This window comes from Parasteatoda tepidariorum, chromosome 1, assembly GCF_982258835.1.
Source record: "Parasteatoda tepidariorum strain Cologne lab strain chromosome 1, Ptep-v5.0, whole genome shotgun sequence".
Classification (NCBI taxonomy): domain Eukaryota; kingdom Metazoa; phylum Arthropoda; class Arachnida; order Araneae; family Theridiidae; genus Parasteatoda; species Parasteatoda tepidariorum.
The window spans coordinates 91,413,324-91,907,650 of record NC_141755.1 but is presented as its reverse complement, the minus strand read 5'-3'; the positions used below and the strand labels follow the sequence as shown (position 1 = coordinate 91,907,650).

The 494,327-nt window shown below is 28.7% G+C and overlaps 2 protein-coding genes and 2 long non-coding RNA genes across 11 annotated transcripts; 1 reads left to right on the top strand and 3 right to left on the bottom strand.

The window, feature by feature from the left end:
• Positions 1 to 42,031: 42,031 nt before the first annotated feature.
• On the bottom strand, positions 42,032 to 64,254 carry LOC139425487 (uncharacterized). Its single transcript, XR_011636686.2, has 2 exons — positions 64,160 to 64,254; positions 42,032 to 43,137 (listed from the first exon to the last, which is right to left on the bottom strand). It is a non-coding gene; the product is annotated as an uncharacterized LOC139425487 (long non-coding RNA).
• A 13,935-nt stretch (positions 64,255 to 78,189) lies between these two features.
• Positions 78,190 to 319,603, top strand: LOC107453438 (dachshund homolog 1-like). 7 transcript variants are annotated; one of them, XM_016070275.4, is made up of 11 exons: positions 78,232 to 79,251; positions 209,730 to 209,854; positions 228,858 to 229,203; positions 253,695 to 253,786; positions 256,579 to 256,803; positions 257,496 to 257,714; positions 270,221 to 270,304; positions 279,630 to 279,671; positions 290,858 to 290,998; positions 300,668 to 300,727; positions 317,527 to 319,603. In XM_016070275.4, exons 1-11 carry the CDS (start codon positions 78,473 to 78,475, stop codon positions 317,544 to 317,546), a joined length of 2,133 nt encoding a protein of 710 aa, XP_015925761.2. In that variant the 5' UTR covers positions 78,232 to 78,472; the 3' UTR covers positions 317,547 to 319,603.
• A 104,518-nt stretch (positions 319,604 to 424,121) lies between these two features.
• Positions 424,122 to 425,036, bottom strand: LOC147816614 (lymphotoxin beta receptor inhibitor-like). The gene has a single exon (XM_087168902.1). The coding sequence runs from the start codon at positions 424,851 to 424,853 to the stop codon at positions 424,383 to 424,385; it is 471 nt and encodes a 156-aa protein (XP_087025028.1). The 5' UTR covers positions 424,854 to 425,036; the 3' UTR covers positions 424,122 to 424,382.
• A 50,768-nt stretch (positions 425,037 to 475,804) lies between these two features.
• On the bottom strand, positions 475,805 to 487,442 carry LOC107453370 (uncharacterized). Of its 2 annotated transcripts, none has more exons than XR_001585316.4 (3): positions 487,086 to 487,277; positions 482,184 to 482,292; positions 475,805 to 476,180 (listed from the first exon to the last, which is right to left on the bottom strand). It is a non-coding gene; the product is annotated as an uncharacterized LOC107453370 (long non-coding RNA). The 2 variants fall into 2 exon arrangements; XR_001585315.4 differs by lacking the exon at positions 487,086 to 487,277 and adding an exon at positions 487,316 to 487,442 and having other exon boundaries at positions 475,806 to 476,180.
• Positions 487,443 to 494,327: the final 6,885 nt, after the last annotated feature.

Genomic DNA, 494,327 nt, shown 5'->3' with positions numbered 1-494,327 from the left:
TATTTAAAAAACTGAGAGAAAAAGACATCCAATTTCTTTGTTTAAAAAAATGATATTAAAATAGATTTATTTATATATTAATCGGTAATTTGGACAATAGAGCAATATTGTATTTAAAAAAAATTTTAACAAACAGGTTTACGGAAATAATTTAATTTTTTTTCAAATTGATATTGAGAGGCCTTTATAGCCATTTAAATAAGTGTGTGAATGTAATTGTGACCATTCGTAACTTTTTTGTATTACCCATATTTAATTTTAAGAGATGACAGAAAACTGCTCACAAGAATCTCAAGTGAGTGGTCTAACTTGAGCGAGACTACTCGCAAATAGTACTTCTGTAACTTTAGAATGACAAGACAGGTCTTGAAATGTTCTCATGTGACGTTCAAGGGATCAAAGTGACTTAAGTCCCAGTAAAGTATAGCCATTAAATAATTATGCCATTTAAATAAGTGTGTGAATGTAATTGTGACCATTCGTATCTTTTTTGTATTACCCATATTTAATTTTAAGAGATGACAGAAAACTGCTCACAAGAATCTCAAGTGAGTGGTCTAACTTGAGCGAGACTACTCGCAAATAGTACTTCTGTAACTTTAGAATGACAAGACAGGTCTTGAAATGTTCTCATGTGACGTTCAAGGGATCAAAGTGACTTAAGTCCCAGTAAAGTATAGCCATTAAATAATTATGCCATTTAAATAAGTGTGTGAATGTAATTGTGACCATTCGTATCTTTTTTGTATTACCCATATTTAATTTTAAGAGATGACAGAAAACTGCTCACAAGAATCTCAAGTGAGTGGTCTAACTTGAGCGAGACTACTCGCAAATAGTACTTCTGTAACTTTAGAATGACAAGACAGGTCTTGAAATGTTCTCATGTGACGTTCAAGGCATCAAAGTGACTTAAGTCCCAGTAAAGTATAGATGGGACTACTAACTGAAAAAAGTCACAATAAATAGTCAGAAAAATTTTCATGTGATATCACAAAATAAAGTAGCATCAAACTCACATTATGACCTCATGGGGCAGTTTAAAACTGTCACGACAGTGACTGTGACCATTTTTTACTTTTTAATGGCGTCACTGTGATAGTTGTGCTATTTGGGGTGTTTTATCAACTCTTTCGGAATGTAACAGTTTATCTATCTTTTTCTTTGACAGCTATGTGTTCGGAAAATATTCCATGAAAAGTTCCTGTTTGCTTGTGAATAAAAAAAAAATTATTCACGACAAGTGGTCAGCATTTCATAACAAATAATTATTGATGATATATAGTAATAATATTTCAATTAATCTATGGAATAGCTAATGGTTTTGTAAATCTAATTTTAAAACAAATGTTATAAGTTTCTTAACATTATTTTAAACTTATCAAATACTTTGAGAAATGCTTCAGTATAGGACGCACGTCCTGTGACATGGTTTCCTTTTATGAATTTCTGATGTGAGGAAAGTATATTTAAATTTTTTATACGATTTGTTAGTTTTTATGCACATTATGAAGTCAATAAAAAATAATCTAATAAAATAAGATAAGTTCACTAATATAAATTGATAACATAACAGTGAAAAATAGCTATTTCTAGCTGCAAATTAGAGACATTTTGATTATTTTAAATAACAGTTTATTGTGGCATTGTAACTTTTTCTTTAATTCATAACTTAATTGACTTTTAAATCCTTACAAGAAAGGAGAAAAAAAAATTGTTTTTAGTGGTTCTTACAGAAGTACTTGGGTCAGTATAAAAATACTGATTCAGCTACTTCAATCTTACCTTCATAGATTATGTAATCACATATTCACTGACAATTGAAACACAAACTTAGAACTCAAATGCATTATGTAGATTATGGAGCTAATAGTGAATTTAATCGAATAAAAGCTGACGGAATTCTAATTGTTATTCTAAATTACAGTCATCTGAAGAGCGAATGACTTTAACTTTTTTTTTACAAGTAACAATTTGTCTTATCATCGTTACTTTGCTACTTTATAAGTGAGTTTTAAATCTTTTAATAAAGGAGAAAAATTAGTTTAAATATTGTTTAATTTTTACTGTAATACGCAAGTTAGTAGAAAATGCAAATGTACTGTTTCTTTTCTTTGTAAATTAATTCTCTTTTAATTATTAACAAAATAGGAGAAAAATTAATATTTCGTTAATCTTACTGAAATATATGGGAAAGTGAAAAATACAGTCTACTTCAATTTTACCTTTATAGATAATTTTCTCATATTTATTGTTACACAAAAATTCATTAAAAGCATTATAGTAAAAATAATGAAGTAAAGGTTAATAACATAATATTTGTTATGCTAAATAACAGCCATCTCTTGCTACAAATTGTAACTTTTTTACTTTTAGAGTAACAGCTTATTGTGGCATCGTAAATTTACTTTACAAATTAAATAGCTTTTAAATCTAATCAAAAAAGTTTAAAAAAATTTTTTTTACTGAAATACTTCTGTATTTACAAAAATTATCCGTAAGTTAAAAAAGCATAAGTGTTTCTTTCAATTTTACCTTCATAGATAATATTCATGCATTGATCGGTGTTTTCACATTCAGATTTTAAATTCGTAGGGATATTTAAAAAACGTGCGTTAATTCCGGAACTGTTCTAAAAATAAAATTATTAGAATGTAATGATTGCACTTACCAGTAAAAAGTACAACTGACATAACTTTTTTTCTTTGAAATTCATAACGTTTAAAACATTTTTAACCTTTTACATATTCCTTCAACTGAAATTATGAATTTATGTAACAATTTTTTAAAAGAAAAATTACGCAAAGTAATACTTTACAGATTTTATATTTTGTTTCCATGCAAATTAAGTAGCTTTTTAACTTAATCATAGCATTGTTACTTTTTCTTCACTTTGCAACGTAAGTGATTTTTAAAAACTTCACAAAAAAAAAATTTGAAACAAATTAAGTGTTAATTTATTTTCAGTGAAACACGTTAGGCAGGAGAAAAAAAACAGAAATGCATCTACTTCACTGGCACCTTCATGCGAGCATCCTCAAGATTCTTATTTAGAACGCTTTAATTACTTTCGAACAAAATTAAGGCAACAAAAATTACCAGCAGAGGCTCCTCGAGTGAGAAAGTTTTCTTGACAGCGCGTTTGATTACCAATTAACAAATTAAAAGAATTAAGATTCGGACACAAAAAGTTAATAGAAAATCAATGGGTGCAATTATTTAATAAGCTGTAAAACCGTAAAAACTTGGATAGAAGATTCAGTCCGCATATTTCGTGAGGCGCCTGTCCATGACACCCTGCCCCTTTCGAAAACCCCTTCTTGCATCTTCTTCTATTAAATCTGACATTTTACTAATTAGCCCACTCTCTTCCTCTTCTCTAAGAAGTCAGTTTTTTCCTTTGTTTTCGTATCGTTTTAATTAAAGAAAACAAAAGATAGAAAATTCGAGTGTTTATTTGCCCAAGGCGGTTTCTTACTGCAGCAATCCACGCGGCGGTCGGCTTTCAACTCTATTTCTCCTGCAGATATCTCAGGCGGTAAAAGCATCGCTCATCACGCAGTTAAATTGAAACGAAGTCTTGAAAAGAACAACTAACATTCTTTTTTTCCGCGTGTTGTTGTTTCTAATGTTGAAATATTACTTCGTTAGTCTTGGTGTTCAATAAGCTTTTTTTTTTCTTCCTGCCATCTTTTGGCGAAATTTTTCAAAGCTTTTCTTTTCATTTTATGTATTACAGCTTTCATAAGTGCTGCTTTTAACGCTTAAGCTTTTATATTTCTTTTGACCAAATATCTTTTTTGTTCCTGCATTTAATTAAATAGCGCCTTTTATACAATTAATGACTTTACGAAAATATCTTGCCAGATACTTAAAGAAGAACTTAAAAGCAGACGATAAAAAATTCTAAAAACAAACGAAAAAAAGAACTTCTTGCAGTACTTAATCCTGGTTTGAAAAGAAAGTGTTTATTCTAGCAAAAATGAACAGTTTTGGTATCTTTTATATGCATGTAACTTTTTTTTAATACTAAGCGTTCACAGAAATTTTATTCGATACTGCATCGTAATTTTTTCTTCTCTTTTTATCAATAAATCTTGGCTTAATTGTTTGAGGACTTGCTTAACTTTATAAAATAGTAAATATGCTTTTTAAGGATAGAGTGTAGAGATTAACACCATTATTTTAATTCCCCTTCTGTATGTGACAATGGCGTTTCAAGATTTAAGGAGTTTAGTTGTTTTGCTCCTGCTTAGTTTCATTTCCCGATGCTTTGTATCAATTATAATCCGTTGTGTAAATATAAATTCTTCCAAGATTCTTGGGTTTTTTATTATATGAACTTCACAATGAAATGATGTTTTAAAGGAATTATAAGAAGTTTTCTATATTAATTTTGTTTCTGTTTTTTTTTCTTACTATCATTTTGTACTTATTTTCTGATCCCTTTTGTTGTTTCATTTTTAACTTTAATAAAATATATTTAAGAAATTTCTAAGAAAATTGTAGGAGCAATTTTAGTTCTGCATTACTAAGAAAAATTTAACATTGGAATTAATATTGCGCAAGAAAAGGTGTATTATTAAATAAAATTTTAATAAATTTTGGAAATCTACCGATAAAAATTTCGTTACATTCAAACTGGAGCTTAATGATTTATTTTTCAGACAATAAGTTAACCAAACATCACTCTGTTGGACATTCAAGTTTATTTCTCTCCTTATTAAAAAATCTTTTTTTTTCATGCTCATTTACATTTAAGCATTACATTTTGTTACGTTACATTTACATTTGTTACACACGTTACATTTTGTTTTGCTGAGCAGAAACTATAAGAATTAAGAATTTGATTTTCGGAAAATGTGTAGAAAAAATGTAGAGGTAGTATGATGGAATTAAAAACTTTAACGTATGATTGTTAGTTTGAGAATCATTAGCTGTTTAAATTGTTAGAAAGATAACCATACGCTCTACAAGTCGCAATGTTAATTCGAGAATTATCAACTGCTTAAATTGCTAGAAAGATAACCATACGCTTTACAAGTCTCAGTGTTAGTTCGAGAATTATTAGCTGTTTAAATTGTTAGAAAGATAACCATACGCTCTACAAGTCGCAGTGTTTCTTTTATTTATTTATTTAAACGACTTAAAACTCCTCATGCACCACAAAGTATAGCATGAGGCTTACAGTTGTAAGTAGAAAACAAAAGGAGAAAAATTTACAAATTTACATTAAAAACAAAATTCCGCAAGGCCACAAGACTTTCAATACTTTTGACCAGTTCTGATAAGACAGGTGGCCAACAAATAGAAAGACGTCTCAAATCAGTCTTTAAATTCATTCGGGCACTCGCATACAGACTACAGTGAAGAAGAATATGTTCAGCATCTTCATCAGCATCACCGCAAGCACAAATTCCACTGGTCTGCAGATGGAAACGAAATAAATATCTCTTAAAATGTCCATGGTTTCTTAAAATTTGGGTCAATTTAAAATCAGTTGCAAAGAATTTACATTGCAAACGGTGAAAAATGGTTAGAAAGAACCTTTTCGTCCAAAGGGACCGTTGCGAAGCAAGATATTCAGCATTCCAGTCCGCAATGATTTTATCTCTAGCGATGCGCTTCCAGTGAGAAGCTGGAACAGACACCCTTAAGTCTATTTCACCACAAGTAGCTTCCCTAGCCAATTGGTCTGCTCTTTCATTGCCCAAAATACCGCTATGGCCACGAACGTAAGAAAAATGAATAGTTACGTTTTCAAGAGAGTTCAAAATCGAGTGAATTTCCACCACAAGCTTCTCAGTAGAAGTCGTGTCACGCAAAAGAAAAAGTGAAGAAAGAGGATCTGTACAAATGAGATATTTAAAAATTTGGTTTTCACTAAAAGAATTTTGTATCCACTTAACAGCCAGGTTTATACACAAAAGTTCAGCCTGGAAAACAGTACATTCATTATGTAGTCGGTGCTTGGCAGTAACCTTCTCTGTTCCATTTTCATAAATTACAAAAGCAAGACCAACCCTTCCATCAAGCTTACTACCATCCGTAAAGCAGATAGTTTTATATTCCTGAAAAACATTATTTACATAAGGAATAATTATAACAGGTTTCCTGCATGCTGGATGGGGCAAACATGAAATAGGAAGATTCCCGTCCAGGGTTTGACAATTGTTGTCTTTTATCTTCTCCTTTAATTCCAGATTATTTAAGATAATTAAATCAATAGGCGGAAGACCAGCGATAACAAAGACTGCATCATAACTAACAGTTCTATATCCCCAAATAATACGTAGAAGAATTCTTCTTTGAGTTCTTCTAAGGAAGTCGCAGTGTTAATTCGAGAATTATCAACTGTTTAAACTGTTAGAAAGATAACCATACGCTTTACAAGTCTCAGTGTTAGTTCGAGAATTATTAGCTGTTTAACTTGTTAGAAAGATAACCGTACGCTTTACAAATCGCAGTGTTAGTTCGAGAATTATTAGCTGTTTAAATTGTTAGAAGGATAACCATACACTTTACAATTCCAGTGTTAGTTCGAGAATTATTAGCTGTTTAAATTGTGAGAAAGATAACCATACGCTCTACAAGTCGCAGTGTTAGTTCGAGAATTATTAGCTGTTTAAATTGTGAAAAAGATAACCATACCCTCTACAAGTCGCAGGAATGCAATTACAGAGTTGAAATTCGGTCCTCTGCTGAAAGGGCCCTTTTTGTTTATGAACTTCTTTCTGAATTTCGCTTTCTTTGAAAGTTTTGTAATTTTAAGTGAATTTTTACGTATTCACTAATTTTTTCTAGCTAAATACTTAAAACTAAACTAAAAACGTAAAGTTATGAATCAGTGTAGAAAAATGTAAAAGGAATTCGAAGAAATAAAAAGAAAGATTCTATCCTTTGCTCGAGAATTATCAATTGCTAAATATGGTCGCTAAATAAAATTGCTAAATTGGTAAAATTTTGGTCGATCTGTCTTGATTTCAAATTCAGCTAGAAAGTTGAAATTTGAAGTGCTGAAGCCCTTTTTAAATTACAAACTTAAAGCGATATTTTTTAAATTCTAATTTGTTTGAAAGTTATTGTAGTGAAGTGCTCTTTTCATTAATATTTTCACTTTTTTTACATGAATCAACGATTTCTTATCCATTGTTGTGAAAGAAATCTCTCTTTTACGCAAGATCTCTCGCGCTTTACGTGATGTTAAAAGTAATAAAAAAAAGGAATAAATAAAATACATTATTCTAGTGGAATACAACTTTGAAAAAAAGTGAATTTTTACTTATAATGTTAAATTTTTACTCATATGCATATAAAAAGTACAAATTAAAAAAATAGTATGCATAATTATCAGTCCCATTATTTTTGAGGTTTATTAGCTTCACTTACTACATTAAGAAAAAAATTACCATTATTTTTAAAGAAATTATGAAGGAAAATTTTAATTTTTTGAAAATCGTTTCTCCCCTCCACACACACGCTTCCTCTTTTTATCAAAATTGTTTAACGAAATAATAATAACTCTTGTCCCTCTAAATTTCTCTTCTAATATTTATAGATAGTTTTATCTATCGAAATATATCTGAAAAATTATCATAATAATACTTGTCATGATCGAAGTTAAACTTCGAAATAAATTGCATCAATTTCATGCAATTGTATCAATTTGATATGCACATTTATGCATATGAAATATAATATTTAAAGTTATATAATACTATTCAAAAGAGAAAAAGCGTTTATGTACTTTTCATAATACCATTATAATATTAATTGTAATCAACAGATTTGCAGTTTGTAAAAATGATGTCAAAATGATGTACACAAATGATGAGGTCATTTAATGCTATTTAAAGGAGAAAAAGCGTTATCAATATATCTGTAAGAATGTCAATTTAATATTGACTGAAATGACTTAAGTTAATGCAAAGAAAATGTCAGAGTGATATGCACATTAGAAGTCGTAAAATACTATTTCAAGCGGGAAAAAGTTTATCAAAATCTAGCGAATTATTATCAAGGTCGAATGACTGTTCAGTGTGTCTGAAATCCCTTTCCCATATATGTTGAGAAACGCATTTAAGCTTCATACTCAAATAAACTTGGTTTTCTCAATTTTCCCAGTCTTTCCTTCAAAAAGGAAAATTTTCAATTTTTCCTTTTTTTTTCAATCGATTTTGATAATTAGTCATTAAAACATTTATAATAGTTTACCCGAAATTTCATAATGTTACACTATTTGACAAATGCAGTTTTCTTTTTTAAGTGTTTGTTGAAATTCGGAGAGTTGAATGGATTAATCCACATTAGTTTTATGATTGTGGTTCACCACATAAAATTTTTAATACGTTTTTTTCCTTCATAATTTGACCAAAGATACAAACCGTACAACCATAACCACATTGGACTTAAATTTCTTTTATTCAAAATTTTCCTTGAATTCTAATTAATTTTGATTTTTCTTGAATGTTCTAATTAATTTCGTACAAAATATTTATGATAACCCAAGTGCTGTCTTCACATTATTTATTTTACTCAAAAACATATTGATTTTGTTAAAAAAAAAATCTACATTAGTTTTATGATTGTGGTTCACCACACAAAATTTTTAATACGTTTTTTCTTCATAATTTAAGCAAAGATTCAAACCGTGCAACCATAACCACATTGGAGTTAAATTTCCTTTACTCAAAATTTTCTTTAAATTCTAATTCATTTTGATTTTTCTTGAATGTTATAATTAATTTCGTACAAAATATTTATGATAGCCCAAGTGCTGTCTTCATATTATTTATTTTAATCAAAAACATATTTATTTTGCTTAAAAAAAAGTAAGGAAACGCAGTTTGAGTAAGCTACTGTATGTGATACTATTACGTTTTGTAACATTAGTTTTAAATTCCTGTTTATAAACCAAATACCATAGCTATCTATTTTTTTAAGGAAATGATACTAGGATCTATAAAAAAAATCAAACCTGAGTTCCAAGTCATGGAGATTCAAATTCGAAAAAAGCTTATATAAACAAGAGAGCTGTTTATAAAGAAAATAAGATTATACCATTCTTATTTTCTGAAAGAAGTAATTTAGTTACTAAGTAATTAACTAAATTACTCTAATAAATTGCTCTAACTAAATCACTTAAGTAATTTAGTTAGAGCATTTTTAAAAAAACATTTAAAAAATTTAATTAATTTTGTCCAGTGGCGTGGAAATTAAATTTCAAAGAAAGAAACAAAAGTTCTGGATAAAAGTGTAAAATTTGTTGTGGAATAAAAAAGTGCATCATTAGAGCTATCGTGGAAAAAAATGACTTTAGAACAGTAGTTTTAAATTTGAGGATTAGTGAATAATATACATAAAAGTCCAAGTTTGAAGTATACATACATATACAGTATAGTGGGAAGAAAAATTAAACGGTTTTCCATTAAATTATCAAAAACGAAAATTGTTTCGAACAAAAATAATTATCAGCAATAGTTTTTGCAACTTGCGTAAAACTAATTTAGTTTTAAAATAAAGAAAATGCACATTGAAGATATGCATAACTAAGAATTTTAAGATTAAAATTTTGTTGCCACGATTAAAGCAAATAGTTTTTTTTTAAAGTTTTAAAGTCAATTACGGTATTTCTTTTTCACATAACTAACACCTTGTACGAAACTAAATTAAATATTAAAATGCTTATCTGTAATTAAGTTGAATGTGTGCAGTCTTTCGTTAGTTCCAAGATGTAGTAATAATTATGAAATTGGAAAATCCAACTCTTTCTTTGACTTCACAATTAATATAAGATGAGAATTTCTGACTAATTGCTCAAATAGTCAATTTATCACAACAAAAGCTTTTTTTTCTTCTTAAATATTACTTTTGAATATTTATTTTAAAATCATCATACGTTTGAAAGGCTCCAAATAAAGAAAAAAAGGAAAATTTTAAGACAAATATTTTAAAGCTCTTTAAGCTCATAAAACTCATATCTTGCTTTTCCACGATTAACGCAGACGATTTTTTTTCCCGCCAAAACAAAAGAATCAGCATCTTCAACTGGATAATAAAGTATCATCTTGTAAAGAACAGATATTCCATTGGAAACAGCTTGCAATCTTTAGAGAAGGGTGGGGGTCGTAAATCCGATATTCTGCTTTTTTATTGTTCGATTTCAGTTCAGATCATTCAAGAAAAAAAAGAGGGGCACGGTAAAACAAACTTCGAACACTGGTTTTCTATTTTATCGCCTGTTTGCCCATTCAGTGAAAGAGCTTGATCGAAAAGGGAATGGCTATCAGACTTTTGCATCTGTTTCTATGAATAAGCTTTTGACAAAGAACTTACTACCTCTTATTCAGAGCTCTGCCTCCATTCCTTTGCAATTATGAAGGATGCGGAAACGTTCGATTAACGCACTTCTGTTCCACCCCCGATTTTCAAAAAATAACCCCTCTTTTCCACTAATGACGGATTCTTTCCGCGTCCAATTGTGTTGCCGGTACATAACCGTGTCTGTTTCACGTCGTCTTCTTATTGAGGTATTGTGTTCGAATTGCTAAGAAGGATTGACTTAAAATTTCTATTGTTGTAAAATAGGGGTCATACAATAATTTCAAATGCTGCAGATCACATTTTCTAAATAAGAACATTATACTTGCGATTATGAAATAACTTTACTGACGTATGCCTCTCTGGAGAGCATTCTGTTTGTATAAACGGGATAAAATGTTGCACATTGATATTATTGACTATGCTCTCAAGAATGATGTTAAAAACTCCCGTGGTTGCAGTTTCTGTGACAAAGTGTCGAATTTTTCAAATGGCAACACCAACTTTTTATGATTTAAAAAGCATAATCCTTACAGTAAAAAACCTAGAATAGGAGTTAAAACGATCTTTTTAGAACAAGAAATTTCAACACTAGGCTTCGCCATTTTTCGTGATCACTTACGCGAAGAGAGTGTGATAAAGACCTTTAAAAAGAGAGAGAGAGAAAATACAAAGAAAGCTTTTTATGTTTCAAAAGAACATTTCTGTCCGTTTTCTCATGTTCGACGTATCCATAGTTTCTTCTCTGTTAAAAACCTATTTATGAAGTTGGAACTATATTTTTAGCACAAGAAATTTCAACACTAGGTTTCGCCATTTTTCGTGATCACTAACGCGAAGAGAGTGTGATAAAGACCTTTAAAAAGAGAGAGAGAAAAAATACAAAGAAAGCTTTTTATGTTTCAAAAGAACATTTCTGTCCGTTTTCTCATGTTCGACGTATCCATAGTTTCTTCTCTGTTAAAAGCCTATTTATGACGTTGGAACGATATTTTTACCTCAAGAAATAGCGACGCTAGGCTTTTGCTAATCATGACCATTTTTCGTAACCCCTAACGAGAAGAGAATGTGAAAAAGAGAGAAAAAATGATAAGGATAGCATTTTATGCTTCATAATTTATTTATTTCATGTCCGTCCTCTCAAGTCCGATGTATCCATAATTGCTTCTCTGTTTTTAAAGATCTCCAATACACTCTTCTTGTGAGTGATGCGAAAATAAGGCGCTTAACGAAAAAGGGAGTTGCTTGGCTAAATTCTAGTGTCCACAATTTTCGTTCTAAAAATATCGTTGCAACTCCATTTTAGGTTTTTTTAAAGTAAGGATCACGTTTCAATCATAAAATGTGAATGTTGCCATTTGAAAACTTCGAAATTTTGTCTCACCGTAATTGTGAGAGCCACGCGATCATTTTTGACCTCATTCCTGGGCGCATGGATCATTATACCCATATACGATATTTTATTCCGTTCACTGAAATCGGATGCTCTCTAAAGGGTCCTATGTTTGCAAAGATGTCTTATAATCAGCCTGTTCATTGTTCTCGCGCAGAGGTTCCAAGTATGGTATAAATTTAATTAAATTATAGAAATGCATTGGTTCTGGCTTAGACTTCTGGAATGATTATACTCATGAGACATTTAGTTTCATGTTAAGATTCTAGGAATTATGTACGCTCAGATGTAGATTTTAGGAATGGTATAGTTAATGTTGCATAGTTACTGCTGTAAATTTCAGGAACGATATAGATAATAATAAAGATTCCCAGATTCGTAAGATAGACATGATGCAGTCTTGTTTAATGTGTATCATACTTAAACTGATTTTCTTTAGTAGTTATAGCCTAAATAATAATTATGTCATTTTCTTTCAGTTTCTGTTTACTGTTTAATCTTGAAAAATATCAGAAATGCAGAACAAAATTTTTTTTCTTTACTTGGACGAAGTGCAAAAATGTTTACTTTATGTCCTAATTGTAATGAATACCCAGGCATTTAACAACCATAAAACACTTCTTAAATCTTTTACAAAAACTCTTCCACTAATAACATTAAATGGTCACAATGAACCCTAAACTCCTTATTGGTATTGAAGCTTTTGTCCATGCACCAAACATTCGGAAGCCTTACCCAAATATATTAAATACCTTACCTTTCTTAATAATTTAAAAGAAAAGGGTTTCGTTCTTTTTTGACCAGTCTTGACTATCTTCATCTTGATCATCTATTCAAGACGAAGAGTGCAAACCAAGTAAATTTGTCCACAATACAAAATATTACCTTATGGAATTATTTTTATTAGCAGAACAATATGTTTGTAAAAAAATTATAAATAATAATGCCCTCGATTATTTTGTTTTAAAAATTAGGAGCAACATTGAGTTTTTTATGTTATCGTTGTACAAAAAATGATGCTTGGATTGCGACCAACCTTAAAAATTCTTGAGCACGGCTTTGCGCGACCCAAGCATAGAAGGAGCGTTGAATAGCAGTTTCTGTTTATTAACATGTTCAGATTTAATTATAAATAAATAAATTTAATAAACAAATTAATGTATTTATATCAGAAACATTTATTTATTTTGGAAAGGTACCCTGAAGTTCTAACGCTCATTCGGAATAGAAGCAAATTGTAAAATCGAATCGAATCATTTCACCCAAAATGACATCATTTTCTCCTCCGTTTCCTTCCCATTGTCCTTCAAATTAAGCAACAGGAAAACTGGAATAACTACAAGTTGCGACACGTAGATGACTAAATATGCATAAATTGATATCGGTTGAGCTATTAACTTGGTGGTTCGAAATATTTTCTCCAAGGAATGTTCGAATCAATTGTGTATTCTCGAAAATCATACAATTAAAAATATTTGAATGGAGAAAAAGGTTTTTTGTTAATGGTTTTTATGTATCTAAAATGACGTTTTGTCCTTAAGTTTCTAATGTATCCGAAAATCAAGATATTAAAATGCTGGATTAACCACTAGCTGCGACTCGTAGGTGACTGACTATGCATAAATTGATATTGGCTGAGTGAGTAATCAAGTGGTTGGAAGCGTTTTCACTAAGAGGCTGTTCGATTCAATTAATTACATTTTCACGAGATTTTATGTTTAAAAATTAGAGAAAAAAGAGAAAACGTTTTGTGCTTACAATTTTAATATATTGTATTCTATATCCCATTTCGGTACTTCTAATATTACTTTATCAGTTAAAGTCTGATGCAATAAAGCGCAAGCTTTATAAAGCAAAAGCTTTATAAAGCAAATATGGAATAATAAGTTACATTTAGGAAGAAGGTTAATTACTATTAAAAATATTACAGAACGTTTTTTCTTTCAAAAAAAAAACATTTGAAACTAATTCCTTTCGCCTAAATGTCAGTAGTATTTTAACATGGTATTCTGGTATTAAATTGAATATCTTAGACCATTAATGCTAATCAGAGTCTTATTATATTACAAATCTCTTTTAGGTAGTTAAAATGTTTATAGTTGTAACTCTGCTCTAACTCAGCTATAGTTGTAACTCTGCTAACCATGCTCTTAGATATTATAACAAAATTATGAAATTTTCCCACATTTTAAAAAATTTTATCTCTTGTTACAAAACCATATTTATTGTTAATTTTACTAAAATTATTACCAAAGGGATTTGGAAAAAAAATAACGACCTTTTTGGTGTTTCCGCACAGCCAGAAACTTTATAAATTTGAATATATTCTCGTAGCCTAGACCATACTTTTTTCTCTGTGAGCGATTTAAACCGAAACAAAATTCAATTTAATAACTTTATTTTATTATCTTTATGTTCTAATTGTGGTAACAATTTCAGTCGAAAAATTCCCGATGATCCACACATTATATCATAGAATTGATTCTTAGTTTAATTATATATTTATATTTTAGTTTTCACAGTTCCATAAAAACTATTATTTACTCTAAAAGTTAAAATACAAAATGCAATGAAACGTAATTTTTTTAAGTGTCAAAATATTAATTTAATAAAGTTTTTAATTTTAACCTCCTTTTTGCAAAGTTATAGCTGATATTTATTCCTTCTGTATTTATTATGCATAAAGTAATTTAATTTTAAATTATAACGTTATTTACAATAGAAGCTCAAATCACTTAAAAATATCCAATGAAATTACGCAGGAAAAAAAAACAATAGACCAAAACAAAAACTTTTTATGATTTTTCAAAAAATAAAATCCATAAAATTCTATATCATCGTTCAAATACTTTTTCTCCTTTTAACCGCATCTCTATCAGCATAAACTCGGCCCGGGGGACAAAAAATAATGGAACATTATTTGAAGAACGTGTGCTTGTGTTCCTTGGATGGACTGGATATGCAACAGTATCGAATTCTTTCATATTTTTCCTTTTTTTTCTCCTTCCTCAAAACCTCAACTAAATGGATACAATCAAAGGAGTCTTTACGGCCCACATATGAGGGTACGTGCCCCTAGTCAACGATACTTTGGGGACCCTCAATGCACCCCGTAGATAGAAGAGTTTCATAAATATGAGTTAACTATAGCTCATAAACACGGAAAATAATCAGAATTGTTTTAAGAGAAGAAAGTCGGGTTATAGCTTTACGTGTCTTTTATTGTTCAGCGGAATATTTAGAGTTTTTTTTGTAACAGAAAAAACTGGTTCAGTTTTTTAAAATTTACTTTCAACAAAGCTAGCGAATGATCTCGAATTATATATTGGTCTTTTGGTGTTAAAAATTAATAATAGGAAATTCGTAAAATGCTTTTTTTTAATATGACGTCATAAAGATTTTAAAGCATATCGTCACGTATTAGGAAGGAACTTACTGCTGTTATTGCCTAAATTATTGCAATTACTGTAAAAAAAAAAAATAGCAAATATTCGACTCACGTACATTTAAGAAAAAAGCGAGTTCTTTGTTTTTTTTTCAAGAAAATTTTTTTTTATTAGAAAAAACTTTTAATTTACATCTTTAAAAGGAAAATGATTTTCTAAGTTATTTTTGTAACGAAAGACAGTCTCGCTTGCAAAAGTTAATTTTTAACCAAAGTTGGCAAATAGTCTCAAATTTTTATTCTTTCCGTGTTAAAAATTTATAATGGGGAATTTTGCAAAGTACTTTTTTTTATGTGGCGTCATATACATTTTAAAACATATCGCCTCGTATTAGGAGAAAACTAATTTTTATCGTTGATTAAATCATCGCAATTACTGACCAAAAATTACTGCTATTCGACTAGTTTTATTTCTTAGAAAAAGACACTAATTTTTTCTAATTTATTTTAAAAAAAGAAAAATTTTTTTCAGGCAAAAATTTTACGTAAAATATTTATAACGTACGTTTAATAGTTTTTCAAATTATTTTTAACTAAAATCACTAGTCTCATTTTCAAACAAAGCTGGTGAATAATTATGAATGTGTATATTAAACTTTTGTTGTTAAAAATGAATAATACGGAATACGTGAAATACTTTTTTAAACCAATTTCATTTAGATCTGAAAGCATATCGTCTCTTGTTAGGAGAAAATTAATTATTATTATTTACTAAATCATTAAAAATTTAAACTGATAACAGTTTTGCTTAAAAAAAATTAAGTCTTGTACTTTGTTAATGAAAGTGAAAAATAAAGTAAAAGTAATTCTTCTTCAAAATGGTGCAAAAGAAATTACCTCAATTTCCTTTTTTTTTAAGTATAAGTCCTTTAAGTTTATGATCCAATGCAAACTTTAATAAGTCTACCATTGTGTCAAAAATTGGTCAAACATTTCTGAGTTTTGCTTGATAGAGTTCTAGTAACCATACATATAACTAACTAAAAAAAGGGCAGAAATAATATATTTGTTGCATAAATAGTTTTAACTGCAAAAAATAGTAAGTAAATCGACAAACACTACCATTTTATCAAAAGGAACACATACCAAATTTGTAAAAATTTTAAGTAAAATGATAATCCAGTTAATCATTCGAGTATTCTAGAATATTATAATCTGGAATAGTATTCCAGCTTATCATTCGAATTGGATTTATTTCCACGAATCATTTTTGTTATATTTATAAAAAAATCGGTTCGATATTGATCGATAATATCGGTAACTTGAACCAAGAAATTATATTTAAGCACAGTTCCAGCTTATCGTATAGTAATTATTCGAGTTAATGATTCACTACGAATCATTTTTGTTTCATTTACTGAAAACTCGGTTCAATATTGAACCATAATATTGTTACTTTGATCCGACAAATTGAGCACCGTTCCTGGTTATCATTTAAGTTACTCAAGTTGGGTTTATTTGAGCGAATTCTTTATGTTATATTAAATAAAAAAATCGGTTTAACATTGAACCTTAATATCCATACATTGAACCACAATATATCAGGAAAATTTAATACTATCTTAATAATATTTTAAAGTAAAATCAACTTTTCAAGTTAAACCAAGCGATCGAGTAATGGAGTTGAATTTATTTCTCTTTTCGAGTTGAATTTACTTCTTCGAATCATTTTCGCGCACCATTTCAACTCGCACTCACAATTTCGGAATAAAAAGAAAATTTCTATAAAAAAATTTTTTAAATAAGTCTCTAATTTCAAACTCGGGTAAATTCTTTTCGTCGATAATAAACCGATAAACCGAGTAGCGATTACTATAGGTGAAGCGAACTGAAATGGTGCAGATCTTCAGAGTATAAAAGTGACGACACGGATGCGATAATTGCTTTTTTTCCACGTATTTTCTTCAACTGCTAGCTGTATCGAACGAGAGCAAGCTGGGTGTGTGAAATGTTTGTTTAATCTAATAAATGTTTTCTTTAGTTGTTTGTTAGTCTCAAGTCTTATTTCCGGAACACAGGATAGTTCCAGAGCGTTCACCAGATGAAACTACAGTGATCAACTCCGTAGCCTTGTATTTTGAACCCAATCCAGAAAACAAGAGAACTCTTGAATCAAACATTGGGACGAACTAGCCTTTGTGGAGGACTTTTGGATGAAACGAACCCACTTTTGCTTCTCGTGTAGAGGAAAACCACGAAAACCTTCCACGCTTAGCCCAATGACAAGGGGGTTCTACCTTATGATCCGTGTACCACTGAGGAAGCAGCAATTATTGATGATTTCAAATGATAGCAAAACATAAATTTTCTGATATCTAAATGGGTTTTTAACTTAATTGGTATGCATTCTTTTAAATGATGCGTTGAATTCAGCACTCTACAATAGGAACTTCATAGAATCCAATAAATCTGGAAATAGGGCGAATTATTCAAGTTCGAGATAGATTAATTTGCTCGATAAAAGTGTTCAACTAGGAATTATATATAAAGATTCCAGATTTTTGGGCTGATATGTTTAGTTAGAAGAAAATTGATCAGCATGATAGTTACAGTAAAAGCTTGACGGTCGGTCGCAATTTTTAAATAGGAAAAAAGAAATCTTAAAAAAGTGCTTAATATCTCACCGATTTCGAACTCGGGAAAATTTTTCATAATAGTGGGGGACAATAAGAACTCCCTCAAAAGCAATCGAAATTCAAGTTTTCTTTAGATTTTTTTTTCTTCTTTTCAATCTGAATGAATGCACAGAAATTCTGTTCCATCAATCGAAGGTGATCCACTGAAATACGAGGTGAATACATTATCTTCCATATTACATCTTCAGCTATCAAGAGGGGGTTTCATACGATATCAAATCACAACAACCCATCTTCCCTATCATCTGGATGGGTTTCACAGATGAGTGGCATTGCGTTCCTTAAAGTGATGCATGGAGCTCTGCAACCACACTACAATGGGTAATTGTAACTTCCATCATTTACGACAGCTTTAACCTCCATTTATCCCGAAAGGAGCGAAAATTCCCTCATTTCTGATGCTGGACATGTAGATTTTTCCCTTTTCCCCCAAACCATTCTATCTTGTCTTCCATTTATAAAAAGGGTGGGGAGATAACAGCTAGTTTTGGAGAGTCATGGAACGGAGGACATTTTTGTCCACGATGAAAGTTCTTGAAATTTTGGTCAAATCGGTTTGTGGAAGAAATGCCATCTGCTGCTTTCGGTCATTGAACTAAATATAGTTATTGCTATAATTTTTATGAAAAAACAACAATGCTGTTTTGATGATTCAAAGTATTTTTTCCATCAATTTCTTTTTTTATATTATTATAATTTTGCAAACATTTTTTAATAGTTTACCTCTATGCACTTATAATATTTTTCTGTGAAGAAATTTTGATTAAAATGGAAGTAAACAATGAAATATTAGACATAAAATAATCATAATAGCTAGAAGAATTTATAATATCACGTATAAAATGCAGAAAGAAACTTTTAACACTTAAAACTAACAAATTACTTACAGCAAAGAAATTTAATAAAATAAAATATTAAATATATCATAAGAACTTAATCGATAAAACCTTGAATTAAAAATATTTTATGGAATAATGAAACTTAAAGATTAATAAAATAAAAACAAATCAAATTAAATATATTCTGTATATTTACTTAATGTAAAAATAATATTTTATAAAGAAATCTTTAAATCATTTTAATTAAAAAAGACATGTATACAAAAATTAAAAGACACGTATAAAAACTAAATAAAGGTTTTGAATAAAGAGGAGATTATTTCCAAATTCGGCTCGTATGTATGAATGAAACTAAAGTTCAATTAATGTAGAAAAATGTTGTTTCTAAAATAAGACATTGTTAAATAAAAACATTCTCGAATAAAAACATAAACTTCGAGGAAGTCTGAATTATCAAATTTATAACAAAAACATATGGAATTTTTTTATTGTTGTTGGGGATTTTGATGATTGAAGATGGTCAAAAATGGAGATAGGTACAATTTGGCTTTTGAAATACTTATACTCAGCGGTTTTCACGATTTTCGGGGCCCGTCATTTTATATAAAGTGGATTTTCGTTCAACTTAAAAGGCATGATATTTGTCAAACTTCGATTCCTGGAATGGTATGCAAATTCATTTTTGACTTCACTGACCTTTTCCATTTCATACAACGTGAAAGATTTCTTCAAGTGTCATTATTCCGTGAAAAAATTCCGAATATTTTGATAGCGATGACTTTTTTCTCAAGCGGAAGTTTAATAGGTTGCGATATAACTAAAGTGGAAAACTTAAAACCGAAATTTAAATTCTTTCGTTTGAAATTTCGAGTTTGAGCTATGGTAACTTAACTCTATTTTCTCCCTCATTCCAAGAGTTCGAAATCACAATCTTATTTTAGATATTTTACTGTTCCACTTAGAGAGTGTACTGAGATAAGATTGATTTAAACTTAGACATCATTTATTTACTAAATCAGCTCTTAAAGTCTTACAGAATTGTTATTAAAGTTTTTACTTAATTTATATTTTTGTCTATGGTAACAAAGAAGAAGTTCTCGCTTCTAAATCATTCAAGGAGACTTCATGGTTCGTTCCAATTTTAAATATTTTCTTTTCCTATTCAGTTCCAGGTATTTACTTAAATAGCTTTGGTTTAATGGTACAGCACCGAATTAATTTTTTTTCTATCCATCTCATTCTAAGAGACTTCACCGGACATTGCATTATTTATTTTTTCTGTTTAATCATGGAAGCTTAGAAGTTTCCGCTTTCTAAATCATTCACAGAGTTCCATCATCGTTCGTAACAAATCAGAGTTCCATCATTATTCTAAATAATGGTTCCATCAAATTTTAGATATTTTTTGTTCCTATTCAATTCCAAGCATGTGCTTACATAGCTTTGGCTTTATAGTACAGCAGCGAACTATATTTTATCTATCCATTTCCTTCTGAGACTCTTCAACAGACATTATGTTCTTTATATTTTCCGTTCAACCTTTTAATCTTAGAAAAAGTTACCACCTTCCAACTCATTCAAAGAGTTCCATCATCGTTCCATCAAATCAGAGTTCCATCATTATTCTAAATCATGGTTCCATCAAATCAGAGTTCCATCATAGTTCTAAATCATGATTCCGTTAAATCAGAGTTCCCTCATGGTTCTAAATCATGGTTCCATCAAGTCAGAGTTTCATCAAATTTTAGATATTTTTTGTTCCGATTCAGTTCCAAGCATGTACTTACATAGCTTTGTTTTAATAGCACAGCACCGAACTATATTTTATCTATCCATTTCCTTCAGAAACTCTTCAATGGACATTATATTCTTTATATTTTCCGTTCAACACTTTTAATCTTGGAAAAAGTTACCGACTTCCAAATCATTCAAAGAAACTTCTTGGTTCCATCAAATTTTATATCTTTTCTGTTTCTATTCAATTCTAAGCATGTAGAGCACTGAATTAATTTTGATCTATTCAACTCATTCTACGAAAATTAGATCTATTCATCTCATTCTAATTGTCAATACAATTTTTATATTTTTAGCTTTGATTTAGTTCATGGCTGGTTCCAATACGGCATTAATTAAACTGGCACAGAACTAATTAACTGACACATCATTTATTTTTAAAAATGTAATTGATTTATTGACAGAGTATTCATTTGTTGAAACAGGTATCAATCTCATTCCAAGAGACTTAATTGATAATGCAGTTTTTGTGTTCTGCGTTTTTATTTGATTTCTGACAATAATTAAACTGGTATATTACTGATATACTTACACATCATTTATTTGTTAACTGACATTCACTGACAAAGTACTAATTTTTTTGCAAACCATTTTTTGCTAGCACAGCATTGATTTACTAATATAGCTTTGATTTACTTAAACAGCAGTGATACGCTTATACAAAATTGTTAAACTCTCACTCTTATTATCCAACTCAATAATGTGCCCATTTTCTGATTTTTCCAATTCAATAAATAAACTCTTAGATTTACTGCCTTTTTCTCTTGTCCCATTCATTCGTTCACACATTTCATCATTCATTCACTAACTCATTCGCTCGCTATATTGGAAGTATTTGTAAAAGAAAATATCATATTTTAAACTGAATAAAAACTAGGTGGTCTTCACATTCATGGTTTTCAATAGTAGAGAGCTATTCATTGCTGAATAACATTTAAAAAAGTCCACATCTTCTATACAATCCAATATCATAAGTTTTTATATTTATAAAAAAAAAAGTAATAACTGACCTCACTAGATCAAAACTTAATTTAGAGTTCAGTCAAGAAAGAAGCTTTATTAAACAAATCATATTTATATTTAATTAATATATATTTCAATTTTCGTCAATAATGAGGCTATTAGAATGTATATTAGTCTCAGAAATCAATTGTTAAGATAGTTAAAATATTAAAAAACACCGAATCATTATCGTGGTTACTCCCAGTGAAACTGGAATTTAACGAGTGAGTTGTTACGGTCTCTACGTTCTCGGCACAAACAGGTTCAACTGCATATCTCATAATTAGAAAAAGACTATAATTTTTTTATACAATCATTGTTAGAAAAAATACTAAGCAAGCCGCAGGAAGGCAACTACAGTGTAAAAATTTTAAATCCTGAAAGGGCTATATTTGTTTATGAAATTATCACAGAGTTTTTTTCTAGACTCTAATTTGTTCGAAAGTTATTGCGATTTTAAGTTCTGTTTTGCGAATCTTTTCTCAATAATTATTTATACTTTACGTTTCATTTTGCTTTGCGGGCCAAAATCTCTAAGACTTAAAAACTTGAAATTACGAAAGTCTGTAGTAAAATGCACTTGATGGAATAAAAAAATAATTCGATTATTAATTTTAAGAATTATTAATTTTGAGAATTGGTAAGCTATGTTGGTTAATCTACTACCTCAGACTATTTTTTCTCGATTCAACTTCACTGAGTAATAACTCTCGGGGAGGGGGTCCAATTTTGCATGTTATTGATCTGCCAAAATTTAGTCATCCTCAAATTGCAATTCAAATATAATTTTCTTTTTAAAAATGCCTTAATCGTTATTCTCCCGGGAATTTCAATGCCAACTGAGAAACTATAGCGGGGGTTGATGAGCGACGCGAACACGGCGCATATCTTATTAGTTTTTTATTTTAATTTCAAAAAACTAAATTATTTAAGCAATCCTCTATTGGTTAAAAGAAGTTAGCTTGTTGATTCGTTTATTTAAATTAATTGTCGATTCGTTTCATTTTGACGTAATCACTATAGTAATCAGCAAACTGTATAACATAAAAGTATATTTTTAAGGCAAAAGACTATTTGCTGGAAGAAAGTAAATTCCTGCGAAAATCACGCTAACCATTTAAAAAAAACGTTTTTAAACTATAACAGATCGATTCTTTTGTAATGGGCCAGCGTTAAACTGCAGAAACCAATTAATTTCAAAGTATCCGTAAATCTTTCTTTTTTTAATTTACCCTTTTTTTAAAAAAAAAAAAAAAAAAGATAAGTTTTCAGCAATCTTCAATCGGTTAAGAGTAGTGAAATCGTTGATTGCGACTAACTAAATTAAACCCTGTTTATTTACATTATTTTGATGCAATCAAATAATATCCAGCATTTGCCACATGTAAAATGATATTTTTAAGGCGAAAGACTTCTTGCTGGAAAAAGTAATTTCCTGCCAAAAATCATGCCAACGATTCAAAAAGGCGTTTTTAAACTATCTAACCGTTTGTTTACGTCTTTTGTAATGGGCCGTCCCTAAGCTGCAGAAACCAATCTATTTCAAAGTATCCGTAAATCTTTCTTTTTTTAATTTACCCTTTTTTTTTAAAAAAAAAAAAAAGATAAGTTTTCAGCAATCTTCAATCTGTTAAGAGTAGTGAAATCGTTGATTGCGACTAACTAAATTAAACCCTGTTTATTCACATTATTTTGATGCAATCAAATAATATCCAGCATTTGCCACATGTAAAATGATATTTTTAAGGCGAAGGACTTCTTGCTGGAAAAAGTAATTTCCTGCCAAAAATCATGCCAACGATTCAAAAAGGCGTTTTTAAACTATCTAACCGTTTGTTTACGTCTTTCGTAATGGGCCGTCCCTAAGCTGCAGAAACCAATCTATTTCAAAGTATCCGTAAATCTTTCTTTTTTTAATTTACCCTTTTTAAAAAAAAAAAAAAAAAGATAAGTTTTCAGCAATCTTCAATCTGTTAAGAGTAGTGAAATCGTTGATTGCGACTAACTAAATTAAACCCTGTTTATTCACATTATTTTGATGCAATCAAATAATATCCAGCATTTGCCACATGTAAAATGATATTTTTAAGGCGAAAGACTTCTTGCTGGAAAAAGTAATTTCCTGCCAAAAATCATGCCAACGATTCAAAAAGGCGTTTTTAAACTATCTAACCGTTTGTTTACGTCTTTTGTAATGGGCCGTCCCTAAGCTGCAGAAACCAATCTATTTCAAAGTATCCGTAAATCTTTCTTTTTTTAATTTACCCTTTTTTTAAAAAAAAAAAAAAAAGATAAGTTTTCAGCAATCTTCAATCTGTTAAGAGTAGTGAAATCGTTGATTGCGACTAACTAAATTAAACCCTGTTTATTCACATTATTTTGATGCAATCAAATAATATCCAGCATTTGCCACATGTAAAATGATATTTTTAAGGCGAAAGACTTCTTGCTGGAAAAAGTAATTTCCTGCCAAAAATCATGCCAACGATTCAAAAAGGCGTTTTTAAACTATCTAACCGTTTGTTTACGTCTTTTGTAATGGGCCGTCTCTAAGCTGCAGAAACCAATCAATTTCAAAGTATCCGTAAATCTTTCTTTTTTTTATTTATCCTTTTTTTTAAAAAAAGAAAGATAAGTTTTTAGCAATCTTCAACCGGTTAAGAGAAGCAAAATCGTTAATAGCGACCATCTAAATTAAATACTGTTTATTCACATTATTTTGATGTAATCAAATAATAACCAGCAGACTGTATCATGTGAAATTATATTTTTAAGGCGGAAGACTTTTTGAAGGAAAAAGTAATTTCCTGCCAAAAATCATGCCAACGATTCAAAAAGGCGTTTTTAAACTATCTAACCGTTTGTTTACGTCTTTCGTAATGGGCCGTCCCAAAGCTGCAGAAACCAATCTATTTCAAAGTATCCGTAAATCTTTCTTTCTTTATTTAACTTTTTTTTTCTTCATTTTAACGACAGCTTATTGTTCTATGTTGCATTGACCAATAGCTCCCAATAAAGGAAGTCAATTTTTTGCTGCTTAGAACAGTACAATGTGTTCTGGAGAAAGTTCTGAGAGAGGAGTGACAAAATTTCGATTTATATAAATGTCCCTTTTCGGAAAAGTTTTTTTTGGTATCCTTAATCCTGCATTTACTTTTAGCGTCATGTTTTTGTTGAAAAGCTATTGGTTCGCAGTTTTTCATTCTGGGTTTACGATCAGTTGTTTTAAAAAGCGAATCGAAAGAAAAATTTTCTGAGCTTTAACTTCACTATCTCTCGTGTCTTCGAAAAAGCATTTTGTTTATAAATGAAATGATAGCACAATGATCACATTTTTTAAAGAATAAGGGAAACAAAAAAACGAAAAAATTGCTTAAGCTGAAACAATATTTCCTCTTCACTATTATGATTGTCTTATAAATAATTTTTGTTTTAAAATAAATTATTTAAAATGGCATTATGACAATTTTTTTACAAAAATAATAGGTAAGAAAAGAAAAAAATTCAAAATATTATCTCATCTTAAACAATGTTCTGTTTTGGGTATGATCCATGCCTTATAAATAAATTTTGTTTCAAAACAAATTGTTTAAAATGGCATTTTGACAATTTGTTTAAAATAATAATAGGAAGCAAAAGAAAAAATATTAGAAAAATATCTCTTAAACATTGTTCTGTTTTCAGTATGATTCAGGTCTTATAAATAATTTTTGTTTTAAGATAAATTATTTAAATTGGTCTTATAACAATTTGTTTACAAGAATAATAGGAGACAAAGGAAAAAAATTGAAAATATTATCTCATCTCAAACAATGTTCTGTTTTGAGTATGATCCATGTCTTATAAATAAATTTTGTTTCAAAACAAATTGTTTAAAATGGCATTTTGACAATTTGTTTAAAATAATAATAGGAAGCAAAAGAAAAAATATTAGAAAAATATCTCTTAAACATTGTTCTGTTTTCAGTATGATTCAGGTCTTATAAATAATTTTTGTTTTAAGATAAATTATTTAAATTGGTCTTATAACAATTTGTTTACAAGAATAATAGGAAACAAAGGAAAAAAATTGAAAATATTATCTCATCTCAAACAATGTTCTGTTTTGAGTATGATCCATGTCTTATAAATAAATTTTGTTTCAAAATAAATTGTTTAAAGTGGCATTTTGACAATTTGTTTTAAAGAATAATAGGAAACAAAGGAAAAAAATTGAGAAAAATATCTCTTAAACAGTGTTCGGTTTTCAGTATGATTCAGGTCTTATAAATAATTTTTGTTTTAAGATAAATTATTTAAATTGGTCTTATAACAATTTGTTTACAAGAATAATAGGAAACAAAGGAAAAAAATTGAAAATATTATCTCATCTCAAACAATGTTCTGTTTTGAGTATGATCCATGTCTTATAAATAAATTTTGTTTCAAAATAAATTGTTTAAAGTGGCATTTTGACAATTTGTTTTAAAGAATAATAGGAAACAAAGGAAAAAAATTGAGAAAAATATCTCTTAAACAGTATTTGGTTTTCAGTATGATTCAGGTCTTATAAATAATTTTTGTTTTAAAATAAATTATTTAAAATGGCCTTATGGCAATTTGTTTAAAAGAATAATAGGAAACAGAGGAAGAAAATGAAGAACAATACCTCATCTTAAACAATGTTCTGTTTTCAGTATAATCCATATCTTATAAGCACTTTTTTTTAAAAAATAAAATGACCATATATGGCATTATGATTCGTTATTTTAAAGATAAAAAAAAAACAAGAAACTCGAAGAAAAAAATTAGCATAATCCACATTTAAGAAGTAAATAATTTTTGTTTTAAAATGAAATAATTTTGAATGGTATTTTTATCAGTGCTTCTAAATAATATTAAGAAAAAAATTATGCAATTTCGAAGCCAAAAACAATATTCTTTTTTCAGTATAATTCATATCATAAAAAATTTTCAAAAATAAAATTATTTTGAAGGGCATTATGACTGCTGTTTTTAAGAATAAAAAGAAACTAGTAATTTGAGAACAATTACGGAGTTGAAACAATGGTTTTTTTTAATATCATTCGCGTTTTTTAAACTATTTTTGTTTCAAGTGATGTCCTAATTATTTTTTTGAGGAATATAAATGAACATAAAAAGTATCATGTGTAAGACGTAAATATTTTTATCAGCATGGCATTTTTATCAGTGCTTTTAAATAATATTAAGAAAAAAATTAAAACAATTTTGAAGCTAAACACAATATTCTTGTGTCAGTATAATTCATATCATATAATTTTTTTTAAGAATAAAATTATTTTGAAGGGCATTATGACTGCTGTTTTAAAGAATAAAAAGAAACTAGTAATTTGAGAACAATTACGGAGTTGAAACAATAGTTTTTTAATACCATTCGCGTTTTTTAAATTATTTTTGTTTCAAGTGATGTCCTAATTATTTATTTTGAAGAATATAAATGAACATAAAAAATATCATGTGTATGTTGCAAATATTTTTTTGTCTTAAAACAATATTTTAAATAACATAACATTATGATTAGTTTTTAAAGCCCAAAAATAAATACAAAAGCTTTAAGAATGTTTAGGATATTTGTAACTTTATAACGTCTGCAATTTCTTATTCAAAATTTTTGTAACAAAAAAGGAAATTTATTTTTTCGTATTTTGATTCATGTTTTTATTCGAGTTTTAGAGAAAGCTTTTGTAAAAAAAAATAACTAATTTACAAGCTTATGTAATGTTAAGCAAGTATTTCAGACAAGATTAAAAATATTGCTTCACGATAGACCACATTAAATTGAGATTGTTTATTTATTGGTGATCAAGAATTGTTCCATACAGCTAATATGTGACGAGTTATCCTTGTGGTTTTGTAAACAACCCAGAAAACAGGGAACTACTGAGTTAAACTTACCTTTTTTTTATTATTTTAAGTCACCTTACTCCTATTTTGTTACATTGAAAAAAATATCTACAAAACCACCCTCGGTGAATTCTTTTAAGGGTAAATGTTAAACTTTTACCAGATAACTATTAAGGATGCTTCATGTCACCACGTTTAGGGGAATACGGGTAAATGAACATGCTTTCATCTGAATTGCTTTCAGAAAATGCTTATAATGAAAAACGATCGAAATGTATTAGAAGAAAAAAAAATAATGATTTTCCATTTTACAATTTAACCAATACTTTTCTTACCGTCAAAAGTTGATGACTTCGTGTGATTAAGAATCAATGTGAAAAACTGATTAGAGCCTTGGTGGATTAAGGGATAGAGCGTTCGCCTTCCAATGAGGTGAACCAGGTTCGAATCCTAAGCGATAGCTGGGCGATACGAATTTCGTACTAGGCTCGCATCGACCACGGCGCTAAATGTAAAATATCCTCAATAATAGACGGATCATATGTTAGAGTTCCTTACCGCCTGGCTAACCGTGGAGGTTTTCGTGGATTTCCTCTCCATGTAAAGCAAATGTGGGTTACTTCTATCAAAAAGCCCTTCAGGACGCCAAATTTCTCCCAATAGTAGATCCAGGAGTTCCCTGGTCTTTTGGATTGTGTCCAAAATTACAAGGTTACGAGGTTGAACGTCAGAAGTCTAGTTCCCAAAAATTGGGTCGATTGTTTACCGAAGGTTATTAAAGAACTGATTAAACTGTCTTTGTTCAACAATAAATTGCAAAATTTAAATGATCTTTAAATAATTTCAGCTAAAATATTAAAATTGTTGCTTTAAACGCGCTGAAATGATTGCAAATTTTTTGGCTATTCTTGAAAAATTATTGCTTATTAAAAATCTGTCTGAACCACTAACAATCTGATAATTTTGATACAGGTGAAAAAAAGGAAACAAATCTTTTGACATAAAAACCTTAAAAAACAATTTATTATCAAGCAACAAAACGTTATGCTTAACATTAAGGTACATAATACGCAAAAAAAAAGTCATATATTTAAAAACATGAAAAGCAATGTTTATTTTCTTTGTTAAAATGATCTCTTTCATACAAAAACACTCGATTTCCTCATCGCATGTTTTCGTCTGACTGATAAAAAAATTCACTTAAATATTATCTATTCCAATTTTATTTTCATCAGACCGAATGACGCAAGACGCGAGCCCTGACAGATGGATCTTCGAATTATGATTAAACACGGGTGTCGCCCACGAAGAAAAAATCCTCCCGCAAAGACAAACGGAATAAAATGAAAACATGTCATTCCATTTCGAGCGAAATGCTGTATAACGAAAGCCGGAAGGAAAGAAAATAGATAAAAATAAAGAATAAACTTTTGGAAAATGGAATAGGGGAGGGTCCAAAATCGAAAGCGAAGTGTAAAAAGCAAAACCAACAACAGAAGCCTATGCAAAAAGGCCCAAACGCCTGTTGACTCAACGATATCAGAGAAGTGGGCAGCTAGGAATAAAATAGACAAATATTGACTAGCCTCTTAGTTCATGACAGATCTACGGCTAAGTTAAATAGCATTGCGTTTGGCTTTTCAGCGTTTTCTTAAAACACCAGAAATTTGGCTTTCTTTTTTGTTTTTCCATTATCTCCTTTTTTATATGAAAGTTGGCCGTGGCACTTGTATTTTTTTAATAGTTATTGTTATGATTAAATGTTATTCTTTTGGTTTCGTATTTCCTATGAAGATGGAAGAAATACTATTGAGCGGAAGGACAGATGGCGTTAAGAGATAATCTGAGATAATTTTTTTTTTATTCTTTTCCACTCTAGAAGGCTCTTAATTCTCTTTTTCTCTCCCACCCTTCTTTTATTTTTTTATACACCCTTAAGGTATTTGCGGAAGATATCTAGTATGATTTTCAGAGTGGTTTTTCGCTTTTGCTAATCTATTGTTTTTCTCTTTTTTCACTTTTGTCTCTGATATATCCGCACCTTGTTTTGACTCAACAGATTAAAATAATTTTTTTGTAATCATTATTCACTCATTATTATAAAAAAAAATTTCAATGCTAAATCATTATTAAATTTAAATTATCATAAGGACTAAATGACCTAGGCCCAGGGCCCCTAAGGTCCCTATATTGTTACAAATAATTCTTTCCACGTGTTCGCTATTATCTCTGATATATCTACACATTGTTTTGACTCAACAAATTAAAATAATTTTTTTTCGTAATCGTTATTCAATCATTAATACACCTTTTTTATTGCTAAATCATTATTAAATTTAAATTATCATAAGGCCTGAGAGGCCCAGGCCTAGGGCTTCCACATTCCTTAGGATCATTTGTTAAGAAAATTAATTGTAACGCCTTATTGTTACAAAAAATTTCTTTTTGAGTTTGTCCTTAGAAATCGTTCATTAACAAATCTATTAAGATGGGGATAATACTATTAAGTAGACGGACAGAAAATGATCTGAATTTTTCTTAATTGTAATTATTATTATTATTTTCCAAACTAGAAGACTTTTAATACTCTTCTCTCCTACCCTTTTATATTTGCGGAAGTTATAACATCCGATTTTCGAAGCGTTTTGCTTGTTTGTGTTTACTTCTATCTCTGATACATGTTTAAAAAATAACTTAATAAGATTATTAAAAAAAATTTACGCAAAAGATTATTTGAAACAAATTTACTCAAAAGATTATTTGAAAAAAATTTCACTGAAGATTCATAATTAATAAAAGATGAAAATCTATTTATTTTGAATAATTGTTTGCAACGTTAAATCATTTCTACGAGAAAATATTGTTGCTATCGCATAGACATAGAGAAACAGTGAAACTACTGGGCGGAAAATTATTGGAGCATTTTTACCCCATAATTTCTTACTAATTTTTCCTGCCTTAATAATGAGCTTCTCGCCTAAATGTCAGGTAGAGATTTCGGGACCAAAGTTCAATTTTCCTAGTTTATGGTGTTTAATCCGGTTTTCTTTTCTCCGATCAGATCTCAGTGGTTTAGAATTTACTCTAATGTAATTTTCTTGATGGTTTTGAAGTCTGTTAGGTTCTCATGCGGTTAGGGAGCATGGTACGAAAACGGAGTTGTTACCGTCTCAAACAAAATTTCTATTGTTTTAAGGACAACGTCTCTTTCAACTGTGAATGTCTGACTATTACAAGCAGCTCACTAATGGAACGTCAACTATCAAATCAAATTAAACAGATAAGAAGCTAGGTTGCTCAATGTTACCCTGCAAGTAATTTATGACACGCACGGATAATTCTACATTTGCTATGGTTTTCTCCACTTTGGATTTGGGATAATGTAACTAACAATTTTCCCACTATGCTAAACTTATTGTAACACTGTAAACCATACATCGTGCACATTTTCTAAAACCACCATACGGTACCAAGTTTAATCACATTATCGCATAAGTTAATCCTTAAACTAGAATATAAGATGCTCTTGTTCAATTTCAACGGAAAAATGGATGTTAATCCACCTCTAGAAAAAAAAAATTAAACCACGGTTCATGATTCTAACTACCGATATTACGGTTCAATGTTTTGTCTTTTTCATTCAGAGTGAATACACTATCAAATGAATCAAACCAAAAATATTCTAATTTTAATTTTCTTCAAAATAAAATAAATAGAATGCATTTAATAGCAATTAAAACGTGATATGATTTCGCTTTTTTAAAGGTATTAAAATTGATGTGATAATTTTTTTCCATTTTTCTTTTACAATTTTAAAATACCACAAAAACTGTAGGAGATTTACATTAAATTTGAAATAGAATCCATATAAATATTTCTCGTGAAATATGTTTAATGAAAAAAAAAGAAATATATCTTTAATTTATGTGTAAAAATTTTCAAATAAAATACGAAATACTTGATTTTACCTTAAAAAATTTTAAATGATAGCAGCAATAAAATCTAAAGATAATTTTATTAGTAAGAAATCAAAAATTCTTAACATTAAACGTCAAATTCCTATTCTTCAAACTTTTTTAGTATATTTAGTATAAACTTTTTTATTATAGTTTTTTGAAGCAGCTTGAAATTTTCCAAATAATGCATTTTTTTTTAAAAAAAATCACCAATACTATATGTTTAGCCTACTGTGTAAATAGAACATATTTCTAGTGAAAAAATTTTAATGAATAAAAAAGAAATATGTTTCTAGTGAAATAATTTTAATGAATAAAAAAGAAATATGTCTTTGATTTACATGTAAAAATTTTAAAATAGAATAACAAATGCTTCATTTTACCTTAAGAATATTTTATAAGCAAAAGATTAAATACTATCAGCAATAAAATCTAGAAATAAATTAAGATATTTTTATTTTTATTCGAAGGAAATCAGAAATTCTTAACATTAAATGTCAAATTCCTTTTCTTCAAACTTTTTTAGTATAATTAGTATAAACTTTTTTACTATAGTTTTTTGAAGCAGCTTAAAATTTTCCAAATAATGCATTCTTTTTTTAAAAAATCACCAATACTATATGCTTTGCTTACTATGTAAATAGAACATATTTCTAGTGAAATAATTTTAATGAATAAGAAAGAAATATGTTTTTGATTTGCATGTAAAAATTTTAAAATAGAATAAAAAATATTTGATTTTACCTTAAGATTATTTTGCAAGCAAAATATTAAATACTATCAGCAATAAAGTCTAGAAATAAATTGAGATATTTTTATTTTTATTCGAAAGAAATCAAAAAATTTTTACGTTAAGTGTCCAATTCTTATCCTTCAAGCTTGTTTAGTATACTTGTTATTATGAAGCAGTTTAAATTTTCCAAATAATGCATATTTTCTTTTTTTTTTTAAAAAAAATCACAAATACTATACATTAAGCTTACTATGTAAATAGAACATGTTAAAGTAACAGAAAAAAATCGTCAACAAATCCAAACTCCACCATAAGCAAAAAAAAAAAAAAAAACGTTTTATACCCTTATACAATATACCGTTGAAATACCATCGAGCACTCAAGAGATATAAGTTCATTTTGGAAGCGTTCCTATCAAAAATAAGAATACCAATGTATGGGAATGGAAGCTGAGAATAGATAGCAGAAGTAGAATAAAGCTATCTCTTGGCAAAGCTCTTTTCTATCTAGCTTTCCTTTTCGGTTTTGAAGGCATCGTTCACAAATTTACGACGCTTTTCTTTATTTAAGTGTTTTTCGGATAAAAAGAATATACTGGATCTGGAATATTCGCTACTTCATTTTTGCTCTGTTTTTCTTTCTCCTTTAAATGCACAACTTTATTTTGATATTTTTTTTCCTCGGTAAAATGGAACTTAATGTTTCAACTAAGTCCTTGTGAATGAAAGAGTTTTTAACGAATACCTGAATGTTACAGGTAAAAATTTAACCATTCAATTCCGAAAAGCTTCCTTACCTGAACTGCGAGAAACTTGCTTTCCTCTTTGTAATTTTCTTTTTAACTACAAAGTGAGATCTTAGTAAACTCCTTAGAATAGATTATGTAAATAATTGAGAAAAATTTTTAAAAAAAAAATTAGTTGTTGTAGGAATAATCCTAAGAAAGTATGCTAAGATCTAGATAAATAAACACATATGCATTCTTACTCCTAAGAGTAAAATATGCGTACTATTGAAAAAGATAACCGATTGGTTGTTGTACATTTTTAACCTTTAAAAAAGTGTATTAACATCTAAATGCACATAGATACATATATTCTTTCTTCTAAGAAAAAATTATTTTTACTATTGAGATGGCTAACCGATTAGTTGTAAGTTTTAACCCTAAAATATGTATACTAACATCTAAAAGTATTTAGATATATTCTTACTCCTAAGAGTAGAGTGTGTGTAGTATAAAGAAAGATAACCGATTAGTTGTTGTACCTTTTAACCTCTAAAAAAGTAAATTAACATCTAAACTTATTTAGATAAATGTATTCTCACTCCTAAGAGAATAAAGTATGAGTACTATTGAGAAAGATAACAGATTGGCTATCGTACATTGCAATCCTGAAAAAGTATGCTGACATCTAAAAGTATTTATACCATTGAGATGGCTAACCGATTAGTTTTAATCCTAAAAAAGGTATACTAGCATCTAAAAGTATTTGGATATATTCTTACTCCCAAGAGTAGAGTGTGTGTACTATTGAGAAAGATAACCGATTAGTTGTTGTACCTTTTAACCTCTAAAAAAGTAAATTAACATCTAAACTTATTTAGATAAATGTATTCTCACTCCTAAGAGAATAAAGTATGAGTACTATTGAGAAAGATCACAGATTGGCTATCGTACATTGCAATCCTGAAAAAGTATGCTGACATCTAAAAGTATTTATACCATTGAGATGGCTAACCGATTAGTTTTAATCCTAAAAAAGGTATACTAGCATCTAAAAGTATTTGGATATATTCTTACTCCCAAGAGTAGAGTGTGTGTACTATTGAGAAAGATAACCGATTAGTTGTTGTACCTTTTAACCTCTAAAAAAGTAAATTAACATCTAAACTTATTTAGATAAATGTATTCTCACTCCTAAGAGAATAAAGTATGAGTACTATTGAGAAAGATAACAGATTGGCTATCGTACATTGCAATCCTGAAAAAGTATGCTGACATCTAAAAGTATTTATACCATTGAGATGGCTAACCGATTAGTTTTAATCCTAAAAAAGGTATACTAGCATCTAAAAGTATTTGGATATATTCTTACTCCCAAGAGTAGAGTGTGTGTACTATTGAGAAAGATAACCGATTAGTTGTTGTACCTTTTAACCTCTAAAAAAGTAAATTAACATCTAAACTTATTTAGATAAATGTATTCTCACTCCTAAGAGAATAAAGTATGAGTACTATTGAGAAAGATAACAGATTGGCTATCGTACATTGCAATCCTGAAAAAGTATGCTGACATCTAAAAGTATTTATACCATTGAGATGGCTAACCGATTAGTTTTAATCCTAAAAAAGGTATACTAGCATCTAAAAGTATTTGGATATATTCTTACTCCCAAGAGTAGAGTGTGTGTACTATTGAGAAAGATAACCGATTAGTTGTTGTACCTTTTAACCTCCAAAAAAGTAAATTAACATCTAAACTTAATTAGATAAATATATTCTCACTCCTAAGAGAGTAAAGTATGTGTACTATTGAGAAAGATAACAGATTGGCTGTCGTACGTTTTAACCCTGAAAAAAGTATGCTGACGTCTAAAAGTATTTAGATAGATATCTTGTTACTCCTAAGAGTAGAGTGTGTGTACTATTGAGAAAGATAACCGATTGAATGTAGTAAGCTTTAATTAACCCTGAAAAAAGTATACTAACATCTAAATGTATTTAGATACATTTATCCTCACTCCTGAGAGTACAGATGTGTGTACTATTGAGAAAGATAATCGATTGGTTATTGTACTTTTTAACCTCTAAAAAAGTAAGCAAACATCTAAAAGTATTTAGATAGATATATTATCACTCCTAAGAGTAGATTGTGTGTGCTATTAAGAAAGCTAACCGATTTGTTGTTGCAAGTTTTAACCCTAAATAAATATTATCAGTGGGGGTTTTTTACCAAAAATTAAACTAGAATTTTTTTTTCTGTGTATTTGGTCGTTTTTAAAAAATTCATTATACAAATTAAAAACGTATGCTTAAATTTTACAAAAGAAAAAAAAAGATTTTTTTTACTCCAATTTATTTTTTGTGTTTATTAAGAACATATGTGCCCAACGCCTGAAATATTGAGTTGCAAATCCTTTCGCCACACAGTTACTATACGACCCCTGGAACCTGACTTCGTGTGTCCAGATGCAACACTGAGGATATTTTATGGGAGCTGTTCTGTTGTCTATATCGAAATGGAAGCAAACGAAAAAGAAAAAAAAAAGTATATATTGCCCTGTCCTTCGAATTGAAGTCACTTTGGTGTTGGTGTATTACTTATATTAGCCACTCTTTCGTATATTTTCCGAAGTCCGTGTTTCGTTATCGCTTTCCAACCAGATAAAACATCTCAACTCAACTTCTCGAATTGCCAGGAGTGTTTGTGAGAGAGGTGACGGAAGTAAAAAGGAATGGGTTTTAGCTTTTAGAGTAAAAAGGATAGAAATAAATATGTCAGCTAGTGGACAAGTTTGAAGAACTGATATTGAAGTACCAGAGGAGTACTTTTGCAAACGACTTGATTCTGGAACGAGGGAGGAGTCCTGAAAAGTATTCCTTGGTGAGGATATTTTAAGATAAGGAAATGGAAACTTAAATAAGAAAAAAGAAAACGGTTGAAACACTACTTATCAATGTAATAAAATTTAATCTAATTATTTAGAAAAAAATCATTTTGCAATAATATTAAATCTGACATTTATTTCTCAAATTTATCATAAATTATGTAAAAAAAACATTAAACAAACATTAACAGATTATAAAGTATATATAGAAGCATATAATGCAATAAATATGTTGCAAGCTGAATAAAAAATTTGGCTCTTTACAAATATCACCAGAATTTTATAATACACCAGGCTAATTACAATACTCTTCAATATTTTCTTATCTACTTGATGTTTGATTTTTTAGTCTTATTAAATAGTTCCACATGCCTTTAGGCTGTTTAGAAAATATGCAAAGAATTATACAGTTTTATCCGAGATCTGCTTGGACTCAATGCAATAAATATTAAATGAGACTATTTGCAATCAGCTTTCACTACTCTGGGATTATTGTAAACTGCCTGAAGTAAATCTGCCTTTTTGAGCAGTATATAATGTATTTTCTAATTGGCTAAAATGTATCTTGGCAAACTGCAATAAGCCTTAAAAGTGTTATGCTGATTAGAAAATGCTGGTGACATTTCCAATTAATCTGGCCCATTACAAATTGACATCAGTCGTTGGCAAAGAGCCGGTGATTTCTGAGCTTACAGAATATTGATTAATTAACAATAGTTTATAAATGTAACATCGATGTTACAAATTATTTTAAGCGTATTGATATTCCAGTAAAAATCCCTAAATATTATCAATCCACGTAATATTTTGTCTTATGAGGTTTTGGCCGCATGTGCCTTAGAAATATTGTCTACTTGTTATTAAATATTGTTAAATAGAGGTTTTTCTCCGCTATCATTGACCAGGAAATATTTAAAGATGTATTTCCTCTAAGATGTTTTGCTGTAAATTCATGCTTTTTCAAATGATAACATAATGCTGCAACTAAAACCTTATCTCTTGTTGATAAGGTATCGTAAATAAAAGAATTACAATTCACTCTCTTGATATAAATTAATGCTCATCTGCTCATATGTAAATTAATTCCTCGTCTGCTGTGAATTAAATATCGCAAAAATATGAAATACTATTCACTCTCCTGATGTAAATTAATGCTTTTCTAACGGATTAAATAATGATATAACTAAATTCTCATCTTCTGATGATAAAATATCACAAATATAAGAAGAATTTATTCTCCTAATGTAAATTAATGCTTTTCTAGTGGATTAAATAAAGATTGATAAAAATTTCATCTCTTATTAATAAAATATCACAAAAATAAGAATTGCAATTCACTCTCCCGATGTAAATTGAAGCTTCTGTAATCAATTAAATAATCATGTAACTCAGTTCTCATCTCCTGTTGATAAAATATAGCAAAAAAAAATTTACAACTCACTCTCCTGATGCAAATTAATGCTTTTTCTAATGGAATAAATAATGATGTAACTAAATTCTCATTACCTGTTGATAAAATATCACGAAAATAAGAATTACAATTCACTCTCCTGATGCAAATTAATGTTTTTCTAATGGATTAAATAATAATGAAACTAAATTTTCCTCTGCCGCTGATAAAACATCATGAACATAATAATTGCTATTCGTTGTATTCGTAATTGTAATTGTGGGATTTGGTCTGTATGAGATTGTGTGGTCTGCAAGTGAAATTATGGCTTTACGTAAGGATTTTCACTTAAGACGTTTAGTCTAAGAGATCTTAAGAATACTAAGCCTAATATACGAGTCATATTTCTTATAAAATTTAGTCTATTAGAGCATGACATGACAAATTAAATGAATGTTTTCGTAATTATTAATAATTAGATTTGTCAAATACAATTTCATCACTTTTAGTAGAAAAGCCTTGTCTCAAAAATAATAAATTTCGCAAGCTAATTTCTCAATCATTCGTTCATCATCGCCTTTTTTTTTAACATGTTTACGATAAAGTTTATGTTATCTAACGCTTAAGCTTTGCAGAAACAGAACAAAGCAGCGACCGAACCATTGAGCCAAAAATAATGCATCATTATCTCCACGTGCGTTATTTATAAAAAGCAACATAATTTTTTGAAGTTTGGCTCTTTTTCCATCTGGTGTGTTAAAAGAACATATTTGACTGATAAGAAAAGCCCGGAAAACAAAGATAATCCCTCCAAATAACACAAAACACGCACAGAACAATAACTCATTCGCCAACTTGGCGAATGGAGAAGCGCTATCATATATGAGTCATTTTATAATTTTAGACTCGAACACAAAAAACTTTAAAGGATAATGTTTGCTTTTGAATAAAGAATGTATAACATCAATAATTTCATTTAAACTGTTTATATTTTTTATCAATTTTCACCTCTTTTATTAAGTTGTATAAGGAAGGCATTAAAAACTCTGCTATTAATGATTTGTGCAAATAAAGTTTTTTATACAAAATACCCGTTTTTTTATTACATATAATGTAACACTCAATGTAATGTAGAGCTTTAAATTATTGCAATAAAAGATACTTTCTTAGAAGTACGAAGCTTTGAAGAAACATAAATAATCTCAGAATGTAATTAATTAAATTCAATTTTTCAGGAACTATTCGACCAATTCCATAATTCTCGACCAATTTTATAATTTGTCATATAAAATTACATTCTTTTAAGTGATATAAAAAAAGTTGAAAGAATGACATAAAAATAAGATGTAGTAATGATATAAAAAGTAAAAATTGTGTACCTTATTACTCAATTTTTACTACTATTAAATAAAATAATAAAAAATAATAAATAATTGTTTAAAAAAAATTTCTGCAGGAAATTAACTTTCGATAAATGAATTTTAGAATTAGGAGCAATTTTTAAAAAAAAAATTTTTTTTTTAAATTTCAAGAGGCATGTAGAAATACGTAAAAAGTTAAATTAACATTAAGGGATCCAAACTTACGACCATTCTCCTGACTATTGAGACCATATTTCCCAGATTGCGGCAACTCCAATATTTTGACATTCAGAAATTCGAATCCATTGAAAAAAGGTGTTCATTCAGAGTAAGTACATTTTTATTTCTTATTGGGAAACTTAAAATATCGCCTGTACTAATAAATTAGCGCATTTGAGATCACTCCCTCGTAACACTAAGATTCAGTCCTAGTTCGTGAAAAATCTGATCATTAGATCAAAAGATACTCAGTGTATTCCTTTTTTTGCCCACTGTACATAATAATTAGCTATCTATAAACACATATTTTATATTTGTAAGCATAAATTATCTAAAAATTCCCTAGCTGCATGTTTTGGAGAACATAACCTTTACTTTTAGCTCAACTTAGACTATGTCTTCTCTTTAAATACCTCTAGCAAACACAAAATACACTTCTCTTTTAAATATTACTTAAAAATTCACAGGATTTTTCATAATCACCACATTTTAGCTATTATTTTTTAGTCATTATTAGAAATGAAGTATATACACATTCGCATTAATATTCAAGTGAAGAGAAACAAAAACGTTATTAAAATATGTCTAATATTAAAAGCCGGGATTAAAAACATCAGAAGCAGTTTGATTCCGCAAAAAAACTTAGGAATGCTCCTAATTATCACCTTTCACCTCCTATCCAGAAATCAAACAGGTTTTGATGCTTTAAATCTCGTCTTCTTTGTCAATAATTCGACCGTCTATAATGATGATTTTTTTTCTCCTACCTTAAATATTATTTTGCTGTCTATAATGTGTACTTTTTTTACTTACTTCTTGACTAAAATACTAATAATATATATAGTACTGTTTATTATATTACGGTACAACTTACATACAATATACAAATGTTCCTTTTATTTTCCCCATTTTTAAAATCCGTTTCTACCGCCAAAGTGGGGGAAAATAACAATGCAAACAATGTTCTGTAGTTCTCGATATTCAATTTATTTTTCGTTTTTAATAATAATAATACAGTAATCGGAGTGCGAAAAACAGCTACCAAAATAATCTTAATAAAAGTAAATTAAGAAAGCATCTTTTTTTCTTAATTTTTGAGGCAAATATCTCATTATATGTCCCACAGCTTTATATATCATGTTACTAACAGTTCTTTTGAAGATATCTCTGTACCTTTGGAACAGTACGGTACATTGGGAAAAATGACATAATTTACTTTTAGTTTACTTCATTTACATTCATTTATAAAAAATTGTTAATTGTTAAGTTTGAACAAATTATTAATTAATAATAATATTATGAAACAAGCTGAGAAATATGGGTAGCGATTGTCGTCAATTAAATTTAACCCTTTGCGGCCTTATATCTGTCCCCAGCCACCGATCCGTTCCAGTTTTAACTAAGCTCTCAGTCACAACAGAATAAATAGAACGGTATTGATCTTTAAGTACTGAACTTAACTGCTATATTGAACTGTTTACTTAAGTTTATGGAAATTTGGGGATTACATGAAATTCAAAATCTAAAAAAAAAAAACTTGGACAAAATCGTATAAAATGGTTGAATTCCCGCCTTTAAATCTTGTGTTTTAGCATCAAAGAATTACATTATTTGCTTTTAGTTACATAATTTGCATTTATTTAAAAGAAATTTTTAATCATAAAGTTTTGACAAATTATTATGCAAGTTGAGAAAGAGGCATGGCGATTGTCATCAAGAAAGTTTAACCCTTTAAGGCCTTATATCTGTCCTCGGCCTCCAATCCGTTCCTGTCGTAACTATGTTCTGTCACGCCAGAATAAAACCATATTAATCTTTAAGTACTGAACTTAAGAAATGTTATATTGAACTGTTTACTTAAGTTTATGAAAATTTAGAAGATGAAATAAAATTTAAAATAGTATTTAAATTTATACAAAATCGTACAAAACGATTGAATTCCCTTTAAATGTTGCGTTTTGTCAACAAAAAATTACATGATTTACTTTTAGTTACACCATTTACATTTATTTATAAAAGTTTTTTTATTCTATAGTTTAGAGAAATTAACAAATTACATAACTAATTATTATATATTATTATTATACAATCACATTTAAAACCACATTTATTCTAAATCATTATGATAACTGCAAACGCTTTTCGCGTGCTTTTTTCATTTTTAGGTTTTTTAACATACCACCTAAGAATCGTGTCTGGACGAGTTTAAAATTACGCCAGACTTAATGGGTTCCTACGAACAAACATTCCGTGTTCACGCCTAATTAAAAAAGAAAGAAGAAGAACAGAAAAGCAGAAACAGAAAGGGGTTTGGAGGAAGAAAAAAAAAACATAACACGAACATCTTCAGAATAGAAAAGGGGGGAGAAGAGAAACGAAACCATGTCATTGCGAACCAGAAATAAAACCACCCCACTAGAATGCCCTCCTGTTCTTATCTTGCGTTTTGCAGGCAAGCGTACTATCCGGGTATAATTCTTAGTATTATGTGTCCACCATTTAAGAACCATCGGTAGATCATTGGAATTTGAGCCATAACCATTGTCACCGTGTTTTGTTCTTATCACCTTTGAAACATTTCACCGTCAAATGGGGCATCCGTGTTTGCACAGCTTTTGCTGTTCTAGAATGTTTCTAAGACATCGGGATTTTCGAACTCTTTCTTTTTTTTTTTCCATCCTCAACAACATGGAATCGGAATTGGATTAAAAGTGTGCTGTGGGTTAATCTTTCTTTATTTCATTTGATGTTTTGGTAACAGATTTAAACCGGAAATTTTAGGGACTGGAAATAAGTCATTAGGGAGTTGATTTGATCCTGTTTTGATTAACTTTGATCAAGTGAAATTTTTGTAGTTTGCTGGTTTTGTGTTTTTATAAAGTGTTGGTAATTTTATCATCTGTAAAATTCAGTCTTTGTTCTCTTCTCCTTCTTTCTTCCTTGTCTTTTTTATTTAAATCGAAGTTGAAATTTAAAATTTTTACTTTTGATTTGTGTAATTTTAATCACAACTGACATAGGTTGAAAAAATAACATAAATTCCCCTCCAATTTGCTCATTATTTTTTAAACATAAGAATAAAGAACATAAGAATAAAGTAATACCGCACTTTGATAACTAAAAGCTTTTTTTTTTTTTTTTTTTTTTTTTTTTTTTTTTTTTTTTTTTTTTTACTGTGAATAATGCAGGGTGTTCCAAAATTCTCTTTACAACTTCAAAAATTCATAACTTCGAAAATAAACAAGATATTTATATTCTGTCTTTTGCATGTATTACTGCAACTAATAAAGTTTTGTTTAGTACACTTCAACATGCGCACCATTGGTGGCCCGAAGCACTTCCAGTCTGTAAGATAATTTGTAAGGTAAGTTGTAAAGATAATTTTGGAGCACCCTGTATTTTTGTAAACAAGCGAGAATTAAAAAAAAAGAAAACCGAAGAAACATTTCATTTTAAATAAATAAATAAATAAGCTCATTCTAAGTAAATTCAACCGAGAAGGATTCGTGCAAACTACAAGAAAATAATTTGGAAGACAAGGTTGAAGATAATTAGTGTATGAAGCTTATACGAACAGTAAAGATGCATCACGTGGACAAAAGATTCCAAAAGAACGAAGTTTTTAGTTCATTTCATGAAATAAGACAGATAAAAATAAGGATAATCACATGGCCTCCTTATAAATATTTTGTAACTTCCAACCTCTTAGATGATTTGCCTTTCAACTTTTGTTTTCTACAGACACTGCCTTGAGCTCTATTTGCAAATTTATTTCTTATTTTTACTTTATTACTACCAACCCAAGAAGTAGACTTTAATGATATCGTATTCTTGTAATTGCGAACTTAACTCACAAGACGAAAAGGCAGCCGATCCATACTGGATATTCAGATTGATTAAAGTATTGCCAAATGCAATTCTTTTCCAGAAACTCTAACTCACATACGCTTTAGATGAGAGGAAACTCCCCTAAGGTTCTGGCGACAAATTAACTACTATGATTCGTTAATTGCTATTAGTGGCATATGCCAGTAAAGTGATTGGGACAGTACAGGCCGAAAATACATAATTCAGCCAACCATTTCTGATATTCGAACCTCTGGCACCCGTATCAGATGCTCTGCCCTTGTCGAGTGCTCTAGTTGTGATCTACACTAACCCAGTAGAAATTTATTAATGGAAGAAAGTAAACTGTCATAAATTTGTTCTTAAAATGTCTAGAACAAAATACTTTATCAGGCAAAAAGAAAAAGAAATATTGGGTTGGATCATCGCATATTGTTTGTGAGCCAAGAAATTGTTGTTGTTGTCGTTTGACAAGTGCAGAAAAGTTAAAGTACAAGTCAAATGGGACCGAAGGCATGGAGCACAGCCCTGGCCACATCTCCGACTTTTTCGGTATAAAGGGTGTCATAGCAGCAGTTGAGGTCGATGTTGAAGAGAGTCGAGGCAGCAGAGATACAGTTGAAGAGATGCCTCGGATCCAGCTGAGCACCTGGGCAGTGCCTGCAATCTGCGTAGGTTCTAGAGCCGTCGAGCACGATCTCCATACCTCTCATGTGCCCCATCCGCAATCTGCCAAGAGATTAAAAGTGATATAAGCATACCTTGCCTCTTATTATCTAACATTTTTTCCCCACATAAAATTTTTACCTTCTGAAGCTCTTTGGAAGAGAAAGCTATTTAAATTTGCTAATTTAAAAGTCATCTTTTACAGCAAATACAAAGTATTTGATGTTTAAGAAATACTCCCTTGAGAATCGTTCAATTTTTTTACAAAGAATTCAGAATGTAACAAATGACATTAACAATGTAACTTCGTGCATTTGGAAAAATTCAAACCTCTCATAAACATTCAAAAAGATAACGAACGTTTCACCAAATGCTACATACCAACATAGTTACTTTTAAACATAATAGTCCTGAAGATCTAAACATTTCTCCAATAAGTAAATAAACTTGAAGAACCCATACTAGCCATGTGACAGGAGGGTGGGTTAGATTGGTCTTCGAGACTCTTCATTGGTCTGGAATAATTGGTCCCCAGACTGTACCAGATCTGAACGTTGTTTTCAAGCTTCTTCACTTGAGAGAAACCTGATAAAAAACAAGTTTTGCAGACCTATAAGGATCTCCGAAACCTATTTAAATCACGTTTTATCAATGGAGGCGAAGTTTTTTATAAACTGAAGCTCAATTATTAATAATGAAATTCAGATACTTATAAAAGAAATAAAGATATAAAATAAGAACCATGTTTATTCGCAAATATTGCCTATAAGTTGTTTTCAATTCTTGACTTCTTTTTTATTGGAGGTCAAAAAAATATTTTCTCGTTGTTTATTATGAACATTATCTTGTTGATACCACACCAAATTTGAATCTGTTATTTTGTAAAATTTATTTAAAAAAATAAGTAAAGACATGAAAAACTAAGGGCTAATTCAGATTTAGCCCAAACTCACAGATATATAAGTTTCAAACCGTGATTTCCTGCTGGAAATAAGAGAGTTTAGGAGTTCCTGTGGTATTTCCGATTCCTATTCGTTTGGTGGATATTATGGTAGATTTTCCTGTTCTTTTAGCAACACAGTTTTCAAACCCTAGGTAATTGTCAAAGAAAAATTGCAAATCGCCTTCATCCTCTCTAGAACATTCCAAGCATGCCCTTTAAAGTTCAAATCTAAAACTCTAGTGGCTAATCCCTTTGAAGAAATCCTTAACTTTCGATAGAATTGTCGTCCATTTAAATAGAATCACAACCAATTATACATCTAAAAAAGGAAATATATGACTCCAAATTTGAAAATGTGACTGGTTCTATACCTCTCATTAGACACTGTGCTTAGCACCTCATTAGACATTAGAAGAATGGCATCAGTAGACTGCCAAAGACGTGGAGTATGCTGTCATCCAACCTGATGTCTGTCCATGCCATCAAACATTCTCTGCCATAATAGCTTCAGTCATTGGAGGACTGAGTCATTAGAATTTTTGCTCTATATGAAAATATGAACAAAAGATTCACTTCCTGTCCTGCATTATCCGGCCATTCTGGAAGCTTAGATGCAATGATTTGAAAAAGCATTATGTTGAACCACGATATAAACGGTACTCATCATGGTTTTAAAATTTCTTTTTCTCGAAACAAGTGCTGATTATTTTTTTTTTTTGAAAGAGCCTTCTACGAGTATACAAAAATGGCAGATGTTTACACTGGGGATAAAATAAACATAAATAAAATCGCAGCAGTCTTGTTGCTTTGCTTCTTTTTCAAGGGTTTTAAAGGCATGCAATAAAGTTTTGCTTACGGCATTTTATTAAATTGAACTTCATGCTTCTCAACGTTACCAAACAGGAATATAAAATCAGTTTTTTTTGTAGTCAGGAAGCCCGATTAATGGAGCAGACAAAGAACCAAAAAGAAGAAAAAAAATTCCATTCACTTTATAACAGATTTGTTTGATTAGATCAATCAAAGTTATAGTGAGCGGTCATTCGTATTCAAGACGCTAAATTAGTTAATTATAAGCAAATATTAATTAAAAATAAATCAATTTTATTTACACCGATGACTTCTTTATAACATTTCTCAGAATTTTCGGGCATCAGTAGGCTCTCGAGTTTAAGGAAATTCAATAATCAGTCCACTGATGAAACTAAGTATAATATATCTCAAATACACTGTTATTTTCTAGTCCATCCTGACAATGGAAATGAAAGTCTATAGTTATATATATGTTCCATTACGACATTAAGCTTTATATATTGAATATAATAGAACACTACATATCAAAGACTTCCCTAAAATACATCAAACCATTCCCTTATCGGACTCTGAAACCCATTAGACCACGCCGTCCAATGTCCATCTCACAAACACTAGGCATATGGAACTGACCGATCATCTGGGCAGGCAATAAACCATTTCGTGCCATCGGGGGAGATTTAAGGGCGGCATTGTTTTACTGCGACGATAAAACCCCGTCAACGTGGCGAGAAATAGATCATAATTTAGCCTAATACCATGCCAACTATACGGAAGCGAAAAGAAGGAAAAAATTGATTGCCCAGGCTTTTTCCACCAAACCCTTTCTACAAGCGTTCCACCCTTAATTCCTTCGAAATTGGAGACTTATCTTGTACAGAAGGACAGACAGAAGGTCGTAGGGGTCGTTTTCTAATACTCGACCGAGGGATTTGGTATTGTCAACCTTTTTGCCTTTATGTTTGCTGCACTGATATTATAATGGTTTTTATTTCTTGTCTGTATTAGTTTCGAAAGTTATCTGAAATTTTGCTCATGGTTGTTGATCTTTTATATTTATAGGATATTTAATGAAATAATTGTGTTTTGTCCGAGGCATGAGAATTTTTTTCAAGTGCAGGAATAGGTATTTAATAGTTTAAAGAATTATTTGTATAACGCGGTATTTATTTAGAAATTTAATATATTCTATATTTAAAATTCATGATATATAGTTATTGTAGGCGCATAGCGAATTTGAGTACCGCAAGTAACATTAACCTTTTGGCTCACGTATCAGTACTTTATTTTATCTAAGTTTTTGGATTCATGCGAACCATTATTGTTAATACGCATTATATCAGCTCGGAATACAAACTGTTTATTGCATTATTGTTAATGAAATAAATAAACTCTTATTTAATTAGTATTATAAACCTTTACTTGTTTTAAAAAATATGAAGATGGTAATAAACGTCGACATGTTTCGAGCGCTCATAACTGGGCGCTCTTTTTTAAGACTCGCCAAACGTGAAGAAGGAAATCAAAAGTGATTTGAAGCATTGACAACATTACATTTTCTGTTTCAAATCACTTTTGTTTTTTTCTCATACACGTCTGGTGAGTCTTGAGAACGGTCGCCTAAATTTGAGAGCACGAAACACGTAGACTTTTTTCCATCTCTGTATTTTTTGAAGCAAACGAAGTTTTGTATAATCAAGTATATCTTTCTGCTTCAGTTTCTTGGGACTATTCATTTATTCAAAGCTACCATTTGCTTACAAATCCTCTTTGAAACTAATATTATTATCACAAATAGTTTTTCATTGAGTATGATGGAACCTAACACTAACAATCACAACTCTAAGGTAGAATAAGATTGATAGAACGTGCCAAAGGAAACAACTTTCTCCTCAAAATGCAGTTGGTAAGCAAAGAGAGAGCAGCGAGTGGGCATCGGCTTTATTTTTGTTTTGCTTTTTAACGGTCGTTGAACAGCAGACCCAATTTTATGGGTTTACGACTACTAATGTCAACTCAGTAGTCTTGTAATTTTGAACCCAATACAGAAGACAAGGGAACTCCTGGATCGAATATTGGGAGAAATTTACCTTCGTGGAGGACTTTTTGATGCACCTAATCCACATTTGCGTTACGTGGAGAGGAAGACCACGAGAACCTCCCACTGTTAGCCTGACGTCAAAGGGACTCTAACCCATGATCCGTCTACCACTGAGGATATTTCACGTCAGCGCTGTGGTCGATGCAAGCCGGATGCGTATTCATATCGACTAGCCATTGCTGGGATTCGAATCCGGTTCACCTCATTGGAAGGCGAACGCTCTATACCCTGAGCCATCGCAGCTCTGGGTACCTGCTTTGTGAAACTGGAGAATACATAAAAAATAAATAGTGCGTGGAGTCCCTCCGCGCGGAAGAAGTTAAACTTCGCAACCTGCGACGTTAATTGTAGAAGAATCAGCAGTCGTAGAAGGATCACTAGTTCGAATCTTTTTCCTGCTACGCTCGCTTCCGTGCTCTGTAATCACGGTAATACTGTGCATTTTTCCCTCGTGCACCTCTTGAACCAGTGGAAGTGCTTGTGGTTGCCACATCGTCTCGCCCTGGAAAATATATTTGTATTAATAATGTATGTGAATGCGTCATAATGTAATTTCAGAAGAGAAAACCTAACAATGAATTGATATTCACAAGAGATGTACCTTGACATAACCTTAAATCCATTGCATTGTCCGTGGGATTGTTTTCACAAATTTTTTACAATTCGCGATCGCAACGCTCGAGTACGCCCTCTATCGGGAGCCTGTAAATATCAGACATTAATTTATCACGTTTTCATTTAGTTCCATCCAAATCATCGGCCATGGCGGACGCTATTTTCTTAGCAGCAAATAAAAATCAACATTTCCCTAAAGAAGAGTTGAAGAACTTGAAAAAACTAACCAGAACATGCCAAACATTGAAGCAGAACACGCCAAGCATTTGAAGAACAATTTCTCAATAATTTTAACCTTTCTATTACCAACAACATAACTTACAATTTCATGATCATTTGCTGTTACAGATGTGTATATTACGGTAAAATAATTTTTTCTGTCTTCAATTCATTACAAATTAAAATGAAGTCAACATTGCTTTCGTCATTCCAATAAAGAAATGTGAATTCAGAACGTCAAGAACTGCAATAGTTATAGAATTCTTCTTTGTTATAGAACAGTATATATTTCTGTATCTATATAATTCGGAAAACAACAATAAAGAATCAACCAAATTACTTGAAATAGTGTCATTTGTGCTGATGATTAATAAATTTTTTTATCGTTTTCTTGGTAAGTATTTCTTAGTTTTGAAAGAATAGATAATTTCAACTAGAATTCAGCTGTTCTGTTTTTAAGCTACATATTCAAATTCATATCGAGATCTTACAATTATAAAATTTTGATGTGTGGTATGTTATCTAAAAGTAATAAAGGGATAATCTATGCACATATTATTTGAAAATAAAACTTTCAAACGAAGAACATTTCATTTGGAACTCTACGGATTTATAAAGAAGGTAAGTGTTATGATTTTTATAATAAAAAAATTAGCTTGTAAATTTTTTTTTTCTTATTTGATGATAGTTCTCTACAGTATAGTTTCTTATGTCTGATTAAGAAGTATAAGAAAAGAAAGTATATGAAAGTTTTTATTTCAATGTAAAGAATTCTTAAAATCGTTTTTTATCCTAAGAATTCTTTATTTTCCGTTTTATAGTTTATATTTTTTTGATAAAAATTGTTGTCAAAATACTTTTTTTGAAAACATAAATGGTGTAACATTATGTGTTTATGTATACTTCTTGCATATTCTAATGTTTCAAGTAATATGATTCAGAAAAGTATGAATAAAAATTCGGTACTTGTATTAACGCCACAACAGCTACAGATTTGGCTGTTTTTAAGTGCCGCCAATCTACACCTAAAATTTTTGTGACAAATCATAAAACGAAACACTTTATTTAAAATCAGAGTAGTTTATCGGATTTCGGTGGACAATGGGCAAAATATTTCGCTCCAGAAAAAATAAAATTGCATCTTGTTCTATTTTTGGCAAATCCCAAAGACGCATTTTCGTAGCACTAAAAATGGTAACAAAAATTGAAGAACAAATCATTTTGGAATACTTCTGATTTTTAAAGCAGGTAAGTGTTAATTTTTATAAAATAAAAAATTTTACTTTTAAGTAGTTTTTTTCTTGATGATAGTTTTCTATGGAATGGTTTTCTACTTCCGATTATGAATCAAAAAAGAAAAAACATGAAAGTCGTTTATTTAAATATAATGAATTTTTAGAATTGTTTTTTTTTGTTTGTTTGTTTTGTATCGTAAGCATTCTTTACTTTACGTTTTTTAGTTTCTAAATAATGATTTTTATTAAAACTTAAAATTTTTTGATAAAATTACTTGTCAAAAAACTTTATTTACAAAATTAAATTACATAAAATTATGAAGCTTATGTATACTTTTTGCTTATTTTAATGTTTGAAGTAATATGATTTTTAAAACTATGGAATGTAAAGTTTAAATAAGCCTTTCAGGTTATATCATTAAATTTAGTAAAACTATTTCCCAGGCATTAGGTTTTAACTCTAATAAGAAGATACATATTTTTTTCTGTTTATTTACAAATATTTTTCAGATGTGTTTTGGATGTTCCTTCTTTAAAAAAAAAAAGAGATACCATCTCGTTTTCGGTTGTACAAGAAAGGATATCAAAAATTTTTCTTTTTTAAATTTAATAAGCCACATTAAAGAAGGAACGTTACAATGCTACACGCTACATTAAAGACGTCTCCAGAGTAACTGAATGACGGTTCATATAGAAATCGCAGGTATGCGTCTCATACAACAACGCCCCCTATAGTTCGTTGCGATCGCGAATTGTTATCCACTAAATTTGAAAATGAAAAGTACTACCCTATTAAATTATATGTGTATCAAAACAAACTAAAAAAATATTTATAGAAAAACAATACTTTTATTATTTTTATGCTATTTAGAACCAAAACAATATGGAAATGAATGAGGGAAAACTGGATCCTACCACGTGATTTCCCGCCCAATAAAAATGCAGCGTTAAACGTTTAACGCAACCTTGTTGGAAGTCGCGTAAGAAGTATAACTTCAAAACATAATAGAAAACTAAAAATTTTATTATTGAAACTGTTCTAATGCTCGACCATGATCTGTAATTCTGGTTTTGCATTAGTGATGGAGTGAGGACAAATGTTTGAAGATTCCTGCCATGTAATTAGCGTCTGCAGCTGCGACGGGATTCGGGTGCTTCTACACTTTTTTGGTGATTCGATGGGAGTCTCGTCAATGATTTAATTCTAAAAATCTGAAGAAAAAAAATTTCTAGGGGCAACAATTCAGAAGATTTGGAGGACCAAGCGAGGACCTCACTGCATCCAATCCATCCGTTTGTGTCCAAGATAGTTTAACAAAGCAGATAACCTCTCTTGTGGTCGCTCTTTGCATTTTCAACCACATTGTATAGTCATGACTGAACTTACAATGTGGTTGAAAACCGTTCTAATCGTAATCGTAACCGTTTCTAAACATGCCTGCTCATTATTTAAATTTAATCTTATGAAACATCACAACTTAAGTGATCCAGGAGGCTTTAACTGCAAAACAGATAAGTAGTTTAGATATCATGGTAAAAATGAATAATAAAAATGCCGACGAAGGAATAAGATAAAACATGTAGTATTTAACTTAAATCTGTTTTATTTCTATCACTGTTGAATTTTTACTGACTGGTGACTTTCAACTATGCTTTTTAGTAGATAAATATTTTTCATTTTCTATTTCTGTTGAATTTTAAATTGCTGAATTTTACAAAAGCTTGTTTTAAAAGCGTAATTATAAACAAAATGAAAATGTAGTTACAGACACTGATTTGAAGGCTATCCAAGTTCGTTATTGCGCTTACCTGATATAACAAATTAAATAATAGTATATGAAAAAAAGCGAGTACAAAAATCATTTTTTAATTAATAATTTATCTCAAATGTAATTTTCATTCGACAAATCTTTCGCACCTATATATTTATGAGTTAGACGAGGTGGAATGAGCAATTGGTGGAAAGCCAAAGTTTGAAGCTTTCAAGCTCTCACGCTACATAACACTCGACAAATATCCTTTAAAAAGCCGATTTATTTCTTTAAAGCATAAAAAAGAAAATTTTTTTTTTTTCTTTCTCGGGTTTTTTTGAAATCCTACCCAACTTAAGAATCTGAGAATTGCAATGATTTAGAAAAGCAGATGAAGAAAAAAAAATTGAAGGGGAAAGGGGTAAAATAAGACGAAAATGGAGGGGTGCCGAAATATTTTCAAGGGCGGAGAGCAGAGAAAAAAGGGATGAAGAGGTTATTATTCGCGGTTTATTGCACATCCTCGAATCGTTTTGGCTCAGTCGTAATTCAAGGGAAAGAAAAGGGTTGGAATAGGGCTATTTGCATGCATATATCTGCTTTCTACGTTCATATATCTGCTTTTTGCTCTTGCGAGATATGCGTGTAATAGAAGAAAGGATGACTTCTTGTGAGCTGATCACGGAGATCGCATTTTGATACGTCATTATTGTTGATGTTCTGCGTCGTTTGTTGGATTTTGCACACTTTTTCTTTTTTATATATCTCAGATTGTATAAAGGGGTTGAGGTAAGGGAAGGAAGAAAAAAACATTGCGCCTGAAATAATGCCTTTTAAAAATGAGGCCTCTTTATATGCGCAGATTTAAGCGTATTTTTGATATTTGTGGCAATGATTTTTTGGAGGGTAATTTTCTGAGCTTTTGCTTTTGATGCATTTTATTTTTTATCAATGGCGTGAAGAAACCCATATGGATTGAATTTGTTGTTATATCAGTGTTCAACTTCAGAGCCTTGTGATTTTCACCCCAACCCGGAAGACGAATGAAATTCGAGATCCAGCATTTTATATTCATTTTAAAACCGTCGTTGAAACTCAGACCCTATATGGGTTTACGACTACCAGAGCTCAACTCCGTAGCCTTGCAATTTTAAAACCGATCCAGAAAACAAGGGAGCTGGTCAAGTATGAGCACCGTAGCCTTGTAATTTCGTACCCAAACCAAAAGATAAGGGAACTCTGGATCGAGCATTTGGACAAACTAACTTTCGTGGAGAACTTTTTGATGGAACTAACCCGCATTTGCGTTACATGGAAAGGAAATCCACAAAAACCTCCCATGATTAGCCTGACGGCAAGGAACTCTAACCCATGATCCGTCCATTATTGAGGATATTTTACGTCAGCACTGTGGTCAGTGCGAGCCGGGTGTGGAATTCCTATCAGCCAGTCATCGCTAGAATTCGAACAGTGTTCACCTCATTTGAAGGCGAACACTCTATTTACCCTTAACTACTTTTTGATTGACTCATAGACTTATTAAATTTCTTTTTCTTTTTCTCATACTTTTCTTTTCATATGACCGCTCTTAATTTTGATCCAATTTACTTAAAAAGTTCATAGAATAAATATTAATTTTAGATTAATTCAATATTGTATCTGATCGTTTTGTGCATTTATTCGGTAGTTTATTCTCAATACTTCAGAATAAAAACCCCTCCCGCAACGAAAAAAAGACATATATCACTGATATACAAGTTGATAAATGTTTAATTTCAACGTTAATTGTATAAAATCTGTTAAATTACATACAAAATTCAATTTTCTCCTAGAAGAATTCTTACATATACCCATTAACCATGCCCATTTAGCTCGCACAACCTTAAAACAGAGTACAAAAATAGATTGATATAAAATTAAATATAATTAGTAAACGGTCCATAAACTTATCTAGATTCTCGTGACCTTTATTTTTTATTCCTAACAGTTCGGCTGACCCCAGTGGTATAACCTCCCTCGATAAGTTTAAACAGTGATGATATTTTATATCGTTTGCTACAGAATGAAGCACGCTTCGGAAAGGAAACACTGTATTAAACCATGTTTCAAAAAATTTCGAACATTTTAACAACTGACTAAGCAATGATGTCCAAACCCACTTATTCTACCTTCTAAATCTGAAATTGCTCTTCCATGGTATTTGGAGTAATTTTTCTCGGGTGCTTCCACAACGATCGGTATCATTCATTAACCTATTGTCAGTTTTCCGCACGGCCTATTCTCAAACATATTTCTCCGAGTCCCACGCTTAATTTCACTTTAACCGTTCGATAGGCCCTGGTAGATAACACCACCCCCCAACCTTAACACAGCCTCCACCCACAAAAATAAAAGTTGACTCGCGTTTCACAAGGATTAAGGAAGAGGACCCATATATCATAGGGACAAGATTAATTTGGGAACCGAATTATAAATCGATTAATAACGGAGTCGGTGAATTTTTACAAAAATTTTCCTTTGCTGAGAATAATTAATCATAGCGCGACATCTGTTGCGTACTTATCTGTTGTAGGAGAAACAAGGACGGATTTTGTCTAACCGTCCGCGTGCCACTTGTCTTCTTGGATTGTTGGTTCGCAAAGTATAGAATAAGAATGACACAAGATTTGACGGAATAGACTTTTTAAACTTTTTAAAAATTCTAAAACTGATTTGTCAATCTCGTAAAAAAAGTTCTTTTTTTCCATCCAAAGTTCAACAGGTGAATTGAAAAAAGAAAAAAGAAGCATTCAAGTGTGTGGAAATAGTAAAAGAATAAAAAAAAAAATTATTTGTAGAATTATTTGTTCCTACAATCTATGGATCTAGTCGTTCCTGCAATTTATGAAAAATTTAATTGCCTCTAATTGTAAACAAATTCCCTTAAAACCAAAAAAAATATTCAAAAGCTGTAAACAGTAAAAAAAAAATGAACTACTTAGAATAATTTTTGATCTAATGATCGGATGTCTTCACGTTCTAGGACTCAATTCCAATGGTTCGAGGGGGTGACCTCAAATATGCAAATTAATATGTGCAGACAATATTTTAAGTTATGAAATCAGATACAAAAACATACTTTCTCTAAAAAAACATTTTTTTCTTTGACGGATTTGGTTTCTTGATCCCTAAAAGGTAGGGAGTAGCGCAATCTGGGAAATATGATCCCAATAGTTTTGCCATGAGAGCACTCCAAATTTTGGACCCCTTAATGTTAATTTTAATTTTTGCGTATTTCGCCATATCTCGAGAACTTTTTAAACAAACTGAAAAAATTTTGTTTTAAGCTATTAAATGCGTTAATCTATAGATTATCATACAGAAAAAGTAATAATTTTCAATGCATATTCATTATTTATTAATATTTTATTTAATAATAATCGAAAATTTTTGAATTGTAAGCTAAACAAATTTTGTATATTGTTTAAATAGCTCCCGATAAATTGAATTTTAAATTAAAATGTCGTATGTTTAAAATTTGATTTCTCAAGAACTATTAGATCCATTCGTTGAAATTTTGTATTTTGACTTACAAAATTACATTTTTTAAAATGATGCAAAAATTTGTATACATTACGGATCAAAGATTTTTCGAGCGTTATTTAAAAGAAAAGGGAAATCGTAAGCAAAAAAAAAAAATAAAAAATTAATTATCTTGCGAATTTTATAATTGTATGCAGGAACTTTTTAAATCGCTTAAAAACATCTTGAGATATGACAAAATACGTTAAAAAACCGAAAATAATTGCGGCTACTACCGATATTTTGAGGGTAAAAAATCTAAATCTGACAACAAAAAAAATTTGGCTTATTCAAATGTTTTTGAGTCCGATTTCGTATCCTCTGCACAAAATGAATTGAAAAACTATAAAAAATCACGTTTCATTCTTAATAATATAAACTATTTAGTCAATTAACCGAAAACTTTATGCTTAAACATCATAAAACTAAATAAGTTACTTTAAACATAACAACTCGAATTGTGAAACCTATTTTTAAAAGTGATTATTGCCAAAACAACACTGAATCTTAAATACAACTTAACAGTCAATCTTCATTTCAATGGGAGCACAATAATTAACACCAGGCACCATTTTAATTTAAAAATAAATTACAAAATATCATAACAGCTACGAAAATTATTTCAGAATTGATTATTAGTATCAATTCAGCTTTAAATTCTCCAGAAATGCCTTGGGGCACTTTGAAAAATATTTCAAAACTGAATATTGGTATCAATTCAGCTTTAGATTCTCAAATATTCACAGCCATGGAATTGCCATAAGGTGCTTGCATGCAAATAAAGATTAATATATTCTTTACTGCTCCAGCGATAGTCTGTGTTGGGTCTTTATTTTGATCCATTGCTATCCTGCTTCTTATATTGGTTGGCAATAGAATATATCGTAAAAGTTTATTTTACAAGCTACAAACACTGATGCTATGCATTCGAGATGACCAACTTGGTTCTAATTCGATGCAGAAAGAACATTTCTTCCTTCCCTTTGCATCGAATGTATCCCCTTCATCAACCATGCGCGTGCACGTATTTCAACCCCCATATAATGCACGTTCGCTTTTTGCACGTAAAACTTCGAGTAAAAGATCCTGGATGCTTTTATTGGCGGACTATTAAGCATTTCGTACAGCAAACTGGGAGTGATTACATCCCTGTATAGAACGTTCGAAGAGAAGGGGGGGGGGTGATGGGACACTGGAACAGGATCGAATCATCCTTTCGAGTTGACTCTGCAAATTTTATGAACTGCGCCTCGGTTACAGGTTTGCTTCAACGGTAAAACGTGACGGTTGCGAATTTGACGTAATTATCGGAAAACCTTTCGAACAACACGTAGTTCGAATGGGGGGACGGGAATTTCGCAAATGAGTTTAAACGCAAAGAAATGGCTCAAGAGAAGTCTCCTGCCGAATTAAAACGAAAGTATTGCGAGTTGTTTCTGCCCCTCCCCCCCACCCCATATTAGAAAATTAAAGCTAATACTAATATAAAGACAGAACGCGCTGGTATGTTCTCCGATTTATTCGAATATTCTGGAAGGCTTTTCCTTTTTCCTGAAGACGAGTTGCGCTTGTCAAGTGACATAGAAGTAATTGAATCAAATCTTGTGTTTTGGTGATGGGAGCAATTTCAAGATTCTATCCATCTTAAAGAATCGTCTGAGACTGAGTGAAAATTCTACCATTTTCAATCTTTTTGGTTCCTCCTTCCCCCCTTCTATAAATATAATAACAAGGCAGAGCATGTAATGACAGGTCGGGTTTAAGAAAATTTCATTTTTGAAAAGGGATTTAAATTTGAGATCGCATTCCACCTCGAGGCTTTTGTTCAATTCACCTTTAAGTTAATAACTGCGTTTCTCATCTCTTGAGATAAGAGTAGATTTTTGCACTTGTCATCAAGGAAGTGTATTTGTTCGGAAGGGAAGTGAAAATGCTTTAGAAAATTTCCTAACACCCCACGCAAGCGGTTGATTATTTTGTGGACAAATAAAATAGATTTCTAATTTTAAATAAATAAACCCAGAAGACTGAAGCGGAAAAATGCTACCTGATTAAAAACTTCAATCGTTTCAGAAATAAACAAATGTGAAATAACAGTCGACATGTTTCAAGCGTTTCAAAAATGGTCAGTCATTTTCGAGACTTTCTTTTTTTTTAAAATCATTTTTGTTTCTGTACATTCACGTTTAGCAACTCTTGAAAATGGGGTCCTATTGTTTGAAGTGCTTGAAACATGTTGATTGTTATTTCATATTTGTTTAAGCGTTTCAAAAATTGGTAGCCATTTTTGAGACATTTTTTTTTTATAATCATTTTTGTTTCTTTACATTCGCGTTTGGCAACTCTTGAAAATGGGTGCCTATTTTTTGAAGCACTTGAAACATGTCGACTGTTATTTTATATTTGCTTATTTTTGAAGCGAATGATGTTTTCAATCAAGTAATAGGTTTCAAATTGGCTAAGAATAAGTTCTTAAAAATATTAACTTGCTTTAATGCTGCAAAATTTAGATTCCTACTAATTTATTTTATTGTTATCATAAAATGAAGCATGCTAATTTAATTTAAATAATGTGTAAATGGAATAAAATAGTGCTCTATAAAACCCCTACTCCGCTACTAATATTATAATTGCGGAAATAAGTCTGTATATACAAAACCGTAGTAATGTATTGTCGGTCAGTTTATTACGTTTTCACGTAAAAACTAAGCAACAAATCTCCGTGATCTTGTGCACAGATAAAATTTGAGGTCTAGCTAGCAAAAGAGTTGACACAGGTTAGGCTACAATTTACTCCGGAAAAATACTGTTTTGTTACAAAGTAAATCCTTACACGCAGAGAAAATAAAAACGTACGCGGGCGAAGCTGCAGGCAACTGCTAGTTCATTATAATTCGGTTTCATATATCAGAAATAATCCTAATAACTTAAATTTTAGTACAATGTTTACTTCATAGCTTCTTTTATAAATTATGTAGAATGTGGATAGATATATTTCTTTATATTATAAGGTAGTATAATGCAAGGAAATGGGTACTATCTGTGTACGTTGATTATTCCATTCATGAAATGCCAAAATTAAAGTCGCCACCTGCTTATATGAGATCCACTATCATTGACCCCCATTTTCATTCATGAACCCCCAATTTTTTTTCACTTGACATGGACCACTTGTCTTTGACCTCTGGGGGTCGATATAGACCACATTGGGAATCACTGGTCTATACCATATATGTTTCCTCTATTTTGTTACTGTCATCCAATAGATGCATCCCCTATCTAGAGAAATTAAATTGCTCAATTTTTGTTTGTTGCTGTACCTTGTATGGATTAAAAAATTCATGAATAAAATTCCAATTCGGGAAAAAATCTAAACCATTTGATTAAAATTTTATTGAGGTTAGTTTGGATGATGGTCAAGGAGTTTGCTTCTTACCAAGAAGGTCCCTGGTTCGAATCGTACTTCGGAACTTGAGTATGGGAAATTTATAAAAAAATCACGTAAAAAATGGAATAATTTAAAAAAATCAAAATTTTTGAAGTTTTAGAAATGTGCAAACCAGAGGGTATACAGCTTCCATCATACAAAACATTATGCCGTACCCCGACAAACGGAAAATATTTGGTGTGAGCAGATATTTTCCGTAGGTTGAAGGAAATTTTTGTCAACGTGATTTTTTCTTCTCTGCATACAGATTATCTCTGCTGACAAAACTTTTCCGTAATAATCCAGATTTTTTTTTCCAGTGTACCAACTGAGGAATAATGTTCTTTTTCAAAACAACTTTTAACACGAGACTATGTAAAAGGCTTTCTTCTTGCCATTTAAGTCTGCTTGGGTAAAAAAGATGCATAAAACGATGGTTTCATATCCTCGTCTCGAAATTCGATTTTAAATGCGTTTTCGCGGATGAGCAACATTTGCATAAAAATCTGGGAATCCTAAAGCGTATTCTGGATGGGCAAAGCCTTTTCCGAAAAGATGGAAAGTAGCAACCTTCAGAACGAAAAGACGCGTAAAAGAAATATCTCTCGGAATCGACGATCCTTTAACTCAAAGGACTTGAAGGACGGGATTACGTCAAGGATCAAACGATATATTTGCATGGAGACAACGTTTTCCAGAAAAAGAGAGTTGAGAATTGGGAATCATGCAAAACAGATAACTGTCTTTATATCCCTCAGATGGACTCTTTGAGGTTGAAAAACTACAGTTTTCTGAAAGAGGTTTCCCCATGGTTTGAATCCTAATGTTGAATCATTTTTGGTGCTGGACTGCAAATGCGTCAAAGTACGTCAGCGAATTTTGTTGTTATCGTTTTTGGGAAAATGGCGTTATTCAAATTTTGATGACTGTTTTGTTTCCAAGAAGATTTTATTCATAATTCTAAGCACTTTTAATTAAAGATAAGATCAAATATTAAGTAAAATTATTCAAATTTTTTTTCCTCTTCGATAAATTTGAAGATTTTTTTTTAATTAGTTAAATGTTTATTTGAAATGAGTTTAGGTTATTAATTACTTAGAGGGACAAAAATTTTGCCATTATCGTTAATATTTTATCAAAAATTTTCATAAATCGTACATTGAAATTTTATATCACAATTGAAATTTCATTATCTTTTTTGGAAAAATGGCGTCATTCAAATTTTGATGACTGTTTTGTTTCTAAAAAGAGTTTACGCATAATTCTTAGCAATTTTAATCAAAGATAAGATCAATTATTAAATAAAATTATTCGTATTTTTTTCTCTTTGATAAATTGTAAGCATTTTTTTTAATTAGTTAAATGTTTATTTGAGATAAGTTAAGGTTATTAATTAATTAAAGTGACAAAAATGTTGCCATTATCGTTAATATTTTATCAAATATTTTCCTAAATCGTACATTGAAATTTCATATCATAATTTAATAACGAATTCATAAATTTTGTTTTTTTTTTTTAAACTAAATTATTAAATTTAAATCGTTAAATATACTATTGAATTCATCGCAACTAAAAATTATTTTCCCTTAATATTTGAACCAGAATCATAGTTATGAACTTTATTATTACAATAAAAAGACTGTCAATATGTTTTTGGTAAAATTTTATTATTTTTGAAACTGATATTTTAAAATATTTTACAAAAACTTTAACATCATATTTCTCATTAATTATCAATACAAAGATATGATAAAATGCGCTGAGAAAAAAAACTAGTCGTAGAAAAATAAGTAAACGTAAAACAGGGATGGATATTTTTAAAAAAATATTCACCTTTTTTTTAATTGAAAATTGTAAGTAAGTTGTAAGTAAGTACTTGTAAATTGTAAGTACTTGTAAATTGTAAGTAAATTGTAAGCATTTTTTTAATTAGTGAAGGTTTATTTGAAATAAGTTTATGTTATTAATTAATTAGAGTGACAAAAATTTTGCCATTATCGTTAATATTTTCATAAATCGTACATTAAAATTTCGTACCATAATTTAATAACAAATTAATAAATTTTGTTTTTTTTTCTAACTAAGTTATAAAATTTACATAATTAAATATAGTATTGAATTAGTATCAGTCAATAATTATGTCTATTTAATATTTGAACCATATTTATGAACTTTTAAAATTATAAAAAGACTGTCAATATATTTTTGGTGAAACCTTATTATTTTTAAAACTGAGATTTAAAAATATTTCACAAAACTTTAACGTCATATCTCTTATTAATTATCAATGCGAAGATATGGTAAAATGTGCTGAGAGAAAAAAAAACAAGATGTAAAAAAATAAATAAACGTAAAATAGGGACTAGGTAAACGTATTGTAGAGTACTTTGCAAATGCAATACATAGTACTAAGTACTGTAAACTTAATATGTGATGTGTAAACGTGCTATAGACTACTGTATCAATATTAACTTAAATATTCATTAAGAATTTTAAATCAAAATAAATATTCCGAATAATAATGTCTACTCAGTACGTTAGCCTTTTAGCACCTTTGAATAACATAACTCATTCGTGTAGCGGATTTTAAACTACATTAAAACATTCAGCACGGTATTGTTGTAAATTTAAACTCAATTCAAAAGAGAAGCTAACTTCGGATTCAAATATGGGAACAAATTTGCCATTTTTTAATCGAACAAATAAACGGTCCTGCCACATATAAGGAAGTACATGTTCCTTTAGAATTAATAATTATTAATGCAATTTTTAAAATAATTTCTTGAATTGGGGTTAGGGGCTGTTAAACAAAAAATAACAATTTATTTCTACTTTTGAAAAACACAGCTTTAATGTATTCATTTTATTTAAAATAAATGAATTAAAGTTTTGAATGGAGGAAAAAAGAAAATACTCCAGGCGCCATCAAGTAACAGTCTTGTTATATACTGAAAGACTTTCTCCGAAATAAGTATATAATTGCAATAAATTACAGTAGATAGAAAAGTAAATAAATATTAATAAGAAATTAATTAAAAATTTATAAATAATGTTTTAATTGCAATTTTTTAATAAGTTCTTAATTCAACAAACCATTTAACTTCTTTTATATAAAAATAGGTATAAAAAATTAAAATTAATGAAAAATTAATTAAAAACTTATAAATAATGTTTCTTTAACAATTTTTTAATTAAGTTTTTTTTTTTAACAAATCATTTAACTTCTACATAAAAAAATATATAAAAAGTTCGTAAATATGCTTAGTAGTATGACGAATCGCTGTTAAAATGTTTACAACTAGAGAAACGAAAGTATTTTGAGTAATTTTTTTTCAAAACCATAAAACTTTATGGAAATAATAGGTTGGTTAATTTTCTTCTTCGGAAAAGTAAAAAACATCTAACACCATGTTTTTCAGAATTTTCAAATTTTGAACCATTTCAAGAAAAAATTTCGAAATAAATTTTAAAATTAAATTTTCCTTTTCACAATAAGTATTTTTTCCATTTTAAGACTTTTTTTCTGTGTAATTGTGAAAAATTGTGAAATGAAAATTTGTACGTATTCGTTTAATTTCTGCTTAACTTGCCATTCCTTAAAAACGTAAAGTTCAATTTTTTTCCAAAAAAAAGCTTTTAAATTGTAGAAAATTAAATTAAAAACATTTTTAAAAAATTAAATACACATTGCTTTCAAATTGGATTTATTGGTTTAAATAAATAAAAATTTGAGTTGAAAGTTTTTTTTTTTTCTGATTAAATTTATATTTAAGTAACGGGACATCATTGTTCTTACATTTTAAAACTAAGGCTGCATAAAAATCACAAAATCGCGCTCAAAAAAGTTAGTTGATTGTGAACGACTAAATTGTAAAATAATTACAATAATACAATTTCTTGACAACTCTTTGAAAAACGTTATAACCAATAGATGGCGCCATACTTATTTAGAATACAATCTAAGCCACCTTCTCTTCAACATAGCATAGGAAGAACTACGAGTAGAATTATTTTAATGCTAATTATAAATAAATATTATTTCTCTTTTAAGAAAAATCGTTTCACTAATTAGTTTTGTTTATAAGGAATTAATGTAAAAGAAACTGATACAATTAATAAGCAGTAAATAAATAAAAAACAATTTACAACAGGAATTGATTTGGTTTGCAGTGGAGGAGGGAGGAGGATTATAGGGATTCATTAAAATTTTAATTATTAAAGGATTATTACGTAAAAGATTAAAGAGAAAATTGTATTAAAATTTGGTTTTAAATAATGTTTAAAAAAATTGCATCCACACTTATGTAATTCAAAGCATTGTTTACAATTTCTTTAGTTTTTATATTTAATTAATTGTTTTACCTGCTTATTATCTCCAATCTGTAGTAAAAATTTCACTTTTCTAATTTAAATACTAATTCAAAGTATCTTCAGAAATTTCTTCGTCATTAAGATAACTATTAAGATAACAATATAATAATAATAATGAAATTAATAACAATAATTTATGTGCCTGATCCAGGAGTTCCCTTGTCTTTAAGGTTGTGTTCAAAATCACATGGCTACGGAGTTGAACATTATCGTAAACTCAGGATCGGGTCGACTTTTCAACAGCGATTATAAAATAAGATTTCAAATACTTTATTAAAGTTGATTACATGAATAGAAAATATGTTAAAGTGTTCAATCAAAAAAGAATAACTTCTGACTAATTGATCGGATTTTTATGTAATTAATATTCAAGACTGTAATGAATATTCAAGATTTGGCGGTCACAACTAAATTAATTACAAAGTCGAATGAAAAAACTTTATTTCTCCGAATGACCTTTTTTATTCGTTGGAATTAAAATTTTCCATTGGGGAGCAAGGGGTTCTAAATTCGTTAATCGGGAGAACAGTGAAATTTTTTTAAATCTTTTATTGGTATCTATTACTATTTAATTTGATCGCATTTCCATTGCTATTAAAAGGACTCAAAAATGTTTGCATTTATTGAAGAAATTTGTCTGCCCAAAGGTAATTTATACAAAAATTGACATCAGAAAATATAAAATTGAACACGGATCCTAAGACTCCGAGATAGACCAGTATTTTTTCCTTTTCATCCTTTTTTATTTCACATCAGACTTTGTTTGTTGCACCATTTTATCATTACGCAATATCGTTTAATTTTAGCGCAATTCAGCTGATTCCAGATTCTGACTAATTAAACTCTGCAATCAGTTGAACTCATGTGAAAATGTAATGTTAATAATAAGTTATTACTTTAGGCCGATCAAACATTACGAACGCACGTGTAGGAGAGGTTGTTATTTGCTTATTTTTTTGCTGACAATGGAAAGGAGGGTATGAACACTGATTAAGTAAGATCCCCTTATATTCATTTTAATCCCTTTAAGAAAATTCCCTTATTTTTCAAATGGGGAAAAGGAAAACTATTGGAAAATTGTTAAGAAAAAGTTGGGGGAAGAAAATGAGAAAAATGATTTCTTCAGTGAGTTTCAAAATTTTATAAGATGAATTAAAAACGTTAATTTCGTTTCATGCAAAATTCACAAAAACATGCTTGCCGACATTTGAATGACCCTTTTTCTTTATTTTATTTAATATTGATTGGAAGATGTAAATTGGAAATTGAATTGGAAGATGTAAATCGTCAAATAAAAAATCTCATTTACAGTTGGGCTATTTCAAAGAAATAAAAAGTACCTGTTTTTACATTTTTAAGTTTATTTTCAATAATAATTATAAATAAGTCTATTTTTAAACGTCTTAGTACGCAAAAATTCAATAACTTTTTTGGCATTGTGTAACAGTTTTTTTTTTTAATTTTGTCATTTAAATTAACAATTTATTACGTTTTCATTATCTTTTTAAAATTATTTTATTATTACCTTCATAAGCTTTAGATTGTCCTCTTGCCTATTTAAATGCTACTTGCTTTTTTATCTCTCTTTGTTAACATACAATCTATCTCTCTTTGCATTTAATCCTGCAAACAATTTAATCTTGCTCTTTGCATGAAATTAATCTTTGCTATTTACTAATATTCTGGCAAGGCGTAAAGAAAAAAATGATTCGTCAAAAGCAAAAGGAAATGATAGAACTAAACTGGAACTTAAACGTCAAAAACTGGGGGTACAAAATACTATATCGCCTAATATTGCGTCAAATACAGGTGGTAAAATGTTAAAATAGAGCTCATACAGTTTAGAAACAATTATTATTATTGATGGTCTTAATTTTCGGTACAAAGAAAATTAATCGTCCCCTTTTCTCATTTAAATGATAATATAAATATCTATTTAAAATTCCCAATCGGCAAAATATCTTTATTTATTTTATTTTTTTTTAATTCCTTTTTTACTTAAATCATTTAACTTAAAAAAATAACAAAATAAAAAAATACTACCCATACCGCTCTAACGAACGCTCCCACATTGTAATGAAACTTGTTTACAAGACGAACACACGAGCGCGATCTTAACATCCACCATGGAGCTCAGAACATTACAGAATCACAAAAGATAGTCTCAAACCCAGAGTCCTCCGCAAGTCTCTTCACCTGATGTTGCCAGATTCATAAATTTATTTAACAAATACGATTATGTTAAACGTTATCCTTAAATTAGAAGTATAATCATTTACGATACTTATTTTTTTAACTAGTATTATTTTATTTTGTCTTTTGGTAATCTAAGGAGCAAAAAAAAAGAAAAAAGCTAATTCTATAAGAAAAAAACTATAAAAATAAAACTTTAAGCAGAAAGAATTCTTTTTTTAGTTCAATTCAGTTAAATTTTTTGATGTGACATGAAACAAAAAAAAGTATGAAATCAACAAAAATATATCCATTTTTTTGTAATTTTTTAAGCCTAACATTTTTTTTGATACCTGCAGAAAGGAAGAGAGAAAAAAACTTTTCGCCGAGCAGCTCAAATTCTTGTTTTTTCTCCATTTCTCCATCCCACGTGACCAGAATATAAACCAAGATAGAAAGAAAGAATTCTTAAGACAGAACGAAAAGAAAGTAAAGTCAAAAGGAAGGAGTTAAAGGAGAGGGGGGCGAAGGAGACGGGAAGAGATATCAAAAAAGAACTTTAGGTCTGAAGAAAGTATTGGTCGGCGGGCCGAGGCGCAGACGAACGAATGAAGAGGCCGAACCGAGCACTCTGATTGGCCAGGGGGCGGAGGTTACCTGGGACAGAGAGAAAAGTTGAGTTGGGATGGATCTGTGAGTATGATTTCGATTCCGAATATTCCCCCCGTCCCAGTGTCTCTTCTAAGAATCTATCCTCACCCCGTCCGAATGTTTCGCTCGGTTCTTTGCTTCCATTGGAAAAGGGGGCGTATATGTATAAAAGGAAATCTATTAGTAGATTGTTCCGTAGTTGCCCCCTTGAGTGGGACTGCGAAAAGTATTTCAGTAGAAATATGTGATTCGTAGTTTCTAATATTTAATTTTACTTCCTCTTCAGGTGAGGAAATATTTGGTCTCTTTTAATTTTTCAATAGCGTTACAATAAAATAAATAAATAAAATAAAAAAAATTCAGTTGAAGAAGTTGTTCTAATTCAAAATTATAAAACGTCGAAAATTAGTTGATATATCGCCAAAGACAAGTAATTATTGTTACTTTCTAAATAGATCAAACATAATACAAAACAAACATATACAAAAAAAAACACTATATCCATTATCAAAAAGCAAAAACGAACATAAGTCGTTAGCTCTATTTGCATACAGCCGCTTTTTCTACTCGGTCTCGCAATTTTTAAGCTTATTGCAACAATCCCATATGTTTTTATTTTATTTTATAACCGTCGTTGAACAGCCGACTCAATTCTGGGTTTCCGACTACCAATGGTCAACTCCGCATCCTTGTAATTTTAATCCCAATTTAGAAGACAGGGGAGCTCCTGGATCAGTACCCCCAAAGATATTGATTCGTTATGGGAGCGTGGAGGACATTGTGACCCAACAGATTTAATGTGCATCAGTCACCATTTACTACGAACACACAATCTCTTCGACGTGGGTCCAATGCCCTACCAACCCTGTTTTTAGAACAATTAGTAAACATAAAATTCATTGCCTTTTCTTTGCCTAATTTAATAAAGGCAATTAGCAAGAAGCCTAGATCATTAAATGCTTATTATAAATAGCCTTCGCAAAGGTTTATTCCAATAAACCTAATCAAATTCATTTTGACCGAGTGATTTTTCACACTTTTCTCAATTAGCCTAAAGGCATATTTGCTGATTATAAAAAACTTAAAAAGCATAAACAATTTAGAAAATACTAAAGATTTTTCTGATTAGATAGGTGTACTGCAATATGTCGGCAACAAGGGGCTGGATTTTTCAGTTAGCTTATGACATATAAAGGACTTGAAACTATATAGTGATAAGTTACATTTTATTTTATTTTTTAAAGGTGATATTTTAACATCAAATTGCTTAGTATGCTTCTCTATATTAAAAAGTCGTAAGGACCGCTGACGCTGTTTTGGGTGATCAACTTAGCGTTATATTTTGTTCTGCTGCACAAAAAGCACGACTTAGAAAAATAAATTTATAAACGTGTGTAGAAAAATGTTTACGGAATACAATGAAATAAAAAAAATTAAATTCGTTAATTAATTCGAGAATTATTGATTGTTAAACTTGTAGGTTAATTAATGTAAATTGTTAAACTTGTCGATTATTAATGTAGATTGTAGATTGCTAAACTTGTACTGATTGTTAAACACCAGGCTTACAAGTCCTAGAAATGCAACTACAGAGTTGAAATTTGACATGCTGCAAGGACCATGTTTCCTTATATTCTGAGTACGAACTTTTGTTTAAAATTTCAATTAGTTTAATTAGTCTATAACTAATTAATTTAATTTATCTATAACTAATTAGTTTAATTGAATTATATCTAATTAGTTAGATTATTCTTTAAATCTTTTTAAAAAAGATGAAATAATGTTAATGAAACTATGATTTTGATCCAATTGAAAATATTGTTCATAAATATTAAAATTTTTCGGATTTATTTTGCTAAAACAATTACCACAAAATGTTTTAGATTAGAGTTTTGAATAATTTCTAATTTTTTTAAAGTTAAAATAGCATAATGTCCTTTTTTTATTTTATAAATATACTAACAATAAGAACAATTTTAAAACGTACTAAAGACGAATTAAAGTAAAATAGCTCAATTTTTTGCAAGATATCGTTTTAAAATTAGGAAACAAATCAATAAACACAATGCAAAAACATTTGACGTTCAAAATGATGTTTAATGATGGGGGGGGGGGGGTCAAGCTTTATTTCGTGCTTTGAATTTGAAAATAATAATAATAATAATTTAACATTTATAATAACACAATTGAAACATTAAAGGATTCTTTTATCATTAAAATATAATGAATTTTCCCTCAATCAAAAACAGAAAGAAATTTTGAAGAAAAGAAAATAATTGAAGACTAAACAAATTTTATTAGCATAGCACATAATCAAAAAAGGAAAAAAAGTTCTCCAAAAATGATATTCTTATCTATTCCCTAAACGATAGTTTACGGTAAACCTGTTGCCTCCTTTATGTCCAACTTAGCATGGAAGAGTATCCATTAAAAATAATTTTTTTTCAGTTCATTTTTACAGAAGTTGAAATACCCTTGAAAATTTTTCTCCAATATTACTTTACATTAAAAAAAACTGTTATAAGAAGATAAAGGTTATTTCACCGCAAAAGAGAAGGTGCTATATTGTACGGTTGAGTACCGGTGCATAAAAATTAGCTAGTTTACAATGGCAACAACATAAAGTGTGAAGCGCGAACAGATGCTCAACACGCTTTTCCACCCTTTCAAGAAGAGAGGACACTCGAAAGATTTTACCCAATTTCCGTCTTATAGTAGTTCAAGCAACCGTCACTGAGAGCGCTGCTATCACAAAAGGAAGCTACTTACTATATAAATGCTTATAAAAATTTTGATTTTCGAGTGTTCTCGAATTTTTCTTGAATAATCAGAGCGGAAATATTTTTTTTCTTATAGGCGAGGAGGGACTTTAAGAAATGATTCATATGTTTTGACGCTGGATATGGAATTGGATGTGAGAAAAATGGAATTTTAAATTTTTGCAGGAAATAATTTAAATAAAAGGATATCGATAAATAAATGTGTTTGAAGTAAATGACACCGGCAACGGAAAAGGCAATAATCTTTAAAAGAAGGCAATAATCTGTAAGAGGTTAATGATTCCGAAGTAAGAAAATACAATAAGAAATATTTCAGGAGTTAATGGCACTGTGCGGATTTCTTATAAGAGATAACCCTTTTTCACAGTGTTGGAAAAATATCTTGAATACATGATTCTAGTTCATTCGTGTATAAGAGCAATAATCTGATAAAATCAATAGGATTTCCTAAAGTTTTGGAATTATTAAGATTAAAATATTTTTTTCGGTTTGAACTTATACAATTAAAAAAAATTTGTTGATAAAATTAATTTCTGTTTTAAAGGACGAAAAGGTGATTCATTTTCAAAAAAATACATCCGGCTTCATATATAAAGTTAACTGTCAACTTCATCTAATAAGAAAGAACAAGACAACAAATAGCATTAAGGGGCCGGGATACCCTGGTTGGTAGGGTACTGGGCCTATGTCCAAGAGGGCGTGGGTTCGATCCCCGTCGGCTGAAGATTCCCCGTGAGGTAAATGGTGACTGATGCACGTTAAATCTGTCGAGTCACAAAGACCTCCATGTTCCCATAACAAATCATACCTCTGGGGTTAGTGATTCAGGAGTTTCCTTGTCTTCTGGATTGGTTCAAAAGTACAAGGCTATGGAGTTGAACATTAGTAGTCGTAAACCTAAATTTGGGTCTGCTATTCAACGACAGTTATAAAATAAAATGAATATCATTATTGCATATCTTTAAAATGCATAAACTATACAACGATGACACAGTGGATAAGATACCAAACTGTCATGGTAAGAGACCATCGAATGGACCTATCCTTGCCAGTAGCTTGAAACCCACCCAATTTCAAATGGATGAGCAGCGACTTAATTGGGACGTAAAGGTGGTCTATACTCAATGTTGACCACGCGTATTATACTCAGAGACTCCAACTACTATGGATATTTCGTAGTCTCGAATATTTTTAGCTGTTTTTAGTTCTTGAAAATTATATTTTTAAAGTTTATTTTTCGCTTTAAAATGTATTGTTTATAGTTTTAAATCTATGATTTTTTTTAACATAACGAAACTTATGATAGTTAAAGTTCATTTGATTTTGGCTGAATACCCTTAAAAATTAAATTTCTTGAATCGCACAATAGCATATAAGTGCACAGTTTGATTTTGCTAATTCGGTTTATTATCTATCAAAGGTGCCATTGAGATAATTAGCATACTTTTTAATGTTATCATATGTTGTGCAAAACATTTTAATAACAAATTCACCACTATACTTTGTGAACTCGTACGAGACAAAAGTTAAATCTACTTTCACTTAAGCAAATATGAGTTTATTATACTTACACATAGTCTTGATTTTCGACTGCATGATTTTAAATCTTGAAATAGTTGAAACAGTTATTGAAAAAGACGAACCAGGTAGTCACCAAGGGCAGAGAGTCACAAACAAAAACCAACTGATAAATACATTAAACATTAAGAGAAGAAGAGTTATTTTCTAACCAGAATATCTTTATGATTATAAATCTCTAATTTTTATAAAAAAAAAAAAAAAAAAAAAAAAAACGCCAGTAAAAGTCTTGTTCATTAAAAAAATCAACTTAACTTTGAACTGTGATGATTATAGGGTGAGGCAAGAGAAACAAGACAAACAATTTTTAATATAACTTTATTAAAAACGAAAAAATTAACAGGATATAACAAATAATAATAGGAGTATATTCTTTCTAATAAGTAAATTTAATAGGTATCAAAGTGGATGCATTTTGCAGCGATGGATGACTGGAAACGCTTTTTGAAATTTTCAGTAAACCACAAGTTCGTTAATCTGTCCCATTTTCGCTGAAGTGATTGCTTTAGAGAGATTTAATACTGTCATTTTCCTTGCTTAAACGATTCTAAAAAATCTAATCCTTTAATAACCGTTGTTGAACAGCCGACCCATTTTTTTGGCTGTGCGACTACTAATGTTCTACTCCGTAGCCTTGTAATTTCGAACCCAATCCAGAAGACAAAGGAACTCCTGTATCAAGTATTGGCAGAAACTTGCCTTCATGGAGGACTTTTTGATGGAACTAACCATCATTTGCGCTACATGGATAGGAAGACCAGGAGAACCTCCCACCGTTAATCTGGCGGCAAAGGGACTCTAACCCATGATCCATCTACCACTGGATTATTTTACGTCAGCACTGTGATCGATGCGAATTCGTATCAACCAGCCATCACTGGGATTCGAACTGGCTCACCTTATTGGAAGGCGAATGCTCTATCCCCAAATCCACTACAGCTCCAGATCTTTTGCTTGATAATGAAGAAAAAAAAACCTCCGAAAAAAAAAAAGAATACATAAGATAAGAGATATAATATAAATTATTATATAACAGGCTAAGCTCTCTGCTTGCTAACGGTCGCGAACCCTCGGATTTGCCTTCGCAGTCCACTTTGGATTGCTTCACAATCAAATGTTGCATTACTCGCTTGTCGGATGAGTTGCTTCCGTCCAGCTTTGTATACTTTTCCTGCTAATTGTTTCTTAAATCTTTTCTCTGTAGAAAATTCTTTATATTAAGACAAAATTTAATTTGAAATATGGAATAATAAAAAAGCATTTAACTGTTTTGTATTAAACTTCAAGTACAACAAAATTTAACCTTAAATACGGAACAATGAAACACTGTTTAACTGACTTGCTTTATGCTTGAAATTAGAGGGGTTAAAAACTTCTCAAGAGTTGAAAGGAATTTTATTGATTTGATAACAAAGTATGTATAAGCTTTTAATGTAATATAAATTTAAGTGATCGACTGAAAAAAAGTGCATACACAAATTGAAAAGAAATTGTTTAACTTCTGTTCCATGATGCAATGGCTTATTCTGTTTTTATTTATTTATTTTTTATTCTGCCGTACCGTGTAAAGAAAAAAAAATCGTTCAAATTTAGTTTCATCTTATTACAGTCACAAATGAATGTAAATGTTTAAGTTGAACGGTATTGTGATGCAAAAATCAAAAAAGTTTCATTTGAGATAAGTACATCTTTCGTCGGTTTACCTGGCCATATAGAATTTATGACTAACAATGTTCAACTCGATAACTTTAATTTTGAACTCAAACCCCAAAACGCGGGTTCGAATCTCAGTAGTGGCTGAACGATACGACAACAAATATATATATATATATATATATATATATATATATATATATATATATATATATATATATATATATATATATATATATATATATATATATATATATATATATATATATATATTCACGTTCTCGTGTCTCGTTTCAATTTTATTTCAAAAACTTGTACACTAATGATTTTAAAAATTTAAATTTCTACGAACTAAGAAAAATATACGTTTTCCTTTTTTCCTTGTGCTAGTTCTTATTAAGTTTCATTTTTTCTTTTTTAATATCTGTAATGTGACAATATTAATTACAAGTTGCAAATATTTAAAAAAAAATTGAATTTTGATCGAAAACACTGTTCACGGGTTGGTTAAAAAATTTTTGAAGATAATTTGGTTTACATTTTACACTTTATTTTCAAGCAAATTTCAAAATATACAAGAATAAAAACAAAAATTCAAGAAAATAGCTATAAAAATATAATGTTGGCATTAGGAAAAAAAAATAACGAAAGAAATTGTACTAAAATTAAGCTAAATGCTGATTTTTTTTTTCTTAAAAATGCTTAAGAAATTATTTGGTTATTTTACATTTAATTCTCAAATTTTTTTCCAAAAGTTACAAAAAAAACGAAACAGTTAAGTAATTTTTTTTAGCAGAAGTAATTTTTAAAGTTAACATGAAAAAGTAATTTTTAAAGTTAGCTTGAAAAAGTAATAATCACTTAAAAAAAGAATACGGAAATAGTTTTACGCGAAACTAACAAAGTAATATATGTCATAATAAAGTAAGGTATTTAGCACTAATTTTACAGTGTCCTATAAAATGAACTCACACTCCTTAAAAAATCGGCTTTTTTTTAGTTATTTCTTCTTTATTGAAAAAAGTCTTAAATTCGTAAATTTATATCATAAAATACAAATTTCCTTCCATCTTAAAAAATATTTTTTTCTCCTTTTTTGGTACTTTTCCTCGTTACTGCATAATTAAATTTTATCCCCACTAAAAAATTTAAAATTATGCCGAAAGATGGCGTTAGGGTAACATGATTTCATAATTACTCTTCAAGTTCTCATCGAGCAAGTGTGGGGCTGCGGAGTCAATCGTAATAGGAAGAAGTTCTTCACTATTTCCTCTTTCCAGAGAACATCATGTTGTTCGTATATTTTAACTTTTAATTCCTTTTACAGTTTCTCAACTTTCTTAAAGTAATATGTTGCAGATTTTAAAGCTATTTTTACTCTTAATGAATAAGATGTGATACTGAAAACAGTTGAACAAATTTATTTTAAAATAAATTGTTGAAAATCATATTTTACACTTTCTTAACAAACATTACCTTTATTCTTAAGCATTTACGTCTGTTTTTAACTGAAATAATATATTTTACGTATTTACACGTAAATTACGTTTTTTTTCCTTCTTTTTTTTCTTTTTTTTTTTTTAAATTAATGAAAAATTACTAAAATAAGACAAAATATGATTGATTCAATGAATTTAGATAAGAATCTTTTTTATTTAATGATAGTATTTCGTGAATTAAACCATTAATTAAGAAAGGATTGTTTTAGTTTAATGTAATTTTGATATAGAAATAAGTTAATAAAGTCAAATTATACATGACATAGTGGTTAAGGCACAGAGCTGTGATTGCTTAGGATCAGGGTTCAATCTCCGGTGTTAGCTTAAATTATCCTCAGATTATGTAGCATTAATTCATCTTCAAATTGGTAGGCACCAGCTTGTCTCGAAAGTTAAGGCGGCCGGTACACAATATTGTCACAATCATACCAATGCTCATGAAATTGTGGAGCCTTACATCCAAGACCTTTGGCTGTTACGGTTGCGATTTACTTTTTATGTTATTTGAATCGAAGTCCTTTCTTTAAAATCCTATTACCAAATTTTGTTTTATGATAAGAAGACCCAAATTAAATTTAATGAAAAATATTGAACAATAAAAATAAAATAAATTAAAATACTAGCAACACTTTAAATATAATTCTTTGGAAAAATTATAAATGAGGCGCAAAAGTTAATACTTACATGTTTAAACATGAAAAAAAAAATTTTTGATGAAAAGACTAAAATTGAGTAAAAAATGTGTTCAATTTGTTGAATATAAATGTATCTTATCTTCACTATTTATAAAAAGAATTATGAAAATGCATTATCATTGAATCCAAATTTAAAGTCTGTTTGAAGCATTTAGCCCACATGGTCTTATACTATAAAAACCAGTTTATTTCTTTTAAAAAAGAACAAACAATAAAAGAAATTTTAAAAAGTTTCTCCTTTATCCGTGATTAAGAAGAGGATAATCTTATAAGATATTAATTTAATTTTAACTTCTGTTGTAAAACAATTAAATTAGGAAACCTGTAAATTTTATTGACTAAAAATTTAATTGAATTTACAATTATTCTAATACATTCCGTGAATGAGACGAAAAAAATATTGTTAATATACAAAGGCATTCTAGTGGAAGTCTTAGCACTAAATAAATTAAATTTTAAAAAGTGTTATTTAGACTAGTGGTGATCCAGCTAAAATAAAGGGGCAAAAAGTGCTAGTGGAGCTTGCAATTCAGCAGTTAGAGTCTTAGTACTTTCGTAACCTTAGTACTTTCTTATATGATAACACAATTATAAAATTGAATTGTATTCCACAAAAACTAATTTATATTAAATCTTTTTTAATTATTTATTTTTAAATAGTTATTTCTCGATAATTATACAATCGATTTTTTGTGTGTATTTCATCATTAGAAAATAACTTACGTTAACACGATTACAAAATTAAGTGTAACACAGCTGTAATTTGATGTTCTTTGTTTCTAGATATTCGATGTATTTTTTTTATTAAGAAAAGAGAGAAAGAGTATGAGAGAAATCTGCTACAGTTTCGCTTTGCATTTTCAAGTTCATTACAAAAATGGTTTTATTTGGGTTTTCTGTATCCGCATTTCAGTTTTGGGTACTTCGAACCACAAAATCTTGTAATCAAGAATTGTATGGTAAATGATCCTTTATGTACAAATTTGACTGAATTAACAAAAATTGTAATGTTTCAAAAATATGCTTGAACCAATAGAAAAAAAATTGCTTCTTCAGTTCACTGTCAGAAGAGAAGGTTTCGTGGCAAACCTATTAAAGTATTTAATGGAGTTATTTTTAAGTAAAGAATGGTAATTTGGTTTAACTCAGCACTAATAATATCTTCTATTAAATCATATAATGAATTCTCTTTGAACCATATATTACAAATTTTTTTAACCATATTAAAGTTTTCAATTGAGCGATTTTTATTTTAAGCATGGTAATATGGTTCAACTTAGCACCAATAATATCTTCTCCTTGAACCATGTAATTTATTATGAAATTGTTTCAACCTTACTAAAGTGTTTTATTGAGCCTTTTTTATTTTAAGTATGGTAATTTGGTTTAACTTAGCACCAATAATATCTTCTCCTTAAGTCATGAAATTGCTTCAACTTTGTTTAAAAATTTCTAATTGGTTGCAGATTTATTAATTAATTTATATTGATGGTAGTTTTGAATTTTCCGATGTGTAGATAATAATTTTAAGCCCCCTGCGCTGAAGATTTAAAGAAAGAAAGATTAACTGTATGCCATCAGATTTTTAAAGAGCAGTTTAATAGGTGCTTAAAGTAAAAAAAAACTCAAACAGCAGACAATTTTGTCGGTCAAAGGGTCACGGAGATTTAAGATCCACTTTTTAAAGTCAAAAGCAGATTGTGATGATGTGGTCAGTATTGTGCACTGACTGCATTTTCTTTTTAGTGAGAGGGTACCCTCGATCTGAATTTGGTAGAGCTTCAAGTCAGCGCCAGGGATAGAACTCCGATCTTCTCCCTAACATCTTAGTTCTTTAACCAAACCATGGATACCACCGGTTCAATGGATATGTACAGCAGGTATTATTACTGGAATTTAATAAATATTAAAATTTTATTTTATTTCTGCAACTTATTCTGTATCTACAGAGAGCAAGAGGGAAACGGGACATTTTGAAGTAACACAATTTTCACAAATAAACGCGATTTTTGCAGCAAGTACAATGTGTACAGTACGACATTCATGTTTCCTAACAAAGTGTCGCAAACTGTCTACTTTTTAAAGATGACATCTGAAAGATCAACACTTCAATAGCATCACTTCAATAACAAGCTATTGAAGTGTAAATCTTTATGATGTAAATTTTTCCTGCGTCATATCTTCATGCTATTTGTAATATTTTGCTATGAAAACATAAATGTCATATGGTATGCATGCACTTTCGTAATTAAAATGTGTTTTTCCTGTGTTTGTTTGTGCAATTTTAAAATTTCCCATTTCCCTAGACCACCCAGTTGTATTTTATGAATTTTCAGGAGACTAAGTATTTTGTTGACGAATTGCTAAGCTTAAATTTCTCGTGGTTCAATATAGTATCCTTTTCGAAATCGTGTGCTAATTCAAGATATCGTTTACTCGTAACATCATTTAACACCCGCAACAGTACTTAAAATAAAACGTTGTTAGATCGTGATGCACGTTTCACGTTGCATTATAATCATAATATTGTATTTCTTTCTCACTTGTAAAAGTTACCTGATGGCTGCAAAAGTAAAAGAGTTAAAATAAAAAGAAATCCGTAAGTAAGAAAAAAATAAAATTTAGAATATCTGGTTGGTTTTGTGGCCTAATTATAGGAAAATTTACATTAAATGATAAATGTAGTAATCTGAAAATTCTTATGAGCTTTCATAACCATTTTAGTTGTTATCATTTGACGATATTTTGGTACTATCATTTGACGTTTAGGTGCAATCATTTGGTGCTGATTATCGTTTAGGTGTTATCATTTGACGTTTAGGTGTTATCATTTGGTGTTGATTATCATTTAGGTGTCATCATTTGACGTTTAGGTGTTATCGTTTGATGTTTATTATCATTTAGGTGTTATCATTTGATGTTTATTATCATTTAGGTGTTATCATTTGACGTTTAGGTGTTATCATTTGGTGTTGATTATCATTTAGGTGTTATCATTTGACGACAAACTCATTTGACGATATTTTGATCTATTGAAAATCAATATATTTTTCAGCTTATAAAAAAACACTTATTAGAAGAAAATTAAGTAAATGCAAGTTACGAAAGAAAAAAATAACAATCAAACAACGTTGAGCGATAAGTTGACTGACTGACTCTATTTTCTCTAAACTAAGCTTGAAATATAAATTTCAAGCAATGCAGTTCGATGACCAGATTTTATTATTATTACTAATTTGTTTCGAAATAATGAACAGAGAAACTTATTTACATTGCTTATATTTTACTAAACGCTGTTTTATAGTATATATAATTCCCTGTTTAATAGTTCGGGATATTTTCTTAAAAAATAAATAAATAAATAAATAAAAGCATCTACAAATCAATTATTATCTTCTGATATAGTATTTTTATTTAGGACTTAACATCCATAATCTCAACGACGAAGATAAAAGAGATTTGGTTAATCGACAGAAATGTATGGAGAAAAAAGTATGGTCAAAATTTCCTTAATATGGAAAAATTAAATGCGTTCCTGGCTATGGGAATATCAAAAAGCTTAGAAATTTTTACCGAAGCGCTTTGGTTATACTTTTGGCAAAGTTTACATTTAAATATGGTTTTACAATTTGTAATAAAATTTGGTAAACGTCGTTTTATCATGATACATTAGAGCATGTCCTAAAAACCATTTATTCGGCTAAATTTTCTTTTTAATTTTCTATTTCGAATTAAATGTGCTTAAAAGAATTGTACACAAAAAAAAAAGGAATTGTAAAATGTAAAAGAATAGTAAAATGTACATAATAAGGATTATAATTTTAAAAACCAGAATTTCTGGTAAATCGTTACGATATGAATGAAAAAATTACCAAGTAAATGGTTTAAATACTAAATACCATGAGGTGGCGATTTTACTAATAAACATAGAGTAGATTAAAAGTCAAACTGCGATTTGAATTCGATTTAATCCTAAAAAAATTAAATTTGAATCCACAAAATAATAGGTTTTAAAAATTTATTGCTAGAGCATTTCTTTTTTTGTTTAAGCAATAAAATATTTAATATAAATTATAAAATTGATATAAATGTATATTTAACAGTACAAATTAACTCATGAAAATAACACTTTAAAACGGAGTTCATATTTTTACTGACCAAAATAAACAGTAAAATAAAACTAGTTCATGCCTCTAGTAATAAATAGCCATAAAAGTGCAAATGAAATGGAATGGCAGACGAATCGGTCGGCAGAAAGAAATCTAAGAATCGAATTTACTGATAATCAGTAAAGATTCTTCAGGCTAGAAGCAGAGAATTAAACTAAGAAGCACCCACGGAATTGATAATCAAATAGTGAATTGCATCCAACAAAATAAAGAAAAACACGAATACACACACAATAAAAAAGGAGCTATTTTTAAAAAAAAAAATTTATTCAAGAATATTTTTGAGTAATAAAATACTTAATAAATAGAATGAAATGAATATAAAAGCATTTATTTTAATGCAAATTAACAAAAGCAATTAATAGAATCATTTCGAAACATACGGAATAACATTAACAGTTAAACAAAATTAGATAATGCCAATAGTAAGATGAAACTATAAAAGGGCGAACGAAATGAAAAGGAAACGGACAGAGCGGTAGACGAAAGGAAACCCGAAACCGAAAAACCGGCTTTTTCCGATCATCAGCTAAGATCATCTCTCCCCATCAGGAGGAAAAATTAGACTCAGAAACAAACAGTTAATCAGCAGTCAAACAGTAAGAGGTCCACTCCAAAAGTCTCAAATAAAAATTTAAAAACAAAGAAATGAAAACAAACACAAAGGAACTGCAAAAACAATAAATAAACAAACGGAAAAAGTGGGCAGTCCGATTGAAGCCATGCCCATCTCTTGGCGAGAAACTCTGCAGAGGAAAAGAGAATAAGTTCCGGCTGAATGTAACACGAAACCATGGCTCAAAAATTAAAAAAAAACTGAAAACAAATAAATGAAAAAGCAGGGATTAACTGAGGGGAGGGGGTAAAGAAATAATGGCAGGGGGGCAGAAAGAGAGAAGCGATTCGGCATATACGCTTTGTATTGGCGCGTGACGTCTGTGGTGCGGTGCAATCGCATTGGGCGGGAGCAAACTGCGAAGCCGGAGCAGAAAGTAGGGGCAGTGGCTTAGAACATAATCGCTCGCTCTTCGTTCGAACCAGTCGGATCTGCGACTTACTCTGCGTTCTTGCCGCCGCACATATCTCCCCCCTCGTGGTGGCAAAGCGGCCCTTTTCGAATTCGGAAAGAGGTAGCGGACAAGAGTGTATTGTTTTTCTTGGCTCCATGGAGGGTAGCAGTGGCGAAGGAAGCACCTCACCTTCGGCGGACATGCCCTCCCCTTCCTCCCTTCAAAACTCCCCCAACCCTGATTCTAGCGTGATGGTCAGCGATTGCATCACATCGGTCTCCAACGGGGGCGGACTCATGTGCGGGCCGCCGATGGTCAGCTTGAGTCCCAAGACCATCAACAATCCCGTGGTCAGCATGCACGGTATGGGGGTTTCAAGCCCCAGTTATCAACAAAGGACTTCTTCAGCATCTCCACCTCAGATGGTGTCCAAGCCCTACACACCACCCATGTCGACCGCAGGTGCTATGAATGCTCTTGTGGTAAAGCAACCTCAATTGGAACACATGCCGGCCCACATGGGAATGTTGGCCATGAGGAACGGTGGAGTGCACCACCATGGCTACCTAGGCGCTCCGCCCCGGCTTGAGCGTCCCATGCACCCCATTTCACCCCCCGGTATCACGACGGACGCTACCGCAAATGATTGTAGACTTATAGACTACCGGGGCGCTAAAGTGGCTGCCTTTTTAGTCAATGGGGACTACCTTCTCTGTTTACCTCAAGCATTCGAACTGTTCCTAAAGCATTTAGTGGGGGGTCTGCACACCGTCTACACCAAGCTGAAGCGACTGGACATTACCCCTATCGTCTGCAATGTGGAACAGGTGCGCATTTTGAGGGGTCTGGGTGCCATTCAACCAGGTGTCAACAGATGCAAATTACTCTCTTGTAAAGACTTTGACACACTTTATAAAGACTGCACGACAGCGAGGTAAATCTCTAATATACTTATTTCTATTTCTTTACTTCTTTTTTAGTCTTTTGCGAATAACCTACCATAATTTTTAGAACAGAAACTCTCTAGTCCTGCTTATTAGTTATGTTATTTAATTATAATTTTAAACTTAAGTACCAGCATTAATACTATCAAGAACTTAGAGTTCCGATTGAGTTTATTTTTTGTTTTCTTTGTTGAATTAGCCCAAATATAGAACATTCCTCCCACTACAAAAGTTTTTGCATTAGATCTTACAAATAAAATTGATGTTAGATCTTTATTTGTGCAAATGAAGTTTGATATAATTACATTTATATACTTACATTTATATATCTATTATACTTATAGTTAGTTCTGTTCTATTTTTTATTTATTTATTTATTTATTTTTAGCATTTTTCGTTTCGTTTAGGTTCAGTTCAATCAATTCCGTTTCGTCTACTTCAATGTTTAGTGAAAAAACTTTTTAAAGTTGCGTCGAACGTAACTTATTTGGCAATAATTTTGGTATTTTTAAACTATTTAGCTACTATCACCTATGCTACTCACAACTTAGATTTCTATTAAATTTTTTTTTCTTTCTGTTGTTTAAAATCAGTTATTAAATGCGTTACCTGCCCCGTGAAATTTTTTTTTTGTAGATCTTGTAAATAAAGTTGAATTTATATAACAGTTGAAAAAAATAATATTTGCTAACGAGAGTTTCGATAAACATGGCGTTTTAAATATTTGGCGGTGGAAAAAATAACTTTGCTTATATTCAAATAAAATAAAAATAAAAGGTAATTAAATTGAGATGTTGGTACAATTATGCCTTAATTTCTCCACTGCGACAAATTTACTACATTTGTAGATATTCTCAAAAAAGTTTTGAGTTTCATTGAATAGGCTAACAAAACTTAACAGTATTTTATTTAAAGTTGTGTTAATTGCAATTGTTGAAAACAGTTTGTTTACAATTAAAAAATATTGATTACGCATTAAAGTAGATCTGAAGTACCACTCCAAAATTATAGTTACATCTTTCGTTTTTAGTTTTATAAATACATTTTAATAATATGAAAATTTTATAATTTTATCAATTTATGATAAACTTTCCCTCGTTTTTCCGTTATTAAAAGCGCTTGAGTCAGTTTTATTGTATGTGTTTGAAAAACCGATATAATATTATTTTACCTAAAAATATATGCAAGTTATTTGCATTGATTACTTTTTATTATAAATATGTAAATAAAATTAACTTGTGATTATTTTCGAAATCCATAGTTACAGAAAAATAGGTAAATTATCTCTTTCTGTTTCGTTTTTTTTATAATATTTATATTAATTCTTCATTTAAGTTATATTCATGACTCCAATTACACTTTTAATCCATTTTTGGATCTTAGAATACTTAATCTGTTTCTTTATGATTTGATTTAGATACTTCACTATCATTATAATGTTAACATTAGATATTACATTAGTAAATTAAACAATGTTAGATTGCATCAGTCTTTGGATTGTTTTTTAGAAAGTCAGATAAAATCGTGTAATCTTCAAAAGCATCAGATGAAACGTGCTTTGTTTACACATTTAAAATCATTATTTACTAACAATGGTTATAGTTACAGCTAAAACAGAAATTATTTTAAATATTCGAAACTATGAAATATTTTTGTTGCAATTTTAATATATTCAAGCTTTCACAAAGCATGCCATTATAAAATATATTTAATCGTTTTAAACAAGTGATTAACAAGAAATATTATGTTTTCTTTTTTTCTTAAATTTAGTAAAGCTTAATATATTTGAAATATTAATCTGCAAACTACACGTTTTATACATAGTATCAGAAATGAATTTATTTTATGAAGATTTGATTTATAGATGATAAATAATAGGTTACAAAAATCTTTTTTAGTTTTTATAAGGTATTTTACATTACAAATGTGTTGCACAATAAATACGGAAAGGGCGTTGCTTGAAATCATTCCCACAACAATCGAAAGTATTGTTGGTAAACAAAAGTATTTGCACTATATAATTTGATAATCATAAATCAGGTATTGCTTTGAAGGGATTCGATTTAAAATATGTTTAGTAAATAATATGGGAGCGACTGATAGTTTTAGAAATAAAAACATTACTGCAATCTAATTCAAGCGTTTGTTAGCTATTGTGTTGATTTAGTAAAATAAATAAATAAATAAAAATTTAATGTGCTTTCAATATTACAAAGAAACAGCTTTCATTTCCATCCTATGTTGCATGCTAATCCTGAAATCGTTAAAATTTCGCATGTATTATTGAAGCATTGGAAAATTAAGCTTAATGTTTAGTTAATTTTTTTTATACTTAGTAATTAAATATGTTCGACTTCAGTATTTAAATTTTACTATCCCAATTTTTTTAAATTAAAGTGTTAAATGTAAACATATGTTTACTTTTTGGTATTAGCTGTGTAGTGTGTTAAATCTTTTCATATAAATTTCAATGCGTTATATGCGGCATGAGATACATGAGCTGTATACAGAAAATCTTAAAACTACAAATGTTGCTCCATCGTAATAAATTATATATCAGTAATATATTATACATAACAACAATATAATACTCTTATTAGGTATATTAAAAAAAATGTGATTAACAACATTATTTCTATTTAATGCTAAAAATTTACAGCATGGGAATTTTTCAAAGGTCTTAAAAATTTAGCAAGACGTGTATAGATTATATATAAAATAATATAGTATTATACCATTATATTTTATTTTAATTCATACGTATCGAATTAAGTTAGTTCTGCATCTTGGTATATTAATAAACTTTTCTTTCGACTATAAAGATTTAGCAACCTGTATCTACCAACAATAGATGCATTAAAGATATAAAATGCTACTTTTGCGAAACTTTTTCCTTCACAAATTCTAAATTAAACCATAATAGAAAGTATTATCGAAATTTTTTTATGAAATTTTAATACTGAAGAAAAATTTTAACGCTTGGTTTTGTTTTTAAAAAAAAGGTAGATAATACTACTTTTTCATTTTAGTTACTTTTTGATGAAATAATAATGTTTTCTGTGTAATTTTTTTACCTTCACATTTTTAGGAAAAGAACATGTGTAATATTTAGAGTATACAGCTATTTTTAATTTGAATAAGAAGATATCTAAAATAATGCGACTGTTTTTTTATAATGTATTATTAGCTGAAAAAAAAAAAACTTTTAAATGTTTATTTTCCTTGCCTCCGCGATTTTTATCGCTGTAACGATGTTAACAATTTCATGAATTATAAAATCCATGAATTTTGAAAGCTTTAAATATAAATCAACGCATTAAATAATCATACATACAAGTTTTTTAAAACGTTCTTAGAATTTCTAGGAATTATTTAATTAAGAAAAAATACATATTTGTTGTAAGTATGTTAAGAGTTTAAGGGTAGCTAATTCATAATATATAGTTAATAGAGTTCTAAAACTTGTTTAAAATATTTGTAAAACCGCAAATCCGCCATCTTTTGATGAGAAATCAACATTCGAAATCGGAATTATATGCAGTGTGCGGTATCGGGAAAATGTATCTGGCGTCCCGGAAAATTGTCGCTTTTCGTTAAGGCAAATGAAATCAGGCATCCCGTCACTTGGAGCTTCCCTTTTGGAAAAACGATTTCGTAACGGATAATGCAGGCATTTATTTTCCGTTTGAAAACTTTTACAAATTTTTAATGTATTCCCATTTTACGATTACTAGTCTTTCTCAATAATTGAATTTACCGGTATTATATACTATATAGCTTTTCCTTCAAAATTTTTTTTAATAAAAAAAGTTTGATTTGTGAAAATATTGAAACAAAACAAATTTATAATTAGTTATTGAATATCGTATTTCTATTACATCTTTACAAAAATTATTAGTATTGATTTTGTTCATAATTGTTCCAGCCATTGCAAACATAAATGCTTAATGAATTTATTCATGAAGTGTTTAAATGTTTTATTTAAAAAAAGAGTCTTACATAAGGAACTGAATTTGAAAATAGGAAATGCGTTTAAACAAAAAATAAAAAAGCATATTTCGAAAAAAAAATTTTTTTAACTGTTTAATTCGGTCTGGAAATGAGTCTGATTTTTTTGGAGAGCTAGATTATTAAAAAAAAAAAATTTCTCACAAACGTAACTATAAAAATTTGAAATGTTTTTTTAAATTGAATTATTGAGAAATTATTACATAATTTGAAGAAAAAGAATTGCTACAGTCAATTTTAAGAAATTAAATTAACTTGTTTACTAAAGATTTTTAACGTTCGTCGGTTTGAAATTACATAACATTGCTGCAGTAAGGAACTGAGTTAACATTGTCGCTCATAAAGATGAGTTAATATAACTTTAGTGACAGAATTCAATTAATATAACTTAAATTAATGTAATTTTTTAATAGAGATAATTTTCAATGGGACAGTGACTAAGTAAATGATTGATAAAAAAAGATTGATAAAAAAAGAATACACTTATAAGAAGTTCATTACAGTATAAGAAATTTTTCAAATTTTATACAAGTAAGAAATAAGAATTCAGTTAAACAAATTTTATCAATTAAAATTTTTAAATATGCTTGGTGTACATATTTTTGTTAAAAAATTTAGCTTCCGATTGAAAATTGTGCAGTTAGTTTTATTAAGTAAGTTATAAGTACGACTCCTTTTTAATTTTGATTTGCATTTGATTAACTTATTTATTATATTATTTTTTTTTATTTTTATTTACTTATGATGTACCTAAATATAATCAATTACTTATTAAATACTCTCTTTAGATAATCCTTTTTGAAAAATTTTAAAATACTTGAATGGAATAAATTTTAAATTATTTAAAAAGATAAACATCAATTACCCAAGATAAACATCAATTACCCAAGATAAACATCAACTTTTAATTTGATATTTATATTCTATAATTGTACATTATGATATATGCCTTAATCTACAATTAATTATTGGTTTTTGATACATTGTTAACGTTAATTCTTCATTTAAGTTCAGTTCTTTCATTTATCAGGTTTGATAAAAAAAAAAAAAATAATAATAATAATAGACATACAATCGATCTGGCTATAAATTCATTTTTTAGGTCTTTATAAATTAAGTTTTATGCGTCTTAAGTCTTTGATGTGATATCTATATTCTATAGTTAGTTAAAATTAATTTTATATCCTAATCCATAATCTGTAATTAACTAATAATTTGTAATACAATGTTAAATTTAACAACACCTTTAAGTTTAATATTTCTTTTTCATCGGGTTTAATAAAATACGGATTAAATATCAAAACAATAGTCTGGCATCTTGTTTAGAAAAACAATTATAGAAAATAATCTGCATTTATTTAAAAACAAAATTTCGAATAATTTGAAATATTTTGTAATTTTATTTAGAACGATTATCAAGCATAATTCCATATTCAAATTTTATGAAATATGGATTAAATAGCAAAATAAAAGTCCGGCATCATTATTAGAAAAACAATTATAGAAAATAATCAGCAATAATTTAAAAACAAAATTTCGAATAATTTGAAATAATCTGTAATTATTTAGAAAATATTATCAAACATAATTCCATTTTCAAATTTCATAAAATATGGATAAAATAGCGAACTAGTCTGGCATATTTTCTAGAAAAACAATTATAGAAAATAATCTGCAATTATTTGAAAATAAAGTTTGGAATAATTTGAAATAATCTGTAATTATTTAGAAAGATTATCAAACATAATTCCATATTCAAATTTAGATCCTTTCTCTTTCGTTGGGGTTCATAAACAAACAAGTAAATCGAAAAAGGAAAAATCCACAGGAAAAAAAAAAAGTACTTTTTTTTTTGTTCCTTTCTACGCATTATCGTCTTGGATTAGATTTACTTCTTATTGAACTTAAGTGAGGAAACGTAATTAAATGAAAGATGAAATCAAATCAGGGGGACTTCATTGGGTCGGAGATATGGGGTTAGAAAAACATTAAATATGGTGCAGTTTGTTTCATCTATCGAAGGGAATGCAATTTAATTACCCCAATAAATTTACTAAGCCCCGCTCTTTGCAACGACATTTACTGTTGCTCGTCATAAACAATATTTATGGAAGATTCCAAAAAAAATATACCATTTTTGTTTCCTCAGAAAAAAAGGAGAGTTTTTTTGTAGAGACGTTTTTTGTTGTTTCATTTTTGCTAATTGCCTTTTTGCATTGTACAATATGCAACGGTACTGTTCTGTTCTAATATGATTTTGAATTTTTAAAAAAATTAGATTACATTTTTAGTGTATGATGTATTATGTACTTCAAATTTAGTTTTTTTATTTTCATTTATGCTGATTTTTTTTTATTTGAATTTTTGTTGGTGCTGCACATTGCATTATCGCTAACCTTCATGAACTGTAAATAGATTGAGATATGAGACAAATACTAATACTTATTATTTAATCCAAGTATGATAAATAATAAAATATGATAGAATTTAAATGTGATGCTAGATATAAGACAAATATTAATACTTATTATTTTATCTAAGTATGATAAATAATAAAATATGATAGAATTTAAATGTGATGCTAGATATAAGACAAATATTAATACTTATTATTTTATCTAAGTATGATAAATAATAAAATATGATAGAATTTAAATGTGATGCTAGATATAAGACAAATATTAATACTTATTAGTTTATCTAAGTATGATAAATAATAAAATATGATAGAATTTAAATGTGATGTTAGATATAAGACAAATATTAATACTTATTAGTTTATCCAAGTATGAAAAATTATAAAATATGATAGAATTTAAATGTGATACTAGATATTAGACAAATATTAATACTTATTATTTTATCTAAGTATGATAAATAATAAAATATGATAGAATTTAAATGTCATGCTAGATATAAGACAAATATTAATACTAATTATTTTATCTAAGCATGATAAATAATAAAATATAATAGAATTTAAATGTGATACTTGATATAAGACAAATATTAATACTTATTAGTTTATCCAAGTATGGTAAATAATAAAATATGATAGAGTTTAAATGTGATACTACAAAACTAATGTATCATGTATAGTTTTTATCATATTTTATGAATCTAATAGATTCATAAAATATGATAAAAACTTATTACACGGTTATTACACGGAATGCTTATTACACGGTTTAGATTGCATGAAATACATGCACTTTAAAAAATCTCCGATTGAATTACGATGTAAAGTGATCATCCATTTTCACTGTAAAATATTATATCGTAACTTTTACAGTAATATTTATTTCATTAAAATGATTCAGTGATTTTACTGTAATTATTACGCTAAAATTTACGGTATAACATATTTTTTGTTCCATAATATGTTCCGCTAAAAATGGATTTCACAGTAAACACTCCCACCATGAGTGCCGGTACTTTTTACCGTATTTTGATTTTGAATTTTTTAAAATAAGGTAAAATCCAAATGTGATACCAGAGACCTAATATATCCTATCTAGATTTTATTACGCTTTTTAATTCTATCATACACTTTAGTAAATATAGTCCGATAATCATCATGTTAGTATGTGATAATCACATACTAACATCATGATTATTCAGTGATTTTACTATAATAAATATAGCATGCTATATTAAATAGCATTCAATGCAAAAGAAAGTTGACATATTTGTTTAAAATACACTTTCAAAAATATACTTTGGTATGTTTGTGTATTTATCATGGAAGAAAAATTAAGTGTCTTAAATACATTTGTATTTTTTAACTAAAATAGTATGTAAAAATGTTTGTAAGGCAAAAGAGCTGAATATTATTATGTTAAGAAAAGTATTTATTGAAAATACAAGTTTAATAACTTATTCTTTCGGAAAATACATAGGTATATTTTTACAGAAAATTTCCAAGTTTTTTAAGATAGCATGTAATTATGAACATGCATTAAAATAGCATTAATATGTAATAATGGTTTTTTTTTTTCATTTAAAAATACTATTTTATACCAAATAGATCTTCCTACCCCCAATAATTTGTTTTATAAAAAGAATCAGGCTTTTATGCCAAAAATATGTCTTTTTATGGAAAAGATGACATTTTTTACAAATCTGGAGATCTAAATATCATTATTTTTGCATTTATTTTTTACAAAAAATAAAATTTACTTACTAAAATATTTTTTATAAAAATATTGAGTCTTAGATATTAGTTTTTTAGACAGAAAAAAGTAATATCTAACAAGGATAAATATTTGTTTTCCATACTAAAAACATTTTTTAACGGAAAATAAGAGACCTATTTAAACGATGTACTTAAACAAGAGAAGGAAGGTATCCCCAAATTTCGACGGTACCCCCACAGATTCCAGGTATGAAAATAATAGATAAAAGTGTTTCTCTAAGGATTCGAAAAAAAAAAAATTACAAAAAATGACAGCAATAAAAAATATCAAATAAAAAAATGAAGTAAAAATTTTTTTTGAAAAGTCAATCATTTTAACCTTCATACGGTGAGAACTGACCCGCGACTTTTTAAAAACCCACAAATCAACAGTTCATACCCAACAAAGCGACACATTTTAAAATTCAAAAAAAAAATATTAAAATAAACTTTCCAGAAAAAAAACTATATTTCTTCCGAATAAAAATAAGGAAAGAATAAAAAATACGTTTTTAGTTCAACCACCTTGAAGAAATGTATTTCAGAAAAGTCTTTTAGCTTTTTCTACAACTCTTGACAGTCGGTTAGTTTAACCTCTGCATTGTGTTTCGGGGCAGTTTCTTTAGAAAAATGAGAGAAAAGGGGTGGAATGGGGTAAAAAGGGGAGGACAAGACCCTCATACTCCCCGTTTTACTCCTCTATGAAAGTACACCTAATCCAGTTTTTCAAAAATATCCCCTCCTTTGCATTTGGAGAAATGGGGAAAGGATTTTGTAGAGAAAGGGGTGAGCTAGCGCCTAAATGTGGGCTTTGATCTGTTAAATCGTTTAAAGAAGTGAGAAAGGGTGCAGGAATATTGTTCTTCATGTTGAGTATAAAAAGGCGAACCATTTTAAGAAGAATTATTTTTTTTTTTCTGACTAAGGTATCATATGAAGTATTGTTGAATGTTACAGTGTTGGAAATTTTAGAGCGTGTTAAATCAATCTGATATCGTTTGAATTTGTTGCAACTTTAATGCAATGCCAAGTTGAGGCATACTACCCTGCAAATTAATCCTTCCTAAATTTGATTGTATTTTTAAAAATGTCCTGATATCGTTTGGATTTGCAGCAACTTTAATACAGTGCAAAGTTTAAGCATACTATCCTGGAAATCAATCCTTCTTAAATTTGATTACATTTTGAAAAAATCCTGATATTGTTTGAATTTGCTGCAACTTTAATACAGTGCCAAGTTGAAATAAACTATCCTGGAAATTAATCCTTCTTAAATTTGATTCTAATTTGCAGAGCAGTTGTAATATCGGTCAAATTTACTGCACCTTGAATGTACCAAGTTGAAGCATAGTATCCTGCGATTTCTTCTTTAATTTGATTACATTTTAGAGCTTGATAATTCATAAAATCGTGCAAATTTGCTGCCATTTTTAATACGGTGCCAAGTTGAAGCATAATTTTCATTATTTCGGTAAAGCATAGTATTTTATTTTATGGCAACATTAACTTGTCTTTATTTATTAATAGTATTTCACTTCGATTTTTCCAAAGTGGTAAAAAAAATCGAATTAATTACTTATTGTTGTTCATTTTTTATTGTTTGGTAATGTTTCAACCATTTCACCAACATGCAGCCAATGTACTGAATGGCAACTGAAATTATTTTTATAAGAAAGGTAGCTGAAATTATTTTTGTTGTTTTATTTATCCTTTTTAATCCCAATTTTTTTTTCTTTTTCTTTTTATTTCACCTGATGTCTCTTATGCATACATTTACATTGATATTTCTCCCAATTTACATCCACTTATAATTTGTAATTTATCCAAAATAATTTTACATCTATTCATATTATTTTATTTCACAGAATTTATTTTTATTTAACCGAATTTATTTTTTCTCTGTTCATAATTTTTATTTAAATTAGTAAACATAATGTCTTCTTTACTTTTTCCTTTTAATATCCTTACCTTTCATCTTATGTATACATTTCACATGATTTCTTCGGTATACTTAAACCTTTTTAATTTGCTTAATTTATCTCATGTTTACCTAACTTATGTCATTTAACTTATTATATGGTTACACATACCTTCTTAAGTATACAAACAAAGCGCAAAACAATTCTTTTCTGTTTCAAAAAATTTTTGTTTGAGCTTGCAAAAACGTAACTAAACATATTCATAATCTTAAAGATGTTTCTATGATACAATCATTTAATAAACCACATTATTTATACATAAAATCTTTTTGAAATATTTTAGCATCATTTTGGACATTTGAAAATAATTTGCAATTTGTTATGTTTTATTATCATCAAGTCAGAGAGTTTTATTATGTTATGATATTTCTGTAATTTTTTCTCCCATATAAGAAGAATAATTTTCTCCCTGTTGTAAATTAGTTTAAGAGTATTTTTTTTAATATTTTCCTAATTTATTTTTTTAATACTTTCCTAATTAATTTTTAATAAATTCCTTATTTCCTAATTCCCTATCCTCCTAATTAACTTAATTTATTTTTAAACTGCCAATTTTCAGACGATATCAGTAACAGAAAACGATAAACTACTGCAATTAAAAGTAAAACGATATTTTCAAACGAGAATTAAAATAATATTCCGGTAGCAGTAAGCAATCGTACGAGTTTCTAAAAAAAAAAATATAATAATAAATAGCCTGTTTCATCGGGAATAATAACCAAATGACGTAACGAAATCAAAGAGACAGAAAGAACAATCGAACGCCAGTAATCTATTTCTACGGTTGAACGAATTGACTGAGTCACCGGACTCATACCCTTATCCTTGGAAGAGAACGATGGGTGTCCTCCCCCCTTTCCAATCCCAGATATGTTGGAAGGGGTAAATGTGGGAGAATTCCCGGACAAACGGTGAATCGGGGCAGAGAAATGTTATTGACGGGGTTATGATTATTCACTTAGATATAGCATTTGCCCGATTGTTGGAGGGATCGTTTGTTTAATGTCCGATCAATAATTATCTCCTGATAAAAAATTTTAATTTAAGATTATAATTTTATTGTTTTCTTATTTTTAGAATAAAACATATTAAATAAATCTATATGTTTTTGATAGAGCAAGTTCTAATTGCTTTTTTTTTTTTTTGGTATAAATATTTATATGTGTATGTTTGCATTTTTTGTTATTTTTTATCTTAATTAAAAATAAGTGAATGGCACGAAAATATTTTGTGTAATATTAAATATCGAAAATATATTAAAAAGATTTTAAATTTTTTTTAATGTAATTAACAATATATTTATTCATTCTCGGAATTTGTTTCAATCTTTATTTATTCAGTCTTAAGAAGTGTAAATATTTCAACTTGAACTTATTGAAGGAAGGATATTTCAAGATTAGTAATTTTAATGATATAAAGTTTAAAAAAATTTTTTTAATAGCAGATATGTGTTTTATTTAATTTATGACATAATTATATTAGGCTCATTTAGTCTATGTTAGTTTGGGAATATAGGATACGCACTTTTTCGAATTTTATTTAATATTTGGCAACCATCATTAAAATAACTGTAAAATAACTGAAATTTTTAAATATTTACTTAAAAGCTTTAATATAGCGAGTGAATAATGGAATAATTGAATGAAAAAATTTAAATAGGGAAGAAAATAAGCGAGAATTAATGAGAAAAGCAATGAATATTAGTCAGGGAACAAATAAATGAATTTGAGCTTTTTTTTTAAAAAAAAATGTTAATTTTTAATTTGTGGAGCAACAGTTCAAAGCCAAATTTTTTCTCTCTCTTATATTAGTTTGAATTTATTACAAGTAAAATTTAACGCAACATGATACTGACTACTTTAAATCGTATATCAGATATTGAACATTTTGGTTGAACTAATTAGCATTAAAGAAAAATAGTTCTTTTTTCAAAAAATTTAAACATAAATTAGAAAGAAGAAAAAACTACACAGACTCTTATATTACTCCTTCCTATATGTGCCCTATTCGATACAAAAAATGTTGCATGCGATACGTAATTGAATTAAATTAGCATATATAAAACATAGACGATAAGCAAAAAGCATAAACAATAAGTAAAGACGATAAGCAAGGGATGCTTTTTCTCTAGCGAAACCTGATAACAACAGGCTTATTAAAAACCTGAAATTGACATCAACTGATGAACTCATTTTAAATGAAGTTGATGAGAGACTTGTCTGAAGTTCACCGACTGATTATTCACCCTATTCATTTGTCGGCAACTTTTCAAAACAAAGATGAACTTTATATCCTGGTACTAGAAATCACAATTCAGTTTTCTTGACTTCCGACAGGGTGCAGAAAGAGAAAATACTTTTGTTTTTTCTATAGTTGTGATTGCTAATTGCCCATCTATTTGCTGAAGCGTTTAGGTGTGACGAGGAAATGTCAACATTTCGTCAGAAATCTCGCTTATTTAATAACTCTTCTGTAATTTCACAAAACAAACTGAAAAAAAGTAAATTATCGAGTTGAGAGTTTCGTTACCATTTTCATTAGCTTTCAATGTCGCAAGTCATTGGTGCGTTAAAATGGTGAATGGTTACTCATTATAGGAGTTATTATTCATTATTCAACGCTGAAGTTCAAATCTATTTTAAATTTTGAAAGAAAATTCATTAAAAATGATCCAGTAAACGCTTTGAATTATACTTAGCTTGATTAGTTATGTGCAATAGCAATGTTCTATTTAAAAAGAAAGAAGAAAAAAACTTTAATTAAGCAACATTTTACAGCCTGCAGTGTTACCTGTACCGTTCTGTAACTCATCAAAACCATCTACGTGAATTTTCATTATCAAGTACTAAGCCGGTAAAAACAATCGTCCTTACTCTTATTGAACTAGTGTGTTGTTGTTGGCGAATGCCAAGCTTTGTTTATTATGCCATTAGATCTCCAATGCGTTTGAGGCAGATCATTAAAACTTCTGAGTACTTTGCACTTGTCTAGGTGATCAGGATTAAAAACTTGTCCAGAGTCAAATAAACAACACTAGAGAGAATTTATAATTTAAAACAAAACAAGTAGGCAGGCAAACAATCATCCTCGGTCAAAAGTCTGAAACTTGCAATTGCTCCAGATCTTGGATGGTCTAGAACCAGATCATCAAATTGTTGGTTGAATCAATTTACAAATGTTCCACCGCATTTGTATACTGATGATCTCCGAACTTTCTCAAAATGCCAGATGCTTTTCTAGTTTAAATAGTCCTTCAAGGTAGTCTGTGTTCACTTTCTTGTTCATTTAATGTCAGGAGTATAATATGTATATCCGTCGTTGAACAGCCGACCCAATTTCGAGTTTGTGACTACCAATGTTGAACTACGTGGCCTCGTAGTTTTGAAACCAATCCAGAAGAAAAGGGAACTTCTGGATCAAATATTGGGAGAAGTTTGCCTTCGTGGAGGACTTTTTGATAGAAATAACCCGCATTTTTACGTTAAATGGAGAGAAAAATCATAATAACGTCTCACGGTTAGCCCGACGGCAAAAGGACTCTAACCTACGATCTGCCTACCACTGAGGGTAATCTTCGTCAGCACTGTGGTCGGTGAAAGCCGGGTGCGGAATTCGTTTCGATCCGCCACAGCTGGGGTTCAAACCTGGATCCCTAATTGGGAGGCGAGCATTCTATCCCCTCTCTAGGAGTACAATAGTCCAATATTTTGAGTCTAGTAGCTTTTGCTGTATAAGTTGAAATTGAAGAAAATAAGCTAAATTAAGGTTTATGAAAAAGAACTGTTATAAACTGTAAGAATGGCAATCAGAAGAAAATCATTTTCGTTCTTAAATTTGTTTATTTTATTTAAAATTTGGAAGTTTGATGAGAAATATTGATGCGATAATTTGCAAATGCATATCCTTTTAGAAATTTATTCAATGAATTGTTACTGAAAAAAAAAAAACATTTTTTAAAATTTGCTATTTATTTTTTATCGTAATTTTACCCAAATAATTTTATAAAAATATCCTTAATATTAAATCAAAAATTAATAGCTGATCACAACTCATGAAATTCTTTTTACCTTTCTACGGAGTCCTTAGGTCCCGCAAAATGATCTTGGGTCTGGGAACTGCTGGACGAAACTATTAAGTTTCTTTGTCTTCAGTTAATTTGACACTGTACTGCATTAACTTTTAAAACGTAAGTTCTTTATTGTTAAATGAAGAATAATCAGACGGAGCCAGAAAATTTTTTGTCAGTGATGTTGAAAAAAGATTAAATTGTTTTCACTCTTTCGTTCTAATAAGTTTGTTACACTTGTAAATGAATTATATGCAAGGGAAAAGGAAAACCGAAAAAAAATTATTTCATTTCGTTTCGGAAATTATACTTGTTACATCTGTCTAAGCAGCTGTTTGATTGCTTTAGTTAACACGGTTGAGTTTATCTTCCGGGCGTAGCTATCAGAATGATGCTTTTCTGTCACTTTCTGACAGCCGAAATTAGGCACTTAACCGTAACCGTATTTGCAAACGTCTAACGACGATTCTCGCTTGAATTTTATTTTTTTTGCCAGTAAGTCCAAACATTTATTTCATTGCCTGATTCGTAAGTTTGGATAGGCTATGAATTGGCACACTACTTTTAACCATGAAAACTATTAACCCAAGTAACATATCTTTAAGGTATTATCTAAAATTTAAAAAGATATTAAATTAAGATCCGGTAAACGAGGTTAAAATAATAGAGAAGGATAATTGTATTTTAATTATTTGATTCAAAAAGCTTTTTTTCCAAAATTTATATTTTAGAAATTGGGAATCCATTTATGATATACTTAAACTTGTGTCCTAAATGTTAAATATCAGTAAAAAAAAGTAAACTATATTTTATAGACTAGATAAACAATTACATTAACAAATTTAATTGGCATAAAAAGGATTAAGCATATAATTACAAGGTATGCTAAATATTTTCATTCAAACTTTAAATTAGGGTAGACAGAACTGATCTCATGCTTTTAAAGGAAAAATTCTTCATCAAAAATTTATACAATGTTTGAAATTTTAGATCTCTAATGAACCATAACATCAATCCAATTATATAATGCAGAGTTTAACCACATTATTACATTGCACAATACTTAACAACTTAAACATGGTTCAATTTAACACCTTATTAAGTTAACTGGCGATTTTGTACATTATTATGTTTCGACAATGTGGATCAAAACTGGGCTTATTTTTCTAAAAGTGTAATTAGCCATTTAAGGATATTCAGTTATACAGAAAGGCAACACGAATTCACACATATACACACAGGCCCTGTTCGTTGCAGACTAAATTTTTTTTAATATGAAAGCAACTCCATTTATCTTCGTGGGAATCAAAAAAAGCGCAACAAACATTCGAATCTCCCACTCAACTCTTCGAATCTTTACTACAAACACTTTACCATTTATTACATATAACACTGCTAATATTTGTACTCGACTTTTTCATTCATTGATTCATACTGAAAGCAAAAATCCATTTGTACTGTGGGCGGATATTTTTTCTGAATCCAACCACTTTCTAAGCCCCTCATTCGTTCCAACAAACACCCCCAACAATACTCGCAATCCACCAAAATCCTCCCCACTTGAAGTTCTAAAAAACTGGCACAGTGTTTTGGCTAAAGCAACTGGGTATCTAGCTTTGACGAAGTGTGCCAATTTTTTCTTCTTTTTTTTTCTTCCTAAATCTAGGGGTATTGAATGCTTCTTGGGTCAGGTACTTTTTGACCCCTAGCCACTGACCCCCTCGTGTGTTTGTCAATGAAAGTCCAAATGCTTCCGTCAGTTCCTGAAAGCGTGGGAGAGGAAGAAATGCTGGGTTCGAATCCAGGAAGTTTGTTCCGCAGTTTATTTGTAAACGGTTGTTTTGTTGAGGTTGCCGGATTTTTTTTCGTTTCTTTAAGTATTTTGTTCCTTTCAGGGGTGGTCGGGAGTTTGATTCATTTGCTGTTGATGTCTCGAAAACGTCACTATCTTTCTCAAATTCTCCGAAAATTTTCAGGATCTGAAATAAAATAAATTGGAATCCATTCTGAAAAAAATAATCATCTTTTTTAGAAATGTAATAATCGAACAACACCAGCGTTCAAAAATCTTTGGTCAGTTTAATGTTATTTTAATTGATTATTATAAAAAAAATGTAAGAAAAATTGCTTTTCTTCCAAAACAATCTTATGTCTTCAATACAGCGCAGTTTTGCATGCATTTTTTAAAAGATAATAACATCCAAATAATAACAAACATAACATACATCCAAACAAAATTTAAAAACTACTATACACTATTCCTATAGTTATCAATTTGATTTTTCAATTTCTAGCGCTAGTAATGAAAATGAATCTTTTATGCTACATACCTTATTTATACGTTGTTATCTACCTTTCTAATATTTAGTTTAAAACTTTGCGTATTGGCAAAAATATTTTAATGGCAAACAAAGTTTAAAACAATGCTTGCCATCTTTTCAATTGCTAAACAAAACTAAGTTAGCATTAGCATCAACCATGATGATAGAACATTGCTCCTGAGTAATTCGTAAATCGCTAAAGTTGAATCATCACTATGTAAACAAGTTTTCTCATAATTTTATCCTTATTTTGTTGAACAATGTTTGCCATCTTTTCCACTGCTAAACAAAACTAGGTTTGCATTAGCATTTGTCACGGTGATTGACCATTGCTCCAGAACTAATATGCATATCGCAAAAGTTGAATCATCGCAATGCAAACAAATTTTATATTAGTCTTATCATTATTTTACTAATTAAAAATATGAAAAGCATTTAGCACTTACTATTATAATTCATATTTCTCTATTCCCTTATAGTTCTATAATGATTGACTTAGTTTAATTTTTGTGTTAAACATATTATACTATTTCAAACAGGTGAAGTTAAAAAGAAAAAAAAAACATCGTTTTTCTGTGCACTTTAAAACAACAAATAAACAATTTTTTATTAACAATAATGATTCTTCATTTCAAAACAAGGCTTAAAACTTTGTTTGCCATCAGCCAAATACAACTAAAGTTTGCATTTAGCACTTGCCATTGTGATTGACATTTCTCCTGACTGATCTGTACATCGCAAACGCAGAATCTGCATAATGCGTGGAACATCCATTGTGATATTGACGTCACATCAAAAAACACTGCAGATGCTCATAGATCTGTGACATGATGTGAAAAAGCATGGGTGAGGGGGAGGGAGACATCTCCACCCCTCACCCCCAATCTTCGATGATATCTGACTGAGGGGTGGTTGTGGAAAGGCAGTCAAAGTTTGCGAAATGTTCTTTTCGCAGCTGTCATCAACATCTCTGGTACAGAACCTTTTTCGGTGATTCTTTTTTTTCCTCCCTTCCAGTTTAATGCAGCTTGTGTTTCTATATTTGTTTTTTATATACAAGACATCAGATATTCTTGGGTTCTCAACTTAAAGCTGATAGGTAAACATGACGTTTACGCTGGGCCCTGCCCTTTGTTTTTCTTACGTTAGATTGTCGGGGTCATTGCTATTAAGAGCTTGTCTTTCTTTCTTTGTATGTCAATATTTGCCGATATCATTCAGAAATATTTTTCGTTTAATTTTTTCACCACCTTGAGTTTGATGTTCTCTCAGAACAGCACCTTTTGGTAGTTGTTGTAATCTTTAAGATAGTCTAGACAATGTTTTTTTTTTTCTTTCTGGCATTTTTGTATTTTGCGTAATCTTTAAGACATTGATTATGAAGAAATTTAAACTATGATGTTAATCACAATAAGACATTAACCCAACAATACTCAGGTCGCAAATTTTATTAAATATTTGGAATGGTATTGATAAATTTTGCGAATTGTTGTTCTAAATAATAAATATTTAATAATCAAGTCGCAATTTTTGAAAAATGTCTGATATAATGCTAATAAATTTAATGAATTCTAGTAAATATCCTTTTGAAAAATGTTTTGTACGTTAACATTAAATTTTCTTAACATAAAAAATAAATTTATTGAAGAATTTATAATATGGTAAACTGTTTAATTTTGAAAGATCATAATTATATGATAACTATAATTAATTAATTTTAATCCAAAGGAAAAATTATATATGATCTCAAAGAAATTAATAAAAGGGGAAAAAACTGAAAGAAATAAAAATAACTTTTATTTATAATTATGATTATTTATATTAAATAACATATTATCAATTATATTAAATTACAAATTTTATTTTATCTTTTTATTTATAATTTACTCTTTTACACTCTTCTTTATTTATTTTTGTTGCGAATGATAATTTTACTTGAATTAATGTTTCTTCTGTTTTGAGAAATAATTTTTATTAAAACACATTAACAAGTTTGGGTTGGGACTTTGTCGCTGTTTCTCGAAACTAATTAGTTTTTTTGTAGTCAGTAAAAAATTTTTTTAACATAAATATCAGAAATTTTTTTAAACGTATATATATAAAACAATACATATACATAGTAAAACTAAGACGTGCTTTTCAATGAAGTTTCAAGTACCGGTTTTATTAATTAATGTTGATAATGCTGGGAATGTGTACGAGTTCAAATATTTGGAAATAATGTTCTGGAGTAAGCTATATATTTCTCTCATCCCCCAGAATTATTTATTTTAAATAAGAATAAAAGTAATAATTTAAAAAATATGGCATCACAATTATCAAAATGTATTTTTTTTTTATCTTTATTCAATTGTACATGTATATTTTTGATGATTAATCTTTATGTTAGATACCTGTTTTACTTGACTAGTTTACGTTTCTTTTTTTTTCTCGTTATTCAAATAAAAATAAATGTTAAGTATAATAATGTTAAGTAAAATAAATGTTAATAAAAATAATAGCCAAAACAACAAAGATGAACAGGTTCATAAATGACATGCCACATTTTTGTTCAAATTTGCTTAATTATATTTTCTAATTTGCACGAAGTGTGCATGCGTAGAAAATAACTATCATGTGCAAGAAAATAGCTATCATTACGAAATCAATATTGACATTATTCTTAAGATGTAGCAATAGATTCGAAATTTAAAATTCATAAACCGAAAGACCAATTTCCCTTACGAATCACGACTTCCCTTCAATTTCTGCTGCCAGGCACGTCCACTCTAAAACTTCGGAAGCCCTACGACACTGGCTCTTAGACATGACCCCGAAATGGTCAGCGAACCGCAGACTATATAGGAAATCTTCCAAATGCGTCTTCAACTGATTGAATTTATATTCATAAATGTCCACCAAAATTAGCACTGATTGCAGAGAAAATGGTTTTCGTGTTTGATTAGTGGTTTTATTCAGCAGTGATTTAGCAAATTATATCACGTTTTGGCCAAAACTTTGGCGTGGAATTATCTTCCAGCAAGTACACTTAAACATTCAGATTACTTGCCAAACTCCATCGTTTTTTGAGCCAATGTGACAGGGATTGTACTTTGTTCCAAATTGGATTGGAGATAGGGAGAATGGGTATATGATAAGAAATGTTATACGCTTCTTGTTGCAGATTGTAATCTGTAATATTATTCCTATCAGATTTATATCATACTATCACTCAAGTTAAGGGATGGGTTATTCGATTTATTTTTTGCTTGATGGTCAGAAAATGCTGTTGCCAATTTTCTTTTCTTTATATATAATCTCATATTCGTTCATGGAAGAGTTTTGTAGATGCTATTAAAACTTATGTTCTTCAACTTAAGAGATTGTTACCAAGCTACTTTTGGGGGAATGTTAATATTTAATTTTAAGAAATTTATCTATCCGTTGAAGTTTTTCCACTAATATTTAGTGAAAGTAGATTAAATTCTAAATATCTCCTTTTTTTGACGTTATTTGACGTTTAAAATAATAAATCCTGTAACGGACAGAGTGAATGTAAATAAATCCTTTGAACATTCTCGATTTTTTTAAATTGTTGCTTTTTATTTGAATTGTTTTTTTTTGTAATGAAAGTCTAATTTACACAACTTTTTGCATAACATTTAATTTAGCAAAGTCTTGTCCAGATTTTTAATTATACTTAATATTTTTTTTAACTGATTTAGTCAGAAAGAATAAGGCAGAAAAATCGCACTTGAATAAAAAAAACTTTCGTATACAGAATTTCTATTCAATCATTAATAGTAAAACATTTAAACAAAGCACATTGTAAAGCATGTAAGACTATCTTTTAAAAAAAATTGTATGGTACTCTTTCAAATTATATCCCTTTTTTGCACACAAGATTCTGTACGTAATTAATAATTATTGCTGGTACGTTGATTGCATGATTTATGATAAATTTTGTTGCTCTTTTTTCATGAGAATTCGTCTCAGTATTTTCAGGAAAGAACAAATCTTAAATTAAGAAATGCCAAAACTTTGGTTTAGACTTCTCTTTTTTAAAATTTTCACAAAAGTGTTATCTTTTAGGAACATTCTAATATTGCTACAAAACATTGACTAATATCTGTAAAGACAAGATTGTTTGCTATATTTTTTTTGTAAATTATTAACTTTATTAAAAGTACTTTATAAAAAGTAAAGTTTAGTTGATGGCATTAAACTATATCAAATTCCAAAATCTAATTGATTTAATGAAACAAAAGCAATAGGAAAAATCTAAACTTATTTATATGAAATTTTAAAAATAAATTGTGATAAAATTACCATACTGTGCTGTTATATTATTTCTAAAAATAAATAAATAAATGAATAAAAACATAATTCTGATAATGGAAGCCAAAATATACAGCATTTAATCCATTCATTTTGTAATTTTTCTGATCGCATGGTAGCGGTTTACCAAAAATTTTGATTTTCAAAATTATAGTTCTTATCACCACACATTAAGTTAAAAATGCAAAACTGAAAAGTGAGTTTAACCAAATAAATAAATTCTTTTTTTGTGTCATACTCAGAAATAAAATACGAAAACTAGCTAATTTTACATTTTCCAAACTGTATCAGACATCATAAAACTATATTTTATTTAATTTTACCAAAATCATTACCAAAGCGTTTTGGTAAAAACTACCAATCTTTTTGGTGCTCCCACAAACCCGGAAATACGATAAATCTTACTATATTCTTATAGTTTTGACCGTACTTTTTTTTCTCGGTGTATGGAAGATTAAATAAATCCCTTAAAGCGAAGAGTTAATTCTAAACTCTAGGACAAAAATACACGCTTTTATTGCTAAAATTTCAACCACGATAGACCATATCCCGCAAAACAAAGCCGAAAACAGACTTGTCAATACGAGCATCTCTAGTAGTAAGTCAAGAACATATCAGGGGGTGGTCATTCATTTACAAACCCCTGTCTTGGACAGTAATCCCTAGGGATCAATATTCTTCCGGCTCCCCCACTATAAACACTCCCACAATATTAAGAGGTCATTCTGTTCTTTGTCACTATCAAATATATCTTCTTATTGAAGGAAGACTAATGCTCTTCTAGTTCGTAGCTTTGCGAAGAATGATTCATTCAGATTTTTTTTTATCTTGTTTTATTGCTCTAGTGGTTGAATTTCATATAAAATAAAGCATTGATTTAATTTTGACCATAGGTAAACTTGCTTCAAATGGTTCGTTACGGTTTCGTTCTCTTTTGTTACATTTATCTAAATTTAGGATTTCGTAATAAGATCATGCATAGTTTTTGTTAGTGGTCATAACTTTTCTATGGTCAAATGATTCATTCATTCATACTTTTTTTCTACTTTTTGCGTTTGTTGCTCAGAATTTAGGATTTCGTAATAAGATCATGCATAGTTTTTGTTAATGATCATAACTTTTCTATGGTGAAATTCATTCATACTTTTTTTCTACTTTTTACGTATGTTGCTCTAAATTTAGGATTTCGTAATAAGATCATGCATAGTTTTCGTTAATGATCATAACTTTACTATGGTCAAATGGTTCATTCATACTTTTTTCAACTTTTTCCGTTTGCTGCTGTAAATTTTGGATTTCGTAATAAGATCATGTATAGTTTTTGTTAGTGATCATAACTTTACTATGGTCAAATAATTCATTCATTTTCATTCATTCATTCATTCACACTTTTTTCAACTTTTTGCGTTTGTTGCTCTAAATTTAGGATTTCGAAATAAGATCATGAATAGTTTTTGTTCTTAATCATAACTTTACTATGGTCAAATGGTTCATTCATTCATACTTTTTTCAACTTTTTCCGTTTGTTGCTCTAAATTTAGGATTTCGTGTTAAGATCATGAATAGTTTTTGTTCTTGATCATAACTTTACTATGGTCAAATGGTTCATTCATACTTTTTTCAACTTTTTGCATTTGTTGCTTTAAATTTAGGATTTCGTAATAAGATCATGCATAGTTTTTGTTAGTGATCATAACTTTACTATGGTCAAATGATACATTCATTCATACTTTTTACGTTTGTTGCTCTAAATTTAGGATTTCGTAATAAGATCATGCATAGTTTTTGTTAGTGATCATAACTTTACTATGATCAAATGATTCATTCATTCATACTTTTTTCACCTTTTTGCGTTTGCTGCTCTAAATTTAGGATTTCATAATAAGATCATGCATAGTTTTTGTTAGTGATCATAACTTTACTAAAATGATTCATTAATTTAAACTTTTTTTTACTTTTTGTGTTTGCTGCTGTAAATTTAGGATTTTGTAATAAGATCATGCATAGTTTTTGTTATTATTTTCTTTTTTACTTTTATCGATAAAAATGAGATATATTTTTTCACTGCCAGATTTTTTTTGATGGAAAGTCTAGTTAAATTACTTACAGAGTTTTTCTATGAAAAAATTAATTTTAAAAAGGTTTTACTTTCAAATTTTTTTAACTATTGGTATTAGGACCTAACTTTTTTTTAAATTTCAATCGCAATAGATTAAATATTCATACACAAAAAAGCAAATCAATTGTTGCAGTTAAATACCTTTATTCTATGTAATTAATACTCTTCATAGCGAAATAATATTGCACCTAGCATAAAATATTAATTTACCTAAAAACAGTGATTTAAAATGGTTGCTTAAAATCACGTAATTTGTGGATAACATAACATAGAATACTTACTTAATTAAAAGCAATTTTGAAATTTATTCATGGAAAGATCATACTATCATGCTTGCTATTTTAAAAATAATGTTTTGTAGCAAGGAATGTTAATGAAATGATACAGCATATTCAAATTCAGTCACAAAAAAAGTAATTTTATACAGATAAGGCCAAATATATTTTAAAATTATTTGCACTTTTATATCTCGTTACATGGTACTCTACTTCGTTCGAAAGTCTATAAAGTAGATAAAAAGACAAGTGAACCTTCAACTTTCCTTTATGTATTTAATTTCGATTAATGTCGCCAATATTTCAACACAAACGCGCCGATAGGTGGATGTTCCCGTCAAACTACCTCTTATAAATCGCCAATATGGCGACCTCACGCTCGGAATTCGTAATATTGCAATTAAGTGCCACACTTTCTCGCACTACATTTCACGTCAAGAGATAATCTTTTGAAAACCATCCGTTGGATAATACTTCTTTCAAAAAAGAAAGAAAAAAAAGAATTAAGGAAAATATATCTTTTTTCTTCTTTGAGCAGCTTTATGGGAAGGTTTTTTCAACTTTTTATTTTATTTTCAATATTTTTTGCCTTTAAGTTTTACTCTTACAGAGACACTATCCGCTTAATCGTCTCTGTTCTTGTCAAAAGAAGATTACCACGCCATATTTACGCCAAGTTGGCGAGGCCTTTTGCATTGAAATAGCCCACTTGAAGGGTTCAAAACGGGGCTACTAGAACCACTTACTTAGACTGCCCGCTGTGCAACAGGTCTAGGTTGATTTCACTGCCAACCCCATTTAACTCTTTTTAAAGTCAGACTTTATAATAAATAGATTTTTTTCTACCCCATACAGTGAATTATCTTTCAGTTATACATTTCAGTTTTAAGTCCATCTTTTTCAATAGTTTATTTAATTTCAGTATGTAACAAACAGACCTAAAAATTTAAAACTGAAATTATTTTTAAAACTATCTTTCAGTTATGTGTCTTAATTTTAAGTCCCTGTTTTTAAATACTTAAGTTAATGTTAGTTTGAAATAAACTTACCAAAAAAAAAAAAATGAAACCTACAATTATTTTTTAAAACGCTCGGTATCGTTTCAAATTAAACGGCTTTTAACAAATAAAGGGGAAAAATTTTAATACTAATCTTACAAAATTTATTGGACTAAAATTGTAATTAAAAACAAGTTTTTGATTAAGTTTTGATAATTTACAATACTTTTATTTTAAGAATAAACTTTTAAAAAAAATTTCGATGACGCCTTTAATTCATAATTTTAAAACTACAACTTTTTGAAAAACATGGTTTTTGTGTTGTTATTTCTTCTCGAAATCAATTTGGATTTTACTCAATTTCACAAAACTTTACCTTTTTTAATATGTTGTGTATAACCTGGTTCAGATTTACTGTTTACAATTGCAAAAAGGCACGTACTGTATTACCCATTAATAATTTGTTTCTGAAAAATCATAAATTTAACTAAAAATTCTTTGCTGAAAACTTAAACAACAATAAACTTTCATTTGTTTGTTACTAACTCAACAAATATCGTTTCGGGGAAAAAAAAACCTAAAAGATTATATTTGTTCGAAACAACCCCGGAGAAGAAATGAAAAAAAAAAATGAAAAAAAAGGAAAGAAATGAATTTATCCACCTACTTTCACAGTTTGCTATTGACAGCCACGAGTTACTAATTACCAAATCCATTTAGAATAGTCACGGATCAGGACACGTGCCCCCTTTTATGTGCCCCCTTCTCTTTTTTTACCTTGATTTATAAGAACATCCTGACAAGGTAGTTAGTCCTGCACGCAATTTATACAAGAGGGAAATATGTACATATTCGACAAGCATTAAAAGCTTTTTATTTCTTTTTGTAATGCGCTTCGAATGTATTTTTTTCTTCGTATTATTATTTTAGAGATTCTTCTGTGTGTTGTTTTTTCCACGTACACACAGTATCGCTTAATTTTGGGGAGTGTTTCAGACACCCCTCTGAGAACTGTCGTATAAAGTCGTATTTACGATTTGAAGGCAAAATTGGTAGTTTTGGTTGTCAGAAAGAGATTACGCATGCTTTTATTTGCTTATTCTTAAATCTCTAAACAGCATATTTAGAAACAAGTATCTGGTGGTAATTGGAGTATTGATATCTTTAGTTTATGGAACTTACAATTTCGTTTACTTCTGCTTAAAAGCATGATTTGTTGATTTCAAATGAGTAATCAGTTGAAAGATTCATAGATTTGAAGCCTTATCAATCGACTAATGGTCTCAGATAGCTGTTAATATTAATCGATACATAATTGTTGAATAATAGTTAAATATATTGAAGGTTAAAAGATTTATTTAAAGGGCATGTTATGACGGTGTGTGATAATTAAAAACGGTGAGTAGTGTTTATAGTGTAACTACAATTAGGATAGTGTAACTATAATTAGTACGTTTGGGTAATTGTAATTTAGGGATAATTGTGTAAAATACCTTTTTAAAGTAACTCAAACTTTCTTAAAGTAATTTGCATCTACTTCAGAATCTTTTCCATTAGCTAAATCTAAATTTAGATTTAAGCTAAGGAATGATACTATGAAACTCCTTAGTAATTTGCTAGAACTTTAGAGTAATTTGTAAGAACTTCAGAGCAGTTTACAAGAACTTTAGAGCAATTTAAAAAAATACTTTAGATTATTTTACAAGAACGTTAGTTTTAGTGTAGCTTAAAATGGACTCTTTAAGCCATTTCTAAATTACCCTAAAAGACAATTTACTTAGAAAATTGGTGACCAACTCTTGAAACTTAACTTAATAGGAAATTTAGGTTACTAATTAATGGAACTAATCATTTCTTTGTTTTATAAAATAGTGTGCTCAAATTTCATATAGTAAATTTGATTATTAAGAAATAGTTAATAAACTTTAGAAACGAAACTTCCCAAAATATTAATAAAAATCGTTCTTTCACGTTTTCCTAATTTCATATCCAATTCACTTCCGAAACCAGTCGGATATACATCAAATATCCATTTAGACTAGATGTTAATAGAAGGCAGATGATAATAAAAGAACAAACAAACAATAAAAACGAATTCCCAGGAAGTGTATTTAATTATGACGTTGGCAACAGGACACAATGCTGTCTCTTCACAGATACAATGGACTGCAAATGCTTTGTGAACAATTGAGCAACAGGAGTTCTTGCCGTACGTGATGCCCAACAGTTGTTCTATACAGCATTTTAAACGAGTTCTTTATTCATTTGGATGTGTTTTGCTGTTTGTTTCGAGTGATTAATTTTAATTAATGGTTGTTCCGTATACACTTTTCGTAATTGCTGTATCGTAGTTCAAAACCTCTATCAGTAGTCAATACGATAAATCGTATAGGCAGATGATCAATGGCGTAAGTCAAGAACCTTGTTGGCTTTTATTCTCTTATCGTTTAAAGAGATAAAGTAAGTGTCCAGTTGCAAGACATAGAAGAATAGGTGTTGAGGACGTCTAATTGCTTCTAGTTTTAAGTAATTAGATTTAAAAAGTAAGGTGGACTGCAGTGCCTCTAGTGGTTATATTTTAAGCCAATTTATCGGTGAAAAAAAATTTAATTTCAGTTTTTTCTCTAACGGAGTCTTATATTAAGTGTTATTATTTTAAAACATTGCTTTTAGTTTAAAATGATTAAAGGTGGAAAATAAGATAGACCACACTGATTTTAGTGGTAATATTTCGAACTAACCTAGCGGTGAAGAAAAAAATGAATTGATTAGAGCTTTTTCTGTAACAGAACCTTACATCAAATGTTATTATATTTTTTTATATTGTTTCGAATTTTAAGTAATTAGATTTAAAAAAGAAAAGGAAAACTGAATACAGTGCCATTGGTCGTAATATTTCAAACCAAATTGTCAGTGAAAAATGAAATAAAATTGGTCAGAACTTTTTCAATAATAGTTTCAAGTTCCCTTACATTGAATGTTATTATTTTACAAAAAAAAACTAATATACTTGAAATCTCAACTATTCACACAATTATTAAGTTATGCTATACTAATTTTGACCTTTAAAATAGCCCAAAATACACAAATTTTTATTTTAGAATGCAATGCGATGATTGCTTAACTTATTTTAATGATTTATTAGGAACTATTCCAACTATTTTGACATAAAATTAATTCAATTATTTATGATTTCTCTTTGTTTTTTTTTAAAAATTAGCTTTTTTACCATTAATGTTCACCTAATAAGTTAATTTAATGCATTTATGAGTTCATACAAATTTAAAGTAATATCTTCTGTTATATTTTATTTGTAAAAATCGTCTTCACTACAAGTACAGTTATTTGCAACTTAAAAGTAATCTTTATTTTTTCAAAGCAGTACATAGCATATTCAATTTTATTTTTACATTTAATAATGATGTATAATTTTTTTATTAATTCTATAATTACCGATTTATTTCATTATTGAAATAACAATTGAGTTAAACTTAAAAAACTTCTGAGTTAAAAATATATTTTTCTTATAAATCCATAATTTACTTTTAAAATGAATAGAATCTAAACTATTTTGAAACACTTACTGTTTTAACTACTGTACTTTACCTTTCTTTCTTTACTAACACTATCAATTATACGATATTTTGCTATTACTCCTACTACAAAAATAACAAATTAGTTTGTACTTTTTTCCCGATCCTTTATAAATAATTTAAGTATACATTGATTTTTACTGTCATTAAAATTAATTAACTGAATATAATTTTAATTTTTTAATTTAGTATATATCTACATCATTTATTACTATATACTATAAATTCATTTAATTTATTTTCAATACCATTTCCAAATTTAAAATTTTATAATTAGATTATTGCACAAAATATAATTTTTTGAAAAATAAAGCTAAAGTATTTGAACAAAAAGAAGAAGAAAAATCGGTATTTAGGACTAGATTCATTTTTCTCATCAAAAAATTAAGAATGGCCTAAAAAGGCATTCGTTCTTGTGTATGATTTTTAATAAAGTTCCAGTTCTATCACCTGTCATTCGAATCATAATAGGCCCTTCCGCTGACTGCATCTCACAATCCGAGCACGTATTAAGGCGGTATTTATTTCAACATTTGTTTTATTTCGGCTTTTAGATGTTCGAACGTGTTTTGTCTACTTTTGTTTGTAGCCAAGCGTCCGTATGATCTGTAACCATCTTTTGCTACTCAATTAAATTTCAAACCTACAAAAGCAAAGTTTCTTTCATATTCGAATGAGGATATTTGATCACTTGAATAGTTAATGGTGCTGATTTGAACAAAAGAACTTAATAAAGATTCATCGGACCGCCAAATGGAGAGAATTGGCGAGGGAAAAGAAATAACTCGTTGTGTTTCTGTTGTTTGGAAATTAGAAAAAGACAATGATGAACACTGCGTATATCTAAATTGGAAGTTTTAAATGTAAGATAATTGTGCGTGGTTAAAGAGCGAATCAATTTTCTTTGTAATTTTAAAAGCTGTTCATCCAATAATGATTTCTTCATTTAATACCTTTTGTATGTTTGTTAAGGATAAAAAAAGAAATAGTATGAATAAATCATTTTATACACGTAATGAGTGTTAGAGGTTGCAAACTATTAATTATAACTCGATGTATTATTATTATAATCCAATTATTAAAACAAGTAGCAATTTTCTGCTAACTGTTGATGGAGTTGTATTTTTCACGTATGTGTTTTCTAATTGTCATTATTTGTCGATTTTTTTTTGTTCGACACAATTTTGTTGTTTCTGAAGTTAAAATACTCTGAATCATATGAAGTTTTTAAGAAGCAGAATAGGTAACTTGTACAAAATTTTAAAATTTACTCTTATGTATAATTGTCATTAAGTTGTCACACAGATTAAACCGAAAGTAAAATGTGTCTGGTAATGTGTTTTAATTTAATTTAAAATAAGATTCATTCTGTTTTGCCTTTAAAGAAGATTTATTTTTCCTGTTATTAAATAAGATTCCTTATATCTTTCCTTTAAATAAAATAATTCATCTTTAAATAATATTCACAATGTCTTGTCTTTTAAATAAGATTTATTTTTGTCGTTTTTAAATAATATTCATTTTATTTTGTCTTTGATTAAGACTCAATACTTGTGTTTAAATAAGATAATGCTTAAATAAAACAGTTTTAAGAAAAAAAAAGAAAATATTTTTCAAACTGTTAATAAGTTGAATTTTTAAAATCGTTGAAACTATTTTTTAACACGTTTTTCAATGCTAATAGTCTTTACCGTATTTGTTGGATCTGTATTCGATAAATCGTTTTTAAGTACTTAGAGACCCAGGTATATTTTTATAAACGCAAATGGATATATATTTTTCTACTGTAATTAAAAGTCAGAACGTAATAATTTAGAAAAAAAAAAACAATTTAATGTTGAAGCTGGTAATTAATTTTAAGCGTGATGGTAAAACGTGCTAATATATATTATGTGAAGGTCAAATCTTTGAAAAGGCTTAATATTCTAGTAAGCTATTTTATCTAAATACTAATTAGTGAAATATTTTCCTTAAAGGAAAACAACTAACGTACAAAAGTAAAAGAAAAAAAATACCCATTGTAAACTCCATGTCAATAACCTATAAGCTTTATGGAGTATAGAACTTACCGAAAATTCATTTCGAGAATCAATTGATTATCTTGGAGCACTTTTTGTAAAAGCTTTAATGATGGAAAAAACATTCCTTGTGGTTTGAGCGTGCCACTTGTTCATGTACTACTTTGCTCAGTGAGTAATGGTAAAAAGGTTGACTAGATGAACTAAGGGTAGAATACCAGGGAGCAGAGTTGAGGGGTTTCTAAAACAGATGAAAGAAAAAGGGGTTATTAGAATCCGGGAGGGTGCTGGGTGAAATGTTTATATTTCTCCAAATTGCCACCTTTCACGCGTAAAAGAATGGATTGGTGTTTTTTGTACCTCCTCCGAATTATGTCTGATTGTAGTCTTTTTGGTATAATTCCTGCTTTTAGTGCAAAATTCATTTAGTTTTGATGGCTTAAGAACCGTTTGAAAAATGTGAGTTTCTTATAGTGAAGTTTCGTTTGAAAAATGTTTCTTCTACTTGAAAAAAAAGGATAAGTAAAAAATAAAAACTAGATCTTAGTATTATTATATTACTATTATTTTTTGATTTTAAGTATCATTAAGTAGCAACACAAAAAAAATTTTAAGGAGGGAGGATTGAAATTCACATTACGGTCAAAATTGCGGGCTCTCAGAATGCTGATAATTTTTAAAGTAAAATCAATTTTTACCGACATATGCTAAGGTACAAAAAAACTATAATTATAGTATAATTTTTACTGTAATAATTACGTTAAAATCAGTCTAACTAAATAAATATGTTTGTACAAATAACGACATAATATTTTACACTGAAAATGGATTTTACTGAGGCTGCACATTAAGTGCAGGTTGTAAATACCGTGATTTGATCTAGAATTTTTTTTCCCAGTGTATTTTAAACCTATAGTCATAATTAAAACAATGCATGATTTCATATGAAATCCAATGAAACAAAATCGAGAAATATTTTTTTGAATGAATCATTCTTCCGCTTTTACCTAAAATGTCAGTACTTTATACTGTAATTTGATCCGGAATTTTTTCAGTCTGGTTCTAAGGCTTTTTACTGAACAATTTTTAAGTAACAAAGTTAATAGCAAAATGTTTCGTTAGAAACTGTATTAGCATTAGACTTTTGATAAAAATTAGACCATAAGATTGGCTGCTTAGTTGTTCATAAGTATTGAAACTATTTGAAACTTTTAAGTATGTGACAGATGCTGTGATAGCTTTCACCTATTCATGAAAACACAAGTAGCGTGCTCCCCGAGGAAGCAATGCGTCCTTGTGGTAAAGTCCATTACACGCAGTCTAATTTTGTTTCCAGAAACCCCAAGGTACCGGGATTTTCAAGTAATCCCTGGCGTCATTAAGTGCCTGATACAAGGACCTATTCTGTCTGGGGACTAATCTTTTGGTTTCCATCAACTTGGTAGGACACAATCTTCTGCAGTCGGTTCAACTATATTTGGATGTACGATTGTTGGTAAGTTTTTACTCGGCTGAAGTTTGAGGGGCCGTAGACAAATGAAATTTCATTTACATTGAGTGTAATAGGTATGATTCGAGATAGTTTTAGAAACATTTTACTCAAGACGTTCTTTCTCACATATTTAATATTTTTTTTTTACTGGTAAGTTTGTTTGCAATCAGTCATCTTTCAGTGTATTCGCAATTTATCAGTAGATAATTCAACAGTATCAATAAATAAAAATATAGGAGCTATCAGTAGATTTGGTTCTACAGTATATCAGTAGGTTACTATTAGCAGATCAGTAGATTACTATTTCAATAGGTTATCTGCCATTCAGAAAGAGCAAAATTTTTCTGTATGTGAAAAAATAGAAAGTTTGCTGGATGGATTATTTTAGAGATTAGTTGTACTGAGAAGCATTTGAAGATTATTCCAGAAATACACGTTAGATTTATTTAATTTATAACCAAACTAAGAATAATTTTAGTTATTCTTTTTAAAAATTATTCTTTTCAACAATTAGTAAATAAGTTTTCGTGTGGAAATCGCACTTAGTGGTAATATTTACTTGAAAATAGGATAGAAATTTGAACAAATTTAATCGGATTCGCTAAGTTTTTCTTAGAAAGTGTTACAAAAAGATTGTTGAGAATTTAGTGCAATTCTGGAATGTTTAAAAAATTCTGGGTATTTATGGAATTGCGTTTTCTTTATTTTCATTTTTAAGAGTGTTTTTAGTTCCTTGGTTTTAATTTTTTTCGTTGAAAGTTTGGAATACATTAAGAAAAAAAATTGGAGATCATACGCACATGCAGTATTAATTTTTTGTAACAGATATTGTTGAATAAACTTTCACTTAATAGGAATTTTTTAGAGTTATAAAATACATATACTTTTTATAACTTTCTTTAAATTTTTACTACTTATTATTACCCTAAGTTTTCAAATTTACTTTTATATTAAACCAAAATGTGAGTAGTTAAAAAAAAAGAAGAAAAAAAAGAAACGCGTTTCATATTCAGATCACTGAAAAAAAATTAGAATAGATCTACAAACTGAATCATTTCTTTAAACCAGTTCCACTCCATCTGATGGTGCTCAAACAGCGTAAAACAGGCTTATGACTACTGACCCACGTAATCAGCTACCGATTTACGAACGCAATTTCAAATACTGGATTCTATTGTGTAAAAAGTAGAGAGGAAACCACAGTTTTTTTCTTACAATCGTTTTTTTCGTAAAAAACCTTCTCGTTTTAAATGTGTCTGAAAAGCACTCTCTTTAACAGGGCAAACGTACTTGAGATTAGTTACATTGGTTTACACGGCATGTTGCACATGTAGATAGTATCGGCCCGACTTCTATAGACTTAAAAGTCAGGGAAGCATATGTTCTCTTACTATTTCTACAATGCAGTTTTTTTTCTTCTACATCGCTCTTTCAAATAGTTTCTTCATTTTATTAGTTTTATTTTGTTGAAATGTTTTGTACTTTTGCATTATTTGAATGTTGCAATCCTTATAGGGGAAGGATTTGTGGGTTGTAACATATTGTTAATGTATGGGTGTTGTGCTGCATTGTAAAAGGTTCTTTTATATATATTTTTAAGCCTAAACCTTGAGATAGCAGAACTGCTATTTTTTTTATATATATATACTACTGTCAATATATTGTATTGATAAAGAAATATAGTTACTTTTTTTAATATTATATGTAATTTAACAAGTTGAAGGTAATAATAATTATCTTATTTAAAAGCAAAATTTATATGATTTTGATTAAATTTCTTTTTCTTGAAAGTATACATAATTTAATAGTACAACATTTATAATTTGTACATAATTAATCTGCAGTCATCAATCAATATTGAGATTAAATTTGGCTAGAAGTTAGTTTTGTTTGTACTTCCTGGAACAATAACTTTAAAATATTTGTATACATACCATCAAAATTAACTTTGAACTATAAACAAAGTGCATGCATAACTTTCCCAGTCAGTAATTAAAGCAACAAGCTATTGTAGATTGTTGCCACTGTAATTCTTAAATTGCTCCTCATTAATATGAAATAATAAATTACATTATGTCATGCATTGAAAAAGCAAATGCTAAATAAATTAACAGATTCTAGTTATGATATTTGGCTAGATATTAGTTTTGTTTGAACTTGCAGAAGCAATATATATTTATAAAAAGTTTGATTATATGCCCTATTAAAATTAATTTTGAACTATAAGCAAATTTTATGCATAATTTTGCAACTAATAATTGAAGCAAGATGCCAATATAGATTATTGCCATTTTAATTTTTAAATTGATTCTCATAAATCTGCAATAATAAATTATATGATATCATTCATTGAACAAGTAAACATTAAATAAAGGAACAGATTCTAATAATGATATTGTCATTAAATTTGGTTAGAAGTTAGTTTGGTTTGTACTTGAACAGGAAAATTATGTATGAAATGTTTGTTTACATAGTAACCAAATTTGAATTTGAACCATAAATAAAGTGTCTACATAATTTTGCAAGCAATAAAAGCAACAAGCACTGGTTTGGGAAATAATTATTGATACTCCAAATTCAAGAGACTCTATCATGATGATCCCTGGACTAGCAGCCATTGATGAAAATGACTTTCCCAAAGAGAATACTACTTCTCCATTGTCAATAAGACTTATTCATTCCGTGTGACATTCTAAAAGCTCTCCTCTCGACGCTATTGACCGTCTCAGATGATGAATCGTAGTGGTCAGTGTCGCTTTTCTCCATCAAGTATAGCAGCAAATCAAGGGGGATCAAGCAAATAGTTGTCAAACCAATTCTCTTCCTCTGCGTCGAATCCTTTTGGAAAACGATTGCGCTCACATTCTCTTACGTTAATGACCCCGTGCAGGTGGCAGCAAATCGGGACTTTGCAAATTAGGGCTTTTAATACAGCACGTGGGAGCTAACTTACCGCTCTCTTCGTCCCTGGAAAGCAATTCCCTCTTGGAATGTCACTTTCCCGCCGAACATTGCTGTTGATTTTCCATCCTTTCTCGATCATCAGAATCGTCTGCTATTGCATTAAAATGCCTAGAAATCCGTTGTTTCATTGGGCGAAGTGGAAACCTGCCATTTGTCATTTGTTCGACGTTTTGGAAAAATCTATTACAGCAGACGATTTGAAGAGCTCGAGATGGAAGTAGCAGAAGAGTAAGAAATATCTTATGAATAGCAATATAAAATGGATTTTCTGTTCGAATCTCTGTCCGAATTCTGTCGGAATCTTTTCAAATCACTTAAGCTTGTAGCTTTAATCAATAATATTCAGATATATGGTTAAAAACATGTCTTTCCTAGGGATGAAAACTATTAAAAATTAACCCAAATAATGAGTTTTCAAATATGACCAAATATTTCTTCTTTTTTATTCTATTTCTATTTCTATTTCTTTCTTTAAGGATAAATTAATTCGAAAACAAACATATAAAAATCCTGTTTCTGATACAATTAAATCAATTTATTGAAAGTTTTATAAAGTTGTTTTTGTTACTGAATTTTATTTTCAGCAAACTCCCCGTATCATTTTTTTTTAATCAAGACTTTTTGAAAGTTACAAAACTATATTTTTATTATTAATTAATATGTTTGATGTATATGCTTACTCATCTAAAAGTTTTAAAAATATATGTTTGTAACATATATTGTCGATGATTGTTGTTTGCAGATAGCGTACAGATGTATAAATAGATCCTTTTCCGAAAACATGTTTATTATTATTATTATTCGTCAAATGTCAGATTATGTCATAATAAGCATGTATTTGGTACATGAACATGGTTTCTCTGAGAATTTAAAAAAATATAGACGTGTAATGATTATTATCTATATCTAATGTATATTTTTGTCTTCATCGCCTTGAAAATAAAATTTATTCAATGCGTTTCTCTCACGTAAAATAGTCATTTATTTAAACTCCGTATCATATCTATACGGATATGATGAAATCAAACAACAAATCATATTTATTTTCCTTTATTTCATTTGACACATTAATTTGTCTCTAACTTTGTATCGTATACAATACTATCGACAAAACCTCAGAAGGAAAAAAAAAAAGGACATCCATGTCCGAAGAATAATGAAATATGAAATGAAATAAGAATAAAATGCTAGACATAAACAACATGATTAGGTACCTTTCATATTTTTTTTTTTCCTCGATGTACAATTATTTTTGATTTGGACATTCAATTCATTTATGAATGAATGAGGGGGGAGGGGTGAAGGAAATAAAGACTCTCAACTTACCTTGAGAACGGTAATGGCAGCGAATCATTCTTTTCTATTTCCTTTCTGGACATAAAATTCGAATCACGTCCGTACCTTCGGTCATAACTCGGCGGTTTGCTGACAAGTCTACTGAACATTATGAACTGCGTCGAGGTATGGTGCCTACTTTGAGGCCTGCATGGACTTTCGATATGCTAGACCCCGACCCCTTAAGATTGGATGTTTCGGCTTTTTCAAGACTATAGTCGGTGAAAATACGACGGGAAAGTGATCTGATATTTAAATTTAGTTTTCTCATTTATAAGTTTTCATACACAAACATGTAATACAATTTTTTTTAAACTTACACAAAGAGTATAATTTCTTTTGAATTTATATTTTGGTAAATTTTCTCCACCCCTTGAAATAGGGTGTTTCTGTCATTTTAAGATTACAGTAGGAGAAAGAGTGACTTACAAATTACCTGATAGTACTTACATTTAGTTGTATCAGGTTTAAGTTTTGATACCCAAGCATGTATCACAATTTCTCTGAAATTGCTAAGAAGATAATAATTTCCTTTGAATTAATACATTTTCTGAAAACTTTCTCCGCTCTTTAAAATTCTATCATTTCAGGACTTCAACCAGCGAGGGTTTAACATAAGAGTTACCCAAAAGTGCCCACTTTATTGTATTATTGACAACAAGAAACTTTGAACCATACTAGGTGCATACTAGTGTTTGAGTTTTAATGCGCAAATGAGTAAACATGTTTTTTAAACATGTTTACTCATATTACAACAGTTTTTTTAAACATGTAAACGACAAAAAAATAAAATAAATAATTAAAATTTATAAATAAAAAGAGCCTAATAAAACACCCAGAATATGAACAGTACTAAAACTTTTTACAGTGCATGTAGTGAAAATTTGTATTTATTTTTTTCACTGTTACAGTTTTTTTTCCTTTTGTTTTGTTTATATACTAACAATACATATTTTTATGCGCATTATTTAATTTTATTAGAATTAATTAGTTTAATTACAATTTTATATCAAATTAATTTAATGACATTATTGCAAAAACCTTTCGTTTTAAAAACAAGCATATGTTTAGTAATATATTTGCACTAATTCTTTCAAATAACTGTTATTTTCTCAATTTTATCTAATATTTTGCACTGTAGTTGCAGTTCTCTACTTAAAAAAGTAATTCAAGAAAAAGGAAAAGGAACTATACATCATTTTTTTTATAGTGTGTAAGCAAGGCAATCTGTGATGTAATCTACAATGTAATCTATTGTGGTGTAATCTATTTTATAAAAGTTTGTTTAAGTATCTTAAATGCTTGCCCTGTAAAAAAATCATTTTGACGCGCACAGATTTTATCTGAAGTTTAGCATCTAAAGTTTTTCTTAAATTAAAACAAATTTTAATTTAAGAAAGGAAGACTGTTTTAATTTTCTTTTTTGTTTCCAAATTAAAGGGCATATGAAAACAACCTTTTTCTTTCCCTCTTTACAAAAATTACAAAATAATAGCTGTAGTTAGATAGCTTTACCTTTTTTAAATGTGCATCTGTATTATCCGACATGACCCGAAATTAAGTATCTCACAAAAAAACATTAAAATTAAGTCCATCATAATAGAACGTTTTATTTTTTTTTTTGTAGGATATTAACATATAAATATTGAATTAAAAATAAATAAATATTCATTATACGTTTCCGACTATTTTATCTCCTAAATCAGAATATTTCACCTTTAATTAAGGGCAACGCATCAAGTCGTTCAAAGAGAAAGAAAAAAAAATGTCCCAACAAATTACAACTGCTGTAATATTTTCTCAATTCCAATAAAAAAGAGTATTTCTAACCATAGCAAATGATTTGTTTTTAAGAAGTATACTTTATCAAAGGTCCTAATCATTAATGGATAAAATCCCTTCAACGTGAATTGCTTGACTTGTCGATGCCAATTACATTTTTTTTTCTAGTAGGAGCAGCGATCAAGTGACGAGAACGCAGACATAAGATCTTCTGAACTTGGCTGACCCTCGCTTTCATGCCATTTGACATCTGACCTACAAATAAGGATTCCGACTTTTTCCCATGTATCCCTGTAGCAATAAGACATACCTTGCGGCGATCGTTTTATATCTTTAGTCGCCAATTATTGGGTGACGCATGGCATACTTAGGTTGTAGGTAAAGCATAAAAGCAAAACGAATTGCATTTTTCCATGTCATGTGCAACAAATCACTAAGCACTTGGTGTGAGCTATACGACGCGATTTTATCCCTAAAATGAGGGATTTCACTTCCTCCCCCCCCCCCTAGATTTAGTTTGTTTTAACGAAATTCTAAAATGTAATTCCGATTTGTCACCGTAAAAATTGATTAACAGTTTAAAAAACTGTTTGAAATTTGTTGGTCTTTGTGATATAGCAATTCAACTAAATCATCACACTGAAAAAAAATGTAAGGTTAAAATTACCAGAATATGGTAAAATTTACTGTGTTTTTGGCTCGATGCAACACCATAAAGGATGGTAACTTTTACCGACGTGGTTTGGTAGTGATTTTGGTAAAATTAACAATAAAATATTGTTTTATAATATGAGTTAAAGTTAAGTAAATGCAATAAAATTAGGCTATTGTATCATGATACCTTAGAGCATGGCATAAAAATCAGTAGTTACAATTAAATTTACTTTTTAGTTTTATATTTGTTACGAAATGTGTATTAATACGAACTATAATTTAGAAAACTCGAATTTTTGGTAATCCGTTTTCATATGAATGGAAAAATTACAAAATGAATGGTTTAAATACCGTATATTTTGATGTAATTAACCAGAATTATAGTCTTCTTTACCAGAAAGGTCATTACCGTACAGTACAGTAATTTTACCAGATTTCTTTTTCTCCGTACAATAAATAGAAATAAAATTCGGATATTTTAGGGAAAAAATTGAGATTTTGTAACGACTGTTCTTAAAAGCACAGTCGTCTTAAAAAGAAAAAAAAATTAAATAAGCATTTCAAATGTACTGATTAATACTGATAATCAGGTAAGCATGATAGTCTCTTAATAAAATACACATCCAAATAAAGAAAACAAAAATAAAAGATACTATACAGATAAATATACAGAACTATATATACTATAGAGATAAGTATACAGAACTATATATACTATACAGAAAAGATACTATACTACAGAAGATATAGAACAAAATATACTTTTTTAAACTTTCATTTAGTTAGCATTGATCACATGTACAATTTATGTATTAGCAAAACAGCTGTCGCCGATATTTTCATATCGCTACGAATAAAAAATAATCCGTCATTTGTTTTTGGCTTGTTTTCTAATAAAATAAAAATAAATAAAACATTCCTTACAGAAGAAAAGAAAATCTTCCATCACTTTACAATCTTAAAAATTATCAATTCAAATCGTTCTTGTAGATAGTAAACTTTTCAATCACATTTCCTTCCAACATTTTAAAGTTATCAATTGTGTGCAGATTGTCATATAGCGTGACGGGAAACTTGGAAATGTTCAAAGCGCCCTCTATACTGCATTATGCATACAGACCCTTAAGTTTCAACGTGTACACAGCGTACATACGTTTTTCGTATCTTCATCTGCCTTATTATTTTTGTGACGTGATAACACACTATTTTTAAAAAATAAAAAAAAATTACAAGCGTGTGGGGGTACACGTTTTGAATTACGATGAAATCGAATTTATGGACTAGCCTTTGTTCCTCTCTATTCAGTATCTTGCTTCTGCATCACTAAAATATGAAGACATTAATTCAAGTGGCGAAAAAAAAAATAGGCCAACTGACCGATGAGGTTGCGTGCCGGGTTTAAAATAAATGCACGCAATGCCTTAAAATACTCTCAGAATTATTCAATTCTTTTCGAAATTTGTTAAAATTTTCGAAACTTTTGATGCTCTTGCGGAAAGCCATCATATTTCAAAATCTTGTAGCTATTTCTGATGTGTTTATTATTCTATTTAGAACAATAAAACTTTTTTTTGTTTTGCGCTTTTTTTTCGTTACTGTTATGATTTACTGTATAGTTTGTTAATGTAAAACTGTATTATTAAGTACGGAGAAAAAATATTAGTCATTAAAATTAATAAATGATGTTTAACGATATTCTGTATTGTCATATTTTTATGTAAAGAGTATTAATTACTAACTATTATGGATAGAAATAGATTTTGAACAAAAAAAAGTCTTTAGAATTTTTTAAAACAGACTAAATTATTAATAAAAATGACTTCTTAAGATCTTTCAGTGTTGAATTGTTATATTAACTTAAAATATAATGTCTTAAAATCTGAATATAAAACTGAATTAAAACGATAGTTTCATATACGCGATTTATTTGTTTTTTGCGCAACAAAATTACTGTACATTTTATGACATTTAGGTTTTGTCACTGTCCCATAAGAATTACATTTATCTATTTAGTTTTGTCTAAATAACATTTATGTTTTTTTAAGAAATTTCTTCCACATTTATTTTCATTTTAGTAATATTTTCTTGTAATTTGTCTTTTTTATATATTTCGTCGCCAACGAAATATTTAATATTTGTAATTCATAACAAAATTTTGAAGCTTTCAACTTGCAGATATTAGTTATCCAAATGCTCATAAAATGTTTGTAACTACAAGTAATTTATGCAAAAAAAGTAAAGCTAAATATTAAGAAATCGATTTCAACATCTCAAGCAAGTTTAATTTTTTCCTGCTATAAGTTATTTTTTATAGCAAAACAACGGATAAAAATTAACCTGTTTTAAAATAGCAGATAAATATGATAAAAATAGTTTTAATTACAAAAGTTAGTAATTTGCCAAAAGTAATTTCATTATTACATTAGTCATTTAAAACATAAATTATATCTCAAACTAACAATGCCATTCTATGAATTAGAAGTCAAAAATAACTTTATTGTTACAGGAATAATTTAAATTTAACATATTGCTAAAACGGTTAAAGTGCCTTATGGTTCAATCTATACAAATATGACTAAACTATTGCCTATATTACTCTCAATTACTCTAATAAAATAATGAATGATGAAATTAGTAACTAGTCGAAAGTAACTCCTCTATTGCAGGAACAATTTGAAGTTTAAAATATTACTCTTCAAATTAAAGTATCAGCAAATGAATTATAGAATTAGCAAATAGTCAAAAGCAACTCTTCTTTTTTCAATAATTATTTGAAATTTACAGATGATTTGATTACTTAAAGTTCCCTCTGAAAAATTTAATGATTGTGCAATAGTAACTTAATTATCAATAGTATCAACAAAAAAAGTATTAAATTAGCAGTTAATCAAAATTATTTTATTATTACATGAATAACTGAAATTTAAACTACAGCTCCTCTAAACTAACTTTTATCTTATTACTGCTGTTAAAAAAAGTTGAACAACCTGCTAAAAATTCTTTTCCGGCAAATGGCCAAGGTTAACAAAATATTTCAAAGACGCTCTTTTGATTGTTCGATTCTATTTCGGGATGTGCAAATTGATTCGGCTGTTTCTTTTTTCTTTTTGAATCTACTTCTTAAAAAGACTATCTGCAGAGGTATCGGACCCATATTCACAAATCCTTAAACAAACATCGAATTTGCCAGGTGAAAAATGTTGACACTCCGTTACTTATTCTTTTTCTTCTATTTTTTCCCACTTTGAGAAGTATTTTTTTTCTTCTTCTTCTTCTTGTTACACTTCTTTCACTTCATGCTTATTTCTTTTATTCTTTCTTTTTTCTTCTCGTTTCAGTAAAGTTTCTTCTTTTGAGAGTTAGTCTTTATTCTCACCTGCGTTTTTTCAGTTGATGTGCGAAAAAGAAGAAGAAGAAAAAAAATTGACCAACTGTCATCGCCGATTATAGCCTCCTTTTCAAACTAGTGTTTTAATCTGTTATTCGAACTGCTTAAGAAACTTATTGAGTAACCGTTACATGAGATTGACAGTTGTATGAGGTTTTGTGGGTTAAACCTGCACGTAAAATGTGACAGAAATGTGACATTAAATATAGGTATTATAATATTTAAATTTATCTGCATATTTATGGTAAAGTACATTTTATTTCATATTATTATCCGTGTTTCTGGCTCTATGTAATAAAATAAATAATGAATAATGAAATAAATAATGAAATATTGTTTTATAATATGCGATGAAATCATTATCATTATATCATAGAGCATGGTAAAAAAGCTATTTATTCGGTTAAATTTACTTTTCAGTTTTGTATTTTTACTAAATGTGTGTTTATAAGAACTATAATTTTGAAAATTAAGCCTGAATTTTAACCAGTAAGCTGTTGTCATATGAACGGAAAAATTACCAAATAAATGGTTTAAATACCAATATCGTATATTTTTTCGTGATTTCAATAGTTAGGAATATTTTTATTTATTTATTTATTTATTTTTAGTACAAATTCCCTTACCATACAGTACGACAATTGTACCAGAATTTTTTTCTCCGTGTATGTACTATGTACCTGCAGTACCAGGTACAAGAAAAAAACCATCTGTCCTGATTTGTTGTAATATTTTAAGGAAAAAAAAAGTATTTCGTACAAAGTATAAATTTGATAAAAATTGCTCATTGCATATTTTTAAACTTTCTACTTTTATATTTGCTTAATTATGAGAAAAAAAAACATCCAAAAACCTAAGCGCAGAAATATACATATTTTTTTAAAAAACAAACAAACAATGCTTTGTATTTCTATCCGCTTTAAAACAATAAAGAAAATCCCTATTATACTCTTTTATCAAAAGAATTTAAAATAATTTTGCAAATTGGTTCCTAAGCATCAAAATTACTAAACAAACAATTTCCAAGAGGAATTATGTTTCTTAAGATGAACGAAAATAACTAGAACTTTGATTTATTCCCAATGCGTCGATGGGGAAACTTTTTAAAGCAGCACTTAAGGAACGTAATTCTTTTATTTAAACTGAGAAATTTGTTTTCTGCAACTTCAGAAACATCACTACTCTCATGGGATTACTCTATATGACTTAGTTTAAAACAAAAATAATTCAATAAACGCTTCGAGTTTAATTCGTTTATTTCAATTTTAAAGTAGTTTTCCCCTTCGAGTTCTTAGACCTTTTAAAATATTTTAATAATCGAGATTTAGAAGAAGCACTTGATAAAAGTTACCTGAAACCGATCTGACTTTGTAATTTTCCAACAAAACAAATTGTTTTTGTTTTTTTTTTACTGGTTTAAAACAACGAGTACTCAATTGTATTAAATCACTTAACTGTAAAGTAATTTTTATAACCTTATTTTTATCAGCAAAATTCTTAAACGCTAAAATAAATCAATTATTTTATTTTATGCCACCGATTAAAGGAGTTAGAATTTTATTTTCATCCAGGCGCATATTCACAAGTAAATATTTAAATTAAGTGCGCAGAAGAAATATATTTTACAATAAAAACATATTAACTGTATAAAAATAAAAATTTAGCCATTTGCAAAGAAAAAGCAATTTTTTATTTTGTAAGCAAATTTGAGGCAAGATAAGTATGTCTCTACAGATATTTCTACATTATTGTAGACTAAAATACTTATTAGTTAAACCTAGTATTTGAATAGTTACACACATTAAACTAATATATTAATGCAGTATATACTAAATGTATATCACAATTGTGAAAATTTTCATTTTTTTATGACTTTTCTTTGTATTTTTTAAAACCATTGGTCAAAAATAACAATATAAATAATGAATTATAAATTGAGATAAAAATCTCAAAGAAGTATTTGATATAAATTATTACATTTTCTTCAATATGTTTACGGCTTATAAAGTTTATAAGTTTATCTTTCCTTAACAATCATAGACTTCAAAACTCAGTTTATAATTCAAATCAAACTTAGTATGTTTATAATTATATTTTTCAAACTCGTTGAAAAATTTGAAAGCAATGTTTTAAAGTGTTTTGTAATTTGACCTTATTCATAAAATTTCGCAATGAACGAAAATAGAAGAATACAGCATTGTTTTAGAAATTCAAAATTAAAATGCTTTTCTATATCTATTTAAAGTAAATTAATATCTACAATTTTAACTAAAATATGATTATTGTTTCAGATTATATGAGCTTTACATTTGAAATTTTCATAGCTCAACGTAATCTGAAATGCTGTATATTGGTGCAGCATTTTATATTATTTAAAAAAAATATTGAGATTATATTCAAGTCATTACTCACTTTTTTATTTTATTTCTATTTTATATTCGTAAAATATAAATGTATATCATTTTAGTTTAAGGGTCGCAGAAAAACATGGAAATGCTTTTAGTTTTAAGTAATTTTTACCTTAAAAAATATACAAAGTTCCTTTTATTACAAAACACTAATTAAATTTAAAAAATTCTAAACATTGCCATTCATTTAACATACTTATCATAACAAACGATGCAGGCATTCGAAAGTATAAAGTAGCAAATATCCTTAAAAATGCAAAAACAAAGAAAGGTTATTTTTTCTTAAAAAAAATGATAAGAAAAAACACATACGAATAAAGTAATGTGAGAGAAAAAAAAACTGAATCTTATCTATAAAAAGTGACAACTTTTCTTTAAATCACATCCTACAATTCAAAGTAATAGACAATTCGTAAATGTTTTATATGCAATTTAGCGAGCTTTCCTGACTGTTATCAAACAATGATTTGCATTTTAAAACTGCTTGAATAGAAACAGGAGCCAATGTTTGGTCATAGAGAGGAAGCCAAGCGTATAGTTGTGAGCAAAATCGTTATCGCCAACACGTGATGAATAATATGTGCATCTTTAATTTCAAGAAAATTTATTGTTTTTCTCAACTACTGTTGTCACCTTGGTTCAATGTTTATGACTGAGAGATTAGAAGCTTCAACTCACGGTTTAATAAATCAGGAAAATTTTGAATAAAGCTATGAAATTTTGTTGAAAACATAAAAAAAAAAATATTTATTTTACTTAATTATTGTATAAAAGGATACTTTTGATTCATCAAGCATTTCAGCTGAGATTAAAGCGGAGTGCTTTGAAATTGAGTATTGATAACACACCCAAAACAATTAAGATTGGTGGTTTTTTCAGAAGAAGAACAAAGTTATGATGTTTGAAAATACCTGTTACAAAATAACATAATTTTGCTTTATTTAATTAAATTTAATTGGTTCTGTTATAATATTAAAATGAGCTCAGAGCAACATCGAAGTAGTTTAAGCTCAGTTTAAAATAGTTTAGATGAACGAAAATTTCTCATTGGCTGAAATATAACAGAGCAGCAGATTCTCTACCAACATTCATCTGTCACAAGTTGAAATAAACTTTTTTCTTCCATTCTAGCTTTGTTTAGTATCTCAAATGCAACATTTTGTTTGTGTTGAAACCCCTTCACCCTTCACTTTTAAAGTGTTACAAAAAGCATGCAAAAGCCTGCGCAAATAAACCTTGTTTCAGTGATGGTCATGAAATCTAAATTAAACCTTGAGAAGGTGTATTAATTGATCCTCTGTTTGAAAAAGCTTTCTAATCTTGATTTGCGAATGATGATGATTTATTAACGATTTCGGAAGGTTTTTCTATTATTGTTTTGTGAAAGCAGATTCAATCTTGATGTAAAAAGGTTGTTTGTTCAAGCTTAAGCAGAACCTCATAGCACCTAAACTAGTATAATTGAATTTAACGTTGCTTCAAGCTTGCATGATTAATTTGCTAATCATTTATAAACCTTTTTGGGCTTTGTAAGAAAGGTTGTTGCTGACATTGAAATCACCCTTTCAACACTAAGTGGGAAATCTTCGCAACAAAACATGCTGTTACGCTATTGGACAAACAAGTTCAATAGCGTAACAGATCATAAATATATGTTACAAAGCTAATGAGACTTTTGACTGTTATATAGTAAACCTCCGCTGTATAACATATTACTTTCGGTACAAATCTAAAACATAACAAGTAAAAATTATCTGCTAAATGAAATAATAGCTTTTTATTTATTATTTTTTTTTTTACAAAATAAAACACGTGGATTTTTATTTAAGGTTTCACCGAATTAAGTGTAAGAAATGTATAATAATAAAATATTCATTGAATGTTCCAGTTTGAATTAAACACCGAAATTTATTCTTTTTATATTATGACTAAGTATTTAGGAAGAAAAAAAAATAAAGAAATATCAAAAAAAAGAAGAAAAAAATTCACTATAGGTTATTCATATTTCCTTTCTGATTATATAAAATTAAGCGTAGAGTGTTAAAAATACGTTCAAAAAAATATTAAAATACAGTAACAGCTTAATTTTTCACTTATGTTCGCCAATATTGTTAGAACATTGTTTGGAGTTCTGATGGGTGTCGCCAACAAAAAGCTTATACCGTGGAACAAGCTTTGGTCATTGTTATGCAAATTTCACCTGAAGCTTTGTCAGAGTCACCTTGTCAGTAACGAACGTAAAATGTTAGTAACCGCCAATTGTCACGCCAAGTATATTTTTCACTTCGCCTAAACACGGTCATTTGATGTTTACAGTTTGCTCTGTAGAATAAGTTAGATAAGTAATTGAGGGAATCATAAATATGCGCCATTTGTAATCGTTATTCTCTTTCTTTGTTTTGAAGGGAAAGAACAAGAGAAATGTCAATATTTGATGCCGCTAAATATATTTTAATTACTTCTTTTGATGACTGCAGTATGCTATTGGCAAAATAAATTATTTTTTTAATTTTATTCATAGATTCTATTGATCTTGCTTCAATACTTGAAGAGCTTGGAGAAATATAGTGATAAGCTATATTTTTGACAAAATTAAAATTTTTATGCTGATGATTTCTTTACTATTGTTTCTAGATAAGTACTTAATTTTTTTTGTAATTTTTGATTGCTATAAATGCCTTTATAGCTACATAGAAAACTTGCTGCTTTCACCAGAAAAGTTCTTAAAAAACTTCCTACTGAATAATTTTAAAATGTGGCTTACCATTACATTACCTTCTTGCGTTTAATTTTAACAAACTGTATTATATAGAGTTTATATAGTTTCAAGTTTTTTTCTAATATTTTAGTCCTTTAAGATATTTGTGTCTGTTACACTATCTCAATAATATTTTTAACTACAATAATTAGTGTATCTTTTGTAGTGCAAGTTTTTAGCGCTAAAGATGTAAGATGGAAAAGTAGAAAGTATTAATGCTTCAAAAAATTATAAATGACAAAAGCAGTCATAAGTAAGCTAAAACAAGTTTAAAAGCTACCTACAATATTTTGCTTATTTTTTAGAAAACGTATTTCAATTTGTTTTTTTTTTCATGAAAAAGTCTTAAATTAAAATCTTAATCTAAAATGTAAATTTCTTTCATATATCCTAGATTAGTATGCAGGTAGAACCTTCAATATATTCTTTTTCATTCTATGTTTCAAATTCAAATTAAAAAATTTTTTTTTTAAAAATCGAATCACTTTTAAGAAATTTAGCTTGAAAAAATATATAAAATGCAATAATTGTTTATTTTATTAATTTATTTATTAAATAAAATTACGTAATGGTGTTGTTTGGTACAGTAAATGCACAGCATGCGAAATAAGCATACATTATTTGTTAATTGCTTGTTATGTAGTATAGTATCTCAAAACTACACAGAAAAAAAAACCCGGATAATGTACCGGCAGCACAGTAAAATTACGGGCACTCTGGGTGCCGATACTTTCCACAGTTAAAGTTTTACGACATAAAAATCTGATATACCGTAATATTTATAGTAATATTAACTGCAACATCACTGAATTACTGCAAGTAAATAAATATTGCTATAAACATGACGCTTTGAAATTTTACGGTAAAAATAGATTATACGGATGATGCACCTCAATTGTCGGACTCGAACTTTTTACGTAATTTGATCCGGCATTTCTTTACAGAGGAGCTATTTCCCAAACAATAAATTAGAACATAGTTGTGGGTAATAAATACGTGACATTTCCAATTTTTCAATTTAAGTCTAAAAGATTATGTTTCTATTTAATATTAACAAAATCCAGGTGTGCGTTTCAACGGACATCAATTGATCATTCACTGAAGCCCATGCTTACAATTATTCAAATATTCGAATCACTGTGGGAAACGCGTGAATTCTAATTTCAAATTTGAATCTTTCAACCCCTGCAGTTCACAAAAGGAGAGAATCGAAGCAAAAGTTTTCGAAATTCAACCGGAATCTCCGTTTCTAGAAGGGGAGTTGTTGTTGAGGAACAGAACCACGTGGAATATAGTGCTTAAGCACTAATTTGTCAGCATAATTAAAGCGTTAGGTTCTCAAAGCACGCTTGCGGATAAGAGATCTTCTGATGGATAGTTCTCGAATCTTTCCTTGGTGCAGAATTATGGTAATGGTTTTAACACCCAACTCCGGAATTATCCCACTGGAACCCCACCTTTGTTACTATCTAACTCGTTCAACAATCGCCAAAACTCTCTTGAATTCGAAATTGAAAGTATGTTGCGCTTTGCCTCACTTTCCATCCTCGTTTGTGCAGTTTGAATTCGTTTCAAAGTTCGAGTGAATGTTAACGACTCTTAATTATCTTTCACTCGACTCAAAACGAGCAGACGATTTATCCTATCCGTCAGCAGACGATCATAAAACGTTCTTCTTCATATGGTAAATGCAGATTTAGCAGACGGAATGAGCTTACAAACATGCATATTTAAGCACAATTTTTCATAATGAAAATAAACTAGGAAATTGATCATTAAAAACTGGAACAAAATTAAAAACATGCTATTTCGGTTTTAAACAGAAATAGGTAACTATATATCAAATAACATGAGTTGTTCGAAGACAGGAATTTCCAAATTTTAGGGCTTATTGCGTTATATGTTAAAATAATTCTTCTTAATCAATTTTATAAACTCTTGCTGCTTAAAATACCAAATTACTATTTAATTTTTTTTTTTTTTTTTTTTTTTTTTCATTTCGAGCATTTGAATGAGTAAAATATTTTTAGCATTACAAAGAGAGAAAAAAAATCCTCTACTGGCAACAACTAAAACCCTTTTTTATTCTAAAATGCGGAAACGGAATGGAAGTTTTTCAAAAAAGAAAAAAAAATACTCAATAGTTTGAGAATCTTTTAGCGTGAGATACCAGAAAAAACGTGCCAGTTTCGACTATTAAATAGACTGTTGATAATCGAACGTTTTCTTGCTTTGATCTTCCAAAAAGTTCGGATATTGTTGATAGTAAACAATCATTTCTGCAGAAAATCTTCCAAGGGAGGGCCAATCCATCATTTTCTGACTCCACCTCTTCGAAAATGTCGACGTTGACGAGGCAAGTAAAGTACAAATAAGGATGCTCTATGTGCATGACCTCTAGTTCTGACCAATTTTTTATTGCACTTTTTTTGCAAAAATGATCATTTTTTTAATACGTCATCGATCGATACAGTTGTGGGTCAGTATTTTTACCAAAAGAAGTAAAAATTCACTACAATATTCCCTTTGTAGTGAAAGATGGAATATTTATATAAAAAACGTTCCAAGCGGAACTGTTTGTGATCTTTGATAATGCGTGTGTTTTCAGTGTTCGTCATCGAGCCCAAACGTCACGCCTAGCTCAAGGTGGGACGCACGACAATCTGGAGATTGATGATGACGAATTAGAGTCTCGTCGTCAACCCCCGATCTATTGTTTTGCACTTTTCCGCACCCCTCTGAAAAGTACTTTTTTCTATAAAGGCAGCTACTGGTAGTCATTTTCTGTGTTGTAACCATTGAAATGTTGAAAGATTGATCTGAATCTTCCAATATAACGCCGATTCATTCAACAAAAATAAGATGAAAGAAAAGAGGAAATAGAATAATAATGCAGTACATTTTTAAATTTCATCCATTCTCGATTATTTACAGAATTCGGGTTTCAGGAAATGATGACCCCGTTCACAAACGTGTGTTATGAGAAATCTCTTCATCCCCGAGAATTTTTTTTTTTTTTGCATACTCCATTCGGTGAGGTAAACTGTTTGCTTGTAAAGTACAGTGACCTTTTGTAATATTCAGTGAAAAAAAAACACAGTTTAAAGACTGACCCATCATAAAATTATACAAAGTTGATTTCTAATGTTTTTCCAATTGCTATGTGCTTTGTTGGTAAACAAATTGTATTGCCTATAACCATCCATTCAATTATAAACGTTATCTGTAGATTAGTGAGGGTGCAAAATCAAGGATTTTGCACATTAAGGATTTCTGTATCGTTAAAGTTCAAAGTTTCTATCATTCGATCAATCAATTTGTTGAATGCACTGTAAAAATTACGGTAAAAAGACAGGCATCATCCATAAAATCTATTTTACCGTAAAATATTGCACAGTAATTTTTACAGAAATATTTATTTAATTAGAATGATTCAATGATTTTACAATAATTTTAATTGATAATTATTATTTTAAAAATTACGGTGCATCAGATTTTTTGTTTCGTAACATGCTAAAATAAAAATGGATTTGACGGTAAACGGTTGTCCGTATTTTTTACCGTAATCTAATCCGGAATTTTCTACAGTGCGTTTGATTGTATTTATCAACTTGACTATTTAGATATTGAAAAATAAATATATGTTAATTATCTTAATTGCTATAATATTTTACAATGCTTCAGTGTTTTCTGGGGAGAAATTTCTTTTACCATATCAAAAACATTACCCTTTATTTACGTATTACCTTTTTATTTATTATTATGCAGGTAGAACCCTCAATATATTCTTTTTCATTCTATGTTTCAAATTCAAATTAAAAAATTTTTATTAAAAAAATCGAGTAACTTTTAAGAAATTTAGCTTGAAAAAATATATAAAATGCAATAATTGTTTATTTTATTAATTTATTTATTAAATAAAATTACGTAATAAATAAAAGTTCAAAGTTTTCAACATAATATAGTGCAGTCTTTTATAGATAAAGCTTTTCTCAGTTAGATCAAGGCATATTTTTACGTACAAATACTTCTTCAAATAACGCTTTGTCAAAAAATAAATTCCATACTTTACATTAAAATTTTTACATTCTACTTTCTCTGCTATATAAACAATTACCTATGAAGTTAAATTCGGAAGAAAATTAAGGCAAAATAAAAGAATATAATTTAGTGCGTACAACCAAATGTTCATATATACATTGAAAGGAAACATTAATCAAAGAATCTAACATAAGTGTAAAAAAGCAACATTTTCTCTCTTATAATATGCGCAATTCCTTGCGCAAATTAATCTTATCCTACGCACAACCAATCGCTTACTCTAGTAGAACAGTTAACAGAATTTTATAAACTTGTTAATTCATAAAGGGGAAACGACGGGGGAAAAAAAGAGATTTTTCTCAGGTGACTTAAGGCAGAGGGTGTCTTAATTGATAAACTCGAACAGCCTAAAAGGAAGAAACATTTTTACTTCTGTCGAAGATGTAGGAATTTTTACGTTGGTGTTTTGAGTGACGGTGGGTTTGCTGTTATAAATGAAGATACGGCCGTGTTTTGTGGGAAAAATCTTTTAAAAAGTGGAAAAGATTTTCGCGGAAACCTGTAATTATGCATAAATGTGGAGTGTTAAAGAAAGCTGCTATTTTTCGAGTACTATAATAGCTCCTTAAAGAAGTATGCATGGCAATAAGTTTAATCATTTTGTTTAAAGCAGCAGGTTTAGATTCATTGTTGGGGGCTGTATACAAACTTAAATGCTTCATTTAAAGTTGTCTTTTTGAATTCTTTTCGCGTTAAAAATTACCCCTTTTGTCAATAAATATGCTGTTTTTATGACTGGTGTGAATTTTTAAGAGTTGTTCCATATTATTTTGTAAAGTTTGGTCTAAATCTAGCCAGTGCCCTCTGTGCTGATTATAAAAAATGGCATGGAATTGCAATAAAAATAAAATCTATAGTTCATTTTAATGTAAAAAGTACTTGCGACAAAATTTATTTTCAATATTCAAAAACTAAAATATTTTAACCAAAAAAATATGTAAAAACTTTACTAATTTTAACCGTTGATTTTAATCATTTATTTATTTTTGAAAAAGTCTTCTAAATGGTGACTTTAAATACAAAACTGTTTTTCTTATATTAAATATTAGTCTTTATATTAAATGAATAATTGTAAGAGATAATGTATGGTTTATTAAGCGATGATATCCCTTGCAAATTACTGCAAAATATGATATTCTATACTATCAACTATGATATTATGAAATTGCTATTGAATAGCAATAGCATAGTAAAACTAATAAAATTAAACACATATTTAAATTATACTGTGAATTATTGCAGTTTTATCTAAAATTATATTCTATCTTAATTCAGAACGTAAAATTTGTCTGTAGATAAACAGTTTATGCATACGTTATTTAATATTTTCCTTGCTTCACATTTTATGAAAGATTAGTAGATTTAAGAAACTAGTATTTTTTTATTATTGAAATACAATAATAATATATTACAGGTAAAGCAATATTCTCCATAAACAGCATTTCTTTTTAAAAAACGAGTTTTTGAATAAAATGTTAAATTTTAGATTTATTCATATTTTCCTAAAATTACAGTTTATATTTGAATTGTAATTTAAATTTTAGAAACTAATTTAAGTATAAAACATGTGGGATACACTAACAAAGCATTCGTATTGAAATGGTTCGTAATTAGTATATAATTTTGCTGTTATATGTAAAATACAGATGTTTCGAAAATTTATCTATTCAAGATAAATTCACTATTTTTTAATTGAAATAATTATTTGCTCGAACTCCATTGCGATATTTTCCTTCGAATTTATAACTTCAAATTATAAACATAAAAGAAACTCAGAGTCAAATTCAAACGATATCAACTTTTCTAAAGTGATCGCTTTTGCTAGACAAGTCGTCTCATTTCCACCAAGTATCCCATGTCAAAGAACAAACGGAGATAAAAGCAAATAGAATAAAATAACCTCCCAAAATATCGAATTTCAGGAATTTTTCGTAAACTTGATTGTTTCCATGCGGAACTCTTTTCTTACGCAGTCCCCATCTAATTAATACAACGTATTCATCCGCTGGTGAGGACGAAGGTGGAGGGTGGAAGAATATCAAGAAGAAGAGAAATCTAAGGGGTGTTCAATTTTCAATTAGCGTTTTACCGGCTAAAAACGCCGGTAACCTAGACATTCCTAGCAGGTGGGAGTAACTTTTCTTCCCAGAATTCCACCCGCACCCCCCAAAATAACAATCTCGGCATCAATTAAGGTACGTAAAAGGCAAAGTACTTCGTTTTAGCCTTTTCTTTGCCGAGCTGTTTCTGTTGCATCATTCATTTAGCGAATTGAACGAAGCAGTCTCGTATTTATCTTTTACAAATGAAGCTGTAATGTGGAATCGAAAATCTTGAGAAGTTGGCTTGACTGTTTGGCGTAGTATTGGTTTTGCTCTGAAAGAGGCGATAAATAATTATCCCTAATGGATGTTCCTTGGCGAGAAGTGGTATTAAATACATGGAAAGAGAATGAGTTTTTGTTCTTTTGGCTGGCTTTATATATACTAATCATTCGAATTGAGATTTATAGTTACTTCTTCAAACTTGCAAGAATTATGTGAGGTTGCGCAAAATTTATTTATTGATAGAATGGTTATGAATTTCTAAGAAGTTATTCGTAATTCGTTTGTTTCTTTATGTATTCAGGAATTCGTGTATATTTACAATACGCTTCTGGTTGCCTATTTCTGCTCGATTTTCTGGTCACAATATTATTAAAAATAGTTAACCATCTTCATGCTATCAAAAATAATAAAAAAAATATTAGAATATGTTTTATTAATTGCCTTGTTTAAATGAAATTCAGTTCAGATGTTTGTAAGTCAATCAAAAAAATATTTAAGTTTTGAACTTAGGAAAACAGTATAAAATAGTTTTTATTACATTTAATGATTGATTTATTGCTATAATTTAATTTATATGGTATTAAAAAAATTTAACTTTTTACCGATTTCATTCCTCACAGAATAATAAGTCAAAAACATTTACGCTATTACTACTTTAACTTACAGTAAGACAAGTTGAACTATGCCTTTAACTATGAAAATTAATATAGGAAACCCCAACATAGTTGCATTGCCCACTATGCGTATCTCATAAAGTATCGTCTTGATAAATGTATCTATATAAAACCATATTAAATGTATCGAAACATCTTCAATATAACTGTGGGGTTGAAAAAAAATATTTACTTCTGTATAATTACTGAAAAAATTAAAGTTTTTTTTAGATGGTAGCTAATTATTTTTTAAAAAAAATCTAAAATGAAGTTTATTACTAGTTAATATAAATATTTTTTTTTCAAGTAAAAAGTACTAGTTATTCAAATGAAATAATTAGTTGTAAAAATAAAATTAATATTAGTTTTTAAATACGTGTGACTGTTTGCTAAGATTCGATTTCTATAACAAGACTCATAACTAAAACTATTATTCATTATAATCGAAAGTAATCATGTATTTTATAGATATGCTGTACGGTTATATGAATTACGTGTTTTTATATAACAATTCAACTTAATTAAGTTGTTTATGAAGTAGTTGATTGTCCCTGAAACCGGTCTCGTTCTCTTGATGCAAATTAATATGTAAAATTTTAATACGACTTAAAAAAAATACAAATCAACATAGTTCCTGAACAACACGTATTAAAATCATCCCATATTTATAAATATAATGGACATTTTAAAAACATTTCATTCAATCGCAGGGTCTTTTTTCTTAAAAACAATTTCGAACCATTTATCTTAATTAAATGAGGGCAAAATAAATTTACTGAAAAAACTGCTTTAACAGAGAAAACTCACCTAGAAAGGTGCCTAGTGTTACTCAATATACATATATTAATCTTGTTTTAGAAGATAAAATCACGTCTGCTGCAGCATTTTTGTTAAAACTGAAGTGCTTCAAGGGAGTAATTAAATCACAAAATTGTTCCGATGCCTCCACATATATTCCGTTCTTTAATGAGAAATGCGTAAAAACTACAACCCTGAACTTAAGGAATTTTTCAGGGGCAGAAATAAAACGGTAATTCATTTACCCCTCGAATACCCTTCGTTCTAACAGGTAGGTATTCACCATTAATTAAAACTGCAAGTATATTTTAATGTTTTTAAGCGAATTGCATCTGCTTTCCCGGTTTAATCCATTTAATTTTCAAACGATAAATAATGAAATGTTCGACTCATAATAATCTACCGTTTTTAATGAGACCATTTGCTGTCTTATTCTTACAAAACTACGCTCTTTTAAATTTTTTTTTCTTCATCTTTTCATCTTCTTATCAGGTAGTTTTTTTTTTTATCCCAACGACTAATCGCGCTCATCACTTTTAAAAATTCATTATCTGTTTTTTAGTAGTTCTCATGTTTTAAGTGCAAACAATTTATTTCAAGATTATATCACGTGAATTGCACGGACCTTTTTTATTCATTAAAAATTTATTATTACTTTACAAGATTAATTTGCAAATTATGAACAGAATTTGTAGCTAGATCAAAAAATTTTTCTTATTGATTTTTAATTTCATCGATGTTAAATGAAAGCATAATCGAATTTTTCTTTAATATTTTACCTTAACTAAGTTATTTTTCTTTTATTTTCAAGCGCCATATACTTAATTTTGTTATCCTAAATAATCGAGGATACATGTTTTAATGACATTCATAAAATGCGTGACGAAAAAAAAAAACTTTTAGCAAATGAATTAAAATATAAACACAGGAAAAAGTTTTAGACATTTTATTAAAATCAAGCATAAAGTATTTTACAAAAAAACTATATCTGAAAAGATATGGAAAATATTCTATTCTGAAAAACATAAATATTTAAAAAAATATTGCCAATTTATAAAAAAAAAATATATATTTTTTGTCATACCATGTAAATATAATTTAACTATATAGCATAATCAACATAGATTCTACGAAAAATCTTAAATATTAAAAAATAAATATCGTTTGAGAGAATACATTTTCAAATAATATTTACTTACTGCTGAGAAATTATTGTCTTTCCATTCGATCATGCTTTGTGATTAGTTCTTTAGCAAAAAATATCGCTTGGCAAACTATTTCGAAAACAAGTTAGACAATTCAGAAAACGATTTTTTTTCCAAGTTACTATTGCACGAGAAATTACAAAATATTTTAAAGTTCAGAAAAAAATATAGAAAAATTTTGTGTTTTACGTATTCTGTTAACTTCTTGCCGAAGAATTAGCTCGCTTTGTATTATTTTCTTTTACGTTCAACTATTCAACAAGAATATCGGTTTGAGAATATTTTGATATTTTGAAGAAAGTTAATTCATGCTTGTGAATATATAAGCTGTATTTACTTAAATTTTAGGAAAAGAAAATATTTCAGCAGGTAATTTAATTTTTTTAAATGACTGCTTTACATACTACTACTAACATTACTACTAATATTATACAAAAAAAGAAAGAAAAAAATTTATTCTTAAGTGATGAACATCGTTTGCTAGAATCCTTTCTTAACGTTAAAATTTCTATAAAACGATATTTAATTTTTAAATAACAATCGTACTTTAAAGCACCAAAATAATTAATGTTCTGAGCAAATGAAAATTAAAAAGTTTATTTTTACATCGATTATTTATTTTTTATTAAAGATTTATTCAAAGTCGACTTATGCAATTAACTTTAATTTAATTTTAAAGGATTATTCAGAATACATTTTAAGTATTTTACGAAGCGATATATGTTGATATTTTTTTATCGCATCATAATTTGAAAGGTGCGAGGAATACGATGTTAATGGAAAGACACAGTGTTTAAAAATATTTCGTAACGATAGTAAACTAAGACTCAAATATCTATAGTTTACTATAGTTAGTGGAATGAACATTTATTTAGAAAACAATCTAAGTTTATTGCAAAATTATATATTTACTCCTTAAAATCAAACACCGTCTATCCATTTTCTCAACCATTTACTAAAACTAAGAAGAAAAAAAATGGCAATAAATGAATTAAAAAAAATTTCTTTTAAGAGGGGTTGAACCTCTTTATTACAGCTTCTCTTACCTGATGGCTTAATTCGCTGCAACAGAATCAATATTCAAATAAGACTGTACTGCATAAAAAAAACGGTAGAAAAATCTGTTGTGGGTAGGGACTAAAAAAAAAAAATTTTTTTTCTAAGGGAAAAAAAATCCCCACAGTGTCGGAGACATTTTTTAACACTATGTCTTTCCATTAACATCGTATTTCCCCACACCTTAGAGCAACTCGAATTATGATACTATAAAAAAAAAATATATCGACTTGCAAAACCAAAAAGTTTTTTTTTCTCTCTCTTAGTTCATAAAGACAAAAAAAAAAAAATCCTGTGGGTGTGGGGAATATTGTCACAATTGCCTTCACTACCCCCAAGTGGTGATTAGCGTTTCAGAACTCCAGCGTTTAATTTTTTTTTTTTCTCAACTGTGACCGTGGAGTAGGGCGGAAGAAGAAAAAAAAATCTCCTAGGGTGTTCGAAATTTTGTAAATGGCTTTTAAGCTGTGTATAACAAGTCTAGAATTACCTGTGTAGATTAATTGGGTGGTTTAAATACATTTTTAGTGCACTTTAAGCATAATTTTTGAAGCGGATGAGCAAACTGTTTTAAAGACTTTCATATTTCTTATCTGGTTTTTTATTATCAGATGTATTTTTTAAATGGTTTTTAATTTTAAGTTCTCTAAAAACTGTTATTTTATGCCTGTCTTTAATATTGAGTTATGTAATGAATATTTATTTTATAGCTTCATTTAGATTATCCAAAACATTAATATGATAATTCGTTATTTTGTACGTATATACGTCTTGTAGAACACGCAAATGGATTATTGGTGACTTGCAAATGTGGGCATTTACAAACATCGATCACGCAAAATAAACTAATGAAATTTGTAGCTAAATTTTTTTGGTGCTTATGCTGATATGCTTCATGATTTGAAATAATTAATAAATATTGCTCAGATTATATTATTAACAAATATACAATTTGTACAAAATAAGAAGGTTTTTTTTATTTTTTATTCCGCTTTTCTTATCGCATGTCTATGTTGAATGGTTTTTTATATAGTTCTCTAAATACCATAATTTCACTATTACCTTTGATATTGAATCATGTAATGAAGTTTTATTTTATAGCTCCTTTTAGATTATCCAAAACATTAAAATTTTGATACTTTAAATCAATATTTTTGTACGCATATTTGTACTCTTTATATATATATTGTAGATTTAACTAATTAAATAATTAATATATTTTGTACTCTTGGTAAAATCCAAAAATGCATTAATCTTGATTTTAAAATGTAGCCCTTTATAAAATTAGATTTGTAAATATGTGGGATATAAGCAGCTAAAATGTTAATTTTGCTAACATGTTTCATAGTTTTAACATGATAGTACAAATAATCCTTAGCGTTATATATTTAAAAAATATTTTAATTACTCAACCATGCAGTTTTTTTTAAATATTAGTACTTTAGAGATTTGATACTTGACAGGCTTGGCTTACTCGAAATAGAATGGAAAGAATAGTTGCCAACGTAAACAAACGCTACGTTTCAACAACCAATCAGGATCGAGACACTCACACTGCGTCACTTGCAGGTATGCCATTGACTAGATTTGAACTTGCTTACTCTAGATTTGACTAAACTCACTTTATTTTAAATTAATTATGGAGGTGAAATAGAATTTGTGATGAAAAGTTTTTCCCGCTGTTTAGCGTCATCTTGAAACTTGAAGCATTAAAAACAAAAGACCGATGCAAGAAAATTTTGCGTAATAAATTCATAAAAGTTTGTATCCAGTTTAATGTTATTTGATTAAAATATCAGCAAATAAATTGGCAATTTTTTTTTCCTGCTCTAAAGAGCCAAGACGATAGAAAACGTCTTTACTACCTTAAGTTTCCTGCACTAAAATGAATTCATTTTCGTCAGAACTTCATGCACCCCGATCCTCTGAATAAGAAATTCTTTTAAACGGAAGTTAAGAATTCTCTTATAAAGATGGCAACAGCTATCTATTTATAAACGCGATTTTCTTTGTTTCAATATATACTCCCCCCTCTACACTGAGAAAATGTTTTAGAAAACAACTTATACTGAATATTTTAACCCAAGAATTTACTTTTTTTTTTAGAAGGGGAAAAAAAACTGTATCTCAGTTCTTCTCAAAAGCTTATATTCGAAAGAAAAAAAAAGAAAACAAAGAGAAAAAACAACATCTGCTTTGAATTAAGCACACATTTCAGCATGTGTTTAAGGTAGGCATAGAAAATGTTAATGCTTTAATAAATTTGAAAGTCAACACCTTGCCTAACATCCCTATGATTTTTTTTTTTTTTTACTTTCCCCCATGCAGGGAAAAAAAGGGAAAAAAACAGTCTTCACTTAATGCATTTTTAGCTTGCTTTTCTATTATCGTGGACTACTTTTTCTTGTGAATAGTAAACAGGGACTGGAAAAAGTTTTGTATAAAGTAGCATATTAAGCCAAGACAAAAGTAAGAACTGTTTTTTTAGAGTTAGCAAAGCCGGTACCTAAAGGTTCTAGAACTTTATCTGTTATTTTTTTTTCTTCCCTTCTCTACAAATATATTCATGCTCGCTGATGATAAACCACTTCTACTTCTACTTACAACTGCACTTTTTTTTTCTCGCAAAGTATACTTAAAGTAAGCCTCTAGTTTTTTAAAAAAGATCTTGAATTATACATGCCTTAGTTTGCTTTTATTTCGTTTAAAAGATAGAGTTTGAATCACTGAAGAAAATACATTTCAAACGTAAAACAGAGTTTAGTATTTTTTTTTTCTTTTTTCCTGGGAAAAATAACTTTTTTATTCTTTAGTTGGAAGCATTGAAGTGAAACGTAAACAAAATATAAAGATTACTTAGTGATATAAAATTTCATTTTGTAAATAATTTTCGTTACAATATAAAAATACAATTTTTTTAATAAAAAAAATGAGGATTAAATTATCTGGATCTTTTTAATTGTGAATCAGAGTTAGAAAAAATATGTAGAGTACAATATTTTTGTACGTGTAGTTTATTTCCTTGGTACATATTTTTCAATATATTCTAAAAAAACATCTTAGACGTTACATATATTTTTTAATAACTGCTTTTATATTTGCATTATTTTAACATCTGTGAAGCCTTATATTTATATGTACAATTATTCATTATTTTGTTAAAAAAACAAATCCATTTTTATTTTATTGTTTTACTAATAACCAAATTTAAAGTTTAAATTAAGCGTGTGATTGATTAAACAATATATACATATTTAAACATATAAATTTGATTAGATAAATTTGAATACATAGATTAGAATATTTATTCTAATAAATAAAAGGGTTTTTTTAATTACATTCGTTTTTGAATATAATATTTATGTTTCATTTAAATAATATTTTTTTGCTTACTTAAATACTCATATAAAAATTTTTTTTTAAATATTTTCATAACATAAAATATGTGTTACAAACATGCACGTCTCAATAAATATTTTTAAATGGATTATAATCCACTAAATATATTAAATACATTAAATTATATTAGTTTGAATATATATACTTAAATATTCTGTATATATTTTAATATAATGATCCAAATTTAACCTGATTACATTAATATATTTTTCTTTTAAAATACACATTTATTTTCACCTTAATTATATACTGATTTATATGAACATTACAAAACTACTCACATTATAACGATAAATTCAATAGTATGCAATATATTTTAGTAAATGAGTATAAAAAAAATTTATATTGTTTAAATACAATATAAGCTTTCAACATACTTCTTAAAATATTACAAATAAATTTAAATATATTTCATTTACGTATGGTTTGAAATATGCATTGCAAATGACGTATAAAAATAATATTTTGCCGTCATATTATTATACGTCTTAAATCTGAAAAGAGAAAAAAAGATATTTAAGTGCTTATCAACTACTTAATAAAAACCTCCGGAAACATTTTAACCCTTTTATTCTTCAGTAACAAAACATCAAACGAAGAGAAAACATAGAGTCACAAAGTATATGTTCTTTTGTTTGGCAAAAGAGATAAATGTTAGGGGGAGGAGAAAAAAACATTTAAGTTGGCGTGACATTGGAATTGGGAGAGATGTATTTCTCTCACTTTTGCGAAGTGTAACCTCCCTCATTCCTAAGTGTCTAAAGAGAAACGGGAACAAAAAGACGGCCACTTACGTGATCTCTGCACTCAGATTTTTCCTTAATTCTCCTTTTGTCATTTGAATTCAGACACTTGGAGCTACAGTGGTGTGTGTCAGTAATACAGCTTTTTTTCAATTTGTATATAGTTCTCTATTAATATGTCCAGCGCCGGATTTATCATAAGACCTAAGAGAACCAGGGTCCACTCATTTCAGAGGACACTCTAAATTTTACAAATATTTTTTGTGTGTTTGCTTTTAGAGAATTGTCTCTTAGAATAATGACTTAACAAAGATTGAAATAGATATAAGCTCAATTTTACTATTATACCGAAATTTACTTATGTTATGGACAAATTAAAAGCGCTTTATTATTAAATTTTGTTTAAAATAACGAAAAGGGGTTCCTGGCTGTTCTGCGCCAAGGGGTTGCATTTCTAGATCAGGCCCTGAATGTATCCTTGGTTTATTTTGTGAAACGCTAAAAATTCGAATAAAACAATTAAACATGGATATTAGATAATGTAATATCTGCACTGTTAGAAATTTATGAGTAAAAATGGTTAAATAGCAATTTATTTACCATATTCAATAAAGCGGCAAGAAACCATAAAAAAAGATTATATTTCATACTGATCAGTGTAAAAAAAGCGTCTAATCACTATTTTTTTTGTTTTTTTCGTAATACGGTTAAACAGCAAAATTCTATCTGCGCCAACTAGGCCACCTTGTGAAGCCATTTTGTTCTGTAAACTGGGTGCATACTGTAACAGAGAAGGCTAATCAGTCAATCTCAAGACCAGCAGAACAGGGGTTCGAATTCCAGCAATACAATATTTCATCCAGTACCATTCCTTCAATACTTGAAGAGTGTCTTGGACTCCAAGCGGTGATCCTGAACTATTAGAATAAGAAACTATTTTATCATGTATAAATGGCGCGTCACCCACAGAGCTATAATGTCCGTCCAAGTTTCATTTCTATGATTTAAAAACTATACTAGTTGTAAATGGTTACAAAACCGTGAAATTTTCTATTTACAATTTTTTTAACCGTACCAGGTGTAAACGGTATCAAAACCGTAAAGGTAAAAAAAATGTTTTTAACCTTGAAATTTATGGTTTATCGACGGTTTTTTTGTTAATTTTATTGTGCGATATGTATAGAAGTATAAAAAAAACCTTCTTATGATATTTTTTACTGATTTTTTGCCCAACCGCTCTAAAAAATAATGCAGTTCAATACACTGGAATTCATTTCTAGATAATTCCCTACAATTTTAGAAAATTTTTTCGAAGTTTGGAATTAAACGCACCAACTGATGAAAACACGAAATCAAATAAAATAGTAAAAGACATTTTCCACAACGTGTATAAATATAAAAAAAAAATCTTTTAGACAAAATTCTTTCTATAAATATTCAAACAATATACACCTTTAGTTCAAAATTATACTGACTTAAGCCACTTTGATTCCCAATGAAATGAAACATTGCGTGACAAGCAGAAACTGTCGGCCATTTTATTATTATACATAAACATGTAAAGAGTTCTAATGAACTTTTTCACCCGTAGTTGTTAAGTGAACAGAGTCATTAACATTATTTTTCACTCTTTGTAGTTCGTACTTGTTAGCTAGATTATTAATAATGATAAGAAAAATTCTAATGCAAAGTAGTTTCGATTTCCCAATAGCGGAAGCCCAAAATTAAAATGTGATTTTAGTAAACTCCTCTACAATTTTTTTTCCGTTTAAATTGTCATTAAATTATCTGTAATGCACCCGGCGACAATAAATAAAATCCCCAGTTAAACAGTAAATCAGAAATAAATCAATACATTTTTTAAATCACTTCTAAAAATAGATATGTTTTCTTTTAACAAAATACTTAAATTAATTTCGAAAAAGTATTAGACTTTTTTACTATAAATTTTCTCAATTTTTTTTATCTAATCTTTAAATTTTTCAAAATTATCTGTGCTTCCCAACTCGCCAAAACGCTTTTACTCGCCAAAACACAGAAGAAGTAACTAATGGCGAATAAACAACAGAAGTGAAGAAAAAAAAGGCGGGAAGAGAATAAAATTCATGGTGCTATTACCGCTTTTAAAAAACAATCCTCCCACCCCGACCCATAATGTATCGCAACCTTTAAAATACTTGAGACTGTAATCACTGTAAGATAATAACAGTCAAATTCGGAAATAACGGTCCAAACAAATATATCTTCTGCTTGAAAGAAGAACCACAGAACACTTTGAAATATCTCTCACAACGGTGGAAACGTGTATGAACATTTATAAAAACGTTCCATTCGAACTGCTAGGCGGGGATAAAGAAGCAATTTGATCACACAACTCCATTGGAAAAGACAGACAAACAGGAAGGAAAACCCCATGAAAAAGATAGCGAAGTCTCGGGTTACAGCAAAAGTACTGATATCGAATGGTAAACTTTGCCATATTTATAGTGTAAACTTTGATTTGAGATTAATTTATTCGAAAGCATGTTACATAAGAGGTTGTCTTTGCCATATGTCTGTAGCGATTTGTAAAAAAGGTGGAGATTTTTTATATTTTTTTAATGTCTGTTTGCGGTTAAGATCAATTTAGCCATGATAAGCATCGGAATTGAATCGGAGTTAAAATATTATATACAGAGAAATGGTGGTGAGTGATCTATGGCTAATACTGTTAAAGAACTTGTTTATCAGTTGTTATGATTTGATAAATTTTGTGATAATATTTTTTTTCTGAAGTCTGGAGGGTTTTAATGCATTAATGTTGTTTTAAGTAAAATGCATTAACGGACGGCGGAACTTGTTTTCCTAATTAGTTTACATAAATCAAAACTTTGTGTTATTCAAAAGTAGATAATTAATTTATATTCTATGCATTTTAAATGCATATTAAGCTCGAAGAAATAGGAAATAAAATCTAGCTTTTCTAACTTGAAATTAAAAAGATTTGATAGCAATCGTTGTTCTGTTTTTGATATATTTAAATTTGTATTTGTTTTATTATTTTACGAACATTGATTTTATTACTTTTAATTAGAGTAACTGATATATTAATAAGTCTAGTTTCAAGGCACCAAAGTAAAATACTCTAAAACAATTTTTTTAGTTTTTAAAATAATATTAAAATTAATCGTTGCTCTGTTTTTGATATATTTAAAATTATATTTGTTTTATTATTTTACGAAAATCGATTTTATCACTTTGAATTAGAGTAACTGATATATTAATAAGTCTAGTTTCAAGGCACCAGAATAAAATACTCTAAAACGATTTTTTTTAGTTTTTAAAATAATATTAAAATTAATTCATTTGATTAATTGATAATTGCGTTTTTGTTTTTAATTTAAAAATATATGTATTCATTAAATGAAATTAGGGAGTTCGTTTTTTATACTCAGTCTAAAATATGCAGCACAAATTAACGAATTTAAATCATGGGTAGATTATTTCATGATTATTATTTCTTAAAAATTTTGAATTACACACTGTCAAAAAATATGGTCAAAACTAGCAGAATATGGTAAAATTTAATGTTTCTGACTTATGGGAAAACCAAAAATCTTGATAATTTTTACTGATGCGTTTTGGTAATGATTTCGATAAAAAATAAAATATGATTTATTTAAATATGTTATAAAAATTTAGTTATCATGATATCTTAGAGCATGGCATAAAAACCTTTTATTCGGCTAAATTTACTTTTCAGTTTTGTATTTTTTACTAAATGAAAGGTAATAAGAACTATAATTTTCAAAACCAGAATTTCCAGTAAACCGTTAGAATATGAACGGAAAAAGTTCCAAATGAATGGTTTAAATACAGTACATGGTTTAAATACAGTTTCTTAATCAGAATTATGTTCTGACTATTATTTTTTTATTATTTTATCCTTACCATACCGTACGGTAATTTTATCAGAATTGTTTTCTCCTTGAAAATTTTTTTAAATATAACAGTAAAAGTTAATGAAATTCTAGGTTTGCTAATACTTAAAATTGAATTGAATAAATCAAATAAAATCATACATTAATTATGCAATTACATATATGAAGAAAAATAGCGCCTAAAAAAACCGATCACATTAATTACAATTTTGATTTGTTATTTCAATTAAGATTTATAACACAAAACAGAATATAAATGATGCATATAATTGGAATAATTCGAAAAACTTTGCGGTTGTTTCTAGCTAAACGATTTTCACAATTATAATTCCTTTAGTATATTTCAGACTCTTGACTTTGTGAACAAAAAATGAATATTTAAGAACAAAAAATACATTTCTTTTCATCCGTCTTCGTTGGGAGAAATTTTTTAAAACATTAGGAACGCTTGAATGTACTTAATAATACCGCAAGAGTCGTGTAAATATTATTACTTTCCGGGCTGATTTAATACTCGCGTGGACTGAACCTAATGTATTGTTATTAACATCTTTTCATTTTTTCTCCCTCCAGCAATGATAAAAAAAAAGTTTATAAAAAAGAAATAAAAACGTTAAATTCCCTAGAAAATAATTGAATTACCCATCGGTGAAAAAAGAAATGAAACTTGGATTTCATAAATTTTTTTAAAAAAAATATATATATACTGTATATCCTTCGAGGAAGTTTAAAAAAAAATGTGAAAGAAGTTGATTTTCCTGATATACGTTTTTACTTTTCTGGTATTTTTTTTTCCTTTCTTATTTTTCTTACAACCTTAAAGTCTTTTCCAGTGGTGGTTGGAGGAATTTTACATTAACAACCATAACTGCCATTAATTTTGAGTCTTCTTCCCACAAATTCAATTTCTAGACGTTTTAAAAAAACGTCCACCCCAGCTTCAATTCCTAATTGCGGGTGGGTAAGCAGAATGGAACCAAGGACGCGTTTTGTTTTTCGGCGAGGAAAACAAAGAAACTAAGATTTATAGTTACATTTTTATGTAAACAAGATTTCCTTAAAAATTTAGCTATGAAAATTTAAAAGACAAAATCTGAAAAGAATTTCAAATACTTTAATCTTTTTTTCTTTGTTTTTTTCGCTAAAAAACAAAAGGTGTTATGTAAACAAAATTTCGAAGCCGTGGTGGCTCAGGGAATAGAGCGTTTGCCTTCCAATGAGGTTAATCGGGTTCGATCCCAGCGATGGCTGATTGATACGAATTCCGCATCCGGCCACACAGTTCTGACGTAAAATATCCTCAGTGGCAGACTGATCATGGGTCCCCTTGTCGTCGGGCTAACCGCGGGAGGTTTTCGTGATTTCCTTATTCCTGTAACGCAAATGCGGATAAGTTCTATCAAAAAAGTCCTCCGGAAATTTCTCCCAATACTCGATCCAGGAGTTCCCTTGTCTTCTGGATTGTTCTCAAAACTAATAGTCGTAACATTAGTAGTCGTAAATCTAAAAATTAGGTTGACTGTTCAACGACAGTTATAGCACAAGATTTCTGCAATTATTATAACATATAGAAATATATGAGTATATTGACTTATTTTCTTCCATAATAATAACTAACGAACATTTTATTAGTTTTTAAAGATATAAGTATCGTATAAGTGTATGAAGATAAGCTTGATTCCTGTGTTAATGAAAACAAATCTAATTTTTTTTATGTTGCTAAAGATATGATTTATTATGAATTTTAGTGATTTATTATATATTTCCATTTTAATATGAATTTTAAGTAAAAAGAAAAGGAGGGGATACACAAAATTTTAATTTAAAATTTTATTACCCGTTTCAATATTAAAAATTTTTCATAAATGTTATATTTAATGTTGATTCGCAGAACTAAATTTTTATGTAATAATAAGTGCTTTCAGAATTATTGAATTGATTAATTTTATCGAGCAAAGCTTTAAGTAATCAATATGTCTACGGTCGTATAAATTTTGCAAAATTTGCTTAAAATCTTTCTTTGCTATTTTTTAATGATTTAAAAAAAATACTAAAACTTTAATTCCATAAACTGCATTTACAAAAGATTAACTGAGTCATTCTCTGAAAAGTAATAAAATTAATTTAAATAAAAATGTTTTGCAAAAATATTTAATTTTTTTCATTATAAATTAAAGTAAGTTTAACGGATAATATTTATAGTTTGTAAACATTTCTAAATTAATGTGGAAAAAATTTAATGTATCAACAAATTCAAAATGTTTATTATAATGATTTTGAAAAATATGCTCAAACTTTAGATATTAAAAAGCTTCAGAAACAGTTTTTACAAACGTATAAGTTAATTATCCAAAAAGTATAGTTTTAATTGAGAAATAAAATTATTTTAATAATTTTTACATGTTATTAAAATAATTTTATTTCTTAAGTTTTAATACGAAGAATAGTTTCAATACATATATATAATATGTAAAACTTTCATATTTCTATAAATTAAAAAGAACATGAAATTATTTTTGAAGTTAACTATCTCTTCATAATTAAAATTTAGTAATACCAACATACCAAAATATTAATTTTGCAAAAATTATGTAAATAATATTGCATTTTTTAAACTATTTTTAAAATACTACTTTTAGTGACTCAAAATATTTTAAGCAGAAGGGAAATTTCAGTATAATTTTGAAGAAAAACCTTGAACTCCCACTAAAAAAAAATTTCGAAAAATTTACTGTTAGACATTCTTTAGAGGAGAAAAAAAAATCAAAAAACGAGCCATATCATTTTCTAAAAGAGTAATAATATTTTTTATCCGCAATAACGGCAATTTCAATTCTAAATCGAAATTTTCTTTCCCTCAAATATTCCCAGCACGGTTTCCCATTAGTTTCATTTCTCATTCTTGGCACAGATTTCAACAACAGAACCGCCCTTTTTTCTACCGAAAACAGTAATATAAAAATAACAATAATGTAGCACCCGAAAATTCATCTCCATTCTCCGCCAAATTCGCCAAGATGTACCTGGCTTCATAACAAAGAATTCATATTTAAGCGAGAATGCTAGCACTGAATAAAAATACGCTTTAATGCATTTTATGACTTGTGTCTCTGCATGTCTCTCTCCTCTTCATCTCCGAAATGGAAATCCACCCCCACTCCGGTGTGGGATACAAAAGTTTTTCGTTTGGGATGCTGCAAGCTATTCAAATGAGCTATACGTTCTTTTCTTCGAATCTCACTCCTTTGGCACCCTTTTTATTAACCCTCTCCTTCTTTTCTGTGAAAACGAAGTTTAAGTAGTTATTGTCTGCCTGTTTTTCCCCTTCCTGCTCTCAGCTCAGTAGCGCAAGTAATAAGCAAAAGTTCTTGAAAAGAGCAATTGCACTTGTACGCCTGCATACAAATTGAGGCACGCTATGCGAGAAAGTACCACGTGAAAGAGGGCTGGTATGCTCTTGTAATCTTAAAAGGGAATTAAAATGAAAAATAGAAGAGCTACTTTTCCGGTGGATGAAAGATTCATGTTTTTGAATTACAAAATGTAAGTTAATATGAAAGGAAACATTGTAATAAATATAAATACACGTGTAGTACAATCTGTTTTTTTTTTAAATGATTATAAAACGATTAAACATACATTAACATCCAATTTTGACGCTTACAACTCATAGCAAATAAATTTCAAATTTTATATGTTACCATTTAAAATGTTCATTTTCTTTCTTTGTTTATACTAAATTTCTTGCAATAAAAATTTTATTTATTATTTTATTTTCCGAACATAATTTGGCCTACAATTTGTAAATAAACAATTTATGTTTTCTAACTTTTAAAAAAAATGTCTTTTTTAAGTGCTACACGTTTTCTTTTAGAGGTATCGTGAAGATATACAATTTTTCAAAATGCAATAAATTTTTTCATTTGATTTAAGAGATTTCAAAAGTAACATTTACACTAAAAATAAAACGAAATTTCCTTCCCCAAACAGAATGCTGTTTACATTTGTATTCTATATCTTTTTGAAAAAAGCAGGTTACTTGATTTTCTTTAAATTTGTCTCATATTTGCATAACAAAGCATAAATTTATCTAAAGAATGATGCTTTCTAGCGCTGAAAAATTAATAGCCATGCGATATGAGGAAAAAAAACGCTTTGTTTTCACAAACTGTGCCTGAAATTTAGCCAATGCATACAGGCAAACGAAAATCGTGGCATTAAACTGGCTGGTCGTTCTATTTACATATAACCTATCATAAATTTAACCCCATTTGCAAAATAACAACCTTGCAATTCTGAACTCAAAACTAGCATTCTGTAGGGTTAAAACTTTTTAATTGTTATCTTAAGTATATTCTAAAACAAACCTAAATCTTGAAGCAAACTTTGAACTGGTGGTATTCAAACAGAAATCTAGAATGCATCTCTATAATTTAGTTTTAACACATTCTTTAAAGAGAGCATTAAAATATATACAACCTAATAAATTCAAATCCGAAAAACCATTTATAACTCAGCATTTTTAAATTACAATGCCTTGAAGCAGGAACTAGAATGGGTTTAGCGTTCGCAAAATATGAGTGTGGATTTGGTGGATTCTTTAGATGCAATTTTAGCGTTGCATCGTCGGTTGGTTGCGTGAGCGCCATCATCAAAATATGTTACCTGGGAATAAGTCCTGTTATTAGCGCTCTTATATGTTTGCTTAAATAGAGCTTTATGTTAACGTAAAACCGGAGTTTTGGCGATGATTTTGGTGCGGAAAAGCTGAACGTGATAAGAAAGATGATCTTGGCATACATCCTAGTATTAGAGAACAGTATTAAACGCAAATTTAGCAATAAATTATGCCAATTCGACCTTGAGAGCTGAAAGATTAATATTCTGTTCGGTAGATTGTAGGTGTGGATTGATAAAACGATTGAGAATATTAATATCGATTCATTTCCAGTTATTTGATATTACTATCTAGCTAATATCCATTTCCTTTGGTCGAAGCGTATTGCGCATGAATCAAAAATGTTTATGCATACATAACTAATTATTTTTTGAGTGCAATATGAATGTCATTTTTATTAGAAATTATTACAGGTACTTTGAGTTGAAAATTGGGCAATATGCCATTGACTAATTTTATTTAGGATTGAATATGTTGAGTTTAAGAGATCTTAGCAAATTTATCAGAATGTGATTTTTTCTATGATTCTGGAATACTTTGAAAATTTGAAGCGAAGTTGTTTCTTTCTAATTAATTTAAGACTGATCCTTGATATTTTCTTTGAAATTGCAAACAGATATATTTTTAATTTTTATGAATTGGAAGTTTATTTCATTTTATATTCTTTGTTGTTGAATAATTGATTCCATTCTATATTCTTCAAAATTTTGAAATTTTTTTGAAGAATAAGGAATAGAATAAAATTTGAAAAATACCCAAAATTCAGTTATATAATTTTTCAGAATGCATTTCTAAAAATGGGGAAATGTTCATAACCATTATTCTTGTTCTAGTTATCAGAATCGCTCAAACCTTGCTCATATATTCGAAAAGAATATTATTCATAGCTAAAATTAGCAAAATTTTTAGATCTATTTATATATTCCTTAAAAGTATACATTATGTGTATACTTTTTCCTAAACTACAGAATTGCGGGACATTGCTTTCTTTTTCATTATAAAATAAAATATTGCATTCTATATTCTATAATTTAAAAATTTTCAGAATTATTATTCTTTCTCCTTTTTTAGAATTACAAAATGCTGCTACTATGCTCTAAAAGAATAATATTCGTAGCTAAATTTAACACATAGTTTAGGTATTATGATATCTTTTTCAAATAAGCAAATGAATAGATTTCAATAATTTCTAGCATTAAAGGTATATTTTTTGCAATGTACTGAACAGTACAGTAAGCGTATTTTTACACGTACTGCACAGTATATTAAGAGAACATTGTCTTTTTTATTATGAAAGAAAACATTGTATTCTGCATTCTATAATTTAAACACTTTCAGAATTATTATTCTTGATTTTTTTTTCAGAATTACAAAATGCTGCCACCATGTTCTGAAAGAATAATATTCGTAGCTAAATTTAGCGCAATGCTTAGGGATATTTATATGTTTTTCAAAATAACAAATTAATAGATTTCAATATTTCCCAGTATTAAAGATACATTTCTTGCTACCTACTACACAATACATTAAGATAATTTTTTTCTCTGCACTACAAAACAGCAAAAGATTACTTTCTTCTTTATAAAAGAATAGTATCTATAACTAAATCGAAAAAAAAAAAATAGCACAATTTTTATGAGAAAAATTATACTCTCTATGCAGAACAACTAGCCCATATTTAAGTTTTTTCCCTCCCTTTTTTCATGATATGGCTTTTAAAAAGATAGATCTAAATGACATACTTTTTATTTTTGAAAAAAACATCAAGATCGAATGATTGATTTTACTTAAAGAAGGAAGCAGCTACTGTGTGATTGTATAACAAGGTCGAATATCATTATTTAAAAAAAAAAAAACGTTTAAGGTGTCTCGATATTTGTTAATGTATAAAAACTCAATTTTCGATTCATAGCTTATAGAAGATCACTGATGAATATGAAAAAAAGAGGACGTTTCTTCCCCGTACGAACCAAACCCTATGAATGTATAATATCCATTATCATTTTACAAAGACTCAAGTGCTGTTTACCGTTGTATTTCGAAATAAGGCACGAACATCCGGGGCTTAAGACCTGATCACACCTTCAGCGTCTAACCTTTTCCCCATTCTTTATCTGTTCCTTATCCATTCTTTATCTGTCGCACCATGAGAAATGATTCTACAGATTAGCCAATGACAGATTACAAAACCATGATTTTAATACTATTCATAACGAAAGTGATGAGATTTTGCTTGCCCACTTTTTAACCAATCATCCTTTATCTTTTTTTTTCACTTACCCATATAGGTACTTTTTTTCTTCCGAATGGGTGCTGGATAGAGAAAAGCCGGACCTTGTGCCGATCAGTACCCATATATATGTACACATATACACGTGCTCCACTGAGGCTAAAAGCGGCAAAGCGTATATTATTTGTGAACTTGCACAATACCAGTAATAATAGCGCGATGTAAATCGTTCTCTACGTTGACATAACGTTACCAATCCCCTAACGCTAGTGTTTAGGATTTCTATTCACGGCGTTTAGCTTCCGCCTTAAGCGCTTTATATAGAAGTTTTTTTATACTCGCCATATAGCTATAGATATCATATTTTTTTCATCTATTATTACATTTTTTTATACTTTCATATATTCTGGGTAGGATATTTTTTAAATGTAAGAATAAATATAGCATTCTATTTTTTTTTTTTTTTTCGGTTTCTCGCGCATGCGCTCTGACCTCTCCTGAAACTGCGAGGGCAGGGGTGGGCCCAAAGAATCACAAAAGCGTTTTTTTTTTAAATGTCATTTAGTAGAAAAGATGGAGGGAACATTATTATAATAGTGGACTGGTGTCCCCTTCTTCTTTCTGTAATATTTAGAAAAGTAGAATCGTTAGTAATCTGGTTTCACGGGAAAATTTTCTGCCAGATTTGGCGGAGAATCTCCTTAAAAAAGATTCATTATGTAATAATACTAAAAATAATTCAATTGTTAAAAGAAATAATCACAATATAATAGTTTATATCATTCACTACTCAATCTAATTATTTCGCAATTATTATTATATATCTCAACTACAACTTACATACAATTTACTTTTTATGTATATAAATACGAAATATATTAAAACATTTTTATTTCAATTATGATAATATAATAAACTAAAAGAATTATTAATATTATAATTTGAATGTTCCTTAAAATATTTGGAAATCCATAACATACATCAAAAGCATGTAATCTATGCAACAGACAATTAAATACAAGCATAAAAAAATTTAGATTCAGCAGATAAGAATTCGTGTATGAAAGACTTGAAGAATTTTAAATTATTTTCGATATCATAGACACTGACTTCGTATTGTTTCATATAACTATGAGATAGTTCCCATGAATTCGAAATCTCACATTTATTCAATTTCTGTATTAAACTGACATTTCAACAAACGCAGCATGAATCATTTTTCATTTTATGGGAAAATTTTTCCGCTTTTTACACTGTTGTTAACAGATAGTCATGCTTAATGAACAGGGAATTGTTTTGTCAACGAAATATTGTCAAGAATTTACTAAATCTCGATAATTTGTTACTTTCAAATGCTTTTCAAATCACTTTATCTGAAAATTATTTTGTCATGAAGTTAAATATATCTTGATTTATTGTTCATAGCTGTCGCATTTCTTTATTTTTTAGTTATTCCTCATTGTAAGAAAATTGTGATTATTTTTATAAACTTAAAATGAATAATTTAAAGTTTACAATAACATTACTTATAGCATATCTTTTGATTACTTCATTCTATAGCAAAGATTCTTATTTGAGTTTTTTTTTTGTGAAAGTTGATTTGTGGGAAAACACACTTCCTTAACTCTCTATACAGTTTATTTCATTGTACAATTTTAGGAGCACTGCTCAATTTTTTTTTAGTATCAACTTCATCTCAATTTCGTTTGCTCGATTTAAATTAATATCTAAGCAAAAAATTTTCATTTTTTTCATTATAAATAAAAAGATTTATATGGCAACATTAATTATTAACCTAGTTTATTTTCGGATTTTCTATTTTCTTAGTTTTTATAAGAAGCTCTTTTATTTTGTGGTTGCATTGAAAAAAAAAGAACTTCTTTAACTAATAATCACTGATTAAACTAGCTTGTTTGCATTATTATAAAAAGATAAATACATACTTTTTTCACTCCTTTGTTTTGTAGCATTATTCTTTTTTAAAATGTAGCTTGACAATACAAAGCTATAAGCTTCTCTAAAAAAAAATATCGTCTGCTAAATATTAGTTCGAAGATTGGCGAATTTGGCGAAATGATTGTAGGAAGTTGAGTAGAATACTTCGAAGTTATAAAAAATGATTTGCACTCGCAATGAATGGGAGAGGGAGAAAACGATCGAAACCTTAGTGGCAATGAAAAACCAAAATTGTTACAAATTTCGGGTTCTCATAATACACTGGGGTGGCAATTTGTAACAGCAACCAGGTGCAGAATTTTCTCTATATACATCCAAAAGCACATATACACATAAATATAATATTTTTTTTCTTCTTTTTCATTACTCTGAATAGTCCCTTCCTAGTACAGTTCTGGTCGATTAGCTACAGTTCACTTACACTGATCCATTCTTCGTTTTGTGCTGGCTCCCTTTTATTCTATTACAACTCCTAGTAACTTTTGGGTAATCTTTTAAAGGCAATTGCGGATATTTCGGGTAATTTAAAGATTTTGGATGTCCTCTTTATTGGCTATTTAAGAAAAACTCTATGCTTTCTTCAAGGAGATTTTTTATAATATTCGTGAGTTATGTTTCATTTGACTATGAGGCTGCTCGAATATTTTGTATATTTTTTCCTGTCTTCAATTGTAGCTGGTATTTTTTTTTTTAAGGTTAGGTTTTCAAGTTTCAGCTAAAATATCTTTTAAGCAGATTTTTTTTTTTCATTCCAATTCGCTACAATTCAGTGCTCGTAATATTTAATAATATTATGAAATTTTCGATATTATTTTGGTAATAGAAATAAATATATCTTTATGTTATCTGATAAGAATTTTTTTTATTTTTACAATGTGTTATTGTAATTTTTTAAATCATTATCTGCCTATATTCCTATATCTTACATATAGGAATGTAGGCAGATTATATTATCTGCCTGTATTCCTATATCTTATAAATCAAAATTGAAGCAGTTTGATTTTTATTGCTTTAATATTTTCATTTGAACCAAAACGAGTTTTGAGTTCTTATTTCAAGTAGAAAAGATTGAGTTAATCTAATTGTATTGATGTATTTAAAGAATTATTAGTAATTTTGTTTTATGCCAACTATTCTAAATCTATAAAACAGTCTACTATTAATTTTTCAAAATATATTAAATATAAGGCTGATGAATTATCATCTTCCTCAACTATTATCAATCCACCAGGATGAATGTCTTCTCCAACTTCTTTCGAAAACTTTTTTTCCTGATCATACCTTCCAATGTTGATTTTCTACTTTCATTATACCACCTGTTTTGTTCTATATCATGAAGGTAACCGACCAAGATGATGCGCGTCCATCGACTGTAAGCTATACGAGCCATATGGCTAGCTCATTCATATTCTAAGCATTTAACTCTTTTAATGATATCAAAAGATTTTTGTTTATTGTCTTATACGCGTTACTCTCCTTTTATTTTTTCTCGTATTGCAGTAAACATCTGCAATACGAGTATGATACGATGCAATAAGAGTATGATACTGCAATAGGAGATGTTTACATCTTTCAATAAATAGTTGTGTTGTTTTATGTCTTTTCACGGTTTTGTTAGTCATAGTCCAATGTTTTAACATTATATGGCCAGCATCACGTCAAAATCAAGCAAAAAAGCATTTAAAAGTTTATTCTTCTATGTAATAGTCTATAGGATTATTTTATAGGAAATAAATGCATATAATGTATAAAATAGATAACATAGGTGCGACATTTACATTCGAGTCATTGTTATGGTGTAGTGGACTGAGACACGAATAAAGAAATACACTAAAGTGAAAGATATTAATTTACAGTCGTGATTTTAGCGTGGTGAAACTATTATTATTTTTTTCTTCTAATTTTTCAAAGTTGTTAAAAAGGAAATTTTTGTTTAATTTTTTTTTTGTTGACATTTGCTTAACGTCCTTTTTATTTTACACGCTCTTTTACACACAGTTAAAAATACTGAGCAAGGTAAATAAAATTTAAAAAAAATGACAATTGTTGTTTGTTCAGAGTGGAATTTTCGCAAAATTTTGAAAGGTAAGAAATATTGCTCGAAAAAATATTGATTCCATAGAGAAAATTGAATATTTGATCTTTCTCGAGAGGTATGCAGTTACAGTGAATAGTACTTTTTATGAATTTTAAAATTAATCTAATATTACTTTACATTGAAATAATAATAATGAAAAAGTTATAACGAAACACAAAATTTTATACCATTTTTTTTAATCTGACATTTTACGTTTCGAATGTTTTTCTGCCGGAAAATCGTTTGCTTTTACCACCATGAGTTTGCTAATACGAATCTTATTGTTCAGAAATGAGGAAGAGATCATCAGATAAAGTTTTTTTCCCGCCATCTGCCGTTATGTCTATTTATTATTTGATTTTGAATTCTAGCAACCAGTTTTTTTTTTATTTTTCATATTTGGCATCCTTTATCTACAGGGGGTAATATTCCCTTGGGCAACTCAGGTGACAGTGCACCACCCTGTACAGAATAGTAGAACATGATGCTTGGTCGACCATTAATGACAACCCTAAGGCAGAAGTACTGAATGAATTGATCTCCGTGTTCGACAGAAACTAGGGATGGACAGCCGGAACGGGGCCCACCCCAGGGGTGCTTGATTCCATTCTGAAACTATTGAATCCGTATCTTTGAATCTTATCTTATATGATTTTTTATATCCCAGTGCACTCAGCAATGGAAATTAAATTAGGCAATGGTGGAGGGGTTTCGAACTTCAACTCGTAATTGTATCCAAAAAAGCACTTTTGATTTGTTTGCGTACAATGGACAACATCGGACAATGAATTGGATAATTTTGCATTAATAGCGTAAAATGACTTACAAACGTTTTTTTTTTAATGATGGCTTTACAATGATATATATTTTGTACTGTTTAAAAAAGCTAGATTAATTTATATTATTAGAATGGTTTCACAATGATAAATATTTTACACTGTTGAAAAAATAAAATAAATCAAGTAAGCTAGCAGCATTTTAGGCACCAAAAAGTTTGACTTTTAACTTAAAAATAAAAAATTTACGAAATTAGTTATTGACGAAAAGTATACTTTTCGTCAATATTTTCTTACGTCAATTTTAATAAATAAAGAAACATAAAGTACTAAAGTCTATCTGATACTAATTTTTCTTAGCTTAAGTTACAATAAAGATACTTGCAGTATAATTTTTAACATGAATAACTTGAGATATTTTGTTTATTGATTAATTTATTTATAAATCAGATTTTTAACTCTATAAATCAGAAGTCTTTTTGCCTTTTAATCAATGAATCTATAAAAGTATTAGAAACATAAATATTTTTCATAAGAAACTTGTCTTCGAATGAAGTTTAGGAAGAATACTACCATTTTCAAAAACAAAATTAAAGAGCAAATGAAAAAAAAATGAAATAAATATAAAATGAAAACTTACCTTTCTGAAATATTTTAATTTACATATTTTGATTAAAATAATATATCGCATCGCGTATAAGTGTTAGATCATTAGTTTAGAAGAAAAAAAGTTTAATTTTAAATGCAAAAAAATTATTGCGTAGATTTTTTTTTCATTAAAAAAAGCGAGCTTAGCAAGATAATAATGTTTCTTTAATTTCAAATATTTGTTTAAAAATTTGCGAATATTTCCTTAAGGCTCTTTTAATTCAATTTCCTGTTCATTGAAATTGCTAAAGCAAATAATTTCACATTGCAATTCATCACATTTTTTAATCCCCTTGAAGAAGAAAAAAAATACACGCTACTTTAATTACACTTGCTTAGTGAATCTCTCTCACTTTAAATTCACGAAACCTAGGAAAAACATGCTTTGTAATAAATCACAAGTCCACTTCTAATTCCCATCCTTAATGGAGAATAAGCATGAATGATAAATCAAGAAAAGGGAAAAAAATCCCTGAAATGGGGAAAAGGAGTTTTCTTATCGCCCTTCTCAAGCAAGCACAAAACAAACATTAGTCTGTTTGCTTTACCATAATAATCTCCGCAGTGCATTGTCGCGAATGGTAATTAAACTTTTAAAACATGTAAATGTGATTCGAATTGGAAGGCTTAGCAAATACAACCCATTACAATCCATTTCTAATCAACAGTTGAACACCTGTTGCAACTGGTTTGATTATTTGCAAGCACACGTAATCAAATTTAGGGGATTTGTGTGGTTTCAGATCTGGCACTAGGCTTAATAATTGGAGAATAAATGTTCCATTGCTCGCGTCGTAATAATGAATTGAGCGACCAGGTAAATTGCAGGTGCTTAATGTATTTAGATTTGAGAAGTGTTAGTTAATTGCATTATGGTTTTATGAAGTCAATGGTACTTTACATTTGATTCATCGAATAATTTCGGAAGTTTCGAACGTTTGTTAGATTATTGTTAGTTAGATTTGGACAGAGTTAATCTATTGTATTATATGAATTTATCAATTTAACACATAAATTTAATGCAAAAGGAAAGAGATATAAATTGAATTGTAATATTCTAATTGGCAATTAAATGAGATAATGCTAATGTATAGTTTAAATCATCAACTCGAATTTATATTTATTACCTATTCATTGTTTTATATTTGCTGATTTTTAAGAATCGGCAATATTTTTAGTTTTTCAATTAAAAGTACTTGAGAATTTCCTCCTTTGCTAAATAAGTGATACATTTCTTACATAAAACATGTTTACATAACATATTTAAATAAACACGTTTATTTATTTTATTTTATTTATTTATTTATTTTGCATCTCAAAACGTAAAGGAGAGCTTATCTTCATAAACGTGTGTATCAATTCTGTCTTAAATACTGTAATCGTTTAAACATTTGAAGCTTATGAATGAGTTTATTATGTATCGGTATATTTACACGCACACAATTCTTTGAATGCTTTAAATTGTTGCACCACATTGTTTTGAAGCAAATTAATATAAGTTTTTTTAAAAGATAGATGCAAGAAATTGCCTTGAAGAGGGGATAATCTCAAGGATGGTTTTTATTGCGTCGTAAACATTTTTATGGGCTTGAAAGAACACAGTTTCGCCAATTGGCTAATTAACAATAAAATCAAACTTAGACGACGGTATAGCACATTTCTTACAACAATGTCTTTTTAGGAATCTTGTTACTCGAACGATTTTAAATATTTCAATGAAGGACTTAATGAGAATTTGAAAGTCAACAAAAAGAGTTAGTTTTAAAAAAGTTATGTAACTTAACAATTCTAAAATGTTTAACAAAAAAATTACTTATATTCCACGAATTCTATTTAAAATTTTATGGTGGAAAATTATCAGGTGTAGTAGAATTTTTATTTTTAGAATTAAATAGAATGTATTAAGATGAAAAAGAAATATATACTTGACAATTAGAAGATTTAAAGAATAACACATTAAAAAATTACAATAAAAAATTTAACATTAAAAAAAAATTAAAGACTATTTTAATTTTTAAAGAATGGGAAGTTAAAAGCTAGGACTTTTACATTTTTTTTAAAGCAATGATAAAATTGAATAACGTAGAATATCTTATCAGAATCTGTCTCTCTGTCACAAAAAAAATATATACTTGACAATTAGAAGATTTAAAAAATAGCAACTTAAAAAATTACAATAAAAAATTTAACATTAAAAAAAATTAAAGATCATTTTAATTTTTAAAGAATGGAGAGTTAAAAGCTAAGACTTTTACAATTTTTTCAAAGTAATGATAAAATTGAATAACGTAAAAGATCTTATCAGAATCTGTCTCTCTCTCTCTCAAAAAAATTTAAAAAAAAAATAAAATAATAATAATAATAAATAAATAAATGAATAAAAAATAAAAAGATAATAATCGTAAAAATAATAAATGAATAAATAAAAATATAAATAAAGATAAAACTTAAATTTATAAACCTGTTTAAATTATTTGTTTTCAACATAGACATGAGAAAGAAGAAAGATTTCATGCGAAAATGTGTATTGAAAATAATAATAAAACAAAATGTATTTATTACGGTTAAAGATGCTTTCGTTTAAATAAAGGCGATAAGTTAAAATCAACTTTTACGAACGGTTAACTTTTCAAACTCGTCATTCTCAACATTTAGCAAACTGACGAGCGAAGATGTATTTGTTTATGTAGCGGCGCGGGAGTGTGAACAAGAATACAGTGACCGCATAAAAGCCGCCATAAAATCGCGCTATCACTTAAACTACTCTTAAATGTAAACATTAAAAATAAAAAAGAAGTAATAGACATTCATTACACAACTAGTAATAATTTGGAAACTCGTCTTGAAAATAAAGAATGTGTGTAGAAGCTGGATAATTATACTTCTCATAAAAAGTGCGGAGTAACGACCCCGTTTAGCAAGATTTTTTGATATTCGGAATGATAAGAAATAAACATTTATTTTCAGTAAACAAGAAAACGGCATTATTTCTATTTTTCTTGAATATAACGATAAATCTGTTAATAAAAGCGGGAGCTGAAAGAAAATAAAAAGGATATTCGGATTTCTTTTCGGTTACCAAAATTGGAAGAGATCTTTCATCATTATCGTTTTATAAGATAAGCAATAAATGGAGTCGATTCACATTGGAATGTGATAATATCTAATGCAATATTGTCTAAATATATAATAGATGACTAATGTGATAACTTTTTAAACAATTTTAATGATTTTAAACAACAGTTTACACATTTATTACATGTTTCAAAAATTTATTTTAGTTAATTAATTATAACCATGTGTAATTAATCAAGTTAATTAATGCATCTTTTGGTAAGTACAAAATTAAGAAGGGGGAAATTTTACCACGCTTACCAAATTCTATCGCATATTAAAACATTATATTTAATTTTTAATTTTATCAAAATCATTGCCAAAGTACTTAGGTAAAAATTACTGAATTTTTGGTGTTCCCATAGACCCAGAAACAAGGTAAATTTTACCATATTCTGGTAGTTTTAACCATACTTTTCATCTCAGTGTAATGTCGTGAATTTATTAATGTGTATATCTTATCTAGATTTTGAAGAATAATGAATTATTTGAGACAAAAAAAAATATTTTAAGACTGTGAAATAAAATAGTCTTTATAAAATTAATTTTACACAAATTTTTATATTAAGTTGAAATTCGCTGATTATGCAATTTATATTAAAAAAAAGGAACTTAAAGACATTATTATGGGAGTTTAAAGACATTATTATTTATTTCTATAGCTTTGCATAGAAATAAATTATATTTTTAAGTTAATTCCAAAACGTCATAAAAAGTTTCTTTAGTTGAATTGAGTTTGTTATAAGTATGTTATGTATTTTTGAAGCTAAAATTTTCCCCATTTTATAAAATCATAATTATTTAAAATACTTAAAAAAAAATTTTTTTTCTGTAAAACTTTGTTGAAGTTTCTCCTATTAATGATACTATATATTTAAAGACCAAACTTTTCGAAAACATCTTTTCTTCCGTTGAATGAATTCTTCGATTTATTGGAAAAAAGCGTGTTCTCCTACTTTCCCACAGCGTTTACGAACACATTTGTGAAGAATTCTACAAATAGTACAGCAATAAATTATTACGAATGGGACAGCATCTTTGTCCATTTGTCCCATTGTATTCTTACGCAACACTTTAGGAATCCCACTATGTGGAGATCATCGTATTTGTTATGATCGGAACCCCCTACTAAGGAGTTATTAAAGGGACTGTCTACAAAATAACTATCTTCTATTTCTTGTCCTTCAAACTACACTGTACAAAAAGTCCGAATCAAATTAAGGTATAAAGTACCATCATCATCCGTAAAAACCCATTTTTACCGTTAAATGCTTTACCTCTATTTTTACAGTAATATTTATTTTAATAAGGGTGATTCGTTGATTTTACGATAATTATTACTACACTAATATTTATTTAATTACAGTGTACAGTGATTTCATGGTAATTATTAATGCAAAAATTATGGTTGATCAGATTTTTGTCCCAAAAGATTTTCCAGTGAAAATGAATTTTATGATAAAAAGTACCGGTACTTTTACCGTAATTTGATCATGAATTTTTTACAGTATTATATTATTTTATATATCTAAGCAAAATTTTTCTAGTTTAACCCGGCAATTTTAAAAGAAAAGAAATGATTTTTAGAGCTATATTTAAAATAATTGATTATAGAGGATATATATTTCTATTTTCTTAGGCATGATAGGATAGTTATTTATAGTAATTATATTTTTCACAGGCAGTGTCGTCAATTTTTAAGAAATACTTTATAGAAATTTAGTGGAAAATTGATTGTAATGGGATATATATCTATATCTATCTATCTGTGTATATATATATATATATATATATATATATATATATATATATATATATATATATATATATATATATATATATTGAATTTTTAATTCCGAAAATATGTAACTAATTAGAAATGACTAAAAAAAGTACTAAATGAATAAGTTTCGATTACAGTGAATTATTTTGAAGTGTTGATTATATTTAAAAAATTTGTCCTAAATTAAAGCACCAAAATCAGTTATATAATACCAATTAAGAATAAAAATAAAATAAAGTTTTAATACTACATAGTAAAAAAATAAAATAAAATTGAATAAAATAAAATAAACCAAGTTAAAATTGCCTAATATTTACTACTTATAAAAAATATTGTTTAAAATTAATAATCGAACACAATTTGTAATAACTATAGAGTTAAGTAAATAATTTCCAACGAATGAGGTTACTTAAGAAGAAAGAAAAATAATTGGAAAAAAATTTTCACGATACTAAATGAAAGCTGCCTACGAGTAAATATTTATATTAAGCCATTAATTTTAAATATAAAAAATGAAACACTTGACACAATGACTTATTAAACATGAAAAGGGTAAAAAATTGGTTTATTTATTTCTACTAGTAAGACATTAGTGGTTAAAAAATAAAGGAAGCCAGCTCACTCCAAACCCAATTGAGAAACTTAACGTGAAAAAAATTGTCAACAAGCCAAATGAAATCTGTTTAATTTTTACTCCTCTCCTTGAAGTATATCAAGAGCAGATGGCTTTAGCAAAAGGCAAGGACAATCTCTATAAAAGGATAGGGAATCTCTAAATTATGTCCCTTTCTATCTCCTTTTCCAGCGTGTCTCTTTTGCAAGAATCCCATTCTTAGAGGGATTTCTATTCTTGAGAATCGCTTTCAAAAACGTAGCATTTATACCACCAGCGATGAAGTACAGGTCATAAATTAATGATTCGTAGCATCTTCCTCTAAAGAGGAGGGACACAAAAAAAGAGGGAAAAAAAAGCAGGTAACCTTCACATACTCGAGATGGAGTGAAAAAATAATCGTTATATTGGTTATTGTATGAGATATTTAGAGATAGTTAACAATTGGACGAGCCATGGTTCGTTAGTCGCGTGTAATATATTGGTATAGACGTTCACACGCGCTTTTAGAGTTACTTTTGTTAAATAGGACTGCTGAGTATGGTAGGTGGTCGCACCTATTTGTGCCGGTTGGTTTTTGCAGTATATAAAGATATCAACAAAAAAATACGATTAAATATATTTAGGTACCAAGAGTAAAGAAAATGTCTCTAGTTGAGTTACATAAATCTATTATGCTATGTTTAAAGCATACTTTCAAAGTCAAGTGCTTTAAAATATATTAAACTGAAAAAAAACCCCTCATTTTTAAAATAATTGGAAATACTACTTTTTTAAAGTAATTTCTTAACTGTTAAAAAGTTTAGAGCATGGTGAACCATACCGTTTAATTTTGCTGCAACTTTTAATGTGGTGCTAAATTAAACCAAAATGACACGATACTATGGTTTAAATTGTATGAAAGAATCAATTCAAAACTCTCAACTACTTTGCACTATATTGTGGTTTAAGGTATCCACACGATGGTTCTACTAGGAAAAATTTTTCTGAGAGTATAATAAAGTGGATTTGTTCAATATATCTTTTAAATATAAATATTAAAATAAAAAAAATTTCATTTATAAAATTTACTTAAGTTTGAAAGATGCATGAACAATATGTACAGCGAACTTATGATATTAAATAATGGAAGAAAAAGTAATTCGTAAACATTTTAAAATAAAAGAGTTGTCATTGCGCATTCTTGAAAAAAATCGATTCAGTTTTGAACCGTAATATTAGTGTTTTAAACCATAAAATGGTGCAAATTTGCTGCAATTTTAATAAGTTGTTAAATTGAGTCCTGTTTCCGTTTAATGTAAACTATATATCGTGTAATTAAATTTGAAAAGTACGATAATAAAGTTCAACTGCCGTGTTAAGGTTGCAAAAAATAAAATGCAATGGATAAACTAGCTCAAAACTTTTGAACAGGATAAAAGAAGTGTAATCTTAGTACAGCAATTTAGTTCTTGTGCTATTTTTATTAGAGAAAAATTTATTTCGAGGTTTATATAAATGAAACATGATTCCAAATAAAAAAAAACTAAGAGCAATTTTGCTTAGTAAGAAGTCCTCATTCGGCTTGAGAAAAATCAATTAATTTTGCTTCTTACCAGATCAAGAAGCATACCTTTGAACGATTAATTAGACTGACCCTTTTACGAATTAAGTTCGTTATGGGTCCTTGGCTTGGATCGTGGAAAAAGTGTCTTCTTCGGACAATTAATCCTGTCTTTCCAATCCGTCTGAAGGATGCTCGAAATTAATTTTCCAAAAGCAAAGGGGGATTTATATCGACTAGTGGCAGGACTTTCTTTAAAGACCCTGTGTGGGTGAGCTTTGTGTTTTGATGGCTGTCGCTCACTAGGAGATCAATCCCCTAGAGAAAGTGAATAATGGCACTAATGAATTATTGATCATTCCCTAGACCTGAAGAATAATCTCGAATTCATTCTTCCTCTCCTTTTCCACGAATAGTTTCAAATGCCCATTAATCTTTTCCAAAACAATAAATTATAAAGTCAATTAGGAACTGCGTCGCTATGAATGACAAATTCCAGGCACTGCGAATGAAAATTCGAACTTGCCCCTTTTAGAAGAAAAGCTGGAATTCGAAGGCACGAGCTTTATTTGGATGCAGCAGTGACCCTGGTTTCTAATATCGCCTATAGTCCAGAGGCATATTAAATTTAGAAAAATCTGACATTCCTGTTCCAAGTCAGTTTAAATTATTATTTTCAATATTCTCAAGTATTTTCTTTAAAAAATAAGCTTCGTAGAATAAATTTCGTCCCAAGCTGTCAATGCAAACTGTAGTCAAATATGGTTGTTTTGAATTACACTAAGACAGGTTAAGTTCGCCAGCCATTGGCTTTGTGAATTAAGTTGGGAAGGAACATCTTTCGTTTGATAGGATCACATCGCTAGGGTGAAAGTACGATTTAGCCACTAGTTTGTAAGGCTACTACCACAATTTAGACATAGATCTAAAAAGGAAGGAAAATTCCCTGCACCCATGGTGCTGCTCAGCGACAGTCCACAGAACTTTCGATCCCACAGATATTACGAGCATATATTACACCTGTATTTGGTGAGTCCTTGTGGCTTTGAGGATCGAAACCCAGCCTTTCTGGAAAGCGTCCGATGCTCTAATCCCTGTGCTACCACGAACCAGTCGAATATTATAACCAGGTTTACTTTGCTGGTTTAATATGAGAATTTATCTTGGTGCTGGCTAGCATAATCGATATTCATTCCTTCATCCTCCGCTTTTCCTAAGTGGACTCTATGCTGTCCAGATATAAATCTTTTAGGTTATGGCCTTGTGTTATGGAGGCATGTTATGAAGGTTTTCATGCCTGGACAGGTCTTAATTTAGAAACTCTGTCTTGCTTTAGGTTAAAACTCTATTTCTTCTAGTTCTTGATCTTCTTTTATCTCCCTCTTAAATCAAATCGGATAATAAACTCTAAAATATTTTATTAAACAAAAGAAGTTCTTTTTTTTTAAAAAAAAAAATTTGCAATCACTATAACGCGTAATTTATTTTGACTTTCTTTTTTATAGAATCAAATGAAAGAGTGTGTAATTAAGAAATCAACATTTATAAACTTTAGTTAGATTTATTTAACAAAATATCGTATCCCGTAATTTAGTAAGTTTAAAATTTTATAAAATATTAATACTTTGTGAGGAAGAACTTCTTTCCGTTTGAATACTGCAAATCTTATCTGATTGGATAGAAAATTCCAACCAACTCTCTTTGATCCTAAAGCATCTGAATTTTAATAGCTGAGCACACTAGGAAGCATCTTCCGCCGTCTCTTAATCTCAAGCTTCCTTTAACTTACTCCCAAGGACAGAAACTAAAAATCCATCAACTCTTCAGCTTATTTTGTGCGTGTGTGCTAAATTTCGAACGAACTAGCATCTTTTCAACCCATATCTAATGCCTGGATTTTCCCACACACGGCGATAATTGTCGCTTTAGAGAACAGTCTCTACGGATTAACGAGGAGATAGAACGAAGAAAAGGTTCCAAGTCGACGCTTGAAACCTCACCTTCCATCTTCTCTCCCCGAAAAGGTTTAGTCGAATGCCCATCTGCTAAGGCATAGCAAACCGTCTTCCAAAGTTAAACAAGAGATTCGTGTAAACAGTGGATACAGAAAAGTCTTTCTCCCCTTTTCTTCGCCAAGTGTTTTCATTGCTGGTGTCTCTAATTAAAAGCTGAATAATTAATTTACAGAGAAAATAGAGCGAGAACTTTTACAGCAGGGCCACCCCTTCTCCGTTCCTTTTACCAGGCGACGTAATCACAAGACCAGAGCGAAACTTGACAGTTTAACTGTTGAAACAGTGGTTGTATTACTCGACGATTTTCACGGAGTGTTCAAGAGGCCAAAGTAGTGAGAGAGCTAAAGTAGGAACTTACAGTAGCCCATTGATCTACAGTTTTCACCTGTCCTCCGCATTAATTCCAGCTTAGCGCAAATTAATTTTGCCCCAGCCCCCACCAAATCTTTTGCCTTTGAAAAGTTTTCTCCCTTGCACAATAAAATGCAGAAGCGAACAGTTTTAAGTGGAGGTCATCTGTAATATCATATTAAAATTGACTCCCCAATTTCTCCCCATTTTGATTATAAATTTTCGAAAAATATTGATTTGAAACTGCTTACAGCAGGCTGGAGGACGAAGATTAAAAAAGATATCTTCGAATCAAAGTGCCTTTATAAGCTGTTGATATTGATATTATTTGGAATCGAGCAAAAATTATACCTTTTATTGTGAAGTTTGTACAATAAAATACAATTGTGTAAATTTGTGTATGCGCAATTTAATAAACAACTTTGCAAAATACGAAACACTTATTTTTGGCAAATGAAAAATGTCCTGATATATTTTACATTATATTTTTTTTATTATAATACACATTTTTATACAATACCTAATGGTTATTTTTAGTTCATGCGGAAATAATAAAACATTTTGTTATTTTTGCATTGACGTTATGCATGGCACCCAATAGAGGAAATATAGCTCTGTAAAAGATCCAGCTATTGTCAAAAGATACAAATACGTACTTAAGGTCTTAATACTTAGTACTTAATACGTACTTAAAGTAACAAAAAATATTGAAAGAAAATGAGCTCGTAATTTATATTCAATTAAGGATTCCAAAATTGTAATGTTAACATCATTCAATTTTGGTAAATTGTCGGACATACTAAACACTAAAATGTATAATAAAACATATTTTTTAACTAAAATTATTCTAACATGTGATGTGATTAAAACAGAAGTTGTATATGTTATTTTATGTCCAATATTTTAACTTATCCCATACGACTATGACACTTTATATCATATATTGACCCTAATTCTATATGACTATGACATTTAATGTTTTACATTCATCCCATTTGAATGTGGCACTTCATATCCCCTATTTACACTTATCTTATATCACTGTGGCACTTTCACTTAATGCAATACCATATTACACCATTTCACGTTGCATATTTACTCTGACTTAATGCCCCATATTCTGCAAACAAAATTTTCATTACATATTTTTAATTAAATTTTCATACGGAAAGCATCTATGAAAATTATATTTAAAGCTAAATCTTAGATTCGAATCTGACATGAAATGGAACAAATGCAGAAATCCAATGTTTTTATCGCCATCCCCTTATTACTTCTTCTTTTTCTGAGGACTCCATTTGCTACAACATAAATCAAAATTATTTCGAATGTCGTGGGTTAGATCAGTCAATATCAGTGGTACCCATCAAACCGTAGAATGGGTGGGATTTTCCATTTTCACGAGGATTCATGATGCTATTTTATCTCACTCTATGATTAATGAGTCAGAATCTATTCTATGAATCTTAAAAGAGTTTCTATCGTAGCTCTTGATTCGAACATTCGTTTCTGCTTCCTTCTTTTGGGAGTCGTCTGGTGTAGATTCCGGAAAGAGTTATTTTTTATGGAAACAATTAAAACTTTTGGCGCTAAACTTGACTAAAAACGAATTAGAAAAGTAAGAGGCCATTTTTTAATGAGTATAATTTTCGTAATTGCATTCATTTGGTTTAAATAATAGATTTTAAACTGGATTAAGCTTAGAAATGTGTTTCACTGTGGTAAAATCATTCAATCTTTTTTGTTTTAAAGTAGATTTAAATACAATTTCTAAATAAATAGCTCTGAATTTCAGTGGGAAATTATGCTTAGTCTTGTATTTCAAAATTTAATGGTCGCATCTGTTTAGCTGTTCACCAATGCATTGCAAAAAATGAAGTTCTGTTTGTCGATGAACACCAATGAATTTAACCTGTGTATAAGCATCAAGTTGCGCCTGACTAAGGAAAAACATTATTTTAAACATTCTTATAAACTCTTATGAGATATTCTCTCACTATATATGATATTATCTAAAAGATATTCTCTAATTATTATCTATTCTCTCTATATATGTATCAATTCCCTATAAGATGTTCTCTTATAAATTCATTCGCAATTAATAGTTTGCTGAAACTTTTGGTGGCCAAGTAACAGTTGTGGCAAGTATGTTAAACTAATAGTAGCTACGATATGTATGCTAAACAAATAACAACTGTGACATGATGTTGAACAGGTATGACACGCAACAGAGAAGCTAAAAGCTAGTTGTTAGATCACAAAGAAAACATTCATCCTTAAAAAAAATTTTTAAAAATTTTGCCAAAAGAATTTTAGTTTTAAAGTAATTTTCCTATAATTTACGAATAACATTTAATGATCGAGAGCTGCAGTTAATAGTTAATATGTAGTAATAATAAAGCGGTGTGTGGTTAATAATGTTGTAATTGTATAGTCACTCTACATGGGGCAGTTTACATGGTTGCGATGAACGTCTGATAAGGTGCTGCTGCGACGTGAATATAAATTATAATCAGCAAGCGTAATGGTATAAGACTGTTCCAGCTTGAATATTATGTTGTTCAAATTTTTCATTTCGCCTTTGATACGTACATTTAAAACTGCAACTGGTAATGATGTCTTTGAATTTCAATAAAGCTAGCTCTTCATTGTCATTAATATGTAAGCGTTTTTTCCTTTCTGAAAAAAAAATCTCTTATTCTCACTTACGCGACAAAACACCTGAAGATGCCAAAGATTCGTTTAAAAGATTTCACAATGGCCATCTTGGCTCTTTCAAACTGAAATGATTCAAATGGAATAGAATGCGAGAGAAGGGAAAAAAAGGAATCCTTCGCAGGTTTCGTCTACCCCAAGGGTTCGGCATCAGGGTAGTATAGAAAATTTTGGAGAGTTCTTTAACTCATCAATTATTCAAAAGATCTTTTTACAATCCATCTGATTTTTTTCTTCATCGCAAAGTTCATTGAATTTGAATAGAATTGATAATAGTAGCCCTACAAAGAATGCTTAATTGAAAAAAAAATGTTTTGAAGTGGCTGAAATAGAATTTTAAATTATTTTATTTAAAAAATATTATGCTCAAGAAGTTTGATTCTTCTGTTTTACTTTACGCGTTTTTAAAGAATATATTAAATTTCTGTTATTTCCTTTTTTAAAAAAATTAAATTAAAAAAACTAGATCTTCTGAATTTTGTAGTTTTAGAATACTATAGGAACGAATATTAAATATATTAAACGCAGAAATGTAATACAAGTGTACATTGGTAATTACATCAGAGTCACAGTAAATAAAACTTTTAACTGCACTGAAAAAAAATTGTATGGTCAAAAGTATTAAAATATGGTAAAATTTACCGCGTTTCTAGTTCAAATGGAACTGCAAAAAACTAAGTAATTTTTTTACCGAAGCGCCTTGGTAATTGGTAAAATTAACAATAAAATTTGGTTTTATAATATATGATTGAATTCAGCTAATGTGCTAAAATTTGGTACCTTAAAACATGGCATAAAAACCATTCACGCGGTGAAATTTACTTTTCAGTTTTGCAGTTGTTCTAAATGTTTGGTAATAAAAACTGTAATTTTGAAAACCAGAGGTTATATAGGTCATTTCAAAAACTCTGATCAATGTATTTCATTCTCGACAAATCGCATATTCTTTTCATAATTATTCTTAAAATTAATCTAAATCAATAATCTATTATACGGTAATTAGAGCATACCAAACGTGGAAATTGTGTTCCACATTTTACTTTATCCCTGAATGATTACATATTCTTTTATTCACCTTAAATGTCATAAATTAATGGCTTATTATAGTTCTAACTTTGACATATCGAACTCAACTCATTCTTACAACCACAACTTTAAAAATTGAATATTGAAATTCCAATACGGTCCAAACGACATTAGTGTTCGTAAAGATAAAAGCAACGACGAATGAGGTGACATATTTTCTTCTTCGGCTAAGCCATATCTTCCAAATTAATTTTAAAGAAAACGAAAGACATTTGAAGGGAGGTATCAGTCCTCCCAAGTTACCATTCTACATTCTAAAAGAGAGCGATGACTTTAAAATGAATCTTTTCATAACTTAAATGGCGCGCACACTATAGATGTCCCTTTACTGGAACTGAATTCCATGCTTCATATTTCCATCAGAAGAATATCTTTTGCGAGACACAACCATCAAAATAAAATTATCGATCATTTCAAAACGATTTTCCAAAGACAAGAGAGTCAAATTAATATTTTCGAACGTATGCTATGTTTCGCAGACAGCATATTGATCCTTCCCTTTTATTCAATTTTTCTTCGAAAGTTCTTTTCCAGTGGGTAGGGTGTAGTGGGACATATTTGTCTAATGTTTTACCGAATGTATCAGCCATATTAAAAGGTTCGTCCTTTGTTGCCAATCGCCGATTTATAATAACGTCCTTTGCTGAGAAGGTAATTTATTTTCTTTGGGGCTACGGCTTGAGACAGATTGCCAGGACTGCTAGCATGCCAAAAGAACATTCTTTCTTCTTTTTTCCGGATTTTTCTTTTGTATTAAGGAGCATGGAAATACATACGTACATATGTGCCATGTGTGTGTGTGCGATTCTTATCTTTACGGCGGCAGATGACAAGCCATTTGAATCTTCGTTAATGGTTCTCAATTTCTAGTCAGCTTTCTTCTGTTTTTGTTTCAACTAGAGTCGCTGTTTTAATGGAAAATGTCATTTGTTTATTCCAATAACATTAGAAGTGTTTAATAGAATATTTTTAAAAAGAAAAGGTACCATTTAATGGATATCGACACTGGAATATTAGTTTATTATTTGAAATGGGTTTTAAAACTGAATGTTGGCTCCTGAGAAATAAGTATAGATTACTAAGATGCATTTTTACTGAACAGGATTTGTGAATAAAATGATAAATTTATTAATCCCTTTAATTTATTTTTTAGCAATCTGAAAAGAAACTATTTCATTTAAATGAGTAATTTATGACGGGAAAATATACGCATGTCAAGTATCTTTGATATTAAGATACATTGAGATATTTGGTGTGAGCATATCTCGATTATATATGACCATATTGAGCGTACGGTGTATAATAATAGCCCTATTGAGTAGTATATAATGTATAATAATAACCATAATGACTATATATTGTATATGGGAGGATCCACCATAGTAGTTACAAACTTGGCGGAGAGGTAGGTCACATTATATGGATTGAGAACTGCGTAGTAGCCCACGATTGGAAATGTCATCGTACGCCATTAGGGGCCCTTTCCTATATTGGATTGAGTGTTCGCGTGCATTTGAGCCAATCTTTAGTTATTTATAAGCTATTCATCTCAGTTATTTTAATCTCATGATTTTCAATATCGTGTAAAATTGCATTTAAATAGACCCAGAAATAGATGGTTAATCGTATTCTACATATTTTGAGAGCTCTGCAAGCTAGTCGCCAAATAAATAAACTATGATAAAACAACTTATTTTAGGCCTATTTGAATTCAGTTTATAACTATTATTAAAAAAATAAATCAAAAAAATTTTTACACAAATAATAGTATGAAGTCAAATACACACGAACAGCCAGTTCATATGAGGAAAGTGTCCCGTAGTAGCGTACAATGACCTTTACAGCAATGGGTTACAGCAATTCTTAATCCTTATGATCCGCTGTACTGAATTACCCTATACAAAAAAATGTTAAGAGCATGGTTGTATAAGGAGCCCTCTTGATCATATAAAGCTTTATTTATGGTAATCGGTAAAATTTCCAATTAATATTAAGTATAGAATTTTATATTATCTAATATATCTAATGTATCTAATATATTATTATATATTAGATATGTTATTCTAACTCTTTTATCACTTGTGTTAAGTTAATGTAACCATGTAGAGGAATAGTCATATACATACTATACTGAGAATATTCAGTTGAATTTCCAATCATTACATTCATAAAAATAGAATGATTTGTCTCTGTTAACTAAATATAGTAATTGCGCACCACATACCAAATTTAGCTCTTCAAAGGCAACATGCGAGTAATTTTGCACGTAATGCTTGAAAACAACCATCTAAAAATAAGATATTTTTGGTTGAAATAAATGAACTGTTTTCTTACAGTGCATCTGATTCAGTTATATGCATTGAAATTTTTTATGGTGAAAACTGAAATTGAAACAGCAGGTGGATTTTATTCTATCAAATCGAACGTCCACCCCGAACTTTTCCACTACTTTTTCACCCTGTCTGTCCGTCCATGCTTGAAATTTGTCGATACCTATCTTTCCTTTTCTCCAAGTTTAGAACCGCAGCACTATTCAATAAGAAACGAATAAAAGAATGAAAGAAAGAAGGAAAAAAAAGAGAATAATGAAGCTCGAAAAACGGAACTTTTACATCCTATGAATCTAATGAAAAATAAAAATAAGGAATAAAAAAAAATGGTTCAAATACTGAATGCAATTTAATATTGCGTATTGCTCCAGAATGGGACACTGGGGAGAGAGTATAGTGTTACGAATTCGAATACAGGGAGTTGCTAGGGGGGGATGGAACGATTGGGCATAAGCATTCCCATCTTGCCATGCTTTGTTCGGTTGTCAAAGTTTTTGGACTATTCCAGATTGAAAAAAGCTTTTTAAAAAGGGGAATATCGAGATATATATGTATATATTGATACGTACCAGTTCTGGCGTATTTTGGGGGGTCTTAAATTACAAAATACTGGCATAGATCTTGCCGATTGCATTAGCAGACGATTTGTCCTCATAGCACTCACGTTTTACTGTTATCTCAATCAGATTAGTCGCGTGGGAACGTCAAATATGAATACATAACGTTTTATGGGAGGTATATATGAATTTTTTTATTCGAAATTCTATGGATGCTTTTGTTCCATTAGGCCAGGTTTTTCTTGCACACCTGCTATTCTCGAGTTTCTATTGATAATTTAGGTCTATTTGGAAAGTTTTTATCTATTAAATTTTATTTTACGTTGCATCTTTTCTGATGGCTTTTGAATTTATAGATTGGCTTCATTTAATACATTTAGTTATTATGCTTTGAGATATCGCTACGATATTTTTTTAATGCACTAAGATGTTTTACTTTGTGATGTTTTTTTAATGTTTGAAAACGCTAAAAAAATTTTAATAATTATGATAAACTCAAATATAGCTTTTTTAATTATTTAATACTTTTTCTACCGATGTTGCCTTAAATCTTTGTTTATTCTAAATCATAATTAAATTTTTTTTAAAAAATTCTTTGAAAACAAAAATTGTATATTAAATTATCTGATTAAAAATTTCTTTCGCTTCAAAAATATGTAAATATTAAATAACAGTCGACATGTTTCAAGCTCTCAAACACAGGCGCCAATTTTCATGTCTTGCCAGACGTAAATGAAGGAAAACAAAAGTGATTAAAAACATTATACGAAAAGTTGCCAACGAAAAATTGGTAAAATAAAGGTTAGAAACAAAGGTAGAAAAACCACAGTGGCCGAGAGGGCAAATAAGGTTTGCCAAACCGAAATGCGTGAAATAGAAACAATAGAGCTTTAAATGTTTAAAATAACCACACATATGTAAAAACCAATTCAGTTATTTCAAAATTTGGAAACATTTATAATTTTTCTCTCACGCAATAAAATTAAAGCTTCAGTTGTTTAAATAACGCAAAACTGTCATTCTTTATTTTTAAATAGCTGAAGCCAACACTAAATTTCGAATTTGCAAATTTATTTTTTCGCGTACATTCGAAAACGTAATGCATTTTTTTGCTAATATCGGAAATAGGTTCAAATTTTCTTTGTTCTTCAAAGCTCCGCCGCGGTTCCGGTTGCAGTTAAAATATGTCGATACACTATTTAAAAACAATGCATCAACCGTGCATATTGGGAGAAAAGAGAAAATATCAGCGATAATGGGGAAATATGAAAGAAAATGAGAAGCCAGACGGAGAGCAACTTTTCAATTTTCTGCTTTGGCAGTAATTTCCTTTACATATTCCCCACTCTCATACATCTCTTCCCTACTAACGAAACGAAAGGGAAAAATGACATTTAATTATTTAAGGCTTCGCAATGATGACTATTAGGGAAAAGCCCACTGCTGATTACAATCGCTTTAAGCTGAAGAGATATTCCCTCTCTGAAAACAAATAAATGAAAGAAAAGTAAAACTGGCAGGGGTAGGGGGAGTTCTCCCTCCTTCAAATAAGCATCGGGAAAATAATTCCCTCTGCTTAAAACCACTGCATTTGTTAATAGCTGACCGATTTCGGGGAAAAGTTCGTATTTTAACTTGGTGTTTTGTACAATTTCTTAAGGGGGCACGTAGAAAATTATTTGCAATTAATGAATGAATTATTTTTCTCTTTGAAACTGTGATGTTTTCTTGATTTCCGGAGGGAGTTAGTTTACTTGTATGTAAATTAGATTTCCGAAACATTTGGAAAATCAAATCTTGGAAACGTATCTTTTTAATTGCCTTCAGTATGTCGCCTTTTTATTACAAACGTGATATTCGAATTCAACAAAATTGCTGCTTACTATAATATTCCATTGGAATTTACATATTAAGTTTTGGTTTCTTTCTGTAATGGACGTTTTTTTCTTCTTCTTCTTTATTTCGTTCTGTCATGCATGCATATTTTTATTTGATTGTTATTATATTTCTTCTAATCTATCTTAAATTTAAAATTATTTAAACTTTGTATGTGCTGCTAAAAATTTATATGGTATTTATTAATTTATTAAGAAAATTATAATTAAAAATACAAAAGAGAAGGTTAATAATTTAAGATTTTACTATGTTAAAGTTTGTTTTTCTGAAAAAGTTTTACCATTGTGACAAAATTTTCTCTAATACAATTGTAAATGTAAATATTCTTAACTGAAAAATAATGTTTCTGCAAGACACGTTTTGAATATATTCTCACAAATTACGTTTAAGTTTAAATTGTGCTGTGAATTGTGAGAATGATAAAAATTGAAAAATAAATTCTAAATGATAAAAACTAAAAAAAGTTTATGAAGAAGAAAAAAAGTATTGATCATACTTTTGCGGTTTTGCTCAATATGTATATATTAATTCGAAGAATGCTAACTAAATATTAAATCGTAAATTTTTTATGAGTTTAAATTATTATTTAAAAGTGAAACTAATATTATTTATTTATTTAATTCATTTAATAAGAAATATCAATTCTTATTAAATAACTATTTAAATAAGAAATTTAAAAAACTTTCTTCTTAAATCTGTAATATATTGATTATTGAGAAAAATTTTTTTGGGGACAAATGGAATTCATTATTGGAAATTCTTTGAGATATTTAAATTCATTCAATAATGTCAACCATTTTTACTATCACCAGCGTATTTTTGCACATGCACAATTTATAAATATGCCATTTCATAAAATCATCTGCATCGAAATTTAACTTTAGTTTCAAACAATATTTCATTAAAATTAAAATAAGAATGACATTTTCAAAAAATACATTTCAATTTTACATTTTAATAATAATTAATAATAATGATATCTAAAAATGTAATAAATTTTGTAGTTAATTTATTACTCAAGTACATATATACACATAAAAAATTTTTCTAAAATTTTAGTTCAAAAGAAAAGCTATTAAAAATTATTTTTCAGACGAACCCCGAATCACAACCGTAATCGTGCCACCTGTATGTTTGTATTTTCTCCCTTCTTGCGTTTACTATGTCTTGCAGACGATTTACGGAGAGTTAAAGAACACGAAACTTATCGGAATATCGGGAAACATTCATCACTAACGATGAAATTAAATGTTCCGTGTTTTGTACAAAATTATTAATTTCCGGCTACGGAATCTGACTTCGGAGAAGAGAATAATATGTCCATTTAAGAGCCTCGGCCCATTTCTTATTTAGTTCCCCTGCAAAACTGAAAATTTATATCGATTTTAAATGCAGAAAGCACTAAAAAGAAATAATGTACATAAATAAATGCATTTCTTGTGTGATAAATGATTTTTCACTAGCGGAAAACGAACGCTTTTGCAGAAGCTTAGTATATAATTTATCGGAAGATTCTCCGAGAGGATTTTCAAAATGGCGGTCGGTTTTGTTTCGAAACTTGTAATTAACAGGGTCGTTTCATAAAAAGCTTTCAAGAGACCCTCTGTGCCATTTAAATAGTCCTTTTGAAAAATGACAAATTTTCTCAGCTTTTAAAATTATTCTTCGGAAAACGCTAACGACTTTTTCTCGTTTATTGCGTTTTTGTTTTTGGCAACGCGCAGAACGTGTTACTTTTCCGTCTGTTGCCAAAGTAAAAATTGAAAAATTAAACTGGTGGCTAATGCGACAGCAGAGGCGACTTTTTCTAACTGTGCTCTTGTAAGAGGATTCGTTATTCATTAATTTTATCGAAAATGGACCGTTTTGGAACGTTTTTTATTCGTTCCTTTGTTCTGTTGGCATATTGTGATTAGGTGGAGTTACAGACGCAGTGAACTGGGTGTGAAGAAAGTCGTTATTTTTCATATTTATTTCATGTGTAAAGGACGCTCGTGACTAATGGAAAGCAACTTAAAAGGGATAAAATATTGAAAACTCCCATTAGCGGGGATTTTTTAGGGATATTTCGCACGCACTTTGTCTTTCCAAATTATTGACTTGTTTCTATGTCTGCATATTAATTCTGAGTTAAACATGGTCTTTGGTTTTTATCGGATGGTATCTTAAGTATGCTTTTTCTAAACATTAATTTCGCTTGAAGAAGAATATGCCAATAGTTAGCTTCAATATTAAATTATTCTCCGCCAGTTTTTTTTTTTTTTTTTTATGGATATTATTCCAAACATTGTTTTTGTTTTTATAAGCTTTGAACAAAATTGTCATTATTTTTTAAAAAAAAATCAATGAACCTTTCATAAATCGTTGCATATTTTTGGCCAATGATTTGTTTATGAAAACACAATAATTAGATGCTTATATTGAAAAATAATATCTCAAATCATTTTTCTTTTATAATTTTACATTTCCCTTGTTGAATATATGCACATATCTTGGAGTATTTACAGCAATAGAATAGAGAATAATTATTGAAAAATAAATTAAATTGCTAATAAATTATTCGTTTAACATTTTTTTTTGTTCAAAAGTAGACTAAAAATGATAATATAAATTATATTTGTAACATTTAATAAAGAATTTTTTTTTTGGCTCAGAATTTTACCTTTTTATTTTATATGACATTTTCAAAAAAAATATCTGACAAATGATAAATGTCTTTTTTTAATTAATTACTAAAAGTCATTTAAAAACAAGTAAATAGTTCATGTTATATTTAAAATCCTTTTTTACTAAATATAATTTAATCAAAAAGTATAAAATGAAAAAATAAGAAAGAAAATACAAACCTTGCATTTGTTATTAATGCAAATTTTAGGCGAATTTTTTGTTTTTTCCCCCCTCATTTATCTTATATGAAAAATAACATTAAAACATTAAATAAATAGCTTTTATTACACCTAAATTTCATTTTTCTTGCATATATCAATTTTAAGTAGAATTTGTAATCTTAAAAGAATGAATAAATAAAAATTTGTTCTTTTGGCGCTCTTTTTATGTTTTGATATAGCATAATCATTGATTGAATCGGCTCAAAAATATATTTGATATTTATGTCCAAACACGCATTTAATCCTTATTTTACTAGATCATTTATCATTGCATAAAAATCTTTGAGTGTAAAAAAAGAGAAGGAAATAATATCTTAAAGAATATTAGTCACTAGTTTTGTTGTACAGGAAATGGCAACAATAGCTACAAAATGGTACAAACTGATGGGAAAAACGAAAGTGATGCTGGACAATATTAGAAAATGGTGTAAGCAATACAAATACAAACTTAGAATGATTTCTAAATGCTGGAGAAAACACTTCCACCTTTTCTTCTTTCTTAAAGAAGCCGAAGAAATGGGGGAGATCCCGGGGGGTGAGAATTGAATAATATTGGAGGAAGGGGGGAATAAAATTGCTCAAAGAATCCGATTTTTCCACCTTACACAATGACTAGTCAAGTGGTAATGTCTGTGATCTCCCCTGACCCTATATTAGCGGTCTATATTCCAAACTAAACTGACCTCTAGAGTAGTTGGCGAGCAATAGTATCGCCAAGGGGGAATAAGAGGGGGAAGTTGTATAGATACATATTGGCGAGAGGGGGGGGGGTTATTCAGGAATCTAGAAGCGGGGAATGAAAATGGATAAAAGTTGTGAATCTATTGAGAAAAGAACAAGGGTAAGATCTCGAATTTGTTTGTATTTATCGGTTTACAAACTAAAATATACATATAAATAAATGCATACTTCAGTAAAATGTGAGTTTCATACAGTAAGATTTGTGTCTTAGTTCGTATTACTTTCTTCATAGCTAAATTAGCATTTTGCAATTTAAAACTGGCAGAATTTATTTCATTGTGTATAGAGATAACTATTGAAATATATTTTGTTTTTGAAGTTTAGGTGTCTTTTTACAACCTGAATTAAAAACATAAATATTTTTTTTTATTAATGAGAAGCAACTAAATTTTGTATTAATTTATTTCATCATCGAGATATTCTAGCTTATTTTCATTATAATTCCATTCGCATTTATTTAATCGGACGAGGATAATAAGAAAAGCTACTTTAAATTAAAAGAAGATATAGATAGCTCATATATTTTAAAATATTTTGGATCAAATTACAGTAAAAAGTACTGGCACCCTGAGTGCAGCACCAGTAAAATATATTTTTACCGTAAAATTTCATTCCATTAATTTTACAGTAATATTTATTAAATTGCAGTGATTTAACCGTACACATTACTGTAAAAATTACTGATCAGATTTTTTGTATCGTAGAACTTTATGGTTAACAAATTTTTTCAAGTAAAAAGTACTGGCACTTTAAATTCTTAATAATATGATTTATTGCTCTGATGTTTTAATCATGGCCCAGTTTGCAGTACGTAAGGAAAAGTAATTTTTAAGCTGGTTTTGCAAATTTAACTCCATAAAAAAAGTTTACTTTAAACAGCTCTTACAATGTTTTTAACGAACATATTTTTTATGCCTTTTACTATTTTTAAATAATTATGTTTAAATGTTGCTATGACTTTCGTTTTCATTTTTATTGTATGCACCACTGTACCTGGCTTTTTTTTCGCTTGTTTTTTTTCTTTGTTCTTGTTTTTAAATGAAAAATAAAATGACATAAAAGTAAAATAAAATAAAAATGAAATAAAAAAAAATAATGAAATAAAATAAAATTAAAATGAAGAATTACTATATGTACTTTTATTTTAAAGTTAATATCGAAATTCTTTCTTGGTGATAGGAAAAAGAAATACTCCTAAATAATTTCAACACCTCTATATTTATTCTTTAAAAATATATATTTGAAAAGAAAACATCCTTCACAAAGGCGGTAACTGCGCAACAAAATGTCGCCTATTTGTCAGTGGGATAAAAAAAAAAAATTCTTCTCTTTTTTTCGCCAATAGATTCAAAAATATATTCTTTACTGTTCGTCTGTTTCTCGCTATAAAGTTATTCTTTCGCACTATATGAATAGAAAAAAAAATTCCAAAAGAGCAGGGGAGGGGGGCTGAAGAACAACATGAAGAGTGCCAAAGAGGGGGCGGAATATGGAACTAACTGCAGCTGTAAGCTTTGTCGCCAAAAGAAATGACACACCGAGCATTGAAGGAAAAAAAAAATAATAAAATGTCAAGTTAGTCAAATTCCACTTTGATCGAGAGAATGTGAGATTCAGACATGTTTTAACGAAACGAAAAAATACCCCCTCTTATTTTTCAAACCGAATCTTTTGTCGATCCCCCCCCCATAGGTCTATTTTTTTACACCTTATTTGCTTCTGTCTACATCAAACGCCAGGTAGGCCCTATTTTCAGCCGATTTCACAAACACTGAAGGCATATATTTTCATATTCACCTTCTCGTCCCACAATGTAATTTTTTGTTATTTATTTTTTGGTTTCGTTTGGGTATAATATGTTCTGTGAAGGCCGAACACCCCCTATTTTCGACTTACTCTTGCCAATAAAGTACCACCCAAAGGAGGATTGTGAATAGCTTTGAGAAATCAGACAGGGGAAAAAATTAAGGGGCTTCGTTTTTTTTTTTTTTTTTTTTTTTTTTCCAGTCAAGTTTATTATAAAACTTTTTCGAGTGACGTATTCCCCCAATTTTTGCTTGCCGCCGTCGAAAATTCCTGCATTTATATAAGATAAAAAAAAAAAAAAAATTATTGCACTGAGGTGACGATAGATTTTTTTTCTTCAACACTTTATCTTATTCAGCTTTTTTCAGATTTCTTTTCAGTTATTGAAGAAAGATTCTTTCATTTTTAAGATAAATGAATTCTAGGAATTTATTCCAAGTACGTATGATTTACATATGAAAGGATTTTGCGACTTACGTTTTTTATTTTTATACAAATATGATATAATCTTATTTTGATTAGGATTTACACTTCACGTGTTGTGGAAAGATCAATAAAAAATAAAAACATACTATATTAATTTTTTGCACTTAATGTTGTTTTTTGTTGTCATTATTTATTGTTAAGGAAGATAAATTTTTTAAAATATAAATATAAGTTTCATAACAGGCACGAAATCCGTATTTTTATATTAATAAAATATTATATTTTTTAATTATAAATTTAAAATAGCATATTGTTTGCTCACATTTAATTTCAGCAATTATTATTATTATTTTTTTTAAATTTTTAATTACAAAACAAATTATTTGTTTAAATTGAATAGATGAATAAACAAACAATTGATGTAACTACAATAATTTTAGTTTGACGAAAAACTCTTTTAAAAAAAAACCTACAATTATTAGTAAAATTTACAAAATTACTCTGCTAATTAATTTTATGATTTAGAATACATTTATTTCTTGTGTATTTTTATATTTTAAAGAAAATCTAACATTAACATCATTCAAATGTTATTTACATTTCAAATAAATTGAATCAAGTTAACTAACTTATAGAACTAACCTAAAGAGTAAAATTTCATGTTTCAGATCAGATAATATTAAGTAATTTAGCAAACATTGATTTTTTTTCCTGAAGCACTGAACATAACACTGTTTTCAGAGTTTTAGTTTTTAAAGGGTAAAAAATAATCCTTAAGAAGCGTATAATAAAATAAATAATTTAAAATAAATAAGTAAACGCAAACTTGGTTTTAATTAATAAGTTCACTGGAATGGATTTTTTTTTTATTTTTAATTCACTTAAATGGCTTTTCTAGCTGTCCTTTTCAAACCGTTGCCAGTCATTAATATTTAATTTTACTTTTATTAGCTTTTTTTTTCGCTTTAGAAAACTGCAAAAAAGGGAAAGTATGTATTACGCATATGAAAGGGTGTTCCGATCTTGAATCTTCAAATTATCATCTATTACTTAGCGTGGCAAAGCAACACTCCTCAAATTTGTGCAACGCACGAAAGATTCAAATCAGCATTTTCCCCAAAAATTGAATAAATAATTAAAAAGTCCCTCTCCCTCGTCATCACATCTTTACGGTTCTCAGCAGAAAAATCCTCATCAATCAATCATAAATGGAATCCATGGAACATTCCATTCTCACCGAAGCGACAATGAAAATCGTCTGCTTTCCATTGTTCTCAGGAAGATCCACGGGGTTTTCTTTTCTAAATGAATTATGAATAATTTCCGGAGTTCTTGAGCAGAACAAAATCAACTCAACTCGTCTTATCTATATCACTGTTGAAATGCATACAGCAGATGAAGAGTTATCTGTTTTTCTCGAAAAGGAAAGAGATTCGAATATGAATCGAATGACTTTCGTATGGACCACACCCTGGTGGCCATTGTGTTCCTTCGTTTATGTCTGTCTGTGTGTTCATTCTACATTCAGAATACTCGTTAAAGTTCTTGTCCCCTCCCTGCATTCTGTTCAATATACTAATGAAAAAGAGGGACAAGATCATGGATTAGATCTGGAAACAGCTACATTTAGATCGGATTCTTCAGTAGATACTAAGTTTTAGATCGTCACGCGATCGTAGTCAATCGTAATAATATTGTGAGCTATAATTAATGAATACTGAGGGCTATTGAGCGGAAAAAATTTTAATGAAATATTAGGAATAATACTTTCAGTGTTAATTTAGAATTCGATATTATTTCTTGGTAAACATAGTTGTAGCTCCAAATGCTTTGTTTGCATGTGTATACCCTTAAACAAGATAAATAGGAAAAAAATATTTTATTTTTCATAGTAATCAATAATCATGCTTCATTTTTGGGTGTGGGAATTTGTGTTTCGGTTTTTAAATCGATGAAGCATTTAAGGTATATTCATAAGACATTACAAAACTATATTTTTCATTACCTATATACTTTTGCGAAATAATTCTTTTCAGAGACTCGTGGTGTCTAATGGTGATATTGCTAATCAGTTTTAGTTGGGCAACACACAAGTGGTTTAACATTGTTCAAACAACACAAGAAGGATAGATGGAACAGCGAGATAAATTGCATCCATTTCCGAAGCGGGATTTGAACCCGGGATCTTCCTAGAATGAGGTTAACTCTCTGACCACAATGCAAGCTGGTCGGCTTATTTGAGCATTCTAGTTTCGATCGTTTAGTCTTCATTCTAGTTTCATCATTCTAGTTAACAATCTTCCACAATGCACTGAAATGAGGTTCCGAGTTAGGAAAATTTTCGTCTTATATTTCAGAGTTCGCGTTTCGTCACAAATCACGCGACGAAATGATTCTCAAAATTAACGAAATACGACTCATGAGGTTGCTGAATCGTCAAAAGAGAAAGTTTTATTTCTAAGAGTGTTGAAATATATATGATAGGCAATCGTCATTTGTCTTAATAACGATCGTCAGAGCCATGATGGCTAAGGGGATAGAGCACTCGCCTCCCAACGAGATGACCGAGGTTCGAATCCCAACGATGGCTAGGATTCGAATTCTGCAACTGGCTCGCACGGACCACGGTGCTCTCATAAATATCTTCATTGGTAGACGAATCATGGGTTAGAGTCCCCTTTCCATCAGGCTAACCGTGGGAGGTTTTAGTGGTTTTCCTCTGCATGCTGCGCAAATGCGGGTTAGTTCCATCAAAAAGTCCTCCCCGAAAGCAAATTTCTCCCTATACTTGATCCAGAAGTTCCCTTGTCTTCTAGATAGGGTTCAAAATTGCAAAGCTCCGGAGTTGATCATTGGTTGTCGTAAACTCAAAATTAGGTTGATTGTTCAGCGACGCTTTACCTCTAATATCGCTGTTAAACCAGAATTAAATCATATCATTCCTCACTATTATCGCCTTGGATATCTATCGCTACAATTATCGCATTGATATCTCTTAAATTTTACCGTTTTTCCCAATCACATATAAATACACGTATATAGCCCCCGATCACTTTATGTCTCATGAGGGAGCATCCACACCCGATGAATAACTCCCAATACCTTTGTCATAACAGAGACAGTCGCATAACAATAATTCGAGAGGAGCTCCCCATAGGTATATACCTCTGATTAAATTAGATCCTCGCCAATGTACGTCATTCGGGAATGGATCTTCTATTCATTTGTAACAACTTCCTAATGAATTGGACTCGAAATGGTTTGCCTTTTATCACTCCATAACCTCGCCAACTTTGTAAATGTTTGAGTGTAATGACAGGCAGGCGGTGATAAGACAGTGGCCATCTGTTTGTCATAAAACGCCAAATGGGAAATATTTCTCGATAATTCTGTAGGGCTGTTTGATCACAACTCGCATTTCTAGCTATTCAAAATTTTATGTTTGCATTGTAGAGTTTTAATGGTTTTTAATCAAATAGGTTGTTGAAAATATGGGTTTGAGTAGGCTTTTGCTTGATACTTTGGGCCGAAGTTTCTCATGTTAGAAATGCGTCCTTAAATTTTATTGCTTACTATGCTTTCGTTACTTGAATTTACCTTCAGTTTTACATTTGTTCTGATTTTTATATTCTTAAATTCGGATAACTTTCTAGTTTGATATTTGCTTTAATTTCAATTATTTTTATATTATTATTATTTTTATAATAATTTTAATTACAATTATTTTTATATTCTTTTAGATTTACATTTTAGTTTACATTATAGATTAAATTGCATTGAAGAGTTTTAATGGTTGAATCAAATAGGTTGCTGAAAATAAGGGTTTGAGTAGGCTTTTGCTTGATACTTTAGGCCAAACTTTTTCATATTAGAAATGCGTCCTTAAATTTTATTGCTTGCTGTGTTTTCGTTGCTTGAATTTACCTTAAGTTTTGCAATTGCACTTACTATTATTTTTATATTCTTAAATTCATCTTTCGAATATCATTCCAGTTTAGTAATTTTTTTTACAATTATTTTTATATTAATATTATTTTTAAAATAATTTTAATTGCAGTTATTTTTATATTCTCTTAGATTTACTTTTAAAGTTAAGAATTTATTTATGCTAGTTAAAATGTATTTAAACCATTTTTTATATTAGTATTTTTTTTTCAAATACAAAGTGCTGAAAGTAGTTGTTTGATTTAGATTTTATTAAAAAAAATATTTATTTTGAATCGCATATATTATTAATTTGTTAGCGTAATTTTCATTTTAAAACATCAATTTAAATTTAAAACATATCTAATAAAATTTAAATAGCAGATTTAAAAATTTTTTTAATTTTATTTTTAGCATGCTTGTTTATTAAAAGATATCAAATTAGAAGTATGATAGTTTATATTTCTGCAAATTTGACTGTTTTGTAAACTCATATCTTTACAGTTAAAAAACTGAAATTAAAAAATTAAAGTAGGATAATCAATCCTTATATCTGTATTGTTTTTTTTTCCATCTTGTTTATAAATTAGGATGTCATGTTTAAAAAAAAAAGTAATCATTGATATTTTCATGTTTTTTCAACGAAATAAAAACATCAAAATTCACTTTAATCGCCAGAACTTCATTTACTTCCGAGTTTAAACACCCTAATAACTGAGTTTTAACATTTTTTTTTCCTTAGAATTTTTTTTCCTTCTCCTAAATTAGCTTCGTAAAAAAATATAAAAAACAAAATAAAAAAATGCGTCAATTAGCTGCAAATGAAGATTCAACCATAATCAGAAACTTCTGATAATCAAACATAGATTTACTAAATTACGCGTACGAATTTAATGTAATAACCAAGATGGCTCCTTCTAATTTCGCTTACACCCAATGTAGATAATTATAATTAATCCGCAGGTAATTGCCTACAATTCATTACCCTTTGAAAACATTTCGCATGCCTTCTACCAGGGTAAGCTGCAGCTTACCATAGTACCAAAAACCGTCATTATAGTTTTAATTACACCTGGGACTTGCGACTAGAAGTTAATTTAGCAAATCGCATTTCCTAGTTAATATTCCAGGAAGAGTTGGGGGGAAAAAATTCAGAAGAAGTTTCTTGATTTTTATTGTCGCAGTGCTTCGTCCTTCCTTCAAGACACTCAGATTAGGAAAGTTTAAATGACACTAAAATAAAAAAAATAAAAATAAAAAACAGTTGTTTTTATTGTTTGATTTTAATTGCAAAGATTATAAATACTATAAATAATTATATATGTTCACTGAAAAGCACATAGTTCAGAAAATAGAGTTTTGCGTAGAAGATTTTTAAAGGTTTTAGATCGTTCGGCGATTTTAATACTTTTCAATCATTATTAAAAATAATATATCTACATCACTGGTACTTAAAGAAAGGTAATAAACTATAAAGATTATTTGATACCATTTTTAAAACAGTAAAACAAAGCCTGTTTTAACGGATATAATTTAGTAAAAATTTTGAACGAAAAAAAAATTGCCTCACAAATCAACCATGGAAAAATAGTTCTAAAAATAAAAGTGTTAAGTAATAGTTCATACTATTTTATTATAGAAAAATATGCGTACAAAAATATAAATGAATTTGTACGCTTGCTGGGAAGTACACAGTTCGAAAAACTGAGTTTTACATAGAAGTCTGTAAGATTGGCACAAATTTTTTTGCCAAATTTTAAGATTTAATTTTTAAAAAATTGCTTTGCTAATTCACCATTTTTAATGTTTGCGTAAACAAACTGAGACATAAAGATTTCATACTAAGAGAAAGTAACTTAAAAAAATTAAACTTAACTATGTTCTTACTACTTTGTTTCTTGAAGTTTCTTTTTTTTTCTCTTTTAAGCCACAAAAAACTTTAATCTGTTAGAAACGCATTTAAGAATGAAATTTTTCTACAATTAGAACAAACACTTGAGTAAAAAATACCCGGCACATAATTGCATTACAATTGTAATTCATGAACTTTTAGGAATTAAAATAATTTTATTGAATAAAGTCTTCTTGAGAATGTAAATAATTTTATTCCTTCTTAATGAATTAAATAATAATTTCATTTCCCTTTACTTTGTAGCAGTACAAACTCAATCAGATAAAAGGATTATTGGCGCTTTTGGCGTGTGCTAATCAGGCGCCAAGGGAGGATTAAAGTTTTGTCCCACACCACTTGGGGCTAAAAGGACAACAGAAACACAAAGCGTTCAATTCTATGTCCTTTTCACTCTTTCAATTGTAGGAGGATTTATTTTATAATCCGATTCATACTTTCACGGAATTACTCGCCAATTTCAAAGAATATTTTGGCGTAAGTCAGCTATTCTTGAGGGAAAATTTATCAAATAGCCGCTTTAATTAAAAGTGGGATGAAATTTTTAAGTCATGAAATTAAAATTCTTTGACTGTATTTTAGAAAATTAATCACCATCTGGTCATTTGATTAATATTTGAAGCCTAAATATTTTCCTAATTCTTAACTCACTATTTCTGGTTTTCAAAGCTTTTAGAAAACCAGAAAATTTTAGTTATTTTTATATATTTTGTGTGGGACATTCAACAGTTGGGTATTTAAAAAAATTAAAATAAAATTTATTTGAAAACAAACTATTAAATCAAACAGAAAAAAATATGAAAAACGAAACTAAGCATAAAGAATTCTATTGAATATTAATAAATTGATGACTTGGTCTTACATAATTGAACTTGTATGAAATTTGCAGCGCAAACGATACTGTCCTGGAAGACAAGAACAACTAATATTCTTTAAAAAATTAATATTAATTGCATGGATGGCAATTGATTTAATATATCGGATGATATTTCACTGTATATATTAAATAATTTGAAAATGCAAAACTAATTTTTAACATTTCATTGCATTTTAAACATTTGACATTTTTCTATTGTAAAATTTGAATTCTGTTTATCCTTTTTATTTTCATAGAAATGACCAAAAAAATATATAAATGGCAATGAATTTCGGAAATTCTGAAGGAACGTTTGTTGAGGTTGACTTTTATTACATCTTATTAACATTTTAAGGTCACACTGATAACTTAATCAACGTTTTAAACCAGTTTCAAGAACTCTACTGGTATTAAGTTCTGCTTCTGTCTGGAATATGATTACGAAGAGATGAAATCATTTATCAATCTCATGTTTTAAATTATAGCTAATGAAACTGAGATAAACATTTCAACTGTCACATCATGATTCATTAAGCTCTAATGAATCATATGACGTCAAATTTAGTCATCCCATTATATAAACAACGCCTTAAATAATTGATAATTTTACTTAAACTAATTAACTATATGAGTGAAAAAACTTAACTATATGAGTGAAGTAATTTCAGTATATTTTATGAATACTTCAAGTTTAAAATATAAAAATAGTGAATTTTTTTCATACGTCTTTTATTCTATTAAATATTTTTTTTTTTAAATCGAAATGTTCTTTAATTCCAACAATGATTTGAGGAAAACTTAAATTAAGGTAAAGAAATAAGGTAAAATTACAGCCTACATTCATGTTCATGAATGCTGATTATAAATGAAGCAAAATTATTTAAATGAAATGAATAAACTAATTGAAATGAAATAAATGTATAAAACGAAATATATATATAAATAAAAATCAATTGTACAAAAATACATGACATAATGCATGCATACAAATTAAAATATATTTACCTTATTAAAATTTAATATAAGTTTGAAAATAAATCCAATAAACTTTACATTATTGTTAATTATTGACAATTTAGGAATTTTTGATAGATATTAAGAGGTATTGAAATTTCTCATGTTTTTGGATTTGTAGTAGTTAATTATGAATTGTACAATTTATTGCAAGTGAACACTTTAAGCAATTAAAAAAATTTTATTCAGAAATAAATTTACTTATTTTATTATTTTCAATTTAAATTATAATAATTAATTTCAATTTACACTTTCATTTTACAAAAAAAAAGTTTAAAAAAAATAATAATAATTTTCAAAAACAACAATTATATTTGATTTCCATCCGTTTGAGATAGTTTTAACCAGAAATTAAGTTAATCTTGGCGAACAATGAATTATACTTAGGTATTCTTTGGCCAAGAAGTTAATAAAGGAGAATTATCTGTTATTAGAATATCCAGAAATTAATAAAAATTTGTCAGATATGTATCTAAACTTCATAGCAATAAATTTACTAAAATGACTAATTTTCGAACAAAATAATGCTATTCCGAACATAACAAAATATTCTTTTTTTTTAAAAATTTCACATATTTTTAATCAATTTCTTTAAATAAATGAAGAAAAAAAAATGATGTAAGGAAACAAAAACTCATACGCATTACTGTAGAATTACCAATTTATTTATTGAGTAATAACAACCTCACGATAAAGTAATTGGTTGGCAAATAATATAATTTTCTAAAATCATATTTTCTCACAAGTTAAAATAATTGAAGTCAAAAACGATTACTTTTGACAAACAATGATTCTTATCTCTTCAAAAGAAACAACTAAAATGGGGATATTGGAATACAAGTTGAATAACTAAAGGTCAGACATTGATTGGAAAACAATACAAACGCTTTTTCTTTCTCCTGTTACCCATAGCATTCAAAGTTGCCTTAAACGTCTGTTTTCAAACAGATGGTCTATGCGGGCTGTCGAAAAAGTGATACGAGTTTATGGTTAGACTTCAAACTGTATTTGCCCTACTTTTAAAAATTCCTTCTTAAACGCCTTTTTTGAAAGACAAGTGTGAAAATTGAAGTGCCAGAAATTGTGATCTTTAGTTTAAAAAAGAATAAAAAATTGAATTTGTGTTAGCAATATAATTTTATTCATATAAAATGAAAAAGCTTACATTAGACAGCATTATTGTTGAAAATTGTTTAAAATAAATAATAATTACCTAAAAGAAATAATTGGTGATTGTAATATTATTAATGAAAAATTGTATTTTATTATGTCAGTAATTACAGTTTAAAAATTTAGGATCAAATTTTCTTATAATGTATTGGCACTTTGGGTGCATCATCCGTAAAATCCATTTTTCCATAAAATCCATTTTTAACCGTAAAATCCATTTTTCACAGTAAAATGCAATTTTAACAATAAAATCCATATTATTACAGTAATATTTATTTAATTATAGTGATTGAGGGATTTTACGGTGATTATTACTTTGAAAATTATAGTTGATCAGATTTTGTTTCGTTACAAGTTCCGGGAAAAATGGATATTGCGGTAAAAATTACCGTGCGGTACTTTTTACCATATTTTGATCTAGAATTTTTAGCAGACTACCAGAATATTTTAATTTCTCTAAGTAAATATATCTTGATACGAAGGTGGAGGATTTGTGTTTTTAATTCTGAAGTGAAAGTTAAGGTTAAGAATAGCTTTATTACAGAAGGTTAGAAGGCTTTATTACAAAATTGAATTGATATCAATTTTTAAATTTTAACAGAGGAGTGTGAATCATGATTGATTATTCCTTTTTGTATATTTAAATTTGATTCAACTATCAAATTTTATAAATAAAATTCAATCTATCTGTTGAATCAAATTATAAATTCCATCTACGAAATGTCTTAAAAATATTTATCAAATTTTCTAGAATATCCAATCGATATATCAAATCAGTCGTCAAAATCAATCTAACAAATAAATCAATAAAATTCAATCCATCAAATCTTATTGAATATATTTATCGAATCTTATAGAATATTCAATATATTAATCAAATCAAGAGATCAAATTCAGTCTATCAAATCTTATGGAGTATATTTACCAACTCTAATAGAATACAGAAAATATCCTGTTATGTACAAAGTAAAGAGAATACTCCCCTCCTAGCTATGGAATTAATTTTGATGTTTAACCTTGCAGATATTTCCTTTCCCATTTTTCCAATACATCGGCAAGTATTCGTTTGTAACACGAATTTAATTGAATTATTTAAATTTGATTCATTTACCAAATTTAGAAAATTCAATCTACCAATGTATCTGTTGAATCAAACTTATCATCTTATACCATCTATGAAATTTTTTGGAAAATATTTAGCAAATCTTTATAGAAATCGATATATCAATTCAATCAATCAAATTCAATTCATCAAATCTTACAGAATATATTTTCCAAATTTTATAGATTATTCATTAAATTTATCAAATCAAGAGATCAAATTCAGTCTATAAAATCTTTATTTACCAAATCTTATAGAATACAGAAAATTCCTTGTTCTGTACAAAGTAAAGATAATACTTTCATCCAAGTAATGGAATTCATTTCGTTGTTTATCCTTGCTTGTAGGCATTTCCTTTCCTATTTTTCCAATATATCGACATGTATACGTCTGTAACATGAATGTAATTGAATAAAATATTAAGGCTGAAAACGATCCGAGAAGAATACTCCACCACCTACTAGAACATAAATCACGCGATGTGACATTGGACAACACCAGGGCAAGGAAAAAAGTTTTTCTCCAAGTACTTAAATCTCCTGGCTTACTACCAGGGTTTTTTGGGTTCAACTTATACCAGGCATGTTTGAATAGAAATTTAGAAAATGCGTAAAAAAAATTTTCTACTCCTAATATGTGATAGTGAGGACTTCTGGGAATTTTTTTTTACTCAAGAATTGTTTGTTCTTGTAGGTAAAATTTTTGCAACAATGTGTTAAATAAAAAATAAAAAAATGATTTTATACAGTATAGTAAATATTTAAATTGTATCGGTCGCTTTTCAATCTCTTTGAAATGTTTAGAAGTTAAATGTTTGTTTAAAAAGCAATTGCAATAAGTTATGCTAGAAAAGAAAATTTAGGATTTAGAATTTGTTTTTCGTTAGCATAAAATAACTTATAATAATCAATAAATAATATTTGTTATCGTAAAACATCTTATCATAAAATGAATTAGTAATAGTAATTTTTAGAATAGAATAGAACAGTTTTTAAATCAATTACAAGTTCTGTAGTTTATAAAAATTAGAAAAATACGTTCCCAAAATTAGAATAACATAGTATTAGAAATAGCATAGCATTAAAAATAGTACAGTTTTAAAAATAGTATAGTATTAAAAAACAATATATTCCCAACATAAGAAAGAAATAAGTTTTAATGAAATATACATTTAAAAAAAATAGAAAAATTGTTTTTAAATTATATTCTTTTAACTACTATTTTATTTAAAAATGAGAAACTATTGCTTTAATATCTGGGCAGTATTTTGCTGTTCAGTACTGTATCACAAATTGATATTTTAAAATTATTTTTCTAATTTAATATTCAACGAATTCATTATTTAATTTTTAATATATTTTTCTATTACCTTTTTGATATTCAATATCTCTAAAAAAATTTATTTTAAAATAATTTAAAGAAATGTTAAAATTGGTTCTTGTTAGATATCTCACGCATTCACTTAACCAATAAAATTAATAAATAAATTAAAAAAAAAAAAATGGGAAAAAGTGACTAATTGTTTATTTAATTTAAGTCACCCCTTTTTCTTTTGCGAGTTGTTATTTTCAGGTCTACTGTAATGTGTTGTTTTTTCTATCACTATTAATTTTAAAATTCAGAAAGTCTTCATTTCTAGATAATTCAAAATAAGGTAATAAAACCAGTTCATTTGGAGGTTAATTTAACACTATCTTGAATAACGCCTTGAAATTAACCGAAATCAATTGTTCCTTAAGATAAATGAGCTTTCTATGTAATGTGCACCCTCAAACTTCCATAAACCATCCCAAGCGTGCTGTCCATTAAATAGGGGGCAGTTTATTCCCCTATGGGAGGGGGTGTTGCGGGATATTATTCACCTCAACTTTCTCACCTCATCCTTCCTTTGGGTCCGTTTGTCAATCTGTCAGCTGCAGGATCTCATTATATGTCTCACTGGACACTGGTCATCTGATTTGACCTCATGAAGGGTTTGGATCACAGGGGATTCTTCTTAATGTGGAAGTCAGAGTAACCTGGTAGATGAAAGAGAACTCTAATATAATGTAGATGGAACAGCTGTTTTTTATTGCTGATTCTATTCTCAATTGGTATTCTCTATATTGGAATACCTAATGAGAAAGTTATTTATTTTATGTATATGTAATTATTTATGACCTAATAAAATATCAGTTAATGATAAAAATACAAATGGAAAATATTGGAATTAGATTTATCACCATTGTTTATAAATAACTATAATTTATCTAAAAAATAACTCGTAAGGTGATTTTAAATGAAACACGAGTAGAAAAAAGTTAGAAGGTTACGTATTGTATTTAAAATATTATTACAATTTATACAATTAATTTAATTAACATACACTATAAAGGCTGATTGAGTAATTTATTGCTGATTCTAAACATTAATATGAATAAAAAAATAAATAAAAATAAGTTAAATATAAAAAATTGCTTTTAAATAAATTACTTTTATTATAACCTATTTTTTTATCTCTGTATCTGAATTCTTCCTTTTCTTCGTCAGTACTGCAGCCTAGTGCAGGCCAAGGCTTTCTCAATTAGTTGCCTCCAGCCAGGGCGACTTTGAGCTAGATCTGAATTATTATCCAAGTCAAAATTTTTGATGGTATTCCTTTGATGGAAAAACATAATCATAATGCTAACCATCTAGTTTTATCACAAACCATAATAATTTTCGATAGCAACTAGCATTAACATTATTACTTTAGACCATTATTACTTTATGATGATCTCATATAAAAATAACAACTTTTGATCTCTTGTATATGTTGGACCATCAGGAATTTCCAACATATCATATTGGGAATACATTTTTGGACCAATTATGAATATCAATCACCCCAATGTAGCTATTGCTCTGATTTATCCAACATAAGAAACATAAGTGACCATCACCCCCAATGTAGAAATTTAGATTAGTTTATGATATTCCAACATAAGAAAGGCAACTTGTTTTGATGGTTTGTTCCTGATGGACAGAAATCATTTTCATCATAATATTTTGGAAATCTACCACCATAAATATTAGGAATTTGGACTATTTATGATAGCTCAACATGAGAAAAACAACTTTTTTTTGATGATTATCCTTCCCATTAATAATATAAATAATTCCTAATAATAAATATTATTATAAAGAATAAATATTTCATAATTTCCAATGCTACTAATATAAGTTAATTCCAGCTTGATACATTTTTTACTTAATTTTAATTACTTCTAAACTAAAACTCACTACTAAATATTTATTACTATCTAATACATAATTTTCCTTGCAAATTGTATGATTTCTTATTATATAATAATTAACAAATATTTCATAATAAATATAAGTAATAATTTTCTTACTCAACATTCATTATCATAAATATAATTAAACAACTACATTATAAATGCATGACTTTATTTTCCTTCCCACTAACATAAAACAACTAAAAACCTTAACTGACGTAGAAAAAAAAAAAAACGAAAACCAATATCTATCAATGTTCTTTCTTCCTACTATCAATGCCTAATTTGAAAATTGGATGTTTGTCCAATGATTGAACAAACAACAACCGTGCCCTAAAGATCATCAAAAACATATCTAACCCAACTGTTAACCAAATAAGCAAACGGCGATCCAATATTCAGAGATCACGCGAATAAGCATATTGCGTTTTTGATCGCCAAATATACATTCAACATCGCATAATATTCTCGCGTTTTATTGTATTGACGTGTGTGTAATGATTTAGTCATTGACTTTACAATCGTTTTCGCCTGTCCCATACCACCCAAAGCAATCAGTAAAAATTAGAATGTCGTGAGATCAATTCATTCTATTCGAATTGCGGTCCGTATGTGGTCTTTTTTGTCTAAGTAGGTGGGCTGTGTGGACAATACATTATTGAGGTTAAAAAGGAAATTAAGCATAAATGTCTTAAAGAACATCATAAAGGGAGGTTTTGTTTTATTTGATCATATTTCTTCGCTGGGTATGATGAAACGAAAATATTTGTTTTTAATACTGAATATTATTAGTTTGTAGTGACAGTATTTATATTCGATATTGTGTCCTGCAGTTCTCTATAATTGGAAAAGGCAATGAAAGCTGAAAGTGTTTTCTTATTGATAAACAATACACATATAAAATTATTAAATTAGAAAACTTATCTTGTACTTTCGTTTTTAATATGTTTTGTCAAGAATATTAATTTACTTTTTATTGTATGCTGTTTTTCATTTTTACTTTATTTATAGTTTATTTTATTAAATTTTTGTGAATAGTTAATTATTTCATTAATTTATTAAAGAAAAGCCAATTTTTCAAATGGTTTCAATATTTTCGAAATTATAGATTTTGATATGCATTGAAAAATTAAATTGTCCAAATCGTTGTAAGGGACAGAAAATGTATTTCCACAGATTTAGTTAATTATTTCATACAGATTAATGACAATAAATTATAAAATTAAAGTTATTTTTTATGTTAATTGTAGTTTAATTTATTGCTTCAACCATTTATAATTAAAATTTATTAATTCCTCTAATTTTTCACGTAATTGGTATTCTTTAATATTAATTTTATCGTTAGATACTAGTCCACATTGCGAAAATAAATATTAACTAAAATTTTTCGTACAACAAATAATTATAAATATTTCGACAGCCGTTTTCTTTCATTTTCTGCTTTCAACAAAAGTTAGTTGATTTTGTAGTAAAAACTTAGTTGGTTAGAATACAACATAAGCAATACCGATGATTATTGAAAATACTTTATACTAAAAATAACTAATTAATTACTAACACCTAATGTATAGGACTTAAAATCTTGTATCACTTTATAATAATAGCAATACGTCAATATTGTAATAGGTAGTAAGATAATAAAAAACTCAATTTTTTTCATCAGTAGATTTTAAATGTTTGTTTAATATCATTTAAAATTTATTCGCATAATTACTTTATTCGATAACTAATTAAAAATATATTAAAGTATTCAATTATTTTAATCAAAAATAAAAAAAAAATCTTAAACTCTAAAAAATTACTTTATTTTATTATATGATTTTCTATCTTAGGGTCTTCAATCGATTGAAATATGTATATATAACGTATTTATTTTATTGTCTCCGTATTTTTATCGAACAATGTATTAACTAAATGTTTAAAATTTATAGCTGGAACAATTGCCAACGAAAATATTAAACATTTATGATGTAAAAAATCCCCCTTCAGAATAAAATCTAAAGCAACAAACGTTTTTTTCTAAGAAACATACAGATGTTAAATTTAACATAAAATGTTAACTACAAAATTACGATGCTCATTTATTCGAAAAACGATTCCGTTACAATTGTTCTGGTAACTTCTAAGAACCAGCGTTTATGCTTCCTCCCGGAGTGTGGTCTAAAACAGCACTAAAACACATCCTCATGCTGTCTCCTTTTTGTCTCTGTGCTGTTTTTATAGCTTTTAAGACCTCTAAAAGACCATCCGTATTTGAGGCATTTAGTTTCTAAAGCTTCTCCTGATGTCTGTATTTCACCCAGAAGTTTTTTACTCGTTCAAGGAATAAAAACTACTTTCGTTGGAGTTGTAAAAATTTTATGTGGTCTTTACTGATGATCTTTTTCTTACCCCTGAAGATTACCAAGTGCAAGACCTTTCTTTATTGGCACTGTCGTGAGCTTTAATTTCTATTCTGTTTCTTTGTTAGGACTTTCACTGTTTTATTTCAATGTTCTTCGTTTTTTTTTTTAAGACCAAATGTTTACCACCCTGCTATCCTGAACAAAGCCTGTCTCGTAAACGTGAGTTAGGAATATACTCCCGGTACTGATTTTTAGTAGGAAATACAGCTGTATAATACAACTTTGAGGGAATTAAAGATATAGCAATTTTTTATTACGGGCTTAGGTATTTTTTTAGAGATGTTTGTTAAAGTTTAAAATATACTTGGCTTTAAAAATAACCTGTTCGTAGCATTTCTATTTTTATCTGTATAATGCGAATGAGGGGAATACATTTCAGAAATTCTTTATAAGGTGTTTTAAAGATTCGTTACATTTTACTTGTATTCATGATCTTAAATTTAAGTTTCTTTTTATTTAAAATCCTTTATAAAGTTCTTAAATACAATTTTCTTAGAAATACAAGGTATTGATCCATTTATTTATATATAATCATTCCAGAAATTCTTTGTTAAATACTTTATGACTTCTTGTTTTTTACGTGTATTTTTAAGAATGTTATATTCTATAATATTTTAGCGATTTTTTTTATTGGTATTTAGATATTTTGACGTTTCTTTTTGTCTCATTTAGATATTTTAATGATACTTTTATTATTTTACATCTCAAAGACCCCTTTATCTTTACTTGGATATTTTAAGGAATTTTCAATACTTACTTTGTATTGAAGATATTTTTTATTCTTACTAAGATACTTTTAAAGCTTTTCATATTCTTCTAATATCTTTTCAGATTTTTTTTTCATTTGCAATTAGATATTTTAAGGATACTCAGATTATTACTTTGGTATTTTGAGAATTTTTATCTTTTCACTTGGATATGTTAAGATTTTTAGACTCGTACTTGAAATATTTCTAGATTTTATATTCTTACTTGAAGATATTTTTAGATTCTTAGACTCTTACTTGAAGATATTTTTAGGTTCTTATATTCTTACTTGCAGATATTTTACATTTTTAGACTCTTACTTGAAGACATTTTTAGATTCTCAGACTCTCACTTAGATATTCGGTGTTAAAAAATATCAGATTAACTCTAATAATATTAATTATTGACAAACATTTTATGTTTAGAAAAATTTTTTAAGGCCGTTTATATTTTACTAGCGATTAATGACTTAAGGAAAGTGTATTAGTTTTTGAATAAAGTAACATATTCACTTAATTAAAGCACACATTAAAAAAAAGTTTCGTAATTGATCTTTGATGTAGATTGCGTTTAAAAAAATGTTCTAATTTTCAATTCGAAAGCATTTAATAATTCTGAGTTTCATTTGTAAGAACAGTTATTTTTCAAAAATTAATACGATTTGTAAAATGGTAGAAATTTTTACTTAATTGCTTTCTTTGCTTGCGAAATTTTTGCCTCCTTAAAAGTGAATTTTGTTCAGGTACCCTATACCAAAGCCTGATTGTGGGCTACTAGAATGGAATAATTTGGCTATTTCAGTTTGAAACACGTTTAATATTTAAGTTAATTATTATTTTCAAAACGAAGATTATAGTTAGAAAATCGGATCGACTTTGCAGTTCGCTGGCCTCCCAATAATCAATGGCTGGTCGATACGAATTCCGCGCCCCGATCACACCTACTACAGAGCTGACGTAAAATATCCATAGTGGTAAACGGGTTATGGGTTAGTCCCCTGACCGTCAGGCTAACCATTTGAGGTTTTCGTGGGTTTTCTCTCCGTGTAACGTTAATGCGGGTTAGATCCATTAAAAAGTCCTTCCCGAAGGCGAATTTCTCACAATACTATATCTAGGAGTTCCCTTGTCTTTTAGATTGGGCTCAAAAATTACAAAGCTACAGAGTAGAGCACTGGTAGTCGCGAAATCTACTTTGAGTCGGCTGTTCCATGACTGTTATAAACATTGCAGTTCTTTAATTATTTTAAAAAATGGTATTTAAGAAAAAACATCTTTAAAAGCGCACATTTATGTTATCATTTTACTTCTTTAAAATGGCAAAATGCTATTGGGATTGAAATTTCTAAATTCGATGAACTCGAAGTTTATTTTAATCTTCTTTGGTTATTCCTCTTCCATTTCGAACTACACATCCATCGCCAAACGTTCGAAATCCTTCAGCAATACCAGGAACTGTATAAGAATGTTCTGCTCAATATTTATATTCGCTGAATGAAAGATAACGACGGAAAGTTTTATTTGCTTGACAGAAAAGTGTCTGTGTGAAGTGGAAACTTTCTCGCCTGTTCATTCCTTTTGTGAAATTGCAAACGGCTTAAAAGGACTCGGCGGAATAATACTCGAACGATATCTGCGCAAACATTGAGGAATTCCTTCCTACCACCCCGAAACCAAGACAATAGAAGCAGAACGTTTCATCGAAAAGACAAATTAATTAACAAGTTTTGCAGATCGGGTTCTACTCTGTCGTTAAGCTTTAGACAGAGATAGAAAGAGTTGCTATGAAGAGGGGGGTTTGAGTATGGAAAAGGGTTCGAAGATTCGAAAAGCTTATGATTAATTCGATTTCAATTTTCTGGTAAAAGAGTTGGAAGGAGTAAGGTGCAAATCATACTGTCTAGTGCTTCCTATTGTTTTGTTTATGGCGCGATTAGTTCGAGACATTTGGAACAATATTTTTTTCTTTAGTGATCAAATCTTTTATAATGTGAAGTCAGTCATAATTAAAAATTTTTTTTTAGTAAAGGTTTATTTTTAATTAAAGCAATCATTTAAAATTTTAGTTTTTTATTTATTCCGAATTATATACGTGAAAATGTCTTGCTTAGATATAAATTATTTTTTAATAGGTCATTTTAAATACATTTGTAAATAAAAATTTGGTTTTTGTAAAATCATATTGTCTTTTGTCAAATCATACAGTCTAGTGCTTCCTATTGTTTTGTTTATGGCGCGATTAGTTCGAGACATTTGGAATAATTTTTTTCTTTTTGATTAAATCTTTTACAATGCACAAATCAGTCATAATTGAAAATTTATTTTTAGTAAAGGTTTATTTTTAATTGAAGAAATCATTTAAAATTTTAGTTTTTATTTATTTCGAATTATATACGTAAAAATGACCTGCTTAGATATTAATTATTTTTAATAGATCATTTTAAATACATTTTCAAATCAAAATTTGGTTCAGCAATTATTTTTTTTTAATGTTAATTAGAGAGGTGGGAATTTAATTTTTTTTTGTAGTGAAACTTGATTGGAATTTTGTGTTAAAAGTTTTTCTAAAAAAATTGTAATATTAATCACAGGGACTTTAAAAAACTGTATTTTTAACAATTTTTTCCAAGAAATTTCCAAGAGTGAGGCCATATGTGTAAATATGCTTAATACACATTTCACTTTTCTGTAAATTGTGATTATAAACTGAATTGTAATTTTATTAGCTACATATTTGAAATATTAAGTTCATATTTATGATATCAGAATAAAATTGACATTCCTATCTTATTCATTTACGAGAAGAATAGTTTCAGAAATATTCTCGTTTCTCCTTATTTTTAAATAAGTGTATTGAAGAGACATTTTTACAGAAATACAAATGCATAACTTTCAAAACTGAAATTCAATTTAAAAATAATAAAAATTTTCTCACTATAAAATTTAAAACAGCCTCTAAAACGGAATTTTAATGGTCGGAAATATAAATTTGAAAAATGTGTGCCAACGACGACTATGCATTCAAAGTGGAGTCCTTTTTTAAATCTCATTCCTTTTCTCCCTTTCGAAATCTCGCCAAGTTCCGAACTCTTTTGAAATGATAAATGACTGCTTTTAGTTCTCAATTTTCCAACGACATTTAAATCCTCCTTTGTTATTCTGCCTCGGATTTAAGAATCGTTCTGGGTGGAAGGAATTTTCGAAACAAAACCACTTTCCGTCGAAATATTTAAAGCGTCACCTTTGGCTGGATTTCCTGCTTTTAATCAAACTGAGGACAACAATTAAAAATTTCGAAATCAATCTTCTTGGGAGGGGTTTAGGGAGGGATAGCTCAATACAGACAGTATTGTTCCATTGGTATCATATTAAAGATTTAATTTTTCTCCAATTTTGTGTTATAATATAGCACCAAGCTGACTCATAGACAAAGGACGCTTCAAAAATAACTTATTTTCAAATACATTGAACTTCAGAGTATAATAAATTGAAATAATAAAAAAATTTTTTGATTTGAAAAATAAAATGAAAAATTATTTTATTTTCAAAATTATTAAAATTATTTTGAAGATTATTTTTTGAAATGATAAAATTATTATTTTGAGTTTTAAATGATAAAAATTATTCATCAGTTCAAATATCAACTATGAAATGCCAATATTCAGTGCCAGCCTGAATATTAGTCCAAGTTTGCAATAAAACTGCAATAAGGTTCCACCAATGTGTAAATGGAGTCAGATTGTTGTTGAGTTAATGGCAGGTTTTCATATTTTCCTTTTTCACTTAACTTTATTTAAAAAACAACACATTAGTTGTTAGTACTACTATTTGACACGCAAGTTAATTTGGCTTCCAAGTTGTGCTTGAAACTGTTAAGTTGCAAAACGTAGCTTAAATGCTTTAGATATACTATATAAAAGAAAAAACAGGGGAATTTCAAAAAATCGATTTGTCTTTTTTTATGATTTGAAATATATGAATAACTAAAAGGTTTATTTTAAAGCATTGTGAATAATTATAAAAAACATTATTTGTTAAACAGATGATTTTGATTAAATATTTCACTCTTTATAAAACAAATTAGTTCTATTTTTCTATTTTAATTTTTAACCTACTTTTGTTTTAAAAATAGCATAAATTAAGTCAAAAGTAAAATACATAATTAAAAAAAATTGGAGTTAAAAAAAAGCAAAAGTTAAAAAAGCATTTAAATTTTTACTTATTTTACAGTTCTGTTAATTAGTTATTATTTTTTAAGAGTGAAAAACAATGACAATATTTTCAAAAAAGAATTAACAAAAAACGCTATTTGTTTTTAAATGTTTTAAAATACTAAAAAAATTTTTTTGAATTTTTCAGGATTAGACACAGTAGCTTTACAAACATTAAATTTTTATTAATATTTAAAGAATTATTGAAATCACTTCATATAATTGTATCCAAGTGCGCCAGTTTTTCTTACTTATAAACTCTTCAGTTTAATTAGTTTTTATTTCGTGAACACATTCACCACATTTTAGTGGCATTCTTTTAAATAAGTGGCACTATTTTATCATAATACTATCCCCATGAGCATGTGCAACGATGTTTTTTATTATAAGAACCCACGAATGTGTTTTATGATGGTTGTAAAATTCATTCGAAATCCAGATGACCCGTTTGGAGAATATTTTATTGACACTGAAAATCTTCCTTACGTTGGAAAAGTGCTTTATAGATCAAGCGAAACTATTTGTTGTTTTGAATATAATTTATTAAAAATGGCGATAATGATTTCAGGTTTACATTTATTATTTCTTCTAAATGGATAAGAAAATTATTTAACATTTCTTTTTAGACTTTTTAGTTTATCTAAACATTTCGTCGAAAAGAATTAATAAAAAGTTCTATGTTTTCTTTTGTTATTTTATATTAATTTAAAGTAAGTTTAAGCATGTTTTGTAGGGGGATTTTAACGAAAGAGGCATGAATTATTGTTTATCGCTGAGTAACTAATAATTTATAACTTCATAGATTTTCCTTTGTAACTTGTAACGTAGAAACTTAGATTAATAGACTATAGACTTAGACTAATACACTTATTCTCTTGATATAGTTAATAACATAACATAGTAACTACTTAATAGCGCAGTTATGGTTATAGAGCTTTTTTTTTTTTTAATTTATGAAAATATATTTTTTTGTTCTTAAATAAGAATAAAAATATTCACTATAGAGGAAATTTAAATCGTTATCATAATTTAATATCACTGTATTTTTAATTTTATTTCATATCCGGTGTTAAAAAGTTAACTAAAAGCTCAGATGACTATCCATGTTCAATTCTGTAGCCTTGTAATTTTGAATTCAACTCAGAAGACTAGGGACTCCTTGATCAATCATTAGAACAAGCTAGCTCTCGTAGAGAACTTTTTGATGGAACCAACTCATATTTACGTTACATGGAGAGGAAAACCATAAAAACTAACCATAGTTAGTCTAACAGGAAGGGGATTTTAACCCTTAACCCACCACCATTTTATGTCAGCACAGTGGTCGGTGCGAGCGAGGTGCAAAATTCGTATCGACTTGCCCCTTTAGACCTAATCTATAAATCTAAAAATAAATTTCTTTTAAAAAAATAAACAACTAAAGAATGAAAAAAGTAACTGGTAAATTAAGTCCCTAGAAGCAATCTATATTAATTGTATGCATTTGATAATTGTTTAATAATTATCAATTTGATAATTGATAATTTAAATCTAATATTGCTGATAGTCACTGTTGGACCAAATACTACAGAATATTGAAGTACGCAATTTTATATATTTTTTTTAAAATAACATAATAAGAACAAACTCCGAAAACCAATTATCTCACACATTTAGAAATCTTTTCTTTGAAGTCCAAACACAACGCTGCAATAAGGAGAAAACCCCTCTCTTTAAATCTAAATCGTCCAAAACAACAAAATCAAGAAAAGATCCACAAGTTGCCCGACGAGGACCTGTTGAATCGAGACTATTGAATTAAGAGTAGAAATGGAGAAGAATGAATGATGAAGGAGGAGAAAGGGAGGGAGTAAAATGATGCTCCATTTGTGAAGATCTCTCTCCTCTTCCGCATCCCATTCCAGTCATCCGAAACATCATCCCTGCAGATGGCGCCACACACAGTTGGAATGTTCACATCCAAATGTCATCCAGCAATCGTAATCGGAAACAGAATTTCTTCGTCTGTGCCGACGGTTCGACGACGAATGGGATCCTCTCGACGGGAATGGAGTCGAAACGGATTCGGCATCGGGGAGACGAAGAAGTCGTCGAAAGAAGAAAGAGCGAAGATTCGAATTTTTCTCCCCGTTTTTCATCTTGAGCTTCTGAGTGTGATGCTGAGGATTTCAATGGGATGCTTTGTGGATTAATTATATATTTTTTTTAATTTTACGGGTTACTTACGTAAATTCGCTCATTAGATATAATATAATCATATGGGAGACAATAAATTTTAAAACAAAGAAATTAATTGCATTTTTAATTTTTCGCTCTAAACGTTATCGAAATATTCCCCCCCCAAAATTAAAATTCTTTAAAATCCTGAAAGCAACTCACCTTTAATACGTTAATTTTTAATTATGTTAATATTCATCAGCTTTTTGAAAATTTTGTGTTAAGACATACATTTGTCTTTTTGAAACATTTATTTCAAAGTTTTTTCTTTTGAAAATTGCTTGAAGAAATAGAAAATATGTATAGAAACAAAGCAACAATTTCAATATGTTTGAAATCTTTTGCTTTTAACGTTAGCAAAACATTGGGCTGTATAAGTAAATTTTTTTTAAGAAATCTAATTAATACACCTTATATTGTTTTTAATTCTGTTAATATTTCTCAGTTTTTAAAAGTTTTGTCACCAAAAATAGTATAACTGTACCAAAATATCTTTTACTTTCTAATAATCGTAGAAAATTAACATACTTGGAATTTAATCATTGCATTATTCTATTGACTACACATAAAAGATGAAGTTCATTTATTTCTTAATCATAGGAATGCAAAGAAAGAGTAGATTGTTTCAAAAATTTCTAGCAAAGCTACGTTTTTGAATTTTTACACATTAACTTCGCGAAAATACTATTCATTTATACATGTAAATAAATGAAGTATATTATATATAAAGATTTAAAATAAATCGATGAGAAATATTTCCTTATAAGTATTCAAACTTTTATTTAACAACTAATTGTTTAGTTAAAAGAAATTAGTTGCATTCTTTCAAAACAAAACTAAAGAGTTTACTTTAATTACTTTTTATCTCTAACAAAAATCCAATAAATTTACGTTATTTTAAGAAATTGCTTTTCTTTTTTTAAACTTCAATCATTAATTAAAATATTTAATATAATGAACGATTTTTTACAATTTGAAATTGGCATTCGTATCTATTTTTGAATAAATTAATTATTTTTAATTCAGTAGTTCCAAAATATTTACATCTGAGAAAATGAAGACTAGTACAGTATTCTGATGTGATATACAACTGACAGAATTTAAAAAAATTATTCCGTTTAAACTGTTTTTTTTTCTTCATATTTCCTTTCCGTTCTTTTAAACGACGACATATAAATAAACGAACTAGTATTTTTATGTTCAAAATACTGAGTCATGGTGAAACAAATGGATTTTCGTTGTTAAATGTCCATTTGAGTATTGGAATAAAACACAATACGGGGATTTCCAGCTGCGATAAAAGATTGTTTTTCATCCGAAAAATACATTTTCCAAATCTAATATCCCCCCATGAGAGCTTTAATCAATTTGACAGACCTAAAGAAAACAACACTTTGTTTGACCTAAATCCTAAAACATATGAAATTTGAAATAAAAACTACTTAATTTCTTATATTTTATTTTAAGATGGTTTAATACACGTGTATTATTATTAAATACTTATAATAATGTCCTAAAATTCAGGCTTAACCTTTAGCAATATGCTTAAATACATTATTTCCATTTTTCAAGCTTTATTCATAATTTAGTTAACAGAAGTTAAAATAGGTTACAATTATAGTTCTCTTTTAATAAAATTTGTGCAATAGTTATAAAAAATTAATATTTTTATGCATATTATTTGAATAATTATGACTATAGTTTCTAGATTATGTTCCCTACTTTAAAAAATATTGCTTTAAATTTATATTAAAACGTAAAAATAGTATCAGCACTCATGGAGGGTGACAATGGTATTTGCCGTAAATTTAATACTTACTGTAAAAATTTACGCAATAATCCCTATATGATTCCATAAAAACAAAGTATATAATTCACAAAACTCTTGTCTGGCCTGTTTTGACGTATGCTTCTGAAGCTTGGATGATGACAAAACTGGAGGAAAATTGTATTTCAATAGTTGGGAGACAGATTTTGCAGAGTATACTCGGTGATGTAGATGAAAATAATAACTGTAGAAAGAGATTTAATTTTGAACAGTAATTTATAAACAAGTTGATATTATTAAATACATAAAAATAAAGAGAATGAATTGGGTGGTCCACGTGATTCGAATGAGTGATGACAATTTAATAAAAAGATTTTTTCTAGACCCACTGGAACAAGAAGGCGGTTAAGGCCGTTTTTGAGATGGGCTGATTCGGTGAAGTCGGATTTTCTTGCAATTAATGAAAAGAATTGCAGATCAAAGATAAATTGGAAGCCGTTATGGAGAAATCTTCAGAGGAAGGGATTGGCCAACATTAGGCTGTCTGACCATTTATGATGATGATGATGATGATTCCATAACGTAATGTGGATTGTTTTATAAAGGGAAAAAATAAGTTTGAAAACCATCATAGACATCATAGTGGTTGAAAGTTTTCTTTGCCCTCTATAAACAAGAATCTAAACTACTTTCCGGCATTATTTATCGTAAAAATAGAAGTATGCTGTAGAATTTAAATTTTTCATAAATATTTACCTCATAAGTTTCTAGAGATTTTTTTTGCAGAATATAAGCAAATAATTGTCATCAAATTAGTATATGTCGCTTTTGAGCTGTAAAAAAATTCACAATTGCTAAAACCATCTCAAAACTTAAACAAAATTAAAAAAAAAAAAAAAAATTAAATTTTTATTATAAAACTGAAAGTGCAGGTGCTGAAATAAATAAAACAATGCCCCAGTTATCGTTAAGACAAATAAAACCAGACGTAAAATGTCGCCAATAAAGCCAGACCTCCAGCAAGGATGATACTAAAACTTCCTTTAATCCCTTTCAAGTTTTCATTGTTGGATGCCTAACGGTTTTGTAAAAGACGAAGGAAACAAAACAGCTTGTAACTGTGTTTTTATGGATCTGCAAGCAATTGTATTTCAGATTTAGTCACACTTTTATGCATTTTCACCTTCTGTTGCTTTCAAACCTATTTTGTGATATCCGTTTACATTTTATTACTGTTTTTTTCGTATATGCGTTTTAATACATTTTTTTACAAGGTTGGTCACACGGCATCTAAACAGGTTATTATTAATTTTGTGGTACGTATTTAAATGCTTAGATAAGCAATTGTTTTAACTGAGTTATAGTTCGCTATCATTATTGTTCTAACCCCCTCCCCGGCTCCTAGGGGCCCAGGTCAGGAGCCAGGTTGGATAACTCTTATTACATGTAAACAGACTATGCTAAAATACTTATTTTATATTTGTCATATAACTTTTCATCTGCGGAATATAATTTATAATAAAGTGGAATATATTTAATTTGAGGATTTCTATAAAGTTAAATAAAAGCTAAACAATTAAAATATGGTTATAAAAGTACTTAGTTCAAGTAACAACTCACATCTTACTTAACTAAAATACCTTATATTTATGTGTTGTATAACTTATAACTAGTAAATGCAACTTGGTTTTAAAACGAAAGTATTCACAAAGTAACAGATAAAATATTCACAATGTAAAACGTTAAATATATCTTAATTATCATAAAAGAAAAAAAAAAACTATTTGCATATGCATTTTATACATTTTTAAGAAATTTGTTTTGACTCATCGAACATTACGTATTGTTGTAAATTTTTAGAGAAAATATATGCATAAAGAAAAATCAATCTTGTGCAAGAATATCGATAAAACTAAGTGAAGTGGGAGAAAAAAATATCCTATTCTTTCTTTCCACGCGCTTGCTAAACCGTCAAGAAAATCTGAGAAAATCCTCAGCTTTTCTTTTGAGGAAGTAGTCGATCCATAAAATCGAAAAGTGAAGAAAGGAAGAGAAAAAAATTCCAGAATAAAAAAAAAAGTAATATTATATAAGAAAAAGGTAACTTATACCAAGCAAACCAGCAGGATAAAAGAATATGAAATGCTAAAACAAGAAGATAATACGGAAAAACGTTAAGCCTATTGTTTTCAATGCAATCTAACAGAAAAACGGGAAAAGGGGTGGAGCGATTTCAATTTACTCCCATCCCTTAACCGACGTCATAAACAAGAAAAAATAAATAAAAATGTACACATATCAAGACTACATTTTCATTTTTTTTTCTTCGAGCACCCCCCTTTTCTTCATCATATCTTTAGATTGAGAAGAAAAAAGGGTCTTGAAATTGTATCGGCAGAAAAAGTTACGAAAGGGTAAATTGTATACCTGCGAGCTTGCATTGGCGAGTCTAGTTTATTCGCCAATTTCATAGAAAGAAATCGATTCGGCGAGAAAACGAAATTACCACTATGCAGATGAGATGACTTGCACGAAAAAGGATACTCGGCGAAAAAAAAAATATCTAAACAAAAAAACAAAATTGAGGCGCAAACCCTTTTATGCCGACAAAGATATTGCCAATTACTGAAAAGTCCTGCCTTGTGCTAAACTCGCTTGCACGCTTTTCAGAGCAACAAGTTCTCAAATTCTGAAACGCAATTTGTATTCTTCCATGAAAGATTTATGCCTTCCGATGGTGGTGGTAGAGGGTTCAAAACGAAAAGAACTACATCCTTACACGATGTCCTTCGCATAAACCCAATCGCGCACGTCTGCTTACCAATAAAATTTGCCATTTTTTTTTTCTCTCTCCTAGTTCCACGTAGCAGTATTCTTTCGTTGCCTGCAATCAGGCGAAGAGCGAAGATAGGCTTTCTTTCAAAAAGGCCATGCCTGACAGCGAAATTAAGTTAATAATGTTGAACTGGATGTGTATCGAAAAGAGCGTGTCTTCTTTGTTAAGCTATTAAGTTCTGAAGCTCGTAGTTGAGGCTTATTATCTGTATGTTCCATCATTCGTCAAAAGTTTGTTTGGCTGGTAATGAGCTAAAAGAGAGACAAAAGATGCATCTTGCCATGTCTCCAGTTACGGAAATAGGCGGATGAGAAGAAGTCCTTATGTTCCAACTGGAAGATCTAACAAGTCGCCCATCTTAAATCACGCACGGCGATTAAAGCTCGTTGTTGTCTGGCTCATTATATCACGTCGGAAGCACTTGTTGGTTCCGTTTACAAAGTTATGGGACAGTTAGAAGATTCGAGGAGAACCTAGAAAGAGGATAGGGTGAAAAAAAAAATTAAATGGCGAAGAGTTCTCGTACTTGATGAATGATGGCAAGTTAGGCAATTTTCGCCCCTGCAATACCTGCGATATAGCGTTACTCAGAGGCGGGTCGTTAAAAATCGGCTGTCAGATTTGGCGAGTTAATCAGTTGGTAAGCTATTTATCCTCGCCTGGAATAATTACTAAAATAAATAGTAGGGGTTGTTATGGAAATGCATCAGACACTTGTTGTCGGATCTTGGAACTAGCGATACATATCCTATTTCGAACTTTTAAGTGTATGTCGTGCTGAAAGTTTATCTCGTCTTTTTCGTTTTCTTCGTTTATTTCGTTAACTGCTTTCTGAAGGAAAATTAAGCTTAAGACTTGTAAATTGAAGAAAAATGATTCAGATTTAGAACTCAAAGTTTGCGTTAAATTTAGGTAGTAAAAGAGTTTTAATTCTTTTAAAGGTTTCTCTTAAAAGAAAAATAAACCTGTTTTATTTAATATTTTATCTGTGTATTTCGCTATTTAATAAATTGTTAAATAAGTGTTATTTTCTTAGGGAAACGATATTGTAAATAAAAGTGAGTTTTCTTACCTCTTGCAATTTTTGTGATATTAACTTGTTATATGATTTTATGCATTCAAATTAACGACCATCATTTTTAGCCCCTTCTTAATCCCATCTGTTTAATCCCTTACGGTTGACAAAACTTCATGCAAAACAAAATCACAAAAATTAGCAATTAAATTTGTAAGACTTACTTTATAAATCGAATATGCCAGTTTAATAACCGATCGTACAATCATTCAGCATTTGCATTGTTTAAATAAATATTTTATCAAACCAATTAACTCAATTTCATTAGAACAACTATTAGGACTATTTGTTTGACTCTTGAGCTGTATTTTTCGTATCTATAAACCATTTTATCACCACTTATAGGATAAAATATTACATTTAAAGAAAGATCTTTTAACTGTTTTACATGCAATATTGCAATATATAAATGGTAACATTAAAACAACTATACATTTTGTACAGTTCATAGAGATTATATTTTTGAATTTATATATATATTTATCACAATTACTTGCTAATATATAATATTCTCTAATTGTATTTAAATTGTTTATCGCCAATACTCATAGAATATATAGATTTTTTTAAAAAATATTTTAAAGATATAATACATAGAATTCAACTCGTACTCATATATTTTTGGTACAATTAGTTCATAGATCGCATTTTATAATAGAAATATTATAGATTAGAGAATATAATAGAAATATCATTACTGATATTGAGATTTAGAGGTATCATTAGTGAAGTGTCATTAGTAATTAATTAATATTTTCAGTTTATAAGATTGTTTAATAGCATAAATTTTTATCTGTAATAATCTAGAAATATATTCATAGTTTCTTGATAAGAAATAATTCATAGAATACATTATATTTTTGACTTTATTTAGAGGTATCATTTGTTATTCTTGTAGGCCCGGGAGGCCACCGAAGCGAGCAACGATGGTTGGCATAAATCATAATGGAACCAATCCCAGTATGCTTCTGAAAAAATCAAGAATGGACGGTGAATACCCTGGGTACGAAAATGGGCACATAGGTAAGATATTTTGCACTCTTACATTTAATCATTTTATCAAAAATTACTTCACTGAATATACATTTTATCCCTTAGCTAATAAATATAAATAAAGATAAAAAAAATAAGAGTTTAATAACTTAATTGGCTCTGGATAGAAAAAGTTTGGTTGCTAGTTTAATGAATACAAATTTTTGTGCAAGCTTGAATACAGATTTTAATGCAAACTTCAATGAGCACAAATTTGAAATTTTAATCTCTTCTTTTAAATCATAGTTGGCCTGACAGCCCAATGTGGATCTATGACTTCCTCTGAAAATTTCTTTCGATTTGTCTCTGATTTTTTCATTAATTGTAAGAGAATTTTTTCATTAAAACCTTTTAAATATTGCTACAAATAATTACTAATTTTAAATTTTTCATCAATTTTACTATTTTTGCAACGTGTTTTCTAAACTTACGAACTTAACAAAGAAAATACTTCAGCTGTTTTGATTTTGCTACTTTAGCACTAATAGGGTTCCTAACAATAAATAGGGTTCCTAACACTTGGTTCCTGATAATAAATTTAGGAATCAAGCTCTACACGCTTAAGACAAACGTTTTGAATATTTTTTAATGATGAACCATCATAAACAAGATGGTTATCGTTATAAAAGAGTCCATTAAATCCCATCCTAATTCTTAATAGTATCACCAAGACGGGCCATCAACCCTTGTTAGGAATTGGAACAAATTTATGTTGGACAAATATGAGCAAAACCATCATGGTTTGATGGATTTGTTTGATGGTCATGCAAAAAATCCATCCTGAATCAATATATTTTATTGGTTTGCAACTTAATGACTGATCAAAAACCATCTATGTTACTTTCATATACATAACTTTTTAGTCAATAAAATTTTAGACAGAAAATTTTATTTGCAATTAATAAAATCATGTTAAGTCAAAGTTTACGTACTTTTATGAATGTTTAAGTGAATTAATATTTCCAAATTTTATAAATTTAGTTAGACAAGTAATAGTTCAGAATGACATTTTAGAAGAAAATCGATATTACTTTTAATTATTAATAGTTGCTAGATTTATTTTTAGCTGTATCGTTAATCAAACAGCATTTTATAAATAATTTATCAAACTAATTTCTTAATCTCGATTTTAGAGGACAAATTTTTTACAACTTTTCGCCTAACCAAAACACCAGAAACAATACATCATTGCCATCTGTACAACGCAGTTTTTTTTTTTACAATAGAAAGTCCATATTTCCGTCATATTAATTATTTTCCCTAACAACGAACAAAAATCCCCATGATCAAATCTACTCATTATAATTATGAGACAATTCTTAGCTAAAATGCATAAATTATGTATTTCCAGCAACCATCAAAATCGTATGCTTCGTTAGTAACATCAATTTCAGAATTAATCCTTAAATGCGTTAAGAATTTATTTGTTAACGATAGATTCTTACTGAGAAAAAAGCTAAATTATTTTGCGATTAATCATTCGAGCTTACAAAAGCAGGAATGTAGACTTTTTTTTACTTAATTCACGCAGATCAATGAATTTTACCCCTGACTTCTGCATAGCAATTAAGTTTTCAATAAGTCATTAATTTTTTCCACCAAAAACTTCATTTTTTATCGCTCAGTTTTTTTAGTTTTTTTTCTGACAAAAAGTCTATTCATAAAAATGTTTTTTATTGATAAATACAGCTATGCGTTACCGTTTTACGAACTCGTTAACGTTTTGGGAACGCGTTAACGTATGATTTTATTCACTGAAAAGAACTGATTAGAAACAGAAAGCTAATGACTTGTTAGTATTGAATAAGGTTAATTGGTGAATGAAAAAAAAAGCAAACTTTCAATCGATAATTGAAATTTATTTCTAATTAAGCTAAATGCTGAAATGTGCTTATAAAAATAAACTTAGAGATTCAGAGTTGCTAAGATTAATTTAAGTAAAAAAAAATTGTAAAAATTGCAATCGGTGTAAAACAAAAGAATTTTGAAGCAGAGATGTCGAAAATTTTAAGCTTCTTTTAAAAATTTCGACACAGAAAATTTTTCAAATATTTAAATAAGTAATTTATTTCACTGAAGTACCTTTTTTGTTAAATTCGTTACGTTTTGCTCAAATATGTTAAGTACTGTTTAAATATATCAACCTTTATTGAAATACATAAATTATTTAAATATATCAGGCGTTATATTATTGTATTAATAATTAAAAATATGTAAGAAATAACCAATAAAATTTGAAATATTGATCATCTTTCTAGTTTGACTTGCAAAATGAAGCTACTATTAATGCTAAGTCAAACTGTTCAAATGTAACTTTTAATTATAGATCTAAAGATCGTTTCCTTAAATAAAATGCAAAAACAAAATATTAATAAGGTGATAAGTTCCAAAAAGTATAGAGTTTATGGTCAAAAATTAACAATAATTAATCAAATATAATATTAATATACAATATTCAAAAAGAAAAAAAATATTAGGTTAAATAATAAGTTTAATGTCTTAAATTCAAATAATTCAAAGTTTATTTTAAATATGAAAATTTTTGTTTGCAAATCAAAATTCATCATTTACGTTTCTCAGCGATAAGAGCTAATTAAAATCATAATGCAACATACACAATATACACAACGAAAAAAAATTTTGGCAAAATTATGGTACTTGTAAAATTTTTAGTTAAAAAAATAAAAATTACAAAAAAAACATAATTTTGGTAATAAAACCAAAATACACAATATTAAAACTATTCATTTGGTAATTTTTTCCATTTTACCGGTAACATTTTACCGGAAATTCTGGTTTTCAAAATTATAGTTCATATTAACACAAATTTGGTAAAAATACAAAACTGAAAAGTCAATTTAATCAAATAAATGGTTTTTATGCCATGATTTAAATTATCAGGGAAGTATTACCAAATTTTACCACATTTACTATCAAATAGCGTAGTAATAAAACCATATTTTATTCTTAATTTTACCAAAAGTCATGGTTCTCCAAAAATGACAGAAATTTTGGTGTCCTAATTATGCCAGAAACACGATAAATTTTACCATATTCTGATAGTTTTGACCATATTTTTTCCCTCAGTGAATGTTTTTAAAAATATCTATTTATGCATTTATTTTGAGTTTGCATTTGCATAAACATATTTAACCTGATCGCCAAATAGAAAGTCTTTACATATTCTTCTATTTCATATTTTATAATCGTTTGAGTCTTTTCGATATGTCTCAATTCATGTTTTATGACTTATACCTTATATAGGCAAAAGCTATGTTTATACATACTAAACGCATATATCTATGAACATATGTAGGTTTACAAAGTAAAAAGCGATACGTATTTTACATATTCCAGGCTTCAAACACGCCTTTACTGTCACATGCGTAAATTTTATATCTTAAAAGCATACGAGAATCTTTATATCAGAAGTATATGTGATAGAACAAATTTTCCCTCTCCCACAGCTACTGCTCTATTTCCCCCTACGCTTTTTCCCCATTTGAGAGTTGTCTATGAATACTGCATCACTAAAATAAGTGGAAAAAAAACTTTTAGAAACATGTGTGAGCCTGTAATGTTGTTAGACCACGACTGAAAGTGGTGTATGTCGAATGAAAGCTGGTTCAATGTTTGGGATAAATTCTCCTAAAATGCGCAGTTATAAAGTGGTAGGTAAATAAATATTTACTGATATTCATGCATATGGAGTACTAATATTAGTACGCCTAGTTCATGCATATTCAGTAAAAGTATGACATGCATAAGTTGCACGTAAAGCATTCAAATGCATTAGTAATATTGCCACCCGGAATTCATGATAAGAAAATTCAAATAAATGTACAATCCGTTATTATTTGATAAATTTATATCACTACTTATAATATTATTAGGAATTTTTAAACGTTTATGTAAGTATGAATTTTAAATAGTTATTAACAGATTTTCAGATGTAGGAATTTAAGATTTTTAAGCAAATGTTCACGTTTTTCTTTATTTGAAGAAAATTTTGCTTGATTGCATTTAAACGTTATATGCAAATTTCAAACAACATATAAATTTTAAACAGTAACTCAATGACTTGAAAGATTTTTGAGTAAATTCCTGGTTTTTTTTTCTATTTCAAAAAATGGAATGAAAAAAATGCGTACAATATTAATAACGTATGAACATTATATCTTAATTTGAATCTTAATCTTAATCTTATCTTATATCTTAATTTAATTTTCCTTAGTAACAGACAGATATAGATAAAGGCTTTAAGATATGCATTTTTTTCATTTAAAAAAACTTTGATTTGATTTAAAATTTTTCTGTAATTTTAGCAAAGTTAATAATCTATACAAACAGCTCATAAATTTTAAGTAATAACACACAGACATGATAATGATTTTTTCTTTTTTAAATAAAACGTCTTTTTTTATTAAAAAATTGCAAAAAGTTTTGGTATGATATTAACATTAATCCTTCCATCTAAATTTCAAAATGCCTCTGAGTTTTAAATAGTAACGCAAATATATTTATACAAGACACGATGAAAGATTTTTAAACAAATTTATCTATGTTTTTTTATTAAAAAAATTATGCTTGATCTAAAATGTTGTTACAATAAAAGAAAGACTTAACCCAAAATTTTAATCAATTTTATCGGAAAATTTCATAGATATAAGATCCAATTTATTTATCTTTCTCTTGAGAAATTTTGTTAAGATCAGAAACATCAAATAAAAGTTAGTTTACTACTGACACTATATTTAAGTGTTGAATGATCTACAAATGTTTCAATCATATAAAAATTATACAGCAATTTATAACCATTAATTTTAATTTATTAATATTTTAGTTAAAAATAAAACGAAACTATAACCCAAAAATTTATATTAATAAGATTAGAATTTAGCATTTTTAGTCCTTAGAATTATTTGGGGAACCATTTTTGATAATTTTGTTTTCAGAGAACTGCTTATATGTAATTACGTGCGATTCTTAAATAGTGTTTTTACATGATGACTTAAAAAATCTCTTTTTTTTTTGATTACTTAAAACATAAATTCCAAAATCGGATAATATTGGATAATAATCGGATCTGATACTTAAAACAAGCTTATTTCTACAAAATTCATGCATTAGTTTCATATTTCACAAATGATTTAAATCGTAATTTTTCCTGTATAATTAATTGCACTGTTAATTTCCATAATTTATTATCACATTACTTCTTTTTAACACATTATCTGATTTTAAAAATGAAAGAAATTATTATTATTTTAATTTGTTTTTAAAATTTTCAAATGAACTAAATGAATGTTTTAAAACAATAAAAATCATCAAGAAACCATTTACATTTTATAAGGAAATATTTATTTCCAGGGAAACTTTGTAAAAACATATTTATTTAAATTAAAAGTTAAAAATTATGTAAGGAATATAAGGGAAATTTCAAAGCCGAAATCTTGAATTCTGGACTAAAATCATTTTTATCCGGAAATCCCTTTCAACTTCCATATTTTATTTGCCATTTGAATTTATATGGATGGCAGTTTTTTTTTCTTTATTTTATTTTTATTTTCATTCCTTTTGCTCTGCAATGTGTCAAACACCCATAAATGACGTCACTTGGGGAAGTTCCTAATATGCTGACAGTAAAAAAGGATCCGTTTTATTTCTACGTATGTTGGGGGGAGTTATAAATGGTAAATTCGTTTTCAGATTCGTAAAATGGCCACTGACTCATCCTTTTTTTTACTAAATAGATGAAAGATGAGACGAACGGGAAAAACAGGGGTGTTTAAATCTGGTTTTACGAACACAACTTTTATGGAGGCGTTTATTTATACAGATGCATATAGAAACTTCTCTTCATTTGTTAAATTCACGCATTCTTTATGTCCAATGAACAAATTAATGAAAACAAATGGATAGATTTATAAAGAATGTATTTATATACATGTAACTCTGAAAGCTAATGTTTATGATAAGTCTTAAACCTTTATTAACTTTAAAATTGTGCTTATTATTGGCCTATTACTTGCTATTTGCAGATAGTTTTGTTTGTTCTCAGTATAATTTTTTTATAATCTAACATGACGATTATAGTTATTTCTAGAATGATTGAGTCTTGTAGTCTGCTTAAATTGGATTGAACTGCAATAGTATTTATCTCAGATTAGCTATACATTTGTAAAAATAATGATAAACTTATAATTGTTACTAAATTGTACGGTCATGCTGTGCTTTACAATATGGTTAATCATTTAGTAACCTTGTAAGTTTGATAATTTTAGGCTTGTCTTGCAGAATGGATCGTTTTGGAGTAGCTTATTTGAAAAAACGAATAATCTTGTAGAGGTATATAGCAAGTCTTGCAGTAATACAGAAACGTGGATAATCTTTTAGAAATCTTTAAAAATAGATAATCTCATTGCAAAAAAATTAAGACATAGTCAAGATTTGAAGCTAATTTGAAAGATGAGTAGCTTTGCAATTTTACAAAATTGATAATTTTGATGTAGTCTTATACGATAAATTTGTGTAATTTTTCCTACCTGTAGAATAAATATTCTTATAAACCAATAAGAACATAAGTTTATTTTAATTTCCTAGGGATTGTTAGAAAAGATTTTGAATTGCTGTTAACTAGATTACTCTATAATCTTACAAAGTAAATAGTTTTTTACTTTCACAAGGTATATCAGTGAAGTTTACTTACATAAGAAATTATGTGTAGTACAGATTGGAAAATAATAATTTTTACTTAAATTTACTTCATATTCTGCATAACTTTTAAGAAAAAAGCATTTAATATTACTTTCTTTGTTTATCTGAACATTTTATTCTCTTTATTTTAAAAATCAATAATTTAAATTATAAAAACAGTCATTGCGAAATAAATTTTATATACAAAAAAAAAAGTTTACAAATTAACGAAAAAATGTATTATAGACAGCCATTTTATTTATATATATATTTTTCCTTTAAACAAAATCGAACGTGAATTTTTTGAAAAAAATTTTTTTTGCAGAATTTTCTCCAAAACGTTTTGAACTGATTCTTAACGTGAGAGTAGTAACCTAAAATATTTCTAAATGAAATATGTTGCCAGTCCCTTTTCGGCACCCTTTTGCCTCCCTTTTGATGACTGTGGTGGAAATGTAAGATGACAAACCCACTGAGCAAATCCCTCGATTAAATACAAACACTCGTTTCTCCCTCAAGAAATAAAGAACCTTTTATTTTGTCCCTCCACTCTGGATTTTCTACATTATTTAGTTCTCACAGAGGGGATCGGATATCTAATATTTTTTTCTTTTTTTCAAATTCCTTGTCCTGAAAAACAATAGTCTACCTCATGAAGATTTTTATGTAGTATAAAACAAAGCTTCATAAGGTATTAATTGTGTTTTAAAGTTTGAAATTCCTACGGCTATAAATTCCACGGCCTATAAATTTCAAGATCCCCTAACTATTTCAGAATTTTCATGAGTTTTTACCATCCATCAAATTTAAAAACATTTCCGAAAAATTCAAAACACTGCTCTGAAGTCAAAGTTGTTTCATGCAATTACCTCAACTCAAATCAACCTTTACTTTGAGAGTTTTATGAGGCATGGTCTACTGCTAAAAATCCAGCATATAAATATTTTTTAAAAAGACCAATCCTATGCAAATCCGAAGTCAAATTTGTTTCGTATTATCATGTCAGTTTCAAATCGTCTTGTTATTTTGAAAATGTCATAAGCTGTAGCTAACTATGCAACTAACAGACGAACAATATTCCTTAAAAAGACCAATACTACACGCAAACTTAAGTCTAATTCCAACTACTAAGATTAAACTACTATAACCAATTCCAACTCAAGTCCTATCACATCATTGAATCAACCAATTATTTGAACGTTTCATGGTTTAAAAAGACCATTACTACACGCAAACTTAAGTCTAATTCCAACTATTAAGATTAAACTACTATAACCAATTCCAACTCAAGTCCTATCACATCATTGAATCAACCAATTATTTTAACGTTTCATGGTTTAAAAAGACCATTACTACACGCAAACTTAAGTCTAATTCCAACTACTAAGATTAAACTACTATAACCAATTCCAACTCAAGTCCTATCACATCATTGAATCAACCAATTTTTTTTCAACGTTTTATGGTTTAAAAAGACCATTACTACACACAATCCGCAGTAAATTTATTTTATTTTATCATCACGTCAGATTCAAATCCTCTAATTATTCAAAAAATTTCATGAGCTATTGCTGACAATATATTTTGCAGATAAAAAATATTTTCTTAAAAGGACCAATACTACTGACAGACATAAGTCCAATTTATACTATGCAATCACATCATTGAATCAACCAATTTTTTTGAACGTTTCATGGTTTAAAATGACCATTACTACATACAATCCATAGTAAATTTATATTATTTTATCATCACGTCAGATTCAAATCCTCTAATTCTTTAAAAAATTTCATGAGCTATTGCTAACAATGTATTTTGCAGACAAAACATATTTTCTTAAAAAGACCAATACTGCTGACAGACATAAGTTCAATTTATATTATGCAATCACATCATTGAATCCACCATTGATTTTGAAAGTTTCATGGTTTATTGCCAACAGTCCAACATAAATGATCGATAGAGCAAGACGGAAATCTAGAAATAGACATTGGTGACCAATCTGTTCTCATTTCTGAGAAAGTGGTGGGCCAGCTGAACCAATAGCTATTAGAGAACTGTGTCTCTTGTTTAAAGTGGTGACAAAGATGAATGAGACATTGAAAGAGGAATGAGCCCTTTTCAGGAAAGGAGCGGATTGGAAATTTGCTTTGCTTAAGTCCGCTTAATGAGCTTTTCAGGGGTAGGGGTACCAATGTCAACATTGGGTATTATTGACTCTCTAAGTGTTATGGAGCAAGCTTTTATAAAATTGCTCCGCGGTGTGTTATTTCTCCAAACTGTGGTATATATTTATTATTTTTTTTTATTTCCAAACTTTTTCTTATCGTTTGATTCAGCTCTTTGTTTTTCGCTTTTTCATAAATAGAAAAAAAAAAGCTTTATTCAACGTTTTTCGATTAATTGAGCGAAAGGAAATGAAGTATTTAATGATATTAATTTGAATAAAGAATTAAGCTGTTGAAAATTTAAGAAAAATTGAAAATTAATTTTTTAATGGACTCAAGTTAAAGCGGTTACTTAAAAACGATTTAAAGAAATTCAATTAAAAATTCTATAATCAAGTTCAAGTAATCCAAGTAGTTTTTAAATCTAGTTGCAATACTAGATAGCAATTTGCTTTTTATTAACATGAATAATTTATAGAAAAAAAATAAACTATTGTGAAAAGTATTTTATGTCTATTGCAAAATAATTTTATTTTCTTAACGCAGCAGTTACTTTCCCATAAAAAGTGCAGTTTAACCTTTAAAAGTTTGTATTTTTAATTTCTTTTCGTTTATTATCCATTTTGGTTCTTAAGAATACAGAGCATTTTATGTGATATTAAACAAATTATAAACACTTTTTGTACGAAAATAATTTTACTACGAAAGAATCATCCAGAAGACTTAATTATTCCCATTAGAGCACTTGGATTTTGAAATATGAATTAACTTACAAATCATAAATTTGATTTAAACTAGTACGCATATTTTCTACAAAGTAAACTCGGCAATTTGTGAACAATGTGTTAATTACCAAAGCACTATAAATTTTAATAATATATTTTCAAATATTATTGCAAACTACATTTTCTATATTCATATATAAGGGTTTAGCAAATCGAAAGCAAAATCTTATCGACAAAAATCTGGATTGTTTTTTAATTACCCTTTATCACGCAAAGGCTAACAAAAGAAACTCGTGGTAGCAATTTCCGATTGAAGTTCTACAATAAAAAGTGCATTAACGCCTGAATTAAACCACCAGTTATAAACGCTTATATCTGCGAAAGAAAAATTACGCCAAAAACGTTTTTCATTACAACTTCCGATTGTATTTTACAAAGACCCATTACCAACATTGTCTGCCCCCAACACCCCTCAATCTCTTCACTTCAAATCAATCGAAGTTGTCGCACGCGGCTAGCTCGGCAAACGACATACATTTATTGAAGTAAAGATACATTTTGCACCTTTTTTTGAAAACTAAGTGAAGCAATTATACAAAAAACACATTTATTATAATTTTCACCACTCGCCGCAGGATGTAGGCATTGTCAGGTAATGCGTCTTCATGCATCGCCGTTTTGTTGCCAGCTGGCTTATAAAAGGTTGGGTAATTAATGCTTTTATTTTTTTACTCGCGTGGCGTAGAAGGTGTAGTATATTTGGTATTGTTTGCGGTTGTTTGGTCGATGAAAATATTATTTCATCTAAAACGTTTCATTTCCTTTAAATGACGCCAAACGACGGTAATTTATTTATTGTTTGTTTAAGTGAAAATGATTTGGGGTAATATTTTTTTAATATTTAATTTTTTGGAAATTAAAAATGAAAAAAGGGAAAAGAAATAATAAAATTCAAAGCGAAAGTTACAAAATTTTGTTATGAATATGTCTGCTGATTTAAGTTAAAAAAAATTATAATATTTAAATATAAAATTTTTAATTAAAGAGGGGGTTAAAATTTCTGTGCCATAGCGTCATTGATGCAAAATTGTGCAAATGAAGTTCTTCAAAAACAATAAATAAATAAACTACAAGAAATATTTAAACTATTTATCTTAAATAATTAAAAAAAAAACTAGTTGTAGAATTCTGATTTGTTTGTTTCAAAATTTATTTATGGAAATATTTTTTTTATTTATTTTGAGTTATTTTAATCAATATTGTGCGCATTATGTTATATTTTTGAAAGCTAATTCCCCCAAAATCTTTTCACGCAATTGTTCTATTTCTTCATTAACAAAAAATAAATATCAATCACTGCATGAAATTACTTTCAATAATTTATGACTTTTATACTTCCGAACGAAAAAAAAATATTTTTAATATTAATTTCCTTTTTTTTCATTACAAAGCTGCTAAAAATATTCACAAATTATAAGAATTGCGGTATTCAAGCAAATAATTGTCTTTTTATGCTTTATGATTCTAATAATTGGTCAAAGAAAAATGAGTAAGTGAGTTCAAAATTAAGTATTTAATAATAATATGTAAAAAAATGTTCTTTTATTGGTAATTTTTTTAATGAGTAATTCTAAAGATCGAAACAAAATACAAATATTCACCTACAAAGGGATTATCAAGTTCAAATAGTTGTCTTTCTTAACTGAATTATGATAACTATTCTTAAATTACTTTTTACAATTACGACTGTTGATACTTAAAGAGATTGTTTCAAAGAAAATATATGCATATCAAAATAAAGTACTTCATAGTTGAAAGATATTATTTTCTTTTCAGAAACTAATTCACTAACTGCGTGTATTTAGTCAATTATAGTTATTAAATGCTTAATGCAATCTATAATTAATATTTGATAGTTGAGTTAACTTTTGTTTAATGCCATTTGCAAAGACATTAACTGAAATTGATTTTACAGAGCAATAATGTTAAAATTGCGTTGTTACACAATTGAATACAACTCCGTAAATGTACTCAATCATGTTTTTGATGAAAACGTTGTTACTTATTCATTAAATACTGAATTTAATGCTAATGTCGTCAATATTTTGTGCACAGGTTTAGAAGTAATAGTTACTCAGCGTGTTTGAGCTAATTATTCTTCATTTGTTAAAATACTCAAGAATGAAGAGAAATTAAGCCTCCAAACTTAGGTTAAATTTTTGAAACAAAATGATATGTGCTGTTACTTTCACATGGTATCCTTTGCTAACAAATATCGTAGTCAAAATAAAACTAACAATCGTGTATAAAACAATAATTCTGTAATTTTGAATTCTGAAATATGTTTGTAGGTACTTATCATAGATTCTACCATTATGAAAAATTTTTGTCAAATACTTTCGTGAAAAGTTTCTGAATCAATTTTATTTTAGAATCAAGATTTTTTTAAACTTCTTCTCTTGGAGTTAGTTTTAAATATCAATTTTAAGTAAAACTGATTTGTAACTGTTTATTTTTTATTGAAAAGACTTTTTTAAATATTGATTTTAATTCAAAATATATTTTCAAGCACTAATTTTCACTTAAATGAATTTTTAAATACCGTGGTTTAATTGTATTGGAATATGTTTACGAACATTAATTTGAACATAATATTTTGAAACTTTTTACGAGAACATTTATTTTAAATAAATAACCATGCTTACAACAGATAAGTATCCATACAATTATATTATTCAATAAATCTGAAATTTCGTAAGTTTTGTAAAAAAAAATATTCAGCCTTAGTAATCAATTTCCAAAAACCCAAATCATAAAAAGGAAATTTTACTCATTTAATATCCCACCACTTAAAAAAACACACCTGCTTTAGGCGTACAAGTTCTAACCACACAATATTTAATACATCAATATTGACCGCTGAAATGACAGTTCCAAAACAATGACTATTTGACATCGGATCAACTTATTTCCCCAGACCTGATTCCGCACAAATGTGTATTATTATTATCAGAATATCTATAATTAACTTTCTCTGAGCGAGTGCACAAAATCATTACCACCAAACAGCTGGGTCACGAGACATACTTTCTTTTTTCATCATTTGGAAAGGAAACTTATTGTTACGTAAATCAGAATATTTAGGAATTAAACATTGTAATTAATTAACTATTTTCGGATAATTTATCCACAGCCTAGAGAATATAATATTATGCGCAATATACAATTTTTATAGTTAAGTTGCAAACCATATAACCAATGCAGTTAATAAGTAAATTGTATGGTCAGTACAGTCAATGCGCAAACTATATTACAACTGAGCAAATTTTAAATTAACGATGTAACAGATCGTAATCACTATAGTTAATGTACAAATTATATTAACCATATGCAAATTATATAGTCAATATGCAATCGCTCTGGAGGTTGCTGTAATATGCAAACTATAAATTTGGAATTCGTGATATGCGAATTCTATTGATAATGTTTAAATTTTATAGTAAATATATAAAAACAACATACTTCAGTAAATGCGCAATTTATATAGTTATTGCACAATTTTGTATCGCAATTACAAAGTATAAGTAAGTATCATTTCTCACATTTATATCCATTAACGGGTATTTAGTTTATAGGCACCTACATGGTATGAAATGGAAAAAAATGTAACAGCTTTTGTTTTTATGATAAATTTTACTTAAATGCGTGGCAACAGCAACGATTTTTAGGAGCCGTGGTGTTAAGTCTCTATGGATTTGTAGATCACTGAAAATTGTATGCGTTTCAATATTATACACGCATAGTAAATGTACGAGCAACTAGAATCTAAGTGTGTATTTCTACTTATGTTGCAACTATCATAGTATATCAGTTACTTAATGTGCATGCTATCTGTTCCTTTTACACTAAGTATCGATACATGTACTCAATGACATAATTTTAAACCATTCAATATTAGAATGTTTTTTTTTTTCATTTATATTAATCTGCATCATATCTGTCGTATTGCTTACTTTAAAATCACTTCGTATCGTTGCGTAATTGTAACTTAACTTACGTGTAGAATTTGGACAACAAGTAAACAAGCCGAGATTTAGCTTCACATTAAGTGTAGTTTACCAGTTTCCATGTATTAAAAACCACGTACAACTATTCCAAAATCATTTCGCATCATAACATAATTGTAACTTAATTTACGTGTAGAATTTATACAACAAGAAAGCAAGCCGAAATTTAGCTTCACCTTAAGCGTTGTTGACTAGTCTCGGTTTATAAAAAAAAATCCATACGAGCCGAAATTTAGCTTCACATTTCGTATCATTGTGTAATTTAACTTAACTTACGTGAATTTAGACAACAAGAAAACGAGCCGAAATTTAGCTTCACATTGTGCGTAGTTGACCAGTTTCCATTTATAAAAAATCGCGTACAACTATCCCAAAATCGCTTCATATCATTGCGTAATTGTATCTTAACTTTCGTGTAGAATTTAGACGACAAAAAAACGAAACGAAATTTTGCTTCACATTAAGCCTACTTGACCAGTTTCTATTTATAAAACACCACGTACAACTATTCCAAAATCCATTTAATTAAAAAAATATATATAATAAGGAGAATACAATTCTTCAACAATAATTCAGTGGTGACACGCACACAAAGGGTTAAACTACCAACTACGCCATACATTCAAAACAATAGAATAAATCAATACTAATGTAATCCAAAGTTGCCCAACAACTAAAAAAGGTTATCTGTTACAAAAAATCAATTTGAAAAATGTATTTATCAATGCGATCAACGCAGATGCAAATGCGCACACAAATCAACTGCATAATAAATTCAGAACACATGCTAGTTTCTACACATTCATTCAATCGCCCAAAGCAGTCTTAGAATTAATTTCTCAAAAACACGAATTAGTGAAACAATCGACTTGTTTTCTCAGATCTTAGAAGCGAGACAGAGGCTTGAATTATGAGTTGTCATACGTCGAGTTTTTAGCCAAGAGTGGCGAAAAAAAATTCAATTAGTAAAAGAGTTTTATTGCCAAAGTCAACAGGAAGTCGTTTTATATGACGAATGACTGCCTGATAACTGCAGGGTTTCTTAGATGGGTTCGCAATCATGCATTTTGTATGCGTGTGTTAATGCAAAGTTAAGGTTTTTCTGAAAACGCGACATCTGGTTTAAATGGTCTCGGTTATTTTTGTTAATTTCGTTTTTTTGGGACTCTCCGCATATAAAAATTGGAGTGTGAAACAGTGAAGTGCACTTCATTTGTAGTATTTAAGTTCACTAGTTTTAAAAGTAAAACCAATTTTAGAATTAATTATTTTTTTCTAATATTATACTTACTTTTTTTAAAGTTTTAGAATATTTCTATTCGAGAATATATTTAATTATGAAGAAAACTTTTGAAAAACTGAAAGTATATTGGGCAATATAATTTAAGAAAATGACTTAATTTTCAATTTTAATTAATATTGCGTTTTTAATAAAAACAAAATATATTGAAAAAAAATAAAATAGTGCAACTAAACAACTAATTCAAAGGGGATAGTTACGAATTAACATGAAATTGACATTTAAATATGAAAATTTAAAATCTGAATTTCTGTTCTAAATGCTAGATAGTTTGTAACTTTCTCTGACTCTTGGGGAAAAAAAGAATAGAAATGAACAAATAGTACAGAATAATTAATTCTAAAAATAAATAAAAAAAATTCTTGCAAATGATGTATAAGAACAATAAATTAAAAGCTGGTTTAAAATCTAAACAAATCACCAAAATCTAAAAATATCTCCCAAACCTAAAAATAAAAAAATAAAAATCTTCAAAAACCTATTAAAGCAACTATTTCAGCATATAACGTATTTCATGTATGTTATTAGTTAAGATGAAGTTATGCTTACGATTTTTTTACGTGATTTGTCCAGTTCTTTCAGCTATATTATATTCTATATTCTGCACTCTATTCAGCTATATTATATATTATATTCTAAAAAATGTATGTATAATTAGTACTTTATGTTTAGTTAGTACTTTATGATTAATATTACTTTAGGTTCATCATTTATTCAAAATCTCAAAGTATGTACTTAAGCTAATAATTTTGAGCTGGATTATTGTTAAACCTAATAACTGCTTTAATTTGAGTTTTGGTTTAAATCTAATAAGTAACGTTAAATTAGGTAACATGCAACATCAATTCAGGTTTTGGTTTTAACCTAATTAACAACTATAGTTTAGGTATTAAACCTAATAAGCACATCAAAGAAGAAATGTTTTCACTCTGAAACAAAATACGAAATTGCTGTTTGCAATTTGTGAATGGCCAGAAATATTCCAATTAGACAAACCTTTCGTGTCGTGGTGTAGGTAAAGATGCATATTCTCAGTTGATTTGGGAGTTGGGTTTGAACGACCCCTGTTTTTCTTCTTCCTTTGTTATTCTACCTAATCAAGAACAGAAATCGGAAGGAAAAAAATAGAACAAATGTTAATGAATCTGAGTGACAAATGAGCTTGATTTTGGAACGAACTTCCAACTTTGATGCATAACTCCAATGCCATTAGAAGTATACCTAGATCACGTGACTTAGGAGTCACGAAATGTTAACTAGCTCCTTTTCGAGTCAAATTAAGAAGAAAAACAATCAGAAAGATCATCTGCCTCTTTTAAAATAACAGAATTATTATAGTTTTTCCGATTTTGGATTCCGAATGTTAAAGTATTTTGTATAAATTTACTCAAAATTATAAACGATTTAACTATACAATTTAATATAAAAGGTTACTATAGTTTTGAATTGCTCCTTTTAAATATGAAATACAAACAATACAAACACAGTGGCATTACATTTACGTAAATATAGTGGGTTAGATAAGTTAGGTTAAGCAACAAAGCTATGTTATGTTAAGTTAAACCATGTTTTTTTTATTTATTGTAACACAATATACCCCTACAATACAATATACACAGTACTACACAACACAATATACAATTACAATACAACACAATACACAACTAACCTATATTATGTAAAAAAATACAGGCAAAGAAAAAATTTCCTTTTTAAATTTAATAATTTTGCTGCACAATTTTATCAATTTAATAGTTTCTAATACAGTCAGTTCGTGAATAGTGCGAATAACTAAAATTCCAAAATATTTCTTAAATTAATTCTTATTTTCAATTATAACAATTTAAAATAACATCAAATTTAATATAAAAAATTTAAGGACGAAAATATAAGTCAATTTTACCGTTTGAAACACATTATTTTTAAGAAAAAAAAACCCTTTTAACTTTCCAAAAGTTAACAAAAACATAAAGGAAAAGTAAAGTATATTCAAATCGAGTTTTAAAATAGATCCTTGTTAATATATTCGCAATGTTAACTTTTTAAGCGAATCCCAAACAAAAGCCGCCTTTTCTCTAATTTGACAAAGCTTTTGTGTCCATAATTAAGAAATTAAAACGGTAATCAACTCTTTCTTTTAATTCCAATACCACAATTCAAGTCCTGTCAGTTTCATTAGGTTTGTTTTTAAAACTCCCAAAAGACGTTGCATAGATATTCACCGTCATTATAAAGTTAAATTTCAATTATTCGACTTATGTTTCGAATAATAAAACAATTATATTTTATCTTATTTTATAGCCAGCAATTTTTACCAAAATCATTTACTTCAACAAAACAATAGGAAATTAAATTCCTCGAGGGGTTATTTCGATCTAACTTGCTTCCTTTAGAATCCAGCACGTTTTATTTTTAATACACCTGATTTTGAAATCAGCTTGCGTTTTCTTCATTAGTGCAAAATAAAAATTCTCGCCATGTGTTTGAAATAATTAAATAATACATCGCCAAAGGGTGCAATTACTTCCGTTTTTGGCCTTACATCATTATATTTAACTTCATTTTTCAATTATTTACTTTAAGCTATGATATTGATTAATGAAAATCTTGATTCCTTCAGCATGTCAGTAATTTGAATTATTTCATATTTATTGCAGATGTGGTTTGTAATGTAATAAAATTTATTTTTCCTTAATAGTACCGTTTGAAAACAATTAAGAGAAATTAATAAATCACTTAACTTAATGATAAAATATTATTTTAATTACTTATGACTTATTAAATGATCCGACAATCATAAGAGTGATTGAAACGGCTTATTATTTGTCATTTACATATACTTATTTCAAATTATGTGTGTCTCAAGGTTTTGTAGCTCAGTATTTCAACCAATCATAAATGATTGTAATTAAAGTGTGATAATTGATAGTAATTAGCTGTAACAACTTCAATCAGTTATTTATTTTTTGTTAAAGTTATAAGTTTTGTAATATTTTGTTAGGCATAATTTTCTTTTTTTCAAACACAAATATGTAACCTAGTTTTCTATGTGTTACATTTTGACATGAAAAAAATGCATTTAATACTTTAAATCTTAATAATAGTTTTTAATAAAAAAAAAAATACATGAAATTGTAAGCGAGTGATAAAAAAATAATGCTGGATCATTTTTCAGCGTTTTTTTTTTCTCTTCAAAGTCAGCTTATTTTTTAAACATTTAAAATTTCTATAGAAAGTGTTACTAATATTTAAAATTATAAAAATAATATAAGATTAGTTAATAACTATACTTACGTTGCACACATTCACTCTAAATGCATAGTTGTGATCATAATTCATAATTATAACAAAATATAACAATTCGACGTCTATCATACAAATACTGGACCTAACATATTAGTTTCAATAACTCAGGTAAAAAAGATAAGAAAAATACAAATGAAAATCAGCTTTAAACAACTATATGTTTTAAATTTTGCATACATAACTTGCAAGATTGGCTCTGGTGTATTTCAAATTTAGCATTTTGCTTTAAGAAGCAACTAAAACACGCTTAAAGCACAATAAAATCACCTTTCGAAAAATAATTAAATTTCAATGCTTTATTATAATTTAAAAGATATTTAACATACATTTATGTATATATAGTTAGTATTTATAGTCGAATGCATCAAAATCAATATGTGAAAAAGAAATTATTTTCAATGCTTTATTATATTTTAAAAGTTATTTAAGTATCGATTTATTTACTTCTGTTCTGCTATATCATCAAATAGTATATGGAAATTGTTAAGCGAAACATTAATAAGTTGTAATTCATATCATTTTTAAATGTTATTTTTTGTAAGTTTCTATTTCTGAATAAAATTAGGATTGTTTTTTAATTTACATTCTAATTCTGCTAACAATATACTAAAATAAATATGCTATTAAAATAAATAATATTTTTGAGTATTTTTTATGCAATGTGTATTTTTTATAATGTGTATTTTTTTATTTATAATGTGTACAAAATGTGTATTTTTTATGCATATTTAGGTGATAGAGTTGACAAGTCGCACCTATTAGCCAATGGTTACAGTCATCATGTAGCTGCGGCGCAGGCCGCTGTAGCTGCAGCCACGGGCGGCGCCCCACCTCACCTCAACCCCCTTCCTTTTATGGCTCTAAATCATGCCGCGGCTGCTGCGGCTCATCACAACTCTATGTTATCCGGTACACTGCCTCTGGCGGCTACAGGGGCGCACCCGAGTTCCGCCCAGGGTCTAAACTCTTCATCACATGGTCACCTTAACTCATCTTCATCCTCAGGAAGAGGACCAGAGTCCTCATCAGTCATCAAAGAAAGAACTTCACATAACAATGACGTCATCAACTCAACGAGGTAAATTTACATCAGTAATCTAACTATTGTACTAATAAATAATTTAGTCACTAAATTATGCGAAAGCGACTATTGTGCGTGCATAGTTGACGATATAAAACTTTATTTTCTTCAAAAAAAATATAATAATTGTAGTTACATGATTCAGGCTCTCAAAATTAGGCACCCATTCTCAAAACTCACCATAATTTTTGAAGCATGACGCTTTATATACTTAAATACATCATTCCTCCTCAATTTTCCGGGATTATGCATTTATTTCTTGTTTATGTATTTGTAGCATATAACCTATGAATGATATTTTAGGTTCCAAACTAATTAATATCTATGATACCAAATACTATAAACCAATCAAAAATGAGAACAGTATAAAGTAATTAGAATCGAACACAGTCCTTATCGATTTTATTTCAATTAACTTCGACAGTAAGAGCTATTTATGTGGAAAAACAATAGCTTCTCACTTTAGGTTTCCTTCAAAGTGGAACAGAGATATTGTTAAAAATTAAATGTTAATACTTCAAATAATTTTACGCAATATATATTAAATTATACAATATTAAATTATTAAATATATTATATTGTATAGTTTAGCACCCTCTCCCACATTGAAAATTTTTAATTCATAGAATCAATCATTAAACACTAATACCGAAACAAATATTTATTTTAAAATTCATTCAATTTTTTTTCAAATTTGAAACTTTCATAAAATGTAACATATTATTGTAAATTAAATGCTAACATTAAAAATTGCATTTATGTATGTATATATTCAATTTTAAGCGAATCTCAACATATACTTAAGAACTAAATGCTATTCCAAAAAAAAAAAAGAATTTTTTTCCCAATTCTTTTATCTCAGCGTCCTATAAAAATCTAATTATGAAAGTTAATTCAACTGTTGCACCTTTTTTTTAACATCACATTTAAGATAAGAATTTCGTTCACTCTATTATTCCTTATAAGTTAAAAACAATCCACAAAGAGTTTCATTTAAGAAAACAGTTCATTCCCTTTATGCTAAATGTTCGATTAAGGCATCAAAATTTCGTGATAATAAACACCCCTACAGAAAAACATTCCACTAGAAATCGAACAATTATATTCCATTCTTAGAAGAAATTATCTAATTCTTTTACTTAAGCACGTAACGCCAGTAAAGCTTATCTTTTCCTAGAATCGCTGCAAATGTCGAAAGTAGCAGCACGAACACACAATGAACAAAATTTGAAAAATTACGGTGATTTCCACAATAATCGATTCAAAAGCGAGATAAAATGAATGTAATTGAGATAACTAATTCTATTCGCACTTTTTTAGAAAATAAAAAAAGAGGTGATAATTATCGTTTGTCCACTGAACATGCAAGCTTTGTATTTCTGCCACCAGGTATATACACATCAGCAAATCTTTTGGTTAGTGTGACACTTAACTGCAGCTGTAACGGAAATTATCATTTGAAATGCAGGTGGCTTATTATCATAAAATCATACTGTTAGAGATATTGCAAGTTTTTAATTAAAAACTGAAGTAATGCGTTATAATTATTGCTAGACTTGTCAACATGGTTGAATTATGACGTAAATTCCTTTTTTGTGATTATGAATTTTTTTGTTGGTTTGTTTGAAATTTGCATAAAAGTTAGAACAGCAGCTTTTAAGAAAAAACATTGAAACTGAGATATCGAATTTTAGATGTTTGACTTTTTTGAAATTCAATTTCTTAGGAACTATTCAACCAATTTCGCTCTAATTTTGTACTTTTCGATGTAAAATTACATACTTTAAAATGGTGTAAAAAATTGCATGCCTTAAAGTTAAAAAAATTTTCGACCATTATTTAATAAAATACAATTCTAAAAACAATATTTACAGTGGGAACTATATTCCACAAGAAAGAATTTTAAGAAAAGAGAATGTAGGAAAATCATTTGGCAAAGTTTGATTCTAAAAATAATATTTTCTAGTTGAAAGTACATTCCCCAAGAACAGATTTTTAAAGAAGAAAATGTAGTAAAATCATTCGACAAAATACAATTCTGAAAATAAAATTTTCTAGTGGAAAGCACATTCCCTTCGATCAGATTTTAAAAGAAGAAAATGTAGGAAAATCATTCGCCAAAATACGATTCTAAAAATAATATATTCTAGTTTAAAGTATAATCCCCAAGAACAGATTTTTAACAGAATTTAGAAAACGGTTAAAGGTTTTTGATTAACTCCCATCTCACGCTTGCTTGTGTTATCAGTAAACGCGGAAAGATAGTTTTAATTCTCTCTTTTTTTTCCCCTCTCTTTTTCTTCACTTCACCTTGACTTCAGTATGTTACAGTCAGGATAATCTTTAGAATGACAGCTTAATTAACAACAGTGATTGGCGTCAGATATCTGATAAACTGTAATTCCTGATTGTTTTTACCTTTTCCTTTCTTCGTGCTACTTCGTTCAAAAGAACAAAAATGTTCCAAAGCGAACATTTGAACCGAGAATCACTCCTGAAAAATTGTTCTCGCTACTTCCTATTTCCCTTCCTTTTGTTTGTAGAGTTTTACGCTTATTTTTCTGCGTCTTTAGAAACGTTTCTACCGCTGAGAAGTGAATGACAAACGAGCTGTGATAAAAGTTTTAATTTGCGAAAAGTCATGTATGCGTTTGCAAATAAAAATAAACATTTGTTTCAAACACTTTAATTTACTTAGAAGAGATAATTTATTTGTAGTTCCAGTACCTTTTTTTCATAAAAGAAAGCTTACATTCAGGTTTAAGTTTAATAATTTAACATTTACCTTCTTTTCTGTTTATGTCTAAAATATATATATAGTAGTATGAGTAAATGTTAAGTATTTTAAAAGGTACTGTTGTGCTACATTATAAAAATACTTGAAAAAACTTTCCTTTTAAAATGTTTTAACTCTACGCTCTAAAATTAGAATTAAATACAAAGATCCGTATTTAGTATTGAGTTTTGTTTACTTTATTTCATCCATCAGCAAAACATCTGGAATTGCTTCCACAAAAGCAATTTTCATTGGTCACAATCAAATCACGAAATCTTTAAAATTTAGATAAAACGCATGAAAGATTCTAAATCAGAATGTTGCTGTCCACCGGCTTTGTTACGCAATCGTATTTAAGAGTTTGAAGGATCTTTTGCCGCCTGACAGCCAGACAAGAACAACTCAAACAAGATATTTTTTTTTTAAATATCTTCTTTCAAATAAGCTGGTGGAGAAAAAAAATGGCTGACTTTCAATCTATTTGTTATTATTTCTTTCTCTGACATTCAGTTTACATTGTTAGGTTTTTCCTACCAATCAACACTTCGTTAGCTTCAGAAATAGTTTAAACGAAGAAACAGAAAGTCTTTAAGTTGTTTATCTTTCGATAACTTCTATTTAACCCTTTCAACCAGGAAGTATTTTTCGCTTTTGTTTACACGATCTAAGCTAATAAAGGAGGAGATTTGGATGTACGAGCGTTCATAAATAACGTTCAAACGATATTTTTCTTCCTACTCCATTTCTTTCTCTGAGTAATTCAAGTTCTTACTCTAACTATTCCATTAATGAAATCACAATAAAATTATTTATAATAAGCAAATAGTTTCAGGTTCAATTGAATTTAGAGTTATTATGTACAGTGTTCAGAAAAACCTTAATAACTATTGATCCAGTGAATGGATTTTCATAAGCTACGATGAAATCTTAATGGTTTTAGGGTTAATTTTGCGCAGACGATATTTTACGAAACCAGATGCATAAACATAATTCCTTTGAATTAATATAACGGCGGATTCGAATTTTTGACTCTCGAACTACGGAAGTAGCCAAAATCTAGAAAATATGATCACGATAATTTAATCATGCATATGGAACTATAAAAAAGGACCAAAAATTTTCTGCACACAATTATGAAACTGATTAAATAAAAATAATTTTATGCAGACATTTTCTCATAATTATTTATCAATTTTTAAATTGAAATGGCAGAAAATCTTTTGAAATGTAAGATTTACTAATTTTGACATCATTTTAAACTATGTCATTTTAAAATGCAGAACTCATGCGAAATTATTCAAATAGTTTTTAATAATGAAATATTAAAAATTTAACTTCTTTGGAATTGAATTCTCAGCTTAATAAAATTGGATTCGACATTAACTAAAACGTACAATTTAATCATATTTTCTGTTTAACCATTTGCTTACGGCCCTAGGCATGATGAAGCCATTCTGGTTTACTTATTGTACCGGAGGTGAACACAGGCATTCAATATACTTTGGCAACGTTTAAAAAAACACAACAAACCCTTTTTTTTTTTAACTTGTTTGTTAATGAAATTGAATGAAATTTACATAAATGACAGGAACTAATGAAAAAAGAACGAATAAGACGAAAATAAATTGCAAGAATTAATAAAACTGAAATAATGCATAAGTCATGCAAATTTACTTTTGATATTTAATAAATATAATCTAAATATAATAAATCTGGGTTCGTTAATAATATCAGTAAGATGTTTTTTATTATTTTAAAAAACTTATTTAAGTAAATATTTAATTTTAATAAGACCATTATTTTCTAAAACAAAAAGCATCAGCTGATGTTTCTTATCAAAAACATTATTTTTTATGTTGCATTTAGCGTCATTGTTTCACAATATTTTTTTCAAGCATTTTCTTCCATAAGAATTTTTTTTAAAAATTTTTTGCACCAAGCAACAATACATTACTCGGAGAGTTCTCTGATTATCATGAAAAGAACGAAGTGCAAAAAATACTTAAATAAAAATCTACAAATTTCACTTCTAACCATATAGGAAAGTATAAAAGCTAAACGTGTTGTATCAAGTGGAAAAGGGGAAAAAGAGAGGGAAAAACCCTTTTCTTTTCAAAAGAAGAATAAAAGATATATATTCACGCCCGCTGAGTTGTTCTAAAAGGAAGCCAATTTTTTTTCGTCCTCTCGCCAACCCCTGCCAAAAGCTCTCTTTCTGTTCTCTTATCAAAGTAATAAAGGAATTAAGAAAAACAATAGGGACCCAAGAGTACAATGAGTAAAAAAATGGAAGAAAATAAACAGGAAGGGAAAAAATAGGGAAAAAGAGACAGAAAAAAATCAGTATCAATAGATGCTCAGGCCATTGGCGCGAAAACTCCCACCACCGTATCTTTATAGCCTAGTTTTCTTTCTTTTAAAGAGACATATTCTAATTGTTCTTCTTTCTCAACCGATGGCAAAATCAATAGTATTTTTGTTCGCAGCCTATTGTTTTGGCGTCACTTAAATTAACAGGTTTGGTTGAGAGAAACAAAGAGATGAAGAAAGCTTCAAAATTAAGCGTCGGCGTCAGCCTATTGTTTTATAAGAAACAGGTGTCAGAGGCAGATGCGCCTAGAACAAAAGTCCAACCCCTCTTAGCCACCCCTCCCACATCTTTTTACCATAAAGCACCCCTTTAACTTCAAAGCGATAATTAAAATGAACAGAAATTGTTTCGAACCCCCCTTTTCACACCCCTTCAAAAGAAGAGAACGATTACGGCAAAAAAATATATCATAATAAAATGAAGACAATTCTTTTTATTCTTTTCATAAACTGCGACCCCCACAAATCTTTTAGGGGGGTCAGGAAGATCATTCGATAAGGTAGGGGGGATTTGCGATATGCGACAAAACTAGAAAGCTCCAACATAAAGACATGGCATTTTATCTTACTTCTTTATAAAAAAGAAAACAAATAGTTTGAATGCGATACCTGACACCCCATGTGACCAGTTAGAACTATTTCGTCGTTAAAAATCGCTTGGTTTCAAAAATAAAAGCAGACGATAGTAAAAAGGAAGAAGAGTGGCAAATAATTCAGAATTTTTTTTTCTCCCTTATCCTACCTTACTTTATACTGCTTTTAGTGGCAACTTATCTATTCATCTTTAATCGGAGGGATGCTTTTGGACGTGGCAATAGATTTTTAAAAGGGGTGGGGCTCGAATGAAAACAGGAGATGGGGAGGGGGTGAGTGTTCATATCCGCGTGTCAGAATCCTTTTCATAGAAAGCGCGGGTAAAACACTCCAAAACTTTTGTTTTCTCGCTTTTGAAAGATGGGCTTTTGTTTTAGCTCGTCTTTCACTAATCAACTTATATCCCAAGTTCGTTAGGGGGTGGGTGGGAGTGGATTTCTATATAAAAGCATTCTGAAAACACAAACGGGGAAGGGGTTTTGGTTTTTAAAAGAAAACCACAACGAAGAAAGAAGATGGAGAAAAAAATATTCCTCATCAAAATTTTCGAACCCGAAAAAACACTGTCTGTCACCAAGTTTTAATTAATTTCATCAGGCTTGGCGAAAGTATCTTTTAAAAGAGGGAAAAGTTCTAAGGGAAGCTGGAATTTTTGAAAAGTAAAATGTTTTTATTAACTGCCTTTTGCTTTACTATGTCGATAATAATGACACACTAGGGAGCTTTGGTTCTGCTGTCTACCTCCTCACCCCCTCTCTTACACCCTCGCCATTTTTTTTTTCCTACTCTTTCTTCAACAGTCTATTGTAATTGCCGCCTTTTGAATTAATAAAGCCGTAATCAAAACAGATTTAGCATAAAAACGCGCGGGCCTAAATTGTTAGTGTGGTCGTAGAAAAGTTCGTTTAAAAGGGGGCGAGTAAATAAAAAACATAAAAAATACCATTCACTGACCGCATTGCCATCGCTGAGTGCTTTTTGGGAGCTGCTCTATTATTTTCACACGGAAAGAGTTCTTCAGGGGATATAAAAGAAATTCCACAGAGGAGGGGGGAGGGATTTAAGACAAACTCGAATTCTAATTAAAATGAACATCTTGCCATTTTTTCATTTTTTTTTTCTTCTTCGTTTTCTTCTTTTGCTGGACTTTTAATCCGGGAAGAGCTTGTTGATGTTTCCTCATTTTCCCCATCGTGATTAATGCGTTCTGGGGAAATTAGGGGAAAAAAATCCCTCAACTTTTGAAAAGAATATTTCTTATTTAGTGTGAGATTTTTTTTTTTTATCATTAACTTAGAAAAACTTTGCTGGTGTATATAATGGTGTTATTGCTGTGGTGCTGTGTATTATTTGTAGCCAAAAATAACTACATTTTTATTTTGATATCCCTAAAATAGCAGTTTTTATTGCTTGCAATCGCTTCAACGTAAACAAAATTGTTTTTTTAAAAATCTAGATGCACTAGTACATTAAATTGAAATTAATATTTTCTTATTTCGAAGCATATTTACTTATTTCCTTTAAAATATAGAATTTGGAATATTTTATATATATATATAAACTAATTCTTTTCTTACCCCTTTAATTTTCATCAACAAGGATCCAACTTAAACTTTCTTTAAACCAAATTTTATTACAAATTTCTGTATTTTGTTTTAATTACACTTAACTTTTCAAAAATAATTTATTTCAATATTCTTTAAAAAATTAGTATTAGACGTGCTGCTATGCTTAAGTATAACAAAAGTAGCGTGTTTATTATTGACAAAAATGTAATTTTTTAAGAGGAATTAGATATTAAGCTGTTAAAAATTTATTAAAATTTTCAAAATCATACTCTGGGACATATTTTAAAGTGGTTTTACTTAGTAGAGAGGGAAACGAGCATGGTTTGCAAAGCTAACCATATAATATGCTTATTAATTTTTAGGATCGGGGAGATTCAGAATTTATTAATTAAGGGAAATATCGAAATTATATCCAATTAGTCAGCGAGCAGGGGGTGGAGCTAGCTAGTTTTGTTTAATATCGAAATTATTTTTCCAATTAATTACCAAGCGTTTTTCATAAATTTTTCTAACATTTAGAAAAAAAATAAGATTTTTTTTTATTTTTATGCTTTAAACTTAAAAAAAATTCTTGTTTGGAAACGCTGATTTTCAACGTAAAGCAAAAAGGAAATATAATAGATCACCAGAAACATAGATGATTTGAATTATTCATATATGGAATTTCAAAAGATTTTTCATTCCCCCACTCTTTTAAAAAAGTTCTTTCATTAACATGTCCCAATACAAAGCAGGCAGCAATAGTCATGTATGCTATACAAATCAATTTTTGCTTTGAAGATTTGCAGTTTATCCCTATGAGTAGGGAATTTTCATTTCATTTCCAATACCGCCGCGGGAATTTCAGAGAATAAGGTATTTTGTTTTTGTTGATCGAAAAAATATATATTTCTTTTCTTTTCTTTAGAGAATATGTAAATTGTAAGGAGTGAGTTTAAATTTATGCTGAATTCTATTTCAATGATGAAGTCATATCTTGGAGTCAAAGTGTTTTGTTTGATTTGATGTATTTTGGATCTTTCGTTTTTTTTTTTATGGAATGTTTGTCTTTCATGGTTTAGTTCTCGAATTCTTTGAAATTTTTTTTCCTCACCGACTTATTTAAAAGCATAAAATAAGTAATTTTACATATTTCAGATAGAAATTTATTTTCGTTCCGTTGTGGTTGCTTGATTCGATAAAAATCCATACTTTCAATCGTTGTGGGGATGTTTATCTACTCTTAATTCAACGATTTCTTCGCAAGTTTTAAAATGAAAATATTAAAAAAAAATCAATGAGAGAGATCATTATAAATGCGATAGTTTAATTTAATTAAATATTTAATTACAAGCATGTTAATTTTTAATTCGATGGTAATTGCTAGGTGAACTATTTTTGGCTTCATAAAACAATCATCTTATATTATTACATTTATTGATGGTTATATTAGTAAATTTTTTCACAATATACATGAAAAAGAAATTAAAATTCAAAAATTACTTACATTGAAAATTTAAATATAAATGAACTTAAATATATCGAATTTTAATGTAAACCATTTTTCATAAGAAATATCTTATTAAGAAAAAAAATCGGAAAAAGATAAACTTTTTTACTTTTATTTTTTTATTTTAAAAAATAATAATTTTAAACATTTCGCTAATTAAAATTAACTGAGTTTTTGCACAGCCTGAAGACACACTTTCATATGTTGCTTTTCCTGCCGAACACTAGTTTTCCCCTCGTAGTTTAATGAGAAAATTTAGAATTAAGAAGAAATTTATTTAGAAATTGGGAAATACTATGCTGGTTAAATGATAAATACATAGTTTAAGTTTCAACTAATATTTGTTTCAAAAAAGTTAAGATATCATAATCTAAAATTCCTATATAAACTTTTTATGAGTACCACTTACTTTAAATTTATCTTGTTTAAAAAAGTTTATTTATATTTGATGATTTTTCTACAGATCTATATATATATTCTAACCTTGTTTTGTTTTAATTAGTTACCTTTAAGCAAAGGTTGTTACATTTGATGATTATTCTATAGATCTATATATTCGAACCTTGTTTTGTTTGCATATGTTACCTTTATAAAACGTTAGTTATATTTGATGATTATATTATAATACCATATATTCTAACGTGTTTTTTTTTTAATTGGTTATGTTAAAGAAAATGTTAGTTATATTTGAAGTTTTTACTATAGCTTCATATATTCTTAACTTGTTTTATCCCCTTTTAGCTACTTTACGATATCACTTGTTAATTATTAAATATTAATACCTAATTTAAGCTCAAATTAATGAATGCTTCTAAATTCGGAATTCACATACAAATTCCAATTTAACCTTTTTAATAGAACTACCCCCCACAAATACAACCCATCCAAATCCCCCTTCTTCTACAACAACCCTCGTGACATGTGTTGGCAACAGCAAGTCCACAAGCCCCGCTTGTCTACAAAATGAAGATTAATGATTGGTAAAAGCAATCGGGATTGACAGGTCTGCTAGCTTTGGAGATGTAGAAGTACCTAAATGGAACACCAGAAGGCCTTTTTGCTTAGAGAAAGCAATATTGTCCTGCATGCATCTGTCCTTTGGCACCCATATTAATCGCCAAATACTGATAAAAAAAACTATGTGATTTTTTTCGTACTTGATAAGAGGTAGATGGGGATATGTGTCACACTACATCAAACGCTGTAGGAGGATTTTTCAAGTAGAAGCCTGTAAAGAAGAAGCCTGGAATAGAAACTGAAGTGTTATAGAAGAGTAGTATTGGTTTGTTGAGGGGGACATATTAAATGTTTTCTTGTTGTTAGGATGCCGGAAATTGGATTAGTAGTAACGTTTTTCTGAATCACAATAGGTCACACGCGTGTTTGATATTTCAGACTTGTCAGCTGATTTTTCAATAACTTATTCCGTCAGGCAATATTAAAAAACATTTATTTACCCTCTAATAAAAAACTTGAACTTTATTTTAAAAAAAATTAAAATAAAATAAAAAGCGAATAAAAGTATTCATATATAACTAAAACATTTTAAATCCTCAGAAATTGTATAAAATCCATAAGAGAGTTGTAGGAACATTAAATGGCAAAACTTGCAACTCCGTGGAAACGTAATTTGAGCTAACTGTAGAGTCATTTTCACTTTAATTTATTCATCCTGAAAAAAATTGAATTTAGGGAAAACCAAAAAATAGACACATCGATGCCTTGAGCTTTTATGTTGTGTGTCAGCCTCCTTATTAAGTTGTTAAATTGCCCGTTTGCTTTCAGTCTTATTATCATGTAATCAAACATCAAGAAGAACTAATTTTCACTAAAATATGGCTGAATTTGGTACATGGTTGTAGCAAGTTTTAGCCATATATATAAGAAATTAACCCATTATAAACCTTCTAATAGTGTAATAATTATATTTTGGTTATTGTTCTAAAGGACATTCAAAATTAGATAAAGATAATTTAACCGAAGAAGGTGTTGTTCCCTAATGTGTGTTGGAACATGCAAAAGCTTTCTGAGCTGTAGATCTGGTATGCCACGTTTTATAAACTTGATACCCTCATGCTGATAAACTATGCTACAATTGTAAACTTAACGTACTAGTTAATCCTCGGAAAAAATCGTTCAACTACATTCTAAGAAATTTCGAAATAAATTACGGTATAAAATACAGGCTTTTTGAATACATGATCTGTAAAATCCCGTTAACCATAGAATCTATTTTTTACTGTAAAATATTATACCATTATTTTTACAGTAATATTTATTTTATTCGAATGATTTAGTGATCTTTCGGTAATTGTTACTGTAAAAATTGCAGTACAGCAATTTTTTTTTATTCCGTAACATGTCCCGGTAAAAATGAGTTTTACTGAAAAAGTACCGCACCCTGAGTGCCAATATTTTTTACCATAATTTGATCTAGATTTTTTACAGTGTACTTTACAGTTAGTATTTAAATACATTTACAATACCAAACAATAACATAGATATAAACTGTTTATTTCATTTTTTTTAGTCATATTCTACAATTTTTTGTAAAAGTTACGCATTACATGCGCGTTTAAAGAACAGTCGATAAAAAGTTTATGTTCAGTAGCGATTCTAGAACGTTCTGACAGAAATCTCCCCACTTTCTGTGATAAATGGCACTCACACCAACTCTAATGAATGTCAAATACAATCAATGCCGCTTCTGGCCCAGAGATGGATTGTTAGTGGCCAAGTGAGAGAGAGAGCCAAATTATGCGATGTTACATGCTTCCAGAGAGTACGTTGCTGTTGAAATCGTCCACTGACAATGTCTGTCCAACAGCATTAAAGATAACTCCAGTTAACAATATGCGGACATTCCAGAATGAATAGATTAGAATGATTTGCTTCATAGTGTGTTGTTGGAGATAGTTGAGACTCGTAATTAAATAGTGGAGTGGCTTTTCTATGAATCTAATGTATATTCGATGGCTCAGATAACATCTATTTAAGTTGTGTTGAATTGATCAATGAAATTAATCTTTCCTTTGATTGTTAGCAAACCATCTAGGTGTTTTTTTTATGGGAAACAATTTACTTTTCACTTTTTTGAAAATATGTAAATGAAATGTGTTAATTCTCTAAAAAAAATTGAGTTTTGAAATAAGTTTAGATAACCTATTAAATATTATTTGAGTTGTTGGATGATTATAATTTTGGTTTGGTTGTCAATTCAGGCATTTCCAAGCTGGTCTTTTTTTTGAAAAATAAAGACCGAAGATTTGAAATATGGAGGTAAATATGACTTTTATGAGTTACGTTGTTGAAGGATCTCAATTTTCGTTTGGTTATCAATTCTGTTCTTTTTAATGGTCTCTTTAAAAATGAAGAAAAAATTTAGTTTTTGCATGATCACAGTTTTGGTTTCATTGGCAATTCAATCAATTGTGAGTTGAAAATTTTACAATAGAGTGTGAATCCAAAACTTATCTCCACAACGAACATGTTTGCATTTATAACAACCTGGGTTTGGACGTGACTGTTATTTTACAATAATCTACGGTTTTTCCATTTCGTTTATCTCGAATGTGTACCTATTTTCTCACAACTTTATTTTTAAAAAAATTACTTTGTCCCATGTCTGTCAAACCTTAGGTTTCATCCCATGCATTGAATATTAATGGTTTAAACTGATTTTGAAAATTATCCAATACATAAATGTCCATAAGGTGGGTTCTAATTACGCTAAATTAACATTTATTCTTTTGGAGACTATTATAGTCATGAAACAATTAATTGAATATTAAAAAAATTCAATTGCAAATTTAATTTTTTTGAATAGTTAAACTTTTCTCAAAAAATTTGCAGTTTGAAATTAAAAAAAACCTTGTATTTAGATGTGCGTCCAAAAATTACTTTTTAACAATCGATGGTTTATTCTAAAATCGATGTTTCTAAACATTCAAAACTATTATAATTCCAACCCATTCCATGCACAATCTTTACTTAACAGCAATATCCTTGCTCAATATGATTACAATTAAGTGCATCGAAATCGAATTTCATTCTAAACAGAAGCAACAGCATTTTTTTTAGAAGTAGGCTTAAAAAAATTATTTACAGAACTTAGACATATAGCTTGCAAACGATCTGTCATGATCGAATCAATGTCAAAACTCGGGAACTAATTTCCGATCAAAATGTCAGCCCGTCCCCTAAGCTTGCCGCGCCATAATTCCATCATATCTCATGACATTCAACTGTATGGAAATAGATAAATGTATGAGAACAGAGTTTGGGAGAAGGGGGGAGAAGAAACATGCATTTAAAGTAGAAGACATGTGATTCCCTGGCGCTTTGGGGGTTGATTTGCAGATTTAGAACCCCCTACGGTGCCCTTCGGCAAGAAAAGATTCCATACGATTGTAGATGTTGAAGTTTTCTTCTTCCTTTTAACACTTCTGCTAATGACAGAGTCTTGTGTCGGTAAAAAGAATATTTACGTTTGGATTCCGTAAAAAAAGTTCTTTACACCCACCGCCTTAGAACATTTTTCAATGCCATTCTATTTACCCCATAGAAAGATGTGGTATGCATTTGCCAATTTATGTAAATTCGTATAATTTTTTAGGCAAATATGTCCTCAAGAGAAAAGTATTTTTCTTGTAAGCTATGTAAAAAGCGGTTATATATTCTTTTGTATTTTCAATACACCGCATAAACCATCAATATGTTCTTATTTCTTGGGCAGCAATAATTTTGCTTAGCAGTGTTTATCGAAGCTCTTTCGCCAAAGAAAATAAATAATAAAAAACAGTCACAGTTTAAATGCTTTTCACACAGTTTAAATGCTCTTGAAGCCAAACTGTAGTGTTGAACTGTGCATGCCATCTTGCTTCAAAGAATTATCTGAGCTTTAGAGCGGATAAATTACAGTACAGAACCCATTATCCGGAAATCAGAAAACCGGAACGAAATTCGATAAATTTTCCCGCCATTTTTAAAAAAAAAAATTTTTTTCCTCATAAGATTTTAGGATTTTTCTTTCTTTTTTGAAAGATGTTTACCTTACCATCATTTTGGAAATAATCATTAGAGTATTACTTCATCGTTTTTTCTTCTTTTTAAGATTATTTCCAAATAATTTCTTCTTTTTAGTTGGGTTTAACAATAAAAAAACGGCTTTTTGTAGCGATTCAGAAAACCGGGAAAATCAGTTATCCGGAATAGCGATGGTCCCGATCGTTCCGGATAATCGGTTCCCTATACTAAAATATTTTAAAAATTATTAAACTTTTTTGTAAAAATCGTCAATTTGGCGATATTTTTCCATCTAGATGAAAATTATCAAAATCAGTGCATTATTCCTTTTTTTTAAAAAAAAAGTTTTTATGAGCCCAGATAATTGATGCATTGATGTCAGTTTCTAAATATCAAAAAATTGACCATAAACGCTTTTCATTTTCTCAAAAAGTGGCTTTTCTCCATATTGACGTTTTGCGCCATTTTCAGAATAAGTATAGAGGGCTCTGGCTAAGATGGTCAACACTTGACTTAACGGTCACGAGTAACTGCTGCACACTCACATCAGTTTTGAAAATTCCATATTATTCTCAAAAAAGCATCATTTCACGCTACTTTTGAGCCTTCGAATCACGTGATTTATAAAAAGATTATTATAGCATTCAATTTCGATGAAAATACATAATTTGTGAAATAAGACAAACCAGACATCCATAAAGAGAGCTCTTATTTATTAATAAATATTTTTAAACTTCAACATTCTAATTTAACAAAAAACTCGTTGAAGATTCACTATCATATAAATAATGAAGCCAATAAAAATGATGCAAAGATAACGCAGAAATGAATAAAGGGCGCCTTACTTGTTTTACATATACCTACTTTTCTCCAATAGAAATATATGCAAATTAGTTTAGAAATATACACACGTGCTAAACTTACCAAAACTGAGTTCTTTTATTTCTTAACGAAGTTGAAGGGGCTTCTCCTGCAATCAAAACCGTCCTTCAACTGCGAAAGATGGATGCAAAACCTCCCATTTCAATTGATCATTAGAAAGAGTTTTAAAACGTCGAAAAAAATTTTTTATGAAAAATCTTTCATATGAATTTAAAATGAGTATTATTGGGTTTAGCTGAAAGTTAGGAAGAAGTTCTCACCACCCCTTTACAACTTCATTTCTTTTCTAAACCTTTGCTTACTCCCCCAAATAAAAATGATTTGTGTTTTTTCTTATTTTTCCCTTTTTTAGAAATTTATTATCTTCAATATTGTTTAAAAATTCAAAAAAAAAAAAATTCGGATCCTTTATTTTCAATTGAAAAGTTTTTTTAAAAGAAAATTACTGAATCGATACTAAAATTCAATTAATTGTACTAATTGCTCCTTGAAGGAAAATTTTAAAACCTTGTAATCGATTATAAGGATTAACACTTAGTAATCTGGCACCTTATAAAGGTTGCGCGATGCTACAATTTTAACAATAAACTACTTTTTTTTAAAATTTATTGCTATTGAAATAAATTCATTACCGTAAAATATGCGTGTTGCATGCGAATAAATAATAAATTCTATTAAATTCAGAAGCAGAATTAAGTGTTTAGAAATTCGAATTAGGGGGCTTTGCCACTTGCTGGCCTTACTCCACTAACCCCCACTATTGTTTCTTCGCTTGTTTACAATAAACAGATTTTCTTTTTATTTAAATCAAAAAATATTCAATTGCAAGTCCTCAAAATATATCATTGCAGTGACTGAGATTTGGTTTCACAGATTTAGTTCCATTTTATGTTGATGACAACCAAGGAAATATGGATCTTTAACTGAGAAAACTGCATCATATCATACCAATAAGAGCATGATGAAAATTACAGTTAACGGTTTTATGCAGTTATGTTTTGATGCTATATAAAGATATGTTGCAAGATGATTGTTGATACTGACGTACTATATTAATTGGTATGCTGCTATTAAAATGTGTATAGTCATGTTTAAATTAATCATATAGTTTCACACGTTTAATCATCAGTATATACTTCATCATTCGAAGCAATTTATAAATTAGACACCATTATTAGCCTTTCAAAGCTAAAATTAGCAAAATTAGTACCTGGAACTTTAAATTTTTCGAGATCCCGTAAGATCTCAGCTAACTTTTTTTCCTAGAATAACATTAAATGTGCTTGTTTTTTAAAAATTAATTATGGAGTAAATAAATTAACATAGTTTTGTTTGTTAATTTCTTAATAAACATTTCTATAAACAAACATATAAATTATCAACATATTGGTTTAATTATCTTTGATTTGCAAATTATGAAGATTGTAAACATCCATTTTTTGAATTTTAAAGAACCGACATGAGAAAAGAAGACGTTAAAACAAATATATTATACTATTTAACAAAACTGAAATACATTCAAAAGTTTAATTTTTACTTTCAGTCACAATTTCATGCACATATTCTTTTGTCTTGTACCTTCTTCTAAGAATTGGAAAATTGTTGAATTCTATAAAAGGAAGATTCTAAATAAAATTAAAAGAAAAACAAGTTAGGTATATAAATTAACAGTTTATTATATTAATAAATAATCAAGTCAATATACCAAATTAGATTATAAATTATTTTTATAATTGATAAATTATCAATAATTTGTTTTTTCTAATGATCAAGATTGTAAACACATATTTTCCGAACCTTTCAGAAACGACAGGAAAGAAAAGAAGGCATTGGGAAAAAAATATTACTACACATCAAAAATGAAACAACGTCTGAAAATTAATTTTTACGTGTACCTTTTTTTTTTTTACCTGTACCTTCTTTTAAGAAGCGATATATTTTTGGATTTTATCAAATGAAGAAGTAAGAGTTAAGAAAGAAAAATAAAATAAAAGAAAAAAAAATATTGGAATAATCGAAAGGGGTGAAAACTTCTTTTTCGTACATTCTAACCTTGTTCTAAGGTGTTGAGGGTGTAGTAAAGAGGAGAGGGGGGTCGGAACTTTAGACACAATTTCATTTCCCTTTCAAAACAAATTTCTTTGGAGTACTTTTTTGCCTTCTGACAGCCGGTTCATTTACATATTTAATTATGAAAAGATTTAATTAAACGTGATATTTTAACTCGATGATTTTTGGCGGAAAAACTTTTTCATTAGCAAAGAAAGCTTGGAAATGAATAAAGAGAAAGCAAGAAAAAGAAGTGTTAAGATATATATATTAGAAAGCTGAAAGCTAGAGTGTACCCTAATTAAACGGACATCTTGCTTTTTGAAGCTCCAACTTCAGTACTGCTCTCAAAATGAAAGGCTGACGCTTGCGAAAAGTAAATAATTTTTTTATACACCAGCACACGTTTACGGTTTCTTTTTCATTATTTTGTACATGCTTAGATGAGTTACGGTTTTAATTTATTTTTTACCATCTCGTTACCGTTCTTACCTATGCTTATTCATTAATAAACAGGTTTGGTGAAAAATTCTTTTGAGAAAATGCTTAAAAGTTTTGTTGATTTTAAATGTTTTCAGCGTTTTCTTATTAAGTTGATGTAAACGTTTTACTTTTTTTTTTTTTAGAAAAATAATATATCTTGCTTTCATTTAAAAGACTTCGTGGAAGCGTCTATCATTTAGACGTGTTGAACAATTTGATCGTTAGTCGCAAGAAAAGATGTTTGAATTTTTGAGAAACAAAAAGTAAAAAAGGGATTTATCAAAAGAAGAAGAAAAAAAGTTTCAATTTAATTTTTACATGACGTTTTCTAATTTTCTCAAATTTATATTTTTTCGTGGATATGCTTTTTTTTTTAACGTTTTTGTTCTAAATTTTAACTTTTTTTTTAAACAGTCTTTGAACTAAATAAACATTTTGCATATAACATCAAAGCTGTTAAATTTAATTAATTTACTTAATTTTAAGCAGTAAAGTTAAAAATTATTACGAACTAGGAAACTTTTTCAGTTATAGAAATTTTGCATTCATTTTGTGAAAGAAAAATGGTGCAGATTTGTTTTGATAGTTTATTTATAAATCATAAGCAAAAAATAAAAATCTATGAAAATATTTCCGTATTTGTTTGATAATTTTGGGAAGATTTTATAATGAATGAGGTAGTAAATGAATGAGAATTTTTAAATTAATTTATCAAGAAAACAAAAATTAATTTAAAAATATTTTCATTAAATATTTTTTTAAGAAACCAGCCCCGAAATGATGATGAAACTTGAAATAGTAATGATGAAATAATGATGAAAATTGACATATTATGCAACTTAAAGGTTTATTGAAATTTTTAACTTATACCTAACCGTAGCATATATAACATGTAGCAAACAAATACTATAATATTCCAATAAAGTAGGCAAAAAAAAAAACATGAAACCACTGTCTCTGCCCCTAAATTGAATATTTGCTTAAAATCAGCTACGAAATTATGATGAAACTTAGTGACATATAATGCAACTTAAAGGTTTACTGATTTTTTTTAACTTATACCTAACTGTAGCATGTATAACATATAGCAAACAAATAATACAATATTCCAATAAAGTTGGCAAAGAAAAAAAAACTTAAAATTATTGTCTCTGCTCCAAAATTAAGTAATCCTGAATTTTAATTCACTATTTTTTTTTTATAGTTTCCCACACTTATTTTAATTCTAGTCAGTATAATTCATCATTTCCTTTATCATCCAAGAGGCACTGTCACTCTGTTGTTCCTTTCACTGTCAGAATTGTCACGTGACGCTTGTCACTACTGAGTATGAAATCGGAAACCAGTCTAGATAAAAACCTACTCGAATTCAATGGAATAAAAATAAAATTCTCTCTCTGAATCAGCTATCAGAATTTTCAATTGAAAGCGTGCCTCAATAAAAACTCCGTCACTCCTACATTTAAGGGGAACACAGCAGCCCCCTTCTCCAAATCACACCATCCACACCCCCTTCCAACAATGTAATTACCGACGCTTTGCGTCGGGAAAAGGGGGTAGAAAACGTTTACCCATCCCGACGTAATCAGTGCCCGTCCCAAGTGTGTCCCACGCCAGACATGCAAATCAACTGCCTTTATCCATTCTAAAATTTTTTTAGAAAAAAGTGTAAGAAAAATACTTCTATAAACCGACTCGCTTTAGTGAGGGGGTATGAAATAAAAGAAGGGGGAATCATTGAAATCGGGGGTGTATGAAAAAAGGGGGGATGAGATAGAATTCTGTCGCATCGCAAGGAAATTAAAGCTCTATGAAATAAATTCTTCGAAATAATTTATCATGTTTTTCGTGGGCTGGTCATCGAGCAATATGCCCCGAACTGTCTAGTTCGTTTTCCAAAGATTAAGCTCGCTCCTAGACGCGCGCACCGCGAGTTTGCCCGGACTACTTGGCAGCCAAATGATTGATGTTCGTTCCGGTCTTCGTTGTCCTACCCGCTCCCCACCTCCTCTCGGTAGAAGAAGAGCCGGATCGCGCTGGGAAAGGAGGAAAAAAAATAAATAAAAAAAGAGAATATATATACATATATGTACACACACATATACACACAAGAGAGAGAATCGTAGGAGATGGAATAAGGATGGTGTGGAGGAAGGAAAAAAAAAATCCGGGACTCGTTTTCGAACACCTCCGCAATCCATCATCCTGTCGGCTTAAATTAACTTGCAGAAAGATAAAATTTTTCGAAAGATGCCCGGGTAAAAACACCTTGGCGCTGGTCTTATCCCGGGGTTTGCATTTCTCATTTACAGACGGACTAGTAGAGGTGTCTCTTTTTCTCCCTTTTCCTCTCGCTTTCCCGTTTCGACTATCACTTGAGCTTCCTCACCCCGCTCTTGCCCATCCCCATCGTCTCACCCCCTTCTTTTCGGTTTGAGAGCCAGCCTATACTCTTCTCTCTCCCAAGAACATCCTTGAAATTTTCTTTTCAGGATGCCCCTTCATATTTTTTTCTTCTTCTTCTTTTTTCTTTTCGCTGGATTTTTAGAAGTTTTTCGCCTTTTCAAAAGATTTGGTGCTCGCCAAGTAAACATTGTTGTTATTTGAATGCTGCTTCAGAATGCTATTTGGCGATTTATGCTCTATTTTAATTTTATTTGTCAATTTGATTGCGTGTATTGTGAATTTCGATTTGGAAGAAAAAAATATTTTTTAAAATTGAATTTTTTTTTTTTTTACATTTTTTTTTAAATGGAAAATTATTAAGTTAAACCCATTAACTTCAAATGTTTCTTCCTTTTAGAAAAATAAGCTATAGTATATAACTTGGTGGTGCAATTAATTTTTACCTATTTCTTAAATTCTCATGTAAAATTTTTAATGTAAAAAATTTTCAAACTGCATAGTCTATTTTGGAATTTACTTAAGCTGAAAATAAATTTATAAATAAACACTTAAATCAAAAATATAAAACGTTTAAAAATTATTTTGTAATTTGAATCGTAATACTATCGCACCTTATTATTATTGAAACTGTAGTATTTTAAAACAAAATGCTATTTTCCGATTAAATCCAGATCAAATTCTATCTTTGATTCTTTTTCTGCTTTCGATTGTTTCAAACAACAATAAGCCCTGATTTACAAATGTTCACAGCGATAGGCAGTACTCATTGTAAGTAAATTTGATCCGAACATTGTTTAATCCATCGTAACACTCCTTGTCTTCTAAGTAGGGTTCACCATCCTGAATGCTAACAGAAAGCATCTTAAATACATTTTAGTGTTTTACAGCTCCTATACTGTTTATAACAAAATAAAAAATTTCCTGTTTTGGTACAAATAGAAAAGGAAATTTTTGCATGGTACATAAAACTTAAATTAGTATTTTAGCAACTGCGAAATTGCTTTTTATAAATTATTATTTAATTAAGTATTTTATTTTTTTAATTAATTAAATTTTTATTATTAATTTTTAATTAATTTTTTTTTTTAATTTTTAGGAGTAGAAATAAATTAAAAGACTTGTGTTACAAAAAAAAAATTCTAGATCTGAATCTGTAGGAACGCTCTATAAAAATGTAATCTAAAAACTTAAAAAGAAGAAAATACGAGCATTACATAAGACAATCTGTCATTACGTTACGAATATTATATAATCTGTACATTATTACGAACATCATATCAGACAATCTGGCGTTTGTGATACCTTCTAACACCGTAATTGTTTTTGTGAAATTATGTATTCAAAAACTGAAGTAAAAAACAAACATTCTATGGAAATGTAATATTCTCATTTATAAGAATACCCGCCACTTTCAAATTCTTATACAAATAAATCTTTTAAAATAACTAACGAAGAACTGGATAAACCAGCTAATTAAAATTACTAAACAATTCAACAGAAAGCAGTAGCGTATGAACTATACCGTCTAACACCGTTATTCGCAATACAAAGTGAAATTTCGATTATTCTAAAAAAGAACTATCAATTCCTATTTCCTTAATCGATCTGTCTAAAAGAGATTTGGGGGTTGGAGAGGCAGGTTCGGGCCATTTGATTTATTAACTTCGAAAGACCTCGCCTCCCACACCTAAGATTGAAAAGTTTCCCGTATTTCTAACTGTAACTTTTAACCGGAAAAAGTATTTTAATGGAGGGTTAATCCATGGAATGAAAAGCAAGAATGAAAAGAAGCAGCAACAACCCTCCTTAAATGAATTAGGAAAATCCGTCTCTTTCTCTACGTAGAAACTCATCAAGCTGCAAATCGCAGTAACTTCGAAAAGAATCAGCTGCAACGGTATAAATTAAAAGCGAAAACCAGTTTAAAGAATGCTTAAAATTACATTTCTCCCAATTTCATTAATCATCGCGACTGAAAGAAGAAGGCCCGCATGCCACTGACTTCTATTCAAAAATAGGGTTGCCATTTGGCGATGCACATCGCTTTCAGAAATTAATTTTCATCATTTCAATTTTTAATAAAACTAACTTCTTAGTTTAAAAATTTGACCCTGAACGACCTTTATCCAGAACTTTTTCTTTTTTGGAGGTTTAAGGTTCATTTATTTGATCTAATCTTATAATTATTGGGAACTTACTAGTTCCTCAAACCTTGTCGTGTATCACTAAATCTTTATTAAAATTTGAAAGTACAGTACAGAACCCGTTATCCGGAAATCAGAAAACCGGAAAACCAAAAAACCGGAACAAAATTCGATAAATTTTCTCGCCATTTTTAAAAGAAAAAAAATTTTTTCCTCGTAAGATTTTACGATTTTTCTTTCTTTTTTTAAAGATGTTTACCTTACCATCATTTTGGAAATAATCATTAGTGTATTACTTCATCGTTTTTTCTTATTTTTAAGATTATTTCCAAATTTTTTTTTGTTTTTAGTTGGGTTTAGCAATAAAAAAAAACGGCTTTTTGTAGCGATTCAGAAAACCGGAAAAATCAGTTATCCGGAATAGCGATGGTCCCGACCATTCCGGATAATCGGTTCCCTACTGTAATTGTAATTTTGCGAGATTTTAACACATCGAAACAACTGAACATTATTGGTAATATCACATTATATCAATTATAGCAAGTAAATGTAATAGCTATTTATGGATTCACTTTCAAATTTGAAAGTTTCAAAATACTTACATTTTAAAAATGAATTGAGTTTTGATTGGCTTAGCAGAAAAAAGAAATTGAGATATTTCGTGTTTTATTTATATTAGGAACTTGATTGTTATGGTTAATAGCTGTCTATTCTAATATATTGATGGAGTTAGCATGCATAATTAATGACTTTTCCTAATAAAATTAACAGTGGTAGTTTAATTAAAAAGTTAATTTATCAATTTCAATAAATCTGACTCAAATGATTAAATGAAGTTAGAAAAAATATTTATTACAATAAATAATGCAATTCTTGAATTTAAGCAAAATTATTTTTTATTCTGATTAAATGTAAAATTGGTATTGTAATATTATACAAACAAAATACAGTGCTTTACGTGATTTGTAGGCTAAATTAGGAATAAATAGATAATTTGGACTAAATATAGTTTAATATTTTATCATTATTTTGTACTGCTTTGTTTTCTTTAAGCAGAATTTTCACTATTGAAATAGTTTCGAATGCAATAGACAAGGCATGTGTTGATGAAAAATTTCCTTTCGTTGTACTTTCTGCTTTTTTCATAATACTTTTTTATGTGATATGAAAAGAACAAGATTGATAAAATCATTATTTTAGCTTACATTTGTAATTGAATCAAAACTATGTTTTTTTTTCCTCATCGTTTGATATTTGTAGCCAACAAGTTTTTTTCGTTTTTTTTTTTTGGATTTTTCTTTCCTCGAAATTTTCGAATAATATTTTTAAACTAAACAAACCTAAAATTATCATCACACATGATTAAATTCGTTTTCCGTTGATTTAATTCTTATTTAATTTACTTTTATTAATATATATATCCACCCAAATTTTTTTTGCGTCCCAACTCAGACTACCTTTTTTCTTCTATTCGCCAAATTTCTTCGCCAAACCATCTTATGCGCAACAAAATTCAAAATCGTTTAAGAAAACCAAGATCGTCTTGGCGAGGCTAATGCCATTTCATTAGTTTCGCATGCAAATTACTGCATGGAAACAGCATAAATAAATGGACCCTCCGTCTGTAGCCATTACTTTGCCGTTAATTTGCCCTCATTTGTCTCAACCCCCGTGTCAGCCGCAGAAGTAAAAGGGGTGAGGGTAAACTCACATTAAAAGTCGGATTTCAAATATCCGATTCGCTTTTTCTTGTAATTGTCTTGGAAGAATCGGGAGGGGAGAATAGGGAATTAAAACACTTGTCTTCCAATTGTAGGGAATTCGAAACCCTAATAATTTGTTTTCTGTATTTGACTGCTCCCTTTTTCTTTTCTTACAATTTATTTAACTGAGAGTATTTAACAACAGTTTCCGATGTACTGTATTATTTTTCCTTACTATTTGAAAATATTAATGTTTCTTTGCAACAATGCAAGATGCATTGTTTTAGTTTTTCCTTCCCATTTGTATTATTAAATCTTTTGAAGAAAATGTTATTATTTCTTTATAGCGATACCTGATGTAATGTGTTGTTCTTCCTTACCATTTGAAAATATTGATAATTCTTTACAACAATTCCAAATGTATTCCAAATGTTTTACTTACCATTTTAAAATATTAATATTTTTCTTTAACAATTCCAGATGCATTATTATTTTTTTTTGTTGATATAAAAATGGTACTATTTTGTAACAATTCATGACGTATTATAATATTAATACATCAATGAATTATTATATTTTTCCTAAACAAATGTGTTTTACTATTAGAAAAAAAGTTCTTGCGTTTCATTTAATTCTTAAACAGCTATTTTCATTAAAAAAAAAGTTCTCAACTTTTTGTAAAACCATTGAAGTTTTATAAAAACAAGTTTACGTTTTTAAAGTATTCGATGTAAAGCTACAGAATCTTTAAAAAAAGTTTTGCTATGTTATAGCCTTAAAAACAACACTTTTTAATTCATGGTGTTGTCTATGAAAATTTTTATAAGCAATGATAAACAAAAATTCAAAAATTCCAAGCACCAGAAGCATTTTTTTTTAGTAGTTTATTACTGAGTAAATAAACAATAACTAAAGAATACTAAAAATTAGGTGATAAAATTCATTTTTAGTGTGATGAATATATTTTATTTGTTTACATAGATTTCTTCTACATTTCAGGTTACGAGACGACAGGGGAGATATTGTTGATTCCAAAGATAGACTCTATGGTTATGACAACCATAGAATGAAAGATCAAGCATTTCTAAACGGTAAACAAAATTTTAAACCATATAATTTGATTTAGTGAAATTATCAATTTCATTAAATCAAATAATTCCTTCACTTTCCATATAGAGAGAAATACGTTCAACCACTGTTCATAATATCACATAAATCGTTTTCAGTTGTCCAAACATAATATCGGATATCTAATTAAAACTCAATTTTAAATCTGTGTGCAATTTTCATAGTAAAATTTGCTCAAATACCATGGGACTCAAGTTGTAATTTTAAAATTGTAAATTTAATGTTGTTGATGCGGAATACTGAGCAGCGGTTTTTGTTAAAAAAATTTAAAAAAAAAAAAAAAAATTGGACATTTTTACAGCCAACTCTATATGAGTCAAATTCAATGGGCAAGTGAGAAAATTCCAGAAGAACAAGTGACGTATTCGAGGCATGCAATAAGTTTAACCCATGAAAATTATGTTAAAATGGCATTGTATCCCTAGCAGTAAAATAACTTGGGCCCTCATTGGGCTAATATTCATAAATCTAGGCTCAGTAAGAGTTTAAAAGGCCTTTATTTTTTCGATATTGGCCCTGTATAGAATTTTCCGATTACCTTGATACTTAACACCCACTTTACAACCAATACCTGTCCTATATAGAAATGTTAGATTCACCCGATATTTTATATCCATTATTTAGCCAATATAGGTTCTATATTTGCCAATGTAGGCCCCATATAGACCATTCTAAGATCAATATTAAAAAATCTAGATGTCCCAATATTGGTCCCTCTTTGCGGGCCCATATCGAGTCAATTTTGAACCCAACTGGGACCAAGGTAAAATTGTTGCTAGAGATGTTGAAGAAAAAAAAATTACCTTGCAGCAAATCTGTTGTTAGTGCTCTTACATTTTCAGGTTACTAATGAAACTTATCATCAAGCGAATAAAATATCGTTTGGCGGAAAGTTTCATCATTTTAAGGTCACTTTTCACTGTAGACGTCACGCGACGAAAGAAATTATTATTTCTTTTTTTCCTTTCATAAGTCAAATTAAATAGTTAAGACTATTATTATTGCTTTTTATTTGCCTAAAATGCTTTTAGCTTCTTCCTAAATGCATACAAAACTGTGGTTATAAAGAAGAATTACATAAAGAGCCAGTTTTATCTTAAAACACGCAGTTTTCATTAGTTCTTTTTTATTTTGCTTCTCTGTGCACCTTCGACTGCTGAGCTTTCTTCCTTGCTGAGCTTTCCTTAATTTCAGCAACAAAAAACTTCTTCATAACTACTGCTTTTTTTTCTTTTTTAGTCTTTAAAATCGAATTGACTTTGAATTGTCGAATTGACGAATTGAAAAAATCTATCAATCTGAAAATCAAAATTGATTTACTACTTTAACAAAAATTGTATTCAATGCGAGAGGCAAATTATGAAGGCTGTGAATAAATTATTTTACGCTTTTATCACAAGTCTAATACACACTCTATGGAACGATATTTACTTACATGTGGCAAACATTTTTGTAAAAAAAGCATGAAACGAGAGGCTTAACAGATAGAAGGCATGATTATTCTCAAAGAAGGAGTAGATTTTAAATTTTATTATATTCAAAATAATTACTTAATTCAAATAAATTACACTAAAACTCCTTTTTTATGATGAAAACTCGAATCTCTACCTTTGCTTTTATGTTAAAACTTTTTCAATCGCTTATCGTCAAATTTAATAATGTATTTTTTCATTTATAAATATTGAGAGAAATAGCAGTATTGTTTAAGATTTTTGAATTACTGCTTAAAAAATTTCGACTTAACGTTTGTGAAATTTTGCTGATTATTGTAAATTACAGATTTCAAAATACATTTCCAAAAAATGAAATATTTTTATTTCAGAGTACCGAATTTTAACCCTTTATGGTCCTATTAAATTCATACATAGTCGTCATACTTATAGGCATTAATTTTTGTGGGGAGAACATTATATGCTTTATAATGACGAGGAAAAAATGTTTTTAAGGACACTACCTATTACACTTACATCCAACTTGTAAATTATTATATTAAATTTTATAAGGGCAAAAACCTATCGACTTAATTGCATAAAATTGTTCATTAAAAGATAATCAGTAGGACTATTTGATGTGGTGATTTAAAGTAGATATTCTACCGGAACAGTAAAAAAGCTTATTTAGCTGAGGACAGATGAGCGACTGGAGCAGTAAAAAAGCTTATTTAGCTGAGGACAGATGGGCGACTGGAACAGAAAAAAAGCTTATTTAGCTGAGGACAGATGGGCGACTGGAACAGAAAAAAGCCTATTTTGCTGAGGACAGATGAGCGACTGGAACAGTAAAAAAGCTTATTTAGCTGAGGACAGATGAGCGATTGTAACAGTAAAAAAACTTAGGTGGCTGAGGACAGATGTACGAATGAAACAGTAAAAAAGCACAGTTAGCTGAGGACAAATGTATGACTGAATCCTTCAAAAATCTTCAGTCGCTAAGACTTGACACTTGACCACAAAGGGTTAATAAATTAAGTTGAATTTGAATAAAAGCATTTGTTTATTTACTAAAATTATTATTTTAAAGATTTTTTTGCATTAAATCAAACTGCAAAGTTTAATAAACAAATCGGATGAGTCTGCTTCAAATATGATTAAAATTAATAAGCAATAAATCGAATCGAATTACTGTCCACGTTTTCGAAAAATATACCAGTCTTCTGGTTCTGTCAAGCCTCTCTGCCAATCAGCAGTCGTTAGGTGAGCAGAGACGTAATCTAACCTTTCGATTTTATTTTCTTCTTCCCCTTTTGTGCATTTAGGCTACTTCTGGCTTCTTGCAGGGGCACAGGCTAATGGCCACAGTCCCGTCCTCAACCTGAGTCAACATTCGAGCAGACCATCTAATAGTAGCAACAATAACCCCATCACAAATGGTCCAGGCAGTGGAGGTGGTGGCACTGGTGGCGAACATAGTGGAAGTGAAAACGATGGACCAGATGATGACAATGACAGCGTTGACTGTGACGACGATGACAGTGAGAGAGGTACGAGATGATTTATTCTAAGACAGAAACTGTACAAAAATTTACTAATTTTGTACTGCACCTGGTACTATTTCATTATAAATTATACAGTGAGATATTACCACACTTGTTTGCATACATTTAGAAATGTAAATTCCTACCCTATTTATACGACTGCAGTTCCCAACAGCCTATAAAAAACAATGGTCAAACAAAGTTAAAAAAAGAATAGATTAAGCCCCGCAATTAAATAAACATTCACATAAAAACTTTAAAATGTGTGTTTACGTCGTGATTTTAAACATCGAGGTTACTACAATACAAAAGTACCATACTCTGAAAATCGCGTTATATTTAAAAAGTATTACGAGACTTAAGATAACAGCATTTGATCTTCAAAATACAATTATCTTACCATTGTTATATCTGCAACCTAATAGGTTCTCAGCCATCCTTCATTTTACTTTTTCATGCTGTTTGTGCTCTGATTCAATCCAAAGTTAAAAGACCATTCTCTAGAAAAGCATAGGTTCATTTGAACACACCTTTTTGACATGATTCTCAGCCAAGAGCTATACATATTTAGAACTTTTAAGATAATTTCAAATGTCCATTCTGGTATTAATTTTATAAAGAAAAAGTACCGTATTTTTTTATGGGATTAACCTGATAGTTCACGTATGTTACGATATGTAAGAGATTTATTTTTGCAGATGTTAGTGACAATCCTGATGTAAGTAGTACAGCAAATACAGACAGACTTACATCGAGTCAACAACAACTAGGTTACCCTGCCATGGGTGGAGACCTGAGCCTCCTACAAGCCCAGGCTGCCTCCTCAATGGAAACTCTCCTCAGGTACATACAAGGCCTTCTAAAAGTTGCCGCAGACAATGCAAAGCAACAAGAAAGACAGATCAGTTTAGAAAAAGGTACTCTTTTTACTTTTTTCCATCTCGCCTATTTTACATTATTGTCTGTTTCTGATGCAGCTATTACTAGTGTGAAAAGTATTTGTTCATCTTTGACCCTGACTGAATTTTATTACTGCAGTAATTCTATAAATTAAATACTGTTCGATACAGAATTATCTCCACTCGAGGTTTTGACATTATTCAATTAAAACAGTCAAGCTGACAAACCAAAAGTTTGTAGATATTTATTTCCTGATTTTATTCTCCAGTACTTTTTGTATATTCCAACCACAAATAAAACATGCAAATTTTCTCAAAACAGATCACTCAAAGCTGCTGAGTAAAATTTAAATAGGACTTTTCTCTGCTATATAATGCCTCTCAGTCATCCGTAGATCGATGCGATAAGAACAAGGATGATCAATGACACTCAATGAGAAAACTGTCCCATAAAAATTAACAGAAAACACTACCTTTTGACTCTATGGAGTCCACTACTTCTCTATCTAACAATCTGTCACAGAGTTATCGATTAAATACCGGCTCTAAATGATGAATTGAGCTTAAGTAGGCACCTAGACCCTGGCGTCGTACGTTAAAACGGCCTGCGGGGATCCTTAGATTCGACAACTCGACATCTATGAAGCTCGTCAAAGTGTCTTCATCGACACGTTGGACAAAGAAACAGCTTTTGGTCATCTGTATGATCGGGATTATGTCCTCACCGTGGACTTATGAGTTGTCCAAGAGGAGTTCAACAAAAGCTTTGAAATGAACTCCATTCCCTGAGGGGAGAGGAGGAGTCGGGTTTGGAAAATTATTGAAGAATAATGGATTATTGGAAGATCAATTTACTCCCCTTAACTCCCCCCAAATGATCGTTGAAGAAAGTGATCGGTCAGATATGCTGGAAACATATGTTGGATCACCACAGTTATCAGTAAACATTAATAAAAATGTTGAGTTTTTGATAGCATTTTAAAAGTGCCTTTGATACGTTTTGTTTTATTCATGCATATCTGCCTTGCTCTTTCTGAATTTATTTACATATTTAATATTGCTTCGCAGCGACCCATTTTTTAAAAAGGATGAATTTATATAATTATTTCAATTGTTGTTGAAATATAAATGATATAATTAGATTAGTTTGCGCTGACTGCATTTTACAAAGTAAAAAGAATTAATCATTAATCGATTTTCTTAAGTTTGGTGAGAATTAAGCTAGTTTACACGCTGTTTGATCGTACCGTTTCAGCTATCATTTAGTAATCTGAAATCCAATTAAAGACCATAAGATAATTTTTTGCTATGGTCAGCCTGGCTTAAAAACATAGTCTATATGGTAGAAATCTAGATTTGAAGATCGTAGTTCGTAGTTGGTATTTCTTCCTAATGTCTCATTCTCATATATCTTGTCTTAATAGCCACGTGTAAGACAGGGCGATAAATTGATGCATCGGAAAATATCGATTCTATGCAATCATCGCCGATCTGATGTTTGGATTGGCAATTTTTCGAAGCATCGGAAATTCTGATTTACAGATATGTGTACGATATTTCCCGATGTATCACTGATAGCGATGTCTATACACACGCGATGTTGAGCATTGTTCCCGATGGTACATCGATGTCTGCAAGCTCGAGCGAGGAGCATTTTCGTCTGCAGTGATAGCTGTGGCGTTGATCGTTATCTTTCCCTGTCTTTTTTACATCGTGATTCCTCGTTTTGCTGACATGATGAATCTGAGTGAGAACCGAAGTGTTGTTGAATCTCTTAGTTATGGAAGGGTTTTCTTTAAATTGTGTGTGTGCAAATATTGTTAATTTTTTTTTACAATTATTCCCCTCCGTTTAATGTTTTTTAACCGCTATTTTGCAGACATCCAAGTCTTTAAATATTGAGAAATAATTATAAAAAAATTCAATGTTTTTTTTAATACAACGTTTATTTATTTATTTATTTTTATTTATTTATTTATTTATTTTTTGAAAAGTGCAACTGACTAATTGCGAATTTACGCTGTACTAAATATAAAACATTAATGTACCAAAACATCGTGATGCATCAAAATATCGCGATGCTAACATCCACAATATTTATAAATAAATATAAAAAAAAGCAACGTGACGATACATCACGATGTCAAAATCTTAACATCGCTCAGTCCTAGCCATGAGTAACTGTTGCTAACTCACAGCAGTTATGGAAATAGCATATTATTCGCAAAAAAAGCATATTTTCATAAGACGACGAAGTCTGCGAAAAATAACCTTAGTATCGTTGACTGGGAGACGTGAGAAAAAAAATTGAATTGACAACACGTCAATATTCTGATTACAGAAAAGCAATTTATTCTTATTCCCCGTTGTAGAATAAAAATCGGCATTAGATTCATCAGGCCGAAAAAACAACTCATCCTTTTGGGATTATTCTTAAGTCGGTGCTTATGAGCGGAACATGGAGCCGACATCTTTCCAGAACAGCATAAATATTCTTTTAGTGCTTACACAATCGTGATAAACAGGGCCTTTAGCACACTGTGCTGAGAGAGGAAGAAGAAGCCAGTCTCAACTGATAAGCGCTCAGCTCCAGTCTTTTTCCAAACAAAACTTTACTCACCAATCGCTTTTTATGTTTTTATTTTTCCCTTCCAGAAGCTGTTTTAATGGTACTTAAAAGCAGATCGCCGCCCTGTCCGCCAACCCCCCACCCAAGTGGCTCTAACTCGATAACTTTTCTCTCTTCTTGAATATTCTCGAAATGGTTTTTCCACTAAATCTTCTTCGTTTCAATATGTCTTATCGGAAAAGCTTCCATCCTATAAGACTTTTTTTTTTCTTTTTCCATTTCACCCTTTCCCAATGGAATTCGGGAAAAGGAATATTCGAAAAGAAAATTTGGCCCTGCCTTCTTCTCCGTTCATCATTTTTCAGTATTACAAATTCACTTTTGATTGGGCTGACTCGTTCGAATACTCATTAGAGAAAGGATGATCCCTACGAGAAATGCAATATTGAGTTTAACTCTTTCAACTCGCTTAACGCATTCAAAATTGTCAGAATAAAGAATGCGACGTCAATAAATATTACTGATACTTGGTAATTGAAGGAGGAGGAGTAAAATTTTTCTTCGAGTATTTATTTTTTTTTTAATATTTTTTGTAAATGCTACGTTTTAAGGGATAAGAAATTTAATTTGTGATTTTGATCTGAATACGCTGAAATAACCACCCACTAAAAATTCTTTTTGTTATTAGAGAAAAGGCTCTAAATAGAGATAATTGAAAGCATGATTTGTCATTAAACTTTACAGTTAAAAAATTAAACTATAAATTGAACAAAGTCTGAAAGTTTTAAATTGATTCAATTAATTTTTGTATTTTGTCTAATTTTTAAATTTAGCAATAAAGTCTATACCAGTAATATACCTATATTACCTATAACCGTTTTACTAATTGAAAAACATAAGAATTCTACATATATTGTTCTTTTTTATTGCTTTTCATTAGCTGAATACTCGTTCTTCCATACAGAGTGAAAAAAAAAATTAAATAATCAATCACTGTTAATCAATACTGTGAAATCATGGACAAAACTGAAAGATATAAACCAAAAAAATTATTCAAGCTAAAACAATTTCAAGTTATTTTTTTATTTTATTATTAATTGTTATCTATTGTCCTTTATGGCAGCTTCATGTTATCAAATAAGGCAAAACATGTTCTTATAAGTTGATCCCATCCAAATAAAATTAATTGCATTCTATATCATTTGGCATAATGCGAGGTCAACTCATGATAATCAAAAACTACCGCAATCAACAATTGTCTCCGGTAGTTATCCCTTTCGGTGGGCTTTCAAAACCTATACCCACAACACCTGTAGTATGTATCTATGTACCAATATTAGTATATTTAGTAGCTTTTAAAAACACGAATTAACATGATATCATTAGTAAAAATCATGAAATTAATTTGGCATCATTAGTGCCAATCATAAAAGAATCATTTCTTATGGTTTTCTTAGATAAATAATGCCCATTAATTTAGCTTTTCAGTGTAAAACTTATTTTTTTATTTATATTTATATTTAATACCAAATTAATTATGCATCCTTGATATCAATAACAATGTGGCATTTTTTTACGGTTCTCATATACGAATAAGTAACCTTTTTTTATTATTTCAGTTTTTTAATAAATGGTATATTTTTATTTCTGATTGTACCTATTAGCAAAATATATTAGTTGTAATTATCGAAACTAATTTTTAACTCCACTAATACTTTTCTGATTATTTTTGGTGATGGAACTAATATCCGCATTTATTTCTAAGGCCGTAAAAAATGAACGGACTATTATTGACGACAGTAATGCTTAATTAAACGTAGTAAATTATACTGGTAATGCCTTCATACGTACTATACTGAAAACCTATTATACCAATATGGCTGAATGTACTGTAGTGATTAAGTTTTTACCACTCTCCAAAACGAATAACTATACTACACATTCACACACATGCTAATACACAACCTTTATGCTTGTATTATTTTTTGTATTTTTTTGTACTACTTCATACAATTAGATTTACCATAATATAATTTAGAAGTTTACTCACCAAAGGAAAGATTGACTACATAGTATCATTAAAAATGTTTTATTTAGAATTTGGCATGATTTTTCCATGGCTTAATATATATATTTACAAATTTATTTTATTAGTTATTGAGTTTTCATTATTTATTGCTACAAAAATTCGTTATAATTAACGCATAAATATTAATTTAAGATACATGTGTTTTCATATAACTTTTAAAATATGAATTCGGTGATGACGAAATTATTAACGTTTCTTTTACTTGTTAATAATTGTTATAACTTGTTAAATAAAAAATAAATAAATCATAAAAACGTGCAATGAGACTAATTTTAAATTGATTAGAGCTGTAAAACAACTAATTCAATTTAACTCTCAATCTATTTTACTCCTTTCTTAAAAGTTTCTCTGATTTGTTTATAACAAAGTATCAGAAAATCTAGTGCGGTTTTGCTTAGAATCATAATGCTTAAAGAAACATTTTTCAAACGTTAAAAAAAAAAAAATAGAAATTTCTAAATATTTTTGAAACTTCTAATCCCTGACGAAAATATAAATACTATAACTTTTCACATTGGATCAAAAACAGACACATTCTCAAGTGTTAAAAATAAAACCGCTAAGTACCTTCAAAATAAAGTGAGTAAAAAAAAAGTTCAGATTTTTGCCCTAACAGTTTAAAAATAAAGCAGGAAAAAACACTACACGTACAGTGCTATGCAGGAGGTAGAAGAAGCTCAAGAGCAACTGGGATGTAGAAAAGGCGAAGAAGAGGCGATCTGTTTCGCATGAGTGCTCGCATCCTTTTGCCGACAAAGGGAGGGGGTGACGATAAATACCCAAAGGGAAAAAGAAACAGCTTCTTGGTTTCTTTAACCCTTGGGGAGGTGCATAGGTATGTGGGTGACACCCCATCCCCCCCATCCCGAAGTCATCTTGCTACTCCGGTGTTTACGAATCCACGCGACATGGTGATTAGACGTCTTATCTGTTTCTTTCAGGATTCGCTTGTTAATGATTTACCGAGCATGATTCTGCAAGAACTCAGGGATGAGGAAGAGGAGAGAGATTGGGAGGATGGAGAGCGAAAGAGAGATTCCTGCTTTCTCTCCTTTGTTCACCATAGACTATTATATCTTCGGAACGGGAACCCCCTTTCTATAATGGTCAGATAACATTGCGTGGCTGGAAGGTTTTCTTAACAGGGGGTGTTCGCATGAAATAGGGGTGTGGGGAACTTATGAGTTTCGTGTCTCCTCGTAAAACCCAAAAGATCTCGTAATTTAATCATCTGAAAACCTCCTTTTCTGATGGTGAGGAAAGGGGTATCTTGGGAGAGTGGTTCCTCTCCCTGGAGGTGTTATTTAGTGACAAAGTGAAGTAAGTCCTTACCTGAGTGCCGAAAATAGCACCAAGGACTTAATCTTTAAGGATAGGTTACCCATTGTTAAAGAGTTACTTATTATTTATCTACATAGAGAAAAGTATTTTCTGTTTAATTCATGAACTGTTGGAAGTTTCGAATCTTATGAATTACACTGGGGAACTAAGTTTTTGTTGTATTTATACAAATTCTTGATCTTGCCTAATTCGGGTATGGGGAGTTCAAATTTGAAATTAGTTTTGCTCCTAAAGCTACAGATTTTTTTAATGAAATTTTTTTTTTTTTTATCGAAATGCCCAAGCTTAAAAATGTTATATACAACAAGGGATTACATAAATGTTGCAATAAGCATGCAGGAGAGTTAAAGCAGGATTAAAATTGCGAAGGAACCATGCTTCGAAACGTCGTCATACGCCACTTGGGATGCTACGATTTCTTCGAGTGCTTCTAAACATGTCGTAATAGGGAAGTGACATTTCCGGGTGCCAGATGACATATCCAGGCAACTAATTTACAATCCAGCGACTTTTGACGATTCGCTCTCTTTTTTGAAGATTTTAATCTTGACTCCACGTTATAGTACAAGCTTTTACTTAGTTTAAAATTTGTTAACTGAACTAAGACAATGTCAAGAATCAATTTAAAAAAAAATGTTGAACAGAGGAGGGTGTTGTTAAACGCCACTGGATTGGAAAATGGGATATCTGTTCCTATGCTATTGTAATCCTGATAATATATCCTAACTCCCCTAGAAGTTTGTCGCAGCATTAAAACGACTCATGTTATAACCGTTTTTAAACTTGTACATTTCGACAAAAAAAAATTTCATTAAAAAAAACTGGAGAGAGAAACCGATGGCAGATTTGAAATAAGCAACTTCCGCGCTCCTTCAGAGAAGATTCACAAATAATTTGAATAAATAAAATTAAGTAGGTTTGACATACACTAGTTGAAATGATTTAAAAAAAAATTAAGTTTTAACACCGCAACACGCTGCAATCAAATCCGTATAAGAACGAGAGTTGCGTTGTTCTACCATTTAAATCTTGCGTGCAGAATTTTTGTTTTAAAAATTTTTTAAAATGTTAGCATCTTTTCATTATTACGTATACGCTTAAAAACCGTTTCACATGCTTCATAAGAAAAGAGTACTAATATTTTTATTTCAATATTTAGAACAAGCCGAGATAACAAAGCGGTTAAGGCACTGATCTGTCATTGTTGTAGAAACTGGGGTTCAGCCCAAGGTGGCTTAAAACCCACACGGTTTCAAATTGATTGGTATGAATTTGTCTTATCAGTGAAACTGTGGTTGGTGCGCATTGCTGACTTCATTGCAAACATGATACTGTTAACTTCAACTTTAGCCGATAATTGGCTGCTGCTTTACATTCACAATACAAAAACTGACTGCTGCTTTACATTCACAATACAACAACTGACTGCTGCTTTACATTCACAACACAACAACTGACTACTGCTTTACATTCACAATACAACAACTTGCTGCTGCTGTACATTTACAATACAACAACTGGCTGCTGCTTTACATTCACAATACAACAACTGGCTGCTGCTTTACATTCACAATACGACAACTGACTGCTGCTTTACATTCACAATAAAACAACTGGCTGCTGCTTTACATTCACAATACAACAACTGACTGCTGCTTTACATTATATTACAAAATTAATATTAAGTATGAAGTAAAATACTTTTTAAAAATAAACCTCAAATTTAGTGCGAAAAAATGCAAAAGTGTAATTAAAAACGTCTCAATGCGTTGTTCTGAAAGAAACCTTTATTTTACCAGTACTGATTTCGACTCGTTCCACTTCGGCACTGATTTGCGGTTGGCGACATTCTAGCTACAAAACGTCCATTCTTAATTAAGTAGTCGCGTGCTTTGTACTCTACCCTTTTATCTATATAGTGGGAGACATATTTCAACAGTGACGTTTTTATTAGTTTCCATCGCCAAAATTCCCGTACTTAAGTCAGAAAAGGTAAAGGTGCGAAGAAATTGAAGAGCATCTTAGAATCTTTTCTGCCTTTTGTTGTGTTCCTTTTTATATCCATGCTTTTTCAGTCGTAACTACCAGCTGGTTTCGCATATTTTCTTGCCTCCAAAGAAACGCCGGGCGTCATTTCTGCTAATTCTCTTCTTCACTTCACTTCGCTCACCCCTTTCCTCACAATATTTTAAAACTCTGTTTCCTAAGTTCTACACTGACTCGTTAAGTACCTTGGCCTTAGGGAACACGCTCCAGAAGTTGATAGTGTTTTCATTTTTCAATAGGAAATAGGGTATTTATGAACGATTTTATTATTTCAGTTTACTTTTTTTTTTTTCCTAGTTCGGGTCTTTTGAAACTTGTTCCTTTTAAAGGAAATGAATTTGGAAAACCGAGTAAAGGAATTGAAAAGAAAAAAATGTTTTAAAACTGATAGAGCATAAACTTTATTTTAATGTTAAATTGGGGAAGCAATTTTGATAAAGTTTCAATAATTTTTTTCTATTTTCTTTGGAACGTTTGAGTGGGATAAAATAGATGAAAGCAAAAAGATATTTCACGCTAAAATTTTATACATGGTATCATTTTAACCAGAAGGGATACGTTATTATTTTTTTTTAAATAAATCGATGTAAGTAGCTAATATATTCTTTTTTTATTTAAAATAAGTTTAATGACCATGAATTATGTCATATTTACCTTATCTTCAACATTTTAGATTTGGTAGATCTGTAATAACTTTCGCTATCTTTTATTTCGAGTTAAAAAAAGAGCATTAATGAAACTTAATTCTTAAGGTTTTTCAGTATCTTATTTTTTGGAATGAATTTATCATATAGCAACTTTTTTTACCCTTAAAAGGCAAACATTTCAAGACAAAATGTGTAATTTTAAAACAAGCTTTAAATTCAAATTTAATAATTGGAGTTTTAAGTATTAATAGGGTGAATTTTGCCAGCTTATTTAAAAGCAGAACAATTTTGGTTTGTATTCAATTTTAAAAGTGTTTGTATTTAAATTTCATATGCGTATTATCTAATAAGAAATTTTTTTTAATGTTTCTTTTTTGTGTTTTTTTTTGTGCTTAAGAGACAATTAGACGTAAAATAATCTTAACTTTTAATTTAAATTGTAATAATTGCTAATTGATATAATTGTTCATGATAAATTCATTCCAAAAATAATAATAAGCTGAAAAACCTTAAAAATTAAGTTTCCTTAATGTCCATTTTTAACTTACATTAATTTAATTTAAGTTATAATAATTGAAAATAATATTCCAGCATGAATTTAAAGTTAAAAGTCCCTGTTTTGACTATATTTTAATATTATCTAGATCAAATTAATAAGACATGAGACATCATTTTAAAGAAAATATCACATATTATATGCAAATGAGATAAGACGGTATGATAACCAATGATAGCGTTTAATTTAAATTTGCCTAATATGACAAAACCACACAATGAAATTATGTACTTAATAAATAGACAAATCTGATAAATTACTTTGATATAATGGTTTTAAATATTCATCATTATTTATACCAGATTTAATCTTATTTTTAATCTAAGTGAAGATCGCGTGAGCATCATTGTAGTCTGAAAAAAAAATTTAGAATTTATTCAGTAATCTCTTTACAAATATCGTTGATATTCTTTTATTTTTAACTTATTATTATATAATAAATGTAGTAAAAACAATAGTTGAACTCTTTATGAAATAAAGTTGATGTAATACGCAATAGTCTTGAGTTTTCAAACTTGATTCTGTTTTTATCTAAAAACAATTTTTCAGGTTATAAAAAGCTATAATGAGGTTATAAAAGCTATGATGTAGTAGTCAAATATTTTTATTATGTAGTATAGTTAGTAGTTAAATAAATAAAATGAGAATAATTAGTTACTAGTCAATGCCTAAAGAAGGGAATGGTTAGTAGTCAAACATGCAAAAACCTAGTAATTCCTTGTCAAACATGTAAAACGGGAGTAGTTGTACTTAAATGTGTAAAAAAAAAAAGAGAGTAGCTAGTTGTCAAGTGAGTAAAAAGGGAGTAGTTAGTTATCAAACACGTGATAAGTCAAGTGGTAAACACTTAAAAACGTAGAAAAAGGAGTAATTAGATGTCAAACGCGTAAAACGGAAGTAGTTAGTACTCGAATGTGTAAAAAGAAGGAGTAACTAGTTGCCAAGTGGGTAAAAAAAAAGTAGTTAGTCGTTAAACGCGTAAAAAAATCAAGGTTGTTAATACTCAAACATGGAAAAAAGGAATAAATTAGTTGCCAAACACATAAAATAGGAGTAGTTAGTATTCAAATACGTAAAAAAAAAGGAAGTATCTAGCTGTCAAATAAATAAAAAAGGGTGCATTTAGTAGTCAAAAGCGTAATAAGTCAAGTGATAAACTCAAACACTTAAAAAGGCGAGTAATTAATTGTCAAACGCGTAAAACGGGAGTAGTTAGTACTCAAATAAGTAAAAGAGGGAGTAGCTAGTTTTCTAACACTTAAAATGTAGAGTATTTGTAGCTTTTTAGCAATAGAATTTTTAAGGAAAACTACTACAAAAATCAACAAATTTTCATATATAGTAGCAGCTAATATACGTACGTTATACTCTCAAAAACTGTATCGTTCTATTTATAGTTTTTCTAAAAAAAATAGGATAAGTAAAATATATGAAATAAAAAATACAGGTATAATGGGTCTAGTCGTCAATCGATAACAAAAATCTCTAAAATTGAATTTATAAAAAAGACCTAGTTAAATGAATCTAAAAGATTGATGGTTAAAAGCGAATCACATGAAAGAAGTTGTTAACCATGTTAGGCATTTATTTGAAGTATAAAGAAAACACACTCTCGCACTATCTCGTTAAGTGATGGTTGTTCTACAACAAGAATCTGAAGGAGTGCTCTTCCTTTGGCGAAAAAGAACAAAAACGCAGTTAAGTAAATGATTTTGAAACGTTAGAAAAGATAAGATGCTGCACACAGAACTTGATAGATTTCAATACCCATAATCGGTATCGTTATGTTATTATTGTTATCAAAACAAAATAAAATTGATACGAGTCATCTGGTATTATTTTTTACCTATCTCATAGGGGAACGAGTAAAAATTACATATCATTCAAATATCTTATGTTCTTTCTTAAAAGTGCTTGATTATAACAGCTTCTGATTTGCTTATTCCATGACTTTGATAGTAAATTTTTTTATGTCTTTTTCTATAGGAAAAAAAAATTTAAAGAAAGGGAACTTTCTGATGTAGAGAATGGAATGATGATTTATTTCCTACTTAAACAAAATAAAAATCAATGAAATACATCACTTTTATAATTATTATAAAACTATTGATATAAATCTTGTGTAATGGAAAATTTTATTGTTAAATTTTATCAAAAAGCACATGAATTTATAACGTTAAAAATGTTTCACCCAAGCATTTTATGATAATATGAGTAGGTTTTTTGCGATATAATCAGAACTTCGACCTGATCAAAGTTTGCGATATAATCAAAACCTGATAACAAGTTGTGAATATTTTCCAGAATTTTTTTCATTCAAGACTATTAATTTATCTAAGGCGATGGATCTCATAAAAAATAAAATTATTATTAATACAAGATAAAGATATAATTATAATGTAACGAATAATAATAGAAGATAAAAATATAATAAGATAAAGAATAATTATAGATATAAAGGAATTTTTAACCAGTAACTTAAGTTATGGCTGTACTTGGTCTATATTTGAAAATTTAATTGAAGTAACTTTTTTTAACGTAGAATTTAAAGTAATAATGATTGTTTCAAATATTAACAACTATATTTTTTTTTGTTTTTAGGAAATTGCATATCAAGTTTAAAAAAAAAAAAAAAAACAGCAATAATGTTTTACAATTATCTCTGAATGATTTATAGGTTTTTGAATGCCTTTTTGCATAGAAATTAGAGATTTGTTGGTTTCTATTCAGAGTAGCCAGACTCAATAAGATGTTAATTTGAATCATGTTTTCACTTGACTTGAACTATGAAATCGTACAATCAAGCTTAAGAGCTATGAAAATATGATTCAACTAAACGATATATTAAGGTTGTAACAGGTTTAAACCATATTATGGTTTAACGAGCCTAAATGTCCTAACTGTGCAGAATAAGATATATAAAGCTTGTTGTCGCTTGTCTGAAATAAATAAAAGAGCAAAATAAACTCAAAAAGTTCCAAAAGTATAACTGGGTAATATATTTTTCCCTCCAGAAACAATATCAAAGCAAACGTTTACGAACTAAAGAGCCAATCCCTTGCAAAAACACACTATAGGATACTCAAATCCTTACATCATAATAACTAGGCGTACCCATAAAACCCATATTCATTACTTATACCCATACACTCGTATAATGACTCCCTCTAACCAAATTACAATCGGAGAAATTACTCAGAAAAAAGTATTTAGATACCCACTCCCTTTTTTATTCTTAATTTTCATTCTTTCTTATTATTTTGTTCTTTTTTTTAGCTGAACTGAAGATGGAACTTTTAAGGGAGAGAGAAGTTCGAGAAGGTATAGAAAAGCAACTGATGGACGAACAGAGGACGAGAAGTAAGTAATATTTTCTTTTTTACTGTTTGGCAACAATGCTTTATATTCTTGACAGTTTACCGCCATTTTAACTGAAATAACGAAGCTTTTTCGGATAATTGGTTATAGCGGCCGCACCTGTGTTGTCGCTTATCATGTAATAATTCGAATCCTGGTTTGAATTGGTATTTTTTGACGAATCGTTGGTGATTTTTGGGTTCGGCTATGACGAAGTGGATTTTTTTTTATTCATGTCTGTTTTATAATGTAGATTGTAATGATCTGTTTATTTTTCTATTTCTACTTCTTATATGGGGTAGATTATAAATTGGGAGATGTATATATATTTTTAACAATTGATAGAACTTAATGAAACTGTTTTGTTTTTCCCTTAATCTTGAAAGATAATTTAGAAGAAAATGCAAGCGACCGGAACACTTTAAACATTATAAACTGAAATAAAATATAGTAGTTAAAGTTTCTAAAATTTATTAAAAAATAAGAAACGATTTTTTGTATTATTATTTTGGAAAAGGGAAATGAATAGAAAGGGAAGGGAATTAAGAAATAGAATCTTAATTTAGCAAAATATAATAAAGTATGTTGCATGCAATAAGAATATTAACATTGATTAATTTTATTTTTCTTTAAAAGTATGAGTTATGTAATTATTTTATCTTTTAAACTTGCCATTATTACAGTATCAAATTTTTAAATAATTATATTTTTGTGCGGAATGAAAATTGTAGGGATTTAGTGTTATAAAAAAGTATAAAAAATAATTTTTTTAGAACAACTTAAGCAGGTTTTTTTACAGCCATAAAAGAAATTGATTTTAACTTTCATTTAATTTTATTTAAACTTAAGCAAATAAAATGCACAGTTTCTAGTTATTATAATGTATACGATAAAAAAATCTTCCTTTAAAATCTATCTAATTTATATCCTTATACTTCACTTGAATATACCCCATTTATAATATATAGTTAAATTCTTTATTTTTAATAATACTTTTCAAAACTATTATTAGTCATGTTTCACATAGTCCATTAGTGTAGCTTTAATGCGAAAATAACAATGAAAATCATACGTTTTATGAGAAATAGATTAAAAATGGTTTTCAAACTGCGCACAATTAAAATATATTATTTTACAACAATTTATAACCCAATAATCATCTTAGTATAGCACATGTCATTCAAAAACAAAATTTTAAATCAAAAAAAATAAAGCAAAACTTTCGATCTATAATTGTAGCATAGTTCGTAAAAGGATAACAGCCTGATATTTTCGTGGTTTTCTTCTTAATGTAACGCAAATGTGGGTTAGTTCCATCAAAAAGTCCACCACAAAGAAGAATTTCTCCCAATATTTGATCCAAGAGTTCCCATATCTTCTGGATTGGGTTCAAAATTATCGGGCTACGGAGTTGAACATCGAATAAACTTAAAATTGGGTCAGCTGTTCAACGATGGCTATAAAATAAATTATATAACAGCACAATTTTCAAAAAACGTCTTATTGTTTTTATGGAAATTGTAGTTTTCTCAAATGTTCCCCTTAAAAATTTTCAAAATGTGGTTTATCATTGTATATTACAAAAAAATTTCAGTTTTTCTTTTCTTTTTCATTAGTGATGAATAATCTAAAAACGCAAGTGTTAAAATAACGGGTCTTCAAATTATTGAGAATCACACATTAGTTAATATGGAAAGAATCCCCAATATTACAGATGTTTTCTACGTGACTTACTTTCTAAATCAAGAGAAAAAAAATTGCACCGTTTATCTCTTGACCAATCTAATCGTGCGCCCACGATAAATTGTGGTCGGGGGGATGTAAGCGAAATTCTATGATCTACTACAATTCTAATAACACACTAAACTGAGACGAATGAAACCGAAAAGTTAAAGGCCCCTCCCTGAAATTTGAGTGGTACAAAAAAGCACGCAGCCGCAAGCTTCAGAGGCAGCCGACGCCCTGGTAAATTGCGGGGCGCGTGCGCATTCGAATAAATGACGTTTCCATTTCGAATGTAGGAATAGCGATTGGACATGGAATAAGACAGCCAAATCGCAGGGGCGGATTTCGTTTAGTTTTCTCCGCATCTGCTATTGGAGAAGTGGAGAAAAATCTTTTGAGCGCAGGCTCCATTTCGGAATGCAATTGGAATTGGAGGAATGGAATTGGAATCAAACCAGTCAGAGAATCTAGAACAGTTTCTGTTTCTGCACCACCCACTTTAGAATGAAACAATCGCAAGAACCGAAACCTAGTTTTAGTTTTAAAGAACTTATCGCAATAATTCGGAAATAACGCAGAATTACGGAATATTTTCACTATAAAACCGTGTTTTTATGTCTGTTTGAAAATACTTTACACTCGATTTCTGTTTTTAAAATGATTTTAAATTTCAACTTATGTTAAGTTTGCACACAGCTTCTTTCATATTCAAAATTTTATTCCTGTTCATAAGCACAAACAAACGTGTTTTTTAAAATTAAAAAGCAAGCTAAGAAAACAAACACGCAACTTATATGGGTGTTTTAAGCTAATAGGTGTTTTAAATGTAATCCAGCAACTAATGTGAGTTTTTTGAGCGACTAAGCAGCAAATTCGAGTTTTCAAAGCCAAAAAGCAAGTAATATGAATTTTTAAATCACGCAAGCAACTAATATAAGTTTTTAAAGCAAATCAGAAACCAATAGCAGATTTTTAAAGTTAACAAGCTACTAAGAGAACTTTTTAAAGCAGACATGCTATTTACATGAACATTCAGAGGGAAAAAGCATCTAATGGGAGTGTTTATTGTAATAAAGCAATTTAAATAGGTTTTAAAAGCAAACAAGCACTTAACAGGAGTTTTTAAAACAAAAACAACAAAAAGATAGTTTCACTAATATGAGGTTTTAATTAAATAGTTTTTTTTTAATCCAATTGAAATTTACAGCGTAAATGATTATAATTTCAATGTGCCTATGTTATTAATTCAAATGCGTAAAATTTAACAGATATCGCTAATAAATTTAAGCAATAAAATTAAGCAAAAAGTAAATGGATTACAATAAAGATGATTGCAACTAAAAAAATGTGTTTTTATTTTTTATTTTGCTAAAATTAGTTGGTTTTGAATTTTAATAAATTGTTTTTGAATTAATTGGTTTTTAATTTTTTTGAAGTTGAATATAGTGCAAAAATATTCGAAATTTATCGGAAATTTTTTTATGAATACGCAACGATTTTCCAAAACGTTTCGAAAAAAGCCTTTGTAATTAATTCTACTCATTCTAGATTTCATAATTTCCTTTCTAATTAAATCTAATTCTACCCATTCTAGATTCCTAATTTTCTATTCATTCTAGAAGTGACGAAATAAATTTTAGAAATTTGGAAGTCATTTTTGCTAAAATAAGGCATTTAATCAGACTTAGTCCACATACTTCTGAAAAGTAATATGAGATTTAATGAAATTACTCATCAGCAGTGACTGTATTATTATTCAAGTAGAGTTCGAAAAGCCGTAAAAAATGTACAGAGAATAACAACGTCTTCGACTTTCATCTTCCGTGGCTAGGTGGCGCTCTATACTGGAGCGACTGGAGGCAGAGATATATCCCAAATGAAAGAAAAAATATATATAAAAAATACCTTCTCCCAGATTCTTCGACATCGACCCGATGAGCTAGTACTCTCCGTCAATTTATCAGAAAAAGCTAGGTCGACACTTTTCTGCACTGACGGTCGCATTTGCGCCATAGATATTTGCAAATCGCTTAAACGCCGATCTATCTTTTATAAAGGTACGCAGCCCATATTAGAAAAGAGAAGAAGGCGTTTGGAAGAAGTAGGAAAGGGGGGGGGGAATCTTTTTTTGGCAAAATCTTTTTCCCTTTTCGAATACTTTTTCTCCGTGCTTTTTGCGGATCGGGATTATTTTTTTTAAATAGAATCCTCCATTTTTTTTACACAGTGTTTGGGTAACGTACCCGTTAGTTCTGATATCGGCCGGTGGAAGAAAAAAAAAATATATCATCAATCTTTTGCTGTTTCTTTCTTTCTGTGGTAATCATTTGAGGATGAGTTTCGTTAGAGAAAATGAATGGTTTTTAAGGAGAAAAAAAAATATTTTAGGTAGATTTACTAGTGTTTTAATGTTTCTCATTTATAACTGATGTGTAATTTGAAATTATTTATTTAAAATTCTCAATTCAAATAACTATTTTTATAGTATTTTATAAGTACTGAAATTTTTGATCTACGAATTAGTCTTTTTTAAAATCTGACTTAATTTTTTTTCTTCATCAGGATCGTCCTGCATTTTTTAAGCAATACTTGTGTACTGTACCTGTTAAATTTGATATCGGTGGGGGGAGGGGCAGTATCTATCTTTTGCTGTTTCTTTTTGTGATAATCGTTTGAGGATAACTTTCCTTATAAAAATGAGTGTTTAAAGAAAAGGAATTATTTTAACTGGATTTTTTTAGTGTTCTTATGTTATTTATTCAAATTATTACTCAAATTATTTTTTCAAATAATTTATGAAAACTTAATGATAGCAGAATTTTTAATTTAAAAAAAAACCATTATAACAATATTTTATTGTTATTGAAATTTTTGATTATCGAATTAAAATCAGTTTGAGATTAAAATTACAGTTTTTTTCAATTGAATCGGAATTATTTTTTATTGATCATATTTCCCATTTATTTCAGCAAGTTTAATTACTATAGCGATTAAAATTTGATACAAGTTAATGAAAAAAAAAAGCTTTAAAGTTTATAGCTATATAATGTTAAATTTTTTTTAATTGATTGAGCTGGAGTTTTCATCTACTGGAGGAGAGGAGAGTATTTTTTCAGGAGAAAAAATGAATGGTTTTTGAAGAAGAAAAATTTTTTTAGGCCGATTTGCTAGTGCTTTTATGTTCCTCAATTTAATAAAACTATTATAACAGTGTTTTATCAACATTAAAATTTTTATTCTGAATTTTTTAAAGATCAGAATTATTATTTTTCAAGTTGAACTTCCCATTTTTAAGCATTGTTTGGGTACTGTATTCGTTAGCTCTGAAATTAATCAGTGAGAAAAATTAAAATCTTTTGCTTTCATTTTCTTTTGTAGTATGAGTATGATTTTCATTAGTGAAAATCAGAGTTATTTGAAGAAAGAAAATATTCTAACTTGATTTTCCTATGCTTTTATGGTCCTCATTTATAACTGATTTTGACTGAAAATTCACTATTTAACATTAAATATTTATAAACATTAAAAAACATTTTGTGAATGAAAAATAACTTTAGGTATTATTTTATTAGTGTTGAAATTTCAGAATCGTGATTTTTTTTAATTTAAAATAAATATCGGATGAGGAAATATCGTTTTTAATTTTAAAAAACGAACATTCAAAATTATTAATACACGTAGCTCAATTAAGTTTTGAGTGATTGATATTTGTTTCTTCTTGGTTCTAAATCTAACAAATCTGACAAGCATTAGATTAAAACTTTGGTTAAATTTTTTCACTGAAATATTTTAAAAATATTTTCCACTGAAATATTTTAATAATATTTTTCACTGTGAAATTTTAATAATATTTTTCACTGAAATATTTTAATAATATTTTACACTGAAATATTTTAATATTTTTTGATAATAATGATATTGAATTTTTTGATTCTCTATATAATTTTTCTTTTTAACAAATTACTAACGTATTTTTCAGGAAAAAAAGTTTTTAGAGCATATAAAACGAAAAAATTAGGTTTTTTTCAATCTAAAGTATTTCAGGCTTTGGTTTGAGCAAAATGTAATTAGCTGTAAAATATTAAAAAGTAAAGCTTTTACTTCAAATTTCTCGTTCATTTTAAATAAAAGAGAAGAAAGAAAATATAAGAAAAGGAAAATATTAGAGAAAGAAAAATATAAGAGAAAGTGTGCTTTAAAGATCCTTCTTTCAGCATTATTTAAACAAATTCGTTCACACACAAAACATTCACGAACACTTTCTCTGTAAAATTTGATGTTTTGACGTCATCAAATTTAACGATTCAACAATCCTGTGAAAATTGAACCAAAGTTTTAATGCTCGTATACTATTTCATTAACATCGATTACTATGAAATACTTTCAATATAAGCTTAAGTTACACTTAATTTTTACTGCTTTCTATTATTTTTTAAAAAATGAAATAAATAAAATTTATTATGAATAATAGTTTTTGAAATTGCAGCTTTAAACCTGTGTTTATTTGATAAAAAAACACGTGATAAGATTTTATTGATAAAATTAGCAGTGTTAAACGTGTGTTTATTTGATAAACACGTGTAAAACTTTCATTGATAAAATTTTGTTTATAAAAATTAATAAAAGTGAATAAAAATTTTATTGATATGTCTGGCATAATTTCTGAGACAATTCCTAATGAAAGTATATAAATTAAAATAAAATTTCAATTTCACAATCGAAGTTGTATGAGATAAGGTACTTACATAATCCTTTAAAACATATCTTCAGTTTCTTTAAAGTTTATAAGAAAGAACAATACACAATTTCCGATTAAAACTGTAAGAAGAATGAACTTCCTTTCTTTTTCATTAAGAGAAACTTCCTTTTTTGTGACATTAAGATGTAAAAAATTAAATATCAAAAAATTTAACGATCTCAAATGTCTAATCTCTTTAAAATTTGAGTTATATGTTATCAAATTTGGATTACGATATAATGTATTTTTATAATGCATATTTTAAAACAAATCTACAGTTGCTTTAAACAAAATATAAAAAATCGTAGACATGAAAAACATAGAGACGCCATTTTATTCCAAACATAATTTATATTATTCTTTAATTTATAAAAAAGCAAACCAATAGCCGTTACTGCCAGGTCTATAAGCATTTTTAAAGCAGATAAGCTTTAGAAATAAAATTATATGATACATTTTTTTCTTTTGTTATAAGGAGAAATTTTTTCTTATATTGTTCAGAAGCAAATATCTTCGAAAATAAATAATGTTCTTTATTTTGACATTTCAAAAACGATATTTTGAAATTTTTAAATCAGTTTATTTTGACACACCGTTTTTTCCGCTTCTTACACATTATCAACAAGATGATATATGATTCGAGTCAAAAATTGAAAACTCAGCAAATGTTGGAGAAGATAAATGAAAAAGTTTAAATTTCACTGACCAACGGAAATAAAAGAGGAAATATGAAGATGTCAAAGATATTTATGTAGCTTTTCGGCGGCTTTCTTACGTCAAAATGACTATTTTTTGACTGTGATCATATTTTTTCTTTTTCCCCTCAACTCCTCCCATTTTATTAATATTTTCATTGCCGATCATTTGTCATATATTTTTCCCCTTTGAAAACAACATTTTCTTTAAAAAAAATGTTCGAAAAATCCATTTATCTTTTTTCATATTTCCACGTCATACAGCTTGTATTGGAGAAAAGTAAAAATGATTTGACGATTGTAGACTTGCATAAAAAGAAAAACTCAAATAGAAAAAAAAAAAAGAAATATTCCATAAACATTATTTTATGCCAATAGATTTTCCTTTCTTTAAATTTAAGCTCGTTTCTGATAAAAAAGAAAATGTATTCTTCGGCAGGTGGCTAAAATTGTAGCTTAGTAACTCACTTCAGTTTATTCGAGTGCAATTGCATTGCCAGATACCAAAATAAAAAACCGCTTTGCAGACGATATTTTTTTCCGCTTGTCAAGTATTTATTTAAATTCGGTGTTTGAAACGACTTGTTGAAGTGCGATACACGAAAAAGTAAATTCCACTTTATGCATTTTAAAGCCCTTTCTTTTTCTTTATTTCTTTTTGCATCTATTTTTTCTGTTTCTTTGAAATAGAATATCTGTTTTTATTTGACTCACCCTGTAGACTTTTACTTATTCAGGGTTGTGTTGTCGTTTTGCTAGCGTATTTTTACGCTATGCATCATACATAACAGTTTTGTTTCGACAAACTAAACGTTTTTTCAACTTTTTTTTTCTTCAATAAAGAGTATTGTTTACTGCATTTAAATTTAAAAGCATTCGATTTTATAGCGAAATATTTCGCATGGCTGAATCTGATAAGTTTTATCAAAAGTAAATGTATTTTATATTACTTGAAATTTTTTCTATTTTTGGCACTTTTGTCGTTACCTTTCTTATTTCTCTTTTTTGAATTTTGAATTCAGTTTTTTGAATTGATTTTTTGAGTTTTTTAAGTTTAAAATATAAAATAAGGAACTGTGAATAATTTACAATAATATATAAACTTATATAATAAATATATATGAATATAATAAATAAACTTACAAGACCGATATTTATGATGAATAATGTTTCACATTTAATATAAAATTATATAATACATTAATATTTATTATTGCAATAATAATTACTAAAATTATACAATTTCATAAAAATTAGTTATTTTTTTAAAATGAATATTCACATTAAATGTAACTTTTTTATTTAATGACAAGGCAGCCCTTTGCAAGACAAGACCTGCTTTAGAATATTTTTTCATTCTCTTTTCTTTTATATTAAAAATGATTTTTCAAACAATAATAAACAGATTATAAACAAAACTTTTGAACAATATCAAAAATTATATAAATACATCATTTATTAATGAAAAGATACTTTCATTATTATTATTGTTATTTTGTATAATAGTCTTGAACCTTCTAATGAAAAAAAAACGTTCGTTTATTAGTTTCACTCGCAAAAATAGTTCGCAAATAAACGATGAAATAAATTGGCGCATATTTTTACTCAAATAAATTTTGGAGGAATTTTCGAGATATATCGTAATGCAATTTCGTCATTTCATATAAACACCTGTTTAAAACAAAAAATTGATTACATTTAAAACCAAATATATTTTCAATTGGTGTAAAGTTAGAAAGATGATGCTTTTATCAATTGTGACATCATCCGCTTTTTCATTTGTTTTTGTTCCTTGGAGCAACCTTGGAAACTTTTGGCGGGAATTATTTGCTGTCTTAAATCCGATTTGGTTAGGGAATTATTTCCCTTTCTTTTCCCTAAGGTTACTGTTTTGATATATCCCAACGTTCTGAAAAAAAAATGAAAAAAAGCACGATGTTCACGATTTTTATTAACTTTAAATGTATGTTCATACACAAAAAAAGATGTAGTCGTATATTTAAAATAAAATTTTCTAAAATCCATTAACTTAATATTGTTTTTTATTATTCCAAATTAATTAATTTTTTTAAATTAAGCTTTTTTAAATAGTTTGAATATTGTTTTATATTATAATAAATTGTTAAATTGTTTTTTAAAATAGTTAAATTTGGCCTTTTTTTTATTTCAGATAATCTTGAAAACCAGCTAAAACTGAAAATGGGATTGAAAAGTAGGATTTAGTTTTTTTTTTTTTTTCCTCACTTAGCATTTGCACTTTTTTTTTGTTGTTTGAACATAACATTTTTATATCTCTCTGCATATCCTTTCTTTATTTTAAAAACATGAAACTTCAGCTTGGTTTTTTTTATAAATCCAAATCGAAGTTTATCGTTACAGGATGCATAGTTTATCGTTACAGGATGCACAAACAATTGGAACTTTTTATTTTTAACTTACATGAGTTAATGAACATTTTTTATGCCCATAAATAATAACTATCAGAAAATATACATCTGAATATTTACTTTTTCTTAGTTCTATATTATTTAATCGTCATTTCCATACATTTAGATTGTCTATCAATGATAAAGTATTATAAAATATACATTCTTAATTTATTATAACCAAGTATCAATGTTTTTTCGAAAAACATAATAAACTTGTGTTAAGTTGATACTGTTGTTTATATTTTTTCAATAAAGCTCGTATCAGAATAGAACATTTTAATACTAATAGTTGTAATATAGGCTAATTTTTTAAATAATTGGTTACTATTTACTGTGTATTGGGAAATAATAACAATAAGATTAATTTCATTTTGTTTATTTTGTTAATATTTGTTTTAATAAGAAATCTTTCAAATGACTAGAAAGCAAGATATAACTTATATTTGAAAGTTACCAACCGAATTATTCAAACGAAATTTTACCTCGTTAAAACAGTTTTTGTTCTGATTATATAAATGAAATAGATTAGATGAAAGAGATAATAACTTATACTTTAATTTCACTCAATTCTAAAAGTCATTTTGAAGTATATAATTTAAAACATTATCGTCCTATGCTAAATGAAATATTTTTAAAATACATAAATTTTGCAATAGGATATTTCGTATGTTTTCACTTCAAAAATTGCTAATAATTTCAGATTTTTTGCTAATTAATTGTTAAACACCCTCCAATTATGCATTATTTTCTAAAGCATAATCATTTCTAACATTATTTCAATGACAAATTCAATCAAAATAAAATTCTACCTCAAACAAATCCCATTTTGTTTCGCTTAGCATGTTTTGAGAAATTGAGTAAATAATGTTAAGTTTGTTGAAGAAATGAGTTTTCTTGGCGTAAAATATTGGCGGGAAGTTAAGAAGAAAAAAAATTTCGGTATTTTATAATCATAAAGACGAATTGCACGAAGGAAAGAGTTTTAAATGTGTTCCAACGCTCTTCATAATTTGATTTTCTTCTTAAAATGAGCGAAAATTTCCGAGAAGATCTAAAGTACTGGATGTCTGTCTTACGATTAACGCAAACAACTTAAAACAGGGGGGAACGCGGCGCGCCACTCGGGTTAGAAGATTAAAAATTCCAACATTTTTTTTTCCCCTTCTATTTTTTTTTCTTTCATTTTACTGTTAAGCCACCTTTACCAAAATCAAAGATGTCGAAGGCTCTAAAACCTGCAAATTAAATTGAGTTTTAGGCGGTTTAGATTAAAAATAAAAAACATAATCTTAAAAGTTGATTTGTGGTTTTTTTTTTTTTTTAGTTGCGAATTTCGGTAAATGTTTGTTGAATTTATAAAATTCTTATTACGTATTAAAAAGGTTACATATTGTTAATAAATTGCATTATTTCACGCTTAGAAAAAAACTTGTTAAAAAAAAATATGTAATATTTTTTTAAAAATTTTAATTTAGGGTTTCACTGTTAGCTACTGCCGTTTTAATGTTAGATAAAAGATTAAAATAGTTTTTATGATTTTTGTGCTTTTCTTTATTTTTTAATTTATTTATACTACTTATTATCAGAAAACCATGATATGTTGAAGAACCATAATAATGGTATCTTGAACCAAGAATACGGTGCAAATTTGGTGCAATCTTAATAAGCTATTTAATTAAACCATATTCCTGTTCAATTTGAATCATAATGTAGTGTAATCTAGTATAAGAATCATCATAATGTGGTTTGACTTAGCACCATGAAACAAATCTAGTTTAACACACTCCTAGATTTCTATCATTTTAAAAATAGTTCTGTACGTTGGCATGTACGGGTTCTGTGTGTTGGGCTCTGAACATTATTTTCATCAAATTAAAACATTAACTAACCCTCCAAACTGATTAAAGTTCTAAGATTAAACAGGATAAATATCTTATGGAGGGCGCAGTCGTATGTATTTATAGATTGTTGGAATGATTACAAAAATGTTGAGTTGTCATAAGAGGTTTGAAGAAGTTAATGCTGCTTCAAAGAAACCGTTTGGCGAGCCTACGTGTTTTAGATAAATTTTACTTATTTATAGTAACATCTCGAACTGCCCCATGATAACTTTTTATTCTAGTGCGTACGGAAACTATGTCGTTTGTCTGGTATAAGTCAACCTTATCAACTCACTTGGACGTTGATTTTGATGTGTGGAATTCAGAATAGAATTAAAGAGAACTGTTCCATACTTCAGAAAAATTCTTCAGAATTGCTCATTTGATGTGTGATAAAAATATGAAGAAAAAAATAACTTGTTAGAAGTTATTATTTTAGCTCTTAGATATTAAAAAAATATCTTTATCTTATGATTGATGGAAATTCGATTGTTTTTACAGTAAAATGAGTTATGATTTATAGATTCTATTCAAATTGTTTTTAGACAAAAGGAAATTTTATATTGGCAATAATGAAAGAATTTTTTCAATAATAAAAGAAAATTTGTTTTTGATTAAAAAAAAAATAATGATTGTTTCACTAACATGTGATATACTTTTTAAAATAAAATGAAATATGCTATTTTTTGAAAAAAGTTTAATGAAGGAAAACTTATTCTAAATAAGTATGTTTTAGTTTTAATTTTTTTTTAAATTTCTTTTCTTGGCGAGAAATAAAAAACGAAGTTAATAAACAGAAGGATCATTTTATGCCTTTTAAATTACAACTAAAAAAAAAAGGTTTATGTATCGAATTCTATTCTAACTATTAGAAGACAAAGAACCCAATTCATCTCAACTTAGTGTTGTGAAGGCAATTAAGGCTGTAAATCAAGGCAATTCTACTAAATTAAATGTATTCAGTTTAAATATATTCTTGTTTTTTTATGACGAGACATTTTTCATTGACGAGAGAATATTAAATGAATCTAATAAACAGGAGATTCATTCCATGACTTTCAGATTCTCTGTAAAAAAAGAATTTTTGTCAGCAAATTATGTTCAAATTATTAGAAGACAAAGGACATACTACACAAAATATATTTAAAGGCATTTTATTTTATCGATTTTTTTTCTTTTTTTTTTTGTAATAATAAACCTAAAATCAATATTTTCCTCTACTACTAAGCTGAAGTCAGTATAAAATCAAATTGTATCAGATGCAATTTTACTGAATTTAATGTTCTCATTTAAGAGTTAAAAACCATCCTTGTTTTTCCTGACGGGAGATTATAAAATGAATCCAATAAACAGGAGAATCATTCCACGACTTTTAGAATCTTAGTAAAAAAAATAATTATTTGCAGCTAATTCTATTCAAATTGTTAGAAGACAAAAGACATACAAAATGTAACTAAAACAATTTTATTTTTATTTATGCATTTATTTATTTCTTTTTGTTTTTATTAAATCTAAAATCAATATTTTCCCCTACTACTAAAATATTGTGAAGTCAGTAAAAAATAAAATGCAATTTTACGGAATTTAATGTATTCAGTTAAAAGTTAAGACCCATTCTTGTTTTTCATGACGTGAGAATAAACAATGAATCTAATAAACAGAAGAATCATTCCATGACTTTTAGATTCACAATGAAAAGAGAGAAAGCGTGAGATTAGAAAACCTCATGCCTTATTTTATTTGTTACGAGATTATTTTTATTTGTTTATGTATGAATTTATTTATTTATTTTTGTCAAAATTAAATCTAAAATCAATAATTTTCCCTTCCACTAAAATAATGTGAAGTCAGTAAAAAATAAAAAGCAATTTTACGGAATTTAATACATTCAGTTAAGAGCTAAGACCCATTCTTGCTTTTCATGACGTGAGAATAAACAATGAATCTAATAAACAGAAGAATCATTCCATGACTTTTAGATTCGCAATAAAAAGAGAGAAGGCGTGAGATTAGAAAACCACCCTCTTTCCTCATGCATGAAAAAGACAGAACTCTTTAGCTGTTTAGTGGTGAAACATGATGGATAACCATATATATCCCCCTACATCCCAAAACACTCCCATATATGCGATATCCTTTTTTTTTTCACCCATAGAGGCTTCTACTACGTCCCGGAATAAGATAAGGCTTTGGCGTCTTTGGCTCCCTTTCAATCATTTAGGAAACAGGAGAGAGTAACTGCCCTGACAACTGAGCTTCTATGTTATGCCTCTGCCATCCAATAAGGCATTGTTGGCTGGATGGTGTAGGTAAGATATCTTACCTAACACCAGATTTTTTTTTTAAATATAAAGTTGGTGTTGGTACTCTACCCAGAGAAGAAGCTTTATCTGGAACTGCAGATACAATTACTTGAAACAAAACAGGATGGCAATGGATAATGTACGGAGAAGTGAAGTGGAAAAAAAGATGCAGACGATTTATTTCTTGATCTGTTGAAAATCACTGAAGGCATTTTAGAATGTTTTTAATAATTACTTCTTCGAATGGTAAATAGCATCAATTGCATCAAACAGTTAATTAATTCTATACTACAGTTATGTTAATTTCTTAGCTAATTTTTTATGGAGTTTTGTGAGCCATAGTTAGTGGGATAGAAATCGACCATATTAGAAGGGAGAAAAAAGTGCAGTTTGAAATCTATAAGGAGCCAGATAGTGTAAATTTCACAAAAAAGGGCCGGGATAGCCTGGTTGGTATGGCACTGGGCCCATGTTTAAGAGACCGTGGGTTTGATCCCCGCTGGTCGAAGACTCTCCGATCAGTAAATGGTGACTGATGCGCGTTAAATCTGTCGAATCGCAAAGTCCCCCATGTTTCCATTAGAAATCATACTTCTGGGATCCAGGAGTTTTCTTGTCTTCTGGATTGGTTCAAAATTACAAGTTGAACATTAGTAGTCGTAAGCTGAGAATTGGGTCGGCTTTTCAACAACGGTTATAAAATAAAAATTTAAAAAAAATAAAAATCGAAGTTTATAAAAATAAACCGGATGAACTGGGCAGCTCATATATTTAGAATAGATGATGATTCCACATTAAAAAAAAAGGAAAAAAAATCGTTTCCATAAACGGCTAACAAGCAGAAAAAGGAGTAGACCCTGGTTTGAGATGGATAAAGCTAGTGGAAACTGACTTCCTTGCTAATCAGAAAAAGAAACTGGCGCTTAAGTGTCAAAAATAGAATACAGTGGAGCAGAATTTAAAAACCGGCACTGGCTTACTCTGCCTGTCTAGCGAAATATGATGATGAATTCTATGCTAGTACTTAGTTTAATTACTATCATCAATTACCGAATCCCCAAAGCGGTTCAGTAGAAATAGGTTCCCTTTTTACTAATAATTCGATAAAACAATTCACTTAGCCATAGATTTTGGTTTGATTTGTTACGTGAGGGTAAAATCCCAGCTAGGAGAATTGTTTGATTTATACATTCTTTAAAATTATTTTTACAACTAAAATCTTTACATGAGTACGTAAGAAACATTCTTTTGACCAGCGCACATTCAAAAGTGGACCTAAATTGAAAACCTCCTTACAGTAAGTTAAAAACATTACGGCAATAACTTCAAACTAGCAATTTTCTTTCTTTGTTTTGCATTTCAACATTTGATGTCTGAAGTACTAGCAGAAAAATTCAAATCGCGTAAATTGATCTCTGCTAAGCAGAGTTTATTTCATTTAAAAGAACTTATTTTTCAAAACTTGTCGAATTCAAACGATCTCTGTTACTATGTTGAAAATGAAACGAACGTTGTTTTACGAAAAATCGTCTTTATTCCCGTGTTGGATTTGTATATTCCTTAAAAAAACTCGTTGTTTTACGAAAATTTATTTTTGTTCCTATGTTTTTGTACTACGAATAAGTATTTACAAACAGCACTTTTACACGAGAATTTCTTTTTTTTCTTCCTACCTTGAATTTATACCACGAATATGCATTTACTAACTGCAAATCTTATTAACTGCGCTTTACAATTTTATGTCCAAACAGGAAAATTCGAATCGTGCAAATTGAAATTTACTAAGCAGAGTTTATTTCATTTGAAAAACTCATTTTTCAAAACTTGTCGAATGCAAACGATCTCTATTACTATGTTCAAAATAAAACAAACGTTGTTTTACGAAAAAATTCTTTGTTCCTATGTTGGATTTGTATATTCCTTAAAAAAACTTATTTTTATGTCAGATGCGAGCGATCTTTTTTCCTATGTAGAATATTTTAAAAACGAAACGAACGTTGTTTCATGAAAATTCATTTTGAATCCTACGTTCTTATACTACGAATAAGTATTTACGAACAGCATTTTAATTCGCGAATATCTTTTTTTTCTTCCTATCTTGAATTTATATCGTGAATATGCATTTACTAACTGCAAATCTTATTAACTGTACTTCAAAATTTTATGTCCAAGGTACGAACAAGAAAATTCGAATCTTGCAAATTGATATTTGCTAAGCAGAGTTTATTTCATTTAAAAATCTCATTTTTCAAAACTTGTCAAATGCAAACGAGAATGTCTTTTTTTCCCCCTTTATGTTGAATTTGTACCACGAATATGAAAGATTATAGATGTTAAAATCCCACAGATGTCCAAATGAAGCACCGTGTGCATCAGTTCTCCAAACTGAAAGAAATCTCCTCCCATTCCTCGGGGTATTGAGTTATTTGCTTAGTCAGGGTTGACCCAGTCAGCCCCAAAATTCACTTGGCAAAAAGATTTAGTCCTGGAAAAAAAAAAAGTAAAATCTATTGTAGAAGAAATTTAACAAAATTACCCACCCCTTTCGAATGAATGTAGAGAGGCACCAAAGGGGTGTGCAAGGGCTGCAAAGGGGTGTACGTGGAACGTTTTTATTTATTTAATTCATCATTTTCACCCGCAAGAGAAAGGATAGAATATGTAGAAAAAAATGTTCCATGCACGTATTGCGTTTAGAAAAAAATTGAAGAAAAAATCGTCAGACATGAAGAATGGAGTTATAATTCTATTCTAGGTCGGGTTGTTTTGGCGTTGGGTGGAAAAATTTACAACCACAAAAGAATCATTAGAGGTGCCTTTTCCACGTGAAAAAGAGTTAAAAATGAATTTTTAAATTTGTCTAAAAATTAATCAATCAACCCTTGTGCCTCCTGTTCAAGTGACAGTCACATTCGTGCCATGTTCTTGTCATAGCTAAAAATTATTATAGTAGATTTGTTTACGCATATAATGCAATTATTAATTTTTTTAAACACAATTAGTGACATATGATTTGTGAGTGAATTTTATTATGTTTGGCTACATTAAGAGAAATATTTCTATCCATATTTATAAAAAGCGCTTAGGACGATATAGTGGTAAGCCACACTTTTTCAAAGTTTACGTTTTATATCAAACTGTACGTTATTAATTTCTGGATAGGTACTTTATATGTTGCGAAAGATTTGGCTCGATAACTGTAGAATAGTCAGAAACATCTTATTTTCTTTAAAAATACCATTTATTACAGAGATGCCAACTTGCTCCTGACAGCAAATAAATATTTTAAAGTGGTAGTTTATCAATTATGATTCTTGGCTTAATAAATTCAATTTAGTAGATTTTTTCCACCACTATTTCTAAATAATTCGTAGGGTTATATAATTTACCACTTTATAGCAGTTATGTCATGCTATATCGTTTAAAAAACAAGCAAAAATAGTCAAATATTTATAAAATTTACTTCGTAGTTATTCACCGTTTTCTTAATTATTTTGGCGTGTCCGGAGCAGTTGGCATCTCTGTTATTATCATTATTTTTTTCATAATAATAAGAATTCTATTCTGAAATGTGGAAAGCGACAAAGCTATATATTACCCTAAGCTTCTTTATATAGAAAACAATAATTCTCCTTAATATGTGAGACCTAAAATTATTATTTTCTTCTATCTGAATCAAAAATTGAGAATCGCAAACGTCCTTATATTACTAATAAGTTTTAAAAACTTTTTTATATTTCTGCCAGAAATGAAGGTTCTCTAAAATGTTGCCATTAATAAAAATAATTATAAAAAAAATAATCTTATAATCAGACGATAATAAAGAAAGATATCTTCAAACCGAAGTCGTTCAAACGATTTCTCTTACTATTTACTAACTATTTAAATGAAATTGAATGCTTGAACATTCAAATTATTAGCAGAATATATTCTTTCAATACAATACGTGCATAAATGTTGTATAGTTTATGAAATGAATTTATATCATTTTGCCTTTTATTGTATTTTAATATTCAATATTTGATTAATTTAGAGTTTCAGTTTGTAGAATTTTAATTAAAATAGCAATCCATTTCAGTATTCTATTATTTTTTAATACTATTTTTCGAGTTTTTTTACCATTTTTTTCGCTGATTTGTGAAATTTTCCATGTCCCATAAATTGATTAAAGAAGTTTAGAAACATAATATCTCGAAAAGTTTATTATTTAAAAAAAATGATATTTTTAAATTTTAATTTGTACTTTAAACGATTATTTTTTCCCTCCAGCATCAGTTTTACCATATTTTTTTAATCAAGTTTATAAAATTTTGTAGCTTAATTAGTCTAAAAGAAAGTTATATATATATATATATATATATATATATATATATATATATATATATATATATATATATATATATATATATATATATATATATATATATATATATATATATATATATATATATATATATATATATATATCATATAAGATATTTTTCTTCAATTTCCTTTCAAAAAATTTTAAAAAATATGGATTTTGGGAACTTATTTGCCTAAAAAAATAAACAAAAAGGACATAAAATTTTCATTTTCGAAATTTTTATGAATTTTCTAAATGCCAATGAAGAAAAATATGGTGGAATTTTTTTTGAATAATATTTTTATTCAAAATAAATAAAAATTTAAATTAAAAACACAATATTTTTCGCTACGTAAAAAATTAGAAGCACCTATTTTTATAGTTTTAAAAAATATTTTGAACTGTATCAAGAAGACTTTTAATACATACTTCTTAAATAATACAGCAAAACTGAAAAAAAAAAAAAAAAAAAAAACTGAAAAATGCAATAATCTATTTAAGTACAATAACATTCAAATATGATTTAATATTACAGTATTTTTTAAAGTTCACTCTTAAAAAAAATATTTCAAAAGCACCTGTTTTTCCCTTAAAGGAAAGGACGCAGAAAAAAAATTTTTAAAGATAAAAAAAAGGCTTTATATTTCTTCTTTGATCCATATTTGAATCATTCATTTAGTAAACGGAAGAAAAAAAAATCTCAATGCTTACACAAACGGATAAACCTGAAAAAAAGGGAACGATAAAAGAAAAATTCGAATAGAAGCTTCTGGAACTACCTGATATGGACCACATACCTCCTACCCCAAAGTTCTATCTGCTAAAACTTTTATTTTTTGGAAGTTATATCTTATATTTTTTCCTTTAGACCAGATAAAGGTAAAGCAGCAGAATTCATACCATGTAAAGCTTATGAGAAACTGGCACATGGCGTAGGAGTGTTGGAAAAAAAAAAGCGCATTGGACAGGAGAGGCGGGGAGGGGGAGCTGGCAGATGTCATCGTGGGGGGTGTAGGTGGCCCCCTGACTCAATGTGACATTGATGAATGGGGGGTCGCTCTCTTGGTGTGTTTGGTTTTCTTCTACTAGTTTCATAGAAAAGCAAGAGAGAAGCCCGTTATATCATCGGACCTGCCAACGAATAAAAAAATTGAATGCAATATTATTGAAGTGAAGTAAAATAGGCTGAGTTTTCTGATGGTGCATGAAACAGGAATGGGACAATGCGGAAATAAAAGTGATATAGCAGTCAAAAGCGAGCATTGTATTCTAAGATATGAATAAAAATGTAAAATAGAAGAAGTCGTTTGAAAGATTTCGATTTGAAGACAATTTTTTTTTTTTTTTATCGTCTGATTTTAAGATTAATTTTTATTTATATTATTAACGAGAAAATTTTTGGAGAATCGTCAGTTTTGGTTGAAATCAGGTAGAAAGCGAAATCAGAATTTTGAATAATCAATGCTGCATAATTTTTAGCTAAAATTGTTCGTTTTTCTTCAAAGTTTAACAGATTCTCAAATGGAACAATGTTTTTGGAGTATTTCAACAAAATATTTAAGTTTAAAAATTTTCCTTTTTGTGAAGAGATAATTAATTTTAACCAATTATTTCATTAAATTTTGAGAAGATGTATAGTTGTAAGACAGTCGAATAAAGAGTGCTGTTTGATCCACAGTAAAATTCTGAAGTATCAATCCGAAAATATCTAACCTAGCTTCGTGATTTTTTGGAGACATTTTTCTTCATTTTGGAGATTTTCGTAAAACTGTTAATATAGGGTTGAATTAATTGCTCATTGTAATCTATAAAAATCTTTGAAAAAAGCCTGATACGTTACTTATATGATTTCGCGATTTTATAATATCAATACCTTACTAGAAATTAATCGAAGACTAATGCTATCTTTAGCTCGACAACACTTACAACTTGTATATAGATATTATTTGTGTTGTCATTTGTACACACATATATCATAATGTAAGTGTCCAGTCTTTGGTGGCTAGTGCGCATTCTGTTCTGTCTGTGCATTCTGCGCAACAATTTCAAATAATATGTGGAAAATATTTGTGTAAGCCGTCATCTGCCAAGTTGCAAATTGGAGATAGGATGCAATTGGATAAGCTCTTTAATTTTTCTAAACTTTTATTCGTATTTATTGATTTGCTCATACATTGTCCTATTTATTCTTTGCGATAAATAAATATGGACATTTATTCTATACACTCTTTTTGTAAGAAATTTTTAACTATTTCGAATCACAATAATAACATCATTAAAATAATAAGTACTATTAATATTTTTTCGGTGCTACACGTTGTCTACTTGTTTTTAAATATTTCATACATTTTATTACGTTTTCATTAGGTGGCATTTTTTACAGATTATAAGTCCAGTGTGGAGTTATTTTACTAACCATTTCTTTTTCTTTTTTTTTCCAGTTTTATATCAAAAGCGATTGAAAAAAGAAAAACGAACTCGAAGGAGGGTTCAAGAGCAACTTGAAGCAGAAGTCAAAAAGCGAGCACAATACGAAGAAGCACTAAGAAGTAACTCTGCAGAAACGCTTCGTCTGCTGAACGGTATGATTTAGCTTTATTTATGTACTATTATAAAATAACATCTACACTTACACTATGTATTCTGCTACCAGACACATTGAAACATTACTTTTCAACTGTCAAAATGTTAGTATAATAAAATTTTATTAGATTTTACAGATTTATTAAATTATAAATTTTTATAAATAATAAAATTTTATTAAATTTTAAATTCTACTGATATTTTTATTCCAAAACGTTTTTTTTTCCTTCGTATGCCTGTTTAAGCAGTGGTGGCGCCATCTATGGCCAGGAATTCGACTTCTGCCACGCCATTCACACAACCACAATCCGTTTATGGGGCGGGTCACATTCACTCACATATAAGAAAGGACATAGAACAGAGAGAGAGAGAGAGAAACATCCATGTTGTAAATATTAGAGCCAGGATAGCCTAGTTAGCAGGGTGCTGGACTCAAGTTCGTGAGAACGGGGGTTCGAATACAGCCGGCCGAAGATTCTCCGTGTAATAAAAGGTGACTGGTACATGTTAAATCTGTCGTGTCACAAAGTCCTCCAATGTTCCCATAACAAATCATATCAATGGGGCTACTCAATTGGAGATGGTTCGTTCTCTGTTTCAGGTCAAAATTACGATCTGTGGATTAATGAGTGGATGTATGAATGGGACCACCCTATAAAAGGGTGTGACATATGGGTGGGGCTGAAGTAGAGTTCTTGGCACCATAAATGGTGCCACTGGAAAACAAGAACAATCGCAACCCTTGCATGAATGGCCCACGACAACATGGTAAATATTTAGTAAGTTGGGAGAAAATTTTGAGCACTGGTAAATTTTTTTAAAATCAAAACAGGTGAAAAGTTCTAGCGGCAAGTTTTAAAAATGACCTTGTCTGAAAAAGAAGCAAATTTATGTCCATAATATTTCTAATCTGTGGGCAATGGCACTCGCCTCCGTGACTTTGGTTCACAGGTGCCCACTGGGTAACGCGAAATGAGTAACAACTCTGGCATCCTCTAAGGCAGGCAAAACGAATAAAGTTCAGTGCCTGCCATTCGAAAAAAAAAATATTTCTAATCTCATTTCTCAAATATTTTTATAAAAATATATTAAAGTTAGATACAGTTTGATATCTACAAGTTAAATTGTGAAATTTGTAAATTCAGAAGCCAATCAGGTTTGGTACACAGATGTGGGGTCACTTATAGGTATCCAATTAAATCACGTGGTTAAACATATTCACTTCACTTCTTCTCGAATAGTAATTGTTATTGCAAATGAGGGAGAAAAAAAAATTATTTGATTTTTTTTCAAAACCTTACCAAATTCAGACAGCAAAAATGACCAAGTAAAGAAATATTTTTCTACACACATATCATTCCAGTATGCTTTTATGTGCAAAAATAGATAATAAAATTCTAAAACATTTATTTGCCGAAAAATTCCGTATTTGATGCATTGGCATCAATTCAGATTTATTGTCCCTACTAAACACAGAAAGCATGAATTATACTTCCTTAATACCGCTGGGGAAAATAGCAATGCACAGTCAATTTGCAAGTCTTGCAAAATATACATGTGATATTTCACCAACTGACATGCACATTGGCGAGTAATCGAATGGGCGCCAATGCACGTATTTAAAATTTCATGGATGCCGTAAAAATGTTCTCAAAACCTGTTACGTATCCAATCGAAATTGAGAGCAAGATGAAATATACACTTCGTATTATAGATCAGTAGGAAGGGGTTATAGAGTATCTTTTTCTCCTCGTCTGCTTTTTGCATTAAAGAGTTACACCGCAGTTGGCGCGAGTCTTACAGGCATTAAATTGTTAATGTGGACATGGAAAGAGGGGAAGTGCTGCTGAGTAACGTTCGAAAAAAAAATTCGAAGGTAAGCAGTCCTTCCTCCCATAGAAGCTTTTAGAAAGTGGCTCAACGGAGAGATATAAAGTAATGATAGCATAGTTATTGCTACGGAAAACAAGGCTCAAAATACGTCAGTACAAACTGAAAAAGATGCAGATGAAGTGTTGGGTTGCTATAGAGCGAAAAATTCGATGTCGCCAAAGCGCCAAATATATTTGATTACCAATGACCAAAAGAAAGATAAAATTCAATTTCCTTTAGAATGTTTAAAAAATTTTCTCATGGGTAAAAATATAACGTTCCTTTTTTTTTTAATTTAAAAATAAAAATTTAGTTTAAATATATTGAATAGAAAAATAATAATTGAATAGATAAAATGAAATAATTAATAATCTATTAAAAAAAACGTATTCTTGAAACTTTTCAGGAGTTTTTATTCAGATGGCTTTAGATTTAAAAAATAAATATTATCAGAAGCAAAAAATAAATAATATTTTCCAACTCTAAATTCATATTTAAAACAGACCTTATTTATCAAATTTTAAAATTATCCCATCTAAAAATTTTGCATTTTGTTCAATTAATTTGGTTTCAATATTTAAGAAGAGAATTCTTCAAGAAAAGCAAATTCTGAAAACTTCAACAGAATATAATGTATTCTACACAATACATAATTGTTTTTCTGTTATATATTAAAAAAAATTAAAATATTTGACCGAATTATGCCGACAAAAATATTTAAGTAAAATGTATTTAAATAAAATATATTTGAATAAAATATATTTAAATAAAATATATTTGAATAAAATATATTTAAATAAAATATATTTGAATAAAATATATTTAAATTTATTTTACTTTAACAATATTTTTAAAAACAATATTTTTTCAAGTATTAAAGATTCAATAAACAAATAAATGAGGAACAATTATTAATTAATGTGTAAATTAAAATATATCTTAATTAAAAAAATAAATTTTAAATAAATTACATTTAGCAACAAAAAGAAATTCTTTTTTTTTATTTACCTGAGTTTAATTTATTTAGAATAAAATAATACGAATTAATTTTTAATTTTATCCTTTTCCTAATACAATTTTATTTAATTTATAATCCTATTTTGTAATTCATGAAATGAATCTTCTGTTTTAGTTTTTCCTGGCGATAAGTCGCCAAAGTAGACCAATTCAATTTCAACGTTCCGAGCCAAGCTATTCTTCGTTTACAAATGGACCACTTTTTGAAAAAATTTGCGAGTGCTTTACTCAAAGCCCCACCTGATCTTCATCCCACCCACCCTATTTTGTTCGAAACATTTTACAAATGCATGAATTTCCAGGAAAACGATTTCCATAATATCTCGTTGTCTTCGTCTTAGCCATTAGAACTCCGATTTCGAACAAAAAAATACATTCTCTCCATTTTCAGGTGGATCGAAAAAAATCGTGAACCTTTAACAAGCGTTTTATATTTTTCATTTACGAACCTATAGATAATGCATATGCATCTGAAAAAGGTTTTTAAAGTTTCTTTTCTGCCGTCTCTTGCGATAACTATTTCGTCTTTCTAAATGAAGATTGATAGCAACTTTGAAATTAGATTTATTCCCTCAGATGCAGATCTTAGCCATTTTTTGTTTGCTTGATGCGTTGTCTCGAAAGTTGAATAGCTAATAGCAACCACTCAAACAAATCGAATTTCGTTTGTATAACTAATGTTAAGTCACTATACAAGACAAACGCATATAAAATTTTAGTCTTTCATACTTCTGAATATGGTTAAAGTTGCTTTTATTATTCATAAAAATTTATTGCATCGTTTGGTTTTTTTATGGTTTTACTTTATTCCAATTTTTATTTTACTAAAAGCTTTAACGGTTCTGACATTCAAAAAATATTTTTTTTACTGCATTTTTATACATATATATTATTGCAAAATAATATTTGCAAATATATTTTGCGAAAATTGATCATATGATATTCTGGGGAAAATTTTTTCATATGGGATACTTTCTTGATTTTGATTAGCTTTAATTTTTTTGGCAACTGTCTGCGTTTTAAAAAGAAATTTTATTCAGTCGAATTTCTGCTAAATTATTGTAGAGTTATTGTCGATAAAATGTTATTTCTTACAAATTTTTTTGCAAAATTTTTTTGCAAAATAATCTTTCACTTTTTTTCTCTCCGAAATATTTAAAAATGGAATATTAAACAAAATTAAATATTTAATCTTGTCTAATAAATATTTAATTGCTTCGATTGAGTAAAAGCCTCTATTATTTATCACTTATAACAACATCATCATTTCAGAAGTTTAAAATTAATTTTTGAATAAGACTTTAAAATCATTTTGTAATTTTGTGAAAGAATATATAAGTTAAAAATTTAATTCTTTAGATAGTTATAGTATAATATACCAATAAGTTTATTTTTGATGAAACAATGAAATACTTTAAAATATTATTCTAATCTATACTATTTAAATAAATAATTATCACAATAATTTGTGTTAAGTATATAAAAATTTGTTGTTATAATTATAAATTAACTTCAAACAAATATGTTATTTGAATATAGCGTATTCTAAAATTTCTTATTTTATTAACCAACTCAATACAAGTAAAATTAAATATATATCGTATAATAATAACATTAATTGAATAGGTTATATCAAAATGAATTAATATTAGCCATAAATTAAAATTCAGTCTTAAAAATAACTCATTTGTTATTATCATAAGAAATTTATTGTATAAAAAGAAAATTAACGTCTTACAATAAATTAGTTAAAACAGCATTTGAATTTTAGGCTACATTGTCAATAAGCTTTGCCAATATCATAATTTTTTATAAAAAAATTAAATTCAGAATATATTATAACATTAGTCATAAGGTAAAATGCAAGCTTAAGAAATATTTAAACGTCATTGTCATAAAAAATGATCGTATAAGAATAATATTAACTCTTGCACTAGAATAATTAAAACTTTATTAAAAATTTAGGCTACGTTGCCAATAAGCGTTGCCAATATTACAGAATTCTGTAAAAAATATTTTTTGTTACAAACTTTAATAACTAAGTTATTATTGTAAAAATTTTAATTGTACAATTAGAAATTATCTTCCTTCAATGCACTTTTTCAAACATTATGAACTATTATTAAAAAAAAAAAAGTTATCTTCTTCAAAAGTGATCTTCTTGTACTAAACTAGATAGTGACAATTTTAAGTTTTTCATTTTAAGTTTTGACATTTTCAATAAACTCTGCAAGTATGCAAGTATTAAATAGCTGTAAGTCATTTTTGAAACAAAGACTAAAATTAATAACGTTAAAGTGCCAAAAGCTTAAAACCGGAATTTAAAAATATTTAGTAAAATCTTAATACAGCACGAGGCATTACAGAAAGAAACTCAGCTAAAAGAGTAATTTAATAGAAAGCAAGCAAAATAAAGTTTTTCCGACCCATGATTTATTACACATTTTCACATTCTCAATGCTGTCTTTTACATAAAAAATGAATTATGACTCCCAGGAATACACACTTATGCAAAAGAAGAGCAAATCAGTTGAGGAACACTGCATTAATCGAAACAAATAAAAATGCATAAAACATAACGAAAAAAAATTTCTCAACGTCTTAACGGCTTTACGAACGCATTAGAATGGCAATTTAATAACCAAGTTCATAAATAATCCACTCAAAGAAAGAATATTGAGTTACAATCTTAATTCAAATGCGGAAGATTCACTGCTTTTACGAATTGACGATGAAGTTCCAAATAAATGATATTAATCGTCAGCAACCTGTCCTCCACCACTTGTCTCCAGGGAGTTATTTCAGTTTTCGGAGCGAATTGGGAGATTTGGAAGCCATTGTTTCTGCATTCTGTGAAGTTGATCTCATTATTCCATAAGACTTTTCCACCCTCCACAAATCTCGTTCTCCCCCCTATATTGAGAGTCGCTCTCGTTTACGAATTCGTGTTTATTAATGCTTCTAGATTTCGTCTGAGAATTCCCCACTCACTTGAAATGGCCCCCGATACTAAGAGAAAAGGGATTGTTGTTAAAGTGCTGAATATTTTGCTACTGATTTGCTAGCCACAAATGATGAAAAGTTATTAATAAATTTAAATAGTTTGCTTTTATAAATTAATCAATTCATACAGAATTTAGAAACGATTATATAATTTAGTTTAAAAAATATGTAAACAATAAAACAAGTCTTAATGTAAAAAAATAAATACTATATCAATTGCGAATGATATGTAAACAGTGAAACATTTCTAAATAAATTTGCAAACAATAAAACGATTCTAAATACATATCAAAAAAATATAAAAAAATTCTAAATAAATCTAAAAATAATGTGAGAATTCTAAATAAATATAAAAGTAGCTAAAGAATTCTGAATTAATATAAAAATAATAAAAGAATTCTAAAAAAGGATCAAAATAATAAAAGAATTCTGTGATTTTCGGGTAGCTGGGCAACAAGCGAAAAGTCGCCAAAAATGTAGTCCTCTGGAATCTTTTTTGTAAATTTAGTTTTATTTTATTTGTTTTTAAACAACGAAAAATTAAAAAAAAATTGAATAAAAAAATAATAAAATAATTTTAAAAAAATTGTTGCATTTCCTTTTGCCCGGCTAACCGAAAAGTACCGAGAAAACTAAATAAATATAAAAATAATAAAACAATTAGAAAAAATATAAAAAAATGTATTTTTAAATCTAAAACAATGATAGTTAAACATAAAATGAAGCTATTACATTTAAATAAAGAACAATGATACACTTATTATCAGGGTATAAATTTAAAAGGACAGAGTATACTTGCTAAGGCTACTGAAATTATGAAGTTGATAAAAAAAAGTAATAAATTACAATTCATTAAGTTTATAAATAAAGCAATTAGTAATCATTAATTAAATATTACATACATTAATTATATATAAACAAACATTCACAATAAATATACATTTTAAAACAGTATATCAATAAAAATTATCAAATATTTTGACCAGAAAACAATTAATACTTTAACAAATAATACTTTTCACTGTTTCATTAACTAAAAAAATTAACTTATTAATGAAACTAATAAGATCCAATTATGACTTAGAATAAATATAAGAAAAGGAAAACTAAATTTAAAATATGGATAAAATTAAAACAAATCTAATGTGAAATTAAATAAAAATAATAGCAATATAAAATTGAAATAAATCCAATTGGTAAATGAAACAAAAGATATTAAATGAAATATTTCGAAACAACTAAATGCGAATTTTGATAGCCTCTTTTAAGAGAAAATATGCCGAAAACTTAGTGTTGAATGTAATTTAATATGTAATTTAACAATCCAAAAACTATTTACTCATCGAGCATTTTTCATATATTGCATTTCATTTTACTGGAAATAAATAATATAAAGTGTAAAGAAAAATGCAAAATGGATTTTATCTCATGTAAAAACTATTAGTTAAAGTCCATAAACATTTTCAATATGATAACATTAATTTATTAAAATGGATAAGAAATGAAATAATCAAGATAAGTGAAGGTATGTAATATGCAAGTTATAAAAATAATCAGAACTATTAATAGATGAATATAATGATTATGTTGCAATTTAGAAAAATATCTTTTAATTAAATAAACTACTTAATGATACTTAAAATAGACTACAAAAAATATACTTTATAATTTCCTTCCAATATAGACTATATGCATAAAAAATGCATTCGAGCCAAATGCATAAAAAAAGTTTATTGACAATAAATATTCCTAAAGAGATCAAGTATTTGCCAAATCGCATTTGATTATTGCGCCCCAAAGCCAAAGTGGTCGCCACGGACTCTTTAATTTAGTCGCCGTTTGCTGGATGTCTTAAAAGGACGATGGCATTCCGCATAACCATGAAGAAGTGGTTTATGTGGGGAACAGGGACCTTAAAGTTAAGATCTGCATACCAAATCAATTCTTCATACCTAATTGGAAAATTTAATTTTCTTATAAGGCCTCTGCTAATGGCTTTCCTCTTTTGGCAGCTATGAAGGCAAAAAAAAATAAATAAATAAAAAGAAACAGAAATAAAACTACAAAGACATAAAAAAATGGAAAAATCCTCACCCTTTTAACTTCGAAATCGTTAAATAATGGGGCTAGAAATTTGCAACATTAATCTTTTATTTCTGCAAGAATGTTGTTTTATTTATTTGTTTTTTTGCGTGTGTAGTGCGTAAGTGTATGAAAATCTCTTTTATTTAATTTTTACACTCGAATGCACAACTCTGGGTAAATAAATGTGGGAGAAATATTTTGTGAGCTTGGCGAGTATTAGAAAAGCATCAATTATCATTTGGCTGCATTCAAAGGGAAATTTAATTTGGGAATATAACTCTTGAAGATGTTTTATTTGCTGTTTTTTTTTCTTCTTCCTTTTTTAGGAATTATTGTTTGATTTATGTGACTTGTAAACTATCGCTGGTAGGGATTTCTTTTTGAGAGAATTTGAGATTTTAAAATCCTGAGATGTTGTTTTTAAAGTCATATGTAACTTGCTTATTTAAATTAGTAACAATACGAATAATAATTTTAATTTTTAAATAATTTTAAAAATGTTTGAAGCATTTTTGCTTACAAATACAGCCTTTTCCAAGGCGTGTTTTAACATTTATAAAACCCGATATTTTACTAATTAAACTAATTTAAATATTATAATAAATATTATTTTACAAATTTAAATATTATAGCTATTTAAATATTTTTATTAGTATCTTTAATTTTTGGAAATTAATGTTTCAATTGGATTTTTAAAGGATTTCAGAAATTTGAATTTATAAAAGTGGTTATTAGTTCTTAAAGTTAAGGAACAAAACTTTTATATAAGTTTGAAACATTATTATGACAGATTTTAGAATTAAAGATTTTTTTTATTTTTATTATTAATACAAGTTTTGTCCTAACATGTATTGAAATTGAAAACCCTGGTTAATTTTTACAAAATGATAAATTTTTAAAGGAAATTCTTTTAAAATTGATTATATACATTGATATTATCTCAGTAATTTCACTATTAATATGAAAATGCTTCGTTTATACTGATGGATTCTTAAAAAAACTAAATTTTAAAATCATTCTTGTTATATGGTAACATGCCTAATTTTATTATTATTATTATTGGAAGTTTCCTTGGACGATAAAAACTTAAATTCCAAAAGCCTTATTTGCGATTTTTCAAGAACTTCTTAAATATTTCGACAGATAAAGTCTCCAGAAATTTTTAAGACAAGATAAAATTATGTTCGTAACAAGTCTCCATAGTAAAAGTCTAATGCAATCTTGGTATCCAGCAAGCCAAGTGTTTTCAAATTTGCATAAGCACAATATTTCTCTATTTTTATTATATTGTTTATGATTTTTTAACCATCAAACATTTTCAAATATTACCATCGTATTTTCCCATAGAATCAAAACCTTTGCACACACATCTAAGCAGGTAAATTAAAACGTAATTTTTAGAGGAACAATTTAAGAATTATTGTTATGGAACAAAAGCGGTCTAAAATCTTGATATGGAAGCTATATTAACATACATCACATTTTTTTTCCTTCTAAATTTGAGTCCTGTAAGCTCTAAATGCTGACATTGGGATCTTTTGCGTGTTTCATCTAAAAGTATCCCATTGATTTCTTAATTAAGTTTTCCATTTTTTTGCCTGCTTTTAACAATGGCAGCACTGTTTGAAACTTGATGCACTGCTTGTTTGCAAGAGCGTGCGAGAACTGACCGTCATCTTCATCTGTTTTAGAATCCCTTGCTCAGGAGCTGGAACGGAACGCCAGAGCGGAAGCAGAACACAAAATGCAAGGTTTGTATATACCTTTCTTTTTATCCATCCTTTTCTATCTCTTTGGAACCCCCCGAACTCCCCCCTAACAAAAAGAAGCATCCATCATTCGGCCTGTCTTCTTTGCGCAAACATACTCTTTGGACTTTTTTTCATTTAAAATAAAAAAAGAGAGAATCTTCGATCAAATTCAGTGAAAAATGATTCTTTATTCTGATGCAGTGGCGTGATTGGCTTGTTATTGGACGTTCGTAATGTTGGTGCGCATTAGGACATCCAGCTCGCAACAAGACTCTTACATGTAGTTATCACATGATTTGATGCTGGAGAAATATTTTCTATTTATTCAAAAATATTGTATTTCATAGAATAATATATTATTTTATAGAGTTTGAGAGCGCAATTATAATTTTTTAACATCTCAATGTTATAAGAATTTGCGTTTTTATTTAAATGACGCAGATTCAAAATATTGAAAATAAACTCGCTTAATATATAATTAAGATTTTACTAGATACAAAGTAACTAAAAGCATTTTGTCTTTAACTTTACTTCCTGACTTGCTTTGAAGGCATATAAGTTAACACTTTATAGGTCATGTTTTTCCAGTAATGCTACATTGAAATATTTTTGGTTTTGAGATTGATTCATGAAAAAGAGATTTATTTATCTTATTACCCGAAATTAATTTGATTTTCAAGAAAATTTGTTTTGGTAGGAAGATTAGAAGGATTTTCAAAATTTTACCTTCGTGAATTTGAACTTCTGTGCTTGTAACTAACTAAATTAAAAATTCTATCGCAACTATCGTACTTTACTCTGCGCAATATCAAACTCACTCATACTGGCAATATTTTAGAACATTATGAGATGATTCATCACACAATACTAGAAAATCATGAAACAATTCCTCGTACAATGTAATAGAAAATGATGAGATGATTCTTCACGTAATATTATAAAGCATCATGGTATGATATATCGTGGTATGATACATCACGCAATGTTATAGAGCCTCATGATCACACAATACTAGAACAATGCAATACTAGATTCATCACACAATACTAGAACATGAGATAATTCATCTTACACTGTAATAGAGAATGAGATGATTCATCACGTAATATTATAAAGGATCATGGTATGATACATCACACAATGTTATAGAGCCTCATGATCACACAATACTAGAACAATACAATACTAAATTCATCACAATACCAGAACATCATACGATGATTCGTCAACACAATATTATAGAGCATCAAACACAGCTATAGATCGTTATAAGACATAGAACAAGAAGCACACAACGTTATAAGAACATAAAACGTGAAACAATAATACAAAATACCATAAGACAATTTCCTACTTAAATAAAATTCTTCGAAATAGAAAGTGAAAATAATAATTTGAGAAGGGCATTTAGAATGCAAATAGAAACGTAAAAAGGAAATCTCGAAGCTGTCAAACCAATAAAGTAAAACAAGCAAACTGACAGCTAAACTTCCCAAGCAGTTTAACAAACCATTTCCACCTTCGTTAAATTGTCAATGTCCATTTTATTTCAAGTACCACTCTTTATCTAATTTGAAAAGCACTTTCTCTCATTATTAATAAAGATTTCGAGTCTCACACTTAGATGACAAATGGGGTTAGCCATGTGTACTAGGCACTTGTCGCATTGCTCATTTCAACTGTGAGCCCCCCCTTGTGCCCCCTCCCTCCCATTTAAGCACTGACTAATCACCACGTCCGACTATTAAGAGAATTCGCTCTGGTCTTAAGTTATCATCCAGTCTGTTGCTCCATTTCTGGAATTTCTCGGGCTTCCTTTTCTAATAACACCCCCGCTATTTATCAAAGATTCCAGTAGGAACGCTCTTTACCAAGCATTAATTAGGGAAAACGAGAGAGAGAAATATTTTCTTGATGTGTTTGCCAGAAGAATTGAGTTGCCTTGCTGCTAGAGAGATGGCCTTACGCGAAACGATTAGCAGAAAACTGGATTCCGAATTGAAGTGAAGTAATGTTTGATTTTTCAAAAACTTCTTTGTTTGTAAGTGACTATTTGAGTTGATGGGTGGCAATGATGGCTTCTGGAAATGGAGAATGATTTTTGGGGAAATATTGGAGGTACTTATGAGTTGGTATTTTATTTAATGAAGGGGGAATTTATGAGTACGTGAAAGGTTTGATTGTTAAAACAAAACAAAAAATTACGACTGTAGTTTAATTTATTATTGCTTTGCCTTAATGCTATTAAAACTTCGATATTTTGTTCAGTTTTATTAATTTAGAATTAATAGCTATATAATTTTGACTAAAATAAATATGGGAGTATATTCGTTTTGTTACTTATATTCCTAAATAAAAATGATTAATTCCTTTTAAATTAATTCGTATTTCTTTTTCTGCACTATTGTTATTTATTTGATTTTTAACATGTATTTTAAGAGGGGATATCAAGGCAAAAAAAGAAAAAACTTAAATTAACGAAAATAATATAAGTTTCAATTTTCGGAATGTTTTCCTTCAATTAAAGGAAAATATCTAAATAATTCGTAGCTAGTTTGATTTAAACGGTCCTAAAGCAGGAATGCCACAGACTGCTAAAACTATAAACAGTGGTGGAAACTCAGTTCTATTTTATTTGTTTATCTTTAATTAGTCAATCGTAATTACCACTAGGACCTACATTTACTATTATGTACATTTAAGGCAAAAACATTCGTTGCATTCACTAGTAATATTAAACTGGGGGAAAAAATGCTATAAGACGTTGCTAGATGTGATATCTTTTAATAGGATTTTAAATTTCAGTAGTCACCACTTTTGGCATTTTTTGGCAACCCTGCTAAAGTCCAACAGAAAATTAAGAAAAAGTAATTAAAACTATAAATGAATCTGAAATATTAATTGAATGAAATCCCAATTTCTAAATATAAAACAAATCCAAAATATTATCAAATGCATTTAATTTATTATTAAATATGATAAGAAAAATATAATGGGGGTTTTAAAATAATGTTTCCACTTAGAAAAATCGTAATAAATATCTTATTTAAACACATTTTTTCTTTAAAAAAACAAGTCAAACAATACATAGTTCACTTGATTTTCAAGGATAATTTTTATATAAGTTTGCTTTATATTACTATAAATCTCAATTTACAAATTCGTACCAAATTCAAAATATTTTTGCAAGGATTTTATTTAGCATTTTAAAGCTTGCTTTGATTATTTTAAAGAATGATTTAGGTTGCCATTTTAATATTTCTGAAACATTGTATCTTCCAAAACAAATAAAATTTTATGCCAAAGTTTGGCGACGATTTTCAGGAAGAATTTCTATGAATTTGTTTTATACTGATATAAATCTCAATTTAAAAATTCGTATTAAATTCGAAATATTTTTACAAGGATTTTATTTTACATTTTAAAGCTTGCCTTGATTATTTTGAAGAATGATTTAGGTTGCCATTTTAATACTTCTAAAACATTGTATCTTCCAAAACAAATAATATTTTATGCCAAAGTTTGGCGACAATGTCCATACTAATCAGGAAAGCTACAGAGCAGTAAATTCGATGAAAGGTCCATCCGGTTTCGACAAAAGATGTCTTGACATCGACGGATGCTTGCAGCTCTCATTGACATGACAGTTGCGCAACCAAACAGTTATGGCAAGGATCACTGAGTGTTCCCCATAATTCTGACGACACCCGAAAACTCAGTACAAAAGCTCATTAATCATACGACCGATCTGCTTTTCGTCCTCTCCCCCCCCTTCATGTCAGGTGATTGTTGTGTGGGTGGATTAGTGAACAACTGGAAGGGGAACGATGGGCTTTTGTTTTGGGGGGTAGGTGACAGATCAGTTGATTCTTGAAAATGAATAAAACAATAGCTGATTTTAAACCTCTCCTTCATAGATGCCGCGATGGCTTAAAATTGCGTTTTAAAGAAGCTATTTTATGTTTTAAGTTGTAAAAACTTGAAACTTGTGATGATTTTTGGATATTGCTTTAGAAGCTGATTGATTAAGAATACTTAATATATATATTTAAGATTGTTTTTTAAGTAAAACGTTTCACTTTTATATTATACCAAAAATTGCATTTAAGAAAATATATAGCTCATTTGTTTTGGATGTAAAAGTAAAAACGTGTAGCTCATGGCGATGTTTAGGTATTACTTTCTAAGCTCAATGTATAAAGAATGCTTACAATATATTTAAGACTTTTCGATCTTCGACTTTTATTAAATGAAATAAAGAAATACTACGTCATTTTGTCTAAATGGAACTTAAAAATAGGATAGTGTTAAATCAATACTATTAATAATAATAAAAAAATGCTCTTATTGCATCTTAACTCAACTAACTTTACTACTGATCTAGTTGTAAAATTATTATCTTTTTTTATGCATAAAGCCATGGTTTGCATTTTTTAACCCTTCACGGTCGTATATTACGATACCCAATAGGAATTGGAGAAGAAGGAATTGGTGACCAAGGAATTCAACACTACAGCCATAACAACAAAATTAAATTTATCATTGAGAATAATTATATTCAAAGCTTATATAAAAACAGATCATAAAATATTTACTCAAACTTTTTAAGAGTTACAGTTAATTGAAGATAGTCCATAATATAGTAAATACTATATAGTACTGAAGTGTCTGATTATATATAACGTTAAGCTACATCGTTTTGTTTTTTTTTAAAAAATTATAAAAGAACAGCTAAGTATAAGTCAAATTTAATTTTCTTTTATCTGTTTATTTTTAACGGAAATATGAAATATCATTAATGTTGAGTTTGCTATCATTCCATAACTACAACAAACATTTATTTTCTCAAAAAAGGCGGTAATGAATATTGAAATAAGGCTCATCAACTTTACATCAGTGAAACGAAATCAAACATTTTCTTCATTCAAAGCCATCAAAAAGCTAATATCAATAGCAATCTCTTTTAATTTAACGCCAAGTTTTCCCTTCCCCGCCAAATGTCAGTTCTTCAATGATAAAAAGAACTTCGCATTTGCAAAATGCGCCTCCAGCTGGAAATTCTGCGTGAAGTTCTATCTGCATCGATTCGCATTAAGAATCGTCAATGAGTTTGCGAAATTTCATCAAAAGAAAAATTGCTTAATGTTCCGTTAGGAAAACGCAAGCTCCGACTTACTAATACTAATGACAGTTTCTTCTTTATAACGAGGTAGGTCGACAATTCAGACGCAGCGGCTGTTCTATTCCTGATACGTTCAACCCTCCCTTTTCCAGAATTACGCTTTAATTTTTTCTTCCCCCTTATCCCATTTATTCCTTTTCCACCATCTCGTCTTATTCCTGGAAGAAGAAAAAAATTCGAATCGTTTGCTATTGTGATTCTTTCGGTGATATTAAAATCGGTGGTAAACCTGGTTGCATTGTAGTTTTTAAAAGAACAAGCCTAAAATGCCAAAACCTTGTCGTGTTAGATATCAGTTTAAAGTATTCGTTGGAAAGTTTCAGAATGTGATGTATTTATTGAAGAATAATTAAACATTTCGTTTGGTTTTATGAAGATTGGGATTTGGTAAACCTGGTTGCATTGTTGAATGTTAAATTAAAAATAGACAGGCATAAAATGTCAAAAAATTGCGGTGCTGGATATCAATTTAAAATATTTGTTTGAAGCTTGAGAGTATGATGTATTTATTGAAGAATAAATAAATATTTTAAATAATTTTATAAGGAATGGTATATAGTAAATCTGGTTGCATTGTTGATTGTTAAATAAATAAAAATTGTAAAAGGCCAAAATATTGACGCGTTAGATATCTATATAAAATGATTGCTGGGAGTTTCTCATTGTAGAATGCGCATTTTTTATGAAATGATTTTCACTTATTAACTTATTATGCTAAATTATTGGTGATTGCTAATTAAAAAACTAGTTTGAACATGTTAAATGCTTTAGTTCAAAAGCTACTGTATTGCTAGGAAAAGTTTATTCCTTTTTTTTTTTTAAATATATTTTTTAAGGAAAAATTTAAGATTTCGAAAGGAGGGATTGATTTAGTGGTAAACTGAGCTACGTTGTTGGACTTTTTTTTAAGAAGACATATTTTCGAAAGCTAAATGTAGCTTATATTTTAAAAGTTTAAGTTATTAAGTCATCGAGTTCAATACCTTAATTGCTTAGAGGACAACTATTTGGATTCTGTTAAAACTTCTAATTTTAATAAAATTAAATCTGTTTTCTTTTTGTTTGTTTTTTTTTGTAATAAAGTATTGGTAGAAGCCTGTTTATTGCTTAAATTGCTGATATTTTTTCTTTTAAAATAAATTTTACATAAGAAAGGAAATTCTTTTATTACATTTCAAAAGGTTGATTAAGCATTGAAAAATGAACTAGTTCGTGATAGCACGCTCGTTTAATTGCTTATTCTTTAGAAAAACAATTAACCATATAAAAGCATAACTTTTTTTAAAAAAAAAATCATTTAATTACATACTATTTTCATTTAATCGAAAGTCCGAATGTCAAAAACAACCTCAACCTAGGGAACAAAAGAAAATGACTATTTTTAATTCAACTTTATATTTTAGAAAAGACAAGCGCTTGTCCGGGAACAAAGATCTTGATTAAACATAGAAAAATGAAGTAGTCTCCACTAATATTTTTGTTTTAATCGTTATTTTTTATTTTAAACAATTAAAAAAAATCAATAATTTAAATAGCATTATTTAAAAAAATCATTTTATTACACACTATTTCCATTTAATTGAAAGTCCGAAAGTCAAAAACAACCTTAACCTAGGGAACAAAAGAAAATGACTATTTTTAATTCCGCTTTATATTTTAGAAAAGACAAGCGCTTGTCCGGAAACAAAGCGGAAATTTATGGAGAAGGAAAAAGGCTATAAAACGAGCTGAGAAATGGGAACTATTTTTCGCTGTTCTCTATCTGATATATAGGGGGACGTTAAAGTTGCTTTTAGTAATCTAGGTGCTCGTTTTATCTTCCAAATGTGCGGCGAATGATGCCGGCTGCTAATTCAGTATGTTACTTGTCAATGTAATCTATCACACACCGTTCTGCGTTAAAATACTATGGAAAAGCAAAGTCGACCCTTTGGAATATTAATATCGACGCTTAATTAAACGTCCTTTGGAGAAATATTTTTAGGGAATGTATTTGTGATAAAATTGAATAATTTTAGACCTATTTTTATTATAATAGTTCTCTACCATTCAAACTAGGTTGTAATTAAAAGCGCACGGCTTGATTATGCACAAGTTTGTGCACTAGGTTTTGCGATATCTCCTGACATAATTTTCTAAAATTAAATCCTAAAAAAATATGAGGTTTAAAAAGTAATTGAATTACGTAACATTTTCTTGGATCGCAATTAACCTAAAATTAAATTATAATTAAAATAGCAAAAAAAATGTGTTACACGTTTTTATTTTGTTATTTGAGGTTCTAATAAGTATTAGTATTTATTAAATTGCTGAATCTGAGATACCCGTCAACATTTGAAATATTCCAGAATAGTAATTTTAGCAAATTTCAATTTTGTTCTGTTTAAATCATAAAATGTTTAAATTGCCTAAGATAAGCAAGTAAAATTTAGCACTTCACAATTTGTGATGCGTTTAAATTAAAGCAGCGTGACTAAATATCATAAAATAAATGATCAATATTAAGAATATTTAATTTTGTTTAATGTTTACGTAATGAAATAAAATAGCTGAATTTCATGAAATAAAGAAATAATTTTCGCAATTTTCTAATTATAGTAAGTTTCAATTATAAAATAATTAAGCTTCATTAGATAAACGAGAAATATTAACAATTTTCAATTTTATTCCGTTTAAATTATAATAAAATAAATAAGTAAATAAAAAAACACTTTGGAAGAGAAACCAGCAATATTAGCTATTTTCATTCTTGTTTTTTTTTTTTTAATTATAAAACCAAGTAATTTCATTTTGTAAGATCAACCATTAATGTTCGCAACTCTCATTCATGCTCCGTTTAAATCATAAAACAAAATAACTTCATTTTGTATGATTTACCAGTAATTTCAGCTATTCTCATTCATGTTCTGTTTAAATTATAAAACAAAATAACTACATTTCGTAAGATTAACCAGCAATTAGCAATTCTCTTTCATGTTCTGTTTAAATTATAAAACGAAATAACTACATTTTGTGTGGAAAATCAGTTATGTTAGCAATTCTCATTCTTGCCATTATAAAACAAAATTATCTTGAGTTATAAAACAAAATAACTACATTTCATAAGATTAACAAGCAATAGCAATTTTCAAACTTTTTCTGTGTGAATTATAAAACGAACTTAAGTAGCTTATTTAGTGAAATAATTAAATTTCATAAGATTAACCAGTCTTTAATTTTGTTCAGTTTAAATTTTAAGAAAATTTTAAATTTCATTAGATGATAAAGCAATGTTCAATTTTGTTCTGCTGAAATTACGCAAGAAAATATCCAAATTTCATAAAATGAGGGCGTAATGTTCAAATCCCACATTCAAATTAAACCTATTCTCAGTTGGGTTCTGACCCCTCAAAAGTAAGCAAAGAATCATTTTCAACTCCTGTTGCCCAAATTCTCCGTCGCAGCCCATTGTTTCTAGACATCTATTTTCAGTTTGAAAGGGCGGGTTATTCGGGAAAAAGCCCTTTTGATCCGGAAAAGGTTGAGGGAAAGGGAAGTAAATGAAGGATTGCCCCGATCTGAAGTGCTGAGGGACAGGAATAATTGCTAATTGTCGAATCTTTTCCGGGGCCTAAGAATTATACTTTTCCTTTTTACCGGACTCCGGGTCTTTTCATGCTGCAAAGGGCGGGGCACCTTCCATATTTTAAGGTTTGGTATAGATGAGATAAAAAAAAAAAGTTTAATGACCCAGTCTATTGACTTTGTGAGGGTGCGGATATAGGTGCGGGGTGGTCGAGTTTGAGGGAAAGGAAATTCGCGTCCCTAGTTGTGAAGGATGGACGCCGGATTAGAAGATGAAAAAGGTGTTAAATAGAATGGAGAGAAAGGTGTGTCGGTTTTTTAAATTGAACATTCGTTTTTTTTTTCTAATATAAAGTGATTGATGATGAATACAATTCGTGAAAATTAGGGCTCCTCCTATAAGTTACATAAAAACACGACTATTTCAGATTGTGGAAATTAATACAAATTAAATAAATGAAATCCTTGTTTTGAATTAAAATTTTTAAACGTTTCAATTACTGTGATGATTTTGAGAAATTTTAGAAATTATTAAAAAAATACACATTTTTTATTATCGAAGTAGTACTTTATTTACGTCGCACTAGAGCTGCACAATGAGCTATTTCATAATTGGAGCAGTCAATGTTAAAAGGGGGAATGTTACACTTTTGCACTTTCGAGAAAAACCAGAAAAAAAACTGTGCAAAAGGTAGAAAGATTGTTTTAATTGCTTCCAAATTGTTGGGATCTCTTCTTTAGGCAGTTTAGAAAATTACTCGGTATTAGATAATCGGTGATTGACTTTCCAAAACAACAAAAAAACTTTTTTTCGTAAAAATGTTACATACCCTATTTTAACATTGACTGCTTCAATTTTATAATCTATGATCATCGTTGAACAGCCGACCCAATTTTGAGTTTACGATTACCAATGTTAAAGTCCGTTACCTTGTAATTTTGAACCCAATCCAGAAGACAAGGGAACTCCTGGATCAAGTATTCGGAGAAATTTCCCTTTGTAGAAATTTTTTTTGATGAAACTGACCGGCTTTTGCGTTAAATGGCAAGCTAAACTACAAAAATCTCACATGGTTAGCCTGATGGCTAAGGAACTCTAACACATGATCTGTCTACCATTGAGGATAGTTTACGTCAGCCCTGTAGTCAGTGCGCAGAGGAGGATTCGAAGACATGTCGTCACAATTTTGATCCTCAATGAAGGGGGTGACTCCCCAGCTTTACTAGCCAGTCGACCTGAGTGCAAAGTCGAACACACAGGTCGAAATTAGTTTAGAGAGAACCGATACAGCACACTCTCAGTTTCTACGCAGTCTGATCAAAGTATTTACCTACCCGCTCTCAGACACACTGTTGTTGGCTTGGTGTCCTTATAATCAGTCCACTGCGAGACTACATTTTTTTTTTAACTTTATGATTGATTTTCACACTTACCCTACTTATGTTTAATTTCGAATACAAATAATAATTTTTTCAATTTCATAAAATAATCTGAAGAGAAAAATAAAAATATTGATTTATAAGATAACAAAATCTACAAAAATTTTTAAGTTCCTGTGCTTTATTTTTCATTTATTTAAATGAAAAATAATGCATTTCTTTCTATCTTTGAAAAGTAATGTATTCGTTGGTAAAAAAGTTTTTTTATCGAACTCTTATAATATTTTATTAAAAAAATAAAATTGTATTAATTTTCTTTATTAAGCACTTATTGACAAAAGCTTTTTAGGTTTTATTTGTTACCTATAATACATTTAAATAATTATAATTCTTTGTTACATATTATTACTCTTTAAAATAATTTTGATACATTATTTTTTATATATTATTTATAAATATATAATATTTGCCCGAACTAAAAATATCAGAAGCCAAATATTTAGCTTTTATCAAGATATTTTTATCATTTACAAAAAAAAAAGCTTAAAAAGTAAATACATTTTAAGAACTATAAAATTTCTTAATATTTCTAAACATTAGAGTTTTAGAGGAGTTGAACATACTTAACCATTGTGCAATTGCTGTACTATAAGTATTCCAAAGCATGCACATTGTTAAGATAGCGTACTAAGTGCTGACAAAGTGTACTAAGTCATTTACGGAAGTTTTTCTAAAATAGTTTACTGCAAAGTTACTTCTCCAATAAGAAAATACTGGATCAAGAACATATTTCATTTTTATTGAAATAACATAAAGAAAATTCCAAACTACAATCTATAGTTACAATAATAACTCTAAAATATAATGGATTTAAAATAACTTGACTAATATTATTATGAATTTTAACTTTTCAAAGTTAAATTATTTACCAAGTATTCAGTGATATTTTTGAACTAAAAGTTCGAAAGAATTTTTGTATTTAAATAGGTATATTTTTTGTCAGTTATATTGAAATTCACATAATTAACCTGCACAAACCACTGCCTATATGTTTTGATACTGTAAAATATATCTAAAACTTCATATACGCACTCAAAATTCTGACTTAATATAGTAAGTAATTTACAATTAACTGATATCTTGATATACTTCAAAAATTGAGTTTGCGTTTTTATTGTACATGAAAAATGGAAGAATATTCGTTTATTTCTGTTGAAAAGTTAGATCTTCTAATAAAAAATACTTAGCCAAGAATTTAGCGCGTTTTGTTGAATATAAAATGAAAGAAAAGATTCCAAACTGCATATTCCTCCCTTACATCACTTGTCGCTCGGGGCTTTTAATCTATCACAAAAAAAGAACCCATACAAAAGGGAGGGAGTCCACTTTTTCACCAGTGACAAGCTTTGAGTCAAAAGATCCTATATTCAAATTACCCCACCAAGTGATGAATGTAATAAGTTCTTACTTCCTGTGAACCCTTTGGGTACTTCCGGCGGACCACAATGGTACACCGTTTGAAAAAGGCGAACCTTTACCTTTTATTTAGTTTTTTTTCTTCAAAACTTTGCTTTGGGCAGTAAGGAGCAAAGGGAATCTAAAAAAAAAGTTTAAGGAAATCTCTTTAAGACATGCAAGGTAGCGTTTTGATTCATCCCCCCCTTTTTTTAATACATGTAAAGCTATTTTTCTCCGTTCCTATCGGATACATAAAACCATGGACATCCATAGCCAGTATCACACCATACAATTTTACGCAATATAAATATATGCCGCGATCAGAGTCAAAAACGGTGTGAGTTTTTTCAGTTTTTATTATTCTTTCTTGCTATAGGCGCAAACATGTACGAGGTGCTTCCCTATCTAAGGACTAAATAAAAAATATATGTTCTTCCTTTTCGTGAATGGCAACAGAAAAAAGAGATGTCAAAGAAGTTGATGTCAGTTTTGGGCACACAGGAAAAGTTTGATGTTTCATGTTTACATAAGGTTTTTGCCTGTTTCGTTCGATTTATGTATGCCCCTTTTTTTTGAAAAAAAAATGTATAAAAAAACACACTAGGGGAATGAGGTATACCGCCTCTTTCGGAAAAGGCTATTATTCATGCATGCCTTCTTGTTGAAAGCGATTCACGGGCTATTCTATGTGCATCGCATTTACTTGATTTACAGGCTTTTTCTATGGATACTTTTCTATGTTTAAAAGCTAACGTTTTTGAAATAGCTCTTTTATAGCTCATATCATATCCTGACATATATTTTAAAGACATGGCTATATTTGAAAATTGATTGAAATTGAATTGTAGCTGTTAAAAAAGTAATCTTGTTCCAACACTTGACGCTATGTCCTGACGCTTGATAAGTAATAAAACCTGATGCAAATAGTTTTATCAATGATCACACTTTTCGTGATCCAATAAAGAAAAAATCATATATTTAATAATGACGTCCTTACTGATAACAGCATTGCATTATGATTTATCTGAGTAATTTAATTTATGATGGCAATTTTATTATGATGGCAAAATTTGGGATAGTTTTTGCACTGTAAATAGTTTTGACACTGTAAAACATTTTGGATCAAATTACGGTATAAAGTACCGGCGATTTGGGTGCATCATCTGTAAAATCCATTTTTACCGTAAAATATTATACTGTAATTTTTATCGCAATAATTATTTAATTAGAGTGTTTCAGTGATTTTATGATAATTATTACTGTTTAAATTACGGTATATCAGATTTTTTCCGTAACATGGAAAAAATTCAATTTTCGGAAAAAAATGGAATTTACGGTTAATAGTACCGGTACCTTTAGTACTGGTACTAGTAGGAATTTAAAATAAATCAAGATAAGTAATCGAGTTCAAAAATATTTCTTGCGTTGAAAATATTTCTTGCGTTGGAAAAATTTCTTGCGAAAATGTTTCATTGTCATACGAAATAAGTTTGCTGCAGTTAAATGTTTTTAACTGTTTTTCATAACTGTTAATTTATTTTTCATTTTTAATCAGCTCTCTTTTGCTGATTATGAATGTCAAAATGACAAAATTAAGAAAAGTCACCGTTTTTTGAAAATGAAAATCTTTTATAATCTAATTTTTTTTCAATGTTTAAAAAATTACTCTACTTTTCTGTCATTCTCCGCAAAAATAAACTCTTAACGATGTACTTAACCTAGAATTTCTCTTTTCGAAATTACTAGTCGTCTCTCAACTGATAATAAGGATTGTTGATTGATTCAGAGCAGCTGAATATTTCTAATTATTACTTTACGTTTTAAACTTCGTTTTATTTTCTTTCAAAAAAAATTATTTTCCTCTTTTAGAAAATTATATTTCTAATATTCAGCAAACGAAAATGATTAAGTAATAGTTAAAACCAAAATTATGATTTCCATAAAAATAAAATTTTGCTTTAAAATTATTCCTCCAAAAATATATTAACTTACAAATATAGAACTGGGCTTTACCGAAATTCTTTAAACTCCGCCGAATTAATGACTTGAATTTTTCTAGAATCCAGTTAAGCTTTAAATTTTCATACATTATTCATCGGCAATCAAATTCATAAGTCTTATGACTTACTCTTTCTAAAACTCTTAAGTCTTAAAAATTTTCCCTCTCTTGACGAAAATATCCTTTCATAGCGCCATACCGCAGCCTTCTCTTCAAAATTAAATAATATTAACAGAAACTAGATGACTAGTTCAGGCATTTTCCTAATAACATCCTTGCCTTTCCGGGAAAACAATTTTCCCAAAGGAATCCGGAAAACTAAAAAGTTCCTTCTCCCCTTCAACTCACATATTTCAAGAAAAGGAATGAGGTAAAAATATATCTTCTTGAAGAACCCTATGTTGATTGACAATTTCTGATATATGATTATAATTTAATGGAATCGTATCTTCGGATAAGTCATCTAATTTAATCGAATTTTGCAGACTTGTAATTGGATGCATATGTTTAAAAGCATCGTTAAGGGAAGCTCGAAAGTTTATTTCTTAACGAAGCAGTGGACCTTTTAAAAATAATTTAATTATATTTCTACTTGACTTGGCTTTTATTGGATGAAAATGAAATGCAAATTATTCTGTTTGTGTTGTACTAAAATTAGGCTGGAAAAGGGGGGTTGAAGAGGAATAAAAAAGTGGGGACACAATATATTTATTTGGAGTTTCTTTTTGGTACATTAATTTTTAAAATTTCAATAGCATAAAAAATTATTACAAGATATTTATGAAATTAATCCGGATAGATTATTCATGAGATATGCATTAGAATAAATTAAATATAAAGATATTATAATATAAATATATTGGGTAGTTTTCTGTATATTTATAAAATAACTATTTATTTTTAATTTATAGTGATTAAATATAATAGGTATTATTTTCTATAGATCATCCAACGTTGATTTCTTTCTAAACATGCTCATAAGCTATTTCTTTCTAAACATGCTCATAAGCTATTTCTTTCTAAACATGCTCATAAGCTATTTCTTTCTAAACATGCTCATAAGCCATTTCTTTCTAAACATGCTCATAAGCCATTTCTTTCTAAACATGCTCATAAGCCATTTCTTTCTAAACATGCTCATAAGCCATTTCTTTCTAAACATGCTCATAAGCTATTTCTTTCTAAACATGCTCATAAGCCATTTCTTTCTAAACATGCTCATAAGCTATTTCTTTCTAAGCCTCAGAAGCAATTTTTTCTAAGCATGCTCATAAGCAATTTCTTTCTAAACATGCTCATTAGTGATTTCTTTCTAAAGCATGATAAAAAGCGATTTTTTTTTTCGAAAAATACTACTCATAAGCGATTTCTTTCTACGCATGCTCAGAGATGCCAACTGCTCCGGACACGCCAAAATAATTTAAAAAACGGTAAAACTAAAATTTGCAAGTATTTGACTAATTTTGCTTACTTTTTAAAAGGTTTAAAATGACATTGCTGTAAAAAAGTAGTGAATATATAAGCCTACAAATTATTTAGAAATAGTGGTGGATAAAAATCTGATAAATTGAACTTATTAAACCAAGAATCACAATTAATAAACTACCACTCGAAAATATTTTTTCGCTGTCCGGAGCAAGTTGGCATCGCTGCATGCTCATAAGAGATCTCTTTATAAGCATGCTCATAAGCTGTTCTCTCCAAACATGGGTATAAGGATTTTTTTTTTTTTGATACAGCAATAAGCGGGTTTGGAATTTTCTACGATAAAAAAAATACCATCAAATAAACGAGCTCTCACTCTCTGTCTCTCTCAAAGAAAAAAAACTTCTTTTTTTTATAATTATTTTAAATTAATAATATTTAGCTGCACGCAATTTTTTGATGAATAATTTAAATTTTCTAAGTACAGCAGCAGATAATTGTTTTCAGATTATACTGGATACTATACTGGATTCAGATTATTAGCAGATAATTGTTTACTTTACCAACTAATATTTGGGGTAAATACCAAGCAGATAACCTATCACTGACTTTTAAGTATGATATTTTAATAACTATGCTTTGGTAAGTATTTCACGTAGATGACCACAACATATACTTTTAAGTATTGTACTTTCAGCTTTCGAAATATTATCAAGCTGACGACAAACGTTTTATCCCTTTTATTATAAATTATATTGAAACAAACGTAAGACTTATTGTTGAACCATGTTTCAAAAGCAAACTACGATGAAGTTTCTTCCAACTCTCATGACTAGCTATTTTACAAATTAAGATGAGACAGTCTCGATTGTTTCATAGTGTATTTCCAGTTTAAACTCCTTATTAAGTTTCCGAAGTACTATCAAACTTAATTTAGCAATGTATTTATTTATTTTTATTTTAAACTTTGATTTTTTTTTATTTAGCTACCAAAGGTATTTTGACTATCTTACAAATATATATTTTATTTTATTTTATAACAGTCATTGAACAATAGACCAAATTTTGGGCTTACAACTACTGGTGTTTTACTTCGTAGCCTTGTAATTTTTAAACCGATCCAGAACACAAGGGAAGTACTAGGTTAACTATTGGGAGAAATTTGCCTTCGTGTAGGACTTTTTGATGGAACAAACCCGCATTTGCATTACATGGAAAGGGAAACCATGAAAAACTTCCACACTTTGTCTGACGACAAGGGGACTCTAACCCATGATCCTTCTACCACTGAGGATATTTCTACGTCAGCACTGTTGTCGGTGTAAGCCGTATGCGGAATTCGTATCTACCTGCTATCGCTGGGATTCGAACCCGGGTCACCTCAATGGAAGGTGAATGCTCTATCCCCTGAGCCACCACAGCTCCCCATTAAATACATTAAAAAAATTCCACATTAAACGTGACAAATCTTGAGTTCGGGATATCTCTAATTGCAAATACGACATTGCAATCAGTATGATCGTATGCTGGCTCAATCCATCAAAACTGAGTTCGAATCTTTCTTCACTTGCCATATTTACTATTGACTTCTATTTCAGTTACATTCAAAACTTAAATTAAAAAGTTGGCAAAGTTTGAAACTTAAAAAAAAAAAAAAAAAAAAAAAAAAAACGTCAAACGTTCTTAAGTTAAAATTTTTTTTAATGTTTCTGTCCTATAATGTATTGTTTCAGTGAATTATATTCGTGTATTTGCTCCAAAAAAGTAAAAATGTTTTCTTTTTCTTTTTAGATTGCCCGATGTCTGTGTAGATACAAAAAAAAAACGTGTGCAAGCATCATCATAATCATCTTGTGGCCGGTGCCGGTACTGTGCCATTCAGTGGAATCTGTTACCACAGACTAAGTTAAAGAAAAAAAAATGGAGAATGTCAGAAAACTTTAAGTTCGTAGAAAAATGTCTCAACATGATCTACGCAACAACTGTATTTTCATCTCCAAAATAAAAAAACAAAATTATGTGCATATCGTTAACAGAAATGAGTGCAAAACATGGACTGCTTAGCACTCTTTCTGGATGAGAAAGATTAAATATTAAGAACGGTAGTGAACCAAATCAAAATAAACTAAAGTAACGAAAAAAACTGTTTGTGCTTTCATAATATTGATGATTATTCTTCACTGACTGAATATGACATCTACTGAGTCACAATAATTCTGTAACATACGACTCCATGATTGGTCACTTACCGTTTGTTGGAAAGTTAATTGCGTTGTGCTTCTCAATGATAGACAGATCACTTTTAGGGAGTTAAACATTCTGCTCACCGGACTACCCTCTCATTATTAGTGTGAAAAGAAACTGTTATTATTATTATTATTATCATTATTATTATTATTATTATTGCTTGATCACTATCCAGTTTGACGTAATCACATTTCAACCGTTGTTGTAGCAATGCATTAGTGATCCCAGATGGAAGAGATGGTATGGAGAATTTTGTTGACGACAAACAGTTTGATACATATTTTAAATTGCACTAATTTAATACCATTAAAAAGTGTGAAATCGAAAAATAATTTTAAAATCTACTTTTTAATTTGCTATATAATTTTTTTTAAAAATTTTAATAGTTTAAGTAAAATCAGAACAAAAATTCTCATTGTAAAATTTTTCATGCAAAACAGATTCAAAATCAGTTCGTTAAAAAATGAATTATTATTGCTCTCTGTCTTAACAATTTTAATGGTTGCTATGAGTAGCCATGCATAAGCCTTACTCAATCACATGATAAGCTAACTATTAATAGGAATCAAGATTCCTAGAATCACTGTTCCAAAATCTCGATGAGAAAATTTAATATTATTTACTACCCCCTTTAGTACTCAATTATCAAATTATGTATGTATAAAAGCAGATCGTTGATGAGATTATAGATAATATTTCTGTACACTTCTTTCAAAACTTCGAGCCACGCTTTGAACTTGAAACCCAGTTTGATTCGAAACCTAAATTTCGAAATGTTTTTCAATTTCTTTGAACGATACTGATAAAAAAAACAGCTCTTTCTAATCTTTTACTAAATATTAAAAACTTTTACGATAGTTAAAATACCTCAATGAGAGATTTTTGTGTAAAATCTGGATTAGATAGTAAACGACTCCCTAAATTGCCAAAATTGTCAAAATCCATCTAATTCTTTTAATCTTATGAAAGATAACGACTGAAAAATTATCTATAAATATCTGAGATGGCATCACTTGAATGTACATAACCTTCATTCATCAATTGATCAATATTAATCAATTTGTTGCCGAGTAAAAGTCGATAATACATTATTACTATTAGCCACCGAAGATTCAATTAATTGATGAGTTTAAATGATCTAGTTCAGCCTGATAGGTTGGTAATATTTCTAATGACTTTAAAACTACATTGATCAAGCCTATGTTTAAAATTGAAGTAGAATACATTTACTCTTGTTTCATCAGCAAGATTTCATTACATGAATACAATAATCATTTACTATATTATTGTAAATAATTATCAAGATTATGCAGCAATTATATTATTGTAAATAACTATCTCACTAACTCTTTACAAAGGGATCACTAAACTTGTTAGATGAATAAAATATGTTTGAACCATAAATTAAATAATGAAAAAAAAATCAAGAAAAAGTGAACAGCTCCGCACAGAACCCAACTGCCTCGTGTGTTTTTATGTTATCATTTTATGTTCATATTTGTAGTTAATGCTCAAATGTTTTTGTCACTTCTTTTATCCTGTAGTGTTAAAAATAACAGTATTGTTATGCTTACCACCCCATATCAACAATGTATCTCATTAAAGTTATTTGCAGCTGTGATTTTTTGTGTTGTGTATTTTGTCTACGAGTATGATAATTTTTTTATCCTTGTGATTCATGTAGCCAAGAGGGAATTTTCGACGAACAAGTTAAAAAGTTAAGTGCTGATACAATCTTCAATAAGCATCATAAAAGATGTGTTTTTTTAAAATTAGTTTTGGGGCGTAACTACCACTATGAATATTACATAGTCGATAATTAAATCTTCCTCATTGGTGACCCGGACGTGATATGAACTTGCCAACATTGATGGATGATCCACATTAAACAGTTGATTTGCTTAAAAATAAACTGCTCACAAAAACGGTGAAGTAAATAAACAAACAAAAATTAAGAATAATAACAACAACAGAAATGATGTTATCACAAAAATGAAGGAAAAAATAATGAGCGAAATGCTATGAAGTAAAAATATGACACACAAAAAAGAAAAAAAAGCATGAATCAACTAGTGGTATCCGTTCATCGAATTCTATCACAGATAAAATTCTGGAAGGAGAGTAATGTGGCATAACTAACTACCACTACAAATATTAAATACCAAATCGCTAGTATATAAGACATGTTAAGTTGTACCTTACTGTAAGACATGTTAAGTTGTGTCACGTGGTACCTTTTGAGAGATGAATGTTGGCATTGTCGAAAACTAATACCCCTTAGTTTTGATACTAATTATTGTGGGTATAGAAAGTAGTAAAAAAGTTGTGTGCAACTGAATTTTTAATTTGTCCTTCGTACGTTGTTTCGTTTTTCCATATACAACTAGAGTGCCTAAATAATAGAAGTTGTGGCAATAAGCGATGGCTGGGTTTTAAACAAATATCATCGCTTTGCTGTCACTGCTTTTTAAATTTACTCACTGTATTCTTAAATCACAAGACATTATCTTAAATTAAAAATAAAATATGAAACCAAATTAGATAATGAAATTATTCTGAATTCTTTGAATTTTGAAAAAGTCAAAAAGTAAGATTCGTAATCAATAATCACGTGATATCATAATCATCTTATGATATCACATATAAGTCTCCTGGAATTTCAAATAACAGACAGACTTGAATAGGTCACATCTTCGTCACCGCGTTGACATCACCGCAACAACAAGATATCTTATTGTGGTCTCATGTTCATGTCTGGGTGACGTCAAAATGTGACGTCACCAAAGGCGGATATAATAACCTTTTGAGAACTAACCATCGACGTATCAAGATTGACTTCACAAAAGAGTACCCATGGCTGTCGTACTTTGGTTACAATCTGGTAACGGTACTATCTGAGTGTATATTAAGGAATTAAACGACAATAGCTGTTTCGAGAGTAAATATCATTATTGATTCTAAAACAGCAAATATTAATTTCATTTTTCTCATTTGGTGTGTTATTTAACACTAAAACGCATCTTGCAAACTTAAACAATCAAATCTCAGCTTTTCTTCAATGAATCCAAGTGAACTATTTTTTTTTTAATTTAGAAAAAAAAAAAAAACTAAGAATAAAGTTTAGAAAAAAGATTATTTTTTTGTTTTTAACCCTTAATCGCTAAGCCTCATTAGATACTCTTTACATCTACTGAATCAACTATTGGTTCCGTTAAATCTTGCTAGAGGGCGCTATATGCAATTGGGCTTGGCGAAACGTCAAGAAATCGTCGTGGTGACGTCAGAGTAGATCGTTTTTATAAGTATTATAGTTCATGATAATACGTTATCTGAAACCATGCGGTTATTTTGTTTATGGTTATGATTTTAAAATGTGTTTCAATTAAACATAAGAATTTAAAATTAATGGTAATTGAAGCGAAAAAAAGTTATGTACAGAATAGCATAATTAATGAAAAAGTGGTACTTATTTGTTTAAAAGAAAAGTAACGAATAACCAAAATATCATTGACGTCATTGACGATTAATTAAATTTGGTAATAGGTAGTAATTGGAACGAAAAATAAACTCGCAAAATAGCGTACAAAATAGCGAAATTATAGGAGAAATTGTACTCACTCATTCGTCGTAAAAACTCGCCATACTATAATTGACGCCAATAATTCATAATTAATGTTGGTAATATGTATTAATTGAAATAAGAAAATTAGCTATGTGCTAAAAAGCAAAATTCATGGAGAAAAGATACTTATTCATTTTGTGGAATCGTAAAAAATTTCCATAGTACTATTGACGCCAACGCTTAATTAATTTTTGTAAGAAGTATTAATTGACAAACAAAAAAATTAGAATTAAAAGGACTTTATTTCACAACTACTTATAAGTAGTTGTGAATTAAAGTTCACAACTACTGTGTTTATTGAAAAGAATTCTATTTGCTTTTAAAATTTCAGCTTTGGTTTTCCACCACTGATAAATATATATTCCCGCGAAATTCAAATGTTGCAGAGTATGTAATAAGTATCAAATATGCTAATATAGTTGCATAGTATTAATGTGATATAGTTGGTAATTATTAAAACTGCACCAATACTGAGTAATTTTAATACAGATACTGAGGAAATATGTTTTTACAACACCTCGAAAGGGATATGTATCGAATAAAATTACTTGATAGTGATAAATTTTGTCCATCATGAGTTGGCCTCGAGCAATAGCATCATGTCAAATGATGCTGAATACAGTTAATCTCTATCTTGATGGGATGAACTAAAAAACACATGTTTTGCTTAATTTTACTAGATAAACCCACCGAAAAGGGCAACAAATAATAATAAATAAATAAAAAGAATTACTTTAACGTTATTTATTGAGTTGGTGTATGCCTCTGAGTTATGTGCATGATTTCGCGGTGTTATTTATCAGTAAAGATTTGATTATTTTCTTTTTTTTACCATCCCTAACTAAAAATGGTTAGTCAGGTAGTGTACAATAATTTGTTCGAAAGAAATTACAAATTAAATTATCATCACGAGATTCAATGCAGCAAGAATCACAAACTCGAACGAGTAAAACTGAAAATGGTATTCTATAAATTGTATTGTACTATCAATTTTTTTAACTGAAATTACTAAACCCATTCCTTGATTTTAGAACAGTACATTTATTATATTTTAATTCATTTTAATAAGATTCTTTATTTTATATGAAAGCTTTAATATAGATAAAAAATTTGGCAGTTACTACATAAAACTAACCGTTTTTCAACAAGCATTTAATTTCACAAAGTATTTATTCTTTTTTTTAATTTTTTATTTAACATTATTTGATTTATAATAAATTATTTAAATGCAATTAAAATAATAATGTTTGAATTTTATGCTTTTATGAACAAAAGTGCGCAATAATGAGGATATGGCACGTTTTGGAAGCTTTTTTAAAGTTCATTTCATTATTTTGAGAGGATGTTTAATACATGTTTAGGAAAAAAGATTTTCGAATTTTTAATGAAGCATTTTAAATCATTTTTAAGCTTCCTGCATATTTTTTGAAAAAAATGTTTCTAAAATTTGGTTTAATTAAAAGTATTATGCTTTTATATTAAAAATTTTCCTTTTCATTCTAATTTGAAAAAAAGTTGCTTTGGTTATGTTTACTTGTTATTTTTATTTATTTGCTATTATAGCTTATAAAACGCTCAAAACTAAACTACCACTTTTTTTACTTTTTACTTAAAATGTTTTAAGAAATTCCTTGAAAATAGTTTAAAGAAAATTAGATACCATAAATAAGTCCCAAATTTCATTCACTTATTTTGTTAAGTTTTGAGATATATCACCTTAAAGTTGAAAAAAAATATTATCTAAAAAAAAACTTTAAAAATTTCAAATTTAAATTCTTAATCTAGCTTTCTAAATGAGAAAAAAAATGAATGTAACTTTTCACATTTTGAGAGAGAATGAATTTCATCCCTTTTTTAGTTCACAAAAAAATCCCAGCATCTTTGAGTACCAAAAAGTTTAAGTTATATTTTAATAACACATTTTTTTAAATTTTTAAAATATTAACATGAGATTATTTAACCCAAACTCCACCTTTGTGTGGATCCTGTCAGGTGCCGATCCTTCTCAAAACGGAGAAAAGTTACATATTATATTTTTTAGCCTAACACTACTTCAAATAAAGATCTAATAATAAAGGCAAAATTATAACCCATTCATGAGGAAATTTTGAAGAGAAGATTGAATTGAACTGGACATCGTCTAAAATGTGATAGCCCTGCTATCATCTCACTTACTTGGGCACCCGATGGAAAATGTAAAAGAGGGAGGTCGAGACTTACTTGGCAAAGATACATGCACCAAGATCTGTACAAAATAGATGGAAGGCGACAAAAGAGCTGGCTCAAAACAGGGGTTCCTTAAAAAAGAGACTCGATGCCTTATGTACCAAATGATGCTACCAATTTAATCTAACAAAGGTGCATCTTATTGAATGATGAAGAAAAAAATATGCCTATACTTAGAGATAGGTATTTCTTTTTCAGACAAAAAAAGTCATTTTCATTGTACTTATAATCACTTTGCTTAAATACGTAATATTATATACATAAAAAAAGAAGCATATGTAAAATATATTTTTTTCGACAGTAAAAATTTCACTTTTATGGAAAGTAATTCATCATATATGCTTTCATCAAAGCGTGAGTTGAATAAAAAAATATATATATTAAAATCTAAAAAAAAAAGACATTCTTTTTCTAAACCATTCTTTAAAGAAGCATAACAGTTTCAATCCCATGATTATCAATAACTGAAATGAAACTTTTTCCAAACCAAAAGCATAACTAATTCAAAAGAGAAGAGTCTTTAAAATATTTCAACAATATACAAATATGCTGGGAGCATCTAAATACAGCATCAATATTCTTTCAATTAATCATCATCATCTCTTTTGAGATAAACTTTTGTTTAAAAGCCCACCATTAGAGAAAACCTTGAACTGTAATTTTGGTGAAAGGTATTAAGAGAATGCAGGTGTTTCCCTTTTTTCGCGGAGATCTTCAAGTCCCGGGCACTCCCACTAATTTCTCGCCGCTTTGGGTGAAATATTTACACGAAGAATAAGAATGAATTCGAGAAAGAAAACATTGTTTTTTTTTTCATTGTTTATTGTTATGCATCGAGGCATTCTTATGCGTTTCTTGTTTTCTTTAAAAGCTTAAATATTTTGATTCAGTTTTCATATATTTTTTTAAAATAAGTAATCAAAATATTTCTTTACCTTTTTTTTAAATTTATTTATCAATTTTCGATTTTAAAATACAGTAGAATTTCAGATGAATATATGTGTCATTTAATTGAAAATTAGGAATAAGAATTTCTCATTGCTTAGGATGAAATATATACATGAAGAATAAGAGCGGATTCGAGAAAGAAAATATTTTTTTTTCAATGTTTATTGTTATGCATCGTGGTATTCTTACGCGTTTCTTGTTTTCTTAAAATGAGTAAACATTTTGGTTCAGTCTTTATATATTTTTAAAAATAAGTGATCTAAAGGATATTTTTGATTTTTTTTATGTTTTTTTTTTTTTTTTTAATTTTTGATTTTAGATAAATTTAGACTTTTGAATTATTATTTGCGTCATTCATTTAAAAAATATAGAAAAAAGAATTTTAATTTTTGCAAATTTATATGAGCCCAGCATTGTAGCATTTTTTTAAATACGAAAAAAAAATTAAATCAAAAATCGCTTTTCATTTCTCTGAAGTATGGCGTTTCTTTTTATTTCTTGTTTTTCACAATTTTTAAAATTACCATTAAGAGCTCTGCCTAAAGCTGTGTTAAACTTAACCCAACAGTCGTGAATAACCTACAATTTAACCCCAGTTACAAAAATTTCATATCATTCACATTTCGTTATTTTATATGACAACAGATCTTGAGATAAACAATAATTAATTTTTGTATACCTAAACATTTAATCTGTGAAACTATGTATTAATTTTGTAACTTTGAAAAGTACTTGTGCAGTTAAACACAGTACTATACATCAACTTTTATTTCATCGATTTTAATCCTTAAAATTAAAAGCAACAATGTCGAAGTTTGTTATAAAAAAAGTATTTATTAAGCCCAAGAACACAAGCTCCTTCACAATGTGACCAGGTATTGGCTACATTAGAATATTTTTTAGCACAATTACTCACAATGCTCCTCAAAAAGTTAACAAAAAAAAGTAGTTTTTGTTGTCTTTTATTACAAATCAGTAATTCTAATGCAAGTTTTTAATCCATTGCATGTTAAAAATAATATTGCTTTATTAATGCTAAAATGCTGAAAATAATGCTTCATTTGAACTGCGAATAATTGAAGTTTTGTGAGTTTTGATTTGTGAGGTCTGGTGGGCGATAAAAATGATGAAAGGGAAAATAGTCAACTAAAAAAAAACATTAAATAACTTAACAAATGACTTTTATGAAACTTGGTATGAGCATTGATTGCGCTTGGTATGAGCTTGATGGTAAGAGCACTTTAGTTCAAACTTTTAGATTTGAGTGATTATATCGATCGATGTCAATAAGGAAATCAATTAAATATTAATAATAAAATTAACATCTTAGCAGTCTCATTTTAATTAGGACTTAAATGATACACATAAAGTGATGATTTCAGATATTGGGACTTTTTACTGGAGCAGTCAGTTTAGATTATAGCTTAAATGATGTCGTATAGCCATGTGAAAACAAAGCGGGTAAATATAGCTACTATCTCATAAAAATCAGCTTAAAGTTGAACCCTAACATCGAGCAAAGTTGCAGCAACTTCAATAAGGTGTTAAATGAAACCATGGTAAAGGAGAGAAAAAAATTTTGCTGATGGAGAAAGGCAGAATAAGATTATTTTTATTGAAGATGATAATTATCTACTGTTGAAGAATTGGTTGTTCGTCGAAACAGTATTTAAAAAACTATGCTGATGAAGTTAAATAATCAATGAAGAAAATTGCTATCCAAATTGTTCATTATCTTCCTCGCTATATATAATTGTCTATATCCTTCTCGCTATAATTACATATATATAGATTCAAGCTCGTAAACAGTTTTAATGGACGTTACTTTTAATAGCTTAAGTATTTTGAAATTTAGTTTTTAAATGATAGGAAATATGCTATGCATTAAATAGATAATCCCAAATAACTTGAAGCAGTAAGATATTACTTCATTAAAAATTTCAATAACTTCAAAAATGCAGAAATTGAAAATAACAGTATGCAGGTTTCAAGCGATAAAAAATAGGTGCCTATTTTCAAGACTTGTTAGACATGAATGAGAAGAAATAGAAGTGATTTGAAGTATTGAAGTATAAAATGTAGCCAATGAAAAATAGAAAAGTTGTAACGAAATTTTCTAGTCCAAGTGACCTTTGATCGACTGCCAAAGCGACCAAAGGATTGAACAAGTCAGACGTGCTTTAAAATTAAGACTTACGGAACAGGAAAGATATGTTATCAAGAATATGAGAAATCATCAATTGCTGCAGATTGCTGCTGTCTTAGGCATAAATTCAATTTCGACAATATAGAATTTATTTCCATCACAAACACATCAGCTCATATTGATGACCTGGAATCTTATTTTGTTCATATGAAAGGTAATTCTTTGGCTAACGGCATTAAGTTCCTCACCACCTCTCCGTAGAGCGTAGAAATGTTTTCTGCCCTAATTTGCGTTTCTCGGATACTATGGGTTCTTTTTTTATAGTTTTGTTTCTTACCTCCTTTCCTTCTTTTTAGCTTTTTCGTTGGCAACTTGACGTTTTCTTCTTCAAATTCCTTTTGTTTCTTCTCATTTACGTCTGGCGAATATCTTGAAAATAGGCGCCTGTTTTCCAGCGCTTGAAACATGTAAGCGATTATTTCCAATTTGTATATTTTACAAGCGAATGAAGTTTTTAATAAACTAATGTTATGCAGTACTTTACACTACAACAATGTTTCCATTCAAATTAAAATATTAAAGTGTAACTGTAGCGTATCTACCACTACAAAATTACAACTACAATTCACTAGTATATAAGACATGTTAACTCGACTCTATGTTGGGGTACCTTTTCATAGATGAAGGTTGACATGGTCTGTAACTACTCTCCCCACAGTAACCATTCTAAACAAGCATAAATTTGTAGGATAATAAGATATGACGTTTTACCACAATAAGGTTGCAGTTAAATGATATTATTATTCAACGAATTCCAAAATTTTTGTCAATGTATTGAATTGAAAGAATTTAGCTGATACCGCATTTTTAATCAACGCTTAAAAAAAATTTCACTCTCACAAAAATTAGCTTTAAGTTAAACAATAATGCTATAGACAAGTTGCAACAACTTTAAGGTGTAAATTTGAAACATGTTTTAGTTCAAACTAAATTATATTAGACTGTAATTATGCTCAATAAGCATTAATTTGCCCAATAGTTGTTAAATTTTCATGCATTAAGATTGCACTAAATTGGAATGATATAATTTTTCAACCAGCTGCCATTGCATTAGTGTGTAATCGCGTTCAATAAGCATTAATTACCACAATAATTGTAAAATTTTCATTCATTAAGATTGCACTAAATTGGAACGATATAATATTTCAACAAGCTACAATTCCGTTAGTGTGTAATCGTGTTCAATAAGCATTAATTACCACAATGATTGTTAAATTCTCATGCATTGAGATTGTACTAAATTGGAACTACATGAGTTTTCAACGAGTTCCAAATTTTCTGACAGCGTTGTGAATTGAGAGCATTCAGCTGATATACCAGCATTTTTAATAAATATGGAATAAAGTTGATCTGATAATTTTGGTGCAAAGTTTCTACTACATCCCTCGACGTTTAAAATCTACGTTTCAGTCATAATTATCTTTAAGTTTTTTCTCGCTGAACACAATTAATAAAGTTTGTTTTAAATATTTCAAGCACAATAAACCCAAAAACTTCAAAAATGTTGAATATTTAAGATATTCAACAATCTAGAATAGTATTTAAGATATTCAACATAAACGTTGAATATTCTAGATATTTATATTGGAAATTGCCAATGAAAGAGATAATATAGTTAGAGACTATAAAATCCAAACCAGAACTAATTAACATAGCTGTAAACTTGCTCAACCGCGATAACTTTCCAGCAGTGAAAAATGCCAATAGTTTTTGATTATCACTCTCTCTGAACAAAGAGAATCATATATTTGAACGAATGACTCAGCCTATACATTTTAATCACGTGACTTCACGGCTTATGAGAGACCATAATTCACCAATACAAAAGATCCTTCCTGGTTTTATTTCATCGCATAAGACTCATCTGCAGTATTCGAAACACTCCTTTCTGCAGAAACAACCAACTTTTAAAATTCATAATAATTCCATCCCACGCCGTATAACGCCGTATACACACCGAAAAGAGTAACAACTCTTCTTATCACCCTCACCAAACAAGGTCATTACGTTTTCGCCTCTACCTGGAATGGAAATTGTATAGACGATAAAATTTCTCGGTTTTACTGCTCCCTACCACTGCTACTCGTAAAATTAAACCGAATAACAATCCTTAGTGGGGGAAGTGAGACAGTAGGGGGAAATTGAGAGTTCTGCACCACGGAATCCGAATCCGTTGTGTTTTACGATGGAACTAGTTGTTCTGTGAAGATAGCGATCCCGTAGCACTAAACGACTCATCAAGATACAAAGCGAATTAATTTGTCTAGCGCCGATCACTTCCTTTAGGGTGCGAATAATCACTCCCGATTCAAAGTTAGTATTCCTTGGATTCGGATATGTATTACGTCGTTTGGAGGATCTTATTCAACGAAGGATGTTCGGGTCAAACTTAGATAAAGGGAAAGTATAGATATTGCAAAAAACATTTACTGTGCAACAATAGGACATTCTAATTCATGTAATAATATAGAATAAATTTTAAAAAAAGTGAATGAAAAGAGAAGAAACGAAGTTTTAAAAAGATAACTGATAGGAAATACAATTGAAAAATTAGGCTTAATTGGTCAGAATAATTCAATTGGTTTGACGAAATCTAAAAGCAAAAATTGAACCACAAAGATAAACAGTTTCTTGAAGCGTCTATTTTGTCTGTTCTATTGTTGTTTTATTTTATTTAAGAGTTTATGTTGTTCAAAAGAGAAAAAAAGTCAACAAAAAGGGAAGAAACGAAGTTTTAAAAAGATAACTGATGGGAAATACAAATGAAAAATTAGGCTTAATTGGTTAGAATCATTCAATTGGTTTGACGAAATCTAAAGACAAAAATTGACCCACACAGACAGACATTTCCTTGAAGTGTTTATTTTGTCTGTTCTGTTGTTGTTGTTTAAGAGAGAGAAAAAGTCAACAAAAAGGAAAGAAAGGAAGTTTTAAAAAGATAACTGACAGGAAATACAAATGAAAAATTAGACTTTATTCGTCAGAATCATTCAATTGTTTTAAGGAATCTAAAGAAAAAATTGAAGCACAAAGATAAACAGTTTCTTGAAGTGTCTATTTTGTCTGTTCTATTGTTGTTTTATGTTATTTAAGAGTTTATGTTGTTTAAGAGGGAAAAAAGGTCAACAAAAAGGGAAGAGACGAAGATTTAAAAAGATAACTCATATCAAATACAAAAGAAAAATTAGGCTTTATTCGTTCGAATCATTCAATTGGTTTGACGAAATCTAAAGATAAAAATTGACGCACAAACATAGACAGTATCATGAAGAGTCCATTTTGTCTATTCTATTGTTGTTTTATGTTATTTAAGAGTTTATGTTGTTTAAGAGAGAAAAAAAGTCAACAAAAGGGGAAGAAACGAAGTTTTAAAAGGATAACTGATGTGAAATACAAGTGAAAAATTAGGCTTAATTGGTTAGAATCATTCAATTGGTTTGACGAAATCTAAAGAAAAAAATTGATCTTCAAGCGTTTATTTTGTTGTTGTTGTCTTATGTTCTTTAAGAGTTTTTTTTAAAACGAATATAGCAACAAAAAAATTCCCTCACGTTTGTATCAGATTTAAATTATTGATGTAGTTTTATTGGTAAACACAGATTGATTTTTCAAAAAAAGTTTACTTTTTTGAACTCATAATTTTTCTACAATATTTTACGGAAAGGTTTGAAAAAAAATTGACTTGCGAATTTAAAATTAGAAATTTTAAAAGTAAATAAAAATCAACCAAAGAAAATTTTAAAAATATTTCTGTTTTAAAACTTTTACCGTAACAAGAGGAACAAAAAATAGTAGCGGAAGATGTAATTTTTTTTTCCTAGTAAAAGATACACGAAAAATGTTTATTTTAGATTGAACTGAAATAAATATCTAACACCTCTTATACTGTTCTTGTACTAAATCAACCTGAAAAAATATCCCTTTTTTTATTTCATAACCTTAAATTCTGAAAAGACGAAACTAACAACAACAAAAAATATCAAATTGACCTTAAAACTTTCTAAAAGTAATTAATTGTTGTTTGAAAGATGAGTAAAGATATGTTCCGTATTTCAAAATGTTAATTTACCTTGATATCAAAACTATAATACAACCACAATTATCTGTATTGCCTTAGGACGTTAATTACAGCCAATTTCTAACATTTATAACAAGTTTGTTCGAAAAAGTTTCTAGGGTTTGATTGAGAGGATTTAATGAGAAAATATGACAGATCGAATTTATCTATCAAACGTTTTCAATGACAGGCCTTGCGTTAATGGTTAGAAAACGTTAAACGTTTTTATCCCTTTTAAATATAATTCCAAACACGTAGAATTATTCTCACGGCCAAAAGTAAAAATTACGTTATTATACTTGCATTTCAAATTTTTGAAATTTTAACCTTTTTTTTACTTATTTTTTTTTCGTTCGAAAGTTAAAATTTTTACTTCGATACTTTTGAAAGTCAGAATTTTTACTCTGTTAGTTTTTAAAATTTTATTTGAAATCAATTGCTGTTTGCTTCTTTTGAAAATTATTACTTTTGTTTCTTCACATTTGTAAGTTGACTTAGTTACTTTTGAAAGTTTAATCTTTTGTTTGTTTTTTCTTTACTAGTTTAAAGAAAAGTGCTTTACGTGTTAAGAAAAAAAATTTTCAGTTTATTTAAAATCTCAAACTTTTAATTTTTCCTTAAAGAAATTATTCAGAAATTCTTGTATATTGTTTACGTATATTTTTAAATCTCGTTTTTCTTTTTTAATGCAAAAGTTTAATCGTTATGCCTATTTATCTATAACTTTCATACATTCCTAATTTGGTGTTAAAAAAAACTCTAACAATTGTGTTGTATTTCAAGTTAATACCAAATAGAGCATTCATACTCACAAAGAGTGTACTTAAATCTTAACACCAATAATTGATAAAGCTAATACCAATATGAGATATTTTTATTCCATTCATGGTTGTCTACAAACCGGATGATGTGTTATTCCCCAAGTCAAAATTTTTGATGGTTTCCCATTGATGGTAACCATCAATAATTCCATCATGAACATGTTAGTTGCCAACATAATGATCATTGATGGTAACCAACAGAAGTAACCATCAACCCAAAGTAATAATTCGGATTGATTTATGAAGGTCCAACATAAGAATAGCAACTTGTTTTGATGGTTTGTTCATGGTGAATCATCAGAAATTTTCATCATATTTTCTTAGAAATCAGTTATTGGAGCGATCATGAACCACCATCATGAACCATGTAGGAATTCGGACTGATTTTTGATTGGCCAACATAAAAAAGCAAAACAAATTGTTTTGATGGTATATTCCTGCTGAGCCAACACATCAGGGAAATGCATTGTTGTACCATTATGAACCCTCACGAATTTCCATCCTAGTATCTTAGAAATTAAATATTGGAACGATGGTGAACAACCATCATCCCAATGCAGGAATTCGGACTGATTTAAGATATTCAAGCATAAAAAAATCAAATTGTTTTGATGGTATATTCATGAGAACCATCAATTAACCATCCCAATTAAATCATCATGGAAATGTATAGTTGGAACCATCATAAACCATCACGGATCACCATGTATTGTTGGTTCATGAAAAACAAACTTTTCATGATGGTTAACCATCATAGTATTAAAGCAGCATTTTCCATCATGGAATGATGGAAGTTTGTTGGCATATCAAACACCATGAACGCATAATGGAAAATGTTGGATGATGGTGACCATCAATTGATGTTGGACCACCATGAATCGCACTGAAACCAACGTAAACCATCAAAATGTTTTGATGAAACCATCAAGAATTTTGACTTGGGTGTCGTTTTTGACTAGTAAGTTTTGGCTAGAGTTTTGAGTTCTCCGTAAAATTTGTAAAATAAAGCTAGATTGTGATTTTATTAAATTTTGGAGTTATGGTATAATATTTTCCAAATAATTAGGAAATAATATTTAAAAAAGTAATAAGGAAGAATCATCATCATCAGCAGCATTGGCACGACAGCCCTTTGTGAACCTGGGCCTTCCTCAGAAGCTTTTCCCATTCTGCCCTTCTCCCAGCGATTGTTTTCCAGTTCTTTACTTTTAGGATGGCAAAATCCTCATCCACACAGTCCTTCCATCTCTTTTTGGGCCTTCCTCTTGACCTTTTATTGGAGGGGGTTGCATTAGAGACTCTCAATGCTGTTCGTTCTGGGCTCATTCTCACTACATGCCCGGCCCATCTCATTCTACTTAATTTAATAGATTTAATGATATCATCGCCATCAAAGATTCTATATATTTCAAAATTATATCTTTTCCTCCAGTTGTCGTTATCGAGTATAGGGCCAAAGATGGTTCGTAGGACCTTCCACAATAAGGAAGAATACGTAGATGAATTTTTCCTTTAGATTCGACCCCTTAAAAAGAGAAAATCTCCCTCCCTCCATAAACTTTCGCCAAAAGACATAGAATAGAATCATCTTACTCAGAATAATCATTGACTTCATCGCAAATTCTGTTTTATTTGAATTGACCAGAAACTATACAAGGAAGGATAATTCGACTGCTTTTTCTTCCCCCCCCCCTTTCTAAACGTATCTTCCAGCACTTCCGATTTTTTTTTTTACTGCTTAGTGTTTTGTTCAGTAATTTCCTCTTTGTTTAAAGTTTGATTTCCTGCGTTTCATTCTCTCAGATTTGTTTTTCATTTCGAAATTGTTTCAAATAATGAAGTCCGGCGCTTAACAAATATTTCTTTCTCTCATTACTAGCAATTTTTATTTTAAGTTTGTTAAATAAAATAATATTTTTAATACGGGTCGCCAACTGAGACTGTTTTTGCTACGTTTTTTGTTTCAATTCTTTTTACTTTTAACATTTTTAAAGCGCAATTATTTTTAATAAAAACGTTCATTTTGCTTTAATGAAGTTAAAATAAAAGTGAAGTTAAACAAAAAAGCAAAATAAGTTTTTTTGATATTTTCATTAAAATCGTAGGAAACATTTTAAATTTAATCCAAAACATGTAGAATAATTAAAAAATAAATGTAGATGTTTTCATTTATTATGCAATTTATAAATCCACCTAAAGTGCTTTTTTTTAATAAGGAAAACAAAGAGATAAATAAGCGCGTTCTTAAAATGTAAAAAATAAAAAATTTTCTTTATGCTAATAGATTAATTTTTCTGTTATGAAAGATAAATACTAAGCAACTTTACATTACAAGCATTTGACTATTAAGTTACAGTTAAGTTAGTGTGTTATGAACTATTCAGATTTTTTAGAAAAATTAATATATCTTTCCTTACATGAAACATTTGCATAAAAAAAGGGATATTTTGATTTTGGGATTATATAAAAACTTTGTGTCGAACATCCTAAAGTTACTCAACCTTGTCCAAGTTGCTTTCCTGATCTACATACAGAACAAAATTGCAAAAATCTGCTGTCTTTATTCAAGTTGAAACAGGCCCAGCCTAAGCCTGCAGCTCAATTACTGTAGAAAGATATTGAGTTCAGGCAGGTTTGAACTCAGGGTAAAACTTTCACATACTTTTTTTTCTGAACTTTCATACTGCTTTTTCGTACTACTTAATTTTCCCTAACCGTCGAAAATAGAACATTTTGCAACTCTAATGTGACGTAAATAAAGCACTACTACTTCTTACTACTTTGCTTAGGGCATTGGGCCCATGTCCAAGAGGTCGTGAATTCGATACCCGCCGGGAGAAGACTTCCCGTGTTGTAAATGGTGTCTGGTGCACATTAATCCTGTTGGATCACAAAGCCCTCCTAGTTCCCATAACAAATCAATACCTCCGGGGGTTATGAATTAGAGATTGATATGGTTCAGGTCAAAATAGCGATCTGAGGATGAATGAATGGATGTATGAATGGGTCCGCCCTATAAACGGGAAGTGACGTGTGTGTAGCAGAAGTCGTATTCTTGGCCACAGATGGAGCCACTGAAAAATAAACAACGCATCCTTTGTTTTAAATCGCTTGGTTTCACCAAGCAGGCTAGCTGTTATTTGCAAGTAGCATTAGAAACACCAACAAGATATTCCAACATGATGTAGTAGAGGAGGCGGAGCGAAAAAAATAAGTTAACTCAACGTTTTCAAAGAGGGTTTCTGCTAGGTAATCTCACTGACGATAAAAAAAAAAAAAAATCTTTTATCGAAAATTTTTTCTATTTCACATTCAGTTTTACATTTTTCTCCTTGCTTTTTGTTTAACGGGTTAGAGATAAAAAAGTTTTATTTTCTAATTTCTTTGTTTAGGCATCATGGATCGAATGTAGAAACAGCGAAATCAGGCTTTTATTCTAAAAATATTTTGAATTCGGGTGTGTTCAGGTTCTAAATAACTCTACTACTAACTCTGCTGGGACTAAAATTCTTCGGGCCCAGAGCTCCAAATGCGAGCCCGAACGATATTTAGACAAATGCGAGCAAATACTTGTAGTGTAAAAAAAGGAAAAAAACAATATGCAGAGTAATAAATTCAGGATCAAAAACTAAGGTAGAAACTACCGGCACATATAGTGCTGGTACTTTTTTTCCCTTAAGATCCATTTTTAATGAAATATGCTACGGAACAAAAGTCTGGTATAACGTAATTTTTACAGTGATGATTACCGTAAAATCAATGAATCACTCTAATCAAATAAATATTACCGAAAAAATTACGGTATAATATTTTACAATAAAATTGATGTTACGGATGATGTATCCAAAGTGCAGGTACTTTACACCGTAGATTGATTCGGAATTTTTTTATTGTACAGTGTATATAATCTTTTATTTTTTTTATTATTTTTTTGTCTTAAAATTGTTTATAAACACGAATGGTTAGAGAGTATAACTTAATAGAGCTTGCGTATTAAAAATGTTTTGTTACATTTTGGTTTGTATTGGCTTACGTATTTAATATGTTTTTTATATCTCATATTATCCCTTATTAGGACACATTTTCCGGATTTTGCAGTTTTGTTAACATTTATTTATTTAATGAAATAACACTAAATCACTTGAGTTTACTTTTACCTTAAGGTTTACACCGATCACAGGCAGATTACATAGAATGTTTATGAACATCATGATAATTATTATGATGTTCATAATAATTATTATGAACATCATAATAATTATCATAATACTTAATTATGAGAAGAGAGTCTTAGATTTAAATTTTCCCCTTTTGAAAAAGTTTCGATTTATTTTACGAAATCTTTTTTAAAAAAGCACATAGCAATATTCAAAAAGTTTGAAAAAAAAATAAATCAATAAAATTTTCTTTGCAATATGTTGGATCGTTCTTGCATAAAAATACAGATTTTAAAATAATATCCTTCACTGTTTACTTATCTTTTCAATTTCGAAATTTATGATTTCGATGCTCATCACCATTGTTAAAATATGCATGGAAACACATGTGTACATATATACAAGTCTCAATACATATGTGCAATGAGACCAATATACTGTTTTTGTGTCAACAGAAAATTTTTAAATATTTATTATTATTTTTTTCAACGCTTGGTGAGGCTCTTCATTTGCATATCACACAGAGAAAAACGAAACCACAGTTGAAGGCCGTTACGAGTGTTTCAAATTAAAAATTCCACATTCCCTTTCATCAAATCTCATTGAAAACAAGCAGTTTTGTTTACATCCATTTGCATATGGAGGAAAGGGGTGAGGAGGGGGGCGAACAAATGCAGATTGAGTTTTTCCTACTCGATCGTTTTCATGCCCTTTGCGACAATGAAAGAACGAGGGGGCCGAGAACAAATTAAAAATATGTTTTTCACTTTTTTAAGTGTTTATCAAAACTATTGATGATTTTTAAAGTATAGAAATGTTTTTATAGATGTTCTGTGAGGCCTGTTATCATTTCGAGAACATGCTTTTATGACTTTTTTTGAAGCTTAGAAACAAGTATTTTTTGTAAACATTAACATTGATTGTGTAAAATTTCTATTTAAAAAAAAAATTAGATTGCGATGTCTAAAAAACAAACTATTGAAAAGAGAAGATTATACTCGAGAGAAAAGTGGAATAAAAGTAGTTCCTCCCTAACTCTTCATAGCGCATGGAAATGCATTTTACCCTGATTCGATTCTTTTGGCAGCAGTGGTTTTCTCGTTTTGCTTTTTCATTTTTATTTTTGTTTCACTCTCGGCATATTTGGCGTCTTAAGATTTTAGATTTTAAATCACTTTCCCTTCTTCTCATTCACGTTTGGCAAGTCTTGAGAATGGGAGCTTATTTTTGATAGCTTGAAACATGTTGTCTTTAATTTCCATCCGCATATTTTTGAAGCCAATAAGATTTTTTTAAAAATTAAGATAAGTCTTACACTAAATCTTTCTTGAAGTTATTTATTAATTTAAAATTTTAAGTAATAAATTATAAATGAAATAAGAGTAAAAATATTATTTTTGTCTATACTATAAATTAAAGGATATTTTAAAAATGTTGAAGTCTCATTAAAAAATAAAGTTTGAAGCTATTAAATTTCAGTAAAACAAAGGTGTTTCAAAGGGTTCAGAAATCTAAGAAAAAAGATGTTTTAATGTCATTGAAATTTAAAAACATGTACTTGAGATTTTGAAATCCAAGAAAAATGATATTTAGGATTATTGAAGCCTTTAGTAAAATCTATCATTACAATCGAAATAAAATAGTTTTTTGAGAATATTAACTTTTAAAAAAGTGTATTTTGGGATTAATGGAGACAAAGAAGAAAAAAAAGAATGTTTTTAAATTTATTAAAGTTTTAAAAAGGCTATTTTCGAACTTTTTTTCAAATGAAATAAAAGTATACTTTAAAATTATGTTTGATATTTTTTTTTAAATATTACAACCTGGATGACCGTAAAATAAATAAAAGATTTATGTTTTGTTTAGGAAAAAAGAACTAGAAAAAAGAACCCACTAAAAATATTGTTTACAGATAAGCAGTGTTGCCCTGTTAGTTGAACTCAAGAAAAAACCTCAATTGTTTACAACCAGATTTCCCCAAAATGTGACAGTTTGAAAAATAAATTATAGAAAAAAGGAAGGAAAATGAAATATGCAGTTTGCTATGTTCTTTCTGCATAGAGAAATAGCATTTCTCTCAAAATTTCCAAATCAGCCAAAATATAAGTTTGTCAACTCATGACCAACTCTCCTGACTGTTTTACTGTAAAGTCCAATAATTTGAAAGGGCGTGTTAATTTGTTCTCAGGTTGCACCTAACTTTTGACACCAACTATTGTTATTGTGTTGTTGTTGTTAATTTACGTCGCATTAGAGCTGCACAATGGGCTATTGGCAACTGTCTGGGAAACATCCCTGAGGATGATCCGAAGACATGCCATCACAATTTTGATCCTCTGCAGAGGGGATTGCTCTCCTTCTTTGGTAGCCCGACGACCTGCACGCGAAGTCGAGCACTTTACGATAGAACAGTTTAACGAGGACCAATACGGCACACCCTCGGTCCCTACGCAGGCTGATCCAAGTGGTCACCCACCCGCATACTGACATCAGCCAGTGATGCTTGACTTCGGTGATCTGCTAGGAACCGTGTCTTAACGATCAGTCCACTGCGGGACTATTGTTATTGCGAAAACATTGCTTAGTAGTTTTTTATCACATATATATAGCAGCGCTATCTGTCGACAAATTTTGAAACTAATTTTAAAACTTGATTAGATTAGATATTTAGTCTCCTATGAAGAACTTATCAAACTTTACATTTCAATCTCCTTTTTTGGTTATTAATTAAGTTTAGCTTTTAATTAGAATTTTAATATGTAGGGGTGTTTTCCATCGTTTAAATAATTGGAAGCCATTCCATTATACTGTAAAGTTAATAAAAACCCAACAATATGAAAAAAGAGGCATTTTTCCCGCTTAAAAGAATCTGACCTATAAATACTTGTTCTAAATTTCAAATTTGTTTTCAATGTTTCCCGTCGAACGAGGCGACACAAACGAAACAAAACCGACCATGAATCGACAATTTTCATATAAATGAAGTTTTTCTTTCGACGCTAAAGAGAATGTTTCTATAGTTGAGAGAGTTTTTTTCTCCCTTGTTTTTAACTAGCATATTATAAAGATAAGACGAAAAATGAATCTAGAAAACAGACTACTGACTTTTAATTTAGTCCTTTTGATAGTGTTCTTTTTTGGCTTTATTTGTTTATCTAACGGAAATACACTTTTTTCTCTCTCCTTATATTCAGATTTTCCGTTCCGTATTTACTCTGTTTTATGCATTGCTTTCGTATCAAGTGGAAATATATATGCAAATGAGCTTTTTTTTTTAAATGAATAAATTTTGGTGTTATTCAGAACGGAATCAAAAGTTTTTACATTTGATGGCATGTAGTTGTTAATGACAAATAAGTAGAAATGTTTCGTAGTTTTTTCTGTTAAACTTATTCCGCAAAATCTGGTACATATTTGAAAAGCAAGGATGATGAATTTCAAGGAAATTTATAATTTTTTTCTCTAGAATTTCCGGTTAGAAAATTTCAAATTTGAAAACATTTATACTGAAATAATATTTTTGGCAAATGAGCTTTTTTTAAATTATGAACAAATTTCAGTGCTATTCAGAAAGGAATCAATAGTTTTTACGCTTGATGACATGTAGTAATTAAACACAAATGAGTCTAAATATTTCGTAATTTTTCTGTTAAACTTATTCCGCAAAATCTAGAACATATTTGAAAAGAAAGGATAATGAATTTCAAGTAAATTTTTTTTCTTTGGAATATCTTTTTAGAAAATTTCAAATTTGAAAATATTTATACTGAAATATTATTTTTTTTTAAAGATTTTTTTTTGACATGTGAGCTTTTTTCTTAAAAAAAAATGAATGAATTTCAGTGTTATTCAGAACGGAATCAAAAGTTTTTACATTTGATGGCGTGTAGTAATTAAACACAAATGAGTCTAAATAGTTTTTCTGTTAAACTTATTCCGCAAAATCTGGAACATATTTGAAAAGCAAGGATAATAAATTTCAAGGAAATTTATTATTTTTTCTTTAGAATTTCCGTTTAGAAAATTTCAAATTTCAAAATATTTATACTAAAATATTATTTTGTTTTTACATTTTTTCCACATATAAATGAACAATCCCATAAAATATCAATGAGTTCGGGAATTAAGTCAAGAACCAGTGAGTCATCAAGCTGCTTAACTCACTTCATTAGCATTATGCTCTGCTAAAGATTTATATAAATTAATAACGATTGCATAATTTTGTATAAATTGTGCTATTCTATGTTCAAAATATATTGAATAAAGAGTTTCATATTGAATAAAAAGTTTGAAATTTTCCAAAACCGAAACTAATATTTATCTGTATTAAAATATCGTAATTTGGTGTTGAAGTTAATGTTACATTTTGTTTTAGTGCACCAAAACTGTAATAGTTAACGACAATAATACGAAGTTGCATGAAAAATTTTTCGAGAGTATGATGAAATTAAGAAAAATTTGACAATCGATGATTAGTTTAAAAATTATTAATTGTTTAACTTACATGCATGCTGGATGTTTTGTAAACGACAGAAATTTAACTACAGATTTGAAATTTCATGTGCTGGTAGGCTATTTTTATTAATGAACTTAGCACGAGTTATTTTCAAAATTCCAATTTGCTCGAAAGTAAATGCAGTTCTAAGTACTGTGCATTTTTGGGACTCTTTCTCACTTCTTCTGCTTTAAATAATGGCTATTAGTGTCATTTATCTCTCTCGAGATCTCTAATTTATTAGCTCTTGCTTGTATTAAAAGAGAGGGATTGGATGTAATCAGATATAAATCTTAACATTTATATTGAAACTTTAAAATTATAAATAAAAAATCAATTCAAGAGAGATTAATTATAAATAAAAAATCAATTCAAGAAAATCAATTCAATTGAATTGATTTTCATCAATTCAAGATGAAAATCATCTCCCTTTTGAAATACCATAATAATATATCATCAGCGATTAAAATTATTTCTGTTTCTTTTTTTTATGAAGTCACACTTTCTGGGTTCCTCCGTTTAAATTTTTACAGTTGATAATTTTTTGATTCCAATATAGTTGATTATTTTTCAAATTGAGGTTATTAGTCACTTCGTTACGATTAAAATATTAAGAATATTATCTGGTTGGGATAGCCTGGTCAGTAAGGTGTTCGGCTCATTTCCAAGTGATAGTGAGTCCGATCCCCCTGGACCGAAAACTCCCCGTGTAATAAGTGGAGTTTGGTGCACGTTAAAACACTCTGGTCACAAAGTCCTCCATATTCCCATAACATATAAATACCTCTGGGGGTACTGAATTGGAAGTTCAAATCAGAATTACGATCTGTGGATGAATGAGGCTGTGACGTGTGTGTGACTTAAGTCACATTCTTAGCCATAGATAGCGCCACTGAAAAACAAGAAACGCACCCTCTGCCTTAAAATTCGCTTTGTTTCACCAAGCAGGCTTGCTGATATTGGCAAGTGGCAATAGAAACAACATCAGAATATCAATTTTTATTTTGTAATTAAAATATCATTTAAAAAAACAATGATGAAAGCGACGCAATTATTACAGTTGGTTGAATTTCATAAAACTTTCCTATTTTATACATCGTCATGTTTTTTATAAATACATAGCGTCCTTAAATAAAGGCACAGAAAATAATTATGGGTTTAAAAATTCGTAACGCATATTTGTTAATATGAAATGCGTATTTATAAATAAATTCATTTCCTATATAAACATTAGAAGTAGATAAAAATAAAGTGCATGTAACTTAAAAAACAAACATCTCAAGCTGTTAAGAAATTTATATAATGTTATGTTTTGAAGGATTAGAAACAGAACAGGAGTTAGTTAGAAATTCAAATAAGTTTTCGAGATATAGATTCGAAACATTTTGTAAAAAATATTGTAATTGATTACGAATAAAATCATTGGAAATGGAGAAAAAGTTAAAATCCCTTCATTAGGCATTAAAACACAAGATTTTATGAAATAAATTATTTTAAAAAAATGCGAAAAAACAACCAGTAAATGATGCACAGTTCGCAAAAAAATAAATAGACCACCTTAAATAACTTTTGATCTAAAGATCGGATTTTACGTTTTAGGACTCAATCTTAAAAGGTTAAAGGTCGTGATCTCAAATATGATAATTAATTAGGGCAAACGATATTTTAAGTTACGAAATCAGACACAAAAGCGTACATTCTCTGAATAGACAATTTTTTTTTTTTTTTTGACGGGCTCAAATTTCTGCCCCCCCCCCCTCAAAATGCTGGGGGCTAGCCGCAATCTGATAAATATGGTCCCCATAGTTTGATCAAGTGAGAGTTCCAAAGTCTAGACCCCTTAATGGTCGTTGCATTTCGAAAACATTTTAAGCGAATCGAAAACTTTTTACACTCAATTGAAAAATTCGTTTATTTAAGAATAATCCCATGCAAAAAAATAACTAAAGTAAAAACTTAAAAAATAATAAATAATAAATATTTACTATCATTTTTTATTATTTTTTATTAATTATTTTTTATTATTTTATATAACATTTATTATTTATATAATTTATTTTATTTATTATTTTATATAACATTTATTATTCATATAATTTATTTCATTTATTATTTTATATAACTTTTAATATAACTTTTATGGTATATAACTTTTTTCATCATTTAAAATAATGTAATTTTAGGCAAAATTTGAGCGAAATTATTTGAATATTTCCTGAGAAATCGAATTATAAAAAAGTCGTATATTTAAATTCCGATTGATCAGGTACAGCTCAACCGATTTCACTCATTTTACCTAGTAAATTAAATTGAATTCTTTAAAATAATGTTTAAAAAAAATTTTTACACCTTACAATTCAATATTTTTCGAATATTCTCAAATAAAATTATAAGAAATAAGAAATATTTCCTAAAAACTAGTTTTTGATTGGAATTATCTGCTTATCCATTGTTTTTTAGGATAAACGAATTTTATAATTGTGTGCAAAAGTTTTTCAATTCGCTGGAAAAGTTCCCGAGATATGGCGAAATATGCAAAATATAGCCTGAATCAATAAAATAAAAAAAGAAGGTACGTTTATTCAGAGAAAGTACGTTTTTAGTTCTGAGTTCGCAACTTAAAATATTGTCTGCACTAATTAATTGGCATATTTGAGATCACTTCCTTGAACCATTGATTGTCCAATAGAACGTGAAGATCCAATCATTAAATCAAAACTATTCATAGTAGTCCACATTTTTTGTGCATTATACTTTATATTTCTTAGTAGTACATCTTGTTAGCATTCTAAATTAACATATCACAATGAAAGTTATAGAAAGAAATATTACTTTTGAAATTTTTATTTATTTCTTTCTATAAAAATTTTAATAATATTTCAAAAACTCAACGTGGAAATGAACTTTCAAAATTAGACTATTAAAATAGTTACAAAATGGTATAGAGTCAATTATTACGAATTTAGTAAATTATTTAGAACATTATTACTAGAATACAATATTATTTACTTTCTAAATTAATAATTATAATTTCTAAACCAAATAAAAGAATAATTTGTTACAAGTTCACAAAACCTGAAATAATTATCAATTTTTAATAATAATTTGAATCAATTTGAAAGAAAATATTTTTGAAGAAAAAATTTCACTTCAACCTTCAAAAACATAAAATTTTTAATCAAATTTAATATAATATTTTCTTTTAATTATTTTTCAAATTAAAATAATTCAATTAATTTTTTTATTTAATGTATCATTCCGAAATTAAAATTGTCTCCATTCGTTACTTAAATAAAACAAAGAAAAATAATATTTTTTGCAATATAATCTGATGAAAAATTGAAATCAACTTAAGTCAGAAATAAGTGATAAGCAAACAAAGTAAAATAATTCTTATTCGTCACATCAGTTAAGCAAATATCAATCATTGATATAATAACAGAAAAAAAAACTCGTAAGACTTTTCACGAATTCCTTCGAATTTTATTTCAAATCTAATAAAATACAAAAAGATAATTCCGTTGCCTTTATTTAAAATATTATCTTTTTCATTTGATACAGAAAATTAAACTACTAAACCCATGTTGACGATGCATTTGAATTTCAATTTGTTCTTCAAATAAACTTCCATCCATTTCGAAGTTAATCTTTTTATCATCTTTTGACTCTTCTTATAAAAAAAAAATCGAAAAATATTAAACGAAAGCTTTCTTTCCTTTCTGAAATATATATTATAACTGCAACTGTGTTCTTATTAACAAAAGAAGATAAAAAAAATTTGAAATTGCTACTATATTTTTTAAGGGGTAATCCTAAAATTAAAAATTGTTTTTTTTATTATAACTGAAACCTGTTTTCTCTAAATTTATTTATATTTTCAAAAGTTCAGTTATAAATATTTAACATTAAGTTAAAATATATTGTATAGTTATAGTTGCCGGAAATTAATTACTGTAAAACATTATTAACCCTTTGGCTTTGATGCGACACCGGAGTCCCTCTCGAATTTAGAAGTGAATTAAAAGTATATATATATAGAGAGAGAGAGAAAGCATAATTAAAAAAAAGAGAGAAAAAAGAAGAAAATTAATAAGTTTTTATCAACTGCATCGTAAAGAAGGAAAAAAAACAATAAAATTCCAGAAAACAAAATAAAGAAATAAAGATATAACCTCTTCATCGGCTCACACGTTTATATCTACAAAAAAGAGTGCTTTCTAATATTGTATCAATACAGCCAAAGCAAAATATATCGATACAATAGTGTGAGAAGCAGTCAAAAAAAATTTTAATGTTTTTTAAAAACATTCATCTCTCTTAGCTAACTTATTTTTGCACTATTATGAAAAAAATTATACTCTTAATATTAAATTTGTGTTCGTGTTCAGATAATTCGTGTTTCTGTCCCTTTTCTATTTTTTTTTTCGTAAGCAAAGTTAATTTTCCAAAATTATTCATTTTATTTTATTTAATCCGTCGTTGACAGCCGACCCAATTTTGGGTTTACGACTACTAATATTCAACTCTGTCGCCTTGTAATTTTGAACCAATCCGAAAGACAAGGAAACTCCTGGATCAGTACCCCCAGAGGTATTGATTTGTTATGGGACCATGGAGGACTCTGCGACTCGACAAATTTTACGTGCATCAGTCACCATTTACTACATGGGGAGTCTTCGGTTGGCAGGGATCGAACCCACGAACTCTTGAACATGGGCCCAGTGCTCTACCAACCAGGCTATCCCGGCCTTATATATGATTTTACCCAGATGAATAATGCTTAGAGGGCTGGTTGGCACTATTAACAAGGTGTCTACTTAAGTTGTGTAAAGTTTAGAATAAATGGAGTATGCAGTGCAATTCTTTAAATTATCCAGTATAACCTTGCTCACATCCATTTTCAGGCCCATCCTTGGTAACTAACAAATCAAACGCACTTCAGTACTGCAGTAAGAACGCACTATAAAATAAAACTCCTCTATTTACGCTTTTACCTCAATTTCCGCACTTTTTTTTATATTTTGCAATCTGGCAATCTTGTTACAAAAATATTTTAAATCACTCTTGAAAAATTTCCCGTTCATGTAAGTTCATTTAAATTTGCTACTCGCCTAATAGATTTCGTTTTATGTTTTTTTCTGGTTCATCTTTACATTTTATTTTCTGTTTTTACTTGATATTTTTACTTGATGTGTTCTATTTTATTTGCTGTAAATTTTTGTAAATTTTTTTGAGTGCTCCTCACAGTTTTGTATTGATATATTTGGCTTAGGCAATATTGATACAATATTAGAAAGCACTCCTTTTTGCGGATATAACAGTGTGAGCTGATGAAAATATTATATCGTTTATATTCCGGATTTTTATTACTTTCATTGATCTGTAATTTTTTTCATGTTTTTTCCGCATTATATATATATATATATATATATATATATATATATATATATATATATATATATATATATATATATATATATATATATATATATATATATATATATATATATATATATATATATATATATATATATATATATATATATATATATATATATATATGTAATGATAAAACATTTGCGGATTGAAAAAATACCATTTTTAGCATGTTTTAAGAGCATTAGAATAAAATATTAATTCTTCAATTACAAGTGAAACAAAATTACAAAGGTTTCTTCTAAAAATACATGATGAATTCAAGACATTGACATTTAAACAGATAAATGCGTTTTAGAAATATGTTGCAAAAATTTGGCATTCGATCTTGAAAAAACTATTTTTTTTTTAAGCACGTTGTCAAAAATTTAGAAAAAGCATTAGTTAACTCAGTTAAAAGCGAAACAAATTATGAAGTATTTGTATATAAGTATTTGAAAATAAGTATTTTAAAGTGCTATTTCTCATCTAAAATGTGATGGATTAAAACATTGAAATTCAAGAAGAAAGACACCTTTTAAAAAACATGTTGCAAAATTTGACATATGAGATTTTAAAAAAAACAATCTGTTTTTTAATATGTTGTAAAAAATTTAAAACCGAAAATTGTCTTTTTCTTGGAATAATTAGTACTTTTATAATGAGTAATAGCAGCACCATTCGTAACAAATGTTTAAGTATAATTAATTACTTATTAATGAACTGAAATGTTTTGATTTGAATTTTAAACTGGAGAAATCTTGTATATAATTTTTTTTTGTGTTTAGCAAATTAAACCAATGTTACTTACAAGAGCTAATTTTTCAATGCAATTCTTACATATTTGCACAAAGTAAAAGCATCAATAGACATAAAATGTTTCAACATTAATCAACTTTAGGAAACAATTCCACATACAAAAATATGAATATTTTTTAACGACGACTGCATCTAAATTTACATATTTTTCAGAAATAATAATAAAAACCTCCAAGAGTGCTTAAATATAAATAAAAGAAAAAATAATAAATAGCCATGTATAGGCATAAAATACAAAAAGTAAAACCAGAAATCGTATAAAAAATTTTTTATCTTTAATGTACCGAAAAAAATTATCATTAAAGGTGAAAAATCTTCTATACAGTCATAAAATAATAAACACTCTTGTTAACATTATAAAAAATGTGTATTTTTCACTAATAACCTATTTTTAAAAACATACATTTTATACGTATCCCTCATAAGAACTAACAATTTTTTTGTATTTCCATTACATTTCTTGCAAGTTTATTGCAAAAATAATAAACTAAGCACAAAATGAACATTCCTGTTGACATAACATGTTTCAAGATTAATCAACTTTAGAAAACAAATTCGGATTCGAGAGTCTGAAATTTTTTTTAACATAACTGGCATGTAACTTTGCTTATTTAGTCGAAATGGTAATAAAAACTTCCTGATATGTTTAAATATTTAAACAAGCTTTTCGCTAGAAAACGAATTGAAGAAGATAAAACCCGAAAGAGAATTTGCTACTGATATTTCAATTTAATACCTTCTTCAGATTCTCCTTTCCAATTTATTCTTCAGATTTAGTTGTTGAAAATGGCAACAGGGCAAAAAAAACTCATTCAGATGTTAGGAAAGGGATAAAAATCAGTTTCTGTCGAAGTAGTACCAGATGTAAATTCCCACCGAACAGCAAGAAGTTCGAAGTTCCTGTTTGTATTGAGTTTTTCTAATCCTTCCTTTCTTCACAACATAACAAAATAATTTATGCTTTTATGCTTTCGAAAATATACTTTTTTTTGTTTTTCTGTCTTAAAAATAATGCAGCTAATCTTTGCGAAAAATATCCACAAAAAAACAGAAGTTTCAATAGCAATTGTTTTTAGGAATTTTTTTTTCTTCTGATTTTGGAGCCTTTTAGTAATTAAAGTAATTATCATCTTATAAAATCAAAGCCTTTTAAGAAGTGATTTAAAAATTATATGAAGAGATTAAAATTTTAAGTTTTTTTTTGTAAACAATAAGTTTTTTTAAAGGGAAACTTAATAGTATTAAAAACTATAAGCAGATTAAACAGTTTATTTTACCTAATTCATTATTATCGATGAAAGAAAAACTAATTTTTGTGTAATCATAAAATTTAAGCCTCACTTGTATTTAACTATTTAATTTTTTTAGCTAAACTTTTTATGTGTGATAAGCTGTAATTTTAACTGTCAAAAACAATAAGATTAAAAGCAAAAATTTTGCAGTTTAGTATTTCAAGTTTTAGAGTTAATAAAATACAAAATGACACCACAGAATTCCATTTTTTTAATTTTATAATTACTTAAATATGTAAAACAACTTTTTATAGTAAAAAAGTATAATTAAAGACGCTGTAAATAACATTAAATTAATAGTCGGAGTTTTTTCTTAAATAATTTTAATACTTTAGCATGAGGAAGTAAAAATCACACTTGATTTTCTTGTAAGAAAGATTTAATATTAAAGAAAAATGGAAGTAATATGCATGTATGGAAGATAAAATTATATTATTAGTTAAATTATTAGTTCAATTGTGGATTTTTTGCCTAATTCATTTCATCGTATAGGAAGGAGAGGTAATATGCATGTTTGGAAAGATAAAATAATATTAATAATTAGATTATTAGTTTGATTTTCTGTTAAAATAGATTTAATACTGAAGAAAGTGTAAGTAATATGCATTAGTGGGGGAAAGTTTTATATAATTGAAAATCACTACCTTCCAAAAATTGTATATGAACTAGAATATTACAGGTGATTTTTTCAGATTTTTTTTACATCATCTGCATTTTCCGCAAAAACCTTAAAATTTTGACATTTTTTTTAAAAAAAAATCTGTATTAAATTTCAGATTGCTAGAAATTTTTTTCTTCAAAATTTTTCTATGATTCTTGCAATGTTCTTGAATTTTGCAATTTTTGCACTAGTTTTCAGCGTTATAGCGATACGTTACGGATTTTTCTCACACAAATTTTTTTTAGCGTCAGATCAAAATCAGCAAAGCATTTTGGAAAGTATTGTAAACATGGATTTTTAAGACACCAATGGTCTTCTCTTTATGTAAGTGACCACCATTACGCCATTCACTGTTGCGCAGTTTACTTCCTGACGCGTGAATAGGTTAACAATATCTTTAACTCGAGATAAAGTCGCCTTTTAATGGTTGTCAGTGTAAATTTATCAGTAGTTTACTGCCAAAAGATACGATGTGTTACGATTTTACAATTGGATTCGGCTGAATATCAACGGCACCATAGCGGAGAATAACAACGGACAGCAAAAAGGAAAAGAAAGTGAAGTTAGAGTAGAAGTTGTTGTCGAAATCAAGGAAATTCTATGTAAAACTTCCTTTTCATTTCTGCATTGAAAAAGAATCACTGCTCTGATAAAATGAGAACATTAAAAGATGCAGATACTTTTAAAATTATACAATCATCAAAAAGGAATATCCAAACTTATGACTAAAGTTGACGTTTTCACAAAAGAATCGAGTCAACTTTTTGAAATCGCTGCTTGTAAGAGCGTTTACCACGAGTATCGTAGCTGTAAAAAAGTAAGGAAAGTTCCTCTAAAAATTTTTCATGCCTTGCAAACAGTAATATGAATGGGAATAGGTTCTATTGATTTGTAAGCCCGTGAACAGTTAATTAAAATGATGGATAGATGTAAAACGAATCTAGATTTAGGCGAAGCACAGGTTTCCAAATTTTGAGAAAGGAAGTTAAATCTGTGGAGATAGAACTATCGACTATGTCAACCTTCATCTATCAAAAGGTACCTCTAGATAGAATCGAGTTAACATCTCTTATATACTAGTGAATTGGTATTCGACATTGGGCTACGATTATTAAACATCAATTCACTGGTATATAAGACATGCTAACTTGATTCAATCTCGAGGAACCTTTTGATAGATGGAGGTTGACATAGTCGATAAATTGAATCCCCACAAATCAAAACAATTTTGTTACAAAAGAAGGCAAACGAGCGCCTTCTGAAAACTTCGAATTCGATGTTGAAGAAGTGCCAGAAGTCTCGGGATCTCCACCGTCTTTAAATTCAGTTACTTTCTAAACCAGAATTAAACTATGGAATATTTGCTAGAACATGTGCCAACTGTGAAATTCATGATGGCCATGGTTCTGCTTTCGTGGTAGCATTACTGTATGATTTGCAGCGAGAAAAAATGAAGAAAATATGAAGAAGAAAAATGAAAGATGAAGTTACGAAATACTAAGGTACTTCGATCATTGTAGACAGATGTAGCGTACAAATGAAAACGAAGAAAATTGAAACAAAATCTTCAGAATTAAGTAACAGAATAGGAAATCAAACTTGAAGATATTTACTTTTTGAGGTAAGAAAAAACAAAATGTTGGTCATAGAGTTAGTTACATAGGAGGCAAAAGATGGTCGTTCCCATAGCAAATCTAAAATAGAACAATATGTATATCGATTTTTCACGAACTCGAAACTATGTAAATTGCACATCGTTCCGTCAACTCCTTCAGTGCCAAGCATAAAGGAATTTATTTTGAATTTTCTAAATACTGATGCAAGTGATGCTTCTCAACTTATTGTAGATGGTTACGACGAAACTATGCTAAATGAATGATATTCGGTGTTATTTGTCTTCTTAAAAAGAGTTCGAAATTGCGAACACCTTCTACTACTAATTTTTAACGCATCGAAGAAAATTAACTGAACATAGCCAAGCATTTTGTTAGGTAATGGCCTTTGAAGAGTTCAGAACACAAATTGGAGAGTGCGGGTCACTGGAAAGTCTTCATGTGTTGAAGGGAATGGTTTGAATAGTGTGGTGTCGACGCTGAGACTCGAACCCCAGTCTTGACGGTCATATGACTGACAGCTTAGCCCTCACGGCTACAACATGTACTCAGTTGCACGTAACTAAGTGGCTTCATTGGATGGGCTTAGTTGGTGCGATAAAATTCAGGTTGTTTTAAGGTATTAGGTGAAAACAGTTAATGAACAGTTTTTTCTCAAACCTAGCAGTTTGATTATAATCTTATTTATGGTTATTTCACTGTTTTGCTAGAATATGGTAAAGTAACAATTAAATAGTTATTTAGCCATTTTATCAGCGTAATATCTAACACAATCTTCGTTAATACTTTTGCTTTTTTTTAATCTTGTACTATACAATTTATCAAAATATCACTAAATTCAAAAAACATTATTTTTTCTTCATTTTAAATGCATGAAAATTAATTTCATGTCATTTTAAGGGATACATCGGTCGTCCTGGTTTGATTTTCATACCCCGATTTATACCCGGAATTCACTAACAAAATTCAGTGCCGGATCAGATTACCAATTCTCATTACCCGGAATCGAGTAAAAGCATAGATGCCAACTTGCTCCGGACAGCGAATAAATATTTTCGATTGGTAGGTCATTAATTGTGATTCTTGGTTTAATAAATTCAATTTATTAGGTTTTTGGCCACCACTATTTCTAAACAATTTAAAGGCTTATATAATTCGCTACTTTGTTTTAAGTCAGTCACGCGTTGCCCTTTAGGAAGTAAACAAAATTAGTCAAATATTGTAAATTTCAGTTGCAGATAGTTACTGTTTTCTTTTTAATTTCGGCTTGTCCGGAGCAGTTGGCATCTCTGTAAAAGATTCAGCAGATACCCAGTGCTGGATACCACTCATTTACACACGATTCAACAATATTAAGACTCTTATAACAACCTTAAACACTTAATTATGAAACCCATATAGTTCATCAGTTTAATAGCTATTTACACGTAAATAAAAGTTACAAATGTGTGCACATATTTACAATTATATGTGAACAAAATAAATAACTCAAAACTGTATAACTTGCAAAATTGTGTTCAACCGAAAATTATGTTAGTTTTACATTGTTTTTCATTATTGTTATCATACCTGCCTGGCCAATTTTAAAAATAAATTATTAAAACAAGTTTGATAAAACATAAAATCTCATAGTTTTAATAAAAAAACTAATCTTATTACTTTATACAAGAAAATTTTTTATGATTTGTGTGGTGCTGTTTCTTTATATAGATCATGGAACGTTCCTCAATTTCACATAACAATTTCATTTCTCCAGAACAGAAACGGAATTTAAAATTCTTTTGCATTTTATATCCGTTTAGATATCATAAAATTACTCCAAATACGTTCTAACAATGAATGCTGAACAACCGTTTTTTCCTTTCCTTTTCCTCCTTATCGAATTATGACAGAACACAGTCATCAAAACCGGGTTCAAGACTATATCCACAAACGCTAACCACCAATAAAACTTAATCGAACAACGAATAGGGTTGATGGATCCAAACATGTAAAAAAAGAAGGCTAAAAGGAGAAAATGCATTCGATTACATTTTTTGTTAGCTGTAAAAAAGCTAAACAATAAAGTTTGCTGATGCCACTAAAAAGCGCCACATTCCAAAAGAAGATGAAGAAGCAGAAGTACTATTCATCTGGGAGCCTGTATTCATAAAAAGTACATACAAACCTGAATCCTATTTTGGAAAAAGGTTCTGTTTAACTTTGCAAATGTTAATACCGTGGAGATGTGTGTGTATATACATATATAAACGTAGCGCTGTTTTGAAAAATGAATTGGTAAAACGTTCTAAGTAGAAAAGATCTCCTCTTTGTTTAGCGGCCCATACAATTCTTTATGGCCGACCATTGAAACCGCGAAGAAACAAAAATAACTTTTTTATATGAGTGCTTTAAGAATGGAAAATACCACCTAAACAGGGTTGCTGCATGTGTTTTTATTTGAAACTGCAGCCAAACAAATACTCATCGCCAAAAAGAGAGTTATAAAAAAAATGGGAAATTTTTTCCGATAAAAGGAATTCAAATTAAATTATAGTTGCTTATACTATTTTGACTAATTGCACCAACAATATATTATAGATTTTCTCGAAAAAAATATGAAACACTCGACAAGAGATTTTAGAATGATATTTTGATTTCAATTAATTACCATTCGTGATTGCTTTAAAAGCAGAGTACTGAAAAAAGACTTCTTCGTATCATCTTTCAAATTTAAAACAGTTAAAAGTTTCAGACCGAACCATGTTTATTTCAAGTTGTACCATATTTTAATGCAAATGGATGAAACTAACAGGAAAATATGCTATCTACTTCCGTGGTTCAAGCAGTATTGTGCAACATTGCATTACACTGAACCATGTATCCTTAATCTCCCATAAGATTTTACTTTAAGTTGAACCATGCTTTATCAAGTTTAACCAAGTAATAATACAAATATGTTTAAAAAAAACGAAACTGACATTATAATATGTTGTGTTTCTTTCGTTTACATTGCTAGTTCTGTGTTCATTGTTATTGTGTTTTTATGACGTTTACATTGCTAGTTCTGTGTTCATTGTTATTGTGTTTTTATGACGTTTACATTGCTAGTTCTGTGTTCATTGTTATTATGTTTTTATGACGTTTACATTGCTAGTTCTGTGTTCATTGTTATTGTGTTTTTATGACGTTTACATTGCTAGTTCTGTGTTCATTGTTATTGTGTTTTTATGACGTTTGCATTGCTAGTTCTGTGTTCATTGTTATTGTGTTTTTATGACGTTTACATTGCTAGTTCTGTGTTCATTGTTATTGTGTTTTTATGACGTTTACATTGCTAGTTCTGTGTTCATTGTTATTATGTTTTTATGACGTTTACATTGCTAGTTCTGTGTTCATTGTTATTGTGTTTTTATGACGTTTACATTGCTAGTTCTGTGTTCATTGTTATTGTGTTTTTATGACGTTTGCATTGCTAGTTCTGTGTTCATTGTTATTGTGTTTTTATGACGTTTACATTGTTAGTTCTACTTTCGTGGTTCAAGCAATATTTTACAATAATGCGCCATGTGTTTGCAATAGCGTGCAGAGAGGACAGCCCATAGAATCTAGCCAAATGGGGCGTTCTTTTGACGACTAAAAACACTAAAATTTGAAATCTAATAACATTAATTTTATGGTAAAATTAATTGTTTTATGAAGTAAATATATGTCTTAAACTATGAAATGTCTTAAAGTATTCCGTGAAAAATAAAATATGTTTTCCAAACATAATAAATAAAGGATTTTTAGATCATTAAGTTTAATTCTTATTTATTACGTAATAAATTTGACTCTTTTTTTTTGATATGGGATCGATTCATCATCGATCGGGTCACAATGTCGACGATTTCAGACACTAAAATTTTAAATCTAATAGCTTTAATTTTAGTATTGAATTAATTTTTTAATATGTAAATGAATGTTTAAAACGAAGTATTCCGTGAAGAATAAAATATTTTTCCAGGAATAAAGAATAATGAATTTTTAGGTTATTAAAGTTGGAGTACTTTTTACGTGTTGTATTTTATGGGAAAAAATTTTTTTCTTATAATAATTTATGTGTACATTTACATAAAAAGAAATTTAAAATTTGAATCAATATATTCTTGAATATTTTCCATTTCCGTTATATTCGGTTCGGTTCTTATTGAATATATACCATTCCGATCTTATTCGGTTAATCCATTATTCGGATGCTTTGAATATATTCTTCGATGCAGTTTTATTCGGTTCTTATTACCTATTTTTTTTAAAATATTGTTTCTTTTCTGCCTACACTGATTGCATTGTTACGCTCCTCTTTCATGAAATCGAGGAGTTCACCTCAAATAGCAAGTATGTGTAAAAAAGACGAAACTTCACAAATTTTTCAAAGCCTCAACTTATTGCTAACGTTAACTTTTGTTCTTATTAAACTGAATATCTTGTGAAACTGAAATATCTTGTAACAGAACAGCATCAACTTTATCCTAGTTAATTTAACCTGAATAGTCTAAAATTACTTTTATGGTGTACGCTTAAATAAATTTACAACTCTCTGCAAGAACAACCGATAAAATAAGTTTGATGAATTTATTACGAAGGAATTGCATTCCCTTCCATTGGAATAACATGTTTTATGAGTGTACATTCGCATTTGAAGGTGTGGGCAAAATTATGAATTATCTATCATTTAGAATGGCTAGTTTAAATATTAGTAATAAGTAATTCTTATTAACGCTTGGCCACAGTGGCATTCGCATTTCGTTCATAGGCGGACCCTCGAAAATTTTTTTAAAGGATTCGAAAAATTAGTTGCGTTTTAACCTTATTTCTTCACTAAACTAACATAAAAAGTAGTTGATAGGAATATCTACTAGCTATAGATTTACATTACTAATACTTGTTTTTTAAAAGTAGCTCAGTGCACTACCAACTACAAAAGAAGTAGCTTCTACAGTAGTTTCGCTACTAGTAGCGTTCACTGATTTTTCCAATAAAAGATTTTAAAAACAACAAAATATTCCACTGCGGCGGTATCACAGGGGATAGAGTGTTCGCCTTCCAAAGAGGTGAACCGGGTTCGAATCCCAGCGATGGCTGGTTCATTTGAATTCCGCATCCGGCTTGCACCGATCACAGTGCTGACGTGAAATATCCTCAGTGGTCGATGGATCATGGGTTAGAGTCCCCTTGCCGTCAGACTAATCGTGGGAGGTTCTCGTGGTTTTCCTCAACATGTAACGCAAATGCAGGTTCGTTTCATCAAAAAGTCCTCCACGAAGACAAATTCCTCCCAATTCTTGATCCCTTCTCTTCTGGATTGGGTTCAAAATTTTAAGGCTACGGAGTTGAGCATTAGTAATCCTAAACCCGAAAAATTGGGTCGGCTGTTCAACGACGGTAATAAAATTATCAACAAAAAAAAATCCACAGTATTTTTCTTATTAAAAATTTTATTTAAAATATAATTCGTATAAATTAAGTAAATAAAGATTTTAACCAAAAAAATATTTGCATTGAAAAAAATCACCGATTTTTATTTAAGCATTATTTTCGCCAAATCAAGCGAAAAAAGAGCCAAATGTAGTAACCGAACAAATAAAACATTGAGCAGTAAAAGGCAGAACGTGCATTAAACCCTACACTATTCCGCATATCCTTTTCTTTTATCATCACTGAGAACACAAAGGAAGAGAAAACCATAAGATCATGAAGAGAAACATATGCGGTAAGAAGGGAGAAAAAATAAAGATAAAGAAATGAAATTGGGATGTAAATTCGGAATGCACCTTTTAAAAAAAGGACCGCAATTAGAGGGCGTTTGTTAAGCACGTTTTAGACGCTAGGTTTTCGGAAATAACGCTGTTTTGTAGCGTTCAAATTACTCTCTTTGTTTCCATTGGACCACTAACTTTGCCGGAAAGAAGAATTATAAGGGAGATGTAAAATCGAATAAAACCATTCTTTTGTAATTTAAAAAAAAAAATTTGATTATTCTTTGCCAATGACAGAATTAAAATTTCTTTTTGAGAAGGCCATAGAAAATAATTATTTGTTTAATCTTGTTACTGAGAATAAAAAACAGAACAGAGAATTTTTTGGAATGCATGTTCGTAATGAAGTTCTTAAAAGAACTTCGTTTCACCGTATTAACGTTGATTATTTTTTAGTTCTCCTGAGTAAAAATGTTGCTTACGATAAGATAAAGGGTGTTCCATACGTTGCTAACGTGTAGATACCGGTTACGGCACAAATGGCAGACGATATGAAAAATCAATTAAGGAAAATCAGATAGAGATAGATATGCAAAATTTGCTGCTCTCTACTTAGGAAACTAAATATTGTTTCTACCAAGTCTCAGAATAAGTTCGAAAGTTAAAAGATGGCTCTTCCAACCGATAAAAATTATAAAACAAAGTTTTCAAAATAACTATTTGCATCAACAATGCATAAAAATAACCGATACTCGTGCAAATTTTTCATTTGGAATTGCGTCTGTCGCATAGCAATGAACTTTCCTGTCAGCAGCGCCATCCATTGATAAACTTATTTACAAATTTTTAAGCATGGTGAGAATGAATTAAATGGTTTCGTAGGCAAATTGCATTGAAACATAAATTTTTTTTATCTTATTCCGTTTTCTTTTTAATTGATTTCTTGAATTAGGGCACTTTACGAGGTATTGTATGTAATCCTGTTATCAGCTAAAAAAAAAAGTATGTAAAAGGCTTTTTGAATAAATTAAATCATCACGCATGATTTCGGTACTTATTTTATATGAATATTAAATCAATTCAGTCCTAATTTCGGAGTTTGCAGATTGAAATTACGTTTTTTTAAAGAAGTAAATATGCATTTATATTTTTAAGAATTAAAAATGCAATTATTCTGAAATTTGTTTTAATCAATTATAATAAGCAATAAGAATGAAAAAGATATAATTTGCATTAAATTAAGGGAAACTGTTGACCATTGTTATCCCTACATTTTTCAATTTGCATACGTGAAAATACGATCAATAGAAAGAAAAAATCATTTACTTATTATCTTTAACTTTAATTTCACTGTACGCAACTAAATTTTTATTATTATTATTGTTATTATTATTGGCATATTCATTAAAAAAGTATCTTGCCAAATGTGCCAGATAAAATAAAAATATTCAACACGATGGTGACATAAACAAAATACTTCTTTCAAAAAGATAAAAGAAAAACAACAATGCACAAATTTCTCATCCGGGTTCTGAATCCTCAGTTGAAACCACTATTTCTCAGACAATTATGCACCACCACTGTCTCCCCCTGTTTATTTTTATTTAATGACTCTCAAATTACAAATAATACTATCCGTTTTGAATCGTGATTCGTGTGGTTATAATAATGCCAAACCTACAATAACATGCAATCTGTTTTCTAATAAGGATTCTTTTCAACCAATGGGAGTCAAGTATATTAAAGAAACAAATTACGTATTATAGCTTGATATTTTTTGTTTTGAAAACAAATAAAAATTTGTATTCCAATTATTTTTATGCGATTTGCTATCAGATAAATGCTTATGAGTTTTTCCATTTATTTTAATAAGGTTTATAAATTTAAACTACCTATTGTGAAGATTTATATCTCGTCAGAGAATCACCAATTTTGATTTTATGCATTTATTCTGCAGAAAGAGAAAAAGCACTTAAAAAAAGGGGAAAAATTTAGCTTTAATGTTATTATAGATAATGCAATTTAAGGGAATTTTATCATGCAATTTAAGTGAAAATATTCGAAGAATACTAAGGATTAATTTAAGGTAAAAATGTCCTATTTAAGGGGTAAAAATATGATTTATTCCTACTGCTCGCACAAGCCCCATATACTTACATTTTATTTCAAATGTTTGGAGCCAATAAAATTATTCTAAGATATTCTACTTAAATGGGCTTAATTTTATATTGCTTATAAAACCTTCGAATTTGAAATTCACCACTGGGGAGGGGGGGTGTACTGAATTAGAGATTGATCGTTTTCATTTGGTTTTTAATCATTAATTACAAAACATTTATCATTTTCATTCATTTGCACTTATTTTAAAGTATTTGTGTCAATTCAAAACCAGTGGTTTCCTTTAATCTAATAATGTATCATACATAATTTCATTTATAAATATTTCATCTAATTATTCCTATTCGACATTATTTTCTAATTGTATCTAAACAAAGATAAATATATAAAATAAAAGATACCATTAACCACCAAGCCTTATTTATAATTCGTCTTAAAATAACTCCTTTATTTATTGCGAATTATGTTATTTGTGGTGATTTATTCATTCGAAAATATTAAAACGCAATTTGTTTTTCTTCAATTTTGAATTACAATAGAAATATTTCTTCTAATTATTCATATTCGACATTCTTTTCTAATTATATCTAAACAAAGACAAATATATAAAATAAAAGATGCCATCAACCACCAAACCTTATTTATTATTAGTCTCATTACAGCTCCTTTATTTATCTCGAATTATATTATTTGTGGTGATTATGTTATTTGTGGTGATTTATTCATTCGAAAATATTAAGACGTAATTTTTTTTCTTCATTTTTGAATTACAATAGAGATAATTCATCTAATTATTCATATTCGACATTCTTTTCTAATTATATCTAAACAAAGACAAATATATAAAATAAAAGATACCATTAACCACCAAATCTTATGTATTATTAGTTTTATAACAGCTTCTTTATTTATTGCGAATTATATTATTTGTGGTGATTTATTCATTCGAAAATTTTAAAATATATTTTTTGTTTGAATCAAAATCGAGATATTTCATCTAATTATTCCTATTCGACATTACTTTCTAATAATATCTAAACAAAGATTATCTAAACAAAGATATAAAACAAAAAATTCCATCAACCACCAAACTTTATTTATTATTCGTCTTACAATAGCTCCGTTATTTATTGCGAATTATGTTATTTGTGGTGATTTATTCATTTGAAAATATTAAAACGTATTTTTATTTTTCATTTTTGAATTACAATAGAGATATTTCACCTAATTATTCATATTCGACATTCTTTTCTAATTATATCCAACTGAAGATAAGTACATAAAATAAAAGATACCATCAACCACCAAGCCTTATTTCTTATTCGTCTTTTAATAGCCGCTTTATTTGATTGCGAATGAAAAAAGAAAAGGTGAATTTACACCAGCAACGCCCGAGTATTGTAAACTGGAAAAGAAATCATTCCCCTGGTCGAGTCAGTTGGTTCATCCGTCCATCATAGACACTAATCATACGTTGTGGTTAAACGCGTTTCCATAATAGCTCACCAAACCATCTTCATAATCATAATCGGAATGGACCATTATGGGCAAAGCCATTCCTATTATATTTCCCATACATTCCTATAGCCACCTTCACTCCCACACGAGCCTTTTTATTCCTTTTTGGAACAAACTTTTTTTTTCTCCTTCATATCCTCACCGATTCACGTATTTATCATCCAGCAAAATGGTTTAAGTCATGGAATAAATTATCGCCTCGAAATTCTTTGATTATTTAGATAGGAAAAACTTTAGCTGGAAAAAAGTTATCTATTTTTTAGGGATAGATTTGATTAAATACATTTGACATTGTTAATTATTTTTCAGTTCTTAATTTATATCAGTTAATTGTCATTACTTTTTGATGTTACCGATTTTTCTGTTTTTTTTTTCTTTTGAATTAATTATATCCCCATTTTAAATTATTATCTTTGACGATTTATTCCTTTAAAAAATTTAACATATCTTTTTTTTATTGAATTTTGAATTAATATAGAGATATTTAACATCGGGATCAACATATAAATTTTTTTCCTTTATGTCCTCATCGATTCACGGTATTTATTCTCAAGCAAAATGGTTTAAGTCATGGAATAAATTATCACCCGAAACTCTTTGGTTATTTAAATACGAAAAACATTTTCTATTTTTGAGGGATATATTTATATTTTTAAATATATTTAATTGCCATTCTTAATAATTTTTAAGTTATTAATTATTTATCTGTTAACTGTCAATTTCTGATGTTACCGATTTTTCTTTTTTTTCTTTTAAATTACACCACCATTTTAAATGTATCTTTTTCTTTTAAATTACATCAGCATTTTAAATTTATTTTTTCTTTTAAATCAGATCACCTTTTTAAATTTATTTTTTCTTTTAAATATACATCACCTTTTTAAATTTATTTTTTCTTTTAAATTACATCACCTTTTTAAATTTATTTTTTCTTTTAAATTACATCACCTTTTTAAATTTATTTTTTCTTTTAAATTACATCACCTTTCCAAATTGATTCTTACTTTTAAATTACATCACCATTTATTTGCGATGATTCATTTATTCGAAAATTGTAATATATTTTTTTGTTGTTTGATTTCTGAATTAGCATAGAAATATTTAACATTGGGATCAGCATATAGATTAAAAAAAATAAGAAATTTCCGTCATATCCTCACCGATTCACAAATTTACTCTCATGGGAAATGGTTTAAGTCATTGAATAAGCTATCACCTCTAAATTCATTAAATATTGAGATTTCCAAAAACGTAAGATTGGAGAAAAGTTATCTATTTTTTGGGAATAGATTTTATTAAATGTATAATTAGTTGGCATTCTACATTTTTCAGTTACTAATTATTTATCGAATGTCATTATTTTTTGATGTCACCGATTTCTTTTGGATTATATCACCATGTATCAATGCAATTCGGGTAATCATCATTATCAATTTGTTATTTTTTTTATTTTTTTTAATATATTTTTATGAATTATATCATTTTTCATTGGAAACATTAATTAAATCTAAAATATCAACTTCGTCCTATTTAAATAAACTTTCTATAGCTTCATATCCCCACCAATTTAAGTACTTATGTACTAATATAAAAAATGGCTTAAGTCATTTAAAAAATTATTACCTCGAAAAGTTTTGATTTTTAATGACATTAAATGCTTTATTTATTTTAGAAACTATCTAATTTAGTAATTTTTCATTTACAAATATTTTTTTTAATGGTGTCAATTTTTTTTCTCTTTTTTCATAAATTACGTCACTTAATTCCTTTTTTTTCTTTAATATATATATATATATATATATATATATATATATATATATATATATATATATATATATATATATATATATATATATATATATAATTATTCTTTAAATTAATATAGTTGAAATAATAAAATATTACTTTGACTTTAATTAGTTTATGATGGAAATCAAATGGTCAAATGAAAATCATTTTAAAACTCCATTAATAAATTCTATTGTTTTTTTTTCCAAATACATTATCCTCGTTATTGACATTTTAGGCAATGTGTGAATGTCATTTGATCCCATATGAATGTCATTTGCATCAAGCATATTAATTATTTTTAATTAATAAAAAATACTAGTTATGGAAATTACTAGTATTTTTAATTAACTAATTTATGATAAAAATAAAGTGTTTCAGAATTACATGCCTCTATATATTTAAGATAATGCATGTAAAATAATATTTAACTGTATCTTTAATTGTTGCTGTTATCGTTACCTTTAAGCTATTCTTAATATTGGCAACTTGGTCATTACTTGATAAAATTGAAAACGTAAAGCTTCAGAATCACGCTGTAGTTAACGTAAAAATACCCAATTACTCTTATAACTTAATTATCAGGAAGCTTTAATTTATTTGTATCGCTTAATTGAATAATAAAACTTTAAAACAGTAAAAAGAAATGCACACACACACACATCATTTAGAGATCAAATATCATTTGAACTTTAATCCAACATTTAAATACATATTATTTCAAAATAATTTAAAGATGCCCTCATTTCCCCAATCATAAATGCATATCATTCAAAGTTCGTAAAAGTAAATTCAAAAACGATTGAAATGTGCCCAAATATCCATGTCATTAATTTATATTATTTAAGAATCAGTAAATTTAAAATCATTTAAAAATGCTCACACGACTATACCGGTTTATTTGAAATCCGTAAATTCGAAATCATTTAAAGGAGCTCATATATCGACTTTAATAACGTTTATAACTCAAATGTTCGTAAATTCAAAACCATTTAATGATGTCATATATGACGCTATAACAATGATCCACATCATGAAAGTATAAATTTAAATGCCACTGACTTTAAAATCATGTAAAGCACCTCAGTAATGTAATTATCATTTATGTTTATGTCATCAATACGTGTGATTTAAATATCATTATTTTCAGAGCCCATGTACAAATTCCCGGTTATCATTTCCTTCATGTCATTAATTGCTCACCCTTAAGCGTTTTTAACTTTCAAAACTCTATTCTCCTGTTTAGTGATAAATATTTTCAGTGATATTTTGCATGTTAGTGACGTCACACAGCTAAAGTTCTGTATAAATATTACGTTATTTAAATTCTACTTATCACTGACATAATTTTATCTCTTTGTCATAAAATACATAAGTTAAATCAGATAGAATCGTTCTATTTCAAATACTATTATAACATAAATATTGCTTTATATGAATCAATTTTATTAATTTGAATGTCTTTAACTTCAAAATCACACAAAAATGCTTTGATATTTGAAACAGTTAAGCATATGTAACTAAATAACCATGTGAAAATTTTCAGATAATATAAAAAAACTTTGCTAAAATCTTAAAATCAGATAAAATTGCTCAGATTCTTGTAAAATATAATCATTTGTAATTTCAAAGATTAAAATTGCTCAAATTCTTACATTATGCACACTTATGCAAATCCAAAATCAAGTTATTCGCAGTTGCTAATACAGTTTAATTTCATAATCAGGTAAAATTGCTCAAATTCTTGTACAATGGTAGCGTATGCAAATCCAAAATCAGGTAAAATTGCTCAGATTCATGTGTTAATGTAAACTTACGTAACTCCAAATACATGAGTCTAGAATGCTCAGATTATTCTTATCATATTAAAAACATGTTATGTTAACATATTATAACAAAAAAATCAAGCACACCATGAGATATCATTCAATAGAGGATACACCAACCAACCAACATGTTATGTAATGTAATTTGCATAATTTAAATGTCTGCTGCATCAAATTAATCTGCTGCATCTAATGTTAGAACCATTTATGGCATTAATAAGTAATGCTTAAATATCCACGTTTTTATACAAATATTTTAAAAAACATCATTTTGTATCTAATTAAAAAGAAAGATAGCATCTAGAATCTAATTTAATATTTTCATCTTATTTTTTAGCAATTTTATCCAAAATCAGATAAAATTGCTGATTCTTGTACAATTTAACCATTTGTAATTTCAAAGAGATAAAACTGCTAAAATACTTATATTATGCAAACATATGCAAATCCAAAATTAAGTTATACGCAGTTACTAATACAATTTAAACGTCTGTAATTCTAAAACCGGATAAAATTGCTCAGATTCTTCTATAATGGGAAATGCTAATCCGAAGTCGCGTAAAATTGCTCAGATACTTGAGTTAATGCAACTCCAAATACATGAGTCTAGCATGTTCAGATTATTCTTATCATATTAATAACGTGTTAAGTAATGTAATTTGCATAATTTAAATGTCTGCGACTTCAAATTATTAAAAAAAATATATCTTATGTTCGAACCATTTATGTCATTAATAAGTAATGCTTAAATATCGGTACTTTTTATATACAAATATTATAAAAAATATCATTTTGTATCAGATCGAAAAGAAAGATAGCATCTAATTCTAATTTAATATTTTCATCTCATACTCGTAGAGAATTATTACATCTGGCACGGAATTTAAAACATAAGTAACAATTAAAGTCAAAATATACGATGTGCTCATTAAAAGAAAAGCTATTTGCTGCGAATCAGACAGCAGCTGAGGTATTACTATTAATTACTATGATTTACAGCGCAATTACATAAATTTATCACCAATAGTCGGCATTACTTTTACAACCGAATATTTTAAACTCGTTTTCTGTCAGTTCTGTGTCCGATGCAAAGAGATTTACCTTACACCATTTCTCCTCTAGCGGTGGCATCACCATTTCCATTCTCGAAGGCAGGCAATTCGTGACGTCACGATGGAAATGGGCCAATAGTGAGGCGGGTCATTTGCGCGATCTAATGACAAGGTTAGCGATCTTTACCTTCGGGGTATGTCTCGTGGAAAACATTCATCATCACAGAAATTACTAGTTACGTTCTTTTATAAAGCCACATTTCTCATTGGGTTCTCGATTCTTTTTGTTTTTCTCACCACTTATTTTGATAGGATGAATTTGATTCATGATACATGCCCACTCTTGCTGAGTTAGAATTTCAGAGCTATTTTATTCCATAATGCAGCAGGAATAATTTACCACAAAACGAACAATTACTTTGACATATGATCTTTTCTTTTGTCCGCTCATTCGTTCGCCTCTGCGTTTTGTTCCAAGTGAAGAAATACCCCCCGATTTATCTTATTAAATATCCATTCACATCAATACCCATTCTGCTTTCAATTGAAAAAGTGGTTGGCCTTTTGATCAAAATAGCAAGTTACATGAATAAATTTAAAGTTTTTATTATAAGTGCCAGTTTCTTTCATGCATGTTTTCAATTTTCAGAGCGCAAAAACAGAAAAACTCATATGCATATTTTATTATTATTACTTTAGTATTGTATTTCAAATTGCCATGCCTGAGAAAATGATTTTTCGGTTGAATTTTTAAATCCTTTGAAGTTTGACTTGCTGATAATGTTAATTCATATTCAGTCAAGGTTTCTTTTTTTATTTCAAGCTAAATAATTTTTAAAATATTATTTTTTTTATGTCTTCAAAGTTTAAAAACATTCTAATTGGTTTGTATATTTGATTCTTGTTGTCTTGTTATAAATATGTTAAGTTCTTGTCAACACTATTCTTTACCAAACAAACTTCATTCTACATCCGGAATATAGTGGCTTCAATTTTTGTTGTCTTCAATTTTATTTTCTGGATCTTTACCGTTTTGCACTTACAAAGTGCAATGATGTACTGTTGAAAACACTGTATCTTAAATGCTTTCAAACTTTTTGACTGTGAGTTTTTTTTCCTGTTCTGTAATCAGAAAATCATTCCCAAGAGCTGAGACTTGGTAGTAGGTAAATATAAAATGTCAACATTTATTTATGTTCAATGATACAGTAGGTATTACATCTTACTGTAAAATTTAACTACTTGGATGCTTTGCAATTTAAGTAAAATCTCTTTTTTTACAATTCTAAATTTCTTCTTTTTTTTAATACATAGAAGACAAACTCTTTATTCGTGCCTTCAAAAGACACATTGAGAGAAACTGGCCATTGCGTTACGAGAAACAAAAATAAATTTTAAGAAGATTTTCGGTTAAATGGGTACAGATAATCGAGTTGGAAATCTTTTTAAAATCTTCCTTCAGAGGCAAATTTATTTTTGTTGTATAGTATGAATAAAAGAAAGTGAATAAAACGAATAATAGAACTTATTTATTTATTTAAAAAATATTCTTGCGTTTGAAAAAAAACAAACATTTTTAATGACTTAGTGAATAAAATCAGGAAGTAAAGTCGAACATCATACGTGTAATTTGTACCTTAATTAACCCTTAGAATTTTTCTTTTTTATCGTTTTCATTAAATAAAACCAATTCCACGCGGCTAATTTATCTGAAATCTATTGTTTTCTTTTCCATTTTACCTTTAATTTTGGGCACAAAAAGAACAAAAATTACAAAGACATCGACATCGCATCCTAACAAAACACAAATGACAAAATCCATTTCCTTACAATGAAAAGACTCCGTCAACGTTTCCAAGTCAACAACGAATTTTTAAGGAAGAATTAGAGTCAAATTACTCCGTTTCTGCTTCGTTAAATTATTGGTATCTATGTTTTGTTTTGAGGAAAGTCTTGTCTCTAGGTAATAGAAACCCGGTCTCTCTCTTTCTCTCTCTTTTTTTTCTTTTTTGGTTTTCTTTTCTTGTTTTTTTTCTTCTTTTTCCGTTATCTTTTGCTAGAATCTCTGTATTTTTTGGTGTGGTGAGAGACAACTTCAATTATTGCATTTGTTGTTGCTACGACACAATAAATTGCGGATTCGGATTTCACTGCTTTGCTGCTGTTGCACTAAACAATTAGGAAGAAAAAGAAGATGAAAAAAAATTGTTGTTTATCGATCTTCTTTTTTTTGTACCGTTAGAGAAAATATTTGAACGCTAGAGTTGTGTTACCATGAAGTATTTAATGTTTACTGGGTTCAATGTTGCTTGATATTTTTTTTTAATAATAAAGAGATTTTAGAAATTTATATTAATTCATTCATAGAATAAATTCCTTTTCCTAAAAGCTTTCTTAGTTTTATTTTTCAATTATTATTTTATTTATTTTTTTCTAAGAACTATTTTACAGCGTCAATTGAAGGGAGGGGGGAAATATTTTTCAATTACAATATGAAAAAAAAAAAATAATATGACAGCAATGAAAAACAACCTAAGAAATCTTTTGTGAATGATTTATGCGTAAAATTAGATTTCTGAGATAAATTTACACAAGAGTAACCAACTTCACTGATTAATAAATTAACGAGTTTTTTGTTTTTGTTTTCTTATTACCGTCGGTGAACAGCCGACCCAATGTTTTGTGTTTACGACTATTAATGTTCAACACCGTAGCCTTGTAATTTTAAGCCCAATCCAGAAGATAAGGAAGCTCCTGGATCATGTATTAGGAGAAATTCGCCTTTGTGAAGGACTTTTTCATGGAACTAACCAGTATTTGCCTTCAATGGAGAGAGAAACCACGAAAACCTTCCACGGTTAGCCAGACGGCAATAGGTCTCTAACCCATAATCCGTCAACCACTGACGATATTTTACGTCAACACTGGGGTCGGTGCAAGCCGAAAGTGGAATTAGCATCGACCAGCCATCGCTGGTATTCGAACCCGATTCATCTCATTGGAAAAAGCTCTAACCCCTGAGCCATCAGGGCTTTAAAAAGAATCCTTGTTTCCAAGCTTCGTTTTATCAACCTTTATCAATTTAAATACATTTCCAAGTAAGTTAGCGCATACGAATTCCCATGCATATCTTAATAAAACCAAACTCAGAAGACAAAGAAGCTTCTGAGTCTAGTTTTGGGAGAAACGTGCCCTCAGACTAGAATTTTCTACCATGAACTTTTACATCGCATTGAGAATTGTGGTTAACGTTTTGGCAATTTTGAATCAATTCAGAATCTTTCTACCATATGAGTTATTTTAAGTCAAAACTGTGGTGGGTATAATCCGGGAGCTATATAATGATAAACCAGGCTTTCACACATGGATCTGGGATCAGGATTATAACCACGATCCACGCATGAATCTTTCTACATATATTCTAATGGAATAGTTCTATACCCAGAAGTATACAGATTCTTCTATTTATATATTAATGTTATGGGTTTGTGAAAAATGCACGATATTCTTTAACGAATATTTAATATCATAGAAGAACGGGAATACAATATTTTAGTGCACTAGCTTTTAATATTTGATTCTAATATGGTTAAACTTAGTATGGTGTAAAAGGCAAATCTGCCACCGACAATAAAAATAAAAGAGTTTTATTAATATTCCCTAGCAATGGCAAAAAATTCATTAAAACGTCACTTTGAAGAGTAGAATTATTGTTAAAATTTAGTCTAAAATTATCAGAATGGATCCTTATACTTAAACTCTTTAAAAATTTAATTATTGGAAGACTGTTTAAGTCATTATTAAATAAGAAAAAATACATCAAAATGTAAAATAAAAACTACATTCAAAATTTTCTGAGATGTTTGCGTCACGCATTTTTTTTTTAACAGCAAAAATAAAGATTTAAAAGTAATGTTTTTCTTACGAACTACTTTTTCATGAGAGAGAACTTAGAGTTATAAACACTTTCAAAAAATTTAAATTCTACTTAAAAAAATGCATGGAAAAAAAAGCAGAGGTCAAATTAAATCATTATCGAATAGATGCTAATTTAAAAAACTTTAAAAAAAGGGAATTCTGACTTCTGCTGTGAACTAGTGGGTACAATTAAAGCAAACTTAAAATACATATGATTCAGACAAAGAGAAAATATGTGCAATTTTTTTTTCATTCTTTTTTTTTAATGCAAGTAAGTAGAAAATAAGACAAGAAGAAAAAAAAAAAAACAAATAGAAAATATCGGAATCTGAAAAAGTGTGGGTATGTGAAAGTGGAACATTTAAATAAAATTTACAATTTCAATAAACAAATTAAAGCACTATAAAATATAAATTGAAACTAACAATTAGAAAAATATATACACTTAAAAAAAATATTTAAAAAATTTATTGTTGAATTTGGAAAAAATAAATACTTTGTTATCGTTTTTTTTTTTTTTCGATCTTTTTTATCTCCGAAATAAAATTATTAATTAAAGAAATAAAGAAATAAAGAATTAAAGAAAGAAAGAATTATTTACTAAAATTTTAATTTTTACATTTTGAATATAAAGTTAAACTCCAATTAAAAATTGACAGTTTTTTTTTATCGGAGAATACATTATTTCCATTATTTTCATCTAATGATATCATCTATTGATATCTAACGTTTAAATTTATTTTAATAAAATATTCACCATAAATAAGTAACAAAAACAGTGGAAAATTTATTAAGCAACAAGTAATGATTTGAGATTTTTTCAGTGAAAAGTACTCCTATTTTAATTCGATGATATTTCATTTAGAAATGACTCAAGATATTAAATAAAAAATAAATAAAAACAATGACTTCGAAAATTTAATATTTTTTCCACAGTAACTATCCGAATTGCTTTCTTTAAATTCTATTCTATTCTCTTTTTAGGAATCAATCATCTGATATTCTAATTTCGTTTTAATTCAATGATATATAGCTTAGGAATGACTCAAAATTTTAAGTAAAAATAAGAATTAAAAGCAATGAGTAAGAAAATACACCTCCCCCCCCACACAATAACTGTCAGAATTCTTTTCTCTAAACTCTATTCTAACCTCTTTCTAGGAATAAAATCTCCAATTTTCTAAAATCCATTTTTAATTCGATGATATTCAGCTCAGGAATGACTCAAAGTATTAAGTAAAAATAAAAATTAAAAACAATGAGTAAGAAAATTTAATTTTTCTCCACGATAACCATCAGAATCCCTTTCTCTAATTGTTATTCTAACCCCTTTCTCCGAATAAATCTTCAAATATTCTGAAATCTATTTTAATTCGATAATATTCAGCTTAGGAATGACTCAGCTTAGGGAGGAAAAAATATAAAGTAAAAATGAAAATTAAAACAATGTGTTCGAAAATTTATTTTCCCCTCCCACAATAACTATCAGAATCCTTTTCTCTAAACTCTATTCCACTCTCTTTCTCTTAATAAATTCTCTGATATTCTGAAATCCACTTTAATTTGATAATATTCAGCTTAGGAAGGAAAAAAATATAAAGTAAAAATGAAAATTAAAACAATGTGTTCGAAAATTTAATTTCCCCTCCCACAATAACTATCAGAATCCTTTTCTCTAAACTCTATTCTACTCTCTTTCTCTTAATAAATTCTCTGATATTCTGAAATCCACTTTAATTCGATAATATTCAGCTTAGGAATGACTCTGCTTAGGAAGGAAAAAATATAAAGTAAAAATGAAAATTAAAACAATGTGTTCGAAAATTTAATTTCCCCTCCCACAATAACTATCAGAATCCTTTTCTCTAAACTCTATTCCACTCTCTTTCTCTTAATAAATTCTCTGATATTCTGAAATCCACTTTAATTCGATAATATTCAGCTTGGGAATGACTCAAAATATTAAGTAAAAATAAAAATTTAAAACAATAAGTACAAAAATGTTAATTCCCTCCCCCTATACGATAACTATCAGAATCCGTTTGTCTAATTCTTATTCTAGCCCCTTTCTCGGAATAAATCCTCTAATATAGTGAAATCCATTTTATTTTTCTCCTGATGAAGTTCAGCCAACTGGCAATCCTCACTTTTATTCTGAAAGCTCATAAAATGTCAAGCAGAATATTTTATTCCAGCAAACTTAGTTTTTCTAAACATCAGAAAGGCATCTTCCTCGTGCAAGCTGGCTTAATATTATTATTATTTATTTTTTATTTATCCCAAACCTTCTCTTACTTCTCTTCTTGGAGATGAAAACTCAATTCCTAATTAGGTCTTTTTTTTGCCCTTCTGTCCTTTTTCTAGATACAGAATAGAGAAGATGCAGCCAAGAGGATTCTGGATTGTGTCTTGGCGAGCCATTGTCCTATCTTTTTTGGCGAATATGGGGGATGCTTTGGAGTTGATATGGAACAGCAGGTTAGTAAATGTCACAAGAGAAGAGCGATGAGGAAATAATAGGAGGCAATAATAGCCATAATGTGACTCACGTTTTACTCTAATCCACTGACTGTAAAAATTTGAGCAGGCAGGGGCTGATTTTAGAAATTGAGCAGTCAAAGATAAAAGTAAAATTACAAAGAAGAATCTACAATCATGGACAAAGCGTTTTTAATAATTGCAGGCAAAGAGGTAAGAAACGGGTATTTTGGATATATTAACGAAACGTACCTAATCTAGATGTAACACGTAATTTCATAATGTCTCATTTGGAATAATGGTTGAAAATTTAAATTGAGTTTTTAAAGGCATAGTTCTTCATTTTTTTTTGTCTTTAATTAATTTTGACCAATCTTAAATCAATAAAAAAACAGGATAAAGGAAGATTTAACGAAAGCATGGAAGGTCAGTGCCAATTAGTGCCATGGGTGTTGCTCGCAGGGGTCCAAACTTTGAGGGGGACAAAATGGAATTCTACTATCATTAAAGTTCCTTATCACATGAAAAAAAAAACTATTTTATTTGCAAAAAGATTAATTTATTTTTATGTCTTTCTTGCTTTTAACTTTAATGAATTCAAATCTATAATGTTTCATAAAACTTTTTTTATTTTTCTAAGATATTGTAGGGGACTTTTGGAGACTTCTAATTAAGCCTACATATTACCACAGTCACCCTTCCCCACCAATGACGCCCATGATTAATCCAATTATCCAATTAGTATTCAGGACTTCTTATTTCAGATGTTGATGACTTTTAGAGCCTGTTAAACTTAATTTTTTTTATATATATTTACTTTCAAACAATCAGCACTAATGGTGGGTTCTTTTTAACATTCCAGTCAATCAGAGCTAATGGAGAATCTATTTCTTTGTTACAGTTTGGCCCAAAAACATATTTGTTGCAGCTGTTCCAAATATATTTCCTGTTACACGAAATCAAACAAAACTATGGCAAACGACTGATAAAATATACCAATCACTGTTACTTTATAACAGATGTTTGTAACAGATAAGGTTTCGCATCATGCCAGCTGTAACAGATAAAATATTCGTATTGTATCATTCCTAACACGATATCTTAAAGCAGTTACTATGATTTATTTTTACGAAATATAAGGGGACCTATGAAATGATATAGAAATACTCCAGAATGCCAGGAGACCGTGAACCTGTCTATTTAAATTTTCCCAATTAATTTTCAATTTATTAAAATTTATTTTCCATTTTTAAATAGAGCAATGCACATTAACATCATTTACTATAACATAAATTTAACACACGATTCCATTCCTGCATCTGAAAATAGTGAAATTAAAAAATTATTCGAGATATTTTTAATTATTTAATTAAGATTAAATTTGAGGAAATATATTTTTAATAATTCATATATTTTAACTCAATAATATAATATGTTGTACGTTACAAATGTCATGATAATGTGATCAGCATTACGCACCGACTGTCTTTACTTCCCAAAATACCAATAGAACTGAAACTGAGTGAGATTCAAGCCATTGGCCGTGATGCAACCACAGTTATTCAAAATGCGTAATAACCTTTGTTCTACAGTAGCTAAAACTGGAAACTGCTTTTGTTAAAAAAAAGTTTCATGTTATCAATGACTTGAAAAATATATACGTTGAATTGTTTTCAATAAATAATAATTTAAATATTACTTAAATAGAATGAGTTTGTAATAACAAAATGTCTTATTTTCAAAATTGTTGTATTTTGAGTATTAAATTAATCTGTTTCAAATTTTAATTTTGGAACAAAAGTTATTAGAAAAAATATAATGTAAAAATGTTACTAAATTTTATTTGACTCGTTACTCGCTTTAAACGACACCTTTTGATGTTGTTACGTATTAACAAAGAGCCCCATGTAACAGACAAAATTTGGTTTTTAACACCTTGTTCTATTATAGTCTAGATCAGCATTTCCCAGTTTTTGTTTTGATATGAAACCCCAAATTAAAGATTTGTTGAGACTTCATTAGCAATTATCGATATATTAATCAACAAAAGACTACAATTATTAGAAAAATAATGTGAAAAATAAAAGAAAATCATCATTTTATCAAAAGTAGTCTTAAAATTCGGTTTTGTATCATGTAGTTCAATTCACAAGTCTAAAATAGCATTTTTTCTAATCCTGAATTTAATTTTGGTGCTTGCAAGAGCCGAAAAAGAATAGCTGAATAACCTGATAAAATAAAAACCGGAAAAAGACGAAAATAAACATTGAAAATTGCTATCAGCAAAACATATATACTACTTAATTGATGAATTTGGTTGCTTAATTCTAAATGAAAGGTTCGATGCAAAGTACTAACGAAATTTTTAATAAATGCATTTATTTTTCTTACATATTTCATACCATAAATTATCAGATTTTGCCTGTATTTAAAAATTTGATATTTTTTAATCACTAGCATTTTACTGAAATAATTTAATACCAAATATAATTAATACGAATTACAAAAACAACCAAATTATTTAATAAATAATGGATGATTCATTAGATGTAACTTTAATTACAAATTTCGTAATTCATATCTGGTTATAAAAAATACCGAATTCTTGGAACTCTTGTGACTCTTCCACGGAACCTTAGGGTTCCGAGGAACACCTTTTGGGAGCAGCTGGTCTAGATCATCTTTACAAATTTGCCGAACGGTAAGACTAAGTATTTTTATTAAATGAAGCATTACCAAAATTATTTATTAGTTTATAATTTAAAATATTATTCAAATGATTTTGAATATCTTTTTTATTTACCATTATAATCATTAAAAATAAACCTCTCACTAGATAGTAACCTAATTGTTAAAAAGGTACACCTAAATTTTGAATTTAAAAAAAGTTTATTTATTTCTTATCTACTTAATTTTATTTTATTATATAGCCAGCGTTGAGCAGTTGACCTGATTTTGAGTTTACAACTATCAATGTTCAACTCTGTATCCTTGTAATTTTGAAGCTAACCCAGACGACAAGGGAATTCCTTTATCAAGCATTGGGAGGAACTAGCCTTTCATGGAGGACTTTTTGATGGAACTATTTTGCTTTAGAGATGAAAACCACGAAAAACACTCATGATTAGCACAACAGCAAAAGAACCTAACCCGGGGGGGTATTCTACGTCAGTACTGTGATTGTTGAGTGCCGTGTTCAAAATTCACATTGACCAGCCTCTCATAGCTCATCTATAGTCAGTTCATATCGACCATCTCTGAGATTCAAACCTGGGTCACCTCATCAGGAGGCAAGCTCTCTGTCCCCTGGGCCACCACGACTTATTTACTCAATTATTGATTATTGATTACTAGCACTAGAATGTTCTGAATGGTTACTTCATATTATAATGTTTAATTCTAAAAGTACCTTTTTCATCGTTTCGAGTACTTTTTTCCCATTACTTTTTCTTGGATTCTTTTTTATTTATTCCAACGTAAAGGTACTTTTTCAAAGCTGTTATATCCCGCGTTCTTTTCAGGTTTAACATTTTATAGACAGAAATATATAATTTCACGAGATCTATAAAATCCTTAAAAATCAAAAATAAAGTATATATCTTGAATCGTAACAACCCAATTCCAACCATTTATCAGCCTCATTAACATTGATTTTAACCATAAAAGTAGTACTGCACCCCTAAATATAAAAAAAGGAAATGTAAGAGAGAACAGTGCCAAAAAGAAGTTCGAAGGAAATTTAGGGATCGCGGAAACATAAAACCTCTCCATCCAACTAAATAGGAACCCGAAAAATCCCCACTTTGACCTTGTCAACGCCCATCCTTAATACATTTGTTCCATACCGCGATTTATGAAGGAAATATTCCATAGTAAATTTGTTCGATCTTGTCAATGCAAGGAGCGTCTTCATCCGGTCATTGCCGAACAGCCATAAATTCCTGGTAAGCATGTCTCTTAAGATTTTGGAAGAAAAAGAAACGGTAATCAAAGACATCACTACCTTTTAGATGGTACTGAATTTATGGTATTAATAGATTTAAGCGTTGTGGTACATTCTTTCTGTTACGACTCGACTAATCAGCGAACATGTCAGGACATGAAAAATTGGATTACATTTCTCATCCCTTAATCTGAGATTCTCGTTTCGTTTCCTCTGGTGCTTAATCAATGCTTGTTTTCAATTCATTATATGAAGGCCTTGTTTGAATAATGTTGTAGCTTATTAAAAAAAATGGAGTTAGAGATTCTCATTTAGTTGTTCTAGCTTATTGTGCTTTCATGTTAAGAAATTAGCGATTGTTTACGATTTATTGTATATTGTTTTCAGTTGAAAAGTGGGATAAGTCTAGTCATTAAAAAAATGAATTGAAAGATTCTTGTTTTGTTGTTACTGGCGATTTCTCAACATTTTAAATCAATGAATGTTTCTTTTTCATTATATGAAGGCTTTATTTGAATAGTAGGCAAACTACTTTTAACAAAAAAAATGGGGTAAGATACTCTCGTTTCATTGTTTCTGGTTCCTCCTTAACACAGTTGACAAATCGAAAGGCGGAAAAAAAACTCCGGGAAAAAAGAGCACCGAAAAAAGCACCATGAAACATAGCACCCAGAAAAAAGCACCAGAAAGAAGAGTAGCAGAAAATCATTTCTTATGATATATAATTACTAAATTAGATTAATTGTATTAATTTTGTTTAAGTGTAGTCCTTCTTTGTATAATTTTTTTCCATACTTTCATAAATAATTTACATGGAAAATGTATAAGAAACTAATCTTTTAACACATTTTATTATCAATAATTCAAAATTATTTTATTTCTTTCATTGTATTTATAAAAAGGGTATTTCCGGAATGTTATTGATTCTCAGCTGACGTTTAAAATTAATTCCCAAAGTGTAGTTCATAAAACAAAGTCAAATTTGAATTAAATAATAGAAAAATAATTATTTTCAAAAAAGTATCTAAAATACACTTTTAATTGAAACACTGTTTTTTTACTTCGTCCGAATTAAGTTCACTTGTTAATTATAAATTAATACTTATCAGACCTTAATATTAATTAAAATGAAAATATTAAGATTATTTACTTTAAACTGTTAATATTTTTAGGTTAAAATCGTATCCATTTTAATTATACTTGCTCTTTTTATATACAACAACCATATTTTAAATAACCAATTTTATTACTTGTTTACACTTACCCCATTACTTACTTTAGATCAAAAATCTAAAAATACACTTATATCTATCGTAAGATATTGTCATGATCATTAATCAGTCATTAAACAGTTGTAAATGTTTTAAACTTTTCACATCAAAACTTAATGTTTGTTATTTTTGTGGTATTAAATTTACTTTTTCCGGGTTTTTTTTTTGCGTTTTTTCTCGGTGTTTTTTTTTCTAGGTGCTTTTTCTTTGTTTTATAAACATGTTAATTAGAGCGTCAAATATAAATAAATTCCTTATGGAGTATCAAATATAAATAAGTTATTTTGGGAGTCAAACTTAAATAAGTTACTTAGAATGTCAAATATAAATAAGATATCTTGATTGTCAATTGTAAAATTAGTCATTTAGAGAGCTAAATGTAAATAAGTTACTTAGGGAGTCAAATTTAAATATAGTACTTAGATTGTCAAATGTAAATAAGATATCTTGATTGTCAATTGTAAAATTAGTCATTTAGAGAGCTAAATATAAATAAGTTACTTAGGGAGTCAAATTTAAATATGTTACTTAGAGTTAAAAAAATGTTTTAAAAACGCATATTAAATACAAACATTATATTCCTCACTACAACTTAGTATGTGCCTTAGATGCTTTAATATTTTGTTAATTAAAACTTTAATTAGATAAAAGAAAATTTTGCTTAGAAAATAGAAAATAAAAATAAATGTGAAATAGAGGTACAACAAAAAATAAGATATACAACTTCCCTGATAAACATTTACGAGTAGATTATTCTGGCTGCCAAAAAAGCATAAAATTACATTTAAAGAAGAAAAAAATCATACTATTCAGTATCATTACACTTAAATAAAAAGCACTCCTTACAAGTTCATATCACTAGTCAGAGGTGGAAAAAAAAATATTCGAAATAAATATCGATCCGACATCTTATACAGTCATAAAAAGAACTCTTAACCTGTAAGAAGTACCGGGAGCAGGCGGATTACGTAGCAGAAGAAATAACGTTTTTAGATAACCTTAACTGAGATATAACATCTCGAAAAAGGTGCTCACGTGGGCGTGCAAAAAGAATTGAAGACAAAACGTCATTAGAACACCCCCCCAGCTTCAACATTCTGTCTCGTTTACACCGATAAGATTTAGAATCATTTCTTTTGTAATGGACACCAGTGATAGAGGTGTTACAGTCCAATGCTTTTTTGATATTACATCCATAAATGTAAACACTAAATTTTGAGAGTTTTTTTTTATGGTTGATGCTTTTTGATGGAAGTACGTGCCGAGCATGTGTAAGGCGTGGATAGTAAAACTTTAATTTCAAAAAATATTTTTTAAAAGAAGAAACTGCGCAACTCAATAATTGAAAATGCATTTTTGAATGATATTAAAGCTTTACGAATTCTACTCAAGGCTGCTAATTTGCAAACCAGCGGCATTTAACGACTAAAACGTTCTTTTTTTTTTCTTTTTTTTTTTTTTTTTGAAATTTTCTTCTTGACTGTAGCTGGTCCCAATAATAATGAAAGCTTTTTATTTCCTCTAAAATTTGTTAACTGAACTAAAAAGAAAAAAAAAATCGAGAATCATGTTTTAGTTTTATTTAAGAAAATGAGAATCCACCCGGCTCGCATCGACCATAGTGATGGCGGAGAACATGCTCAGTGGTAGTCGGATCATAGTTAGAATCTAATTTCCATCGGGCCAACCATGGGAGGTTTTCGTATTTTCCCTCGCCTTTTTTCCATCCATGTAACGCAAATGCGGATTAGTACCATCAAAAAGTCCTACACTATGGCTAGTTCGACCCAACGCTTGATCCAGGAGTAACGTTGTCTTCTGGATTGGGTCAAAATTACAAGGCTTCAAAATTTATCCCTAATGGTAAACTCAGAATTGGGTCGGCTGTTCAACGCCAATTATAAAATAAAATAAAAAATATTAAATTTTGTTTTGTTTATTTTCTATAAATAAAGAAAAAATTTTACTGCACGGGAAGCAATAGTATTTGAAGAATAAATAATTCGAAAACTTTCATAATGAACCTTTAATTTTTTTTCTTCTTATGGATCAGTTACGAAATTTGTGTAATTTAGTTTAAAACGCATTTTTCTTAAGTCTTCTTAGCTTCTAGCTACCAAAACTTCTTAGCTTAGCCACTTAGCTTCTAGCGTGCCAGAAAATAAGTGTAACTAAGCAAAGTTTTTTTCCGAACAATAATTTTCTAGGATGTATTAAAATTTAGATATTTTTTCCTACTTTAATTACGTTAAGGAGAGCTTTTTCTTTGCAGTTTCTAAAATAGTACTGAATTTTAAAAATTTTTTATTTTTTTGCAAATTCATTAACCTGTAAAAATTGAGATCATTCTGAGTCTACTCAGAAGAGGGATAAAATTTTCCATTTTTAGAGGTTTAAAATATCAGGTTTATCAAAAAATATAGAAAAGGCATGGTCAAATTTAAACAAAAATTGCTATTTATATAAACAGAAAATCTTTTCAGATTAATTAAAACTTTTTTTTTGTTCTTAAAGTTTCCCTTTCAAATTAGGATAGATTTTACATTCAGAATTTTTAACTTAAAATGTTCAAAAAGGAGAAAAATACTGTTTCATTCCAGAACTGAAATTTTTATTAATTGTTCTAAAAATTAAAATTAAAGATGAATTAAATTTAATTCAATTAATTAAAATATTAATTCAAATTTAATTGAGATTTTCAAGTTTTTTTTGCTAATTTAGTAATATATTTTAGACCTGATTTAGTACAAGTATACCGTACTTCAGAGAAGTTTATTGCAATATATAATGCAAATTTAAAACTCGTGTATTTAGAGATCTGAGTGTTCAGAAAAAATTTTTTTGAAGGTCTTTTAAAACTATATACTCAACAATTTAAAAGTTGGAAAAATATTTAAATACTGGAATTTTAAATGAGTGCGTCTAAATTGTCACTACACAGTGTATATTTAGAAAAATTCAAAAAGTATATTTAACATACACAGCAAAAAAATTCTGTTAAAATTATCGTACTGTACAGTGATGACATTTTTGGCAACAGTAAAAACCTAATTCTTTTCAATAAAACTAAAATATGAGGAATTTAAATCACACATTTAGTAATTTTTTCGTTCACATGGTATGGTTTACGGAAATTTTGTTTTTCAAAATTATAGTCCTTATTTCCACACATTTAGTAAAAATTGAAACCTGAAAAGTAAATTTTTTTGGACAAAGGGGTTTTTTGCCGTGATCTAAGGTATCATGACAAAATTGCCAAATTTCATCAAATATTACACATCCAAATTTTATTGTAAATTTTCTAAAATCAATACCAAAGCCACGTGGTTTTTTTTTTGTGGAAAGCTGGCAACTATGCAAATTTAACTATATTCTGGTAGTTTTAACCATACTTTTGTTTCTCGGGGTAAGATTTTCTCATCGTATTGCATAGTTTTCTTTCTCCTTTTTTTTGCTATAAAAACTTATTGTGACCATTTTTTTATTTTAAATTTTCAACGTACTTTTCTTTTTTGCAAAACACATAAAAATAAAAAAATTCGTTCTACTGTGGCTATTAAAGAATTAAAAAGTAAATTGTTTTTTTCCCTAACCTAAAATTTAAGTATGCTGCTGATTTGACCACTCACTTCAAAAAGTTTACTCAGTTCTAAAAATTCAAAATGCTTCACCGAATAAAGCAGTTCAACTGACATTTTTCGAATCACTTTTAAAAAAATAAAATTTTACTGTTCACCAATTGCAAAGTAAAAATAATTTTCCAGAGTTTTAATATTTTCCACTGTTCCCATGAAAATATTTCCAAAGCATGCTTTTTTAATCAATAGTTTATTCTAACATTCAAATGTGGCATGATAAAAATAATCGCAATGTTTGAATGGAAACGAACATGAACAAAATATATTTAAAAAAATTACATATTACTATCGAATCACGAAAAAAAATAATAAGATGAACCGGAAAGAACATAGCACAAAAAAGGTCTGAAAAAAGTACAGCCAAAAAAAGCATCGAAAAAAGCACCTCGTTAATAATTATATGAGTTTAAATGCCGAATTTAATGTAATTAAATCTTTATTCGAATAAGTTAGATACATTTTAAAGAATTAATTTACAATTTATGACAAGGAACAAAATTATTAGGACTTTTAAGCTGCTCTAAAACAATTTCAAACTCAATAATTATACTTATTGTATATGATAAATAATATACAAATAATATTCTTTCAACTAGTTTTTGTTTGAAAATATATGTTAAATATAGAAAATTGTATTGTATATGATAAATAATATACAAATAATATTCCTTCAATTAGTTTTTTTTGTTGAAAACATATGTTAAATATAGAAAACTATAATTTTTGTTGATATTTTTAACTTATCAAAAGATTTCGAGAAAGAAAGAGGATTTTTTTTATAGAAATTCTCGCTAAAATCGGCAAGAGGCACAACATGAATAAGCTAAAAAAATAACTAAATAAATAAATAAAGCATCACAAATTCGTACGAAGATGACCAAGATACGAAAACACGAGTATTATAATAGTCTTTACTTAGACCAAATTAATACCTGTAACATTTCTTTAGACATTTAACAATTTTTGAACTTGGTTTTATCTTGAACTTAATCCCCGTTCATGAAATTTGTCTCATAGAGGGCGCAATAAACTTGAAGTTGGACTTCGCTTTAAATATTCCTTAAAATTCATTAATAGAAGAATAGTTTATAATTGTAATAAAAATGAGCATGTATCATATAATAAGACAACATTATAAGCTTTGAAATAATTCCAACTTGGAAGTTGTATTACATGAAAAAATAGAAAAAGTAAATATTTAAAAAAAAAAGTTCATTCTCCTATTTAACGCTATATTTCAACAAACAGAAAACAATAATAAGATAATAATGCTGAAAAATGCTCCCATTTAATTTCAAACATTCGGTCTTTAACAAGATGAGGAAGATTACAGCAAATCCAGTCATAATTGGGAAACCAAACATTTAACTACATCTTTTTAGAAATTCCAGGCAACTTTTTAAGAGATAATAAGAAGTCATTCTACAAATAAAGACACAGTTACAAATTAGACATAAAAGTCTCCTGTTCTCACTACTCGCTTAAACCTGATATAGTGGTTGCTAACCTCTTCACCTTGTCACATAAGATACAGAGAATCTCTTCCTAACGCCCTTTTCTCTCTGCCTCACTTGTAAAGTAAAACGCTAGAATTCTCACTAAAAAACAGAAGAATTATCAATAGTCTTGGAATTCTGAATTAACGGAAACAGTCGGTTCCTTTATTTGGTACTCATTATAAACCAGAACTGATGAAAGCTAGAAAAATAACCTGTATATTTTGTTTTTACTTCTTGGCAATGATTAATGTGTCTTGTTTCTGTACTTGTCTTAATTTGAGCATTTTCCGCGAATTGTGGGTTTTTCGTGGAGGATTCCATGAAATGTCTGTTTCTTTTACTTCAAGGTTTTTGCAGATGCTTTATTTGTTTAATATATCTAAGATTAAGAAGAGTATTTTTCTTTTATTTTTAACTAAAGATAAATTCATTAAATAGCTGTAAAATTACCAATCTCCAAGCTTAGCCTTATAGCCTGACATTTATCTTATTTTATTTCATAACCGTCGTTGAACAGCCGACCCAATTTTTGGGTTTACGACTACTGATGCTTAACTCCGTAACCTTGTAATTTTGAACCCAATCCAGAGCATAAGGAAACTCCTGGATCAAGTATTGGGAGAAACTTTGCCTTCGTGGAGGACTTTTTGATGGAACTAAACCGCATTTGCGTTGCATGGAGAGGAAGAACACGAGAAACTCCCAAGGGTAGCCAGACGGCAAAGGGACTCTAACCCATGATCCGTCTACCACTGAGGATATTTCACGTCATCACTGTGGTCGGTGCAAGACGAATGCGGATTCGTATCGACCAGGTTCGAATTCGTATGCGGATTCGCATCGAACCCGGTTCACCTCATTGAAAGGCGAACGCTCTATCCCCGGTCATTTATTGTAGTATTTCTTTACTCTGTAGTAAAAAAAGGCCAAGACTTCCTTAAGAAAACTGAATTACTCGAAATTGTTATAACTCGTTCACCGCCTTGTAAGCCCAATGGCTTATCGGTCTTCGATCCAGAATGCCCGGGTTCGCTCCTCAACTCCTTGAAGACCGACAGAGTATATGAGATATACGTGCTCGTAAAATCTGAGGAATCAAAAGTCCTGTAGTCGGTCTGTAAGCAGTACCATAAGTACAGGGATGTGGAAAAAAATTTCCTCCGATCTATGTCTTAATTGAAGAACTGGCGAGCTTGGCCTGTCTAAGTGTCATTAGAAACAAAAACAGCATCTTACTCGCAACAAAAGATTCATTTTATTTGCTAGTTTAAGACAAAAATTAATAAATTTTTTCCAATCGTAATCACTGCGGAAATTTCTCACAAATTAAGGAGATAAAGGAATGAGGCGAGTTACTACACAATTGGGTGAGGAAAAAAATAATTTAAATGCTTCTCTTTCAAAAATTATAAGTTAATAATTGAAAAACGGGTTGACTATAGATTATTTTCTATGACTCAATTTATAAACTGAGAAAAAAAACTGAAATTTATGGGGAAATTTTGAATGATATATTTTAATCATTTAATATCATATAAGGGTATTGATTTTTAGTTAAATTTTGCAATGGTTTAATTATACAGAGAGATTTTTCAAAAACTTACAATTCTAAGTTGACTCAGCTATAAATAGTTTTAACACTGTAGTCAGAAGTAATGTAGAAGAAAAAGTTGAATCAATATTGACTTTTTCTATGACATTTTAAGACTCTTCTACAAAGCTCCCTTTGCCGTTAGGCAAACAGTGGGAGTTTCTCGTGGCGTTCCCCTCCATGTAACGCAAATGCGGGTTGAGTCCATGAAAAAGTCCTCCACGAAACAAATTTCTCCCAATACTTGATCCAGGAGTTCCCTTGTCTTCTGGAATGGGTTCAGAATTACAAGGCTACAGAATTTGACATTAGTAGTCGTAAATCCAAAAAATTGGGTCGGTTATTCAACTATGGTTATAAAAGGTATGCAAATAGTCAAATGTTATTTTTCAAGGGCCAAAAAAACTATTTTAAGACAAATAAGTTTAAAAATGTAAACAAAAGAAACAAGCCTATTCTTGAAATTATAACATATAAATACTCGGAAAACGTTATTTTTTTTTTTTTTGTAATCATGAATTTAAAATTAAAGTGTCAACATATTAACACAAACTGTTCATTCACAGGGAAATTTATGCCCAGTAAAGGAACATGCCTGTTCCCTCACTGGTTAGAAGTTGTTTTTAGCATTTTTAACATACTTTTGATGCGGAACATCACTGAAGGTACAAGAAAATGAAAGTTTATCTTTTATTTTCATTAACTTAGAAAAAAAAACCAGTAAAGGAGCACTTGTTCCTTTACTGGTTTTTCATCGTTTGGTGATCCAGTGAATAAACATCCCCTTATCTCAGCACTTCATTATGCTATGATGCTTTAAAAAAAAATAAAACGTAACTTCAATAACTATATTTTGAATTCTCTTTTTCACAGTGAGAAAAATAAAACTATTACATGCCATTAATTCCACTTCAAACATATAAATACAAACACTCACCTTATAATTTTTTCAAAGAAACAAGGTGTTGCAGAGATAATAACAAATTCAAATATTTTTCCAGAGAAGTCTATTTGACCAGGTAATCCGAAACATTGCTAGATGACTTCCTATTGTTTGGCAGTAAGCTATTGTTACCCATCAATTTAAAGAAAAACTTTCAAATTCTTATTTTTAATCAATATATATGAAATGTTCCTTCACTTTGTAGTGTTCCTTCACTGGTTAGTTTACCCTACCTGAAAATACTTCTTGTATTTAAATATTTAATGCAAAATAGAATTTTTTTTTACTCTCTATTCTCAAAAAAAAGTAATCTTAAAATTTTTTCAGACATGTGTGCTTGCCTTCCATGTATTTAATATAGATAATACTTGCATCTTTATTACTTTTTTCTCTGTTCGATCTGTAAGCGATATGACATCGTGACATCTGATACTTCTAAAAAAAACTGTGCTAAATACAGTTTGGACGAGAATCCAGCGAGATGGAATACCTCATTACCATTAAAAATTATTGATTAGGTAGCTGAAGAAATGTACCATAAAAAAATTACTAGTATGGATAAATAAGTAAAGCTGCGTGTCTTAGAGATAAAAAAAAAATAACAAACAACATAAGGCGAGTGACATTATGCATTAACTACAGAAACTTGAAGAAACTAACTGAACTGAACTACCTGAAAAATGCTTCTTGTATTTAAATATTTAATGCAAAATCGAATTTTTTTTTACTCTCTATTCTCAAAAAAAAGTAAGCTTAAAATTTTTTCAGACATATGTGCTTGCCTCACATGTATTTAATATAGATAATACTTGCATCTTTATTAGATTTTTCGATCTGTAAGAGATATGACATCGTGACATCTGATACTTTAAAAAAAAAAAACTGTGCTAAATACAGTTTGAACGAGAATCCAGCGAGATGGACTACCTCATTACCATTGACGACTCCATTACCTCTCAAAGTAATGAGGTGTGAAGATCCAATACGTTTCACCACCATTAAGCATTCAAGAATCCATTTCGATTCAGTCATTACCAATCATTTTTACCCTATTTCAGCCCTTGGTCGTAAAAATGTGACAGATGTTCTTCTCAAGTGTTGTTATAATTACCAGCAACGACTCTGCATATTTCAGCACCTTTCACACTTCAAGAAGATACTATGTAACAGTTGATACACTTAAATTTCCTTACTAATTTATTTATTCAAAATATTTTATGCATAAAAGTTCCTTTGCATTTGCACGTTAGAAATTTCTGGGAAAAATTGGTTTAATAACAATTTATTTAATTGTTGTTTTACCATATTCGAACAAAACAGTCAAATAACCGTAAATAAGATGGTATTTAAACAGTTAACTGTGAGAAAAACCGTTTACTAACGGCTTCCGCCTAATACGGTTAAATAACCAACATTTTACGGCCCACCTAATAAAGCAACTTAGTTCTTTCGGCTGAATGCATATTGTTTCCGCGAGGGCTAATCAGTCTCACAAGTGATAGAACGGGGTTCAAATCCCAACGTTGACATCACAATATTCCCAAATTCTTTACAACTCACGTAGAATTTCCAGTGACCTAGGCTCTTCAATGCACATTATCTAATGAATGTCCAGTTACCTTTCTTTTTTACGGTTTTGAAATCACGCTAGCTGTAAAAAAAAAAAAAAAAAAAAAAAAAAAAACGTGTAGTTTTGCATTTATGATTTTATAACCATACTAGTTTTAAGCGGTTTTAAAACCGTAAAGGTGTTCTTTACGGTGCGTTTAGGTGTTCTTAAAAAAAGTGTTCTTTACTGTAAACTCTTCAGCCAATTAAATGCACAGACTGCTTCAGGTTTTTTTACCATAGTTTTAGAAAGAAAATTTTAACAGTGTGATGTATTCGAATTCATTGTTATATTGATGCTTTGAATTTTATTGTTAATTAAATAGTTTTACATATTTATGTTTTCTAAATTTATTGCATTACAATTTCATTCATAATTTTTTTTTCTCAAGTATTGTCATTATTACTAACAGGCAACAACTTTGAACAATCCAGTTTCCTTAACGCTTCTAAAAGATATTATGTACTTGTTGATGCTCTCAAACTTCATAATTGGTTTATTTATTCAAAATTCTTTATTTAAAATTCTTCATAAATTGATACATAAAATTTCTTAAAGTCAAATTAAATGCAGGCGTTCAAAAAACATTATTTTGATGAATTAAAATTTCATTGTTAATTTCATGTCCATGTTAACTGATGAATTCAAAATTTTTATTAACTGATGCATGAAAATTTCGTTGCAAATTTTTTATTTACATTGTAATTTGTTTCATTAAAATTGCATTATTTTGAGGTTTTCAAATTTCTGCAATAATGCATTCGAATTTCTTTATTAATTAACATAATAAAATTTGATATTAATTTGTTGATATTTTTTAATAATTTATTAATGGAAATTTAACCATAATTAGGAAATTTACATTTCTATTAGCATTTGATTTTACTGACTGTCATTATAATAAAAATTTAATATTTGTTAGTGTTTTTAAACTTTATAATTAATTGATGAATTTTAATTTATTTATTAGTTCAGAAATTTATAATATCATTATTGACGTGATGTTTTAAATTAATTGTAAAACATTTTTATTCGCTTTCTTAATTCCAGAAAAACCACCAAATACGAAAATGTGAAATTAATATTAGGAGGAGTCAGCTTTCAATATCACCGAATTAAACAGTTTAAACCAAAATTTGTGGATTGCGACTCGTTTCCGATCCATGACTGCAGAGTTAAATATCCGAATCTTTCAAAAAAGGGTATGTATATTTAGAGAATAAAAAAAAATTTTTTTCTTTAAAGAATAAGTATATTTACGGTTTTCCCCATATTGAGAAAAAAAGCATTTCCAAAACTACCAGAATATAGTAAAACTTCCCCCTATTTCTGGCTCTATAGGAACATCAAAAAGCTTAATTTTTACCAAAACGCATTGGCACAGATTTTGATAAATTAACAATAACATATTATTTCATAATATTTACTGAAATTTGGTAAATATGGTAAAATTTGGTAATTTTCTCATGATACTTTAGAATATGGCATAAAAACTGTTTATTCGGTAAAATTTACTTTTTAGTTTTGTGTTTTTGCTAAACGCGTGGTAATAAGAACAATAATTTGCTGACCTGGTGGCCGAGTGGTTAGCGTGTCTGATTGCGGAGCCATTGGCCGCGGGTTCGAATCCTGCTCAGGGCATGGATGTTTCTTTCTCTCTCTGTGTTCTTTGCCCTTTCCTCTTTGTGTAAATGTGACCCGCCCTATAAACGGGTTTGTGGTTGTGTGACGTGGGCGACGCTGCTCCACCGTCTTGGTTTCGCCACAGGTGCCCACTGGGTAACGAGAATTGAGTAGCAGTTCTGGCATTTCTGTGGCCAATGGGACAAACCCCAAGTGCCTGGCATTATAAAAAAAAAGTAAATAAATAAAAAAAAGGAACAATAATTTTGAAAACTAGAATTTTCATGATAACCTTTACCATATGAAAGAAAAATTATCAAATGAAGAATTTAAATACCGTATTTGTTTTATCGACTAGAATTATGCTTGTTTTTTTAACCAGAAATGTCTATACAGTACGGTTATTTTTAAAAAAATTTCTTCTCCATGAATGAACCATTAAAATTACTCTTTAATATGGAAATTCCAATCGTTTTTAGAAATTATTCCGTTGTTCGAACAAAATAAGAAAAATAAAGCGAAACACTCTTGAAGTTACAAAACTTAGCTGTAGGATTGATTATTTCCTAAGTTGTTCCTCTCTTTAAATAGAGTAATCTTTGGAAATTACGCTTTAAAATATCTTTTGGCTTTGCTATGGAAATACTGTAAGGCTAAGAAAAATTTATGTTTTGTTTTGCTAACTATTCTATTTAGACCGCCTGCAAGATGTTTTTAAAAATGAAAAATGATAAAAATGAAATCAAAAATATAGATTTTTTCCTTTATTTACTAACATATTAATTTTAATTAATTTTATTTATAAATACCGCGAAATATCATTCTTACTTTGAAAAATACTTTTCATTTAAGAAATATAATGTCGAATTCCTAGCGAATTCATTTAAACTAGTGGACTGCGCCCCCTGCTCGCTAACCTAACGCCCGAAAATTGCTCCCAACCCCCGAAAATTGCTACGCAATCTTATATGGTTTGCTTCGCAAACCAAGCTCGCTTCGCTCGCTACTAACTTAGGTGCAAAATGCACAAAATTCTAAGAAGTCAAAACAATCATTCAAATCCATATAAAAAAATTTTTTTTAAAAAAATTACATCTTTTCAGTAAATACTAAGTCGTTAAAATAATTTGAATTCAAATAAATGACATGCAATTCGTTAAACCTATTAGAAATGTGCTATAGTATAATTCGTAATATAAATCAAAAATCGTCAAATAAATTCGTGAAAAAAAGCGCTTTCGACAAAATACTAAAATAGAGATCTATCGACAAAGACTACTCACTTCTGCCTAGCTTAATAGTATGAGATTGCCGCAGCTGATGCTCTCTGGTTATTTCAGTTTCCGTTTTTAAAAGCGCTATATGTTGAGCCACCTCAACTAGATTTGGCATGTGGCATTTTTAGCGGCAATCAATGGTCGATTCGCCGTTTAAGAGAAATAGTAACGTAAACAAAACAAAGCAAACGTTGCCACCGGCGGAAAAGAAATAAAGCCAAAATTTGGGAGCCACGTAAGAGAATTATATATATTAGATTGTTTCCTCTTACCGTTTGATAGCTCCATTCTAAATATTAATTTACGCAATTCATGCATCATCATATTTCATAAGTGTTCACATCATCACATTATTTTACAAGTATTTAATAATTTCTACTGATAATTAATTTCGTTTTTTACACAAACGCACAACATGTTTCTATCTAAAATTATTTAAAGAAAACAAATATTAAGTGCGTGATAAACAATAATGAATAAATACGTAAATAGAAGCTACATTAAACTTTTTTTTTTGAAAAAAAGGAAAAATGGGTAAGTCTCAAAAATATACAAGCAAATTTTGAAATTAACTTCAGTCTTCACTTTTTTGTAACAATTGCTACAACAAAAAACATTTTTCTCACATATAAATCAAATACTCGGCTGAACAAATTTACACTTCAAATAGTTTCTAATATGCTTTCGCTAATTATTCTAAGTAACAAAGGAACTATATTTCCTAAAAACTGTGAGTGAAAACAGATATAATTATTCACTCTTGTTTTTTTTTTAAAGTGTTTTAAACGCATCGGACATCAAAAGAAAAATTTGAGGAAATGTATAAATAAATTATTGCCTTAAAGCTGTCTTACGTTGCGTGACTTGCTGTAATGCAAGGGGGAATAAACATTTTTGCGTTATATTTGATCATCTTATATAATATCTGACATTCCACGTAATTCAAATGTTTCGCGTTCGTAAAATCATTTATTATCATACGAAAAGACACCATCTGAGAATTTCACACCTGATTCGATCGAATATGAAAGAGTTTAAAATGTTTTCTTTAAAATACACATTAAGGGATTTTGTACAAATTCTCAATTCAAACAAAAATCTTATTTCTTTAACTGTACATACGTTAAGGATATCAAAGTATCTTTTATTCACTATTTTACATATGATAAGGTATTTAAAATATGAAATATATTTGAAAGGAAAATGAAAATAAAAATTTATATAACAGAGTAATTTAATTTTCATATTTCTCAAGAAATACTTGGAGAATTATTTTAAAACTTTCGAAATGTTTAAGACATGCAATTTTAGAATATATCAATAAAGTTTAAAGCTTTTAGGGGTTTGAGGGACTGGCAATAAATAACGAATGATAATGTTTTCGAACTCCCAATTCAAAGAAATACAATGATAAACTTGTAACTCATGCAAATTAGGTTGATTGAAATGAAAAAAAAAACAGAATTTTTTCCGCGCATGTGCAGTAGAAAAAGATTACCTAAAATACTCATACATTAGGCAAATTTTAACAAATTGTTTTCAAATCTAAAAATTGCATTTTTGTTATTAATTAAAAACTACTCAAATTTTTGTTTTTAATTTTATTCAATATTTCTGCTATCATAGTGCGAAAATGTAAGTAAAAAAAATAATTTTTTTTTTATAAAAATGTCCATATATGCGTGAATATTTAACCTAGGTTTGCGAAATTTTGTGCTGTTATTTCATTTGATATTCAATGTAATTGACAAGCTTATCGCTGCGTTTTTTGGAATAGGGTGTTCAAATATATTATGTGTCCTTCGTAATTTATTGATGGTCCCTCAAACTTCTTAAAGTTTGACTCCTTATTAACATGTATGAGAAATCACATGCATTAAACACTTAAACAGAGTTTATAATTTTAAAACAATTGTCTAAGTATTTTCTGAGAAATAGGAATAAATAAGTTAGTACAGAAATATTTCCACTGTTTTGTTCAATTTCTGTATGATTCTGTTAATTATTCGTTCTAAAAATTCACTTTGAGAAATAACCTTAAAAGTTTAAATAGAAAAACGTGTAATTAAAATGTGATTAAGTTTGAAATATAGTTTCTTTTATTCACTACTTAATGTAAAGTTAGGTATTTAAATATTCAAAATATTTGAAAGGGACAATTGAAAATTAAACCAAATATATATGATTCTGTTAATAAATCATTTTAAAAATTCATCTGGAAAAACCAGTCATTAAAATAAAGTTTTTTTATTCACTATTTTATATATAGTTAGATATTTAAGTATATAACGTATTTGAAAATAAAAATGCGCTTCTGTTAATTATTCGTTCTAAAAATTTACCTAGAAAAACAAGTCATTAAAATGTGATAATGTTTTGGATATCAGAATTCCTTTTACTCGCTATTTTAATTCTAGTTAGGTAATTAAATGTAAAAGGTATTTAAAAGAGGCATTTAAAAATAAAAGTAAATATATGTGATTCTGTTTATTTTTCGTTCTAAAAATTTACTTTGAGAAACAACCTTAAAAACTTACATAGGAAAACAAGTCATTATAGAGTTTCGTTTGTTCTCTATTTTATATATAGTTATTTAAATATACAGGGCATACGAAAGAGGCATTTTAAAACAAAAAATAAATATATTTGATACGCTTAATTCGAAGTTCTACAAATTTACACTAATATAAAACGTTAAAAATTTAACCATAGAAAAGAAGTCATTAAAATGTAATTTCGTTTATAATATCAGAATTTTTTTATTCAATTTTTTATATAGTTACTTATTTAAATATAAAGGATATTCTAATGATGTATTAGAAAAAAAAGTCATTAAAATGTAATTTCGTTTAAAATATCAGAATTGTTTTTGTTCACTTCTTTTGTATATTGTTAGGTATTTAAATGTAAAAGGTATCTAGAAAAACAAGTCATTAAAATGTACTTACGTTTAGTATATCAGAGTTTCTTTTATTCACTTTTTTATAAATAGTTAGATATTTAAATATATAATGTATTTGAAAGAAGCATTTGAAAATAGAAATAATTATATGAGATTTTGGAAGTTAATCGTTTTAAAAATTTATTCTGAGAAACAACTTAAAATATAAGCCTAGAAAAATATGTCACCAATATGGAATTATTTAATTCTAAAATATTCCACTTTATTATTATTACCAACTTTCGAATTAAGGAGTACATAAACTGTAATTAAGGAGCACGAGTTCTAATTGATTATGCATTGTAAAAAACATACACATTTTAATTTTGCATCGATGTCTAGCTGCGATTTCTAAAAACCGTATGCATTCTGTGGACTTTCAACGCAAAGTGTTAATTTTTATTTATTGTGCAACATAAAAACAAACGTGAATAAACTTTAATCTCGTAAAACTGTAAGTGTTCCTTGGCTCTAAAATAACATGAATTTTATATGAATAATGTAGCGCAACTTATATCATCGACAGTGACGAACCAAAATATATCGAAAATGTATTCCGTGTTTGAAAAAAAAATACTTTTAGAGTATATCGATTAATATTTTACACATTGCATAAAAAAAATAGTTGAGTCCGAAGAATTTCTATAATATATAACAAAACAGAAAAATAATAAGTTCTTCCGAAAAATTTTCTAGATTAATAAATTAGGTAAAAATTTACGTCCAAGTTTTCAATTGAATTCCCCATTTATTCACTTCCTTCCATTAAATTGTCATGTTATCCAAAAATATACAGACATCAATTTTCTCATAACCAATATAAATGATATCATTTGGACAAAAGGACATAAACAGTGCATTTTATAATGACATCTCTCGTTTCCTGATATTTATACTCTTCCATGAAGTAAAATTGTATGAATTATGATTAGCTGGAGGGCTAATCCGAGCACGCGTACTGCTGAAAAGATGTACAAACAAGAGATCCATAGTAGAGAGGTTGACAGGTTGGAATATATAAATGAGCCGACGACAGGCATCTAGTGTGAAGTAGGAAGACCTTCTGACCTCATCTTAAAGAGCACGTTGTAGAAGCAGAAGGCCTTCTTGTGTCACTCAAATTCATGTTCTCTCAGACTTGCAGTTCTGAAAAAAGTAGCTCAGTATGAAATGAGATGATTTGAGGCCCGATGTTCTTCTATATTATGCTGCAGTTATTGTTGAAATAAGGATATAATTAGTAGCTGAGATTTTTTTTAAATATATATATATATATATATATATACACAAGTTCAAAATGAAGATAAAACAAAGAAAAATTATAGACATATGAAAAAGGGGGAGGGGAGATAATAATTAAAAAAATAACAAACAACTGATTTTAAAAAAAAAGAAAGAAAAAGGATGAAATTTCATTTAAACAACTGGGGAAAAAAGATATAATCTTTTCATCAGCCCACACGATTATATCCGCGAAAAAGAGTGCTTTCTGATATTGCATCAATATAGCCAAAGCGAAATATATTAATACAATAGTGTGAGGAGCACTCAGAAAAATTTTTTACAAAAATTACAGCAAATAAAATAGAACACAATAAGTAAAAATAACTCGTAAAAACAGAAAAGAAAAGAAAAAGAAAAAACAGTATAAAACATGCACTATAAAGCGAGTAGCGAAATCAGATGTACTTACATGAATGGGAAATTTTTCAAGAATGATTTAAAAATGTTTTCGCAACAAGATTGCTATATATATATATATATATATATATATATATATATATATATATATATATATATATATATATATATATATATATATATATATATATATATATATATATATATATATATATATATATATTTAACCTTACGTAATTTAAACCTTTTTCGTTTAATATTGCTTATTTTAAACAGCGGGAAAATTTAATAATATCGAATAATATTTTTGTCGGAACAGCTGAAGGCGCGTATAAACATACAGTTTTTGTGTCTTTATTTTTTATTTTTATTTTTTTTTCAAGAACAAAATGATTCCTCGTGCACCACTGAAAAAGTACAACACGAGGTTTGCAGGCGTAAGTATGGTAGTAAACAATGTAGGACTTATAAACAGAAATACGTACTAAAAGGGCATGTAAAATTTAGAAAAGAAAAATAATAAGAATAGAAAAAATAATAAAAATAAAAAAACATATACAAAAAGGATGAAAAAAAAGAAAAATTAAAATAGTACACAAAACAAATTATGAAATATTGTGATTTATAAATTGTGATTTATATATATTGTATATGATATATTGTGATTTATATATATTGTGATATACAAATTTGCTTTAAAAACTGAATCAATGAATTTGCAGAAAAGTTTGACGATGGTTTTGTTTCCCAAAAAAGTGCGAAGAGGGGGAGAAAAGTTAATATTGAGCGAATTCAAAGCAATTATTCAGTTTTTCCTACTTTTCTCAAAATGTGAGCATTTTACAATAAAATGCTCAACGTCTTGTGTTCTTCTAATATTGCAATCACACAGATCACTGGAACTTAAGCCAAATCTTTTAAAGTTAAGGTTATCCAGCAGGTGTGGCACCTAAGCAATAGTAGATGGCTCCTAATAAGATTAAAGAAGGGCAGCAAATCAATAAAATTCAGCAAGTAAAATCATTAAATCTGATTTTCTTATAGACTCAAATGAAGTCCTCGCATTCACTAGATTCATTTTTTCGACCTGTGCTCGTTTCGATCTTTTACTTACGAACAGAAATAAGAATATCTATAAATTATACGGGTACTTCCACGCAAAGTTTTGCAATTGGTTCTGCTGCCTAGAACTTTTGTACTTCAACCTTGATCAATACATTGCTTGATGAATCAAGACCAATCTTCTTTTCCTCAAAATTTTCAAATATATTTCTTCGGAGTCATTTGACCAGTTCATAGCATCGAAAGGCCGGGATAACCTGGCCGGTAGGGCACTGGGCCCATGCCTGAGAGTTCGTGGGTTCGAACCCCGCCGGCCGAAGAGTAGTAAAGTGACTGATGCAGGTTAAATCTGTTGAGTCGCAAAAGTCCTCAATGTTCCCATAACAAATCAATACATCTGGGGGTACTGGAGAAGGATCGTTCTCTGATTCCGGTCAAAATTACGATCTGTGGATGAATGATTGGATGTATGAATGGGTTCGCCCTATAAACGGGTGTGACGTATGGTGTGACAGAAGTCAAATTCTTGGTCATAGATGGCGCCACTGGAAAACAAGAACAATCGCACTCTGCCTAAACAGGCATACGTCAACAACACATAGCATCGAAAACTTTTCTATTCTATAAATCTATCGAATATATTGTTATAGCTATCTAGAACTTTTATCTATCTTATCAATGTCAAACTTTAGGTTCTGTCTTTTAATGTCGGATAAGCATCTTTTAATAGATCGTTACATTTAAGTTTTTGTGTAAAAGAAGAATAATTCAGTTAGAAGAAATCATGTTAGAATATCAAAATTCAAAAGTAAGGGTGACACAAGATTGAACGCATTCTTTTTTAAACAGAGTACCGTATTGCTCTTTAATATATGATACTGAAGAAATCCAAATATTTTTATTCTCATACGTGTTTTTTATTATCTGTTATTCTTTATGCGTGATGCTGATATCCATTGTTAAATTCTTGTAAGAAGTAAACTTGATTCTGCACTTCTCTTCTTACTCCATTGGTTTCGATTTCCTTTTTCTTGGACTAAGCATTAAACATTAGTTGTCTTCTCTGAAAGTCTTTTCAAGTTCGAACTAAATACGGATTTTTCATAAATTATTGGTTACTTCTTTCATTCCGTTAAAACTTACTTAGACAACATCATTATCAAAAACAAAACAAATATGACTGAAGTATTCTTCAGTTTTCTCAATCTCTTCAAGCCAATTTAGTGTCTTGAATACTTCAAGTACAGAAGTGACTGATGATAGTACTAATTACAGTACCAAATAAGACAGGCTCATTTTACTTACTTCCCAATTTATTTAATTATAAGTTGTACGTAATCTTTGAAACAGTGACATATATTTGGAAATAAACGACCCACATTAGGTTTGAAAGTTTAATAAACTTAACAAGGATGTCAATAAAATAACATGTATATTTAAAATAAAAATCGTGTATGATTAAGGACATACTTGAAAAAACTTATATTCCTTTATATAAAGAATATGCATAATTAAGACTGTGTACAAATGAAAATCCTCATTAGAATACGAATGCTAATGATATATATTTCACACATTAAATATTACAAAATACTCCTTGTGCATAAAAAGTAAGAAAAAATTAGTAAAAAAAATAAATAGTAAATACTGGTGATAATAATAGATTTTTAAAGATTCCTAATGCGAATTGTCAATAATATTTGTTTGCAATATTAAATTAGTTTCATTAACACTAGATTGTACAAGGAAGTCATTTTGACTGCTTTTTAATTTCAGTTAGAAAAACAATGATGTATATAATGACACAATTTCTTAGAATTTCATGACTTTCATAGCTATTTTAATTGTTGATATTTACTAATAACTTATTACATAACTGAAAATAATATCAAAAACATTTAAAATTAATTTTAAACAAATTTCTTTAGACATTAGTTATTCTTTCACAATGCAGTCATTTTGACTGCTTTTTAGCAATATGGGTATTTCAGTATTTCTAGTGTTAAAAAAAGGGAGAAAACAGTACTATTTATAATCTCACATACTTATAAAGACTAAACATATTGAATAATAGTATAATAATAAAAATTATTGTAATATAACCTGATAAAATAATAACACCTATAATAATACTATAACCTGAGAGAGAAAGAATTCTAATAATAATTCTTTGCGTGCATTTATTTTTCTCACGATTAATGTTACTGACATATTATGAAAACTAATATTCTAGATTGCTGATGTTATCAGAATCGATCAAAATTAAAATCGTGAATCAAGTAAAAATCATGCACTCGATCTACATATCTTTTTATAATCTGGTTTATAATTTGAAAACTACTTAGTAAGAGTAACTTAAAACGAAGCATTTATAATTTTTTTCTGCTATATAGTTACGATTCAGTTTTAGTAACACGTTCTTAGTGAGCATGTTACTAAAACTGACTTTACATAAAACGTAAACATTTTGAAAATGACTTCTTTTTTGTAATCTTGAGAAAAAAAATTTCTAAATATATTTAAATTATATTCATAAGCTTTTGAATATTTCTTTCTTTCATCTTTACATGTTTCATTAATTCATATTTAGGTACATAAAACTTATATTCATAGATGTCCTAAATATTATTCAACTGCACATCCATTTTCTACGTATTCATTTGTCGCTCTATTCATTTAACAATTCATTTGTATATTCAACTAAATATCATTTTCTGAATATTTTTTGTAAATATTTGTTAGTATCCTTAAAAATAATTCAATCAATTTTGAGTGCAAATTAAATAGTATTTTAAAGATAAACTCAACTATTATTGTAAAATTTTGAAACTTTTATCGATAAAGAAACTGCTAAAGATCTTTGAATATAGTGTCTAAAGTACAGTTGATTAAACTTGATAAATTTTAATCTGGCTACAATTTAAAAGCATAATTTAACCTTTTGCTAAGTTTAAATATATTTTTTTTTTGAAAAATTTAATTTTTTAAATATATTAATAAAAGATGACTAAAGTTAGCTGGAAGAACTATGTAAACATTAAATTAGCATTAATTAGCATTAAAGTCAAGTAAATATCATTTTCTGAATATTTTTTGTAAATATTTGTTAGTATCCTTAAAAATAATTCAATCAATTTTGAGTGCAAATTAAATAGTATTTTAAAGATAAACTCAACTATTATTGTAAAATTTTGAAACTTTTATCGATAAAGAAACTGCTAAAGATCTTTGAATATAGTGTCTAAAGTACAGTTGATTAAACTTGATAAATTTTAATCTGGCTACAATTTAAAAGCATAATTTAACCTTTTGCTAAGTCTAAATATATTTTTTTTTTGAAAAATTTAATTTTTTAAATATATTAATAAAAGATGACTAAAGTTAGCTGGAAGAACTATGTAAACATTAAATTAGCCCTACTTTCAAAAAAAATTATTCCGACTCTTTGCTAAGTCTTTTTGTATTTTTAATTATAATTATAGATTTAAAAAAAGCATTCGAAACTTCTAAAGATATTTGGAAGAAATTAATGAAGGGTAGTGGGAAAAGCAGGTAAATTTTAATCTAACTATAATTTAAAATTTTATTTTATCCTTTTACTAAGCATTCTAACAAACCTGATTTTTTTACAAAAATTAAAAACCTCTAAATATGGAAAAATTACTAACGATAGTTGGAAAAACTGTGCAAACATTAAACTTGAATCAATAAAACGAAAAATTAATATTTTAGTCTTTTTGCTAAGTCTTCTAATAAACTTAAGCACTGATTTAAATTTTAAGAAAAACTTCTAAACATATTTGGGAATAATGTTTAAATGCAGCTGGTAGAACTAAGTAAACCTGAGACGAGCTTCAATTTAAAAAGAATTTTGGCCCTTTGCTAAACTTTATTTCAAACAACCTTATTTTATTGTTGCCTAGACCATTTTAAAAGCATAATACACATAAAATTTGAATCATAGAATAAATCGACAATATATTGTATTCAAAAATCTAAAGCTTCGTTATGAATAACATTTAAAAAAAATCTGCATATTTTTTTACATTTTTTCTATTTCAGATATGTTTTTTTTTCCTTCCACATTTTCCACGCTATCAATGTGACCAATAATCTAAAGCTACAAACTCCTCAGTTGTAAAAACGATGATTGTCAGATTTCAAAATCGTACTTCTATACCTGTCACAAACATTGGCAGTTGAAGGACAATCCCTGAAAGATCCCTCCACTCCCTTATGATCCCTATCACTAAACCACCCCAATATTTCCGACCTTGGGGGTCTGGATGATATCCTTACATCAGGTGTCAATTGCTTTTCTAAAACGATCTTGGAGACCTCCTTAAATTCATCTGTAGAAAGAATTTTTTTTTTTCGAATTTTTTTTTCACCCATAACTATTATGATTATTATTCTGCGATTTGGCAACATAGATACAGGGTGCTCCGGATGACTGATCTTCTGGGCAACGTTTCATGATCTGTTTGATGTCTGAGAGCTCGATTATTGTTCGAAACTGACGTTTCGGACTAACTGACCCGATTCTTTAGTTGTGCTTCTCGTCTCTATTTGGCTACTTTTTTTGTCTCCTTGTTTTTTTCATTGGCGATTTTTTTTTCCTTTAAAAACTTGATGTGTTATAATAAGTGCGTCAAAATGTTCGAAATGAGAATGAAGTGAATCGAAGTTTCCAGTTCAGGAATTAATCGAATTAACAAGTGCATCCTTATTAAAATTCGAGGATAATTATAAATCAGTCAACAAATGCTACACCGTCATTTAATAGACCACCCATGTTTAAATTTGAATGAACAATCTGATTGATTGGTAATAGCGTGGCTTTTAAGAAATTGACACCCAATTATGCATTTGTTGAAAGATTGTTAATTGGAAAATATTTTCATAAGGTATATTAAAAATATACAAAGACTGCAGTAATTGAGAAAATTACTAAACTTCACTTTACCTTGTTGCTTTTGCAAAACTTTTACAAATATCTAGATCAATCAACAACATATATATGTATATATTGCCAAAAATGAATTTAAAACGTATAAAGAAGACATAATTCTTTCCTAATTATTCTAAACAATTTCAAAATATACCATACAAAAATAAAATAACAAAGCTTGAATATCTTTCTTCTTCTAAGAAACATATGTGTATTTACAAAGTGCCAACTTTTATGATTAAAAAAAATGTCCTCAATAAATTAACAGTAGTGCCAGCAATTAATTAGACACAACAACGCACTTTCTGAAAATAAACATAATATTTTAGTTGGATTCATTTTATTGACGAAAAATTATTAAAATATTTTGTTATTATTAAAATATTTTATTAATTATTAAAATATTTTGCGTAAACTCTATCAGGAAACTATAATGTTGATAATGTAGTTAAGAAATCCTAAGAAAGATTCCTTTTACTTTTTGCGTATTTCATAATATTACGGAAAGTTTTTAAAAGAATCGCAAAAATTTTTACACTTAGTTATATAACTCGTTTAACCAAAGTTAATTGTATGTAAACAGTTTTTTTTAATAAGTATTTCTCTTTTCCTTTATTGCATAATCTAAGCTATTTAAAAGTTACGGCATTACGTAATTTTAAATTAAAATATGCAAAGTTTGAATGTAATCAGTCGAATAGTTCATGTGAAATACGTATTTAAGAAAACGAGTGTTTTTATAATTAAGTTGTTTTTAAAATTAAAATTCGTTCATATGTTTTGTCGTTCTTTCATTTTGTCACTTGTAACATTTCCTTCCTGTCATTTTTGCATCAGTTTAATTCGAGGCAAAATCTGCAGAACTAATCTTGGGATAAACAATTTTTGTTGGAGTGAGTAAAATTTTTGTTGGAGAGAGTAAAAGTTTATTAAATTCACTGAATTTTTTTTTAGGTATGTCTAAATGTACAGAATGTAAAATTAACATTAAGGGGCCTAAACGTTTGACAGCTCTTCTGCCGAAGCTATTGAGACCATATTTTACAGATTGAAGCTATCTCCCTATTTCGATGGTCAAAAATTCAAATCAGTCAGAAAAAAGGAGTGTTGTTCAGAGAAAGTTAGTTTTTGTGTCTAGTTTCGTAACTTAAAGTTGGAACTAATTAACTAGAATATTTTAAACAAATCGAAACATTTATTTTGGTTTTTAGCATGTGAAAATCCATCATAGGATGATATCTTTAATTTTCCCACTGATCTAAGACTAATGTGGTAACAATTGTAAGGAATGAAAGAATTCGCTAATACCGACATATATAACCGGAGAGCGTGGCGTCCAAAGACAAAGGGGTTAGTGGTGAGAATGTCCTTTCTTAGTGAATTAGTGCCTTTTATCATTAATTCGGCTACTGGTACAGTAGTTTGTTTTATATTTCAATTAGTATCTATTAATAAAATTAATTAGGGATAATAAGCGCCAATAATAATATAATGATTTTTTACGCTTCTTCTAAGCGAATTAGTAGCTATTTCTCCATTTTTGCTTTTCTATACATGATTTTTTTAATTTCAGTTACGCTTGATATAATATTATTTCTTTTCATAGAAACACATTTTAATAGAACCTGTGGATAGCTTTACAAATACTAACTTGTAAAAGTAGTCCATTTATGTTACCCCGTCCATGCTGATCATTGAGTTTATCTGTACCGAAGAATATAAAATAATTAAATATTAAAGAACATGAAATAAGAGCATGAGAGCTATAAGCTAATAAACATCGCTGATGTTATTTTAAAAAACTTTTTGGAAGAAATAAATTTACAGAATCGTCTGCAGCAGTTTGATTTTTACCAATGGCGACTTCTAAACCAATGAAAAAAAAAATTTCCTTTTTCAAAGGTCTCTCTAGAACAAACTGAAATTTGTGAACAATTTTTATGATTGCGGGCTAAAATTATCCCTTTTACCCACTGTCCAGATTTCATAGCGCTAGCTCTAACTGTTCTGGAATTATAAGAAAGACATGCAAATAAACTCTTATTCCAAATATATAAACTAGCAAACGATTAATATAATTCCAAGACATTGTATTTTCAAACGATTAATATTTTTACAACTACAATAAATCATCTCTTCTAAGATATATTAATGTAAATTACTTTAAATCAAACGATTACACAGAAATATTCATTCTTTTTAGAAGACTTACATTGAAAAACGACTTATTGTGTATTTTAATCTGCTTCAATTCCGGGTGTAGGAAGAAAAAAAAAAGAACAATCTTTTCTTTCACACATTAATTTTAATCATCATTCTCAATCGTTACTTGATCTAACAACTGCCGCCGAACGAATCTGAATCATGCACCACATCACAGGGTTCCTTTCCTATCTGGAGTTGTAAGGCCCATTGGGCCTGCTGGTCCACTCTTTGCTTAATAGATTTCAAATGACTCGGACTCGGCGTCACGATATCGTTGGAAGTTTCGCCCATTAGAGCGCCATTCTGCATTTTAATGATGCCAAAAATGTGGGTGGGTCTATTCTCCATACTTGGCCATGAATTATTTTCGTTTTGCACGCACCGGTAACCACTTTTAGGACAAAATACTGTAAAAAGAACGCCCTTCGCGTAATGTGAGCTCCATCCACCATCTGATTTGGAGAAGGAATATTAAAAGAGGATTTTTACGAGTTGCTTTGTTATCTCGAGAAGAGAAATATCTGATGATCATTATTTTGCACAATTGCCTGTAATGCTTATTATGCAGGGCTCCTATTATGGCATGAATATTACAGACGCTTATTATCTATTTTCAGAACGAAATGAGCGGGTGTTGTTCGTAAACTCTTTCATCTGCCAGAGTGAAACATAATAAAATTTAGAGTTTTAGTTTTTCTACTAAGAATTATTGAGTTTTTCAATTTCATACAATTTTTTTGTACTGTTTAGGGGGACGCCATTATAAGGAAGGGGAAAAATAAGACGTTAAAGAAATTTGTGGTATGGTAATACAAGAAACAGGTATTCCCCTAAATTACTTTTAAACTAATGATTGGATGTCAGTGTATCAAAAAGCAATCTTAATATTTTTAAAACATACCAGATATAAGGTAATAATATATATCTATCAATAATATATAATATATATCAAGAAATTATATATAATATCTTGATGGATTCAGATTTTTAATCCAGAAAATTTTATGAAAATCAAAAATGAAGGGATTATAGTCTCAATATTTTACTTCGAAAAGATGCTAAAATATTCTGGTTCGATAAAAGCATAACGCTTTTTTTAATTATAATAATTTATAACTGATTTAAAAAATTAAGAAGCTTTTTTTAATCAATTATTTTAATTTAAAATATATATATAATGATATAAAATTTTTCAATTTTTAACACAAGAAACGCCTTAATATGGTTTAGTTATTTTTCACACAAAAATTTATAATTAAAAATTTTCCAGCGATGCGTCATTTAAAATTTTGCAGCTTTAATTTTCATAAATTTTTTCTGGTGCTCAGTCAGTAATATTGACGAAGTATAGTAAACAAAAATTGCTCTATTTAGGAAACCTAATTTGTTTAAAAAAATAAAACTTCGGACATAGATTTTCATTTGGTTTATAACTGGTTGAGTTGATACAAAAAGTCAGAAGTAAAGCTAATGGATATCACTAAAAACCCGTATTAGTTAGCAAAGTTGAGTAAAATTTGAAAACTAATTTTTACATATTTCTACCAAAAAATATGAATACTAATTTTCCTCATAATTCCCCAAATAAAACTATAAGGGAAGAAATTTTTCATTGGCTTATATGGTGGTTGATATAGTGCTGAAAAACTGAATTGTAATTTTCGGATGTAATCGTTCTAGACGTCCAGCGATTTCTGAATCAAATAAGGTATGTTGAGAAACCAGAAATTAAGGATCGCATAAGCACGGATTGGCATCGGATAACGTTTTTTACAGGCGAACATGAGACTGACCTATACTTTAACTAAGAAAGTTACCAGTTTGATTTTTTGAGATACTACACTTACTCCATTTTGTAATACGTTTTCTATGCTTATTCCTTAACGTATTTAAAATAAGTGTTATGTTGTTGTCTAAGCTTTCCAATATTCATCTACGAATTCCATAGCACAACAAGGTATATAAAAATACTACTAAAAAAAAAACTAACTATTTTACAGTATTTGTTTATTGGTATAAAAACTAGTTTTAAAGTATTCCTACAAGAAATTCCTTTAATTTTAAACATCAGATTTTAAAAAAAAAATCATAATGAAACTTTTTTGACTTTTAATGGTATATTATGACGCTAGAAACTTCATCCAATTTAAGAATTTTAGGATTCTGGAATGCTCTGTTTGGATTCTTGAATGCTCGGATTATGAAATGTAATTGTATATGAACTCATGCAACATTCAGTTCAGTTGAATAAAACCTTAAGTGGAGATAACACCCAGTGTTCTTTCGCCTTTACTAATTCCACACTTATCTAATCTTCGTGATAATATCAAAACAGAAGTTTAGTAATCCGTTTACGTTGCTAAATTACTCGTATAACTGAATCAAATAAGTCATACAAAGTCACTCTCTTGGTTACAAATTACTCTACAGTGTTAGTTTGCTAATTGTGGGTAATTTGAAGATTGTCCCATTTACGTAAAAATGTTTATTATTTACTCGCATCTAACCATTCAAAGTCATTTTTTTAAGAAGCTAATTGAATAAAATTTGTTTCAAACATAATAATAATAACAAATTATTGTTATAGTAAAATAACTAATAATCTTTAAATTAACTCATATTTAAGCTAAAACCGGAGAAATATGTTGGAAAATTTTACTTCGTATAATAAACTTCCAATGAAAGGCAATAAATTTGTGTTGATCGTAACATTTAAAATTCTGCGCAATAATTAGTAAAAGGCAGTCATTATAAGTTACTTTCCTTAGAAATCTTCGAAAAGAAATGCTTTTCTTTAGTTTCAAAAAGTTGTTAGTTGTTTCCCTAACAATTCATGCTTCTTAATGAGTTTAATTTTATGAGTAATTATTGCTCTCTTTGTCTCGCTATTTGTGGAAGAACAATTTAAATACGCATTTAAAATCTTTTACCTTATACAAAACCTCCCGACTAGGCAATTTACCAACGAAGAAAATGATTTATGTTTAATTCTTTCTTCTTTTAACAATGCCTCAGGTTATTCTTTAAAACATTACAAACGAGTAATTAAGAAATTAACACGGTGTGTTATGTGTTGTAACACCTTAATTATCAATCACGCGGAATCTCAAGTTAGTGGTTAAGAAGGAGTTTTCTTGCAATGTGTGTTAATGCGAATATCTTCCCTTTTCTTCAGTTGATTGCTTTCGCTTCGAAACAAAGAGATTTCGTTTATTCCGTTTAAGTTTACGAACAAAGATTCTTTCGTTTCTTTCGTGAGGCGTTTGAGAAAAACACAATAACTTTCCACGGAAGATGAGCTTATGAATGATAACGTTGCATGCTCTTAATTCTCGTTGTGAATCCCCCTCTTATTTTTAAAAGGGGGTAATACCCCCACCCCCCTTTTCGCATAATAGCTTCAATGAAGGTAGAAAATTAGTCATTTTGCTAGGTTAACTTAATGAATTAAGATATAATAAAATTTAGACCCCCCTCGAAAAAAAATATCTTTTCAACGAAGGGAGAAAAAAAAATATACATAGTTCTATGATATACATACATATAGATGTATTCGCGGAAAAAATAATTTAAGATATTAAATACGGTGGAGGGTTTGGTATGCATATTAATTAAAACTCACATTAATGAACAAATTATTGAAGAAGCCAAGAAAAGCATTAAAACCAGGCCGTCTAATGACCGCACAGATATTAAAAGAATATACTGGTTTCACTTACTTCGGCTTCAAGGAATAATTTTCATGCGGAGCGTACTAGAAATAAAGAAAAAAAAAGGGGCCCAGAAAAAAAAAATCTGGCGTCTTTTGGCGAACTTTTCTGTAAAGTTCATTGGAAAAATGTTTTTTTAACTTTCTCTTTTCCCACTCGTTTTGGTGTTATATTATCATCAGGCAATTATTTTTATTCCTATGCAGTCTTCTTTGAATACTGGGGTGGTGTAATTAAGCTATAGGGCGATAATTTATGCAAATTACGAAATGACGGTATAGTACGTGTTATCCACTAACGTCGCTTCCTACCCTCCCCCGTTTTCTTCAGACGATTTTTCCGAAAAATTTCTTATATGACATTTTAATCCAGTGATGAGTTCGGAGCGTTGTTTAGACGCGCCTTAAATTAAGACTGCGTTTGCGTTGTTGTGGAAGTGAAAGAAAATAAAAGAAAGTGGGGAAAAAAAGAAAGAAATTTCGGGAGGAAGTTTCGAGTATAATTTCTTTTCTTTGTTTTGAGAAATAATATTGAGCTGAATCAACCGCAAAAATTTGTTTTGTTTGGAAGAGGAGGTTAAAAAAATGGTATTAGAAAGAAAAATTTTGCTATTAATCATCGAGTAATTTTGGGAATTTTCTTCATTACTGATATTAGCTTCTCTTAATATTGATGCATAAATTAGTAAGGTGAAATGTTATGTCTAATGAAATAAAAGTATTTGGAGAAAAAAATTTACCGTCACTTGAATGTAATTTACAAAATCTCAACAGATTATTTCAGGCTACTCTTAATAAATATATGAAAAAAATTTGTAATATTAAGATAATTCAACTAAAAATTTAATTTTAAAAATACCTTTAAAAAATGTAAAATATATTTGAATCAAAAATTGAGCTAGCAATTAATTTTTGAAAGATCTTTAGATAGAGATTTTCAGAAAGTATATATTGAGGAAATATATTTACACTGTAATAAAATTGGAGCAAATATTTAAAGAACATGCATTAAAATTTATATAAAGTACCCATTCAATACGTTTGATTGATTAAATATCTTGTACTTAAGTATAATTTGGATTGGTCACTACCATCAGTTTTTGCAATTGTTTCATTGATTAACGTAACTGTTATTATATATTTGTTTCCATTACTTTGTAACTGTCATAAGTTTCATTAAATACTGAAATGCATGAGCAGGAATTTAATATTTTATAGAAAATGCGAGAGAAAATAAGTGTACTAAATAATCAAAATTATAATATATGTTTGTCGATTATAATTACTTGATTTTTAAAAAAAGTTAAATTTGTTCCTTTCAGAACTTACTGAAACCTTGACTTCTATTTTCTTTTACCACATAGTTGTTTGTATCAAAAAGATAATTAGATTTAATTCCAAAAAAAGCTTTTAAAAATTCCTATTTTCATGAAAAAACATCTATATTTTTTACAAAAAAAAAGAAAAATACATTTCAATCCAAAAAAAAAAAATTATATTTGATACTTATTTCGAATAATTTCTACACAAAGAATTAACTTACATATTTGTACGCACAGTATTTCTTAATGCTGCATTTATTAGTGAAAAACAAATTAGAGAGCGTTAGTGCATTTTAAGGTCATCCTTGCCACTTTTCCAAAACGCGTGGAAATGCATTTTACCTCGATTTGCCTCTCCCAGCCACTGTGGTTTTTCTTGATCTGTTTTTTTTTTCTCGGCTACTGCGGTTTTTCTAATTTTGTTTCCCGCCTTTATTAATCCATTTTTCGATAGCAACTTTACGTTTTATATTTCAAATCACTTTTGTTTCTTTTCATTTACGTCAAGTCTTGAAAATGGGCACCTGTTTTTTTAACATTGAAACAAGTCGACTGTTATTTCCAATTTGTATATTTTTGAAGCTAATTATTAAGTTTTTAATCAATTAACTTACTTAGCGTTAAAAAAAAAAGAAATTATGTTTTTAAAAATAAAGCTTCAAGCTGAAAAAACTGAACAGTTTTTTTTCTTTTTTTAGTCTGAAAAATAACTTATTAAATAGTAAACCCACAAATACTTTATCCAACATATTAAACATTAATAAATTATAAAAGTAAACATTTATTGACCTTTAAAATTAATTGTAAACTAAATAAACAGGCACTAATAATTTTTTCCTGCATTAAAAGCATCTGGCGAATAAAAAATAAAACATGTTCTCATTTCGTCGCCAAATCTTCAAAGGATTCAATCAAACTAATGCGCTTCAATTCTACATTTCCGACTCTATTTGGCAGTGAAAAGGCTTTGACAGATGTAAAAATTAAAAGATGATGTATGAATAGTAAATAAATAAGCGAAGAAGAAGGGGACAAAAAAAGGAAAAAGTTGATGTAAGTAACGCCTACTAAGAAATAAATTTTTGTTTCTCGCCATCTTCGTTTTTCGTTTGTCACTGTATTACCACGCCTGGTCACGATTCTTGAATCGAACCCGGACCTGACGAACTTTCTTTTAATGAGTTTTCTCGTTCTGTCATTTATTGCATTGCAGTTGTTTTTTTATATTTTTGCTTCCTTTTGATGTTTTAAATGCATTTTCGCTTTCTTTTAAAGCCATGAATAACTCCTTTTTTACTTCTCCCTTAAAATGTGATGACAAGCACGATTTTCGATTTAGATGAAAAAGATCTTTAAAGCTAGTAGCAATTAATGTTGATTTATGACATATATTTTGATCGAGCTTCGAAACTAACTGTAACTACCATTTCAACTTTATAAAACTTACTCCGAAGTTCACAAGGTTAATGATTTTTCAACAACAAAAAAAAGCAGCTCCTTGAAAAGATAAATTCCTGGTGTATTTTTGAACAGTGCTCACTTAAATAATATCTTATTTCTGATAAATAAAAATACCATAAAGTAGTTCAGACCTTTTATGTAATTAAAGTCTAAGTTATTTTCTTAATAGTAATAACGCTTCACAACTTGTTTACATTGTAAACTAAATAATTAAATCTAAATCTGAAGGCTAGATCTATTTAAATTGGATCTAAGCAAACAGAAAAAAGAATGAAATATATAATTACGAATAATTTGAAAGTATGAACAATAATAAAAAATCTGTTAAATGATTAAATACATTATTCAAATCCATTCAATAAATCCATTCCTCAAATCCTTTCCACAAATCCACTCCTCAAATCCATTCCTCAAATCCATTATTTAAGTCCATTCTTTAAATCCATTATTTAAGTCCATTCTTTAAATTCATTATTTAAGTCCATTTATTAAATCCATTTTTTAAGTCCATTAATTAAATTCAGTCATTAAATTCATTCTTAATTTTATTTCTTCTGGCAGGATCTGTTCCGCCAACACCGGAACTGTTGCTTGTGTGAATTTTTCTTTTTTCTTTTCGTTGGAATTGCCAAAGATGTTAAAAATGAGTAAAGCGAATCAAACAGTAGTTTAGTCAAAACGTGTCTGATCGCTTATTTCATCATAATAAAAATATCCAATACATAAATTTTTTTTTTTTTTTTTTTTATAATTTACTATATAAGTTGACTATATATTTTCGGATATTTTAAAAAGTTTTTAGGTATGTACAATTTGTATAAGGCGAAGAGAAATCTGATTGTATTTTACAGTTCAAAAAAGATGTCCTTTTTAGGTCTAATTAATAAATACAGGGTGTTCCATAATCACCGCATTTAAATTTTAGAATCCTTACAAAAATATTGAAAAAAGAGAGACATGGAAATCAGTATTTGAACAGTACCAGTATTATAAGCATCGTCAAAATATGATAAATGCTGAATGCAGGATTTAGAACATCAAAGTTTTCCAAATAAAACTTAAAGGTGTTTTTAATAGTTACATTAAACTTCCTCTCAGTTTTCTCTAGCATTCTTTAGACAGTTTTAATCATTCTTTTCCCTTTAACGATATAGTTTATGCATGGTATTTTTGTTGTTCTTTGCTTCAATATTATACACTTACGAAGTACACTTTCATTCTAGAAATACGTTTTAAGAGTGGTAATTACGGAAAACCAATATTAAAAAAATCAACACCATGCAATGTATAACATAAATATAAACTAAATAAGACAGCTAAGACATTTGTTAAATATTGGAAATCCTTTTATTTCGACCTTAAATGACATGAATATTAAAATATTCGAAATTAAAGAATGTAATTTGAAAAATAAATTCCCTTTCATTAAATGTTCTGGAATTGCTTATTTCAAATACGAACATTTTCGACCCAATTTTTTCCGGATAATGTGAAATATCGAGAATACATTCGAAGAATTAATTTTCAATGTCGAGAATGCGAATGATGCAGAATATTGAAAAGCGAATGAATTGGGGGAGGGGGAAGTTTAATTGCGCGGAAAATGTGGTTTTCGAATTCCAAACTGCGATTAGAGATTCAGATTCAATAAACTAAATTTGCAGAATCAAAACTTTTGATTTCTTCTTTGGAGAATAACGACTTATGTCAGCTTATAAACATGAAAATTAAGGGATTTTAGTAAAAGGATTATGGATTGGTATTATATATCTTTTCTAAAAATATATAATAAAAAATTATTTATAATTCAATTTTTTTCATGCACTTCTAATGAATTGTAATTTCATAGATATTTAGTTTTTGATAAACTTATTATTACAACTTTTTAATATGAATTTCAGTTTGGTAATTTACGTCATTCTTCTGTAGATAACTAAACAGGATCACCCCTCTTAATGAATATTTTCGTTTCATTATTTTTGTATTATAAATTGTTGATTCTTATAATCGATAGCCAGAAAATAAAAAAGGATATTTTAAGACATTTTCAAATCGAAAAATAGTTTCTAAAACTATTGTATCTGGAACAAAGATGTCTTTAAAAATCAATAAACAATGCATTTGAAATTCCAAATTCAGAGCAATTAAGGTTAAATATTAAAATATTTGAAAGGAAACAATAAAGTTTCGATGAATTAATTGATTTAGAACTTAAAATAAAGATATTTCCTTAAAAACTCTTTCTCTTTATGACGATAATTTAATAATTGCGAGTTAATTCTGTCTTAGCGCACATTTAAGACAATTGTTACCAAATAATTTTCTGAAATCAATCAATTGAAAATTATTCAAAATTAAAAATAAAGAAAACTATGTTGCAGTTAGTAAAAGAAAGAGAATTTAAATTTTTAATGAAAAGCAGAATATGACCATGTTCGGCTGAAAACGAAAAGAATAAATCAATCAAGCAGCTGGAAAACTTCCATTACATACAGAAAGAAGTAGAATAACGTTTGAGAAACAATGCGAGTTATTCTAAAATTTAATAGAACTATTCAAATTAGAGCAACCATATTTTAAAAAAAAATCTTTTGAATTCATTCTTTTACACGTTTAATAATACTCTCTAAGAAGAATGCAAATTAAAAATGCCAAGTATTAATTTAATTTGTTACTTTCGAATATTTATGATGAAACAATTTAATTATATCAAAATAAATTAGCATTTAAAACAAAGATCTTTCTTTAAAAAAATTGCTAGAATTCATTTTAAAATTTCAGACGATAACATAATAATTGCGAATTAATAATCATAAATGCACATTTTTCAAACCATTATTTCCAAACGATTTTTTTCAATGTAAATTAAGCGAATGAAAACGATTTCAAATTTAAAAACACTACGTCACTGATCTTCTTAAAAAGAAGGTTTTCAATTTCTAATAATAAACAAACAGTCGCGACGCACGGCTGAAAACGAAATGAATAAGTCGACCAAGCAGCTGGTGAGACGGAAAATTTTCCATTACATCCGGAAACCGACGAAGCTCTTTTAACTAGAAGAAAACGTTTTGCATTTCATTTAACGTAATCGAAGTTTTCAATTTTTCCGCAACTTTATTGCGTTCGAACTGAAAAATAATCTTAGCTTTTGGTTTCGTAAATTCAGGAAAAGGCGGTGGGTGAGGGAAAAAGGGAAATGAAACGAGATCGTGAATTAGGTGTGGGAAAACAGGGGTGGTATGTTGGTACTTATGGAATGGAAATGTTTCATTAATATAGACACAGCAGCTGTGTAGTTCTCTAAACTCTTCTGTGTAGCCGCGTATCAAATTTCTTTACTTTTCTTTCGAACGTAGATTACTTTGTTTGTAATGATTTTCCGAAACTGCGTGTTTTGCATTGGTTGCTTATTTAAAGATTTCGCCTTTGTTTGCAGCTTTAGAATAGTGAGCTAATTGCGGTTTTACATCTTTGCCTTATCATTCCTTCCGTTGCATTTCTTTTAGTTTTGTAAAGTGGCTTGGGCAAAATCTTCAGTTATTAAACTGATTAATAATTAAGAGATTGAAAATTTTGAAATTTTCAGAGCCGTTTATCTCATTTAATCTTACCAACAACTAACTGCAGAGAAATATAATTCAACAACTAAAACGAAACAAAAATTTACTCTTTAAATAAGTAAATATGAATAGTAAACAAGCACATTTTTAAACTAATATCTATTGTAATCTAAAACATCAAATGTGCTATAAAAAAGTATATTAATTTTCTAAAAGCCTTTAAAAAAAGAGTGCTTCACATGATATGACACAAAAAACATTTGATTTAAAAAAGTAAATCATTTTAATAAGTGTCAATTTTATTTTATTATTTTAATGATAATTAAACATTTTATTTTTAACTGTTAAATTGGGTACATATTCTGAAAGTTTGAAGAAAAAATAGAAACTTATTTTTTTTCTTCGTTATAATTCACAACTATAGTCTGTTTATAAAACAACTTTCGAAATTTATCCTATTGCATTCGGAATAATTTTTATCATTTCAAATTCCAATTACAGCATTTACATATTTAAAAATAAAAATACATCCCTTAGATTTCAGGTATAAATTATGATATTTTATTCATGATATTCAAAATTTATCCCTTTAGTTTTTTTAATTATCTTTAAAAAATTATTATCAAATTATGCTTTCGTTCTTTAGTTGTCTGTAGTACAGACTCTGTACATATATCTAAGAGAGAAAAAGGGTTAAAAATATTCTTTTAATTCTTCAAGCTTTAAGAATAATTATGATGTTTAATTATGATACATTTATTTTACATTCATCATTAATGAATGAAATATATGCTAGAATAAAGTAAGAAAAATTACGGGTCTTTAAAAAAAAATTTAAAAATTCCATATCATGAAAACATTTTCTACTTACTTTGTATACTTTTTAGGATTTAAAGATGCGGAATTTAGGAACTTTAAAATATGTTTTCAAAATTAAATTGTTTAAAAACCTTATTATTTTGGAATTATGTTGAGTAATATGCATTATGAATTAATCAGAATTATAAAATATAAAAAATAATCTTTCATAATATTCATAGCATTATAAATAATAAAATTCTTAATTATTGACGAAATTGAAATATGATCGATTTAAAAAGTGATCATATCGGAAAACTAGGAATCTTTAAAGAAAATTTCACTTGCAGTATATCACTAAGAGTATTACATGCAGCGTATACTATTTTACATGAGCGTAAATTACACTATCAAGAACAATTTTAAGAATGAAAAATATAACTTTTTCTTGATTTATGGTTCTTTAAATTTGAAATTTAAAAAAAATAATAGAATAATCCAGAATCGTTTAGTCTTAAATGTTTTCCATTTACCTAGAGAAATTTCACAACGAACTTCGTGATGGTTGGCAGTAAGAAATTTCCACGACGTGTAAATTAAGTTTAATCAAAAACATGATTTATATATTGAAATATAAGGACGCTTTTGCTTTAGGAAAAATGCTTGATTTCGCTGAAGTGGCCAATGCAACTGATTTGGTTGATTAATCCTTATTGGCAAGTGATATTTTCAACATGATGCTCTCTTCAATTTCTGCTGGCAATATAAAGAATTGATTCGAAGATTATATTCAACTTGCTGCATGCTACGAAACTCTTATGATAATTACCAAAATAACTCCAAAATTTGAATTTTCGAAAATCTTTTTTTAACTCGTATTATATTGCATACTGTATCAGCTTTTAATAAATGCAAGGAAAGAAAATTAATTTTAAAAAAAGATATTACATGGAATTCATTCAAGAAGTATTAGAATGATATATTTGAATTCAGAGTTCCAATATTTAAAAAATATTCAGTTTTACATATTATATATTAACTTTCTGAACTTGGTTGTATATTTTATAATAACTTGTTTTATATTAATTTAGTTTGAGATATTACGTAGAATTTATTCAAGAGGCTTTAAAATGATATATTTGAATTTAGAGCTCCACTATTTAATTAAAAAAATATTCCGCTTTGCATATTTTATATTAACTTGGTTGCATATTTTATATTAACTTGTTTATATTAACTTGGTTTGAGATGTTACATAGAATTCATTCAAGAAGTCTTAAAATGATGTGTTTGAATTCTGAGCTGCAATATTTATTTAAAAAGTATTCCACTTATCATATTTTTTATTAACTTATTATATTGAATTCTGAGCTGCAAAATTTATTAAAAAAGTATTCCAACTATCATATTTTTTTATTAACTTATTATATTGAATTCTGAGCTGCAATATTTATTTAAAAAGTATTCCACTTATCATATTTTTTATTAACTTATTATATTGAATTCTGAGCTGCAATATTTATTTAAAAAGTATTCCAACTATCATATTTTTTATTAACTTATTATATTGAATTCTGAGCTGCAATATTTATTTAAAAAGTATTCCACTTATCATATTTTTTTCTTAACTTATTATATTGAATTCTGAGCTGCAATATTTATTTAAAAAGTATTCCAACTATCATATTTTTTTATTAACTTATTATATTGAATTCTGAGCAGCAATATTTATTTAAAAAGTATTCCACTTATCATATTTTTTTCTTAACTTATTATATTGAATTCTGAGCTGCAATATTTATTTAAAAAGTATTCCACTTAATATATTTTTTTATTAACTTATATTGAATTCTGAGCTGCAATATTTATTGAAAAAGTATTGCACTTATCATATTTTTTTATTTACTTCATGTTGTCTCCTTAGTCCAACGTCTTCCCAACGAATAGTGTGAATATTAATTTCATAGTATTTAGAAAGAAAGAAAAAAACTTCTACCAACATTCTAAAAATGGAAAAAATTTTGCATTCTGTAATTAAAACTATTCTAAATTTGAACATTAAAAGAAAGAAATAAGTCTACAAATAAAAGACAATATATAAAATTCTTAATAGAAAAAAGCTGTATCTGAAACAATTAAAAACTACGACTAAAAACTGTTCTTTAGTTTAATTCCTGGTTAAAACTAAATCTTGAAAACAAAGATCGTTTGGAAACTAGCTTTTCAGACCAATAAACAGAACAGACATATCTTCTTTGCGATTTACGGACAAATAAGAACTCACCTATAATTTACTGTACAATTTGTAAAAAAGAATAATTCCTCTTTTCTTCAATTATGGTTCTTACCTGATAAAGGTCAACACGTTTAACCTTCGGTCAATTCCAATCACCTTTCTTCCAACCTCAAATAACATTTTTCCCCACCATAAGGCCTACCTTCGGGGAAACACAGAAACAAAACAATTATTTGTCTGTTTAGCACTCTCTTAAAACCGGCATTTATGTACTTAGATACTTTTTTTTTTCTCTCCATGTAATCCATTTTGCGGTGTTTACCAATGGATGTTTGCGATCGGCAATTACTCCCCTTTTTCCAAAGCGAAATGAAAACAAAAAATCGAGCTTTTCTTTCAAAAAGCTTTGTTTCGTTGCATAATTTACATTGATTCGCTTAAGTCACACTGCACCCACATTGTATTAAAAAACACATGGCATTTTCACTTTCTATAGTCGGCAGTTTTGAAAGGCCACGATCAAAGCTTTCAGCAACCGTATAATTTTAAAACTCATTATTTTAAGGTACTCAACTCATTATTTTAAGGTACTCAACTCATTATTTTAAGGTACTCAACTCATTATTTTAAGGTACTCAACTCATTATTTTAAGGTACTCAACTCATTATTTTAAGGTACTCAACTCATTATTTTAAGGTACTCAACTTATTATTTTAAGGTACTCAACTTATTATTTTAAGGTACTCAACTTATTATTTTAAGGTACTCAACTTATTATTTTAAGGTACTCAACTTATTATTTTAAGGTACTCAACTTATTATTTTAAGGTACTCAACTTATTATTTTAAGGTACTCAACTTATTATTTTAAGGTACTCAACTTATTATTTTAAGGTACTCAACTTATTATTTTAAGGTACTCAACTTATTATTTTAAGAAGGTATTTAACGCATTATTTTAAGAAGGTATTTAACGCATTATTTTAAGAAGGTATTTAACGCATTATTTTAAGAAGGTATTTAACGCATTATTTTAAGAAGGTATTTAACGCATTATTTTAAGAAGGTATTTAACGTATTATTTTAAGAAGGTATTTAACGCATTATTTTAAGAAGGTATTTAACGCATTATTTTAAGAAGGTATTTAACGCATTATTTTAAGAAGGTATTTAACGCATTATTTTAAGAAAGTATTTAACTTATTATTTTAAGAAAGTATTTAACTTATTATTTTAAGAAAGTATTTAACTTATTATTTTAAGAAAGTATTTAACTTATTATTTTAAGAAGGTATTTAACTTATTATTTTAAGAAGGTATTTAACTTATTATTTTAAGAAGGTATTTAACTTATTTTAAGAAGGTATTTAACTTATTTTAAGAAGGTATTTAACTTATTTTAAGAAGGTATTTAACTTATTATTTTAAGAAGGTATTTAACTTAATATTTGAAGGCATTTAAGCGCATTATTCATTTAATTTGCATGATATGCACTCGCTAAAGTTAGTTTGCATAGTTATGGTGCGTCTTAAAAACTATAATTACACAAAAATAAAATTTTCTTTAAATTGTTAAGTTGTTTTGATCAAAACTTTCAGAAATCGTTCCAACGTATTAATATAAAATTTGTAGAGGCTACAACTTGGCGAAATAGATACAATTTTTGAAGGAATGCAATTAGAAAAAATATTCTCTTTTTAATAGGTCATTTAAATATGATTTTTTTTTACACGAGACAAAAAAAAGAATTTATGCACTATCAAATACATGTGTATTACAAAGGTTCGACATTTTTAAACTTTTCTGTCTCTCAAATAGGAATCAGGAACGCTATTGTCTTCGCAAAATACATTCGGTGCAAGTTTTGCATTCAAATTTCTAACAACTTTCCTCGTGACATTTCAAAATATTTTTAAAAAAATTTTTGCACTATTTTCTTGTAAAACTTGCATTACCTGATTTTATAAGTTTTGTCTAATTAGTTAGGAGGGAAAACGTTTCATCAGAAATGCAATGCAGAAGAATTCAACTTTTTCTGACTTAATATGAATATTTTTTTTAAGTTAAAAAATCTGTTAAATTAATGATGCTTTAGTCTAAACTTATAACTTTCTGCCTCCTAAATATTGTGCAATTTATTTATGTTAGACAGAAAGCAGTACTGTTTTGTCGCGGACTACATCAGTTTGAAATTTCATAAAAATGTGGGAAAGAGGTTTTGAACACTTTTCCATAGTTTGCAAAACTCGCTAATATTACGAGTTACAAAAGCATCATATTTTGGTACGATAATTTCAACAAAAATGGAAAAGCTTGATAAAAGCTTTGAAACATTATTATAGACATTAAAAAATTTAAAATTCACTAAAACTTAAAAAGAATTAAACAGATTGCTTAAAAATTTTTTGAGCAGCCTAAACAGAACAAATGGTTCGAAAATAACCTGAACTCAAAGAATCAGAGAGTACATATTTTATTTCCGTCGTTGAACAGCCGACCGGATTTCGGGTTTACGACTACTAATGTTCAACTCCGTTGGCTTGTAATTTTGAACCAGTTCAGAAGACAAGGAAACTCCTGGATCTGTGCCCCCAGAGGTATTGATTTGTTATGGGAACATGGAGGACTTCGTGATTCAACCGATTTAACGTGCACCAGTCACCATTTACTACACGGGGAGTCTTCGGCCGGCGGGGATCGAACCCACGAACTCTTAGACATGGGTCCAGTACCCTACCAACCACTCTATCCCGGCCTGGAGAGTACATATTGTTTAAACATTAATAGAGAGGGCCGGGATAGCCTGTTTGATATGTCACTGGGCCCATGTCCAAGAGGTAGCTGGGTTCAATCCACGCCGGCCGAAGACTCCCCGTGAAGTATATAGTGACTGATGCACGTTAAATCTGTCGGGGTCACAAAGTCTTCCAAGTTCCCATAACAAATCAATACCTCTGGGGGTACTGATCCAGAAGCTCTCGTCTTCTGGATTGGGATCAAGGATACGGAGTTGAACATTGGTAAACCCAAAATTGGGTCGGCTGTTCAACAACGGTTATAAAAAAATATTAATAGAATAAAATTTAAAGTCATCAAAAATCAGCAATTTAATAGTTTGACAAACCTCATAATTTATATATTTTTGCAATGAAGTTAAGGATTATTTCTAATTTCAAGAACTAGACAAAACGCGGACAATTTTTCGAAAAAGCAATAACTGGCTCAAAATTCGGAGATTTTAAAATTTTCTTTTATCTCTTCTCAGTTTCAAAGTTATTCCTTTGAAGAATGGCAGACTTCTTTTCCCTTTAAAACATTTTATTAAATACCATCCCCCCCCAGAAAAAAAATTGGGGGATTCAAATTTTTTTTCTCATAATGCATAGGGTAATGAGAAATATTTACTGCTATGACATAACGTTAAATTGTAACTTTAGGTGTTGAAAGCGGTATATTTCTCATAATAAAAGGAAAGGGTATTGGGAGGGGGTTGAAAAGCACGCCATCTATTTTAAGAACATTTTTTGAATAAATAAAACGAAGAGAGAAATTTAAAAACGGAGAATATAAAATAAAAATCAAAAGTAACCCGAAGCAGTATTCTACTGAGTCCCAAGAACCCCTATACAATACAAAATGGTTTATGGGCTTCATTTATATGGGTTAGGCCTATCGGTGAGTTTCCTGCACGCTGCGTAAGGTGATAAATGCGCATGTCATTGATTTTGTGGCCAATAAAAGACATGATTTATGCCATTGTCGGTGCCGCCATATTTTACATGAATCTTATCTGGCCAGTCACCACTTTTCCAGAACCTTGCACCAGGATATTTATTATATATTCAAAAAGTTAGATATTCTCTCAACTCCTCTTCCCTTCATTTAAAGGGTAGAAAAAATTAAATTTCAGAACGATCATATTCTGTAAAAGGCTATGGAAATAAGGGTTGCAAAAAAGGGGGGTCGATCATTGTCGTGGTGGGCTTCTACGTCCAATGTTTGAGTTATGAACCCTAGAGAATATATTTGAAAAAGAGCACAGTTTCGAACGTTAGATACCTGCTGAGAATTCCAGAAAATGAAACTATGGAGAAAGGATACCTACAACACAGCTTTGAATAGGAGCCAAGGGTTTTAAATTTAAAAGTTCTTATAGAATATTATGGTGTATCAAACTATTTTCAACACGAAGTGTAAGAATAATTATAATAATTGACAGTGTAAAAACGAGAATTCGCACAGCTAAGGTGCCAGAATTTCTAATTTCTTCAATAAAGTTTTCTTTTCAATTTTCTCAAAATTTAGCTACAATTTTTTTTCCTTCATAGCATTTCAGTTTCTTTAATGATAAAATCAGCTAAAAACGGAATGAATTTTCCTTTAAATCTAATGGAGAAATTTTTCCATTTCTTTATGAAATATAGGTTTGAAGTATTATTTTTATGTAACCATTATTTATTTATTTGCGTTAAAAAATTATTTTATCTGAATTTTATTTCTATGCAATTATTTTACTTATGCATTTTATTTCTAAACTTAATACATTCGCTTAAGAAATTTTAAAAAAATCGTTAAAAACTTAGGAAACTAATGAAAGCGGAAAAATTTTCTTACAATTCATTTAAAAATATATATTTTCACTGGCATTAAAAATTAAACTTTTAGCCTATAACCTAAATATATATCATCAACGCGTTTTTATAACTATATCGTAAATATGTGAAAGCAAGTGTGATACATGAAAACTTATATGAAATGAAATACAAGACTTGAAATACTTAGCATTTTATAAAATAAAAAAACTGGGGCAAATTCAACATACTATATTTGCAACATTTTTCTTATCTCAAATTCTGTATCGCAATAGCAGAAGAACATAACTAAATTTTTAAAAGATAATTTAAAATTTGTAGAATTATGAAACGTCAATTTGAGTTCAAAGAATAAAATACAAATGCCAATACTCAATACTCGAATAAAATACTCAATACTCGTTGCCCCAACAATCTTATTTCAACAAATAGAAATTTACAAAATTGCTAATCTTTAGATTTCACCAGACTAACAAAATTAAGGGTTTTAAATTTTGATTCATCAATTTTCAACCATTAAAAGCTTTAAATTTAGGAGAAAAACCAACCGAACTCTCATGTGAAATTCCTGAAATGCAAATAATAACTACCCTTTTAGATTTGATAAAGATTTTACAAATATATTATAAGTGAGGTAATTTCAGAATCCTATGTTCTGCATGCATATCTTATTAGCTTTTTCCAAAGAATTAAAAAATAAAAAATAAAATAAATTTAAAAAAATTTAAAAAATTGTCAAGTGACGAAGTCATTTTGACGAAGACTGATATATTTTCGTAGACAAGTATTTATTAATATTCGAAACCTATCGCGCAATATATAAAACGTTAAAAAATATCTCTCAAAATTTTGTTCGTTGAGATAGCTAATAAGAATAAGCTGAAGACATAAACTAAGTCATGCTACTTTTAAGGTATTCAAGAGATATTTAAATTTTCCATAACATTAAAATCTTTATAAGAGTCTTGTTATTAATATCGCCAAACTGCTTAAAAATTAGTTTCTGGGAGCATTAACAATTCAGTAATTCAGTAAAGCATGATAAATCCAGTTAATATTTGTTACTCTTACATAGGCTTCTGATGGAAAAAGAGCAAGAGGGAGACCTTGACATTTCAACACATGATTTTGGATAAACTTAAGCTTTTTGTATTATCTAGTTTAGAGAAGCAAGTTTTTTTTTTTGCCAAGATAGGTTTTTTGTCAATGGAGAGGTATGCTTGAGGTTTAAGTTTTAATCCTCCAAAAGCACTTAGAGGATTCCTTAAGCAAATTAAGCTATCAACTGGTTTTGTTCTCTATATATTTGAGGATTATTATTATTAATCAATTTTTGACAAGGATTACAGAAATTGAAGAAATGAAAAGAAATATGGAATTTCTACTCAGAGTTAAATGTACCATTATGGGGATTGAAAACAATTTTTTTTATTCCTTATCAGTTAATTTCTCATTAAAAATAAGTTCCAATTAATTTTTGTAAGAAATTCAAACGCTTTTAAATTTTTTTTTACATTTTTATATTAAAATATTTCCTCGTAGTATCAAATCACATTTAAAAAATATTTAAAAAAAAAAGCACAGTAAGATGTTTTTTCGAGTGAATTTCAATCAAATGTTTCAGAATGTGAATTGCTGTCTTAATTATTGCAGAAAATTGTGTTCTAACGGTAGTGAAATTTCCTTTTTATATTATATATAACTGGATAAAGATTACAATTTTAAATTTATAAAATTTTTAACAGCTTATTGAAATATACAAAATATAAATACTATTACATTATATTTTTTAAAAAATAAAAGATTCAAATAAAAATAGTGATTTGAATCAATAGAACCTTAGATTTTTTTTTCTGTAATATTCTCCGTAAATCTGTGTGATGTTTTATGGATTCGAATGACTGACAAATTTATAAAAGTTTTGATTTACAATGTCACATACACACGTCTTGCTGTTCTTTTAAAAACTAGCTCTTAATAAAGCTATAAAAATTCTAGCTTTGAGAATAGAGCATTTTAAATAAAATTTTGCACATTTCAAAAGTAAAGAAAAAACTTACATGTTCCAGCTTATCTTTATAGTATATTTCAAAATATTAGCTGCATGTCTAGAAAGTAAATAGAAAGAATTCTTAAAATTTCGTAACTTTAAATAAATAAATAAAAAATTTTAAAAAAGGAAGAAACTAGACATATGTGCTAAATTTTGCTTCAAACAAAATTTTTTATGCATTTTAATTCAGTTGCCTGCAGAAAATAACGTAACAAATATGTTATAAATCGTCTGCAGTTCTCTAAAAAAATATGTTAATTGTTTTCTCACAAAACGCTGACTAAAAAATTTTCTCTTTAAAAATTATTTTTTTAAATTTTATTTTCCATCGTTTTCTTACCTGAATACATAAAATGTTTTACTTAACAATCCGAAATGATTTGAATTTTAACATTTTAAGCTCAAAAAGCTTTTTTTTCCCCCATTACTATTTCTGAAATATCTAATAAAATGAAAAAATAAATGCAATTGAAGTAATTTTATAATTATTTCAACGTTAAACTACAACAGAAATAGCGATAAGAAAAATTATGAAACAGAGAATGGGGGTAAAAAATGTTCTAGATTGTGAGATTTTGAATTAGTACGTATTTATATTTTGCAACTGCACAAAGCAATGCACTACCGCCATCTAGGGAAGTAAAGGTGAACTAAGATATTCCATTCATGAAGTCTTCATAATTTTTTTTTTTTTTTTAAAGGTATAAAACAGTTTGAATAAAATTAAGTTTATAAAACGAAAACAAAAATTATAGATAAGTGATGTGATAATATTTTATTTGTAAATGTACAAGATTTTAAGTTATTGCTTTCGTAAACATTTCTATTAAGTAAAATCTTACTTGTTTCAACAACAAAGCTTTTATACTTAACTTTTTTTCATTTCGCTCGGAATTTAAGAATATTACACTGCCGGCTCCCGAATATTTTAAATTTTAAAACTAATACTTAATATCTAATTGAACATTATATTTCTTGCAGTTTTTACTAAATCTTCAATTTCAAAATTGAGGTTAACAAAAATTTTATTTAGTTTTTTTTTAAGAATTTGCTATAAAATAGCATAATGATCAGAACTGTTGTAAATAGCGGACAATTAAGTTTTTCACTTTTATCAAATGCACAGAAACTTCAATTTTTAAAAAAATCTTTCCCTTCAAAATGCTTAATGCGAGTCAATTTATCTTTGTTTTATACAATTTTAATTCAGACAACAAAAAAAAAATTTCAGTTACTCAACACCAAAAAATCATTAAAAGAAAAATAATTAACATTCAAAATTTTTTAAATATTATAAGTCAAAGTTTGATAGAATTTATTTTTATAGTAATGGTTGCCAACTTTTTTACCCCTTTAAGACATTCAATTTTCTCTGGGCTTCTATGGCTGGCAGCCTAGTCATATTAAAATTTTCAGTGCAATTACGTATACACAATATGTCTTCCTCATGCAAGTTGGAACATAACTTTTCATAAAATAGATTTAGCTAGAAAGATTAGCGCGTTGGAACATAACTTTTCATAGATTTGAAGTCCATGGGGATTTAGCGTGAAATTTTCTTAAGACTGTTCGGCAGCACACAATTTGCAATCTCTTGCTCCATAAACTGTTTGACAAACTCAAATATTTAATATTTTTTTTTAAAAAAAACTTAAGTTTAACATGATTCGGAATACAGGGAATAGATAATTTTTGTAATGTCAATTTGAGTGAAGAGCGTATATGCTAAATTTCATTTTATGACGGAAAAGGATATTTTCAAACTAATTTGAAATGCATCGAGAAAGTTACAAAACTTTCATTGAAGACTGCGCTATTTAAAGTCTTAGAACCCTATTTAAACTAGAGTCTTTTTAGGCCTAGTTTATGATAAAAAGAAAAATTATAAAAATAAGTTCGTCTCTACTAAGCATAAAACTTCCACAAACTAAGTTTCAAAAATGACACTTAACTTTTTTTTTTTTTGCAGTTGAGTATTCTTTTACATTTACTAATGTGAAACCCGAGAGGGTATGGTCAATGCCTGAACTACTAGTCTCTTCTAAATCCAGATCAAATTGTACGATACTTAAACAAGGCAAATTTTATTGTATTAACTTTATTATACTTACTCGTGCTAGAAGTTTGATGCAAGTAATAACGTTTCACAAAAATTTAGCAATATGTAAAAAATATATTAGTGTTCGGAAACTAGTAAAGCATTCTAAGCAATAAAGCAAATTCTAATGAAAAATTTCAAGATTACTGAAATTTTAATGAAATTATCGAAACGTTAAAAAAAATTCAAAAGTATGTTTCATAAAACTCCAGTGATCATTCTATAATTATTCAAAATGAAGTGAAATTGAAATTTAGTTTTTAAATTCTTATTTTGAAATTAAATATTGCTGCAGAAAGAGGAAAAACTCCCATAGCTTCTGTATACATATTCAAAATGTTAAAAATTTTTTAGCTAAACAGCGAAATTAATGGAAAATCAGGATATTTCCTATAGGTCTATTTTCATTTAACAAACATTGAGAAATGTGGGAAAAGTATAGAGCTTGCTAATATCGATAAACCGAAACATACAAACTAAAAACTCATTTAGACGAAAACATGCTGATTTTCTAAAAGCATCCAACTCGTTTAAAATTATCAATTAGAATTAAACGTTTAAGTATATTCTGTGTAGAAAAGTTTAATTTCGATTGGATTTTCTAACACAAAATATCAATGAAATAATGCACTTAAGATATGACAATGTAATCTATGTTGTTGAAATCTTAGGTTTTATTTTTGTCAGATTCCGGGAGGGTTTTTATGTTATAAGTAAATAGAGTTTAAAACATATAGTCAGTGAAATGTTTAACTTAGTATTTATGGGTCAAATATAGTGAAAGCAATATGACCAAAGTTAACATTCTCAAATGATGCATTGCCATTTCGTGTGAGGTAGAAAAAGTATTAATTGCAATCTGATTTGTCCAAATATTTAGATATTTGAGCAAACCATGCAATAAATTAGACATTTGAATAAGAATAAATAAGAAAAAAATCTCGTATCAGTATTTAAAGAAATATAGAACGTATTCTTCCATAATAAAAAACAAAATTATATACAGAATTAAACTAAAGCCTAGGCATAATAATCTTTTATCCTTAAAAATAAAATTTGTAAATGATCTGAATAGCAAAATCTACCACATATGATCTTTAATATAAAATTTAATTACCAGAAGAATTTAAAAACTATGCAAGCTAACAACCCTTGAACTATAGTTAAGGTTTTTGTTAATACCATTTAGAACGAAAAAAAAAACAGAATTTTAAATTTGAAAGACCTTTAGTTTTTCTTATTTCTAAAACGTATGTTCCTGGAAAAAAATACATTAAAAACATTTATAATAAACATTCATTTGTCAAACTTTCTCATTTTCTTATTTAAATTTAAATACAACTATCAATTAACAAAAACACTAATCCAAAAAACAAAAGTTTTATTAAAAATTCGTTACATCTCCGATTATAAAATCCAATAAAACTCAGTTTCACATTTGTTTACTGTAGGTAACTTTAAAAGTCCACTTCGTAGACAAACCAAGTTAATGGTAAAACTGAAGAATTAAAAGCAATTCATCTCACCTAAACATCCAGTTTGTGGTCATTCACACAAAATACAATTCAATAAGCTCCCACCGAAAGATTCGGGTTCGTCTTCCTAATAAGCATAGTCATATAGAATCAAAACACTCTAGAATCCTGAGCAGCAACAAACTCTGGATAGTCTATGAAGCCATCAAAATTTCTATCATCCGTTAGAAGAATCGGATCGATAAACATTGCAAGTTCGTCGTTGCTGAAGATTTTTGTCTTTCCGTCAAGGGAAGAATCTGGAGACAAATGTTTGTGTTCTTCCACATGCCAGTGTAGCAGAGAATTCACAAGTTCACATCCATCCAACTTATTGTTGTCATCACTGTCATGCATCTTGAAATATAGGAACCTCAGTTCATCTTCAGCCATCTGGTTGACGTCTAGTTGGCCAACAACATCTTCCAAGTGGTGTTGAATGTGACCGAGTTCCTGTGCCAAAGACTTTGAAGTCAATATTGCCGATTTGTTAGAACGACGTTTATAAGCAGTTGGTGACCTGTGGCATAATCCAAACTGGAAAACAGATAAGGCAAGGGATAAAACCAGCAATAATTCCATTTTAAAAAAGCGTGCAAGAAAATTGCCTTTAAAACCTGTCTAAAAAAAAAGCTAATCTCTGAACTTTCTAGCAAGAGGAAGACTAACTGCTACTGTTGACTGTTGATGATGATGTGGGGGGGATCTCTGCTACTCGCTTTTATCCCCCTTGACTAACTGCTACCACACAAGTTGTTACTTTTATACCTCCACTGCTTCAAAATTAATCGAAGTGAGAGTACAAGTACAGTTAAAAAAATTTTAGACTATAGTAACCTTCAAATATTTTTTTTTTAAAAATTAATTTTGTCAGTTTGCTAGTTCAATCCTAATGAAGAATCTCTGAGCTTTCGCAACGAAATACTTCAGTTTAAAATCAGTTGTGTACTAATTTATACGTCCCGCAGTGGACTGATCGTTAAGACACGGTTCCCAGCAGATCACCGAAGTCAAGCATCACTGGCTACGGTCAGTGTGCGGGTGGGTGACCACTTGGATCAGTCTGCGTAGGGACCAAGGGTGTGCGGTATTGGTCCTCGTTAAACTGTGCTACCGTAAAGTGCTCGACTTCGCGCGCAGGTCGTCGGGCTACTGAAGCGCGAGTGCCATCCCTTCCGCAGAGGATCAAAATTGTGATGGCATGTCTTCGGATCATCCTCCGGGATGTTTCCCAGACCGTCGCCAATAGCCCATTGTGCAGCTCCAGTGCGACGTAAAGTAACAACAACAGCAACAACAACTAATTTATACAAGATTCATCCATGAATAAATTTACAGTGCTATTTGTTCAATACAAACAGCCATTAAATGGAAGGTCAAATAGCAGAAATTAGGGTATGATACTTTTATTTACGTCACACTTGAGCTGCACAATGGGCTATACGTGATGGTTTGGGATATAGCCTTGAGGATGATCTGGGGACGGCATACATACGTCACATCCCGTTATGCAGGAGAACACATTCACGCACCATCAATCCATCCTCAGATCGTAATTTTGACTTGAACCACAGCGCAATCAAGCTCCGATTCTGTACCCTCAGAGTTACTGATTTGTTATAGGAACTTGGGAGACTTTATGATTCCAATGGATTTACCGTGCACCAGTCACCATTTTGTACAAGTGGAGTCTTCGGATAGGGTGTATCGAATTCACGATCTTTCAGACATGGGACCACCGTCCAACCACCCAGGCTATCCTGGCCCCACAGAAATTACAGACGGACACATCTAAAAGAGTGAATAAAATATAAATCTGGGGTTATGAACTCGATACCTTTCTGCTTCAAATGGTTAAGTGAGAGGGTATCACCGAGTTTTATTCCCGCGATAACTCTGTATATTTTATGTCACTATCTGCTTTTCAATTCGACAAAGATTTGTGATTGAAACCACAAGCATTAAGATTTATATACAATTATGTATAAACAAAAATATAAGATTGAAATGAGGTTAGAAATATATTCAGTCAAAGTCACGCTGATAATATAAAATCCTATCCCCTCTGCAAGTACTGTCCTCATTTGCAACTAACTCCAGACCATGTTTTTGACTGCCAGGCCATTATCGGCTCCCTCTTTCAACTTGGAGCCCCCCCCCCTCCATCGAAATTCTCCATGGCCATCGGGCTTCAGAACTTGCAAATCTTGTTATCAAGACTTTTGGTAGACTCTAATCTTCGCACTAGCACTGTATGCTTAGACACGACAACAACAACAACAAAGACACGCTGAAGATTTTTTGAAAAAGAGGCCGTCTCCGTGTTAATTTCGGGCTAGTGTGCGAAATAAACTTATTTGATTTCCATTATAATCTCAAAGGAGCACGTTATATCTGCCGTGCCTGAAAATCCTCTCGTTGGTTGTGGTGTGGAAGTTTGGAGAGAGGGGTACCAGCTCTGACACTGCCCACGTCATCTGACCGGGATCAAAATTGTGTGGTGGTCAAAAGGTACGGTACTTTCATTTACGTCATTTTAGAGCTGCACGACAGACTATTGGCGATGATCTAGGACGCATCCTTGAGAATAATCCGGAGACAACATACATTTATCACAACCCATTTTTCAGGATGGACACAGCATTCACCCATCCACAGATCGTAATTCTAACAAGGTCCAGAACACTATCGATTTCCGATCCAGTTCCCCTAGAGGTATTGATTTGTTATGAAAACATTTAGGGTTTTGTAATCCCGATAGATTTAGTGCGAACCAGTCACATTTTGTACACGGGGAAACAACGTGGATCGAACTCACGACCTCTTGGACAGGTACTCAACGCTCTACGAGCCAGGAGGCTTCCCTGACCGATCGGTATCACCCGCCAAACGCTGTGCAAAGTGTGGAGGCAGCGGGTTCGAGTCCCACCGCAACCCTGGATGTATTCTTCGTGATGTCCTTTTCTGAATTGTTCCTGTCCGTCTTTCTACTTGGCAAAGATTTATAAGCCCAAATTGAGCATACAAGCCTGCAAATGCATGTAATTTCAATAAAGCAATAAACCTACGAGCCAGGTTATCCTAGATGGATGGTCAAAAGTCAGAACCCTGACAAAAAAAAAAGGCAGCTAGGTGCTAGACCATGGTATGTTTGATAATCTTATTATGATCTCTTTATTTCATTCCAGGTTGTCTTTTTGTTTGACTAAGTTTCACAAGAACTTGTTTAATAACATTGCGCAAGTTTAAATGAAACAAACAAGTATTCTGGCTCAAAAACCTGTGATATTTTCTATTTGCAGACTAACACTTTCGTCACTTGGCCATCGCTGTCGGTCAAAAACTTATAGATAAATACTTAAACGCATTCTCGTCGAAACGTAGATGATAAGGATTTAAGTCATATACCAAATGCGGATCTCGGAAAACCTAGTTGATTTTAATACCCAAAACCTAAAATATATTCATAGGCAAGCAAATTGAAAGCGTGGAGGTAACGGGTTCGAATCAGACTGCAACCGTGGGTGTATCCTTCTCGAATTTGCGCTATCTATTCTACAATTAGTAAAGGACTTATAAGTAATACTTCGTAATGAGCACACAAGCCTGCATTTTTATGGGTAAGTAAGTAAATAAATAAAGTAAATAAATCACCCTTACGTTGTTGTTGTTGTTGTTGTTGTTACTTTACGTCGCACTAGAGCTGCACAATGGGCTATTGGCGACGGTCTGGGAAACATCCCGGAGGATGATCCGAAGACATGCCATCTCAATTTTGATCCTCTGCGGAAGGGATGGCACCCCCGCTTCGGTAGCCCGACGACCTGCGCGCGAAGTCGAGCACTTTACGGTAGCACAGTTTAACGAGGACCAATACCGCACACCCTCGGTCCCTACGCAGACAGATCCAAGTGGTCACCCACCCGCACACTGACCGTAGCCAGTGATGCTTGACTTCGGTGATCTGCTGGGAACCGTGTCTTAACGATCAGTCCACTGCGGGACTCACCCTTACGTAAGGCTAATCGTAAATTTTATTTTGTGGTACTTCTTTATTAGTATTATCTGACAAAAGATTAAAGGAAGAATTCATCTCCCAGGGGCTTTACTTTTCTGGTTTAATGCGGGATTAACAATCGTAATGTATACTAATAATCTTTCTTTTCTTATTTTTGCTCAGTTTTCATCAAACTCAACTAATAGTACCGTGCGGCTAACTTAGATGTTTTGAGCATGTAGTTTTGTTTAGCGCAGTATAGCATATTCGAGCTCGTATGTAATGGATTCTATTTGGAAATTTTTCGCCTATTTGCAATGTATTCTCGTGTCATAGACTTAGTTTGATAATGAGAGAGATCCAATCACTGAATCAATAAGATTATCTTCAGTTAATTTGTCCTTCTAGTTTACCTAGTTGTTGTAGTTAATTTACGTCGCACTAGAGCTGCACGATGGTCTATTAGCGACGATCTGGGAAACACCCCTGAGGATGGTCCGAAGATATGCCATCACAATTTCGATCCTCTGCAGAGGGGATGGCACCCACGCTTCGGTAGCCCGACGACCTGCGCGCGAAGTCGAGCACTTTACGGTAGAACAGTTTAAAGAGAACCAATACCGCACATCCTCGGTCCCTACGCAGACTGATCCAAGTGATCACCCACCCGCACACTGACCGCAGCCAGTGATGCTTGTTTTCGGTGATCTGCTGGGAACCGTGTCTTAACGATCAGTTCACTGCGGGACTCTAGTTTACCTAGATTACCGGATGTATTTGGGACACAAAATTTTTGCAATTTCCGCAGGCTTTTGAAATCTGTTATGACTTTATATTTGTACTGGCAGATTCTTAGGACTTGAAGAATTTCTTTCTCTTTGAGTTGTTGCACTTTCCGGGATAGCAGAGAGTCTCACACGATATCACTACGTTGTTCATTACCTTCAATGCTTGAGTGTAGTGGACCTGTACTATGGCTAAACTGTACTTTCGTTGACCTGTACTTTCGATTCCAGAGATGTTTTCAAAAATGTATTCTTTGCAACTCCAACAAAACATTCAAACAGTCTTTGAAAAAGATTATATTTCGTCTAAGATTAAAGGGGAAAAAACTGGATTGAGTCAGTTTGGATACAAAAAAGAGATTTTAATTGACTCAACAAATTTCAATAATGTTTAGGTGATATTTATAGGTAGAAATGCATAGGGTAGAAATGCACCCCCGCTTTGGTACCCCGACGACCTGCACACGAAGTCGAGCACTTTACGGTAGAGCAGTTTATCGAGAACCAATACCGCGCACCCTCGGTCTCTATGCAGACTGATTCAAGTTTCACCCACCCGCAAATTGCTGTCTTTTTTTAAAGGAAGAAATACAGTAATAAAGAAAAATGTTTCGTTTGGTTTAGAAATCAAAAAAATTTAATTTAAAATTAAACAGAGAGTTATGTAATCAGTTTGAATCACTCAGTTAAAGTCAAAGAAATAACAAAGGACTTGCAAAACAAAATTAATGAATTGAGGCAGAAAAAAGAAAATTCAGATGGTTTCGGAACTAAACAATAGCCCTTCTAAAAAATTGCTTTTAATCAGCAAAAATAAATAATTATTCACAGAGTCTGAGATAGTTTATTTATCGCTGACTTTATAAATATAAAATGCTCTTTTTCAAAAATTACTTCAGAATATATACTTGTCTACCAAAATTCCTTTATGCAAATTTATCTATATTTATTAAAAGATGTTAGAAGTTTGAGAGTTCCAACCTTATTTTGAAAAATAAATTCCAGAAATTTAAATGCATTCTCCATCAAATCAAAAACAATTTTCGCTCATAAAATTCGGAATATAATTCTTATAAACAATAGGGATTTCTTCAGACTATAAAGGGAGTTCATAAAAAATTCTCATTAGCAATTAGGGATTTTTCATTCTTTGGAAACAAATTTGGTCAGCATTTAAAAAGAGAACAAACTCCAACATCAAATCAATTTGGCGACAAAAACAAAAGTGGCGCAGTGAGCACTAATTAAGGCATTCACGCGGATTCGAATTCATGGTAAGAAATGCAATTCCAGCCAACAAAAGATTTTGCGCCATTTTTATCCAATAGAATCATTTCACCTCTTTTAGAAACAAATAAAAAAAAATTCTCAAATTACACGCATTAGATATTTTCCACTGATGTTGTATAAAATATAGAAAAATGCAGAAACATCGATACAAATTCTTAAGAAATATTTGAAGAAGCGTATGAACAAATATTCTTTTAAAAATTAATTTATCGTCAAAGAAAAGAACTTTCGACAAAGAACATAGAAAGAGATCCGGATCATAGAAGCATGAAACCGCTATTTCTCTCTCTTTTTTTAAAAAACAGAATGCGAAGAATACATTTTTATTTTTTTGGAAAAATTAATGCTATTAATTAACAATTACGAAGTTTAACAATTTTTTGTGAGGTCTAAAGATTATAGCGTTATTTTTGTTTGTTTCAAAACATGTTTGGCTGGCATTCTGAAAGTTTTTCAAATTAAATTTAGAATTGAAAAAGACATTTTTCTAGAATAGTTATAAATGAGGAGAAATAATAAAGATATCATTTTTCTAAAAATTTTCAGTCGCAAATATGATATTGTTTTTTTTTTTATGCTTCAAATGTTAAATTATTAAAGCTTGTGTTTGAAACAAAACCTTCAGAATAATAAGCCTTCATTCAAAATTTATTATTATTTTTTTTTCAAAATCGTTTTCTATTACGAATATAGTTCTAAAATCAGAATATCTATTCAAAGTGGAATGCTTTGTATCATTAAAAAACTTTTCAAACTAAGAAAATAATTCTTACTTAAATTAACATTTTATATTGAAATACAAAAATTAATTTAATACGATTTTTTTTCCTTCGAATAAAGAATAAAAATACCTTTAACTAGAAATAAAAACCTATTTTTATCTTAATTTGATGAGCATTTTATTTAAAAATGCTAATTTATTTGTAAAAATTTTATCGCGAAATATATGACATGTTTTTATAAAATGTGTTTGCAAATAGTAGTAAAGTAAAAATAAATAGATGCATATTTTCGGTAGATATGCTAGCTTAATTTTTAAAAATTAAAATCCTTATACATTAAGTCTTATTTAATTTTATTATATAAATTTGTTTGGTAAAGCTTTAAAATTACACCACTCGAATTTCACTTGATGAAGACGATGAGTTATAATATTTGAGTGTTTTCAAAGTGTATTTATTTTCGTACTCACGTGCACATGCGCGCTCAATACGAAGAACGCCTTATAAACTCTACAAAGAACAAAAATGGATAGTGCAAATCATGGAAGGGCAGCAAAAACTTTCAGGGTTATGGTTATGTTCGAACTGGAAAATAAGTTAATTCAGAAATTTTATTAATTCATTTAAGAGAAGCGTAAGCAATCCCCGAAATATTATTGACTCAAATAATCTTTAATTAATCTTGGTAAAAGTTACTGATTCAAACATAAAAATAAGCTATGTACTAAAAAACGAAATTAATGGAAAAAAGGTACTACACCGAAGAGCCATTACATTATGACCACCCTCCATCTATAACAATGGGCTAGTCCAGGTTTTCATGGTTTCTCGCCCAGAAACAATGTTTTCATGAGACATATTAGGACCCATAATCCTCATAGAAGAATCCCTGATGTCTGTAAGCTACTTGAACATAGTTGCAGACCAGGTTCACCCATTCATGGCAACAGTTTTTCCTGCGGTGGATGGTGGATGGATAATGCACCATGTCATAAGGGTCGAATCATCGAGGAACATTTCAGTGACTTTCAAGTCATGTCTTGACCCTCAAATTCACCTGACCTTAATCCAATAGAGCATTTGTGGTCCTACTTGAGAAACTAAATTCGTGCTGCCATGCTACCCCCTGTCAATGTGAGGGAATTGCAGAACCAGCTGGTGAGCGCTTGGTACCAGATACCTCAGACTACTTATCAGCACCGTGTGGAATCAATGCCATGGCGGGTGCTAGCAGTTATAAGGGCTGAAGGTGGTCCTACATGTTATTAGCAGGGTGGTCATGATGTAATGGCTCTTCGGGGTAGGTGGTTTAAGAAAAAAGTAAAGAATCGCCATACCATTTTTGAAATCTGCGATGTTCAATTAGTTTTAGTAATGGAACTTATTGAAATCAAATAATAATAATAATTATAATAATAATAATAGCGAGCTTTGCATTGTAAATTATGAACTAATTTGTTTAGAAAAAAAATATATAGAAACTCCCATACTATTATTGACGCCATTGATGCTTGACTATTTTTGTTAACATGCTCTATATATTACTAAATAAAATAATAAAAAAAATAATAAATATTACTAAAAGTTGTATTTTGCAGGGAACTTTATTTGGATAAACGAACTTTATGATTGCGTACAAAATTTTCTCAAATTGCTTAAAAAGTTCTTGAGATATGACAAAATATGCAAATAGTAAAATTAACTTTAAGGGGTCTAAACTTTGGACCGCACTCCTGACCCAACTATTTCAACCATATTTCTCAGATCGTGAATATATCCTATATTGTCAGGGTCAAAAATCTGAATCCGTCGGAAAAAAAGAATGTTTATTCAGTGAAAGTGCATTTTTGTGTTTGATTTCGTAATTTAAAATATCGTCTGTGCTAATTAATTATTATATTTTTTTCCACCCCTTTAAACCATTAAGATTAAGTCCTAGAACGTGAAGATTCGATCATTATATCAGAAGTTATTCGGAAAGACTGTACATTGATCTGAAGGAAATTTCCTTCCCCTTCAGATTTATGTCTGATATGAGGAAGTGGCCAAACGAATAAGTGGTGCTGCCATCTATCAGTAGAGTTCTTACCCAAGACGTACTTTCACCCTTGTGGTACTCTCTTGTCAAGCGAAAGGTTCACATTCCGGATTTAATTCGCAAAGCCAATGGCAGACGAGCTTGGCTTGTCAAAGTGTCACTAGAGACAACAATATGCATTCAGCTTTGAATTTTCTTGATTTATATCAATCACTACTGAAACCCTGGGAGGTTATATTTTTCATGTGAGTTATGTACACAAGAGAAAATAAGGAATGAATGAATATAATGAAAGTGAATGATCAAATTAATGAAGATAAGAAAAATGGATCAATAATAAATGAATGAAGAGATTGAAATGAATGAAGAGATTGATTGATTGAATAATAAATAAAGAGATTGAAAAGGCAAATAAGAGAAGGGATGAATAGAGAAAGGAAAAAAAAGTTGGAAAATGCATGCAGAAAGGAAAGAAATGAAATAATTGAATAAAATAATGAAAATAAAGTAATGGAAAAAAAGATAGGAAAACAAAATGGATGAGGGGGGGAGTTAAGAAAAGAAAGGAAAGAACCCGTATTAAACAGAATAAAAGAGGGAATAAATAGAGACAGATAGAAAAAAAAATTAAAATGTTTTAAAAAAAGTAATGTAAGAAATGAAAGATTATTAAAATAAAATAATAAGAATAAAATAATAAGAATGAGGAAGAAAAAGTAAATGAATTAAGTTAGGAATTAAGAAAGAAGGAAAGAATAATATTAAAAAAAAGGAAAGAAGGGTGAAAATGGAAAACAAAATGAATGAAAAAGGCAAAATCATGATTCCCTTTTATGAGTAATAAATTTTAAATCTACCTTCATCCATTTAGCTCTTCAATTCTTTTATTTTTATCTTTAAAAAAAATCTGGGAGGTTCACAGTTTTAACGTAATTCTAGATGGGAGAAAAAATAAGGAATGAATAATAGTGAATGAATTAAATTAGTTAAAATAAGAAAAACAAATTTAAAAGAATGACAAAAAAAATGAATGAAGATAGGAAAATGGAAAAATGAGTGAAGGGATGATTCGTGAAAAAAAGAAAGTAATGTATCAAATGAAGAAAACAATGAAAATAAAATGATGAGCAATAAATAAAAAAAAGGAATTGAATGGAGAAATTAGAGAACTAATGAATGGAATAAAAAGCCTTTAGATACGAAATGACTAGATTACGTAAATGATTTGTTGATAAATTTATGAACAGCGTGTTTAAATCTTATGATTTTTTTTCGTGTTTAAATCTTATAAGCTCAATATACCAGGTCACTAACATTGATCAAAAAGTAATTTAAGTAAAATTAAAGTAAAATTTTGTAATGAAGCAACATTTTACAAAAGAATTCATATATTTCCTCCATTATTAAAAAAAGGCATTACATTTCCTCCATTGCGTTTGTAAGGAAATATATTTATCTTAAATAAAGGCATATAATAGTCCTTTAAAGGCATTACATAAATAAATTGCTATACGAACTTTATCACAAAACATTCCTGCCCACCCGGGCAAAAACAACCCTGATAATACATATGTACAGTGCACACACACAAAAAAAAAAACTCCGAATAATTTTTGATCTAATAATTTGATTTTCATATACTAGGACTCGGAACTTTATGCAAATTCGTAAGTATAGACGATATTTTAAGTTACAAACTCGTACACAAAAACGTGCTTCCTCTGAATAAACATGATTTTTTTTAGACTGATTATGATTTCTGTTCCTAAAATATAGAGGGTCACTCCAATCTGGGAAACATGGTCCCAATAGTTTGGTCGGGAGAGCGGTCGGAAGTTTTGAACCCTTAATGTTAATTTAGTTTTTTGCGTATTTCACCCTTAGAACTTTTCAAGCAATTTGAAAATTTTTTGCATGCACATAATCATCAAATTCGTTTACCCAAAGAAAATTCCACGCAAAATACAATCTTCATTAAATATTTATCATTTTGTATTATTCTATTTAATAATAATTGAAAGCCTTTTGTACCTTGCTTGATAGTAAATAGTTTTGTATGGCAAAATGCAAAATTTGAGCACAATCGATTGAATAGTTCCTGAGAAATTGCATTTCAAAAAAGTCAGATATTTGAAATTTGATTTCTCAGAAACTATTCGACCGATTTTACTCAAATTTTGCATTTTGCCAACTAAAATTATATTCTTTAAAATGATGCAAAAAATTTCATACCTTCCGATCCAAATTTTGTTTGCCTTACATGTAAATGTTTGCATTTTTGGTTTAAACATCGTTTAAAACTATAAATTTAATATTACAAAGCTATTTTAAGAATCTGTTCCAATTTTGTTGTTAATAATTTTGTTGGAATACCTGTTCCAGTTTTGTTTTTAAAATAATAGGTTTTTTCGTTCTTTAAGCAAATCGAAATGGCTTATAAATGTGTATTTTTCTTATTTTTAAGGTTCTATTTAAGTCAATTTTCTGATTTAAATAGTTTTTGACTGCTAAAAATTTTTGACACCTAAACAAATATCAAAAAATCAGATTCTATATTTTAATAAAAGAAGAAAAAAACGATTCTGTGAAGAAATTTATTATTTTTTTAAAGAAAACTTACGTACATTTTTACGTAAAAATTGAATAAAATGCAAGGAAAAAAATCATTATAAGTAATAATGAATTATGCTCGTTTTTGATTAGGAAAATTACTTATTTTATTCTTTTTTTATTAATTTGAAAATTAATAATAAAATAAAATTATATTCCCTAAAATGATGTAAAAAATTGCATACCTTCCAATCCAAATTTTGTTTGACTTACATGTAAATGGGATATTTTCTCATTAAATGTACGACGGCAAGTCGCAGACGCATAAGGGTATATTACATAGACATAATGTTAAATTAATAAACCAACAACAAAAAAAATCTCTATCCAGCACTGAATCTGAATTAACCATAGTCAAATTCTAATAATTTTATCCTGTGTATTTATAATATTTTCTTGAAAAATGTACAAATATAATTCACAAATGCACAAGAATTACTAAATTATTAAAATATAATTCAACAACGTAAAGAACCAAAACTGATATGCAACTCAATAATGTTATTAGTTCAAAAGCTGAAATCTATTTCATCCGGGTAACAAATAAACCAAGAACAAAAAAAGTTTATACATCGTTTAAGACTATAAATTTAATACTACAAAGCTATTTTAAGAATGCAAAATTGAAAATTATAACCCTTTTTTGACCAACAGTTAGGGAGTATAAAGATCACTTTAGAGAACTATGTACGTTTTTTTATAGCAAACAACCTTTCAATTTTTGTTTTTCAAAAGTATTAAAAATCAATTCTGCAACGAAAATAACCAAAACTGATATGAAACTCCTAATACTATGAATTCAAACGCTGGGAAGCGTTTCATATGGGTAAGAAATAAACTAAGAAGGAGAAAAGATCATACAACGTTTAAGATAATTAATTCATCAGTACACACCTGTCTTACGATTGCATAATTAAAAATAATACTCGTTTTTTTTCCTCCTATATTTTGGAATTATGATAATCACTTTACAAAAGTTAAGTAGGTTTTTTAACAGCAAACGATCACTCGATTTGTCTTTCGAAAAAAAATGTGTCATTCGAAGTTATTAAAATTCATTTCTACACCGAAAATAACCAAAGCTAATATGCATATCATAATAAGTTCTAACGCTGAAAACTATTTCATACGGGTGAAAAACTGCAAAAAAAAAAAATATTATGTAACATTCAAGACAATAAATTCGTTAGTACACAGCTGTTCCACGAATACAAAATTAAAGATAATACTCCCTTTTTTTTACCTCCTTTAGTTTGGAAGTATGAAGTCCTCTTTAAAGAACTATCTGCGTTTTTTTAATAGCAAACGATCCCTCAATTTGTCTTTTGAAAGAAAAAAAATCCTAAGTCACGTGTTTGAAAAAGAACGCCAAATAATCTACTATCATCGAAAACTTAATGACTAATTACACTTCAAAAAGCAAAAGTTGCCCTTATCAAATTGGAAACACGATCAGACAAAATTCCTCCTCTTTCTTACCATCGTCTTTTTCTAAGAACATTTATATATGTAATAATAAATTATATTTTTTCACTGGTAGTCAAGACTATTCCGACCAATTCATCAAATTGTTGAACATACGTTGGGATAAAGGAGGGGGTGGGGGGTTGAAAAGAAATAAAAGCGTGTATTTCATGTGGGTTCTCCATCATAAAGGGGCGTTTACAGAAACATCAATTCCGAAAAAAATAGGATCTATTAGAACGAAATGCTTTTTCGGAACGAAGTTTTTTGAACCAATGGGATTCCGAGATGTAAGGTAGTAGTTAGAATCGTGCCAGGTGGGCATGCGAAGGGTGGAGTGAGGTGTAATTTGAAACCCGAAATTAACTGTAACCTCGTATCAAAAAAGTCATGATATGTTCTGACCAACCAACACACAGAGATTCAGATGAAGGCTACCAGAACAATCATTTCTGATTAGAGTGGATGATATTAATGGAGATCCTTAATGGCAAACGATAAAAACTTTTTTTTATCATTCCAAGATATTCTTATTTTTTAACAATTCTTTGATTAAATTTTATGAATAATTTTACAAATGCACTCCTCGTTTATATATAAGAACTCTTCAAAGAACTTTTACAAGAAATTCAATTATTTGAAAAACAAATTATTCAAATGACTTGATTCTATTATAGAGGGAAAGGGAAATCTATTATACGAGGCGAAACTGGAGTTAACTATTATTCAAGATTTTAAAGAGAGAAAGGAAAGGTTTCCATTAAAGAGCGAAAGGAAAATCTATTATACGAGGAAAAACTGAAGTTAACTACTATTCAAGATTGAAGTATATCTAGAAAATTTTTTGTGAATTCTAAATTTGATTTAAGTTTGAAAATTTTTAGTCTGTTATAGAGAGAAAGGAAAATATATTATACGTAGGTGAAACTGGAAATAACTATTATTCAAGATTTTAAAGTGAGAAAGGAATGGTTTCCATTAAAGAGAGAAAGGAAAATCTATTATACGAGGAAAAACTGGAGTTAACTACTATTCAAGATTAAAGTAGACTTAGAAAATTTTTTGTTGAATATAAAGTTGATTTAAGTGTGAAAATTTTTAGTCTATTATTGAGAGAAAGGAAAATATATTTTACTAGGCGAAACTAGAGTTAACGATTATTCTCATTGTAAAGCTAGAAAATCTTAAGTCTAATAGCCTGATCCTACTATGGAGTTTAAAAAAAAATCTATTACACGAGAAGAAACTGGAGTATGGCCGTGATTTTTACTATTAATCAAACTATTAATCAAAATTAAATAGAGCTAGAAAATATTAGTCAAATAGCCTGATTCTTTTATAGAGAGAAAGGAAAATGTATTTATTGTACGTCACGAAACTAAAGTTAACTATTACTCAAAATCAAAGTAGAGCTAAAATTATTAATCAATTAGCCTCAATCTAATATAGAGGAAAGGGAAAATATATTACACAGGACAAATCTAATGTTAACTATTGTTTATAATCTAAGGAAGGTTTCTATAAAAAAGAGAATATAAAATTTATTATTCGAGATGAAACTAAAATGAACTATTATTCAATATCATAGTAAAGATAGAAAATATTTGTCAAGAAAAAGCTGGAGTTTAAAATTCCAGAAACTTCTAGTATCAATAACTAAAATTTAAAGAGCTATGGAAAATATTGCTCAAGAAGAGACGAGAGCTAAAGAGAAAGCTGGAACTAGAAACAACTAATCAGGAATTTAGAACTAGACACAAACACTCAAAAAGCTAGTTTTAAAATAATAGTCAAGCGAAGTCTGAGGCATGAGGCTATTATTTAAGAAACTTCTAACAGCAACTGCTATGCTTTCAAAATGCTAGAGGTTCAAAACGAGGCTGCAGCTAGAAACTATTATTCAAAAAGAAGCTGGAGCTGCATACTGTAATGCAAGAAGAAGATAGATCTAGAAGCTATTATTCGAGAAGCTAGATTTAAAACATATTTGTCAAAAAGAATCTGAAGCTTGAAGTTAATATTCAAGAAACCTTCCAATAGCAATTGCCATAATTTATGAATCTAGAAGCTATAATTGAAGAAGATGCTTAGGATAGAGACTGTTATTCAGGAAGAATCTGGAGCTAAGGAATTGTAATAATAATTCATGAATTATAACAATTGCAATTGAAAAACTATCTAATGCTATAAATTAATAAAAAAAATTGAAACTTGAAGTTATTTTTCATGAAACTTCTAGAGACAATAACAAACATTCAAAAAGATAGAAACCATTATTCAAGTAGAAATTGGAGCTCGAAGTTGTGATTTAAGAAGAAAGTGAATCTTAAAATTATTATTCAGGAAATTTCCAACAACCACAGTTAATGTTTAAAAGAGAAACTAGAGCTCTAACTATTATTCAAAAAGTAGGAGCTAAAAGCTGTTATTAGACAAAGAGCTTGAATCTGATATTTGAGAAGAAACTTAAGCTAAAAGCTTCTATAAAAATTTTATTTTAAATCTCTTATCTAACAGATGACTAAGAAATCTAGCAACTTTTCGAAATGATAAATTTCAGTAATTTTAATGTTTTTAAAAATGTTTAAATGTTTTGGAATACTTATATATATGAAATTTAAACTACTGATTTAAAGTGGATAGTATCCTCTGAACTCTTGAGTCGTTTGAATAAAATATGTAACATTGCATTAAATAAGATTTACGCTTAAATCAATATTATAAGATTTAGAAATTTCGTAAAGAAATTGCCTTTTCTTTTCTCAAATGTAGCTTTTATTTCAAATTTGAAATTTTTCCTCCACATGTAATTTTTTTTCCTTCAAATATTTTGTTATAATTTTTTGCACTTAAACTAAATTTGAACTCTGAATTTTGCTGCAGTAATCTAATTTTAAGAATCTTAATATAAAGTCAAATAAAAGATGTAATGTTGCATAAAACAAGATTTACGCTTTTACTTCAATTTATAAAATTTTACTTTTTCACATCTTTAACTCAGAGCAGCTGCTCCCAAATGGTGTTCCGCAGAACCTTAGTGTTTTGTAGAAGAGTTAAAGGGTTCCGAGAGTTGGAACATTTGTTTTAACTAGTAATCTATGATATCTTTCATTATAGTTAGATACTATCAATAATCCATTATTTATTTTATATCGCTTGAACTTATGAAATTATTTAATTGTAAAATGCCATTGAAAAAGAAATTGATAATTTATTTTATAATTTTTATAATAATATTAAATAAATCATGAAAACAATGTTGCATTAATAAACTTTCATTATCACTCTTTTCAGGCAAAAACGAAATTGAAAAATTTGTTTTAAAAAATTGTGTTTCCCAAATAACGATTTTCAACATTAATAACTAATTATTTTAGTTCTTATTTCAAGGAAAACCATATTTCTGCTTGTTTTATTCCTTTTCAGCTACAAGCATACATTACACTAAAAACAAATTAGATACAGCCCCGAGCTAAAATTAGATAAAAACTAGATGCGGTTCCTAACTTAAAAACTAGATACAGCTCCAAGACTTCGAATTCTATTGTTGGACATAAAAACTAACTTAAGATTATTCCTCATTTCTTTTATTAATACCAATCTTAAGTCTCTTATTGGTAAATAAGTTCGCAAATGTTTATATTGTGTATTTTATGTTTACTTTGATTACTATGACTTATATGCCTAAAAACTATGTATTCTAAGTCCAAAAACTGGATACAGCTCCGAGTTAAGAACGAGATGCAACTCTGAGCTAAAAATTAGATACAGCTCCAAGACTTCGAATTCTATTGTTGGGCATAAAAACTAACTTAAGATTATTCCTCATTTCTTTTATTAATACCAATTTTTAGTCTCTTACTGGTAAATGCATTTTCAAATGTTCATATATTCTATTTCATTACTATGATTTACTTCGTTTATGGATTCCATGTCTACATGTCTAAAATCTATGTATTCTATGTCTAAAAACTAGATACAGCTCCGAGCTAAAAACTAGAAACAGAGACTTCGAATTCTATAGTTGGGCATAAAAACTAACTGAAGATTAATCCTCATTTCTTTCATTAATGCCAATTTTAAGTCTCTTATTGGTAAATACGTTCGCAAATATTTATATATTCAATGTTCACTTTTATTACTATGATTTACTTTGTTTATATATTCTATGTCTACATGCCTAAAACATGTTTCTAAAACTATGTATTCTATGTCTAGAAACTAGATACAACTCCGAGCTAAGAACTAGATGCAGCTGTGAGCTAAAAACTAGATACAGCTCCAAGACTTCGAATTCTATTGTCAGGCATAAAAACTAACTTAGGATTATTCCTCATTTCTTTTATTAACACCAATTTTAAGTCTCTTATTGGTAAATACGTTCGTAAATGTTTATACGTTCTATGTTTACCCTGTTTACAATGATTTACTTTGTTAATATATTCTATGTCTATACATTATTTGTCTATATAAATGTCTATATATTCTATTAATTTAGAGTTCCGCAGAAAGAAGGTTGATCATTTAGGGTTCCATTGCCGAAAAAAATTATTAAGCTATAATCTAGAGGACTCTTTTATAAATCTTTCCAATTTTTTTACCGTTATTTTTTGTTGCATTTTTGGCATTTAAAAATAAATTGAAAATAATTGGGATTTAAGAGTCTTACGTAAGCACTACTCATATTTATCCCATGCCAGCAAAAATAAGCAAATCACAAATTCCTCTGGGTGCTTACGTAATATTTGACCGCATCCATTAAAACAATAAATAATAATAATTTATATAAAAATCCTTAAGACATACGAAATAAATCTAAGTCACGATTCAAATAAATTTCTACAAAAAAAATTCGCGTTCATTACCATACCTCCCAAAGAAAGAACGATCATTAATAGACCAAAGGTCTAGAACAATTAATATTTTCCCTCCTCCCTACATTCTCACCCGAGGATTCAAGATTCGAATGATGGAATTATCCTCCTTTTGAGGATCACTTTCAATCTCTGGGATGCTTTGACCGCCCAGATGACCTTTTAGTCATTGATGCAGAAGAGTTTGACCTTGAATGAAATTTTATCTCTCTAAGTTTCCGTCTCAAATTTCTTGTTCTATCAGCAAGTTAATACGGAGGAGAAAGATGTAATCTTTTCTCATGCTTCGTTCGAATTTATTTTGTTCGTGATTCCCCTGCTAACCTAATGTAGGGATGTTTCGCTTTTTTTGTTCGATTTGATAAGTTGAACTGATTTTGACGTACCTGTTCCAATTTTGTTTTTAAATAACAGGTTTTTTGGTTCTTTAAGCAAATCGAAATGGTTTATAATTGTGTATTTTTCCTACTTTCAAGGTACTATTTAAATCAATTTTCTGATTGAAATAGTTTTTGACTGCTAAAGATTTTTAACTTTAAACAAATATCAGAAAATATCTCTGAAAAACAGATTTTATATTTTAATAAAAGAAGAAAAAAACTATTCTGTGCAGAAATTTATTATTTTTTTAAAGAAAACTAAGGTACATTTTTACGTAAAAATTGAATAAAATGCAAGTAAAAAAATCATTATAAGCAATAATGAATTATACTCGTTTTTGATTAGGAAAATTATTTATTTTTAAAAAATTTTTATTATTAATTTGAAAAAATAAAGAAAAAAAAAGAAGTTGAAATTGTAAAAAAAATTACAAACAACTGTAAATTATTCTTGTTTTTAATTTAAGCTAAAATTTTATTCTTGCATTAATTTCTACTATTTATGAGTCAAAAATTGAGTAAAATTATGAATAATTACTCCTTACATTTGCTGTAAATTAATTTTAGTAAATTATGTTTTCACTTTTTTGTTGTTTAGGAGTAAAAATTAAAAACGAACGCATTTGGGAGTAAAACAAATTCTAACTAAACAGTACGCCTATTATTAATGCTTTATCTGTTTTATTTATTTATTTATTTGTTTGTTACAAAGATCATTGTTTTATTCATATGAAGTCTTAAACAAACAAATATGTGTTTGAAAATTTAATATTTCATAAAAATGTTAATAATCATGAAAAAAATTTATTTCAATGAATTTGTTACGCTTGTATTTAATTTCGCTTGTAATTGCTTTGAAAACTTATTAAGAAAAATTTTATTTTTATTTTTATTTTTTCGACTAATTCAATAAAACCAAATATTTTCTGGGAAGTACATTTGCTATCTAAAAAAGGAAGGAAATTCCTCACAAAAAACCCCACGAAAAACCTCAAGTTTAAGAAATAAATGTTTCATGATTATACCTCTGAACTGAAAAATCATCATCATTACTCCCCTCAAAAACAATAGTTAAAATAAGAAAGGGATTGTTAAACAGCCTCCTGAATAAATGACCGATGATCTTTAGGGTGACCCTTCTGACCTCCTACTGCTTCGAAAATGTTCAACAGCTCCATCGTCTGAGTTTTAAACCTTCCTTCCAATACTTCAAGAAACTTATCTTTTTCTTAAAAAAAGAAAAAAAGAAATAATAATAACGAATCTAAATACTTATTCTAATTATTAACAATTGTCTTTTTATGCATTGTTGTTTATAACCTATATTTAAATTGTTTTAGTAAAGACACTTCAAGTTTAGAATGTCAATGAGAAATTGGAGATTTTCTTTTGATAGCAATGGATAACAATGGAAATTTTCTTAGGTGCTAGGAGGGTCCCCTCCCAGCTCGCTCCGCGCATCAACCCCTGAATTTGCTTCTCTTGCGCTTTTTTTTTCTTTTTTCTTTTTTTTCCTTAAAAAATCTATATTTTTAAAAAGAGTAAAATGATCATTCTGCTAATGAAAAGTCTAATTATTACAACTTTAAGTGACAATATTTATTTATTACATTAATAAATGTAATGGTGATGAATAAGATGTCAAGATTTGTATCTAGTAACATCTGATCTCTCACTTACTCTTTGTAAGAGTTATTGCTTTCAACATCAACTTAAGAGTGATCTTATAAAACAAAGAACACGAGAGAGAGAAAAAATGATTAACTAGTCTTTATTTAAGCAAAAACCTGAAGAAAAAAAATCAGGAAAAGGCATCTAAAATTGCATTGAAATTTCTAAAAATTATTAAGTTCATAAATAAATAATGTCAAGCTTCAACTCTGTACCGCATACCAGCATTTTGAAGAGCGGCCCTCATAGTATTTTTTCATTCCAGTGTACTCCTTGGAGTGTACATATTTTTTTCTACGTATCATCGTAATTTCAAATTTCTAAATCTTATAGTTTATGCACAACAAAAATTTTTTTTTGCTTAAAGTTGAATACCCAATTCATCGACGTTGGTACTTATGATTTTTAATATGGAGAATTATAATAAGCAAGCATAAATAAATTTTAAATTAATGAATGTTGATTCCGTAAATGTTTAATTTCTCTTTTCTTTTTCTTTCTTTTTTTCGTATTTAAATGTTAAAAATATAATTAAAAAATTTGTGTCCAGTGTAAATTTAAATTTAATGCATATGTAATATTTTTAAAAATTGCTTTGTATTATTTTATGCAGGTCCTTCCAAGTCGAAACCACTTTTACTCCAAGAACTAATACGTGAGTAGATTCATTAAATTTTTTTTAAATGATAATGAACCGAAAAACTTTTAAGGAATTTTCACGAAAATTGTAAAAAAAGCAGAAAAAGACATTAGTAATTTTTAAAAAAAAAATTATTTCAGTTTCAATTTTTATTGACCATTTTGGAAAACTGTCAAAAATTAAAAACATTTTCTGCATGCTTAGCTGAGCAAAAATAATCCACATGCATAAATATATTCTATTGTTTACTTAAAATTTCAAATATGATAAAATTTCTATAAATCTCTTTTAAATTTCGTTAAATTTCAATAATCTCTTGAAAATTTGAAATTTTTAATCTCTTAAACTTTAATAATTTCTTTGAAGTTCCTTTAATAACAATAAATAAATAAATAAATAAAACTTCGGAATTGCAAAAAATCCCCTTTCCAATTTTCCTAGAAACTGTTAAAAGTGCTATGAAAAAATATTTGCTTTATTATATATAATTGTTGTAAATTCTTTTTTGACAAAATTAACTATCAAAATTAATTTTAACTTTAAACTTCGAGAATTTTTCAATAATACCTAATGATTTTTTAGCACAGAGTTTACGAGCTAAGAGGGAAGATGGGATGCATCATAAACGAATGAGTTTCGCGTAGCATTCCCTGACCGTTGATGCCATCGTACGCAGCTAGGGGAGTTTCACTATCATAACTTTTCGTAAACTGGTAATTATTGTGAAAAATTACATTCAAATAGGGTCCAAAATAGCTGTTCTATCGTACCATGACACAGCTATTTTTTAAACCATTTAAATGAAGTTTTTGACAATATTATTATTATTATATACAAAATAAAAATAGGATATTTCATGTAAGTAAGAGCACCGCTTGAGATGCGAATGAACAGGTACTTTATAATGGGGATGATATTTCCGGTCATGGGTTGCTATGAAATTCTTAATCCTTATGATCCTTCCTTTCCAAGTTTGCAATCGCTCTTCTGAATTACCCACTAGATGAATTTTATATTTTAGTTTTAGTAAAACTTTTAAATACGATATGACCATTATTTACGAAAATATTAACCAAACAAAAGTGCCTTAATTTTCTATGTTCCAAACATTAAAAATCAATGATCTTTCAAAACAATTAATTAAAGTATATATTTTTTTAATATAGTTAGTTTAATATTCTAAATTATTCTTGAATAATAACAATTTGTACCTCGAAGGAATTCGCCATAGATTTTGTGTTTGGATACACTACTTTGTCTTTTTAAAAAATATTATATGGTTTGTTAACAAATCTGAATTCCTGAAAAAGAATTATAAATCAATTATTCTTCTAAAACAGTAATATCAAACGCTTATTTAAAATATTGTATATCTTTCTAAATTATTCAGAAATTACTATATGTAACCTTGGGTATGGCACCACAGATTTCTAGTTTTTATGTACTGCCTTGTTTTGATTTATTTAATGTACTTTGTTGATCCAAATCTGAGGAAAGATTATTTATCAATCACTCTTTCAAAAATATACATACATTTAGTTTAACATTCTAGATTATTTTTGAATTATGACAATTTGTGGTTCTATCGAAGCCATCCTAGATTTTAAGTTCGTATGTGCTGCCTTGTCTTTAAAAAAATGTATTTGCTTTGTTAACAAACATAAAATCTTGAAACAAAATTTAAAATCAATCATTCTTCTAAAAGATGCAAATCCTACATTTATTTAAAATATAGTAACTTTATAAAGTATTTCTGAATAGTAACTATTCCTTTCTAACTTTAAGTACTGCGCTATAGACTTTCAATTTTACATACTGCTTGGTTTTTATTAATGTAATGTGCTTTGTTGCAAGACACTGAAAACCGAAATGTATATATAAATCAATCATTTATTCAAAAATGTGCATACATTTAGTTTAATATTCTAATTATTCTTGAATCATAATGCTTTGCAGCTCTAAAAAGTCCGCCATAGATTTTGAGTTGACATGCTCTGCTAAAAAAGACAGTTGACATGCTCATCTTAAAAAAGAATTACAAATCAATCCTTCTTTCAAAAGATTTCATTCAAGCATTTATTTAAAATATAGTTAAACTTTGATAAGTATTCCTAAGTAGTACCTATTTGTAACTATTGCACCATAGATTTTCAATTTCTATGTACTGTTATGCTTTTTTTTTTTGTTTTTTGTTTTTCAAAATTAAATATGCTTCGTTGATCAAATCTAAAGAAACATATACGTTAATTATTCCTAAGTATTGCAACTATTTGCAACTATTGCACTATAGATTTTAAGATTTTATGTACTGCCATGCTATTTTTTTTTTTTTAATTTAATATACTTTGTTACACATGTCTGAAAAAAATCATAAATCATTCATTCATACGAAAATAAACATATATTTAGTTTAACTTTCTAATTTATTCCTGAATAATAACAATTCGTAGCTTTAAGTAATCCGCCATAGATTTTCTTATTCTGCGACAGAAAAAGGCCTAAGTAAATCGCCAAAGATGACAACAGAGGTAATTGTAATTAGATTTAGGCATGCACACCCTTTATAGTATCGGGTTCTCAGATATAACAATCACTATTCTTTCGGGATTTAAGAAAAATCAATAATTACTGAGACACAAGGGCAACTTGAATATTTGACTAAGACTCCCTGTTGTTGTTGACGTCACCGTGATTAGAACGTCCTCCCTGGTTGATGGATAGTCCCTGAGAGAAAAGTATTCTTTTTTAAAAAAGAAAGTATCAGCGACACTGCTTCATATTCAAAAGAGTCCTGAAAGCAAAGCAGATAAAAGTCATGACTGTCACTTTTACTTGGGCAGTCACCTATTTGAATAGGGGTGCTCCAAATATTTATGTCGTATAGGAACGACGTATAGGAACGAATGCAGCAAAATTTTAATTGACAGTCCTATAGGATTTTAGTAATGGCAATAAGCGGAATTCTTAGAATTGATTTTAGTTTTACTCTTATTTTGACTGTATTTCTGATCCAGACTCTGGCTGCATAGATGAGTCTCTCGGTTACTTGGACGTAGTTCTTTTTTAGAACATGATGGTTGAGTCCCTGATGGCGAGTCACATGATGGTGACTCTGGCAATCTTTTCTAACTTATGATTGAATAACTGAACACGATCCTTGACCTCATCAAGATGAAGAATTCAGGTTGGGCGCATCATAAACGATTAAGTTTCACATAGCCCTCCTTGATTGTAGATGTAATCGTACGCCTCTAGGGGCATCTCCTCACTATGAACTGGTTTCTCGTTAGCTAGTATTTATTGTAAAAAATTGCATTTAAATAAGGGCATACATTATTATTAATAATAATTGTAATAGTTTCAGTTTGTAGCAGTTTCAATTGTAGTAGTTCAAATTGGGTTAGAATCATCTTAGGCTTTTAAAAGAAGTAATTCTCATCACTCTCAAAACTTTTTTGAAAAAAACTCGTTTTAATAAAACTCTCTCGTTTATAATTTTCAAAAAATCTCTCGTTTTTTTTTTTCGGGTCCTTAGCTGTATTCAAAAATCTTAGCCATCGTTTTCTCGAAATTTCTCAATTTTTGACGAAACTGCTTCCTTGTTAGTGTGTCACCTCAGAGAACTTAGGGAGTTCTCCAACAATTTTTGCTTGCCTTTGAAACCGATTGCTTCGATTTGTGATACATTGTCAAGCATGTTTCCAGTGTTTAATTCCTGGCGAAAACAGATCCATTTACTTATACTTATTCTCCTATTATTTTACGCTCATGTCTTATTCAAATAGAGTTCTAGCGCATTTTGTACAAACGGTTTCGTCAAAAACGATGACGATTTTCTTACCACTTTTGAAGTGAAATGACGAGTGATTAAATTTCAAATTGGCCGGATCACGCTATTGGTCGAAAATGACCTCACTACTTGTGGGAAAGAAAATGGTATGTATTGGCTAGTGTTGACGTGATTTTTGAAAATTGCTGAGAATTTTGCTTTAAACAAGTTCCTTTATTTATATTTGATAACTTTATTATTGATTTTATTACAGTCTAAAGATATGTAACTACATTAATTTTCAAATATGTTTTTTTTGTCCGTTGTTTCGAAAAATAATTAATTTTTTTAAAAAAATTGTTGTTCAATATAAAAAAAAATAATGCAATTTACTGAATTTTAAAAAGGCACTAATGGCGAGAGAAATAGTAACATTGCTACCGGGGTTAAATTAACTGATAGGTAATTAATATAAATTCTGTGACCGTAGACAGTATTTTGTTTTGTTTCTGTAATATAAAGGTTTAGAATGTATAATGCATATCACTAAATGAACATCTCTTTTAATTATAAAAAAAGATATATTATTTACAATTGACACAATTTTTCGATAATTTCTATTTAAGTAAAAAGTCATTGAAATAAAACTTAATTCTGATATTACGTAAATATTCACATGAATGAAAGAAGTCCAGAGGCCACGTTAAAATAAAAATAGCCAATACATACGATCTCCCTTCTCACACGTAGTGATGTCATTTTCGAACAATAGCGTGGTTCGTCCACTTTGAAATTTAATCATTCATTTGAAATGGGTACACTTAGTATTCACTCGAGAAAATTGATCAGAAAATCAAATTCAAACTGTAGCTTTGCAAGAAAGCAGTGAAGGGTTAATTTAAAAAAAGCTAGAAAAAAAAGCACGCATATTATATTTTAATAGGTTACAAGTTGATGTTTGCTTACATATGTTTGGTACACAAATTCTCACCTTGAAAAAATCTAACGGGACTAGAATCTCATCACATGGGGAAAAAAGAGAAAAAAACTTCTCGTGAATGTGGAACAAAAAGACAGTCTTCCAGGAACAAAATTATGCTTGGGTGGATGGATTTTGGCATTAAAAATGATACAAATTTCCCCGAAAAAAAGTAAATTCAGGGACGATTATAAATTTTCTGGTCAAAAAAGAAGCAAATCGTATGTGGACAAATTCACACTTTCACAAATTAACATGCTACAGATCTTAGTTCTTTACACTTAAACATTTTTAGAGATTGCTAACAATAAGTTTTATCATTTATTTTTGCATTGATAAAAATCAATATTATAAAATTAAAAAAATAACCAAAAATTAATCAAACCAAAAAAATTACCAAACTAACTTACCGAAAACTAATAGATATATATATTAATATATATATAGTATATATTAAAATTTATACATAAATAATAGTATACTTTATTAATATATATTATAAATGGAATATTAATCTTCAGATAAGGTTTTTTTAAAAAAATAAAGAAAAGAAAATAATAAATCGAATGATTGACTTCAAAACAAAACCGATTTAAGTTTAGTTGTCTCGAATATAAGATAGTTTGTTTAGGAAGTTCTGCTGACATCAAGTGAAGTTTGAGCTATTGAAATAAAAATCTCGAAATAGATCAATTTTTCCATAACAATGGTTATATAAATATTATTTAAAGCAAGAAGAGTGAACAAAATCACAAAAAAAGTACTTGAAATTTCAAAAATTTTCGAAAATATTTGAGTTAATTTACAAACAAAAGCGACCTTTTCAGCACGTCAAATTTCAACTCTCTAATTGCATTTCAGTGGACAGTAGATCAGCTAACAAGCTTTTTTTCACTTTTAATTTAACAGTTGATAATTCTCAAACTAATAATTTAATGTTAAATATTTTTATTCCACCGAATTTCTTGCACATTCTAATTTCAAGTTTCTAACTCTTATAGAATTTGCACAGCGAAACAAAATGTAACGTGTAACGTAGTCAGGAAAAAAAATATATTAAAAAATAACTAAATAATAAAATAATAATTTAAAAATTCCAATAAATTTTGAACAAATAAAAATTTTAAGAAAAGTATGAGTTAAGTTCATAAACAGAAATAGCCATCTCAACATGTCACGTTTCAGTTTCAATCCTGCATTCTGCTGTCTTACCGCTGACTGCGGAGTGTCCCGCATGGTGTTTTTCGTACACGTTTGAAAAATAATAACTCTCAAAAAATTATCAAATATTGATTTTCTTATCTTAGTGTCTTCTCTTTTTTTCCAAATTTTTCTACACACCTTCTTAATTTCGTTTTGTAGTTAATAGTTCGTTTTATAGTTCGTATTGAATTTTATAGTCTTTGCGTAGCAAGACCAAGTCTAACAAAAAATACCTAAAACAATATGGTGCTTACGATTTTTTAAAATAGAGAGAAATAAATTTAATTTCAAGTTTGCATAAGAAATTGTAATTCATTTTAGTAAATAATCCCATTTTAATGCTAATTAGAATTTTTCTATTGAAAATTTAATAACATTTATCTTTATTTTCATTGATAATATGAATGAAAAAATTTAAGATTGAAACAATGATTCATTCTCCTTCAAGCGTTGACCCCATGTCTAAGTTGACCACAATTTTTCTTTTAATGGTGGGCAATTGGGGGTTGTCCTATTGGCCACAGAAATGCCAGAACTGCTACTCTCTTCTCATTACCCAGTGGGCACCTGTGGCGAAGACACGGCTGTGGAGCAGCGTCGCCCACGTCACACAACCACAAACCCGTTTATAAGGCGGGTCACATTCACACAATCGCACACAAAGAAGAAAGGACATAGAACACTGAAAGAAAGAAACATCCATGCCCTGAGCAGGATTCGAACCCGCGACCAGTGGCTCCGCAATCAGGCACGCTAACCACTCGGCCACCAGGTCGGTAAGTTGACCACGAAAAAAAAAGGTAAACTGATCACGTGGTTAACTTACGCAGGTGTAACTGTCATTAAAAAAAATTTAATCTCAATTAGTTTTAGGTTTCAATTATATCATTCCTTATTTTATCTTTGTGATTTAAATAAAGAAGTTCATCATCATTGGTATATTGCAAAATACTACTCAATTTTTCTTTTATTTAAAAAAATTTATGACGGTACAATCATAAATCGAAATTCTTCATCGAAATCCATAATTCTTAATTTCAACCATCCAACGAAACGCAAACAACTGAAATAGTTATTTTAGAATAACCGGATCATAAAGAATCCTCTTCTCGCATCATATTCGAACCCTTTTGCAATCTATCCCCTTTTAAACTCGAGAATGGATCGGAAGTGAATGGAAAGTTATACGTTCGAAAAGATAGGACCTCGAAACCGCGGAATATCCCTTAAATCAATGAAGACGAGAAGAAAATATGTAAATGTAATAGTTTTAAATTCCTCCACGGCTGTCAGTCAGATTTGACATTGAGTAATGCCTTAGGCAATGCAATATGGCCTTTCGTGAAACGTAATAGGCGGCCTTTTATAAACTAATTAGGATTGAGAGTAAGATAGCGGGGTGTTCCTTCACTGGGGTGGGGAGGCATTGAGGGGGTATGGACAATATCATCAGGAGTATTATAGATTGTAGGGTTAACTGGTGAAGCATCGAATGTAGGGTGAGTAACTAGATTGCATAGTAATTCCTTATTTGATTCTAGAAGTTAAGATCGGTATAGAATAAAGGTGTATTGATTCATTAAAGATGCGAGTATAATACGGTTATGATTACGGTTTATTCGCAGGAAACTTCGAGAATGCGTGTCATTTATCGGAATTTATTTTGAATTCGAACTGACATTAAATCGGTTGGAGGTATGTTCGTTATAAATAAATACAATAAATTTTAAAAGGTAAAAACAAGTTAATTCGTGTAATTTTTGTTAAAGGTACATGAAATAAAAAATAAATAAAATACAACATGTTTTATAAAAAATTATCTAAAATAAAAGATATATTTCGCAACAGTACCTAGAATAGTAGACAGTTTTTATGAGAATAAATAAAAAATACTCCTTTTTTGTTCAAAAATACTTAAAATATGGTAATATTTCACAATAATATCCCTTTTTAGAAGACCGGTGACGCCCGGTGGCTGAGTGGTAGAGCTTCGCTCTTCCGTGCCACAGGTCCTGGGTTCGATCCTCGGGCCGGCCAAGGTTGACTCAGTCTTCCATCCCTTCAGTGGGTCGATAAATGAGTACCAAGCATGCTTGGGAACTAAACACTGGGGGTCTCGTGTTCGGCCGGAACATCTGCTCCTACACCAAGGTCAAGAAAACTGAGATGGGCACAGTAGGCCTTGGCTCTTATGGGCTGTCGCCCCACTGAGTTTAGTTAGAACACCGGTGGGATATAATCCCTGTTCGCTATCATCATCAATTACCCCGACTGCATATCTAAGGTACTATAATTTATAATAGACCATTTTCTGTACTTAAATATGTAATAGACTATATTCAATATATTATGTAATAGTATAATATGCAGCGGACTACATATTCATCAACTTCCCCGACTGCATATCTAAGGTACTTTAATATGCAATAGACTAATTTTTGAAACAGTATCTAATATCAGAGATAGTATTTTTACAGCTGTACCTTAAATAACAAACCAATTTTTTAAGGCATTTGTGCCTAGCATCTTTGTAAAATGATAGCTACTTTCTCCAAAAAAGAAAAAAGTGGTAGCACAGGTGGCTTATAACTAGGATTGATTTTGCCGAAACAAAGTGCCTCTCTCTGTCGGTAATGTAATAATAATATAAATGCTTATAATTGGCTCTGAAGTAGGGTACGTTACCTTTTCTTAAGTTAAAGTTTAGGTAACAAAAAAATATATCCATTTGGCATTCACAAAATTGCACGGCCACCTTTTCAGATGGCAGTTTTTCCTATATAGACAGCTTTTTGTGCCAAATCATAAGTGGGTTTAAGAGATAACTTTTTGTATAAGTACTTGAATATGAAAATTATGGAAATTATTTTAATGTTTTTCATTGTTTCAGATAATTTATTTTGATTTATTTATTCTCGAAGAAATATAAACACTGAAGTAATAATGCGTGTATCTAGGGGCGCTTCCCTGTTCAGAAAAGCACGAAGAAGCAGTTCATGATAGGGAAGAGCCCTAATCGGCGTATGACGACATTTCTCTGCTCGGGTTCCTATGTAATTTTAATTCTGGTGGTGTGCCCTAAATCGCTTGGAAGCAACAACTGTGAGACCCCTATTATATCTAACGCTCTTAAACTTGCTGTAACAATGCATTAAGCGTCATTTCGATGGGGGGGGGGACTAAAAATGTCATTTTAAAAAAAACTGTTGCTTGGGGAGAGAAATCGATTGCAGATTTTGAAATCAGTGACGTGAAAATATCCAAGATCCGACAAAAAATTTTATGCAACAGAAAATAAAAAGAATAGTTTCCCCGTATAATTTATACAAGAATGAGTTTTGTATAAATATTAACCTAAGAAGTAATATCCAAAAAAGTAAAAATCCAAATTTATAGCTTTAAAAAACTCGATTAAATCAGAAAAAATGAGTGATAAATTGAAATAGTGTGTTATTAAATAGTGTTGTTAAATTTACTTTTAACGAAAAAGATAGTGTGCGAATTATTTGCTTTAGATTTCATTATATCATTTACTTATTTTATTATATTTTTTATTTTTTATTGTGTAAAATGACTAGCACTCATATGTACATTCTACTCATTTTACACAATTAAAAACAATTATGAGTATTAATTTAATGTTTTTGTTTCTGTAGAATAATATGCATGTCTTGGGACATTATAATGATAATTCTAGTTTTTCCGAAAGATGAGATAATTTCCACTAAATAACAGAAACCACTTATTTTTACTGTTGAAATCATCATTGTATTTTTTTCCCACAAACTCTCTGTGAAAAGGTGACTTATTATATTGCCCCAGGTGCTTTATATTATGTAAGCACGAAAAATTTAATTCAATTTCCTAATCTTCATTTGCATTTATCCCTAAATTCACATAAAATAAATACCAGCTAGATGAAACATAGTCCTCTAATATCGAGTGATTTGCACCAATACCTCATTAGAGGACTGAAATCGTGACCAACATTTATAAATTTTGAACAACTTTCTTTTACCTAGTCATTGAGTTTGACATCAACTGGTGTCGCAATAATACATTACAAGACCATATATTTCAGCTAATAATATACCTATAAATAATTAAATGTATATATTAATGCCAAAAAAAGTCATAATAAATACGACTTTTTTTGTTGTTTTTCCTTTATTCATCAATATTCGAAATACTAGTAATTTTAATATTGGGACCTATCTAAGGAAAGGATTTTATTACCTGTTCGAGTAAATAATTTATATATTTATTATTCATTTAACTATACGCTTGAATTACCCTAAGTTCATTTAGTTGCAATTACCCATGCAAATGTGTTGCAAGACGAACACAGGTTTTGAACCTTAGAAATTAACCGAGACCTTTAAATGTTTGATGGTCAATAAAAAGAAATCATATTTAATTAAAGCGCATAGACCATGAAATATCTTAAAGCGTTTTTGTTTTCATAATGATGTGGGTGAATTTTCTGATAAACCAGGAGGTCTTTGACTGGACATGGTAATGAACTATTATTTAAGAAAAAAAATTCTGTAAATATATCTGCATTTATTTATGCGTAGATTGCGTTATTCTTAACAAAATGATAATTTAAAAACTTTCCTTAACGTAATGGCCGAGAATATGTAATAATATTATTTTAATTTTAAATTTTGAACATAACATAAACAGAATTATAAACAGTGACTTAAACATATCGTTATTTTATTTTTATTTTACAACCATCGTTGAACAGACGTCCCAATTTTAAGTTTACGACTACCAATGTTCAGCAGCGTAGCCTTGTCATTTTAATTTGAAACAAGGGAACTTCTGTATCAAGTATTGCCTTCGTGGAAGACTTCTAGATGGTACTTACCCGCATTTGCGTTACATGGAGGAAAACCACAAAAAACTCCTACGGTCAGCTTGAAGCAAAGGGACTCTAACCCAAAGAATATAGAAAGGAAAAGAAGTCCAGCTCTTAGAATACGTAAGTAACGTGAGGAACTGCTCGAATCTGTATGGTATACGGATATGCCAGAAAAACAACTTACAGGGTGAGCAACATACTCAGAATTGACCAGAGCATCCTATGTACTAAGATCCAGCGCATGCGCATAAGAAGCAAAGTGACTACCAGGATGTACGTCTCCTATAAACCGATTGTTTGGCATCTCTATATGTATGGTTGGGTACGTTACCACTCGTTCCGTCGCTTTATTCTTTCTTTTTTGTCAAAATGTGTTGGCAGACTTGAAATATGAATGATAATAATGTATTGCTTGTTTCCTTTCGTATGCCTGTTAAGGCAGAGGGGTGAGATTGTTCTTGTTTTCCAGTGGCGCCATCTATGGCCAAGAATTCGACTTCTGTCACATCCATTACGTCACGCCCGTTTATAGGGAGGACACATTCATAATTCATTCATTCATCCACAGATCGTAACTTTGAACTGAATCAGAGAACGATCAATCTCCAATTCAGTACCCCCAGAGGTATTGATTTGTTATGAGAGCATGGAGGACTTTGCGACTTTACAGATTTAACGTGCACCAGTCACCATTTTACTACACAGGGAGTCTTCGGCCGGCGGGGTTCGAACCCATGAACTCTAGGACATGTGCCCAGTGCCCTACCGACCAGGCTATCCCTGCCCATAATAATGTATTCGTAAAGGAATATCTTTATTAACAGTACAGGACTGTTTATCATTAGTGTAAAATGCAGATCAAACCAATAACAAATAATAAAAAAATTCTTCTTCCCGATCACAGTAGTAGTTGGAATGAGAGGGGGTTGAAACCCGTTTCAAGAACTTCTGCTGCGTGCCTCTAAATGTTGCTTTTTCCTTTATACGCATGAACCACACCAAACCTTGGAGAACTGGTTTACATAATGTCTACGGAAGCTGGCCTTCTTCCCCTGTGTATATTCTTTGCTCTGACCCATGATCAGTCTACATCTGAGGATACTTACGTCAGCACTGTGGTCGGTGCTATCCGGGTGCGGAATTCGGAACGAACAGCCATCGCTGGGATTCGAACCCGAATCACCTCATTGAGAGACCAGCGCTCTTACACCTGAGCCACAACGACTCAAAACATATGGTTAATAAAAAATTCCTTAACAAAAATTCTTAAAAAACTAATAATAGAATAATAGTTTGGAAATATTCCTTAAGGGAATGACCGAAAATTTAATTTTGAATATTGATTTGTTGCTGAAAATTTGGTATAAAGAATTTGAAGTATTGACTGCGTGATCTGTTCCTTTAACAGACAGGATATCATTTTTTTATTAGAATTTGCGCCTAAGTGAAAAATAGTCATTTTCAAATAAATTAAAAGGATTAATCACGTAAAAAAAAATTTTTTTTAATTAAGCTAAGCAAATGAAAATATCTCCGTCCGTAATATACTCTCTATTTCAAAAATCAAAGAGGGTAGTGGTATTTTTGATGTAATAAGACACTTTCCCAAAAATGAGTAAAAATCTATAATTTGGCTAGAATTAGTTATTGATTACTGTCAAGGTTATGGGTCTGTTTTAATACAAGCTATGGAATTTTAAATGCATTGATAGTGAAAAGTTAAAAACGATTTTTTTGTAACATAGAAATATTGCAGCAAATTTCTAACGGTTCTCAAATTTTATGTGAATATTTTAAATAGTTGTTGAAATAGAATTTATTTATAGAATTTGATCACGACTCAAAAATGATGAAAGATAAAAAGATTTAATGGATATTTATTCAAAAAATTGCAAGAGGATTAAATATAAATTTAATTATTGAAATGGTCTATTATGCTGAATTTGACAAAACAAATTTCTTGTCCCGAAAATTTACCAAAGTATATTCATTCCTCTTACTAAACCTCTAATTATTTAAAAAGAATTAGTTTTATTGATTTTTTTCTCAGCTTATAATTTAAGAAAAAGGAATGCAAATTATCAATGTAATGATATATAAATAATTTTAAGAAATTTTAAAGACACAAAATGCATTTACTTTATTATGCTAATATACTAATTTATCAGAAAATAATAATTTTTTTATTTTATTTTCTAATAACAATAACTACTATAAACCTCTTGAAAATTTAAGTCTAAAATTATTTCAAATGTTTTGCTAATATTTTTTAGTGACTCATAATTAAATTTCAAGATTTTTTTAAATTTTTTCTCAATTATTAATGAGAATATTCTTTTAAAAAAGTAACAGCTGTTTGGAATTATATTTTTATTTAGCTACATCTTCGTCAAAAATGTTGAAAAAAAGGAAAAATCATTAAGTTCAGAACTACATTTATCAAATGTAGGAACTTTTTATAACCTTAAACAAAAGTTTTATTAATATGCCTCAATTTCCAACAAAGTCACGCAAACTAAACGGAGATTATCAATCTGAATAAACTATATATATAGGTGTGTACTTAAAGTAGTCAACGCGTTCGTAAAAATGTCTTTTCTCTTCCATACACGCAAAATAATTTCGGAAGATCACCAATCAAAGCTCCGAAACCTGTGCTCCAATTATAATTACCGCTCTTTTTCTACTTCATAACGAACGGCAACTTTTTCTACAATTTTTACGCGTCGATTTTTATTTAGTTTCTTTCGTTCGAACCATTCAATGGCCATTAATCAAGCATTTTTTGACAGAAAGGCCGCTACGAGGGTAAAAAAATTAAGTTTGCAGCGCTATGCAGTTTAATTACGCGTTTTATGAAGGGGACGATACTTTTAATTAAAGAGTAACAAAATTCTAAAACAGATAGCTCTAGATTTTCGCATTAATGTTGCTCAGGTTTATTGTTGTCTTTTTTTTCTTTCTCTTTTTTCCTTTCAGAATTGTGAAACTGTCTCGTTAGAATATAATTATTTTTTAAACTATGTGATAAATGAATATTTCGTTGTAACAATTTATGCTTATTTCGCGTAATTAAAATTTAATAAATTAATAACATACTGTTATTGTAGTTTAGCATTAATTAAAATTAATGTTTTCAAAATAAATAGGATTTCATAAAAATTTTCGTTTAGAAAATGCGTGAAATTACAACGAATAAAAATATCTAATAGACGAAATACATATTTATAAAAATTACAATGTAATCAGTTTTATCAATGTTGATAAAATTTTCTTATTTTAAGAATTTGAAATTATGCTGTAACTAATTATAATATAGCATTTCATAGTTGCATCTATGCAAACGTATAAACTTTTATCCTTAGATCAGACAACTGAAATTATGGAGATATGCGATAGATTTTCCTATTGTTGTTACAAGTTGCTCAATTATAATTTACAATGGTAATAATATTCTGCAATAATATTTATTGCCTCTCTCTCTATGGCCAAAATATATATATATAAATAAATAAAATTTTAAAACATTATCTAAGAGTCAAATTATAAGACTTTTCAACAATATTTTATAAAATTGTTTTGATATTGTTGACAATGACAATTATATTTTAGATCTATCATAATACCTTAATGCGCCAACTGATCAGAAGTTTCATTTTAATTTTCATTTATTTATTTATCATTACTTTATTTCATTTTATTTTGCATTTATTTTTATTTATTTATTTATTTATTTGTTTATTTATTTGCACCATGAGATCAAATTTAAAGAATTGTCGCATTTTCCATTTTTCTCATTTAAAGAATTGTCATATTTCCGATAATAATCGGAAATATTTTGCAATAAAATGGTATTTTTACACTAATGCATTTGCAGTTGAGTCCGATACATTAAAGCAAAAGAATATTTGTGCTTTAACCTTTTCACTTCATAATGTGTGATATGGCATTTTAAAAAAAATATCTTCAAATTATTGGAAATCTTAATAATGTTTGTCAAAATTCGTAATATTTTACAGCATTTTTATTGCAATTGCATTCAACACCTTTTCATAAAAATGCCCCCATATGTAAAATTCTATAACCGGCGTTGATCAGCGGACCCAATTCTGAGTTTACTACTATTAATGTTCAACTCCGTTGGTCTGTAATTTTGAACCCAATCTAGATGACAAATGAACTTTTATATCAATCATTGGGGTAAACTAGCCTTCAAGGTGAACTTTTGATGAAACTAACACACAATTGCGTTACACAGAGAGGAAAATCACAAAAACCTCGCATGGTTAGCTTGACGGCAAGGATCCGTCTAACGCTGAGGATATTTTACGGCAGCACTGTGCTCGGTGTGATGCGGGTTCGGAATTCGTTTCGACCAGAAATCGTTGGGAATCGAATCGGGATCACCACATCGGGAGGCGAACGCTCTATCCACTCAACAGCCACGGCTCTAATGTGTGATATTTTTTTAAAAACCGTCGTTGAATAGTCGACCAAATTTTTGGATTTACGATTATCAATGTTCAACTCCGTAGCATTCTAACTTTGAACTCAATCCAGAAAACAAAGGAACTCCTGGATCAAGTATCGGGAGAAATTTGCCTTCGTGGAAAACTTTTTTATGGAACTAACCCGCATTTGCGTTACATGAAGAGGAAAACCACGAAAACCATCTAGGGTTAGCCTGTCGGTAAGGAGACTCTGACCCATGATCCGTCTACCTCTGAGGATAATTTTACGTGATTGTAACGCTCTATCCCTTATGAACAAATATGCCAGTCTGTCACTGTCGCAATAGACTGGTATGCGATAATATTGTAGTTCGTGTCACGCCTTAGTACTCAATAAGTAAATAAATGAAATAAAAAATGAACCAATAACAAATTCTATATAACTACAGTATTTTAAATCTTCAATATCATTTTTACGAAGCTATTTTAATGCTTCTCTTTTTCTGTTTAATATTTATTGGCAATAAGTTTCTATAAAAATGACATATTTATAATAAATACTGCACTGGGGTCTTATGTTCAAATTTACAAAAATTTGCCAAACCTTTCATGCTCTAAAAATTCTTGAGAATTTATACTCATTAACCAGAGTATTATATAACACATGAAAAGATAGCGGCGTGTTGCATAATCATCACATTTCGTTACATCTGAACATGTGCAATTGTTTTAAAAGTTTTTCTTAAATTTATTTCAGATTATTTTCATCTCTTGTATTTAGGGTGTGTTAACGGTCAAATTGATAAAAACTTACTTCGATTTAATCGTATTGAATCGAATTATCTGTCTCAATATTGTTGGAAACATATTTTGCAACATATTGAGATCACTTTACAAAATGGATGTTGCAGTTGCGTATAACGCCTAAATACTCCTTAAGAAAAGAATACCTTTTAATAAGTAAGCTTAGTGACAACATTATACTTTATTTCGTATTTAATATACTTTATTTCGTATTTAATATACTTTATTTCGTATTTAATATACTTTATTTCGTATTGAGTGATTATATTTTCAACAATTATATCAATATTTCTTTCAATTATTTTCAATGTATTTGTATTTTACAATGCGCAGTGTGAATAATAAGGCTAAGCAATATTTTTTGTTAAATTTCATGTAATATTTTAATAAAACAGAAAAAATATTAATAAAACAACTTTGCGTCAAATCTTCAATCATTTTTATTCCGTATCGTGTGATTATATTTTACACAATTGTCTCAATATTGTTGATAATAAATTGCAATATTATAGTATTTTACAATACCTCAGATCTTTAATAATACCTAACAGTACTGTTTGTAGAGTTTCATATAGCATCTTAATAAAACAGAAAAAATATCAATACATCAACTTTGTGTCTAATAATCAATTTTTTTCCTTCCAAATCGCGAGCGAATATTTTATGCAACTGCCCGAAAATTAGTGACAATAATTCGCAATGTTATTCGTAATTTGCAATATTTCCCAGCATTGCTAATATTGTTTTAAATAATACATTGTCTTTAGAGATAATACATTGTTTTTATAGTTTCATGAAGCATCTTAATAAAACTAAAACAAAAAAAATTTTCAATATATCAGTTTTGCGTTCAATCATCCATCTGTTTCATTTTGTATCTTTTGCAGATATTCAACACAAGTTTCTCAATATTGTTCATAATAGTTTGCAATATTATTTGTAATTTACAATATTTCACAGCGTTGATAATAATTCATAGAATTGTTTCATGAAACATCTTAATAAAACAGAAGAAAACTTCATTAACTCAGATTTGTGTTTAATCAGCAATCATTTTCATTCCATATCTTTTGATGGCATTTTACACAACTAGTGGGCTGCGCCCCCTGCTCGCTAACGCTCGCCAACCCCCAAAAATTGCTACGCAATCTTATATGGTTTGCTTCGCAAACCAAGCTCGCTTCTCTCGCTACTAACTTAGGTACATTGCAAATGCACAAAATTCTAAGAATTCAAAACAATCATTCAAGTCCATATAAAAACTTCTTTTTAAAAAAAAAATTACATCTTTTTAGTAAATACCAAGTCATTAAAATAAATTTGAATTCAAATAAATGACATGTAATTCGTTACACCTACTAGAAATGTGTTATATAATTCGTGATATAAATCAAAAATCGTCAAATAAATTCGTAATAAATAAATTTTTGAACAAAAAGCGCTTTCGACAAAATACTAAAATAGAGATCTATCGACAAAGACTACTCACTTCTGCCTAGCTTAATAGTATGAGATTGCCGCAGCTGATGCTCTCTGGTTATTTCAGTTTCCGTTTTTAAAAGCGCTATATGTTGAGCCACTTCAGCTAGATTTGGCATGTGACATTTTTAGCGGCGATGATTGGTCGATTCGCCGTGTAAGAGAAATAGTAACGTAAACAAACAAAGCAAACGTTGCCACCGGCGGAAAAGAAATACAGCCACGAAGAAAATTTGGGAGCCACGTAAGAGAATTATATATATTAGATTGTCTCAAGATTATTAACAATAATTTGCCATTTTACTTGTAATTTACAATATTTCATAGCACTGATAATAATTCACAACATTTTTTTATAGTGTCGCAGTATTGTTTTAACATTGCACACAGACATTGATTTAAAATATTTCAGAGAATTTTTTGATTGCTAAAACAATCATGTCATTGTTTTTAACATTAATTTACAAATTTTTAACATTGCTAAAAATACTTAACGACGTTGATAATACTTTAAAGTATTGTTTCTAGAGTTTCATGTAACATCTTAATAAAAACAGGAAAAAATTTCATCACATCAGCTTTGTGGCAAATGATCAATCTTTTTCATTCCGTATCGTGTGACAATATTTTACGAAGAACACCAATTAATAAATCGAATGCATTACGTCCCGTCATTTACGACTGTCTCCCATCACTTGCATAAAAGGGTTGTGACAATTTTAAAATTACAAAATAAACAAATAGTTAAACGCAGCCTTTTATTGACATTCTCTGACAATATCAGATTATCGAAGCTGTCTCTATCCGGACTTCCCTGTTATCGATTTAAGTAACATCTGCTCGAGACATAGGATAAAAATTAGGTACATCCAACATCCGGAAATTTCCGGATTTTCGTTTGCCTTAATATGAAAACTATCGATGTATCGGATTGATTAAAAATGTTTGAAATTGATTTGGAAGTGTATTTTCGGAAAATTTCAACTAAGCATGTTTTTGAAATTTATTATTTCTGAACTATTTGCTAGATACATCATTCTTCTCACAGAAAATATCAAGAAGTAGCCTTACTTCAAGTTTAAGGCACATAAACCTGTTTCTTTTTTCTTAAGTAAGATATTTTTACTATTGTGACTCAGTTTTTAATGGGTAGCTCATTTCCTAGTTTTAAATGTGTACGAGTCTTCGTTTTGGTAGTAATAAATGAGAAAGAGATACTATACTACGGTGCATCATTTATTCTAATTTCATATCATTCATTACAAAAAAAATAATGGTTTCAATATGTATATCAATTCTTACGTTTTTTTCTGATTATCATTTAATAAGATTTGCGTACGTTATAATTTTTGAAATGTAATCAAAATTAATTGTGGCATATTCATGATGATAGCCGGCTGGTTAGTTATAGACAGGAGCAATAGTTCAGCATGGTTTTTCGAATCTTTTTCGCAGAGAAAAATCAAACTAAAAAAGCCACAGTTTAAGTACGTTACACTTGAAGCAAAACTATAATTTTAAACTATAATTGCCATATTGTGAAGAAAAAAAACTTTCTGATATTTAAAACGGACAAATAACTTAAATTTTTTAAGTTATTGAACATTTTTAAAAATTATCAATTTACCGACATTTTTTCTCCCTGATTAAAATTATTAAAATCGACATCTGTTCTTAAGTTTTAGCAAATTTTTATGAGCCCAGATAATGCAGCATTGGAGTAAGTTTTTAAATAATTAAAAATTAGATCACAAAGGCTTTTCATTTTCTCAAATTTGTTTTTTTTAATTTTTTATATTTTTTTATATTGAGGTTTTGAGCCATTTTCATAATAAACATAGAGAGCGCTGACTAAAGATAGGCTAAACTTGACCTAACAGTTATGAATAACTGTTGAAAACTTAAGCTGTTATGAAATCAGTATATTATTCGCAAAAAAGCCTCATTTCATGCAACGATAGAGCCTCCGATAAACAGTTTTAATGATTCATAGACTTAATATTCATAATCTTAGTACAATTACTTTTAAAATATTAAAAATTAAAAGCATAAACACATTAATTGAAAAAAAATAGTGTGTCGCATTTTTATGGGAAAATATGAAAATTACAAAACCTTACGAAATAAATTTTATCAGAGGTTCAAAATTTGGCAACTGGGTAAATACACACTGAAGTTTTAAATGTAAAAACTGTAACTCCCACCGTTTTTACACTAATCGGCAAACAAACGAACAAAAAAAAAACAAATTCATTATTTTATTATACAAAGGAATGGGAAAATTTATATTTTTCTTGTTTTTTCTTTTTTTTTCTTTGTTTTTTTTTTACTTATTTCCTTGAATAATATTCAAATGAAACACTGAAGAATGAAACATATTAAAATAATTAGTTCTAAAGTAATAAAAAAAATACATATAAAATTGAAAAGCTTTCAGAAAAAAGTTTTTAGTAACATCAATTTCATCTTTTCATTATTTCAAATGATAAATGTACTTTGACAACCCCATAAGAGAAACTTTGAAAAGACCATTTAATTGTATCTTATGAAATATCAGATTGCTGTCAACCAATTATATTGATGCCCAATTCATAAATTATCTGTCTGTTTTAATGATTGTTTTTGACGTTCCATTGCCTTGCTCTTTCGCAATTAATAGCTCCAATCACATTTTTAAATGCCTCGTACAAATGAGAGCTCGTTCAACTAGCCAATCGCTTTATTACTTTTTTTTTTGCCAAGGTTGCATTTGGCGAGGGGGCAGCACCTTTAAGTTGCCCTTGAATATATAGTCTTTCATTTTTCAAAGGAGTTAATCGTTTCTTCATTTTAATCGCCATCAAACATCATGGTATGTTTCTCATAAACATCGGCACAGAAAGCATTTCTCAGTCCCCCCTTCTTTTAATGTTCCTTTTTTTTCTTCTTCCTTCTTTTTCATCGCCAAAGAGAGGCCATCACGTTTTGATACGCCTCGAAACTGGCGGAACCTACAAAAAAAAATGTAATAAATATTAATTTGATAAACAGAAGGGTGCAAAAAAATCACAATGCAAGAAAAATGGTGATGGTTTTGGCTGTATTTATCTCTGAATCTATTTATGAGAACAAAAGATTTGGCGATAGTTTTTTCGACTTGTTGCGATTAAAATCTTTTGAAAGCAATGCTCCAAGCGAATGATTGTTAACAGCCAAAGAGCTGTTGCACGTTTGGAGAAACACCAATTAGTTAATGGTTACCGCATTGTTAATGTGAGGTATTTCGTCTGGAATACATAATGAGCAGGTCTTTGAACTGGTTTTATTTTCCTGAAATTCAGATCAATTATTGTTGAAAGTATTTCGAATGCTTAAAAATCTACAAAATAAGGCAATTAAAATGTGAATATGAGCATTTATTCATTAATTTCAATTTTTAAAAAATACAGAAAATGTGGCAAATTTCTGAAATTTTATTCTTGATTGATTTTTTCCAAATGTATGTGACACTCGATAAGATAGATGTTGATTGTGCTTATGTACTTGGAGGGCTTAGATTAATTACATGTCGTTTTTATTACCTACTTTGCCTTCCAGCAAGCCTGCTAGGGAACCAAACGACTTTAATGCAGAGGGCGCGTTTCTTGTTTTTCAGTGGCGTCATCTATGACCATATATGGCAGTACTTTTACTTTCGTTACTTGTACCGCCGGAACAAGTAAAAAGTACGTACTTTTACTTGTACTTCGTTACTTTTTAAATTTAGTACTTTTACTTGTACTTTTGTTACTTTTTTAGGGAAAAGGTACAAGTATTTGTAACGGAAATATCGAACGAAATCGTTACTTTTTTTCTAAAACTCGGTAAGCTTTCTAAAAAAAAATATTAAATTGAAAAAAAATGCTTATGTTTTTTTTAATTAATAAAATTAATGTGCAATATACATGCATTCACAGCTAACTTCGTGTTTAAATACCTTCTGCTTCAACTTATACTGCACATTCAATTATTTTTTACTAGCTTAAAGATCACAAAGCTATCTGAAACCCTGTGTTTGCTTTGTTTACGTTTGTGCTTTTGAAACGCGTCTCTAAAGAGTAAAACAATCTTAAATCAATGGTAATTTAAATAAATAAAAATAATAAACTAAAAATTAAAATCAATAGATAAAATTTCTTTTTCGTGCAAATCCATAAAAAGTTTGAAATTAAAACTATACTTGATTTTAAAATTATATTATACGATTATATTATAAAATTATATTATAATATTCCTTCGAATTTAAAAATAAATTTAAATCCATAACTTTCAAAATTAAAAATAATTAAATAAATGACAACAATTTGGCAAAAACTTTAAAGAGCATAAGAATATTATTCAATAAAATTTTAGGTTACTTTGAATTTTCGATTTCCTAGAAATGTACTTTTAAATCGTTACTTTTTTTGCTTAGTACTTGTACTTTTACTTGTACTTTTTACTCGTTACTTTTTAAAATATGAACTTTTTACTTTTTACTCGTTACTTTTTTTAAAAATACTTGTACTTTTACTCGTTACTTTTTAAAAGTAACGTTGCCATATATGTCTATGACCAAGAATACGATTTCAGCCACACGCACGCGTCACAGACCGTTTTACAAGGTGGACCTTTTCATACTCATCAACAGATTGTAATTTCGACCTGAACCAGAGCGCGATCAATCTGCAATCACCCAGAGGTATTGATTTGTTATGGGAACTTGGGGAGGAGTTAGTGACCCCGACAGATTTAGCATGCATCAGTCATCTTTTAATACACGGAGTTTCTTCGTTCGGAGGGATACTGTGGGGAGAATCACATCGACCATGTCAACCTTCATCGCAGAAAAGGTACCCCAACACAGAATTGACTTAACATGCCTTATATACTAGTGAATTGGAATTATATTTTTGTAGTGGTAGACACACTACAGATTCGAACAGCCGTTCTCACGAACACGAGTGCAATGCATTACCAACCAGGTTATCCCGGCCCATAACAGTTGCATAATACATATATAATAAATTAAAATCAATACAAAACAAGAACACGTGAAAACTTTGTCAATCTTGCTGTTTGGTAGTAAAATAGGTACCATGGCTACTGTTACCTGTTTATTCAGAACAAATTTTAAAAAATTAAACGAAAGACTTTTGATCGAATCTAACTAACGAAAACTAAACGAAAGAAGAAGGGGGGGGGAAAACGAAACGAAACGAAAAAGAAAGAGGAATGAAAGAAAAAGAAAGAAAGAAAATATAATTTATAACAAAAACGTCTTCCAAGATACTAATCAGCACTGAGCATTCACTGAGCAGCACTTTGGCATTCATCGTGTAGCAGTTTGACAATAGTAAATGATTTCAAATCAATGAATCAAATTTTTAAAATTGTGATTCACCTTTGACAAATGAAGTCTTTACAGCCTTGCGTGGACCAAGGCCTTTTTCTTCAAGAGATTCATCCAAGTTTATTTCCTTTTGGCAATTAATATAATATTCCAATTTTCAATCTTTTAGATGTTACCTCTTTTTTCCAACATAATTTATCTGTTTTAGTTGTATTATTAGTCCCGTCTTAGTGTTTGGTCTCAACCATGGCTAAGCACGGAAACATTTTATTGCGAGGGTAATCATTAGGACCTGAATTATGATGACTAGAAAAATCCTTATAAATTTTCTTAAAAAATGCAACAAAAAAATCCCTATTATTTTTGTAAAACTCTTAAACTAAAACAATGTTTTCCTCTTTATAATTAGTTTTATTGAAGTCGAAAGCCATAAAACAATGCAATGCATGTTTTGCGCTCATTAAAGTGTGACATATATCATGCAATATGCTAATATAACAAAATATTTTGAAATTTAAATGCGCGTCCTTTGTACAAAAGTAAATTTTCGTACCAGGGAAAGTTTTTTACTTTAAAATAATAAAAAAAAAGCCAAATAAATAAATAAATAAAAGAAGTAAAAAAACAAAAATTTTAAAAATGCCTTAAAACGTTAAAAAAAACTCCAAAAGTTAAAAAAAATAAACTGTTCTAACAATGCAAAATGTCCAAAAATGCTAAAAAGGTCAGAAAACGGCAAATGTCATCCAAATCCAGGTAGTAATCACAATTCATTTCGGTTCTAAATATTCTACATTCTATATAAAATATTCCATATAAAATATTCTTGGTTAGCTCTTTTCAAGACTTCATTTAACTATTCGTCATTTTTTTTATTATATAAAAGCTCTGCACTTGGTCATTTACAACATTGCGAGATTTCATAAGGAAAAAATAACGTTTTGAAAACTGTTTTTCTTTCTTTTTTAAAATTTCATATAGAATAGATGTTTTACCTTTAAAGCTGTTCAAAACGCAAAGAAAATAATAAAAATTAAAAAAAAAATTCGTTAAAAATTTGAAAAATTAAATACATATGTATATATATTTTAGTGTAATATTTTCCAAGAAATATGACGCAACTACAAAATAAGACAGATATCACCGACAGACAATAAATTCGATAATTCAACACAATATTCTGCTTGTAACGATCTGGAAATGGTTTAAATTTCATATTCTTTTATTCTTTCATCTTTCTTTTCCTTATTCTTTCATCTTTCTTTTACTCATTCTTTCTATTTTATTCTTTCTCTTCTTTTCTTTATTTTTTTTATTTTTCTGAATTCCTTTTTTTCTTTCTCTTTTATTTTTTCTCCATTCTTTTATTCTTTTTCCATTCTTCTATTCTTTCTTATTCTTTTTACGATGATTTCGTTACCTTAATTCAGCGTAATATTCAGCTTGTGACGATCTGAAAACGGTCCAAACTTATTCTTTTATTCTTTCATCTTTCTTTTATTTATTCATTCTCTTCTATTCTTCCTCTTTCTTTCTCTTTTTTTCTTATTTTTTTTTATTTTTTCTCTATTCTTTTATTCTTTGTTATTCTTTCCTCTTCATTCTTTCTTTTTTGTCTGTTCTTTCTTTTATCTTTTCATTTCTTTCCTTTATCTTTTCATTTCTTTCATTTCACCTTTTTTTTCTTTCTCTACTCATTTCTTCTTTCTTTTTCTTTTCATGATAATTTCCCTTGCTCACTGATTCAGTGTAATACTCTTCTTGCAACGATCTAGAAATGGTTGAAAATTTTTATTCTCCATTCTTTTACAGCTTAGAGATTCAGTTAACATTTGTCTAAGCTTAGCTGTAATAGAAAAATGGCCTAAATTTTGACTGCTGATAAATTTCCATAAATAATAACATGGCTATAAATTCCGCTTCTAGTGGTCAGGACATGATTAAATTACCATTGCCATTCAACGCAGTGCGCCAATTGAATTCTAAGTGCATTAGCTATTCAAAATTTTAGTTAGCCATAAGTTCCCACTGGTTTGGTGCTTTAGTATTAATATAATAAGCTGGAAAGTGATCAGAATTTTGATTAACGATAAATTTTATTTGGCGATAAATTTTACTTGCATTAGTCGGGAATATTTGAATTGAATTTTAAATCTACACAAAGCTTCAGTAGAATTTTTTTCTGCTCCAGCGAATCAGACAGATATTGAATTTTCGTTTGCAACCTCACAGTCATGAAAGCTGGTTAACAGAAACGTAGGGAAAAAATCTGACAACGTCTGCAGTTTCATCAATTACTAATTAAGTGCCAAAATTTATTATGAACGTTCCATAAAGGGTTCTTTTCTACAGCACATTACTAAAATCTTAATAGTTAAAAGTGGGTGGAATGTAAAGAAGACTTTCTTTTATCATATCCCATAATCGAAGTCCTATCTGAAATACTTACATAACGAAAACATAAATAAATCTCGAGCTTTCATTAGATCTTCTTCATTTAGGAGAAAGTAGAAAGACCTAACATTTTGCTAAAGCACGTTATCTTATTAATGAGTACCGCCTTTTACATGGGCGGCATTAATATTTCAAAGTTACCTTTCGGCCCCGAGAAACGTCATTAATTCCGGGAATTTTCGGAAAAGTCACCAAGCCCAAATGTTAATTACCCCCCTCAAATGCCGGATTTAAATAGGGGACACACGCAAATGTAGGTAAGTATCAACCATGGTCCCATATTGGTATTCATGGGATCTTTCCGATTGCTCATAAACGAGTCTCGGTCGTCCCATACAAATGAAAATGTGACATTTGCTGTGATGCCATTTCTTGCATCTTGATTGGCTGCTTGTTGGCACGTGACATTCTGCATTCGGTGATTCTGAATGTTCAAAATGGTAGTTCCAAAACACGGAATGGCTGTTTTTGGATTGTTATTGCAGTTTAACCTTTAGATGAAGTTCAAGACGAAAGTCATTACAGGAAGAAATTATCAGACGTTCGAAGAATAATTAATGATTTTTCTAGTTTGTTTTCAATGAAGTGAAATCACGTACCTATAATTTAGCTAGCAAAAACAAAGTAACACTTTTAATATCCACATGGACAGTATTTAAGTTGTAGAGCCTATTTGTATTTCTTTAACGTGCTAAATTAGCATGGCACATTATTATGAGGAAGTTGGATATAAAATAATTTCCAAGGAAATAGATTTATTTGATTTATTGATGAGAGTTTCTGCATAATACAATCATAGTTTCCTGAATTCTCAGCACCTGCAGTCCAAATAGTAAATTTGCACTAGTTTTATTCATCTGTATTTCCTTGAAAATTAAAAGATAACTCAAAATGCTAGAGGCATTTGAATTCAACGAGTGCTTCTTAATTGATATATTTTGAACGCAACTAATTCAAGCTCATATAATATATTTGTAACAAAACCACAAAAATCTCCAAGAATCTCAGGAAATTGGTTGACTATTGAGCCACAAAATGGATACTTTTAACTTCAATAGCCTTAATAAGAGGATAAATTGAATTATTTGTCCAATTAAATTGAGCCATATTATCGTGTAATCAAGTTCAAGAATGATTAATATGTTTTATAATAGGGTTCAATTTGGTATCAAATTCAGCTTGCAGCAAATTTAAACGATGTTCTGTTCAATGCACTTTTAAATTTTTAATATTGTACCCTTAGCACTATGTCAGCGAATAATAACCCTCAATACCCTGTATATTAACCTTCAGAGAAGGTTACATTTCATACATTTTCCTGATCAAATTACGGTAAAAAGTACTGGCCTCCTGAGTGCACTGTAAAAAATTCAGGTTCAAATTACGGTAAAAATTACTAGCACTCAGGTTTCCGGGTTCTTTTTACTGTAAAGTCTGAAACATGTTACTGAATACATAATCTTTCATCCCGAAATCTTTACAGTATTACCGTAAAAATACTGAATCACTCTAACTAAATAAATATTACAGTAAAATTACGGAATAATATGTTACGGAAAAGATGGATTTTATAGTAAAATGGATTTTATAGAGGATGCTTCCGAAGTTCCGGTACATTATACTGGAATTTTGCACAGTCATCCGAAACATACACATTACCGTAAAATTTTATACCGTGATTTTTACAGTAATATCTATTCAATTACGGTGATTCATTGATTTTGCAATAAATATTACTGAAACATAATGCACCGGCACCTTAAGTGCCGGTACATTATGTTTCAGTAATTTGATCGGAGTTTTTTGCAGTGTAACCATCATAGACGATTAACAAAGAAAACTATAGAAGTACATGAGAGTCGAAGAAATCTAGCTCGAAAATTCAAGCAGCATCGGAAAGAAGTAAAAAAAAGGAAAATACAAAAATTCTTCGATAACTGGCGCACTAACACAATTTATTTGCAGTATAACGGTCTTTATTTGAAAAAAAATAAAAATTTTAAATTTTGTAGTTTGTGTTGGTTTTGAATTGGTCATAACTTTCAATTTGGTTCTCTTCTTATTCATTTTTTTTCCTGGCAGATTTGTTATAGCAGAATTCCATAGCAGCTAAGGAAAATAGGACTAGGCATATTATACTTTATAAATAACATATGCATATTAGCATATCATATATTTATGCATGTTATATTAGGCTTGTTAGGCATATTATATAACTGTGATTAGAGCAATCTGTTTAACATGAAAAAGTACATATAGAGCAGTTTTACTACAACTTTGTTACTTTCCTTAGTATTTATGACGCATATTAATTGTGATTGCAGCACCGTATATCAGCAAATTTTTGTACTACTATCTACTTTGAATTATCTGGAGTAGAGTATAAAATTTATCTCGTTTAGGAAGTATTCATGAGATGGGACACATTTTTGTAGCTGGCCCTGTACTTCATTTGAGAAAGCTTCTCTCAACCTTGAAAATGTCTTTTCGTTGCAATTATAAGAAACAGCGAGGTTACTTTCTTATGAATTAAAAAACAACAACAACATTGTCTTAAAAATTATTTTTTATTGACGATTTCAGTACAATCAAATTTATACAGCAAGGAGGCTGAAACTCATTACTTTATTTAGAACTGTTTAAAAAAAATTATTAACTAATTAATATATATAAATATAAAACTTACATCTCAAAACCTACTTAATCATCTTATTTTAACAAATTATCTGATTGTAAAACTACGCAGTATAATGAGGCACAAAAATTTTATACCTTTCAAATCAGTTTCTAATTATCGATCTAAAAAAAAAAAAATTTAATAAAAAAATAAAAAAAACTATTTTTAAAAAAATTAATTGAATTATATTTCGAACAAGACTTAAAAATATGTGCTACTGGTTTTTATCGGGATCAATTTCTGGAATTCAACTACTCCTCATTTTTTGAGACTTCAGAATTCGAATATGGTAAAAAAAAAGTTAGTAGAAAGGGCCTGTATGTTTGCAGCATCTTAATAAACTAATACTACCTTCAACCGCTATAAAAAAAAATAGAACTGCCGGGTTTATTAAATAAATGCGATCAATTTAATATATATATATCGTGGTTAATAATGCAATGATCCAAAAAATTTCCCATATTTCTGACTGGTTGATTAAAAAAAAAAAATTTTCTCAAACGTGATATACAGCGCAGTTTTGAATTGTAAATATTCATAAGGCATTTTAAAATACTCGGGGTTTATTCACCAGTTTTCGAAAGAAAAAAAAATTATGGAACATTTGGCTCATCATCGTTATGTAGAGATCACCCCTCATTGCAAACGACCACAAAAATGCTGACGCGGATCATTTTCAAGATATGATAACAAATGTTCATAATCATCAACCATCCGTCATGAGGCCCCACCCAGCCATTGGAATCACGAAATGCCAACTGGGCCCCCGCGTCCCCCTCCTTGCGAGCACTTTTGGAGGTGGGGCCTACCTCATACATCGATACATTCGATGACCAAAACTCGTGTCGTTACAATTCACTGCCCATTTCTATATCATGCTATGAGATACGCCTTCTAGAAATCGTTTGCTCCGTGCTTAGGTTTTTAATAATTGTGACTTTTTGGTAACCTAGTAACGAAGTTGTGAGTCACTGCACTTTAATTTCTATCATTTCACCACTCTAAAGGATTAATTACTGCTTTCATATGTTTCGCATACTATTTTGATAAAAATTAGAATGATAAAATTGATGATTTTTTCATACATTAAATCTATGTTTTCAATATATTATTTATTTTCATTGACAATGTAGTCACAAGTATCACAATGCAGGAAAAAAAATCCAGATTACCGTGCTTGAATAGCAATATTGTTATATAAAACAAAATATTATAAAATAATAATATCAGAAAAAATGTAATATAATATAATATTCAAAATAACTTCTTACCACACATTTAGTAAAAAGTTCAAAACTTAAGAATAAATGGCTTTTATGCCACACTTTTAGAAAAAAGTTCAAAACCTAAGAATAAATGTAACCGAATAAAAGGCTTTTATGCCACACATTTTGTAAAAAGTTCAAAACTTAAGAATAAATGGCTTTTATGCCACACATTTTGTTAAGAGTTCAAAACTTAAGAATAAATGTAGCAGAATAGATGGCTTTTATGCCACACATTTTGTTAAAAGTTCAAAACTTAAGAATAAATGTAGCCGAATAAATGGCTTTTATGCCACACTTTTAGTAAAAAGTGCAAAACTTAGGAATAAATGTAACCGAATAAATGGCTTTTATGCCACACTCTAAGGTATCATGATAATATTACAAAATTTTTACACATTTACTAAATTTTATCATTAATTATAAAACCATATTTTGTTGTTAATTTTATTGATCTTAATGTCGTTTCCGATTTAAAATTAAAACGACAATTCTGGTAATAAAAACCAAAATATACTGTATTTAAACGATCATTTTGTAATTTTTCTTTTTTTACGATAACGGTTTATCGGAAATTCTGGTTTTCAACATTATGGTTCTTATTTCACACATTTAATAAAAATTTGAAACTAAAGAGTAAATTTACTCAATATATGGTTTTTATGCATTCTGTAAGGTATTATGATAAAATTATCAAATTATTACCTAAGAGTATGGTAATAAAACTATATTTCATTGTTAATTTTACCGAAAGTCATTACCAAAGTGCTTTGATGAAAAATATTGTGCTTTTTGGTGTCAACATAGAGACAAAACAGCGGTAAATTTTACCATATTCTGATAGTTTTTACGTTCTTTTTTTCTCAGTATGCATAAAATTTTTCAAAAGAACTCTTTTAGATTTCATCTGTAAAATTAAAGATTTTAGTAGAACATATTAAGTAACATAATATCGCAAACATGTTAAAATAGCATTGCTGTTAAGTAACATTTTGTCTGCTTTTGAATGCATATAACCTTTAAAATATTTTTAAAGCTATTAAATTCTAATACCTAAACTAGGTTTTCGTTTTCACAATATTTTAAAAATTATATTTCACTTAAAAAGTATTCTAAAAATTACTTTTCACAGTCATTTTAAAACTATTAAATTATAAAAACTTTCTGACATTTAGATTTTGACAATATTTTTAAAAACTTTGAAATTATAATATCTTCAGAAAGCGTTAATTTCCTCAATACTTTCTAAACCATTGAAATCTCATCATTTTTAAAAGTTAATTTTTTTCAAAATTTCGACAATTAAATAATTTTTTTAATATTATCTGAACTATTCATTTCTAATTACTTTTAGGAATTGTGTTTTATGATATTTTCAAACCATTAAATATTAATATTATATTTTTTAAAGCGATAATTATTAATAAAACTTAGAATTGTTCTAAAAATCAATTATAAAATAAACTCACATTGCTTTAAAGTGCGTATTCTTAACCTTAAAATAACAAAAAAACATATATTTTGATGGATTGTTATATATGCTCTAAAAGTTTTCGAAAAAAATTTATGGCTGAGAAAAAAAAAACCTAATAATTGTATGAAAAACGAATATTAATACGAATATTAAACGAATATTTTGAAAGGCGATATCTTATTAGGATTTTACGTATGTTTTGTTAAATTGTGTCTAAAACTCTATAAAAGAGACTCTTCTATAAGAAACTCTTCCCTAATAATCTTTCAATCACCATCTATTTTATTCAATAATTTTGAAATTTCCTTTTCCACTTAAATAAATAGAAATGTTTTTACCATTGCAATATTTATCTTAATTAACATTTTCAAACATTGTAATAACAAATATTCAAATTGTATTTTTTTTTTTTAAAAAAACGAAGTAATTTTCTAAGAATTATTTATTTATTTTTATTTATTCATTATTTTTTCAAATTTTCTCTGAAATTTCATGGATAATATTTTCCAAATTTCAAAAGTTCCAAGTTTTAGTAAATAGTTTTTTTTCCCTATTTTGATTCAGAATGTTCATTTTCAATCTTCATTTCAATTTTCAATCTTCATTTCAATGTTCAATCTTCATTTCAATGTACAATCGCCATTTTCAAACTTTTTGCTGCTCTCACTAAAGGAGAAATACAAGAAACGAAAGAATGTATGCTTTAATCTAAGAAACGAAAATGGCTTAGACATTTCAAAATTAAACATTTAAATGGATTAAACATTTTTATATAACTGACTTATGTCTTAATAGCTGGTTTCATAATATTCCTTCTAACTATTGAAGTATTTTAATGTAACTACCCAATAAGTGTATAGAAATGTTTAGAAATTAATATAACTAACAAATAACAGTTAAAATAATTTTAATGATAACTAACAATAGACATTAAAAATGGTCTAGGTATTTTAATGTAAATAACTTTTATCTGAATAGTTATTTATATTAAAATTTAAGTAACTTACCAATGCCAAGTCATTCAGATATTTTAATAAAACTAACAATAAACGTTTAAAATTGTTTAGGTATTTAAATATAGCTGAGAATAAACAGTTAATCTGGTTTAGGCATTTTAATATAACTAACAATAAACGTCTAAAACTATTTAGATGTTTAGATGTAGTAAATATGGGAAATGGTTTGGATATTTTAAACATTCTAAATTATTATTTTAGAAAATAATTACAGTAACTTATGTAATAAAATAATTATTGTGATTATCGATATCAATCTTATTGTATTTATCTTAAACGTATTTGGATGTTATACATTTGCAAATTAAATAGGATTTAATTTACGAAATTCTTTATAGAATCATTTGTTTTATGTATTTATTCATTGATTTATTTTCACCTTTCTTTAAAGGAATACAGCTTAGTTTTAATACACTTAAATAAAATAAAATAAATGTAAATTTGAAAAAAGATCTGATAAGTGGAATTCTAAATTTAAGTTTAACTGTAAATACATTATGATTATTATTGAGTAATAAGACAAGTCTAACGATGCTTAAATTTTTATTTCTTTATTATCTTGTTTTTAAACGCACCTATTCGGCTATGATAATTTGCATCACGAAAATTAGCAAGAGGAGATGCTTTACTCGATTTGTAACTTTAGCAAATCTTTTTTCATAGTTGTAAATCTCGTCTTATGCGTGGTTGATCAACCAAAAAAGTAAGTCCTATTCTTTTCCACCAATTGTGTATATTCTGGTACTGAATCAGAACAAAATAGGAAGTTCAATGTTTTATCTCAAGGATATACATATTTAGAGATTTACTATCTTCTCTTTTACGTTTTATCTATAACAAATGATTTACTATCACGCTCCAACAAATATCTTATTTGTATTTATTATTCTTGATATTTTCTATATCATGTAATTATTGTATTTAAATAACCAAAGATTTTATGATTAGTTGATATTATCACTAAGTTTTATTTATTTATTTATTTTGAAAACAACTACACTGTTAAAAATTTTGTTGTGCTGTAAACTACAATCACAATTCTTCTAGGAAACTTGTCGAGACTTAAAAAATTAAGATCAACAACTGCATTATTAGAAATTTGGTGCACATTGAACTACAATATCGTGCAACTTTGCCATTTGAATCAGGTGATTAGTCGAATCAGGTTAATTTTTAAAAACGTGATTCTATTATTCATCCTAATTTAAACAGTTCATTTTAACAACTTATTAAGGGTGCAAGATATTTGAGCAACATTATGGTTCCATGGACAGATATTATGGTTCAACATTAATTTTTTTTTTATCTGAGACTGTACCAAATAATTTTTACAAAGAGTTTTATAACTCTGATGGATACAATAAAAGAGACAATAGTTTACTCAGTTTGGAATAGTTTACTCAATTGTTTGCCTAAATTGAAATTATTTAAGTATCCGAACCATAATTTTATTCAGAAACTTTTATCCAGATTTGATTATCCAATTTTGATTAATTTTTATGTTTTTAACATAAAAATTAATCAAATCTGGAATTCTTTTAGCTATAAAACTAAATGAACAGCATAAACTAGAAAAGCAGTAAAAATTCTTAAATTCCATAGATAAAATGTCGGAAATAAACTATTGAGAATAAACTATTGGAATCAGACTATTTTAATATAACTCTTAAAAATAATTTGGAATAAAAATTCCTAGTATTGACTATGTTTATAAAACATTTTTATCGATTAAGACAATTATAATAAAATCCCTTTTAATCTTATTTAATTAGTAAAAAATTAACGGCACATATTTTTTTTCCGCTTCGCTTTGTTAAAAAAATATATTGATAAAATATCATTGCCACTGAAAAATCATTATTTTTGCATTAAAAATTCAGTTAAAAATCGTTATTACCTTTGAATAACTTTTTTTTTAAATTAAAAAATAATCTTAATGAAATACAATGTTTTGAATAAATAAAAAATAGTTGTTAATAATGATTAGGGACCTTTAATAAATTTTATCGAAATTACCAAACTAGTTCGAAGAAATTTATTGGAATGTTATGTGTTAATAAACATTCTCAACAAAGCCATATAAAATAATAACAATTTAAATAATTTTATGAGTATTTTAGGTGCTTTTATATGAGCTGATAAATAATTTTATGAGTATGTAGTTATTTTTGAGTATAGATTTTATTTATGAAAAATTAATTATACTTTCTCTTTAATCATAATTAATAAATTTATTGAGATTGTGGCAATCACCGTGAGAAAACAACAATATCCTTGTTTATATTAAAGAAAGCTTGTTTGTGAAAAACAAAATTACAAGTTTCCCTAAAGGGAGAAAAGGAGGTATTTTTCCTTTTAATTGAAGGTTAGACTAACTAGGGGCTGACCGAAATTATTAGAGAACGGATATTTTCTCCGCTTCCGCTCTATCCAAAGATTGTTACAAGGTGTAAACATGTTTTCTCTCAAGTATAACAAGAAAATGATTTTTATCTGCGATGTACATATTACGCCAACTTTAAATGAGTTTTACAAGAATACTGACTGCCATTCTGTGTTCAGCTAAAAAATGTCAATTAATTGTAAATAAAATTTTTGTAAATAATATTTTGTTATTTTATATTTTGAAGTAATACGTATTTTTTAAAAAAAATAAAAAATGCCCCCATTTTTAGGGGGTGAAGGTAAAGGTTTTGTCAGGGAATTACAAAAATGCATAATTTCTATGAACCAGTATTTATAAAATTTAAACCAGCACCAATTGTTTTTTCTTTTTCTTCTTTCAATTAAATTTTATTAAAGTATTAAGTGCCAAATGCCAAATTTTAGATGTCGTGATGACCTGTGATCGATATTTATGGACCCTTGAGTAATATATATTTTTTAGCAATATTATGTTCACGTTTCTATAATTCTTATCTACTCTGAAATTAGACGTAGAAAAATATTCTGGTAAAATTACCGTACTATATGGTAATGACATTTCCGGAGGGAAAAAAACCATAATTCTGGTTAGTGAAACTAAAATATACGGTATTTAATCATCAGATAATATTATCAAATCTAAGGCATCATGATTGTATTATCAAACTTTCACACATTTACAAAATTTTATCATATATTATAAAACCATATTTTATTGTTAATTTTACTGATTACAATGACATTTCTGATTTTTTTTAAAAAAACTGAAATTCTGGCAATAAAAACCAAAATATGTGGTATTTAAACTATTCATTTTGTAGTTTTGCCCTTCATATGGTAAAAACTTTCAAGAAATTCTAGTTTTCAAAATTATATTTCTTATTGCCACACATTCAGCAAAAAATATAACTGAAAAGTAAATTTAACTGTCGGGATAAAATTACTAAACATCATGATAAATTAGTTTTAACACACTTACCAAATTTTATAACACATTATAAAACCATATCTTATTCTTTATTTGATTAAATTCATTATCAAAGCTCTTCGGCAAAAATTACCGAGCTTTTTGGTGTTTCCATAGAGCCAGAAACACTGTACGTACTAAACATATTGTAGCAGTTCTGACCATACTTTTTTTCTCAGTGTATAATATATTTCATTCAAATACGCAATATTTTTAATGGTGAAAAAAAAACTGACATATGAAATAATGTTATCATTTTAAATAATAAAAATGTCGTACTAATCATGTTTACAATAGGGTAAAAGTTGAGTTTTATTTTTATCAACATTATGGAGTGTTTTGTCGTTCATAATCATTCATTCTAATCGGTTTTTATGCATTAAAACATTCCAAACTTCGTTTTGAATTTAATTTCGATTTTGTAAGATGTGAGCAGTAATATTTTAGATGAAAAAATCTTAATTATTTTTTTTATAAATTTTGAAACAAAAAAGCTATTTTTTTAGCTTTAGAATCTTCTTTTAATAATAACTTAGACCTGGATTCTAATGAAATTTGCATTTTTGAGCACATTTTTAATTGATTCAAAGTCATTGATTTAATCTAATAATATTTTGTTCGAATTATATTTTGTTACAATTTCTAATAATAATCATTAAAATTTAAATAAAAATATTAAGTATTATGCTATAAATATTATATTATAATAAATTATTAATATAAATTTATGCTAGAAAAAGATTTTGCTTAAACGTATTTGCATAAACGATATTATAAACTACATTATTTAAATAAACTAAAGAGTAAAAAACTATTTTATTTTTTTCGCAACTAAAACGGAAATAAGTGAAGTCCATCAATTTCGCAATCACCACCTAAATTTTCCCCTACGTTTCCTCCCCCCCCCTCCCCGTTTTTGTTTCAAATGTGACAAAAGTAAAATTATTAACTTTTCCTTGAGTCATGAGTTCTTTTTATCTATTATAAACAAAATAATGTTACCACTAGAGCGAAACTTTATGATTTAGCATAATTTTTAGATTTATCAATCTCTATGGGGGGAATTTCACTAAGAAAATCCATAAATCAATATTTGGACAAAAACTTTTTCTTCTCATTGTTTTAAAAAACTTTTATTAAAAAATTTATTAAAATAAGAATGTAAAACATAAAATAAAGTATCTTTCACTTAATTAATAAATTTATACAAATAAATGAGGATTTTTAAAGTAGAACACTTTTTTCAAATAGTTTTATTAGGATAGAAGCTTAAAGTTCAGTAAATATTATTTTAAAACTTTTATAATTGAGTTCTTAAAAATCGGATCTAAATTTTATTTCAGATTTTTCTTATTTGTCATTACTTTATTTCATTAACATATTTATGGTAATTATCAATCAATTAAAATATAAATATTTTTTGTTAATTAAAACACTACTTTTATTGTATACTAATTTCGAAAACTAATAATGCTTTATTTTTATTTTTTACAGTATTCTGTATATTTTCCGGAGTACTCTTAACAAGGTGAATATTTAATGTTTAGGTGCTTTCATAAACACTAAATTAGCACTTAAATTCGACATTTTTTAAAGTCAAATTTAAGTGCTAATTTAGAGTTGACAAATTTTTATCTATTACTTTTAAGAGATTTTGTTTTGTAATTTAAAATCAATTTTTAATTAAAAAGTTTTCAGGATTTTAGATATGATATTTCAAAGAGTTGTTGCGCTAAAAATGAAAGCTCATTTTTTTTTTTTCAAACTTGTTTAATTGTTCTAAATATATGTCGAAAATTCGCCAAAGAGCATAATTATTTTTCTAACGTAAACTTTACTTCAAGTTTTATAATTACCTTATTTATCTCTTAAAATTAAAAAAATAAAGGAAAGGAGATTTCAAAACTCAAACTCAAATATAATTTTATAGGAAGTTAACCAAATATAACTATATGTTTTGAAAGATTTAAAAAATTTTCTACGCAACAAAAAAGTTATTAAAATGTGAGTTACAATTTCATTTGAATGTAATTATCTCATTTTGATAACTTACTTAATTTAATTACATCTTAAAATTTAATTTTTCGTTTCAGATATAAAGAAATTTTAAAACAATAAAATTTTCTCCACCATTTTAGCTTTTCATACTTATTTTCATTCGTTAAAACAAAACACAAATTACTATTTTTCATTCAACGGAGAATGGAACAATCGAAACGGAATAAAAGTTATTATTCGCCGCATGGGATCATCTTCAATTACCGTCAAATGATTCGCGATCTTTTTCATCTTTCAGAACTGAGTAGCCGAAACTTCCATTCCAACAAACCGCTTGAAAGCACTCCTGATGTCGCAGTCGTAATCTTCAAATCTAAATATTCAGAAGAAAATTTAATTAGCATTTTATAGCATTGATTCATAGCATTTTATCATCACTATACTTATGTCATAAATTATGCATTTTATCTCCATATATATTCTCGAAAAGAATATTAAACAAATTGTTAATGTTGTTAAATTGTGATATTAGAGTATATTTTCATTATTTAAAACTTGTTAATATAAAATTTATTTTGCGAGAATATTTTACGACTGCAGTTTAATTTTTATGAAATACTCAAAATATTTTTTTTAATTTTGTGACGAAATATTGTAATTAATCTTTTAAAACGAAATTTGTATTCAGTTGTATAATGTATCTTCAATATTAGATTGTTGTCGGTACACTGTAAAAGGTTTTTGTGCATAGTTGCCGCCATTTTTGGTGTTGAAGCAAAACCAAAATTTTTTTGGTGAATTATTTTTTATTTTTTTACTACTGTTGTCTTATTAAATAATGTAATTACCAAATGTAAACAATAATTATAACTATAAAGCAAATCTTTGTCCATAATTATTAAATATAAACATTTTAATGAAATCAATTAAATTAGCGTAATCAATCTATATGAGCAGTAGAACAATATAACTTAAATTAAAAACCAATTAGGTATTTTTAAAATAATACAAAAAATAAAAATACGCTATTAAATGACGTAAAATAAATCCTCCAAGTAAGTTACAACGCATAATAATGATTATTATGATTTTATATTGATATGAAAGCAAATAAAATTATGCTATTAGTATACTTAAATAATGAAACATCATAATTTTCATTCAAAATTAATACAAATAATTGAAATATGCTACTTTTAAATTTCTCTATGACCTAGTATAAATAATTTTCATAAATTTAATAAACAGTAATTATCATTATGGTTACTCATTTAGGAAACTTTGTAGAAGAACATGTTTAGTATCATTTTAATGCTTCAGAAAAAAAGAAGAAAAAAACAAGTATTACAATAACATCAGAAAATTGCTTAGAATTAACTTATTTTCAATGAAATTGAAAATAAATCATTGTAGAACTTAACAAAATAAACTCGTATTTTACGCTCAAAACCAAATATTATAAAATAAATTAACGGTTAAGATCTACAAACGAACAAAATAAGTTAGTAAGCCTGAAAGTTTTCCACTTTTTTAACATTGTTTTTAATTAAGCTCATTTTTTTTATTGTGAAATGGTATAAACTATAAATAGATACACATTTGAAACAAAACAATTATAGTTTAAATTTAACACAAATAGTAAAATTTGTGTTGTTGTTTAAATTAGAATAATTATTGCAAAAATAATTGAGTTCAATTGTAAACATAGCAGCGGTATTTTAAAACTTCACATATGTGCCTTTTTTAAATAATAAACAACTCGTTTTAAAAATTAGCCTTTTTCTTACAAATAATAAAACAATTACAATAAACAACATAAATCATAATAAAATGTATATAAATAAAAAGAAAATGTAATCTTTAAAATATGAGAAATAAAAGTTAGTTATTATTTATTTCTCCCCTGAAATAATCTGCACAAACAAATTACAAACCATATCATTAAAAACAAATATTTTTATGAAAATAATTTAATTTGCTTATGGATTAAATATTAACAACATTTCAACTCTATATAAATATCGAAATATAAATATTACATAAATCTTACATAAATGTAAATATTACATAAATATATAATATTTATAAAGACATAAATATAATTTAAGTAATAATGTAAAAAAAGTAATACAAATTATAAATATATAGTAAAATAAAAACTTTCGTTAACACAACTTAAATAATTTTAATAAGTTCAAAAAACATAGTATTATCAAAGCTTCCATTAAAAAAACCTGAACGATTTTTAATTAGTTCCTGAAACATAGTATTATTAAAGCTTCCATTAACACAACTTAAGCAACTTTAACAACAAGTTCCAAAAATATAGTATTACTATAGTTCCCATTAACACACCCCAAACAATTTTAATAAATTCCTAAAATATAGTATTAATAAAGCTTCCATTAACACAACTCAAGCAATTTTGATAAGTTCCAACAATAAACAACAAAAATTAATTAGTAAATAATCGAACATTAATAAAAAAATTAAAAATGGCGTTATTGTTTTTAAGCCTAAATGAGCCTACATATAATGAGCCAATCAAAAGCCTACATATAAACAAAAAAATATGATGCTAATTTTAAATGTAAATCGGTAAGTGTATAATCAAGTTAACTTTTTCAACAGTAGCGTGCAGACAAAGATGTAATAAGTTTTTAGAGTTTATTAAAACACACATAACCTTCCGTTTAATACACTTTCTTGCACCAAAAAAAGCTATTAAAAGTATACACGCCCTTATTCTCTGTTGTTCAGCCTACATGAAAATTGCTATTTTTACCGCCACTGTTCGTAAACTCATAACCACAGGCCGCACCTATACTCAAGTAATCAAAATATAAGACATTGTTTTTGTTAGAAAAAAAGGCTATGCTTGTAGTACTGTTAAAACAGCTTGGTCAGTAAGCCAGTAGGTAATTTGACATAAAACTTATTTCATATTTTACAAAGAATTAATTGAGCAATTATTTGTACAACAACATTTATCTTGTTTTATAATAGAATTTTAGCATCTTACAATTATGAAGACATATCATTATTCAACGCTTACACATATTAGTTGAGAAAATTAATTTAATTTTTCATATTTATAGACGCCATCTTAAATTTCAAATTACATTATATCATTAATTTTATGTAGTTTTTCCATTATAATTAAATAATTCTTGTAATTTATGTTATCTATACGTTACTATGTAACTTATGTTACTGTTTGCAACTTAAATGTCACGAAAAATAAAACGTTTTATATATAGGTACCTTTCTTGATTTTTTTAAGTCAAATATTTATGGATTTTAGGCTTAATTTAATTATTTATTTTGGGGATTAATTTAATCATTTATTTTTATGCTTGGTTTTAATGTTTTTTAGGTTTAGTTAAATTTTTACCAAAAGAATTTTTATTAATTCCTTCACGAAATGATATTAACTTTTCTTAGTTCAGTTGTTTTTATTATTTTGTTAATAATATATATTTAGTACGTACGAAAGTTTGTTTTTTCTTTTTTAAATTTTTTAAAGAGATAGAAATTTTACTTACAGATTGCAGTCCGTTTTCCTAGGGGTAATTTTTTCCTATGGTGCGCTTACTTCCCACTTTCCCTATAGTTTTCGCTTTATTTTTTGGAAAAATTCGAAGAAAAAACGCACTAAGTATGGTCATTGTGAAAAGCCTGATATTTTCGCACGAAAATAATTTGTTAAATGCATATGCATTTATGTTTATGAACAAATTGATATCCAAAAGAAATTGGATTTTAAGCAATTCATATGGATTTCAAACGAATACATGTCTTACTCCTTCAAATTCCATTAATTATGATGTATTCATGTTTTTTAATGGAATTATCAATGAAATCTCTATTAAATGTTTCACTTTCAATAAATGTTTTCTCAATGGGTATCAATATTAGAAATATATCTAAAAGGCTTTAGTTATTTCAATATTCATAAAAAAAATCTAAAAAATAAAAAAATTCTGCAATTGAAAGGTTTGGAACATCTACAATAAAACATCTATTGTAAATTATTTCCCTTTTATGAATCAGCTAAGGAATGATTTTGTACTTTCAATGCCAAAATTTGCTAATTAAATAATTTGTGCCTGTTCTGTAGATGTGTTTCAATTTAAACAAAAATTTAAAATCCGAAGACACAATAATGTAAATTATGTAAAAATTTTATGAAGCATGTCATCAGTTCTACAAAATAGGCGATGATTCCAAAGCATACTGCAACTTATCTTATGAATTAAAAATAATAATGATTTTTCTTAAATAAATTAACTTTCTAAAAATATAATGCAAATTCTTTTATGCTGCTATTTCAAATTCAATAATTTTTAATAAATGAGAGCATTCAAAATAACATTCATGTTGCCTTGAAATATGCATATATGTTCATAAATAAATTATTAATTTAATATTGCAATAATTTAATAAATTAACACAATAAAAATAAACTAAGAATGCTTTTTCTTGTATCATGTAATAAAACAAAATCTCTGATATTTTAAACGCAAACAATAATTTTTATTCTATTTATAATTTATTTGAATGCTAATTGGCATATAAAAGTATCTCAAAAAGAGAGGTCAAAAATATTTTTTTACCAATTTTTTTTGTTTCATGACAGATATAGTATAAAATGTAAAGAAAAGTTCATTCTTGGTAAAAGAAATTTATTCTACATATTATAAATTAAATATTCAATCTACATAAAATGCATATTCTGCATGAAACTTTGTTCTACATAATACTTCTATTTACAACACGTTTTTTTAAATATGCAATATTAATTTAAAAATTTAAGAAGTGTAAATATCTAACATATTTAAGCAATAAATATGATATAGGCAACATCTGAGGCATGCATGTTGTACAAATCATTTACAAGAATCTGTGAAGTATTTTACATAAACGGAAGCTTATACAAATACTTACTTAAATAACGCTTACGTAAAATGTGTGATTTGCTTAACAATTAAAATGTGAACCTATATAACTACAGCAATCAATTTAGTCTTAAAAAATTATAGTTTTTTTTTAAAAAAAAATATGTAGTTTATAGATTGGAATTAATTGAAAGTCTATGAAATGGATAATAATAAAAAGCTTTAATAAGATATATAAATAAAAAAGCTTATAAATTTCGAAACTTACTAAATGATGATCATCTATTGACAAATGAGTAGAATATACACATAAATTTAATAATAAAAATATTTTTTTCGTTTTTTTATGAGAAAAAATTTAAAAAAAAAATAAATTTTAATATTTTTTAAACAAAATAAAATAAAAACTACAACTTAATGATTAGAACTTATCGTCACTCTGACCAACTATGAGTGAAGTTATCAAAAAAGCAAGTGAAAAACTCTGAACGTTCTTACCTAAAGTCTCCCACGCCGAGGTATGTAAATTGATATCAGAATCCTTAATGATAATTACCCCTTGTTTCAGAAAACATGCGAGTTGAGAGAAAATAGGTTGCAACACCTGTTTTCGAACTCTTGGGGAAAAAAAGAAAAAGAAAAACGCTTTCCTTGATTTTCCCCCAAAACCAAGATGTGGCAAAAGTTAGATTCAGTTTAGAATTTGACGCCGTTCTACACGAAAAAATTTTGTTTCTTATTTTATTACCGTTTACACCTGGACAACCTGTAACATTTTTCGTAATCTATATCTGAAACTTATTAGTATTATCTGATAAAATTAATTAGACATGAGAAATGTAAATTGCAATATTTACCAATTTCGAAAACATTTTTTTACTGTTCGTTTTATCGTGATAGTTGTAAACAAATATAAAGTAATAAAAACACTACCATAATTTCATGAATTGTCATTGTGGAATGAATGCCGTAATCTTATTGTAGGTGAAATTAATTATCAAAAAGGCTGTTTTATTTGTCTGATTAATATGGAAAGCATTCATATTTTGCTAGGAAAGGTGCGCATAAAATTTACAAATTTCAAGTATATTCCATATTAAGTAAGGTTTTGATTAGTATGAATAATTTACCACACTTCAATTTTTTTTTAAATGATATAAATAATTCTTGCTATCGTAAAAATAAATGTATCGAAAATAAAGTGTTTCTAATTTTAAGAAACTTTGTGCGAAAATAAGCAATAGGTTTCTCAAAATCAATTAAAAAATATCAAAGTGATTTGCACTTTTTTTTTAAAAAATAATTTAAAAAATAAGATAAAATTAATATAAAAATAAATTTAAAATGAAACTCTATATCACATTTTAATACTTATTTTCCGTAAAAAAAAAAAAAAAACTCTTGCAGTATTATTTGAAAAAATAAATTTTCTATGCGCTTTATTTATTTTAAAAAAATTTAAATGAAAAAAAAAAAGAATCACAATACTTCACTTTCATTTACATTACTATACTTTTATTGCAAGCAATAAAAAAAAGAAAAAAAGAAATTCCCAATAAGCCCTCCTTTCACCGATGATAAAAAAAGAACACAATGGCTGAAAAAAAAAGAAAAATCTGCCAATGAAAACCTCCTAAAAAGTCTAAAATATTCACCTTAAAAGTAAGAGTAGTATATAACACAGTAAATGCATTTGAATAAAAACTTATTTCATCAGTCAAAACTACTTTTCAACAAATTATTTAATCAGTTCATTTCATCGGAAAAATAAGATAATTCAATAGCACGACGGGGAAGATAGCAGTCCTTTTACGAACGGATTCTTTCAACCGTATAAGTGATTCAGACAGTACTAGTACAACAACATACACTTGACTTGAGTTAAAGAGCCCTCGAAGATAACTCAAACCCAGGCTTTTGTAGTTATATTCGAAGTGGGAGGTAAGCAGAAGCTTAAGTAAAGGTATAAGTTTGGCTTATCTACCTAATTTTGGAAACCTTGAATATATTTTCACAATATTCAAATAAAAAATAGATTTTTTTTTATAAATTTTTTATACGATTCGGCAGACGATTTGAATGTATATTGTTCATAGATTTGTATAATATATAATATTGTTATTATATGTTATATATGTTCATATATATAAATTTTCCAAATGCTTTTCAATATCAAAAAGAGGATTTTGTATATAAAATTATGAAAAAAATATGTAATTTTATTAAAAACACGCGTTAAGTTTTGCTGAAAATGTCGAAAATATCATTTGTTCTTATTTGACTTTTTTTTCCTTTGTTTTTTTTGTATTGCTGATGAATGATTGTGTATCAAAAGTTGCTTTTATAACTATCATTTACTCTAAAGAAAAGGAATTTTGGTAAATTATAATGATTGCTATCAACAGGAATTTATTGATATCGGTAACAATATACATCTGCAGCTGCATTTTTAATTGTGAATTTAGACGATACAAAAAATATGGCAATCAACGAAATGTATTTGTGTATTGTTTAATGACTTTTTTTATAAAAAATTTGGTATAAGTAAGTATTTGGTAAAAGTATAATTTGGTAAATATCACTGGAAAAAAAAAGAAAATTTAAAATATGCATTTAAAATAAACATTAAATTTTTCTGAAAAGGCTTTAAATCTTTTTTTGTATAATTTGTCTAATGTTTAGTATGATTAGCGCATGTATATCAGAGATTATACATCTAACTACATTTATAACTATATGAAACTATCATTCTCCTTCATGTGGAGGTGGACTTACAAATGATACCGTTTAATAATGACAGATTTAAACATGTAATATTTTTCGATTAAATAATTTTTCATTACAATTTACACTTGTAGTATTCTTTACCCAGCACTCTCGCTAAATTTGATTGAAAATATCTAAAAACTACAGTACTTTGGGCAATTAAAAGAACCTTTATACAAAGCATGGAATAAAATCCATCAAGTGCATTTAATTTTTATTGTTAATATTCGAAAAAGGCAAATTCTCTGAAGGAACAAAAATTTTAGAATCAGTAACTATGAATTTATTATTTATGGGTAAAGACATTATTTTTAGAAAGAAAGGATGAAAGATAAAAACTATCGTTTGATATAGTAGGGGAGAAAGAATTTCCAAATCTCTCCCCCAGTCCAATACAAATGATGTAAAAAAGAAAAAAAAAGGATATCTAATGGAAGATCAAGTTGTGACACTGTGATTCTTTAATTACATTCAATTAAAAGAATTACAAAAAATAATGTTTCTCTTTTAAAAGTTTTATGTGAACAATAATTTATTAAAATAATTCATTAATGAATTGATTTCCGATAACTTTCAGTTAAATCTATACAAGCAAATAACATTTTAAATGAATAAAATATTCAAATAAAATCTAACTGATAATTAATGAATTGCATATTAAAAAATAATAACATTTACCCTGTTTTAATTGGATTTCTCAAATAAAATGAAAATGTAAAAAAAATATAGTAAAAATTCACGGAAATAAATCTTTGACTCTGATATTTAAGAAAAGATTCTAATCTACAGCTTGATCCAACTTATTTTGTATTTTCTTTTCATTTACGTCCCGAAGCTACTTTGAAAAAAAAATTCCAGATCAAATTACAGTAAAAAATGCTAGCACCATTGAGTGCATCATCCATAAAATCAATTTTTACAGTAAAATCCATTTTTACAGCAAAATCCATTTTTACAGTAAAATTCGTTTTTACAGTAAAATCCATTTTTACTGTAAGATCCATTTTTATTGTAAAGTTTTATACCGTAATTTTTACACTAATATATATTTAATCACAGTGATTCAGTAATATTGTAGTACATACTACTGTAAAAATTACGGTATATCAGAGTTTTTGTTCAGTAAAACTTTGCAGTAAAAGTATCGGTACTTTTCACCGTAGTTTAATCGAAGATTTTTTTTTTACAGTTTTGTTTATAAATAAGCCCTCTAATTCAAAAATTCTGAATTCAATCTTAGCCTCACATTGAATCTCATTAATTGAATGAAATAGGAAATGCGGTAGCATGAACAAAATAAAAAATAAAAACCTTAAAGACAATTTTTACCGTTACATAATTTCAAATTCTCTAAAAACGAATACTGAAGAAAAAATTTACTAGACTTGAAAAAAATTGACTTTAAAATTGACTAGCAGGTGCTTACCGTCTTCTCAAGAATAAATTTTGGCCTTCATTACTGGGGAAATAAGTAAGTAAAATAGAATGAAGCATCTAATGTAAACTCTAATTGTTATATTAATAAAATGCTATTGATTCGTATTTGTTGAAATAAAATAATAAAATTGTTTTTTTTTTCATAATAAATCTTCAACTATATAATTGAATTAAAAAGTTAAGATGTTACAGACAAAAGGAAATTAATAATAGGGCACAAAGAATCAAACTAAGTATCGTAATAATCTAATTAATTGATAGTTTGACATACTTAATTGGTTAATGATATGATATAACTCATAAAATTTATGCAGTCGAGTTGTTAGAATATTATGATACAGATTAAAAACCATGCCTACTTAATTTCTTTTAAGCAAAAATTAGATAATTAATAGTAATGCGCATATTGGAATATTAGGCAATCAAGAAAATTATAGACTGGTCTAATTTTTAATCATATATATTAAATTCGTGAACAATTTCAAATTAAGCAATACATGTTGCTTCCAATTTGCAATATACGCTACTAAGTAATGAAGATAAATAAACCCGTTTTATTGTCATTTTGGCGTATCATAATGTATTTGTGTTGTTAAATAAATGCTAAAATTTTTAAATAATTCATAATTTTGTATGCTATTACTACACCCGTTTTATTTTTTCATGTTTACTTATTAATAAAATTTATTAACAAGTTTTAATAAAAATTAATTGCAAAGCATTCTCCATGTTTATTACATACTTTATTTAATTGAGTTATTTCTAATGTAATATATACTATTTAAATTAAATATTATTTGCTTAATTTTAATTTTAAAAAAAATTATCGCGTTCATATCATATCATTTTTAAACTCAATGTGTGCTTTTTAATCAACAGAAAAAAGAAAAAAGAAGACATTATGTAAAAAGAAGATAATTTTAAAAGTTAATTAAAATAATCTTTATTTCATATATTTTTTGGAACTGTGATTTGAATGTCTGATTCGGTAACTAGTAATCGACTCCAAATCTGTAACCAAGTAATCGACTCTAAATCTGTAACCAAGTAATCGACTCTAAATCTGTAACCAAGTAAACGACTCTAAATCTGTGCAAGTAATCGACATTAAATCTGTAACCGACTCTAAATCTGTAACCAATAAATCGACTCTAAATCTGTAACCAAGTAATCGACTCTAAATCTGTAACCAATTAATCGACTCTAAATCTGTAACCAAGTAATCAACGCTAAATCTGTAACTAAAAATAGTGACTGGTAAAAAATGCAAAATAACGCAGAGAGCATTTTAATTTAATTCAAATTTGTTCCTGTCTTCTGTTGACGTGCCGTTCAAACTTAATGCGAAAAAATATATATATATATTTTAATATGTCTATATAAATATATAATGTAATAAGTTCTGTACAAAATAAGAGGTATCTATTGAAATACATTCTTTCTATATTATGTAGTAAACCTTTCTCCCATTTTTTTAAAGTTTCTAAAAATATAAGAAAGGGATTTTTTGTAACAAAAAAAAAATTGTTTCATAACAATAAAAGGGGAAAGTTTCTGAATTCACAAGCGTGAATAAATTGGAACTCATTTTTGATATTGAATGAATATGTTTGTAGGACAAACTGAAATTGTACCTTTCGAATAGAAGAAAAGGGGGTGAACTAGATAACCCCCATTTTTTTATGTAAAAAAGGGGGTATAGCCCCTGGGGTCCCTCACCCAGATGTCGAAAGAGTGACGAGAGTTGACGAGCCGCTGGTGATCCCGTCAAAGTGCTCACTGATGTAGAAGATACAGCCATTGATCGCCAATGTAGCGCATAAAAAAATCAGAAAATTTTTATCATTCGCGTAAAAAAAAAATCATTTTTTTGCTATTCAAAAAGTGGAAAAAACCTTTTTCACATCGAAACATTCGAGAATATTTTTTTTTCTCCCTCCTTTTGCTTAAATTTATTCTAGCGGGCTATTTCAATCGAATATGAAAAAAAGAAATTCTGAGTTTTTTTGTGTGTGTTCTGTTTTTTGGCGTGCGTATTGGCGAGCGTATACCAGATGTTATCTGTTCAACTTTACTAAGACATTGTATTTGATCGGTGAAAGACATTGAGATTTGGAATTGTAGCGATTTTCAAGTACAAATCCATAAAAAATTTGGAGAAAAAAATATACGTATTCACCCCCTTTTCAAATCCGAGTGCGAAATAGCATAATATATTAACTCGAGTAGGTAAAGAGGTTATAAACTTTTTGAGAGTTCGTTCTATGGAGTAATTTGCATTATCGTTTTTCTGGAAAGAGCTATGACCCTTTTAGAATTAATTGATCGAATCAATGCTTTGAATAAGTTGATAAGAAGCATAAATATTGAAATGAAGCTGAATAGATTATAGATTCAATAATTAGGTACGGGTTATCGAATTTAGATAGTATTAAAATTACTGCATTTTAGAATTAAGCTTAATGTTCCACAATTCGATGTAAATAGGGTTGTTAGTAATACATTTTGGAATAAAGTTTAATGGATTCAATAATTATATACACAAGGTAGTTAGTTAGGCATACTGAAACGAAGCTAATTAGATTGAATAATTTGATTCAAATAGAGTAGTTAGCTATGCATGTTGACAAGAAAGTTAATCGATTGAATAATTTGATATAAACAGGGTAGTTACTAAAACATATGGAATTGAAGCTTAAAATATTCAATAATTAGATACAGATACGGCAGTTTGCATATTGAAATGAAACTTAATACATTCAATTATTAGATACAGTTAGATAAAAATCTAATTATATCTAATCTATTAGATATAAATAGAATAGAATAGAATAGAATAGAATAGAATAGAATAGAATAGAATAGAATAGAATAGAATAGAATAGAATAGAATTAGAATAAAGTTTAATGGATTCAATAATTATATACATAAGGTAGTTAGTTAGGCATACTAAAACGAAACTAAATAGATTCATTAATTAAATTTAAATAGAGTAGTTAGCTATGCATATTGAAAAGAAAATTAATCGATTGAATAATTTGATATAGACAGGGTAGTTACTAAAACATATGGAAATGAAGCTTAAAAGATTCAATAATTAGATACAGATAGGGTAGTTTTCATATTGAAATGAAACTTAATAGATTCAATTATTAGATACAAATAGGTTAGTTAATATGCATTTTAACCTGAAGCTTAACAGATTCAATTGCATACAGATGCACTGTAAAAAATTCCGAATCAAATCAAGGTAAAAAATTATTTTTTAGCGGAAGATGTTACGGAGCATAAAATCTGATATATCTT

Bases quoted from the DNA above. Each gene is read 5' to 3' on its own strand.
- LOC107453438 (XM_016070275.4), top strand. From the start codon at position 78,473: ATGGAGGGTAGCAGTGGCGAAGGAAGCACCTCACCTTCGGCGGACATG. The intron at 257,715-270,220 runs GTACTCTTTTTA...TCTTTTTTTTAG, and splicing joins ACAGATCAGTTTAGAAAAAG to CTGAACTGAAGATGGAACTT. The intron at 279,672-290,857 runs GTAGGATTTAGT...TTTTTTTTCCAG, and splicing joins ACTGAAAATGGGATTGAAAA to TTTTATATCAAAAGCGATTG.
- LOC147816614 (XM_087168902.1), bottom strand. From the start codon at position 424,853: ATGGAATTATTGCTGGTTTTATCCCTTGCCTTATCTGTTTTCCAGTTT.